Raw genomic sequence first — 576,716 nt, 5'->3', positions numbered from 1 at the left:
CTATATAAAAAAATTGATTGATTGATTGATTGGCCGTCCGGGGTAGTGGTTCAGTGGAGCGAGACCTGCCATCGGGTATGTTTAGGTTCCTCGGTTCCCGGTTCCCAGGCTAAGGAGGAGGTCAGAGTCCCGCCCAATCTCGGGACAGTGCCGGTGGAGTACCATGACCTTGTGGACGTGTTCAGCAAGGATCTGGCGCTCACCCTTCCCCCGCACCGCCCGTACGATTGTGCCATTGATTTGGTTCCAGGCGTTGAGTTCCCGTCCAGCAGGCTGTACAACCTCTCACGACCTGAGCGCGAATCAATGGAGACCTACATCCGGGACTCTCTAGCTGCCGGGTTGATCCGGAATTCCACCTCCCCGATGGGTGCAGGTTTCTTTTTTGTGGGGAAAAAGGATGGCGGACTACGTCCATGATTACAGGGGGCTGAACGAAATCACGGTTCGTAACCGATACCCATTGCCCTTATTGGATTCAGTATTCACGCCCCTGCATGGAGCCCAAATGTTCACTAAGCTAGATCTTAGAAATGCGTATCACCTGGTTCGGATCCGGAAGGGAGACGAGTGGAAGACGGCATTTAACACCCCTTAGGTCATTTTGAGTACCTGGTCATGCCGTTCGGTCTTACAAATGCCCCCGCGACGTTCCAAGCATTGGTTAATGATGTCTTGCGGGATTTCCTGCACCGATTCGTCTTCGTATATCTGGACGATATACTCATCTTTTCTCCGGATCCTGAGACTCATGTCCGGCATGTACGTCAGGTCCTGCAGCGGTTGTTGGAGAACCGGCTGTTTGTGAAGGAGGAGAAGTGCGAGTTCCACCGCACTTCTTTGTCCTTCCTGGGGTTTATCATCTCCCCTAACTCCGTCGCTCCTGATCCGGCCAAGGTCGCGGCCGGTGAGAGACTGGCCCCAACCCACCAGCCGTAGGAAGCTGCAACAGTTCCTCGGCATTGCTAATTTCTACAGGAGGTTCATTAAGGGCTACAGTCAGGTAGTTAGCCCCCTGACAGCCCTGGCCTCACCAAAAAGTCCCCTTCACCTGGTCGGATCGTTGCGATGCCGCGTTCAAGGAGTTGAAACGGCGCTTCTCGTCTGCACCCGTTCTGGTGCAGCCCGATCCTAGTCGCCAGTTAGTGGTTGAAGGGACGCCTCGGACCAGGGATAGGAGCTGTGCTTTCCAGAGCGGGAAGACCGATAAGGTCCTTCACCCGTGTGCCTATTTTTCCCGCAGGTTGACCCCGGCCGAACGGAACTATGACGTCGGCAATCGAGAACTCCTTGCGGTGAAAGAGGCTCTTGAAGAGTGGAGACATCTGTTGGAGGGGAACCGTTCCGTGCCATTCACGGTTTTCACTGACCACCGGAACCTGGAGTATATCAGGACCGCCAAGCGGCTGAACCCCAGGCAAGCCCGCTGGTCACTGTTCTTCGGCCGTTTTGACTTTCCGGATCACCTACCGTCCCGGGGACCAAAAACCAGAGATCGGATGCCTTGTCCCGGGTACATGAAGATGAAGTCAAAGTGGAGTTGTCGGATCCACCGGAACCCATCATCCCGGAGTCCACTATCGTGGCCACCCTCACCTGGGACGTAGAGAGAACCGTCCGGGAGGCCCTGGCACGAAGCTCGGACCCCGGAACTGGGCCGAAGAACAGACTCTACGTCCCACCAGAGGCTAGGGCTGCAGTCCTGGACTTCTGTCACGGCTCCAAGCTCTCCTGTCATCCAGGGGTGCGAAGAACCATGGCAGTTGTCCGGCCAGCGCTTCTGGTGGGCATCCCTAGAGGCCGACGTCCGGGATTATATCCAGGCCTGCACCACCTGCGCCAGGGGCAAAGGCTGATCATCGCAGGGCTTCGGGACTGCTCCAGCCGCTGCCCGTGCCTCATCGCCCCTGGTCCCACATCGGCCTGGATTTTGTCACGGGCCTCCCGCCGTCCCAGGGCAACCACCACCATCCTCACGATAGTTGGAACCGATTATCCAAGGCGGCCCACTTCATGGCCCTCCCGAAGCTCCCGACGGCCCAGGAGACAGCGGACCTCCTGGTCCACCACGTCGTCCGGCTGCATGGGATTCAAACAGACATTGTCTCCGATCGCAGTCACCATGTTCTCCTCGCAAGTCTGGAGGAGCTCTCTGACGGGAACTGGGGGCCACAGTGAGTCTCTCATCCGGGTATCATCCCCAGACAACGGGCAAGCAGAACGGGCCAATCAGGAGGTGGAACAGGCCCTGCGTTGCGTGACGGCCGTGCACCCGGCGGCCTGGAGTACTCATTTGGCCTGGATCGAGTATGCCCATAACAAGCAGGTGTCGTCAGCCACCGGCCTCTCCCCTTTCGAGGTGTGTCTGGGGTACCAGCCTCCTTTGTTTCCGGTGGTTGAGGGAGAGGTCGGTGTGCCCTCGGTCCAGGCCCACCTGCGGAAGTGCCGTCGGGTGTGGCGTGCCGCCCGTTCTGCTTTGCTGAGGGCCCGGATGAGGACGAAGGCCCATGCAGACCGTCGGCGGACCCCGGCCCATACGTATCGGCCAGGGCAGGAAGTGTGGTTGTCAACTAAGGACATTCCCCTCCAAGTGGTCTCCCCTAAATTGCAGGATCGGTATATCGGTCGTTTAAGATCCTCAAGGTCATCAGTCCAGCCGCAGTGAGGCTTCAGCTTCTGGCCTCACTGCGGATCCATTTCGTTTTCCATGTGTCCCGACTTAAGCCACATCACACTCACCCCTCTGTACTCCAGGTCCGGCACCACCTCCTGCCCGGATCATCGATGGTGAACCGGCTTGGACTGTGCGCCGGCTTTTGGATGTCCGAAGGATGGCCGGGGCTTCCAGTATTTGGTGGACTGGGAGGGGTACGGCCCCGAAGAACGCTCCTGGGTGAAGAGGAGCTTCATCCTGGACCCGGCCCCTCCTGGCCGATTTCTACCGCCGCCACCGGACAAGCCTGGTCGGGCGCAGGAGGCGCCCGTTGAGGGGGGGGGTCCTGTTGTGTGGGCCGCTGAAGAGGAGGTATGCTGGCCCACCACCACCAGAGGGGCACCCCTGCCTGGAGTGCGGGCTCCAGGCACCAGAGGGCGCTGCCATCTCCAGGAGCAGCCGGGGTGACAGCTGTCACCTACGACAGCTGTTACCAATCATCTGATCCGCAGCGGTATATCTGCAAGACGTCATCTCCACTTCTCTGCCGAGATATCGCTCTACCAAGGAGGGTAACGATCTCAGCTGACTGTGTTGATTCTCTGACAGGAATATCTATTGCTTGTGTGTTTGGACAGCAGATATTCTGTTTCTTTTTTTCGACGAGAGGTGGAGGTGGTTTTTCCCACCATACGTGTTGCTGGGTGCACACGCACCCACATCTAACTGTTTTTGTTCCTCGCCAGCAGTACCAGATCCGACAAGCGGAGGCAGTGGCCACCTGGGTGTTCGGGACTTGGCGGCTCCAGTATTCCCGGGGTTCGGTGGCGGAGGAAATCGTGTGGTTCCGGTTCTGCTTTGGACGGACGTCTCTTATCTTTGAGCCTGCCCCACACATCACCCTTGTAATTGACTGACTGTTAAATTTCACATTCGCCGTGTTGGTTGTGTTTTTTCACAACAGTAAAGTGTTGTTATTGACTTCCTTCATTGTCCGTTCATTTGCGCCCCCTGTTGTGGGTCCGTGTTCCTACACTTTCACAACAGTGAACACTCAGTCTTTAAATCTCTATACTGACATACTTGGAAAAATATATTCTTTTAATTAATTTTTAAACTGATGAATTGTTTGGTATTGTTTAAGTTCTTGATTCAAGTTATTCCATGTTTTTACTCCACTCACAGAACACAAAATCTTTAAATGTTGTATGAAATTTTTGAATTTGAAAACAATACAAACCTGTCAGATTATATTGATTTTCCCTTTCGATAAACAGACTGATTATTTCCAGGTTTATTTTTAGCTTTAAACAATATCTGAAGAATTTGAAACTATTAAATCTTGAATTTTTTGTATTTTTGTTTCAATGAATAATGGATTTGTGTGGTCTCTGTATCCAGCATCACTGATTATTCTACTGTCCGTTTTTTGCAAAGTGATTAGTGGTTTTAGAGCAGTTTTGTAATTATTGTGTTGGGAAAAGTGAATGCACGGACCCACGCCAGGGGGCGTAAATGAACGGTCAATAGAGATTCCAAATAAATACAATTTATTTTGCAAATGTGCACAATCACTCAAATATGCTTTTAGTCTGTCAATCCAAAAACGGTGACACGTGGGCAGGCCCGAGGGTAGGAGACACCTATCCAGAGAAGAGCCGGGACCCACGAAGTTCCACCGCCAACGGAGACCTGCAACACATCAGAGCCCCCCAAGTCCTGAATCCCCAGGTGGCCACCGCTCCAGCTGTCAGACCCGGTACTGCTGGCAGGAACAAACACAGGTTAAGGTGGGTGTGTGTACACCCAACAAACAGTCAGTAACTCACAGAAATCCTCCTGGAGGAATAAATCCAGATACTCCCAGGAATGCAGAGGAAAACTGGAGAACGTGCAGTGTCAATGGTTATACTTACAACCCTGGCAAAAATTATGGAATCATCGACCTCGGAGGATGTTCATTCAGTTGTTTAATTTTGTAGAAAAAAGCAAATCACAGACATGACAAAAAACTAAAGTAATTTCAATGGCAACTTTCTGGCTTTAAGAAACACTATAAGAAATCAGGAAAAAAAAATTGTGGCAGTCAGTAACGGTTACTTTTTTAGACCAAGCAGAGGGAAAAAAATATGGAATCACTCAATTCTGAGGAAAACATTATGGAATCATGAAAAACAAAAGAACGCTCCAACACATCACTAGAAAAAAGTTGCACCACCTCTGGCTTTTATAACAGCTTGCAGTCTCTGAGGCATGGACTTAATGAGTGACAAACAGTACTCTTCATCAATCTGGCTCCAACTTTCTCTGATTGCTGTTGCCAGATCAGCTTTGCAGGTTGGAGCCTTGTCATGGACCCATTTTCTTCAACTTCCACCAAAGATTTTCAATTGGATTAAGATCCGGACTATTTGCAGGCCAAGACATTGACCCCTATGTGTCTTTTTGCAAAGTTTTTGCTCTATGGCAAGATGCATTATCATCTTGAAAATGATTTAATCATCCCCAAACATCCTTTCAATTGATGGGATAAGAAAAGTGTCCAAAATATCAATGTAAACTTGTGCATTTATTGATGATGTAATGACAGTCATCTCCCCAGTGCCTTTACCTGACATGCAGCCCCATATCATCAAAGACTGTGGAAATTTTACATGTTCTCTTCAGGCAGTCATCTTTATAAATCTCATTGGAACGGCACCAAACAAAAGTTCCAGCATCATCACCTTGCCCAATGCAGATTCGAGATTCACCACTGAATATGACTTTCATCCAGTCATCCACAGTCCACGATTGCTTTTCCTTAGCCCATTGTAACCTTGTTTTTTCTGTTTAGGTGTTAATGATGGCTTTTGTTTAGCTTTTCTGTATGTAAATCCCATTTCCTTTAGGCGGTTTCTTACAGTTCGGTGAAGACGTTGACTCTCCAGTTTCCTCCCATTCGTTCCTCATTTGTTTTGTATGCATTTTCAATTTTTGAGACATATTGCTTTAAGTTTTCTGTCTTGACGCTTTGATGTCTTCCTTGGTCTACCAGTATGTTTGTCTTTAACAACCTTCCCATGTTGTTTGTATTTGGTCCAGAGTTTAGACACAGCTGACTGTGAACAACCAACATCTTTTGCAACATTGCCGTGATGATTTACCCTCTTTTAAGAGTTTGATAATCTTCTCCTTTGTTTCAATTGACATCTCTCGTGTTGGAGCCATGATTCATGTCAGTCCACTTGGTGCAACAGCTCTCCAAAGTGTGATCACTCCTTTTTTAGATGCAGACTAACGAGCAGATCTGATCTGATGCAGGTGTTAGTTTTGGGGATGAAAATTTACAGGGTGATTCCATAATTTTTTCCTCAGAATTGAGTGAGTCCATTTTTTTTTTTCCCTCTGCTTGGTCTAAAAAAGTAACCGTTACTGACTGCCACAATTCTTTTTCCTGATTTCTTATAGTGTTTCTTAAAGCCAGAAAGTTGCCATTTGAAATGACTTTAGTTTTGTGTCTGCTTTTTTTTCTACAAAATTAAACAACTGAATGAACATCCTCCGAGGCCGGTGATTCCATAATTTTTGCCAGAGGTTGTAGTAAGAAGTTAGGAGTGGAGACACCAACTCCTCCAACTTCCACAAACTTGGCTACAAGCTGCAAGTATAAGTCACAACTGCAAAGACTTCAGTAACAATGAATGTGCGTACAGCACAAAACGGCTGAGTCAGTTTACCTGAAAAGTAAGCAGATAACTCGGCAGAGTAGTGGTGTCTCTCCCAGGCTTTTATATTTGAGGTGATGACAGCTGACAAGGTGCACCTGGTGATCCAAACAGGTCACTGTGCCCTCTGGTGCCTGAAACCCGCCAACAGGCAGGGCGCCCTCTGGTGGTGGGCCAGCAGTACCTCCTCTTCGGCGGCACACACAACAATCAGCACAGTAATTCAAATATGGTAATATTAGTCAACAGTATAAGGTTTTTAGTGATTTTTTTTTTTTTATCTAACATATATCTTGCTTTATATAAAACTGCCAGACTTTTGAGACTTTATTTTGTATATGTTTTATATGACTTCCAGTTTAATTTCTCATCAATTATTACTCCAAGAAATTTATTTTCTTTTACTGTTTCAATTTCAATACCTTGTATTTTAAGTTTGACCTCTTCTGTCTCTTTACAATTTCCAAAAAACATGATTTTTGTTTTGTTCAGATTTAATGATGACTTATTTTCTCTAAACCACTGTCCTCACTTACCAAATTCTATCTTAGTGTGACTGATTAACTTTCTTAAGTTGTGATTTGCACTAAACAAATTTGTGTTGTCAGTAAATAAGACTGATTGGAAAACATGAGATACATTACACAGGTCATTGATATATAAAATAAATAACTTAGGACCCAATACTGCCCCCTGTGGGATACCGCACACCATGTCCACACACGAAGAACAGAAATCATCCAGCTTCACAAACTGTTTCCTATTTCCTAAGTAGTTCCTTACCCATTGTAATGCCACCGCCTTTATCCCATACCTCTCTAACTTACCCAATAATATATCATGATTTATGGTGTCAAATGCCTTTTTTATATCCAAAAACAGCCCTGCAGTTATTTTCTTTTCATCAATGCAATGTGTTATTTCTTCAATAGAATCCATTAAAGCAAGTGCTGAAACCATATTGACTATCATGTAATAATTTATGTTTATCAATAAATGTATCCAGTCTATTGCGATACAGTTTTTCTAAAATTTTTGAAAATTGTAGTAATAAAGATACTGGTCTATAGTTGGTGAAATGATGCTTGTCGCCAGATTTAAACAGCGGTATGACCTTGGCAGTCTTCATGCTGTTTGGAACGGTACCTGTAATTAATGATAAATTGAAAATGTGAACTAACGGTTTTAAAATTAAATTAATTCCATCTTTAATCAGGGTCATACCCAAAACATTATAGTCTGACATTTTATTTTAAAATTTTCTGACAACACCTATAATTTCAAATTCATCCACTGGTTGTAAACATAGGGTGAGGATTTATTTCTATTAGCTGTCCTAGCTGGCTTTTTCCCTTCTTCAGTTCAGGGATTTTTGCAGCCAAGTCAGAATCAACATTAGAAAAAAATCTAAAGCAATTGGCTGCCTCCTCCATATTAATGTCATTTCCATTTTCAATAAAATATTTTGGGTAGTTATCAAAATTACCTTTGTTCTTAATAATAGTGTTCAATATATTCCACATTCCCTTTGTGTTTCCCTTGTTCTTATCTATTAATTTTGTATAATATTCTCTCTTGCTGTTTCTCATTATAGTAGTTAATTTATTTTTATATTGTATGTATCTTATTTCTGCCTCTTCAGTTCTTTTCCTGATAAATTTTTGATATAATCAATTTTTCTTTTTACATGCTTTTACAATTCCTAACGTAATCCACGTGTTCTCCAATTTTTTAGTGCACCCAGTGATTTGTTTTAAAGGACAGTTTTTGTTGTACAATCAAATAAATGTTTCTAAAAATATTCATATGCCTGATCTGTATCCCTTGTTTCATATACTGCATTCCAATCTTGCTTCATTAAAGAATTTTTTAGTGCATTCATGTTTGACTCAAAGGAGAAAGTTTGACCACATTACACCCATTCTGGCATCTCTTCATTGGCTTCCGGTTTCTGCCAAATCGGATTTTAAAGTCCTGTTGCTGGTCTATAAAATTGTTCATGGACTGGCTCCTTCCTACCTGGTGGACTTGCTTAAAACACTACGTACCAGCACGGCCCTTGCGTTTGCAGGGCGCAGGGCTTCTGTGTGTTCCAAGTGTGAATAAAAAGTCTGTGGGGTATAGAGCCTTCTCCTATCATGGCCCTACTCTCTGGAACGATCTACCTGCAGTTATAAGGCAGTCTGACACGGTGGGGACTTTTAAATCAAGACTAAAGACCCACTTTTAAAGACTGTCTTATCATTCATTTATTCTGTTTTTATGTTTGCCTTGTAATTTCTTTTTATTTTACTGTGTTTTACCTTTTTATTGTGCCCTTTTTGATTTTAATTTTGATTTAATTTACTTTGTGTTGTTATGAATTGTGTGTTATGTGAAGCACCTTGGGGCAACTCTGTTGTGAGATGGCGCTATATAAATTAATAAATTGAAATTGATTAAACGATTTTTTTAAAACAATATGAAATACTATATTCAAATAATTATATAAAATAACATAAGTACACCTCTTTGTACATCCCACCTTCAAACACAGCCTCATATGACCACCCATGAGAAAGCTACTTAAGCTCCCAATTTTCACTAGGAATACAAACTTCCTAGGGGCACTGCAGTAGAATATATATGTTACTACATATTTTAATAGATAGGTTAGAGACAGATAAGGTTTTTAAACCTGGCCACCCTTCACATGAGCACTTCATTTATTTTAATTTAAGGAACACAGTTTTATTTAAATATCTGGGTACCGTTTCAAACAGGAGGAGTCAGGTATTGATTCACTGACCTTTTGGTTTGTCACTTGAACCAGTCACCAAATGGAGCAGTGTACCTTCTTTACATTAATGATACTGTTCCAGTTCACTGCTCTTTAACTTTGTTAAATATTTAATGACATTTTCATTTGATATTCTCTTTGTTCTATCTCTTTTTTTATTTTTTAACTTTACATCAGAAAGTGTGAGAAAAAGTGACCTCTTATTCTGAAGGATCATAAAAGGCTCACGATGGTGTTTATTTCCTACCTTAAAAAAGAAGAAGCAGAATTAAGCAACAAATATAAAACAGCATTATAAAATGGACTGCATTTATATAGCGCTTTTCCATCTGCATCAGACACTCAAAGCGCTTTACAATTATGCCTCACATTCACCCCAATGTCAGGGTGCTGCCATACAAGGCACTCACTGCACACCGCGAGCATAGGCGATTAAAGGCCTTGCCCAAGGGCCCTTAGTGATTTTCCAGTCAGGCGGGGATTTGAACCCATGATCTTCTGGACTCAAGCCCAACACCCTACCCACTAACTTTTAGGACAACCTGATAATAATGAATTACAATAGTCCAGCCTAGAAGAAATAAATGCATGAATTAGCTTTTCAGCATCACTCTGAGACAAGACCTTTCTAATTTTAGAGATATTGCACAAATGCAAAAATGCAGTCCTACATATTTGCTAATATGCGCATTGAAGGACATATCCTGATCAAAAATGACTACAAGATTCTCACAGTATTACTGGAGGCAGGGGCGGACTGGGAACAAATTTCGGCCCTGGCATTTTCCTCTGGACCAGCCCACTATTGGCCCGACGAATCAGTATATATATATATATATATATATATATATATAAACATCATGAGGTTTATGTCACACAGAAATCCTACTTTACAATCACACTGCAGTCATTGTTAAATTATTTCCTTTTGCATTTATAATAAACACTTGTATTTATTTAGTGTTTGTTTTTCTGGTTGAAATAAGATATAAATTATCTACCAGACTTCAAAAATATACAAGTTTCCATGTTATTTTATTTGTCTAAAAATAAATGTCTGAGGTTCCTTATGTTAAACAAGAAATGATCTAATCTGAAATAACAGGTGGTTTTAATACAGATGAAAGGTTTCTAAAGAACCATTTATTGATTTATTTAGCTATTTATTAGCTATTTTAATTAAGTTAAATTTTTTTTTAACAGTAATCAGAAACTTTGAGGTAACAACAACAAAAAAACATTTCCAATGATTTTTCTTCAGAAAACTGCTCTATAAGTGAGCAGTCCTGTCACACGTTACTGTTTTGTACAGATCAGTGGTTTCTGCACCAATCGGATTGGTCCAATCCATTTTGTACAGATCAGTGGTTTCTGCCACGAGTCTTCCGTGTTTTGGCCCGACGCGTCGTTCCTATTGGACAACACGAAGGTACGTCACAGCTCAGAGTGTCGAAAGTTGGCGCACCTCATCTCGACAGCACACCGGCTCTGTATGGAATGCAGGAGATCACTTGACCGAGCGTCTATACATTCAAATAATAATTTTAAAAAATACTGTCATCACTCTTTACTCTTAGTCAGTCTCTTACAACGGTGCAGCGTAAATACACGAGCTTTACAGGAGCGCACGTCTCCTCCGGTGCACACTATTTTTTTTTGGGGGGGGGGGGGTGACCCCGCCCCCTGTGATAAACTCATCGCCCCCTTAATATTTTTTTTTTCTGGCGCGGGGTCTGACAAAACGGAAGCAAATGCACACAAGCGGAAAAAGTTTTTGTGTCTCCAAAGTGTGTGTGTAAGAGAGAGAGAGAGAGAGAGAGAGAGAGAGAGAGAGAGAGAGAGAGAGAGAGGTAATGTGTAACCACTGCTAGGATTCACACAGCAGCAAATAAGGAGCTGAAGTCCGTAGCTGTTGCATTTAAAGATTAACAAAAGTAAAGCACAGTTAATTAAGATAAAAGAAACGATTCCAACCTTGTATCAGTAGAAGAGCGGAGAGAAGTCCAGGCACTGAGGACTCAATCCATTCACAGGGGCGGGAGCGGCCGCCTGCACTTCCTGCAATCTGATTGGCCACCCTGTATGCTTCTCCATTGTCATTAGCTGTTGGTCATGTCAATCATTGTGCTCGATGTAAGTCACCGTTGTGTGATCAAACGGAAACAAAATTGAAACCTAGAATAAGACTGCGCCGTGTATGAAACATTACAGAACTTTTATTTTGACACAAATTCAGGAAGTGGCTCTGCAGCTGCGCCGACTAAAAGCTGTAGCTTCACCGATCACGGACTTTCCTTGTGTTGACAGCAGCGCGCGGTTCGAGAACACTGTATATTTCCATAATCTCTATAAATATGGGAGGGCCGGCCCACGCACATCTAAACATGCAGCAGCCCACCGGGCAAATGCCCAAAATCACAGATTATCAGTCCGAGCCTGACTGGAGGTCAGGGTAATGCCATCCAGAGTAAGGATCTGGTTAGACTAATTGGTGTGTGTCCTCTGGCTTCATGGATAGATAAAGCTGGGTATCATCTGCGTAACAATGAAAATTTAAGCAATGCTTTCTCATAACACTGCCTAAGGGAAGCATGTATAAAGTGAATAAAATTGGTCCTAGCACAGAACCTTGTGAAACTCCATAAGTAACCTTAGTCTGTGAAGAAGATTCCCCATTTACATGAACAAATTGTAATCTATTAGATAAATATGATTCAAACCACTGCAGCGCAGTGCCTTTAATACCTATGGCATGCTCTAATCTCTGTAATAAAATTTCATGGTCAACAGTATCAAAAGCAGCACTGAGGTCTAACAGGACAAGCACAGAGATGAGTCCACTGTCTGAGGTCATAAGAAGATCATTTGTAACCTTCACTAATGCTGTTTCTGTACTATGATGAATTCTGAAACCTGACTGAAACTCTTCAAATAGATCATTCCTCTGCAGATGATCAGTTAGCTGTTTTACAACTACCCTTTCAAGAATTTTTGAGAGAAAAGGAAGGTTGGGGATTGGCCTATAATTAGCTAAGATAGCTGGGTCAAGTGATGGCTTTTTAAGTAATGGTTTAATTACTGCCACCTCAAAGGCCTGTGGTACATAGCCAACTAATAAAGACAGATTGATCATATTTAAGATCGAAGCATTAACTAATGGTAGGGCTTCCTTGAGTAGCCTGGTAGGAATTGGGTCTAATAGACATGTTGATGGTTTGGAGGAAGTAACTAATGAAAATAACTCAGACAGAACAATCGGAGAGAAAGAGCTAGCCAAATACCAGCATGACTGAAGGCAGCCGATTAAAAAGATATGTCTTTGGGATGATTATGAATAATTTTTTCTCTAATAGTAAAATTTTATTTGCAAAGAAAGTCATGAAGTCATTACTAGTTAAAGTTAAAGGAATACTCAACTCAATAGAGCTCTGACTCTTTGTCAGCCTGGCTACAGTGCTGAAAAGAAACCTGGGGTTGTTCTTATTTTCTTCAATTAGTGATGAATAGTAAGATGTCCTAGCTTTCCAGAGGGCTTTTTATAGAGCAACAGACTCTTTTTCCAGGCTAAATGAAGATCTTCTAAATTAGTGAGACGCCATTTCCTCTCCAGCTTACGGGTTATCTGCTTTAAGCTGCGAGTTTGTGGGTTATATCACGGAGTCAAGCATTTCTGATTTAAGGCTCTCTTTTTCAGAGGAGCTACATCATCCAAAGTTGTGCTCAATGAGGATGTAAAGCTATTGACGAGATAATCTACCTCACTCACAGAGTTTAGGTAGCTACTCTGCACTGTGTTGGTATATGGCATTGAAGAACATAACAAAGAAGGAATCTTCTTTGAAGAATCTTCCATTATGAAGATACATCTGGTGTAGCAGTGGTCCATGAACTGAGACATTTATGACTCGACCCATTACAGTGTGCTTCAGTAAAATATTAATCCCAAGAACTGAAAACTGAACAATGTTAAAAACTGGCTGGAATAATGAAAGTAAACAGGACCCACCAATGAATAACTCAGGCAAAACTATACAAATTTGGAAATTAAACGAGATATACTCATATTAGACTTCAATTCTATTTTCAATTTAATTCCATTTATATAGCACCAAATCACAACAGAGTTGCCCCAAGGCGCTTCACACAAGTAAGGTCTAACCTTTATGGACACACTTTGCTTACTCATGAGACGTGAAAGAAAGAGAGATGAAGCTTAAAGACTTTACGTAAATAAATCTGATTAGAATTTAGTGATGAAATTTGAAGCCAATTAATTTTAAGGAAATTATTAAACAAACATATAAATATGTTTAAAGAGAAGAAGTCACTTTGCATCCACTGACAACAAAACCCTTTTTCTGGAGCCTTTAACTGGGTCACTTAGCTGATTCATTGAAGAGGTGGTTTAAACGACCCGTCTGTCCGTCGTTGATGTAGGCTCTTTGCAGCGTGAGCTCAGTTGGGTCAGGGGTTAACTCAGTGGTCTCCCCGGGTGATCCCAAAGGCTTGTGTCGGCTGGCTTTACCGACAGGATGGCTGCTTGCAGTCAGGTCATCAGCTGGTTGACCCCAGAGGTGGAAGGCTTTTGTTGAAAATGGTTTCTGGTAGCTTTTAAAAAGTTTGTTGGAGACAGATTAAAAGTCTTTGTGAATTTAGAAAAAAGTAAAAACTTTAAAAGCAGCGCACAATTACAAAAAAGGAAAGTCATTTTTCTGTAAATTCGCTATTATTATGAAAAGTTCAGATCGGAAGTTCTATTAAACTTTGAAAGACTTGACACACCTTAAAGTGTCATTAAAATTCTCAAAAAATGAAACACGAATAAAGCAATGAATGAATGAACACATGAATGAAGCCACATGATAGCTTTAGGTTAGCTTAGCATGTGGCCTTGTTGACCCAAAAATGAAATTAAGCGTTTTAAAGAAAAGAAGAGAGGAAGAGAGTTGCAAGAGAGGTTTTGTGGAGCGCTCCAAGAGAGCGAGCAGAACTGTGTTCTAACTTTGTAACGTCATTAAACTCCGCCCATTTAGGGTGTGTAATTTCACAGAAAACTTCATGTGTTAGAAAGGCAGACAAAAATGATTCAATTATTTAAACACATTAACTATTTTGGCATACTATTTGTTCTAAGGCACTCGAATGGATACACATTATTAATAGTCACTTAAACACATCCTTTGGATAAACAGAATACTTCACCATCAATATATTGATAATGCAGAAAGATCACACTTAAACACACATCAGTTACAAGGAACACTTGTCAATAAAATGGAATGATTATATGCAAAGCATTTTGTTTGATTAATCAATACAAACAACATTAGAAGTTTTTATATATGAATTAAAGAATACTGATGCATTTTTTTTTTTTATTTTAAGCAAAGGTCTTTTCTTTTACTTAGACCTAAAGATAATAGCTGGTTGTCAAGGCCCAAAGTTTTATGACCAGGTCTTATTATGGAAGGGATCTTCCTGCAGTCTTGAGAGGTTCTGGCCTTGGTGTGAGGCCATAAAAGTTTGGCTCTCTGGGCCTGGGGAAGTTCAGATTTTGACGTGAAGCCATTATAATGTCATGTAATTCATAGTGACCGGAATTTAACTGATAAACAAGCAAAGGGCTTCTTTGAAGAACTCTGAGTTACAGTTCTGTTTTTGCTGTGAAGCACAGTGTTGAGGTGCGGGGGGGGGGGGGGGGGGGGGTCTCAGGCTTATCTCTAGATGGATACAGGAATTTCTCATCTGGGAGTGGAAACAGTCTATGTCCTTACTTCCAAAACCTCAGGTTTTTGTTGAGACAGCATTAATGTATTTATTTAATTAGGGCGAATCGAGGCCATGCACTACAAATATGACTGGTAAAGGGAGAGAGTTGGCTGATATGATGGAGAGAAGGCAGACATACTGTGTGTACAAGAGACCAAGTGGAAGGGAAGAAAGACCAGGAGCATAGGTGGTGGGTTCAAATTGTATCATGGTGAGGATAGGAAGAGAAATGGTGTTGGGGTCATTTTAAAGGAAGACTATGTTAAGAGTGTGTAGAAAGTTAACCGAGTGTCTGACAGGGTGAGGAGTGTGAAGTTGGAAATTGAAGGAGTGATGATAAATATCATCAGTGCATATGCCCCACAGGCAGGTTTCGAGATGAAGGAGAAAGAAGACTTCTGGAGTGAGTTAGATGAGGTGGTGAAGAGTGTACCCAAGTATGAAAGAGCAGTGATAGGAGCGGACTTGAATGGGCATGTTGGCAAAGGGAACAGAGGGGATGAGGAAGTAATGAGTAGATATGGTATCAAGGACAGGAACGTGGAAGGGCAAATCGTAGCTGATTTTGCAAAAAGGATGGAAATGGCTGTGGTGAACACCTACTTTTAGAAAAGGGAGGAGCACAGGGTGACATACAAGAGTGGAGGAAGGTGCACCCAGGTGGACTACATTCTGTGTAGGAGATGCAAGCTGAAAGAAATTTGAGTGTAAGGTACTGGAAGGAGAAAGTGTAGCGAGACAGCACAGGATGAGTTTAGAGGTGAAGAAAAAGAGTGTGAGAGCTCAACAAAGGAGAGACCAGCCAGTGACTTCACAGTGCCGCTTTACTCTGATTGGCTGTCACTACTGACCCTCAAAAAACAAAAGAAGACGAAAAAGAGGATTTGCATTATTTATAGCATAAAAATATGAAACAGAGTGTGACATTTTAGCCTCTTAAAATACCTCTTAAAATAGGTCAAGGTTAGCCATCTTTGAACTTGTCCAAGGTCTGTGTCCCAAGCATGTTCTCTGTGAATTTGAAGGCCCTGGCAGTAATAGGACTGGACTTGTGCTCAGCACAGACAGACGGATGAACGCAAAGTCTTTGCAATAACTGATGACCATATTTTGGCCTGGTGCAACCAGATGACAGTTTCACCATACATACCTGTATAACAAATGTGTTGTACTGACATTTTCATTTGCCTTGTATACAAGAGTGTGTGAGCCGCAGGGGTGGTGGCCAAGTGGTTAATGCACTTGGTTTCAGTGCAGAAGGTTCCGGGTTCAAATCCCACCCCTGCCACATTTCTCCATGTAATGTGGAGTTGCGTCAGGAAGGGCATCTGGCATAAAACCTGTGCCAATTCAACATGCAGATCCACCTTGGATTTGCTGTGGGGACCCAGAGTGCAAACAAGGGAGCAGCCGAAGGGACTTACTTACAAGAGTGTGTGAGCCCCGAGTTCAGTGAACAACTTTGACTTGTATTTTGAACTGCTGTTCCCTAGTATTCACTAAAGATCTTTAAACTTACTCGTTCTGTCTTGTGTGATCTCTGACTCTTATTTAATTTTTATTCTGACAGATGATATTTTGAGGTAGCCATTCTTGCTGTGGTCTCTCTAATGTGCAACAGTTATGCCATGTTCACACCGGACACCACAAATTCATGCCCCTTGCCTGGTGATGGATGCGCCACCATCGCCTGGTGTGTCGCTCTGCTTGAGCCGTGTTCACACCGGACACCACGCGATGCCACAAAGTCATCATTTGCTGCAGGAACTGCGTCTGGATGACGGCCACTTTCAGCGGTATTTCCGCCTCTCCAGGACCCAGTTTGAGGATCTCCTGTCCCGTTCGCGCGCACACATGTGAACAAAGAAAAAAAAAACTGGCTGCTGTTGCATTTCATTGCTCTCCCCTCAAACTCTGTCATAATTGTGTTAAATAAATAAAGGACAAAAGAGACATAAGTCCTGTTCACAGGCTGATTGCCAGAGACAGGACATGTCCACATCAAGTATAAATTCCAGACATCTCCACGTCACTACATATCCAGTCCCTGATTGTTCATCGTGCCGTGACAAGACAGATTTTTCAACTTGGGGAAGAGGGTGACGCGACACGATGCAACCTCTCGATGCCGTAGCTCGCGTGGCGTCTGGGGTGAACATGGCATTACACTTGTGTAAATTACACCTCTTTATATTTATAAAGAGATGCTGCCAAAAGGAATTGCGTTGTATTTTTTCCACAATGACAATAAAGCTTTATCCTTTTCTTCTTGTGATAAAAGTCTGTTGTTTGTGGTACTTTAGGCTTTTATTCACCAGCAATTTACATGCTTTCATTAGATCAGTCAAGTCTGGGAGCACATACTGGTGCACTGCATTCACCACACCACAGAACCGATAGCTAACCGATGGGTTAGGATCAATGCAGCCAGCAACGACTAATGTACAGAACCAGGAAAATGCTATGCTCCACTTCTTTAAAACACCAGCTCATTACTTAATCAGCCTTTTGCAATCTCTGAGAAACTGCAGAATATTCATGCAGAAAGTGTTTGCTGCAGTCATCAATATTGCTAATGCTGGTACAAGGAAAAATAAAAGGATTATCAGGGGTATGGTAGGATACCCCTTTATAACTCTTCTGCAAAATCATTTGAAAGACTTTTTTGTGCTTTGTATCTGCCTGTTAATTTACATTAATTTATGTTAATGATGTTGATTCTCTCAGGGCCTTCATCACACACAGTGTGATCATAAAATACCTCAACGTTCCCCCTGAGATAAACATTATATGATTTGGAGTCCATCCCCCTGCACCACTCCCCTCGCAGTTCTCCCTGAAGACAGACTAGACTATTCAAAGGAGCACTCTTATGACACCATTTCATTGTATTTTTACCTTTAATCTTTTCTGTTTCTTCCATGCATCCTTCATTTCCTCCCATCACAATCTTCAGTGGAGGTAGAGATGTACTAGCCCTGATAGTTAACTCCTACACGCTACGTGGTTTAGTTTTGTTCCTGAAGTGCTTTACATGTGTTGACAGATGTCTCCTAGCATAGACACAGACAGAGACAGATCCCAGCAGAGCAGAGAAACAGGACGAGGACTCAGCATAACAGCTGGAAGACAAACCATTCAGGGTCAGGCTGTGCAACCAGGTCTGAGACAGGCCGCTCAACCCAAGCAGATCAGAGCGCTCGCTCGCCGTCCAACTGTCTGTCATTGTGTTGTTGTCTTTATACAGCTCTGGCCATAAATATACATACACGCAGTGAAAAAATATTAAAACTCAATTTTCCCCAGTTGCACATATTCCCCTGTATTATTTTAATTTTTCTTTGCTATATGAGATTCTTAGTGGGTCAGCTTAAACACTCTAAAATAGAAATGATGTATTTACGTAACCTTCAAGGGTTGAACAAACTTTGGCTGTTTAAATGGGCAAAGAAAAATCAACAGCAAATAACTGCAGCAATGTTTTAATTGTGTGTGTGCCATATAGAGACACACAATAAAACTTGACTCGTCATCATATAAACCGGATATTTGCATTCATCGGACAAAAGCAACAGTCCCAATGGTTTTGCAATGGTCTTCTATGTAGTAAATGCCTTATATAAGGACTTTGTATGACGGCTTTTCACTCGCGTCAGACAAAAAATCCTGTCCGAACGCAATGCATTTCCTTTAAAAACCCCACACATATACCAGACAGAGCAGTCTGGACATGCTCAGTAACAGAGGTACGAAACAATTGTTCAATCTGGTTGTTCAATCAGATTACGTTTGGTCCATGTAAGCAAAACAACAAACTCTCTACCAAGGGTCAAGTTTACTATTTCTATGCAAAATAAATGCCAAAGACAGAGTTCCAGTATCTAAGTTATAAACTTAATGAAGCACAGTGGAGTCACATAAAGCATAAATCTGCTTCAAAGTTGAGAATGAGTTAATGCACTGAGCTTTTCAGCCTCTGAGAGTTAAAGGGCATATCTCACTCCAGTCAGCACTATCTTTTGAAACATTACATACCAGATTATAAATTATTTCTTCCAACTCTTTCACTTGTGTGGGTCCTGGTAAAGCTGATAAAAGTAAAATAAGCCAGAATGCATCTGAAAAATGCACAACAGATTGACAGCTATATTGAACGATCATCATGATGTAACGTGAGGCACTGACTATTAGCTGGCTGAATGGCACACCGCCTGTGTACAGACCAAAGAGGTTATACGAGGTCTGTGAGAAAAGTATCCGACCTTTTTATTTTATGCAAAAAATATATGGATTTGATTCATATGTTTTTACGTCAGCCAAGCTTGAACATTCGTGCCCATGCGTGAGTTTTTCCACGCCTGTCGGTTGCGTCATTCGCCTGTGGGCAGGCTTTGAGTGAGCACTGGTCCACCCCTCTCGTCGTTGTTTCATTGCGAGGAAATGGCGGAATGATTTGGGATTTTTTTCCATCAGAATTTTTTCAGAAACTGTTAGAGACAGGCAGCTGGAAACCATTCGAAAAATTTATCTGGCTTTCGGTGAAAATTTTACGGGCTTCACAGAGAATAAGGAGTGTTACTACAGCTTTAAGGACGGCCCACAATGGCGCATGGCGCGCCGCGCTCCGAGCGGCCATCGAGAGGCAGAAACCACCACATCATTTCTAAACAGATTGTTGTGTGGAGCCGGGACCATCGTGTGCAATTTCTCTGGTTATCACAAGAGCTGGACATCAGCCATGTTCCGGCAGATTTCACTTTTAACAAGAGATTTTGTCATGGAAAGCTGCACGGAGGCTTCGCGCGTCACGACCGATTCGCTGATGAAGCGAGACAAAGGAATACCTCCGTTTCGGAGTGTTAAAGGACAAGTTGGGACATGCCTATCTCGGCTTTCAGTGCTTACCATTCGAGTGAGTATAAGATAAATTGTGGAGAGCTGGGCATGTCCCAGTGTGCATATTAGTTCATAATTAGTCTCGTCAAGAAACAGGTGGAATACGCCGAAAGTTGCACATGTTGGCAATCTCACAAACAAAGGAAGAAGGGAGACAATATTTCCTTCCATATGTAAGTGGTTCTGGTTATTCTTGTCACCTTGTCTGTGACATTTGGTTGATAAACAGGTGTATGTTTCCTGTCTGTGCCTGTGTCGTCCGAGGACACGGACCATTGAACCTTCACTTATGGCCCCTTTGCACATAGTGCAAAGTTTGGATGGCATTTGGACAGAAACGACGAAACAACGCAAAACAGTTTGAGCATATATATATATATATACAGAGAGCACTGCTGTCTGAATCAGTTCCTCAACAAAAAGCTCCCACTTTCCTCCTCAAAATCTTATCCGTGGGAAAACTGCACAATTAATAAACACCAAGACTGGTTACGATGGACCCTCCCAAAACACACCTGTTCACCATTTCTACATATTCAATGAAAAAGTCCACAAAAAAACAGATTTTGAGCTACAAAAAATTCTGTTTTTCTCAGTCATTCAAATAAGCCCTAAAACATCTAAAAATCAAGGCCATGTTGAAAACATCAAACTTGAGTGACTTGAGTTACCTGATTCCTCCACAGTGATCAATACAAAGATAGAGAAAAGTCTATTTGTTGTTTTTTGATTAAAAATATATATATACAAGTTGTTCTGAAAAAAAGAGACATACTACTTATCAAAGTTTAAAAGTAGTAACTTCCTACTTTTAAACTTTGATAAGACTGAAATGATGATTCTTGGTCCAGCGAGACATCGGCATCAGTTTGACCAGCTGGCGCTCGGCCTGGGTTCGTGTGTCATACATCATACCGACAAAATGAGGAACCTTAGGGTAATTATTGATCCCATGCTGTCGCCAGACTTTTGACACATAGCAGAAGGTCTGAACATATCACACCCATTTTGGCATCTTTGCACTGGCTCCCTGTCTGTGAGAGCAGATTTTAAGGTTTTGTTACTGACTTATAAATTTGTTCATGGACTGGCCCCATCTTTTCTGGCTGATCTGTTGGAACTTTATATGCCGGCCCTGGCTTTGCAATCGCAGGATGCGGGACTTTTCTGTGTTCCCAGGGTGAAGAAGAAGTCAGCAGGTCAAAGAGCCTTTTCTCATTGTGCACCCACCCTGTGAAACAGTCTTCCTGCGACTGTGAGGCAGTCAGCGTCATTTTAAGTCAAGACTGAAAACCTATTTTTATTCTCTTTCTTATGAATAGCTTTTATTTTTTTTTTTATCTGTTTTATTCTTTTACTTTTGTTTTTAATTATGTATTTGAAATTTTTTATTCATTTTTAATTATTTATTTAAATTTTATGTTGAATTGTTCTGTGTAAGGTGTCTTGAGACGGCTTTTGATGTGATTTGGTGCATTATATGTTGTATGGCTGGGGGGCCTGGCTGCCTTTTTGTTTCTGTCTTTTGTTTTTCCTTCCAGGTGGCTTGCATTTGGGACTGAGTGGCTGTGTAGCTGAGTTTATCAGGACCTCACCCTGATCACCTGCGGCTCGTCAGGACTCACAGCTGTGGTGCATCTACATGGATTGGAACATGGTGGCATTTAAGACTGGAGTACACAGTGTGTATTTGCCAGAGACTCGACCTTGTGACCAGACGGGTGAGATTGTCGTCTCGGGAGCCATCTCATCATCAGTGGATGCAGAGAACGTCCAGGTTTGATGCATGGTCTGTGAAAGAGGAGAGGGTGAGGTCTCACGCTTGTCAGCACACTTCCTGAGGTACGTTAGATTTTGTGACTAACATTTATACAGTCAGTAAATATGGTGTCCCTCACACCTTATTATATTGAGCTGTATGTTGGTCGTTTAAATCAGCTTCTGCTGCAGTGAGTTTGTGAACTGGATGTTCCATGCCTGCAGGGTGGGAAGCTGATTAGTAATTAAGCCAGGAAGTGTTTGCTGTTTGTGCACCTTTGAGCGTTCTCTCTGTGTGTTGAGTGTGGACTCACATAATGATTCCTTCTTTCACAGACTCGGTTTGTTGCGGCCACCTGGGGGGTGTCGGCGGGGTCCTTGGGTCCGAACCAGTTCTGGCTCCGGACCGTTAGCGCTGCTGGGAGCGCACCGCAATCCACCACGCCGGACCGCGCACTTTTATATTTTTCACAGCACTGTTATGTTCATTAAACTCTGTTATCCTTTGTACCATGCTCTGCTTATTTTATACTGGGTCCTTCAAACGCTGGTCGGTTCTCCGGGCTGCGTCCGACACATAACAGTAGTCTCTGGCCAAACATCACGGACCCAGCGGTAGCAGAGACGGTAACGCGCCGGGAAGGCGGCAGCAGACGTTCAGAAGTTATCCGGATCAGTTGCGGGTGCTCTCCGCCCGGATGGTGCGCGTTGGAGAACCCATTACTGAATACTGATTTGAGCGCTCGTGCAGCCGTGTTCCTGTGTTTGTGCCTTATCCGTGGGTCGTGGTGGAGTGTGACTGACGACGGCTTCGCGTCACGCTCCAACCGGATAAGAGGTTTGAACGGGAGCTGCAGGAGTGGGTCTGTAATTGGTGAACGTGCACGGCGGAGCTCTGTGGCACGGGTCGCGGTGCTTCCTGTGTTACAGTCGTAGCCCCATTTCCCCGGGTAATGATAGCTACTGCGTCTGTTGTCAGCTCCGGTGTTATTTAGTTGAATCACATTTTTGGTTGTGTGCTGCTCACAGGAAAAGCAGCATGAATTATTTTCTGTCACCAAAGGGGGTTTTTTATTTTTAGCACTCTGGCTCCCTCTGTTGGTGACTGAATCACATTACCGTCAAGCTCTTAAGTTGGAACAGGTGTGTTCCATTTGTTTGAGCTTGACGGTATAAATCACTTATTAGTTTTGTGTGTGTTCATTTTGTGTGGGTGTTTTTTGAGTTGGTTTTTGTGTGGGATTTTTGTTTTCCACTATTAGGGTCTGGGGTTGTGACCCAAGCAACTTTGTTAGTCTGTTAGTCTTTCTTTTTATTTCTTTCAGTTTCACCTCCCAGGGTTTGATGGGACGGTCCCCTGGGAGGTCATGCGGGGGTATTTGGTTTTTTTTTTCTTTTTTCTTTTTTCTTTTTTTTTGTTTTTTGTTATGCCCTCTCTTCTCCTCTGACTCCAGCCGGGTGAGCTGTACAGTCGGCGTTGCTGGAGTGGTGCAGTTTGGTTGTGCTGGGCGTTTCCCAGGTAACCTCTGCACCCGGGAGGGGAGGGGGGGGGGGTTTGGGGTATTTTCTTTTTGTTTCCTCTCTTCTCTTCTGGCTCCAGCCGTGTGAGCCGTAGTGTCGGCGTTGCTGGAGTGGTGCAGTTTGGTTATGCTGGGCGTTTCCCAGGTAACCTCTGCACCTGGGGGGGGGGGGGGGGGGGAATGTTTTTGTTTGTTGTTTCCCTGTTCCACCTCCGGCTTCAGCACGCCTTTGAGCCGTCTGCCATCGGCGTGGCTGAGGTTTGGGGCAGTGGGATATACCCGCAGCTGGTGGCTGGTTTAGAAGTCGGAGGAGTGGCGCCGTTTTGTGCTGTCTGCCATAACCGCTGTTCCACTCCTCCCGGTTGGCTTCTGGGGTATAGTCACGGTTGGTGACACTGGACGTGCTTCCAGTTTCCACTGCGCCAAGGGGGTGGGGTTGGGGTTGTTTTGTTTGTATGTTTTTTTTTCTCCTTTTGTTTTTCCCCCCAGTTTCCGCCCTCAGGGTTTGACTGTGGTGTCCTCTGGGGGGGAAAGGGCTGTGGGTCCATCTAGCCATAGACGGCCGGGGCTGGGTCTGTTGGTCATGAGGGGAGGCGTCTCCTGGGGTTGATGGAATGGTCCTCTGGGAGGCGCTGGGAGTCCCCGTGGGTGACGTTGGATCCCAGAGGGACCTTGGCTGTGGTTATTACTCCTGGAGCTGGCGGGATGTCCTCTGGGGGGTGTTGGTCCCTACATGTCGTTGGGGGGGGTGTGTGTTAGTGTTTTTATTTGTTAGCTTAAGTTTGGGTTGTTTTTCTTTTCTCCCCTTCCCGGGGTTTGATGGAACGGGCCTCTGGGGAGGGGGGGGGGGGGGGGGGGGGGGGTTAGTGTTTTTATTTGTTAGCTTAAGTTTGGGTTGTTTTTCTTTTCTCCCCTACCCGGGGTTTGATGGAACGGGCCTCTGGGGAGGGGGGGGAGGGGTGTTTTGGTTGTTTGTGTTTGTCTTTTTTGTTTTATGACTAATCAGACTGTGAACATGGTTGGACAAAGGCTGACCGCACAGGTTCAAGAACTCCTGGCCACACCTGTGCTAATTGACTGATGGAAACAAGGGCAAAGATGCAGCCAGAGGAGAAGACATCTACCATTCTGTAGATGAAGATTCTGTTGGAAGATGAATGCGGATACGGTTTCCAGCCATGGTCCCTGGAGGGGGGTGTTTCTCCTGGGCCAGGTTTGTGTGGTCGCCGGGAGGCTTCCTGTGAGGGTGGGGTACCTTATTATATTGAGCTGTATGTTGGTCGTTTAAATCAGCTTCCGCTGCAGTGAGTTTGTGAACTGGATGTTCCATGCCTGCAGGGTGGGAAGCTGATTAGTAATTAAGCCAGGAAGTGTTTGCTGTTTGTGCACCTTTGAGCGTTCTCTCTGTGTGTTGAGTGTGGACTCACATAATGATTCCTTCTTTCACATACTCGGTTTGTCGCGGCCTTGGGGTCCTTGGGTCCGAACCAGTTCTGGCTCCGGACCGTTAGCGCTGCTGGGAGCGCACCGCAATCCACCACACCAGACCGCGCACTTTTATATTTTTCACAGCACTGTTATGTTCATTAAACTCTGTTATCCTTTGTACCGTGCTCTGCTTATTTTATACTGGGTCCTTCAAACGCTGGTCGGTTCTCCGGGCTGCGTCCGACACATAACATTATAAGCTAATTAAATTGAACTAAATTTAATTGTTCTTACTATTACTCTGTACAACAACTGACCCTGGCTTGGGGTTTAGGTCCGGATTTTTGACTTTATGTCCTCTATGGTTTTCTGGTTGTAGTTTTCATGTTTATACTTTCTCATGTAGTGATGCCGGTATTTGGTTAGACTCTTTCTCTCAGATTGTTCTGTCTGAGTTATTTTCATTAGTTACTTCATCCAAACAATCAACATGTCTATTAGACCCCATTCCTACCAGGCTGCTCAAGGAAGCCCTGCCAATGAAGAGAGGCCCATATTGGCCTCTCTTCATTGGCTTCCTGTTAATTCTAGAATAGAATTTAAAATTCTTCTTCTTACTTATAAGGTTTTGAATAATCAGGTCCCATCTTATCTTAGGGACCTCATAGTACCATATCACCCCAATAGAGCGCTTCGCTCTCAGACTGCAGGCTTACTTGTAGTTCCTAGGGTTTGTAAGAGTAGAATGGGAGGCAGAGCCTTCAGCTTTCAGGCTCCTCTCCTGTGGAACCAGCTCCCAATTCAGATCAGGGAGACAGACACCCTCTCTACTTTTAAGATTAGGCTTAAAACTTTCCTTTTTGCTAAAGCTTATAGTTAGGGCTGGATCAGGTGACCCTGAACCATCCCTTAGTTATGCTGCTATAGACTTAGACTGCTGGGGGGTTCCCATGATGCACTGAGTGTTTCTTTCTCTTTTTGCTCTGTATGCACCACTCTGCATTTAATCATTAGTGATTGATCTCTGCTCCCCTCAGCAGCATGTCTTTTTCCTGGTTCTCTCCCTCAGCCCCAACCAGTCCCAGCAGAAGACTGCCCCTCCCTGAGCCTGGTTCTGCTGGAGGTTTCTTCCTGTTAAAAGGGAGTTTTTCCTTCCCACTGTCGCCAAGTGCTTGCTCACAGGGGGTCGTTTTGACCGTTGGGGTTTTTACGTAATTATTGTATGGCCTTGCCTTATATATAAAGCGCCTTGGGGCAACTGTTTGTTGTGATTTGGCGCTATATAAATAAAATTGATTGATTGAATGTAAATCTCAGTATGGTTCTGTTTATTGCTTTTCTTTGTTTTGCACTTTTGTCACTGGTTCATTCTTTGGTTATCATCTATTTTGTAGCTGGTTATTGTATTCCTTCACTCTGGGTCCTTTAAGTTACTTTAGTCTTAGTTTAGTTCTGTTTATCACATTTACAAGGTCTCTTAGAAAAGTAACGAACCTTTTTATTTTATGCAAAAAAATATATGGATTTGATTCATGTTTTTACGTCAGCCAAGCTTGAACCTTCGTGCGCATGCGTGAGTTTTTTCACGCCTGTCGGTTGCGTCATTCGCCTGTGGGCTGGCTTTGAGTGAGCACTGGTCCACCCCTCTCGTCATTTTTTCATTGTCAGGAGAATGTCTGAACGACTGCCGTTTTGTTGCATTAAAATTTTTTCAGGAACCGTGTGTGACAGCCAGGTGGAAACCATTCGGAAAATTCAAATGGCTTTCAGTGAAAATTTTATGGGCTTCACAGAGATTAAGGAGTGTTACTACCGCTTTAAGGACAGCCCACAATGGCGCACGGCGCGCCGCACTCCGAGCCGCGATCGACAGGCAGAAACCACCAGATCATTACTAAACGGATGGCTGTGTGGATCCGGGACCGTCAGGTGCAATTTCTCTGGTTATCACAGGAGCTGGACATCAGCCATTTTCCGGCAGATTTCACTTTTAACAAGAGATTTTGTCATGAAACGACCCGCAGAGGCTTCGCGCGTCATGACGGAGCCGCTGATGGAGTGAGACAAAGAACGCCTCCGTTTTGGAGTGTCAGAGGACAAGTTGGGACATGCCTATCTTGGCTCCACAGCGGCTCGGAGCGCGGCGCGCCCTCAGCCACTGTGCGCCGTCCTTAAAGCAGTAGTAACACTCCTTAATCTCTGTGAAGCCCATAAAATTTTCACCAAAAGCCATCTTAATTTATCGAATGGTTTCCACCTGGCTGTCACACACGGTTCCTGAAAAAATTTTAATGCAACAAAACGGCAGTCGTTCAGACATTCTCCTGACAATGAAAAAACGACGAGAGGGGTGGACCAGTGCTCACTCAAAGCCTGCCCACAGGCGAATGACGCAACCGACAGGCGTGAAAAAACTCACGCATGCGCACGAAGGTTCAAGCTTGGCTGACGTAAAAACATATGAATCAAATCCATATATTTTTTGCATAAAATAAAAAGGTCCTTTACTTTTCTAACAGACCTCGTATTGTATAATGCTTGGTCACAGGTTTTTGTTATTATTTATCTTCAGTGTTGCTTATCTGATTATATTCCATTTGTTATTCATTGCATTTTCTGTTTATCTGTTATCTTGTTTTATTTATTGCAATGAATGAATAATGAAAATTTTTTTTTCCTCAAAATTCTACACACAATACCCCATAATGACAATGTCACTCCTTAGTAAAAGGCACATGGCAACGCGCCTGGAGTTTGGCAAAAGGTGCATTGAAGGACTCGCAGACCATGAGAAACAAAATTCTCTGATCTGATGAGACAAAGATTGAACTCTTTGGTCTGAATGCCAGGCATCATGTTTGGAAGAAATCAGGCACCATCCCTACAGTGAAGCATGGTGGTGGCAGCATCATGCTATGTTTTTCAGTGGCAGGAACTGAGAGACTAGTCAGGATTGAAGGAAAGATGAAGGCAGTAATGTACAGAGACATCCTGGATGAAAACCTGCTCCAGAGTGCTCTTGACCTCAGACTGGGGCGACGGTTCATCTTTCAGCAGATAGCCAAGATATCAAAGGAGTGTCTTCATGACAACTCTGAATGTCCTTGAGTGACCCAGCCAGAGCCCAGACCTGAATCTGATTGAACAGAGATCTGAAAATGGCTGTGCATTGACACTCTCCATCCAACCTGATGGTGCTTGAGAGGTGCTGCAAAGAGGAATGGGCAAAACTGCCCAAAGATAGGTGCACCAAGCTTGTGGCATCATATTCAAGAAGACATGAGGCTGTAATTGCTGTCAAAGGTGCATCAACAAAGTATTGAGCAAAGGGTGTGAATACTTATGTACAGGTGATTGCGGATTAAGGATTCTTTATCATTGCAGGATAGGGCCAATTTCAACATTTTTGCATCTAACTTCATGAAGACGGGTCACAAAGGCTGAACAAAAATTAAGTTATGACACAACAATAATTTAGCATTTTTGTTTCTCCTCATTGAATAAACTTATTAGAAAATAAAAAAAAACTTGTGTAGTTCATGCAGTTTCTCTTTATAAATACATTTGAGGAAGATCTAAGAGTTTAACCCTGTGGGGCTGTCGCCGTCGTATACGATGGCTGAGACCAGGCTTTACTAAATTATAAATAACATTTTAATGATATGAGATAGAAACTTACTTTTTTTGCTGAAAAGTTAACTCCACGGACTTTCTAGCCACTGCCCACCATCTTTGTACTTCACATAGAAGCTATGTGATGACATGAGCAATGTGAGTGTACAATCGGAATTGGTTCACTGCCACATGGTTTTCCAAAATCCAATCATAGGGTAGATTCACCTCACGTGACACATCAAAGATTGTTTTTAGGAGTGATGTGTTACTAGTTGGCCCATTTGAATAGCCCCCTGGCTGCGCCATTACGCACAGCAAAAGTGAAAGTGAGCAGACAGAGCAGACGGAGAGCCTCTCATACAATCTCATGTGCTCAAACAGTGTGTGAGTATTAGGACTGCTCAACAAGTTTTCCTGTGAATGTTACTGGATAAGCCTGTGGCAAGCTCTCTTGCTCCGGCGTAAAGCAGGCGTAAAGCACTGTTTACCATATCAATGGAGTGAGGGGGGAGGGGCTGCTCCTCAAACTGAATGAGCCTCGAAGTGTGAATGTTGCTTTCAGAGCAGGAGAGAACAAACACACAGTCAACTTCATAGTAGAAATTTGTGATGTGACCTTTGTGTAATAGCAGACAGAAATTGCTTTGAGATGAAGACAAACACAACACATAGACCATTTTGTATATATTGTTCAAAATGTGCATTTGTGTTTATTGTTTGAACCTTTTTGTTGTACAGTCTTTCACACACGAGCCCAAATTACCTTTATAAAGTGTCAAAACAGTTGTTTATTATAGTTTGCTGTATGTTTTGAATTAATGTGTGGAAAATTAAATTCCGCTTTACTTTTTCCTTTCTTATTTCTGATTGTAAACCTATATTACACTTATAAAACACAACTATAGCATATATATTTTTAAAGTAGGTTGTCCTGAAAAAAAGAGACATAAAACTTGATTGTGACATGCAGGGAGAGCTGTTAACAGCAATAATAAAACATTTATGCCAGGCGAGTGAATTGTCAAAAAAATGCCCTCAGACCCCAGAGGGTTAACCACTGAATCTGAAACATGACAGTAGATGCGTGAAACGACGAGGAATAAGTCTCTTTGCCAAAGGGTATTCCATGTGACGTCAGTGACCCTATGGGCTTAGCGGAGGTTTGCGCTCTCCGAGTGCTTCTGGTTTCTTTTTTTTTTATCTAATATGTAAAGCTGATCGTGTGTGTGTGTTTGTGTGTGTTCGCTATGCACACCCATAGTAATTAAGCAGTCGACACCAAACTTGCTATCGTGACTGGGGGCACCAAGGGGGAGGTCACTGAAGCCCTTATTTTCACAGTTCACATGGTACTCAGGTCAGGTAGCAAGCATCACACTTTACTTAGTGCGTAGTAGCAGCTGGCTAGGGTGCACTTTAATTGCAATCCAAATGGGCCAGTGTGTGTCATGTGCAAGTTAAAGCGCATGCTTTTGCAATTATGCTTCCCAAGAAGTCGCAGGGACAGTCACTGAAAGTGGTTGGGCTAAATTTGGAGACACCATGCTTTTCACACGATCAGCTAAAAGTAGGATGCTCCAAAGTCGGTCACCTGACGAACTTTGTGCACCTCAGAGGTGTCTATGAAAATTAATGATGACAGCATACACACAATGCAATGTAACTTACTACACCTTAACTAAAGTGATGTGAACTATACAATGACATGGCTAAAATTCTTCTCTATTACCTGTGCATAGAACGGGCAAGTCAGCTAGTTTTTAATAAATTTACAAAAATCTCAAAAAAACAAACAAAAAACTTTTTCATATTGACATTGTGGGGTGTTGTGAGCAGAATTTTGAGTGGGGGGGGGGGGATCAATTTACACCATTCTAGAATAAGGCTGGAACATAACAAAATGTGGAAGAAGTTAAGTGCTGTGAATACATTCCAGATGAACTGTACTTAAATGGTAAATGGACTGCATTTATATAGCACTTTTCCATCTTCATCAGATGCTCAAAGCGCTTTACAATAATGCCTCACATTCACCCCCATGTCAGGATGCTGCCACACAAGGCACTCACTACACACCGGGAGCATCTAGGGGATTAAGGACCTTGCCCAAGGGCTCTAAATGATTTTCCGGTCAGGCTGGGATTTGAACAGAGGAGCCTCTGGTCTCAAGCCCAATGCTTAACCACTAGACCATCACCTCCCGTAAGCATGTCTGCCCTTGTAATTGTAAGGCTTGACACACTGACAGTGTTTAATGTTTAACTATTACCTTAAATAAGGTTATAGTGTTGGTTTATTTTTTTAACAGAAACAATTGGATAACACGCCCCTCTGAAATTGGATGATATTTCAGTGTAATTGTGGCTTTGGGAAAATGTACAATAGACAAATGTTGGATTCTATACATTCACTTTACAGTTAATTACATTAATTTGTCACCTCCAAACTCCAACATCAGCACCACATACTCTCTCTGTCTCCTCTTTCTCTCTCTCTCTCACACACACACATACAAATTTCACGTTCAACATGACTTTTCACAGCTTCCAAAGTGAGTTTTCAAACTAAGAATAGAACCAGCTCAGCAGAAGTGTACAAAGACAGGAGTGTTGATCTAAGGCCACAAATCATGTTGCTGCTGAGATACTAATTACATCTCTTAGGAAAATCTTGTTCTTGTTATTTCTAATATTAAAAATAAACTCGGGTCATGCTGAACTAGTCTGCCCCTCTATGTGCTCAAGCTCATTCATCAGGTGGGGAGTGACTGCAAGGAAATTTTGGCTTAAAGGGCATATCACTAGTAAAAGGAAAGGTCAAATGAGCTATTATAAATAAATAATTATGAAAATATTGATGTATTGTGTTTTATTTGTGGTGCCATATGCTCTTGCAGTCTAAGTCATAAACATGGGGAATTTAGTCTGATTTCACCTGTTGCTGATAAACACTGAAAAACATGAACCTATGAGGAATGTGGACTTTGATGATATCGTGTTGGGCCACACCCCTTGAGGCCCTCTAGTGGAACGAATGGGAAAAACAGAATTTTCTGCAGTTTGAAATTGGTATTTTTTTTTCTAGACTTTGACGGTGAATATGTCAACATGGTTAATGTGTGTGTTTTACGAGGATGCACTAAAACAACTAGAGTGAAATCAGAGACACCATTTTCACAGTATGCAATCATTATACTGAAGCACTTGCTTGCCTCTACTGGTGGTTGGCTCTCACTGCGGTATTGTATCACTTCCTGTTCCGGAGCACAGCGGTGTTTTGCTGTATCTGTTAGCTGTTTAATCTGCGCAGTTAGATTGATCTAGTTACCTAGATAACGATTTGTTTCACAGGGTAATCTTCACGTGCCTTAACTAAAGCACTCCCTCTGCTGAATCACCTCTAAATTATTTACACATTATTCACTTTGTGTGTTTTTAGGAATCTGCTAGCTTAGCGCAGCTACTAGCTCTTAGCCGGTTTAGCATGGCAGCTTCTCCTGTCCCTGTAATAAGTGTAGCTTATTCATAGCTTTGGAGGCCAGGCTGGGCGAATTGGAGACTTGGCTCCGCACCGTGGAAAATTCTACAGCTAGCCAGGCCCCTGTAGTCGGTGCGGACCAAGGTAGCTTAGCCGCCGTTAGTTTCCCTCTGGCAGATCCCGAGCAGCCGGGAAAGCAGGCCGACTGGGTGACTGTGAGGAGGAAGCGTAGTTCTAAACAGAAGCCCTGTGTACACCGCCAACCCGTTCACATTTCTAACCGTTTTTCCCCACTCAATGACACACCCGCCGAGGATCAAACTCGGTTATTGGCGACTCTGTTTTGAGAAATGTGAAGTTAGCGACACCAGCAACCATAGTCAGTTGTCTTCCGGGGGCCAGAGCAGGCGACATTGAAGGAAATTTGAAACTGCTGGCTAAGGCTAAGCGTAAATTTGGTAAGATTGTAATTCACGTCGGCAGTAATGACACCCAGTTACGCCAATCGGAGGTCACTAAAATTAACATTGAATCGGTGTGTAACTTTGCAAAAACAATGTCGGACTCTGTAGTTTTCTCTGGGCCCCTCCCCAATCGGACCGGGAGTGACATGTTTAGCCGCATGTTCTCCGTGAATTGCTGGCTGTCTGAGTGGTGTCCAAAAAATGAGGTGGGCTTCATAGATAATTGGCAAAGCTTCTGGGGAAAACCTGGTCTTGTTAGGAGAGACGGCATCCATCCCACTTTGGATGGAGCAGCTCTCATTTCTAGAAATCTGGCCAATTTTCTTAAATCCTCCAAACCGTGACTATCCAGGGTTGGGACCAGGAAGCAGAGTTGTAGTCTTACACACCTCTCTGCAGCTTCTCTCCCCCTGCCATCCCCTCATTACCCCATCCCCGTAGAGACGGTGCCTCCTCCCAGACCACCAGTAACCAGCAAAAATCTATTTAAGCATAAAAATTCAAAAAGAAAAAATAATATAGCACCTTCAACTGCACCACAGACTAAAACAGTTAAATGTGGTCTATTAAACATTAGGTCTCTCTCTTCTAAGTCCCTGTTAGTAAATGATATAATAATTGATCAACATATTGATTTATTCTGCCTTACAGAAACCTGGTTACAGCAGGATGAATATGTTAGTTTAAATGAGTCAACACCCCCGAGTCACACTAACTGTCAGAATGCTCGTAGCTCGGGCCGAGGCGGAGGATTAGCAGCAATCTTCCATTCCAGCTTATTAATTAATCAAAAACCCAGACAGAGCTTTAATTCATTTGAAAGCTTGACTCTTAGTCTTGTCCATCCAAATTGGAAGTCCCAAAAACCAGTTTTATTTGTTATTATCTATCGTCCACCTGGTCATTACTGTGAGTTTCTCTGTGAATTTTCAGACCTTTTTTCTGACTTAGTGCTTAGCTCAGATAAGATAATTATAGTGGGCGATTTTAACATCCACACAGATGCTGAGAATGACAGCCTCAACACTGCATTTAATCTATTATTAGACTCAATTGGCTTTGCTCAAAATGTAAATGAGTCCACCCACCACTTTAATCATATCTTAGATCTTGTTCTGACTTATGGTATGGAAATTGAAGACTTAACAGTATTCCCTGAAAACTCCCTTCTGTCTGATCATTTCTTAATAACATTTACATTTACTCTGATGGACTACCCAGCAGTGGGGAATAAGTTTCATTACACTAGAAGTATTTCAGAACGCGCTGTAACTAGGTTTAAGGATATGATTCCTTCTTTATGTTCTCTAATGCCATATACCAACACAGTGCAGAGTAGCTACCTAAACTCTGTAAGTGAGATAGAGTATCTCGTCAATAGTTTTACATCCTCATTGAAGACAACTTTGGATGCTGTAGCTCCTCTGAAAAAGAGAGCTTTAAATCAGAAGTGCCTGACTCCGTGGTATAACTCACAAACTCGCAGCTTAAAGCAGATAACCCATAAGTTGGAGAGGAAATGTCATCTCACTAATTTAGAAGATCTTCACTTAGCCTGGAAAAAGAGTCTGTTGCTCTATAAAAAAGCCCTCCGTAAAGCTAGGACATCTTACTACTCATCACTAATTGAAGAAAATAAGAACAACCCCAGGTTTCTTTTCAGCACTGTAGCCAGGCTGACAAAGATTCAGAGCTCTATTGAGCCGAGTATTCCTTTAACTTTAACTAGTAATGACTTCATGACTTTCTTTGCTAATAAAATTTTAACTATTAGAGAAAAAATTACTCATAACCATCCCAAAGACGTATCATTATCTTTGGCTGCTTTCAGTGATGCCGGTATTTGGTTAGACTCTTTCTCTCCGATTGTTCTGTCTGAGTTATTTTCATTAGTTACTTCATCCAAACCATCAACATGTCTATTAGACCCCATTCCTACCAGGCTGCTCAAGGAAGCCCTACCATTATTTAATGCTTCGATCTTAAATATGATCAATCTATCTTTATTAGTTGGCTATGTACCACAGGCTTTTAAGGTGGCAGTAATTAAACCATTACTTAAAAAGCCATCACTTGACACAGCTATCTTAGCTAATTATAGGCCAATCTCCAACCTTCCTTTTCTCTCAAAAATTCTTGAAAGGGTAGTTGTAAAACAGCTAACTGATCATCTGCAGAGGAATTGTCTATTTGAAGAGTTTCAGTCAGGTTTTAGAATTCATCATAGTACAGAAACAGCATTAGTGAAGGTTACAAATGATCTTCTTATGGCCTCAGACAGTGGACTCATCTCTGTGCTTGTTCTGTTAGACCTCAGTGCTGCTTTTGATACTGTTGACCATAAAATTTTATTACAGAGATTAGAGCATGCCATAGGTATTAAAGGCACTGCGCTGCGGTGGTTTGAATCATATTTATCTAATAGATTACAATTTGTTCATGTAAATGGGGAATCTTCTTCACAGACTAAGGTTAATTATGGAGTTCCACAAGGTTCTGTGCTAGGACCAATTTTATTCACTTTATACATGCTTCCCTTAGGCAGTATTATTAGACGGCATTGCTTAAATTTTCATTGTTACGCAGATGATACCCAGCTTTATCTATCCATGAAGCCAGAGGACACACACCAATTAGCTAAACTGCAGGATTGTCTTACAGACATAAAGACATGGATGAACTCTAATTTCCTGCTTTTAAACTCAGATAAACTGAAGTTATTGTACTTGGCCCCACAAATCTTAGAAACATGGTGTCTAACCAGATCCTTACTCTGGATGGCATTACCCTGACCTCTAGTAATACTGTGAGAAATCTTGGAGTCATTTTTGATCAGGATGTGTCATTCAAAGCATATATTAAACAAATATGTAGGACTGCTTTTTTGCATTTACGCAATATCTCTAAAATTAGAAAGGTCTTGTTTCAGAGTGATGCTGAAAAACTAATTCATGCATTTATTTCCTCTAGGCTGGACTATTGTAATTCATTATTATCAGGTTGTCCTAAAAGTTCCCTGAAAAGCCTTCAGTTAATTCAAAATGCTGCAGCTAGAGTACTAACGGGGACTAGAAGGAGAGAGCATATCTCACCCATATTGGCCTCTCTTCATTGGCTTCCTGTTAATTCTAGAATAGAATTTAAAATTCTTCTTCTTACTTATAAGGTTTTGAATAATCAGGTCCCATCTTATCTTAGGGACCTCATAGTACCATATCACGCCAATAGAGCGCTTCGCTGTCAGACTGCAGGCTTACTTGTAGTTCCTAGGGTTTGTAAGAGTAGAATGGGAGGCAGAGCCTTCAGCTTTCAGGGTCCTCTCCTCTGGAACCAGCTCCCACCACTCTGCATTTAATCATTAGTGATTGATCTCTGCTCCCCTCCACAGCATGTCTTTTTCCTGGTTCTCTCCCTCAGCCCCAACCAGTCCCAGCAGAAGACTGCCCCTTGCTGAGCCTGGTTCTGCTGGAGGTTTCTTCCTGTTAAAATGGAGTTTTTCCTTCCCACTGTCGCAAAGTGCTTGCTCACAGGGGGTCGTTTTGACCGTTGGGGTTTTACATAATTATTGTATGGCCTTGCCTTACAATATAAAGCGCCTTGGGGCAACTGTTTGTTGTGATTTGGCGCTATATAAATAAAATTGATTGATTATTATTCAGTCTTACTGAGACATATGCAATGTTTTATCTTTTGATTTTTTTTTCTGAATACACCGCAGAGGTTACAAAGAGGCAGAGACAGACATATGTTGATCACAAAATACAAGAATTTGACTTGAAAGCCAAATTAAAGCCATATTAAAGCCATATTACATTTGAAGGCAAAACGAAACCCATATTCACTGTGTGTACTGGTGTAAGTCAAGAAGTGGACTGTAACTGGACACAGGTGGACTGACTTTCTGGCAGTAACAGTCAGCATCTGATGTTACGTCATTATTATGGATCAGTATAGTTGCCAATCTGTTGTGTAGTTTTCAGACGGACTCTGGCTCATTTTATTTGTGTGATTGAGTTCCATCAGGGTAAAAATTTGGAGCCGAAGCAGCGTTTGTTACACTTGTGGCCAAGGGTTCAGCTCCTTGCTTTCGTTTTCAAGCAGATTGCCAGATCTGCACGTTATAAACCAGCCAGTTGCCAGGTCTGTACTTTAGCCAGCCCATTAGGAGGCAAGCCAGATTAAGCCATTTCATTTTTGGCACGCTTTTGGATTCTGGGCGATCCTAATAGAATGGCGCAATGTGGAATAGGGGCATGATATGCTTAAAGTAAATGTAGGATATAAGAATAAAATAAGCCGCAATGATAAGCTAGTATTTTTGTGGCATAATTAAAGTTAAAATCATTGGACTCTACTATCGCGCAATGATTCACATGTGCTCATTTTACTTGTTTGATTACTTGTTTGTTTGCATAAAATCAGGCCACCATCTGCTGACAGGTAAGATGGGAATGATTGACAGGTACCCATCATTCCCCTTAGTGAGGATATGGATGGCATTATGGCATCAAAAAGAAGTTATCCTCATGGGGCAGAATAGAATAGAGTCTTTATTGTCATTGCACATATATACATTCAACAAAACTTGCATTTAACCCATCCTAATTACAGTTAGACACAATCCAACCCCTAGGAGCAGTGGGCAGCCACAGTCCAGTGCCCGGGGACCGACTCCAAATGTGAACACTGCCTTGGTCAGGGGCAGAGAGAGTAAAACAGAGGAAGAAAGACAGTCAAAGGATAAAGGTAAGGCATTTGTTTGTGACGTTGGGTGGATGGGAGGAGGTGTAACGCCAAGCTTTTAGCACGTTTGTTTGTTATTTGTCCGGGCTGCTCCAAGTTGCGCCACGCCGCCGCCGAAAAACCGCGCTGTTTGAAGTTAATTGCTGGTTAATTACTGTGTCGGCTTGCGCCCGATGACGTCTCGTTGCACTGCGAGTTTTGCTGCCAGGTGCTGCCAGTTGCTCCCCCTCACTCTAAACTTTAAATAGCCTCATTTTCTGCCTCTCATCCAGTCTGTTTTCTGAACACAGTACACACACGTTGCTGCCCTTGGAAGTAGTGATGTTGTGTGGGCCGCTGAAGAGGAGGTACTGCTGGCCCACCACCACCAGAGGGCGCCCTGCTTGGAGTGCGGGCTCCAAGCACGAAAGGGCGCCAGACCTAGAAGAAGTGACAGCTGTCATTCATCCCCTGCACCAGCTGTCACTCGTTCATCATCATCACCACCATAAAAGCCGGACTGCAACTCCACCTCCTCGCCGAGAAATCGACTACCATTCTTGAGGTAATTTCTCTGCTGACTAACACTGTGTGTGTAATAACTTGAACTTCTATTGCAGCCGTTTTCCTGGAGTATTGCCTTATCTGGAGGATTGGCGTTTGGTGTGACAGCGACGGCTTCGCCTCACACCCCATCTCAGATAAGTGGTTGACCAGGAGCTGCACGAGTGTGTGTGATTTGGAGGTGGAGGTGCTCCCTCCCATCAGTGTTGGACTGTGTATTACTGAGTGTGCGGACTCACACTCACACATCCTGTTTTTGCTCTCTGCCAGCAGTACCAGGGTCGACAGCCGGGGACAGAGGCCACCTGGGGATTCGGGACTTGGCGGCTCCGGTGTTCTTCAGGCCGTTGGTGGTGGAAGCCATGTGGAGTACGGCTTCTCTCTCGTCGGGGGGGTCTCCTATCTTCAAGCCTGCCACACATCACCTGGTGCTAATTGACTGTGCATATTTTCTGTATCTTTTTGTTGTGTAGTGTCACAACATTAAATTGTTACCTTTTGGTTTATTCATTGTCCGTTCATTTGCGCCCCCTGTTGTGGGTCCGTGCTACGACACCTTCACAACAGGATTTCTCGGCCATCGTCATGGACTCCAAGGGGCGTCAACCCGAGTTTGAACGGCCAATGGAAGAGCCAGGAGCGCAGGCGTCAGCGGGAGGCGTGTTGAGTGAGCTGCAGCAGATCTTAACCGCCTTCACGACTCGGTTAGTTTCTGTGACTGAGCAGAGTGTCCTCCTTGATCGGAGGGTGGAGGCTCTCACCGCCAGGGTGGAAGCGCGCGATCAGGGTGCTGCTGCAGCCACTCCTCTGGCTGGTCCTGGGCCTGTATCAGACGTTCCACTGGTCGTTCAACGAACCCCCCCACCGTCCCCTGAAGCATACATAAGCCCTCCGGAACCGTACGGGGGCTGTGTCGAGACGTGCGCGGACTTCCTCATGCAGTGTTCGCTCGTCTTTTCACAGCGCCCTGTCATGTACGCATCGGACGCTAGCCGGGTGGCTTATGTTATTAATTTGCTTTGAGGAAAGGCACGCGCATGGGCTACGGCGCTTTGGGAGCAGAATTCACGGCTCCTAATGTCTTATACTGGGTTTGTACGGGAGTTCAAACAGGTGTTTGATCATCCCAACAGAGGCGAGACCGCTTCGAACGTGCTGCTGTCAATGAGACAGGGGCGCCGTAGCGCAGCCGAGTATGCAGTCGACTTCCGCATCGCGGCAGCGAGGTCCGGCTGGAATAACGTTGCGCTTCGCGCTGCCTTTGTAAATGGACTGTCCCCGGTTCTTAAGGAGCACCTACTGGCCAAGGAGGAACCGCGGGATTTTGACGGGCTTGTCGATTTAGTTATACGCTTAGACAACCGTTTAAACGAGCATCGTCGGGAGCAGGCCGGGGGGCGTGACCGGGCACGAGCCGTCCCTCCCCCTTCCGGTTCCGACAAGGTGACGTCGTCCCCACGCTTCACTGCCAGAGAGCTCCGTGTGGCTACAGCTCCCCCTGCTGAGGAGGCTATGGACACGAGCAGGGCCAAATTAAAATCAAATATCAGACAAAAAAGGCTGGCCCGCGGGGAGTGTTTTGTCTGCGGCTTTTGCGAGCACATGCAGAAGGACTGCCCTAAAACGGTCAAACTACAACGCCCGTCCTTAGAAACTGGGCTAAGGGTGGGCCATAACACGCACGCGGGAAAACCCCGCAAATCTGCACGAATCCCAGTAACAATCCTTTGTGGGGATTTAACCCTTCACGCCCCAGCACTGGTAGACACGGGGTCTGAAGGGAATCTGCTGGACAGCAGATGGGTAAAGGAAGTAGGGCTCCCTCTGGTGGCTCTGCCGACACCATTGCAGGTGCGAGCACTAGATGGCACCCTGCTTCCATTAATCACACATCAGACACAACCAGTGACTTTGGTTGTGTCTGGGAATCACAGGGAGGAGATTGTGTTCCATGTCACACCATCTACCTCCCGAGTGATTTTGGGCTTTCCATGGATGGTGAAGCACAATCCCCGGATTGATTGGCCGTCTGGGGTTGTGACGCAGTGGAGCGAAACCTGCCACCGGGAGTGCTTAGGATCCTCGGTTCCTCCCGGCACTACGGCTAATGAGGAGGTCAAAGTCCCCCCCAATCTATCGGCGGTGCCAAAGGAGTACCATGATCTTGCTGACGTTTTCAGCAAAGATCTGGCGCTCACTCTTCCCCCGCACCGACCGTATGATTGTGCCATCGATTTGGTCCCGGGCGCTGAGTACCCGTCCAGTAGACTGTACAACCTCTCACGTCCGGAACGCGAATCAATGGAGACCTACATCCGGGACTCCTTAGCTGCCGGGCTGATCCGAAACTCCACCTCCCCGATGGGTGCTGGTTTCTTTTTTGTGGGCAAGAAAGACGGCGGACTCCGTCCATGCATTGATTACAGAGGGCTGAACGAGATCACGGTTCGCAACCGATACCCGTTGCCCCTGTTGGATTCTGTGTTTACGCCCCTGCATGGAGCCCAAATTTTCACTAAATTGGATCTTAGAAACGCGTACCACCTGGTTCGGATCCGGGAGGGAGATGAATGGAAGACGGCGTTTAACACCCCGTTAGGTCACTTTGAGTACCTGGTCATGCCGTTCTGCCTCACCAACGCCCCCGCGACATTCCAAGCTTTGGTAAACGACGTCTTGCGGGACTTCCTGCATCGGTTCGTCTTCGTATATCTAGACGATATACTCATCTTCTCCCCGGACCCTGAGACCCATGTCCAGCATGTACGTCAGGTCCTACAGCGGTTGTTGGAGAATCGGCTGTTTGTGAAGGGCGAGAAGTGCGAGTTCCACCGCACTTCTTTGTCCTTCCTGGGGTTCATAATCTCCTCCAACTCCGTCGCCCCTGATCCGGCCAAGGTTGCGGCGGTGAGAGATTGGCCCCAACCGATAAGCCGCAGGAAACTACAGCAGTTCCTCGGCTTTGCAAATTTCTATAGGAGGTTCATCAAGGGTTACAGTCAGGTAGTTAGCCCCCTGACTGCCCTGACCTCCACCAAAGTCCCCTTCACCTGGTCGGATCGGTGCGAAGCCGCGTTCCAGGAGTTGAAACGCCGGTTCTCGACTGCACCAGTTCTGGTGCAGCCTGATCCTGATCGCCAGTACGTAGTTGAAGTGGACGCCTCTGACTCAGGGATAGGAGCCGTGCTGTCCCAGAGCGTGGAGGTTGATAAAGTTCTCCATCCTTGTGCCTTTTATTCCCGCAGGTTGACCCCAGCTGAACGGAACTATGACGTCGGCAATCGGGAACTCCTCGCGGTGAAGGAGGCTCTTGAAGAGTGGAGACACCTGCTGGAGGGGGCGTCGTTGCCCTTCATGGTTTTCACGGACCATCGGAACCTGGAGTACATCCGGACCGCCAAGCGGCTGAACCCCAGGCAAGCCCGCTGGTCTCTGTTCTTCGGGCGCTTTGACTTCCGGATCACGTACCGCCCCAGGACCAAGAACCAAAAACCAGATGCATTGTCCCGGTTGCATGAAGAAGAAGCCAAAGCGGAGCTGTCGAACCCCCATCATCCCCGAGTCCACTGTCGTGGCCACCCTCACCTGGGACGTGGAGGAGACCGTCCGGGAGGCCCTGACAAGGAGCCCGGACCCGGGGACTGGCCCCAAGAACAGACTATACGTCCCACCAGAGGCAAGAGCTGCCGTCTTGGACTTCTGTCACGGGTCCAAGCTGTCCTGTCATCCCGGAGTGCGCAGGACCGTGGCAGTAGTCCAGCAGCGCTTCTGGTGGGCGTCCCTGGAAACCGACGTCCGGGACTACGTCCAGGCCTGTACCATCTGCGCCAGGGGTAAGGTGGACCACCGGAGGACGACGGGACTCCTCCATCCTCTGCCAGTGCCTCATCGCCCCTGGTCTCACATTGGCCTGGACTTCGTCACGGGCCTCCCGCCGTCCCAGGGCAACACCGTGATTCTCACGATAGTGGACCGGTTCTCCAAGGCGGCCCACTTCGTGGCCCTCCCGAAGCTTCCGACGGCCCAGGAGACGGCAGACCTCCTGGTCCACCACGTCATGCGGCTGCATGGGATACCGTCGGACGTCGTCTCGGATCGGGGCCCCCAGTTCTCTTCACAGGTGTGGAAGAGTTTCTGTAAGGAGCTGGGGGCCACCGTGAGTCTCTCGTCCGGGTACCACCCCCAGACCAACGGCCAGGCAGAGCGGGCTAACCAGGAGTTAGAGCAAGCCCTCCGATGTGTCACCTCCGCGCATCCGGCGGCCTGGAGTCACCATCTGGCCTGGATCGAGTATGCCCACAACAGCCAAGTTTCGTCTGCTACCGGCCTCTCCCCTTTTGAGGCATGTTTGGGGTACCAGCCCCCATTGTTCCCGTTGGTGGAGGGAGAGGTCGGTGTGCCCTCGGTCCAGGCCCACCTCAGGAGGTGCCGCCGGGTGTGGCGGGCCGCCCGCTCTGCGTTGGTAAAGGCCCGGACGAGGGCTAAGGCCCATGCGGACCGCCGGCGTTCCCCGGCCCCCACATACCAGCCTGGGCAGGAGGTGTGGCTTTCAACCAAGGACATCCCTCTGTGTGTCGACTCCCCTAAATTGAAAGACAGATTCATCGGACCATTTAAGCTCCTCAAGATCATCAACCCGGCCGCAGTAAAGCTTCAACTCCCGGCTTCACTGCGGATTCACCCCGTCTTTCATGTTTCCCGTCTCAAGCCGCACCACACCTTGCCCCTCTGTACTCCGGGACCAACGCCGCCTCCTGCCCGGCTCATCGACGGGGAGCCTGCCTGGACGGTCTGCAGGCTCCTGGACGTCCGTCGTAAGGGCCGGGGTTTCCAATATCTGGTGGACTGGGAGGGGTATGGTCCTGAGGAACGCTCCTGGGTGAAGAGGAGCTTCATCCTGGACCCGGCCCTCCTGGCCGAATTCTACGCACGGCATCCGGACAAGCCTGGGCGGATGCCAGGAGGCGCCCGTTGAGGGGGGGGTCCTGTTGTGTGGGCCGCTGAAGAGGAGGTACTGCTGGCCCACCACCACCAGAGGGCGCCCTGCTTGGAGTGCGGGCTCCAAGCATGAAAGGGCGCCAGACCTAGAAGAAGTGACAGCTGTCATTCATCCCCTGCACCAGCTGTCACTCGTTCATCATCATCACCACCATAAAAGCCGGACTGCAACTCCACCTCCTCGCCGAGAAATCGACTACCATTCCTGAGGTAATTTCTCTGCTGACTAACACTGTGTGTGTAATAACTTGAACTTCTATTGCAGCCGTTTTCCTGGAGTATTGCCTTATCTGGAGGATTGGCGTTTGGTGTGACAGTGACGGCTTCGCCTCACACCCCATCTCAGATAAGTGGTTGACCAGGAGCTGCACGAGTGTCTGTGATTTGGAGGTGGAGGTGCTCCCTCCCATCAGTGTTGGACTGTGTATTACTGAGTGTGCGGACTCACACTCACACATCCTGTTTGTGCTCTCTGCCAGCAGTACCAGGGTCGACAGCCGGGGACAGAGGCCACCTGGGGATTCGGGACTTGGCGGCTCCGGTGTTCTTCAGGCCGTTGGTGGTGGAAGCCATGTGGAGTACGGCTTCTCTCTCGTCGGGGGGGTCTCCTGTCTTCGAGCCTGCCACACGTCACCTGGTGCTAATTGACTGTGCATATTTTCTGTATCTTTTCGTTGTGTAGTGTCACAACATTAAATTGTTACCTTTTGGTTTATTCATTGTCCGTTCATTTGCGCCCCCTGTTGTGGGTCCGTGCTACGACACCTTCACAACAAGTGAACCGTTTTTGCAGAAACAGATTATGTCGTTTTATAGTCCTCATGTAAAAGCTGCACTTCTGCAGCATCTCAATGCCCTGAAAGCATTAGTTGATGCCATGGCAGAATCTGAGCACTTGAGAGAAGAAGAGGAACACAGAAGGAGGCAAGCTATTGCAAGAAGAAATGTGTGGATCCAGCGCAGACTCTTGCATGGACAATATGAAAAGCTTATGAAGGAGCTGCATGCCGAGGATGTTTCAGCATTTACCAACTTCATGCGGCTGGAGCCACCTGCTTTCCTTGAATTTTTAACACGAATAGCACAGAGGATTACCAAACAAGATACAAACTACAGGAAGGCCCTTGAACCGGGGCTGAAGCTTGCAATCATTCTGAGGTTCCTGGCTACTGGAAACAGCTACAAGTCACTTCAGTATGGATTTAGAGTTGCCCACAACACCATCAGTGTGTTTGTACCACAAGTGTGCCAGGCCATAATCGAGGAGTTAAGCCCTGTTTACACATAGACGGTAAGAGCTCCCGGAAGCGTCCCGGAAGAGTTTTTGGCCGTCTTAAGGATCACACGCCGTTGTTAACGCCGGCACTAGGGGGCGTGGCTTAGTTCCGGCTTTACTGGGAATCGTCATGTCGAATAATTCCAGGAGCGCTCCCGGAGAATTCGCGTGACGACGGAGACAACGCAAACAACAGCGTTTGATACTTTTTAATCGCCGTTTCATCCTGCCCCTTCCTGTAGTGCCGCAGTTTGCACCACCGTAATTGGAGGCCGGCGTTGTATCCCTAATCAACGGCATGTAAAACGGCGATAGAACCCACATCGGCGTCCTCAAGGGCGTTTTAACCGGTGACAGAGGCAGACAAAACTACGGCGCGAGCGGACAGTATACCGTTCTAAACACCACCTATGGTTAACGGCGTTCCAAACGGCCGATAGGCAGCGGTCAGTATAAAAACGCTAGCGCACTGCATGCAGGCCTTTCACTCTCAGCCAGCTCCAGATATTTTTGCAGAGAAGCTCCAGTATGCCTCCTAAAAGAAAATTGGCAGTGGCAAGGACTTACCAAGAGGTCTGGTTCAGAAGCAGAGGGTAGCCCTGTGGTGGAGACGGAGCAACACGTTGAGGAGGGTAAAAGGAAGGAGAATAAAAGGCTGAGGATGATCTCCCTCCCCCTGCAGTGACAGAGGCATGTATTCCTGCTGCTTCAGCCTATTATACTCTGGGGGCAGTGCCTATATGCAAAAGTTCCTGGAGTAACGCAGGATTTGCCTGGATAAATCCAGCGGTACACAGGGCATTATCGGCGGCAGCAGAACACCGCCGTTCTCACGCGCGTCTTAACCTGCGATTGTAAAGGATAGAACTGGGTATTAACCCCCGTTGCATGACGTGTGCCGGATGCTACGGCTTCAAAACGCCGCTTTATTCAGTGGATTTAGCGGCGTTTTATCCGCGTATTTGCGGATAGTACGGTGGCCAAAACGCCGGCGAAATGCTCCGCCCCTTTCCACCACGAAAACAGCCAGAACTACCGCGAACTTCGGTCTACGTGCTGCCCGCCGACAAAACCATCTATGTGTAAACTAGGCTTTATCTGATGAAGTTTTCATGTGTCCAGATACTGCAGAGGGATGGAAGCAAGTGGCACATCATTTCTACAACCGCTGGAATTTCCCTCACTGTGTGGGTGCCATCGATGGAAAACATGTTGGGATCAAGAAGCCTGGAAAGAGTGGCAGCGTATTCTACAATTATAAAGGATTCTTTTCCATTGTACTACTTGCGATTGTAGATGCTCACTACAAATTCATGTATGTTGACACTGGAAAGACTGGCTCTGGCTCTGATGTTGGTGTGTTCAACGAGAGCCCTATCAAGGCAGCATTTGAGGCAGGTAAACTGAACCTGCCTGAAGCAGACCCTTTGCCTCATGATGACCAGCCACTGGAATACTTCCTTGTGGGAGATGATGCTTTTGCTCACAGGACATGGCTCATGAAGCCTCTCCCACTTCGCAATATGACTCACAAACAGAGAGTCTACAACTACAGACTGTCAAGAGCCAGAAGAGTTGTGGAGAATGCATTCGGCCTTCTGGCAGCTCGGTTCCGCTGTCTTCTCATCACTTTACCTCTCACTCCAGACAAGGTCATCAAAATCACCCATGCATGCTGTGTCCTTCATAACTTCCTGCGACTCAGAAACCCTACAATTGACGTTGCTACACTGGACCAAGAGGATCCGCTGCACAATCATGAAATAATCCCAGGATCATGGAGACAGGATGCCCATCTGCCAGACATGGAGCACCTTTATTGTGGCAACACAAGCAGAGCAGCAAAGGAGCAAAGGAGCTACCTTGTGGAGTATTTCAACTCCCCTGTAGGCAGTGTGCCCTGGCAAGATGACCTACTGAATATTATTTAGACAGACTGTGACCTTCAATCTTGTGTCAATGAAAATGCAGTGGTATGCTAAGAAATTGACAATGTTCTGTAATCTGTGACCTTTGAGGTTAATAAATTCTGTGAATAAAAATATAATGACATCTGTCCATCATTTGTGATCTTTAAAGTTGCACAAATATCTGTGGGATAAAAATCTGTGACCTTTTTAAGAAAACAAAATAGTTCTGTGATATAAATGAATAGCAACCCTCTGGAATCTTTACATTTATGCAAAATTAACCACTTTTGACCTTCAGCAAACTGTGACCTTCATACTTCTGCAAATGAAAATGGTGTGAAGTGCAAACAAATTGACAGCCTTCTGTCATCTGTGACCTTTAAAGTTCCATAAATATCTGTGTGACCTTGTTCGGTGGATGTCATGGGGGGTGAGGAAGGTCTCCTGGTTGGTCCAGCTGATGTACTGGGTTGTGGAGGGTGATTCCAAACAGGTGCATTGTCATGCGCCTGTGAATACTGCGGGGTGGGCCTCTGAGCCAGAGTGGAGGTATAATGGTGCACTTTCTTTGGCTCTGAGTCTGTCGGCAACGGTAGACCTTGTGGATGTTGGCTGGTGTGTGAAGGGAGCTGGAAAGGTTGTGGAGGAGCCTGGGATGGTTGTGGAGGAGCACAGGAGGGTTGTGGAGGAACCTGCGAGGCTTGTGGAGGACCACGGGGGGTTGTGGAGGAGCACAGGTGGGTTGTGGAGGCGGTTCTAAATGTGGGAACGGAGGTGCCTAGAAGAGCTGTGGAGGAGGCTGGAGGAGTTGTGAAGGTGGGTGGAAGTGTGGTACTACAGGAGCCAGGGAGGGGTTTGGAGGGGGCTGGAAGAGTTGTGGCGGTGGCTGTGAGTACAGCGTGGAGTGGTGGACGTTCTGCTGTGCCTGCTGGCGTTCCTGGTTTTTCCTGATTTTAAGTGATTTGAAGTGGTACGAAGTGGTACAACTGGTTGATCGCTGCAACATAGTAGGCGCTCCAGATATCATCGTCCATCCTTTGTGTTTCATGAAACACCAACTCCACGAACATCCTCTGACTTTCTTGTCCATTTTCTACATCGATTACATGATTAAGTTTGGCGCTGGTGGACGATAGGTGCCTTGACAGCTGAAAAGACACAAGCAGGAGTCATGAGTGACATGGAAACATAAAGTGTTTGGTGTTCACTTTTAAATTACACAAATGACTTACGTTGGCCATATCTGATGAGGGGATCCGTCTGGCATGTCCTGCCCTTGTTTCTGCCTGGCTTGCTGCGAACAGTGGGGTTGGGAGGCATGGTTCCCAAGACGTCCACATTGATCGCTGCCATGCCTTCAGTGATGTTCCTTTCGCTTGTGTTATGTGTCGACGCGGATTGAGGAGCGAACCTGCGTCAGACAGAACCCAGCGCTAAAAATAACCAGAAAGCGGTTCCAACAACAAAAACAATTTATTTTTCACCTGTGCCTAAATAAAATGTACAAAACCAAAACCAACGTCCTTCTGGAGGAGTGACTGCTGGCACGCTCTCCAGCGCCCGCAAGGAGAGAAGTCCGGCGCTCCTGGACCCACTACCACCAGACAAACACCCCCCAGGTGGACACGACAAACTGACTCTCTGTGAAGCAAAGAAGATGTGAGGTAAGTCAGCAGTTACAACAATGTCTTTCAAAAGACACACGCTATCAGCAACACACTCAGGTCTGTACTTTTTATCTTTATGCAAATGAGCAGCTTCTCACAACAAGTGGAGGATCACTTATCCTGCACGCCACAGCAGTGAGAAGCAAGCTGCACAATTCTCATCACAATTCAAGTATACCGTGTAACAAAACACCAAGTTACTATCAACAATTAGTCAAATACTTAATTACCTTTAATGTGTGCTGACAGCATGTGTCCTCACCCTTCCTTGCTTCACGGGCTCGATGTGTCAAACCCAGGTGCGGTCCTCAGCGTCTCACAAACGAACATCACAAGGTAGAGTTCCCGGCAGTTCTGCTTGAATCACACATGCCTTAAAAGCAGAACGCCATCCAATTATCTGCTTCAGCTGAAAGTCTTTAAGGTTGCATGTGAGCACCAGTCACAGGTGCTTCACATGATGTTGATGAGGGTGAGGATTCTTCAGCCAGCACCTTCTCCACAGACAAATCAGTTTCCATGCCACCTGAAGAGCAAAGAAAAGAAAAGAACACCAAAACATCCAGCCACACCCCCCAACACACAACAGTACCCCCCCATCAACGGGAAGCCTCCCGGCGACCGAACAGACCAGACCCAAGAACAGCACCTCCCTCCAGGGTCCACGTCAGGAAATAGACAGCACCACGCTCCCAAGGTCCACCACAGACAGCAGGACAGGCACTGCAGCTGGAAGGCCGGCTGGAATCAACAAAGCCCCAAAACATACCCCAATACACTCCAACACACAGAAAAAAAACATAAAACCCACCCAAAACCTCCCCAGGGGACCGTCCCATCAAATCCCGGGAAGAAAAGAAAAACTCCCAAACGCCAAAACCCAACACAGCCCCACAAACACAATACAAACAGAAATGCATAAAAGAAAAATAACAAACAACCCCCCCAGAATGACCTGCAGAGTCCAACCCCCCCAGAAGGCCTTCATCGCCAGTTCCAGGAGGAACAGCCAGAACCATGATCCCACACAGGTCCCCAGGTATACATGGAGCAAAACGGCGCCCCCCAGGGGACCGTACCATCAACCCCAGGAGGTACCCTCCCCACAACCCCGGAACCCCAGACCCGGTCACACTTGGCCAGTTGGCCCCAAGCCAATTCCCCCCCAGAGGACCGTCCCATCAACCCTGGAGGTGGAACCCGGAAGGAAACAGAACAAAATCAAACATCAACCCCCGGAGGACTACCAAAAACAACCCCGGGGGGATATAAAATGACTGTAAACCCTGTTACCCTCCCCGGCACCTCGAAAGACCCCAGGTCCCTCCCAGAGCCTTCGGCGGCTCAATTTTGGCGAACGGCTCAAAATATCAAGCCGGAGAAGGGAACAGAAAAAAAAAACTAACCCAGCTCCAACCCCAAGGCGCAGCAGAGAACCGGAAATACGTCCGGTGCCCCAACTCGACCATACCCCAGCCTCTCGGGAGGGGTGGAACTACCGAAATGGCGAACGGCAACAGATCGGCCCACTCCTCCGACTGAGGTAAGTCTCCGCTGCACCACACTCCGGCAACACCAATGACGAACGGTACAAAGGCTCACCGAGGCTGGAGTGGAACCGGGCCCTAACCAAACCAAAAAAAACGCCTCTAACACCCCCCCCCTAGGTGCAGAGGTCTTCTGAGAATGCTCAGCGTGACCAACCTGCACCACCCCACCACCCACAAGACAAACGGTCTTGGGGCAAGTGAGGTTGGGGTTAGGGATGTAGAGAAATAAAAAACAACAAAATAAAACGACCCAACAACCCAAACAGAAAATACCTAAAAACACATAAAAAATTAATAAAGACGTGAGCTCAGGCGGACTTCCAACCGCCTAACAGTCACTCCACCAGATACGCCTCTGACTCCCCATACAATTATAACCCCTATTTAAGGAAAAAAACATTTACCCATGCTAGATTTTTTTTTTAATTTTTTTTTTTATGTGTGTTATGTTGCCTGTCCCGGAACACTTGGAGACACGTCACCATTATTTCTCTTGACGTTTACATGTCGGGGCAATACAGTAATCTCTGCTCATCCGAGCTGCATGGGCTCGTCAACAGGAGGAGCCAGAGGTCCCGTCGGAGGAGCCTCAGTGGGGCAAAGAAGAGGCGGCCCAGATCTGTGTCGGGGAAAGCCCCGAGACGAAAAAACCCGCTCTGATGGGCGTCCTCTCTTGCGTCCACGCTCCTTCATCCGATCATCTAGACGAATCACCAACGATATTAGCTCATCTAATTCATTTGGCTCGTCACGGACTACCAGCTCGTCTTTCAATGACTCACCCAACCCATCTACAAATACGCCTCGTAAAACTGCGGCATTCCAACCTGTGGGTGACGGAGTTATCGGCACCGGTATCGATAGTGCCGCAGCTGGAGTAGCAGGAAGCAGAACGGCTTGCGCTGCAAGCTCCGTAACACGGGCGTCTGTTTGTTTAATTTGGTTCGCGAGATGCTGTAATTGCTCCCGTATGACAAATCAGTTTCCATGCCACCTGAAGAGCAAAGAAAAGAAAAGAACACCAAAACATCCAGCCACACCCCCCAACACACAACAGCTTGAAGCCTCTTGATCCTCATCTTCTCTGAACATCTCATTCCCTCCCGATGCACCCGACCCTCGTGGCTGCCACACGGAAAGAAGCAAGCCAATCAGTTAGACATAATCTTGAACATAATCTTGAACACACACACAAGGTTAATAATGAACATACACACACGGCAATAATGAATTATATATATATATATATATACACACACACACACACACACACACACACACACACACACACACACACACACACACACACACACACACACACACACACACACACACACACACACACACACACACACCCACACCACGCTTGCCTGGTTCATCACCGGTACCGGCTATGTCCAACTCCCTGGCCTTCTGCTGATAAAGTTGGTTCTTGGCCTCTTTGTTGTTATAGTCTTCACAGGCCTTGTCATACAGCATCGGGCACAGCTGAACCCACTCCATAATTTCGGTTCGCTGTTTGTCCGACGCAGTTTTAAACGGAGGAAGCTTCACCTCTCTCTGCTTTTTCTGTACAGGAGCAACATTATGTTCCGACAGTGGTGCAGATGATTCCACATCACTGGAAGCAGAAGAAATTACTCTTTGTGGCATTTTCAAACTGGTCGGGAACAATAACGGCCTCAGAAACAATAAAAGTTCGGCAGAGTCCGGCGGGATAAAACGGCTTTTGGCGGGATGAGACTCCAGCGAGATAAAAGAAAAACTGCAGCAGAGGAAACTGCAGCAGAGGAAACTCCAGCAAGTTAAAAATACTGCAGCAGCCTCCGGCGGGATAAAAGTTCCAAAACAATACAGTCCAGCGGGACAGAAATCTGACAAAAATCAATAACAGTGCACTACATGCACAATCCAATGTTTATATACAGCTGAACAATGCAGCAATGTGCGAATCACGAAATGGCGCTGAGTAGCGTGGTCTTTCAAGGGTGTGGCTTCGAGTTACTCCAGGTAATGCCTCTTTGACCCGAGTTACGCCTCTTTGCCCCGACTTGCGCTGGAACCACTTCCTTTCTGCGTCGAGCACAGGACACCAAAAAAATTAAACAGGTTTAATTTTTCGGTGCCTGACTTGCTTCCTCCTTTGCGCCCCTTGCGCTGTTGTGGCGCCGAGCTGCATCATCTTGGCACCGAGTTGCTTCCATGCGGCATCGCACGGCGCAACTGGGAGCAACCGGGAGCAGCCCCAGTGTGAAAGGGGCTTTAGCTGGCAAGGATTTGCATGCTCAAAAACCCAGCTTTAGTATTTGCACACCTGTCAAGTCTCACACATTCGGCGTGAAACTCACACATTTAAACATGTTGTCATGCTCTCACGCTATTGCATGACTTTCTTCCTGCATTTCACTAATTTGGCCTGCAAAAACAAATTGAGGGAAAATAAATAAAACCTATTAAAGTAAATGATGAGGGCGCTCCTCTAGTCAAGGTGGAATGGCTATGCCATCTGTGTGATGAATCATCTGTTCATGGGCTTTCAGTGACGCCGTTTCTTCACTACGACTGAAAATGGTGGAAAGCAGCAGACAGGTGTAAAAGTTCAGATTCTGACTCAGCATCAACAATGTTAAAAAAGAGAAAATATTCCTGTGCTGCCAAGTACAAAAGAACATTTAGTAAGGCGTGGTGTAAGAGATATCATTCATCACTGCTGTGACTTTGGATAAGACACAATTCTCATGCAACATTTGCCATCGAGGAGAGCCCAATGTGAAACAACATGTCAACAGCGATGGACATATTAAACTGGAAAAGGCACAGCAGAGTCAGAAAACTCTTTCAAGCATGTTTGCAGTTCCAAAGTCAGATATAAAGGATAAAGTAAGCCTGTTTTCTATTACACCCTACCAGCTCCTTATTCATATGTCGATATGATTGCTATTACAGTAGCAGGGCTTATAAAATGTCACGCCTGGCCCCCAGGGACTGTCCTGTCTGAACTGAGCAGAGCAAATTTTGGACACAGCAGTCTCACTGGGCTGCATCATATCATTACGCCACTTGTACAGTGCTGACCAGCATTAGTGATTTAATACTACTGATCCCCTTCTCCCCCCAAGTTTAACAACCACATACAAAGTGTACAGTGTGATCAGTCACATGTTGTGTTATTGTGTTTTCAGGGATGTGCAAGGCAACATCAGTGATATCACCGCGTGAGTGTGTAGACTTGTTTTTAGGTGATGGTTTTGGTGGATTCCATGGGGCTACAGAAACTCTTTCCAAAAGACTTATCGCTTCCGTCTTAATTCTACACAATTTTTCATGCATGTAATCTTAATCAGTTTTTGGAAAACTATTTTATGTGGTGAAAGCTGGAACGTTGTTGAATGGTACATTCCAGATTTCACCAAATTAACAAGGTTGGGTAGGATTACTTTGAAAGAATACATGTGGATTACATGTATGTATGTACATACATTTGGATTACTTGTAATCTGATTACTTTTGGATTACATTTCAAAGTAATCCTACCCAACCTTGCGAATTAAATACTGGTTCCATGTAAAGAATGGAAAAACATTCATTAGTTGTTTTATGTAACGGCAAAAATAGATCCTTGTCATTTGATATTTTATTAATTTATAAACAACAGAAAAGGGACTTACATTTTGGTGTTCGTCACTGGTGCTTTGACATCAACAGTCCAACGCGAATAGGAGTCCAAAATTGTTCTCAGTAGTCTGTGATGCTGTCCACGGATTTCGTGTACAGGCTGCCTTCTGCTTTCCTCACTCCAGCAAAAAATTGCGTCAGAAATTGGTCCAACTTTTCATCCTAACTTCATCCTCTTCATCCAAACAGCTCTTCGTGTCTTGACGGCTTACAGCATGGTGGATTTGTTTTTTTTTTGTGTTAGACGTATTAGCCGCATCAATTAGCTCCTTCAAATTGTCATCTGCCAGCAAAACAAATTCTGCCATGTGCGGTAGACAGGGCGCCTGCCACTCTCGGATCCCCCTGCTTGAGCCTATCACAGCTTGAGAGCTCTGTATTTGCTTCATGAAAGTTGGCTAAAATAAAATTAACTTGCTACATGTGACTGGACTGTGCTGTCCTGCCACGGGACGGACTCCCCACACAGCTAGAAATGGCACTGTGTCAGTCGGATAGTAAGTGGCTAGCTCCTCGGTCACCACCTCCTGCTCTTTGGTCGCGGCGGCTGGCTCCACTGCCTCGGCTGCATTCAAAGCACGCAGCAGCGCCTGAGTCACCACCATGTTCACCACAGCCAAAGGAGGTGAGCTCCAGAGCATTTTCTCCAGAAATCGTCTCGTTAACCAAAGAGGATGCAGCAGTTAGAAAGCTAAACCAAGAGGATGGTGCCTGTACTCAGCTCATTCAAACCAATGCTGCAATCCTTGGTCCCATTTCCAAGGTGGTTGACAATCAGTGCACCACATTTACAGGTGTCTCCAAGCTGGCTGAAGGACAGTGTCTCTCATCTGTCTCTGAGGTGGCTGTCAAGCAGCGCACCTCATCTGTTCTTGCGTCTATGGTGGGTTACAAGTGGCGCACCTCATCTGTCCTTGAGGGAGCTGATAGTCAGCACACTTTATCTGTTCCAAGCCCTCGCCTTGAGATAGCCAAAAGTAGCGGTGGCCACATTTCCGATAATCTGATAACTGATAATTATCAAGATAAAGTTTTCATTATCGGATTATCTTTTTAGATAACTTTGAATACCATTATCGGACTAATTATCTTCCAATAAATTTTTGTCCGATAACTTTTAGACCTTTAACATGGTAAACAAAGGTGACCAGATGTGTAGTTCTACCCTCTAGAAACAGAGGAGAGCTGGTTCTAGAAGAAATTATGAATTTATGTTCTCACACACATTGTATGTTCAAAAAACACACGTCAGACTCGTGTTTCCAGAAGCAAAATGTAAACAGATGCTTTTTTTCAAACTTAATTTACAAAAACTCTCAATGGGAGACATCAAAGTTAAAAAAAAAAAAAATTACAAGACAGATCTGCGGTGTTTGCACAGGTACAAGAGTATCAAACAGGTTTGATTTTCATCTGACCATATGATCGGTGATCAGGAGGTGGTCGTAAGATGTTAAATGCAGCTCGTTACTCCATGTACAGTATACTAAATGATGCAGGACGTGCGATTAACCTGAAACACTTTGCGATCCAAAAAATTCTCACACAAATGAAAAATCAGCTGAAAAAGGGCCAAAACTCGCACTGGCACCAGTAGTTGACAGTGTTCTATTTGACACCGGTTATATCAGACGGTTAACTAATTACAACTTGGCTTTTTTTTTTTAAATAGCTGTTTTTTTTACAAATAAAAAATGGCATATTTTCAAAAGCACATTTATCTGTAAACACCAACACATGACACACCTCACATTAACATGTTGGTTTACATAGAATTAATCAACCAATCGGTGTAGCCGAGGCACACTTTACCCAGAATGCCATCTGTCTGTGTTTGTTACAAAACTTCAGAATTAGTACATTATTCAACATTAAAAGATATATGTTATATCTTAACATCCAAAGATGTATCGTTATCTTTGGCTGCTCTCAGTGATGCCGGTATTTGGTTAGACTCTTTCTCTCCGATTGTTCTGTCTGAGTTATTTTCATTAGTTACTTCATCCAAACCATCAACATGTTTATTAGACCCCATTCCTGCCAGGCTGCTCAAGGAAGCCCTACCATTATTTAATGCTTCAATCTTAAATATGATCAATCTATCTTTGTTAGTTGGCTATGTACCACAGGCTTTTAAGGTGGCAGTAATTAAACCATTACTTAAAAAGCCATCACTTGACCCAGCTATCTTAGCTAATTATAGGCCAATCTCCAACCTTCCGTTTCTCTCAAAGATTCTTGAGAGGGTAGTTGTAAAACAGCTAACTGATCATCTGCAGAGGAATGGTCTATTTGAAGAGCTTCAGTCAGGTTTTAGAATTCATCATAGTACAGAAACAGCATTAGTGAAGGTTACAAATGATCTTCTTATGGCTTCAGACAGTGGACTCATCTCTGTGCTTGTTCTGTTGGACCTCAGTGCTGCTTTTGATACTGTTGACCATAAAATTTTATTACAGAGATTAGAGCATGTCATAGGTATTAAAGGCACTGCGCTGCGGTGGTTTGAATCATATTTGTCTAATAGATTACAGTTTGTTCATGTAAATGGGGAATCTTCTTCACAGACTAAAGTTAATTATGGAGTTCCACAAGGTTCTGTGCTAGGACCAATTTTATTCACTTTATACATGCTTCCCTTAGGCAGTATTATTAGACGGTATTGCTTAAGTTTTCATTGTTACGCAGATGATACCCAGCTTTATCTATCCATGAAGCCAGAGGACACACACCAATTAGCTAAACTGCAGGATGACCTCTAATTTCCTGCTTTTAAACTCAGATAAAACTGAAGTTATTGTACTTGGCCCCACAAATCTTAGAAACATCGTGTCTAACCAGATCCTTACTCTGGATGGCATTACCCTGACCTCTAGTAATACTGTGAGAAATCTTGGAGTCATTTTTGATCAGGATATGTCATTCAAGGCGCATATTAAACAAATATGTAGGACTGCCTTTTTGCATTTACGCAATATCTCTAAAATCAGAAAGGTCTTGTCTCAGAGTGATGCTGAAAAACTAATTCATGCATTTATTTCCTCTAGGCTGGACTATTGTAATTCATTATTATCAGGTTGTCCTAAAAGTTCCCTAAAAAGCCTTCAGTTAATTCAAAATGCTGCAGCTAGAGTACTGACGGGGACTAGCAGGAGAGAGCATATCTCACCCGTGTTGGCCTCTCTTCATTGGCTTCCTGTTAATTCTAGAATAGAATTTAAAATTCTTCTTCTTACTTATAAGGTTTTGAATAATCAGGTCCCATCTTATGCTGAAAGACAAAAGTACTGACTCATTGTTTTGGTCTGTTGTTGTTTTTGATGCTTCCAAAAGCAATGGCAGTGTTAAGACTCAAAATCAGCTTGTTAGTAGCTGCAATTATACCGGAGACAATACTGGAATTTATCGGTTATCTGTAACTTCCGATACATTTTTGGGTGGTTTATCATTTTATCTTTATCGAAGATAACTTTTCAGTTATCTGATTATCTGTTATCGAAGTTAATTTTTTGGTTATCTCTGCCCACCACTGGCCAAAAGTCAGTGCATCTCACCAGTTCCTGGAGTTCTTGACTCCGAGATGGCTGAAAGTCAGCACATCTCATTGGCGCATGTTCCCAAGCTGACTGATAATTGGCACGACTCGTTTGTTCCTGTCTTCAAGGTGTCTGATGAGTGGGCCATCTTTTCTGATCATGACCCCCAGATGGCCAAAAGGCATCTTGTCACTTCAGCTCCTGTTCATATCAGGCAAAAGATGCCATGTGTCAAGAGTCTCTGCACTTCCTGTTTCTGAGGCAGTCAAAACACAGCACACCTCATCAACTTCTGCATGTCCTGTCTTTAAGGTGGCCAAGAAATGGTGCATTGTATCAGCACCTGTTCCTGTCTCCGAGGCCATCAGAAGCTGGCTTGCCTCAGCTCCTCGTAATGCTGAGGAGGTCCAGGGTGGGAGTGCCCAGCCTGTTCCAAGCACCAAGGCAACCATGAGCACACCTCACTTTGCTCATTTCCTGTCTCTAAGGTGCACAGGGATGGACTGCCTCACCTATTCCAATGTTTTGGACAGTTGTAACTCTGGGGGTATATTTAGTTCTGAATTGGCATCTTTGTTGTTTTATGCTATTTTGCTTTTCTGCTGTTGACTGTATGACTACCAAACTACCTTTATGTCTGTCTTCAGTTGTCCATGTCACCATCGTTTGGGTGATCATGTTACTTGTTGCACTTCTTGGTCATCCCCCTGATGTTTTGTCTGTCCTTTGTTGCCTCCATGGTAGTTCAGCGTGGGGACAACACCTGTACACTCCACTTGATTGTGTCTGTCCCCTGCTGGCTGCATGGCCACTCACATGATCTTCCATTTGTCCTCTGTTGTGTCCACAGCTATTATTCTGTTTGTTTGTCTGGTCTGTGTTGCCTACACAATCATACTCCTGACTGTCTGTTTGTCCCTTGTTGGCAACACAGTCTCCTGACTTTCTGTCTATCCCTTGTTGGCCACAGGGTTGTCCCACCAACCTTCTGTTTTCTGTAGGTCACACTCACTTTATCTGAGTACATTTTGTATGTATTCAGCATTTATTTCCACAGTGCTCCATCTTTAATTCCCAAGTGTGGTGTTTATTAGTAGTAGCTATCCAGATGTAGCCGTATTAATAACACAAAATTCAGTTACATAACACTCCTGATTGGTCAATCTAGGTCAGGTGGTTATGACGTTATTATGCACCTTCACTCGTTTTCTAACTGCATGTACTGTAGGGCCAAAATTACCTTTTGAAGTGACAATTTTAAACAGTTTATGTGGCTCCAAAATATTTGTAATTATCTATCTTTCTTACTTAAAGGAGCAGTGGTAGCCAAGTGGTTAGTGTGCTTGGTTTCAGTGAAGAAGGTTCAAACCCCACCCCTTGCATCAGGAAGGGCATCCAGTGTGAAACTTGTGCCAAATCAACATGCAGACCCACCTTGGATCTGCTGTGGTGACCCCGAGTGAAAAACAAGGGAGCAGCTGAAGGGACTTACTATCTAGGTTAGTTCCCTTGTCGACATCTCACGCACTTTAATGTGTCATAGCATGAATTTGTCATACAAACCAGCGGAGAAACATTAAACTAAATTGAAAACCTAACCTTAACAGTAACCCCTAACCATTTCCCCTAACATAGCTGCACTATGTACCAATACAATTTGGCATTAATACAGCTAAGTATGAATAGTCACTTTTTTGTTTATTTAGATTAGTATTCAGTTATGTATTTGGACTGCATTTATATAGCACTTTTCCATCTGAATCAAAAGCACATTACAGTGATGTCTCACATACACAATAAACAATCACAAGCAAATCACAATCAACAATCCCAAGCAAAGTATGCAATACAGCAGGAAAAATCTAAATGATCACTGGGAAACAAGGTTCAGCAAAGAGAAGACATACACTGGATAACACTGGAACCGAGTGCAAGAAACAGAGCAAAAGCACACAATATTCAAGCAACGGACAGGAGGAACACAGGGGTACAAATACACACTGTGGGTAATCACACACATGAGACACAGGTGAGAGTAAACACTAACTGAAATCAGCTGGGGATTGACACAAGAAAAATGTTAACGAACACACAAGGAAACCATGACCATCAAAATAAAACAGGAAGAACTAACTACAGTAAATACAGAAAGAAAAAAAAGAAGATAAAATAAACACAGGAATGAAACACAGAATAAACCCAGACTACAATAACTCAGGAACTAAACTACAGAACATTTAAATAAACACCAAAGACATACAAGGATAAAGACAGCACAAAGGCATGAAAACCCACAGGGACCCCAAACAATATCAACACTAGGATTAGTCACAAGGGGGAGCCAGAGGACAAGGACAGATACAGACAGGGATCATGACATTTCTAAGGCTGGTAATACATTCCACAAAATGTTGGGATGTTAAAGCATTTTCCACTTTGTAATGGTGCCATTCCTTGAATGTACAACACCAATTCCAATAAAGTTGTGACGTTGTGTAAAATGTAAATAAAAACAGAATAGAATGATTTGCAAATCCTCTTCAACCTATATTCAATTGAATGCACCACAAAGGCAAGATATTTAATGTTCAAACTTATAAACTTTACTGTTTTTGTGCAAATATTTGCTCATTTTGAAATGGATGACTGCAACACGATTCAAAAAAGTTGGGATAGTGGTATGTTTACCACTGTGTTACATCACCTTTCCTTCTAACAAAACTCAATAAGCGTTTTGGAACTGAGGACACTGATTGTTGAAGTTTTGTAGGTGGAATTTTTTCCCAATCTTGCTTGATGTGCAACTTCAGTTGTTCAACAGTCTGGGGTCTCCATTGCCGTATTTTGCGCTTCATAATACGCCACACATTTTCAATGGGCGACAGGTCTGGACTGCAGGCAGGACAGTCTAGTACCCGCACTCTTTTACTACGAAGCCACGTTGTAACATGTGCAGAATGGGGCTTGGCATTGTGTTGCTGAAATAAACATGGCCGTCCCTGAAAAAGATGTTGCTTGGATGGCAGCATGTGTTGCTCCAAAACCTGGATGTACCTTTCAGCATTAATGGTGCCATCACAGATGTGTAAGTTGCCCATGCCATGGCCACTAACAACCCCCCCCCATACCATCGCAGATGCTGGCTTTTGAACTTTGCGCTGGTAACAATCTGGATGGTCTTTTTCCTCTTTTGTCCAGAGGACACAACGTCCTTGATTTCTAAAAAGAATTTGAAATGTGGACTCATCAGACCACAGCACACTTTTCCACTTTGCCTCTGTCCATTTCAAATGAGCTTGGGCCCAGAGAAGGCGGCGGCGTTTCTGGATGTTGTTGATGTATGGCTTTCACTTTGCATAATAGAGTTTTAACTTGCACTTGTAGATGTAGCGACAAACTGTGTTAACTGACAATGGTTTTCTGAAGTGTTACTGAGCCCACGCGGTACGTTCCTTTACACAATGATGTTGGTTTTTAATGCAGTGCCGCCTGAGGGATCGAAGGTCACGGGCATTCAATGTTGGTTTTTGGCCTTGTTGCTTACATGTAGAAAGTTCTCCAGATTCTCTGAATCTTCTGATTATATTATGGACTGTAGATGATGGAATCCCTAAATTCCTTGTAATTGAATGTTGAGAAACATTATTCTTAAACTGTTGGACTATTTTTTCATGCAGTTGTTCACAAATCAAATCAAATCAATTTTATTTATATAGCGCCAAATCACAACAAACAGTTGCCCCAAGGCGCTTTATATTGTAAGGCAAAGCCATACAATAATTACGGAAAAACCCCAACGGTCAAAACGACCCCCTGTGAGCAAGCACTTGGCGACAGCGGGAAGGAAAAACTCCCTTTTAACAGGAAGAAACCTCCAGCAGAACCAGGCTCAGGGAGGGGCAGTCTTCTGCTGGGACTGGTTGGGGCTGAGGGAGAGAACCAGGAAAAAGACATGGCTTGGAGGGCAGCAGAGATCAATCACTAATGATTAGATGCAGAGTGGTGCATACAGAGCAAAAAGAGAAAGAAACACTCAGTGCATCATGGGAACCCCCCAGCAGTCTAAGTCTATAGCAGCATAACTAAGGGATGGTTCAGGGTCTCCTGATCCAGCCCTAACTATAAGCTTTAGCAAAAAGGAAAGTTTTAAGCCTAATCTTAAAAGTAGAGAGGGTGTCTGTCTCTCTGATCCTGCTCCCTGAATTAGGAGCTGGTTCCAGAGGAGAGGACCCTGAAAGCTGAAGGCTCTGCCTCCCATTTTACTCTTACAATCCCTAGGAACTACAAGTAAGCTTGCAGTCTGAGAGCGAAGCGCTCTATTGGGGTGATATGGTACTATGAGGTCCCTAAGATAAGATGGGACCTGATTATTCAAAACCTTATAAGTAAGAAGAAGAATTTTAAATTCTATTCTAGAATTAACAGGAAGCCAATGAAGAGAGGCCAATATGGGTGAAATATGCTCTCTCCTTCTAGTCGCTGTCAGTACTCTAGCTGCAGCATTTTGAATTAACTGAAGGCTTTTCAGGGAACTTTTAGGACAACCTGATAATAATGAAGTACAATAGTCCAGCCTAGAGGAAATAAATGCATGAATTAGTTTTTCAGCATCACTCTGAGACAAGACCTTTCTAATTTTAGAGATATTGCGCAAATGCAAAAAAGCAGTCCTACATATTTGTTTAATATGCACATTGAATGACATATCCTGATCAAAAATGACTCCCAAGATTTCTCACAGTATTACTCGAGGTCAGGGTAATGCCATCCAGAGTAAGGATCTGGTTAGACACCATGTTTCTAAGATTTGTGGGGCCAAGTACAATAACTTCAGTTTTATCTGAGTTTAAAAGCAGGAAATTAGAGGTCATCCATGTCTTTATGTCTGTAAGACAATCCTGCAGTTTAGCTAATTGGTGTGTGTCCTCTGGCTTCATGGATAGATAAAGCTGGGTATCATCTGCGTAACAATGAAAATTTAAGCAATGCTGTCTAATAATACTGCCTAAGGGAAGCATGTATAAAGTGAATCAAATTGGTCCTAGCACAGAACCTTGTGGAACTCCATAATTAACCTTAGTCTGTGAAGAAGATTCCCCATTTACATGAACAAATTGTAATCTATTAGATAAATATGATTCAAACCACCGCAGCACAGTGCCTTTAATACCTATGGCATGCTCTAATCTCTGTAATAAAATTTTATGGTCAACAGTATCAAAAGCAGTGCTGAGGTCTAACAGAACAAGCACAGAGATGAGTCCACTGTTTGAGGCCATAAGAAGATCATTTGTAACCTTCACTAATGCTGTTTCTGTACTATGATGAATTCTAAAACCTGACTGAAACTCTTCAAATAGACCATTCCTCTGCAGATGATCAGTTAGCTGTTTTACAACTACCCTTTCAAGAATTTTTGAGAGAAAAGGAAGGCTGGAGATTGGCCTATAATTAGCTAAGATAGCTGGGTCAAGTGATGGCTTTTTAAGTAATGGTTTAATTACTGCCACCTTAAAAGCCTGTGGTACATAACCAACTAATAAAGATAGATTGATCATATTTAAGATTGAAGCATTAATTAATGGTAGGGCTTCCTTGAGCAGCCTGGTAGGATTGGGGTCTAATAGACAGGTTGATGGTTTGGAGGAAGTAACTAATGAAAATAACTCAGACAGAACAATTGGAGAGAAAGAATCTAACCAAATACCGGCATCACTGAAAGCAGCCAAAGATAACAATATGTCTTTGGGATGGTTCTGAGTAATTTTTTCTCTAATAGTTAAAATTTTATTAGCAAAGAAAGTCATGAAGTCATTACTAGTTAAAGTTAAAGGAATACTCAGCTCAATAGAGCTCTGACTCTTTGTCAGCCTGGCTACAGTGCTGAAAAGATACCTGGAGTTGTTCTTATTTCCTTCAATTAGTGATGAGTAGTAAGATGTCCTAGCTTTACGGAGGGCTTTTTTATAGAGCAACAGACTCTTTTTCCAGGCTAAGTGAAAATCTTCTAAATTAGTGAGACGCCATTTCCTCTCCAGCTTATGGGTTATCTGCTTTAAGCTGCGAGTTTGTGAGTTATATTGACGAGATAATCTATCTCATTCACAGAGTTTAGGTAGCTACTCTGCCCTGTGTTGGTATATGGCATTGGAGAACATAAAGAAGGAATCATATCCTTAAACCTAGTTACAGCGCTTTCTGAAAGACTTCTACTGTAATGAAACGTATTCCCCAGTCAATTAAAGTAAATGTAAATGTTATTAAGAAATGATCAGACAGAAGGGGTTTTTCAGGGAATACTGTTAAGTCTTCAATTTCCATACCATAAGTCAGAACAAGATCTATGATTAAAGTGGTGGGTGGACTCATTTACATTTTGAGCAAAGCCAACTGAGTCTAACAATAGATTAAATGCAGTGTTGAGGCTGTCATTCTCAGCATCTGTGTGGATGTTAAAATCGCCCACTATAATTATCTTATCTGAGCTAAGCACTAAGTCAGAAAAAGGTCCGAAAATTCACAGAGAAACTCACACTAACGACCAGGTGGACGATAGATAACAAATAAAACTGGTTTTTGGGACTTCCAATTTGGATGGACAAGACTAAGAGTCAAGCTTTCAAATGAATTAAAGCTCTGTCTGGGTTTTTGATTAATTAATAAGCTGGAGTGGAAGATTGCTGCTAATCCTCCGCCTCGGCCCGTGCTACGAGCATTCTGACACTTAGTGTGACTCGGAGGTGTGGACTCATTTAAACTAACATATTCATCCTGCTGTAACCAGGTTTCTGTTAGGCAGAATAAATCAATATGTTGATCAATTATTATATCATTTACTAACAGGGACTTAGAAGAGAGAGACCTAATGTTTAATAGACCACATTTAACTGTTTTAGTCTGTGGTGCAGTTGAAGGTGCTATATTATTTTTTATTTTTGAATTTTTCTGCTTAAATAGATTTTTGCTGGTTATTGGTGGTCTGGGAGCAGGCACCATCTCTACGGGGATGGGGTAATGAGGGGATGGCAGGGGGAGAGAAGCTGCAGAGAGGTGTGTAAGACTACAACTCTGCTTCCTGGTCCCAACCCTGGGTAGTCATGGTTTGGAGGATTTAATAAAATTGGCCAGATTTCTAGAAATGAGAGCTGCTCCATCCAAAGTGGGATGGATGCCATCTCTCCTAACAAGACCAGGTTTTCCCCAGAAGCTTTGCCAATTATCTATGAAGCCCACCTCATTTTTTGGACACCACTCAGACAGCCAGCAATTCAGGGAGAACATGCAGCTAAACATGTCACTCCCGGTCCGATTGGGGAGGGGCCCAGAGAAAACTACAGAGTCCGACATTGTTTTTGCAAAGTTACACACCGATTCAATGTTAATTTTAATGACCTCTGATTGGCGTAACCGGGTGTCATTACTGCCAACGTGAATTACAATCTTACCGAATTTACGCTTAGCCTTAGCCAGCAGTTTCAAATTTCCTTCAATGTTGCCTGCTCTGGCCCCCGGAAGACAATTGACTATGGTTGCTGGTGTCGCTAACTTCACATTTCTCAAAACACAGTCGCCAGTAACCAGAGTTTGTTCCTCGGCGGGTGTGTCGCCGAGTGGGGAAAAATGGTTAGAAATGTGAACGGGTTGGCGGTGTACACGGGGCTTGTGTTTAGGACTACGCTTCCTCCTCACAGTCACCCAGTCGGCCTGCTTTCTCGGCTGCTCGGGATCTGCTGGAGGGGAATTAACGGCGGCTAAGCTACCTTGGTCCGCATCGACTACAGGGGCCTGGCTAGCTGTAGAATTTTCCACGGTGCGGAGCCGAGGCTCCAATTCGCCCAGCCTGGCCTCCAAAGCTACGAATAAGCTACACTTATTACAAGTACCATTACTGCTAAAGGAGGCCGAGGAATAAATAAATATTTCACACCCAGAGCAGAAAAGTGCGGGAGAGACAGGAGAAGCCACCATGCAAAACCGGCTAAGAGCTAGTAGCTGCGCTAAGCTAGCGGATTCCTAAAAACACACAAAGTGAATAATGTGTAAATAATTTAGAGATGATTCAGCAGAGGGAGTGCTTTAGTTAAGGCACGTGAAGATTACACTGTGAAACAAATCATTATCTAGTTATCTAGATCAATCAAACTACGCAGATTAAACAGCTAACAGATACAGCAAAACACCGCTGTGCTCCGGAACAGGAAGTGATACAATACCGCAGTGAGAGCCAACCACACACAAAGTGGTGATCCTCTCCCATCTTTGCTTGTGAATGGCTGAGCCTTTTGGGGATGCTCCTTTTATACCCAATCATGACACTCACCTGTTTCCAATTAGGTGTTGTTTGAGCATTCATCAACTTTGTCAGTCTTCAACAGCTTGGGACTCCGACGAGGGCAGTCGCATCTCCTTCACTCCCTTATCTCTGCTCTCTGCTTTAACCTTCAAGTCTCTACTTCACCAGACTGTGAATTCCTCAAATTACATTGGATACTGGATCTATTGGACTATTTTTGGATTAACCATGGAATTGATCAGCTGGTCTCTGAACGCTATTGACACCATTTTTTCTACAAGAAGGTCAGGAGCGGGGGATCCTACCTGCCCAGATGGAATGTATCCTGCGGGCTATGTTCTCGACTCCTGGGGGTCTTGGCGTATTGCATGCTTGGCTCCTTTCTCCGTTGAGGACGTCGAGGATTTATTCATTTTTGGTCTTATGGTAGCAAGGCTGGTACTTTTTGGCTTATGTGCTGCCCTGATCTACTGGAAAATTGGCAAAATGGCGGCATCAAGAACCACGGCCCCTCGCTTGTCCGTCATGATTGGCATGATTGGTTGGCAAGGCAGTGCATTCTCAGACTGCGATGACTCTTGAACTCAGACGCAAATTGGATGACATCTTGGAGCAGATGCATGCCTTGCAGTTGAAGTTGAAGGTTTCCGAGGCCGGTGAATATTCTTAATTCATAATTGGGAATATTCTTAATTCATAATTGGGATTTGGTTGTTCAAGTGGAACTGTTAAGTGTTTTTCACTGCTCAACCACAACACTCCAGGCTTATCAAGCCTGAAGGACAAATTTCCCGACTGTTTTCCTCCAGAGGAATGTCTTCAGGCCTTTGTGAGATTATTCGGCTCTTTTGTTAACTCATCCCACAAAGACAATAAACTTCAGACAAAGACTGAAACATGCTCCATTTTTTCCCTTTATCTCCCTTCCTGCCCCCCCATCACACATTCCATCCCGGCCACCATTCATGCCACCCCTTTCCCATCCGGGGGCTGCGCATTTTTAGCTGCGACAGGTCCCCGTTCCCCCCAAGCTAGCGGCGGTGCGACTCCATTTGCCGTGGCCTTCACCCACTTTGCCTCAATTCGGATGATGGACTGCTTCAAGTTTAGTGCACATAAACAATGTCAAATGTATATGTGTTGTCTTTAATTTTGATGTGTACCATTATTACGGTAAACAAGTAAGAATTATGGATTAATTGCTGTATCTTGTCTGAGATAATTGGAGTGTAAATGTAATTGCCCTTTTTTGGGATCAATAAAGCTGTCTGAAGTTTTAAGTTTTGTTGCCCCGTCCTAACTTTTTTGAAATGTGTTGCAGGCATCCTTTTCAAAATGAGCAGATATTTGCACAAAAACATATGTTTATCAGTTTGAACATTAAATATCTTGTCTTTGTGGTGTAATCAATTGAATATAGGTTGAAGAGGATTTTCAAATCATTGTATTCTGTTTTTATTTGCATTTTACACAGCGTCCCAACATCATTGTAAATTGGGGTTGTAACTCCATATTGTAATACTTGACAGAGTTTTCCCAAAGTAAACCCTTGCCCTTGTGGTTATATCAGCTATTGATGAATCACGGTTGATGCAGTGTTGTCTGAGGGATTGGGGATCATGGATGTTCATCTTAGGCTTTCAACCTTGATCTTTATGCACCAAACTTTATTCCCCCAGATTCCTAGAATTGTTTAGTGATATTAACCATTGTACCAGGAGAAACATTCAAATTCCTTTTCGTCTTTCTTTGAGGAACATTTCAACAATTTTGTCACACATTTTTACAAACCAAAGATCCTCTGCCTATCTTTGGTCCTCAACGACTCCAACCTTTGTGGATAATGCTATTTTAAATCACATAACCATTTATTTATTTAACCTCTTTACCAGCCTTGAATTGCTCCAGTCCCAACCTTTTATGAATGTTTTGCAGGCCTGAAATGCAGGAGTAGATGCATGTTAACAAATAAACTGAAACTGAACAGAAAAAAAATCTATGAAATATCTTGAGTTCAAATGGTTTGCATTGAAACAGAAGTCAAAATAAATGTAGGGCTGATCACTGCAGGGCACTTATGTGCATTTTCAATACCATCTCACCTTTTCTGATATGAGCTTGTAAAAACATTTTGCACAGCATTATATGCTTACGAAATCCTGCAGGTTTCACATTTGCACACTGGCATTGAGAAATCACTTATTCTATAGGTGCACCTTTCATTTATTTTTACTGTACTGACTGAATCCCACCAATATTTCATGAGCTTTGTGAACCATTTCACAGCTAATGATCCTCTCCAGTTGAATTAAAAATCCAACATAACTGTCAAAAACTGAAGAGAGTCGATCATATCTCAGCTTAAAGATTCAGATTTTTGGCTGTTATATTAAGTGGTGTCTAGCTTGTTGTTTTTTCTTCCTAACTCATCATACATCATTGTTTAAAAAGCCTCATCCATCTCACTTAAATTCTTCCTTGACACCAAGCAACTCAGTGCTATAAGGTATTAATAAAATTCTCATCTTACTGCAGCGCCTCTGTCTCTGTAGAGGCAATCAAAAGGGCAACAATTTGCAATCTGTCTTATTTGTTTACTGATTTAGGGTGTCACATTAGTCTCCTAAACCTTGTTCACTAATGTCAGCCAATTTTGTTAAACAGGTGCCAGGAATAGTAGTGGTAATTCATTTATAGGCTCAGCCTGAAGGTCCAAAGCACTGAATATACAGGATGTCCAGTTATTAGAGCTGGAAGACACCAAGTCTCCATCAGCTAAAAACACCTAATTTAGTTTATCGTGTCGAGCCCCAAGTGATGGAGCGTGTGCATGGCTGAGAGTCCACACAAAGAAGGGTGGGGGTTGGCGAGGCCCAAAGTCTCTATAAGTCAAACAAACAATGTACAGTCATGCAGTGCGCGCGCACCCACTGCATGCACACACACACACACACACACACACACACACACACACACACACACACACACACACACACACACACACACACACACACACACACACACACACACACACACACACACACACACACACACATCTATATAGTAAATTAAAATGGTTCCAAGTCATTGTCAGTGTGAGCCTGGGGCTCTGTCAGCAATAAAAGTTCAGACAAATGTCCTGGCTGGAAATAAAAGCCAGAGGAATCCAATTTCATTGATATCAAAAGCCTTCTTTGCCTTTGCACTACATTTTGCCACCAAACAGAAGCATTCCAGTGCAGCAAAGCCTGCTAGCGCTGCACATGAAACCTGATCTCACGCCATTTCGTGATGGCATCACAAAAAGTAAATGAATCTATTAGTTTGTGATATCGTCCCGAAATTTCACTTTTCGAGATGGCATCAAGAAAACTAAATAAATCTATTAGTTAGTGATATCGTCCTGAAAAGCCTCTTGTTTTCATGATAGGGCACAAATTTATTTTGTGATGGTATCACGAAATGTGGAGTGATGCACGGGGGGTGGGGGGGTGGGGGGTGGTCCTGTGAGGGTTATGGTTAGGGGAAGGGAGAGGGTTAGGTTATCATGAGGGTTAGGTGAAAGTGTAGGGTTAGAAATACTAAAATAAAATAAAATAAAATAAACCCTGCGTCATGAAAATGTGACTCATTTCATGATGGGAGAACAAAAAAAACAATGTAAGACTGGGCTGTCACATATGACCACTCATGTCCGATCTGATGTTTCTTATGGCACACTTGTCTTTGTTTTGTGTCCACAAGTAGCTTTGCTTGCAAGTTTTTCCCCGCACACACATGCATTCACAAAGACTCTTAAAGATCACAGTTTGAATAATTTTGTGTTACCTTTCAATCATTTTGTGTTTCCACACAATCCTTTTGCAAAACGTTTGCATTACCAAACAATCAAATGATTCCCTTTGAGATATGCTTTCAGTGAAGCAGTGCACTGCCATGTTAAAAAAACAGGTAACTGTTTTTTTTGTCTTTGAACTTGAACTAAAATACACAGATTTTATGTTTGAAAGCTTATTGTTATTATATAGGTGAGAGTCAACATGTTACATTATCACATTTAGTTTGAACTTTGAAAATATATCCACGGGTTTTACGTTTAATTTTTGTTTTCAATTCAGTTTCAGTTTAGTTTGATCACTGATAGGAGGATGAGCAGCAATGCACATCCCAAGCACAGTGCACATTCATCTTGAACCTGTCTGTGGAAGGTGTATCTAAATAGTGCTCCATATAAACAGCACAAAAATCTGTGTCAACTTTAGATCAGGTTTTTGATGATCTGTAGTGCAACTGATTTCTGCTGCCTCATGATAGAAGAAGGCACGTACCAGTCGATTTATACTACTATTTTCACCTATGGTCATGAACTTTGGGTTGTAGCGGACATTCAACACCTAATGCTCGTTATGGACATAATTCACCATACCATGCATATGTACACAGTTTTCCTGTCTCGACAATGTGTATCCCAGGCTGATTCCTGTTCTCAGAGTGCTTCAGCCTTTGTGATGTGTTCCAGTCAGGACTGCTGTTTTGCTGATGTGTATTCCTGATCTGGTCACCAGTGTTGCCACAGTTACTTTGAAAAAGTAATCCAATTACTGATTACTGATTACTCCTTGAAAAAGTAACTTAGTTACTTTACTGATTACTCAATTGTAAAAGTAACTAAGTTAGATTACTAGTTACTTTTTTAGTTACTTTCCCCAGCTACCGACAACAACCCACCTCAACATGACAATGATACCTGTTTTGCCAAAACTTACTTTATAGTCACCCTTTCTTGACTTCAATGAAAATAAATACTTGTTTTATAAAAAGTAAAATAAAGACCTCTTTCTTGACCTCATATTTAACTGTTGACAGCATTGTAACAGTAAAACTTGCAATTTTGAACGTACATTGTTTATAAATGTAACTATTAAATTCATTCTAGCATTTTTCTAACATTTAAATTCTCTCTAAATATTTTACTTGTCGAAATTAATATTATTTTAAGTAGTATTAGTAGTTGTAGTTAACAAAAGGCTTAAAAACTGGACCTTTAATCTAGGGGTGTTGTGAGGGGGGCACATCCTTGCCCCACGCCCCCATTCCATCTGGATTCGCCCCTGCTTTGGCGTTTGAGCACAAAGAATGGATAACATTTATTTATGCCGAAAACATGACCAGATTTACACGTAAGAAAGTTTTATTGCGTTTTCACATCATGTGGTCCTCAGAAAGAGAGTTTAGGTGCATTTGAGTGGAAAATAGTGTTGTTGACGCGTCGCGGAGGATCAGCTGTTTTAATGTGCAGATACGGAGCAGCTCAGCTCAGCTCTAAATAAAGGAGGAAAAAAGTATAAAAATGTCTTTGTAAAGCTCAGTGCAGGTGTGCTGTTATCACCGCGCTTTAAGAGGTGACGACGAGTCGAGCAGCTGCAAAAAAAAAAAAAGCTCACAGCTCGCTGAAAGTGGGCAGTTCAGTCGAACCCCGACCTCCTGCCCACAGACCAAGTTTAATGTTGCTATCGACCCACAATGAAAAATAATAGTAACGCACAGTGACATGGAGAAGTAACTTTAATCTGATTACTGATTTGGAAAGATTAACGCGTTAGATTACTCGTTACTAAAAAAAAGTGGTCAGATTAGAGTAACGCGTTACCGGCATCACTGCTGGTCACACATTGACATGTGTGAAGCACATATCAAAGTCTCTCCGACCCTGTTTGTTCCTGTCAGGCATGTGACAAAACGCTGACTCTTTAATGTTTTCCTGTTGGGACTCCTGTGTTGGTGATGGATGGGGCTGAGCTTCTATAAAAGGTCTGTGAATTGTTTGACAGGAGAAAAGGGAGAAATGCAGAAATAATGAAATAAATAATGTGACACACTGATGTGTTTTCAAAATGGGGAAATTGTGGTTCCTTCATTCATCACAATTTCTACAGGTTAATGACCAAAAGAAAAACATCACAGATTCAGATGGCAAAAATGCAATTCCTCCAGTGGGTCTCTGGGCTTACACTCACAAACAGGTTGAAAAGCTGGAATATTTGGGAGGGAAGCTGCTGCTTCTTTACATTGGAAGGAGCCCCCTGAGGTGGTTCCGGCATCTGGTAAGTATACCTCGTGGTACCTCGTGGTCATCTCCCTAAGGAGGTTTTACAAGCACATGTAATTGTGGGGACACATCCAGGCTGAACAAACTGATCAGGTGGGCTGGCTCTGTGGTTGGCATGAAGCTGGACTTTCTGGTGACGGTGGCGGAGAAGAGAACAGTGGACAAACTGCTGGACATTATGGACGATGCCAGTCACCCTCTGCACACCGTCATCAGCAACCAGAGGAGCCTCTTCAGCCACAGACTGCTCCTTCCCAAGTGCAGGACCAACAGACTGAAAAACTCCTTTAAGCAATCAGACTGTACAACTCCTCAATCAAGGGGATGGGGAGTGACAGGAAGACAGAGGGCGGGAAGGAGAGGAACAGTAGTAGCCAGTAAGACAGTAGCATGTCTGGTATTTATATTTTTTTGCAAATTGTTTTTTTACTTTCACTTTTGATGCTCTGTGTGCTTCTTACCCTGTGTGCTGCTATACAATGCTGCTGGAACCTCAATTTCCTTGAGAGAATCTTCCCAAGGGATTAATGAAGTTATATCTAATCTAATGTAAAATAATCTGCTGTCTGATTACAGATGTACAACAAGTCCTATTCAGATAAGAAGTGCTACTTCACTGGTATGTGAAAGTACGTGCATGTCAATAATTGCCCATACAAGCACGAGCATATTGAATTTATATACTTGTTTGGTGTTTGTGATGTGTACTTTTGTGTTTTTGACTTTGCATACATACTGAACTTGAAAGTATTTATTGGTGGCCTTGTACTTTTCATATCTTTTTTCTGACATAACTATTTCAAACAACTTCAGCATCTAAAAATCTGACACATCTCTATTTCAGGAAAATAAAATCAGTTACTCACCCCTGTGTCTAATGCTGCTCAGGTCATTTGAGTCTGCGAGGACGTCACAGTGAGAAGAATATTAAAATAGTGATTGTTAACCGCTTGTCGTCTGCTTCACTTCTGTTGTCTGAGCTGAAATCACACTGCAGTCATGTTTAAAATATTGTCAGAGCTTAGCACTATCTTAGATTTGGTTCTTTTTGGTTAAAATAAGGAACATTGATACTTATCATTTTTATATAAACTACAAGATGCAATGATCATATGACATACCATGTAAACTACAATATTTAGATAATATTGCCATGTTTATTTTTGGTTGTTTCTACATTATGTGGTATTACCACCACATCTTTAGCTTAGAGGGCTGAGGTTTGAATCCCAATGAAGCCAAATTTCCAGGACATCCTTAAATTATGACAATAAAATCTATCTATTATCAGGACCAGTGGTACCGGATGGCTGGACACAAATGCAGAGCTCAGACTCAGATGGGATTTGGCGATAAGGTTTTACTGAAACAACAAGCAGGGTCTGGTACACGGAAAGGCAGTCAAAAATCAGCAACAGTGTCAGAAACATTAGGCAAGGGTGTGGTCCAATAAACAAGCAGGCAGTCCAAAACACAGCGAGAAAAACAGGTCGAGGAAAAACTTACAAGATAGGCTATGAAGCGAAGGCATAAAGCACAACGCACTGGCAAGTAAACCATGCAACCCGTGAAACTAATATACACCCTGGTGATGAGCTACCAATTAGAAGCAGGTGAGTCGAAACCACCAGATTAGGGGTGTGGCCCAAAAGTGTGCCCTGCCCACCACCAGGAGAGACAGATGAGAGAGAGGGACAGACCAAGGCCAAGCAGAAAACCCCCCACAAGAGAAATCACAAAACATAACCTGAGCAGAGCAAACAATAAAACAAGACCTAAACCCTGACAGTACCCCTCCCCTAACCGCCGCCCCCAGACGGCCCAGGAGAGCCGGGATGAGCAGCGTGGAAGGACCGAATCAACGCAGGATCCAGCAAGAAGCGAGAGGGGACCCATGAACGCTCCTCGGGGCCATACCCCTCCCAATCCACCAAATACTGAACCCTCCTCCCCCGACACCGAGACCGCAGGAGGCACAGAGAAGACAGGGCCCCCCGCCATGAACCGGGGGGGGTGGTGTGGGGCCAGCCGGAGGGCACAGAGGACTAGCTCGAACAGGTTTGATCTGACTGACATGGAAGGACGGATGGACACGCAAAGCCCATGGAAGGCGCAGTCGGACAGAAACAGGGTTGATAACCTTTGTGATAGGGAAAGGTCCCACAAATCTGGGTGCAAGCTTTCTAGTGGTACCTTTTAGAGGCAGGTCTCGTGTAGAAAACCAAACTCTCTGACCTGAGTGGTAATGCGGCGCAGTCGACCTCCTGCGGTCAGCAGCTGTCTTATAAGCAATTGAGGAATGGAGCAGAGCCCGTCGCGCCCGCTCCCAGGTATGGCGACACTGCCGAATCAGAGCCAAGGCAGAGGGAACAGTAGAGTCTAAGCAAGCGGAGGAGAACAATGGTGGTTGAAAACCGTATACAACATGAAAGGGGGAAAAGCCCGTGGAAGACGTGGGTAGACAATTGTGCACCAGTTCAATCCAACTTAACTGGGTTGTCCATGTTGCAGGATGCTGAGAGGCCAGGATGCGCAGACCCTTCTCCAATTCCTGATTCAAATGTTCTGTTTGTCCATTGGATTGCGGATGAAATCCAGACGTCAGGCTGGCAGTGGCCCCGCGTAGTTTGCAGAACTCTCCCCAGAAGCGGGAGACAAATTGTGGTCCCCGATCCGATACAATGTCCTGCGGGAAACCATGTAACTTAAACACATTAGTCAACATGACCTCAGTTGTCTCCTTGGCTGAGGGGAGTTTAGGTAAAGGAATAAAATGAACCATTTTGGAAAGCCTGTCTACTACTGTAAGCACCACCGTACTGCCATTAGAAGTAGGGAGCCCTGTTACAAAATCCACAGAGAGATGAGACCAAGGTCGCCTAGGGACTGGAAGTGGCATAAGCTTCCCTGACGGACGCTTGGTGGAGGACTTGTTTATAGCACAAACCTGACAGGCATTAACGTAGCTCGATATGTCGGCCTGCATACGTGGCCACCAGAACCTTTGCTGTATTATGTAGGCTGTTCTTTTGCTCCCCGGGTGACAGGCAAATCGTGTGGCATGACCCCACTTAATAACATCCTCCTTCAGAGAGTCAGGTACCAGGAGCTTCCCTGGAGGGCACTCAGGGGGTGTAGGTAGATTTTGGGTTGCCGCCTTAACCCTAGTCTCAATGTCCCATGTAAGGGCGGACACAAAACACGATGCAGGTAAAATGGTGGAAACCTTGGCGGGCACACGAGTGGAATCAAATTGGTGTGACAGAGCATCAGGTTTGCCGTTCTTGGTGCCCGGCCAGTAAGATAATACAAAGTCAAAATGATTAAAGAAGATAGCCCATCGCGCTTGCTTGGCATTCAACCTCTTGGCAGTGCGTAAGTATTCTAAGTTTTTATGGTCCGTCCAAACCAGAAACGGAACTTGTGCCCCCTCCAACCAATGGCACCACTCCTCCAAGGCCACTTTTACCACTAACAGTTCGCGATCACCCACGTCATAATTGCGTTCCGCCACCGATAATTTCTTGGATAAATATGCACAGGGGTGCAATTTCCCATGTGTAGGACACATTTGGGAAAGGACAGCCCCAATGCCAATATCGGAGGCATCCACCTCAACCACGAACTGTCGGGTGGGGTCAGGGAGGAGCAGCATGGGGGCAGCAGTAAAGCGTTGCTTTAGCACCCGGAATGCCCTCTCACACTCCGGGGTCCAAACAAAAGGCCGATGGGACAAGGTCAGTTCATGTAACGGGGCGGCCACAGAGCTAAAGTTCCTTATGAACTTTCTATAAAAATTAGCAAATCCCAAAAACCTCTGCACCTCTTTGCGGGATTGTGGCACTGCCCACTTGGCTACAGCAGTGACTTTTGCTGGGTCCATCCTAATCTCCCCCTCAGCTAATACAAATCCCAGAAAAGACACTGTGGATCTGTGAAACTCGCATTTTTCTGCCTTGACGTACAACTGATTCTGGAGTAGTTTCAACAGTACGGTACGGTATGTTGCAAATGCGTTTCCTCATTGGGGGAGAATATGAGGATATCATCTAGGTAAACAAAGACAAACTTGTTTATGTAGTCGCGTAACACATCGTTGACAAGGTTTTGGAATACTGCTGGGGCATTAGTTAAACCAAAGGGCATGACAAAGTATTCATAGTGCCCGGTGGTAGTGTTAAATGCAGTTTTCCACTCATCCCCTTCCTTGATCCTAACCAAATGATAAGCATTTCGTAGGTCCAATTTGGTGAAAATCTTAGCACCCCCTAACAATTCAAATGCCAAGGTAATGAGGGGGAGTGGGTACCGATTTTTCACATTAATATCATTAAGGCCCTGGAAGTCAATACATGGATGAAGGGTCTTATCCTTCTTTTCCACAAAGAAAAAACAGCACCCGCTGGAGAAGATGAGGGATGGATTAACCCGACTGCTAGGGACTCCTGGATATATTCGGTCATGGCTTGGCATTCCGGTGCAGATAGCGGAAACAATTTCCCCCTGGGGGGAGAGGTTCCGGGGAGCAAATCAATAGCACAATCATAATTTCTGTGTGGAGGTAAGGACTTAGCCTTAGCCTTGCTAAAGACCTGAGCAAGGTCGTGATAACATGCTGGGACCCCAGAGAGGTCGGTATTGAGCAAAGTCTGTGTAACAGGATGCTGAACTAAACAAGAATTTGCACACATCGGACCCCAAGAACAAATTTGATCACTAACCCAACTGAAATTTGGGTTGTGCTGTTTTAGCCAGGGATGCCCCAAGATCACCAGGTGAGTCATATTATCAAAAAGATGGAAACTAATTTGTTCTGAATGGTTTTCTGATACTATTAACTGCACCAATTGAGTTCTAAATGATATCTGACCCAAGGAGCTGCCATCCACCGCCCTGACCACCAGAGGGCGTGGGAGGTGATGCAGTGTAAGGTGCAGATTCCTGGTGAGAGAAGAATGCATAAGGTTAGCATCTGATCCTGAATCAACAAACACAGGAACGGACACTGAAGAATGTACAGAAATAATTTTCGCCATAATCAAATTTTCAGCTGAAGAGGAAACAATAGAATTTTGACTCATCCGGATTGATGGCCTATTCTGCTTGGAGGCACCCCTGACCTGGCAACCGGAAAACGTGACCGTGCTGGCCACAGTAGAAGCACAGTCCTTCGCGCCGTCGTAGACGCTCTTCGGTGGAGAGTCGAGTTCGACCCTGCTGCATCGGCTCCTCTGTGTTGTTGCTTAAAGGACTAGCGCTGGAGCCAGCCGGCCCGGGGGAGAAAAAATGCTGGGTGGATGAAAGGCTGCTGGTGGGGCGAGAATCCCTCAGGGAGCAATCGGACAATCTTCTGTCCACCTTAATCGCCAGAGCGATGAGCGCGTCCAGATCTTCAGGGAGTTCTGCTGCAATCAATTGATCCTGAACTTTATCTGAGAGTCCTTGGAAAAAGACGTCGTTGAGGGCAGCAGGATTCCATTCACTGTTGGCGGCCATTATCCGGAAGTCAATAGCATAGTCGGACACCCTGCGTGCTCCTTGTTTTAGCTTCAGCAGTGAGCGAGCCGCCTCTCAACCTGGAGCTGTGTGCTGGAAAACTTGTAAAGCTGCGGTGAAGCAGCTGAGCGATTGACAGGATGGTGACTGCCTGCTCCATTCAGCCGTTGCCCAGGCCGCCGCCCGTCCCATCAGGTGAGTGATCATAAAAGCGATTTTTGCTCTTTCGGTTGGAAACATGGATGCCATTAACTCAAAATGCAGTTCGCACTGTGTAATGAATGGCTTGACATCTCCCGATTCTCCAGAAAAACGTTCAGGTCAGGAAAGCTGGTTACAAAAAAAACGCATCTGATGTGGCAGCCGGTGTTGTTGCCAGAGGTTCAGGAAGTGGGCTGACGGTGGTTTCCGCATGTGTTACTGAGTGCGCTGATGGCTCAAGTCTGTCCATGAGATGACTAACCTGATCACTGAATGACAACATCAACGCGTCTTGGCGTTTAGCCAGCTCGCTCAATACGACGCACAGTGTATCGAGTTTGTCTTGTTGAGCCAGTTGTAGGCTGTGTGCGCGTACCATCATTTGGAATGAATCCGAATTTGCTGTATCCATTGTTGGCCAGTTTGTTCTATCAGGACCAGTGGTACCGGATGGCTGGACACAAATGCAGAGCTCAGACTCAGATGGGATTTGGTGATAAGGTTTTACTGAAACAACAAGCAGGATCTGGTACACGGAAAGGCAGTCAAAAATCAGCAACAGTGTCAGAAACATTAGGCAAGGGCATGGTCCAATAAACAAGCAGGTAGTCCAAAACACAGCAAGAAAAACAGGTTGAGAAAAACTTACAAGATAGGCTATGAAGCGAAAGCATAAAGCACAACGACTGGCGAGTAAACCGTGCAACCCGTGAAACTAATATACACCCTGGTGATGAGCTAGCTAGCTAGCTATCTATGCCTCAAATCGTAATGCAACACAGGTTTAGGGGTGTGATTGACTGCACAAGGATTTCTAAGCAATGTAGTCAACACTAAAAACTACTTCACCGTGGAACACATCAACCCAATGTAAATGAAGGGAAAAAAATTCTCTCTCTCACTCACACACACACACACGCACACACACTGAATCCGGAATGTATTCACAGCGCTTCACTTTTTCCACATTTATTTATACAGCCTTATTTCCCTTGGAATTCTACGCAGAACATGCCATAATGACAACATAAATTTTTTTGGGAAATTTTTACAAATTTATTAAAAATAAAAAACTAAGACATCACATGTACACAAGTATTTGCACACTTTGCTCAATACTTTGTTGGTGAACTTTTGGCAGCAATTACAGAATCAAGTATTTTTGAATATGATGCCACAAGCTTGGTGCAGCTATCTTTGGGCAGTTTTGCCCATTCCTTTTTGCAGCACCACTCAAGCTCCATCAGGTTGGATGGGGAGTGTTGGTGCACAGCCATTTTCAGATATCTCCAGAGATGTTCAATCAGACTCAGGTCTGGGCTCTGGCTGGGCCACTCAAGGACATTCACAGAGTTGTCCTGAAGCCAATCTTGGCCGTGTGCTTAGGGTCAATGACCTGCTGAAAGATGGAACCATAGCCTCAGTCTGAGGTCAAGAGCCTTTTGGAGCAAGTTTTCATCCAGGATGTCTCTTTACATCTAATCTCCCAGTTCCTGTTGCTCAAAAACATTCCCATAGCATGATGCTGCCACCACCATGCTTCACTGTAGGGATGGTGCCTTCCTCCAAACATGACACCTGGCATTCACAGCAAAGAGTTAAATCTTTGTCTCATCAGACCAGACAATTTTGTTTATCATGGTCTGAGAGTCCTTCAGGTGCTTTTTGGCAAACTCCAGGTGGGCTGCCATGTGCCTTTTACTAAGGAGTGGCTTCTGTCTGGCCACTCTACCATACAGGCCTGATTGGAGAATTGCTGCAGAAATGGTTGTCCTTCTGGAAGGTTCTCCTCTCTCCACAGAGGAATGCTGGAGCTGTGACAGAGTTACCATCTGGTTCTTGGTCACCTCCCTGACTAAGGCCCTTCTTCCCCCATTACTCAGTTTAGACAGGCCGCCAGCTCTAGGAAGAGTCCTCATGGATCTGAACTTCTTCCATTTATGGATGATGGAGGCCACTGTGCTCATTGGGACCTTCAAAGAAGCAGAAATGTTTCTGTACCCAGATTTGTGGCTCAAGACAATCCTGTCTCAGAGGTCTACAGACAATTCATTTCACTTCAAGCTTGGTTTGTGCTCTGACATGCTGTCAACTGTGGGACCTTAGACAGGAGTGTGCCTTTGCAAATCATGTCCAATCAACTGAATGTATCCCAGGTAGACTCCATTTAAGCTGTAGAAACATCTCAAGCATGATCAGTGGAAACAGTATGCACCTGAGCTTAATTTTGAGCTTCATGGCAAAGGCTGTGGACACTTGCAGTATGTACATGAGGGTGGTCCTTATTTGCAAAGTTTTGAAATGTAATACTTTAATAGAATTTAATAGAGGTAGCTCAAAAGCATTGAAACTGTACTATTTTCATGCTATATAACTCTATACAAACTAAAGCTTGAAAATCACCTGTGGAGGCCGTCTTGAATTTCTAAGTGAACAACAGAAGGATTCATCAGGACATTTGATATATTATTTAGGATGAGTTGGGGCACCATTAAGCTTTAGTTTAGCCATCAGAAGCGTATCTGTGTGTGGTGAAGCTGTCTACGTTTACATGCCGTTAATATTCGGGATAAGGTCAATATTCTGGTTTCTGAATGATTAGGAATAACCCGTTTACATGCTTAAGCAGACAGAGTTACTCCTGTATACATGGTCATTGGTATCATTTGGAATATCCCCATCTATGTCTTCCACCGGTGCTTGATTTAGTCTGGCATTCGTGCAAATCCTGCTTCACGTAACTTTTCGGCCAGCTTCTTGTAAATGTCGCTATGTATCTCGGTACTTTCTGCCATCAATAAAAGACATTATATTCATGTCTTTCACGATACTAATGAAGTACAGTGGTCCCTTGTTTATCACAGGAGTTACGTTTTAAAAATAACCCGCAATAGATGAAATCTGCAAAGTAGTCAGCGTTAGTTTTTACAATTATTATAGATGTTTTAAGGCTGTAAAACCCCTCACTACACACTTTATACACTTTTCTCAAACAGGCATTAACATTTTCTCACTTTTCTCTCCTGTGTAAACGCTCTCTTTTTTCTTCTGGGCAAGAAGATTATAAACAGACACACACAGAACACAATGCGCATGCTCTCCCTTCGCTCACTGCCTCCGGGGGTATGGATGCAGGACCCGCAAAGAATCCAAGTCATGGCCACGGAGCTCTGCGGCTGCGGTATACTGAGACCCTGTGGCACTGTGGATTTTTCCACAAGAAATCTATCCTTGCGGGCTGCCAGAGTGCTCCGCATCAAACAGCGAGCGTAGTCTCTGGACCTGTTGCCACAGTTGGTGCAGTTCCTCACAGCAGAGAGGGGGGCGGTGTGAGTGGCCTGCTGTGGCATTTACCGAGCCCGCAGACTCAGTAAGCGCATCGGAGGCAGTGACAGCAATCGCGGTGATGCCGACCGGTGCCGCGAACGGCCCGCCTGATAAGGGTGCAGAACACAATGCGCTGTTTATCTCTGCTTCTGTGGTTTCCGGTGGGTTGCGCGTGCCGCACACAAGTAGTTGCCGTACTCAAAAGACCAAGATTCCTTGCAGATAGGACAGGCGCAGAACACAAAGTAATGTTCCTTTCTATGGGGATATCCTGATGCGCATTTATATGACCTGATATTCGGGTTAGAAAAGGAGTAACCCAGGGGTCATATTCGGGTTTTTAAAAACCGGAATATGAGCATATTCAGGTTTTTGAGGGTGTTTACATGGCCGTGTGCAACCGGGTTATTACTAATATTCCGATTATGACAGGGTTATGAAAGGGTTATTGGCTGCATATAAACGTAGTCAGTGTTGAAGTTGCAGAGACATTCACCTGGCTCTGGGTTTGCTGCAGAGATGGTTGTTCTTCTGGAAGCTTCTCCTCTCTTCACAGAGGAATCCTGGAGCTCTGACGTGACCATTGGGTTCTTGGTCACTTCCCTGACTAAGACTGCTTTCCTAGTTTAGACAGGCGGCCAGCTCTAGGAAGAGTTCTGGTAGATCTGAATTTCTTCCATTTACAGATGATGGAGGCCACTGTGCTCATTGGGACCTTCAAAAGAGCAGAAATTTCTGTACCCTTCCCCAGATTTGTGCCTTGAGACAATCCTGTCTCAGAGGTCTACAGACAATTCCTTTGACTTCCTCTGACATGCACTGTCAACTGTGGGACCTTATATATAGAAAGGTGTGTACTTTTTCCAAATCATGTCCAATTAACTGAATTTACCTCAGGTGGACTCCAGTCATTGTAATGCAAATTACAATGACAATAATGGCGATTCTGATTCTGATTTGGAAACATCTCAAGATCAGTGGAAACAGGATGTAACTTAGCTCAATATTGAGCTTCATGGCAAAGGCTGTGAATACTTACGTGCATGCAGTTTCTTAGTTTCTGATTTTAATACATTGAAAAAAAAAATCTTATATATGTGTGTGTGTGTGTACTGATCAGGATGATAGAACAGACAGCCAGAGCACAAACAGGATGAAACAGAATGTTCCACCACTACTTGCTGAAAGCGGCAGACTCACACTGTGACAGTGCATGCTGTTGAAAGTTGACAATCTTCATTCTACTTGCTACAGCAACAAAGACAAACCAATTTGTAGAGTACGCCTGTATATTATTACTTTATGTCAGATTAAAGAATGCTTGTTGAAAAATGCAGGCTTAGCTGCATTCCATTCCTGTATATTGTGAGGGAGAAGTCGCTCATTGCTACATGGAGAAGTGTTTGTTGATAATAATAACTCAGTCATTTTATTTATTTTATAACACCTTCATTAGTGCAATTAGATCTAAGAAGAACTTAAGGGGCACTTGCTGATGGAGAGCACATAACTGTGCAGAGGCTAGTACTTCTTTCCCACCACAAGTGCATCTGCATCCAGAATCTCTCTCTCTCTGGGTAATCGGGAGAGTCGGGAGTCTTCCCGGTGGGCTGGTCCAACCTGGGACCGTTGTGAGGGGGGTGTTAATATATGCATACATAGGAATATGACCACCACTAACTGTTAGGCTACACAGCAAGACACTTGGGCTGCTGTATCTTAAAGAGAAGACATTAAGTGTTATAAATGTTTTACAATCATGAAAATTCACAAGAAAATAACTTAAGACTGCTTCTTGTGCAACGCTTTTATCTTTTCCAAAGCCTAAGGTAGGGACATACCATTACACGTTTAACACCCCTATGCATTCATGCATTCACCCCTATGCTCTGGGGGGGCAGAGCTTTCTCCTACTTCAAAATAAACTAAAATTAATAACTGAGTAATTAAAATAAATAATAAAATAAACAAATGTCTGGGTCCACTTTGTTGTCCGCATCTTTTCCCATATTTAATGGGATCTTCTTTGGTGCATGCAGCAATTCTCCACGAAGCTTACCCCCCCCCCCCCCCCCATCCAAAACCCCCACAAAAGAATTATTCTCCTAAACGACGGCAAAAACAAATGGGTGCCAAAAACAGTCTGTCCTTGGTGGAGGTAATCTTATCTATTTTTCCTTGTTTATTTATTTCCGTTTGCATTTGTCTGTTTTCAAGCACACAACAACAAATGCATCAAAAAAAAAAAACAAAAAAAAAAACAGCACAAACTGTAAGTGAAGAATAGGATAAAAGTAAAATGTAGGCTACATGAAATTGAAATAAGTAATGACATTCTTAAACATTTATTGAAACTGCAATTAAGTCATTTGGATGTGTGTTAAGCCCCTTTCACACCAGGCCTGCATAGAGGCTGTGTAAGTTGCGAGCAGGGGGGAGAAGCTTCGGTCCATGACGCTGTTTTTACAGACTGCCTGGACATGCAGATGGATTTGATACATTGGAAAATGTCAGAATATTTTATTTCCAGGAGTTAATGGTCTTTATTTAACGTGCCACAACTGTGAGAGAACTTGGGGAAGTGAAAGAGGAGCTGCAGCCGGCGATCACACGCGCGATCCATCTGTGAGGAGTTCATGGACGTGGACATGTCCTCTCGCTGGCGATCCGTCCGTGAAGAGTTATTAGTGGAGGTGGACACTAGAGGCTGATATTTTTTCGGGAATCCCACGGGTCACATGATTCCAGTGGATCCCCACTGGATGGGAGTATATTTTGCTATTTATCATGTGATTGGGATATGGTACGAGATTAAAAGTTCACGGGAGCAGACGGAACCAGGAACCAAAGTTTTAGGCAGCGAGCCATCCTGCTGTCATTTGGGTGGTCAGTTTTCCAAAAAGACCCGAAAAATTAGCGTGCGGCTTTGCTTAAAGCCGTCTAAAATTACTACTGGGTTCGATCGCTGTAGCCGTGTGTGTGTGTGTGTGTGTGTGTGTGCGCGCGCGAGTCGGCTCGCTGTGAGGAGGGAGAGGGGAGGGGGCGGGAGAGGGGTGTGAGCTGCTTCAGTCAGTGCACGGAGAGAGTGCACGCGCTGACCACAGAATGAAGCAACACAAACAAACTGTGGTGCTGCCTTTATTACACCCTGGAGTGTTCTGATGATACGTCATGTTCACACTGTGTGCACGTCGGTGACAGTTATACTGAAATTATGAGATGAAATAAATTGGTCAAAATTCCTTAAAAATGAGGCTATAGGAATGAACAGAATAAAAATCACACGTGTTTAAAAAAAAACCTGATGTGGAGAAACTCTGCAGTGATGTTCAGAAGCAGAAATCACATAAAGCAGGTGAGAACTCTGAACTTTATGTTGTGAAAGTGTAGTGACACGGACCCACAACAGGGGGCGCAAATGAACGGACAATAGAAGAAGTCAAATATGAACACTTTACTGTTGTGAATGCCACAACTACACACAGTAGATTTTTAGAATGAATACAAAGTCAATCAATCAAGGTGTCGTGTGGGCAGGCTCGACGATAGGAGACGTCCGTCTGGAGAAGAACCGGAACCACATGATTTCCTCCGCCACCGAACCAGGAGAATACTAGAGCCGCCAAGTCCCGAGTACCCCAGGTGGCCACCGTCTCCGCGTGTCCGATCTGGTACTGCTGGCGAAGAGCAAAAAACAGTCAGCAAGTTCATCTTCTACTAGTCAGGTGGGAAAAACACCTCCACCTTAACACCAGAAAACACAGTTCGTGAAGAGCCTGAAAAGTACTACTTAGCCGGTTTGGAGTGAGGGGTGAAGACGTCACTCCTCCATTAACCACAAACCCAGCTCCCAGCTGGCAGTAGTAGACAGGAACTCCTACAACACTCAGAAAAGAGAGAACTTGTGCGAATGGCACAGTCAAAAATGGCTGAGAATATTACCTCCTTGGTAGGACGATATCTCGGCGACGTGGTGGAGGTGCCGTCCTGCTTTTATCATAGGTGAGGAGTATCTGATTGGTGACAGCTGTCATAGCTGATGAGTGACAGCTGTCACCCCGGCCGCTCTTGTGGGGCGGCAGCGCCCTCTCATGCCTGAAGCCCGCACTTCAGGCAGGGCGCCCTCTGGTGGTGGGCCAGCAGTACCTCCTCTTCTGGCGGCCCACACAACACTTTATCAGGCAAAGATATTTATTTTAGATTACTTAATGTAATCGTTTTATGTCCAAGGACAAAACGTTTCTGAGGAGGAGAAAAAAGAGGAAATTAACTCTCGTCAGAATAAAAATACAAGCTGCTTTTTGTTCTTTTTCAAAGTTATTAGGCTGCAGCTGTTGGGAAAGTGAAGTACACGGACCCACGCCAGGGGGCGTGATAGGATGTCCAAATAAATAATTTATTCTGCAAATGTGTACAAACAACCAAATATGCTTTTAGTCTGTCAATCCCAAAACACAGTGACGCGTGGGCAGGCCCGAGGGTAGGAGACGCCTATCCAGAGAAGAGCTGGGACCCACGATGTTCCACCGCCAACGGAGACCTGCAATACACCGGAGCCGCCAAGTCCTGAGTCCCCAGGTGGTCACCGCTTCCAGCTGTCAGATCCGGTACTGCTGGCAGGAACAAACACAGGTTAAGGTGGGTGTGTGAAACACCCAGCAAACAATCAGCTGAAAATACAGTTCCTTTCTGGGGTAAAACCTCCACCTCCAAAAACAGGAACACAGAGTACGTGCAGTGCCTTATGTATCACTTAATCAAGTCTGAAGTAAGGAGTGGAGACGCCAACTCCTCCAACTTCCACAAACTCGGCTACAAGCTGCAAGTGTACAAAAGGTTAACGACTGCAAAAAGCTCTGCTGCAAAAACGTGTGCGTACGGCACAGAACGGCTGAGTAAGTTTACCTGTAGGGTAAGCGGATAACTCGGCAGAGTTATGGTGTCTCTCCCAGGCTTTTATGGATGATGATGATGATGAGTGATGGATGACAGCTGACAGCTCCGGTGCACCTGGTGATCCAACCAGGTGGTTGCGCCCTCTGGTGCCTGAAACCCGTCAACAGGCAGGGTGCCCTCTGGTGGTGACCAGCAGTACCTCCTCTTCGGCAGCCCACACAACAGCAGCTCTGCATTTAATTTATTTCAAAGTAAGTCACCTCTTATTATTTTTTAAAAAATCATTAGAGTCAAATCAGTCTGCATTGTTCAGTTTTTCCTGAACATTTGCATATTTTTTCCTTCTTCATAAGCCTTTGGTGTTTGCAATTGTTCTACAAAGTTTGAAAAACAATAAAATGTTAACACTTTTCTTTATAGCAGTTCTTTAATTTCAGAAATGGAACAGAAACAACCACAAATTGGAAAAAAATTGGGACTGTATGTAAAATGAAGAAAAAAATAAAAATGTTGCAGTAGTCGCAGTTTCTCCACTCACTCCCACAGAAGGCAAAAATTCTTCCAGAGTTGTGTCTTGGTGGCTTCCCTCACTTGTCTTCTTCCAGCATGGACATTTAGTTTTTGAGAACTGCCTACCTGACACAGATTTACCATAAAGTACCACACGGTTTGTATTTCTGAATGATTGATATAAATGAAATCTAAGAAATATTCAGTGACTTGGAAATGTTCATGTATTCATCCTCTGACATTTCTCAAGAAAACTGTAAAAAAAAGTATGAATTAATTCTTACATTTAGAATAAACTGCCCTGTCTCAACCTTTTTTCTTGGAAAATGCTGCAGGCCTTAAATGTAGGAATGGATATATATGATCAAAAAATAAATAAAAATACTCATAAAGCTGACCACACAAAACATGAAATATGTTGGTTTCATACAGTCTGCAGTCACAGAAATAGAAGACACTGGACTGGCGTAGGGTTGTGTATAATTGCGGAGGCTTGGTGTATAGTAGCGTGGTGTTACACAGACTTGCATACAGTGGCGGAGTGTTGTGTAGACTTCCGTAGAGCACTGTGTCCAGTGCCCTATGCCAAAAGTCTGTGAAAAAATTAAACATTTTTCATTTTTTGCGTCCATTTCACAGACCCCTTTGCGTCCCTTAGCATAAGCTCAGTGTAGTCGGTACGCCACATTGCACAACTCTACGTTGGCCTGGTGTGAAAGGAGCTTTACTCATGAGATTGTAACTATAATCTGCATCTTTAAAATTAATGCGGTGTGAGTCACAAAATTAATTCAACTGGAATGAAAAAGAGATGAATGATACAAAAAGCTGATAAAAGATTGTAAATGACAAACTGCTCAGCAATGCAGAGTTAATGTCTTTGATGACCGGAGTCTAACGTTGTTAATGAAGGTCTTTTTAAAAAGCACAGAGCCAGAACTTTTTGTCTTTGTGCTCATTATTACACACATGGATCTTCCACACTCACAGATTGTCTGTGTGCTGACCTTTGTCAGATTTACAAAGAAGTGCCGAGCTGTTCACAGTGGCTGAACATGCACTGACGTCTCTTTATATTCAGAGATGTGCGCACAGTGATGAGCTGACAGACCCATTCTGAACATGATTCCCATTTATTCTCCAATTAGTGTAACCCTGAGCTCAGCTGAAGGATAAGGTCATGTGATGTGACCTACGCTGCTTTATATCCCAGGCAGCAGTAAAATCTCCTTCTCGGTGTATTCTCATTCAAATCATCACGCTATAAATAAAGATGGATGAGGCACATATTCAGTCACACTGAGCAACAAGGATGATTGTAGGATCAGGGTGCCCAAAACATACACAAACAAACAAAAGAAAGTTCAAATGTGTCAGCCAGCATCAGGCATTTCAGTACGCTGTGTCTCAACCTGTCTCCAAACATCACACCACAAATCTGTGTTTTGTGTCAGCTAGCATGCATGCTAACGTCACAATAGTGTAAAACATAGACATATACATAGACGCCTCATGACTTGCTGCAATGTAATTCAGCATTGCCGCCATATTGGATGGGTCTCTTCACAATAGGCTTGCACCAGAGTCAACCGGAGTCAATGGAGAGTGAGCAAATATGTTGGTATTTTGTGCTGCTTACTGTTGCAATAACCGGCACAGTATAGAAACCAGATCGCGTGGGATTACTTTTCACGAGTAAGATTGAACAATAATTTTGGTTAACCATTTGTAATATTATGTCACAAATGGTACTTACATGTAATGTTACTACAGCAGAAACTGGTACTCTGTCTCATTAGCTGTGTTTCCATCCAACTAGTATCGCAACTCTTAAGTGGATTTTCGTTTGCATTTTCATCTGTATTTTACAAAGTAAGGCTGCACCACACTGCAAAATTAACTACACTGGACTTACAGAGTGCCAACACACACAAGAAGCTGTGCAAAACAGTTCTTTTCAAGGGTTTTAGCTCCCCAGCCCCAGTTGCGAGCCAAATAAGTTAGTTTAAGACCCTGGAATGACCTGGAATTATATTGCTTTCTTTTCCTGGCCTTGAAAAAAATGTTCATCTTTGTAACCTGGTGAGTGAAGCAGAGGAAATTAAACTGATGTCCTCTGTGTGTGCGTGTGTGTGTGTGAGAGAGAGAGAAATAAATTCAAATGAACAATCCAAACTTTTTTCTTTACGAAATTATAAAATTCAATTATTTATACATCTGTCTGTATGCCATGGCATATGTCTTTGTTAAACAGCATAAGACAAAGTCTTTCACCATGAAAGTACGTATTTTTAATGACAGCATCCTGTAATGTAACTGAATCTCTGCTGTTTCTAACAAACACAGCTGTGGGAAAATAGGGTAAAAATTCGGGGAGTTACGGATTATTGTAGTTGGGGATACACATTCTGCAGTACGAGGTCTATTAGAAAAGTATCCGACCTTATTATTTTTTTCAAAAACCATATGGATTTGAATCACGTGTGATTACATCAGACATGCTTGAACCCTCGTGGGCATGCAAAAGTTTTTTCACGCCTGTCGGTTACGTCATTCGCCTGTGGGCAGTCTTTGAGTGAGGAGTCGTCCACCCGCTCGTCGATTTTTTTTCATTGTTTAGGAATGGCTCAGAGACTGTTGCTTTGTTTGATAAAAATTTTTTCAAAACTGTAAGGCACAACTGAGTGGACACCATTCAATAAATTGAGCTGGTTTTCGGTAAAAATTTTAACGGCTGATGAGAGATTTTGGTCTGGTAGTGTCGCTTTAAGGACGGTCCACGGCGCCTGACAGCGATCTGCGCTTCGAGGCGGCAGCGTCTCGCCGTTTCAAGTTGAAAACTTCCACATTTCAGGCTCTGTTGACGCAGTAAGTCGTCAGAGAACAGAGAACTTTCAGAAGAAGTCCGCATGAGGAGTTTATTTGGACATTCCATTGTTAACGGTCATTTTGTAATGAAAGAACGTGCGGGCAGAGTCGCATGTCGGGCTGGACCCGACCGCGGGGGGTCGCGGCAGGAAAAACACCTCCGTTGGAAATCTTAACGGGCAAGTTGGAACATGCCCAAGCTGTTAAACAATTTCTCAGTTACTCACTTGTTGAAAGCCATTAAAAGCCGCCTGAATTCTACAAATGGTTTTCAACACGGAGGTGTTTTTCCTGTCGCGGCGCACACAGATTTTCCGAGTCGTCACGGAAACGACTCGGCGAATTTGCGCGTACGTCTTTCATTAAAAAAATGTCCTTAAACAGTGGAATGTCCGCATAAATTCCTCATGCCGGCCTCTTCTGAATCTTCTCTGTTCTCTCACAATGTCCTGGGTGAATTAAGCCTTAAATTAGGATGTTTTAAGCTCGAAACAGGCCGACGACAGCGCCTGGAAGCGCTGCAGGACTTCCCGCTCCGTGGGAAGTCCTTACACCGACAGAAACACCCCATAATCTCTCATCAGGCGTTAAACTTTTCACAGAAAACCATCTTAATTTCTCGAATAGTGTCCACTCGGATATTCCTCACAGGTCCAGAAAAAATTTTGATAAAGCAACGCGCGCCGTCTTGAGCAGCGTGTGAAACAAAGGAATTCAGCCGAGAGGGCGGGACCACATCTCACTCAAGGCCTGCCCACAGGGAAATGACGTCACCGACACGCGTGAAAAAACTCACGCATGCGCACGAGGGTTCAAGGATGATTGGTGTAATCGCATGTCATTCAAATCCATATAGTTAAAAAAAAAAATAAAAGGGTCGGTTTATTATCTAAGAGACCTCGTACAAATAAATGCACTGGGGGCGCAATAGGGACCCATCTAAGATGGCGGCCGTGCTGATACGTCAGCTCCAATAGGCAGTGGCAGTCCATGAGGCGTCTACATATTTAATGTCTATGGTGTAAAACATGAACAGTGGACAGTCAAAAGTGTGGATTCATGTTTGAAAAGAAAACAAAGACAAGGCAACGTGAATGAAGTAAGCCCGTTTGGCTTCTCCCTTGTTTTCACTCAGGGTTGCCACTGCAGATCCTGGATCTGCATGTTGATTTGGCACTGGTTTTACGCTGGCTGCCCTTTCCACATTACAGGTTTATGTGGGGAGCTAATTAGCTTCAAGTCAGGCTACAAATCAAATCTGACCAAACTCTTGAAACAGATTAGTGTTAATCAGAAACACTGTACTGCTGGATCTTGTATTCTTTGAGCTCCAGTGTGCCAGGCACCAGCACTTGTGATGGACACCAATACAAAGAACCATAATGATGGCATGTAAAAACTGACTTCATTATAATAGTACCAGCAAGCAGTGTCAAAGCACTAACAAACTTTAGTGGTCTTTAGCTCTGAAAACATTTGGATTGGTCACTTCCTCGGGCAAAGATCCCTAACACATGAGTTCAGGCAAACTGGTGACAGTCACCTGAAAGGGAGCAGCAGAAGAGTTGGTCACAAACAAGCACAGCTTCAAAGCACAGTGAGAAATCATATAAGGAAACCAAATCATATAAGGAAACCAAAATCAGGAACAGAGGCCAAGATTCAGCAAACATGGAAGGGCAGTGTTGGTCAGGAGAGGCGAACATGAGGAAATACCATGAAAGACCAGGAAACATTTAACATCAGAAGTGCAGAGATGTGAAATTGGAAGCCAGAAACAGGAAGGAAAGCTACATGGAGTGAACACAGAGATATTAGATTAGATTAGATAGAATTTTATTAATCCAGTTGGGTTACATTCCAGTGATGGACTGCAAGCAAAAAGTGTCAAATCAGAAGTCATTCTGTGCTGTCTGCAGCAGTATCTTCAAAAGGGAAAGAGCATAGTAGATTAGATTACATTAGATTAGATTAGATAGAACTTTATTAATCCCTTGGGAAGACTCCCTCAGGGAAGCTGAGATTCCAGCAGCAATGTATAGCAGCACACAGGATAAGAAGCACACAGAGTATCCAAAGTAAAATAAAGAAACAACTTGCAAATGTAAATATAAATATAAATACCAGAAATACTGCTCGCTACTGGTTTACTGGCTACTACTGTTCCTCTCCTTCCTTTCCTTTGTCTGGCCTGATGGCCTGAGGGACAAAGGAGTTTTTCAGTCTGTTGGTTCTGCACTTGGGAAGGAGTAGTTTGTGGCTGAAGAGACTGCTAGCAGTGCATTTATACAAAATGCAAAGCTTGCACTGTGCACAATTTCTCCAGTCACAGCCACAGAAGCCTATAATTTCTTCTGGGTTCACTGTTCTCCTTCTTGCAAAGTCACTCAGTTTTGATAACTGTCTACTCCATTCAGATTTACCATAGAGTGCCATACTGTTTGTATTTCTTCATAATTGATGTAAATAAAGTGAATCTGTAGCGATCGTAGCGATGGAGAACTTTAATCCCTGTTAACTAATTTAACTACTAGATAAAGTGAACAGGTTTTGGAATGTATATGTGAATTTGTGTGCTGCAATTTGAACTGTTACCCTGTTTAGTCAATGTATCGTTACGCAATGGTACATGCATACAAAATCATTAGAATATATCTGGTTTGATGCTATGCTTTTTACTCCAAGTTATTTGTGTTCTTTCTGTCAGTTGGTAAGATTAGACCTTACTTGTGTGAAGCACATTGAGGCAACTTTGTTGTGATTTGGCACTATATAAACTGAATACATTGAAATAGAATTGAAATACTTTTTCAGAAATTTGTGATTTTAGCTAACCAGTAAACAATGGACTTTGTGTTGTAGTGCACCATGGGAGTTCAGGGTTTTGGCGTTTTAAATGTTAGGGTCCCTTCACACATAGTACGAAAGTGGTCGACTTGCACAAGAGGTGCATGAAGCAGGAATCCTATGCAACACGTGTAAAATCGTAGCTGCCTCTCATGCCTTGTACACCTGTTGCTACAACTATGTATGCACACCAACAGCTGAAAGATGGAGTGTGCGCTGTGAGAGCCCATCAAACCCTCTTGCGGCAGGTGTCAGCCAAATTCCAGCTGACACACATGAACATCTAACACCACACGTTTGGCACTTAGAAAATGTGTGGCCATTCGCACTATCATCACGAAAACAGTCAGCAGACGATCACTGTTGAGCTAGATGTGAAATTTGTCTAAGTGCCCCCACAAGTGTGGAGTTGCAAAAAGCCACACACATGTGGTACATGTGTCTTGCACGTGTTTGTGTGGGTTGTGCCCCCCCCGAAAAAAAAAAAAACATCTGGTGTGCCGGTGGGGGGCACACTTGCTTGGGGGGCACAGTTGTATAAAATGCTTATGTATTCACAGATCTGATCACATGGGGGCCAGACAGCCAGGTCTGTCTGCAGACCGCACGGGGATGACAGCTCAGGGCACACATTACAAACACAGAAACCACCACCAGGACAATTATATAAATAATTACTACAATACCTACATACGCAATTACATAACAAATACTGAAAAAGAATGACCACATAACACAGAGAGCAACACCTTCGTCTGGGTGCTGAACGGACAGGGGGCGTGTCTGCTCACAGCCGCGGCTGTAAAGATCTCTGCTCCTGGACGTCCCAGCTTGAGAACATGTTCTGTGTTTGGAAGGACATGAACTTACAACATTCCTACGTGAGGCGCGTGCCTGCTGTCCTCACGTGGAAATATATAAAAAATCTTTCGTCTTTGCGCTGGGCTGCAGTGGCCGCACACAACAGCTCCACACCAATTACAGGCCATCGATGGTATCACAGTGGTAAAGTTCCATCTGGTAATGAGAGCTAACAAGTTTGAATCCTGTGAGTGCCTTTTTTTAACCAGGGTTATTTAACCATGGGGCTCCGTATAGCGTCCCCTTTTATGTATTATATTCATGAATTATACAGCTGGTTTTTATTTTATTGTTCTCCACATCAGTAGTGCGATGTGGTGCAGCTGCTCGCACTGTGTTCCTGTGTGCATGAAACCTTCGCAGCAGCATTGTGCACAATGTTTTCATGGTTCACTCATACGAGCTGTTCCACCGTGAGTCGCCCTGAGTTGTACTTATTCATACTATGTGTGAAGAGTCCCTTATTGTGGTTCATGTTATTTTAGCAGTGTTGTTCGTGTTATTGATTTACATCCCCAATTCCAATGAAGTTGGGACGTTGTATGAAATGTAAATAAAAACAGAATACAATGATTTGCAAACCTTTTCAACCTGTATTCAATTGAATACACCAAAAAGACAAGATATTTAATGTTCAAATTGATAGACTTTTTTTGTGCAAATATTTGCTCATTTTGAAATGGATGCCTGCAACACATTTCAAAAAAGCGGGGAGAGGGGCAACAAAAGATTGGGAAAGTTGATAAATGCTCAAAGAACACCTGTTGGAACATTCGACAGGTGAACAGGTTAATTGGAAACAGGTGAGTGTCTTGACTGGGTATAAAGGAGTATCCCCAAAAGGCTCAGGCGTTCACAAGCAAAGATGGGGTGAGGATCACCACTTTGTGAACAACTGGGTGAAAAAAATAGTTCAGCAGTTTCAGAACAATGGTTCTCAACGTTCACCTGCAAGGAATTTAGGGATTCGATCATCTACAGTCTATAACAACTGTGTTAACAGTCAGTTAACACAGTTGGTCACTACATCTACAAGTGCAAGTTAAAACTCTACCATGCAAAGTGAAAGTCATACATCAATATCATCCAGAAATGCTGCTGCCTTCTCTGGGCCCGAGCTCACTTGAAATGGATGTGGAAAAGTGTGCTGTGGTCTGATGAGTCCACATTTCAAATTGTTTTTGGAAATCAAGGATGTCGTGTCCTCTGGACAAAAGAGGAAAAATACCATCCAGATTGTTACCAGCACAAAGTTCAAAAGCCAGCATCTGTGATGGTATTGGGGTATATTACTGCCCATGGCATGGCCAGCTTACACATCTGTGATGGCACCATCAATGCTGAAAGGTACATCCTGGTTTTGGAGCAACACATGCTGCCATCCAAGCAATGTCTTTTTCAGGGACGTCTATGCTTATTTCAGCAAGACAATGCCAAGCCATATTCTCAGGGGCGTAGCACCAAATTCTGGGCCCTAGGTACTAGCCATATTGAAGACCCCCCCCCCCCCCCCCCCCCACACACACACACTGTTATGTTATTGTTTATTAATGCAAACACCAAATTTCTAATGCGTAGTCAAACCAGGTCTAAATCATGTATACCTTAGATCACACCTGGGAGTCAGAACCCTTTTTAAAGTTGGGTGAGCAATATTGAGTCGGGGGGTCTGGGGGACCAAATTGCACCATTTTCTAGAAAAATGGTGCAATTTGGTGCATTCCCATTTGTTAAAATGCACAGAAAATGGAAAATGGTGCAATTTGGTCCCCCAGTCCCCCCAACTCAAGATAGCTTGCTTTCAAGCTCACCTGTCCTTTCAAAGAATTTGGTTAGCAGCTGCTTTGCCTCATTTAGTTTTCTTTCCCTGTCCTTTTTTCTCTTCTTTTTTGAAATCCAGACTTTGATTTTTTTTAGGAAAGACATATTTTATTTCAGCCTAAACACTAGGGCTGCAACTAACGATTATTTTACTAATCAGTTTATCGGTCAGTTATTTTTTCAATTAATCATTTGTTTTTTTACTTACATGTGAGTTTTGCCATTATTTCTTTAAGTGAGTTATTATTAAAAGGCCTTTGTCACACAACATCAACATTTGACCTTGTAACAAAGTTGTGTTCTCGTCAAAAACGTACCTGGAGTAGTGTTTTGTTTTATTTTGCACATACATACATCACCGACACACCACAGAGAGATTTCCATCAGGTTTACATGCCTACAGCAACTATCTCAACCACTGACAACATATTACAGCAAGAGTCCACAAAACTATTTTAAAGGCCTGACGAAAGTGTAATATGTTATATTTAATAAGATATTTTCATGAAAAAAGACACAAATGTGCAGTTTACTGCATTTTACTTTTTTCTTGTGTAAAAACACAGCTTAGAAGTGGTTTGACTGAAACAAATTGTCATTAAACTTAATAAAACAGAGATGAAGTGGAGGTTTAAGAGTCACTAGGTGTTCACCGGAAACAGTTATTTCTATATTTATTTATGTTCATTGTTAGTTGGTTTTATCTTTTCTGTTTTATTTTATCAGATTCTTTTTGTCCGTTTCTCTAAAACTGTATTGTGGCATTATTAGTTATTATTCCTATTATTGTTGTTGTTTCTGTTATTATTATTATTATTATTATTGATATATAAATAAAAATAAATTAATAAAATATTACAATTTGTAATACATTTGACTCTTTTATGACAACAAACACTGAACCATGAATTATTATACAGAAAACAAATGTGCTGACAGCTGCAACAGCTTAATGCTAACTTCAACATTAAAAATGCCATAGACATGCTAACGCGTTAGCATTGGTCCCGTTTTTAAGTTATAAAATACATCTATCAACTGTTTCAGAAGACCATAACAGGTCATATTAACATAAAAAGGTAAATGTTACTCACAGACATGTGCTCTTTGGGGTTTTAGTGGGGAAAAATTAAGATTAAGCAAAATAAAACACTGAATCAACAAAGCACCCGATCAAAGCACTGCTTCGATCTGCGAATCACTGCTTTGATCTGCGAATCACTGCTTCGATTGGTTCAAGGTTCAAAGCAAAGCCGCGCGGTAGAAATGGTTGATTTATATGGAAGAAACGAAACATTTGCGGTAAAACCAAGTTATTTAACAACTAATTGATGACTAAATTAGTTGACTAACTATTTTAATAATCAATTAAATCGATTAGTTGTTTCAGCTCTACTAAACACCTCCTCTTTCTGTCAGATCCCGTTTGGGACGTGTGTGTGTGTGTGTGTGTGTTGTGTCGCCTGTGCGCCTGGACTAAACCATTGTACAACTGTGCAGGGGTGGGAAGGGCCCTCAGAGATCTTTCAATATTATTGTTAGAGCAGAATTATGTTTTGCAACATTTATACATTCATCCTAATTATATTCTTTTACAACATGAAGTGTATGGACATTAATAACATGCAACACAAAAATGTATTTAATGCCAGTTTTTTGTGGGCTCCCCATGCTCTGGGCCCTGGGTACATAGTACCCTTTACCCCCCCAGTTCGATGCCCCTGCAGATTCTGCATGTGTTACAACAAAAAATGGTTTTCTATGTGGCATCGTAGTAAAAGAGTGCGGGTACTAGACTGGCCTGTCTGCAGTCCAGACCTGTCACCCATTGAAAATGTGTGGCACATTATGAAGCGCAAAATACGACAACGGAGACCCCAGACTGTTGAACAACTGAAGTCGTACATCAAGCATGAATGGGAAAGAATTCCACCTACAAAACTTCAACAGTTAGTGTCTTCAGTTCCCAAAAGCTTATTGAGTGTTGTTAGAAGGAAAGGTGATGTAACACAGTGGTAAACATACCACTGTCCCAGCTTTTTTGAAACATGTTGCAGGCATCCATTTCAAAATGAGCAAATATTTGCACAAAAACAATAAAGTTTATCAGTTTGGACATTAAATATTTTGTCTTTGTGTTGTATTCAATTGAATATAGGTTGAAGAGGATTTGCAAATCATTGTTTTCTGTTTTTATTTACATTTTACACAATGTCCCAACTTCATTGGAATTGGGTTTGTATTGTGTTTTTGTAGTTCTTTTGGTTTAGTTAAGTGTTATGTTGGTGCCATTAGTGAAATGTGTATTTTAATGTCTTTCATCACCACAGCTGTACATGGAGAGATTTGCCATGGGCGCAATTTGGTGGGGGATATGGGGGACATGTCCCCCCACCTTTTCAACCAGGGAGGACAGAATATGGTATGTCCCCCCCCCACCTTCTAACATATATGTGTGTACTTGAAACATGCTATGCCAGTCTTATATGCAAACCATGTCAGTCTTATGTGCAAAACTGTGTCAGAATAGTATCTTTGTTTCTTTCAAGTTTGTATTTTTAGCAGCATTGACTTGTTTACAACACCTGTTTCTTGTTTGTCACATTCGGAATTTTCTGGGACTGCATTTGCCCAGATTTGAAACCAAAAATAGTTGCCTCTAGGGACTAGTGTCTACACATAAGTATCAATGGACCATATGCTAATTTATTAAATTCTGAAAGTTAGAAAAGGAAATCAGAAATCAGCCCACATTCTCTGTCAGGTTCCATTTACTGTCTTTGTGTGATTGATCAGTGCAGGCAGACGTTCATGGCAAAGGCGTCTAAATTCCTCTCTTCTTCTCTACTGAGAGCAATTTGATTGAACTCCTTCAAAAATGTAAACAACAGCATAATCATACACTTCTATTGGCCGCAGCAGCGGGTATGGATTTGACACAAGTTTTATGAATGCTGTTCCTGGTGCAATTTAAAGTTTACAAAGAGAATGAAGAAAAACCTTAGTCAATACCATATTTTCCAGACTATAAGTCAGATTAAAAAACAGACTGTTTTGCTGGTCTTGTAGCTTGTATTTCAAAGTGACTTACAGATTAAAAAAAAATAAATCAATGCTAAAATACCCTCGGCTGTCTGAGCCTTGTGTTCTTCATAATTTGCAGTCCTCTCCCTCCCAACTCTTCTGTACTTTGCTGCACAGTGAAACCGTCTGATAAGACCAATGATTAAGTTGTGCACATATCATTCATCTCAGAACTTACTGTGGAGAAACTGTATCTGCATGAATTACCGACCAATTCCTATTTAAGTCAAAATGGGAGCCTTGCTGCTGTCAAATAAATGGACTGCATTTACGAGGGCTGTCAATAAAGTATAGGTCCTTTTTATTTTTTTCAAGAACTATATGGATTTCATTCATATGTTTTTACGTCAGACATGCTTGAACCCTCGTGCGCATGTGTGAGTTTTTCCACGCCTGTCGGTGACGTCATTCGCCTGTGAGCACTCCTTGTGGGAGGAGTCGTCCAGCCCCTCGTCGGAATTCCTTTGTCTGAGAAGCTGCTGAGAGACTGGCGCTTTGTTTGATCAAAATTTTTTCTAAACCTGTGAGACACATCGAAGTGGACATGGTTCGAAAAATTAAGCTGGTTTTCAGTGAAAATTTTAACAGCTGATGAGAGATTTTGAGGTGATTCTGTCGCTTTAAGGACTTCCCACGGTGCGAGACGTCGCTCAGCGCTCTCAGCCGCCATCGTCAGCCTGTTCAAGCTGAAAACCTCCACATTTCAGGCTCTATTGATCCAGGACGTCGTGAGAGAACAGAGAAGTTTCAGAAGAAGTCGGTTTCAGCATTTTATCCGGATATTCCACTGTTAAAGGAGATTTTTTTAATGAAAGACGTGCGGACGGGTCCGCGCGTCGGGACGCAGCTGCCGCGACGCTCCGCCACAGGAAAAACACCTCTGTTGAAAGCCTTAAGGACAAGTTGGAACATGTCCTGCTGTTAAACAATTTCTCATATACTCACTCCACTGAAAGCCATCAAAAGCCGCCTGGATTTTACAAATGGTTATCAACACGGAGGTGTTTTTCCTGTGCCGCCGCACCGCGTCGGCTGCGTCCCGACGCGTGCACCCGTCCGCACGTCTTTCATTAAAAAAAATCTCCTTTAACAGTGGAATATCCGGATAAAATGCTGAAACCGACTTCTTCTGAAACTTCTCTGTTCTCTCACGACGTCCTGGATCAATAGAGCCTGAAATGTGGAGGTTTTCAGCTTGAACAGGCTGACGACGGCGCCTGAGAGCTCTGAGTGACGTCTTGCACCGTGGGAAGTCCTTAAAGCGACAGAATCACCTCAAAATCTCTCATCAGCCGTTAAAATTTTCACTGAAAACCAGCTTAATTTTTCGAACCGTGTCCACTTCGATGTGTCTCACAGGTTTAGAAAAAATTTTGATCAAACATCCGCCAGTCTCTCAGCAACTTCTCAGACAAAGGAATTCCGATGAGGGGCTGGACGACTCCTCCCACAAGGAGTGCTCACAGGCGAATGACGTCACCGACAGGCGTGGAAAAACTCACGCATGCGCACGAGGGTTCAAGCATGTCTGACGTAAAAACATATGAATGAAATCCATATAGTTTTTGAAAAAAATAAAAAGGACCGTTGCTTTATTGACAGACCTCGTATATAGCGCTTTTCCATCTGCATCAGATGCTCAAAGCGCTTTACAATTATGCCTCACATTTACCCTGATGTCAGGGTGCTGCCATACAAGGCGCTCACTACACACCGGGAGCAATAGGGGATTAAAGGCCTTGCCCAAGGGTCCTTAGTGATTTTCCAGTCAGGCGGGGATTTGAACCCATGGTCTTCTGGACTCAAGCCCAACACTTTAACCACTAGACCATCACCTCCCCCTGTCAAGACATGAAGTTTGTAAAATGTGTAAAAAAAAAAAAAGAAAAAGATTATAATTTTGCCTGGGCTGAAGAGGATTATGATCCTGTTGTCTTACATACAATTTGTACATGTTCAATGTACAAAAACTGCATTTTCAGTTTTAGAAGTGTTTATTTCTCACTAGCTTTTACATAATATATGAGAGACATGCATATAAACACAAAGCAAAGCAGTTCTGAAGAGACCAGCCACTGATGTCACAGTGCAGCTTGACTCTGATTGGCTGTCATCCACCGCCACTCAAAAACAAAGGAGAACAGATTCAAACAGAATGTGACTTTATAACCTCTTAAAATACGTCAAGGTTAGCCATCTTCAAACTTGTCCAAGGTCTGTGTCCCAAGAATGTTCCCTGTGAATTTTAAGACTGTGGCAGTAATAGGACTGGACATATGCTACGGACTGACGGACAGACTGAAGACAATTATTTAGTTTTCACAAACTGAAGGAAAGATGAATGGAAAAATGTACAGAGAAATTCTTGATAAAAATCTGCTGCCATCTACCAGGATGATGAAGATAAAATCACCAGACTTGAATCCAACAGAAAATCTATGGAAAAAACTAAGGATCAGAATTTATAGAAGAGGTCCACAGATCCTTCAAGATTTAGGCTGAATCTCAATTCTACCCCTTGGCCCTTCCCCTTACCCTCCGTTTTGTGCGGGCACAAGAGACAGAGGGGTGTCTCAATTCTCTTTTTGGAGCGAGGCGGAGGGGTAGGCGGAGGGCTTCAAACCCCTCCGTTTGGAGTGAATCTGGATGCACACTCCGTTTGGAGGGGTAGGAGAAGCTTACTGCTGTCTCCGAAAAAAACAAACATGGCACCGAAAGAGCTGCACAAATGAAGCGGCTTTCATTACAAATTACGCTGTTTAGAAAGTTATAACTTGCCAAAAAACTTTACAGACAGTTGCCTATGACAGCAACGTGTATGCTGCTGGATGCATGTTGTGTATATTGTCCTTCTGAAGAATATCGTAACTTCGCTCATGCGCTGAGGCAATGGAGAAAATCACGATAAAGGATACGCACGTTAATTTGTATGTTCATAAATCTTTTGATAATAGTGATTCCTGCTGTTGGATTTCAAGGTCTGTAACACGTGTGTATTTTGCAAACAAACAGGGAGCCCTGAGCACACTCGTCTCCTAATAAGCTTTCGGGCAGAAAATGAGAAGTTTCATCAATGGGAGTAAGTTGGAAAATATGTACACACACATGTATATGTGTAACACATAACCTGACGTCCTAACAGACTGATATTATTTGTCAAGGAAATAGTGCTGGATGCAAAAAATGGGAGAATTTGAAAAAGAAATATAAGGTTAACAGAACTAGATGCAGCCCAGAACATACATACAGGTGCTGGTCATATAATTAGAATATCATGAAAATGTTGATTTATTTCAGTCATTCCATTCAAAAAGTGAAACATTCATTGCACACAGACTGATATATTTCAAGTGTTTATTTATTTTAAATAGTGTCTTTTTTTATTGTTTTTATTATTTTACTTCTTTTACTCATTTATGTTTACATTTTTTTTATTGTGTTTTAATCTTATTTTATTTTATTCTGCTTTTGAATGATGTTTGTGAAGCGACTTGAGGCTATTAGTCGTGATTTGGCGCTATATAAATTAATAAATTATTATTATTATAAATTCTTTTAATTACTAATCAATCAATTAATGGTTAATCAAACAATATTAATTATTACTATTATTGATTAATTATTATTAGTATTTTTAACATTAATCAATTACTAATCAATTAATTATTAATACTATTAATTATTATTATAAATTAAAAATTAATTAAATTAATTAACATGACATGATTACGATGCATCGAAGAAATCTCAGACTTCTATTTCTTTGCATTTACGCAGAAAGGCGAGAAAATAAAAAGAGCAAACAGGCTACTGCAACAAGTTGCATTTCGGTTGCCATGTTAACCAACAATGAAGACGGCAGTTTGACACAGGCAGTTTTTTTTCTCCTAAGGTGTCTCAATTCATAGGGCTAGAGGCATACCCCTTCGCCTTACCCCTTGTTTTAAAGGGGTAGGTGTAGGGGTAGGGCCAAGGGGAAGGGGTACAAGAGAGAATTGAGATTGGGGGTTAGAGACTGCTTGTGTGGAAGAATGTGCCAAAATCACACCTGAGCAATGCATGTGACTAGTTTCTCCATACAGGAGGCCAACAAAGGCTTTTTTTTTTTTTTACAAAATATTAAATACATTTCAGTAAGGGCGTTCAGTACTTTTCCCCTGTCATTCTATTTTATTACACATATATTCATTTCTGTATTCATTTGTTTTGGTTTCTTTCCATGTATGGATTACTTGGGTTGTTACTAACATTTGGTGAAAATTTCACCAATTTTAACTGAGAAAAATGGTGACATGTTCAGTACTTATTTTACACTGTATTTCAAAGAAGTGTTACCCAACTCTCTCTATAGTGGATTTTTGTAACTTTGCCTCAATGGAAATGGAATGAAATAATCAAGATGTGGTTGTTGTGCAGGTAGCATGGTGGCTTAGTGCTTAGCACGGTTGCCTCACAATGAGAAGGTCCAGGTTCAATTCCTTTCTGTGTGGAGTTTGCATGTTCTCCACGTGTTTGTGTGGGTTTCCTCCGGGTGCTCCTGATTCCTCCCAAATCCAAAGACATTCAGGTTTGTTGAATTGGAAACTTTAAATTGACCGTAGGTGTGAGTAAGAGCGTGAATGTGTTTATCTGTCTACATGCAGCACCATGATGGACTAGTGTCCTGTCCAGGACGTACCCCGCCTCATGCCCTATGACTGCTGGGATAGGCTCCAGCCCCCATAACTCTTAATTGGAGTAAGCGGTTGAAGATGAGTGAGTGAGTGAGAAAATACAGACGTATGTGAATGAGAAGAAATGCTTTCCAAAAAAAGTGTGAATGTGGAGTTCTGGACTGTCCTGAACTCCACATTCACTGGTGTCCAGACTGGGCACCAGTTATTATACAGTTAGGAGGGGGGATTGATTTAGAGTAATCCATTCAGGAGGTTTGCTTCAGCTTTTCAAAAGCAAATCAAATTATGGCCAGTGATTAATTCAGTCCAACTGATGGGTTTCTTTACAAAAATTATTACAAGGTCTGCAGAAGATGGCAGATTTAACTTCAACAAGAAGCCTGCAATGACTAAAAGCAAATTCACTGCTAATAATGCAGCACAATAGAGATTTCCACTAATCTCTTTTATTAGGCTTCCTCATGGAGGCTTTTCCATCACCATCAAAACATGTCATATCATAAATGATAAAATGTCACAATGACTTCACATTGTCTCACTTGTTAACACTTATTCAATATACCAAGAGAAAGGCGAAGTGAAAGTGTTGTGAGACTTTAGCTGCAGAGTGACATGCTCAGTTTTTGAAAGCAATATTTTTCAGTTCCAGGCATTTCGATGACTGACAGATACGAAGAGCTCAGCGTTCTAATATTTTGACTCAGCTCTTGACAACAAAGCCAATGTTAATGGCCCCACAGTATGACACAGAGAAGACAGAAATGTGATGAAGGGTAAGCTACATTTATCTAGTCCACCAATATTTTCTAAGAATATAGTTTACACTGGAATTCTGACTATTACCTTCTTCACACTGCAACCTTGACCTCAGGTTTCCTAATAAGATGATGTGTTTCATGTAAAACTAAGTAGACTACAGAGCCACTCACTAGTGCAATTATACTATCAAGGTGCACTCAAAAAACCAACATAGGTGTTGTTGGTTTTTTGTTACATGAACCTAAGTCTAACATGGAGCTTCTACAATATAAAATCAGGTTTTATGGGTGAACACATTCAAATCATGTAGTTTAAACATAACATGCAGCAACTTAAAATCTAGCTTGATCAGTGAACATAATAAAATTATGGAAAGTATTTCCACCCAAGTAAAATGCATTAACATAGCCAGAAACAATTTTGCTGAGTGACCTAAATGTAAATTTGTTGGCCCCCGAGCACAAACAAGAGAGCAGCCGAAGGGACCTACTTTTTATTTTGTTACATTTACTCTTACAAATCTAGTTGTCTGAACCATGGTAATTGAGTAACAGTAACACAAATTCATCATGTTAACACAACAAAGTTACATTTAGGACCACATTTACCTTTACAAATCTAGTTGGCGTGAACCATGGTTATTAGGTAACAGTAATGCAAATTCATCATGTTGACCCAACAAATTTACGTTAAGGTCTACATTTACCTTTACAAATCTAGCTGGCCTGACCCATGGTAATTGAGTAACACAGTATCGCAAATTCATCATGTTGACCCAACACATTTACGTTTAGGTCTGCATTTACCTTTACAAATATAGTTGGCTTGAACCTTGGCAATTAGGTAACAGTAACACAAATTTGTCATGTTGACCAAACAAATTTAAACTTAGGTCACTTAAAATTGTTTCTGGCTAAGTTAACACATTTTACTTGGGTGGAAATACCTTACATAATTTTATTACGTTCACTAAGCAAGTTATTTTTTGAGTGTGCAACAGCACCTTCAATCATAAAGTCAAACGTGTTCTGCTGAATCTACACCATGGACCGATGCTGGGATTTTGTTTTATTATTATTATTAATTATTATTATTGTCATTATTATTATTATTGTTGTTGTTGGTACAAATTGTTTAGGATTTTTTTTTTTTTTTGCAATTTTGTAGTTTCATTGCGTGGTGAGGAATGTACATGGACAGAACCTCCTGGAAAAAATGCTAACAGTACTGGAGAAACACTGATGTTTCTGGAATGTCCCAAGACTAACTAAGTATAAATAGGGAGAGACAGGGCTGGGGGGTGGCTTATCAGTATCATGGGCCAACACACCGGCTAGATGAGACATGCATGGTAACAGAACTGTGAAAGCAACTGGACTGAATCAAATTTGTCAGTTTAGTGAAATCTGAATAACTGTATAGCTTTAAACAGTTGGTTTAGAAAATGATTCACTGTTTCAAAATGCTTGAAACATTTCACGCCCACCAGAGAAATAATTATTGGCCATGCCCCTGACCTACCCCTATTACAGATTTCATGAAAATCAAACCATCTCATTTTTGAGTAATCCAGGTGACAAACCAGCCAGTAGTTAGAGGTGAAAACATAAAGGTAGTACGTCAGATATTGTTACAGAAAAACTTAACTGCACAAGAACTGTAGGACGGCTGACAGTGAAGTGATGAAATGTGACCGGAGCTGAAAATGTGTCCCAGACACTAATCTGATCAGTGCTTTGAAGGCTAATAAAATGTGATATGAACTGAAAATAGTGCAACAGTGAGCAAAATGAGCTACAGTCATTCCATATCTGTACCTGGGCTGCATCAAAGTCCAATTACATGTAGGTGAACAGTGCTAAATGAATGGAATCAGATTTGTGTACAAATAATCAAACAAATAAAAGTCAGTGAAAGAAATAAAAGAATCTCAAAAGTACTTGCAGTTTATTTGTGGCAATCGTAAATATTTGGCATCAAAATATATTCATTTGTTTTCATGCCCGGCCGGCCCTGATCCAGGTGTTAATCCTTATTTTGCCTCTTTATTTAGTTCATCCCCTTCTGCCCTAGCTTTGTTTTATTATTTTCATGACTTGTTTATTCTATGTTCTATTTTGCTTTGTCACTTTGTTTCTTTGCTACTTTTATACTCTAGCCATTGTCCAGTTCTGTTCTTGTTTTGTTTAGCCAGTTTGTGTTTTCTTTGTTTACCATTTGTTTATTTTGTTCTCGTTTGTTATGTGTTGTGCTTTAGTATTGATTTCCTGATCAGTTCTCATGTAGTTTCTTTTTGTTCTCATGTAGTTTCTTTTGTCCTCATGCTCAGGTTTGATTTCAGTTCCTGTTTTTATAGTTTTACATTCTGTTGTTCCTCACACCCAGCTTATTCTGTTCACATTACTGCACCTGACCCATGTCTTTGTCTCCCACCTTGTTTATGTCTGCTTTGTGTTTTAATTCACTCCCACTCTTGCACCAGCTCACGTTTCTTTGTGTATTATATCCCTTCAGTTTGTGCACTCCCCTCCTCACAATCTTGACTTTGTGTTATCTTTGTTCACTAGCCACGCCCCTTCTAGATTGTTCCTCTCGTTGACACCATCTGTCCCTCCTTTCACACTAATTAGTTCACTTGTATTTAAACCCCACAGTCCTTCACTTCCCCGCCAGATTGTTGTCTCGTACACTTTCCAGCGCTCTTCATTGTCCTGATTTCTGTCTTGCTGTGTTACGAATCCTGCTCTGTTGTCTTCGACCATGCCTCTTGCCTCATCCCGGATGTTGGTGTTTGCTTGTGCCTCTGAACCCTGCTCGTTTATGAGTGCGTCTCAGCCTGACCCTGCTTGTACCTCTGCCACGCTGACTGATTACATGTGTACCAAACCTGATGCTGGAATAAAGACCATGATTTCCTCCACACCTAAAACTAGTCTGGGAGTCTGTATTGCGGGTCCAACCGCCCTTGGTGACGGGCTGTCACACATCCTGACAGTACAATCTGGCCAGAACATGGATTCCGCAGGCTCGACTCCTGCCATGGACACAGCTGTTAAGCTCCCAGATTTAGAGGAGATTAAGGAGATTTTTGCTGATCTATCCTTTTTCTTCATTTGTTTTCGTGACTGTTATGCTCCCAAAGAGAAATTTGATTTTTTGGATCATGCCTGGGATCTTGTGAATACGAACCCATGGACGGCGGCCGAACAGTGCCACCGTCCCTGATCTTCATCAGCCTGCTCCAGCACCGGACCTGACCACAACCTCAGTGAACTGCAACCGCGGGATGGTCGGTGACTCTTCTTTTTCCATCTGGTTTATGATGTTGTGTTTACTTGCCTGTGACTCTGTCAAAAATCTGTTAAAGATACCGCATCTGAATCTGAAACAGTTTCCACGTGAAGCTGTGGGATTTCTGTTTGAAATGCTACGTCAGTCTGAGAAGTGCTTCATGTAAGCTACTGCTGCAATTAATGCTTTTCATGTGCTATTTAATGAGGCCCAGTATTTCGTTCAGGGGGCTCTCTCAGGGAAAAGGTCATCATTTTGTGAGAAAAATGGTTTTCCAGATATGCTCTCTTACTAGGAAGAGTTCTTTCTCTTCACCGTGTTCCCTGTCATACAATGGTGTAATTGACTTTTTGAATTTTTGGACTGAGCGCTTTCCTGTCTCATGGAAGCTTTTTCTAGGTGCTCTCTGTGGCACTTTGACCGACGGGTTAAGGGCTCGTCAGCACATACAACCCCTGGCAAAAATTATGGAATCACCGGCCTCGGAGGATGTTCATTCAGTTGCTTAATTTTGTAGAAAAAAAGCAGATCACAGACATGACACAAAACTAAAGTCATTTCAAATGGCAACTTTCTGGCTTTAAGAAATCAAGAAAAAAAGATTGTGGCAGTCAGTAACGGTTACTTTTTTAGACCAAGCAGAGGAAAAAAATATGGAATCACTCAATTCTGAGGAAAAAATTATGGAATCACCCTGTAAATTTTCATCCCCAAAACTAACACCTGCATCATATCAGATCTGCTCGTTAGTCTGCATCTAAAAAGGAGTGAACACACCTTGGAGAGCTGTTGCACCAAGTGGACTGACATGAATCATGGCTCCAGCACGAGAGATGTCAACTGAAACAAAGGAGAGGATTACCAAACTCTTAAAAGAGAGTAAATCATCACGCAGTGTTGCAAAAGATGTTGGTTGTTCACAGTCAGCTCTGTCTAAACTCTGGACCAAATACAAACATGGGAAGGTTGTTAAAGGCAAACATACTGGTAGACCAAGGAAGACATCAAAGCGTCAAGACAGAAAACTTACAGCAATATGTCTCAAAAATCGAAAAATGTACAACAAAACAAATGAGGAACGAATGGGAGGAAACTGGAGTCAACGTCTGTGACCGAACTGTAAGAAACCGCCTAAAGGAAATGGGATTTACATACAGAAAAGCTAAACGAAAGCCATCATTATCACACCTAAACAGAAAAAAACAAGGTTACAATGGGCTAAGGAAAAGCAATTGTGGACTGTGGATGACTGGATGAAAGTCATATTCAGTGATGAATCTCGAATCTGCATTGGGCAAGGTGATGATGCTGGAACCTTTGTTTGGTGCCTTTCCAATGAGATTTATAAAGATGACTGCCTGAAGAGAACATGTAAATTTCCACAGTCATTGATGATATGGGGCTGCATGTTAGGTAAAGGCACTGGGGAGATGGCTGTCATTACATCATCAATAAATGCACAAGTTTATGTTGATATTTTGGACAATTGAAAGGATGTTTGGGGATGATGAAATCATTTTTCAAGATGATAATGCATCTTGCCATAGAGCAAAAACTGCAAAAACATTCCTTGCAAAAAGACACATAGGGTCAATGTCAATGAGCAGATCTGATTTGATGCAGGTGTTAATTTGGGGGATGAAAATTTACAGGGTGATTCCATAATTTTTTCCTCAGAATTGAGTGATTCCATATTTTTTTCCTCTGCTTGGTCTAAAAAAGTAACCGTTACTGACTGCCACAATCTTTTTTTCTTGATTTCTTATAGTGTTTCTTAAAGCCAGAAAGTTGCCATTTGAAATGACTTTAGTTTTGTGTCATGTCTGTGATCTGCTTTTTTTCTACAAAATTAAACAACTGAATGAACATCCTCTGAGGCCGGTGATTCCATAATTTTTGCCAGGGGTTGTATTGCATTACTGGTTCTCGGACTCTGTTGAATGGCTTATTGTCGCGATTCGGAGTTTGGAGCCAAGTTGCATTTTTCCTGCTAATTGGATTTTTGGGAAGATTTGAGTGTCAAACTCGTTGTGTTTTTGGATTAAGCACCTGATTATCTCATTACAACTCTCTCTAGATGTCCTCTATTATGCTCTGATAAAACTAGTTAAGCTTCCACTGAGTACATTAAGTCTCCGGGTCCCATACTCATTTAAGTCAATTGATGTCTGGAATGGTATTCTGGAGGGTAATAATGATTTTCCTGCTCGTTGAGTTTATGTAATTTCTGGGGTTCTACTATTGTATCTGTCTCTATGGTTTCCACGTTTCGTGAGCTCCACCTATAAATGTTTGTTCTCTCCCTATGGGGTTCCCGGTGTTTCAGCCTTAAGACTACTCCTGCAAGCTTCTCTGACTCCGCCTTAGAGGCCAGTGTTCCCACAAGTCGGCTCCCTAATTCAGTCAGTTGCGTTGATAAGCCTCATGGTCATCCTCCGGACCTTGTCTTGAGTCGGTTTCCTACCATGCCTGTGCGCCGGGTTAACCATGGTGGTCATCATGCTAGTGCTAGTGTTTCCTGCTAGTGTTTCTCGCTCTCTCCTTCGCCTGTTGATTCCAGCACCTGTTTTTGGTCATGTTTGTCATCTGCGGAGTCTCCTGCCATATGGGCCTCCTGTTTGTCACCCTAGTCTCTGTTTGCCCACCTCCTTGGTCTGCCGCCATCCCGCCCTTTGTTGGGGGCGTGCAGCGTTGTGGGGGGGGGGGGGGGGGGGTTGTTTTGGCAGCCTTCGAGGTTTGGCTGCCTTTGGGGGGGGGGGTTCTGTCATGCCCGGCCCTGATCCAGGTGTTAATCCTTATTTTGCCTCTTTATTTAGTTCATCCCCTTCTGCCCTAGCTTTGTTTTATTGTTATTTTCATGACTTGTTTATTCTATGTTCTATTTTGCTTTGTCACTTTGTTTCTTTGCTACTTTTATACTCTAGCCATTGTACAGTTCCGTTCTTGTTTTGTTTAGCCAGTTTGTGTTTTCTTTGTTTACCACTTGTTTATTTTGTTCTTCTCGTTTGTTATCTGTTGTGCTTTAGTATTGATTTCCTGATCAGTTCTCGTGTAGTTTCTTTTTGTTCTGATGTAGTTTCTTTTGTCCTCATGCTCAGGTTTGATTTCAGTTCCTGTTTTTGCAGTTTTACATTCCATTGTTCCACGTAATGTGTAAATTAAAACACTAATGTAACTTCTGTCTTCCATGAGGTCTCCATGGGGGATTGCATATGTTTGAAGCACACTATACCTTAAAATCTTCTAAGTGTACAGCTTATTTTCATACTTGTCTGGGCTTCAGAAGTTCAACAATGATGGTTAACGTCTACACTGCCATCATTGAGTCCATCATCTCCTCCTTCATTGACTGCAATCTACTATCCCTACAGGACCTGAACACCTCCAGGGCCCTGAGGCAAGCAAGGAAGATAGTGGTTGATCCATCCCACCCAGGACACAAACTTTTGTCACCCTCCCTTCTGGCAAATGGCTGAGGTCCATCAGGACTAAAACCTCAAGACACAAAAACACCTTCTTTCCATCTGCAGATAGACTTATAAATAATGCCAGAGACCTCCATTTACCCTGCTCCCCCACTCCCACAAAGTACAGATTGATCATCCCTGCACTGAAAGGTACTGTACATCTGCATACCTTTGCGTAGCCCCATTCCACCAGGTTAGATTTATTTGACAGTGAACATATTAGCTATTTGTCTATTTGACTCCTTTACTTCTTACAGAAGTATTTGTTTCTTTTTCTTTTGATTGTTGTTTATGCACCAACTACTTCTTACAGAAGTATTGTTTACTTTTCTTTTTATTTGAGAACTTACTGCCAAGAAATGTGATTCTGATTCTGTTTTACAATCAGGGACATAAGTTGATTTTAAAGATAAAGTTTGGTTTAATGACAAGGTAGAAATGACCAACAAAGTTTAGTTTGCCATACATGGAAAACTACTACTGGGCTGTCAGCAGCAATGGTCATTTGGTTGATATCCATTTGTTTACCAGCAGAACTCTAATTATATCAGTTTGTACCAAAATATCTGTGTCATTTTCATGATGTCTAATTTTCATGGGCTGCCAGAACTATTATTTCATAGGTTACTACTAAATGGACTAATTTCCCTGTCAAAGCCTACTGTACTCGTATAACAATCTATTTTCCAGCATCATTACCCAGTAGGGAAACGACCTGAAACAGGCATTCAAAGATAAAATCTTGTGTCTGTCAAAAATGTCCTCTCCAGAAATAGAGTGCATTTTAAACTCAAGCATCAATGTCATGTGAATAAAATTTTTTTGTTCAAAAGAGGTAATCACTGTCTGTGATGCCACAAAAGGATGTGTACCTAATTCGCTCAAATGTCAAGGGGTGTAACTCACCGTCTGTCAAAAAACTGTCTTCTCCAGAAATGCTTATACTCCATCACTAGTTCAGAATGCAGAAACACCCAATTGCTCCCAGTGTGTAGCGAGCGCCTTATATCGAAGCACCCTGACATTGAGGTGCATATGAGGCATTATTGTAAAGTGCGTTGAGCATCTGATGCAGATGGAAAAGCGCTATATAAATAAATGGACTGCATTTATTTAGCGCTTTTCCATCTGCATCAGATGCTCAATGTGCTTTACAATAATGCCTGACATTCACCCCGATGTCAGGATGCTGCCAAACAAGGCGTTCACTACACACCGGGAGCAACTAGGGGATTAAGCACCTTGCCCAAGGGCCCTTAGTGATTTTGCGGTCGGGCTGGGATTTGAACCAAGGGTCCTCTGGTCTGAAACCCAACGCTTTATATTTCCTTGAATTATGATGTGTAATGTCACAGTTTCCTCAGGAGTGATTAGGATGGACAGGATTAGGAATGAACATGTCAGAGGGAGGAAAAGTGAGAGAGGTGAGACTGAGATGGTTTGGACATGTGCAGAGGAAGGAACCAGGGTATATAGGCAGAAGGATGCTGAGGATGGAGCCACCAGGCAGGAGGAGCAGAAGGACACCAAAGAGGACGTTTATGAGTGTGGTGAGGGAGGACATGCAAGTGGTTGGTGTGACAGAAATATGCGGACGTCAGGGTAAGATGAAGACAGATGATTTGCTGTGATGACGCCTAACAGGAGCAGCAGAAAGAAGAAGATAAATTCTGTGAGGCTGAACTTTGGAGAAGCCTTTCATGTTGTGTCACTGGTACCACCTGTTTAATTGCAACATGCCTGCCTGGTTTGTGCCTCCACTACATTTTTCTTTCAAATAGAATTTCGTCTCACTTCAACAAATCACCATTATCCTCGATCATTTCCAGAACAGCATGAAAACACAAACACACACTCAGATTCATCAGCAGGTTCATTTACATAGGTCAACCCAGTGAAGCATGACAGAAAAAGGGCAAAGATTAAAGTTACATCTGCATCTGTGAGCAATTACATCTTGTCAGGTCTTTTCATTTAATGTGCAAACCTCCACTCTGATGAAAATATGCAGCTTTGGATATGTAACTATGGAAACGGTTACAATTCAGATTCACCCTTTCAGAAAACAATTAACAGTGACATTTATCCACATGTGAAGCTTCTTGGCAGTGCGGTCACCACAAATTTCACACCCACACGCTTTGTTCTGTTAAATCTGTTATTTTTAACTCTTTAATATTCCCAAACACCCATGTAGCTGTGGGCTGTCACTAAGGAGGCATTTCATTATTTCCTTTCAACACAGAAGCAGCGGTTTAGACTGTTTGCAGTTTGAGTTTCTGCACGTTGTCCCGTACGTCCTGCGGTTCTGACAGCTTCCCCTCAGCTACCTGTGGCTCACCTGAAGGAGGGAGAACAAAGAAAAGCTTCTTTCCTCTCTGGGTGTTCAGATACTCTTCCTGTTTAACCATATGGCATTCCAACCCATGGGAGTCCTGTGATCATTCGGTCGCCGTGCTATTTATGAAAATAAGGCCAAATATGATCCACTGTTTTATTTTTTAAGAAAGTATATATACAAAGGTAGAGCGATACAGAGATGAGTACAGATTTTATTTGAAAGCTCACAAATCAGACTAGAATTTGTATGTAACATGCTATTTCCAGGTACTACACAGATAAAACGAGGAATCCACACAGTTGTGCTGTGTGGATTCTCACCACCACCAGCTAATTTTTTGACTTTGCTTCATCATGTGACATTAAGGTCTTATACATGTTAGTCCCCGGAGTGACAGGAAGACAGAGGAACAGTAGCGAGCAGTATTTCTGATATTTATATTTGCAAATTATTTTTTAGTTTCACTTTGGCTGCTCTGTATACTTTGTACCCTGTGTGCTGCTATACAATACTGCTGGAGCCTCAATTTCCCTGAAACAGTCTTCCCAAGGGATTAATAAAGTTCTATCTAATCTAATCTAATGTAATCTGATTTACTATGCTCTTTCCCTTTTGAAGATACTGCTGCAGACAGCACAGAATGACTTCTGATTTGACACTTTTTGCTTGCAGTCCATCACTGGAATGTAACCCAACTGGAAGCTCAGTCCAGCCATAGCAGATCAATTTAGCCATCTCAGAGTTGCTTACTGTCCCTCAGCAAGGATAACGTTTACCAATGTTTGAAAAGCTTCTTTGAGAATAGCTTGTATTTTCACCAGTAGAGAGAGTACCCCCTGCACAAATGTGCGTAATATTTAAATCCGTTGTATAAGTACATAAAATTTGCACGTGTGAAAACACCTGAAATTCTATTGCCAGTCGTATGACTAAAAATGGCTCAAATAACACATATAATCATACTGATTGAGATAACAGATAAGAACCTTACAAAACCAATCTGGGATCATTTTTGAAGTCATATTACACTATATGAAGATCCTATAAAATGTCCAGATTTGGGTGATGGTTAATACGATACCCCTACAAAATATAATTTGTATTAGAAAAGCTGCAAAGAGAAGGGGCGATCAGACCCACTGTGGAGATCTGTGCGCACATCGGTGTGGTTGCTCGTCCAGAACAAAAGAGGGATCATCTCCATCATCAAATTCTCACTGTCTGCAGACTGTGACGACATGCTGCGCTCTTGCTCCAATAATAATAAAAAAACAAACAAACTGAAGTGTTTGCTCAACATTCATAAGACGCTTCATTTTTACAAAAAAAACAAAAAAACACCACCACACTAATGTAACGAATTTGCTAAATCCTCACACCAGGGGACCAATAAATAATGTAGTGAATTTACAGGTTCTTCACATGGGCGCACCAATAAATGTCGTGAATAAGTAGTTAAGCCTCGCAATTTGTTATTGGCCTCACGGGGAGCACCAAAAATAGCGAAAGTATGCTTAAACTCTCAAATTGAATTACATTGGTCTAGACCTCATTTAATGGGTCATCAAAGTAATTAACAATTTTAGAGTTTAATAGTTATTATTTAATTAGAATAATATCTAATTTCCTCTGGGCACCACCCATTTATAGCATAGGTACTTTAATTTAAACATTAATTTCAGTTCAAATTAATTAATCTCAATTTAATTAATCAGTCCCGGGTCTGAAAGTCTGAATTTTACGATACGACTGACCAAAGGTTTCCTTCTGAACACAAAATGAACCACAGCAGAAATATTTACAATTTATTTACAATTTACAAGAAATGAACAGTTTACTGGCATTTTTGTGGACAGTGATTAAATAAGTTCATTTATGGACACAATTTGCTTACTCATGAGATGTTGAAAGAAAGAGAGATGAAGTTTAAAGACTTTAAGTAAATAAATCTGATTAAAATTTAGTGATGAAATTTGAAGCCAATTATTATTAAGAAAATTATTAAACAAACATATATGAATATGCTTAAAAAGAAGCCACTTTGCATCCATTGACAACAAAACCCTTTTTCTGGAACCTTTAATTGGGTCACTTAGCTGAGCCGTTGAAGAGATGATTCGGATGGACCCGTCCGTCCGTCGGTGATGTGTTAGGCTCTTTGCAGCGTGCTCAGTTGGGTCAGGGGTTAACTCAGCGGTCTCCCCAGGTAATCTCAAGGCTTCAGCCAAGGCTTCACCGTTGGCTGGCTTTGCCAACAGGATGGCTGATGGTTTGAAATCAGCTCCGTCGTCAGCGTGCTTGACCCAGAGGTGGAAGCCGTTTGTTGAAAATGGGTTCTGGTAGCTTTTAAAAAATTTGTTGGAGACAGATTAAAAGTCTTTGTGAATTTAGAAAAAAAAAGTAAAAACTTTAAGAGCAGTATACAATTACAGAAAAGGAAAGTCGCTTTTCTGTAAACTTGCTAATATTTTGAAAAGTTCAGATCGGAAGTTCTCTTAAAGATTCGAAAGACTTCACGCACCTTAAAACTTGTTATAGTTATCAAAGGATAGCAACGAATGAATGAATGAATGCCACATGGTAGCTTAGCTTAGCATGGGGCCTTGTTCACCCCAGAGAGAGCAGAAACTCTGTTCTAACTTTTAAAGGGGACTTACGTCAAACTGCACCCATTTAGGGTGTGTAATCTCACAAAAAACTTCATGTGCTCAGAAAGGCAGACAAAAATGATTCAGTTACTTAAACACATTAACTATTTTGGCATACTATTTGTTCTAAGACAATCTGGGAGGAATATAACATTATTAAAGGCTTAAACACATCCTACACACACCACTTGGTTAACAGAATATTCCACTGTTATCAAAAAGTCAGAAACGTCACATTTAACACACATCAGTTGCAGGGAACACATATCAATTAAATGGAATACATGCAAAGCATTTTGTTTGATTAATCAATACAAACAACATTAGTGTTTGTATTGATTAGAGTTAGTGTTTATATATGAATAAAAGAATACTGATGCATTTTTTTTTTTTATTTTAAGCAAAGGTCTTTTCCTTTACTTAGACCTAGAGATAATAGCTGGTTGTCAAGGCTCAGAGTTTTATGGCCACATCTTATCGTGGAAGAGATTTTCTTGCAGTGTCTGGAGAGGTTCTGGCCTTGGCATGAGGCCATAAAATGTGGTTCTCTGGGCCTGGGGAAGTTCATATTCTGATAATGTCATGTAATTCATAGTGACCGAAATTTAACCGATAAACAAGCAAGGGCTCCTTTGAAGAACTCTGAGTTACAGGCCTGTTGTGCTGTGGGCCATAGTGTGGGGACCCACGAGGGATGTCTCCAGCTTATCTCCAGATGGCTAAAGAATTTCAGAGTTAGGGATGAAAACAACAGTCTCTGTCCTCAGTGCAAAACCTTAGGGTTTTACTGAGAAAGCATTAATGTATTTATTTAATTAGGGTGAATCGAGGCCATGCGCTACACTAACCACACACGCTAAATACTCTACCAAAATAATACACACTCCAAACACGCCAAATATTTTTTTTGCATTGTAGAAATGCCCTGTGTTCTCCAAACGGTAAAGCAAATGGCACGCACGTTTCCAGATCATGTACAGCGGGACACACTTCCTTGTCAGAGCTGGGAACATCAGATCGCAAAATTCATAGTCCTTCTGTGACCCCCCCCCCCCCCACCCCCCCAAAAAAAGTAGAAAATATTGCCATTTAAACTCACAAGCAAACTTAAAGATTCCTTTTTCAGCAGAGAGTGAGACAGAGAGAGAGAGAGAGAGCGAAAACGCACACAAAAGGACTGTCTCATACATAATTCAGCGACTGAAACGTAGTTCAGAAAAGAATGCAGCCATTTGCAGTCACACTGGGTTTTGTTTTTATATGTCACACCTCTGTGGATCAAAGCTGTTCACATGCAAATGTTCGCTGCTGCTGAAACTTTTCACACTTGATGCTTAAAGTCACACTCCTGTAAACTGCTGCCTGGTTTGCACAAACCGAGGCGCAGTTCGCTCTGAGAGATCACCGCAGATGGCACAAAATATTATTACATCATGTCGGCCCTCAACAGCTCCACTGCAAAGCCCCCTCGCTGCAAACAGATACTCAGCCCATCAAGGATCACCTCCTCAAAACTTCTGAACTGTCACACTGAAAGGGCCAACAGGCTCTTCTCTATGCACGGGCTGGAGGACAGCAAGCCCTTCAGAGCTCATGAATAGAATGCTGCAGCTCCTGAGAGGACACTGCCTGGACCTTTTGTGCAGCAATTCTCTCAGGTGCGCGCAGCGCTAGCCTACACCATGATCATGACTGCTGTGCACTGGCGGAGGAGGCCAACAAATTCTTCCTGGCTGGCCAGCACCACAGCATGACAGCAGCCGCACTTGCCCCATCACACGCAGCGGCAAAAGCCCCACACCACACACCAGCACCGCCCGTGGAGCAGCTGCATCTCTCCACAGCAGTGCTCACAATCCAGCTTCTGCACTGTATGAAAACATTCAGCTGGTCGAACAAAGTCAAACTAAACACTAACGTTACATAAACTAAGCAAATGATAAGAACCTGTCAAGAACGACAGCAACAAAATACAAATGAAATACGGACAAATTGAGGTTTTCGGTGGCATTTGTTAAAATTTTTGTCAGTTTAAAAATCCTGACGAAGCTCCAGCTGTAGGAATGAAGCTGTGCGAAGGTTAAGGGCCCCTTCACACATAGTGAGAATATGTACAACTCAGGGCGAATCACGTCGTAACAGCTCGTATGAGCGAACCACAAAACATTGTGTCAACGGGAGGCATGCACGATCCCAGTGCGATGGTTCATGCACACGGCAACACAGTGCCAGCAGCTGCATGATGTGGTTACACACCGCGCAGCTACTGTGTTCCATGCATGTGGGAACATAGCAGCTTTTTGCAAAAAAATAAAAAATACATGCCACCCACGGGAATCAAACCCTCACTTTCCAAAAGCTCTGACTGCCAATCAGAAATTTTACCACTGAGCTACCATCGCTGTGCTGTGAAAAGTGTGGGAAACTGCCTGATATCAAGAAGGACATGGACGTATTAAAAAAAATGCATACCATATAAAAATACCACATTTTACTGAATCCCTCTTATCAAGCAGACAATACAAATATGATCTGTTTGTTTTTCTGTAGATGACCCATGGTCACAGACGTACAGTCATGAAATGACATGAATAAGAAGTTGTGCGCTCTTATATCCACATCTGCTGTTGGCGTGTGCAGCCGGCCCCGCGCGCGTATCCTGCCCAACACCTGTGTCTTGTGGACGGTGCGCCGCAGGACAGCCCTTCCCAGCCATGTTTTTCTGGGCGTCCCCAGCCGTGACGTCCAGATCCACAGCTCCCTACAGCTGCTCCTGTCTGCGGCCACACTTCCTGTCAGTTCAGCGCAAACACCAACATGTCACTGTGTCTGTTTGCAAAGCCACACTTGTGGGGCACTTAGACAAATTTCACATCCCACATCCACCTCCACAGCGCAGACTGTTTTCGTGATGATAGTGCGAATGGCCACACATTTTCTAAGTGCCATGCGAGCGGTGTTAGATGTTTGTGTGTGTCACCTGGAATTTGGCCGACACCTGCCGTGAGAGGGATCGATGGGCTCGCACAACCCACACACTGTCTTTGAGCCGCTAGTGTGCGCAAGTAGTTGTAGCAACAGGTGTACGAGGCAGCTAAGATTTTACACATTTTGCATACGATTCCGGCTTCATGTGCACTATATGCGCAAATTGACCAAATTCGTACTATGTGTGAAGGGGCCCTAAACGATGTCCTTCGTTGGTGCCGTGTGACTGGGCCATTAAGTGGTCTGTTTAATAGGTGTTTACGCTCACTACTACCAACTTCAAGTGGAGCACTGGGTGCCACAGAAATATCTTCCACATTCGCTTCATGTTCGTGTTTTTGTTAACTCTCGGCAGAATGCTCCTCAGCATCTTTAACAAATTTTTAAGAGTTGCTGTCTCTAAGAGCAGAGCCATTTGTACCAAAATTTATTAATTTTTTATTTTTACAAATAATGAACATTTTTGAGTGTAATGGTAAGAATATTTTCATGAGTTGAAAGATGGAAGGTTCCAAATGTCCAAATGTAATGAATGTCTTCACCTCATGGTGAAGACATTCATTATGCTTTATACGCAGTGGTGGGCACACTTCCGATAATCCGATAACAGATAATTATCAAAGATAATGTTTTCATTATCGGATTATCTTTTTAGATAACTTCAAAAACCATTATCGGACCAATTACCTTCCGATTAATTTTTGTCTGATAACTTTTAGATCAATAAACAAAGTAAACAAAGCTGAACAGCAACAAGCATTTTTAAAATTTAAAATCAGTTCAGCATCTACCTGTTAAAAACTTTGTAACAGTTTGACAGTTATACTCTCTACTAACAGAAGAGAGCTGCTTCTATGAAAAGCGTCTCTATTCTCTGTAGACAAAGGAGACATGGCCAAAAAAAAATAAAAAAAAAATCATGTCCTTTAACACCATACTAATATGCTGGCAATATCACCTAAGTCATCCAGAGTCATACATTTTTAACTTATGGTTCAAATTTTAACCAAACTAATTTTGGACAAGTTATTTAAAATTACTGTCATGTCTGAAGTTTTATAAAGTGAAAATATTAGATATATGTTTTAGTTTTAAAGTAATGTGCTAATTTTTAAGGTTTTGTGAGCACATGCTGTGCCCAGCAGTGCATTATGGGTAGGATGATGTAATCTCAGTACAGCAGCATTAAACTCTAGTGCCTAAAACTCTCATGAATATATTCTCTGGGTTTATAGACGTTATTGTATTTGCATTTGTTAAATTCCACGCATTTTAAATGTAGCTTTTCAGCAGCAGGATACCCTCACGACAGCCGACCAGAATAATATCAAACAGGCTTGATTTTCATTTGACCATACGATCGGCGATCAGGAGGTGGTCCTGAGATGTTAAATGCAGCTTGTTACTCCATGTACACTACACGATGCAGGATGTGCGATTAACCTGAAACTCGGTCCAAAAAATTCCTGCATGAAAAATCATCTCGCATAGTGTAAAGCACGTTTTACAACATCATAAAACATGCGCACATTCTCTCCACATGCAAAACATTTTGCAATGACGCTTCCAGGGCTCCGTAAAAATGCCTGTTTTTACAAATAAAAAAGTGGCATATTTTACAAAAGCACATTTATCTGTAAACACCAACACACGACAGACGTCACATTAAGGTGTTGGTTTACATAATGAATGACTGAACCAATCAGTGTTTAGCAGAGGCACTTTTACCCAGAATCCTTTGCGATCTGTCTGTTACAAAACCTCAGAATTAGTGCATTATTCAACATTAAAAGATATATGCTATATTTTAACTTTGTACAAATGACAGAATTGACATTAATGGAGTTATTCTATCGGTATTAATGTTATTTATAAATCAAAACCATAAGCAGCATGACTTTATTTTTCAAGATCTCCGTCTGACCGGAGCATTGTGATTGATAGAGAGTTGACTTTATGGCTGCTCTCAGAGTGCCTCTGTGCTGGGAGCTCTGTAGTAAACAAGCGCTTCCAGCAGGGGCAGAATGTTCAAAGACAAAAGTGTGGTCTTATTGTTTGGGTCTGTTGTTACTTTTAATATTACTAAAAGCTAATGTGGCATTAAAACTTAAATTTGTTTTATTAGTAGTTGCAAATGTACCAGAGACAATGTTGGAATTTATCTGTTATCGGTTATCTGTAACTTCCAATACATTTTTGGGTGGTTTATTGTTTTATCTTTATCGAAGATAACTTTTCAGTTAACTATTATCTGTTATCGAAGTTAATTTTTTGGTTATCTGTGCTCACCACTGTTTATACGATACCTAAACAGATCCCAATAGCTTTCTTGTATTATGTGTGCATTTTTACAAAATGGTAGTGGAGTTGTCCAATGCAGAGAACACATATGGAACCAAAATGAAAGATAAACCAAACTGCATAAAAAATATATATAAACCAGATAGTGGATTATTTTTCCACATAATGGGACAAATAATCAATACTCCATGACACACTATCCACCAATTCAATAATATACAAATAGTGACTGGTTTATCGGGTAGCATAATGGCCTTGTTGCCCAAGATCGAAAGCCGCGGGCAACAATGAACCCTTGGGGTCATACCATTATGCTGCCCGATAAACCAGTCACCATTTGTTTTACTATACATCTGTGTAGTTAATAAATTTATCTTTACAATTGTGTGCAAAATTTGCTAAGTTATTTCCCATTCAAACTCAGGATTCCCCATAATGTCAATACCCTTGTCCTTAAGGTACCTGGATATCCCGTACCGTACATAGTGAGTTCATGGTACTGTGTTTCAGCCTCTGGCCAGACTTGGAGTGCAACAGTGGGAAGCTTCTCGAACTCGTCGGGTGAAACACCATGCAAATCTTTCCCGTCATCCTTTGCTAAAAACTCCTTGAATAGTGCAGAACTTTTCTTGATACTTTTCACGGTACTCTCACTGTCTTTCTTGGATAGAAGAGTGTTTATCCCATCAGTTTCCACAGACGCACTTGATACTTTTCACGGTACTCTCACTGTCTTTCTTGGATAGAAGAGTGTTTATCCCATCAGTTTCCACAGACGCAAACCTTCTGCTCTCTGCCATGATGTCGTCTGCGACGCATCACCCCTGCGCATGCGCGAAACATTGTTGCCCGTTATGACAAAATCGGTCCGCAATCACTCATAATGTTGCCCAAAATGGTGCAGAATCAGTGAATAATGTGGCTATTGTTAACTTCGTATGATTTATTGTGAAAACTATTGCAATTATTACACACGAATCAGCCAATCAGAACAAAGGATTTCAGTCAGATGTATAATAAAACAGAATAACCACTGGCTCCAAACGATAAATAACTGATTGAATGCCCTGTTTTTTTTTATACTTCTTCTTTTGGTTTATTTCATACAAGGTAAAGCAATACCATTTCTGGAAAGTGTCTATTTAAAAAACAAAACCCCTTCTCTCCTGTGACAAATTGCTCATGTGAGTATATTTTTGTGACAGCTGCTCCAGAAAAGGCATGAATGGAGCTGAACCTCACTTTGTATTTAATTTCTTACAGCAAGCCCTTTGAGTGTAATTTTGCAAACGCTTGATGTGAAAGGGAAGGCAGACACATTATCACCCCAGTTTCATCAAAATCAGGTCAGCACTTTGGAGATACTGCTTGCGACTCATCAAAGACTGAGACAGTTCCACAGCCCCATCCCTGTGGGGTACAATTAAACGTATCTGTTACACCAGATTTACACTAAATTTAATTTTCTGAAGTCTACTTTGTGTCATCCAAAAAAAAAAAAAAAAACTTTTCCAAGTTTGTGGCAAACAATGATGTGCAAAATCAACAAGGGTGATTGTAAAGACAATATAATAAGCAAGTGTGTATATGCAACCAACTCTCTCGTCTGAAGCCAATGAGCAGGCGATCAAGACCGCTGATCTACTTTTAGTTTTAAAAGCTGCTGCACAGGGAGCATTGTTTTGCAGTTAACAGTTTCGTTCATTCACGTGAGCATTCTGCAGCGCTTTTATTGCATATATTATGATGTGTTAGGGAAGGAGGTTTTTTTTTTGATGAAAGTGGGTTTCCATGTATATTTAATGCCATGCTTTGCCGAGCTGTGCTACAGCGCAGATGGTAATGAGGACTGGCACCATAAAAACAGGATTTGCCACTCGTATTTTCCCCAGGTGCACAAAATATTCAGAGCAGACTGTTGCCACAATTCTGAGATTGTGCCCCTACATTTGTCAATACAAAGCGACTACATCATTTCTGTAAAAAAAAAAAAAAAACAAGTGCACGTGTGCAGTTACACTGTGTTAAATGCACAGTCATTTTTGAGCCTAATTTAGTTTGACACAAGGATGATGAATGAAATTTGACAGATTAGACCAAACAGCTTCCTGTCAATCAAGCTGGGACTGAGACAAACTTCTCTGTAGTTTGAATTCTGTTGCCATTTTTAGTAACTTGTTTTAATATTTCAAATACTGTTTGTGCTTTTACAAAAAGGCACTCACACACAACAGTCCCCTCAGTTATTTTACTCATATATAAGAAACATTTGAAATATTTACATGTGGAAAATAGTCAATTTTCAGATGTATTCCAACATTTTCTCACAAATGTACAGGTGGATCGCATAATAAACCTACAAACCTGAGACACTAAAATAAAACAATTACAGCAAGGACAGCTTTAGAAAGCTTGCTACACAGTAGCAATCATGAACTAAGTACAAAAACCATGTTGGACCCTTTACAATTTTTAATTCAAAAAGCAAAAGGGGGGGGGGCTATCTGACAACACTGCATTTACCACAAAATATTCTTCATTTGCTGCTGCGTCATATTTGGCAATGCATAATGTGTGCTGATTATGGCGGATCCTGTATGCAAAAGAAAATGTTTAACATTTACGATGTGATGTCATCTCCATGAGGACATCGTGTCGTTCAAAATAAGTTTGAAGATTCCTTTTTCTGACCTCGACAAACAAACCCACCCAGTCCATTGTGCTCTTGTGTCCGGCGGTGCTTCATAAGGAGCTGTTAAATAGCACACTGGTGATAAACCACTTCTGTCCACTGCATTTGTGCAGAGACAGCTGGTAGCCGAACTCACCATCGCTGCTCGCTACAAGCTCGAGGCATCTCTTTGATTTCCTGTTCTGAATGGATCCTCCCTGAAAGATAAATGGAGGTAGGTTCAGTGTTACGATCAGCTCCAGAGGAATCATTTGTATGCCCGAAAAATAATTCGCCTCCAAAACCCACACTGCTGTCAGTGGATATGGATGTGAGTTGCTGAATTGCCCAGAGTGCTGGATGTTTTGGCTGGCTCACTCTTCAAACCGCATTGGGTCCCGATAGCGTTACCATGTTTCCAGGCAAAAAACAAAACAAAACCCACAACTGCCAATGTGGTCATTAGCTTTCCTCATATCGAAGCCAAGATTTAGGAAAAAAAAAGCGTGCTGCCTGAATGGATAGCATGAACAGAAGAAGATAAGACAAAAGAAAAAAAAACATCTACTGATGCTCATGTACTTGCTATACCTGCGTAATCCAATTGAGGGTAAGAGGTGGGTGGAAGTATGGCGAGGGGGCTGGAGCCTATCACAGTGGTCCCTGGGAAAGAGGAAAGGTACGATTCTGGACAGGCCAACATTTTTTTAAATCATTTAACCACATACAGTAACACATCCAGGTACAGGTGTTATCAAATTAAATATAAAAATAGTTAAACTGTCAAATTTACATAAATTTACAATTATGATGATTTACTTAATTAATTTAAAGCCTGATTTATGCAGCTGCACAGCTGTAACTCCATGTCTTGCAATGACGTGCGTGACAGTTTTAAAGTTCTCCATCTCTGGATTGTGCTTTATTATGGACTAATTTGACCCTCAACAAGCTTTTCTTTCTACAATCTTCACCTCCAAATCAAAGGTAAGCTGTACATTATCCTCTCTTACTGACTTTGTGTTGTAAATGTGTGGACTTTTCTGTTCCATTTATCAGCGTGCACACTATAAAAACTGTTATAACATGATGGGAGATAAAGGATTAAATCAAAATCAAAATGTAAAATCAGCAAAATGTGTTTGTTGCTTTCACTGTGCAGCTTGACATGTGCATCAGGCTGCTGCAGGCTGTGGGTATGAGTCTGAGCACGGCGTGAAAAATAAACGGTCAGGCTTTAAATCACAGAAATGACTCCAGTCCCACATGTGAGGGGTTTAATGGAAATACATTGCAATCGGACAGGACATTTTATCCGATGTGAGCGAAAAATCTGCTGTACAAAATCTGTTATATATGGTGTTTATTACCTGGAAAACAATACAAAAACTTTGGAATTTTTTTTGTCCGGTGACTGCAAATATCTGGTTTAAACGATGACGGTTTAGGTGAGTTTTACTGTACATGGGACTGAACAATAAATTTACCTCTCAAAGCTTTGACGATGATGTCGGCTTCTATCCCACATGGCTGACTTTATTTTCCCAAATGTTTCTTTTGTTCGGATCTGAAGGGAATCTGAACATCTCGAAGCCCCTATTGTGTCTATTTGTGCATCCAAATGCACAGCAACCTGGCATTTTCAGCAAATAAATAAATAAAATAGCTGGATTTCCATGCAGATAGATTAACAGCAAACAGTATTTTGAACCCAAGATAGCACCATGAGTCATGTGACCGATTTTTTTCGACTTGCCATGTCACCACTCTCTCTATCAAGGCACTCAATGCCGCCCCATCTACTGATGTGGAAGAGACCATCTGTCCCTCCTGCTCACGCCAGCCTACACCCCCCTCAGACACAGGCTTGAGCCCACAACAAAGACTGTTACAACCTGGCCTGACAATGCACTCCCCAAACTCCAAGACTGCTTCCAACAGACAGACTGGGACCTATTTGAACATCATGAGCTGGAGACACACACGAGAACGGTTCTGGACTACATTCAGTTCTGCATTGAGAATGTGACTGTGACAAAAACCATCCAGGCTTTCCCAAATCAGAAACCCTGGATGACCAGCCAGGTCCGCTCACTCCTCGGGGCCCGCGACGTTGCCTTCAGGTCAGGTGACAGAGCTCTGTATAATGCTGCCAGAGCTGACCTGAAGAGAGGAGTAAAAAGAGCAAAGGCGGACCACAGGATGCAGATAGAGTCACATCTGTCTAGCAACAACGCACGGAGGGTGTGGCAGGGAATAGATGACATCACAAAGTTCCGGGGTTGTGATGCTCCAACAGCGTACCTGAGTGCACCACTGGCAGAGGAGCTAAACAGCTTCTTTGCTCGGTTCAGATCTTCCCAGCTGCACTCACCTGCTCCTGCCCCCCCGCCCCCACCTGGTCCCCGCACCACTCCACTCACTGTAAAACAGCATGATGTCAGGCGAGTGCTCCTCGCAGTAAACCCCTGGAAAGCTGCTGGCCCAGACAGAGTACCTGGCAAGGTGCTCAGAGCGTGTGCCAATCAGCTCGCCCCCACCTTCACCAGGATCTTCAACCTCTCCTTGGACCAAGCAGTCATCCCGTCCTGCCTGAAAACCTCCACCATAATTCCGGTGCCAAAGAAGTCTCCCATCACCAGCCTGAATGATTACCGCCCGGTGGCCCTCACTCCGGTAATCATGAAGTGCTTTGAGAGACTGGTTCTTCAACACATCAAGGACCACTTCCCCCCCAGACCTCAACCCTCACCAGTTTGCATACAGGGCAAACAGATCCACAGAGGACGCCATCGCCGTAGCTCTCCGCTCTGCTCTAAACCACCTGGAGCAGCCGCAGAGCTACGTCTGAATGCTCTTTGTGGATTATAGTTCTGCCTTCAACACAATAATCCCGGACAGACTCACCACAAAACTGGACATTCTCGGCTTCCACCCTCTCACATGCGCCTGGATTAAAGACTTTCTTTCCAACCGTCCCCAGACTATGAGACTCTGCCCCCACCTCTCCTCCACCCGCACGCTGAGCATCGGCTCTCCACAGGGCTGCATGCTGAGCCCCCTCCTCTACTGCCTCTACACCTACGACTGCAGACCGGCCCACAAGAACAACCTTATCGTCAAGTTTGCAGACGATACCACAGTGGTCGGTCTCATCTCCAGAGGTGATGAAGCTGCCTACAGAGAGGAGATCCGGCAGCTGGCAGCCTGGTGCTCAGAGAACAACCTCGCTCTGAACACTAGGAAGACCAGAGAGATCATCACTGACTTCAGGAAACACTGCACCGACCCTGCCCCCTTCTCATCAACGGCGAGCGTGTGGAAAGGGTCCACACCTTCAGGTATCTCGGCGTTCTCATCTCAGACTGCATCTCCTGGTCCGTCAACATCTCCTCTATCCTCAAGAAGGCTCAGCAGCGGCTACACTTCCTGAGAGTCCTCAGGAAGTATAACCTCAACACCGACCTGCTGCTGGCCTTCTACCGCTCATCCATTGAGAGCCTGCTGACATACTGCATCATAGTATGGTTTGGCAGCTCCACCGCTGCTGACAGGGAGAGAATGCAGAGGGTTGTAAAGGCAGCACAGAAGATCATCGGCCTCCCTCTCCCCTCCCTGTTGGACATCTACATCTACACCTCCTGCTGCCTCAGTAGAGCCAAAGCGATCTCCAAAGACTGCTTTCACCCTGGCTCTGCCCTGTTTGACCTGTTGCTCTCAGGGAGGCACTACAGGCTCACAAAGACAAAAACAAACCATAACCACATTGAACTCTATCATGCACTGATCCTCCTCGTGCAATGTGCAATAACCCAATCACCCATGGACAATATACATTTCTGTGCAATATATTTATATCCTAAGCCACACCTCGCATTAGTGTCAATTGTATATATATTTTTCCTTACATTGTTGAATTTTTCTCTATCTTGTTTTTGATATATATTCTTGCACTATTTTATCTTTTTTTGCACTATTTTATTTTTATTCTATTTTATTGCACTGCAACTGGATGGCCCTAATCTCGTTGTACCAATGTATAATGACAATAAAAGGCATTCTGATTCTGAGACACTTAAAAAATACTCTGAAACAGAAATAATACACGGCTTGAATAAATTATAGAAAAATAATTTCGACTTAAACTGCCTCAGGTTATACTTCTGGATTGATATTAAAATATTTTAAAATATTTCTCTAAAATTGTATTTAATAATCATTAGATTATTAATATATAAACAAAAATAAATTTAAGAAATATTACAATTTGAAAACAAATGCACCCGAACGTGATGACAGCTGCAACTGCTTAATGTTAACTTTTAACATTGAAAATGCCATAGACGTGCTAACACATTAGCATCGCTCCCGTTTTTAAGTTATAAAACACATCTATCAACTGTTTCAGAAGACCATAACAGGTCGGTTTAACATAAAAAAGGTAAATAATACTCACAGACGTATGCTCTTTAGGGTTTTAGCGGGAGAAAATTAAGTGAAAGAAAGAAAGAATAAATGAAGCAATAGAGCGAAGCATTGCTTCAATCTGCGAACCACTCCTTCAATTGGATCAAGGTTCAAAGCAAAGCCGCGCTGCAGAAAAGTTGATTACAGACCCGCTGCAGGGTCCTTGGCCTGCCACTTTGGGCCTTAACTATAATACTGTGCCTGTGGTCTTCCATTTCCTCACTATGTTCCTCACAGTGGAAACTGACAGCTGAAATCTCTGAGATAGCTTTTTTGTATCCTTCCCCTAAACCATGATGTTGAACAATCTTTGTTTGCAGGTCATTTGAGAGTTGTTTAGAGGCTGTCATGTTGCCTCTCATTAGAAGAGATGCAAAGAGGGGAAACATTTACAAATGGCCACCTTAAATACCCTTTCTCATGATTGGATTCACCTATGTAAGGAGGACAATGAGCTTACCAAACCAATTTTGTGTGCCAATAATTAGTGATAAATGTATTCAAATCAATAAAATGACAAGGGTGCCCAAATTTATGCACCTGCCCAATTTTGTTTAAATAATTATTGCACACTTTCAATAGAAAATATAAAAGCAACTAACAATGAACATACATAAATAAATAAATACATACAGAAATAAATAAGTGTTTCCTGTGAACACCTAGTGACTCTTACACCTCCATTTCATCCCTGTCTTATTTAAGTTTAATGACAGTTTGTTTTGGTCAAACCATATTTTCAATGTGTTAATTTCATCAGTGATTTCCTCCAGAACTATCTGCCAAACTAGAAAACTGCTGCATCCTAGTAAGAGCAGAATACTACTGGAATGAATACGAATAAGGAAAGTTGTTTTTTTTCTCACCTAAATGGATGCTGCACTCACTCCAGTTTATCGTCTGGAATAGTCCCAGATTGCATTTCAGAGCTTCTAGAATTCAAACATTTTCGTGCAGGTGGTGTTGGGGGGTAATTTTGGGTTTCAGCTTTTTTTGTTTTTCACCACTTTCATCCCTGAATGTGAAATCGTGATTCACTTTTGTGCGGATTAAAGTTACTAACTGGGACTCCTGTCTTGTTGTGAGAAATAAACGAGAATCGTCCTCCGTTCTGTTCACACAGCTCCAAACATTGCGTGGCTCTCTGCCGAGTCAAGTTAGAACGATAGAATCCAGTCTGAATTAATAACTTCAAAGCGAAACACCGTTTTGTTTATTTTTATTTATGTCCAGAGATCAAGGATACAGTGACCAATTTCATATTTATTTACTTTAAGACTCAATGAAATACACAGAAAACCTGTAAAGCCTACTTTTAGTACAAAACTCACAAGAGGTATCGATAAGGGAATCGATAAGGAATCGGATCGATAAGCAGAATCGATAATGGCATCGATATCGATAAAATCTTATCAATACCCATCCCTAGTAATATTTGGAGGTGGTTCCATCATGCTGTGGGGCTGTGTGGCCAGTGCAGGTACTGGCAATCTTGTTAAAGTTGAGGGTCACATGGATGACAAAATCAGTGACAAAGTTGAAGTTGCGCTGGGCTGGATCTTTCAACAAGATAATGACCCTAAACACTGCTCAAAATCTACTAAGGCATTCATGTAGAGGAACAAGTACAATGTTCTGGAATGGCCATCTCAGTCCCCAGACCTGCATATTATTGAAAATCTGTGGTGTGATTTTAAGCGGGCTGTCCATGCTTGGAAACCAACAAAGCTGAGATGTTTTGTAAAGAAGAATGGTCCAAAATACCTTCAACCAGAATCCAGACTCTCACTGGAAGTTACAGGAAAGATTTAGAGGGTGTTATTTCTGCAAAAGGAGGATCTACTAAATATGTATTTTTTTTCTGTTGGGATGCCCAAATTTATGCACCTGCCTAATTTTGTTGAAAGAATTATTGTACACTTTCTGTAAATCCTAGAAACTTAATTTCACATCTCAAATATCACTGCGTTTGTCTGCTATATGATATATTTAACTGAAATTGCTGATCCAAACTACCAATGATTTATAAAGGAAAATCATAGAAATCATCAGGGGTGCCCAGATCTTTGCATACAACTGTATATTTCGGCAGTTTTTTGTCAGTTTCTTTATTTCTTTATTTATTTGGAACCTCATTAGCTTACATTCCAATAATAAATAATACAAACAGTTAAATCATAACTACATTTCAATAAATGCTCCATACAATTAACAAATTCAATTCATGATTCTTCACATTAATTCAGTTGGTTGCAGTACGTTAGTGCTCAAAGCAAATAATAAATATGAGCTCATAGGGCAGATGGTCAGGGTTAATGTGAAGATAATGATATTTAAATCAGGTGAAGAATTTAGTAATTAAAGTGTTTTGTTCTGTGGCTCCCTGATTTAAAGGGAACTAAAGTAGTAGGACAAATTGCTGCTGAGGTATTTTATTTCCCGCTGTTCAGACTGGATTTTAAATATTGTATATCCTTTTGTCAGGCCAAGTCTGGGATCTTGCGGGGATGTCAAGTGTTGCTGCACCGACCACACTATGAAATCACTTTCGTTGGGTCCTGGATGACAGTGAGTCAAAATAAAAACTAGTCCATCCATCTATACCCCAGACATCCAGTTGTGACACAGACAGAAAGGCCATGTAGCCAAAAACTGAACCCAGGTCTGCATATAGGTAGCCCAACTTCTTATCCCACTGAGCTACCCACTCTGCTGCAGAACATGAAATAAATAGTCCATGTTAAAATGTTGGAAAATATAGCATGGTGACAATCGGAACAACAGGGTTGCTGTTTTGAAAAAGAGACAATGCTGTAATTATAAGTAATTATGTCTTTAGGTATTTGAGTCCTATGAAAAATGGAAAAAAAAGAAAAGTACTGTGCCTCCAGAAAGTGAGGCTAGGCACATCTGAAGCAGTCTGACTGGCCAGAGAGAGCGAGAGAGAGCGAGAGAGAGGAGAGAGAGAGAGAGAGCGAGAGAGAGAGAGAGCGAGAGAGAGAGCGAGGAGAGAGAGAGAGAGAGAGAGAGGAGAGAGAGAGAGAGAGAGAGAGAGAGAGAGGAGAGAGAGAGAGAGAGAGAGAGAGACTCAATCTGAAATTCTTCACTTTTGGATATATACATACACCCAGTTGGAGCAATACAGCTTCTGTAAATTTGTCTGAGGTGGTTGAGTAATTTGAAAATAAAACGTGATGTTAGTGCACCACTGAACACTTAAGCTAACATTTAACCTTTAGGTGCAGAATCAATTACTCAGTCGATCTGAGTGAATATTTTATATTTGTAAATTGTTTGATCTATTTTTAGTTTTCTCAAATAAATGTACACAAATAATTTTACTCTATGTTGTTCCGGAGTTTGCTCAGCACTTTGTCATTTAAAGCACTTTATAAATAAATGCATTATTATTATAATTATTAACACTCTCCTTCACTTTAAATACACAAGTGTATTTTATTCACACAGGACACAAACAGCATGTATCAGTCTTGGTGTGATTCATAAGCTCAGTGCTGAAGCACTTTCATTTGCTTCAAGTACACACCAAGTCTGTTTCTGTCAGAATAATTTTACTGTTTTTATAGTTTATTTTGAAAACAACATTTAAATAAGTCAGCTGTTTTCACACTTTCATTAGTCAAGTCAAACTAAAATGACCTTCATTAAAGTACTGATCCACACCTTTGACTGCATTTGTTGATTTTACCACCAATTTAAAACCCATTTAATGGTTACCACTGACTGAACAGGAATCAATACCCCATAAAGAGAACTGTGAGGTCGAGCCTTATCTCGCACTATCATCGAAATGCCAAGTGCAGTGGTGGAACAGGACTTAATAAGGATTTCACAAGCTGTGCAACACCATACCTGTTTGGCTATAAAAAGAACCCAAATATGACGAATCGCAATTGATTCTAGAATGAAAGCACAACAGACAACAATATGTCAGTTTCTTTGACCACAAATCAAAGTAACGCACTACAGCCAAATCACCTGCTGTCTCAGAGTTTTATGAAGGAAAGCTGCGTCTCTGTGCAGCCTTCATTTCTTTTTGCAGCCACAGTAGAAAGAAAATAATGAAGGATGAGATAGACTCCTATCACACACACATTCTCAAGCAACCGTTAAACCCGTGCAGCAGTTGAGAAAAGGTGGATGAAAGAGCTTTATCATTGAATAGCCTGCGAAGCAAGAGAGCAAAAGGGACGAAAAAGGAACTTAAAAAAACCGAAGCTAACAATCTCGAGTTCCAGGACTCGGCGCTGGGACGGAGCTCATAGTGCCTGAGTCCTGGAGAAACTGCAAACAGAAACTCTGGAGATCTGTGTGCACGTCGGTGGACCATCTGCTCTGGTTCCTCGTCCAGAACAAAAGAGGGATCATCTCCTTCATCATTAGAATCCTCACTGTCTGACGACACGCTGGGCGCGATGTCTTGCTCCAATAAAAAAAAAAAACTCTGGTGTGCCCTGGTCACTGCTGTGTCACTGTATTATGTTCTAAGCCATATACAGTGAGAAAAATAAGTATTTGAACACCCTGCGATTTTGCACGTTCTCCCACTTAGAAATCATGGAGGGGTCTGAAATTTTCATCTTAGGTGCATGTCCATATGCATGAGCGACATAATCTAAAAAAAAAAAAAAAAAAAAAAAAAAATCTGTAAATCACAATGTATGATTTTTTTAAATAATTTATTTGCATGTTACTGCTGCAAATAAATATTTCAACTTCTGCCAATCAGCAGAAATTCTGGCCCTCAAAGACCTGTTAGTCCACCTCTAAATGTCCACCTCCACTCCACTTATTATTCCAAATTAGAAGCACCTATTTGAGGTCGTTAGCTGCATAAAGACACCTGTCCACCCCACACAATCAGTAAGACTCCAACTACTAACATGGCTAAGACCAAAGAGCTGTCCAAAGACACCAGAGACAAAATTGTAAACCTCCACAAGGCTGGAAAGGGCTACGGGGCAATTGCCAAGTAGCTTGGTGAAAAAAGATCAACTGATGGAGCAATTATTAGAAAAATGGAAGAAGCTAAACATGTCAATCTCCCTCAGACTGGCCTAGCCAGTCTCCAGACCTAAACCCAATAGAAAATCTTTGGAGGGAGCTCAAACTCCGTGTTTCTCAGTGACAGCCCAGTAACCTGGCTGATCTAGAGAAGATCTGTGTGGAGGAATGGGCCAAAATCCCTGCTGCAGTGTGTGCAAACCTGGTGAAAAACTACAGGAAATGTCTGACCTCTGTAATTGCAAACAAAGGCTACTGTACCAAATATTAGCATTGATTTTCACAGGTGTTGAAATACTTATTTGCAGCAGTAACATACAAATAAATTATTAAAAAAAATCATACATTGTAATTTCTAGATTATTTTTTTTAGATTATGTCTCTCACAGTGGACATGCACCTAAGATGAAAATTTCAGACCCCTCCATGATTTCTAAGTGGGAGAACTTGCAAAATCGCAGGGTGCTCACATACTTATTTTCCTCACTGTATGTTGATTTAGAACAGAAAACTGTCAAAAGGGGAAATAAATATAAGTGTAAAGATGATTGAGTATATCAGAGCGATAAATTGATCAGTGCATGTGAACACGCATTGATTCACATGTGTGGTTATTCCACCAGCTGCAGCTGATCCACAATGTGAATTCTGCCTTCCAGAACAGCTCTTTATATAATCATTTGAATCATCTACCTGTTACCACCTGTACATAAGTGCTGGATTGTCATTTCTACAGTCATATTGTTATATTGCTGCTAATGATGCATTCACGTACTGTCGGAAATTGCACAACTTTTTTGTTGTTTCAAATTCAGCAGCTGCTTGTGGCAAAATAAGTAATTATATCCACACAAAAGATTAATTCTGGCCTATATAAGGTGCCTGAGCCCATTGAAGCTGACTTCCCATCCAGATAAAAAAAATCCAAGCAAGCAGGCTGAGTTTTCCTTGTAATTTCCGATGGTACATGAACGCAGTAGCAGCCTCAGTGCTCACAAACCGGCTTCTGCACTATGTGAAAACATTCAGCTGGTCGAACGAAGTCAAACTAAACAATAACATTACAAAAACTAAGCAAATGATTAAAAAATGTCAAGAACGACAGCAAAACAAAACACGGATGAATTGAGGTTTTCGTTGCCCTTCGTTCAAATTTTTCAACATTTGAAAAATCCTGATGAAACGCCAGCTGCAGGAATGAAGCTGTGCGAAGGTTAAATGATGCCAACGAAAGTCAATGAAAGTCCAGATTTCTTGTTTCTTCAGGGCTTCGTTGCCCTTCGCTAAGTGCCGTGTGACTGGGCCAATAACATTTAGCCAGTGTTCTGATAGTTACCTGAGTGAAGAGCCAGTGTAGCTTCATACGTCTGGCTGTGGCGTAGCCGCACTCAACAAGGCGCGCTCTCCCGTTCACATCCACAAGGCACTTGTTGTCATCGTCATCAATGGTAGGACTGAGGAGGCCCATGTGGAGCTGCTGGGTACTGGTGTAGTACACATTCTGAAAGAACAGCACATCCAGTTATCAGCACGATGCATGGCGATGCTGCTGGGACTGTCATCGAGCAGTACGTTACACTGACAGAAGTAATAAACCAGGAACCCAACCTGGCTTCCTCTTGGGTTATACACAGCCTCAGATTCAGTACTTTCATTTAAAAACAGCTATGCTGGCAGAACTAGTGTGAGATTTGGTGTGTCGCACAAAACAAGCTCATTACTGAGGAATGGGGGGGAAAAAAATTGTCCGATTGCATATTTGTGCCCTCACTGATGGAATCCAAGAAAACACAGACTTAGCTGCAGATAGTGAATATTACTTGTAGAAATGAAGTGTGAAAAGCATAAATCTAAAATAAAACCTCATCAGAGCTGTGAAGAGAATTTGTCGTCTGCATCTTCACAGCGTCTGCTGGAGTAACGGCGTGTTAGTTACGGGAGGTGTATCTCACACATTAACCAGACGTACTGCACACACAAACAAGATATGAAATTGCTATTAAGTACAAATGTATGAAAAGGCACAGGTGAGTTGATTCATATCAGAGTGAAATTGTGCAGAGAGCAGACACCAAATAGGTACTGTATCTGGAGAAGTCAACACATTTCATAAGTGGGGCACAAAAAGGTTTGCCAGCACCTCGGCACCTTCATAAGCTGCCAAAGCAGCATGTTGTATTATTAAAGCTACAGTGGAATGCAGCATTCATAACCATCTATTCATTAGTGTGTACCTGCAACAACGAATCAGTGTGATTTCATAAGCTTAGGGTAAGCCCTCCATATCTACATGGAAGCAGGAACTCTCATGGAGGCTGCCATGTTGGTACTGTAGCCCAAAACAGACATACTTTTTCCACCGTTTGCATCATGGCCAGAACACTGAAGAAAAAATGTAATTCATTTCCAAGAATAAGATCAACTTTATTTATCCCGAAGGAAATTATTTTGCCAGAGTAGCGAAACAGTTTTTTTAAGACTTTTGCACAAGATGTTCGACATATTGCACATAACTGACTAGCTGAAAACTCTGAATAACTGTGTTTATTATGTATTCATCCTGCAAAGGGGGGAGGAATTATACAATCTGATTGCCACAGGTAGGAAAGCCCTCCTGTGGCGTTCTGTGGTGCACCTCGGTGGTCTCAGTCTATGCCTGAAGGTGCTCTGATTGGATGTCAGTGTGGCATGCAGGGGGTGGGAGGTGCTGTCCCGGATACTGAGCAGTTTTCTCAACATCCTCCTGTCTGACACCTCCAGCACAGACTCCAGCTCTCCAGCCAGCTCTCCTGATGAGCTTGTTTAATCTGTTTGTGTCAGACTTACCAAATCACAACAGAAGTCATGCCAAGGCACTTCACAAAATTAAGGTAGGGAAAGGGTAAGGAATATGAAGAACATCCACTGGTTGCTCCCTATACACTGTCTACTAGTTGCTAGTCCAAGTTTGAGAACCCTGATTTTTCTGAAATTATCATGTTTTGCTTTTTCACAAGAGAAGACAAGGCTGCATTAACTAAAGAATTGAACACATGAAACAAAACAAAAATCATGACTTTCGTTGGCATAATGCAGTCTGCAATCTTACCACTAGGTGACATTAAAACCTACATATTTTAGCTTTAATTAAATATGAGCAACATTTGGTACATCTGCAGCCTTCATTTCTAATCTATCTTTTGTGGAAAAGCAACTCAACCCCTTGTTGCACACCAAATGTCTGCAGTCTGCTGTTTGTGATTATTTGTGCTGCTTAGTCATGAAGTGCGGCAGAACGCCCGGCCGTCTGTAGCTGTGGCTTCCATTGTTGTGCTGGTGTCAGGATGTTTTATTACTTCGAGCGCAGCATGGTTGCATGTTTCCTGACAGCATGCTCTGGTAAAAACAGCCACGGGATGGTAGCTGGGTTGTAAACTTTCTTATACCTTTGCTTTCAACTGTTCAATTTGTTTTTTGCACGATGATGTAATTCATTTACTGCAGTGACTTTGTTACTCAGTCCATCTCCCAAAGAATCAATAAAAAGCAGCTGCTACTCACAGTGACACACACAGAACGGATTTATGTACCAACAACTCATCTGTGCTCATGAATCGTGGGTGGTGACTGCAACTATTAGACGTGAGACAAAAGCAATCAAAATAAGCACTCTTAGCAGCACAGCTGAGCTCATCCTTGTACCCTTTTCAGACAGGAGACCTGAGTTTAATGTGTCTACTAAGTGCACAGTGAAACTGTGCTGGCCTCATACAGATTAGAGTGTCGGACTCTATTTCAGCATCCATCACTGCCATTTAGGGCAAAGATTAAATCAAATCAAATCAAATCAATTTTATTTATATAGCGCCAAATCACAACAAACAGTTGCTCCAAGGCGCTTTATATTGTAAGGCAAGGCCATACAATAATTACAGAAAAACCCCAACGGTCAAAACGACCCCCTGTGAGCAAGCACTTGGCGACAGTGGGAAGGAAAAACTCCCTTTTAACAGGAAGAAACCTCCAGCAGAACCAGGCTCAGGGGGGGGCAATCTTCTGCTGGGACTGGTTGGGGCTGAGGGAGAGAACCAGGAAAAAGACATGCTGTGGAAGAGAGCAGAGATCAATCACTAATGATTAAATGCAGAGTGGTGCATACAGAGCAAAAAGAGAAAGAAACACTCAGTGCATCATGGGAACCCCCCAGCAGTCTAAGTCTATAGCAGCATAACTAAGGGATGGTTCAGGGTCACCCGATCCAGCCCTAACTATAAGCTTTAGCAAAAAGGAAAGTTTTAAGCCTAATCTTAAAAGTAGAGAGGGTGTCTGTCTCCCTGATCTGAATTGGGAGCTGGTTCCACAGGAGAGGAGCCTGAAAGCTGAAGGTTCTGCCTCCCATTCTACTCTTACAAACCCTAGGAACTACAAGTAAGCCTGCAGTCTGAGAGCGAAGCGCTCTATTGGGGTGATATGGTACTATGAGGTCCCTAAGATAAGATGGGACCTGATTATTCAAAACCTTATAAGTAAGAAGAAGAATTTTAAATTCTATTCTAGAATTAACAGGAAGCCAATGAAGAGGCCAATATGGGTGAAATATGCTCTCTCCTTCTAGTCCCCGTTAGTACTCTAGCTGCAGCATTTTGAATTAACTGAAGGCTTTTCAGGGAACTTTTAGGACAACCTGATAATAATGAATTACAATAGTCCAGCCTAGAGGAAATAAATGCATGAATTAGTTTTTCAGCATCACTCTGAGACAAGACCTTTCTAATTTTAGAGATATTGTGCAAATGCAAAAAAGCAGTCCTACATATTTGTTTAATATGCACATTGAATGACATATCCTGATCAAAAATGACTCCAAGATTTCTGGATTTCTGGACTCAAGATTATTGATGCATTTATCGTTGGGCCAGCGCGCATAATACATTAATGTAACTGCGGACATTATATTGATAAAAGAATAAAATTTGGAAGATTAAAAAAATATTGTACATGCATCCAAATCCAGAAGAGTGCATGAAATACGATCTCTGCAGTGTCTCACTTACTCACGAACGTAGCAGAATATTTTTGCACTCTTGCTCGTTTGTGGAGAATGGAGGCAGGCTTCTGCCTCACAGAATGATATGATACTGAAAAATTATGTGCAAATGCAAATGTAGTTCTTTGTTCACACATCATATCTCTGCTCTTCTTAAACAGTCTCCATGGCAGGAGCAAATTAAGCCAGGAAATAGACAAAGACATTCTTCTCACAAGGTGATCGTGTGTCGTGAGCAGAGTGACTTTGACTGAAAATGAAGATGACGATCCAAAAATAAACCTGACTGGAGATCCTCTCGGCCATCCTGTCCAAGGTGAATCTTAAAGGACTGACTGTAAGAGTGGGGAGAAGCTGCTATGAGTAAATGACATAACATTTTCACGACCAAGTGGAGGATGCCTCTGGGTTGAGAGGAGGGTCATTAATCCAGGTCACCTCACTGTGGTCGTCCTTTCAGATTGGCCACAGAACCGGTTTTGCAAAATTCTTAGCGGATCCCTATATATTTGATTTTGCAGAAGACTGGTGTCCTGTCATAATTATGGTGTTTATTACAACAGACCCATGTAGGGTTTTCTGCAAGTGGATAAAACACATTTTTGTTAGTCGATCTAGTTAGATTTTGGCCAATCAGCATAACTGTAATTTAACAATCAGCATAACTGTATCATCTACCACAATGTCACCTAAGCCTGGCCATTTGGAATGATGCCGCAGTTGACAACTTTGGCAGTTATATGTTGTCAGTATCCACCATTGTGGCCAATCTCTCACAGAAGAGGTGCAAACTGAGGACATGTGCTCCTTCAGAGGAACTACACCAAGCCACTGTTAAGATAGGTGGCTGATATCATAATAACCTTTATTTAACCAGGTACAAATCCACTGAGATCGAAACCTCTTTTACAATGAAAAATATAGTGGTCAAAATCAAAACTCAGGCAGTGTAAACTTTCACTGTACACATTGACTTGATGGATAACAACATTAAGTTTATATGAGAAGATATGAAGAATAACAGTTTGCCTTTTCTGGACTGTGATGCTGACATAAATGAGGCCCATAAATGGACCCAACTCGAACGATATGATAATATGCATATTACCAACCTATAACAAGGACTTCTACCAATTTTCACAAAATTCCGCTTAAAAGCGTGAGAGGAGTTGATTTCAGAATGCTTATACCCTTTTTGGGACGCGCGGACAGACAGACAGACTGAAATCCCCATGACATAATCCCCCTTCAGACCTTTGGCCAGCAGGGGATAAAAATGCTGTAATTCCAAATGTGGCTGGAATAACTGAGCAACTGATGAGGATTCTCAACAAGCACAACATTCCTGTGTTTGTCAAACCCAGCAACATAATCAAATAAAAACTGTTTCACCCCAAAGGGCGCACATCACACACTCTCAAAAGCAATCTGGTGTACGTCGTGCAGTGCAGCAAGGAGGACAATGAGCTCTACATCGGCAAAAACCAAACAGCCACTCAACAAATAAATGGCTCAACACAGGAGAGCCAATTCCGCTGATCAGAAGTCAGCCTTCTACTTGTATCCGAAGGAAGAATGAAACACTTTTGAAGATAGCAGCTGTCATATTTTAGATAGAAAAACGGTTGGTTTGAAAGAGATGCCAAGGAAACCATCTTTGTTAAAGTGTTAAAGTGATGAAACCTTCTCTAAACAGGGGTGGGGGGAAGGCTGAGACACCACCAGTCTCCCACCTATAACTCTGTCCTTTCATCTCTACCATAGAGACTCATGGATTATTCTCAGACTTAGAGTTATATTATAGAAATGCTAGAGGGTGCACCTATCATGTGACCCTGTGGCGACAAGGCTGCATTGTCACCGCTGTGTGACCAAAACAGTCCGAATGGAACTCAGCCCTCTGCTGCAGATGTAAGTTTAGTGTTTTCATAAGGACACATATCCCTGCTGGGATGTTGGAGTCAGGATCCCGAAGACTTGTGCGTGTTATGGTTGCATAAATCGGAGCAACAAGACAGAAAATGTCTCTTTTCACAAGTGAGTGAAGGCCAGCGTTACATGAAACATTAAGTTTACTTACGAGGATGGGTGACTCAAAAATTACGTCCATCGTCATGTCCATCTTTCCATGCCCTTCCATAAAATGCACGTTCATAATGAAAGCAATAGTTGAAAATAGTAAATAAATAAAATAATTTATGTTGTTCATCTTTGTTGTGCATCACTTGATCGACAAAATTATAGTCGTTTTAAACCTTTAAGACTTTACATGTGTAGGTTTTCTCTGGACATTGTTAAGATGGCTGAACAACATCAGTCGTGCCAATTTCCAACCCACTCTGAATCACGGTTTGTGCAGTGGCCATTTTATTAAAGAGGACTATGTATGAGGTAAATATTAGCAGTATGTATATCAATGGCTCCTGTGGGTTCACCACCTGCAGAGGGGGCCATGGGGGTCGGGTGCAGAGAGGATTGGGTGGCGGTCGAGGGCGGGTGGCCCGGCGGCCCGGTCCATGCTCACAGCCCCTGGCTGTTGGGACGTGGAATGTCACCTCACTGGGGGGGAAGGAGCCTGAGCTTGTGCGAGAGGTTGAGAGATACCGACTAGAGATAGTCGGGCTCACCTCCACGCACAGCTTGGGCTCTGGTACCCAACTCCTGGAGAGGGGCTGGACGCTTCATTTTTCTGGCGTCGCCCATGGGGGAGAGGCTTAGAGCTGGGCTCGCATTGCTTATTGCTCCCAGCTCAGTCGCCAAGTGTTGGAGTTCATTCCGGTGAATGAGAGGGTCGCGTCCCTACGCCTTCGGGTCGGGGACAGGTCTCTCACTGTTGTCTCGGCCTACGGGCCGAGCAGCAGTGCAGAGTACCCGACCTTCCTGGAGTCCCTGGGAGGGGTACTAGATAGCGCTCCGACTGTGGACTCCATTGTTCTCCTGGGGGATTTCAACGCCCATGTGGGCGGCGACAGTGAGACCTGGAGGGGGTGATCGGGAAGCACGGCCTCCCCGATCTGAACCCGAGTGGTGTTCAGTTGTTGGACGTCTGTGCTAGTCACAGTTTGTCCATCACGAACACCATGTTCGAGCACAAGGGTGTCCATAAGTGCACGTGGCACCAGACACCTGAGCCGGAGGTCGATGATCGACTTTGTAGTCGTATCATCTGACCTTCGGCCACGTGTCTCGGACACTCGAGTGAAGAGAGGGGCAGAGCTGTCGACTGATCACCACCTGGTGGTGAGTTGGATCCGCTGGGAGGGTAGGAAGCCGGTAAGACCTGGCAGGCCCAAACGTATCATGAGGGTCTGCTGGGAACGACTGGCGGAACCCTCTGTCAGCGATGTCTTCAACTTCCACCTCCGGGAGAGCTTCTCCCAGATCCTGGGGGAGGTTGGAGACATGGAGTTCGAGTGGACCATGTTCTCCACCTCCACTGTCAATGCGGCTGCTCGTAGCTGTGGTCGCAAGGTCTCTGGTGCCTGTCGCGACAGCAATCCCCGAACCTGGTGGTGGACACCGGAAGTAAGGGATGCCATCAAGCTGAAGAAGGAGTCCTTCTTATCTTTGTTGGTAGGTGGGACCCCAGAGGCAGCTGACAGGTACCGGCAGGCCAAGCGTGCCGCAGCCCGTGCGGTCGCAGAGGCAAAAACTTGGGTCTGGGAGGAGTTCGGGGAGGCTATGGAGGAGGACTATCGGTCGGCCTCGAAGAGATTTTGGCAAACCGTCCGACGCCTCAGGGGGCGGAAGCAGCTCTCCACCCGCACTGTTTACAGTGCGGGTGGGGAGCTGTTGACCCTGACTGGGGATGTTGTCGGGCGGTGGAAGGAGTACTTCGAGGATCTCCTCAATCCCATCGTCACGTCTTCCGAAGAGGAAGCAGAGACTGGGGACTCGGAGGCGGACTCATCCATTACCCAGGCCGAAGTCACCGAGGTGGTTAGAAAGCTCCTCGGTGGCAAGGCTCCTGGGGTGGATGAAATCCGTCCTGAGTACCTTAAGTCTCTGGATGTTGTGGGGCTGTCTTGGCTGACATGCCTCTGCAACATCGCGTGGCGATCGGGGATCACACTCCTCAGCCTCCCCGGTAAGGTCTATTCCAGAGTACTGGAGAGGAGAATTCGACCGATGGTTGAACCTTGGATTCAGGAGGAGCAGTGTGGTTTTCGTCCTGGTCGCGGCACACTGGACCAGCTCTACACGCTCCATCGGGTGCTCGAGGGTTCATGGGAGTTTGCCCAACCAGTCCACATGTGTTTTGTGGATCTGGAGAAGGCATTCGACTGTGTCCCTCGGCGCACCCTGTGGGGAGTGCTCCGGGAGTACGGGGTCCGGGGTCCTTTGCTAAGGGCTATCTGGTCCGTGTACGACCGCAGCAGGAGCTTGGTTCGCATTGCTGGTAGTAAGTCAAACCTGTTTCCAGTGCACGTTGGCCTCCGCCAGGGCTGCCCTTTGTCACCGGTTCTGTTCATTATTTTTATGGACAGAATTTCTAGGCGCAGCCAGGGTGTAGAGGGGGTCTGGTTTGGGAACCACAGAATCTCGTCTCTGCTGTTTGCGGACGATGTGGTTCTGTTGTATTCGTCAAATCAGGATCTTCAGCGTGCACTGGGGCGGTTTGCAGCCGAGTGTGAAGCGTCCGGGATGAAAATCAGCACCTCCAAATCCAAGGCCATGGTTCTCGACCGGATAAAGGTGCTTTGCCCTCTTCAGGTCGGTGGAGTGTCCTTGCCTCAAGTGGAGGAGTTTAAGTATCTCGGGGTCTTGTTCACGAGTGAGGGACGGATGGAGCGTGAGATTGATAGACGGATCGGTGCAGCATCTGCAGTGATGCGGTCGCTGTATTGGACCGTCGTGGTGAAGAGAGGGCTGAGTAGGGGGGCAAAGCTCTCGATTTACCGATCGATCTATGTTCCGATCCTCACCTATGGTTTATGAGATTTGGGCTCATGACCAAAAGAACGAGATTGCTGAGTACAAGCGGCCGAGATGAGTTTCCTCCGCAGGGTGGCTGGGCGCTCCCTTAGAGATAGGGTGAGGGAGCTCGGTCACTCGGAAGGAGCTCGGAGTTGAGCCGCTGCTCCTCCACGTCGAAGGAGTGTCAGTTGAGGTGGCTCGGGCATCTTTTCCAAGATGCCCCCTGGACGCCTCGCTGGAGAGGTGTTCCGCGGCATTGTCCACTGGGAGGAGCCCCGGGGAAGACCCAGGACACGCTGGAGGGACTACATCTCTCGGCTGGCTTGGGAATGCCTTGGGGTTCCCCCGGAGGAGCTGGAGGAGGTGTGTGTGGATAGGGAGGTCTGGGTGGCTTTGCTTGAGCTGCTGCCCACGCGACCCGACTCCGGATAAAGCGGAAGAAAATGGATGGATGGATGGATGGTATATCAATGGACATTTTTCATGTGAAACAGAAACTGACATTTGTCAGCACACGTTGGTAAGGTTAGACCCTGTGTGAAGCACCCGAGGCAGCTTCGTTGTGATTTGCGCTATATAAAAAAACTGAAATTAAATGAAATGACACTTTGTTAACAGATTTTTTTCTTTTAAAATATGCTTTTGTGAATAATGAAAAATGGTCTCTTCTGTAATGTGCAGTTTGCAATTGTACACTCAACAAAAATATAAACGCAACACTTTTGGTTTGCTCCCATTTTGTATGCGATGAACTCAAAGATCTAAAACTTTTTTCCACATACACAATATCACCATTTCTCTCAAATATTGTCACAAACCAGTCTAAATCTGTGATAGTGAGCACTTCTCCTTTGCTGAGATAATCCATCCCACCTCACAGGTGTGCCATACCAAGATGCTGATTAGACCACCATGATTAGTGCACAGGTGTGCCTTAGACTGCCCACAAAAAAGGCCACCCTGAAAGGTGCAGTTTTATCACACAGCACAAGGCACAGATGTCGCAAGATTGAGGGAGCGTGCAATTGGCATGCTGACCGCAGGAATGTCAACCAGAGCTGTTGCTCGTGTATTGAATGTTCATGTCTCTACATAAGCCGTCTCCAAAGTCGTTTCAGAGAATTTGGCAGTACATCCAACCAACCAGCCTCACAACCGCAGACCATGTGTAACCACACCAGCCAGGACCTCCACATCCAGCATGTTCACCTCCAAGATCGTCTGAGACCAGCCACTCGGACAGCTGCTGAAACAATCGGTTTGCATAACCAAAGAATTTCTGCACAAACTGTCAGAAACCGTCTCAGGGAAGCTCATCTGCATGCTAGTCGTCCTCATCGGGGTCTCGACCTGACTCCAGTTCGTCGTCGTAACCGACTTGAGTGGGCAAATGCTCACATTCGCTGGCGTTTGGCACGTTGGAGAGGTGTTCTCTTCACGGATGATGCGAAGGAGATGTGTTGCACTGCATGAGGCAAATGGTGGTCACACCAGATACTGACTGGTATCCCCCCCCAATAAAACAAAACTGCACCTTTCAGAGTGGCCTTTTATTGTGGGCAGTCTAAGGCACACCTGTGCACTAATCATGGTGTCTAATCAGCATCTTGATATGGCACACCTGTGAGGTGGGATGGATTATCTCAGCAAAGGAGAAGTGCTCACTATCACAGATTTAGACTGGTTTGTGAACAATATTTGAGGGAAATGGTGATATTGTGTATGTGGAAAAAGTTTTAGATCTTTGAGTTCATCTCATACAAAATGGGAGCAAAACCAAAAGTGTTGCGTTTATATTTTTGTTGAGTATATGAAACATAAAACCCTTCTAAGACTATATTTTAAACTGTAGCTTCAGTACAAAAACTCAGAATTGGACTGGAAATAAAAAAAAAATATATGGCATACTGAGCATCTGAAAACCTTTCTTAAAGTAAACAAGTGTGTTTTCATACCCACAAGAATTCATCCAAGAGATGATCAGGATATCACCCACCACCTTTTTACTACAGTCTGCTGTGCTGACAGTATTTCACCACAGTTTCACATTCTAACTTACTCACAGTTAGGAAAGACCATGGGGGACTTGTCAGGCCAAGAGTTGATGTCTTCATAATTTTGAAAACTTCAGATAAAATTCTGAGGTAAAGCAGTAAAGTGCTTAAAGCTATACTGTGCGTCCAGAAAGTATTCACAGCGCTTCACTTTTTCCACATTTTGTTATATTACAACCTTATTCCAAAATGGATGAAATTCATTTTTCTCCTCAAACATTCTACTCATAACACCCCATAATGACAACATGAAAAGTTTTTTTTTTTTTTTTTTTTAATTTTTGCACATTTATTAAAGATAAAAATCTGAGAAATCACATGTACATAAGTATTCACACACTTTGCTCAATACCTTGTTGATGTACCTTTGGGAGCAATTACAGCCTCAAGTCTTCTTGAATATGATGCCACAAGCTTCGCGCACCTACCTTTGGGCACTTTTGCCCATTCCTCTTTGCAGCACCTCTCAAGCACCATCAGGTTGGATGGGGAGCGCCGGTGCACAGCCATTTTTAGATCTCTCCAGAGATGTTCAATCAGATTCAGGTCTGGGCTCTGGCTGGGCCACTCAAGGACATTCACAGAGTTGTCCTGAAGCCACTCCTTTGATATCTTGGCTGTGTGCTTAGGGTCATTGTCCTGCTGAAAGATGAACAGTCACCCCAGTTTGAGGTCAAGAGAACTCTGGAGCAGGTTTTCATCCAGGACATCTCTGTACATTGCTGCATTCAGCTTCCTCTCAAACCTGACTAGATGCTGCCACCACCATGCTTCACTGTAGAGATGGTGTCTGGTTTCCTCCAAACATGATGCCTGGCATTCACACCAAAGAGTTCAATCTTTGTCTCATCAGACCAGAGAATTTTGTTTCTCATGGTCTGAGAGTCCTTCAGGTGCCTTCTAGCAAACTCCAGATGGGCTGCCATGTGGCTTTTACTAAGGAGTGGCTTCCGTCTGGCCACTCTACCATACAGGCCTGATTGGCGGATTGCTGCAGAGATGTTGTCATTCTAGAAGGTTCTCCTCGCTCCACAGAGGAATGCTGGAGCTCTGACAGAGTGACCTTCTGGTTCTTGGTCACCTCCCAGACTAAGGCCCTTCTCACCTGATCCCTTGGTTTAGACGGGTGGCCAACTCCCGTAAGAGTCCTGGTGGAGCTGAACTTCTTCCATTTGCAGATGATGGAGGCCACTTGTTCATTGGGATCTTCTTCTTCTTGTGCCTCAAGACAATCCTGTCTCAGAGGTCTACTGACAATTCCTGTGACTTCATTCTTTGTCTGTGCTCTGACATGCACTGTCAACTGTGGAACCTTATATGTAGACAGGTGTGTCCATTGTCCAAATCATGTCCAATGAACTGAATTTAGCCCAGGTGACCTCAATTAAGCTGTAGAAACATCTCAAGGATGATCAGTGGAAACAGGATGCACCTGAGCTTAATTTTGAGCTTCATAGCAAAGGTTGCGAATACTTGTGTACATTAGGGTGGTCCTTATTTTGGAAAGTTTTGAAATTTAATACTCTGACCCCCTGAATAAGTTCCAATTGATGAGAAAACATGTTGTGTAAAATTTTCTTTGTACAGTATAAATTAATTTTAGAGGTAGCTCAAAAGTATTGAAACTCTATACTAACTAAAGTTTGAAAATCACCTGTGGAGGCCATCTTGAATTTCTAAGTGAACAGCAGGAGGATTCATCAGGACTTTTGATATGTTGTTTAGGATGGGTTGGGCACCATTAAGCTTTAGCTTAGCCATCAGAAGCATATCTGTATGTGGTGAAAGTGTTGACGTTGTAGAGACATTCACTTGTCTCTGGGTCCTCTGCCTTTGAGACTGAGATGTGCCTGTGAAGAGTTCATGGAGTCATGAGGCTGCTGGACAGAGGCATTTGGCAATGGCGAATGAAGGTGACCATACAACCTGTCTTGTTGTGTGGTTGTGAGACTTGGCTAACCAGTGACCTAAGGTGATGGTACTAGGTCTCTTTGGAGGATTCTTGGGTACTGCTGGAATGAATTTGTATAAACTGAGTGGTTGCTTAGAGAGACTAAGATGAGGAGTATCAGTTGAATTATGAGGGAGTGTCAGCTATGACATTTTGGCCATGTGGTGCGTTTCTCTGTGCATGATCCAAGGGAACCCACTTTTCATCTGGCTGTGACTGATAGATGGTTATTTTAGAGATGCGGGAATGGACCGGTTGTTTGCCTAGGTGGTTGTCATCCAGGCCCTAACGAGGTCCCGTGGTGTTGATGCGGCAGCGCATGCTCCCAGAATTGACACAATGTAAACTGCAAAAATGAATAATCTGATGTGTAGATAATTTAACATTCATATTACATATGTGTTTGGTGTTGTTAGCACATCTTAGGGAAAAAAAGTGACATTGTGAGACATCACATCTTTGCAGGAGACAACGTGTTACAATGTCACAATTTTTAACATGTTAAAAATTTTCCCGCTTGGTCACGATGTTCTAATACATCATTATTAGCGCTGATTGCACACTTTTTCATGCACGTTTTCACTGGGTACGTTGTTTTTTTTTTTTTTTTTTTTTTTTAAAGAAAATTAGTTTTTTTTTTTAAAGAAAATTTCTTTTTCACTCCAAAACATATGCAAATGGGTAAGTGTGACACTTCTTCACATGGAATACAACTTTATAACCCACCTTATGGCTGGGGGGGATAAAACTACAGCAGGTTTGTCTTGCAGAGGAGACCCCTAATCTCATTAGTAATGCTGGTGCTACTGCAGCGCTTTGTTTGATGCGCCCGTTTTTTGGAGAGATTTACAGCTTACATTTACATCCAGAACATTTAAAGTTCTAAGGGTCTCAGAAAGGCCTACAGAAGTTAACTTGTGTGTTCTGCTGACAAGTGAGACTCGGCTTATCAAACTCCACAGCTTTAATTCTTACTTGAATCCTTAAGTAAAGATTTCTAGTCAGTGGGTTTCAGTCTGCACAGCCATGTATGTATCAATGCCTCCTAAAAGAGAGTGACTCGTGTCCAATAGATTAATTAGGACTGTGAAGAATAATGCGATATCAAGGCCCACTCTATAACACAAGTTCACAGCTGTCACAGCAAGGTTAAACAATCTGAAAACAATCTGCTCAGACGTAATGGGATCAAGAGATCGATCGGAGGTAGGAGAGGCTGCAGAAAGCAAATGATAACCACGGCATGCTTACAAATTTAAACCCACTTTTATTTGTGCCCAGACATGTTGTGAAACAATTATTCCATAGCCACAGTTTTGAATAGATTATTGAAATTACTGACACATCATAATCAGACGTAATAATTATAAGGTTATCTGGAGTAGTGAACCTGTGTAACAGAATGTCTGATGATTACTTATCGACAAACTTATTGTTGCTTTTATTATGAAACTGAAGTAAGATGGAGATGTGCTGCTTCTCCAGAAACCTGACGTATTTCACTCTGTCTATAATACGGTATATCATTCAAAAGAAGTTGTCACTAAACGGAGGCATGTGCGATCATCCTGTTAGGTTTTAAAAATGACGACAACTGCTGCTGTAAAAGCGCAATATAAAATCCTGATCCTGTTTTATGAGGCAGTTAGCAAGTTTGATCCAATCACAAAGCAGTGTGAGGCAATGAAATGTTTTTTTTAGTGAGTAAGAAAAACCCAAGATGGACATTAAAAGGAGTGGTACAGTAAATCTGGCTACATACTTATGTACTGCATGAAGCTGTCAGAGGGAGGGCTCAGGAGCGCTCTAACCTGAGGTGTCATCCCGTGACAGAGGTACAGGATGGGCACGTTGTCAGTGTCAGGTCCCTGGTCCAGGCACAGATCGTCCTTCAGAGAATTTTTCATCTGGCAGACAAAAGAAGATCACAAATAAACAAATAAACTGAGCAGACAATGCGAGTCAGGAAATATTCCACAAACCCAAACGCTGAGTTCTGACTAATCCAGCTTTTACCCATAAAACTATGAATGTGATTATGGTGTTAGAATCTAATTTTGATACTCTGTGACTAAGCAGTCGTGTTCCTGTGAATAACAGCTTTAGATCATCCCTGATCTAATAAAACCATCTTCTAAACATGTTTTCACACTTGGCTCCTCTCTGCATTCAGATCATGTTAGGAAGATGATGCAAATCTGCTCGTCTCTGCTTCAACTTCTGAAGGTGCATCCTGCTGATTTGACACTGTAAATTTTGCTTGGTAAAATTTACTCTGCTGGGATAGCATTTGATCACAGTCCAAATACAGTGAAATATACTCTATCACAGGGCTAAATCAACTCAACACAGTGTGAAATCAACTCTTATTGGAGTAAAACCACTTGCAATGAACAGATGGTGTCGCCGACCGAAAGTGCTGTCACTGTGCATGCGTCATCAGCCGCGGTTCACTGATTATCACCTCGTTTCTGCTTAAAATCGTAATCCACTGCTTAAGACTGACTTCGGGGGTGGGGGTGGGGGGTTGCGTGTTCAGCCATCGACAACTGTCAAGGTGATTTCACTCTACGATAGAGTGTAATTTACTCTATTTAGACTTTTAGACTGGGATCAAATGTTATCCCAGCAGAGTAAATTTTACTCAGCAAAATTTTGTGCGCACTTCTCCTGTGTTCGCACACAGCAGCCGTGCAGAACATTGTTTCGCCGTCTGGTGCTGCTCAGTTTTTACGCGGCTTCGTATGTAAACAAAATTTGTTATCTCCCTCAATATTTCCAAGTTCTACAAGTTCGACATGAAGGTCAGTAAACGTCTATAACCACTGTCAGGTTTGTGTTGCCTGATTCTTTCATTTGTCTGTCCACACTCAATAAGCAGGCAACACTGCTAACACAAATGGTGAATAGCAGAAGTGGGAGTAAGTCACCATGAAGTCACTCAAGTCACGAATCACCAAGTCCCAAGTCAAGTCTCAAGTCATAATGACCACCAATTGTTTGCAAGGTGACTCAAGACTTGACTTGGGACTTGCAGACTGATGATTTGAGAATTACTTGACAGTGACTTACTACCACCTCTGGCGAATAGCTGTTTCAAGTCCTGTTTCCACATCACAGCTCTCCCGCTGAGATCGTGAACCCAGTCGTCCACAGTCATCATCTGCCATCACTTTCTCTCTGACTCCTCGTGGTCACACTTTACAAAACAAACAAAATTACATAAACGTAGGCAGCTTTCTCCAGCTTCTGCCGTAGTTTTCCTCTGCAGGAACATTTCTTACACAAAGTAATTTTTTCATATTCCTCAAATTTCCATGCTCCTCCATGATGACATACATGGTGATAATGCATGTAAATGTAACAGAAAACAAACACTAAAAATAATTACAAAATAAAGCACATTAGCCAGAAATGTGCTACGTGAAAATTATCACAACCAAAAGTGCATTGATCTGCTAAAAAACAATGAATGCTGACGATGCAATGCACTCTGGGTCAAATTTTTCTATATGAGGTAGGGAGAATTCAACTTTTTATATTGCACCAAACAATAACACGTCACCCCAAGGTGCCTCACAATTGTAAGGTCAAACCTTATCCCCATGAGGAAGCACATAAGTAACAGGGGGAAGGAAAACACAAGCGGTAAGCTTCGATGGTCTTAGACGAAGCCCTACCAGAAGAAGAAGTTCAATTGGGGGAGGTGATGATCTAGTGGTTAAGGCGTTGGGCTTGAGACCAAAAGATCCTCTGTTCAAATCCCAGCCTGACTGGAAAATCACCAAGGGCCCTTGGGCAAGGTCCTTAAACCCCTAGTTGCTCCTGGTGTGTAGTCACATTGGGATGAATGTGAGACATTATTTGTAAAGCGCTTTGAGCATCTGATGCAGATGGAAAAGTACTATATAAATGCAGTGCATTTATTTCAATTCCTTGGCTGGCTGCTTGAGTCACATTTACAGCCTTGTATAAAAAAAATGGCTTTGGTCTCTACTGATAGTTTGTTCCTCCATGGTAAGTGCATGGGGGATGAATTTCTTTCTAACTTCTTAGTTTAAGATGCTTTAAGTCATAAAGTTTTATATAATGGCTGAGTGGATCCTAACCATTTGATTGGTGCTTTGTATGTCATGCGACATGGATTATTTGGCACATTTGTGTTGCGTTGCATTTAGTGTGCAAATTTGGTTCTGTATCTTTGGTATCACTGTACTCTGTGCGCGCGCGTGCGCGCACACACACACACACAAAATGAATCCACTCTGCTGTAAGCTGTCTGGAGCCATGAAGAGCTGTTAGGAGGAAGACAAATGAAAAGCTGGACTAACTTCTGATGTGATGTTTTTCGCTGTACTAAGGACGTACAGTCTTGTTTTTTTTTTGGAAGTGCATGCGCACACAAGCGGGACGGTGCTTAGCTTTAAAACAAACATGGTGGAGTTTGTAAAGCTGAAAAGCTGACGTGATTTTTCGCTGGACTGAAGAACTACACAAAGTCTCTTTTTTGGAAGCACATCACAATTTACACTCCTATTTAAAGTTTGTGTTGGACTTTAGCAGCAGTGGAACACCAAAATGTAAGTCCCTTTACTGTTGTTTATTAATTATTAAAATATCAAATGACATGGATCTATTTTAGCCATTACATAAAACAAATAATGAATGTTTTTACATTCTTTCAATGGAAATAATATTTAATTCGGTGAAAGCTAGAACTGATGTGGGCCGCTGAAGAGGAGGTACTGCTGGCCCACTACAACAAGAACAAACCATTCAACTCGGCTTTGCCTTGTTGAATGGTTTGTTTCAGCTTTCACCTCATGAAATATTCATACCATTTAACTCATAAACTTCATTATTTGTATTCTGCATAACTAGGGGCATGGTCACTTTGAGTGGGAGTGGCTCAGCCTAGTGTCTCCACCTGTCATAGCGCCCATAGTTCAGCATCCATAGGCAAGGGCTGCTAGCTGTTTTGGAGGCTGTTGCTTTTGTTTGGAGTATTTTATTCCAAACACCTGGAATAATATGGCTCATTGTGTGGTGAAACGCACTCATGGATCATCTAAGGCACCCCTACTGCAATTTTTGTGCTGAGTAAAATTGTTGCCGTGTTTTACGTCCAGGTGGTTTCCATAGTAGAGAAGCTTGAATCTTCGACTGGACTGGGTTGCTTGACACGAGGACGTTTCGCTTCCTCAGCTAAAATTTTTGCTCTGGTAGTCTGACTTCTGTCTTGACTCTTGTAGAGAAGAATAAACAGAAGCCACAAAAGCTGGAGTTTTAAACCTAACCAGACCCCTCCTACCGAGAGGCAGACTGCTAAGGCTAGTGACTAAACAATAGCTCTAATTAGCACCTATTGTGCTCTAGTTAGCACCCTCCTAATGACAGGGCAGCTGTCTCTCCTAATGATGGAATGGACGTCTCTCCAGATGGCTCCCTTGACGACTCTCCTGATGACCTGAATGACTCATTACCATGAACAAAAGACTGAAACTGCTTTGACCTGAGTACCCCATTGTAAACAGGGGACAAAGCGTGTCTCAGACCCCCTCCCTGGTTAAAGCTGGGTTTCAACTATTTCACATAGAATGCCTCCTTGACCCCTCTCTCAAACCATTTCTTCTCTCTGGCTAAGATTTTAACTTCCTTGTCCTCAAATGTGTGGTTAGTGTCTTTAAGGTGGAGATGAACTGCAGACTGAGGTCCACTGGCGCCCTCTCTGCGGTGCTGGTATAGCCTTTTGTGTAAAGGTTGCTTAGTCTCACCTATGTAGTGTTCGTTACAGTTTTCCTGACATCTGATAGAATACACTACATTGCTCTGTTTGTAACTGGGGATCCTGTCCTTAGGGTGAACTAATTTCTGTCTCAAGGTGTTAACTGGTTTAAAGTAAACTGGGATTTTGTGCTGTCTGAAGATCCTTTGTAGTTTTTCCCCTACTTCTGCTAAATAAGGGAGAGACATGCTTTGTCCCCTGTTTACAATGGGGTACTCAGGTCAAAGCAGTTTCAGTCTTTTGTTCATGGTAATGAGTCATTCACGTCATCAGGAGAGTCGTCAAGGGAGCCATCTGGAGAGACGTCCATTCCATCATCAGGAGGGACAGCTGCCCTGTCATTAGTAGGGTGCTAACTAGAGCACAATAGGTGCTAATTAGAGCTATTGTTTAGTCACTAGCCTTAGCAGTCTGCCTCTCGGTAGGAGGGGTCTGGTTAGGTTTAAAACTCCAGCTTTTGTGGCTTCTGTTTATTCTTCTCTACAAGAGTTAAGACAGAAGTCAGACTACCAGAGCAAGAATTTTAGCTGAGGAAGCTTCTGCAATTTGAAGCGAAACGTCCTCGCGTCAAGCAACCCAGTCCAGTCAAAGATTTAAGCTTCTCTGCTGTGTTTTACGTTGTATGCAAACGGCATTAGTATCAGTAGCCTGATCTGTTAGATCCCTTTAATGCAGTATAACTGAGAAAATAAATGGCTCAGAACTTTTAAGGTCCACAGCAAGGCAAATCATTATGGTAACTGTCATGCAGTTACCAAAAATATGATTTATTAAACACCTGGACCAAGGTAAGTCTGTTAGCTTGGGTGGTTCATACGCACAGAGAGGGGTGTGTTCAGGCTTCTTCCATCACACACACTGAGCCACTCTCTCTTCAGCTCTTTATGCATTAATGAGCTCATTGTGGCATTGCCATAATCAGCGCTGCTGCAGCTGCCAACAGGGTGATGCCTTGACATGGGCTTCATATCAGTTGTTTGGGGTACTTATTAAAAAAAACCTATGGGCGGCATCATGCAGGCTTTGTCTAGTATATATACACTAGTGTTCAGAATAATAGTAGTGCTACGTGACTAAAAAGATTAATCCAGGTTTTTGAGTATATTTCTTATTGTTACATGGGAAACAAGGTACCAGTAGATTCAGTAGAGTCTCACAAATCCAACAAGACCAAGCATGCACACTCTTAAGGCTATGAAATTGGGCTATTAGTAAAAAAAAAAGTAGAAAAGGGGGTGTTTACAATAATAGTAGCATCTGCTGTTGACGCTACAAACTCAAAACTATTATGTTCAAAGTGCTTTTTTAGCAATCCTGTGAATCACTAAACTAGTATTTAGTTGTATAACCACAGTTTTTCATGATTTCTTCACATCTGCGAGGCATTAATTTTGTTGGTTTGGAACCAAGATTTTGCTTGTTTACTAGTGTGCTTGGGGTCATTGCCTTGTTGAAACACCCATTTCAAGGGCATGTCCTCTTCAGCATAAGGCAACATGACCTCTTCAAGTATTTTGACATATCCAAACTGGTCCATGATACCTGGTATGCGATATATAGGCCCAACACCATAGTAGGAGAAACATGCCCATATCATGATGCTTGCACCACCATGCCTCACTGTGAACTGTGGCTTGAATTCAGAGTTTGGGTGTCGTCTCACAAACTGTCTGTGGCCCTTGGACCCAAAAAGAACAATTTTACTCTCATAAGTCCACAAAATATTCCTCCATTTCTCTTTAGGCCAGCTGATGTGTTCTTTGGCAAATTGTAACCTCTTCTGCACATGTCTTTTATCTAACAGAGGGACTTTGCAGGGGATTCTTGCAAATAAATTAGCTTCACACAGGCATCTTCTGTCACAGCACTTACCGGTAACTCCAGACTGTCTTTGATCATCCTGGAGCTGATCAATGGGTGAGCCTTTGCCATTCTGGTTATTCTTCTATCCATTTTGATGGTTGTTTTCCATTTTCTTCCACACGTCTCTGTTTTTTTTTTGTCCATTTTAAAGCATTGGAGATCATTGTAGATGAACAGCCTATAACTTTTTGCACCTGTGTATAAGTTTTCCCCTCTCCAATCAACTTTTTATTCAAACTACGCTGATCTTCTCAACAATGTCTTGAACATCCCATTTTCCTCAGGCTTTCAAAGAGAAAAGCATGTTCAACAGGTGCTGGTCCTTAAATAGGGGACACCTGATTCACACCTGCTTGTTCCACAAAATTGACGAACTCACTGACTGAATGCCACACTACTATTATTGTGAAACACCCCCTTTTCTACTTTTTTTTACTAATAGCCCAATTTCATAGCCTTAAGAGTGTGCATATCATGAATGCTTGGTCTTGTTGGATTTGTGAGAATCTACTGGTACCTTGTTTCCCATGTAACAATAAGAAATATACTCAAAACCTGGATTAATCTTTTTAGTCACATAGCACTACTATTATTCTGAACACTACTGTACAGTCTATGGGAGGATGTAGGATGAAGCCTCAAGCAGACCAGACTCACAAGAGTGATTCATAAGCTGTTTGTAAGACAGTCTCTTACATTTTAAACGTACCCAAACACCCACATCATTCACATGTGCAACCACAGATAATCTATGCACTCATGTGACCGTCACTCATTTAGTGCACAAATCTGCCCCTACATAAATATGCTGAACCAGGGGTGAGCAACAGTGTGCCATGAAGGGCCTAAACGGTATAGAATTTCCTTGTTATCGATCATCTCCACAGGAGATTGGGACTTTAAGATAAGGGAAGGAAAACCTGCACCATCTTGGCATCTGTTGCTCACCTGTGCTTTGAAAAAAACCATGTGTCATTCGAGGCAGAAGTTTGAAAATAAGAGAATATATAAAATCGGGATAAAAGAGTTGCTACTGGGCAATTCTATGGTAATGGAATTACAACAGCAGCAAAACCTGAACATATGGCCTCTAACCACGACAGATTCGCTCAGATTGCAATTCCGTTACCGTAGAACTGCCCTACTGGTGCTAACCGGAGTTAATCTTTCTTGCTCTCCAAGATATCGATCACATGCATGTTTCTACTTTGGGTGCGCTCCAATCTGAGCTCAAAGCAAAGTGAGCTCTTTTCAGTCTGTTCAATTTTTGTTCCACATAAGGAGAACTGAGAGTGGATCATTTAAAAGAGATTATACATATGTGAAAGCACAGGGAAAAATATCAAATTCAGCCTTGCAATACATTATTTATTCTGGAGGGGACGGGAACTATTTATAAGACTGAGCTGTCCGAGTCTGAACAGATAGTCTAAGGAGAATGATATGGGCCACGCATCCTCTGTGGACTAGTCACAATATGATGTTCGGTCAGTGTCTCTTTGTTAAGCAGACCCTCTGCAACACATAGTGATGCCTGGAAAAACGGGGTTTTTTTCACAGCAGTGTCATTTCTCTCTGATAACAGACCTACCTGCTGAGGGAACATTTATCCTCATTTGCATTAGAGTTATAATCACGGTTATGATTATGGTTATAGTCACGTTTATGGTAACGGTTATGATCACAGTTAGGGATACCATTTACCCATTCGTCACATCGTGATGCAAAGGGGCTTCCCAATTCATCACATACTGACAGTCAGTCAAAATGAACCTTTTGCGTCAAAATGTGATGAGGTGGGTGTGAGGCTGCACTGTGCAAAACACAATGTGATCATTAAAGGTTATTTAGAGAAAATGCAATAATAATACAGTTTAACAATAGTTGAAAAAATGTAAAAGGTAAATGGGAAATCATGCTCCGAACCATCTTAAACTTTGTTTTCCTTTAGAAAATCTTCACGCTATATGGTAGGAATTGTATTTTGTATGAAGAGCTCGGGAGATCATGGGTAGGCAACCCTCACCTCCCCAATGGCTGCAGAGAAGCCTGCATGGATCATATAATCAGTAAACCCACAGGCAATACAGTATATGGCCCTGTGAGACAGTTTACTGTAAGTGTAAACATGTTGGACACAGGCGAGTGAGTATCTGTAATGTGCAACATCTGCAGGGACAACACGCCTGGTGTTTCTCCTCGACCTCTGTGTTAAACAAGGATGGAAATCTGCTGTAATGTAATGCTGTGTCAAACCATCACTACTGATGAGCCATCATATGCGCCCAGCCAATATTGAGTAATGAGGTCAAGTAATGAGGAGAAATGAGCGTAATGATGTGGCCTATTTCCTCATTATATCCCCCTCACATTTGTTAGATGGACTGAGGAATAAACAACCGTACAGCATACACAGCAGTGCCATAATGCTGTGGTCTGTGTATTACTGTATATTAGAGTGCATCACAGTAATGTGAGGTGGGAGGAATGTACGAATAAAGGCTATATGAGAACAAATAACAATAAAATATAGAAACATTTCCAGTGTGCACTGTTGGCTGACTACACTAATAAATGTCTGCAGGACAGTGTGAAATACAAATGATGAATATTTATGAGTGTAATGATAAGAATATTTGCATGAACTGAAAGATGGAACATAACACTCATTATTTGTTGTATATGACACCTAAACAGGTCTGCATTATTTGATATTTTGCTTAAACGTAGATAGGCATTTCTTCTTGGAGTAGGAAATGGAGAGCAGTGGGATCCAGCAGTTCACTCCTCTGTGCAGTCGATTTCTGTGAACAGGAAATAAGAAACAGGACCAGGAACAGGTCCGATGTAATGCCAAGAATGAGGGTACAGCTCCTACTAGGGTTGTACAGAGACTGGATCATACGTTGCAGTACTTCCGGTGTCCCATACATCTGCAACAAACCCACAGAACACCTTGAGGACACCTCAAAGTGTCCTGAGGAGATCAAATAGAGCACTGATGAATATGTACTTTATGGAGTGTCAGTTAGAGAGCGCAGGAACTAGCCTAGTCTTTATTTATATGTGAAACAGCTGAGACGTGCCAGGCAGTCGGAGAGCCAAATATGAGCTGGGCTGAGATTCCAAGCCATCTGTGGTCAAGTGTGCCGTGTAAGGTACTCATCAAGTGCAGGATGGAAAATGTTAATCTGAGATATCAAGAAGGGTTCACCTGCACACATAGTAGTACTGTACACCAGTTAAGTAGACACTGCCCAACCCTAATGCACACCATTAATGCAGATATGTCCAGAGTTGTGATAGGTACACTGGCAGGTAGCACTTTACTCCAAAAAACATTTTATTTATTTAAATACCAAATATACAGTATAAGTTTCCAGAAAAAAAGTGCATTGTTTTTATGAATATGATTTATGATATAGCATCTCAAAAAGTGTATTATTCAACTTTTTCCCATGGTCTAGTGCAAACAAAAAACACATCATATTGTATTATCAAATTCCAATCGTGACAGAATTGCATTTCTGAAGAATCGTGGTCCGTAGTAAATCGGCACTGAAGTAATTGTGATATATATTGTATCGGGAGCGAAGTGTATCATTCTTGCTGTAATATATAGGAACTCTACTTCCAACCTGTTTACCTACTGACAAACCCACATAAACCCTGCCTGCTGATGTGTTCAGTGACATACTCAGACATAATGATCTGATTCCATATTCTTTTTCGTCAGAAGAAATTAGGCAGAGTTGCTAGAGCAAAGCACCTCTTTGAGAAATGTTTATCTTCATGATTGTAGCCATTCAAATCCTGACAAATGGGATTAAAATGACTTGCTCAAGCGTGGCTTAGCCTTGTTTTGTCTTTTGCAGAAGCTGAATTGAATTAGAGACAATAACGGGGAGGAGGGGCTTACTACTCCATATGCAATGGTGTCGCTGTACATCCGCATCTCGGGGTAGATGTTGACCAGGTACCATCTGAAGGTTTTGCACTGCAGCCTTTTCCTCAGAGCTTTCCTTTCAGATACATCGCCAATATCTATGCCCGAGTCCTGGGTTCACACACACACAGACACACACGCACACACAGAAACAGTCACACACAAAAACGCAGCGCTGATTAAATGTGGTTTGTGGAGAAGCAAATCACATAATAGGCCATAGAAAAACATTATGCAGCCATTTAGCACAGACTTGAACAGCCTCTGCAGGATTCAGATTTTTCCTGCTCTGACTTAAAAAGCATTTTTTTTATCCCACCACAATCCAGTCCATTCCACCTTCATTTATAAAACAGTTTCCCCCCTACACAGGGACCATCTGTACATTCACGTCCACTGTATTATCACTGACGTCTCTCTTTAATAACTCACCTCAAAAGCTGAATTTCTAACTGTGATGTTAATATGTTGCTGACGCGACTCTCTGGTGCACAAACTCATCTGAACATATTCACTGAACTGTGATGGATGTAGGACAGAGGCGGTTTCTCTAAGACTGCAAGGAAAGCTCAGCTTCCCCTAAAATGTCAAAAAAATTAAATGGTCAAATATGTACAGTTTGTGTTCATTTCACTGACTACAAATGTGCTAGAACATGTTCATCTTGAAGACGAATTCGTTCAGAATCAGCTACTTCTCACAAATCGATTGACTCTATTTTGTTAACTTTTCATAAATCTTTTTCTCATACGGTAAGTGGTCAATGCATTTTCCTGTAGAAGCCAAGCTTCAGTTCACTTCAATGGGACTGCCTGGAAAGATTTTTCTCCATTGCCACAAAACGCGACAGTCATTGGATACAGCCAGGATTTTGTCCCGCCCCTGGACGCCTCCGGACACCCCCAGACAGCGAGCGTCTCTAGGGGTGAATGGAGCTGTGGGTGGGCCTGGATTCTGGAGTTCTGCACAATGATTGGATGATCAGTCAAAAGGCTGAATCCTGTTTTGATTGACAGCTATTGGAATGTGAAAATTAGTTTGCACATTTTTGCGTATTTATGCATTTTTATTATTATGCCAAAGTGTTTTGTGTGCGCTAAAAAACAGTCTGTTTTAAAGGTGTACAGAGAAGCACACTGGATTAGACGTTATGTGAGAAGATCTCGGTGAGTTACTCTCTGCTTCAAATTAAAAGTCGTTGCATGTTAATTAATGTCCCAGTTTGCAACACAACATCAAAGTATTCATTATTATAAGTCTATCTGGGCATATGTGGTAATAATTAGTGGTTGCTGATGTACTTTATTCATGAAAATTAGTGACGGAGAAACTGAAGCGTTTTGAACCACTGAATCAATATGAAGCAGCGGTTCAATGTTCCGCTAATCCGCTAACCGCTAATTATCGAAGATAATGTTTTCATTATTGGATTAGCTTTTCAGATAACTTTGAAAACCGTTATCACACTAATTATCTTCCGATAAGTCTTGGTCCGATTTTTCTAGACAGCTAATGTATTGTTGTAGACGTGGTAAACAAAGCTGAATAGTTACAAACATCTATGAAATCAAAAATCAGTTAAATACCAACCTGTTAAATATTTTGTAGTAGATGCACAGTTCTATCCTCTGTAAACAGAGGAGAGCTGGTTCTAGAAGAAACTGCTCTATCCTCTGCAGGCAAAGGAGAACTGGTCACAAAAAAGAAAAAGGCTCATTTCTTTTGACTCCATACTGATATGCTGGCAATATTGCCCAAGTCATCCAAAGGCATACAGTTTTAACTTATGGCTAAAATTTTAACCAAACTAATTTCAGACAAGTTATTTAAATTAATGTCACGTCTGAAGTTTTATGAAGTGAAAATATCAGATATATGTTTCAGTTTTAAAGTAATGCACTAATTTTGAAAGTTTTAGTGTGGACATGCTGTGCCCAGGTGCATTATGGGTACCTCAGTACATTCACAACAGAAGAAATGCATTTGAGATGCTCTGATCAGGCTCCACACGGACAACAGCATTAAACTCTTTGTATATTGTGCCTAAAACTCTTGTGAATATATTCTCTGGGTTTACAGATATTGTTATTGTGTTTGTTTTATGTAAAAATGCCAGAAGAAGCTCAGGTTGCTCCTCCATTATTTTCAATTGGAATCACTGCAATCGATTCCTGTTTGCTATTAGAGTGCTGCTTATGTCAAACACCGTCTGTCGTCTTTGTTCCAGAGAAATATATATAAGAAATTCAGTTTGCATTTATTAAATTCCACGCATCTTAAACGTAGCAGACACGGATTATCTGGAATTTTGTGTTGGCAAGTTTTCATGGTCTCTACTGCTATCTACTGGCCAGTAGTGTTCATGGCAGTATTCACCCTAGTACTGAGCGTCCAGTAGTTGGCAGTGTTCTATTTACTTTGACACCGGTTATATCAGACGGTTATCTCATTACAACTTGGCTTTTTTTTTTAAATGCTTTTTTTTTTTTTTTTTACAACTAAAGATGGCATATTTTACAAAAGCATGTTTATCTGTAAACACCAACACATGACACACCTCACATTAACGTGCTGGTTTACATAGAATGAGTGAGTCAACCAATCAGTGTTAGCGGAGGCACATTTTACCCATAATCCTTTGCCATCTGTCTGTGTTTGTTACAAAACTTCAGAATTAATTAGTGCATTATTCAACATTAAAAACATTAAAAACATTAATAATATTCTTATAAAAGTAAGTCCCTTCGGCTTGTTTTCACTCGGGGTCGCCACAGCAGATCCAAGGTGGTCCTGCATATTGATTCTGGCACAAGTTTTATGACGGATGCCCTTCCTGACACAACTCCACATTACATGGAGAAATTTGGCAGGGATGGGGTTTGAACCGGGAACCTTCCACAGTGAAACCAAGTGCACTAACCACTTGGTAATTGTGCCATCATAAAACACTGTATATAATAGAGATATAAATTGTGAAATGCGTGTGCAACTTGGGACTGTTATGACCATTTTACATATTTGAATTTACATATAAATAGAGAAATTTTAAGATGTAAGCCGACAATGAGCTTCCGCCACTGATGTAGAACTACGATGACGTGACATACTGTTGAATTTTTAACCTTCCAGAGGTGAATTTACTATTTTTTCTTTGTATTTAATTCATGGGGCTGAAACTGTGGCTAAATATCAGACTTCTTGAGTACAGACTGTTGAACGACTCATTACTGACTGAATGAATTGCTTGCAGATGTTCATCTAGTCATAAGGTGGATTTACATATTCAAACTGATTACACACTGTAAGGAGAGAAAAAAAACAGCACTGAGCAGACATTTGGCTCAGACTTTGAAGGAAGTAACATTTAAGTTACAAAAAGACAGGCATGATTTTTTTCTATTTTGTATTAGTTTTTCACTGAGTATGAATTCATTCAAGAGCTCCTAAAAGTGTTCTGAATATTATATGAAACTAGACTATTAAAGCACAAGACCGTGTGTTCAAATTGGAAAACAAACTAACTTAAAAATAACCTACATAAATAATGATTTAAACAATCTGTTTTAGCTTGAATTGTTTCCATTTTAAAGAGCGGGTTTTTTTTTTTCAGAAGAGATTTTATACTCCCATTTGTTTCTCCTTATTAAAAAATAAATTAAAGTGACACATTTTGCAGAATTATTTATTCATTCATCTCTTTATTTGCCAGGATGTAGGATATGGTTGGGCATTCATGTTAAACATCCATAAAGTTCCCCTGTACACCTGTAGATGTTGAAAGTCCTCTTATAAAAGCACAATTTAGGTCTGAAACATCTCATTTTAGATTCTGTGACATTTGTCATAGAGGTCCTTATATGAACTCCTGTGTGCTATTTGAGATACACTAATTTATCCTGTGCATGCTTTGGGTGACAGAGCCACCCACTATGATGCCACAAATTACATCACTCATCTCCCAGTCGCTTGGGAAACGGAGTTCAGAATTAGAAACAGAATACTTTATTAAATCCAGTGAGGAAATTGCATAACAGTAGAATAATTGCAAAATAGCTCTTTTCCATTCAAACAGGTTGTTTCTTGCAAACCAGATAAGAAAAGAATATATATATATATATATATATATATTCTTTTCTTATCTGGTTATGTGTGTGTGTGTGTGTGTATAAAACCTCACCCTGCCCCACTTTTCCTCTTCTCCGAGCACAAACCACCCCATAAACATATGAGAATCTTTTTTCCCTGTGTTTTTACCTCCACCAATGAAGTTGGAAGAGGTTATGTTATCGCCCCAGTTTGTTTGTCTGTTTTCCTGTCTGTTTGTGAACAGCCCGGAGCCCACAACGTTTCATATATAGTTATAAAAATTTAACTGAAGATTCATATCCTGATAGACAAGAACTGATTAAATTTTCAAGGTCACACTATCTTTAACATTGAAGTAATTTTCAAAAATTCACAACTGAGAGTGTTATGTAGGATGGTATCCTTTATGGACTGACAAAATTTGATCTGGTTCTGATCCAGATTACAGATTTTGTCATCATTTAAATTTAATATTGAAATCCCCATTTAATGTATATTTTACATTATATCTTAATCAAACATGCCCCAATCACTCTCACATTTCAACGTGGGGTGCAGACTGGCACTCAGTATCGCCTGACAAAGTTTGATCTAGATCTGATCCTGACTGTGGATTTTGTGGACATTTAAATTTAATATTGAAAAGCCCATTTGGTGTACATTTGGCATTTTATCTCAATCAAAAGTACCTACACCACCAAAATTCGATGGAGGTTCCAATTTTATGCCTGTTTGTTTTCCAGTTATCAGTCGGAAACTAAGTACCACAAAGCAACAAATTGTGCACGCAGAGATAAGTAATGTTCTGTGAAAATGATCTGAACCGAAAAAGCTGAAAAAAAAAAAAACCTTCAACACCACAAAAAACTTAGATTCAAGTGCATGAACTAAATACATCCTCCTGACATTTGATCACATCTAATTCAGCTTATGAAATGCCATTTCTAACAGGACCTTGACCTTGAAAATTTGTTGTCAACTAGTGCTGGTGGAGGTTTGCGCTCTATGAGTGCGGTGCTCTAGTTTTTGAAACATTTTGCTCAAATTATGTCTGACATCCAATTATTTCTCATTCCAGTTTCTTCTGCATTTTTTACATTGAAATTTCCAATAGTCAATGTCTCCATATAGATTATCTTATTGAATCACAACAACACATATATTGATGCCACATATATTGATGCCACAAGCCTGGTACACACAGGTGCACCAGGCTTGTGGCATCATATTCACTGGCCTACACCTAACTGCATCACTTACAGAAGTGACAAGAAATGAATGTTTGATCCTGGATTCAACTAATTGTCTGTGATGGGAGAGGTGCAGCTGACAACAGATGACATTCAGCTTAGTGACATTTAGATTAGGTGGCTGCTGAATGGAACAACCCGTTTGTCCTTCAGATGTATGATGCCATTGCCTGATGTCTTCTGTTGTCAAATTTGTGGTTTTATGACATTGGTTCCTGTATGCATGTTCAGTGTAGATTGTGGGGTGAAAGCTACAGTTTCAAATCCCATGTACTGGTAAATGTCATGCACATGATAAAAAGCAGCAAATAAAAAAGGAAAGAAAAAAAAAACATCACAATGTATAGACTGCCCCTATGACTGTACTCTGCTCTCATTGCAATGTTTCAATGGAGTTGGAACTCGTACTTCAATTTTTGTTTTAATTTTTGCACGGTTGCAAAGCTGAATCCCAGACTCCCCCCTTTTTTTTTACAGCAGATGTTTAAACAATACTGCTTTCTGGCAGTTCCGATGTTTGATAATTTAGGGCAATCTGGCATTTGAAAAGTGCCACACACACTGAGGAATGGCAGACACTGGTTAATTATAGATGATAGCTGCCAGCAGAAATATGAAACAAGCAATGAGACTGAAAGAACTTTCTGAGAAGAAGGGTACTAGTCAATGGGTATACCCTTGCCAATACCTATGACATATAATCTATGTCACAGTAGGAACAAAATCATGATTGGTTCTGAGGTCTAGCTCTGAACTGACTCACGGGCAGATGGACACACAACGTTTCTTGTACTCCCCTATGATATATTTGCTCAGTGGGGGATAATTAACTACTTTTTCTATGTATGATTTGCAATATGTACTTGTATGAAAACAACATAAATAAGGTCACTCACCTCTTGGGGAATGTTCCAGGCCATGTAGACATGACTTTTAAACTCATCCATCCAAACCTCTGCAACTCTGAGAGCATTTCGACGAACGTGAGATGTTAGGTCTTCAGTGTAGGGTTTATGTGCTCTCTCTATATGGGCAATCCGGGAGCAAGGTAAGACCTCCACACTGCCTCCGCACTGCCACACCTGGTGATACATGTTACAAATGCAGACAGAAAGACAGAACTTCTGTTGATTTTGCACGCTTTCAAGTGTACATGTGGTAATATACAGCTGGAGTACTCTCAGTACTTAAACTGTCAGAGGGCTCATATTGTACAAAATCAGTTTTTATCGGTTTGTTACAACTAAAAATATTTGGGGTTTCTAGGATGTACATATTCGAGCACATAGAAATTCTGTTGTAAACTTTAGGCATAAAATGTTTAGTTTTAGCCATTATAAGGACTTTTACGTAGTCTATGAGACATGTCCACCACGCTAGTCTGTTCTCTGGTGTGACATGCCCTCATGGTTTGTGAGATATGGGCCTATATTACAGCCAGCACAAATCCACGGCGGCGTTTCAGGGCCACAATATGTTTTTTTTTTAAGACTTCGAGAATAAAGTTGCAATATTACAAGAATAAAGTTGTAATATTACGAGAAAGAACTCGTAATATTACGAGAATAAAGTTGTAGTTTTACGAGAAAAACGACTTGTAATATTACGAGAATAAAGTCATATTTTTATGATAAAAAACTCGTAAATTACAAGAATAAAGTCCTAATATTACAATACTAAAGATGTAATTTTATGAGAGAAAAACTCTGCATCTCAAAATGAGATCTGTGGAGTGCTTTAAAGCTGCACTTTAGTATAGGTTTTACAGATAAGGAAGAGAGATAAAGGTTTTTTTTTTTTTACGTGGGTAGCCAACAAAACTTTCCAAAAAGGGCCCACGGCATGTCTCTCACTCCTCCCCAGCACTCCTGTTGAAAGTGCCAGTTGGGAGCATGGCTGTAATTGAGATTTGAACCCGGATCACTGGCATCACAGGCCAAAGTGCAAACCATTATGCCACCACCTCCCGACATACTTTATCTTTTGGCCCATCTGCAGCACATTATCATTAGTACCAAAACTTTGGTAATTTGCCATTAATTGTTGTGTTATGTTCTCCATTGTAAACCTTTTTGGTAGAATGGCCCCTTTGAGTCTGGTCTGCTTGAGGTTTCTTCCTCACATCATCAGAGGGAGTTTATCTCTACCACTGTCACCTGTGTGCTTGCTCTAGGGGTTGGTAAGACCTTTCCTGTCTCAAGCACCTTGAGGCAGCTTTGTTGCGATTTGGTGCAATATAAACTAAATAAAATGAAATGAAACTGAATTTGTGTACAGTACCATATTAACAACAATGTCATTCTTTGTGAGTCAAACACCTGCTTTTCAGCTGTTCTCAAAGACACAGATTGGTATAATATCATTTTCACAGACTTTTTACACTGAAATGGCACATGGCTCCGTGAGTCTCAATGACACCTCAGGATCATTCAGCAGTCACATATTTGTTAAAACATGTAAACCTGTATTAAAAACACTGTATGAATGTAAGAAGTACATTTGAAAATTAAAACAGTCCAAATGTTGCTCACACTGGATCATTATTAAAGGTGTAGTATTTTGGAAAACTCTTTTTATTTATCTTTTATTTTTTCATGTATTAGAGGTTTAATGTTAAATAGCTGTAAAGTCCATCAATTTTATGGCTGTTTTCACAGAAATTCTTCTGCTATAAACATTATTTAGGTCTGACAGGTTGTTTTAGATCACTGTGACATACGAGGTCTATTAGAAAACTAACCGGCAGTTTTATAAAAAAAAAAACAAACTATATGGATTTGAATCATGTGCGATTACACCAGACATGCTTGAACCCTCGTGCGCATGCGTGAGTTTTTTCACGCGTGTCGGTGACGTCATTCGCCTGTGGGCAGGCTTTGAGTGAGCACTGGTCCAGCCCTCTCGGCTGAAATCCTTTGTCTGAGACGCTGCTGGAGACGGCGCGCGTTGCTTTATCAAAATTTTTTCAGGACCTGTGAGGGATATCCGAGTGGACACTATTCGAGAAATTCAGCTGGTTTTCGGTGATAGGTTTAATGGCTGATGAGAGATTGTGGAGTTTCTTTCGCTTTAAGGACAGCTCACAAAGCGGATCGGCGCGGCGCAGTCGGAGGTGGCGTCTGTCTGGCTGTTTCGAGCTGAAAACATCCTAATTTAAGGCTCTGTTCACCCAGGTCATTGTCAGAGAACAGAGAAGTTTCAGAAGAAGTCGGCATGAGGAGTTTATGCGGACATTCCACTGTTAAAGGAGATTTTGTAATGAAAGAACGTGCGGGCAAATTCGGCCAATCGGTTCTGTGACGCCGCCGCAAATCCGTCTGCGCCGTGACAGGAAAAACACCCCCGTGTTGAAAACCATTTGTAAAATTCAGGCGGCTTTTGATGGCTTTCAACAAGTGAGTATCTGAGAAATTGTTTAACAGCTGGGCATGTTCCAACTTGTCCGTTAAGGTTTCCAATGGAGGTGTTTTTCCCTGTCGCGACCCCCCGCGATCGGGTCCGGTCCGACATGCGAATCTGCCCGCACGTTCTTTCATTACAAAATCTCCTTTAACAGTGGAATGTCCGCATAAACTCCTCATGCTGACCTCTTCTGAAACTTCTCTGTTCTCTGATGACGACCTGGGTGAACAGAGCCTGAAATGTGGAACTTTTCAGCTTGAAACAGCGAGACGCCGCCGCCTCAGAGCGCAGATCGCCGTCAAGCGCCGTGGGCCGTCCTTAAAGCGACACTAACAGACCAAAATCTCTCATAAGCCGTTGAAATTTTCACCGAAAACCAGCTGAATTTATTGAATGGTGTCCACTCAGTTGTGCCTTACAGTTTTTGAAAAAAAATGTATCAAACAAAGCAGAAGTCTCTGAGCCATTCCTAAACAATGAAAAAAAACGACGAGAGGGTGGGCCACTCCTCACTCAAAGACTGCCCACAGGTGAATGACGTAACCGACAGGCGTGAAAAACTCTCGCATGCCCACGAGGGTTCAAGCATGTCTGATGTAATATTATATTAATTTTCCGAACGGTGTCCACCTGGAGGTCTCTCACAGTTTCTGGAAAAAATTTGATGCAGCAAAGCTCCAAATCGTTCAGACATTTATTCGCAATAAAAAAAACGACGAGAGGGGTGGACCAGTGCTCACACAAAGCCTGCTCACAGGCGAATGACGCAACCGACAGGCATGAAAAAAGTCACGCATGCGCACGAAGGTTCATGCTTGGCTGATGCAATCACATGTGATTCAAATCCATATGGTTTTTGAAAAAAATAAAAAGGTCAGATACTTTTCTAACAGACCTCGTATTATCAATTACAACACCTAAAAATTTGTTCTCTTTTACTAGCTCAATTTCCTTGTTGTTTATGATTAAATTTTTACATTTGGGTGCCTGTTTATTTCCAAATATAATACATTTGGTTTTCCCAAGGTGGAGTGACAACTTATTAGCGTCAAACCAAGCCTTAAACTTTTCCAGTTCTTTCTCCACCATGTCCAGAAGCTGCTCAAAATTATCACCACTGCAAAACACAGTGGTATCATCCACAAAAAGGACACATCTCAGTGATCTTGACACCCAACTTATATAATTATATACAATATAAACAACAAAGGACCCAACATTGAACCCTGCAGCACCCCACATGTGACTTCCCTGAGCTCAGAGTTAGTATTATTAAATTGAACATACTGAAATCTGCCATGTAAATAACTAGTTATCCATTTATATGCCAGGCCTCTGATACCGTATTTCTGCAGGTTAGTTAATAATATTCCATGGTTAATCGTGTCAAACGCTTTCTGCAAATCAAAGAAAACACCTACTGTGTATTGTTTATTGTCAATTGCAGTTGCTATATTTTCCACAAAGTCCATCAAAGCCCTGTGATGTAGTTCAAAACTTTCTGAATCCGTATTGTTCTTCACTTATTATGTAATGCTTCAATAAATAATCATTCAATCTTTTAGCAAATATTTTTTCCAAAATTTTGGAAAATTGTGGCAGGAGTGATATAGGTCTATAATTAAAAAAAGTGTGTTTGTCACCAGTTTTAAACAGAGGTATTACTTTGGCTATTTTCATTTGAGAGGGCAATTTACCAGTACTAAGAGACATATTGCAAATGTAACTGAACGGTTTTACTATACGATCAATACATTTTTTTTAATAAAGCCATATCCAAATTATTGAAATCAGATGATTTCTTACTTTTTGAACCATGAACCAGATCAAGTATTTCCCTTTCATCAGTACCACCAATAAACATTGAAACAGACTTGTTAAATGTTGAATTATTTACCCAGAAGTTATTAGTCGATGAATCAATTTTACTTGCAAGATTTTTACCCACATTAAGGAAGTATTTGTTAAAGTGGTCAGCAATGGACTTGTTATCAATTGTGATGTTGTTATTAATATGAAAAAATGAAGGATAATCTCTAGTAGTTCTATTCTTATTTATTATTTCATTTAAAATGTTCCATGTATTTTTGATGTTATTTCTACTTTTGACAAGTAACTCACTGTAATAGTTTTTCTTACTGAGTCTCATAATGTTGGTTAACTTATTCTTATATGTTTTATGAGGGCTGTCAATAAAGTATAGGTCCTTTTTATTTTTTTCAAAAACTATATGGATTTCATTCATATGTTTTTATGTCAGACATGCTTGAACCCTCGTGCGCATGCATGAGTTTTTCCACGCCTGTCGGTGACGTCATTCGCCTGTGAGCACTCCTTGTGGGAGGAGTCATCCAGCCCCTCGTCGGAATTCCTTTGTCTGAGAAGTTGCTGAGAGACTGGCACTTTGTTTGATCAAAATTTTTTCTAAACCTATGAGACACATAGTGGACATGGTTCGAAAAATTAAGCTGGTTTTCAGTGAAAATTTTAACGGCTGATGAGAGATTTTGAGGTGATACTGTCGCTTTAAGGACTTCCCACGGTGCGGGACATCGCGCAGCGCTCTCAGGCGCCGTCGTCAGCCTGTTTCAAGCTGAAAACCTCCACATTTCAGGCTCTATTGATCCAGGACATCGTGAGAGAACAGAGAAGTTTCAGAAGAAGTTGGTTTCAGCATTTATCCGGATATTCCACTGTTAAAGGAGATTTTTTTAATGAAAGACGTGCGGACGGGTCCGCGCGTCGGGACGCAGCTGGCGCGGTTCGGCGGCACAGGAAAAACACCTCCGTGTTGATAACCATTTGTAAAATCCAGGCGGATTTTGATGGCTTTCAGTGGAGTGAGTATATGAGAAATTGTTTAACAGCTGGACATGTTCCAACTTGTCCTTAAGGCTTCCAACAGAGGTGTTTTTCCTGTGGCGGAGCGTCGTGGCGGCTGCGAGCCGGCGCTGCAATCCGCCCGCACGTCTTTCATTAAAAAAATCTCCTTTAACAGTGGAATATCCGGATAAAATGCTGAAACCGACTTCTTCTGAAACTTCTCTGTTCTCTCACGACGTCCTGGATCAATAGAGCCTGAAATGTGGAGGTTTTCAGCTTGAAACAGACTGACGATGGTGCCTGAGAGTGCTGTGCGACGGCTCGCACCGTGGGAAGTCCTTAAAGAGACAGTATCACCTCAAAATCTCTCATCAGCTGTTAAAATTTTCACTGAAAACCAGCTTAATTTTTCGAACCGTGTCCACTTCGATGTGTCTCCACAGGTATAGAAAAAAAAATTTTGATCAAACAAAGCGCCAGTCTCTCAGCAACTTCTCAGACAAAGGAATTCTGACGAGGGGCTGGACGACTCCTCCCACAAGGAGTGCTCACAGACGAATGACGTCACCGACAGGCGTGGAAAAACTCACGCATGCGCATGAGGGTTCAAGCATGTCTGACGTAAAAACATATGAATGAAATCCATATAGTTTTTGAAAAAATAAAAAGGACCTATACTTTATTGACAGACCTCGTATATTTACTTTCAGCTTCCTTAGTTTGTAGATTTATGAATTGTTTATACAGTAAGTTTTTCTTTTTACATGCCCTCTGAAGTCCCTTAGTTATCTATGGTTTATTGCTGTATTGACTTTTGTACACTTTGTCAACAAGAGGACAGTGTTTGTCATATAACCTGGAAATAATGGAAATAAAAGCATCATATGACCTGTCAACATCAACAACAAAAACATCTGACCAATTCTGACTTGATAAATCCTCCCTTAAATTTTCAATTGATTCAGGTGTTACTTTTCTACTCATGATTTTAGTATTACTTCGATACTTATAACAGCCCTCCAATGCAAAAACTAAGAAAACAGGCAAGTGATCAGTAATATCACTGACCAGTAGTCCTGCACTAAGATTACCGGATACAGCGTTGGTTAAAATATTGTCAATAAGAGTTGAGTCCATAGTTATTCTGCTAGGATGAATGATGGTTGGAAACAGTCCCCAAACAGTACAGGTGTTTATAAATGAGGTGATTTGTGGATGATTGTGAGGATTTAAAAATCTATATTGAAATCTCCACAGACAAATAAGTGCTTATTTCTGTTAATTTTGTTATACATTCCCAAGACAACGTCTTCAAAGGTGTCAATATTTGCCCCAGGAGCTCTGTAAATGCAACTAACAACCATGTTTTTGGAGTTTATAGATGTAATTTCTATGGTAACACATTCCATGATGTTGTCCACTGTAAATGACATGTTGTTAACTAATTTACAACTATCTCTGCAGCAATCCACCAATCAGGCCTGTATGGTAGAGTGTCCAGACAGAAGCCACTTAGTAAAGGCACACGGCAGCCTGACTGGATTTGCCAAAAGGCACCTGAAGGACTCTCAGACCATGAGAAACAAAATTCTCTGGTCTGATGAGACAAAGATTGAACTCTTTGGCCTGAATGCCAGTAGTCATGCTGGGAGGAAACCAGGCACCATCCCTACAGTGAAGCATAGTGGTTGCAGCATCATGCTGTGGGGATGTTTTTCAGCAGCAGGAACTGGTAGACTCGTCAGGATTGAGGAAAAGATGAATGCAGCAATGTACAGAGACATCCTGGATGAAAACCTGCTCCAGAGCGCTCTTGACCTCAGACTGGGGTGAGAGCTCATCTTTCAGCAGGACAATGACCCTAAGCACACAGCCAAGATATCAAAGGAGTGGCTTCAGGACAACTCTGTGAATGTCCTTGAGTGGCCCAGCCAGAGCTCAGAGCTGATTGAACATCAATGGAGAGATCTGAAACTTGCTGTGCACTAACGCTCCCTATCCAACTTGATGGAGCCTGAGAGGTGCTGCAAAGAGGAATGGGCAACACTGCCCAAAGCTAGGTGCACCAGGCTTGTGGCATCATATTCAGGAAGATTTGAGGCTGTATTTGCTGCCAAAGGTGCACCAACAAAGCACCGAGCAAAGGGTGTGAATACTTACGTACATGATTTTTCTTTTTTGTTTTTTTAATAAATTTGCACTCCCCCCAAAACAACAACAACAACAAAACATGTTGTCATCTATGGGGTGTTGTGAGTAGAATTTATTTATTTTTTTTTTTTGGGGGGGGGGGGGGGGATGAATTATTCAATTTTGGAATAAGGCTGTAGCATAACAACATGTGGAAAAAAGTGAAGCACCGTGAATACTTTCTGGATGCACTGTATATATATATATATATTTGAGCCTGACCCAGTAAAAGTAGGGTGTGGCTCTCGATCGTTCGCATTTGGAGAAACTATCATTTCTCAACATGGCACCATGGGAGTCCAAATGTCACAGGTTATCACAAAATGTTGGAAACTAGAGTTCTTTGGCCATACAGACATTATTTATGTTTGGAGAAAGAAGGGAGAAGCGTATAACCCAAAGAACACTGTCTCCACTGTGAAACAGAGTGGTGGGATTATTATGCTGTGGGGATGTTTCAGTGTATCTGGAACCAGGAATCTCATTAAGGTGGAAGAAATCATGAAAAACAAAGATATGTGAAGATTGTGAAAACCTTGAGCAGTTAGCAAAAAATCCTGGGTCTAGAGCGTTGCTTTGTCTTCCAACACTACAGTGACCCAAAACATACGCCGTTCCTGTTGAGAACTTCCCTCCAGCAGAACAAAGTGAACATTATATGACTGGCTGCATAAAGTCCTGATTTAATTCCATGGAATATCTTGTGTGGGAACTGAAGACCAAGGTCCACACCAAAGACCATCAAATCTAGAGTGTTGTATGGCTGGGGGGGCCTGGCTGCCTTTTTGTTTCTGTCTTTTGTCCTGTCTTTTGTTTTCCTTCCAGGTGGCTTGCATTTGGGACTGAGTGGCTGTGTAGCTGAGTTTATCAGGACCTCACCCTGATCACCTGAGGCTGATCACCTGCGGCTCGTCAGGACTCACAGCTGTGGTGCATCTACATGGATTGGAACATGGTGGCATTTAAGACTGGAGTACACAGTGTGTATTTGCCCGAGACTCGACCTTGTGACCAGACGGGTGAGATCGTCGTCTCGGGAGCCATCTCATCATCAGTGGATGCAGAGAACGTCCAGGTTTGATGCATGGTCTGTGAAAGAGGAGAGGGTGAGGTCTCACGCTCGTCAGCACACTTCCTGAGGTACGTTAGATTTTGTGACTAACATTTATACAGTCAGTAAATGTGGTGTCCCTCACACCTTATTATATTGAGCTGTATGTTGGTCGTGTAATCAGCTTCCTCTGCAGTGGAGTTTTGTGAACTGGGTGTTCCATGCCTGCAGGGTGGGAAGCTGATTAGTAATTAATCCAGGAAGTGTTTGCTGTTTGTGCACCTTTGAGCGTTCTCTCTGTGTGTTGAGTGTGGACTCACATAATGATTCCTTCTTTCACAGACTCGGTTTGTTCACGGCCACCTGGGGGGTGTCGGCGGGGTCCTTGGGTCCGGGTTGGTTCTGGCTCCGGACTGTTGGCGCTGCTGGGAGCGCACCGCAAAACCACCACGCCAGACCGCGCACTTTTATAGTTTTTCACAGCACTGTTATGTTCATTAAACTCTGTTATCCTTTGTACCGTGCTCTGCTTATTTTATACTGGGTCCTTCAAACGCTGGTCGGTTCTCCGGGCTGCGTCCGACACATAACAGTAGTCTCTGGCCAAACATCACGGACCCAGCGGTAGCAGAGACGGTAACGCGCCGGGAAGGCGGCAGCAGACGTTCAGAAGTTATCTGGATCAGTTGCGGGTGCTCTCCGCCCGGATGGTGCGCGTTGGAGAACCCATTACTGAATACTGATTTGAGCGCTCATGCAGCCGTGTTCCTGTGTGTGCCTTATCCGTGGGTCGTGGTGGAGTGTGACTGGCGACGGCTTCGCGTCACACTTCGACCGGATAAGAGGTTTAAACGGGAGCTGCAGGAGTGGATCTGTAATGGGTGAACGCGCACGGCGGAGCTCTGTGGCACGGGTCGCGGTGCTTCCTGTGTTACAGTCGTAGCCCCGTTTCCCCGGGTAATGATAGCTACTGCGTCTGTTGTGTCAGCTCCGGTGTTATTTAGTTGAATCACATTTTTGGTTGTGTGTTGCACACAGCTGCGCACAGAAAAGCAGCTCGTTTGTTTTCTCTGTCACCAAAGGGGTTTTTTTATTTTTAGCACTCTGGCTCCCTCTTGTGGTGACTGAGTCACATTACCGTTAAGCTCTTAAGTTGGAACAGGTGTGTTCGATTGTTTGAGCTTGACGGTATAAACCACTGATTAGTTTTGTGTTGGTTCATTTCTTGTGGGTGTTTTTTGAGTTGGTTTTTGTGTGGGATTTTATTTTTTTTTTTTTTCCACTATTAGTGTCTGGGGTTGTGACCCTGCAGCCTGTTTGGAGCAACAACAAAGGACCCAAGCAATTTTATGTTAGTCTGTTAGTCTTTCTTTTTATTTCTTTTAGTTTTCACCTCCCCGGTTTGATGGACGGTCCCCTGGGGGGTGAATGGGGTGGTAACTTGGGTTGTTTTTTTTTTCTTTTTTTTGTTTGTTTTTTTGTTATGCCCTCTCTTGTCCTCTGACTCCAGCTGGGTGAGCCGTACGTGTCGGCGTTGCTGGAGTGGGGCAGTTTGGTTATGCTGGGCGTTTCCCAGGTAACCTCTGCCCCTGGAGGGGGGGGGGGGGTTTGGGGTATTTTCTTTTGTTCCCTCTCTTCTCGTCTGCCCAGCCGTGTGTGAGCCGTAGTGTCGGCGTTGCTGAGTGGTGCGTTTGGTTATTGCTGGGCGTTTCCCAGATAACCTCTGCACCTGGGGGGGGGGGGGGGGGGGGGGGTTTCGGGGTGTTGTTGTTTTTTTTTGTTTGTTTGTTGATTCCCTGTTCCACCTCCGGCTTCAGCGCGCCTTTGAGCCGTCTGCCAACGGCGTGGCTGAGGTTTGGGGCAGTGGGATATACCCCCAGCTGGTGGCTGGTTAGAAGTCGGAGGAGTGGCGCCGTTTTGTGCTGTCTGCCATAACCGCTGTTCCACTCCTCCCGGTTGGCTTCTGGGGTATAGTCACAGTTGGTGACACTGGACGTGCTTCCAGTTTCCACTGCGCCAAGGGGGTGGGGTTGGGGTTGTTTTGTTTGTATGTTTTTTTTTTTTCTCCTTTTGTTTTTCCCCCCAGTTTCCGCCTTCAGGGTTTGACTGTGGTGTCCTCTGGGGGGAAAAGGGCTGTGGGTCCATCTAGCCATAGACGGCGGGGCTGGGTCCGTTGGTCATGAGGGGAGGCGTCTCCTGGGGTTGATGGAATGGTCCTCTGGGAGGCGCTGGGAGTCCCCGTGGGTGACATTGGATCCCAGAGGGACCTCGGCTGTGGTTATTACTCCTGGAGCTGGCGGGATGTCCTCTGGGGGGTGTTGGTCCCTACATGTCGTTGGGGGGGGGGGGTGTTAGTGTTTTATTTGCTAGCTTAAGTTTGGGTTGTTTTTCTTTTCTCCCCTTCCCGGGGTTTGATGGAACGGTCCTCTGGGGAGGGGGGGGGGGGGGTGTTAGCATTTTATTTGTAAGCTTAAGTTTGGGTTGTCTTTTTCTTTTCTCCTCTTCCCGGGGATTGATGGGACGGTCCCCTGGGGAGGGGGGGGGGTGTTTTGGTTTGTTTGTGTTTGTCTTTTTTGTTTTTGACTAATCAGACTGTGAACATGGTTGGACAAAGGCTGACCGCACAGGTTCAAGAACTCCTGGCCACACCTGTGCTAATTGACTGATAGAAACAAGGGCAAAGATGCAGCCAGAGGAGAAGACATCAACCATTCTGTTAGATGAAGATTCTGTTGGAAGATGAATGCGGATACGGTTTCCAGCCATGGTCCCTGGAGGGGGTGTTTCTCCTGGGCCAGGTTGTGTGGTCGCGGGAGGCTTCCCGTGAGGGTGGGGTACTGTTGTATGGCTGGGGGGGCCTGGCTGCCTTTTTGTTTCTGTCTTTGTCCTGTCTTTGTTTTTCCTTCCAGGTAGCTTGCATTTGGGACTGAGTGGCTGTGTAGCTGAGTTTATCAGGACCTCACACTGATCACCTGAGGCTGATCACCTGCGGCTCGTCAGGACTCACAGCTGTGGTGCATCTACATGGATTGGAACATGGTGGCATTTAAGACTGGAGTACACAGTGTGTATTTTGCCAGAGACTCGACCTTGTGACCAGAGGGTGAGATCGTCGTCTCGGGAGCCATCTCATCAGTGGATGCAGAGGAACGTCCAGGTTTGCTGCATGGTCTGTGAAAGAGGAGAGGGTGAGGTCTCACGCTCGTCAGCACACTTCCTGAGGTACGTTAGATTTTGTGACTAACATTTATACAGTCAGTAAATGTGATGTCCCTCACACCTTATTATATTGAGCTGTATGTTGGTCGTGTAATCAGCTCCTCTGCAGTGGAGTTTTGTGAACTGGGTGTCCATGCCTGCCAGGGTGGGAAGCTGATTAGTAATTAATCCAGAAGTGTTTGCTGTTTGTGCACCCTTTGAGCGTTCCTCTGTGTGTTGAGTGTGGACTCACATAATGATTCCTTCTTTCACAGACTCGGTTTGTCGCGGCCACCTGGGGGGGTGTCGGCGGGGGTCCTTGGGTCCGGGTTGGTTCTGGCTCCGGACCGTTGGCGCTGCTGGGAGCGCACCGCCAAAACCACCACGCCAGACCACGCACTTTTATAGTTTTTCACAGCACTGTTATGTTCATTAAACTCTGTTATCCTTTGTACCGTGCTCTGCTTATTTTATACTGGGTCCTTCAAACGCTGGTCGGTTCTCCGGGCTGCGTCCGACACATAAGATAGAGGAGTTTGAGAGACTTGTCAAAGAAGAATGGACTGGGATTCCTCAGGAGACATGTCTGAGACTTGTTGAAAACTACATCAAATGACTGCAGGCTGTTATGCAGCAAAAAGGACACACAATTGACTATTAGCATCAGAGGGCTAATAATTTTGATGCTGGTAGTTTCTGTTTTTTGTGAAATAATTTCATGTTTCTGTGTGCAAAGGAAAATAATGTAAGCTTTTAAAATAAACCTGGATGTTTAAAAAAAATGCTGTGATGTTAAATTTCTTTGGATTTTGTCCTCATTTTTAAATGACTTGAATTAAAAGTGAAAGTCAACACAACAAACATATCTTGTTTAATTTCAGCTACATAGGTGTTTGTGCATAGAGTTAAAATTACATATGTTGTGTCACTGCCAAAATACGTGGACCTGACTGAATTATAAGACCACACATTCAATATTCCACAATCACAAATCACAGCCACATTTTCTTCAAAGTGTGCTGCCAAATGTACAGCTGATCATTTTCATGCCCATCTCTCACATTGTGTTAACACTGAGTATAGTTGCACATAGCGCTGGTCTTAAAATGAAGTGTGGACAGGTGCAGTGTTGGTGCATTTCTATCATGAGGAGGTAGAAAGTGACTGCACCATGCACCAACAAAAACCTGGTCTCACGTAGAGTGCAGAGTTTTTCTACTGTCAGTCTGGGAGGATGTGCTGGTGCATCGCTTCACTGCATCCACAACACCACAGAACCGCCTTCAGTCCTAAATGGTACCCAGTAAATGGCAAATGTCCATCCCCACATCTTGAAAATTACCATGAGTCTGCAGCAGCCATGTGAAATGAAGGCAAAGTCACTCAGAATTCACTGGCTGTACACTCCATGTGGCTGTTTTATTTTCTCATCCATGTTTTCTTAAAATTTTCAGTTCCGTTTTATTGCATATTCAAGCACAGTGTTCACACGTCAAGAGCCCACATGTGTAATGGATATCAGGGTGATTTTCTCTATTTACAGTAGAAAGATGAACAGTGCTTCTTCGCAGCCTATATTGATTTTTGGAAAGGTTTTGATTCATTTGATCAGACTGTTTTCTGGGACATTTTGAGAATTTGTCGAATCGCCAAGAAGTTGCTGGGCATTACTGTCAACTAGGGCTGAAACTGTTGCTCTCCACCTCCGCAGATGAAGCAAAAGGAAGCGCACTTTAAATTAATCATGTTTAGCTATAAAAAAAAATTTCCTATATTCAGATTTGATACGAGTTTTTATCAACGGTCCATAGAGTTAATTTGTCAGTGCAGCTGTTGTTGAACTCCACAGCCATTTTTTCCAAGGCTTTGTTATTCGCCAAGTATCCACAGAAAACAAGGAATTTGACTTTGGTTTGAGCTGCTCTATATGGCATGTACAAATATACACTAAACACTGAATAAATCACAGTAATAAAAAGTGCAAATGAAATGTGCAATCAGAAAAAAAGAATGTCCTGTCCGCAGACTGAAGATTTCACAGAGCCCCTGGGCTTATGGTTTGGCAAAGCTCCAGAACTCTTAATAATGTGAAAAAATAAATAAATAATTAATTGGTAAAACAGAGAGAGGGAACATCCTAAACTTAAAAATCTCCATGATGGCACAGCGACATTGTGCCATTGCTTAGGGAGAGCCCTGCCACTACTGATATTGTTTAAAAATACAACCCCTGGCAAAAATTATGGAATCACCGGCCTCGGAGGATGTTCATTCAGGTGTTTAATTTTGTAGAAAAAAAGCAGATCACAGACATGACACAAACTAAAGTCATTTCAAATGGCAACTTTCTGGCTTTAAGAAACACTATAAGAAATCAGGAAAAAAAATTGTGGCAGTCAGTAACGGTTACTTTTTTAGACCAAGCACAGAGAAAAAAATATGGAATCACTCAATTCTGAGGAAAAAATTATGGAATCATGAAAAACAAAAGAACGCTCCAACACATCACTAGTATTTTGTTGCACCACCTCTGGCTTTTATAACAGCTTGCAGTCTCTGAGGCATGGACTTAATGAGTGACAAACAGTACTCTTCATCAATCTGGCTCCAACTTTCTCTGATTGCTGTTGCCAGATCAGCTTTGCAGGTTGGAGCCTTGTCATGGACCATTTTCTTCAACTTCCACCAAAGATTTTCAATTGGATTAAGATCCGGACTATTTGCAGGCCATGACATTGACCCTATGTGTCTTTTTGCAAGGAATGTTTTTGCAGTTTTTGCTCTATGGCAAGATGTATTATCATCTTGAAAAATGATTTCATCATCCCCAAACATCCTTTCAATTGATGGGATAAGAAAAGTGTCCAAAACATGAATGTAAACTTGTGCATTTATTGATGATGTAATGGCAGCCATCTCCCCAGTGCCTTTACCTGACATGCAGCCCCATATCATCAATGACTGTGGAAATTTACATGTTCTCTTCAGGCAGTCATCTATATAAATCTCATTGGAATGGCACCAAACAAAAGTTCCAGCATCATCACCTTGCCCAATGCAGATTTGAGATTCATCGCTGAATATGACTTTCATCCAGTCATCCCCAGTCCACGATTGCTTTCCTTAGCCATTGTAACCTTGTTTTTTTCTGTTTTAGGTGTTAATGATGGCTTTCGTTTAGCTTTTCTGTATGTAAATCCCATTTCCTTTAGGCGGTTTCTTACAGTTCGGTCACAGACGTTGACTCCAGTTTCCTCCCATTCGTTCCTCATTTGTTTTGTTGTGCATTTTCGATTTTTGAGACATATTGCTTTAAGTTTTCTGTCTTGACGCTTTGATGTCTCCTTGGTCTACCAGTATGTTTGCCTTTAACAACCTTCCCATGTTGTTTGTATTTGGTCCAGAGTTTAGACACAGCTGACTGTGAACAACCAACATCTTTTGCAACACTGCGTGATGATTTCCCTCTTTTAAGAGTTTGATAATCCTCTCTTTTGTTTCAATTGACATCTCTCGTGTTGGAGCCATGATTCATGTCAGTCCACTTGGTGCAACAGCTCTCCAAGGTGTGATCACTCCTTTTTAGATGCAGACTAATGAGCAGATTTGATGCAGGTGTTAGTTTTGGGGATGAAAATTTACAGGGTGGATTCCATAATTTATTCCTCAGAACTGAGTGATTCCAATATTTTTTTCCCTCTGCTTGGTCTAAAAAAGTAACCGTTACTGACTGCCACAATTTTTTTTTCCTGATTCTTATAGTGTTTCTTAAAACCAGAAAGTTGCCATTTGAAATGACTTAGTTTTGTGTCATGTCTGTGATCTGCTTTTTTTTCTACAAATTAAACAACTGAATGAACATCCTCTGAGGCCAGTGATTCCATAATTTTTACCAGGGGTTGTACAAAAGTACTTCTTTATCGATTACTCGATTAATCGATAGAATACTCGATTCCAAAATATTCGATAGCTGCAGCCTACTGTCAACCTGTTCACAGATACTGAGAGTTCTGTACAGAGTGAGGCAGAGAGGTTTTCACAGTGACAAGGTGTTCTTCAAGGATGTTTTCTGGGTCTGACATTGTTCAATACTGTCATGGACTGGGTGTTGGTAGGCATATGGAAACCAGTGACTTAGTGTTTTTTTTTTTGTTTGTTTTTTGCTATGCATACAAGTTCAAGTTCAAGTTTATTCAGAACTTTGCAATAATATAAAACAAAACAAAATAAAACAAAACTGATTTGTATACAATACTATAGTGTTTGCAGAATCAATGGATACTCTGACTGCAGCATTTGGGAAGCACACAGAGGAACTGGAGTGCCTGGGTTTGCAATGGTCCTGGATCAAGACTAAGCTTTAGCTTTTCAATACTTTCCTGGAGTCAGCCATCAGAAGCATATTTGTATATGGTGAACGTTATAGAGACATTCCCTTATTTCTGCAGTGATACTCAAGTCTCTGGGTCCTCACACTTTGAGATCGAGAGACGTGTTGTGCTGCCTTGGATCTGCTCAGCTCCCCCTCCCCTCCTATGTCTCCAAGTGCTGTGTTGTGGAGCTGAATCAGCACACCTGTCAGCAATCATCTCCACCTGTATTTAAACCCCAGTCACTCCTCTCTACAACTTCCAGAAACTCAGTCCTACCTGTGTGATATACTGGCCTATGTTTTCTAGTTTTGCATTTCCTTGTGTTTTCTGGATTTTCTAATCATCTTCTCTTTTGCCACTAGCATCCTGCCACCTGTCAGCTCCATGGCGGCCTCCTGGTTCTGGTTCGGTCTTCACCTGCTATCCAGTCTGGGAAACACAGTCATTCCACATTCTGGTCCAGTCGGCATCTCCCTCTACCAACATCTCCCATTTGGGGTTGTACATTTATCATTCATTCTGTTATTCACAATAAATTGTTAATTCTTTTCACTTGCTGACTCCCTGCATTTGAGTCCTAACTTTGCTTTCAGGTTGATTCCTGACAGGACGCCTGCAAAGACCTTATGGAGTCATCTAGTCACTGGATAGAAGTGTTTGATGATGCCAATATTTATGCAGGAGAACTGGGTCCAAGTCTTTAGGATTCTGGTGCTACCTGTCTTACTGAATGGTTGTGAGACTCGGATGCTTATCAGTGACCTAAAGCAGCAACTTTGATACTTAGGCTGTAAGGTTAAAGCTGTATCGTTTCATCCCATTCTGACATATAGGGCACTACAATCTTTTTACTCAGTTACAAAGATATATTGGTCCTGAGGTAGAGGGAAAACGTTATCCAATTGTAATCTTGCAGTTTTCATAAAATCAGTGTTTGAAGTCAATACTACTTACTTTACTCGCGTAATAATATGGTTGTCATGGGTGCCGTGATTTGAGTCATGTCTAACCTGCTGGTTCAATAAGAGAGTGCAAAACATCCAAGATAGCAGCGACCAGGATGCACTCTTCTAGCAGTTTAGAGAAGGAAAACACAATGAAAATGTGTAAAAAGCCTTCAAAAATATGCTATATGCACCCGATATCTGTTAAAAAGGAAGAAATACAGGATTTTTTGGCAAAACAATGGGAAATTTTCAGAAACTGCGTGGAACGATGGCTTTGTTTGAGTGGTGAGAGCAAGACGTGAAACTTATAAACACTGTATCACCATTGACTTTGATAATATTCGAGAAGATGCTGGGCTTCATGCAACATGCTACAGACGATTCATCGATTAAAACGCGCTTGGAACAGCAGAGAAACATAAAAGAGAGCATCCAGATGTTAAAGAAACACAGGTACACGGGCCTGTACTAACAAGTGCTGCCAGCAGCACCTCAGGATCAACAAGTGAAACTCAGAGAAAGAAACTACAGTCCAGGATGGGTCTACCTATGGTTTCCTCTGGTCCTCTTCTGTCTGCCTTATGAAGAAAGTATGGAAGAAAGTAGACAATTACATCACCATGTCGGGCAAACGGACAAAGGGCCATCTTTCACTGGCACAGACATTATCAGCAGGTGTGTTCATTCCTACTCTCAACTATGGTCATGAGTGTTGGGTTATAACCGAAAGAACTAGATCGCGGGTACAAGCGGCCGAAATGGGCTTCCTCAGGAGGGTGGCTGGTGTCTCCCTTGGAGATAGGGTGAGAAGTTCGGTCATCCGTGGGAGGCTCAGAGTAGAGTCGCTGCTCCTTCGCGTTGAAAGGAGCCAGGTGAGGTGGTTCAGGCATCTGATAAGGATGCCCCCTGGGCGCCTCCTTAGGGAGGTGTTCCAGGCACGTCCATCTGGGAGGAGACCCCGGGGAAGACCCAGGACTAGGTGGAGCGATTATATCTCCACACTGGCCTGGGAACACCTCAGGATCCCCCAGTCAGAGGTGGTCAATGTGGCACGGGAAAGGGAAGTCTGGGGTCCCCTGCTGGAGCTGAACCCGGAAAAGCGGTTGAAGATGAGTGATGAGTGAGTGTTAAAACAAAATCTGTCTCTCTCTCTTTCTTACACACTGACATACTGGAAGTTTGTTCTACTTTGTTTAGAGTTGTGATGAATTTGAACGTAATTCTGTAGGCTAGGTTGTACTTATCATATATGGTACCTGAACAGTATATTGTGTTTTTATACAATTGTAATTTTGCATGTTGTATATGTTTTAAAGCCCAACTAGGGACAGGAGTTGAAAATTAGCTGTAGCTATAACTCCGTATGCAGTATGTGTGTGTGTGTGTGTGTGTATGCATGCTGTATATCAGGGGTGGGCAATCATGTGCCATAAAGGGCCGAGACACTGCAGGTTTTCCGTGCAACCAGTCACCTCAGCAGGTGATTTCATTAATGATCAGGTGTCTCAGCAGGTGATTTCATTGCCAACCAGGTGTTTATGTTCAGAGGAGAAGCTCATCAGCAACCCACCTGCTGAGGTGAATGGTTGCATGGAAAACCTGCAGTGTCTCGGCCCTCGATGCCCGCCCCTGCTGTATATACACACAAATACAGATAGACACCATGTAATTATCTTCATTCATTAAAGGTCTATTGCTGAAAGCTGCTGAGATGAAGGAAGATGCTGGGATTCTTTTACATATTAAAGATAAAGACTGCATGGCCATGGAAGTTCAATATCACAAGTCCTGTAACCGTCAGTACAGGAGGTTCTTGATGAAGTCCACTGCAACAGTTACTGGGTCCACAGAAGAAGAAACCTGAGACATGATATTATGTGGTCAATGTAATAATTTGCTCGGACTGCACATATCTTCATATAGTCTATAGACACAATGTTTGTTGCACAAATTTTTGCATTATTTCCGAAATGAGATGTCAGTCAGCTACAAGATCTTCTGTGAGCAGATCATCAGCCAAAGAATTATTGTGAACCAAAAGGTGTTGCAGATGAATCAGCCAAGAAGAAAGTTCATCAATATAGCGAAAAAGCATGAAGACATTGGTGCTTCAAACTACAGGTAGTGTAACTGAAATACTAATACTGTCTTTGTCAGCTGTGGAGTAAAAACACTGTAGCAATTCTAAATGATAAATACTGTAAATAATTCTGAATAATTTTGAACCACTCTCCAAGATCATAACATTTTGCATCTTTGCTATGACTTTAGTAACTGCTTAAACCAGCATGTCAAGGTCGTAACTATCCCCCCCCCCCCCCCCCAAAAAAAATCTATAATGGTAAATTGTTTTGTAATTTGTAATAATACCTCAGATTTATTGAGCCCCTATCATGGAACTCAAAGATGCTTTACACAATAGAATAAATGTGACAGAATCAAATATCTCTAATAATTACTCTAATAACTCTAATCAAATATCATTGTATTGATATGTTGCAGGATGGGCAGATTGAAGAGGAGGCTGAGTCTTGATTTCCATCAGCTAGTGTGTCACTCCCCGAGCAAGCTCAATATTGAGACACTTGCTGTAGATAAGCTCATACACAGGCTACCTCAACCATCAGGTATCCACAGAGTCAAATCCAGAGGTAAGCCAAACAGAAAGTGACAATGAATAGAGACACAGTACAAAGGCTGCTTGGCAAACTACAGAGGACACAAAGACACTTTGTTGTGCACCACTGATGTTGAGGCTCCTATCTGACTCCCCTGAAAGGTCTGTGACCACCCACATCTGATGACTTAAATGTGACTCAAGCAAAATCTGTTGTGCCACTTGAACTGTATAATCTGATTACTTTGATTATAAGTGCTTACCCACACTCGCATGTTATGTCAGTATACAGTGGTCCCTCGCTATAACGTGGTTCAACTTTCACGGTTCAGTTTCGCTGATTTTTTTCAGTGCAATTTTGCATGCTTTTTTTTTTTTTTAACAGTGCACTGTGTTCTGCATCCTTATCAGGTGGGCCGGTCGCGGCGCTGCTCGCGGCGCCAGATTTGGTGGAGCTGCGCCAAATCTGGCAACAGGTCCAGAGACTACGCACAATGTTTTGATGCGGATGTTGACCGCAGTCGCAGAGCTCTGTGGCCACCGAGAGAGGACTTGGATTCTTTGCGGGTCCCGCATCCGTACCTCCGGAGGCAGTGAGCGAAGGGAGAGTTCTGCGTGTGTCTGTTTATAATCTTCTCGCCCAGAAGAAAAAGAGAGTGTTTACACAGGAGAGAAAAGTGAGAAAATGTTAATGCCTGTTTGAGAAAAGTGTATAAAGTGTGTAGTGAGGGGTTTTACAGCCTTAAAACATCTATAATAATTGCAAAAAATAGCACTGACTACTTGCGGATTTCGCTTATCGCGGGTTATTTTTAGACTGTAACTCCCGCGATAAACGAGGGACCACTGTACATGATTTGAGTCTTAAAATCTTACCCATTTGTCAAGATGTAATGTATCTTGCTTCTGTGGGCAGTAAGCAGATAACTAAGTAAAGGATGTTAATCTGCATGCAGACAAGAAGCCATTCTCCAGGCTATTCATTATAGGTCAAAGTAGAAAAACAGACCTGAGAAAAATCCTGTCCTACTCCTGGGGAACGGTTTCATATCCTTTAGCTAGTCCTGATGGTTCTCTTGCAAAAACAGATAAATCAGCTCTTACGGATTTCTTAGAGACCAAAGGTGGAGACTGTTTGGTTGACAAAGTTCTGGCAGATGGAGCTATTCTCTTCGATGGCATGGCGGGCATTCAAGCCATCCAGTCCACACCAAATACCTTTGGAGAGCTTGCTGAGACCATACTACAGTACATGGTCAAGCTTGCTCTGCATCACAAATGTTCACGGATAGACTTTGTGATTGATCAGTATCCAGAGATGAGCATAAAAAATCCAGAATGGTTATGAAGAGCTGTTGGAGGTACACAACAGGTCCAAATTTATGGAGAAGATCAGAAGACACCAACACAATGGACAAATTGTTTGTCAGGTGGAAACAACAAAGCGGCACTGGCAGAATTCCTCTATGGTGCATGATGAGATAGCTCCAGTTGTATGTAAAAGTTTGGACACCCCTGATGATTTCCACTATTTTTCTTTATAAATCATTGGTTGTTTGGATCAGCAATTTCAGTTCAATAAATCATATAGCAGACAAACACTGATATTTGATATTTGCCCGCTTAAAATCACACCACTGAGATGGCCATTCCAGAACGTTGTACCTCTGCATGAATGCCTTAGTAGATTTTGAGCAGTGTTTAGGGTCATTGTCTTGCTGAAAGATCCAGCCCCGGTGCAACTTGAACTTTGTCCCTGATTCTCATTGTTCTCATGAATCTGCTGATATTGATTGGAATCCATGTGACCCTCAACTTTAACAAGTACCTGTACTGGCCACACAGCCCCCACAGCACGATGGAACCACCTCCAAATTTTACTGTAGGCAGCAAGTGTTTTTTTTTTTCTTGGAATGCTGTGTTCTTTTTCAGCAATGCATACCGCCCCTTATGTCATCAGTCCACAGCACCTTATTCCAAAATGAAGTGGGCTTGTCCAAATGTGCTTTAGCATACCTCATGCGACTCTGTTTGTGGTGTGTATGCAGAAAAGGCTTCCTCTGCATTGCAGCATCATACAGCATCTCTTTGTGCAAAGTGAGTTGTATAGTTGAATGATGCACAGAGACACTAGCTACAGCAAGATCATGTTGTAGGTCTTTGGAGCAGGTCTGTGGGTTGACTATGACTGTTCTCACCATCCTTCGCTTCGGCTTATCTGAGATTTTTCTTTGCCTGCCACTTCGGGCCTTAACTAGTACTGTGCCTTCGGTCTTCCATTTCCTCACTATGATCATCACAGTGGAAACTGACACCTGAAATCTCTGAGATAGCTTTTTGTATCCTTCCCCTAAACCATGATGTTGAACAATCTTTGTTTTCAGGTCATTTGAGAGTTGTTTAGAGGCTCCCGTGTTGCCACTCATTAGAAGAGATGCAAAGAGGAGAAATATTTGCAAATGGCCACATTTCTCATAACTGGATTCACCTGTGTAAGGAGGTCAAGGGTCAATGAGCTTACCAAACCAATTTTGTGTGCCAATAATTAGTGCTAAATGTATTCAAATCAATAAAATGACAAGGGTGCCCAAATTTATGCACCTGCCCAATGTTGTTTAAATAATTATTGCACACTTCTGTAAATACTATAAACTTCATTTCACTTCTCAAATATCAGTGTGTTCATCTGCTATATGATATATTTAACTGAAATTTCTGATCCAAACAACCAATGATTTAAAAAGGAAAATCATGAAAATTATCAGGGGTGCCCAGACTTTTGCATACAACGGTATCTTACTGTTTTGGGCAAGAACGTGAGCTTATACACTCAACAAAAATATAAATCCCACCTCACAGGTGTGCCATATCAAGATGCTGATTAGACACCATGATTAGTGCACAGGTGTGCCTTAGACTGCCCACAATAAAAGGCCACTCTGAAAGGTGCAGTTTTATCACACAGCACAATGCCACAGATGTTGCAAGATTTGAGGGAGCGTGCAGTTGGCATGCTGACAGCAGGAATGTCAACCAGAGCTGTTGCTCGTGTATTGAATGTTCATTTCTCTACCATAAGCCGTCTCCAAAGGCGTTTCAGAGAATTTGGCAGTACATCCAACCAGCCTCACAACCGCAGACCACGTGTAACCACACCAGCCCAGGACCTCCACATCCAGCATGTTCACCTCCAAGATCGTCTGAGACCAGCCACTCGGACAGCTGCTGGAACAATCGGTTTGCATAACCAAAGAATTTCTGCACAAACTGTCAGAAACCGTCTCAGGGAAGCTCATCTGCATGCTCGTCGTCCTCATCGGGGTCTCGACCTGACTCCAGTTCGTCGTCGTAACCAACTTGAGTGGGCAAATGCTCACATTTGCTGGCATTTGGCATGTTGGAGAGGTGTTCTCACGGATGATGCGAAGGAGATGTGTTGCACTGCATGAGGCAAATGGTGGTCACACCAGATACTGACTGGTATCCCCCCCCCCAATAAAATAAAACTGCACCTTTCAGAGTGGCCTTTTATTGTGGGCAGTCTAAGGCACACCTGTGCACTAATCATGGTGTCTAATCAGCATCTTGGTATGGCACACCTGTGAGGTGGGATGGATTATCTCAGCAAAGGAGAAGTGCTCACTATCACAGATTTCGACTGGTTTGTGAACAATATTTGAGGGAAATGGTGATATTGTGTATGTGGAAAAAGTTTTAGATCTTTGAGTTCATCTCATACAAAATGGGAGCAAAACCAAAAGTGTTGCGTTTATATTTTTGTTGAGTATACATTGCTCATAGAGAAACGTGTCACTGTGTGACTGTAAGAGAGGGTTTCTAGACCATTAATGCTATTGAAGATGTGACGTGAGCATGAGGAATGCAACACCAGGATGTTTTTACATATCAAATCAAATCAATTTTAATTATATAGTGCCAAATCACAACAAACAGTTGCCCCAAGGCGCTTTATATTGCAAGGCAAAGCCATACAATAATTACGGAAAAACCCCAACGGTCAAAATGACCCCCTGTGAGCAAGCACTTGGCAACAGTGGGAAGGAAAAACTCCCTTTTAACAGGAAGAAACCTCCAGCAGAACCAGGCTCAGGGAGGGGCAGTCTTCTGCTGGGACTGGTTGGGGCTGAGGGAGAGAACCGGGAAAAAGACATGCTGTGGAGGGGAGCAGAGATCAATCACTAATGATTAAATGCAGAGTGGTGCATACAGAGCAAAAAGAGAAAGAAACACTCAATGCATTATGGGAACCCCCCAGCAGTCTAAGTCTATAGCAGCATAACTAAGGGATGGTTCAGGGTCACCCGATCCAGCCCTAACTATAAGCTTTAGCAAAAAGGAAAGTTTTAAGCCTAATCTTAAAAGTAGAGAGGGTGTCTGTCTCCCTGATCCGAATTGGGAGCTGGTTCCACAGGAGAGGAGCCTGAAAGCTGAAGGCTCTGCCTCCCATTCTACTCTTACAAAGTAAGCCTGCAGTCTGAGAGCGAAGCGCTCTATTGGGGTGATATGGTACTATGAGGTCCCTAAGATAAGAAGGGACCTGACTATTCAAAACCTTATAAGTAAGAAGAAGAATTTTAAATTCTATTCTAGAATTAACAGGAAGCCAATGAAGAGAGGCCAATATGGGTGAGATATGCTCTCTCCTTCTAGTCCCCGTCAGTACTCTAGCTGCAGCATTTTGAATTAACTGAAGGCTTTTCAGGGAACTTTAAGGACAACCTGATAATAATGAATTACAATAGTCCAGCCTAGAGGAAATAAATGCATGAATTAGTTTTTCAGCATCACTCTGAGACAAGACCTTTCTAATTTTAGAGATATTGCGTAAATGCAAAAAAGCAGTCTTACATATTTGTTTAATATGCGCTTTGAATGACAATCCTGTAAGACAATCCTGCAGTTTAGCTAATTGGTGCGTGTCCTCTGGCTTCATGGATAGATAAAGCTGGGTATCATCTGCGTAACAATGAAAATTTAAGCAATGCCGTCTAATAATACTGCCTAAGGGAAGCATGTATAAAGTGAATAAAATTGGTCCTAGCACAGAACCTTGTGGAACTCCATAATTAAGCTTAGTCTGTGAAGAAGATTCCCCATTTACATGAACAAATTGTAATCTATTAGATAAATATGATTCAAACCACCGCAGCGCAGTGCCTTTAATACCTATGGCATGCTCTAATCTCTGTAATAAAATTTTATGGTCAACAGTATCAAAAGCAGCACTGAGGTCTAACAGAACAAGCACACAGATGAGTCCACTGTCTGAGGCCATAAGAAGATCATTTGTAACCTTCACTAATGCTGTTTCTGTACTATGATGAATTCTAAAACCTGACTGAAACTCTTCAAATAGACCATTCCTCTGCAGATGATCAGTTAGCTGTTTAACAACTACCCTTTCAAGAATTTTTGAGAGAAAAGGAAGGTTGGAGATTGGCCTATAATTAGCTAAGATAGCTGGGTCAAGTGATGGCTTTTTAAGTAATGGTTTAATTACTGCCACCTTAAAAGCCTGTGGTACATAGCCAACTAATAAAGATAGATTGATCATATTTAAGATCGAAGCATTAAATAATGGTAGGGCTTCCTTGAGCAGCCTGGTAGGAATGGGGTCCAATAGACATGTTGATGGTGTGGATGAAGTAACTAATGAAAATAACTCAGACAGAACAATCTGAGAGAAAGAGTCTAACCAAACACAGGCATCACTGAAAGCAGCCAAAGATAACGATACGTCTTTGGGATGGTTATGAGTAATTTTTTCTCTAATAGTTAAAATTTTATTAGCAAAGAAAGTCATGAAGTCATTACTAGTTAAAGTTAAAGGAATACTCGGCTCAATAGAGCTCTGACTCTTTGTCAGCCTGGCTACAGTGCTGAAAAGAAACCTGGGGTTGTTCTTATTTTCTTCAATTAGTGATGAGTAGTAAGATGTCCTAGCTTTACGGAGGGCTTTTTTTTTATAGAGCAACAGACTCTTTTTCCAGGCTAAGTGAAGATCTTCTAAATTAGTGAGACGCCATTTCCTCTCCAACTTACGGGTTATCTGCTTTAAGCTGCGAGTTTGTGAGTTATACCACGGAGTCAGGCACTTCTGATTTAAAGCTCTCTTTTTCAGAGGAGCTACAGCATCCACAGTTGTCTTCAATGAGGATGTAAAACTATTGACGAGATACTCTATCTCACTTACAGAGTTTAGGTAGCTACTCTGCACTGTGTTGGTATGGCATTAGGGAACATAAAGAAGGAAACATATCCTTAAACCTAGTTACAGCGCTTTCTGAAAGACTTCTAGTGTAATGAAACTTATTCCCCACTGCTGGGTAGTCCATCAGAGTAAATGTAAATGTTATTAAGAAATGATCAGACAGAAGGGAGTTTTCAGGGAATACTGTTAAGTCTTCAATTTCCATACCATAAGTCAGAACAAGATCTAAGATATGCTTAAAGTGGTGGGTGGACTCATTTACATATTGAGCAAACCCAGTTGAGTCTAATAATAGATTAAATGCAGTGTTGAGGCTGTCATTCTCAGCATCTGTGTGGATGTTAAAATCGCCCACTATAATTATCTTATCTGAGCTAAGCACTAAGTCAGACAAAAGTTCTGAAAATTCACAGAGAAACTCACAGTAACGACCAAGAGGACGATAGATAACAACAAATAAAACTGGTTTTTGGGACTTCCAATTTGGATGGACAAGACTAAGAGTCAAGCTTTCAAATGAATTAAAGCTCTGTCTGGGTTTTTGATTAATTAATAAGCTGGAATGGAAGATTGCTGCTAATCCTCCACCTCGGCCCGTGCTACGAGCGTTCTGGCAGTTAGTGTGACTCGGGGGTGTTGACTCATTTAAACTAACATAATCATCCTGCTGTAACCAGGTTTTTGTAAGGCAGAATAAATCAATATGTTGATCAATTATTATATCATTTACTAACAGGGACTTAGAAGAGAGAGACCTAATGTTTAATAGACCACATTTAACTGTTTTAGTCTGTGGTGCAGTTGAAGGTGCTATATTATTTTTTCTTTTTGAATTTTTATGCTTAAATAGATTTTTGCTGGCTATTGGTAGTCTGGGAGCAGGCACCGTCTCTATGGGGATGGGGTAATGAGGGGATGGCAGGGGGAGAAAAGCTGCAGAGAGGTGTGTAAGACTACAACTCTGCTTGTTATATACAAGCAGAGTTGTAGTATGTGCAGTATAACATACTGCACAAGAACGACACACTGTGGTTATTAAGAGGGCTGATACTGATGTGGCAGTCATTGCTTTAAGTCTGGAGAAAGATCTATCATGTAGGTTGTACTTTCACACAGGAGTTGCCAACAGAACAAGGACCACTGACTTAGCTATGGTGACCTCAGCTCTTGGCACCAGTGTGTCTTCAGCACTTATTGGGATTCATACCTTCTCAGGCTGTTACTCTACAAGTGCCTTTCATGGCAAGAGAAAAAAACAAAACAAACATTTTCTGTTGCTTGTGAGAAAGAGGAATACCTCACAGCATTTACAAATCTGAGTAGAAGTTTTAACCAATCCACCTTTTAAGTATTTTGCAAATATGTGTGCTACCTGCATGGCCAGTGATCTGCTGAAAATCTGAATTATGCAAGATAGAAAGCATTCTGCATGGTATCTTCAGCTTTGCCAGAACTATCTATGCCTCTAACATGTGATGCTCTACACTTGACGTGCCCAACCAGTAAATTGGGGGCTGAGTTCCAGTCGACTGCATGAAAAAACTATGAGAGACTAACTTCCTCCTTTTAGTGTCAGAAGTCCCAATAAGGTAGGGAACAACTTTTCCAACTTGAGGCCAGTCCTAGTCCTACTTATGTTTATTCTTGGCACCATGCACATTTACTTCAATAATGTATTATTATTGTTAAAACTTCATCTTTTTGCCAGAAAATTGTGTTATTATATTGGTGCACAATAAATTGTGGCTACACTATGGTATTCAATATGGTTTGGTAGAACTCGACACACTGTCAAAATTAAGAGTAGATCTCGGTTCAAAAAAGGTTGGGCACCAACACTGCATTTCATTTCATTTTCATTTATTTACATATATAGCGCCAAATCACAACAAGGTTGCCTCAAGGCGCTTCACACAAGTAAGGTCTAACCTTACTTGTGTAACCTTACTGCAGACAGGCAAACTACCAAGCAGCAATAATGAGACACTGTCTGAAAGGTATTATGTGTGCTCCCTCACCCATTGGTAATGTATGGCACATTCAGGATGGGGAGTTAACAGTGACCTGGATAACTAACAATCCTGCTCCTCAAAGTGTACGAGGTCTATTAGAAAAAAAAAAACGACCTTTTTATTTTTTTAAACAACTATATGGATTTGAATCACATGCGATTACGTCAGACAAGCTTGAATCCTCGTGCGCATGCGTGAGTTTTTTCACGCCTGTCGGTTGCGTCATTCACCTGTGGGCAGGCTTTGAGTGAGCACTGGTCCACCCCCCTCGTCGGAATTACATATACGTACATATATGCATATATATTACATATATACATATACATATACGTATAAATGCCAATTTGTGATAGATTTTGTGTTGCTAAAGTGAATGTTGATCAATAAAACACATTAAAGCAGCAGCATGAAATTTTCATTTTTAAATGTATACTTATATAGATTTATGCCTCGTGACAAAAAACTACAGGATATATTGTGGAGAACTTTTAACCCAAAGTCCATAAGGATATAGTCCATTCAAAAATGCATTTATAAGTAGTGCCCAGACATGGGAACAAAAATCATTTTCTCAACAATTTTTCTTGGTTCACCTTATGGCCTAACTCAGTCTCTTTGGAGGATACTTGGGTACCACTGGAATGACTTTGTATCAAACAAGTGGTTACTTTGGGACATTAAGATGAGGAGTATCACTTGCATTGTGTGGGAGCTACAGCTATGACATTTTGGCCATGTGACATATTTCTCTGTGCATGATCCAGCTCATAGGTGCCTTGGTATTGAGGACCCCAGTGGCTAGAGAAGGCCAAGAGGATGCTCACTGTTCTCCTGGCTACGGCAGATAGATGGTTATTTTAGAGATGTGGGGATGGATGGGCTGAATGTCTTGGTGGTTGCCATGCAGGACCCAAGGCAGTTCTGTAAAGTCATGCATGTGGTGAAGCGTGACACCAGTGCACACTCCCAGATTTGACTTGATATCAGAGGGAAAATGCAGGTTAGATGGTTTAGATTCAAAGTCAGATAGGCAAGATTGAGATAGTTTGGACATGTACAGAGGAGGGACCCAGGGTATAAATAGAGAAGGATGCTGAGGATGGAGCAACCAGGCAGGAGGACAAGAGAAAAGCCAAAGAGGAGATTTATGGATTGCTGAGGGAGGACATGCAGATGGTTGGTGTGACGGAGGAAGATACAGAGGACAGGGTGAGTGGAAGAGAGATGATCTGCTGTCGCGACCCCTAACTGGAGCAGTCAAAAGGAAAAAGACAAATTGCTTCATTCCTTCACCTCAGGGAACTGTAGTGGTTGCCTTCTGCTCACACACTTTGAGCTGCCGGTGCAGATCCGTTAATCTCTCACTTGAGTATGGTGTTGAAATAGCAGTGTGCCCTTGCTTTTAAGGGAATGCCAGAGGACAATCTGATTATGCCCATAACATACCCATGATTAATTCACTAAATACAACTCCTTTTCCCCCTACGCCTCACTTTGTGCTCAGCTGATATGCCCTCTAAATCGCAAAGTGGAGTTTGAATCACTCCAAGTGTATTTGCCTTTAGACAATCCGCTGTAGATGTTCTAGATAAAGACTGCAGCTTCTTTCTATTTAAAGCAACTGAAACAAAAAAGGTAATTTGTTAGAGACCTGAAAATGTTTCTTGAGGATGCATCACCTCAATGTGTATGGATAATGTTTTTTGCTTCAAACTTTAACATGTTTTTAAGAAACCTGTTGACAGACAGTGTACATGTATTAACTTGCTGAAAATGTGTAAGATACAACCTCTTTAATAAAATGTTGATAAAATGCAATGTTTACCCAAGGCCATTATATATGGCCATCAGGTCTTGCAAAGACTTTGCGGACATCCGTCCATTCGTCTGCCTGCCAGTCCGTCTGTCAGTGGTCAGCATAAGTCCAGTCCTATTACTGCCAGAGTCTTGGGACATTCTTGGAACACAGATCTTGGACAAGTTCAGAGATGGCTAACCTTGACCTATTTTAAGAGGAACTTTAAGAGCTAAACCCTCTGGGGTCGATGCCATCGTATATGACGGCTAAGACCAAGCTTTACTAAATTATAAATAACTTTTTAATGATATGAAATAGAAACTTACTTTTTTTTTTTTGCTGAAAACTTAACTCCGCGGACTTTCGAGCTAGCCATCAGCCATCTTTGTACTCCTCATAGAAGCTATGTGATGACGTGCGCAATGCGAGTGTCCAATCAGAATTGGTTCACCGTCACATGGTTTTCCAAAATCCAATCGTAGGGCAGATTTACCTCACGTGAAAAGCCAAAGATCATTTTCAGGAGTGATATGTTACTAGTTGGCTCGTTTGAATAGCCCCCTGGGTGCTCCAATGACTACATACTATTAGTACATACTCAGTGCACCCTGCGCCATTACGCACAGCGATCAGTGAAAGCAGGAGCAGACAGAGAGCCTCTGATGACAATCTCATGTGCTCAAACAAAGAGTGTGTAACATCAAGATTGCTCCACTAGTTTGCATGTGAATGTTACTGGATATCTCTGTTGCTTTCTCTGTGTAAAGCACTGTTTACCATATCAATGGACAACAAAACACATAGACCATTTTGTATATATTGTTCAAAATGTGCATTTGTGTTTATTGTTTGAACCTTTTTGTTGTACAGCCTTTCACACAAGACCTCAAATTATCTTTATAAAATGTCAAAACAGTTGTTTATTATAATTTACTGTGTGCTTTGCATAAATGTGTGTGGAAAATTATTTTTCGCTTTATTTTTTCCTTGCCTATTTTTGATTGTAAACTTTTATTACACTTAGAAAACACAACAAAAACATATATATTCTGAAAGTACAGGTTGTCCTGAAAAAAAAGAGACATAAAACTTGATTGTGGGATGCAGGGAGAGCTGTTAACAGCAATAATAAAACATTTATGCCAGGCGAGTGAACTGTCCAAAAAATGCCCTCGGACCCCAGAGGGTTAAAAAATAACATTCTGTTTCATTTTGTTCCATTTTTTTGAGGGGCGGGGGATGACAGCCAATCAGAGTACAGCGGCACTGTGACGTCAGTGGCTGGTCTAGCAAGCTGCAAACTCCATTTCATTTGTGTGTAAATATAACCTTTTTCTCATATATTATGTAAAAGCTAGCGAAAATTAAACACTTCTGAAACTGAAAATGCTGTTTTTCTAACCCAATACCACCTCTGGAGTGATTTACATGACATTTCAAAGACATCAGTGTGCATGCTAACTTCCACTAACTCAAAGCTAACTTCTTGTCAAAAGCTCATGTATGTGCACATGCACGCCCTCCTGCAGATGCTGCTAAAATGTAAATATTGTTTATGATTGATTGACTGACTGATTGATGATAGAGGGGCTTTATTGAACATGTACAAATTGTATGTAAAACAATATCATCTAATTATTAATTTTATATATATATATATATATATATATATATATATATATATATAGCTTTGATAACCATTAATCAGATAATAATTAGATAAATAAAAGATAACTGATAAGTTATCTTTTATGACGCTAAATCGATAAACTGCTAAAAAAAATTATCTTTATTGCAGATAACCGATAACTATTAGCACTGATTTGGACGCGGTCACATCAGATTACACTGTTGCCCAGTTTCACTTTAAGTGCCGGAGGGGCTGCTGGGTAAATTCAGAACACATAAACACAAAGAACACATGAAAAACGAATAAATAAAAAAATAAAACCCCAAACACTGTAATCATCTTTCAAAAGCAGTAAAACACGGTATTAGAAGTCACAGTTTAGCTCAATTATGAGCTAAAAGCTGCCACTTTTTTCACATGCTTTGAACCCTGCGGCTTAAACAACCGAAATATGTCCATTAATGCATTGATTGGCAGAGTAAAAGACACATGTAGTAAATATAAATTCTTACCTGTAGTTCAGGGGATCTCTGAAGAAATAATCCATATAAACCGTCCTGCTTCATCCAAAACGTGTCTAAACAGTGAAGAAAAAGTCCCGTACACAGCTGCGCCGTGAGAGATCCTCTTTCCCACAGAGTCTTGACGATTAAATTATCCTGTGTTAAATTATCCCGTGCCACAAAAAAAATAAATAATATAATGTTAAAATTAGTCCATTTTGTTTTGTGTTGAGCAAGCGATAACACTGTAACGTCCAAAGTGAAGCTGAACTACACTACCCACAATGCTCCCTGCGTCAACCGGCCAATCGTGTTTGAGCTTACTGATGATGTCATCAGCAAGTGACAGCCAGTCTGCCAAAAACCACTGATCTACACAGACAGGGATTAAAATGTTGATTTAGGGTTTACAAACGTTTTTGACCATTAAACTTTGCTCACTTTACCAGAAAAAAAAAAAAAAAATGTTATCGTACTGAAAATGATTGGAACTAAATTTATTGGAAGATAATTGGTCCAATGATGGTTTTAAAAGTTATCCGAAAAGCTAATCCGCTAGCAAAAACATTAGCTTTGATAATTATCGGTTATCGAATTAGCTGAACAGTGCCCACCACTGCAACTAAACAAATTATAAAGAAGACAATGCTCATATGGTTGAGGGTATTTTAGCATTGCGTTCTATTTAAATATAGATTTACTCCTCACAGTAACATAATCAAGGCTGCAACTCCCAACAATTAATGGCTTCGTTCAGCTTTGTAGTGCAACTAACAAACACTCTTCATCCTCTCTAAAGACAAATGCAAGCTTCAGCTCAAGTGCACTTCAGTGATCTCAAAAAGGACTCCTGACTCCTGGGAGACCTCCTGTCAGAGGAGCTGAACAAAAAGAGATATATCCAACCAAAAAAACAGGAGCAAATATCAGCATGCATTTTTAACATTGTAAAAATAAACAAGATTCCTTCATACAGACAGATTCATATAGATTCTTTAGTCTTGTCAAAAAAGTTGCAAAAGGATGGCATGAGAGTTCACAATTGAAGGGAAATAAAGGAGGTAATGAATTCATCAGCACAATGGCTCTGATTAGTATCCGGGGGAACTTAATGAAAAGTGTTCTCTGCTATTAAATCTGTATGGAACCATCAAAGGAGATGTCAGTGTCTGAATTAATGGAGGATGCTCAGAAATCTTTAAGCACACTCTCCAGGGCACCCGGTCTTTCTGTATAAATGAAGCTGAACATGTCACACAGGCCTGGTTTACATTTGAGTCAAATAACACAGCTGACATCCTTCCTCCTTTCGAATGAGTGTATCCTTTTTCACAGTGATGCACTCTTTTCAAAAAGCATGCTGCCAGATAGCTGATACAGTATTTTGTGCAAATTGCCGTAATTAAGGATGATGCAGAATTATTAACCCATAGTGTGACACGTACAATACATTTGAAGGAGACAGTAATGATAGGACACATTCCATGGAGACTGCATTAAGGACACTTCTTTGGTTACCACAGTGGTTGCCATGTGGATCTGGCTGTAGCTCATATGCAACTTTCAGTCAGCACTAATTCCAGGACAAGATTTAAGATGATTTTTAGTCAGAGTCAGATTACACTGCAGCACCTAAGGAGGAAGATTTACCCATATAATGCACATGCAGATAAGGACATTTTGTTTGAGCATTCATGCTCTCAGCATCAAGCCCATGCATGTGTGCATTATGATCAGGCTATTTTTAGTACAGCATATTTGTAGTAGGAATGTCCTCACATAGTTACCACAATGTATATTTAAATAAACCTTATATAGATGTATTTTAACTTAAAACAGCAGCTTCAAACTTATAGTGATGGTGCACTAAACTGTTACTGATAGAATGACATCTTGTATATTCCCACATGGCCCCCAAAATGCCTGTTCTTGCACTATGCAACCTGTGAGAAGTATGAAAGGTTCTATGACACTACAGTACGTCCCACACCACTAACTATGGGTGTTCAGCTAGCTAATATGCCAACTCGGTATTCTCAGTATCAACATCACAGCACAAATCAAATCAAATCAATTTAATTTATATATTTTACAAACCCTAGGAACTACAAGTAAGCCTGCAGTCTGAGAGCGAAGCGCTCTATTGGGGTGATATGGTACTACGAGGTCCCTAAGATAAGATGGGACCTGATTATTCAAAACCTTATAAGTAAGAAGAAGAATTTTAAATTCTATTCTAGAATTAACAGGAAGCCAATGAAGAGAGGCCAATATGGGTGAGATATGCTCTCTCCTTCTAGTCCCCGTTAGTACTCTAGCTGCAGCATTTTGAATTAACTGAAGGCTTTTTAGGGAACTTTTAGGACAACCTGATAATAATGAATTACAATAGTCCATCCTGAACCGTCCAGACTATGATCAGCAACAAGTCCAAAAGCCAGGGTCTGTCATGGTATGGGGGTTGTGTCAGTATCCCTGGCAAAGGTAATTTAAAGTTTTGTGATGGCAGCATTAATGCAAAAAAATACAATGAGAATTTAGAGAAACATATGCTGCCTTCAAAATGACATCTTTTCCACAGATGTTCATGCATTTTTTGACAAGACAATGCAAAGCCACTTTCTGTACATATTACAAAGGCATGGCTGCAGAGGCAGAAGGTACAGGCCCTGACCTGTCACCTATACACAATGTGTGGAGGATTTTCAAATGAAAATGCTATAACGATAACCTCACACTGTTTCACACCTTAAGACATGTTTGTAGGAGGAACAGGACAAAGTAACACCTGAAACACTTCATTGCAAGGTGCTGCCATGCAAGGCGCTCAACTGCCCACTGGGAGCAACTTGGGGATTAAGGACCTTGCCCAAGGTCCCTTAGTAATTACCAGTGTGAAGGGGATTTGAACAGAGAATCCTCTGGTCAAGTCCACTGCTTTAACCACTAGACCATCACCTCCTTTTCTATATGCCCTAACTTTTTTTCTGATTTGAGGCTGTGAATGTCACAAATCATCCACAACAGTAATATAGGTACCAAATACTTGTGAAACAATTGTGTCCCACAAGACATGTTTTTGTTTTTCTGTTATTTTTTTTAAATCATCATATGCTTATTGCTAGCTGTTCATTGTTGTCATATAACCAAAATCTATGCACAGTGCTTTAAAAAATTAAAACACTGGGATGAAACACTCCACAATCTCATGACTGCACTGTTCTGCCAGGAAACAAACTCTAAAGAAACATGGGGTCTGTGTAACTGATGAGTTCACTCACTCACTCACTCACTCACTCACTCACTCACTCACTCACTCACTCACTCACTCACTCACTCACTCACTCACTCACTCACTCACTCACTCACTCACTCATCTTCAACTGCTTATCCAGGATTGGGTTGCGGGGCAACAGCTCCAGCAGGGGACCCCAGACTTTCCTTTCCCAGGTCACATTGACCACCTCTGACAGGGGGATCCAGAGGTGTTCCCAGGCCACTGTGGAGATATAATTTCTCCACCTAGTCCTGGGTCTTCCCTGGGGTCTCCTCCCACAGGGACATGCCTGGAACACCTCCCTAGGGAGGTGCCCAGGGGCCATCCTTACCAGATGCCCGAACCACCTCGGCTGGCTCCTTTCAACGCAAAGATGTAGTGGCTCTACTCCGAGCTCCCCACGGATGACCGAACTTCTCACCTTATCTCTAAGGGAGACACCACCCACCCTCCTGAGGAAGCCCATTTCGGCCGCTTGTACCTGCGATCTAGTTTTTTCTGTCATGACCCAACCCTCATGCCCATAGGTGAGCGTAGGAATGAAGACTGACCAGTAGATTGAGAGCTTCGCCTTTTGGCTCAGCTACCTTTTCATCACAACAGTACGGTAGAGCAAATGCAGCTCTTTGCATCACCAGTTATCCAGCTTCATGATGAAGTGGCATAGAGGAGGATTTTCTTAAAAAGAAGACCTGAAAGTTTAGCTACAAATTGGCAGAAGGTAAATCTGAGATGCAAGCCTGGTTTTGATCTGTTTGGGTGAAAGAAAATCCTTCTCTGCTCTACTCCACTATGAAGCTAAGAGTAGTGATGCAAAATGCAAAGCTTGCATTTGAGGTGAAGGTAAGTGCTGTCTCATGCTGTATGGTGTTTCGGAGTCCTTCTTTAGGCTTTAGTGGCTTTTCTCATAAGGAGATTTGCCTGCTTTTGTTTTGTGAGGGCAGTGGTGAACGTGGCTACAAGCTTTGGCTTGGGAGCGCATCCGTGGTGTTCTGGGGGTTGTCAGCTTGCTGGTCGCTGCTCAGACCCATCGGGTTTTAGCGCATAAATACGCACCATATGAGACCGCAAGAAGACTAGGTTAAGCAGGTAGATTTGGGGTTAAGTAGTTCAGGGCGGGGGACTCCGAGGGACGCGCTGGCCCTCAGCCTCGGTTATGTGAGATTGACAGTTTGCATTCATTTTGGTCGGTTCACATTACTTTTTTTTGTAACCATGGCTTTTGTTTCGCATTTTGTCTCCACTCCTTCTGAAAGTTTTTTGAAAAATTGTCAAAAGAAACACTTATTGCAGATAGCTAAACACTATGGCATTACAGTGGGAAATAATATACGCAAAGATGATGTTAGAGATATAATCACTGCTGCGCTCTTTAATAAAGGCGTCCTGAGAGGGGGAGAGCAACAGTCGGGTTTATATGTCAATTCTAAACCCGAGCTGTCTGTTTCGTTTGATGGACTGAGTTTTGAGCAGCGTAAGGAATTAATGTTGCTGCAAATTGAACAAGAGAAAAGCAGAAAAGATGCTGAACTTCAGTTGGAACAAATGAGACTGAGAACTGAAGCTGAAAAAGAGGTTCAACTGGAACGTGTCAGACAAGAGACAGAAAAAATGAGATTGGAATTGGAACACTATAAATTGAATTTGATTCGGGATGGTAGGGTTATAGGCGAGGTGAGTGAAGAATCATTTTCCTCTGCTGTTTGTAGGCCTGCTCCTAACGCGTTTGACGTGGGTGCTAGTCTGCACCTAATGCCAAAGTTTAATGAAAAAGATCCAGATACTTTTTTCGTTCTGTTTGAGCGCATTGCAGATGTTAAAAATTGGGCGGATTGTGATAGAGCTTTGTTGTTGCAGTCCTTGTTTACTGGTCGTGCCCAGGAGGCTTATTCTGCGTTGAACGCTGCAGTGTCTGGATTATGCCAAAATAAAGGCTGCGGTTCTAAAATCCTACGAATTAGTCCCAGAAGCTTATCATCAGAAATTCAGGAATTTTGAGAAAAATGAATGTCAAACTCACGTGGAATTCGTGAGAGATTTAACCTGTCAATTTAATCGTTGGTGTTCTGCTTTGAATATTGACACTTTTGAGGGTTTGTCAGAGTTCATGATCTTGGAGCAGTTTAAGAACTGTATTCCTCAGCATGTAGCTACTTATGTTACTGAAAAGAAACCCAGCACCGCTCTGAAGGCAGCTGAGCTGGCAGATGACTTTGTCCTGACTCACAAGGGGGCTGTGGGTGAAATTTTTCCATCTAGGACCAAGCCTATAGTCAGTGAAAGTCGCTCCTACTCGCAGACCTTTGCGCAGGGTCGCTGTGCTTCATTCAGAGGGCACTCTAGCAGGTGTAATTACTGTCAGGCAACGGGCCACTGGAAGCCTCAGTGTCCTGTGCTCAAGAAGCTATCGATCTTGATGCTTTAAGTGAAACGCGCCTGAAGCCACAGCTGGAGCAGTGTGTGTCTGCATCTCTGAGTTCCAGGACTCAGTGCTGGGACGGAGCTCATAGCACCTGAGTCCTGGAGAAACTGCAACCAGAAGCTGTGGAGATCTGTGCGCATGTCCGTGGACCACCTGCTCTGGTTCCTCGCCCAGAACAAAAAAGGGATCATCTCTTTCATCAACAGAACCCTCACTGTCGGCTGCGTGCTCGCTCCAATTAAAAAAAAAAAACTCTGGTGTGCTGTGTTCACTGCTGTATCACTGTATTACGTTACTAATGTTGTGTGGGCCACTGAAAAGGAGGTACTGCTGGCCCACCACCACAAGATGGCGCCCTGCTTGAAGTGCGGGCTTCAAGCACGAGAGGGCGTCGGAGCGACCGGCAGTGACAGCTGTCACTCATCATCCGTACCAGCTGTCACTCATCCACTACTCAACACCATCACCATAAAGGCCGGACTGCAACTCCACCTCCCCGCCGAGAAATCAGCTACCTTGGAGGTAATATTCTCTGCTGTATTTAACGCTGACTAATAGTCTGAACTTCTTTGCAGCCATTTTCCTGTGGTATTGCCTTATCTGTGGGATTGGCGTTTGGTGTGATCAGCGACTGCTTCGCTTCACACCCCAACCAGATAAGTGGTTAGACAGGAGCTGCACAAGTGTGTGATTGGAGGTGGAGGTGCTCCCTCCTTACTGAACACAGACTGTGGGATTACTGAGTGTACGTACTCACACTCACCTGTGCTGTTTCTATTCTCTGCCAGCAGTACCAGGTCTGACAGCTGAAGACGGTGACCACCTGGGGACCCAGGACTTGGCGGCTCCGGTGTTCTTCAGGTCCGTTGGCGGTGAGGGCCGTGTGGGATCTGGCTCGGTTCTGGACGGGCGTCTCCTATCCTCAAGCCTGCCCACACGTCACCCAACGTGTAATTGACTGTAGTCCCAAACTGATTGTTGTCTGTATTCCGTTGTGCACAATATACAACATTAAATTGTTACTGTTTGGCTTATCCATTGCCCGTTCTTTTACGCCCCCTGTTGTGGGTCCGTGTTCCTACACTTTCACAACAGGATTTCTCGGCCAGCGTCATGGATCCCGAGGGGCGTCAACCATCGCTTGAACAGCCAATGGAAGAGCGAGGTGCATAGGCGCCAGCAGGAGGCGTGTTAGGTGAGCTGCAGCACATTTTAACCGCTTTTACTGCTTGGTTGGACTTAGTTACCGAGCAGAGCATTGTTCTCAATCTAAGGACGGAGGCTCTCACCGCCCAGGTGGAAGCGCACGCTGCAGCACCTCCTCCTGCTGACCGAATGCCAGAGACAGACATTCCACTGGTCATTCAACGAACCCCCCCACCTTCCCCTGAAGCATACATAAGCCCTCCGGAGCCGTACGGAGGCTGTGTGGAGACATGCGCGGACTTCTTGATGCAGTGCTCGCTCGTCTTTTCACAGCGTCCCGTCATGTATGCGTCAGACGCTAGCCGGGTGGCTTACGTTATAAATTTGCTTCGAGGAGAGGCACGCGCCTGGGCTACAGCGCTCTGGGAGCAGAATTCACGGCTCCTAACGGCTTACACTGAGTTTGTGAGGGAGTTCCGACAGGTGTTCGACCACCCTCATAGAGGCGAGACCGCTTCAAGCGTGCTGCTGTCGATAAGACAGGGATGTCGGAGCGCAGCGAAGTATGCAGTCGACTTCCGCATCGTGGCAGCGCGAGCCGGGTGGAATGCTGTTGCGCTCTGCGCCGCCTTTGTAAACGGACTGTCTCTGGTCCTTAAGGAGCACCTGGTGGCGAAGGACGAGCCGCAGGATTTAGACGGGCTTATCGACCTGGTTATACGGTTAGACAACCGATTAACAGAACACCGACGGGAGCGAGACGAAGGGCGTGGTCAGGCACAAGCCGTCCCTCTTCCTCCCAGGTCCGAAAGGGAGCCGACTTCCCCACGCTCCACAGCCAGGGCTCTCCACGTGATGACAGCTCCCCCTGCTGACGTTGCTATGGAAACGAGCAGGGCCAAAAAACGATCAGATCAGAGACAAAGGAGGCTGATCCGTGGAGAGTGTTTTCTCTGCAGCTCAACCGAGCACACACAGAGAGAATGCCCCAAACGGTCAAAACAGCAGTACTCGTCCTTAGAGACTGGGCTAAGGGTGGGTCACAATATCCACGCGGGGAGACCCCGAAAATCTGCACGTATCCCAGTCACGATCCTGAGTGGGGATCTAACCCTTCACGCCCCAGCACTGGTGGACACGGGGTCGGAGGGGAATCTGCTGGATAGCAGATGGGCAAAGGAGGTTGGGCTCCCTCTAGTGGCCTTACCGTCACCATTGTCGGTGCAGGCACTAGATGGCACCCTTCTTCCACTAATCACACACCAGACACAGCCCGTGACTTTGGTTGTATCTGGGAATCACAGGGAGGAGATTGTGTTTTATGTAACACCTTCTACCTCCAGAGTGATTTTGGGTTTTCCATGGGTGTTAAAACACAATCCCCGGATTGATTGGCCGTCTGGGGTTGTGGTTCAGTGGAGCGAAACCTGCCACCGGGAGTGTTTAGGATCCTCGGTTCCACCCGGTGTGACAGCTAAGGAGGAGGTTTTAGTCCCCCCCAATCTGGCGGCGGTGCCAGCTGAGTACCATGACCTTGCTGATGTCTTCAGCAAGGATCTGGCACTCACGCTGCCCCCACACCGTCCGTACGATTGTGCCATTGATTTGATACCGGGCGCTGAGTACCCGTCCAGCAGGCTGTACAACCTCTCACGTCCGGAACGCGAATCAATGGAGACCTACATCCGGGACTCGTTAGCTGCCGGGTTGATCCGGAACTCCACCTCCCAGATGGGTGCTGGTTTCCTTTTTGTGGGCAAGAAGGACGGCGGACTCTGTCCATGCATTGATTACAGAGGGCTGAACGAGATCACGGTTCGCAACCGATACCCGTTACCTCTGTTGGATTCCGTGTTCACGCCCTTGCATGGAGCCCAAATTTTCACAAAATTGGATCTTAGGAATGCTTATCACCTGGTTCGGATCCGGGAGGGAGACGAGTGGAAGACGGCATTTAACACTCCGTTAGGTCACTTTGAGTACCTGGTCACGCCGTTCGGCCTCACCAATGCGCCCGCGACGTTCCAAGCGTTGGTTAATGACGTCTTGCGGGACTTCCTGCATCGGTTTGTCTTCGTATATCTAGACGATATACTCATCTTTTCTCCGGATCCTGAGACACATGTCAAGCATGTACGTCAGGTCCTACAGCGGTTGTTGGAGAACCGGCTGTTTGTGAAGGGCGAGAAGTGCGAGTTCCACCGCACTTCTTTGTCTTTCCTGGGGTTCATAATCTCCTCCAACTCCGTCGCCCCTGATCCGGCCAAGGTTGCGGCGGTGAGAGATTGGCCCCAACCAACAAACCGTAGGAAACTGCAACAATTCCTCGGTTTTGCAAATTTCTACCGGAGGTTCATCAAGGGCTACAGTCAGGTAGTTAGCCCCCTGACAGCCCTGACCTCCACGAAAGTCCCCTTCACCTGGTCGGATCGGTGCGAAGCCACGTTTAGGGAGTTGAAACGCCGGTTCTCGACTGCACCGGTTCTGGTGCAGCCCGATCCCAATCGCCAGATTGTAGTTGAAATGGACGCCTCTGACTCCGGGATAGGAGCCGTGCTATCCCAGAGCGGGGAGTCCCACAAGGTTCTCCGTCCATGTGCCTACTTTTCTCGCAGGTTGACCCCGGCTGAAAGGAACTATGACGTCGGCAATAGGGAACTTCTTGCGGTGAAGGAGGCTCTTGAGGAGTGGAGACACCTGTTGGAGGGAGCATCGGTACCATTTACGGTTTTCACGGACCATCGGAACCTGGAGTACATTCGGACCGCCAGGCGTCTGAACCCCAGGCAAGCCCGCTGGTCGCTGTTCTTCGGGCGTTTTGACTTTCGGATCACCTACCGCCCCGGGACGAAAAACCAACAATCTGACGCCCTGTCCTGGGTGCATGAAGAGGAGGTCAAGACCGAGCTGTCAGACCCGACGGAAACCATCATCCCCGAGTCCACTGTCGTGGCCACCCCTCACCTGGGACATGGAGAAGACCGTCCGGGAGGCCCTGACACGGAGCCCGGATCCGGGGACAGGTCCGAAGGACAAATTGTATGTCCCACCAGAGGCCAGGGCTGCGGTCTTAGACTTCTGTCACGGTTCCAAGCTCTCCTGTCATCCAGGGGTGCGAAGGACCGTGGCAGTGATCCGGCAGCGCTTCTGGTGGGTGTCTATGGAAGCCGCCGTCCGGGAGTATGTCCAGGCCTGCACCACCTGTGCCAGGGGCAAAGCCGACCACCACAAGGCCCAAGGCCTCCTCCAGCCTCTGCCCGTGCCTCATCGCCCCTGGTCTCACATCGGCCTGGACTTTGTCACGGGCCTCCCGCCGTCCCAGGGCATGACTACCATCCTCACGATAGTGGACCGGTTCTCCAAGGCGGCCCACTTCGTGGCCCTCCCGAAGCTCCCGACGGCCCAGGAGACTGCAGACCTCCTGGTCCACCACGTCGTGCGTCTGCATGGGATTCCATCGGACATTGTCTCGGATCGTGGTCCTCAGTTCTCCTCCCAGGTCTGGAGGAGTTTCTGCAGGGAACTGGGGGCCACCGTCAGTCTCTCGTCTGGGTACCACCCCCAGGCGAACGGGCAGGCAGAGCGGACGAACCAGGAGTTGGAGCAGGCCCTCCGCTGCGTGACCTCCGTGCACCCAACGGCCTGGAGTGACCATCTGGCCTGGATCGAGTACACTCATAATAGCCAAGTTTCATCTGGCACCGGCCTCTCCCCGTTTGAGGTGTGTTTGGGGTACCAGCCCCCATTGTTTCCGCTAGTGGAGGGAGAGGTCGGGGTGCCCTCGGTCCAGGCCCATCTGAGGAAGTGCCGTCGGGTGTGGCGTACCGCCCGCTCTGCCCTGCTCAGAGCCCGGACGAGGGCTAAGGCCCATGCAGACCGCCGGCGTTCCCCGGCCCCTGCATACCAGCCCAGGCAGGAGGTTTGGCTATCCACAAAGGACATCCCCCTGCACGTGGAATCCCAGAAGCTGAAGGACAGGTACATAGGACCCTTTTCCATACTCAAAGTCCTCAGTCTGGCTGCAGTGAAGCTGAAGCTGCCAGCTTCACTGCGGATACACCCCGTTTTTCATGTGTCAAGACTCAAGCCCTGCCATACCTCACCACTGTGTGCCCCTGGACCGGTGCCGCCTCCTGCCCGGATCATCAACGGGGAGCCCGCATGGACAGTACGCCGGCTCCTGGACGTCCGTCGAAAGGGCCGGGGGTTCCAGTATCTGGTGGACTGGGAGGGTTATGGACCCGAAGAGCACTCCTGGGTAAAGAGGAGCTTCATCCTGGACCCGGCCCTCCTGGCCGACTTCTACACCCGTCACCCGGATAAGCCTGGTCGGGCGCCAGGAGGCGCCCGTTGAGGGAGGGTTCCTGTTGTGTGGGCCGCTGAAGAGGAGGTACTGCTGGCCCCCCACCACAAGATGGCGCCCTGCTTGAAGTGCGGGCTTCAAGCACGAGAGGGCGTCGGAGCGACCGGCAGTGACAGCTGTCACTCATCATCCGTACCAGCTGTCACTCATCCACTACTCAACACCATCACCATAAAGGCCGGACTGCAACTCCACCTCCCCGCCGAGAAATCAGCTACCTTGGAGGTAATATTCTCTGCTGTATTTAACGCTGACTAATAGTCTGAACTTCTTTGCAGCCGTTTTCCTGTGGGATTGCCTTATCTGTGGGATTGGCGTTTGGTGTGATCAGCAACTGCTTCGCTTCACACCCCAACCAGATAAGTGGTTAGACAGGAGCTGCACGAGTGTGTGATTGGAGGTGGAGGTGCTCCCTCCTTACTGAACACAGACTGTGGGATTACTGAGTGTGCGTACTCACACTCACCTGTGCTGTTTCTATTCTCTGCCAGCAGTACCAGGTCTGACAGCTGAAGACGGTGACCACCTGGGGACCCAGGACTTGGCGGCTCCGGTGTTCTTCAGGTCTGTTGGCGGTGAGGGCCGTGTGGGATCCGGCTCGGTTCTGGACGGGTGTCTCCTATCCTCAAGCCTGCCCACACGTCACCCAACGTGTAATTGACTGTAGTCCCAAACTGATTGTTGTCTGTATTCCGTTGTGCACAATTTACAACATTAAATTGTTACTGTTTGGCTTATCCATTGCCCGTTCTTTTACGCCCCCTGTTGTGGGTCTGTGTTCCTACACTTTCACAACAACTAAGCCATATATATTGATTTATAACAGAAAACTGTCAAAACAGGGAATAAATATAAGTGTAAAGATGATTGAATATATCAGAGCATTAAACTCATCAGTGCGTGTGAACGTGCATTGACTCACATGTGCGGTTATTTCATCAGCTGCAGCTAATCCACAACGTGAATTCTGTCTTCCAGAACAGATCTTTATATAATTTTTTTTAATTATCTACCTGTTGCCTACATGTACATGAGGGCTGGATTGTCATTCCTACACTTATATTGTTATATTTAATTAAAAATAATAAACGCCGCAAGAGCTGCTGCTCTTGCTACCGTTGTGTTCAGGTACCGTTGGAAAATACACAACTTTTTTGGTGTTTCAAATTCAGCAGTTGCTTGTGGCAAAATAATTAATTGTATCTACACAAAAGATGAATTATTCCCTATATAAGGTGCCTGAGCCCATTGAACCCGACTCCCCACCCAGATAAAAAAAATCCAAGCAAGCAGGCCGAGTTGGCTCTGTAATTTCCGACGGTACATGAACGCAGCAGCAGAAGCAGCGCTCACAAACCGGCTTCTGCACTGTGTGAAAACATTTAGCTGCTCCAACGAAGTCAAATTAAACAATGACTTGACAAAAACTAAACAAACGATTAAAAAACGTCAAGAATGACAGCAAAACGAAACACGGACGAATTGAGGTTTTCGTTGCCCTTCGTTCAAATTTTTGAACTGTTTAAAAATCCTGACGAAGCTCCAGCTGCAGGAACGAAGCTGCGCGAAGGTTAAACGATGCCAACGAAAGTCCAGGTTTCTTGTTTCGTCAGGGCTTCGTCACCCTTCATTAAGTGCCGTGTGACTGGGCCATAAGCTACACTGATAGTGCCACAGTTATTGAGGCTATATGTCAGTCGTAGTTTTTAATACCCTCACCCAAGGGTCACGTTATTAGCACCACCACTAACTCTGCAAAAATAATGCTCAAATTCAGACTACAGTACATTGTGCCGTCTGCTGAGTGAAAGCGACATTTCATTATTTCCACCTTATCTTGAAACAATTAAATTTGAATTATAACAATTCAGGTCTTTAAAAATCAATTTCAATATCATAAAAATAAATATTGCAATATGGTAAGTACTGACTTTTTTCCTTCTACACCCACTCTTTATCCAAAGAGACAAATAGTCACATTTGGAAGCTTTAATGAGAGGTGTTGATCAGAGCACTGGAAGCAACATGATGTTTGGTGACTTGATCCATGGTACATCAGCAGATTTAAACCAGAGAGCAACCATCATTCCATCGACCTTCCTCTCACTCACTGCCACATTAGATAATCAACAATAAACTGGATGCATGCACTGTTTTTCCTTTAAAATGCAACAATTCTACACAGTAAAATGATCCTAAAAGCGTTCTCGGCAGGCGTGATCGCACTAATTTGAGCTGTAATTCAAAGAATCTGTTATGCTGATGCGGAAAGCCGAGCTCAGCCAATTACTGTATGTTACACTTTACTCATTACGGTGCTTCAGACTCTGTTCCATCTCCACTGTGTTAAAAGTTGCTGCACATCATGTCATTAGGAGCCCCATCACACTTGACTTGCATTGTGCTACCCAGTGAATAACAGCTCTACTTTTATACCATGTTTAAACCTGTTTTAAGTGATTAACTCTGGTCCTCAGTTCACTGAGTCTCGCTGACTCCATACTGATCAATGTCTCTATCGGAGTCAGAAAAGCTCAAACACTCCCTTGCGGTAAACTTAAATCACTTCTCAAGAAATAGCTCACGTCCTGCGTTCCCACTTGTATCAGGCCTTTCTGCCAGCTGACACGCTGCTGTCGACATCCGTTCTCCCCCGCTGTCGAGCTAATTTCTTTTTGTAAAACCTTTCTGGCAGAGGAACAGTGTCACATTACAGGAGTGTTTGGTGAGATCTATTATCAGGGCGCTGTCAGTCTGAGGCTGAGCTAATTTTACTGATGACCCGCTCATAATTTGCTTCTGGATAAGACCATGATCTTAATAATTGAAATGTAAATGTAATGTGAGTGTAAGTGCTATATATATATATATATATATATATATATATTTTTTTTTTTTTTTTTGTGAGCACCGGTGCCAGTTACCGAGCAGAGCTCCCCGTGGCTTAAAAGACTTTTTGATAGTAAATCTCACAAGATTATTTCAGGAATCCTTCTGAGCATGGATGTAGAATATTCATGCACTTTTATGGTCAGTGCACCTGCAGCAGTTTGCGAAGTCACAGGGTGTCATTTGATGTGGAGAGTTTAATCCATCGGGAAGAAGGTTTGTGGTTCAAAGCTGTACAATATGCATAAAACTCAACTGTACCTAAAGATTTCAGGAACTTCAACCTCTAATGTGCAGTCATATAGCAGTTTTCAGACCACACTAAACCACTTTCAAAAGCCTGACCTTTATGCTCACACACACGCACATGCCTCATGCTCTGCAGGTTGCTGACATGCATCAGGAGCATTTTAGGATTCAGTGCTTAACTTTATACATTATCATGAATTGTATAAGCAGGATTTTACAAGCAGAAACCTTAAAATGTCAAAGCGTACATTAAAAAGGTCTTTGGTGGGACAATCCACTTCACTGATGTGTGTCTGCTTGCACAGTTTGTTTTCAGCTCTTTTTTTTGTTCTATAAGTTCTCATTTTTGGTGGTTTTAAGTGAAAACCCTTCATTGTGATGCGTGATGGGAACTCGCCAACTTTGCACCTGATTAATCCATAATTTTAAACCAACACACTAATGGGTGCATAGATGAAGATGAAGTGCTGTCATGAATAACATCCACTGGTGGTCTGTTGGTCCATGAGAATATTGGTAAAATATATTTTAAATTAATATTATATTCTAACTAAAAAGTATTTAACAAACTGTTTAAAAATGACTCTAAAGTCTAATAAATAGACAGATAGTATATATATGTTATTTTAATTTTTAACCTATGTATAAATTATTGTTGTTTTTGGATATTTTGGGAGTTAGGTGTTTTTTTATTAGCTAAACCCCCCTTTACACAGGGATGGGGTCTGCCCAGTGGTCCTTATGTGGTCACCGCTTCAAACACCGCATGACGCCAAAAAGGCGCTCAGCTGCCACCAGGACTTTAAACAGTCTGCTCGGTATCCTCTCACAAACCGCTATGATCACAATGGTCACCAAGAAGTATGAAGCTGCACCTGATTTCCGTGGGAGATTCACCAAGCCCAGAAGATGCACGAATACAACACCGGTCATGCAAAAACACCTCACAGACCACCCCGTGACTACTTGACGGGTGCAACAGCAGGTCATCCACTGTAACATGACCGGAGTGACATGAGCTGTGGACCTGAAATCAGAAAAAAAGTACTATCTCTTCAATATCTGAGCTGTGTGCCTGATTTTTATGAATTAAGTTAATTTTATAAAGTGCTGTTAGCGCAAAATGAGTTCCTTGTCAGCTGATGCCTGCGGAGTTCATTAGAAAGTTTTGTGCGTATTAAAAACTTTGAGCAGAGATCAGGCTGATGGCATTGTCTTCTACTTTTCCTGTGGCTGATGGTTCATTCTGGGCTTTTAAAAGCTCCGGTGTCAATTCAGCACCAGCGGACATGCAGCTGGACAAAACGAGCTAAACTTTAAATGAATTTGTACGTTTGTGCATTCATCTTAAATTATGTGTGCATATATGTGGCTTTTTTCCCTCTGCTATGTGCCTGACAGCACCTGCTTGAAAACAGCTCACATGAAACATTTTAAGACATAAGTAAGTACATTAAGTTAATTGTGGACTCACCACAGTTTTGTCCTTTTTCCATCAATTATATAATCCAGAATTTGTGTGTATTCAAAGGAGGACAAAGTGAGAACAGAACAGTCCCTGCAATGGTTTTTTAAACAAATCTGTTTTTATTTTTATTAGGTCAGTTGTTTTCCAGCCATAAAAAGTCTAGTGAAAAGTGTTAATTATCCAGTGACATAATTTTTCTGCAGATTTAGCTGACGCCACTGTGAACGATGGAGAAAGCACGTACACACACAGGATAAATCCAAACTGAGGAGCGTGAAAAATTAACCATTTATTTTGCTTGTTTTGTCCGCTTTCACCCTCTCTCTGAGTGTGCATGCACAGTGAGGAAATATGATGGCAAACCATTCAAAACCCAGCATATGTCAAAAAAGCAGCAGATCTCCATGGAAATGTGACATGTATAGCGCATAAACTATATCTGAGAGGACAACACCGCACAAGGGCTGCTGAACACTGAAAGGTATTTTCGTGTCACCGCTGTGGATTGGCCACATTTTAAGCTGCATGACAGACTCACACAACTGCTGCCATCCAGTGTAGTCATCCACGTCAGCATGTCTCCATGACGCACTGACGTGCAGTGCCTGTGATCACTGGTGTAACATCCAGAATGAGCATATCACAGATCCACTGTCAGTCCACCTAATGTGTCAGAGGATTTATCAGTTATTATCAATCAATTCAATCAATTTTAATTACATTATCATGTTAACATGGCTGTTAGACCCTGTCCAGATGGCTGCTGTGCACATCAGCACATCATGAAGATGCGCTGACCTGCAGTGACTGTGATCACTGTGTAACATCCAGAATGAGCATATCACAGATCCACTGTCAGTCCACCTAATGTGTCAGAGGATTTATCGGTTATTATCAATCAATTCAATCAATTTTAATTATATTATCATGTTAACATGGCTGTTAGACCCTGTCCAGATGGCTGCTGTGCACATCAGCACATCATGAAGATGTGCTGACCTGCAGTGTCTGTGATCACTGTGTAACATCCAGAATGAGCATATCACAGATCCATTGTCAGTCCCCCTCATGTGTCAGAGGATTTATCTGTATCATCATGTTATAATGGATGTTAGACCCCGTCCAGACAGCCGCACCGCACATCAGAGTGTGACAGAGATGCACTGTGACACACGGTGTATTCAGTGTGATTGCGGAATGTTAACGTCTAGTGCACATAATGATTGTGTGCCACTGACTTTGCACATTACAATATTTATACAAGATGCACAGTGGGGGGGTCCGGGGGCACAATCGGGACATGCTGATGCGATCAGACTGCTCCGAATGCTGGTGGGTTGCCATTGTGTATGCCAGTCGTATGCCAGTTCGAATGGTAGACCGCCATACGAATATCCTCCAGTTCCAATGCAAGCACGACAGTAGTGTGCCTGTTCTCTACATTCGTGCTGGCCGCGCTAATTTGGCGTATTTTCCTAAGTGCCACACGAATGCTGTCCGAGGAATTCGAATGCAGCTCGAATGCAGGTCGAATTGCATGGATGACATTCAAATGTCCATTCGTACAGCAGTAACAATGCGGTACGACTGCAACTCGACCACCGTTTGAATGTTTTTCAGCAGAAGTGAAACATGAATGTGTCGACTGCTGTAGGAATGCTGTACGAGGTGTTCGAGTGCAGTACTAATGAAGCACAAATTGCACGAATGTTGTTCAAATGTCAATTTGAACAGCATTTGTGCAATTTGTGCTCTAGTGTGACTGGGGTATTAGAAATAGGGATGCACCGATCCCAATACCAGTATCGGGTATCTTCCCGATTCCATATTCATTTACTCATGCTTGTAATCATAAAACATCTCTGATACTCCTTGACCCGATACCCCTTCACAGCAGCGTGATGCCAACCTCTCAATGTGGGATTTTCGCCCACATGCTCTGAGATTTCTGGACTATGAGCCATGACTTTTTTCATATGTTTTTGGACACTGCATCTTAAACAATGATGCGGCTAATTTATGGACTTACAGGCTTTCATGTAATTTACTCATAAATCGAAATAAGTCCGTCAATGCTGCCCATTAATTGATTGAAAGCCATTGTCCATCATGTGGAGAAAATGCACACAGAGTATAAATAAAAAGTCTTATCTGTTTGTGGAATTCATCATCATATGATCCTGAAGAATAAGCCACGTAAAGCCTCCTGAGTTTGGAACACAACATCTGAAAATACTTTAATTCCTGTATGAGTTCGGCACTTTGTTCCTCCACCAGAACTCAGATCAGGGTTTCGGTGGAGGAGATTGTCCATCAGGTTAGTGAGTTTCAGCCCTTGGTGTGGGTGTTCAGGCCGATGGCAAACCGGCTCGGTCTGCTACAGGTATAATCCGGTTGCGGAATCTCTGTGGTGCTGCGTTCGGACAATCCGCTCGCCTCCACGAGCTGCACTTTGTGCCAGAAGTGTCACTGTGCACCTCATTCATTAACACAGGCAACGGGCTATTCTGTCTGAACGCGAGGAACTTATCCCATGATCCACAAAGAAAAAAAAAAAAGTTAAAATTACTATGTTTTACGACACTGCTCATGCTCCTCCAATATTACATGTTCCACTTTTGGAAAAAAAACATTTACGGTTTGTATTTGTGTATGTTACCTGCACATATTTAATTAAAAGTTAAATAGTGTGGAGACTGAAAGGCTGTTTAGGTCAGTGTCACACATTGTACATGAAAACACAAACAGGCTCACAGCTGATAACACAGAGAAGCTTCTTTTCATCAAAAAGAATCTGCCCTCACATTTTCAAAAAAGGCTTTTAGTGCTCACAGACATACATAAATTTATTGATGGACAGTTTCAGTTCAGTTATTGATGTTGTTGTATATTTTGTAGTGCTGAAGTCCACAGGTTACATTTCAGTGAGATGTCTGGCAGTGTCATGTTTGTTAAGAAACACACGGTTAATGTTAAAGGACAATTTGTTGTAGTCAAAAAGTGATGTTACATGATTTAAGTGAAATGTTTGGAAATAAAAACAAAGCTAATGATATTGGTAGCAGTTACATTCAAAAAGTAAGGAACAACTGATGAATAAAACATTAGGGATGAGCGAGTACACCACTATCTGTATTTGTATCTGTTCAACCATCTAAATTATCTGCATCAGTATCTGTACTCGGAGTGGGCGGGGCCTAAACCATAAGTGGGTGGTGTTAAATTGGTACATTATTTTAAGCCTGAAATTAATATGGATTGATCAGAAGTTGCTATATTTATTGTTTATTTGAAAACTATTTACAGAACAGCCTCATATTTGAGATTCAAATCAATGTTTTTGATCACAATAGTAAAGGAACTATTTTATAGAACAAGTTTTTTATAAACTCAGAACATGAATATTCTTAAGTGTATGAATGAATAATAGAATAGCCTCAAAATTGACATTCAGTGTAGTAAGAAATTATGAACTAAGTATGCATGAACAAGAGTTGTCATACTCAACACAACGTTTTTAGTATTATTATTTTTTATGATCAAACTGTGATTTTTTTCAATTATTTATTCATTTTTACTATCTAACATTCTTGGCATTTTTTAAAACAAAGTTAAACAATGTTGATTAAGGTGTCTGTGCACATGTATCCGTGTGCATGTGCGTGTGACTGAAAAAAACTCAGACTGGAGTGGAGGCAGTGACCGACACAACACGAGCCGTTTTCAGCTCTGTCTTGTCAAATGTGCCGTGTACGTTACAAAACAAGTTCACCAAGTAACTTTAAATACCATACAAACCAAAACAGAGGCGAATTGAAGAAAACCTAAAGAGTACTGAGAGAGCAACGCGAGATAGAATCAAGACAAATACAGAGAGAGATCCTGTCTGTGTGTGTGCTGCAGAGGCTGCAGAGACGTGTCTGTGTAGGGAGGGTCGGGCACTGTGAGTGACTGGCCAATCACAGAGTGTGAAGACAGTCAGTTAGCCAATCAGGATTTTACTTGTATCATGCTCGTGCTCATTAAAAATGCTTTATCCGTACCAGATACTCATTTCAGACGAGTATTGGGCTCAACCCTATACAACATGTTTTCAAAGTCATCATAAAACTGTAATGGTATCATTAAGTATTTGTATCAGTACTCGGTATCGACGAATACCAAAATGTATGTATTCGTATTTGTACTCAGTCTGGAAAAAAGTGGTATCTGTGCACCCCTAATTAGAAAGGTTGAGTGCCCTCCAGCCCATGCAACACATGCATGCATACACGCACACACGCACCAACACCACCTCTTTTGTTTGGATCAAATTTTGCTCCTTTGGTTTGGGCTGTGGTCTGAGGCAGCTTTCATACATGCTATTTAGATTTGGGCCAAACTGAAAAGTCAGAAGGTCCAGACCAAACGAGGAAGATGTGAAAGCACCTTTAATTACTGGTGATTATTCCAGTATTATTCAGCAAGTGAGTTATGATAACTTTATGTAAGATGTGCACTTATGATTTTGACAAATTTATAGCAAACAAAACCTCAAAAACTCCCCACTCTCCCACCCCAACATCTTACAGAAACCCCTGGGGGATGTTGGCAATCAGGAATTGAGAACACACAGGCCCTGGGGATTAAAATTACATTTGCACTGGGTAGAAAGAAGCACTGACACTTGTGTTGCATCTTGAGCTGTTTTATGCAGGGTAGAAGACAGGGGCCTAAAACTCAAAAAGTGGCATATGAATTATAATAAAATTTTGTGGAGAGGTTTTCATTGGGTCACATGAGAGATGAGCACATTTTGGTTGATCTGAATATGCTTCAAATTTATCATTTTATTCCTTTGTTCCATGTCATTAACATACTGAGATTAGTTTCTTTTTACATCGCTCCTTAACACATGCACCTTATGATGTCACAAAGGAGGATAAAAGTCAGAATTTTGAGCACCCTCCTCTGTCGACCAGTTTTGTGTGTTGCATTTTAAAAGAATTTATGTAAAACTAAATTTGCATGTAGTCATAATTACCACAACATTGTAATCACTCTCCTGTAATTACCCAGTTACAATTATTACATTGCTAATGCCAATTAAAAGTGTCTGCTAATATTGAGAGTACTGAAATATATTTCATGATGATGCAACTATGTACACAGAAACAAAGGCCATGCAAAGGCACAAGTTTGATTCTTTTCAGTGTACGGGTTGACTTATTCAAAAGAACAATGAATTAATTCATCGCTCATTTCATGTGCAAACTGACAGGATGTGATGAGGTGAGACAAGTTCTCACATTCTCCTCCTGAATAAAACCTGATAAATTAGAATAGCAATGGCAACCAGGCTTTCATAAAAATAGAGCATCTATGAATAGCAATTTTCAACAGGTGAAAAAAAAAAAGAATCTGAAAGTGGTTTGAACAAGTTATTTTTTTCCCTCCCTGAACCTGTTCAGTCACATCTCAAACCAGTTTAATATTTCCAGCAGGAGTCAAGCAGCAAATTGAAGGTTTTACGCTTCAGGTCTGCTCGACTATTTGGTTTTCTCTTCAGTGACACAATGCTTTAGTGTAATCGTCCGAAAAACATTCAATCAAAACTTTTTTTTGTTGTTATCGATTTAGTAATAAATATGTAATTTATGTGAGAAGCCTTGTCAATCATAACCGTTACGGAAATAACACATGAGAAGTACCTTTGTTGTGCTGGAACAAACAAGTACAACCGCAGAAATGCCTTTATATTACATATTGTCATTTATTACGCATGTGAGGAATATGTACTTTCTTATTGCATGTGTAACTGGAGACATCTGCTTTTATTGCTCGACCATCTTCCCCAACAGAAAAAAATCCCACTGCCTTTATTTCACATTTCCTCAGTACTTTGTGATAATAACACTTCACATCAAAGCACAGACGTCCTCTATTGTTGCCCAGAGCAGAGTTCAAGCAGTGCCGACGTCAGAAAAGGAGACCACAGCGTCAATGTGTCTGAAAAGGAGAGCATCTTCTCCTCCACAACACAGAAACGCTGTAAGCATTTACAAAATATCTGAAATCAACATACAACACATCCCCAGCCCTGTCCTCAAGCACAAAAACACACTGATGCAAAATATTGATTAAACTAAGTGTTGATGGCCTTTTTTTTGGAGGGGTGTAAATTTCAGAATAACATCAATGACTCCGCTGGCCTTCTGACACTAAAACCATTAAGCAGTCAGCCCGTGCAAACTATCTCCACTATTGGCCCGAATCCCAGAACACTTAGTGAGGATATTCATGTTACTCACAGGATGACTGAAAAATTACACTTGGCAAAGAAATCAAAATCAGATATCAGTGAACCCACATTTTAACTTGAAAGTGATTAGAACAAGAAAATGACAAATTAAACTCAATCAGCCATTAACACAAAGTCCTCATTCTTAGAAAGTTTTGATTACTCCATCCCAGTAACATACTGATTATTTCTGTAACTGCTCAATCTATTGATTGTTTTTGGTTGACAAATCTAATCTGTTGATTACAGTGGAACCTCGGGATATGAGTTTAATTTGTTCCGTGACCAAGCTCGCAAGCCAATCTGCTCGTATTTCAAACAAATTTTCCCATTGAAAATAATTAAAATAATTTTAATCTGTTCCAACCTTGTAAAACATCCCCAGACCACTCTAAATGATGAAAAAAAAGACATTTTTTTAATTAACAAATACACATGTATACTTTACCTGTGCATAATAAAATATATAAAATAAAATAAAAAGTTTTATTAAATGTTCTTACCTTAGAAACAGACGAATGCGGTTAACGGAGGTGGAGGTGGAGAAGGGAGGGAGAGGGGAAGGTTTACGCACACTGTAAACACAAACTAAACTTAAACTGTACATCCTGAAAAGGATCATACAGATGTAACTTTAACTGTAAACTTGCAGGTCTTTTATATTCATCCGCTGCCTTAACGTCCGCACTAGAAGCTTCTCCTTCTTCTTTTCTCGACTTTCCTTTTTGCTCAGGTGGCGACCCGAAGCGTGACTCATAACTCAGATTTCCACTCGCATTCCAAACAAAAATATGGGCCGAGCAACGGCTTGTATTTCAAAAAACTCGTATGTTGAGTCGCTCGTATGTCAAGGTTCCACTGTATTTTCAGATTAGTCAATCATTCCTTTGTTGAACAAAAACTATTATTAATAATAATAATAATAAAAAAATAATAAATTCTAGCAACAACTTTCACCCTTATATTCTCATCAAAGCACTCATTTATATATATATATACACACACACATATGCATGTATTTGTGTGTGTACGAGGTCTGTTAGAAAAGTATCGGACCTTTTTATTTTTTTCAAAAACCTGATGGATCTGAATCACGTGTGCTTGCATAAGAAAACCTTGAACCTTCATGCGAATGTGTGAACTTTTTCACGCCTGTCGATTGCATCATTTCCTGGTAAGCAGCCTTTGTGTGGGACGTGTGTAGCGCGCTCGGCGGATTTTCATTCCAAGGAAAAAGACGGAACGACTGGAGCAGCGCCACATCAAATTTTGCCAGAAATTGGGCGACAGCCAGGTGGAAACCATTCGGATGACAAAGGCTGCTTACCAGGAAATGATGCAATCGACAGGCGTGAAAAAGTTCACGCATGCGCACGAAGGTTCAAGGTTGGCTCATGCAAGCACATGTGATTCAAATCCATCAGGTGATTACATCAGACATGCTTGAACCCTCGTGGGCATGCAAGAGTTTTTTCACGCCTGTCGGTTACGTCATTCGCCTGTGGGCAGTCTTTGAGTGAGGAGTGGCCCACCCTCTCGTCGATTTTTTCATTGTTTAGGAATGGCTCAGAGACTGCTGCTTTGTTTGATCAAAATTTTTTCAAAACTGTAAGGCACAACTGAGTGGACACCATTCGATAAATTCAGCTGGTTTTCGGTAAAAATTTTAACGGGTGATGAGAGATTTTGGTCTGGTAGTGCAGGCAGAGTCGCATGTCGGGCCAGACCCGACCACAGGGGGTCGTGACAGGAAAAACACCTCCGTTGGAAACCTTAACGGGCAAGTTGGAACATGCCCAAGCTGTTAAACAATTTCTCAGTTACTCACTTGTTGAAAGCCATCAAAAGCCGCCTGAATTTTACAAATGGTTTTCAACACGGAGGTGTTTTTCCTGTCACGGCGCACACAGATTCGCTTGCACGTCTTTCATTAAAAAATGTCCTTAAACAGTGGAATGTCCACATAAAGTCCTCATGCCGGCCTCTTCTGAATCTTCTCTGTTCTCTCACGACGTCCTGGGTGAATTAAGCCTTAAATTAGAATGTTTTCAGGTCGAAACAGGCCAACGATGGCACCTGGAAGCGCTGCGCGACGTCCCGCTCCGTGGGAAGTCCTTACAGCAACAGAAACACCCCATAAACTCTCATCAGCCGTTAAACTTTTCACCGAAAACCAGCTAAATTTCGCGAATAGTGTCCACTCGGCTATTCCTCACAGGTCCAGAAAAAATTTTGATAAAGCAATGCGCGCCGTCTCGAGCAGCGTGTGAAACAAAGGAATTCAGCCGAGAGGGCTGAACCACATCTCACTCAAGGCCTGCCCACAGGGAAATGACGTCACCGACACGCGTGAAAAAAACTCACGCATGCGCACGATGGTTCAAGCATGATTGGTGTAATCGCACGTCATTCAAATCTATATAGTTAAAAAAAAATAAAAGTGTCGGTTTCTTATCTAATAGACCTCGTATATACAAGCAAACGGAGCTCTGGTATCGGAATAGTACTGGTATCGGCAGATATCCAAATTCAGATATCTGGATCTGATTGGAAGTGAAAAAATGTGGATCGGAGCATCCCTAATCTATATGCAAGGACGTACATGATCAGTGAGGAAATATTACATGCTTTCATAGTGAACTCTGCCCCAAAGCTTCCTCTAGCAGCAGGAACTCTGGTCTGCATCCATTTTCACTTCTTTACTTTTCAGCCCTGCTATTCTAAGAAAGCCTGACCGAGGTTGACCTGTGTGTGACACCTCACTCTGTCGCGTTGTTTTTCCTCTTCCTTGCTTCATCTGACAATTTTTTTGCTTTTTTTTTTTTTTTTTTGCTTTTTTCCACTGGCTCTGTCAAGATTATGTACATGTAAGAAATAAAGTTACTGGCTTGTTCTTAGAGCCACTAGGTCACGGATGCCTCAACAGTATGTGTTGTTGCTGTATTGCCATAAAGCAGTTCCTGTCTCTTGCGAGACCTGAGACTCACATTCACATGACACCGTGCTGGTGTCTCTGAAGTTGCAAGGCTGGTTTTCTGCTACAAGACCCCTGGTGGAGGAGACAGAACTACCATTGGGCCTCATGTATCAATGTGGCGCACTTGTGGGATAAATTTACGGTATAAATTTGAAGTACACCAAAGTTGCCGTGACATGTATCAAGCAGTGCGCACCTGCCCATTTCCAGCATACGCCTGACGTGAACTTGATAAATGCGGCGGGTGAAAACAATCGTAATTATAATAAACACGCCCATAAATATTCAGACTCCACTTCAGACACACCCTCATTTTACAACATGGAAGCCAGGAAGATGGCAAAGAAAAAGAACTCCACCAATCACGATGCGTGCCAATAGAGCGTCAAAAGCGGCCGTCGTATCAATTGTTTTGTAGTATAATCAAAAAAGTGTTACAGTGGTCCCTTGTTTATCGCGGGAGTTACGTTCTAAAAATAGTCCGCAAAAAGCGAAGTCCGCGATGTAGTCAGCGTTATTTTTTTTACAATTATTATAGATGTTTTAAAGCTGTAAAAACCCTGTAAAACCACTTTATACACTTTTCTCAATCAGGCATTAACATTTTCTCACTTTCTCTCGTGTGTAAACACTCTCAAAGTTCAAACCTTAGTAGAAAAATAAGACCAAACTGTTTTCAGGCCCAAACATTTGTTTGAGAAATAAAAATAGAACGTTTTCCTATAAATACACTCAACAAAAATATAAACGCAACACTTTTGGTTTTGCTCTCATTTTGTATGTGATGAACTCAAAGATCTAAAACTTTTTCCACATACACAATATCACCATTTCCCTCAAATATTGTTCACAAACCAGTCTAAATCTGTGATAGTGAGCACTTCTCCTTTGCTGAGATAATCCATCCCACCTCACCTCACAGGTGTGCCATATCAAGATGCTGATTAGACACCATGATTAGTGCACAGGTGTGCCTTAGACTGCCCACAATAAAAGGCCACTCTGAAAGGTGCAGTTTTATCACACAGCACAATGCCACAGATGTCGCAAGATTTGAGGGAGCGTGCAATTGGCATGCTGACAGCAGGAATGTCAACCAGAGCTGTTGTTCGTGTATTGAATGTTCATTTCTCTACCATAAGCCGTCTCCAAAGGCGTTTCAGAGAATTTGGCAGTACATCCAACCAGCCTCACAACAGCAGACCACGTGTAACCACACCAGCCCAGGACCTCCACATCCAGCATGTTCACCTCCAAGATCGTCTGAGACCAGCCACTCGGACAGCTGCTGAAACAATCGGTTTGCATAACCAAAGAATTTCTGCACAAACTGTCAGAAACCGTCTCAGGGAAGCTCATCTGCATGCTCGTTGTCCTCATCGGGGTCTCGACCTGACTCCAGTTCGTCATCGTAACCGACTTGCGTGGGCAAATGCTCACATTCGCTGGCGTTTGGCACGTTGGAGAGGTGTTCTCTTCACGGATGAATCCTGGTTCACACTGTTCAGGCCAGATGGCAGACAGCATGTGTGGCGTCGTGTGGGTGAGCGGTTTTCTGACGTCAATGTTGTGGATCGAGTAGCCCATGGTGGCGGTGGGGTTATGGTATGGGCAGGCGTCTGTTATGGACGAAGAACACAGGTGCATTTTATTGATGGCATTTTGAATGCACAGAGATACCATGATGAGATCCATTGTTGTGCCATACATCCAAGAACATCACCTCATGTTGCAGCAGGATAATGCACGGCCCCATGTTGCAAGGATCTGTACACAATTCTTGGAAGCTGAAAATGTCCCAGTTCTTGCATGGCCGGCATACTCACCGGACATGTCACCCATTGAGCATGTTTGGGATGCTCTGGACCGGCGTATACGACAGCGTGTACCAGTTCCTGCCAATATCCAGCAACTTCGCACAGCCATTGAAGAGGAGTGGACCAACATTCCACAGGCCACAATTGACAACCTGATCAACTCTATGCGAAGGAGATGTGTTGCACTGCATGAGGCAGTATCCCCCCCCCAATAAAACAAAACTGCACCTTTCAGAGTGGCCTTTTATTGTGGACAGTCTAAGGCACACCTGTGCACTAATCATGGTGTCTAATCAGCATCTTGGTATGGCACACCTGTGAGGTGGGATGGATTATTTCAGCAAAGGAGAAGTGCTCACTATCACAGATTTAGACTGGTTTGTGAACAATATTTGAGGGAAATGGTGATATTGTGTATGTGGAAAAAGTTTTAGATCAAAGTACGAGGTTGGACACATAAGAAATTATTAATAAGACTGACCAGTATTTCACAGATCGCGCCTCTGCGTCCTGGTGCCGCACCTTTTTCCACTCACACCTGGCTGCAGGTGTGTTTCCGAGTGACAAACACAATTATGAGTAGTTGTTGGCGCTCTTTTTTCTTCTGGGCGAGAAGATTCTTATAAAGACACGCAGAACACAGAACACTGTAAAAAAAAAAGCATGCAAAATTGGACTAAAAACTGTGAAACAGCGAGGCCGCGAAAGGTGAACCGCGTTATAGCGAGGGACCACTGTGTTCTCTTTTCACATGTCAATAATTCTTGACATGTGGATATTTGCTCGCTCAATTAATGAGACACGCCTAATTTTTCAGATTTCTTCATTCTTAAAATGTATTTCTTTATTTATTTTATTGTGACAAACGAATGGAGACGACAAAACCTGATTGCAGCACGGGCGAAGGGAATGACAACACTACAGTTGTAATTATCAATTTCACTGTCTAAAATGATCACACCACATAAAGTTAAGGTCAGCGCTGCTCTGGCTCCAGGCTCTGGAGAAAAAGGCGAGCAGCTCTTTCTTTGCGGTCAGCGTTGTGGCCACGGATCATGCTCGATAGACCAGCAATCCCGCAAAAACAGGATTCGTATTGATTATTATGTAGAATAATCAGGAAAGTGTTATTTATGTAACATATGCATTGATTTGTATAATGGCACTGTTTATCATGTTGATCAGTTACATTTTTATGTGGATTCCAGTGCTGGTTCATTTTGGTGTATAATTTACACCACCTCTCAACCTGGTGTATATTTTCAGCGCAGCGTACGCCAACGACCACATTGATAAATGCCAAGTAGCGCAGCCGTTTTGGTGTACACCCCATATACGCTCAAATATCGCCGTGCGCATGTTGATACATGAGGCCCATTCTCCCCAAAACAAATAATTTAGCCATTAGAATTACTCTCAAACTATAAAATTATAGTTAAAAAAAATTACTTAGTTCCCCTTTAATTGGGAAAGGTGTTGATTACTGTTGTGACAAGCCTGCAGACGGGGGAGTTTATTATTTATCTGCAAAAGAACGATTGTTTACACTGACACACAGTGTATCATGAAAGGAAATTACCTTGTTCAAGGTTGGCCCTCTTGCTGGCTTATACACTAATGAGACAGAGAGAGAGTGGCTACTGAGTGAGGGAGACCTCGAGCGGCATTAGCATTATGAAAGCAATGAAACAAAGAAAGGAAACATTATTTCCTCACTGTTTGACAGTAACAACTTTAAAAAGCATGAATCAGTACGGCCATGACTCTGCACACCTCCATGCAGAAAGGATTTTGTGTGAATGTAGCCACAGCGTATCCCCTGTTGTCGACCACTCTGTAGGCAGTGTGCACTGCGCGCTGCAATCAGCCTCAAACAGACAGCTGATGATGGATGTGTACACCAAAAGCATATTTGATGGAAATAAAAGATAAAACAACTATGACTTGTTGTTTTGAAGGACTCTTAGAACAGAATGGACCAGTAAGAACCAGCACTGTTCCAAAAGTCATTATTTACAGCTTTAAGTGCAACACACAGATGATGTTGTGCCTGCATTTGACTGCCTGTTTATGCTCTTGGTTCATGGTTTTGTTCTGCCCTATTTCTTATATGGTTACAGTCTGCCTTTTCATTTGTCTGTGTGATCTGCCCCCTGTCTGTGCCCCGTTGTTAATGTGTTCTGTCCATGTCTCTGTGTTTTGTCATTTGTTTCCTTTGTGTGTCTTGTGGCTTTTCCCCTGTTCACACTTTTGAATCACACATTAAATTTCTGCTTTTTGTTGATGGGTTTAGTTGTAGTCATTGTTTAGTTCTTGTTGTAGTTTGTGTACTGCATGCTTCCTTATTTTGCTTTTATTCTTCACATTTGTTTTCTACTGTTTCTCTATGGATTTGTTCTGTGGGTCTAAGGGCCCTGTCCCACTGGGGAGAGGATTAACTGCGCATGAATTGAGTATACAAATTGCGGGCGTTCGTTGTTGTCTGCAACAAAAATGGCCAAAAATGACAAATGTCCCAGTATGAATTACGGATACATTAATAATATATAGCGAATATATGATGAACAATCACAGTTATATAACGCATGTTGTGAGGAAACTGATCCGACACATTGAGATTATCACGGCAGTATTACGGGTGTATTATGAATGCAACGCACACGTTGCACTTGCACGGCATCTGCATTGCGGTCATAAAATAAGTGCACTCACTCCTTTCGGCATCACTATTCACACCAACAATACAGCCTCTGGAGCAATTGCTGGACTTGGACAAGTTGATCACAGAGTTAATGTTCATTTTGTCATGCAAGGGTTAACTGTTCATGAGTTTGGGGAGCGGGAGGGGGGAAGCCGCTCAGGGTGTGAGACGTGTTTTTTTTTTTTTTTTGAGTGAGTTGTGGGTAAACAGCAACTCTTCCTTTTGTTGATGTTAAATAAAAGTCCTGGATTGCAGCAGCTATTACGTCTTTGTGGATTTACACAGCCAGACTGGCACTGACTGGCAGGTATGTAATTTTCTGTCACATATAGTACTTTGGGTTTACTTGACGTGTTTGTTATGCATTCACAGATTGTCCGCAAATCAGCAGCAAAGCAGGTGTAATAAAAACGCTTTATTCTAGACCAATCTGTATGCATTCGCTACAACTTATTTTAGTTTGTGATGTGGACATGATGGGCACGATATATATCTGTTTTACACACTGTCCCAGTCCACTGCCAAGCCGCAAATCCCTGTCAGTTGCGAATATCAGCAGTTAACGGCAGATATACAGCGCATAGAGTGAGTATGAATTGAATATGTATGGAGTATGTGAGGCGGATGTTATCCGCATCCAGATTTTTGAGCTACTCAAAAATCCTGGCTGCAGACATGCGTGCCTCTGTGGATGATCACGGGCGTGTTCGGATGACAGCCGACTCATGCAAGCATGTTACACAGATATTGCTGATGTTTGGCGAATATGGGCCAATTCTGTGTGCAATCCATACGCAAATCCTCCTAAACGCCAGTGGGACAGGGCCCTAAGCTTGTCTGTTTTACACTGTGTTCTCTTGGTAGTGTTGTGTGGGCCGCTGAAGAGGAGGTACTGCTGGCCCACCACCACCAGATGGCGCCCTGCTTGGAGTGCGGGCTTCAAGCACGAGAGGGCGCTGGAGCCACTGGGAGTGACAGCTGTCACTCATCATCAGCACCAGCCGTCACTCATTCATCTCATCACCATCACCATAAAGGCCGGACTGCAACTCCACCTCCTTGCCGAGAAATCAGCTACCATTCAGGTGATATTCTCTGCTGTACTTAACACTGACTAATAGTCTGAACTTCTTTGCAGCCATTTTCCTGTGGGTGTTGCCTTATCTGTGGGATTGGCGTTTGGTGTGATCAGCGATGGCTTCGCTTCACACCCCAACCAGATAAGTGGTTAGACAGGAGCTGCACGAGTGTGTGATTGGAGGTGGAGGTTTTCCCTCCTAACTGTATACAGACTGTGGGATTACTGAGTGTGCGAACTCACACTCATCAGGACTGTCTCTGTTCTCTGCCAGCAGTACCGGGTCTGACTGCTGAAGACAGCGGCCACCTGGGGAGCAGGGCTTGGCGGCTCCGGTGTTCTTCAGCTCTGTTGGTGGTGGAAGCTGTGTGGGATCCGGCTCTTCTCTCGCCAGGCGTCTTCTATCGTCGAGCCTGCCCACACGTCACTTTGTGTATAATTGACAGTCCATCATATTGTTATTGTCTGTACGTCGTCGTGCGATTCACAACATTAAATTGTTACTTTTGGCTTATCCATTGTCCGTTCATTAACGCCCCCTGTTGTGGGTCCGTGTCACGACACTTTCACAACAGGTAGTGCCATGTTGTTTTTACTGCTTTTATTTCTTGATTCAGCTTTAGGTGTGATTGAGTTTTTGTGTTTGTCATATGTCCTTTCCTCTTTAATTATGCTCAGTGTTTTTCATTTTTTTCCACTGTTGCATATTGTTCTCTTTGAGTCTCCGTTTATTTTTTGTATTTATGTGGTCTTAGATCTGCCTTTTGGTCTTGTGATTTTTCTACTTGGTCATGTTTTGTTTCTGCTTCACTTTAGATGTCTCCTTTTGTTATGAGATGTCACCCGACCTGTTCATTAGTTTGAGTTGCATTTAAGTGATTTAAATTCATTTGCTACGTTTGACTCTGCCCACATTGTTCACTCTTCTTCTGGTTTATGTAAGCACTTGGTTGTATTCCCTTTCATGGCTGTAGTTAGTTTCGTATTGACTCCTTGTTTGAACCATCGCATTGTGTTTTATTTGAAGCTGTTTTCCACATCACCTGTTTCAAATCAATTCAATTTATTACATTTACAGTATATAGCGCCAAATCACAAGAAAGCTGCCTCAAGGCACGTCACACAAGCATGGTCTAACCCAGGGGTGGGCAGTGAGGGCTGAGACAGTGCAGGTTTTCCTTGCAACCAATCACCTCAGCAGGTGGTTGCTGGTGAGCTTCTCCCCTGAACATAAACACCTGATTGTCAATGAAATCGCCTGCTGAGACACCTGATCATGAATGAAATCACCTGCTGAGGTGATTGGTAGTAAGTAAAACCTGCAGTGTCTCGGCCCTTCATGGCACATGATTGCCCACCCTGGTCTAACCTTACCAGCCCCCAGAGCAAGTACACAGGAGACAGTGGTAATGGACCCTTCATACATAGTGCGAAGTTTGGACAACGTGTGGACGAAAATGGTGAAACAGCACGTAACAGTTCGAAATTAGCGCAACAGAAAACATCGCGCCAATGAGCAGGCGTGCACGATGCCAGCACGACGGTTTGTGCACATGACGGCTCCCGCCTCTCCCTACAGTCCTTCTTTCCAATATCCAGTCCATTAGGAATAAGAGGGACGAACTCGAGATCTACGCTAAGTGGAAACGCGAGTTTAGAGAGACTTGCCTCCTCGCGTTCACTGAAACGTGGTTGGGAGAACGAGACAAGAATGAGGATTTCTGCTTAACTGGCTTTGGTCTCCCCATTCGTCTTGACCGTTCCCCTTTTATCACAAGCAAGTCTAGGGGAGGCGGAGTTTGTTTTTACATTAATGAGAGATACTGTAAAACGGTGGTGGTGCGAGAGAAAATATGCACCTCGGATATTGAGCTATTGTGTATCTCACTTCGCCCCTTATACTTACCGAGGGAATTTCCTCAGCTGTTTTTTTCTCTTGTTTATATTCACCCGAGAGCTGACGTCACGGCAGCCTGCCAGCTGATCGAGGATGTGAATAATAAAATGACTGCAATTTCCCCTGATGCTCCCAAATTTATTTTGGGGGATTTTAATCACTGCCGATTGGACGGAGTGCTGAGGACATTCGAGCAGTATGTTACATGTCCAACAACAATGGGGAACTCTACGGTGGACCTTTGCTATGGCTCAGTAGCCAAAGCTTACAGGTCCACCAGTATGCCCTCTTTTGGAGCCTCATACCACAGCAGTGTCCTTCTCCTGCCGACTTATAGGCCAGTCTGCAGACGTCGTGAATGGACTATAAAGTCGGTGAGGTGTTGGTCAGAAGATTGTATCGACAAACTGAGGGCTTGCTTCGAATGGACAGAGTGGGAGGTCTTTTATAACATATGCTCGGATTTGAATGAACTGACACAGACTGTTTCTTCTTATATTTCTTTCTGTGTCGACATTAATATCCCTCAAAAGAATATTATTAGCTATGCTAATAACAAACCGTGGGTTACCAAAAATTTAAAGGGTGTCTTAAATAAGAAGAAAATTTTTTTTTTTATAGGAAATAATAGGGAAAAGAAAGAAATTAACAAAGAGGTTAGGATTGAAATCCGGAAAGCGAAGAGAGCTTATAAGGATAAAGTAGAATATATGTATAGCAGTGGTGACCTGCGGGCGGCCTGGAGAGGCATTAAGTCTATGGCTTCAGTCACTAACGTTCAACAGGATAATAATAAAGCACCAATTAAAGTAGAGGGGAGTTGCGAGGAGAATCTGCCAAATGCATTCAACTGCTTTTATTCCCGGTTTGAGAACAATGAGGTTGCAGAGAAACTCCCCCTGGAAAGTACTCCCTCTGCTACTGATGATGAGATAGCCATTAGTGAGGATAGTGTGAAAAAACTTCTGGAGATGGTTAATGTAAGGAAGTCTTGCGGTCCAGATGGAATTTGTGGACGCACACTAAAGTATTGTGCTGACCAACTTAGTAGTGTCCTCCTTTATATCTTTCGGAGGTCACTTATTTGTGGTCAAGTACCGGACTTATGGAAATCATCACTCATAATTCCTGTCCCGAAAAATTCATTCCCTAAGCAGTTTAATGACTTCAGACCCGTAGCGCTTACATCATTGTGCATGAAGGTCTTTGAGAAAATCATGAAGAATATGATAATAGCAAATATGGAGGGGAATATAGATCCACTCCAATTTGCGTATCAGGCGGGAAAAGGAGTGGAGGATGTTAAGCTTTTCATTCTTAACTGTCTTTATAGGCATTTAGAGAAGCCTCGAGCTCATGCTCGGCTTTTATTTGCTGACTTCTCCTCAGCTTTTAATCTGATGCAACCACACCTTTTAGTTAAGAGGTTGAGGTATGATTTTAAATTGCCCCACCAGATTGTTGTATGGTTGTCAGACTTTTTGACTAATAGGAGGCAGAGAGTCTTGGTAAATGGACGTGTTTCAGACTCCGTGGTTTTGTCCACTGGCTCACCACAGGGCTGTGTCCTTTCCCCCTTACTTTTTATTTTATATACAGATGAATGCAGAAGTGTTAGGCAGGGCAGTTATTTGGTTAAGTTTTCTGATGATACTGCTTTGCTGTCGCTCCTTCAGGGAGATGAGTCAGAACACGGGGAGGCCCTCACTGATTTTGTCTCATGGTGTGATGCAAATCACTTGGACTTAAATGTATCCAAAACGAAGGAGTTAATAATTGATTTCAGACGAAATAAAGGGTCAGCTGTGGACACTGTTATTCATGGTAAAGCCGTGGAAAAAGTCTCTGCATATAAATATTTAGGCACTTTCTTTGATGAGAAGTTGAAATTTGATGTAAATACAACAGATATTGTGAAACGTGGGCAACAGAGAGTGTACCTTCTGCGCAAACTGAATTCCTTCTCTGTTAGGCCTGTTATCATGGGCCGCTTTTATCAGTCTTTTATTGAAAGCCTTTTATGTTTTTCTTTTATCTGCTGGTTTTCCAGCTTGGCTCTGAAGGATAAAAATAGGTTGTATAGTATTACAAGGATATGTTCAAAGATCATTGGAATGGAAACTAGAGACCTAGCTAGTTTTTGTGAACAACAAATGATAAGGAAGGCAAGATGTATTTTGTCTTCTTCCGGACATGTGCTAGCAGGTGAATTTTCTCTGTTGCCTTCGGGTCGACGTTATGTTTCACCTGTCTGCAGGACGAATCGATTGTTAAAATCCTTTATCCCTTCTGTTATCCGTCTTTTAAATTCTTTGTGAGGTGTAGATGTATAGGTATGAGGATGTATATATATATATATATATATATATTTTTTATCTTATTCTGTTTTTTGTTTTTGTTGTTGTTGTTGTATGTTAATGTGCCGGTATGCAGGCTGCCGAAACCAATTGCCCCTGGTGGGATGAATAAAGTTGTCTAAGTCTAAGTCTAAATCAGTGTCTGTCAAGCAAGAACAGCAGCTCACGCTGCTGCAGCAGCTTGCACTGTGTTCCACTGGACGATGTGTCGTACTGTTGGCCTGTCATATGGTCCTGTGGTGCCCCGCTCACGTCCTGTCAGACAGACGTGACGTTCAGATCGCCTGCTGCATGTCCACATAAACTGATGCTCCGGTCTAGCTGAGCCTGTCAGTGTGCGCGCTCTCCAGCCCATCACAAGCGGTGTATGTTTTTATGTTTTCGATGTGAGTACAGCAAGCGAGCACACATGTGTGTCCATCAACACACGGTGCGTGTTCTGCAGCTCTGATGTCCAGGGTCAAAGATGTCAACAACTGCCACGCCCCTGTCTGTTCAGCGCACAGACCAAAGTGTCCCCCTGTGATCAGATGAGATGCGCCTTGCCTGCGGGGGGGGTGGGGAACCACACGCACGCACGTGTTGGGGGATCGCGCGACACACACACGTGTTGTGGGGGGAGCAAACGGCACGCCACATCTCAGCAACTCCACAGTCGTGTGGAACTTAGACAAATTTCACTCCCAGTATGACAGTGGTTGTCTGCAGACTGCTGTCATACCAAGAGTGCGAGTGGTCACACATTTTCTAAGTGCCATGCGAGCAGTGTTCATGCTTGTCAACTGGAATTTGGCCGACACCTGCCGCAAAAGGGTGCGATGGGTTCGCACACTGTCTTTCAGGCGCTTGTGTGTGCAAATAGTTATAGCAACAGGTGTACGAGGCGTTGGCAACAGGGTCGACATTACACGCTTTGCACACGATTCCTGCGTCATGTGCACTAAGTATGCACTTCGTCCCGCACTTTGTGTGAAGGGTCCCTAAGGAAAAACTCCCTCTGATGATTTGAGGAAGAAACGTCAAGCAGACCAGACTTTTTATGGGTAACCCACTGCTTAGGCAATTTTAACAGTTACAAGGTTTTTACAAGGTTTAACAAAGTTTTATAAAGTTTGGAAAAACAAAACAAACTGCCTTTTTTTGCCTATTTGCTACTTGCACATTGGATTTATTTTTCGACTTTGCTAAAACCATAAGGGCCCCTTCACACATAGTGTAAATTTGGTTGATTTGTGCATAAAGTGCGCATGAAGCAGGAATCGTGCACAACATGTAAAATCGTAGCTGCCTCATATGCCTGTTGTTACGACTATTTGTGCACACCAGCGGCTGAAAGACAGAGTGTGCGCTGTGAGAGCCCATCGATCCCTCTCACAGCAGGTGTCGGCAAAATTCCAGCTGACACAAACGAACATCTAACACCGCTCGTTTGGCACTTAGAAAATGTGTGGCCATTCATACTATTAACATGACAACAGTCAGCAGACAACCATTGTTGAGCTGGCAGTGAAATTTGTCTAAGTACCCCACGACTGTGAACCTGCCGAGTGCACATGTGGCGTGCCAGAGTCTCGGCTCCCTGTGTGCGTGTGTTTTGAGCGCTCCCCCCCAACACATGTATGTGTGGGTCACCCCCCCCCCCGGGAGGCGAGGCATCTCTCATCTGATCACAGAGTGACATCTTTGTCTGTGCGCTGATAGGATAGGAGGCGTGGCTGGCTGTCCACAGCTGTTGAGAGAACTCCAGTCCTGCACATTGCAGCTGCAGCACACGTTCCATGTTTTGACGGGCACGCGCGTGTGCGCTTTTGTGAAAATACATAAAAACATATATCGCTTTTGCGATGGGAGGAGAAACGGGCCGTCAGTCCGTTTGGACATGCAGCAGGTGATCTGAATGTCACATCTGACAGGGCACGTGTGTCAGGCCATGAGGGCTGTGAGCGGTACACCGCAGGACCAGGACAACCCAACAGTATGACAAATACGCCACTTTCAGTCACGTATCAGCAGAAATACGCCGTACAAAACGCCATTTGGTCAGTTATCACAGCGCGTTTTTTTCTTTTTTTTTAGGTAATACCTTTATCTGCTTGTTGATTTTAGCCATTTCACACTCTTTTACAAGACAGTGACTGTAACACAGTGGTAAAGTTTCCATCTGGTAATCAGGGCATGCGGGTTCAAATCCCGTCAGTGGCAATTTTATTTTTTTTATATAACCAGGATTACTTAACCATAGGCTTCTGTTTTTTATGTATTATTTATATCAACCCAATGATATTCACTAATTATACAGCTGTTTTTTTTTCTAATATCAAGCTACTGAATAGGATTTAAAAACTTCATGCACCTTGTTTATGAAGCAAATGGAAGTATAGGCTACATGCAAATCATACCCAACGCGAGTTATCCAAAACAGTGAAATTCACCGTTTCTTTCACGCTCTTCTAGGACCCTCCGTGTTCCTTTATTAAAGAAATGCTGTATATCCACCTTTTAGTTCAGTGTAGTTTTTTGACTTCTCACTGTTTTTCACAGCAAGGTCCAGTAGTTACAGAAGCACACTGCATTCACAGGATAAAAAAAATACTTACCTTATCTCATAATTATGAGAAAAGATTTCATAATTACAAGATCTTTTCTCATAATTATAATCTCATAATTACGGGAAAAAAGTGAGCAAAGCAGTGGTCAATGTGGCACCTTTCCTGGGCTCATAATTATAAGATCTCTTCTCATAATTACAAGATCTTTTCAGATAAATATGGTGTCTAATTTTTGTGTTTTTTAAATCCGGTGCAGTGTTGTTCTGTAAGTAGTCAACACTCTACTACACATATCGTTTTTGTGTTATGTTTCCGTTTTACCCAGATCACGTCAAGAACCAATCAAATCATTCACAATTATTTTAGTAAAAATAAGAGAAAGCACAATGTGTTTATCAACTTATTACGAACATTTACATTGGAAATTTGTACAAATTGTAATCATGGTAGCCTGCGATTTTCTTTTTTTTTTTTTTTTTTGTGGTTGGCAGGTGACTGACAGGCTCGTCCATCCAGGGCAGCCCTAACTGCCTCCAAGGGCTCATAAGTCATTGGTTCACGGGACTGGGAACCAATGACTTCAAGGCTTCATTGCAGCCCTACTTGATATGCAAACTAGTTGACGGTTGTTTTGGAAATGTTTACTTTGGTACAGCTAGAATGACTATCAAAACAATGGTACTTACTTTGGGAGACCCATATGAGGAGCATTCTGTAAATTCTGAGGGAATGCCAGCTCAGACATTTTGGCCATGTGCTTCAGTGAAAAAGAATTTGTGGAGTACAAGCTTCTTGAGTTTGGATTTGGCTGAAAGCTATCAAAAGTTAAAAACTCCACCATCCATGCAGGAAATTAGAGGTCAGCCATGTCTTTATGTCTTTAAGACAATCCTGCAGTTTAGCTAATTGGTGTGTGTCCTCTGGCTTCATGGATAGATAAAGCTGGGTATCATCTGCGTAACAATGAAAATTTAAGCAATGCCGTCTAATAATACTGCCTAAGGGAAGCATGTATAAAGTGAATAAAATTGGTCCTAGCACAGAACCTTGTGGATCTCCATAATTAACCTTAGTCTGTGAAGAAGATTCCCCATTTACATGAACAAATTGTAATCTATTAGATAAATATGATTCAAACCACCACAGCACAGTGCCTTTAATACCTATGACATGCTCTAATCTCTGTAATAAAATTTTATGGTCAACAGTATCAAAAGCAGCACTGAGGTCTAACAGAACAAGCACAGAGATGAGTCCACTGTCTGAGGCCATAAGAAGATCATTTGTAACCTTCACTAATGCTGTTTCTGTACTATGATGAATTCTAAAACCTGACTGAAACTCTTCAAATTCAAATTGAGAAACCTTTGGTATCAAATGTTAATTTGATGCTTCTCTTACAAGTCTGTAAATAAAATTTTCGAATAACTTCTCATTTCAAAAACAATCAAAAAGTGGGAACATTTTATTGGCTCACCCTGTATGACAGAAATCACCAACCTGTACAGAACACACAGATGGCACTGCAGTCACTGACGCTGGCTAACATCCATGGGTGTAGTTACCAATCATTTCACTAATTGGGCATATTCATGCCTCATTACTTTTATATGTAACTATTTAGCATGAATAAAAATGACTGGAAAGACAAAAACAAGGGTGCTGGCGTTGTTCATAGCTAAATGCTTTGGTCTGAAAGCCTGGTTTTAGTATGGGAACTTTTAGTTTTTGTTGTTGTTGTTCCAGATTCAGCACTTGGAGACCTTTTCATTTGTTTAAATCCTTACTCAGCTCACATTTCCCTTGAACACAAAATTGCTAATTAAGAATAGCTGCATGTACAGTAAATGCAAATGGTTACTGTAGTGTGCACTCATTTGAAGAAGTCTTGAAATATTAATTAAGCACTTTCATCACATATGTACCTAAAAATGTTTTGCAGCAAGGCAGAGATTTACAGTTGGGTTCACATGTATTTGGACAGTGACATACTTTTTGCAATTGTAGCACAAAATCTCAGTATAATTCAGATATTGTAGTAAGTAGAAGAAGCAGGCCCTATAGGGGCCTGGGGCCCTTTGGTCTCAGCACTTATCCCTGAATTCTGCAAAACAGATGGGAATTTAAAACCTCTCTTAAATGGCGTGCCATTCTGATGCAGGTTACTCCCCAAGCCAATGCCAGTACCAATTTACTGCTGTGTGAAGTGGGACAATGCAGATTAAATTTCTTGTCCAAGACACACACAGTTAGTGGGACCAGGAATTGAACCCAGGTCTACATGTTGGTAGCCCAACTCCTTATTCACTGATCTACCTGCTTAAAAAAAGTAAGTCCACAGAAATTAACAATAAACATGAATTACTGAATTAACATACAATTAATTCAGGTGGTTTAACAAAAATATGGCATTAATTAAGGAATTACAGCCATTTATATAAAGTCCTTCCATTTTTAGAGGCCCAAAAGTAATTGGGCAATGGATCTGGAATCAGTGGATGCACCTATTTCAGCACTTGAGAAGCTGAGTGAGGATATGGATTGTCTGGGTTTACAACTGTTCTGCAACAAGGCTCAACTTCAGGGTTTCAAAGACTTCCTGGACCTAGTCATCAGAACTGCATCTGTATGCGGTGAGAGTGTGAAACCTGTTGAAAGTTTCACTCAGCAGGCATGTTCACGTTTCTGCCTCTGAGATGAAGAGATGCCTAGAATGTAGTGTTGAGCTGATACACTTTTCTCCCGATACAATTTTTATCACAATACTTGGGTGCTGATTTGATATGTGTCAAGAAATGCAATTCTACAAGTATTACAGTTTGATAATGCAAGATATTGTGACTTTTCTTTCCTCTTTGTAACACTTCTTGAGGCTGTGCAGCATAAACCAAATTTACAGTTGCCATGCACATCATATTTTTGAGCCCCCCCCCCCCGGAGAACCATATTGTATATTTAATAATTAAATAATTAAAACATTTTTTGAAGTAAACTGCCTGCTTGCTTATGTATCTTTAACCTCAGAGTGGGCTGCATGAAAAGTGTTTAAAAAAAAAAAAAAGAGGCTTGTTAGGCCTGAGCAATGTCGGCTTAACTAACGTATCACCATTTCTGCTATGTTGCATCATGCAAGGAATTATTTTTCCTATGTTTGATTCATTTATTAACTTATATGCTGTATTGCACATCCGCCACTGAAGCGGGATATTCATACAGATGAGCGGGCCGCTATAAGTAGAGGAGCCAGCCAACAGAGACTGTAACACGCCGCAGCCCATCACTTGAATTGACTCACGAATGGTTGGCACATCTCAACTCTAAAACATGCAAGTAAAGACTTGCTCCCATCCTTAATACTGGAACTCTCTTGGAGCTGATCCTTTAAGTAAATATGGATCAGTGCTCAATTTGTTCTCCAGGGAAATTCTTTGTAGTCTGCTATAGGGAGGTTTCCAGTTACTATTTTTAGAAACAGCGCACTGCGCATGTCCGGCAGCCATATTTGAATTCGGACAAATTGCCTGTATGACTCAATGGAACTAATCCACAAAACTCTGAGGTGACCGCAACAAACTTTCACTTTTTTCTCAAACTTCTTTTAAAAACCCTCCAAACAACTCCACAATGGTGACAACAAAGCACTGCAGCTACGGCCTGTGTCGAAGCGACTCCAGATACGTGGAGAAGGATTATATGAGAGGAGTTACATTCATCCCATTTGCTAAACCAAAGCAAGACCTCGAGAGAAATGTAAGCGCTGGGTTTGGGCTTGTGGTCGACCTAATTTCTCGCATGAAACATTTTGTTGGTGAAGCAGGGCCAAGTGCTGAACATCCAGACCCTATTCCAGCCACGTTTACCCCAGAACAAGTAAGTTGCTTCTTGAGTTTTGCCCCATGCTAACGCTTAGCCTCCTGTGTTTTTTTCCCGACCACGGTAACTAATTTAACTTGCCCTTTTCCCGTCCATGGGTGAATTATAAAGATATGCCACGGATTATCATCTACACAAGACTTATCTGTGGCTTTTGTATTGTGCAATGGGTTAAATCATCAATGTTTATGCTGCATAGCGTTAGCATTGATGATATAGCTAATGCCCCGAAAATCCACTCGTGTTTATCACACTCACGTGTTATTAGATGCCTGTAGTTCATGTACTATTTGTTTATTAGTTTATTTATATGGATCCCATTAGCTGTGAGCAGTGGTGTTTGCTAGTCTTCCTGTGTCCACATGAATAATATAATGATATAAAGTGCATAACATGCATAGTTGCATTACAATTTCATTACAGTTTATACTATAATTAAAAACACTGAAATTCATTGAAACATTGAACATCAAACCATAGCACATACAGGGTACATTTGTAACTCATTTACATTTTCTTAATGGAACACATGGCACATGAGTTGACGTTTAAATAAATCCTTGGGCTCATTGTCATGGTTCCATGTACATATTGCTTATTGCATAAGACACCAGATTCTTACTTCATGCAGATTATATAAAAAAAAAGATCACTGACCCTGAAAAGTGTGTTCAGAATTGGCCCAGCTTTCAAGCTATTTGTCCTGCTATGCTCTTTGAAATAAAAGTTGAATTAACGCCAAAATATTCTGAATTTTTCAGATTGCCAGGTTTTCAAAGAGACGGAAGCCCCCAACAAACCGGGCATCACCAGCAAAAAGACAGAGGTAACCTACATTTAGTAACTTCTTTTATTGCCTGAAATTCTATACTGCCTGACCAAAAAGAACATTGAAACAGAAAGGTCACACAATCTGAATACTATTTGGGCATTCAGCCTATCATTATTTTTTGAGCATGCAATGGTGCTGAACCTAAACCTGGCTATCCACACATACTGTACCTACATATCTTTTTACTTGATTAAATCCAAGTACCTGTAGTGTCTTTTTGCTATTGCAATAAGAGATTTTCTCAAAGTTTCAATGAGTTGTGCATATGCTTATTACAAGGAGGTCATTTTAACTTAAGTCATGATTATGTTTTTATTTTTGCAGGTGTTCTCAGATAGTTGGTGTCGAGGAGATGTCTGTCGCTGCAGAAGCATCTCAAGTGAATTTTGTGGGAAACTCAATAGGGCTTCAGGCTTGCCCTTCAGTCAAAAATGAGTCTACACAAGTGGAAGCTCAGAGGGCAGATGCTGAAGTCCAGACTGTTAAAGGTGAAACCCACCAACTGATATCACAAAAACTGGAAAACAAAATATTGAAGAATTAACTGGATTCATTGAAGAATGCAAACTTAAAGACATTCTGTAACTCTTCTTTTAACATTAACTGTGTGCGGGACAATGATAAGATGTGTCAGTTTTACACAGGATTAAATTGGGATCAGTTTTTAACATTATGGATATTTCTTGGTCCAGCTCGAGAAAAACTGTTTGGAAAAGAAATGCAACAAGTGACAAAACTTACGATAACAGGAGAGGACCAAATAGGAAATTGGGTGCTCTAGATCAGTTATTTATGACACTTATTCGCCTTAGATTAGGACTTCTCCACCAGGACCTTGCATATAGATTCTGTGTCAGTGCATCATATGTGTCATGTTGTGTAACCACATGGATCCAGTTCCTTTATTACGAGTTTGGGAATCTTTGAGAACAAATGTTTGTCCCAAGAGATATAACCAAGCAAAATGTGCCCAGGTGTTTTAAACGGTATAAAAATTTGAGGATTGTAATTGATGCAACTGAGTTCTTTGTTCAAAGCCCAACCAATTTTCAACAACAAGGGAACATGTACTCATCATATAAGGCTAAAACAACTTTTAAAATCTTGATTGGCATTGCCCCTCAAGGACCTTGTGCTTTTGTTTCAGATGCTTTTGAAGGGAGTATTTCTGATCGAGAACTAACTATTCAGTCAGGCTTCCTTGAAAAAATTAATCCAGGTGACCTAGTAATGGCAGACCGTGGTTTTATCATTAAGGGCTTGTTATAAGAAAAAGGGGCTGATTTAAACATTCCTCCCTTTTTGGCATCTAGAGAGAGATTCTCAGCACAGGAGGAATTGGAGACAAAATTGCTAAGGGAAGAATTCACGTAGAAAGATTTATTGAACAACTGAAGAAATACAGAATATTTCAGAAAACAATCCCACTTTCTCTCAAACCTGTATTTTCACAGATGGTATTTGTCTGCTGCTGCCTTGTCAATTTTCAGAAAGCCATTGTGCCATCATGAGAGATCAAATCAATTATTCTCTTGAAGGTGAAGTTGTATTTAGTTATTAAACTGCAAAGAAATACATTTTGTTTTTTGTTCTGAGCACTGTATAATAAAGAGTTAACTTGTGTAAGTAGAACTTATTAACTACCATTTAGGAACCTATAGAAAAACAAAATGCAATTTCACAGAGAGCAGATATAAGTAAATCACTTGAAGCACTGTAGACCTTTACATTTTTCATGAACCATAAAACTTTCTCAACTCTGAACAGAAAATAAAGAAGTGGTTTGAGAATGAATCTTGTGGGCTCTAAATCTTATTTTGACTCCTCTACACTGTCCTTTCTCTCTTCCTCGCTCATGTTATGCATTATACTTTTCCTCTGGTTTAGATTTTTAAGTAACTATACAAATTCTGTCAAATGAACTGTATCTGATTAGTTACTGTACTCCCCAACAGGTTACAAAAATATTAAGTTAACATTCTCAGTAAGTAAAATACACTGGCATGAGGTTTCTAGGTACTCTCATTAAAAAGTACTCTGGTGATAAGTAGTACTTGTGGAAATTAACCAGGTCTGTTACTGTGTCTGACCAAAATTGACTGTATTCTTTCAACATTCATTCCCTTTGAAGACCACATGACAAAGTCGCAAAATTTCCGTTCAGTAATCCCCATTTGCATCTGCACTTGGTAGAAATACTTGTGAGTCCTCTTTAAAACAAACTGTCCATTTTCATTCAGATTGCAGCAAAAGCTACTCCGCTGACTTGGAGTCAGCCCCTCTAGAGTATTTGGACTGAGAACTTGATCCTTCATCACATAGGGGCATTTGATCTCGAGCACACCAGGACCACTTTCAGGGTCATGTATGAGTCGATCAGGACTTGCTGCTAACTGATGGTACTTTGGATTGATCCACAAACCTGACAATAGCATGTATAAGAGAACAATTAGAATGGTGTGTGAAAAGTCAACATGTATGACAAAGATAGTTCTACATGACTATTTGAATTAAGTTTCAAATTTTAAATATTTCATCTAGCTGTAAATGAGAGCATAATCATAAACATATTATTGTATACATTTGTTGTCGTGAATTTGTTTCAAATGAATGGAATTTCTAAACTGCAACTTACATTCCATGTTTTATGTGGAAAAAATTATAGGAGGCAATTAAGTAATGTAATGTATGATAAGTTAGGTGTGCATTTGTGCTAACATGGTGAGTTTACCTGCGTATGTGACATCAACTTGATTGTACAGTTTCTGGTAATCCTGCACTGCCATGGCTTCATGCTGCCTCCCATACTCAATGGCCTTTGTGTTTAATATAATGATGTCAGTCCAGAGAAGGCGCTTGCTTCAGTAGGTTTAGACATGAATGATCTGCTGATCTTTGAGCATTACACACATCTTTAGCAACAGATGCATTAATGCGAAAGCTTCTTGCTCTGTGCCACTCATCAGACCCCTGTACTTGAATAAGTTCTGTTGGACCACTCTGGTCAGTGATGAGACTATTTTGTAACTGTCTGCAGTTTTTAATCAAAATTGGATCATCATGAATGACCTCGAAGTCCAAGTATTTAATTGGAATGACAATCTCCCACATAGATTTCTCACCACCCAGGGAATTCCTCATACTCAGTAGAAAATTGTTTACTCTCTCAGTTGATGGAGCAGATCTTAAATTGGTAGGTCTAGGGTCAAATTTGATAGTCTCATCTGGTGTTTTTTTCCTTCTTTTTTCCTCAGTTGGACCAACAGAGTCATACTCAGCATGATGTAAAACTTTGGGGGCCTTTTCCTTTCTGCCTCTGTTCCACTCACAGCAGGCTGATCACCAGCATTCTTGGTCCAATCCAGTATTGCAAACAATAAAGCAGCTACATGATTATATCTCCCTAAAGCAGATGCTTTGCATGTGCATGATGCCCCTTTCACAAAGCCACTGTCCTTTGACAAACTAACAGACACATTGTAAGTCTTTATAGGGGCAAAAGATGACATGCATTTACATTTACAATAATAAAAACTGTCTTCACTCACACAGTCCATCATAGACTGAATATGACCACTTTTGGAAAAACACCATTCCTTTCCTCATTGGTTTTTCAGTCCCAACATCAAATGTGTCATCATTGTCATCAGAATCACTTTGATGTACAAGATCAGTTCTTAAGAATTGTGGGCTTTCAATAATGTGATGGTATATGTGGCCATAATTAAACATCTTTGGTATATCATCTGAAGGAAACTGTCTCCATCCTGACTGTGGTATTGTTGAGTCTTGGTATACAGTGACACTGGCAGCATTATCTGGTTCATCTGCAGCTTGCTGTGAGTACTATGCATGGACTTTCTCTTCATACCATTTCCTTCCATCTATAGTAATTACTATCTTATTGCTCAAACCTGAGCGGATGCAGTTCTCACACCTGAAATTGAAGAAACAAAAACACATAACTTCCTGAATAAAATGACTTATGACACAAGGACCTGATATTTGCATTTATTTAAGTGTACATTTAATACAATCAATAGCTTACATCTAATATAAAGTACAAATGTAGTAGCCTGGCCCTAGTGATAGATGTTAACAGCTCATTAGCACCCTCTGTTGTGTATAGCTAGCTATAGCTTAAAGCTAATTAATTTTAAGCTCTTTAATTTAAGAAACTCCTCTGAACATACACATTAACAGTAAAAACTAGTGATTAATTAGGCAAAAGCTACGTGGAAAGAGTCAGTTGTGCCGTTATTATTGAATTGACAGCGATCCTACAAGAATGCACACATTATTTTCATCACCTTTTCTTTAACTCTGACTTTCTACCAGTGACCGGGAGGCCACGACATTCAAGCCAGTGCTTCAGCTGAGCAACAGTGTGATCCTCGATGGATGGATAGATGAACTTAGTGCCAGGAATCTCATTTTCATCTAGCGTTATAAGAGGTACAGAACTAGCGGTAGACATAGCGCGCTGTTTGTCCGAAAGTCTCAGCTGTGCGTAAAGAGGTGGCGCATGTACGTGAGCCACGATGTCATCTCAAAACTACGCTATTATTAAACTGAGGTGATGTCACATAGTGCTCAGATTTGGTGTACAATTCGTTTTGCCCTCTACTAAATGAAACTGTACTGCATTCCTGCATTGTTTCCACCAGCAACTGAATTTGAATTAAGTCAATAGTACAAGAGTTTAAAACTCTGTTTTCATAATATAAAATTAAATGTTATGATATTGTGAGTGTTGATATTTTTTTTGCCCACCCCTATTTGGAAAGCGTTTATGAAGTCATGAGGTCAAACAGAGGTGTTTGACGATGCTGATACCTTTGCATGAAAATGAAGGTCTGAATGTTTAAGGTGCTGGTGCTTCCTGTGTGGTTGTGAAACCAAAGATGACAACTGAACGTCTGTGGTACCAGATTGCTTCACAAGATCATTGTGTATAGCCCAGGGGCCAGCATGGTCCCACAAGCACCCCCCGCCCCCCACGACAACCCTCTAAGCATAGGATGTCTAGATTACAAAAATAACTGGTAACAGTAAAAAATACTAGGACTCACTGTGACATATGACCAGTGGTGGGCACAGTTCAGATACTCCGATAACAGATAATTATCGAAGCTAATATTTTCATTATCGGATTAGCTTTTCAGATAAATTTTAAAAGCATTATCGGACCAATTATCTTCGGATAAATTTAGGTCCGATAACTTTCAGTCCGATAATATTTTTTTGGTGGTGAAGTGAGTAAGGTTTAACAGTCAAAAATATTTGTAAACAGTTAAAATCGTTCCTGGCTCCAAGCTGTATGTAACAGTCAGGCCGCTATCGGAGGAGCTCAGAAGAGGGAGGGCACTCTCACTGTGCCTTCACTGCACATGTGTCGTTTCAGTGCTTCAGCAATAATTTATAGATTATTGCCTCGTTTCTGCTTAAAACTGCACTCCAGTCATCATCTATCTCAGCGACAGTTATCTGAAACAGTCATTTCCACATAAATTCATAATAACAGACGTGAATGCTCTCAGAGCCTGACAGAGTTATAGATTTTACCAGTTACATTGAATGCAACATGGGTGACATTATACAGAGATAAACTGTGACTCCTGCGATTAACTGTTTTTTATTTATAGAAACGGTCTTACATACATATATATTATATTATATCGATAGATAAAACAAGATTACAAAATAAAAACTTCACTGTGCTCTGCACATGCTCTGACTGGCTGTCGTTGGCCGATGACGTCAACATTAGCCAGAGTGCAGCCGCGTGCTCAGTAACTAGTCTTGCAGCATGTGTTTTGGACATGACTAGTAGCGAGTGAGCGAGCTAATGAACGAGCGATCCAGCATTATTGTTCATCTGTGAGTAGTGAGTTTACGGTGTTTTTTTGGAAAATGAGTGAGGAAAAACATCGTTTGTGTTCCACGGCCTGAGGATGACTTCCATGAGGAGCCTGGATCGAGTGGGGAGGCATCTGGTGCAGCTCAGGTAGAGGCCCAGGCCTGCCATGAGGTCCAGAACCCGTGGCCTCACCTGGAGGATTTCTTTGCCTTCCAGTCAGTGGAAAAGAGGAACGCTAATGTCCTTTTTTCCAGTATGTCCTGTGTCAGCCAAAGGAGACAACAATTAATGGACACACAAGCAGCCTTTTCAACTTAAAGTCCCATGTGAAGAGGAACCACTCAGGCCATGTAATCCAATTTGAGGAAAGGATCAAGGCCGGCTCTTCACGTGGGAAACACAGGCGTTCATCATCAGCTAGCAACAATAGCAGCCAGTCTTCATTGGCTCAGCCACCCGCAAAAAAAGTCAGCTATCCCAGCCTACTATTTGGGGGGCATCTGCTCAGTCGTCTGCTGGCACTGGCGTCTGCCAGTCTGTGGTGGACTCAAAGATCGTGGACCTCTTTGTATGCAACATGCTGCCGCTGCATGTTGTGGAGTCCCCCACGTTTGTCAGTTTGGTCAAGACCTTGAACCCCAGCAAAACGTCGATGTCCCGCTGCACCCTGGGGAGGAAGATCTTGGCCAGCCAGAAACAGCTGGGGGAGTATCTTATAAGGTATTTTTGGCAAAACAAAGTGTATTTGTATTTAGATTTGAAAATTCAAGTAGAAGCTTGCTTAACAGTACATGATGATGAATTTGAAATTGTAAAAGATACTAAATTTCTTGGGAGTTATTGATGTTAAATTAATTTGGAAAACACACATAAATTATGTTAAATCCAAAATGTCAAAATCCATTGCAATTTTGTACAAAGCAAGATGCGCACTATTTCTTATTTTTGTTATGATGACGAGAAATTTAAGTTTATTATTATCTTCAAATGTTTGTGTTTTGCTTGTTCTTCTGCTCTCTTTTTGCTTCTGTTGTGAGGGGTAAAATGCGAAATGAGGACTGAAAAGTGAAAATCACGTAATGGGGTAAAATGTAACGAAATAGCACTTTTATTCAATTGTTTGGCCTTTGTTTTGCCGGCCCGCTATAAATTGGGCCAGATACTGGCCTCTCTCTCTCTCCTAGCCTGAGATTGGTTGGTGGCCGAGACGCTGATATCAGCGTTGGTCAGTCTAACTTTGGGCAAGTTTGCGGGTATGGCGCGAGCAGTGCTGTCCTATTGGTCATTTGGGAGTGGGAACGCTCACTCCAAAATGGTGGCCACTGGCCAGTATCAGGCCCAATTCAGGGCCGGTTGTCAGTCTAATGTATTCGAGGCAGGTGCACCATCTGGTGTTCAAGAGATAAAACTTCAGCCACTGGGTCAGTCTGCTCCATTTCGTGATCAGTCCCCATTTTGCTCCTTTGGGTATTACTTTATTATAGCTGGTAAAATTTACTGAGGTAAAACGGGTAGTATAAGTATGTATAAGCTTTTGCTTAATTAGTCAGCTAATTAAATTAATTAGGTCAACTGAGAGATCAGTTTTGTGTATTAATTTATTTAATATGTTTTAATATTATCATCATGTTTTCCTAATCTTCATTTTTATCCAAATTTTCCACATTTAGAAATGCAATTTTGTTACACTTAGGTTGAGTTGCGTACTTGATTTGCATAGGAAAGGTACTACAATAATAATCCCAAAATAATTCTGTATGATTGTTTTAATATTATTGCTATTCGTTGTAATGTTGTCTAATGCTAAATTTCTTATTTCAGTTATTAAAAATAATCAATACAGATTGTCATTATTCAATTACATTTTAAATGTTACAATTTGTTTCTTTATGATTTATAATTTTTAATTACAGATTGTTCAAGGATGTCTCCCTGTTGGTCAGCCCACAACAGGTCCTACATGGGGATGACTGCACACTGGCTGGACCCTAAGACCCGCACCAGACAGCACGCGGTCCTGGCCTGCTCTCAGCATCACACCTTTGATGTTCTCGCCGAGGCCATGGTGGACACCCACTACAAGTTCCACCTGCAGGAAAAGGTGACCAGGACCACGACAGACAATTGCAGCAACTTTGTGAAGCCATTTGTTCGGCTTGGCACAGAACCTGAACTCTTGCCAGACATTCCTGAGCCTGCTGCCGATTCGGACATGGAGGACATTGAGGGGGATCCCGAGGCTGGAACCATGGATGAGGTGGAGTACATCTCTGCTGAGGCTGCTCTTGAGGAGTCCAGTGGCCTGGGCCACAACCTTCCAGTCCACATGAGATGTGCAGCCCACACCTTCAACTTGGTAGCCAGCGTAGATGCTGACAAGGTGCTTGCCTGTGCTCAATTTAAATCTGCCTACAGGAAGGCCATGTCCAAGGCACAGGTGCTGCGGAACCAGCAGTGCTGCAGCACCGTGTCAGCAGACTCCATTCTGTATGAGTTGAAGAGGAGGTTGGTAGTCCCCAGTAGTACCAGATGGAACTCCACCTATGACTCGGTTGTTGTCCTCAACGACCTGCTGCATCAAAAAATGGGAGCTGTCCACCGGGTGATGATGCAGCTGAAGCTACAGAGCTTCACTGATTCTGAGGTCAGCTTCCTGAAAGAGTATGTCCACGTAATGTCAAATGTTGCCAGGGCCTTGGATAGAATTAAGGGAGAGGATCTTGGGAGCCTTCTTCCAATTGTTGCAACTACCATTATGAAGCTGAAGGAGGCCACGTCCACAGGCCTCCTATACTGCAGTTCTTTGGTAGATGCAATATTGGCAGGCATCACAAAAAGGTTTGGGCACCTCCTAGAAGACCAGGAGTGCTAGCTGGCAGCTGCCTTCCACCCTAAATTTTGTCTGTTCTGGCTGGAGAAACATGACCATAGCCAGGTCAGCAGGGTCAAGAAGGCCATGGAGACTGCCGTGGAGACAGCCCTGAGGGAGGCCATGGTGGAGGGCAGCAGCAGCACCAGTAATGAAGAGGAAGGGGCAGATGACTTTTTCAGCAGCATCACTCAGCCCCAGGAGTGCATGAGCCATAGGTCACTGAGGTCTAACGCACAGAACTTGGTTAAGATCTGGCTGGAGACCAGCTCGAAGGACATCCTGACTGATTGCTGGTATTTGGTTAGACTCTTTCTCTCCGATTGTTCTGTCTGAGTTATTTTCATTAGTTACTTCCTCCAAACCATCAAGATGTCTATTAGACCCCATTCCTACCAGGCTGCTCAAGGAAGCCCTACCATTAATTAATGATTCGATCTTAAATATGATCAATCTATCTTTATTAGTTGGCTATGTACCACAGGCCTTTAAGGTGGCAGTAATTAAACCATTACTTAAAAAGCCATCACTTGACCCAGCTATCTTAGCTAATTATAGGCCAATCTCCAACCTTCCTTTTCTCTCAAAAATTCTTGAAAGGGTAGTTGTAAAACAGCTAACTGATCATCTGCAGAGGAATGGTCTATTTGAAGAGTTTCAGTCAGGTTTTAGAATTCATCATAGTACAGAAACAGCATTAGTGAAGGTTACAAATGATCTTCTTATGGCCTCGGACAGTGGACTCATTTCTGTGCTTGTTCTGTTAGACCTCAGTGCTGCTTTTGATACTGTTGACCATAAAATTTTATTACAGGGATTAAAGCATGCCATAGGTATTAAAGGCACTGCGCTGCGGTGGTTTGAATCATATTTATCTAATAGATTACAATTTGTTCATGTAAATGGGGAATCTTCTTCACAGACTAAGGTTAATTATGGAGTTCCACAAGGTTCTGTGCTAGGACCAATTTTATTCACTTTATACATGTTTCCCTTAGGCAGTATTATTAGAAAGCATTGCTTAAATTTTCATTGTTACGCAGATGATACCCAGCTTTATCTATCCATGAAGCCAGAGGACACACACCAATTAGCTAAACTGCAGGATTGTCTTACAGACATAAAGACATGGATGACCTCTAATTTCCTGCTTTTAAACTCAGATAAAACTGAAGTTATTGTACTTGGCCCCACAAATCTTAGAAACATGGTGTCTAACCAGATCCTTACTCTGGATGGCATTACCCTGACCTCTAGCAATACTGTGAGAAATCTTGGAGTCATTTTTGATCAGGATATGTCATTCAATGCGCATATTAAACAGATATATAGGACTGCTTTTTTGCATTTGCGCAATATCTCTAAAATTAGAAAGGTCTTGTCTCAGAGTGATGCTGAAAAACTAATTCATGCATTTATTTCCTCTAGGCTGGACTATTGTAATTCATTATTATCAGGTTGTCCTAAAAGTTCCCTGAAAAGCCTTCAGTTAATTCAAAATGCTGCAGCTACAGTACTAACAGGGACTAGAAGGAGAGAGCATATCTCACCCATATTGGCCTCTCTTCATTGGCTTCCTGTTAATTCTAGAATAGAATTTAAAATTCTTCTTCTACTTATAAGGTTTTGAATAATCAGGTCCCATCTTATCTTAGGGACCCTCATAGTACCATATCACCCCAATAGAGCGCTTCGCTCTCAGACTGCAGGCTTACTTGTAGTTCCTAGGGTTTGTAAGAGTAGAATGGGAGGCAGAGCCTTCAGCTTTCAGGCTCCTCTCCTGTGGAACCAGCTCCCAATTCAGATCAGGGAGACAGACACCCTCTCTACTTTTAAGATTAGGCTTAAAACTTTCCTTTTTGCTAAAGCTTATAGTTACGGCTGGATCAGGTGACCCTGAACCATCCCTTAGTTATGCTGCTATAGACTTAGACTGCTGGGGGGTTCCCATGATGCACAGAGTGTTCTTTCTCTTTTTGCTCTGTATGCACCACTCTGCATTTAATCATTAGTGATTGATCTCTGCTCCCCTCCACAGCATGTCTTTTTCCTGGTTCTCTCCCTCAGCCCCAACCAGTCCCAGCAGAAGACCGCCCCTCCCTGAGCCTGGTTCTGCTGGAGGCTTCTTCCTGTTAAAAGGGAGTTTTCCTTCCCACTGTTGCCAAGTGCTTGCTCACAGGGGGTCGTTTTGACCGTTGGGGTTTTTCCGTAATTATTGTATGGCCTTGCCTTACAATATAAAGTGCCTTGGGGCAACTGTTTGTTGTGATTTGGCGCTATATAAATAAAATTGATTTGATTTGATTTGATGCTGCCTTCTTGGGTGAGCAGGTGCTGGTGGACCTGTTCATCAAGTACATCACAGCCATCCCATCCAGTGCTGTGGTTGAGCGGCTATTTTCAATAGGCAAGGACAATTTGAGGGCCAAGAGAGCCACCCTCCCAGATGCCAATTTTGAGAGGTTGGTGTTCATGAAGGGCAACAAGCATCAACTCGAGGAGATAGAGAAGCAGCAATAAATGTATAATAGATGTGTATTGCATTTCTTACTATTTATTATTCTTTTGATACTTTGTTAACCCCCAAAATGTGAATCAGCTGCAAATTCTAACTTATCTGCAAAAGGTTAATTGGAAAATGTGATTACTGAAATATCTCCCTAAATGTGAACGCAGGTCTTGCAAAACGTGAATATCATGCATAATATATATTTTTTTTCAGTTTAAGGAGTTTATGGATTTCAGTTTATACATCAATTACTGCAAGAAATCTTGATCACAAACCCTATCATGCAAAAATTATTTCTTTTTTGTATTTGTTTGTTTTGGAGGGGGGAGGTGGAGTTCACTACAGTCAGTGAGGCGGGGAGGTGAGCCCAGGGCAGGTCTCGGTTCTGGTGACAAGCCCGACCCGCTCTGGCGACAGCAGCAGGTGAGGAGTTTGACTGGGAGAGTCCATTTTTCAAACGGTAACGTAGGTGTCAAACTCGGGGAGGACAGAAACCTCCTTTGGAGACGTTAGAAAGATGGAGATATTAGAGAGATGTTCACGGCTCATAAGACAAATGTCGTAGAAAAACAAACAAGTGCAAAAATAAAAGGAGAAACACCAGAAAAATAATCAGTAAATTCAGGTGTGGTGTCACACAAATTCACTGAACACATCAATGGTCTCCTGCTGGTTATACTTCAGTGAATTTATGATTTTTGCTCATTTTATTACTTATTTTAATTATTAAAAAGAAAAAAATCACTAAAATAAAATTTTTGCACATTTTTCCAAACTGAGTGCTGTAGTATAACCAGCAAGAGACCACTGACGTGTGCAGTAAATGTTGTGTCACTACAATTTATTGATTATTTTTCTCCTTTTATTTTTGCACTTTGTAGACGGTCCCTATGCGCCTGCCTGCTCATTCAGTTTAATATTATTTTTCCAGCTCCGAGGACGGCTCATATAGATAAAACAGGCCCGGATCCAAACCAGTTTGGACCAATGCAGTTGCATCGGTCAGATTTTTTTACGCATCGTTCGTCATCGGGGAAAAAAAAAATCTTGAATAATCCCAAATAGTGCCGAACGTGTCCCCGCAGTGAACACAGCTTTTGATTTGATCCCACAATGCACCATGCAGGTGTACACAGGAAAATTCAAACCGGATCAAACAAACATAGCATCAGTGCAGTCGAGTTGATGATCATGGCATCAAGGAAAAAAGTTATGCAAGGAAAATTTGGCGCTTATTTCAGCAAGAAACAGTGAGTGGTTTATAAATAGTTTTCAGATTATAGTGTGTTTGAAAGGCACTCTATGATGACTGAAATTACATTTTTGGTGGTTTTCAGACTCGCATACATGTCAACCTATACGGATTGTCCGTAAATTATACAGATTTTTTTGAGTTTCAGAGTCATATGGACGTACAAATAAAGTCGGATATTCAGGGTTTGGTCTGCAGCGGGTCTGTAATCAACTGTTTCTGCAGCACGACTCCACTTTGAAGCTTGAACCATTGAAGCAATGCTTCAATCCGCTAGCTCTGTTATGTGTCGGACGCAGCTCGGAGAACCGACCAGCGTTTGAAGGACCCAGTATGAAATAAGCAGAGCACGGTACAAAGGCTAACTGAATTTAATACATAACAGTGGAAAATGTAATACAGAAAGGTGCGGCCTGGCGTGGTGCGCTCCCAGCAGCGCTAACGGTCCGGAGCCAGAAGCTGTTTCGGACCCAAGGACCCCGCCGACACCCCCCAGGTGGCCGCAACAACCGAGTCTGTGAAAGAAGGAACCATTATGTGAGTCCACCCTCTACACACAGAACACTTAAAGGTGTACAAACAGCAAACACTTCCTGGCTTGATTGCTGATCAGCTTCCAACCTGCGGGCATGGAACATCCAGTTCACAAACTCCACCGCAGTGGAAGCTGATACATGACTAACAAACAGCTCAATACATAAGGTGTGAGGGACACCACATTTACTGACTGTATAACTGTTAGTCACAAAATCTAACGTCCTCAGGAAGTGTGCTGACGAGCGTGAGACCTCACCCCCTCCTCTTTCACAGACTGTGCATCAACCTGGACGTTTCTCAGCATCCGCTGCTGATGAGATGGCTCCCGAGACGACGATCTCACCCGTCTGGTCACAAGGTCGAGTCTCTGGCAAATACACACTGTGCACTCCAGTCTTAAATGCCAACATGCTCCAATCCATCCAGATGCACCTCCGCTGTGAGTCCTGACGAGTCGCAGGTGATCAGGGTGAGGTCCTGACAGCCTCAGCAACACAGCCACTCAGTCCCAAATGCACGCCACCTGGGAGGAAAACAAACAGACGAACAAACCGGCAGCCAGGCCCCCCCCAGCCATATAACAAGCTCGTTGGTTCTTTGATTTGCTGCTCTTCAGAAACGGCAAGTCCGCTTCTTAACCCCTCTCAAAGCCATTAAAATACAGTGAGTCACTTTTGTGTGTATTAAAGTCACTAACTGGGACTCTTGTCTTGTTGCCCTCACGAAACGAGAATCATCCTTCGTTCCGTTGGCACAGCTCCAAATGCCGCGTGGCTTTCTGCCGAGACAGAGTCTGGTTGGAATTAATAACTTCAAATGAATCGCCGCTTTAAATAAATGACACCTCTTACAAACGTAATACAGACAAGTAACTACAATAGACTAAAATGATTTTTTTCCTCCCAAAATGAGACGTGCTGTGTTGTGTGTTGGGGGGGCGTGGCTGGATGTTTTGGTGTTCTTTTCTTTTCTTTGCTCTCCAGGTGGCATGAGGGCTGATTTGTCTGTGAAGAAGGTGCTGGCTGAAGAGTCTTCACCCTCATCAACATCAGGGAAAGCACCTGTGATTGGTGCTCACGTGCAACCTGGACGACTTGCAGCTGAAGCAGACAATTGGATGGCGTTCTGCATTTAAGTCATGTGTGATTTGAGCAGAACTGCCGGGAACTCGACCTTGTGACGTTCGTTTGTGAGACGCTGAGGACCGCGCCTGGGTTTTGACACATCGAGCCCGTGAAGCAGGGAGGGGTGAGGACACATGCTGTCAGCACACACTAAAGGTAATTAAGTGTTTAAGTAATTGTTGATAGTAACTTGGTGTTTTTGTTACACAGTATACTGGAATTGTGAAGAGAATTGTGCAGTTTGCTTCTCACTGCTGTGGCGTGAAGGATAAGTGATCCTCCACTTGTTGTGAGAAGCTGCTCATTTGCATAAAGTAAAAAAAGGACACTGACCTGAGTGTGTTGCTGATAGCGTGTGTTTATTGGAAGATATAGTTGTATCTGTTGACTTACCTCACCTTCTCTTTGCTTACAGAGAATCAGTTTGTCGTGTCCACCTGGGGGGTGTTTGGCGGTGGTAGGAAGTCCAGGAGCGCCGGCTTTAATCCTTGCGGGCGCTGGAGAGCGAGCCACGAATCACTCCACCAGAGGGACGTTGTTTTTTATGTTTTTACACTTTTAAGCACAGGTGAATAATAAATAGTTTCTGTTTGGAACCGCTTTCTGGTTATTTTTAGCGCTGGGTCCTGTCTGACGCAGGTCCGCTCCTCAACCCGCGTCGACACATAACAGTAGTTCCCGGCCATTCCATAATGGACCCAGCGGCAGAGGCGGTTCCTTTTGCCGAAAAGATTCAAGAACACTTGGAGAAAATATGGGAGCAATTACAGCATTTCGCAAATCAAATTAAACAAACAGACGCCCGTGTTACGGAGCTTGCAGCTCAAGCCGTTCTGCTTCCTGCAGCGCCAGCTGTGGCATCATCGATACCAGGGCAGATAACCCCGTCACCCAGAGATTCGGTGTTTGAACCAATCATTTGTCATCCGGAGCCTTATGCGGGAGACGTCGAAGCTTGTGCTTCGTTTCTGATGCAATGTTCTCTGGTTTTTGGTCAGCGACCGGCTTCCTTCTCTTCTGATGGAAGCCGTGTTTCGTATGTGACAAATTTGCTCCGAGGTGACGCCTTAGCTTGGGTCACAGCGTTGTGGAGTAACAACTCGCCATTGTTAGGGTCCTTTAAGGATTTCTCCCGGGAGTTCCGACTGGTTTTTGACCATCCGGTGAAAACGAATACCGTTGCTCAACGGTTGCTGAATCTCAGGCAGGAGAGGCGGAGTGCGGCGGAGTATTCCGTGGACTTCCGGATTTTTTCTGCTCAATCAGGTTGGAATGCCGCAGCATTACGGGGCGTGTTTGTAGACGGGTTAAATGAGTCATTAAAAGACGAGCTGGCGGTCCGTGATGAGCCAAACGATTTAGATGAGCTAATATCGTTGGTGATTCTCTAGATGATCGGATGAAGAGCGTGGACGCGAGAGAGGACGCCCATCAGAGCGGGTTTTTTTTGTCTCGGGCTTTCCCCGACACAAAGCTGGGCCGCCTCTCTTCGCCCCACTGAGGCTCCTCCGACGGGACCTCCGGCTCCTCCTATTGACGAGCCCATGCAGCTCGGACGAGTCGAGATTCCTGTATTGCCCCGACACGTAAGCGTCAAGAGAAATACGGTGACGTAACTCCAAGTGTTCTGGGACAGGCAAAAGAACCCACATAAAAAAAAAAAAAAAAAATTCTAGCACAAGTAAATGTTTTGTTTTCTTTAATCAGGGGTTATACTTGTTTGGGGAGGTAGGGGCGTATCTGGTGGAGTGATAGGCGGTTAGAAGCCCGCCTGGGCTCACTTACTTGTCAATTTTGTATGTGTTTTTACATATTTTCTGTTTGGGTTGTTGCTCATTTGCATAAAGTAAAAAAAGGCCACTGACCTGAGTGTGTTGCTGATAGCGTGTGTTTATTGGAAGATATAGTTGTATCTGTTGACTTACCTCACCTTCTCTTTGCTTCACAGAGAATCAGTTTGTCGTGTCCACCTGGGGGGTGTTTGGCGGTGGTAGGAAGTCCAGGAGCGCCGGCTTTAATCCTTGCGGGCGCTGGAGAGCGAGCCACAAATCACTCCACCAGAGGGACGTTGTTTTTATGTTTTTACACTTTTAAGCACAGGTGAATAATAAATAGTTTCTGTTTGGAACCGCTTTCTGGTTATTTTTAGCGCTGGGTCCTGTCTGACGCAGGTCCGCTCCTCAACCCGCGTCGACACATAACATGCTGTATTTCTTTACAAATTCCTGACGTGCAGCACAGCACAGCTGCAAGAGCTCAGCTCAGATATATGCGTGAAAGCAAATGCTTTTGACATAAACTACAGATTTGTTTATTCCTATTTATGTCCAGAGATCAAGGATACACCATGTAGAGTTTATTATGTCCAAAGTTTAAGGATCCAGTGACCAATTTCATATTTATTTACTTTACCGTTTGACAGGTGGACCGTCCCAGTCAAACTCCACACCTGCTGCTGTCGCAAGAGCAGGTTGGGCTTGTCAGCAGAAGCGAAACCTGCCCTGGGCTCGCCTCCCCACCTCACTGACTCTAGTGAACTCCACCTCCCCATCCAAAACAAACAAAATACAAAAAAGGGGGTTGCGATCAAGATTGCTTGCAGTAATTGATGCGTAAACTGAAATCCATAAACTGATTAAACTGAAAAAAAATTATATATATATATAATTTTGGACTTGTTGGACTTCTGTGCTAGTCACAGTTTGTCCATCACGAACACCATGTTCGAGCACAAGGGTGTCCATAAGTGCACGTGGCACCAGGACACCCTGAGCTGGAGGTCGATGATCGACTTTGTAGTCGTATCATCTGACCTTCGGCCACGTGTCTCGGACACTCGAGTGAAGAGAGGGGCAGAGCTGTCGACTGATCACCACCTGGTGGTGAGTTGGATCCGCTGGGAGGGTAGGAAGCCGGTAAGACCTGGCAGGCCCAAACGTATCATGAGGGTCTGCTGGGAACGACTGGCGGAACCCTCTGTCAGCAAGGTCTTCAACTCCCACCTCCGGGAGAGCTTCTCCCAGATCCCGGGGGAGGTTGGAGACATGGAGTCCGAGTGGACCATGTTCTCCACCCCCATTGTCGATGCGGCTGCTCGTAGCTGTGGTCGCAAGGTCTCTGGTGCCTGTCGCGGCGGCAATCCCCAAACCCGGTGGTGGACACCGGAAGTAAGGGATGCCATCAAGCTGAAGAAGGAGTCCTACTTATCTTTGTTGGTAGGTGGGACACCAGAGGCAGCTGATAGGTACCAGAAGGCCAAGCGTGCTGCAGCCTGTGCGGTCGCAGAGGCAAAAACTCAGGTCTGGGAGGAGTTTGGGGAGGCTATGGAGGAGGACTATCGGTCGGCCTCGAAGAGATTCTGGCAAACCGTCCGACGCCTCAGGAGGCGGAAGCAGCTCTCCACCAGCACTGTTTACGGTGCGGGTGGGGAGCTGCTGACCCTGACTGGGGATGTTGTCGGGCGGTGGAAGGAGTACTTCGAGGATCTCCTCAATCCCATCGTCATGTCTTCCGAAGAGGAAGCAGAGACTGGGGACTCGGTGGCAGACTCATCCATTACCCAGGCTGAAGTCACCGAGGTGGTTAGAAAGCTCCTCGGTGGCAAGGCTCCTGAGGTGGATGAAATCCGTCCTGAGTACCTTAAGTCTCTGGATGTTGTGGGGCTGTCTTGGCTGACACGCCTCTGCAGCATCGCATGGCGATTGGGGACAGTGCCTCTGGATTGTCAGACCGGGGTGGTGGTCCCTCTGTTTAAGAAGGGGGACCGGAGGGTGTGTTCCAACTATAGGGGGATCACACTCCTCAGCCTCCCCAGTAAGGTCTATTCCAGAGTACTGGAGAGAAGAATTCGACCGATGGTCAAACCTCGGATTCAGGAGGAGCAGTGTGGTTTTCGTCCTGGTCGCGGCACACTGGACCAGCTCTATACGCTCCATCGGGTGCTCAAGGGTTCATGGGAGTTTGCCCAACCAGTCCACATGTGTTTTGTGGATCTGGAGAAGGCATTCGACCGTGTCCCTCGGCGCACCCTGTGGGGAGTGCTCCGTGGGTCCGGGGTCCTTTGCTAAGGGCTATCCGGTCCCTGTACGACCGCAGCAGGAGCTTGGTTCGCATTGCCGGTAGTAAGTCAAACCTGTTTCCAGTGCACGTTGGCCTCCGCCAGGGCTGCCCTTTGTCACCGGTTCTGTTCATTATTTTTATGGACAGAATTTCTAGGCGCAGCCAGGGTGTAGAGGGGGTCTGGTTTGGGAACCACAGAATCTCGACGCTGCTGTTTGCAGACGATGTGGTTCTGTTGGCTTCGTCAAATCAGGACCTTCAGCATGCACTGGGGCGGTTTGCAGCCGAGTGTGAAGCGTCCGGGATGAAAATCAACACCTCCAAATCCGAGGCCATGGTTCTCGACCGGAAAAAGGTGCTTTGCCGTCTTCAGGTCGGTGGAGTGTCCTTGCCTCAAGTGGAGGAGTTTAAGTATCTCGGGGTCTTGTTCACGAGTGAGGGACGGATGGAGCATGAGATCGATAGACGGATTGGTGCAGCATCTGCAGTGATGCGGTCGCTGTATCGGACTGTCGTAGTGAAGAGAGAGCTGAGTAGGGGGGCAAAGCTCTCGATTTACCGATCGATCTATGTTCCGATCCTCACCTATGGTCATGAGATTTGGCTCATGAACGAAAGAAGGAGATCGCGAGTACAAGCAGCCGAGATGAGTTTCCTCCGCAGGGTGGCTGGGCGCCCCCTTAGAGATAGGGTGAGGAGCTCGGTCACTCGGGAGGAGCTCGGAGTCGAGCCGCTGCTCCTCCACATCGAAAGGAGTCAGTTGAGGTGGCTCGGGCATCTTTTCCGGATGCCCCCTGGATGCCTCGCTGGAGAGGTGTTCCGGGAACCTTCGTGTGCATGCGTGAGATTTTTCACGCCTGTCGGTTGCGTCATTCCCCTGTGAGTAGGCTTTGAGTGAGCACTGGTCCTCCCCCCTCGTTGGATTTTCATTGCGAGGAAAATGTCTGAACGATTGAAGCAGCGCTGAATCAAATTTTTCCAGAAACTGTGAGAGACAGCCAGGTGGAAACCATTCGGAAGATTCAAACGGCTTTCGGTGGCTTTTCAGTCGAGTGAGTATCCGAGGAATTGTGTAAGAGCTGGACATGTCACAACATGTCCTGTGAGACTTCCAACTTCCGCACGTCTTTCATTACAAAATCTCCTGTAACAGTGCAATGTGCCGAAAAAGTGCTGATGTCCACCTCTTCTGCAATTTCTCTGGTAGTCAGACGACGTCCCGGATCAACACAGCGTTCACTTTGGAAATGATCTGGTCGTTTCAGCCTGTCGATGGCCGCTCGGAGCGCGGCGCACCCTCCGCCATTGTGCGCCGACTTTAAACCAGTTGTAACACTCCTTAATCTGTGTGATGCCCATAGGATCGTCACCGAAAGCCGTCTGAATCTTCCGAATGGTTTCCACCTGGCTGTCTCTCACAGTTTCTGGAAAAATTTGCTGCAGCAAAGCTCCAAATCATTCCACCTCGCAATGAAAAGCCAACGAGAGGGGAGGACCAGTGCTCACACAAAGCCTGCTCACAGGCGAATGATGCAACCGACGGGCGTGAAAAAAATCACGCATGCGCATGAAGGTTCAAGGTTGACTCATGCAAGCACACATGATTCAAATCCACATGGTTTTTGAAAAAAATAAAAAGGTCTGATACTTTTTGGACAGACCTCGTATATGTAGGATTTTCAAGTGGCCAGCAGTTTCTTCTCAAACACTGATTTATGAAGAACATTCATGCCAAATCTGATGCTTGTTTCACCGTGTGAAAGATTGCTTCAGTTATCTGCTGCACCAAAGAACAGGGTCCAAATAAGAGTGGAGTGGGTGAACACCCTTTCTGGCAAATAAAAAAAAAAAAGCAAAAAAATCAGAAACCTGAACACAAACCCACAATTTGCAATTAAGACAAGAAATTCTGCACATAGAAAAAAAAAAAACTTTTTCATCTGAGCTGTTTGCTACTTTATTTTAGCAGCAGTACAAAATGTGTGAATGCAAGAGAAGTTCAACATTAAACTCGATATTGCCATATTACCCAAAAATAAAGGGTGTAGATACTGTAAGTGTAAAAGCCAGTTGCGCAGTATAATTACACTAATTCTTGCACAATCCTTAACACCTGCTGAGCTGTTACATTTCATACAACTCTTCTCTCCCTCTGTGGCCCTGTGCAGGAATTCTATCTACAATGTCGACTTCATTACTTTACTTAAAAAAAAGGGGCCAAAATCAAGATGTGTGAAAGCAAATACATTATGAAAAGTGGAGGAAAAAGGTGGCACTATGGTTCTGTAAATCACATAGTGCAACCAAACCCTCCACTGGTTTTGACCTCTGCTGTATTTGTCAAGCAAGATCTCTCCTCTCCACTGGGATCAATGTTCAAGCTTTATTATTCACTCTGTGCTCCTGAATTTCCCATTTATTCAGCTCCGAGGCCCTCAGCTACTCCAACTCAACCTGATGGCTGCAGTTTCAGCCTCCCCAGGTTCTCCTTTAATCAGCCATGCCCCCCCCCCCCCCGTGTGCACACTGCATGCAACATCCTGATGCTGGAAGACAAAACGTGTCCCTCATACGCCAAAGTTGACCCACGCACAAAAGCAGGGAGGTGATCATCTCATTATCACATGTTTTATCACAAAGGCACCAAAGTTTGAATACTAACCATTTGGTAATAGTAAAGTCTTGGAGTTTTGAAATCCAAGGTAACAGGACCTGTAGGCATGAAGATGGTAGGGGCCACGGAAAACTGACATTTGACTTCATTGACTTTGTCAGAGGAAGTCTGGAATCCACCCAAGTGTCTACCACATTTGGACCAAATCAGGTTGAAAATCAAATTCCAAGATGGTGACCTTTGCCAAAATTCTAATTTTAACTGTAATTTTGGATCAACCCTCATTGACGAACCAAGGAAGGATGACCTGGGAGGTGCAGGCTAGCAAACAGGCAGACCCGACCTTGACCCCAATGAATGACCTTTGGCAAATTTAACCTCGTCTGGGTAATTCCACAAACCACCAAAATATGTGGAGCAAGTTTGGCACAAATTGGATTTCGAAGAAAAAACAAATATGGTTTTGACCTTGACCTTTGCCAAAACAACCTCTTTAATGGAAAATCTGGAGTTGACTGTCATCCACATATCAAATTAAGTGGTAAGTGACTAAAGGACTTGGAAGCAGACAAATAAACAAAACTTTTTGACATTTGACCACAACAACCTTGACCTCAGTAATTAACCAATGACATTATTGGACATGCCTGGGCAATCCCACACACCATCTACACGTGTGTGCCAAGTTTGCTCAAATCACAATGGGGGAAAAAAGGCACAATTCTGAACTTTGACTCTAATGACCTTGATCTATGCCACACCAAACACCATCAGGGCAATTCTGGGGTCAACCAACATACACACAGTAAGTTGTTGGAAATTAGCTCAAGTACATCAAAGGAGTAGTGGAACAAACAAATGTTTCTCAAATTATAGAATGATGATATGGAACCTATTTTTTCTTCTATATATTCTTTTCACTTTGGGAGGGAAAAAAGTCTGTAATTGTCTTGTATTGGCACTTCTACAAAACATGTCTGAAAAACCTGCTGTATAATTCTTTTTCACAGCTCTCAATGATTCCATTTCTCAAGAAGAGCACGTTGGCGGTGCTAGAGAGAGGCGAGGTCTTCTTATGATGCATTGTTCCCGGCTTGCTCCGCCGGCGCAGTACCCACGATTCAAAGGTGTTTGGGGAAATCATTTGAATTGTAATTCGATTTCAGGGCTCTGTCCACTTTGCTGCGTGTTATATTGTGCAGTCTAAATTGACGAATGCCTTACAAAAAAAAACCCCTCAACTTCATGCCTGACCCACATCCATCTGAGAGCTTAAAAAATAAAAGAAGCACAAAGCAACACACAGTGCCTGTAATAAGTGCTGCAAAACAGCTTTGATGCACCAAAAAATATGGTTGCAGAAGTGTTTTATGAAATACTAGAAATGAAAATACATGACGCTGGACTGAACACATAATTAAAATGCTAATTTTAGCACCTCATGATAATTATACATAATATTCATCTTCCGCATTGTGAAGAAAGTTGCTGGTTTGGGCTTTTTTTTTTTTTTTTACTCTGGACTTCCATTTCAATCTAAAGCAACAGACTGTCTTCTGTTGACCCACTCTGTCTCTGAGGATCTGACAGCAGCCGGTCTGTGTGTTGGCAGGTGGTCTGCAGGCACGACCAATATGCTTCAGGCAGGCAGGCAGACAGACCCCGCTGGGGCCCTGAGGGACGGCTAATCTGGGGCCAAGACAGGATCCTCCAGCGTTGCAGTTCACAGCTCATATCACCCCCTGGGCAAAACCATTTTCAGAATCTCAACTACATTAACCTCAGGCGAGACTGCACAAGTTAGCTGTTAAAGTCCAAAACAATCACGACAGAAGTCAGCACAGGAGTGTTCCACTGGTTGTCGCAGCTAAACCTGAGAAACATGAACCGAAATGTTTCATCACGTTTCAGTGTGGGCGATGAAATGTGATCAAATCATCAATGTGTCCAGCTATAAAGCAATCAGTGGGGCTATTATCAGACCTAGGAATTCTAAAAGCACAGACTTTTGAAGGAAGATGACTTACGGGACTAATTTCCCTTCCCTGCTGATGATTGCTCTCAGTCATTAGTGAAGATGGATATCCACACGCAGGTCTTTGTTGTAAATGTGCTTCCTTTTCACAGCGTAATCCGGTGAGTGCAGCTGAGAAGGAGTTGTCCCTTGCTCCTCGCTGTATTGAACAGGCTGATAGCTGCATTAATGGTTCTGTACAATAGACAGTAAACTATCATTAGCTACCCCTGGGAGGGCTGTTCTTTCTCTGGCCCATTGATTGTAGTGCTGCTGAACTAAGTGCATGTCAGCTAACTGCCAACTCCCAGTCAGACCCTGCCTTTGGACATAAATGACCACATCATTGTTTCTGTAATTTTAGGTTGTGTGCTGGAGGGAGGCAGACTCCACGGAGTTTCAATCTATTTATTTTCCTATAGTTGATTCTGAGGAGGAGGTTTCACTGCAGCAGGTGTTTGTCCATCTGTTCAGATGGACTCCACAAATATTGTGCAATGATCACACTCATCAGAAGACTAAGTCACCAACCTGGTTGCTTGATTGGGATCCAGATGTGAATTATAGATCATCAAAAATAATCAAATAAATTAATAAATCGCATAACCAGATGGGAATTTTTTCAATATTTCCACAGAATCTCCAAAATATATCAAGAGTTCAAGAAAAATAATTCATTACAGTTTGTCAATTATTGGGATCTTAATCTAGATTATAGATGTAGTTTTTTAACTATAGAGCATTCCGTTGTGAAAGCTCAGATTACAGCCGCTGCTATCCTTCGCATTGAAAGGAGCCAGCTGAGGTGGGTTTGGGCATCTGGTAGGATGCCTCCTGGGCGCCTCCCTAGGGAGGTGTTCCAGGCACATCCAATCTGGGTGGAGACCCAGGGAAGATCCAGGACTAGTGGAATGATTATATCGCCACACTGGCCCGGGAAACACCTCGGAATCCCTCAGTCGGAGGATGTTTAATGTAGCCCAGGAAAGGGAAGTTTGGAGTCCCCTGCTGGAGCTGTTGCCCCCCATGACGTGATTCCAGATAAGCGGTTGAAGATGAGTGAGAGAGACCATTTTTAAACACTTCCCTAGCAAAACCTCATGCGCGAACGCCAGCAAAGACATTTTGTCATGTGGCACATTTTCTCTGGGCACGGCTGAGCATGCAGGTGCTTTCTGATGACCCCAGCAGCTGGAGAAGGCCAAGGGGATGTCACCTTCCACCTGGTTGCAGCACATAGATGGGCACTTTCAAGAAGTTGGGATGGACTGGTAGTGTGTCTGGGTGGTCGGCGTCCAGGACCCAGAGTGGTTTCGTACTGTGGTTGTGAATACCCAATATGTCTTAATGATTAGGCAGACATGGAACATCCTGTGACAAGACTGTGAGCTGTTTCATCACTAGACTGTTGTACGATTTTCTCTCAGCTCTCTGTCTTTATTTTATGTTTACAGCTACCAACTCTGGCTTGTCTGCAGGACTTTTAAGTGAATTAAGTGTTTCACTTGGGGCGTGTATTCCTGGTGTATCTTGCGGCAGATTTAGTAGATGTTTAACAAAACGTGTCCATCAAAACAAAACAAAAACAGTGAGTGATGGGAAAAATTAGTAAAACAGTCAAACACAGAAAGTGTTTGCACACCAGTTATTGCACCCAAAACAACTACTTTATTTCCCAATCAAGTGGTGTTTCAGACCACAATGTCCAGACATTTCAAATAAATACAACTATAAATATGCACTAACGTGGGCACTCTCAATGCAAAATTCAAGGACTGTTTGGCCTTGGTGGATGTATGCCCATGACACGATAAGTTTAACACCCACAGTACACCAGCTTTCAAATTCTCATCCGGACTGTGTAGCCAAATATTGCCTTGAAACTATTTTGTTTTTGCTGTCCACAATTTTCAGATTAACTCAAGGGCACTTCTGACATTGTACATTATAATACTGCACATTCAAGGAGGACAGGCGGAGTAACATGGCACCGCCTACATCATCACCCATAATGACTACATCCAGGACAAGTGCTCCCCTTCCACTAAAACGGAGGTGGAAAATATTGCAGTTACTTGTTGTATCTAAAAACCCTCTGATTATCATTGATCTCTTTTGAAGACATCAACATTAAAAGTAATACTGATTTTGACTTGTACAGCCACAAAGAATGCATCATATCCTGTTCAGACATGCAACGCTATTTACCTTGCAAGCAGCCACAACTATGGGTCATGGTGAATTAGTGATCAGCACTGTTAATTTACAGTAAAAACGGTCCAGGGTTCAATTCTGACCTGGGACCTTTGTGCATGGAGTCTGTGTGGACCTTGTGCCCATGCAGCAGGTTCCAAATCCACACACTCTCCAGGCTTCCTCACAAGTCATATGTATTGTGAGTGTAATTCAATTACCAAAAACACCTTTTTGACAGTTGCTTTTTCTGATTCATCCACACAAACGGTCTTCAGCTACGGCACAAAATAGCACTTTTTATTCAAGTCTAACATTTCCACATTAGAAAAAAGAAAGCAAGGCCATATTGTGTGACCTTCCTACCAACAGCCATTACAATTCATTATTATGGCTAATTTTTCACAGATTACCTGGATGAACAATGGCCTCGAACTGCAGGCAGTGACATAATTACTCACCCTGATGCCCAGCTCCACATTCTCTCCCCCGTACACTTCCATGCCCTCATCCAGCAAACCAATCTCCTCAAAATAGAGACGATCTACCACAAAGCAGCCAATCAGCGCGGGGCTCCTATAGATTAAAGATTAGGATGATCAGTTATGTTTGCTGCTTGCTACTGTTAACATGGTACCACAGTTGCTATAGTGACAGCAGGGACAAGAAAAGGAACCTTGCACAGTCTGATGACTGCATGAAAAACACTACATTATGACCAATACTATGATTAGAATAGTTGAATTATGTGCTATACACTGTATTTATTAGTACAAACACAATCGGAGTGATCACTCACTGAATGGGAGCGCTCTTGTTATCCTTGTGCCACCAGGACTTGGGCGGGTTGAGGTAACGACACCAAAGCTCCCAGTCAAAGCCCTGTGCAGACAGCGGATACTCTTCAATCTCAAACGTGTCATACTTGATATTGTCGAATGATGGAGAGATTATGCGGGTTCTGTCTTCCTTAATTCTCTGGAGAATGGGTTCAGCCCTTTAAATATGGAGAGAGAAAATCATTTTATTGCCAGTGTATGCTTTGACAGGGCTTTTCCATTATCTTTGAGAAGATGTGTCCTGTGAGGATATTGTTAAAAATCAATTTTAGAAAAGGAATTAATGTCAGTCTTTAATAACATGATAGCTATTTTCACCTTTTTCTAAAAGGTATACAAAAAACACATGTGACACAATGTTTTCTTGCAAACATTTACTGTATTATGACAATTCTGCAACTACTACTCAAAAAGTAAATATTAAAGTTTTACAGAAAACAATGTAGAAATATGTTTAAAGGACTTCATGCTCCCCTTTAAATACATGAAATATAAGTGGAGCATTTTTATTTACTACTATTTCTGGTACTTGTGAAGACATTTAAAGTGGTCAAATTGTACACCCTATTAGTGACCTACCGAGGTCCCTGAGGTCTAGAACACAGTAATAATTTCAGCCAAATAATAGTCTATAAACCCTGAGGCAGTGTACCTAAAATAAATCCCTTTTCCTGCTATGTAATGAATGTAAATGTGCCTGTTGCTTTCAATCAATGTAAGGGAGCTGCTGTTGGCCACACCCCCTCACTCTTGAGAGATGGGTTTGTTTCTCCACCTCTTTCCCACGGACTTGTTTTTTACAGAAGTGTCATATACACTTTGGGACTCTGAGTGTGTCATCTCAACCACATCTATATTATAATAGCCAAGTGGCCTCTGTGTGTGTGTGTGTTTGGCTTCAATCACACAAAAACCGGGAAGAGTTGCCATTTGGTATTTTGGGTCAAGGATGAATGCTGCAAAAACAGAAAGTAGATAGGACTAATATTTTTTGAGAAATTCCCAATTTTAGATAACCAGTAAGCAATGGGCATTGTTGGACAATGCATTATGGGAGTTCAGGGTTTTTAAGTTTTAAATTCTGTTATTGTGGTTTCTGTTACTTTAACAGTGTTGTTAGTGTTATTGATGTATTCTGTTTTTGTAGGTCAATTGGTTTAGTCAGTTTAGTTAAGTGTTATGTTGCTCTTACCATGGGTTGAGTCTCATGTTGCTACCATGAGTGAAATGTGTAGTGGTTTTAATGTCTTCCGCCACCGGCTTTTCTTTTCTTGTGTGTCAAATTAAAAGCACCTGCTTAAAGCAGCTATGCATGCATGTGTGCAAGTTCAATCACAGACAAACTGTGGACAGCTGACATTTGCCATTTAGTATGCTTATGTATTTTGGGTCAAAGATGAACACTGCAAAAATGGAACATTGGAGAAGCTACGAATATTAGCTAACAACACTGAACAATGGATGTTGCTAACTACTTTCTGGACTGGCATGCTATTCCAGCACAGGATGGTAAGTCATTTTTATATTAAAAGTGCGAGTGTGGTGAGTAATTTTATTTAGTAAGTTCAATGTAAGTATATAATACAATTGTAAATACATTAAAAATACAATGATGACACAACAAAGTGAAAACACTTATTTCCATTGTGGTCCATTTAAAAATCAAATGACAAAATAGAAGTAAAAATGAAATAATAATAATAACAACAATAATACGAGTGAGGAGCCACACAGTGGCGCAAAGCTTGCTCATGGCACAGGGAGTCTCAAACAGGAAGTGCCAAATTTTTAGTCCATAGTTAAACAGGAAATGTCAAATGTCAAACACCTCCTGGATCGACACTTTGAAGGACTTAAATAACCTCTTAATTTTGCTCTCTGAATGACACCAGGATGATGCATTTCACTTAAAAATACACATGCCACAGAGTGTTTCTCAATTATACTCCAAAGTAGTGGAACTCTTGGTATTTCACACATTTTAATTTGTTTATGCCATTTCAAATACAAATAAATAAATAAATAAATCTAAAGTTATCTTCATTAAACTCAAACTGAAAGCAAATGTCTACAACTTGATATAAATTAATTAAAAATATAAAATACAGCTTCCTGATGAAGTGGTGTAGAGGAGGATTTTCTTAAAAAGAAGACCTGAACATTCAGCTACAATTTGCCAGAAAGTACATCTGAGATGTAAGCCGAGATTTGATGTTTTAGTGAAAGAAACGTTTGTATTTCTTCATAATTATTATAAATAAAGACATATTCAGTGACATATTCATATTCAGGCATATTCAGTGTTCATGTTTCCATTTCCTGACTTGTCTGAAGAAAACTGGCAATAAAACTGATTATTATTTATAGCTATTGTGTTGTGTGGGCCGCTGAAGAGGAGGTACTGCTGGCCCACCACCACTAGAGGGCGCCCTGCCTGGAGTGCGGGCTCCAGGCACCGGAGGGCGCTGCCGCCTTACAGGAGCAGCCAGGATGACAGCTGTCACCCATCACCGGAGACAGCTGATCCCAATCACTACGGAGGTATATCAGCAGGACGGCATCTCCACCTCATTTGCCGAGATATCGTTTCTACCAGAGAGGTAACGTATCAAAGCAAATAGAGTGCATCTTTTGGATTGAGCTAGTTTTTTTTGGATTACTGTTCCAACGAGAGGTGGAGGTACCTTTCCTGCTGTTCGGAGTCCTGGGTGCATACGCGCCCCCATCTAACTGTTCTTTGCTCCTCGCCAGCAGTACCAGGTCCGACACGCGGAGGCAGTGGCCACCTGGGAGTTCGGGACTTGGCGGCTCCAGTATTCCCGGGGTCCTGTGGCGGAGGAAGCCGTGTGGTTCCGGTCTTACCTTGGAGAGGCGTCTCCTATCTTCGAGCCTGCCCACACGACACTTTTGTGAATTGACTGTTGTCCATTGCTGTGATTGGTTGTATTCGTTGTGCACATTCACAACAGTAAAGCGTTGTTATTTTGACTTACTCCATTGTCCGTTCATTTGCGCCCCCTGTTGTGGGTCCGTGTTCCTACACTTTCCCAACAGGATATCTCGGCCAGCGTCATGGATCCCGAGGGGCGTCAACCGGCTGTTGAACGGCCAATGGAAGAACAGGACGCGCAGGCGTCCGCGGGAGGGGTAATCGGTGAGTTGCAGCGGATCCTCACCGCTTTCACGACTCGGTTGGATTTCATGACCGAGCAGAATGTCCTCCTGAACCGCAGGGTGGAGGCTCTCGCCGCGCAGGTGGAAGCGCGCCCTCCGGGCGCCGCTGCGGCTCTCCCTCCCGTAGATCCTGTGCGTAACGTTGACGTTCCACTGGTTGTTCAACGACCTCTCCCTCCTTCCCCGGAAGCATACATAAGCCCTCCAGAGCCGTACGGAGGCTGTGTGGAGACGTGCGCGGATTTTCTGATGCAGTGTTCGCTCGTCTTCGCACAGCGTCCCGTTATGTACGCGACCGATGCTAGTAAAGTAGCTTATGTCATAAACCTGCTTCGCAGTGAGGCACGCGCTTGGGCTACAGCGCTCTGGGAGCAGAATTCACGGCTCCTTCTGACATACGATGGGTTTGTGAGGGGGCTCAGAACCGTGTTCGATCACCCTAATAGAGGAGAAACCGCTTCAACCGTGCTACTGTCAATGAGACACGGGCTCTGAGGGGAATCTGTTGGACTGCAGATGGGCCAGGGAGATAGGGCTCCCTCTGGTGGCGCTTACCTCGCCTGTGCAGGTTCGAGCACTAGATGGCTCCCTGCTCCCTCCGATCACACATAAGACACCACCTGTAACGCTGGTGGTGTCAGGAAACCACCGGGAGGTGATCGAGTTTTTTGTGACTCAGGCCACTTCCCGTGTGGTTTTAGGCTTTCCCTGGATGTTGAAGCACAATCCCCGGATTGATTGGCCGTCCGGGGTAGTGGTTCAGTGGAGCGAGACCTGCCATCGGGTGTGTCTAGGTTCCTCGGTTCCTCCCGGCTCCCAAGCTAAGGAGGAGGTCAGAGTCCCGCCCAATCTGGGGACGGTGCCGGTGGAGTACCACGACCTTGTCGACGTGTTCAGCAAGGATCTGGCGCTCACACTCCCCCCCCACCGTCCGTACGATTGTGCCATCGATTTGGTTCCAGGCAGTGGGTTCCCGTCCAGTAGACTGTACAACCTCTCACGGCCTGAGCGCGAATCAATGGAGACCTACATCCGGGACTCGTTAGCTGCCGGGCTGATCCGAAATTCCACCTCCCCGATGGGCGCAGGTTTCTTTTTCGTGGGTAAAAAAGATGGCGGACTTCGTCCATGCATCGATTATAGGGGGCTGAACGAAATCACGGTTCGCAACCGATACCCGTTACCCCTGTTGGATTCGGTGTTCACGCCCCTGCATGGAGCCAAGATTTTTACCAAGCTTGATCTTAGAAACGCGTATCATCTGGTTCGGATCCGGAAGGGAGACGAGTGGAAGACGGCATTCAACACCCCCTTAGGTCACTTTGAGTACCTGGTCATGCCGTTCGGCCTCACAAACGCCCCCGCGACGTTCCAAGCCTTGGTTAACGACGTATTGCGGGACTTCCTGCACCGGTTCGTCTTCGTATATCTAGACGATATACTCATCTTTTCTCCGGATCCTGAGACTCATGTCCGGCATGTACGTCAGGTCCTGCAGCGGTTGTTAGAGAACCGGCTGTTTGTGAAGGGCGAGAAGTGTGAGTTCCACCGCACTTCTTTGTCCTTCCTGGGGTTCATCATCTCCTCCAACTCCGTCGCTCCTGATCCGGCCAAGGTTGCGGCGGTGAGAGACTGGCCCCAACCAACAAGCCGTAGGAAGTTGCAACAGTTCCTAGGCTTTGCTAATTTCTACAGGAGGTTCATTAAGGGCTACAGTCAGGTAGTTAGCCCCCTGACAGCCCTGACCTCACCAAAAGTTCCCTTCACCTGGTCGGATCGGTGCGATGCCGCGTTTAAGGAGTTGAAACGGCGCTTCTCGTCTGCACCCGTTCTGGTGCAGCCCGATCCTAGTCGCCAGTTAGTGGTTGAAGTGGACGCCTCGGACTCAGGGATAGGAGCCGTGCTGTCCCAGAGCGGGAAGACCGATAAGGTCCTTCACCCGTGTGCCTATTTTTCCCGCAGGTTGACCCCAGCCGAACGGAACTATGACGTCGGCAATCGAGAGCTCCTTGCGGTGAAAGAGGCTCTTGAGGAGTGGAGACATCTGTTGGAGGGAACGTCCGTGCCATTCACGGTTTTCACTGACCACCGGAACCTGGAGTATATCAGGACCGCCAAGCGACTGAACCCCAGGCAAGCCCGCTGGTCACTGTTCTTCGGCCGTTTTGACTTCCGGATCACCTACCGTCCCGGGACCAAAAACCAAAGACCGGATGCCTTGTCCCGGGTACACGAAGATGAGGTCAAAACGGAGCCGTCGGATCCCCCGGAACCCATCATCCCGGAGTCCACTATCGTGGCCGCCCTCACCTGGGACGTGGAGAAAACCGTCCGGGAGGCCCTGACACGAGACCCGGACCCCGGAACCGGACCGAAGAACAAACTCTACGTCCCACCAGAAGCCAGGGCTGCAGTTCTGGACTTCTGTCACGGTTCTAAGCTCTCCTGTCACCCTGGGGTGCGAAGAACCGTGGCAGTCGTCCGGCAGCGCTTCTGGTGGGCGTCCCTGGAGGCCGACGTCCGGGGTTACATCCAGGCCTGTACCACCTGTGCCAGGGGCAAGGTGGATCACCGTAAGACATCGGGATTGCTACAGCTCCTGGGTGAAGAAGGGCTTCATCCTGGACCCGGCCCTCCTGGCCGACTTCTACCGTCGCCACCCTGACAAACCCGGTCGTGCACCAGGAGGCGCCCGTTGAGGGGGAGGTCCTGTTGTGTGGGCCGCTGAAGAGGAGGTACTGCTGGCCCACCACCACTAGAGGGCGCCCTGCCTGGAGTGCGGGCTCCAGGCACCGGAGGGCGCTGCCGCCTTACAGGAGCAGCCAGGATGACAGCTGTCACCCATCACCGGAGACAGCTGATCCCAATCACTACGGAGGTATATCAGCAGGACGGCATCTCCACCTCATTTGCCGAGATATCGTTTCTACCAGAGAGGTAACGTATCAAAGCAAATAGAGTGCATCTTTTGGATTGAGCTAGTTTTTTTTGGATTACTGTTCCAACGAGAGGTGGAGGTACCTTTCCTGCTGTTCGGAGTCCTGGGTGCATACGCGCCCCCATCTAACTGTTCTTTGCTCCTCGCCAGCAGTACCAGGTCCGACACGCGGAGGCAGTGGCCACCTGGGAGTTCGGGACTTGGCGGCTCCAGTATTCCCGGGGTCCTGTGGCGGAGGAAGCCGTGTGGTTCCGGTCTTACCTTGGAGAGGCGTCTCCTATCTTCGAGCCTGCCCACACGACACTTTTGTGAATTGACTGTTGTCCATTGCTGTGATTGGTTGTATTCGTTGTGCACATTCACAACAGTAAAGCGTTGTTATTTTGACTTACTCCATTGTCCGTTCATTTGCGCCCCCTGTTGTGGGTCCGTGTTCCTACACTTTCCCAACATATTGTCAAGTTTTAGAGATTTGCTTTCAGATTGAGTTTGAGGAAGATCATTTTAGAAATCTTTATTCTTTATAATTTTGTATTTCTTGTATTTGAAATGGCATAAACAAATTAAAATGTGTGAAATACTAAGTGTTCCAATACTTTTGGAGGGCACAGTATCCGAACCTTATGATGAGTGCAAAATAAGTGTGATATTATTACTGTTTTGTTTAAGAATGTTTAATTTTCACTGTTGCTGCACTTTGTGTGAAATCACAGTCATATCATATATCATATTGATATGACAATATTGAGATACGACAACTTGGCCATATTGTACAGCCCTACTGTCAACTAGCTGAAAACTTTGAATATTAATTTACATCTACATTAAAAAGTAGCAAGGGGTTAAGAGGGCTGTAATTAGAGGGGGTCTGTGGGCCGGAGCCTCCCCAGAACCTGAAAGGCAAAAAAAGAAAAATGCTTAAAAAGGTGGGGGTCTGGGGAGGCAGAGCCCCCCAGAAGCTCAAAGGCTTTAGCCATGCTCATGCTCCCAAGAACCATTTTATTGAAAAAAGTCTGAAGGACATAAATGACATGGTTAGATGATGAGGAGCTTCCAGACATGTGAGAGACAAATAAAGAAAAATGCTTAAAAAGGCGGGGGGTTCGGGGGGGTGGAGCTCCCCCAGAAGCGGAAAGGTTTTAGCAAAGCTAATGCTCCCCTGAAGCATTTACTCAAAAAAAGTCTGAAGGACCTAAATGACATGGTGAGATGTTGAAGAGCTTTGCTTATTCATATTTGCAACATACAGTGAGGAAAATAAGTATTTGCACACCCTGCGTGTTTGCAAGTTCTCCCACTTAGAAATCATGGAGGGGTCTGAAATTTTCATCTTAGGTGCATGTCCACTGTGAGAGACATAATCTAAAAAAAAAAATCTGGAAATCACAATGTATGATTTTTTTTATTTATTTATTTGTATGTTACTGCTGCAAATAAGTATTTCAACACCTGTGAAAATCAGTGTTAATATTTGGTACAGTAGCCTTTGTTTGCAATTACAGAGGTCAAACGTTTCCTGTCGTTTTTCACCAGGTTTGCACACACTGCAGCAGGGATTCTGACCCTTTCCTCCACACAAATCTTCTCTAGAACAGCCAGGTTACTGGCTGTTGCTGAGAAACACGAAGTTTGAGCTCCCTACAAAGATTTTCTATTGGGTTTAGGTCTGGAGACTGGCTAGGCCACTCCAGAACCTTGATATGCTTCTTACGGAGCCGCTCCTTGGTTATCCTGGCTGTGTGCTTCGGGTCATTGTCATGTTGGAAGACCCATCCACGACCCATCCACGACCCATCTTCAATGCTCTAACTGAGGGAAGGAGGTTCTTCCCCAAAATCTCGCAAAACAATGCCTCCGGTCATCCTCTCCTTAATACAGTGCAGTCGTCCTGTCCCATGTGCAGAAAAACACCCCCAAAGCTTGATGCTTCCACCACCATGCTTCACAGTAGGGACGGTGTTTTTGGGATGGTACTCAGCATTCTTCTTCCTCCAAACACGGCGAGTGGAATTAAGACCAAAAAGTTCTATTTTGGTCTCATCTGACCACATAACTTTCTCCCATGACTCCTCTGGATCATCCAAATGGTCATGGGCAAACTTAAGATGGGCCTGGACATGTGCTGATGTAAGCAGAGGAACCTTCTGTGCCATGCATGATTTTAACCCAAGACTAATTAGTGTATTACCCACAGTAACCTTGGAAACAGTGGTGCTAGCTCTCTTCAGGTCATTGACCAGCTCCTCCTGTGCAGTTCTGGGCTGATTCCTCACCTTCCTTAGGATCATTGATACGCCACGAGGTGGGATCTTGCATGGAGCCCCAGTCCGAGGGCTTCTTCCATTTTCTAATAACTGCTCCAACAGTTGATCTTTTTTCACCAAGCTGCTTGGCAATTACCCTGTAGCCCTTTCCAGCCTTGTGGAGGTCTATAATTTTGTCTCTGGTGTCTTTGGACAGCTCTTTGGTCTTAGCCATGTTAGTAGTTGGAGTCTTACTGATTGTGTGGGGTGGACAGGTGTCTTTATGGAGCTAACAACCTCAAATAGGTGCTTCTAATTTGGAATAATAAGTGGAGTGGAGGTGGACTTTTTAGAGGTGGACTAACAGGTCTTTGAGGGCCAGAATTTCTGCTGATTGGCAGTTGTTGAAATACTTATTTGCAGCAGTAACATGCAAATAAATTATTAAAAAATCATACATTGTGATTTCCGGATTTTTTTTATTTTTTTTTTATTATGTCTCTCACAGTGGACATGCACCTAAGATGAAAATTTCAGACCCCTCCATGATTTCTAAGTGGGAGAACTTGCAAAATCGCAGGGTGTACAAATAGTTATTTTCCTCACTGTATACATATTAGTGTGTATATGACAAGAAGAACCTAAGGGCCCCTTCACACATAGTCCAATTAAGTACAAATCTGGGTGACTCATGGCAGAATAGCTCGTATGAGCAAACCATGAAAACATCGAGCTGATGGGCACGATGGTGTCGTGCACATGACAGTGTCGTGCGAGCAGGAACACAGTGTGAGCAGCTGGGAAAAGGTGCACCACATCGCGCCTCGGATGTGGAGGAAAAGAAAATAAAAAACAGCTGTGAATGTCACTGGGTTGACATAAATAATACATAAAAGGGTAGGCAATACAGAACCCCATGGTTAAATAACCCTGGGTAAGCAAAAAAAAAAAAAAAAAAAAAGCCACTCAGGATTCAAACCTGTGAGCTCTGATTACCACATGGAAACTTTGCCACTGTGCTACTATCGCTTGCCTGTAATCAGAACAGAAAAATGCCTGAAATCAACAAGGACATGAAGGAGGTGCGCTGTGTGCAGCCACTGCAGCCCGGCGCAAAGGTGAAAGATGTTTTATATATTTCCATGTGAGGACAGCAGGCAGAGACACGCACCTCACAGAAGAATGCTGTAAGTTCATGTCCTTCAAAACATGGTATGTGTTCTCCAGCTAGAATGTCCAGGAGCAGAGATCTTTACAGCTGCGGCTGTGAGCAGACACGGTCCCCTGTCCGTTCAGCGGCCAGACCACTGTGTCACTCTCTGTGTTATGTGGTAATTCATTTTCGTTATTTGTTATGTAATTAAGTATGTAGGTATTGTCATAATTATTTACATACCTGTCCTGGCAGTGGTGTCGGTGTTTTTGATGTGTGCACTGAGCTGTCATCCAGCTGTCAGTGTGCTGTGATCAGCTGACAGGCCCCTCACCGTGCTGTGTGTGATCAGACCTCGACCAAATTCGCACTATGTGTGAAGGGACCCTAAATAATGTATAAATACATTAAGACAATAATTTAACATTTAAAAAAAATACATAATTAATAGGAAATAAAAGGGTTGAGTTCCTCTTGTAAAAATTGTTGAGGTCTAAGGTTCTAAAAACCTTCTGGACTCACACATCATTCCAACTCATTACACAAGCTTTGCTTAATTTATTACCACCCTTGAAAAATGTCAGCTCCCTAGTTTATAAACACTACCCAATCTAGAGCCCACGGATCTCCACAGGCAACATGCTAGTTCAAATAAAACAGATACATAATAAAGCAGGGGGCATAATAAGCATAATATGACCCCTTTACAGGAAACAGGCTTGAAAGATTTTATGTTTTCAATGAGGAATACAATCTAATTTAAGAAGTTCATGCATTTATTCTTAAGTCATTTGCAAAATGAGGATTATGCTTCTAATGACAGATCTGGGTCAGACCGCAGTGTGCACGGTGCCCAGGTAAAGTATGAACACTGTGGCAAATTATTAATTGTAGTGATCTTGGGTTCACAACTGAGTGCTGTGCATGTGCACGTGTATACGTATATAGCACATGAGCAGCGTGTACAGCGTCAGTAAAACACAAGCTACAGTCGGCTTTTAAATGAAATAGTTTCCAGTAAATTCATACAGAAGAACACACTGCAAACCCAAATGTGCTGGAAGAACTCAAAAAAATCAAGTGACTGGTTAAGTTTATGCATTCAATATAAGGTAATTAAAATTGAAATATTTGAAAGTTGTATTACTTATGTCTTGATTGCACCTACATTAAAATACTGATTACACTGAACCAATCTTACAATATTTCAGTTAGAATAATTGAATGATTTCAATAAAAAAAATCAACAATATTCAGAACTGAGAGTGCACTGCTGCTTAATGGAGACAGAATTCAAACATGTTGGCATTGAGCAACTTTTTCAATTGTCACACAAGAATATTTGGGGATTGTTCCACCAACTTTCACCAAGTAGTGCCTTGCTGTTCTAAACTGTTCAATGTGAGACTGATGGGTGACTCACCAGCCAGCGTTAAACTCGACATGAGCATCAAACAGGGCAACAAACTGGGCGGTGGCAGCCCTCCACCCGCTCACTCTGGACCGAATCAAGCCCTCCTGCTTGGTATGCCGCACTATCTTGACAAATCCTGGACGCTGCTGTTCGCTCAGAGACAAATCCTGAAGTTTCTCCGTTAGTTCATCTGTGAAGTGTACAGACAAAGAACCCACATGAATCTGTCGTTTATATGTGAGAAGTTTTCAGAGATGTGAGAAAACGGCCCCCCACCCTTAGAACATCCGTCACAAGTAGCAGCAGGTCATGTCCTCTCTGGTGGCTCTGCTTTATTGGTAAGAAACCAACATACTTACACTTTCACTGCTTTGATCACCGGACCGTAGAGATGCCAGCTTGAGCCGCACCGCGTGCCTCCGAAGGCTTACCAATCATAAACAGGATATCGCAATATAAAGGAGTTAGCCTGCAATACTTTTCAAAACAACCAGGGGATAAAAGGGAGCAAGTCGGCCCAGTTGATTTTGGCTTCAAAGTTTACCTCTGTTATACTTGAGTCATACACTACACAGTGACTCATACCCCGCAATAATAACCTCCAGAATGTCTATGGAGGAGTGTATATACACATAGTTCTCTATATAAATTACACGTGGTGGTCTGAGCTCAAGCTGGTGAGCGAAGCATCAATATATCATACCTTATAGTGCAGTGTGAAAGAAAAACGCTGGAAACAAAAAGACTTTCTGCCTCTGTATATTTTAAGTGCTCCTGTATAAATCACCACAGGCTTTGCTCTCACTATTTCATTTTTAAACCGGCTGCTGCCGTTGGACTTAAAAAGGGATGTGGGCAGGAAACATCTGATGTGAAGTCATGCGGTGCGTCATCATCTTTGGAGGCCAGATGGGAAATGAGTTTTTTTTTTTTGGATTTGATCAAAACCACAAGTAATGATTATATGTCATTTCTTCAACAGCACGAGATATGAATCAGGAAGCACATCATGATGAATTATGTAGAGTTTCTGCACTGATATAATTAAACATGCTTAAGGTGAACTTTGATTAAATACTGCATTGTTAGGCTGTTTGGCTTTTAAATGAATAATGGTGCCTCTTAGCAAACATGCCTCAAACCAACTCATTGCAATGCATTCTACTCTGATGAATGTTGATGTGAAAGTATGAATGTAAATTAGCTCTTTAAAGTCATAGATATAAGTACATTGATACACGGACCCCTGAATTGATGGTTCAACCCAGTCGATGGCTTGATTTTAATGTCAGAAACTGGTTGAATTACGCTTATGTCACTGCAAATTCTGCGTCTTCACACTGCGTCTTCTGCGTATGTCTCTTGAGACATCAACTTCGCAAGGTGAAAACACACTCCATGTCTGATCATAGTCGGTATAATTGCAACATGTACCCATTTCAAACTTACTTTCAGTTCACAGTTTAACACTGGCATACCGATGTACAACGGTACATTTATGTTATGCTACAGCACAGTAGAAAAAGCTGAAAGTGATCCATGGCTTTTCATGAAATATATTTTTAATGGTAAGGGCCCCGTCACACTGAGCACGAATGAGTACGAGCCAAGCTGAATCAGCCAGAATGTGGGGAAAAAAAGTCAAACTTTGAGGCACAGTCGGGAGGGACAGACATTTGGACAGCCATGTTCTAATGCCATACGACCACTTATAATGTGGGCAGATCCCACCTAGACTGCATTATGCACAACCATGTGTATGCGTACGATTGCAGGTCAAACATTGCTGGAATAACAATATGACTACGTAGAACACTGTTAGAATGCACTACGACTATAAATAATGCACAAGAGTGCCACGCGAATGAGGTTTAATTTCCGCCCGATGTCTAAAAGTCTGGACGACAAACACGGGGAGAGGAAGGTGTGTCTGCCCTTTTCACAAGACCTGCCAATACCAGATGTTAAAATGCATTATGTATGGATAGTAAACCTGTTCAAAATGTCAAATGTTACAAAATGTTTTGGGCCACATGTTGTTCTTGTTCCACTAATAAAATAAAAGATATGTGCCAAATTTTATTGTAATCGGACATTGTTTAGGGGTTCCCCACAAAGCAACGATTTTCCACAAACAAGCAATGTAGTAATCCAGTAATTCCAGTAATGTTCTCCTCTGGGTGACCAATCAACCACCACTTTTTGCGATTAGAAGACATCACATGTACCTGTAAAAGAAAAATAATGGCATCAGAGTCTTCTCCCGTTAGGGCGACGTTGCCTTGCCAACACAGGGAGAGGAAAATGTGTCACTCTGGGGGACCTCTAGATCTTATTTGATTGAGTTCAAATTTGGTCTGCACCTATAAAACCCCAAGTGGAACAAAAACAACATGTGGCCCGCAGTCTCTCACAACTTTTATTTTTTCACTATATAACATGAACAGACCCTATTGGACAGGTAACATGTCATATGTGTTAAATATGTCAATCGCTGGCTCCCCCCTACATCCACCCATGCACTCACTGTCTCATTCTCTCACTCCCTCCCTCCCGTCCTTCCTCGTGCACACTGACCGGCCAGAAGAATGAACATGTGTGTCCCACACCTGACTTGCACTGTGCAATCGAATTTCACAACCTGCACTGCAGCAGTGGGGCAACCTGATGATTCCAGGCTTAAGGAAGAGCTGTGCATCCTGCTGTCTGTGTGGATAGCCTGCGTTGCACTGCAGGACGGTGCATCATATGGGAAATATATTTTGTGGTGGACGTGGCATTTGTCCTCGCCAGTTGGCTGATCACAGGATGACATGGCGCAGCCTGGCTGGTGTTCGCCCTGCACCGTTAGATGCAACTGCAGGCATTCCAAAGATGAGGATTTAGTTTTCTTTATGTTCTGATGGCTTGCTGACACAGGCGCATTGTCATGGCTTGTACAGAGGTAGATTGTGTACATGTCATGATATGTGTTTAACAGCTGTGACACCCCAGTCAGCTCTGCTGTGGTGCCACGCAGCTGCACGTGGTGTTACAGCTGTGATGATCATCATAATTCACAAACATTATGTAACCAATGAGAGGACATGGCAATGTATCGGTAATCTAAGGTTTATTAAGGATATAACACCTCGTTCAGATGTGTATGCAGTGCCTCGCGGCTGAGTGACACACTAACCCGCAGTGCAGCATCTGACCGGGGTGTTACAGCCATGATAAGATAATATTACAGATACGTGTTCTACCTCATAAGATGGGCCAACAATATATTTGTCATACGATGCGTATTACAGCTGTTAACAGTTAACGTATAACAGGCTGTTCAGATGCACGCGCTGCCCCACTGTTCACATCTACTTCACAAAATGAATGCATGCCACAGACTTTGCACATTACAATATTTCCTTTGCGTACCCCGAATGGGATGCACGGGGGGGGGGGGGGGGGGGGGATCCTGGACATGCCACATGTATTTCTTTCTGATGCCTGATTCTGTTTTTTTCTCTCTGTTTAAGGTGCAGTTCCAGAGTTGTATTCGTGTTGGCGATCCTCCTGTCCTGTGTGCCAATAGCATTTCTTGTATATTCGTCCATGAATTGTTCTATGAATTGTTTCTGTAATTTATGTCTGTAGCATGGCCCAAGCAGAGGGTCACCCCTTTGAGTCTGGTCTGCTTGAGGTTTCTTCCTCAGAGGGAGTTTTTCCTTACCACTGTTGCTCTGGGGTTGGTAAGGTTAGACCTTACCTGTGTGAAGCGCTTTGAGGCAACTCTGTTGTGATTTGGACCTATATAAATGAAAATAAATTGAAACTGAAAATAGAATTAGATGTGCCTGACCATGGCGAATTTCCCTTGAACCCGATCAAACTGTTTCAAATGCTGTTTTGATGCCGTAAGAATATTTAGAATGCAGTCAGATTGCAGATAAGATAAGATAAGATAAGAAAGCCTTTATTCATCCCTCAATGGGGAAATTTCAGTGTCACATCGCAGCATAGAACAGTAGGAGTAGACAGAAGGGCATGCAATAAAACAAACAAGTATCTGTTAAAAACAAGAACTAAAAAAGTACTGAGTGCTGGGTAAAGCTAAGGCTACCATTGTTCAGTTCAATGCTGCACTGCCGGGATGATATACACTGTCAGGATGTGAAAGTGATCAGATAAGGTGACTTCAGCGTGAAATGTACGATAAGTTACTCTGATATTTACAATATAGACAGGTTAAAATATAGTAGGTAAAGTGACTTAAGTTTGCACCATAAGTTAAATTATTGCACCTAATAAATACAGCAGGCAATGACATGATTATTGTCCTGGTTGCTATGGTTACCACAGTACTAGCATTGTTCATTGTACAGTCTGACAAGCAGCCGGGAGAAACATCTAAGGAATCTCTCCCTCACACAGCGAGGGTGGATGAGTCTGTCACTGAAACTGCTCTCCAAGCAGACAGAACGTCCTGCAGGGGGTGACACTCATGGTCCAGCATAGATTTAAGTTTAGCCAGGACCCTCCTGTCCCACACACTCCTGCACAGAGTCCAGAGGGACAGCCCAGGACAGAGCAGGATTTCCTGATGATCTTATCCAGTCTTTTCCTGTCCCTCTCTGTGATGCTGCTGCTCCAGCAGACCACACCGTACAGGATGGCTGAAGCAACCACAGAGTCATAGAAGGTCCTCAGGAGTGGCCCTTCACTCCAAAAGACGTCAGCCTCCTCAGGAGGTAGAGGCAGCTCTGACCCTTCCTGTAAAGTGCGTCCGTGTTGTGAGTCCAGTCCAGTTTGTTGTTCAGATGAACACCCAGGTACTTATATAAGTCCACTCTCTCAATGTCCCTTCCCTGGATGTTCACTGGGGCATCTGAAGTCCACCACCATCTCCTTGGTCTTCCCCGCGTTGATGAGGAGGTGGTTCCTCTGACACCAGTCCACAACAGTCCTGCATTAGTCCTCTGTACTCCGCATCATTGTCATCCATAATGAGTCCTATGAGGTGCGGAGTCATCGGAGAACTTCTGCAGGACACAGCTGTCCGTGTTGTGTCTGAAGTCTGCAGTGTAAAGAGTGAAGAGGAAGGGCACGAGGACCGTCCCCTGGGGGGCCCCACACTGCAGGTCCGGAGGTCAGACATGCAGTTCTTGTCCTCCCAAACTGGGGCCAGTTTTGTGAGGTAAGTCCAGGACCCCACTCAGCCAGATCCTCATCCACTCCTGCAATCACCAGCTTGTCCCTCAGGAGCCGCAGCTGGATGGTGTTGAAAGTACTGGAGAAGTCAAAGAAAAGAATCCTCACAGCGCTGCCGACCCTCTCCAGGTGGGACAGCGAGAGGTGCAGCAGGGAGATGATGGCATCCTCCACTCCGATGCCGGGCCTTTAAGCAAACTGCTGTGGGTCCATGGCAGAGCTCACCGTGGAGCGGAGGTGACACAGGATGAGGTGCTCTAGGGTCTTCATCAGGTGGGATGTAAGTGCCACTGGCCTGAAGCTGTTGAGGTCCTTGGCGTGCGGTATTTTGGGCACTGGGACCACACATGATGTTTTCCAGAGGTGTGGCACAGTCCTCAGCTTCAGGGTCAGGTTGAAGACCCGCTCCGTGACCCCACAGCTCATCTGCACAGGATATGAGGAGCCTCGGACTAATCTTGTCTGGGCCTGCTGCCTTTTTGCTCTTTATTCTCTTCAGCTGACTCCTGACCTGATCTGCCATGAAGAGTAGAGAGCAGGTGGGGGGGAAGGTAGGGGTGGAGGAGGGGAAGGAGGTCTGGCTGGTGCCAGGATGTGTACATGTTCACATCCCATATATCTTGACATGTATGTATTGTATACTTTCACAAGTAAGACACCCCTAAGTTTTATATTTGTGTGCATACTGTATGTGCCGCTATTAGGTTTCTCTGGTGGTGAAGAAAAATATGTGGAATATTAGAAATTTACTTTTCTTTGTTGTTCTTTGTTTTGTTTAATCATTTTATTTAAGGTAGTGGTTATTTGACCATCAGACACAATAAATTCATTTTCATTCTATGATCTTCTGTGTTCCAGGGCTCTTCTTACCTTCGCAGGTAATTTGAAGATACTATTCAATATTTCCTAGGATTGCACACATCTGGAAGATATGGAGCCATTTTCAGTGGCCCAAGAGCTCCTATTACCACTGGGACCACTATGACCCTTATTGTTGACATCTTTTTGAGCTCTTACTTCAGCCCAAAATACTTGTCAACATTCTCATGTCCCTCTTTCTAATTTTGTTATCACTTGAGATTGCCACACCTATTAGAACTATTCCTTGTCAACCACCACTATGTCTGGTTGTTTGCAAAGCACCTGTTATTCTGTCTGTAACTTGAAGTCCATAGCTCTGGTGGTATTCCCCACTTGGACTTTGGCACATCCAGTCCCTATTTAAGAAGTCCTCTTATTTTACACTCTTTACCTGTATTAATTGCATCTTTTTGAACTTGTTACCTGTATAAAAGACACCTGTCCACACACTCAATCATTCACTGTCAATCTTCCTCAGTCTGGACTTCTTGCAAGATCTCAGCTCATGGTGTAAAGGATTATTCTGAAAAAGGTCAGGAATCAGCCCAGAACTACATGGGAGGGCCTGGTCAATGCTGGGACCACAGTCGCAAAGATTACATTACTAACACGCTACGCTGCCATGGTTTAAAATCCTGCAGGGCACGCAAGGTCCCCTGCTCAAGCTAACACATGTCCAGGCCCATTTGAAGTTCACTAGTGACCATCTGTATGATCCAGGGGAGGCATGGGAGAAGGTCATGTGGTCAAATGAGACCAAAATAGAGCTTTTTGGTATCAACTCGCTGTGATTGGAGATGACAGCCCCAAGAACGCCGTCCACCAGTGACGCATGAGGGTGGAAACATCATTTTTGGGGTGCTTTTCTGCAAAGGGGGACATGATGACTGCACTGTAAGAGCATTGAAATGGGTCATGGCTGCATCTTCCAACAGGCCCGGCACCAGAAAAAAATATCAAGGGGGCGATGAGTTTATCACAGGGGGTGGGGTCGCCCCCCCCCCCCCCCAAAAAAGTGCGCATCGGTGGGGACGTGTCTCTGAGTGTGCGTATGAATTGGGTGCACTCCTGGAAAGCTCATGCATTTAGGCTACACCGTTGTAAGGATACTGACTAAGTAAGAGTAAGAGTGATGACAGTAATTTTTTAATTATTATTTGAACGTCTAGACCCTCAGTCAAGTGATCTCCTGCATACCACAAAACCAAACCAACAACTGATCTGAAAAATGACACAAGACAGTAGATTAACCCCACATACAGCCCTCCATCACAAGCGCAAACACAGCGCAATTGGGCATGACAGTCACACAACGGGTCAAAGATAAACCTTTCATGTAGATATACAGTGGTCCCTCGTTTATAGCGGGAGTTAAGTTCTAAAAATAGCCCGCAATAGGCAAAATCCGCAAAGTAGACAGCTTTATTTTTTATAATTATTATAGACGTTTTAAGGCTGTAAAACCCCACACTACACACTTATACCTTTTCTCAAACAGGCATTAACATTTTCTCACTTTCTCTCGGTGTAAACCACTCTCAAAGTTCAAACCTTAGTAGAAAAATAAGCCCAACCTGTTTTCAGGCCCAAACATTTGTTTGAGAAATAAAAATAGAATGTTTTCCTATAAATACATTATGATGGCTTTTAGAAACTAACAAATTTAATTTTAACAATCAACCTACAAGGTTGAACACATAAGAAATTATTAATAGTGACTGACCACTATTTCACAGTTCCTCTGATCGCGCCTCTTCGTCCTGGCGCCGCGCCACTGTCGTGCCTTTTTCCACTCACACCTCGCTGCAGGTGTCTACAGTTATGGGTAGTTGTTGGCGCTCTTTTTTCTTCTGAGCGAAAAGATTCTCATAAACAGACACGCAGAACACAATGCGCATACTCTCCCTTCGCGGTGCCGCAACAGGTGTCCCGTCATCCCGGCCTGCTTGATGAGGACGCAGAGCACAATGCGCTGTAAAAAAAAAAACAAAAAGCATGCAAAATTGGACTAAAATCCGCGAAACTGCGAGGTGCTGTATTTTCCAGTATTTCGTTTTTTTCTTTTTTCTTTTTATTTTTGATAACTCTCACATCCGAGGGGGTGAGGTTGATGACGTGAGGGGGCATCGCCCCCAAATGCCCCTCATGGCGCCGGGTCCATCTTCCAGCACGACAATTGACCCCAAACACACAGCCAGGGCAACTAAGGAGGGGCTCCGTAAGTAGCATTCAAGGTCCTGGAGTGGGCCGAGCCAGTCTCCAGACTTGAACTCAATAGAAAATCTTTGGAGGGAGCTGAAAACCCGAAACCTGAAAGATCTGGAGAAGATCTGTATGGAGGAGTGGAGCAAAATCCCTGCTGCAGTGTGCAAACTTGGTTGATAACTACAGGAAACGGTCTGACCTCTGGAATTCCAAACAAAAGCTTCTGTACTAAATATTAAGGTTGCTTTTCTACTGTATCAAATACTTATTTCATGCAATAAAATGCAATTAAGTATTTAAAATCATACAATGTGATTTTCTGATTATTTTTTTAGATTCTGTTTTTCACAGTTGAAAGTGTACCTACGATATTAACAGAGCTCTCCATTCTTTGTAGGTGGGAAAACTTGCAAAATCAACAGTGGATCAAATACTTATTTTCCCCACTGTATGTGTTTCGACTGCCCGAGTGGCATTGTTGCACAGCCTGCACCATGGGTCCTGTCTCTACTGACCTGGTGCTAAGGGCCTGTTGATGTGTTGCCATGATGAAAGCCTCTGTGCTGTCCTTCAGCCAAGACTTTGACAACCACTGGTCGAGTTGCTGTACATCAGTCATCCTGTCTATCTGCTTGTGGTACCTCCCATTGTGAGGTCTTATCTTTCATGACATTTCTTCTTCTTTCTCACCACCCTCTGTCTTCTGCTGTTTCAAGTACTCATGTAGAGGTTTTGTCCCCAGGGACAAGCTTCTTGAAGTACTCCTATATGCTCCTTGTAGTGGCTTTGACATTCACTAGACTCTCTTCCTACTTTGACTGATCTTACAGTATCAGAGTGCTGCACTCCAGGTGGAACCCTCCATGTATTTTGGGGAGTTTGTATTTTGACATGTGTGACATCGATCCCTTCCTATGGCCATCAGACGTACACACAGCTGTCAGGATTTGAACACTGTTTTGGCCACAACCTCGTTTGCTTTTATTTTGTTTAGACACCCTTAATGGCCAATTCATTAACCAGAATTGCGTACATATCCGCGCTTACCTGCTGTTGGTCACTGTTTAAAAACCGAGCACTTCTCCTCATTTGTTGTCAGTCTGTTGAGTCAGTTGCTGTTAGTATTCATCCCATGTCTGCTCTGTTCCATGCCTGTGTATCATGCAAATCTCAGTCTTCTATTTCATGTTTTCTATTAGGATTCTCTGGTTCACTATGTTGTCCAACCCTCATGGACTTTATATTCCATTTGTCACCCCTTGTTTTGTACATATTTGTTCAGTTCTTAGGTTCAAATTTGTCTTTTTCAAGTTATTATATTTTCATTAATAAATACAATATGTTTCTGTGCCGTGTAGACGAACTGGCATTTGGACTCAATTTGTCAGCACATCAAAGCACTTACAGAAAAAATAACAAACTAGAAGCACTCAGAGAGTGCAAAACCTCCGCCAAGGCCATGGGTTCACTGACGCCATAACATCTACACGCCGTGGAATCACTGAACCTAAAAAAGTCTAACAATGATGTTTGCTCAGTAGTAAAAAAGTTTAATCTGCTGTGACTGGATAGCATGTATCTTTAGCGCTTGGCATCACAGTTTATTGCAACTTGCACCTTTCCCAGAAGCTACTGTCATCTGAGCATTGATATTGATATTGCATGTGCTTATAGACAAAAACAAATAGACAAAATTCAATTTATTATTCAACTAAACTGCAAATATATGAATTTTTTTAACATTTATGAAATACTTCTCTAAACAAGGCCATAGGGTCACTGACCCTAAAGAGATTCCCTCCTTGGCACAGTGATCTATTTCTTTTTGTCTCTTTCTCTAAAACTGTATATAATAATCATTAGATTATTAATATATAAACAAAAATGAATTTAAGAAATATTACAATTTGAAAACAAATGCACCCGAACGTGATCCGGATCACCACTAAAATTTAATCACTTGTTCCTCTTGTCATTTCCAACCACTCCACAAAATTTCAACAAAATAAATTTAAGAAATATTACAATTTTGAAAACAAATGCACCCGAACGTGATGACAGCTGCAACTATTTAATGCTAACTTTTAACATTGAAAATGCCATAGACATGCTAACGCGTTAGCATCGGGATCCAGATCGTGATCCGGATCACCACTAAAATTTAATCACTTGTTCCTCTTGTCATTTCCAATCACTCCACAAAATTTCAACAAAATAAATTTAAGAAATATTACAATTTGAAAACAAATGCACCCGAACGTGATGACAGCTGCAACTGCTTAATGCTAACTTTTAACACTGAAAATTCCATAGACATGCTAAGACGTTAGCATCGTGATCCGGATCACCACTAAAATGTAATCACTTGTTCCTCTTGTCATTTCCAACCACTCCACAAAATTTCATCAAAATCCGTTCAAGTTATCGAGTTATCCTGCTGACAGACAGACAAACAAACAAACAAATGCGACCGAAAACATAACCTCCTTGGCGGAGGTAATAATTCACAAACACACATAAATACTAAGTGTGGATTCTATTTGGACATAAAAAACAATTAAAAATAATGGTATGATGCTGAATTTCCATATTTAGGAAGCATATACTGCAGTTTGACTGTATTTCTGTCATGTCATCAGTATTATATGGAGTGAAACCTGTAGCATGTTCTCAAATGAGCACTGCAACCATTACGTTTACTGTTTATCTTACGTGAAAGATCATACTGTATATAAAAGCCACTTCATTCTAATGACCGCTGCTTTCCAGCTGAGCTTCAACGGATGTTGTCTGAAATGATTGATGGCTGTTGGCAAAGAGCTGCTCCTTGTGTAATGAACCTGTCTTTATTCAGTTATTTATTTATTTGTTACAAGGTGAAATATTTTATAACATCACTTTTATTTTCAAGTCAGTGACAGATAACAAAATGTAGTAGTTGCTCATGAATGTAAAACTGTAGCCATGCAGTGTACTGGCCTCAAATCAGAATGCTTTTTTCTTTTTAATTGAAATGCACTTTTACACTGGTACGCTCCATATGCTGTTAGTATTACAGTTATATCTAACTGTAATTAGGATGGGGTAAATGCAGAGGACAAATTTCATTGAATATATGTATGTACAATGACAAAGTCCCTTCTTCCTTCTTCTAAAAATAGATGAAGAAAGATGGTAGACTCAACGCAACCTTTTTTTCTAAGGGCCCTTTCACACATAACACGAAAGACACAGAAACTGGAAGAAAATCTGCATAGAAACACACAACGGGGAACCACGAAACATTTCACCTGCTCTCGTGAGGGATGCACAGTCGCACAGGCATGCACGACACACCGGCGATGGTTTCGTGCACGCGAACACAGTGCGAGCAGCTGGAGTGTGTGGAACATCATTGCGCACTGCTATGGAGAAACAACAAATAAAAAATACATGCCAACCATGGGATTTGAACCTGGAATTTACAAAAACTCAGATTAACAGATGGAAACTTTACTACTGCACTACCATTGCTGTCCTACAACAGGAATGTAAAATGCCTACAATCAACAAGATGATAAACATATTTGAAAAAAAGAAATTAGAAAATGTAGATGAAGAGGAAATATTTAATTATGGCGAAAAAAGCACCGTAATAACTGACAAAACGCGGGGGCATCCCGTGGGGTGACTTCCGCATGGCATCAATCAATCAATCAATCAATTTTTTTTTTATATAGCGCCAAATCACAACAAACAGTTGCCCCAAGGCGCTTTATATTGTAAGGCAAGGCCATACAATAATTATGTAAAACCCCAACGGTCAAAACGACCCCCTGTGAGCAAGCACATGGCTACAGTGGGAAGGAAAAACTCCAGCAGAACCAGGCTCTGGGAGGGGCAGTCTTCTGCTGGGACTGGTTGGGGCTGAGGGAGAGAACCAGGAAAAAGACATGCTGTGGAGGGGAGCAGAGATCGATCACTAATGATTAAATGCAGAGTGGTGCATACAGAGCAAAAAGAGAAAGAAACAGTGCATCATGGGAACCCCCCAGCAGTCTACGTCTATAGCAGCATAACTAAGGGATGGTTCAGGGTCACCTGATCCAGCCCTAACTATAAGCTTTAGCAAAAAGGAAAGTTTTAAACCTAATCTTAAAAGTAGAGAGGGTGTCTGTCTCCCTGATCTGAATTGGGAGCTGGTTCCACAGGAGAGGAGCCTGAAAGCTGAAGGCTCTGCCTCCCATTCTACTCTTACAAACCCTAGGAACTACAAGTAAGCCTGCAGTCTGAGAGCGAAGCGCTCTATTGGGGTGATATGGTACTACGAGGTCCCTAAGATAAGATGGGACCTGATTATTCAAAACCTTATAAGCAAGAAGAAGAATTTTAAATTCTATTCTAGAATTAACAGGAAGCCAATGAGAGAGGCCAATATGGGTGAGATATGCTCTCTCCTTCTAGTCCCCGTTAGTACTCTAGCTGCAGCATTTTGAATTAACTGAAGGCTTTTTAGGGAACTTTTAGGACAACGTGATAATAATGAATTACAATAGTCCAGCCTAGAGGAAATAAATGCATGAATTAGTTTTTCAGCATCACTCTGAGACAAGACCTTTCTAATTTTAGAGATATTGGATAAATGCAAAAAAGCAGTCCTACATATTTGTTTATATGCGCTTTGAATGACATATCCTGATCAAAAATGACTCCAAGATTTCTCACAGTATTACTAGAGGTCAGGGTAATGCCATCCAGAGTAAGGATCTGGTTAGACACCATGTTTCTAAGATTTGTGGGGCCAAGTACAATAACTTCAGTTTTATCTGAGTTTAAAAGCAGGAAATTAGAGGTCATCCATGTCTTTATGTCTGTAAGACAATCCTGCAGTTTAGCTAATTGGTGTGTGTCCTCTGGCTTCATGGATAGATAAAGCTGGGTATCATCTGCGTAACAATGAAAATTTAAGCAATACCGTCTAATAATACTGCCTAAGGGAAGCATGTATAAAGTGAATAAAATTGGTCCTAGCACAGAACCTTGTGGAACTCCATAATTAACTTTAGTCTGTGAAGAAGATTCCACATTTACATGAACAAATTGTAATCTATTAGACAAATATGATTCAAACCACCGCAGCGCAGTGCCTTTAATACCTATGGCATGCTCTAATCTCTGTAATAAAATTTTATGGTCAACAGTATCAAAAGCAGCACTGAGGTCTAACAGAACAAGCACAGAGATGAGTCCACTGTCCGAGGCCATAAGATCATTTGTAACCTTCACTAATGCTGTTTCTGTACTATGATGAATTCTAAAACCTGACTGAACTCTTCAAATAGACCACTCCTCTGCAGATGATCAGTTAGCTGTTTTACAACTACCCTTTCAAGAATTTTTGAGAGAAAAGGAAGGTTGGAGATTGGCCTATAATTAGCTAAGATAGCTGGGTCAAGTGATGGCTTTTTAAGTAATGGTTTAATTACTGCCACCTTAAAAGCCTGTGGTACATAGCCAACTAACAAAGATAGATTGATCATATTTAAGATCGAAGCATTAAATAATGGTAGGGCTTCCTTGAGCAGCCTGGTAGGAATGGGGTCTAATAAACATGTTGATGGTTTGGATGAAGTAACTAATGAAAATAACTCAGACAGAACAATCGGAGAGAAAGAGTCTAACCAAATACCGGCATCACTGAAAGCAGCCAAAGATAACGATACGTCTTTGGGATGGTTATGAGTAATTTTTTCTCTAATAGTTAAAATTTTGTTAGCAAGAAAGTCATGAAGTCATTACTAGTTAAAGTTAATGGAATACTCAGCTCAATAGAGCTCTGACTCTTTGTCAGCCTGGCTACAGTGCTGAAAAGAAACCTGGGGTTGTTCTTATTTTCTTCAATTAGTGATGAGTAGAAAGATGTCCTAGCTTTACACAGGGCTTTTTTATAGAGCAACAGACTCTTTTTCCAGGCTAAGTGAAGATCTTCTAAATTAGTGAGACGCCATTTCCTCTCCAACTTACGGGTTATCTGCTTTAAGCTACGAGTTTGTGAGTTATACCACGGACTCAGGCACTTCTGATTTAAAGCTCTCTTTTTCAGAGGAGCTACAGCATCCAAAGTTGTCTTCAATGAGGATGTAAAACTATTGACAAGATACTCTATCTCACTCACAGAGTTTAGGTAGCTACTCTGCACTGTGTTGGTATATGGCATTAGAGAACATAAAGAAGGAATCATATCCTTAAACCTAGTTACAGCGTTTTCTGAAAGACTTCTAGTGTAAAGAAACTTATTCCCCACTGCTGGGTAGTCCATCAGAGTAAATGTAAATGTTATTAAGAAATGATCAGACAGAAGGGAGTTTTCAGGGAATACTGTTAAGTCCTCTATTTCCATACCATAAGTCAGAACAAGATCTAAGATATGATTAAAGTGGTGGGTGGACTCAATTACATTTTGAGCAAAGCCAATAGAGTCTAATAACAGATTAAATGCAGTGTTGAGGCTGTCATTCTCAGCATCAGTGTGGATGTTAAAATCGCCCACTATAATTATCTTATCTGAGCTAAGCACTAAGTCAGACAAAAGGTCTGAAAATTCACAGAGAAACTCACAGTAACGACCAGGTGGACGATAGATAATAACAAATAAAACTGGTTTTTGGGACTTCCAATTTGGATGGACAAGACTAAGAGTCAAGCTTTCAAATGAATTAAAGCTCTGTCTGGGTTTCTGATTAATTAATAAGCTGGAATGGAAGATTGCTGCTAATCCTCCGCCCCGGCCCGTGCTACGAGCATTCTGACAGTTAGTGTGACTCGGGGGTGTTGACTCATTTAAACTAACATATTCATCCTGCTGTAACCAGGTTTCTGTAAGGCAGAATAAATCAATATGTTGATCAATTATTATATCATTTACCAACAGGGACTTAGAAGAGAGAGACCTAATGTTTAATAGACCACATTTAACTGTTTTAGTCTGTGGTGCAGTTGAAGGTGCTATATTATTTTTTCTTTTTGAATTTTTATGCTTAAATAGATTTTTGCTGGTTATTGGTGGTCTGGGAGCAGACACCATCTCTACGGGGATGGGGTAATGAGGGGATGGCAGGGGGAGAGAAGCTGCAGAGAGGTGTGTAAGACTACAACTCTGCTTCCTGGTCCCAACCCTGGATAGTCACGGTTTGGAGGATTTAAGAAAATTGGCCAGATTTCTAGAAATGAGAGCTGCTCCATCCAAAGTGGGATGGATGCCGTCTCTCCTAACAAGACCAGGTTTTCCCCAGAAGCTTTGCCAATTATCTATGAAGCCCACCTCATTTTTTGGACACCACTCAGACAGCCAGCAATTCAAGGAGAACATGCGGCTAAACATATCACTCCCAGTCCGATTGGGGAGGGGCCCAGAGAAAACTACAGAGTCCGACATTGTTTTTGCAAAGTTACACACCGATTTAATGTTAATTTTAGTGACCTCCGATTGGCGTAACCGGGTGTCATTACTGCCGACGTGAATTACAATCTTACCAAATTTACGCTTAGCCTTAGCCAGCAGTTTCAAATTTCCTTCAATGTCGCCTGCTCTGGCCCACGGAAGACAATTGACTATGGTTGCTGGTGTCGCTAACTTCACATTTCTCAAAACAGAGTCGCCAATAACCAGAGTTTGTTCCTCGGCGGGTGTGTCGCCGAGTGGGGAAAAACGGTTAGAAATGTGAATGGGTTGGCGGTGTACACGGGGCTTCTGTTTAGAACTACGCTTCCTCCTCACAGTCACCCAGTCGGCCTGCTTTCCCGGCTGCTCGGGATCTGCCAGAGGGGAACTAATGGCGGCTAAGCTACCTTGGTCCGCACTGACTACAGGGGCCTGGCTAGCTGTAGAATTTTCCACGGTGCGGAGCCGAGTCTCCAATTCGCCCAGCCTGGCCTCCAAAGCTATGAATAAGCTACACTTATTACAAGTACCGTTACTGCTAAAGGAGGCCGAGGAATAACTAAACATTTCACACCCAGAGCAGAAAAGTGCGGGAGAGACAGGAGAAGCCGCCATGCTAAATCGGCTAAGAGCTAGTAGCTGCGCTAAGCTAGCAGATTCCTGAAAACACGCAAAGTGAATAATGTGTAAATAATTTAGAGGTGATTCAGCAGAAGGAGTGCTTTAGTTAAGGCACGTGAAGATTACACTGGGAAACAAATCGTAATCTAGATAACTAGATCAATCTAACTGCGCAGATTAAACAGCTAACAGATACAGAAAAACACCGCTGTGCTCCGGAACAGGAAGTGATACAATACCGCAGTGAGAGCCAACCACCAGTAGAGGCAAGCAAGAGTATAGGTCATGATAGTCATGATAGTCACCAGTGTTGTGGTGCACCGCTGCAGTAGTCAGCTGAAGCAATATGTGTTTTAATTTATTTCCACGCGAGGACAGCATCCCGATGTCCATGCTTCATGCTGTAGTTATGCGACTTAATATCCTACAATCCAGTACACACCCACATCTGACAGTGGACCTCGGCAGCTCACAGAACAAAAGGCTCACTCTCTGTTGCTTTGTTCTATGATTTTAATTTAATGTATGTATTATTATGTCTTTGTCCTGCATCTGTCTGATGTCTGTGTTTTTAATTTGACACAGTCACATCCAGCTGACAGTCTGCAGTCAGCTGACAGGCGCTGTATGAGCAAAGCGACTGGACTCTGAGACCTTCAGCCACAGCTGACAATGTTGGATTCATGGTGTGTGTGTGTGTGTGTGAGTGTGTGTGTGTGTTGGTGGGGGGGAAGACACTCCACAAGCCATGTGTGTTGGGGGGGATGACGACACACTCCATACCCCATTTGTATATATGTGTGTGTGTGTTGGGGAGTTCGGCACAGTTACACCCATGTGTGTTGCTAGGTAACGCCACACTCGTGTTGCACTTTTTACAATTTCCACAGGCAGGTCGAATGTCATCGCCTGCTGTCTACTATCATACCAGGTGTGTGAATAGCCCTGCCTTTTCTAAGTGTACAATGAGCAGTGTTAGATGTTCATGTGCGACACCTGGAATTTGGCCGAAACCTGCTGAGAGGGGGATCGAATGAGCACGCGCAGGGTATTCGCTGTCTTTCGGCCACTTGAGTGCATGAATGGTTGTAGCAACAGGTGCATTCGTATTGTGCCGCTAGAGGTGAAATTCTTGGACCGGCGCAAGACGGACGAAAGCGAAAGCATTTGCCAAGAATGTTTTCATTCTTGGCTTCATTCTCTGGTGTTTGAGGTGGCTCTGATTTTTCATGAATGGCATGCAATTCCTCCTTCGTGCGCTAGTCAACTTCAATCGTGTTATGTGTGAAGGGGCCCTAAAGCACGTTTAAAACGACAGCAGTCGATCAAAGTGCTGCACATAATAAAAAAATGGACACCAAGTTACCCCCAATCGTAAATAAATAAATTCAAAATAACAATAAAAATTCCAACAGGAAATAAAACAAATACAAAATAAAATAAAGAGTAAAAAGTAGTAGAAAATAATTTAATTTACCGTATTTTCCGGACTATAAGTCGCACCGGAGTATAAGTCGCACCAGCCACTTTATCCATTATAAAGAAAAATAAACCATAAATAAGTCGCACCGGAGTATAAGTCGCACCAGCCACTTTATCCATTATAAAGAAAAATAAACCATAAATAAGGTCCACTGGACTATAAGTCCCATGGACATACAGGTATGTTAACATGAAAAGTTCAGATGATAATATTGTGACGGCTACCGTTTTCGGATGCATATTTCACCAGTCGCAACTTGTAATCTGCAGAGTATGATTTTCTTTTTGGTGGCATTTTTTTCGAGCCTTCTCCGTTGTCTTGTTATGTTATCAGTAACGTTAAAATTTTTATTTTTCTATGGTAGTCAGAAGTCGCAGGAACAGTCACACAAGCCTCGAGTGCCCTCTCGTAAGCTGCATTTTACCTACGGATATGTTTGTATTTTGCGGACCACATTGCGAGCCGAACCATGCAGCGCCTACCTGCGCAGCTCATGACCGCCCAGCGGTGTCGATCCAGCTCCTTTCAAGTGGAGACGCTAATCCTCCGCCGTCGCTCAGTGCTCCCATGCAGCTCTCAGCGTCAACTCTGCTCACAGTGATATCCAAGGGTTGAAGCTGTCTTGTTAGCCGTCCCGGAATAAACACCATGTTCGTCTGCTTCAAACGCTTTTCACAATCATCGACGCCAGCTCCTTCCAAGTGCACACGCTAATCCTCCGCCGTCGCTCACCCAATGCTCCCACGCAGCTCTCAGCGTCAACTTAAACACTCTGCTCACATTGATATCCAAGGGTTGAAGCTGTTCTGTTCGCCAAGCCAGAATAACAGCAAGCACCGAGTTCGTCAGCTTCACACGCTGTGGGTGAGGTGAGGAATACGCATCCAAAGTTCTGTTCTCTGATTGGTTATCGCGACCAGCGTGAACTATAGGATGGCCGTCATACTACAGTGCCCATGATGCATTGCATTTCCTTTTCCGGTGGCCATTTTAAAACATAGATCGACTCTGTCACGTAAAATTGTTTTGTTACAGTAAATTAATTGAGATCCTACCGGTATATTTTTCATTTATAAGTCGCACCGGAGTATAGGTCGCACCCCCGGCCAAAACATGTAAAAAAGTGCGACTTATAGTCCGGAAAATACGGTAATTTATTTCATTTACATAGCCCATATCACAACAAAGCTGCCTCGAGGTGCATTGCATAAGTAAGGTCTAACCTTACCAACCCCTAGAGCAAGAACACAGGCAACAGCGGTAAGGAAAAACTCTCTCTGATGATACTGAGGAAGAAACCTCAAGCAGACCAGACTCAAATGGGTGACCCTCTGCTTGGGCCATGCTACCGACACACTTGACAAATATACAGGAAATTTTGGTCCTTCAACTGTGACTGCAAAAAAGAGATACAATGGAAACAGACACCACACATATAATAAAGATACACTACCAGAGATCACTTTTGGAAGAGCTCAGGATTAAATCTGGATATATTTCAGTTTAAAGATTTCCTGGATATCCGCTATACACAGGTAACACCCACACAGATCTGTTTTGTCAGTTGTCAATGCTGTCATTAATTACAGCTGCGTTTTTACTTGGTTTGCCAAAATAAGTCAGTGGGGAGGACTAACATTTTATCTTAGCTTATTCAGACATATTTTTCATAGTTGTAAGTTAGTAATTCTGAGTTCTCATTTCCCATCAAATGAAGCACAAAGTTCAAACATTTCCCACGTGCTTCTTCCTTCGTGGTGACTGCAAGATCTCACAGAGCAAACTCATATGTGCCACTAAATAAATACTTCAATGCTGTGATCTTTGGGGAAACATTGGATTCTCTGACTCCAGCAGTTGAGAATTTGAGCGAAGGATTGGAGTGTTTGGGTTTGTGATTGTCCTGGATTAAAAATAAAACCCAGGCTTTTAAAGACTTCCTGGACTGAGCCATCAGATGTATATATGGTCAAACTATCAAACTTGAGGAGACATTCATCTGTGTTGGCCGTGACATTCATAAAATCAAGAGCCTAGGGAGTCATGATGTCACTGGACAGAGGCATTTGGTGATACTGATACCCTTTCTTGAGAACAAAGGTCCAAGTCTTCACGGTCCTGGTACTTCCTGTCTTACTTCATCATTGTGACACCTGGATGTTAACTAGTAACTTAATGTCTAGACTGTGTGTCTTTGGAGAATTCTTGAGTACTGCTGGAATTACTTTGTGTCAAATGAATAGTTACTTGAGGAGACTCAGATGAGAAGTATCACTTGCATTGTGTGGACGGTCAGCTATGACTTTTTGACCCTGTGGCACCTTGTTCAGGACATGATCGTGTATGCAGGTGTCTCAGTGTTGAGGACCCCGGTGGGACAAAAAGGCCAAATGGATGTCCACATTTGACCTAGCTGTGTCAGAGCAATGGTTACTTTCTAAAGATGTGGATGGACCAGTTGTCTGTCTGACTGGTTATCATTCAGTACCCTAGGTGGTTCCATAGTGTGGTGGATGCTGGGATGCACAGAACCAGTGCATACTCCCATTTCTGACCTGAACACAGAAGTAAAAGGTACTAACTAGATTTCAACATGAAGTAAATTTGACCAACTTTGTGAAAAATCAAAAGGAACTACACCTTTAAGTGAAAGTTTGGAATCAGGAAACCGACAGTCTATCTCAAAAGTGAGTCCTTGTCAAAACCTGCTGTTACACAGACAGACCAGGCCTCGGGAATGGGCATTATCCAATTAAGGAGGAATCACGTAGGCCAACGGACCCTTTTCCCTACACTGGTGGTGCATGTTCTGCTGCATGAAAATACCTTATGGAGGTGAACTGTGACTAACATAATGCTGTGGATGGCTGGATGGTAAGCGCAGGAGGATCATTCCTTTTACAATCTCAGCAATTTGCGGGTCAACAGTCGAACATCACTTAATACAGATATTTTCTGGTCATAGTGATAATGACAGCACAGCTCCATTAGAGACAATGTGACAGAGTGCTCATGCAAACAGGATGAAATGCCAGCAGCAAAATGTCAAAGCATGACTTCGGCTCCTGAAGGTGTTTCCTAGGTCTTAATTAGGTGATACATTTTCAAAGTTTGCTTGACGCAATAATGCACTTTTTCATGTGTAATTGGCGATAGAACAATGGTCATTATTATCCATGTGGCAACTTTGAGTGTTAAATAAAGCCAAAGCAGATGTGCCAAAAGTGTAGTTTCTTGAATGGCCACTCGAGGCAGATTTCAACAGCAAGTCAGTCTTCACAGAACCCTATGAAAAAACATCAAACCTCCCAACAGAATTGCAAATATTGTACAAAGAAATGTACAATATACAATATGCAGAGTTTCCTTGCTGTAGGGGGTGTGACTGTAACTCATTAGTTTTGGCTGTTTTAAGCCACAAAGTTGCGCATATTTAGGAATGTATTCAATTTGACTGATAGCTAGCATCCAACCGGTAACAGCCGCATGCTAACAAGCTGGTAGTTCCTTTCTGAGCATTTTAAGGCATTTCTGATGGGGACAGATGAGGGCTGTCCCCGGATGTAGGATTATTGTGTCATATTTTAACTATTTAGCGCCCACCCTCAAACGAGACTGCGCTGCCCAATTAAGTTCTCAACCCAGCTAGCTGAGGCCGACAAGCCCCATTACAGCTTCAAACCTGGTCGTTAGAAAATCTACGGCTGATGTCACAGAAGGTTTGTCCATTGTATATACAGTGCATGTTCTTGCTCCAAACAGCACCACACCGATCCATATTTAAAAGTCTCCAGGCTGCAGGATATGCTGCATGTTTTGCATTATTGACTTTGGGGCACGTATTCTCATTGCCAGCATAGCTCCTAAAAGCTGTCCTCCTTTCAACCAGCACAGACCTTTAAAAAGTCTATTGCTTATAAATGACCTTGGCACAGTATTTTTAGTTTTTCGTAGCCTGCTTCATGTCTTATGAATGTACTTAAGTCACTCACTCACTTACTCACTCATCTTCAACTCCTTACTCCAATTAAGGGTCACAGGAGGCCGGAGCCTATCCCTGCAGTCATAGGGCGTGAGGCAGGGTCCACCCTGGACAGGACACCGGTCTGTCACAGGGTGACAAACAAGCACAAACAAACACATTCACATCCGCACGCACACCTACGGAAAATTTCAAGTTTCCAATCCACCTAACCTGCATTTCTTTGGATGTGGGAGGAAGCCAGATCCTCTAGAGGGAATCCATTAGACACCACAGGTGGGAATTGATCCCATGACCTGCTTGCTGAGAGGCAACAGTGCTAACCACTAAGCCACCGTGCTGCCCATGTACATACTGTAAATTACTACTTCAACTTTTCTCAGGTTAAGTAGATTCTTTGTGTGTGCAGGATGAATTCACCTATTAGTACTGAGACTCAGTCATCTGATTAATAATGACACCATGAGAGCACAGCACAGCAGTTAGATGGCATGCTGCGTTTTCAATATACAGTGGATATCTCATCATACCTTCTACTGTTCAGATTTTTGCCTCTGCATGCACATATTTAAAAAAAAAAACATACCTCGCTGGATTGTTATTAGCTCGGAACAATTTTCTTGTCTGTCTAATTAATTAGTGTTATTAATCTATGGGTTTAGACCAGTAAACGCCACACCTAATTAAAGACAAACAGTCAGAGGGGCATCCAGAGCAATAAATAACACAGATTCTACAGGATGACATTTCAGAATAAAGTCATGCTGCTTACTGTTATTGCTGTTGTCATCCACCAAGATTATTTCTTTGAGAAGGTGGGAGGGTGTCTGGCTGATGGCAGAGTGAATAGACCGCAGGATGACAGACAAGGCCTCATTCACAAAAATAAACACAATGCTCACTTGAGGGAGGTTTAAAGGGTAAGTAATGTTTCTGCATCTGTGGAGGACACAAAAAAAACCCCATGACAGTGTCTGAAGATGGATGACTGAATTTTACATAAAATCCTAAAGAGCAGAGCAAACCTAATGTCAGGGTGTATCAAGGTTGCATTTCCATGAATCGAAGTATAAATGTTGTCAAAGGTGTCAGTTCATGGCCATCAGTTTGGTGTAATTTAGTGGTCTGAGTGCTACTCTATGATCTAACAACAGTGATCTATGGATATGCTGCACTGCACCATGGGAGGTTGGGGTTTTAAATGTTATTGTGGTTCATGTTAGTTTAATAGCGTTGTTAATGTTATTGATTTATTGTTTTTGTAGTTCAATTAGTTTAATCACTTTAGTTAAGTGTCATGTTGCTGCTACAATGAGTGAGGAGTGTAGTGCATTTGATGTCTTCCTCCACAGCCTGTTTTGGATGTTTAAAAAAAAGCACCTGCTTGGGGCAGAATGCAGAAAAGACAAAAAGCTCTAGCTCTGTTTTTGGTCTTCCGCACAGCTTTCCACAATATATGGCATCTGTGTACATGTATGTCACATTTGCCGTTAGGTCCACCTTCAATCCCAATGTGGACTTTTAATGGAAATGGTACCCGAGAAACTGGGAGCAGCTGAAAGACAAACAGCAACTTAAATGGAGTGCTGGCTGATCGTGGATTTTGGTTTGTGTTGGTTCCTGCTTGATCTCTGTGCTCATTGAAACAATCTCTGCAAGGGTACCCTGTTTTTCAGTGCAGGAAAAATCTAAATTACCCAACTAATTGACTAGAACAACATTATATGACTAGTCTAGTACTAGCAAGTTGTAGTTAACTATTACAGCTAGCTGTCTCAGCCCTAGTAATTTATTGCATATTTTGTTACTTTGAAGCAGTTGTAGTTTTAAACCTTAAATTACACATCGTAAATAATTTCCTGTTTTCCTGTTTACAATTTCAAATTTCAATTGTAATGTAATTCTGAAGTAATTCCCGCAGCCTATAATCATTCATTTAAGATAACATAGTAATTTATTATTCCTACCATGAAGAAATGTAGGAATGTGCTGGAGGAGACCTGTGCAGGGATGTTAAAACAGCCTCTGGGAGCGGCGAGAGGGTGGACATGCTGTAGTTTGATCAGCCCCTGCAAGGATAAAGGTTCTGAACGGGCAACCTGATCAATTTCAGAACTTGTGTCCTGATTGGATACTTCTGACATTGATGGGTGGAGAACATCGTCTTATATGGTATACTGCGGTAATTCAATCTCTGCGTGAACCTGCCTTGGGTTTACACACAAGTGGCATTCCACATTTACACATCAGGTACGTAATAACTGTAGGCAGGCGTGGTGGCCAAGCGGTTAGTAAGCTTGTTTCTAGATCAAAAAGTTCCTTTTTCAAGACCACCCATGCCCATTCTCTATGTAATATGGAGTTGCATCAGGAAGGGCGTAACACTTCTGCCAAATTTTTAAAAAAAGGAGATCTGCCTCAGACCTCGAGTTTATTAAAAAAGGGGGAGGAGACGTGGAAGGGAATTACTAGAAACATATTAACTGCAACTGTTGTCAGTCTGAATCTGGTGTGGCTTTTGTACGAGCGGATTATACTGAAAAATTCATGAAAACATCTATGCATGAGGTCCAATTTTATGACACTTCATGTACTTCACATGAAGAATGTTATTTGTTCACCACTCTTACCCTTCAGGCCTGAGGTCTGGTATTGGCCTGTCCAAAGAGAGCCGGTCACTGAGGTAGCCATTATAGCCGTAGTACTGGAACATCTTCAGTGCCACTCTGCGGTTCTCTGGACTGAGCTCCTGACCCCATTGAGAGAACAGCGATGAGTCGGAGAAAGACCTGTCTGCCTGGCCATCCTCGCCCCTCCCTGGATTCTCTAGAAGGCACAGGTAGACAAATAAGATGAATACACGCCTCAATGGCAACTTTCCAATCTTAGCACGTGGTGGAGCGTGACATGATAGTTAAGGAATTTGGAGAAATGATGATACTACTAAAAAACAAACAAACAAATAAAAAAAAAAAACGCTGTGATAAATGCTGTTTTCCTTGGGCCACTGTAGTGTCAAAATTATTCATTTAATGTCTTACAGATAGCCTGCCTAAAACTTTTGCTGTTGCATCTAAACTCTATTCATTGTCTTTATGTAACATTGCAGTATTGCAACTGCACTGATAAAACTCAAGGTCTATTCTCCAAGGCCGAAAACTGTGATAACATTCATTGTTCAGCAAGACTTTTCATGGGAAACTCAAACTTTCTTATTCTGGAAAATGTATACGTGACTATTTGCAGCAACCCCTCCTTTCTCTGCATGTACAAAACAGCTCCCTCAGAAATGTTGTTCACACACACTCATTCAAAATTTTGCTGTTCTGATTTTGACTGCCCCAAGCAGTCAAAATCAGTGTGTGTCTTCGGGTCTTTGAGTCAGTGTGTGTCTTCGAGGCCTCGAATTAGAAGCCTGTTATTTAATATGTTAATTTTTTTACTTTCTTTCCACAAACAGCCTCAGACACTTTGACTTAAAATCATTTTTGCCTCCACACCATACAGTAGTGTATGTCAGCAGCTGCATATTTGGCTTATTCAAATAGACTGAGTGTCCTTCAAAAGTAAACCCAGGAGTTTACACACTCTCTCTCTCTCTCTCTCTCTCTCTCTCTCTCTCTCTCTCTCCTCTCTCTCTCTCTCTCTCTCTCTCTCTCTCTCTCTCTCTCTCTCTCTCTCTCTCTCTCTCTCTCTCTCTCTCTCTCTCTCTCTCTCTCTCACACACACACACACACACACACACACACACACACACACACACACACACACACACACACACACACACACACACACACCCGCACCAAGGGACAGTGAATGAGGGACAGATTTAGTCCCTACTACAGGCTGGTAAGCTTCTGTGAAGCTGACTAGATGAAACAGAAATTGAAACTAATTTCCCTGAAGTTGTGACAACACTAACACAGGCATTCAATAGCTGTTCAAGTGGTAAAGTCAGATAATTACTGGGTTAGCGAACCATTCCGATTGTGTTTGTACATTAACACTGGAAGATGGCTTCCTTTGTGTTTCATGACAGAAAACAGAGGGAGCTGAAAATGAGCGGTTCCAGTCATGCAGTCCTTTCATTCCTGGCAGAAAGCACAGAGAGCAGCAGATGCTAAAGAATCACTTGTTTACTGTGAAAAGCCACAGATTAAGCAGGAGGATGCACATCTGGACACTTCTGGCTTGTTGTCATTTTTGTAGAATGGAGAGTGCACAAATTGATGGGCTCACTTCATGTCACACCACAATTTTTTTAGATAGAGGCAATGCACAGTGCATTCACAATATTTTCATACTCTTTCACATTTTATTATGTTGCAGCATTATGCTGAAATTGCTTAAATTAATTTGATATTTTACTAAATGAAAAACTAAATTGACAGTTTGAAGCAAATTTTACTCTAACACAGGAAATGTGTTCATGCATTCCATTCTATTAAAAATAATTTTCAAGAAGATAGGATCAAAGTAGGGCAGCACACAGGCTTAGTGGTTAGCACTGTTGCCGCACAGCAAGAAGGTCATGGGATTGATTCCCACCTGTGCCCTTTCTGTGTGGAGTCTGCATGTCCTCCCTGTGTGTGTGTGGGTTCCTTCCAGGTGTTCCAGCTTCCTCTCATGTCCACAGACATGCAGGTTAGTTGGCCTGGAAACTTTAAATTGTCTGTAAATGTGCGTGTGGATGTGAATGTGTTTGTCTGTCTATATGTGGCCCTGCAACAGACATCGCATCCTGTCCAGGGTGTGCCCCAGGACCACACCCTTTATTGTTAAACAGAGTAAACATTCCCTGACACTTGAACGCACTTGTACACACATCGTGGTGACAATCCCACCCGCTGTGTTCCCAGCTGGACGCTGCACTTTCTTCCACTGGCTGCCACGCATTGTGCACTAGATGTGTATATAAAATCATTATTTTGTAGCAGATTAATCATTTTCTCTGTGTTGGCTGTTGAAAATGCCTCTAATCACTTCCAGAATCACAGAGGGCTGCTCCAGCTGCAGCCTTTCTCTCTCTTGTGCACGTATGCTTAATGAGATGGAGAAAGCATTGGGAACAGATTAAACAGGTAATTATTTAACATGTTTATATTATAATAGCTTGGTAAAACAGTTGCATGTTCATCCCACCTTGTGAGCAGCTGTAAAAGTACATTTATGATAGATTTAACATCTTGTTATAATCGTTCAGATGAGCTGCGCTCTGATTTCAATTTAATTTATTTAAAAGGGACCATGTGCAGTTAAAACATAAATGTTATCATTTGATGCATTGCACCAGAGTTATCCTTAGGCTAATTTGCATCTGCAGTCCCTAGACACAAATAAATGTAACATATAAAAACATCAAACATCACAAATAAATACAACACAAACAGAGCATTAAACATCACTCAACAGATAAAAACATGTAGCAACACTATTTATCATACATAAAATGCCCCTCACAAGCACAGGCACGCATGCACGCACGCATGCACGCACACACACACTACACCCAGTCGCACACACTCCTTGTCTTAAAAAAAAGAAAAAAGATGAGCATATTAGTGGGTGCATTGTTGTGAGAGTTTTAAATGTTTTTTAATATTAGCTTTAAAATCACCAAATGAATCACAATTTTTTTTATGTTGTCTGGAATAGCATTCCATTGTGTGACAGCTTTAACAAAAAGGGCTGCCTAGCAAAAGGGTAGAATGCAGTCATGTATGGAAGCTATACTAGTGGACCTTAAGGCCCAGTCACATGGCACTTAACGAAGGGTGATGAAGCCCTGTTGAAACAAGAAATCTGGACTTTCGTTGACTGTCGTTAACATCGTTTAACCTTCGCGCAGCCTCGTTCCTGCAGCTGGCGCTACGTCAGGATTTTTAAACTGTTGAAAATTTTGAACAAAGGGCAACGAAAACCTCAATTCGTCTGTGTTTCGTTTTGCTGTCTTTCTTGATGTTTTTTAATCGTTTGTTTAGTTTTTCTCACGTTATTGTTTAATTTGACTTCGTTGGAGCAGATGAACTATTTCACACAGTGCAGAAGCCGGTTTGTGAGCGCGGAGGCTGCTGCTGGTTCATGTACCATCGGAAATTACAGGGCAAACACAGCCTGCTTGCTTGGATTTTTTTTATCTGTGTGGGGGGGTCAGCTTCAATGGGCTCAGGCACCTTACATAGGCCAGAATTAATCTTTTGTGTGGATATAATTCATTATTTTGCCACAAGTAACTGTTGAATTTGAAACAACAAAAAAGTTGTGTAATTTCCGATGGTACTTGAATGCAGCATCAGCGGCAGCAGGAGCTGCAGCGTGCGCTTATTATTTTGTATTAAATATAACAATATGAGTGTAGGAATGATAATCCAGTCCTTCTGTACATGTGGCAACATCAAAATGATTATATAAAGTGCTGTTCTGGAAGGAAGAATTCACATTGTGGATCAGTGATCAGCTGGTGGAATAACCGTGCGTGTCAGTCAATGCGCACGTTCACACGCACTGATTAAGTTACTGCTCTGATATATTCAATCATCTTTACACATATATTTATATTTATTCTCCCTTTTGACAGTTTTCTGTTATAAATAAATATATATGGCTTAGAACATAATACAGTGATACAGCAGTGACCACAGCACACTTTTTCTTTTTTTTTTTTAAATTGGAGGAAGACGGAGTGCGCAGCATGTTGACAGACAGTGGTGATTCTGATAATGATGGAGATGATCCCTCTTTTTTCTGGACGAGGAACCAGAGCAGGTGGGTCCACAGATGTGCACACAGATCTCCACAGCTTCTTTAGTAGAGAATACCAAGAATGCTTCCATGCATTCTTTGTAAAACAGTTGAAACCCAGCCTTAACCGGGGAGGGGGTCTCAGACACGCTTTGTCCCCTGTTTACAATGGGGTACTCTGGTCAAAGCAGTTTCAGTCTTTTGTTCATGGTAATGAGTCATTCACGTCATCAGGAGAGTCATCAAGGGAGCCATCAGGAGAGGCTTCCGTCCCATCATTAGGAGGGACAGCTGCCCTGTCATTAGGAGGGTGCTAACTAGAGCACAATAGGTGCTAATTAGAGCTATTGTTTAGTCACTAGCCTGTAGCAGTCAGCCTCTCGGTAGGAGGGGTCTGGTTAGGTTAAAAACTCCAGCTTTTGTTGACCTCTGTTTTAGTCTTCTCTACAAGAGTCAAGACAGAAGTCAGACTACCAGAGCAAGAATTTTAGCTGCGGAAGCTTCTGCGATTTGAAGCGAAACGTCCTCACGTCAAGCAACCCAGTCCAGTCGAAGATTCAAGCTTCTCTACTATGGAAACTACCTGGACAACTGAGAGCCTACACAGAAACTCCACAGCTTCTGTTTGCAGGCGCTATGAGCTTCGTCCCAGCACTGAGTCCTGGAACACAGAGATGCAGACACATGCTGCTCCAGCTGTGGCTCCAGGCGTGTTTCGTCGAGATCGTGAGCTTCAGTTTTGTTCATTTCCTCTTTCATCCCTTTTGCGCTCTTGCTTCGCAGACTGTTTGGTGATAAAAGCTCTTTCGTCCACCTTTTCTCAGGGAATTGTGACGTTTTTTACTTTTTCCCTTCGTTCAGGAATCGTCGTGCGCCGTGTGACTGGGCCATTACAAAGCCACGATAACAGACAAACTTGCACAAACAGGCAGGAGCCAAGCCTTTTAAGATTTTGTAAACAGCACATAGATTTGAAAATATCCTAAAATTTTCAAAAGTTAATACGTAGATTGCACTTGTGTATTATGGTACAGTGGTGACACCTCAATGGCTTTTTGTCAAAAAATTTCAGAGCCTGTTTGTACAAAGATTCTAAGGGCCTAATTGTTGTCTGGCCAGCCTGGCCCCAGCAAGTTATACAATATGAAATATGGGAAAAAATTAAAGCATGCAAAAATATCTTGGCATCCTCAGTAGATAGAAAGGATCTAATTTATCACAATAGAGTCAGCTTTTATGTAATAGTTTTTACAGCTCAAATTTGGATCCAGTAACACACCAAGATATTTGAATTCAGTTGCGGTGCGCTGACGAAATTACTCGCACTCACGCAGTGTTTTTGGATTGTTTGCATAATGTTCACGTGAAGATGATGGAGATTTTGAACATTTCAAAATTTTCTTTGCGCACTTGCACGTAGCTGCACACAGTTTACAATGGTTTGCAATTGCATGGATCAAAGTCGTACAAGTGTCAGGGGGCCTTAATGTTCTACGCGTGCTGATAGAAGGTCATCAGCTGTGCTAACACTCACACTCATGGTGTGGCAAGACAAATACTTCAGGTTACAATGATAACTCAGAAGATTGCATATACAACTTAAGTTGTTCAACCCCATAGTTCCTGTGACAGCACTCCGCCAAGTACCACAGTGCTGGCAACACTGTCCACAATGAATGGCCACCCAGGATCTGGGTGGCCGGATGGGCCAGTGGGTGATGAGTGCTGACCGGAGCTGCGCAAAAGCAGTCATGCAGTCCTCATCCCATTGGAATGCCTGGCCCTTCTGGGTCAGGTGCAGGAGTGTGGCGATGGTAGCAAAGTCTTTGACAAAACACTGGTAATAGGAGGCCATGCCCAGGAAACTGCACAGCTCCCCAACGTCATGAGGCACAGGCCAGTCCCTCACTGTGATCACTTTCACTGGGTCTGTGGACACACCTGCTGCACTGACAATGTGACCCAAGAAGGATGTCCCTTGCCAAAACAGGTGACACTTTTGTGGATGGCTTATAAGACATTTCTCAGGTTGGACAAGGGACCCTCAAAGTCTGTGGCACAGGCAAGGAGATCATCTAGGTAGACAATGCAGCGGCTCCCATCAGGAGTTCGAATGTAGCTGGAGCATAGCAGAGGCCAAAAGGTATCACTCTGAACTGCCACAGGCCTTGACCAATAGAGAAGGCAGTCTTGGGGCGTGCCTTCAGTGCCAGGTCTACCTGCCAGTAGTCACTGCAGTGGTTGAGAGAGCTGAACCACCGGTACCCTGCGATGTGGTCAAGAGCATCGTCAACCCAGGGTAGAGGGTAGGAGTCTTCACAAGTGACTTTATTGAAGAGGCGATGGTCAACACAAAACCGCCAGGTGCCATTATTCTTCTTAACCAAAACAACAGGGTTGCCCAGGGGCTACTGAAGGGTTCGATGATGCCACTCATATGTAAACCTGTGTTCCTCCCATTTTATAAAGTAGGTATTCACCACAGCCATTTCCAACCGTTTTGCAAAATCAACTGCTATCTGCCCTTCCACATTCCTGTTCTTGATACCATATCTACCCATTACTTCCTCATCATCTCTGTTCTCTTCGCCAACATGCCAACTGAAGTCCACTCCTATCACCACTCTTTGATGCTTGAGCACACTCTCCACCACCTCATCTAACTTACTCCAGAAATCTTCTTTTTCCTTTGTCCTGCAGCCTACCTGTGGGGCATATGCACTGATGATATTCATCATCACCCCTTCAATTTCCCACTTGTTTAACCTCCAACACACTCTTAACATACTCTTGCTTAAAATGACCCCAACACCATTTCTCTTTCAATCCACAGCATGATACACAAGTTGAACCCTCCGCCTATGCTCCTACTCTTACTTCCCTCCCACTTTGTCTCTTGCGCACACAGTATGTCTACCTTTCTCCTGTCCATCCTATTAGCCAGTTTTCTCCCTTTACCAGTCATACTGTCAATATTCAATGTCCTCTTCCACCCTTCTTGTTTTCCTCTTCTCCCTCTGTCTGTGGACACATTCTCTTCCTCTTATTCTTCTTCACCCAGCAGTAGCCCAATTTCCACTGGTACCCGATTGGGCAACGGCACCAGTGGCGGTTGTTGTTAACCCAGGCCTCGACTGATCCGGTATGGAAATTCGATTTGTACTCTGCATGGTTATGTTGGCTTGTTTTACACTGGATGCCCTTCCTGATGCAACCCTACTCATTTATCCTGGGTTGGGAGCAGCACTCAGAGTGTACTGGCTGCACACCCCTACTGGCTGTAGATGAGATTTGACAAACTTTAAGGTTAGCTCCCTGTCTCCTTCTACCCTCTTCATCTATCTGGGTTTGGGACCGGCACTCAGAATGTACTGGCTGCACACACCATGCGGCTGAGTTAACCTATTAAATCGAAAATAAACTCATTAAATCAATTTTGGACTATTTCTAGCAAAGAAAGTGAAGTCTGTAAATGCCAAGCAGCAGTGATCAAGCAGAGATTAAACAAAAATGTGAATCACCTTCTCAAAATTGATAAATGGCAGCTAAAACCTTTGACAGTACTGTCAACTGAAAAAAAGTCATTGAAAATGAATACACCTTTATTAAATGTTAACGTATCAAAAACCACATCAAACGTTTTGACAATATATCAAAAGACCAAAGGAGCCCAGGTCAAAATCAAGGGCGTCTCAGAAGTCAGGAGGTCCAAATATCACCATTTTAGTTTTCTTGTAATTAAGATAATGAACACATAGTCAAGACTGAGAACATGCGACACGGTGGAACTGTCTTGCAGACACACGGTTCAGCCCCACATCTCCAAAATAACCACATTTTTGCTGCAGCAAAGTGAAATGTGGGCATTCCCTTGGCCATCTCCAGCCATGGGGGTCCGCAACATTCAGGCACCTATGAGTTGGATCATGCACAGACAAACATAACAAAACTGTAATAAAATGTCTTAACCAATGTTCCCTCACAATATTAAGACTTGTGAGACAACCTGTAAGTGGTTGAAACACACTTTCCCTTTTATACGATCGGAGAGGAACAGCACTTCTGGAAGCGACTGAACACTCCAGCAGCCTCCAGCATCCTACTCTGCATGCATGTGAGCAAGCTGGATATGTCCTGTCCAGCCATATATGAGCTGCACGGACTGGAGCTATTGTATATTTATTTATATATTTATTTTTCGAGGAAAGAAGCGGAAATTAAGTTTAATGCTCCTGGTCAGTGGGCACCCACCATGCATGCACAGGAGCTGGCTGGACACATCCTGTGCACCCACAGATAAGCTACACAGACTCATCCGTAAGAGTGCTGCGTGATATTCACGAGCAAATCCTTGTGCATGCAAAGACTGCACCAGTGCCGCACGACTTTCATATGTGTGCTGCGTGGCATGTTAGTGGTTCTTGCACGATATATGTGCGGAGTGCTCAATATTTGTGGCTGTATTTTCACCGCCACATCAGAGGACATTCAAAGGACAATCAGCCATCATTGCCTTTTCGCCAACCAAAAGACTTGGACCTTCATTCTCTTGTAACGATATCAGCATCACCAAAGACTTCTGTCCAGTAATGTCAAGAGTCCATAAGCACTTCTCAGGCATCTGTCAATCGCAAAGGCCAGACACATGAATGTCACTGCCAGGACAAGTAAATGTCTGTAAAAGGTTAACACTTTTACCACATATAGATACACTTCTGATGACTGAGTCCAGGAAATCTTTAACAGCCTGAATCTTAGTCTTGATTCAGGACAATCACAAACCCAGACACTCCCATTCCTTGCTCAGTTTCTCAAGTATTGCAGTTAGCGTATCTGTTGAGTCCACAAAGACCAGACCAGTAAACTGACCTTGACTTCACTGGGAAAGTCTCAGTCTCTGCCTTCAATCTACACAACATTCACATTATCTGTGTATAGGGTGGGTATAATGTTCAGTAACTTCTTGGGGATCTCACTATTTCTCAGGATGTCCCAGAGAGCAGTCAGATCAACTGAATGAAACGCTTTGCAAAAAACCCAAAAAAAAACCCAACATAGGCTACCTAGAAGCACTATCGATAATCATGCTTGCATTATTCTATCAATGTACTTGCAGCGCTAGAATGTGGTGTTGATTTATTGGCTGTGAAGCCACACTATCCTGGCCATTGAAAAGCAAAGTAGCTGGAACTGAATCTTATTAAGAATTCTTGCAAGCACTTGACCTCGCACAGACAGTAGTGTAATACTCACAATATTGAATATAAAGACAAAAAAGGAAAAAAAATTGAAGTCACTGTCTACTTAGGCTGATGGGCAAACATGACATGCTTTAACACCAGATTGTAAACAGCCACCATTCTCATCAATCGTGTTAGCAGCAGCTGCTTAGCACTGTGATTCAGAAAGATCTGAATGCTACTGTATGTATATCCTCAATATAGCAATTTTAGAATTCATTTTAAAATCTATAAAATAATAGAGTGGAATGTTTTAATTAAAAGAACATTGGAAAAGCATAGGCTCATTGTTTTGTCAGACGATAGGACGTTAAAGTTACTCCATGTGACCTCTGGCCGAGCAAAAGCTAGGCTACAAATAGCAATGAGACACTAAAAATAAAAACTGTCTTTACTTGTTAATTTATGCACAGACAAGGACATTGCAGAGATGCACAATATCCTATTAGCTGAGTGGTAAAATCCCAACATAAAGTGGATGAAAATAGAAGGAGATCTCCAATAAAAAAGAAGGATATATACGAGGGCTGTCCGTAAAGTATAGGTCCTTTTTATTTTTTTCAAAAACTATATGGATTTCATTCATATGTTTTTACGTCAGACATGCTTGCACCCTCGTGCGCATGCGTGAGTTTTTCCATGCCTGTCGGTGACGTCATTCGCCTGTGAGCACTCCTTGTGGGTGGAGTCGTCCAGCCCCTCGTCGGAATTCCTTTGTCTGAGAAGTTGCTGAGAGACTGGCGCTTTGTTTGATCAAAATTTTTTCTAAACCTGTGAGACACATCGAAGTGGAAAATTTTAACAGCTGATGAGAGATTTTGAGGTGATTCTGTCGCTTTAAGGACTTCCCACGGTGCAAGATGTCGCGCAGCGCTCCCAGGCAGCGTCACCAGCCTGTTTCAAGCTTAAAACCTCCACATTTCAGGCTCTATTGATCCAGGACGTCGTGAGAGAACAGAGAAGTTTCAGAAGAAGTCGGTTTCAGCATTTTATCCGGATATTCCACTGTTAAAGGAGATTTTTTTAATGAAAGACGTGCGGACGGGTCCGCGCGTCGGGACGCAGCCGACGCGGCGCGGCGGCACAGGAAAAACACCTCCGTGTTGATAACCATTTGTAAAATCCAGGCGGCTTTTGATGGCTTTCAGTGGAGTAAAGTATATGAGAAATTGTTTAACAGCTGGACATGTTCCAACTTGTCCTCAAGGCTTCCAACAGAGGTGTTTTTCCTGTGGCGGAGCGTCGCGGCGGCTGCGAGCCGACGCTGCAATCCACCCACACGTCTTTCATTAAAAAAATCTCCTTTAACAGTGGAATATCCGGATAAAATGCTGAAACCGACTTCTTCTGAAACTTCTCTGTTCTCTCATGACGTCCTGGATCAATAGAGCCTGAAATGTGGAGGTTTTCAGCTTGAAACAGGCTGACGACGGCGCCTGGGACCGCTGCACGACGTCTCGCTCCGTGGGAAGTCCTTCAAGCGACAGTATCACCTCAAAATCTCTCATCAGCTGTTAAAATTTTCACCGAAAACCAGCTTAATTTTTCGAACCGTGTCCACTTCGATGTGTCTCACAGGTTTAGAAAAAATTTTGATCAAACAAAGCGCCAGTCTCTCAGCAACTTCTCAGACAAAGGAATTCTGACGAGGGGCTGGACGACTCCTCCCACAAGGAGTGCTCACAGGCGAATGACGTCACCGACAGGCGTGGAAAAACTCACGCATGCGCACGAGGGTTCAAGCATGTCTGACGTAAAAACATATGAATGAAATCCATATAGTTTTTGAAAAAAATAAAAAGGACCTATACTTTATTGACAGACCTCGTATATATATATATATATATATATATACACACACACACACACACACACACACACACAGTGCACTTGCCTGATTAGAGCTTGATGCTGTGGCAGGTATAAGATAATGTCATTGTTGGCCATAGCACCATAGATATACACATGAAAGTGATACAGCAGTAGGCTAGACCCAATTTTTTTTTTTATTTAATGCAACCGCTGAACCTGTTGCAAGATTATGCAAAAATAATTTATAGACTGTCAATCAGAACTGAATATTGCAGAGCTCCAATACGAACAGTGGAGATATTTATGATCTGTAAAACAGAAGCGTGGAAGAAAAATTGGTAACACTATGAACACGAGACCATCTTGAATGTCATTTCATTGACACCTTGATTGAAAACAAGTTTAATGATAGTGTGTGCTCAGGAGTTGTCAGTATTTTTTTTATGTAATCAGATCCCTGCAGTGGGTTCAAATGGAGGTAAGAAAAAATATGCTACCAATAGGTGGCGCATGACATCCATATGTAATGACATCTCTGCCAGCATGACATCTGCCCTATTCAACGCCATCCTTTCAGCTTGGGGGTGGTCAGGACAGCTCATGCACAGTTCTATTCTGTGCAAATATGCCATAAACAGTCCCAAAAACGTGTTTCTAATGAGAGTTAGTATTATGGATGACACAATTATTGCTGTGTGCCAGATTGCAATGCCAATTCAACAGTGTCACTTAACAATACCTTTTTCAGCAAGGGTTATCTTTGGCGGCTTCATTCTTTTCCTTTTTGAAGTGAGAAAGATGTGGCATGTCGCTGCACTGAGTAGTGATTGCTCCCAAAACAAAGTCAGTCATTTTCTAACTCCATCATGATATTAGATAAATGGGAGAAACAGCTACCATCTACTGCATATAGAGGATATCTCATAACAGAAGTAGCATAAGTACTGTAAGTTCTATATTGGCTATGATGCCCATTTGATGCTAGTCCTATTCTACAGATATGGTGATGTGACTCTACAACTCTCCACGGATGGGATGTGAGTCCAAAACAGGTTACTTCCCCAGCCAAAATGTAAAAATAAGTTACATTACGAAAAAAAGTAAAAAAATATCTGAATTAAATATCATGTACAACAATGGTGTATTCTTCATTCAGATTCTTATGTCAGCAGAAAATAAAACCATGTTCTTGTGTAATCTACTGATAACTAAACCCCTGAGAAGTTACTACCTGAGTTACCCGTCCTACACACGGGTAATAGAGATGAATTTTAGCCATTTCACTGTATATTTCATGTCACTTTAGTTCAGGTGTAGTAAGTTGCACTGCATTGTGTATGTTGTCATCATTAATTTTCATAGAGCAATTTGTGACATTCATGAGATTCAAGTGAATGATGATAAAAAGGTGACTGCATGTCATATGACGGCAGTACAGTGGGATATATAAATTATGTTCTTAGTGTCTCTGCAGATGTTTCCCCAGCTCTATTACATTTAATCCATTTAGATTTTACGACCTAACGTCCCTCGCTTCTTGAGGAGCATATCAGCAGTCTGCATGCTGTACACAGCTGGTACATTTTGAGTAAAAAAATGTACATCTTAACTTGCACGCGGTGTGCGTTGGCCCGTTCGGATTCTAATTAAAGTCAACCCTCACCAGCCGCTACTACGCAGTAAGTAAAGTGTGATGCTTGATACCTGACCTGAGTATCACATGAACTGCAAAAATAATGGCTCCAGCGGGTCGTGATGTAATATATGAGGCTGACCGTGTGTGTGTGTTCATGCACGTACATTTTCAACCTAAGGGCCTCAGTGACCTCCCCTTTGGTGCCCCCAGACACCATAGCAACTTTGGTGTCGATTGCTTAATTACTGTGGCTATGCATATCGAACACACTCTCACACACACACACACACACACACACACACACACACACACACACACACACACACACACACACACACACACACACACACACACACACACACACACACACACAGTCAGCTTTATATATGATTTATTTTTTTCCAATTTCATGATAATTTATTCCATGGTCACCATCAACAGCCCATAAAGATTTTTTACTTTCTTTGCAGTCATGGTGTTACGGTGCCATAGTTGATAGTATTTTAATAAATTAAGGTTAAAAGTTTTCACCTTTGACATGAAATTATATGATAAGCAATAAACACTCAAGTCATGTCATGTTGGCGTGTGGACAGAAGGAAAGATGGTTTAAGCTCCATAATGACCAGCAGAGCCACTGTATGTGAGGCTGCATGTGTGCATGAACTGCATGTTTTATGCAAAGTGCAGATTTTTAATATTTACAAGGCGTTTCCTTGTTATACAAATGGCAAATTCTGTCAACCATATTATAAATATGACACAAATGCTTTACATTGTCAAAGACAAGGAATCAAAGGTTTCAGAGAAAGCAAGCGCTTAAATGTGCTTTGGTTGTCTAAGAAAAGTTTTCTTATTTTGGGTTTGGTATTTTATCTCACAGCAGCTTTTTTCTCTCCATGAATCTGACATCTGGTAGTAGTGTACTGTAAAGTGGTGTTCCTCAGGGTTCAGTTCTGAGCCCTACAGTCAGCTTATGAGTACTGGAACAGAGAGACATTTTATGTAATTTTGCTTCTGTGCACCACCACAATGAATTTGAAATGAAAATGAATGGGGCTTGATGTCTTCCCTCACTAGTGTCCTCCATTCATGGTCACTTTTTCTGTACAGTACCATACTGTATGCATTTCTGAATGATTTACACGTATGTAAATGAAGTACAAGATACAGTATATTCAGTAACTTGGAAATGTTCATTATCCATCACTGACTTATCTCAAGAAAACAGGTGTTAAGGTGATGATTTGTGTTAACAATAATCCTTATACAGTATTTAGTGTGTTCCATGACTTATAATTCCTAAATGTCAGTCAGTCAGTCATTTTCTGTATCTGCTTGCTCCAATCAAGGATCATGAGGGGCTGCAGCCTAATCCAGCAATCATGGGGTGAGAGGCATGGTACACCATAGACAGAATGCCAGTTAATTACAGAGCCATGTACAGTCAGACAAATGCATTCACATCTTATCATACTTGATAGAGGGATTCAATGAAATGTTGTGTTTTTATGGTGTGTGGTTTTATTTATTTATTTATTTTAAATACGTCCATCTCTTTGTTGATTTCAGGCATTTTCCCGCAGTGTTTATAGGCCAGCGACGGTAGCTCAGTGGTAAAGTTTCGGGCTGGCAATCAGTAAAGTGCAGGTATGAATCCCATGGGTGGCATGTATTTTTTTCACAGCAGCAGATGTGGTTCCACACATACCAGCTGGTTTTAATTTTTTCCACAGCAGCGGCACAAAGTGGTGCACCTCATCCCATGGAACAGCGTTCCTGCTCAAAAGACACCGTTACGTGCATGAACCGTCGCACCGGGATTGTGCATGCCTGCCCGTCGGCGCAATGTTTCGTGGTTTACTCATACGAGCTGTTTCGCAGTGGGTCGCCCTGAGTTGTACTTATTTGCACTATGTGTTGTAATGAATGACTTTTCTCCTCCATCTTAAATTATATTACTAATAATGGAGCAGGACTCAGTCTCATTATATCTAAAATTTTGGGACTATTATTGAAGCAAAGAGGTTTGTTGCCAGTGATCACATTAACATCCTGTCTGTTACTGTCCTATGTTTCTACTGAGAATTAGTGTCTATGAGATGTTTGTTCTGGCTGATTGATTTCTGTTGTTTTTCGAGGTACTGTTAATATCAATGATGACTGGGCCATCCCGTCTGACCGCGTGATCTTTGGATCAAGTTACAACATTTGCTAATTCCCACTCATGATGAATTGTGGGTCATGCTGCCTGCTGGACTCTATGTTGGGGACATTCATTTTTGTTTGCATGCTTGACAATTCTTTGTTCTATTTTGCACACCTGATTATTGTTATTGTTAGTATGGCCAAAGGATGTTGGCCATCCCTCTGAGTCTAGTCTGCTTGAGGTTTGTTCCTCAAAAAAACCAGAATGAGTTTTTTCTTACCACTGTTGCCTATGTGCTTGTTCAAGGAGGTTGGTAAGGTTAGAATTTATGCTTGTGAAGCACCTTGGGGTGAGTTATGTTGTGATTTGGGGTTTATACACATGGCTTTAGTTGACTTAACACTAAACGTCTGCGCTACAAGAACACCCAGATGGTTTCCTTTTCAAATCTATTGTGGTTGAGTAGAGGCAAAATTACAAGCATTCTTTCTGTGTTGCAATACTTACGGAACAGAGTATACCTTCTTTTCATTATTTACACAGCCGCTGGGCGGATAATCAGCAGCTTTAAGACTATTTCATTCTTATGCCAATCGAATCCGCTTGTACTGTTCTTTTAAACCTGATGAGACCGATTATTGCACCTGACATCTTAATCCCAAAGATTACAGACAATTAAGTTCTTGGGCCCCTCTGTTCATTGTAGCCTTGGTAACTTTATCTTTAGATTGCTGTGTAATGTGCTTGAGGAACATTGGCAAATTGAAATCTGTTGTATCAAAGACTTAGAATTGGAGACGATTATTAATTTTTATCTCAGTTCTCTTGGATAATACACCTGCCTTAGAAAAAAACGTATTAATTTTCAATCTATTCAGAGTACTGCTGAAGATCTTGTAACTGGATTCAATAGGAGAATCCATATTAATCCTATTTTATCTTCTATCCATTGGCTTCCAGGTAACTGCTGAAGTAAGTCCTATGCAGGCCCTGCATGCCATCTGTAGCATGAAGAATATAATATGTGTTTTAGGATATTTGAAATTATCACTTGTGGATAATTTTACCTCAAATACTGGGGGCACCACCTATGACTGAATGATATTATAACAAGGTTATAATATCTATGATTTTAGAGTAAGTCAATAGGAAATATTAAAATCATTCTCTAATCTTACAATCGTAAGCTCCACAGATCAAGTCCGACCCCCTCTGTAAAACATACAAAATCACAGACAACTTCACATGTTTAAAACATTTATTTAACTCAGTCATGAGTTAAATAACAGTACATATCACAGTAAGGCAATTTGATGATGATGAATTTCACTGAGCAATTATTATATGACGTTCAAATAATTTGGTTTAGTTGTGGGAATTTAGGATGAATTTCATCCTAATCGTCAGGGAATTTACTTTGGTATTTATTAACGTGAGATAGTTAGTGACGGTGAATAGGATTAAACTAAAGCCACTCTGTTTTTATCTGACACCGTAGCTCAGTCTTACTTGGACGCTGTGCAGATCGGTCTCCGTAGGTAATGTGCTGGGAATCGTCTCATTTTCAGTCGATGATCCGTCCGTCACACAGCTACTTCAGGGACCTTGACAAAGAAACTCTGCAAGTCACCCCGCCCGGTTTCGTTGGTTACCGGGGACACTTTCCGTTGTTTGGCTGTGACTTGCGGCAGCGGTTCAAATCGCTGTTGACGTCTCAGCTGACCTGGATGTTTTTATCTCTGCAGCGCTTGTAGTCTGGGATCGTCAGAATAAAGGCTTGAGTGTCTTTATTTTTCTATTCGCCAAAACAAAAATTTGTCTTTCGTCATCTTTGGAAGCCGGATCAAATCACAAAACTCGATACAAAATAGTTGACTTTGTAAGAAAAATGTTTGCGAGATAAATTTGGAGTTCAAGAAGAAAAAAAGGTTTTAATTTGAAAAATCGCAAAAGGAAGTTAAATGCGCCTGCGCGTTTAACTTTACAAAAGTTGAGCAAAAGTTATCTGTAGAAAAAGGAAAAAGTAATTTCTTGTTGGCGCGCACAAACAAGAAATACGTTTACACAGCACGTGGTTGCAGACAAAGGGTCATAAAAAAAATTCGGATGGCTAGGCAGCGTCTCGAGACCCAAGAAGAGAGAGCGTAAGAGCAATGGGCCTTTCACACTGAATACGTCAGACGTGTCAAATGCGTCAAAAAACTGTCTAAAAAACATTATTTTCAATGAGACGCGTTGCTTTTTAGATGCGTCAGAAGTGTTGTGTTAAAAGCCGAGCTAAACCGACGCTTCTGACGGGAGCGTGCATTGCCGCCTGTCGGCAGGCTGACATGGTCAAAGTTCAATCCGATCCAACTTTCGACGTTCTGAGCTGTGACGTGCCTTCGCGTTGTCCGATAGCAACAACACGTTGGGCCAAAACACGGAAGACTAGTGGCAGAAACCACAAAATGGATCGGTGTAAAAACCACTGATCTCTACAAAACGTATTGGTGCAGAAACCACTGATCTCTACAAAATGGATCGGTGCAGAAACCACTGATCTGTGCAAAACAAACGTGTCACAGGACTGCTCATTTATGGAGCAGTTTTCCGAAGAAAAATCCTTGGAAATGTTTTTTGTTGTTGTTGTTTGTTACTTCAGAATTTCTGATTACTGTTAAAAAAAGTTTAGAACACTTGTAATTAAAATAGCTAAATAAATCAATAAATGGTTCTTTAGAAATCTTTCATCTGTAAATTAAAACCACCTGTTATTTCAGATTAGATAATTTCTTGTTTAACCTAAGGAACCTCTGACATTTATTTTTAGACAAAATAACATGGAAATTTGTACATTTTTTTAAGTCTGGTAGATTATTTATCTCATTCCAACCAGAAAAACAGATACTGTAAATAAATACAAATGTTTATTATAAATGCAACAGGAAATAATTTAACAATGACTGCAGTGTGATTGTAAAGTAGGATTTCTGTGACATAAACCTCATGATGAATTTTTTATAGTCATTTCAACTTGTAATTTTGCCAAAATATGTAATTGCCTTTAATGTTGTTATCAGGTCAGAGTCATTTCTAAAATATGGATTTGAGCGCAATAAGTGGAGAGCTTGTGCAAATGTCTTTTGACTTTGAATCGTGGACAGTTTTAAAGATCCGTTCATTTATTAAAATATAAAATGAAACAGATTTTAAAAAATAATAAAATACTTGCTGTTGAAAGAGCCTTTTATTTAGAAGCAGGTGATGTTATGCTGGATTCTCTGGACCAGATGAAGGTCTCTTCTGCAGCTTTGAACTCTGGTGGTGTTGCTGAAGACACTTTTGTCCGATTTTGAAGAGCAGAGATGTTTTCTTTCGACTGGACTTCGTGGTGTTCAGCTTATCAATGGAAGTTTGGTTGTCTGCACAGCAAATGTTCCTGATTGGGAAAAATAAAAATATTTATTTAAATATAAAAAACACTAAACAGTTTATATATCAAAAAGAAAAAAAAAACCCAGGAAAAAAAAACAATGGAAAAAAAATGCCAGAAAAAAATAAGTTATTTAAAGTTGAGCTTTTGTGGTGTCTGAAAAAAGCTGTAGCTTTATTTGGTAAAAATAAAACAGACTGAACCATTTACAAAGCGTTCACTCAGATCAACTGTGCTAAAAGGCTACGCTAACGTTAGCCGATCATTAAACCTTCACAGCAGTTCAGTAAATGTCACGTTTTATTTTTACATTATTCTCACCTTGATAAAGCGGCAGAACTAAACTCCGCTGGGCAAACTGGGACTTCGCATATATCCAAAAAGTGGGAGATTTCGGACTGAGTTGGTTTGCTCCATCACCCCGGCTGCCTGCCTCGGTCTGCCCAGTGATGATGCCTGAAGGCCGGCTTCTCCGTGCGGGTCGGCCCGCTGTCGCGGTTCGATCGATATCCCAAGTCATCAGTCCACCCTCGGTCGGCGTCACTCCAAAAAGTAGGGTGATGGGAGAATCGTTCTACTGCTGTTTTTTTAAAGCTTTTTTGTGGTTCAGGCGACACAAATTCAAGATGGCGATCGCTGAACTTTTTCAGGTTGTGGAAACAGCCAGAGTGTGACATAGTAATCTCCGCCCCCTTGCCGCTTCCGAAGTGACATGTCTGACGTCACGCGTCGGAGGGATTGGGAAGCGTTGACGGATTGGCCTGAAGTATTCAATGTGAAAGGCCCTTAAGGGTGCATAAGAGAAAAAAGGGAAGACAGCAAGAGCGAAGAGAGCGAAGCAAGAGAGCGATTCCCTGGGAGCGCATGCTTTTAAAGGGTTAAAAGCTCCACCCCCAAGAATTCTGGGTACTGTAGTTTTCTTCTTTGTTCCTTTGTCTATTTTTATAATAAATCAGCATCTATTACTCTTGGGAATTAACAATTGCAAAACTGTATTGCAAAACTCTAGTAAACAATGTCCTTAGAACTATCACACACACGATTTTTATATATATATATATATATATATATATATATATACTCAACAAAAATATAAACGCAACACTTTTGGTTTTGCTCCCATTTTGTATGAGATGAACTCAAAGATCTAAAACTTTTTCCACATACACAATATCACCATTTCCCTCAAATATTGTTCACAAACCAGTCTAAATCTGTGATAGTGAGCACTTCTCCTTTGCTGAGATAATCCATCCCACCTCACAGGTGTGCCATATCAAGATGCTGATTAGACACCATGATTAGTGCACAGGTGTGCCTTAGACTGTCCACAATAAAAGGCCACTCTGAAAGGTGCAGTTTTGTTTTATTGGGGGGGATACCAGTCAGTATCTGGTGGGACCACCATTTGCCTCATGCAGTGCAACACATCTCCTTCGCATCATCCGTGAAGAGAACACCTCTCCAACGTGCCAGCGAATGTGAGCATTTGCCCACTCAAGTGGGTTACGACGATGAACTGGAGTCAGGTCGAGACCCCGATGAGGACGACGAGCATGCAGATGAGCTTCCCTGAGACGGTTTCTGACAGTTTGTGCAGAAATTCTTTGGTTATGCAAACCGATTGTTCCAGCAGCTGTCCGACTGGCTGGTCTCCGACGATCTTGGAGGTGAACATGCTGGATGTGGAGGTCCTGGGCTGGTGTGGTTACACGTGGTCTGCGGTTGTGAGGCTGGTTGGATGTACTGCCAAATTCTCTGAAACGCCTTTGGAGACGGCTTATGGTAGAGACATGAACATTCAATACACGAACAACAGCTCTGGTTGACATTCCTGCTGTCAGCATGCCAATTGCACGCTCCCTCAAATCTTGCGACATCTGTGGCATTGTGCTGTGTGATAAAACTGCACCTTTCAGAGTGGCCTATTATTGTGGGCAGTCTAAGGCACACTTGTGCACTAATCATGGTGTCTAATCAGCATCTTGGTATGGCACACCTGTGAGGTGGGATGGATTATCTCAGCAAAGGAGAAGTGCTCACTAGCACAGATTTAGACTGGTTTGTGAACAATATTTGAGGGAAATGGTGATATTGTGTATGTGGAAGAAGTTTTAGATCTTTGAGTTCATCTCATACAAAATGGGAGCAAAACCAAAAGTGTTGCATTTATATTTTTGTTGAGTGTATATATATATACACACGAGGTCTGTCCAAAAAGTATCGGACCTTTCTATTTTTTGCAAAAACCATATGGATTTGAATCACGTGTGATTGCATCAGCCAAGCTTGAACCTTTGTGCGTATGCGTGAGTTTTTTCACGCCTGTCGGTTGCGTCATTCGCCTGTGAGCAGGCTTTGTGTGAGCACTGGTCCAACCCTCTCGTCGTTTTTTTATTGTGAATAAATGTCTGAACGATTTGGAGCTTTGCTGCATCAATTTTTTTCCAGAAACTGTGAGAGACCTCCAGGTGGACACCGTTCGGAAAATTAATATTGCTTTCAGGGACGATTTTATGGGGATTACACAGATCAAGGAGTGATCCAGACGGTTTAAAGACCGCCCACAACTGCTGAGAGCGCGGCACGCTCCGAGCGCCGATCAACAGGCTCCAACCCCACTGGAACAACCAGATCATTTCCAACGTGAAGGCTTTGTTGATTCGGGACGTCGTCTGACTTTCACAAAAAGGCAGAAGGCATGGACATCAGCACTTTTTCGGCACATTCCACTGTTACAGGAGTTTTTTTCATGGAAAGAAAAGCGGAGGGACGCACCACGGAGCCGTTCATTACGCGGCACAAAACCACCTCCGTGTTGGTCTCACAGGACGGCTTTCAGGTGGATTTCAGACGGCTGTCGGTTGCTTTTCAGTCGTGTGATTATCCGAGAAATTGAGCATGAGCTGGACATGCCCTAACATGTCCTGTGAGGCTTCATCACGGCGTTGCTTTACGCCATGCGGCTCCACCACGACGCGCGGAACTCCTCCGCACGTCTGTCTCAATGTGATGAAAAAGTGCTGTTGTCCACGTCTTTTCACAATTCCTGTGCTAGTCAGACGACATACCGGATCAAGACAGCATCCAGTTTAGAAATGAACGACACATTCCACTGTTACAGGAGTTTTTGTCATGGAAAGAGGAGCGGAGTTCCGGAGTTCTCAGCAGTTATGGGTGGTCTTTAAATCGTCTGGATCACTCCTTAATCTGTGTAATCCCCATAAAATCGTCCCTGAAAGCCATATTAATTTTCCGAACAGTGTCCACCTGGAGGTCTCTCACAGTTTCTGGAAAAAAATTGATGCAGCAAAGCTCCAAATCATTCAGACATTTATTTGCAATAAAAAAAACGACGAGAGGGGTGGACCAGTGCTCACACAAAGCCTGCTCACAGGCGAATGACGCAACCGACAGGTGTGAAAAACTCACGCATGCGCACGAAGGTTCAAGCTTGGCTGATGCAATCACACGTGATTCAAATCCATATGGTTTTTGCAAAAAATAGAAAGGTCCGATACCTTTTGGACAGACCTCGTATATATATATATATATAAAAGCACATTAGATAAACCTTCTACAATCTATGATCAGAGCACAAAATACCAGATATATAAATTTCATGTGTGAGGTTAAACAATCACGTTTGTTTCCTTTTCTTCTTTTTTTTCTGGTTACAATAGCAAAGTACAGCTTTTTAAAGGTGGTTAAACTTTATAATACTGTACAAGTTAGTTACCTGCCCTTCCCCAATTTGTCCAACAGGGGTCACTCTTGGTTCACGGACTGGGTTTTGGATTTCATTGTAAAATATTATATTTGTCAATTCTGCATCGATTTGAACCAGACAAACTGCAGTGTGATTTCCAAGTTGATGGCAGTTCGTCTGTGGTATGATTTTACTTGAATCTTGTTGTAAAGACATATAGCAGGGGTGGCCAAGAAAAGTAATCCACAAGAGGTCAGTGCTGGCCTCAAAAAGTCAGTGATAATCCACCGTTAATTATTAAATGAGGAAGAGGAAAAGTCCCAAACAGCTGACTAAGTTCTGGAAAGAGACTCAAACAAAACTGTCTGTCCTCTGCTCACAAAGCAGGGTCCCAGTGGGTATGTAGCTGGGAAGATCCACAAAAACAGCCCTGTGGCCATCCAGAGAGAGAAACCATCTGCAAAGATTGCTGGGAGAGGGAGAGGGCGACTTCTCCCGAAAACCACAGTGCAAGCTCAGCCCCACTTCTCACCCAAAGTTACGGTGTGGTGCCAAATCTGTCCCAAGATGCCTATCTTCAGGAAGAAGACTTCAAATAACAGGAACCACCAGAATAAGAACACAAAAGAGAGAAAAATAAAAGTACTTTGTTCTGAAAGACCACAATTTTGCATGAAGATGGACTTTATTTTCCTATTTTGAAGAAATCTTATTTGGACTTATTTAAAAGTACAAGGACAGCTCTTCTAAGGAAAAAAAGAAAATTAATGGTGAGTTTATTTGATAGGTGTACAAAAAATGGAGATTAAATGACATTTAAATTACGTTGTACGTTCACCTCACATGATCATTTTTGAGTGGCATAAAGAAGCAGTTTGAGCTTGTAACAAAAACATTAATTAGCTCTTAGCTTCCTTTAGCTAAAGCTGTGTTTGTGTTGTAAATATACAAATAATTTTTAAACATTTCATTGCATGGTACATTCATCTCACATATGATCATCTGTTTAGTGGGTGAAAGAAGCAGTGTACTCGATTTTGTGCCCTTATAGTGACATTAATTAGCTCATTAGCTGTGCTCCTTAACACCCTGCGTGCCTTATAAACGAATAATATGGCAAATAAATCCATTTTGCTTCTTCTTTCATGAAGTAATAAATGTGACTTATACTCCAGTGTGACTTATGTACATTTTTTTTCGTAAAGCGGCATTTTTGTACCAGTGTGACTTATACTCCGGTGTGATTTATACTCCGGAAATAAAGTATATATAATTTTGGAGTTGATTTTAAAATCCTTGTGTTAACTTTTTGAGCTTTGCGTGGTCAGACACCCTGATACATCTCTGACCGATTGAAGCAAAGTATGTCTGTCCAGACTCTGTGAGCAGCAATGTGGTTTATGCCTGGAAAGAGCACAAAAGGCTTGCATTGAGAATACTGATGACAAAGTACAAAGGAGGAGTTTCATTGTTTGCTTGTGGATTTAGAGAAATTTTAGAACAGGGTTCCAAGAGAACAGTTGCGGTATTGCATGAGGAAGCCTGTAATGGCAGAGAACTATATGATGGTGGTTTGTGCAGGATATGTACGAGGGCTGTCAATAGGTCCTTTTTATTTTTTTCAAAAACTATATGGATTTCATTCATATGTTTTTACGTCAGACATGATTGAACCCTCGTGCGCATGCGTGAGTTTTTTCACGCCTGTCGGTGACATCATTCGCCTGTGAGCACTCCTTGTGGGAGGAGTCCAGCCCCTCGTCGGAATGAAATCCATATAGTTTTTGAAAAAAATAAAAAGGACCTATACTTTATTGACAGACCTCGTATGAGGGGCAGTATGAACATGATGAGATGTGGAGAAGGAATGAGGGATGCAGTCAAGGTGGAGGTAGAACTGCATCAAGTATCAGCTCTGAGCCCTTCAGTATAATACAGGTGCTATGTCTTTGGTGCATCAACGGATAGGAAAAACAAACAAACACATTGATCACTAACATTAACACCAGCTATACCCACAAGGTTGTCAAACAAATACAGAAAACTAGCATCTAAATCTAAACCTTAATTCTCTGCTTCTTGGTATCTTCAGCTCCAAAACATCTACCTGTCATTTATGTCTTGTGATGTCATGCCAATGCCAACAAATAAATATGAATATAGAACACAATGCTAAATTATCTGCAGCCATATGAGCATGTAATCAATGAAAGAGTGTATAGAAAGAATGTGACCTTTTCACAGCTTAGAATAGGTCAAGGCCATCTTTGAACTTGTCCAATGTCTGTGTCACAAGAATGTTCCCTGTAAATTTGAAGACCCTGGAAATAATAGTAACGGAGCTATGCTGAGCACAGACAGATGAACAGACAGACATACAGACGCAAATACTTAGCAATATCCAATGGCCATATTTTGGCCTCGTGTAAAATTTGTAATTTGTAATATGTATCATTTACATAAAAAAAAACTGTTCAATAAAATATCGTTAATAAAAATATATTTATAAATGAAGGAAGCAAAATGTAGTCCAATCAAATGTAAGCAATGCTTCCCAATGTATTGCCAAGATAAAAAAAAGATAACACAATGATGAAATACACTCAGTCCTATGAACATTGTCTTCTTTATAACTTGTAGCTGTTAAATTGATATCCCAGTGCAAACTGGGATATCAATTAATCCCCCTCTAGCTGCCACCTTATTGTGGTGGGGGAGTTTGCGTACCCGGATGATCCTAGGAGCTATGTTGTCGGGGGCTTTGTGCTCCCTGTAGGGTCTCCCAAGGCAAACAGGTCCTAGGTGATGGGTCAGACTAAGGGCAGTTCAGAACCTTCATGACCAGTAAAAGATCAAGGACCGAGACGTCGCCCGGTATGGCGGAGCCGGGGTCCCACCCTGGAGCCAGGCCTGGGGTTGGGGCTCGCGCGCGAGCGCATGGTGTTCGGGCCTTAGCCCATGGGGCCCAGCCGGGCTCAGCCCGAAAGAGTGACGTGGGCCCGCCCTCCTGTGGGTTCACCACCTGCAGAGGGGGCCATGGGGGTCGGGTGCAGAGAGGATTGGGTGGCGGTCGAGGGCGGGTGGCCCGGCGGCCCGGTCCATGCTCACAGCCCCTGGCTGTTGGGACGTGGAATGTCACCTCGCTAGGGGGGAAGGAGCCTGAGCTTGTGCGGGAGGTTGAGAGATACTGACTAGAGATAGTCGGGCTCACCTCCACGCACAGCTTGGCCTCTGGTACCCAACTCCTGGAGAGGGGCTGGACGCTTCATTTTCTGGCGTCGCATTGCTTATTGCTCCCCAGCTCAGTTGCCAAGTGTTGGAGTTCACTCCGGTGAACGAGAGGGTCGCGTCCCTATGCCTTCGGGTCGGGGACAGGTCTCTCACCATTGTCTCTGCCTACAGGCCGAGCAGCAGTGCAGAGTACCCGACCTTCCTGGAGTCCCTGCGAGGGGTACTAGATAGCGCTCCGACTGGGGACTCCATTGTTCTCCTGGGGGATTTCAACGCCCACGTGGGCGGCGACAGTGAGACCTGGAGGGGGGTGATCGGGAAGCACGGCCTCCCCGATCTGAACCCGAGTGGTGTTCAGTTGTTGGACTTCTGTGCTAGTCACAGTTTGTCCATCACGAACACCATGTTCGAGCACAAGGGTGTCCATAAGTGCACGTGGCACCAGGACACCCTGAGCCGGAGGTCGATGATCGACTTTGTAATCGTATCATCTGACCTTCGGCCACGTGTCTCGGACACTCGAGTGAAGAGAGGGGCAGAGCTGTCGACTGATCACCACCTGGTGGTGAGTTGGATCCGCTGGGAGGGTAGGAAGCCAGTCAGACCTGGCAGGTTCAAACGTATTGTGAGGGTCTGCTGGGAACGACTGGCGGAACCCTCTGTCAGCGAGGTCTTCAACTCCCACCTCCGGGAGAGCTTCTCCCAGATCCCGGGGGAGGTTGGAGACATGGAGTCCGAGTGGACAATGTTCTCCACCTCTATTGTCGATGCGGCTGCCCGTAGCTGTGGTCGCAAGGTCTCTGGTGCCTGTCGCGGCAGCAATCCCCGAACCCGGTGGTGGACACCGGAAGTAGGGGATGCCGTCAAGCTGAAGAAGGAGTTCTACTTATTTTTGTTGGTAGGTGGGACCCCAGAGGCAGCTGACAGGTACCGGCAGGCCAAGCGTGCCGCAGCCCGTGCGGTCACAGAGGCAAAAACTCGGGTCTGGGAGGAGTTCGGGGAGGCTATGGAGGAGGACAATCAGTCGGCCTCAAAGAGATTCTGGAAAACCGTCCGACACCTCAGGAGGCGGAAGCAGCTCTCCACCAGCACTGTTCACGGTGCGGGTGGGGAGCTGTTGACCCTGACTGGGGATGTTGTCGGGCGGTGGAAGGAGTACTTCGAGGATCTCCTCAATCCCATCGTCACGTCTTCCGAAGAGGAAGCAGAGACTGGGGACTCAGAGGCAGACTCATCCATTACCCAGGCCGAAGTCACCGAGGTGGTTAGAAAGCTCCTCGGTGGCAAGGCTCCTGGGGTGGATGAAATCCGTCCTGAGTACCTTAAGTCTCTGGATGTTGTGGGGCTGTCTTGGCTGACACGCCTCTGCAACATCGCGTGGCGTTCGGGGACAGTGCCTCTGGATTGGCAGACCTGGGAGGTGGTAGCTCTGTTTAAGAAGGGGGACCGGAGGGTGTGTTCCAACTATAGGGGGATCACACTCCTCAGCCTCCCCGGTAAGGTCTATTCCAGAGTACTGGAGAGGAGAATTCAACCGATGGTTGAACCTCGGATTCAGGAGGAGCAGTGTGGTTTTCGTCCTGGTCGCGGCACACTGTACCAGCTCTACACGCTCCATCGGGTGCTCGAGGGTTCATGGGAGTTTACCCAACCAGTCCACATGTGTTTTGTGGATCTGGAGAAGGCGTTCGACCATGTCCCTCGGGGCACCCTGTGGGGAGTGCTCTGGGAGTACGGGGTCCGGGGTCCTTTGTTAAGGGCTATCCGGTCCCTGTACGAAAGCAGCAGGAGCTTGGTTCGCATTTCTGGTAGTAAGTCAAACCTGTTTCCAGTGCACGTTGGCCTCCACCAGGGCTGCCCTTTGTCACCGGTTCTGTTCATTATCTTTATGGACAGAATTTCTAGGTGCAGCCAGGGTGTCGAGGGGGTCTGGTTTGGGAACCACCGAATCTCGTCTCTGCTGTTTGCGGACGATGTGGTTCTGTTGGCTTCGTCAAATCAGGACCTTCAGCGTGCACTGGGGTGGTTTGCAGCCGAGTGTTAAGCGTCCGGGTTGAAAATCAGCATCTCGACCGGAAAAAGGTGCTTTGCCCTCTTCAGGTCGGTGGAGTGTCCTTGCCTCAAGTAGAGGGGTTTAAGTATCTCGGGGTCTTGTTCACGAGTGAGGGACGGATCGAGCGTGAGATCGATAGACGGATCGGTGCAGCATCTGCAGTGATGCGGTCGCTGTATCGGACCGTCGTGGTGAAGAGAGAGCTGAGTAGGGGGGCAAAGCTCTCGATTTACCGATCGATCTATGTTCCGATCCTCACCTATGGTCATGAGATTTGGCTCATGACTGAAAGAACGAGAGAACAAGCGGCCGAGATGAGTTTCCTCCGCAGGGTGGCTGGGCACTCCCTTAGAGATAGGGTGAGGAGCTCGGTCACTCGGGAGGAGCTCGGAGTCGAGCCGCTGCTCCTCCACGTCGAAAGGAGTCAGTTGAGGTGGCTCGGGCATCTTTTGCGGATGCCCCCTGGACGCCTCGCTGGAGAGGTGTTCCAGGCACATCCTACTGGGAGGAGGCCCCGGGGAAGACCCAGGACACGCTGGAGGGACTACATCTCTCGGCTGGCTTGGGAACGCCTTGGGGTTCCCCCAGAGGAGCTGGGAGAGGTGTGTGTGGATCGGGAGGTCTGGGCGGCTTTGCTTGAGCTGCTGCCCCAGCAACCCGACTCCGGATAAAGCGGAAGAAAATGTATATATATATATATATATATATATATATATATATATATATATATATAATATATATATATATATATATATATATATATATATATATATATATATCGGGTTCGGACAAGTTAATGATGCAATCACAAAATACTCCATAGGCTAGACTGTCTCATTTTAGAATATTTGGTTCAGCCTCCTTGGTTGCGGAAGGTCAGATTTTCATAGAACGCAGCCTACAAAGGATGCAGCCCCTGACTGAGACACAGCTAAGGGCCCCTTCACACATAACATGAAGTTTGGCGAAAGACGCAGAAAGTGGTTGAAAAAGGGCAAAAAAAAAACAAAAAAAAAACAGAATTGGTAAACCGCAAAAAATCCCAGCTGCTGTCAGGAGCGAGACACAGTCAGACAGGCGTGAACGATCCTGTGGTGACGTTTTCATGCACACGCATGAACACAATGCAAGCATGTGAGAGGTGTGATTCCACATTGTGCTCACACAGCAGTGGAAGCAATGACATGTTGGACATATGTATATAAATTGACGGAAATGTGTAAAGACAAAATAGTGAGAGAGCACAAAACATTATGAGAACAACTGACGCACTGTGTAAATGTAAGACAATCATGTTACTGGTAATGATTCTGTTCTCACTGTAAAAACATGCACGTGCACACACACACACACACACACACACACACACACACACACACACACACACACACACACACACACACACACACACACACACACACACACACTCAAAAGAAAAATAAAAGCAATGTTTACTGTGACTGTTTCGGAACTCTGCCAAAACAATTTCCTTCAGGATTAATAAAGTTGTTATTATTCTTATGAAGTGTAATTGATGCCTGATGACATGACGGTCTGTGTTGGAAATGATGTCACAAATAGATTACGTTTTATCTGTCAAAATAATTCATTAACCTGGAGAACACACATCTGCCGTGAAGAACATCACCTCTCAACACACTACAGCAATGCACATGTGTATCCGGGCTCTCATGATATGCTGATCATTGTTTTATTGTAGTATTATTTATTGTTTTTTGCTTTTTACTAACTACAGGCCTATGTCTTTATTGTCACAATTTTCTAAGATACTGGAAAAACTTTACAATAACAGACTGGATAGATTTATTGAACTTCACAACCTGCTTGATGACAGTCAATATGGGTTCCGAGCAAAAAGGTCCACTGCTTTGGCTTTGTGCAATGCAATCGAAAAGATCAATAAAAACGTGGACCAAAGGGAATTGGTAATAGGTCTGTTTATTTACTTAAAAAAGGCTTTTGACACAATCAATCATAACATATTATTTCAAAAGTTGGAACTTTATGGGATTAGAGGAGTGGCTCTGAATTGGATTAAAAGTTATTTGCAAAACCGCAAGCACTTTGTTAAAATCAGGGACTGCTGTTCTGCATATCTGGACATCGTTTGCAGGGTTCCCCAGGGCTCTGTGCTGGGACCAAAATTATTTATTTGATATATTAATGATTTATGTAAAGTTTCCAATATGTTTAAAACAGTTCTCTTTGCTGATGACACAAACCTGTTTTGTTCTGGAGAGAATTTGCAACAATTATTGTTTGATTTGAGAGCTGAAATGATAAAGCTGAAGAGTTGGTTTGATATGAACAAATAGTCATTAAATTGGTCTAAAACTAAAATGGTGTTATTTGGAAATTATAAACAGGATGTACAAATACAGTTAAATATACTTGGGGTAAATATAGATTGTGTCAAGGAGAATATGTTGTTAGGTGTGACTATTGATGACAGAATTAACTGGAAAGCACATATGTAACATATCCAAAAGAATGTTTCTAAAAGTATTGCAGTATTAAATAAGGCAAAGTACATTCTAGATGGCAAATCACTACATACTTGTATTGTGCATTGATTCCACCTTACTTGACATACTGTGCTGACGTTTGGGGTAATAACTATAAAACTACATTACAATCATTATTCATCCTTCAAAAAAGAGCATTAAGAATTATTCACAATTCAGGGTTTCAAGATCATACCAATCAGTTTATTAAATCAAAGATATTAAAACTTTATGATATGATTTCATTTAAGACTGTTCAGTTGATGCATAAAGCAAGAAATAAACAATTACCTTTCAGAATTCAAAAATATTTTACACAGAAAGAAGGAATGTATAATTTAAGGGGTTTGTTTTATTTTAAAATTGCTGGCGCTAGGATGACTAGGAGGTGCTTCCGTGTCTCCATTTGTGGCCCAAAAAAAGTAATAATTTACTGGAGAAACTTAAGCGATCCAGTCCAGATATGTCCAGATATTAACCGGTTCAAACATTTATACAGAGAAATGGTATTTTTACCTCCGTCAAGGAGGTTATGTTTTCGGTCGCATTCGTTTGTTGGTTGGTTGGTTGTTAGCAGGATTACTCAAAAAATCCTCAACGGATTTCAATTAAATTTTTACCAGAGGTGTATCTTGGCCTAACTTATATAGAAGTCATTAAATTCTGGTAATGATCCGGAACATGATCCGGATCCAGTAATCTTTTTAAGGATTCTTTATCATTGCAGGACAGGGCCAATTTCAACATTTTTCCATCTAACTGTTGTGAAAGTGTAGGAACACGGACCCACAACAGGGGGCGCAAATGAACGGACAATGGAGAAGGTAAATAACAAGTTTTACTGTTGTGAAACGAGCACAACCAATACAACAATCAACAATTTGGGGTTAAGCCGAATTCTGCTGGTGTCGTGTGGGCAGGCTCAAAGGTAGGAGACGTCCGTCCAAGTCGAACCGGAACCACCCAGATCTCCTCTGCCACCGAACCCTGGAAGTACTGGAACCGCCAAGTCCCGAATTCCCAGGTGGCCACTGCCTCTGCTCGTCGGATCCGGTACTGCTGGCAAGAGAGAGCAACAAACACACAGGTGTGGATGCGGCTGCACCCAGTAACACGGAGAGGGGAGAAGCCGCCTCCACCTCTCGTCACAATAAAGCAGGAAGGTGAGTACTTATCCAAGCAATTGGCTTTCGGTAGTCAGCTGTCCTGAAAGGTTTAACAAGTATTATCAGATAACACAGAATATGCTGCAGAGAAGGTTACCTCTATCTCAAGGCGATATCTCGGCACTGAGGTGGAGACGCCGTCCTGCTGATATACCTCCGTGCTGAGTGGAACAGCTGTGTCCAGTGATGGGTGACAGCTGTCACCCTGGCTGCTCTCGTGAGGCGGCAGCGCCCTCTGGTGCCTGGAGCCCGCACTCCAGGCAGGGCGCCCTCTGGTGGTGGTGGGCCAGCAGTACCTCCTCTTCAGCGGCCCACACAACAGGACCCCCCACTCAACGGGCGCCTCCTGGCGCACGACCGGGCTTGTCCGGATGGCGACGGTAGAAGTCGGCCAGGAGGGCCGGGTCCAGGATGAAGCCCCTCTTCACCCAGGAGCGTTCTTCGGGACCGTACCCCTCCCAGTCCACCAGGTACTGAAAACCCCGGCCCATTCGACGGACGTCGAGGAGCCGGCGCACAGTCCAAGCCGGTTCCCCGTCGATGATCCGGGCAGGAGGTGGTGCCGGACCCGGGGTGCAGAGGGGTGAGGTGTGATGGGGTTTTATCCGGGAAACGTGAAATACTGGATGGATCCGCAGTGAGGCCGGGAGCTGGAGCCTCACTGCGGCGGGATTGATGACTTTAAGGATCTTGAAGGGTCCGATGTATCGTTCCTGGAGTTTTGGGGAGTCCACTTGCAGAGGAATGTCCTTGGTGGACAACCACACTTCCTGCCCAGGACGATACTTGGGGGCCGGGGCCCGCCGCCGGTCTGCATGTTTCTTCGCCCTCGTCCGGGCCTTCAACAAAGCAGAACGGGCGGCACGCCACACCCGACGGCACTTCCGTAGGTGGGCCTGGACCGAGGGCACACCGACCTCTCCCTCAACCACCGGAAACAAGGGGGGCTGATACCCCAAGCACACCTCAAAAGGGGAGAGGCCGGTGGCTGACGACACTTGACTGTTGTGGGCGTACTCGATCCAGGCCAGGTGGGTACTCCAGGCCATCGGGTGCGCGGCTGTCACACAGCGTAGTGTCTGCTCCAGTTCTTGGTTGGCCCGCTCTGCTTGCCCGTTGGTCTGGGGGTGATACCCGGACGAGAGGCTGACCGTAGCCCCCAGTTCCCGGCAGAAGCTCCTCCAAACGTGCGAGGAAAACTGGGGACCGCGATCGGAGACGATGTCTGATGGTATTCCATGCAGACGGACGACGTGGCGGACCAAGAGGTCCGCCGTCTCCTGGGCCGTTGGTAGCTTTGGGAGGGCCACGAAGTGGGCCGCCTTGGAGAAACAGTCCACTATCGTGAAGACGACGGTGTTTCCCTGGGACGGCGGGAGACCCGTGACAAAGTCCAGGCCGATGTGGGACCAGGGGCGATGTGGAACGGGCAGCGGCTGTAGCAGCCCTGAGGTCTTTCGATGGTCGGTCTTGCCCCTGGCGCAGGTGGTACAGGCCTGGACGTAGTCCCGGACGTCGGCCTCCAGGGACGCCCACCAGAAGCGCTGCCGGACGACTGCCACGGTCCTTCGCACACCAGGGTGACAGGAGAGCTTAGAACCGTGACAGAAGTCCAGCACTGCAGCTCTGGCTTCCGGTGGGACGTAGAGTCTGTTCTTTGGTCCGGTTCCGGGGTCCGGGTCTCGGGTCAGGGCCTCCCGGACGGTCTTCTCCACGTCCTAGGTGAGGGCGGCCACGATAGCGGACTCCGGGATGATGGGATCCGGGGGATCCGACGGTTCCGTTTTGACTTCGTCTTCGTGTATCCGGGACAATGCATCCGATCTCTGATTCCTGGTCCCGGGATGGTAGGTAATCCGGAAGTCAAAACGGCCAAAGAACAGTGACCAGCGGGCTTGCCTGGGGTTCAGCCGCTTGGCGGTCCTGATGTACTCCAGGTTCCGATGGTCAGTGAAAACCGTGAATGGCACGGATGTTCCCTCCAACAGATGTCTCCACTCTTCGAGGGCCTCTTTCACCGCAAGGAGTTCTCGATTGCCGACGTCATAGTTCCTTTCGGCCGGGGTCAACCTGCGGGAAAAATAGGCACACGGGTGAAGGACCTTATCGGTCTTCCCGCTCTGGGAGAGCACCGCTCCTATCCCTGAGTCCGAGGCGTCCACTTCAACCACTAACTGGCGGCTAGGATCGGGCTGCACCAGAACGGGTGCAGACGAGAAGCGCCGTTTCAACTCCTTGAACGCGGCATCGCACCGATCCGACCAGGTGAAGGGGACTTTTGGTGAGGTCAGGGCTGTCAGGGGGCTAACTACCTGACTGTAGCCCTTAATGAACCTCCTATAGAAATTAGCAAAGCCGAGGAACTGTTGCAGCTTCCTACGGCTTGTGGGTTGGGACCAGTCTCTCACCGCCGCCACCTTGGCCGGATCAGGAGCGACGGAGTTGGAGGAGATTATGAACCCCAAGAAGGACAAAGACGTGCGGTGGAACTCACACTTCTCGCCCTTCACAAACAGGCGGTTCTCCAACAACCGCTGTAGGACCTGACAGACATGCCGGACATGAGTCTCAGGATCCGGGGAAAAGATGAGTATATCGTCTAGATACACGAAGACGAACCGGTGCAGGAAGTCCCGCAAGACATCGTTTACCAAAGCTTGGAAAGTCGCGGGAGCATTAGTGAGACCGAACGGTATGACCAGGTACTCAAAATGACCTAACGGGGTGTTAAATGCCGTCTTCCACTCGTCTCCCTTCCGGATCCGAACCAGATGGTACGCATTCCTAAGATCAAGCTTGGTGAAGATCCTGGCTCCATGCAAGGGGGTGAACACTGAATCCAATAAGGGCAACGGGTATCGGTTGCGAACCGTGATTTCGTTCAACCCCCTGTAATCAATGCATGGACGAAGCCCGCCATCTTTTTTACCCACAAAAAAGAAACCAGCACCCATCGGAGAGGTGGAATTCCGGATCAACCCGGCAGCTAATGAGTCCCGGATGTAGGTCTCCATTGATTCGCGCTCCGGCCGTGAGAGGTTGTACAGCCTACTGGACGGGAACTCACTGCCTGGCACCAAATCAATGGCACAATCATACGGGCGGTGAGGAGGAAGCGTGAGAGCCAGATCCTTGCTGAACACGTCCGCAAGACCGTGGTACTCCGCCGGCACCGTCCTCAGATTGGGCGGGACTCTGACCTCCTCCTTAGCTTGGGAGCCGGGAGGAACCGAGGAACCTAGACACTCCCGATGGCAGGTCTCGCTCCACTGCACCACTACCCCGGACGGCCAATCGATCCGGGGACTGTGCTTCAACATCCAGGGAAAACCCAGAACCACACGGGAGGTGGCCTGAGTCACAAAGAACTCGATCACCTCCCGGTGGTTACCTGACCTGAGGGAGCCCTATCTCCCTGGCCCATCTACTGTCTAGCAGATTCCCCTCAGAGCCCGTGTCCACCAGTGCTGGGGCCTTCAGGGTTGAATCCTCATACAGGATCGTGACTGGGAGTCGTGTGGCAATGTGGGTGTGTCCCACGTGAATGTTTCGGCCCACCCCAGGCCCAGTCTCTAGGGGCGGGCGTTGGAGTTTAACCGCTCGGGGCAGTCGTTTGCAAGATGCTCAATCGAGCCACAAACAAAACAAGCTCCGTGGGCCCGCCTCCTTTGTGCTCCAGGTGCCCTAAATGTTGCCCTGCTCGTGTCCATAGCTTCGTCAGCAGGGGGAGCCGTAGCCACACGGAGCACAGGAACAGGGGAGCGTGGGGAGGGCGGAGCTCGGTCGGAACCGGAAGGGAGAGGGACGACGCGTGCCTGGCCACGCCCTTCGCCTCGTTCCCGACGGCGTTCTTCTAACCGGTTGTCGAGTCGTATGACTAGATCGATGAGCCCATCTAAATCCCGCGGTTCGTCCTTCGCCACCAGGTGCTCTTTTAGGACCAGTGACAGTCCGTTTACAAAGGCGGCGCGGAGGGCAGTGCTATTCCAGCCGGACCTCGCAGCCGCGATGCGGAAGGCGACTGCATAGGCAGCTGCGCTCCGACGCCCCTGTCTCATTGACAGTAGCACGGTTGAAGCGGTCTCTCCTCTATTGGGGTGATCGAACACCGTTCTGAGCTCCCGCACAAACCCATCGTATGTATGAAGGAGCCGTGAGTTCTGCTCCCAGAGCGCTGTAGCCCAAGCGCGTGCCTCCCCGCGAAGCAGGTTGATTACATAAGCTACTTTGCTAGCGTCAGTCGCGTACATCACGGGACGCTGTGCGAAGACGAGCGAACACTGCATAAGGAAATCCACGCACGTCTCCACACAGCCTCCGTACGGTTCTGGAGGGCTTATGTATGCTTCTGGGGACGGAGGGAGGGGCCGTTGAACGACCAGTGGAACGTCACTATTACGCGCAGGGTCCTCGGGAGGGAGAGCCGCAGCGGCGCCCGGAGGGCGCGCTTCCACTTGTGCGGTTTAGGAGAACGTTCTGCTCGGTCATTAAATCCATCCGAGTGGTGAAAGCGGTGAGGATCCGCTGCAACTCACCGATTACCCCTCCCGAAGACGCCGACGCGCCCTGTTCTTCCATTGGCCGTTCAACAGCCGGTTGACGCCCCTCGGGATCCATGACGCTGGCCGAGATATCCTGTTGTGAAAGTGTAGGAACACGGACCCACAACAGGGGGCGCAAATGAACGGACAATGGAGAAGGTAAATAAGTTTTACTGTTGTGAAACGAGCACAACCAATACAACAATCAACAATTTGGGGTTAAGCCGAATTCTGCTGGTGTCGTGTGGGCAGGCTCGAAGGTAGGAGACGTCCGTCCAAGTCGAACCGGAACCACCCAGATCTCCTCTGCCACCGAACCCTGGAAGTACTGGAACCGCCAAGTCCCGAATTCCCAGGTGGCCACTGCCTCCGCTCGTCGGATCCGGTACTGCTGGCAAGAGAGAGCAACAAACACACAGGTGTGGATGCGGCTGCACCCAGTAACACGGAGAGGGGAGAAGCCGCCTCCACCTCTTGTCACAATAAAGCAGGAAGGTGAGTACTTATCCAAGCAATCGGCTTTCGGTAGTCAGCTGTCCTGAAAGGTTTAACAAGTATTATCAGATAACACAGAATATGCTGCAGAGAAGGTTACCTCTATCTCAAGGCGATATCTTGGCACTGAGGTGGAGACGCCGTCCTGCTGATATACCTCCGTGCTGAGTGGAACAGCTGTGTCCAGTGATGGGTGACAGCTGTCACCCTGGCTGCTCTCGTGAGGCGGCAGCGCCCTCTGGTGCCTGGAGCCCGCACTCCAGGCAGGGCGCCCTCTGGTGGTGGTGGGCCAGCAGTACCTCCTCTTCAGCGGCCCACACAACACTAACTTCATGAAGACAGGTCATAAAGGCTGAACAAACATTAAGTTACGACACAACAATAATTTAGCATTTGTTTCTCCTCACTGAATAAACTTATTAGAAAAAAAAAAAACTTGTGTAGTTCATGCAGTTTTTCTTTATAAATACATTTGCTGAAGATCTAAGGGTTTAACCCTCTGGGGCCAACACCGTCGTATACGACGGCTAAGACCAGCCTTTACTAAATTATAAGTAACTTTTTAATGATATGAGATAGAAACTTACTTTTTTCTGAAAAGTTAACTCTGCGGACTTTCGAGACACCGTCCACCATCTTTGTACTCCTCATGGAAGCTGTGTGATGACGTGAGCAATGTGAGTGTCCAATCGGAATTGGTTCACCGTCACATGGTTTTCCAAAATCCAACTGTAGGGCAGATTCACTTCACATGACACACCAAAGATTGTCTTTAGAAGTAATGTGTTACTAGTTTATTATAGTTTTCTGTATGTTTTGAATAAACGTGTGGAAAATTATTTTCCGCTTTACTTTTTCTTGCTTATTTCTGATTGTAAACCGTTATTACACTTATAAAACATAAGTATAGCATATATATTTTGAAAGTACAGGTTGTCCTGAAAAAAAGAGTCATAAAACTTGATTGTGGGATGCAGGGAGAGCTGTTAACAGCAATAATAAAACATTTATGCCAGGCGAGTAAACTGTCCAAAAAATGCCCTCTGACACCAGAGCAGTGCTTAATTTGTAAAGTGGGAGGTCCCGGAACGCAGAGGATGGGTGGCTCCGTGCAGTATAAAAAAGAAGGGCGGGTGGGGGGGGGGCTTGCGAACAACGCTGTGCGCCACACCGAAAATAAACTGGGCATGTATTGTAGGCCTAATAACACTAGTCACACCAAATCCGGATAGAGTACAAATTCCTGTTTAATAATGTACAGTGGTCCCTCGTTTATCGCGGGAGTTACGTTCTAAAAATAACCCGCGATAAACAAAATCTGCGAAGTAGTCAGCGCTATTTTTTACACTTATTAGAGATGTTTTAAGGCTGTAAAACCCCTCACTACACACTTTTCTCAAACAGGCATTAACATTTTCTCACTTTTCTCTCTTGTGTAAACACTCTCTTTTTTCTTCTGTGTGAGAAGATTATAAACAGACACACGCAGAACAGAATGCGTGGCTCTCCCTTCGCTCACTGCCTCCGGAGGTACGGATGCAGGACCCGCAAAGAATCCAAGTCCTCTCTCGGTGGCCACGGAGCTCTGCGGCTACAGTCAACATCCGGATCAAAACAGCGAGCGCAGCCTCTGGACCTGTTGCCAGATTTGGCGAAATTCCACACAGCAGACAGGAGGGCGGTGTGAGTGGCAGTGAGAGCAATCGCGGTGATTTTTTGTTTTTATATTTTGTTAGTCAAGAGAGGTGGCGGATCACCGGATCCAGTATAAATAGCTGGCAGAGCCAACGTCAGAGGTTCCGGGGGCGCGCGTCCGAGGTTCCGGTGCGTGCTCTGGCTTGCTCCCCTTCAAATTAAGCCCTGCCCCAGAGGGTCCCCCACTGAATCTGAAACATGATGGTAGATGTGTGAAATGACGTGGAATAAGTTTCTTTGCCAAAGTCTATTCCATGTGACGTCAGTGACCCTATGGCCTTGGCGGAGGTTTGCGCTCTCCGAGTGCTTCTAGTCTAGATATGTATTAGATGAATATGGTTGAGTTGTGTTATATGTAGATGCTGTTATACTGGAACCTTTGTTTTTCTAGAGAAATATTTGACTTCTTTTATCTGTAGCAATGTGCTGCTGTTGTTCAGACTGTGTTGGATATAAATGTCTATGAACATATATGCCTGGTTTGATTTGATTTTATACAGGAGGGTAGGTGTTGACAAGTGTTGCTTCTGCCTACGCCTTTAGGCACCATGTATTTTGTTTATTTTCTTATATTTCTTTTCACCTTTGACTTTTCTGTTATGAGTTTGGTCGTTTGTATATGAGTGAATTTCTGTTATGCAAGGGTGTCTAATAAATTCAATTCTGTCTAATAAATTCATGTTTTAATTTAACATGTTGTGTCCGCCCTGTCAGTGTCAGCTGAGAGAGGACATGCTCCCTTGGACTCATGGCTGGCTGTCACTCAAAACCCCATGTCGTGATCGCGTGTCACGTGGCTGTCTGCTCGATTGCTGCACTGGCCGCGAACCTCCGCATCATATGGGGTTTATGTGGGATCTATGAGAGTTATATGGGGCGGTGTCTTTTTGAACATTTTTTATTTTTAACTCTGTAGTGACGGCATGTGTGCACTGCTGTGTGGTGATCCCACCTCCAGACGGACATGCTTAATATGTGTATATATCAGCGGTGTGCACCGGGCCTGTCACATACATCGATTCACGTGGGCACGCAGCTATGCACACCTGCATGTCTGGTATTAAAGCTGTACTGATCATCATGTTCCATATACACTGTGTAATGGAAGAGAATGCCAATGTATGTGTTACATGACGTCCATCATGGACATGACAGGCTGTCCAGATGTGTAAACTGCGCTGGACAGCGATCGCACTGCACTTTGGCCACCATTCGAGCATTTTCCACCTCAGCCGCAACTCCACAATGCTGGATTGTAGTTTGGTGTGGAGACACATGACACACTGGCAAGCCATTTGTGTTGCTGGGGGGAGGGGGAGACACTGCACACTTGCACACCATTTCATTTGTGTCGCTGGGGGGAGAGACAATTGAACACCATATGTGTTGATTTGGGGGGAGGGGGCATGACACAAACACATGCCATTTGTGTTGCTCGGGGGAGGGGGGAAACGACACACTCGCGGGGCACTTAGAAAATGCGGGGCCATTCGTACAGCCATCTTGAAAGTGGTCTGCCTGGTCTCTACTTTTGTGGTGGCAGCGTGAAGGGCCCCACCTTTTCTAAGTGCCCTGTGAGTGTTGTTGGATGTTCGCGGGTGACACATGGACTCCGGCCGACAGTGGGTCGAATGGCTACTCGCCCGGCATTCACAGTCATTTGGCTGCTGATGTGAAGGCTGCCTCCTTCATGCTATTCAGCCAGGGTTCAATGTGACCGATGATTTCGAAAAACCTCTCGGCCACGGTACGATTTGTCCAACTTGTGTACGATATGTCATGCGAATGTTGCAAGCACGATCAGATGGCAGTGTGACCTCATCTTTCCTGCCGTTCAAATGGGTTTCCAGCACAAGCGACATGTGAATGTAGAGTGCATGTGCTGTGGCCCAATGGATGTGGCGACTACTGTACGAGGCACTCGAGGGGGCTCCGAAATTTCACAAATGCCATTCGAATTCTCCGTGTACCATTTGGCCTTAATTGTGTTATGTGTGAAAGGGCCCTAATGTGTGTCACATGACTTTTCATTCCACAACAACTAGATCCTGTGATGTTCTGCAACCGCTGCACTTTGTGTGCTTCTGCTTCGTGCACAGCAAGGCAACTATATTTTCAGTGTTCTCTCACACTCACAGAGGAACTGCTGAGCCAGAGGAACAGAAATGAGCATATGACATGTGCACACTGTGAATTAAAACCTTCTCAAGCACACGTTCATTCAACATCATTCATTACAATAAAAAAAATGTAAGGACATAAATGAAGAATGAACTCACAAAGGTCACAGAAAATGAACAATAAATCTCCAATTCTTACATGAACTAAGCAATACACATACAAAGGCCCAGCATTTCAGTTCATGTCAGCAAACATTTCACAGACGTGTTAAAGCAGGAATAGGCAGCGACAGTGAGGCAAATAAGTATTTGATCCACTGTCGATTTTGCAACTTTTCCCAACCTACAAAGAATGGAGAGGTCTGTAATTTTTATTGTTGGTACACTTCAACTGTGAGAGACAGAATCTAAAAAAATGAATAAATAAATCACAGAAAAATCACACTGTATGATTCTTAAGTAATTAATTTGCATTTTATTGCATAAAATGAATATTTGATACAATAGAAAAAGAGACCTTAATATTTTGTACAGAAACCTTTGTTTGCAATTCCAGAGATCAGACGTTTCCTGTAGTTCTTGAGCAAGTTTGCACACTGCTGCAGGGATTTTGGTCCACTCCTCCATATAGATCTTCTCCAGATCTTTTAGGTTTTGAGTTTCAGCTCCCTCCAAAGATTTTTATATTGCGTTCAGGTCTGGAGACTGGCTCGGCCACTCCAGGACCTTGAAATGCTTCTTACGGAGCCCCTCCTTAGTTGCCCAGGCTGTGTGTTTCGGGTCATTGTCATGCTGGAAAATCCAGCGACGACCCATCCTCAATGCTCTTACTGAGGAAAGGAGGTTGTTTGCCAAAATCTCGCTATACAAGATCCCATCCATCCTGCCTTCAATACAGTGCAGTCGTCCTGTCCCCTTTGTAGAAAAGCATCCCCAAAAATGATGATTCCACTTGGGACAGTGTCCATGGGTTTGTTCTCATCCTTCAAACACGATGAGTGGAGTTGATATAAAAAAAGCTGTTTTGATATCATCTGACCACATGACCTTCTGTCATGCCTCCTCTGGATCATCCAGATGGTCACAGGCAAACTTCAAACAGGCCTGGACATGTGCTGGCTTGATTTTGCATGAAACCCCAGACCAAAGAAGATTGACAGTCATCTTGTGATTCTTCCATTTTCTAATAATCACACCAACAACTGTTGCCTTCTCACCAAGCTGCTTGCCTATTGTCCCGTAGCCCATCCCAGCCTTGTGCAGATATACAATTTTGTCCCTGGTGTCCCATGCTTCCTCTGGATCATCCAGATGGCAACTGGTGAACTTCAAGTGGGCCTGGACATGTGCTGGCTTTGGACCTTGCTGCCCTGCAGGATTTTAAACCATGACAGTGTAGTGTATTACTAATGTAATCTTTGCAACTGTCGTCCCAGCTCTCTTCGGGTCATCCCATGTAGTTCTGGGCATTCTCAAAATCAGCCTTACCCCACGAGGCGAGATCTGGCATGGAGCACCAGACCGAGGAAGGTTGACAGTCATCTTGTTTCTTCCATTTTCTAATAATTATGCCAACAGTTGTTGGTTTCTCACCAAGCTGCTTGCCTATTGTCCTGTAGGCCATCCCAGCCTTGTGCAGGTCTACAGTTTTGTCCCTGGTGTCCTTAGTGCTTTAGTCTTGGCCATGGTGGATAGGTTGGAGTGTGATTGATTGTGTGGACATATGTCTTTTATACAGGTAACAAGTTCAAACAGGTGGAATTAATACAGGTAAAGAGTGCAGAATAGGAGGACTTCTTAAAGACAAACTAACAGGTCTGTGAGAGCCAGAATTCTTGCTGGTTGGTCGCTGATCAAATACTTATTTCATTCAATAAAATGCAACTTAATTATTTAAAAAAATCATACAATGTGATTTTCAGATATTTTTTATTCTGTCTCTCACAGTTGAAGTGTACCTACAGTAAAAATTATAGACCTCTCCATTCTTTGTAGGTGGGAAAACCTTGCAAAATCAACAGTGGATCAAATACTTACTTGCCTTACTGTATGTTCCAAGAAGGGTTAACGGTGTGCAGGTTTCCACACAAGCAATGATCTCAGCAGGTGATTTCACGTTTGCTCAGGGGAGAAAGTCAGTAAAATCACCTGCTAAGGGGAAGTACCTGCTGTTTAGTCTCAAAAAAGCAAATGATTAGGCTTGGTGGAGATGTTCTATTTTAAATCAAGGTATAAACAGTAGTGTACCCAACTATGAAAATATGTTCAGGCCAATACTAGATTGGTAGTTGTAAGGTTCTCTCATCCATCACTGGATGGCTGAACCAAAATCATGATCTGGAGCTACCTTCGTGATGCCTCTCTCCCAAATCTGCTACCCACCCAGTTCCATTGTTCATGCCATAGTTATGGTCTGCGCTGCAATCCTGTCCTTTGTGTTCATTTCTAACTTTTCCATGTTTCCTGCCTGAAGTGCCTGATGTCAACCAGCTGCTGAAATTACACACCTGGGGCTCATTTGTTGGGTCTCTACTTAAGGCAGAGTTGGGCCTTCATCACCAGAATCTTCCATCACTTCAAATGTCTGCAACTGTTTGTTACTCCACCCCCTTTGTGTCCTAGTCCTCCAGATTCCTGGGTCCTCAGCACTTCCTTCTGGTTTCCTTCTGGGCATCATTAATCATGCACATTTATCTGCTCCCTTGTGCAATCATCCTTTTCACTGTTTAAATAAATCCTATCACTTCCTATTTAACTTGTCATTGCTCTCTGCATTTTGGGTCCAATCAGTCAGTTCCTTGCTCAACCATAACAGTCATAACATTAAAAAAATACTAATTTGTTCACTAATGAATATGTATTTTAAGGAGTGCTAGCCAGAGAGCAGACAAATTAAGTAAGGATGGACAGAGTCTTTATTTGTATGTGAAATGGCTTAGATGTGTTTAATGTCCTAGGTGGCTCAAATAGGTTGGTGCAACTCATTTGTGGTGTGGAACTTTTGTTTGCACAGAAAAGTTCATTTCAGATATCGTGAAGGGTTTGTCTGCCTGGAGGTACGGAGAGATGCGTTGAGGGCTTTAACTGAGACAAAAATGACTTTTCTTGTTGAATGGTGTAACTGAGCTGCTCAGATTCCAGCCAGGCAACAGCTGCTTGTGAAAATCAGCTAAGGTGTGCTGTTAATCGGCCTCTTATGGGAAACTACTCAATTAATAAGATTAAATAAATTCAGTAAAAAAAATATGAGTAGGCATTTCAAAGAGTGTAAAATAAAGTGATTTTCCAGTTAAGTAGACACTGCCCAAGCCTAGGACTACATTCGCTACTTGGTTGGTTTTGTAGTAAACATTACTGGAGAAACTAATTTTAAAGAGAAATATAAGTAAAAGGTATAGCCCAAACAAGATGCTCTGATACAACCCTGCTACCCCCACATCACCACCAAAAAGATCAAACAAACAAGATTTTAATCACAATCGAGTTTCAAGACACTTCAACAACACATATTTTCTTGCTTGTTTTGTAAAAAAACAAAAACAAAAAAAATCACACTAATTTCACAACATCGCTTACAAAAAAGTTGGCTGTTAGAAGATCTTGTAGACCTTTGATGTAGGAGCAAATCATGAACAAAACAAATTATTTTATTCAGATACAGACCCCTGTGTCTCCTTCACACCGAGCAACTGTTTCAAAATGAGCCTGTAGTTCTTTATATGCTGCATTGACATATTGGAAAATGCTTAAATTAAAGCAGACACTGCACAATTTACCCTCCATTGTGGTGCCATTTAACATTTAATGGAGAGAATAGAAGACAGCTGTGACATCAAATGCAGGGGGTGCAGTCAAAATGTTCATTGTGTATTCTTTTTGACAACTTGATATCAAAGAAGATGATGCCTTCAAAGGTGAACCATTTCAAAAACCTTTTCAAAACAGTGGGTAAATCATCTGCATGTGGGAGTTTCTGTTTTACCAAATGCAATTTTTGCAGAAAGTGTATCTTCCACTTTAGTTGTCTTTGTTCCTAGCTACATAGGATTTAGACTAATTTAAACTATTTCACCCACTCAGAGGAGCTCCGGTTTCACTCGGTAAGACCTGAACATCACTGTCCCGCCAGCAGGCAAATGAAGATGCTCCGTTGTGTTGAACATGAAAGATTACTACAGTGAGGTAAGCGATCTTAATGACAACATGCATGAATCCTTACACAACAAAATCACGAAAGCTACAAGAGGATGGATTTTCTAAATCACTATAAAAACACAGAGTCATCAATTATGGTAAATTGGCAGTCTTCTTAGAAGGATTTTTCTCCCCCCAAAAGCAATTTACACAGTAGCAGCAGAGTTGCCCAAAGGGAGCGGTTTGGATTCTATCAATACCAATTTGCACAGAGGCGGCACCACGGATCTAATCAGCCTCAACATGAACACATACACACAGTGAAAGCTTAGATACTATAAGGACTAAACCACAAGCCATTTGTGGAAAGCACTGAAATCATGTCTGAATAACTGAGGTGACCAAAATGGCATTTCCTAGAGAAGGGGAATCATGAATAAATGCATATACCAGTGAAGAGAAGATGCACAAAAGTAGCTACATACAGATCCTTTAAATTGTTTTTCTTTTTCACCTTGAATCTTCACATTTTTCACCTGTGTTTCTCTTCAGAGATTTAACATCAGCAGGACAAATATAAAATCATATAAGAATAATATTAGTAACAGCATTTGACCAGCCAACCTTTAGGATTACAGTCCTACATGTTTAAATTATCATCTAGATGAGCACTCAGGCCTCGTCCACACGGACAAAAGGAGTGTTCCATAAACACGGCAGTGTTGTAAGATTTATCTGCAGACACACTAAAATGCTGAAATCGACCAAAAAAAACCTACAGTACATATGCCAGGCCTGTTGGTGGAGCTGTATGGTGTATGAGGGCGCTCCATGCTTTTCCATCATTCACTGGACTTTTCTAGAGCTGGAAAACAACACACAGAGAGAAGCTACAAGCTAAATAATAAATAATTTGTTTTCCACATTTCAGTTTGGATCAATCTTGTGTGTATGTGTGTGGGTGTGCATTTCTTCCCATTCAAGCAGTCAGCATCAAATCAACAGAAAAATGAACACTGGATAATTAGCACCTTTCACTGGACTTTCTTTGGCTGGAAACAACACAGCTATGAAAAATAAAGTTTAGAAAAAATAAAAAAAAAAGTAAAAAGCCACTGCAGGGACTGAAAGAAAGTCACGCGACTGTTGTCTGGCTCCGAAAACTCACTTTTGTCCTGGAGCACCACACGGAAAAACTCTAGATTTTACAAAGACCGGAATGCCACACAGGAAAAACTGAATTTTACAAAGACCGGAGTGCCACACGGGAAAACTTGAAAACTTTGGATTTTACAAAGGCCGGAGTGCCACACGGGAAAAACTTTGGATTTTACAAAGACCGGAGTGCCACGCAGGAAAAACTTTGGATTTTACAAAGACCGGAGTGCCACGCAGGAAAAACTTTGGATTTTACAAAGACTGGAGTGCTACACGGGAAAAACTGTGGATTTTGCAAAGACCGGAGTGCCACACCGGAAAAACTGTGGATTTTACAAAGACCGGAGTGCCACACGGGAAAACTTTGATTTTACAAAGGCCGGAGTGCCACACAGGAAAAACTTTGGATTTTACAAAGACCAGAGTGCCATGCAGGAAAAACTTTGGATTTAACAAAGACCAGAGTGCCACACGGGAAAAACTCTACATTTTACAGAGACTGGAATGCCACAAGGGAAAAACTGAATTATACAAAGACCGAGGGCCACACGGGAAAACTTTGATTTTACAAAGGCCGGAGTGCCACACAGGAAAAACTTTGGATTTTACAAAGACCAGAGTGCCATGCAGGAAAAACTTTGGATTTAACAAAGACTAGAGTGCCACACGGGAAAAACTCTACATTTTACAGAGACTGGAATGCCACAAGGGAAAAACTGAATTATACAAAGACCGAGGGCCACACGGGAAAACTTTGGATTTTACAAAGACCGGAGTGCCACACGGGAAAAACTGTGGATTTTACAAAGACTGGAGGGCCACACGGGAAAAACTGTGGATTTTACAAAAACAAGGCTGTCAGGCTAAGGAAAATTTTTTAAAAATGCACACGTACACGATAAATCCAAACTGAATGCAATGTACAGAAACCTGGAAAAAGGACTCACTTAATATGGTTTTATCTGCCGTTGTCGTCCTAAAAGTAATCGGGGTGCAGATTACTCAGCGACTTTCACCATAGCCATCATCTGTTCAGCTTCCTGCTGGCTACAACAAAATGAATTTAATGATCCAGCTCCTTCTTCTTTCGGCTGCTCCCGTTAGGGGTTGCCACAGCAGATCAATTGTTTCCATCTCACCTTGTCCTTTGTATCTTCCTCTGTTACACCAGCCACACTCCGAAAAGAAACTGTTGTCTCAATGAGAAAAACTGATGTAACAATTTGCATAGATTTTTTAAAGTTATTTCAACTTTCAACTGAGTTAATGCCACAAGACGTCTCTAGTTAAGTTGAAATACCTAAGTTGAACTAACTTTTAAAAATTATGCAAATTGTTACATCACTTTTTCTCGTTGAGACAGCGGTTCATTTTTTTTTTTTAGAGTGCACCTGCATGTCCTCCCTCAGCACATCCATAAACCTTCTCTTTGGCCTCCCTCTTCTCCTCCTGCCTGGTGGCTCCATCCTCAGCATCCTTCTCCCTATATACCCTGGGTCCCTCCTCTGCACATATCTAAACCATCTCAATCTCGCCTCTCTGACTTTGTCTCCAAACCCACTTGTCCCACTTGAGCTGTCCCTCTGATATGTTCATTCCTAATCCTGTCCATTCTCATCACTCCCAAAGAGAACTGCACCATCTGCAGCTGTGCCACCTTCAACTCTGCCTCCTGTCTTTTTGTTTGTACCACCGTCTCTAAACCATACAACATAGCTGGTCTCACTACTGTGTTAGATTTTCCCCTTCACTCTTGCAGATATTTGTCAATCACAAATGAGCCACTGTGGTTAGACAGGTGGTGATGTGATGTAATCTTTTCAGAAACATTCCGTATTGCTTGTGCACACAGAGGCACAAATCCAGACTTTTCAGATCTGCCTAAAATGGCATTTACGTGTGGATGAAATGCCAAAATGATATAAATTGTATGCCGATATACCTAAATCTGTTCCCGTGTGGACGGACCATCAGTCATATTCCATATTCATATTCCACCTTTGATCTCAGAAAATATCAAGTACCCAAATGCAAATTCAACCCAGGGGATCTCCATGTAACAATCTAGCCAAAGAAAAAGCAAAATACGTTCATGAAAACTTAAACAAAAAACACTGATTGTTGAATAAACAAAGAAAAACAAAATATACTACCAAGCCTGGCACCAGAAAAAAAATATTAAGCGGGCGATGAGTTTATCACAGGGGGCGGGGTCGCCCCCCCCCCCCCAAAAAAGTGCGCACCAGAGGGCACGTGCCTCTAAGCGTGCGTAATGAATTGGTTGTGCTCCTGGAAAGCTCATGTATTTAGGCTACACCGTTGTAAGAGACTGACTGAGTAAGAGTAAAGAGTGATGACAGTATTTTTTTTAATTATTATTTGAACGTCTAGACCCTCAGTCAAGTGATCTCCTGCATACCACAAAACCAAACCAACAACTGATCTGAGAAACGACACGAGACAGTAGATTAACCCCCACATACAGCCCTCCATCACAAGCGCAAACACAGCACAATTGGGCATGTGCGCCACTCCATGGCACAGAGCCCAACTACACATGCAGTCACAAAGTTCTTCTGAAAAACTGGAGCAATCTGAATTTGGCTGGATGAATATGGGCGTGTGTGTAGAGACAATTCACCTCATTCACAATGTGACAGAACTTAACGATGTGTTGTTAAGCGCAATAGCGCGCAACAACACGGAACACTATTCTGGACCGTGAGCAATGGTTCCTGATAATTCTTCAGCAACACGTGCCATTAATTGTAACGTGTGGTAACAGGTTGCAACAGTTCCTGAGGACACCTAACGCCTCTGCCCCAAATGATCACATTCGTGATCAGCGGCCCAGAATGTGTACTTCGTGGCATTCGTGACTTGTCGTCGTTATATGTAAATGCAGCATTAACACCCTCCCCAAGTGAGTCGTTCTGCATGATCTGCCTTTTGCTTGGTGGACTTGACGAATCCCAGGAACTCCAGCTCTGACACTGCTTGAATAAATCGAGCATGCTTTAGTTCGTCCACCTTGCCATAATCGCTGGACTCAGGATCCTTGCCCTCTGCCGCACTGACAAGCGCAACCCTCAACCTATCAAATCGCTTGAACACAGACACACGCCATATCCGTTTGTTTTAAAATTAATTACTTTAGTTAATTAATTTGGTTTATTTGTTAAATACGTGCTATTATTGAATAACTAATATTTTGCTATATTTTCCAGTATTTTTTTTCTTTCTTTTTTTTTATTTTTATTTTTTGATAACTCTCACATCCGAGGGGGCGGGGTTGATGATGTGAGGAGGCGTCGTCCCCAAACGCCCCCTCGTCTGTATACTACTGAGGAAAGCCACATTCAAAATATCAACTCTTGCAATCTTGACAAAAGTGAAAAACAAATTTCCTGGATTCACTGCTGGATCCAAATCAAGTCCAAAATTTAATTTGGTGTTTTGTTGTTACCCATAATGCAATGTGGGAAGAGCAAAATGAAGCAAGCAAATTTGTTGGATCTAGTTTGTTTCTTTCTCCATGGATTCACATTTTTAACAATAACATGAGAATTTTCCAAAGACGTAACCATGCACACAAAGCATGGAGCAGATATATTCATGTATTAAACTAGTTTATGGCTCTGTTACAAACAGCACATAGATTTATCCAGTACTTAATACTCATTTAAATTTTCTTTTAGTTTTAATAGTTCTTTAATTTAAATTAACCTTTTATTTTATTTTATTTTTAAGGTGCAGCTCCATCCAGAGATGGGAGTTGTATTCGTGTTGGCGATCCTCCTGTCCTGTGCGCCAATAGCATTTCTTGTATATTCGTCCGTGAATTGTTCTGTAATTTATGTTTGTAGCATGGCCCAAGCACAGGGTCACCCCTTTGAGTGTGGTCTGCTTGAGGTTTCTTCGTCAGAGGGAGTTTTCCTTACCACTGTTGCTCTGGGGGTTGGTAAGGTTAGACCTTACCTGTGTGAAGCGCTTTGAGGCAACTCTGTTGTGATTTGGCGCTATATAAATGAATATAAATTGAAATTGAATTTTACTGTCTTGTGATTCCTCACTTTTATCTTTATACAATTATGGTAGGAGTGTTGTGAAAGTGTCGTGACACGGACCCACAACAGGAGGCGTTAATGAACGGACAATGGATAAGCCAAAAAGTAACAATTTAATGTTGTGAATCACACAACGACGTACAGACAATAACAATACAGTGACTGTCAATCATACACCAGGTGACGTGTGGGCAGGCTCGACGATAGAAGACGCCTGGCGAGAGAGAAGCCGGATCCACACAGCTTCCACCACCAACGGAGCTGAAGAACACCGGAGCCGCCAAGCCCTGCGCCCCAGGTGGCCGCTGTCTTCAGCAGTCAGACCTGGTACTGCTGGCAGAGAACAGAGACAGTCCAGATGAGTGTGAGGTCGCACACTCAGTAATCCCACAGTCTGTATTCAGTAAAGGAGGGAGAACCTCCACCTCCAATCACACACTCGTGCAGCTCCTGTCTAACCACTTATCTGATTGGAGTGTGAAGCGAAGCCGTCGCTGATCACACCAAACGCCAATCCCACAGATAAGGACACACCACAGGATAACGGCTGCAAGAGAAGTTCAGATTATTACTCAACGTTTCGAGTCAGCAGAGAAAATACCTGATTGGTAGCTGATTTCTCGGCGGGGAGGTGGAGTTGCAGTCCGGCCTTCATGGTGGTGGTGATGAGTAGTGGATGAGTGACAGCTGGTACAGATGATGAGTGACAGCTGTCACTCCTGGTCGCTCCGACGCCCTCTCGTGCTTGAAGCCCGCACTTCAAGCAGGGCGCCATCTTGTGGTGGTGGGCCAGCAGTACCTCCCCTTCAGCGGCCCACACAACAAGGAGTTGCGTGTTCCAAAAGTGCTTGTATGGATTCCTCTGGGTATTCCAACTTCCTCTACTTCCAAAGACATGCAGGTTTGTCTGTCTATACAGTGCATCCAGAAAGTATTCACAGTGCTTCAGTTTTTCCACATTTTATATTACAGACTCAGTCCAAAATGGAATAAATTAATTTTTCCCTAAAAATTCTACTCATAACACTCCATAATGACAACATGATTAAAGTTTTTTTTTGCAAATTGACTAAAAAAAAAAAAAAAAAACTAAGAAATCACATGTATAGACGGTGCATCAAGAAAGTATTCACAGCACTGCCCTTGTTCCACATTTTCATACACGTGTACTTATGTACATGTGGTAACGTGCGTACAGTGTTCACAATCACTGCCCTAAATGTGCCCCCAGTGTTTCACAGTCACTGCCCCAACTGTTTACAGACACTTTTTAAACTGTAGTTTATTCATATGTTTGGGCCCCTTCACACAAAACACGATTGAAGCCGACTGCCACACGAAGGAGGAATTGCATGCCATTCGTGAAAAATCTGAGCCGCCTCAAATGCCTCGTACACCTGTCTCCACAACCATTCATGCATACAAGCGGCCGAAAGACAGTGAATGCCCATTCGAACCCTCTCTCGGCAAGTGTCGGCAAAATTCCAGGTGCCACACACGAACATCTAACACCGCTCGTCGGGCACTTAGAAAAGGTGTGCCTATTCACGCTACCTGCACAAGAGTAGACAGCAGGCGACCACATTGGACCTGTCTGTGAAAAGTGTCTAAGTGCCCAATGAGTGTGGCGTAACCTAGCAACACATGTGCACGCGGGGGGCACACTTGCATGAAATGCTGATACGTACATACAGACATGGTCACATGGGGAGCGGCCAGCCACATTTGAGCGCATACGCAAGACAAGGCACCTCTCAGCTGATGTCCGGCCAGTCACTTACTGACAGCTGGGAACGGCGGCTTAGTGCACACGATGTGTTAAATTAAAAACACTGAGACTGCAGCCAGGACAGGTATATAAACAATTACTACAATAACTACATACACAGTTACATAACAATTAACTAAAATGAATGATCACAGAACACAGAAGCAGAGAGTGAGACTTTGTTCTGTGCACTGCACGAACAAGTGGGCATGGCCCCAAACAGTAGCAGCAGTTGAGATCTCCAGGTCCGCGAGTTTCAGCTGGAAAACACATACCGTGTTTTGAAGGACGTGACCTTACAACTCTACGCCGTGAGGCGCATGTGTGTGCCTGCTGTCCTCACATGGAAATACATAAAAACATATTGCTTTTGCCATGGGCTGCTCGGCGCGCACACTGGCAGGCTGCTCCACATGAAAAGGACCATCTGATCATGTGAACACTCAGCTTGCGATCTGAATGTCACATCAGCCACATGAGCGCTGGTCCACATGACGCGATGTCACTCCTTCACTGGACACGCTGGACCAGCAGATGTGGACATGATAAGAGCGCACTGCTTCATTCATTTCATTTCATGACTGTACGTCTGTGACCATGGGTCATATACAGAGGCACACAAGGATCATACGTGTATTGTCTGCTCATTAAGAGAGATTAAATATTGGACATTGCGGTGTTTTTTATGGTGTGTAGTTTTTATTTTTTGTTTCTCCACAGCAGTGGCGCGATGTGGTTCCACACATTCCAGCTGGTTTTAATTTTTTTTTATCTGCACAGCAGCGGCACAATGTGGTTCCACATGTTCCAGCTGCTTTTTTGTTGTTTTTTCTCTCCACATCAGCGGGTCGATGTGGTTCCACGTGCTCCAGCTGCATGAAACAGTCGCAAAGGGACCATTCACACCTACCCGACCAGGTATCCCCGACGTCTGCTCAATGTTTTTGGGGTTCGCTCATTCAGGCTGTTTCTCCGTGATTCGCCCTAATTCCTACTTATTGTGCTATGTGTGAAAATATGAATTTGACTAGTGATTGTGAATGTTTTAAAATTGTGTACAGGTGGCACAATAGGGGCACGGTTGTGCAAATGTCTTTTGACTGAACTTCATGGACATTTTTAATGATCCTTTCATTTGATGTTGTCTTTCTTACTGTTTACTGTTTAAGTTCTGACCTTGTGATGAAGCAGGTTCCATATATGAGGGAACTGATTCCTGTTCCTGTTCTCAGTGAGAAGGTCATGGATTTGATTATGACCTGTGACCTTTCTGTGTGGAGTTTGAGTGTTCTCCCCGTGTTTGTGTGGGTTCCCTCTGGGTTATATCTATCTATCTATCTATATAGATATATATAGATATATATAGATAGATAGATAGATAGATAGATAGATAGATAGATAGATAGATAGATAGATAGATAGATAGATAGATAGATAGATAGATAGATAGATAGATAGATAGATAGATAGATAGATATAGAGATCTATATAGATATAGATATAGATATATAGATATATGTAAATCAGGGCTGTGAAATCCGAAGAAAATTCGCAGGGGGTTGAGCCGGGTCTCGGGCACGTGGGGCCCCAGAAACTAAATTCATTTTGTATCTAATGATACATTTTCAGCATCTCCTGGAAGAAAAAAATCTCAAAAGAAGTGCATATTTAAATGATCCTAGATTCAACCTTTCATTTAAACTGTCAATGATAATGTTGAAATAACAGAATATGACCTGGAAGTAGGACCTGGAATGATTTTCCTTCTAATTGTAAACCAAATTATGCATTAACTCAGAACAGTTAAACTACATGAAATTCATGAAGACCGAAAAGACTGTTAAAGCATTTCAAAAACCACAGCTAAAGCTTGTAGAAGATTCTGAAAATCATGGTAAAATATCAATAACATACCTTATAGTAAAAAAGTCACATGTTGTGTAAATTCTTGTAAAGCCACAGTGTCTTTTATCCCATGAAAAAAGTCTACATTAATAAAAACTAATTTACATTCTACACATTAGAAATATTACTAGGACTGCTTTCTTCCACATGCAAAATACGAGGTCTATTAGAAAAGTATCCGACCTTGTTTTTTTCAAAAACCATATGGATTTGAATCACGTGTGATTACATCAGACATGCTTGAACCCTCGTGGGCATGCGAGAGTTTTTTCACGCCTGTCGGTTACGTCATTCATCTGTGGGCAGTCTGAGTGAGGAGTCGCCCACCCTCTCGTCGTTTTTTCATTGTTTAGGAAAATTTTTTCAAAACTGTAAGGCACAACTGAGTGGACACCATTCGATAAATTCAGCTGGTTTTCGGTAAAAATTTTAACGGCTGATGAGAGATTTTGGTCTGGTAGTGTCACCATAAGGACGGCCCACGGCTCCTGACGGCGATCTGCGCTTCGAGGCGGGAGCGTCTCGCCGTTTCAAGTTGAAAACTTCCACATTTCAGGCTCTGTTGACCCAGTAAGTCGTCAGAGAACAGAGAACTTTCAGAAGAAGTCGGCATGAGGAGTTTATTCGGACATTCCATTGTTAACGGACATTTTGTAATGAAAGAACGTGCGGGCAGAGTCGCATGTCGGGCCGGACCCGACCACGGGGGGGTCACGACAGGAAAAACACCTCCGTTGGAAACCTTAACGGACAAGTTGGAACATGCCCAAGCTGTTAAACAATTTCTCAGTTACTCACTTGTTGAAAGCCATCAAAAGCCGCCTGAATTTTACAAATGGTTTTCAACACGGAGGTGTTTTTCCTGTCGCGGCGCACACAGATTTGCCGAGTCGTCACGGAAACGACTCGGCGAATTTGCGCGCACGTCTTTCATTAAAAAATGTCCTTAAACAGTGGAATGTCCGCATAAAGTCCTCATGCTGGCCTCTTCTGAATCTTCTCTGTTCTCTCATGACGTCCTGGGTGAATTAAGCCTTAAATTAGGATGTTTTCAGGTCAAAACAGGCCGACGACGGCGCCTGGAAGCGCTGCACAACGTCACGCTCCGTGGGAAGTCCTTACACCGACAGAAACACCCCATAATCTCTCATCAGCCATTAAACCTTTCACCGAAAACCAGCTTGATTTCTCGAACAGTGTCCACTCGGATATTGCTCACAGGTCCAGAAACAATTTTGATAAAGCAACGCGCGGCGTCTCGAGCAGCGTGTGAAACAAAGGAATTCAGCCGAGAAGGCGGGACCACATCTCACTCAAGGCCTGCCCACAGGGAAATGACGTCACCGACACGCGTGAAAAAACTCACGCATGCGCACAAGGGTTCAAGCATGATATGTGTAATCGCACATCATTCAAATCCATATAGTAAAAAAATAAATAAATATAAGGGTCGGTTTATTATCTAATAGACCTCGTATAGTGAAACTTCATCCCATCCTGTCTATGGCTGATGCCGAGACCCTGATCCATGCATTTATCTCTTCTAGATTGGACTACTGAAATGTTCTATTTTCTGGTTTACCGCAGTCCAGCATTAGGGGTCTCCAAATGGTTCAAAATACTGCAGCCAGACTTTTGACATGAAGCAGAAAGTTCGACCACATTACACCCATTCTGACATCCCTTCACTGGTTTCCTGTCCCAGTGAGATCAGATTTTAAGGTTCTGCTACTAGTTTATAAAATTGTTCACAGACTGGCACCTCCCTACCTAGCTGACCTAATTAAACCTTATGTACTGGCCCAGGCTTTGCCTTCTCAGGGTGCAGGACTACTTTGTGTCCCTAGGGTGAATAAGACATCTGCAGGTCACAGATCTTTCTCTTATCGTGCCCCTGTTCTGTGGAATGATCTTTCTGCGTCAATAAAACAGTCAGATTCTGTGGAGACTTTCAAGTCCAGACTTAAGACTCACTTATTTTCTTTTATAGACTGAGTTCTATGCTTTTTACACTTTTATTCATTTTATTGCATAACAGAGTGTGCTGCGGCCTCAACTTTACCTAAATTCTGTGTCTTTTAGTGAAGCTCAGGGCTAGTGGCCGGTGATCACATTAGTATTTCATGTTTTTCTTGTTGTTTAATGCTGACAAATTATGCTGTATTTCTTGTCTTTCTGATGCCTGATTCTGTTTTTTTCTCTCTGTTTAAGGTGCAGCTCCATCCAGAGATGGGTGTGGTATCTGTGTTGAAAACCCTCCTGTCCTGTGCACAAACAGCATTTCCTGTATATTTGTTTTGTGAATTGTTCTGTAATTTATGTCTGTAGCATGGTCCAAGCAGAGGGTCACCCCTTTGAGTCTGGTCTGCTTGAGGTTTCTTCCTCAGAGGGAGTTTTTTCTTACCACTGTTGGTCTGAGGGTTGGTAAGGTTAGACCTTACTTGTGTGAAGCGCCTTGAGGCAACTCTGTTGTGATTTGGCGCTATATGAATGAAAATAAATTGAAAATTGAATTAAATTGAAATTGTGCAAATTCATGTAAATCTATTCAAAGCCACAATGTATTTTTTCCAATGAAAGAAAGTTCAGATTAATTAAAAGTCACATAATCTTCTCTAAAATCCTGTTTGAACAGCACAATGTTTATTTTCCAGCAGGAGAAAAATTCTTACCATGTTTCCTGAGGGCACAGTTCGCTTTTCCCGTTTATCTTTCTTGGCCCCACAAATCTTAGAAACATGGTGTCTAACCAGATCCTTACTCTGGATGGCATTACCCTGACCTCTAGTAATACTGTGAGAAATCTTGGAGTCATTTTTGATCAGGATATGTCATTCAAAGCGCATATTAAACAAATATGTAGGACTGCTTTTTTGCATTTACGCAATATCTCTAAAATCAGAAAGGTCTTGTCTCAGAGTGATGCTGAAAAACTAATTCATGCATTTATTTCCTCTAGGCTGGACTATTGTAATTCATTATTATCAGGTTGTCCTAAAAGTTCCCTAAAAAGCCTTCAGTTAATTCAAAATGCTGCAGCTAGAGTACTGACGGGGACTAGAAGGAGAGAGCATATCTCACCCATATTGGCCTCTCTTCATTGGCTTCCTGTTAATTCTAGAATAGAATTTAAAATTCTTCTTCTTACTTATAAGGTTTTGAATAATCAGGTCCCATCTTATCTTAGGGACCTCGTAGTACCATATCACCCCAATAGAGCGCTTCGCTCTCAGACTGCAGGCTTACTTGTAGTTCCTAGGGTTTGTAAGAGTAGAATGGGAGGCAGAGCCTTCAGCTTTCAGGCTCCTCTCCTGTGGAACCAGCTCCCAATTCAGATCAGGGAGACAGACACCCTCTCTACTTTTAAGATTAGGCTTAAAACTTTCCTTTTTGCTAAAGCTTATAGTTAGGGCTGGATCAGGTGACCCTAAACCATCCCTTAGTTATGCTGCTATAGACGTAGACTGCTGGGGGGTTCCCATGATGCACTGTTTCTTTCTCCTTTTGCTCTGTATGCACCACTCTGCATTTAATCATTAGTGATCGATCTCTGCTCCCCTCCACAGCATGTCTTTTTCCTGGTTCTCTCCCTCAGCCCCAACCAGTCCCAGCAGAAGACTGCCCCTCCCTGAGCCTAGTTCTGCTGGAGGTTTCTTCCTGTTAAAAGGGAGTTTTTCCTTCCCACTGTAGCCAAGTGCTTGCTCACAGGGGGTCGTTTTGACCGTTGGGGTTTTACATAATTATTGTATGGCCTTGCCTTACAATATAAAGCGCCTTGGGGCAACTGTTTGTTGTGATTTGGCGCTATATAAAAAAAAATTGATTGATTGATTGATTGATCTTTCAGATGTGTTCATGAAGCCAGCGACAATTCCACGGATTCTTGTCCTTGTCAAACTTTTTCCCTCTGTCTGATGTTGCTCCGTGACACAGACATGCTGCAAAATTCTTCTTTTAAAAACTTAAGAGCTCTAAAAGTTTGCAATGTCCACATTCTATGTTTAGAGTAAGTGTTTTACAGGAGCCACACAGCATTGCTGCAGCAACCAAGCAGTCCTGCTTTACGACAGCTGTCGTAACAGCTACGCTTTGAGTGGCATTTTCCTTCGAGAAGTTCCGCGGATCCGAGGACACTGATTTGTATCTGTAACACACAGATCAGTGTCTGCGGACTTGTAAAACTTGGACGAGCCACCAAGACACCCAGACAACCCTGAAGAGGTTATTGGCAGCACAATAAAGTACAAAATAAGAACAATAAACATGATTAAAACATACTTAAAACAAACCGTGTCACTACACAGACTTCTCAGCCGTGGTGGAAACCAACTAGCAAAAAAAATGCTCCGAAACACTACTTCTGAAATGCTGCAGATGGGATGTAAAGCTGTTTGCATGATGGAGTAAAACCATGGTGAACGTGCAATGTTATAAAGCCACATCTGGTGGAATGATCGCTTTAAAATGATGCCTCATGTTCACATGTTAGCATTCCTTCATAAAAGGTGCCCAGCTGCACAAAGGGACCCATCTAACTGACACCTTACAGAATTGCCTGACTGACAGCAAATCAAACCAAAGATCTTCTGATCACAGGGCTTGTCTCTCTAACTGCCGAGTCACCGTCTCCCCCAGATAAAGATAAGTGGAACTGCAGAAACACACTGGGTACGTGAATCTACCAACCAGTCAATTAAATGAATCATAACTGGTTTTGTTTGAGGTGGTGGGGGGGAGGAGGGAGAATTTTTGCAAAAGCAAAACCCAACCTGACAAATTTCTCAACACAAAAATGTTTCAAGGTGTTTTCTCCACAGTGGTTGGTGACATTTTAAACATTATTACAAAATGTGGACTCTCAGAGTGCAAACCTCCGCCAAGGCATGAAAGAGAGGTTTGATTAAGACTAGTAACATAAAGGTCTTTCCACCAAGACACAATGGTCTGTTTGTTCATCAGAAATCCTGGAAATCTACCCGTTTGGTGCATTTCTGGATTTAGAATTCCTGGAAACACTATCATCATGCAATGTCAAAGAAAAATAGTGTACATTTTCAAGTAGAATCAAACATTTCTTCAGAAAATATTTTGCAAAATCCACTCTTTTGACAGAAGCAAACAAACAGACATCCATGATGACATAACCACATCCCTCTACCATCAGTGAAACAAAGAACAACAAAGACACTGCAACAAATACAATTTTCATAATTCTGCAATCTGTAAAGTACGAATAATACAGATGCACATCTTCCAAAAAGTGCCTCCATTCCTTGGGATGATTCCTGTTCAATTGCTAATCCTTGTTGCACTACAAACCCTCCAAAAAAAGCTTAAGGATGATAGTAACTCATGTTACTTATGAAATGACTCAAGACTGTAAAAAACGTTACCACTGAGAACAGAGCAATATTATTTTCACAAAATCCGACTCCATTGGCATCAAACCGTCCCAAACGACCTACACTATTGAGTTAGAACACATGGTGAAAAACACTGATTGTATTTGCAGAACACATCAAGCGTTACAACACTGACCATCAACATCACAGTGAGAGTCCTCATCAGAATTACTGGCAAGCTTGAATTTTAAGCACAGATGGAGAAACTGGACAAAGTGCCACATCTGTTCCATCAGCAGTTATTATCCAGCTTCATAGAGAGGAAGAGTGCAGTTTGCTAAAAGGCACATGGGATACTCACAGTGAGATTTGATCAGTTTTCTCCTTCTTCAACCACATCTAAAGAAACCTATAACTGTTTTGGAATTGCTGTGTGTGTCTGGGTGACTTCCCTCACTAGGTTTTTTTTTTTACCTTCCACTTGTTTTTGAGAATTGCCTTCTCAAGACAGATTGACCAGAACCATACTTTCACTTTTTAGTAATGATGGATGAGAATGAAGTCCAAGACAGTCAGTAAAGACACATGATGTACTGTTTGAGCATCATGATAGCATTGTCACTGCGATAGGTGCAGTAGTCCAGTAGCAGGGTATGCAATTTAAAGCAAGGCCAATAATTGTGTCACATGTACATTTTGTGTCTTGTCACGCAACAAATGTTTGGTGGGTTCTTTTGTTTTTGTTTTTTGGTATTCAGCAACATTGGACATTTTATTAAATATTCCAATTATAAAAAAAAAAAGTTCATTACACAATGCAAATTACAATGACAATAAAGGCAATTCTGGTTCTAATATTTAAAACTCAATAGCGCAAATAATTCTGACCAGGACAGGAATGTACATGCTGCATTATTATGCCACTGTCACCACAAACACCATCTCCAGGTCCACACTTTTGTGATAGCCAACATGGATAATAAGCAATTAGTATGTTTACTGTGCGGGTGACTGAGTGGAATACAGGCGCCGGCCGGGCCCCTGTGATAGTCTCTGTGATAGGCTGTGGAAGTTCAAGGACACCTCAAAAACTGACACGTTATCCCAATATTTCCCTCTCTAAGTAGGAGAAGAGGTGTAGCTTTGTCTTTCTCTTTGTTTATTCTTGAGGTGACATGCAGCGGTGGAATTTTGGAGCAGGGTTGTGTTTACTTGCTGAAGCCTTTGTCATCTCTCCCCCTTTTGTTCATTTCCCCTCATTAAAGTGGTGAAATCACTCATGCCCTTCAGAAGGACACAAAGCCTTCCTTTGTGTTTTTTCATCCTTTAGATGAGGAGTTTTCTGTGAATTTGCTTCCATTAACAGCAACAAAATTCGAACAAGTGCTTGCAGAATTTTCCCTTTTGAAGAACGGCGCCTGCGTTATCTGGTGTTCCATTCCAGACATTTTGGTCCTTTGCCTCATTTTTCTTTCCTACTGTTCGACTTGAAAAGCTGGATTTGTCATTCCATTAAAGTCAGTCATCTGCGATGCCTTTTCTATAACCTCCTATTAGATCAGACTCCCTCAGCACTGTGACCAAGGGGGGAACAAAAAAACCCTGCTTGCTGTATCACATCATTCGTTATCTTGCGTTACCGGTGCAGAGAATTTAGCATCATTTGTTCTTTATAGAGTGTTGTTTTCTTTACAAACTATAGTCTAGGGTATAGCCACTTCCCAGAAAAACACCCGTACAATGGAATATAAATCAAAAGCATCTCAGGGGCTTCATCTGTGAGGAGAAAAACACATGCAACTGAAGGCATGTAAAGGTATGTAAGTGTGAACGGCAATCTATTACCATCCATCCTCCTGAAGAAATACAAATTATTCAACGACTGTGAATGTGAAGATGTAACTCTCATAATTTTTCAACAACGACCACTATGTCACTGTTATCTTCTAAGCTTTCCCATCACGCCTGTGGGCAGACACCACTCTGACATGAAAGAAGAAGAAAATAATAATATTAAGATGATGATGATGATAGCCCTATCTAGGCCTGAAGCTGGGTGGACTGAGGCAATGCAGATGAAGGATAGTTGGGGAGGAGTTGGACTACCAATCTGTAGATCCACAGATTGGTAGTCACCTTTTCAAAAAACGTGCCAGCCTTGTCACAACAAGGTTTGCATCATCACTAATGAAATAATATTGTGTATTAATGTAAAATTTGATTAAAATTATTTATACATCATAAAGTTGGAGGAGGTTATGTTATCACCCTTGTTTGTTTGTCTGTTTGTGAAGAGCCTGGAGTCCACAATTTTGTCATATATTGTTATGAAATTTTTACTTAAGATTCATATCCTGATAGGCAAGAACTGGTTAAATTTTCAAGGTCATAGGACAAAGGTCATGAAGTCAGGAAAAATCTTGAAAACATCCCCATTCTTTAACATTGAACAAATTTTCAAAAATTAATAACTGTCAAAGAAGATCTTTTTTTTCCATATTTCAGAGAGTGTTATTTAGGATGGGATCCTTTATCAACTGACAAAGTTTGATCTGGATCTGATCAAGATTACAGATTTTGTGGCCATTTAACATTGAAAACTCCATTTAATGATATTTTACATTATATCTTAATCAAATGTGCCCCAATCACTCATATTTGAAAGTGCACAATTTCTCCAATCACAGCCACATAAGCCCATAACTTCTCCTGGGTTGTCTGGGTGTCTTGGTGGCTTTCCTCACTCTTCTCCTTCTTGCACAGTCACTCTGTTTTTGAGAACTGTCTACTCCATGCAGATTTACCACAAAGTGCCATACTGTTTGTGTTTCTTTGTAATTAATGTAAATAAAGTCCAAGACATATTCAGTGGCAGCTTTACCACCAGAGAGCCTCGTCCAAAACTACCACAAAAGACTCCAAGCTGTCATTGATGTTAAAGGGGGCAATACACAGTATTAAGAACAGGGGTATGTAAACTTTTGATCTGGTTCATTTGTGTAGTTCTCTTGTCATTTTGATTTAAAAAGGGAAACACAGTTGTTTGAGAATAAATGGCTTCACCCAACCACTAACCATGAGTGGGAAAAAAAAGTTTTTGTGTTGTCATTCATATTCTCTTACAAATGGCCAAAAAGGCAAAAATTCTGCCAGGGTATATAAACTTTTGAGCACAACTGTAACGTGATTTTTTTGTTTAGGTGTAGTCATGCATAAGCTCTGCTTCAGACTGTTCCTTTCAGTATCACCATCCATTTCTAATCACATTCAATTTTGTACTGTCAGTCTGTGTGAATTTGAATGAAATGATTGAATTGAATAATTGAACTGTCTACTGAAAGGACGCCACATGATATCATAACCTTTCATAGTTCAAACTTTTCTGTGATATTACTTTAGAAACATTATTTCATCACTGGAGAGAAACCGCTGACTCCTGATTTTTTTTAAGAGCAATCTCTGACTTAGACATTCACTAGATCTTTACAACTATATTTTTGATAAAATATATTCAAATATGTAAATATTTCTCCTGCTTTATTGTCAGTTATGAGTCTAAGATTTCCACACATTGCAAATAGGCAGATAAGCCCAATGTGTATGTTTCTCATGTATGTTTCTCTTACTCAGTTGCGGGTTTAGCATGGGAGAATAAATAGTCAAATCAACGAAGTGCATGAGTTATTGATTAGTTGAATATATTTTGGAAAATGTACCCATTTTCTATCTTGTTCTTGTGGTTTCAGTGTAGAAGGTTCCTGGTTCAAACTCCACCCCAGCCCCAACACGGTACAGTCACTTGCCCAGTTCCGGATCATTGCCAGTTTCGGATCACTGCTGTAGTTTTTGTGCCGCCATTTCTCATAATCAGCACGAATAAGCTAATACTTGGTACCAATGGAAAGATTGATGTTTTGTCTACAAACGACCACAAGCTCGACCGGATCCAGCCGTCCTTGTGATCAGCAGAGGAATCAAAACATCCTGGTGTCTGTGGTGTGCTCGCTTTTTCTGACTCACTCATTCCTGCAAGGTTTAAAGTAACGATCTCTAAAACGTAGCAAAGGTGAGTTAGCCGTTTGGTGTTTTTGGTTCTAGAGTGGGAAAATACTTACTTACTTGGGTAGAAAATGTCAGTGTGTTATGTCTTGCTGTTTAATTGCTGCGCGCATATATCTCCGACGCGAAAATTTGCCAGTTCTGGATCACTGAAGCAGCAGCCATCGTGTCTGTAGTTGTGAGCCTTGTGGACTTTCGGGCTCATCTCAAAATCAGGAATGGGCATGAATGTGGGGGCTTTACTTTTTAATTCAGGAGAAATCTCACCTCCACACTTTGTTTTTTTGCTCGTAAAAACGTATACACTGAGACAAGATGCCGCTGCCGCAAAATGCACCTGCAGTGTCTCTCAACGTATAACAGTGCTTTTCGAAACGAAGTAAATTCTTATTTAATAAGTATAATTTCTATCATTTTGTGTTCAAAACACATTCTCGGGCACAGTGTGTATCATTCTGCATTAGAAGGGCACCAGCCAGATGCCAGGAATGACCCCAAAGTGACGCAGAGTGTCGTGATCCGGAACTGGCAAAAGTGATCAGTTTCTGGCAAATGTTTGCGCCACACATAATGTGGCTTCACACTTTAAGTAGAAGCGCTACACCACCCAGACTTTTTCAGCTAAATAACATCCAAATACCCAATACAACAATACACAATAAAGGACATTCAGTTGCATTATGGCTCCGTATAGCGGGACTTTAAAAAAGGTGATCCGGAACTGGGCAACAGTCTGTAGTTATATTGATTAGCTTATTGCTATGTTTACACTCCATACTGGTTGTTGCGCACAAGCGGCGAGTGTGAGAAATGCTGGTACGTGCTGCAATCCAAAGTGAGAGGAGGGATTGCAGCACACAAGTGAAGTTCGTCTCAAACAGGTGGGTTTAGGCTATGGCTGCTGGCATCGTTTACTTTGATATTAATGATTGCATGAATGTTATAGAGTTTAGAATAGAATACAATGCCCTTTACTGTCATTACACAAAATGTACAATGACATTGGAGAGAGCTTCTACTGTGTCAGTGAAAACACGAAGTAAAAATCAAAGGTTATCAATAGTTATAAGTATAAAAGCCTAGAGTGCAATGAAAATCTCTATGTACAACCCCAATTCCAATGTCGACAACATCCAGAAACACCGCTGCCTTCTCTGGGCCCCGAGTTCATTTGAAATAGACAGATGCAAAATGGAAAAGTGTGCCGTGGTCTGATGAGTCCATATTTCAAATTGTTTTTGGAAATCATGGATGTTGTGTCCTCCGGACAAAAGAGGAAAAAGACCATCCAGATTGTTACCAGCACAAATTTGAAAAGCCAGCATCTGTGATGGTATGGGGGTGTGTTAGTGCCCATGGCATGGGAAACTTACACATCTGTGATGGCATCATCAATGCTGAAAGGTACATCCAGGTTTTGGTGCAACACATGCTGCCATCTAAGCAACGTCTTTTTCAGGGACGTCCCTGCTTATTTCAGCAAGACAATGCCAAGCCACATTCTGCATGTGTTCTCCCACTTAGAAATCATGGAGGGGTCTGAAATTTTCATCTTAGGTGCATGTCTACTGTGAGAGACAATCTAAAAAAAAAAAAAAAAAAAAAAATCCAGAAATCACAATGTATGATTTTTTTAAATAAGTTATTTGTATGTTACTGCTGTAAATAAGCATTTCAACACCTGTGAAAATCATTGCTAATATTTGGTACAGTAGCCTTTGTTTGCAATTACAGAGGTCAAACATTTCCTGTAGTTTTTCACCAGGTTTGCACACACTGCAGCAGAGATTTTGGTCCACTCCTCCATACAGATCTTCTCCAAATCTTTCAGGTTTGGAGTTTCAACTCCCTCCAAAGATTTTCTTTCAGTTCAGGTCTGGAGACTGGCCAGGCCACTCCAGGACCTTGAAATGCTTCTTACTTGCTGGTTGGTAGGGGTCAAATACTTATTTGCAGCAGTAATATACAAATAAATTATTAAAAAATCATACATTGTGATTTCCGGATTTTTTTTTTTTTTTTAGATTATGTCTCTCACAGTGGACATGCACCTAAGATGATTTCTAAGTGGGAGAACTTGCAAAATCGCAGGGTGTTCAAATACTTATTTTCCTCACTGTATATGCAAATATGCATTGACATGCAATTGATATTTTTCCCATAGCCAGGTATTGCAATTTTGTGATGACCTTCATCTCAGGCATTATTGTGTTACAATGCTAGGTGGGAAAAGTAAGCTCATTCATGAGGAGGTCAACCGCAAACATTATCCCTGCACCATCAAGCCCATAGTGTCTTACTGAATCACTGCCATTCAACATACAGAGAATATCCCTCTGTCCTCTATGTTTTTTGCACCACCTTCTCTGCTTAAGACACTCTTAGGCTTCACCCGCCTCTTAACAGTTACCTTAGGAGCTCTCTTAAGGCATAAGATGATTTGTGAACAACATTGGTCTTACAGAGGGAAAATTCTAAGAAATGTAAAAGAATTCCAGGAATTCTAAGATTCTGAAGCCCCGGTCACACATAGCAAGAATGTGGAGGAACCATTCCGACATGGCAAATACGAAAAGAGGCATGGTCAGCCATGGTCCGAAAGCATCCGGACTGCCTCGTGCACACCTGCAGGATGCAACCCAAACATATTTCAGACAACAGTCAGATGACACAGACTGCTGTCACTCACCCACCTAAGCAATCAAGTCTCCACTTGTCCTCACATTCCCAGCGCTAAACTGACCTCTCATTAGTGTGTGTCTCAGAATTACAGAGTGCGTGCGTGTACGTGTGTAAAGAGGTGAGCCGAGTGATGAGTGTGTGTCCACTCAGCTGCGCGCGCGTGTTCACAATGGCTGAACGAGCCGCGTGTGCCTGCGTGTGTAGAACAGGTGATCAAAGCAGTGTGCGAGTGTGTGGCCAAAATGTTTGCTCAGCTGCGTGTATGTGTCCATAAATGCTGTACCAGCCACTCCGCATGCGCATATGGGGTGCACGTGCGCACGCGAGGACAGGAGCTGTCCATCCAGAGAGCGCACAAACAGGCTGACAGCTGTCAGTGATCGCCTGCTGTCAGTCTGGTGAAAAATCCCTTTAGGAGTTTGATCAGTATATACTTGCATTGCTAGATTTTATTTGTCTGGCTGGACTCCGTAACTGCTGTTGAACTGTGCTGGCAGTGCGCCAACTTCCCACATGTGCGCAACTTTCAGATGCAGCCAGTAGACTTTCTCTTTTCTCTTTTTTAAACTCTTTTTTTTGTTGTCAATCCAACTGCAGTTGGATTATCCTTGTGGGACTGCACTTCACGTGGGATTTATTCATACCAGAGGTGGATTATGTATTTATCATCTGATCAATGTTGCCAGCATGCAGCTACATGTTTATTTATATCATCATGTGATGGGTAAATATTTGCAAATCATACCTGCTACAGCCTTAGGAGATGTACGTGTAATAATACGTGCATTACAGAGGTGACATACCATTCAACTGCATTGTGGGGCGCTGCACCAAGCCTCTGACATGTGCACAGTGCCACATACATGTTATTACATAACATTTCCTTCGCCCTCCCTGGCCGGTGTCCAGTGGAGGTGGACAAACGTGGCACAACATGTCGGCAGGCTTTGCTGTGACCGACTGATCTCAGAGCTCAATCAACTGCGATCAGATTGTTTCATATGCTGTTTTGATGCCATCAGAATATGTAAATTGCGGTCAGATGGTCGTCAGATTGCACATGGACCGCCGTTCGATAGGTGTCCCATCTTGAGAGTTTTGAACATGTGAATCAGACTCAGGGCCACCGGCCGATTTTGACCACCTGTGTCAACTTCCGCAGATGGCTGTCAGAATGTATTGGAACTGAAATCCACTTTTCGGATGTGCCCCAATTCATAAGTCCAATGCCACTCTTCATGATTCCGGCTATGTGTGACAGGGGTATTAGAAATTTCTTAGAATTTTTCCTAGGTAGGATGAAAATTGTCCACAAAGCACCTTAGGCCTTAAGAGAGCTCCTAAGTGCCAAACTGGTAAGAGGAGACTGGAGTTTCTGTCCACTCCTTGCTCATTGTTGCTCTCAGACACCTGCTGGCTCACTCTTAGGTTAAGATTCCTTGCCAGGAAATTTTAGGCTAAGTTAGGAGTTTTTTGTTTTTTTTTTTTTTTTTTAAGAGGACTTGGATCTGCTTTGCAGATACGGGCCCTGGTTGTTAAATGTTGTGGGCCACATTCACTCTGGTTTTGTTGTGGGTCAGTTGTCATGTCTGTGTGTTTGTAGGTGTGTCTGTGTGTTTGTAGGCGTGTCCCTCACAGCTGTATTGAAGATGTTCACCGCTGTTTAGGCTTTGCCAGGATATTTCTTCACATCCTGTGTTTTTGTTGTCACACTGTGTGTGTGTCTTCGCTCTCGCTGCGTTCCTTCCAGTCAGTCCTGCCACAGACTCACTGCCTCCTGTCACCGCACTCTTTTGGACTCAATCCCTGAACAACTACATCCTCTCTGGTAATCATAAAACATTTTTCTTTCACATCGCAGTGTGGTTCTCTTGTCTACATTTTTAGGTTCATTTATTACGTAATGTAACACAAATTAAGCAGAGGAGAGCTGTGTTCCTCTGAGAATTCTTTTTCTTACAGTTTTACCACTTGATGCCATTCTAGCAAAGAAAATGACTGCAGTCACGTAATCCCAAAATGTTCAGCTATAATGACACCGCTCCACAAAAACATTTTTTAATGACTGCGATGAGCTCTTAAAATATGTGAAGGTTTCTGGCACACAGTGTTTTAATATTTCATTATGGAGTAGCAACAGAATTGTTAAAATGTTGCAGGTTTATACGCAGTGCATAGAAACCGAAGTCTGCACTACATTAATGAAGCCCCTGAGGATCTGGGTGGCGGGCTTGGAGAGCTAATATTTTATTTCATGTTATTTTTGATCAGCCCCAGCTGATCTCCAGCATGGGTCAAACATCAATTATTCAGGTGGAACACTCCTTGATTTTTCTCTCGTGGAGTTTGGAGAGAAACAAGGCACAAGTCGGTTAACAACTGGCGCTGTTGTGTCTCTATTCAACAAGCAGCACCTCTCCTGGGATTAGTGCCCAGGATTTAGATGGAAGAGCTGACAATGCACACTCACACATACACACATACAAAAACAGTAGTCACATTCTTCACACTGCCATGAATAGAACGTGAACAAGAATCCATTTAATTGAGTCGTGTTATTAAGTATGTTCCCTGAATCAGTTTGTGGTGGTGAAATGTATTCATGGCACTGTTACGGATACTTTTAATAAATGTGATGTAAAATACATGGCAGTAAACTATTATCAATTATTTTAATATGAATGCAGTACTTCATTAATTTAAAAAATACATTAGTTAATGAAAATACACATATGCCACAAATTCCTTGCATTTCCCTTCTTCTAAAGCATGAATTGAGCCAATGATGCTGCTGTCCTTTATAAAAAAAAAAAAAAAGTTGTTAGAGACTGCATGTGAGTCAGTGCTGTAGGTTAAATCCAGTGGCGGAAATGGTAATATTATTGTGAATGGCTTTGCCTGTCAAGAAAGAGAAGTGAAACAAAGTGAGACAAATGCTTTGGAGTGAAATGATCTCATGGGCCAGACAGGCTCAGAGAAATAATGGTCATGCTTTTTTAGGTCCAACAAATGACTATCTATTCTCAACATCTGCAAGAAAGCCAGCGGCCTAGACGACACGATCAATCAGGTTTTTTCCACTACAGAAGTGGAGAAATAACCTTGCGTGTCAACCAGAGAGCCGTCTGGAATAAAACCAGCTATAGAAAGTGCTTGTCAAAGATATTCAATAATGTTGAAACTTTTGACTGGAGTCAAGTTTAATTAATGTGTAAATTTCAACTTATAGTCAAGTCACAAAATGATCCTTTTTGTTGACACTCGATGGTGCACAGTCTCCCACCTATAATGCAAGTCCATTTGGGACATGGCCAACCCATTTGCACTAATTAAAAGTAGAGCCTGACTGATATATCGATTGGCTCATAAGATTGCCAAATATAAGCGTTTCACAAATATCAGTGTCTGCATTATTGCTGCCGATATGAAAACTTTTATTTTACCAAATAACCAATGTTGAAAAAGACTTTGGCTGTTGGAAATGGTATCATTACTTAGTTTGTCCAGCAGACGGTGCTCCAACGGCATTGTTTAAAATGTTGTCAAGCATGGCTGGAACCCCCATCACTCCTTGTTCACTTGAGGTACAAGAGACAGCGGAAAAGCAACCAGCTGTTGTTAATTTTCATTCAGAGTGAAAGTGACAAGTGGTCACTATACAGTGGCCGCTTGTCACAAGTTGGGGGAGGAGAAATAAGCAAGAAGTCCATTTTATGCAAATGCTGAGTGATGCTACATGGTAACTGTCAATCCAAGTGAAAGCAACATGATGTACACTGGGTGGGCGATGGTTATATTTCTAGTTTCTTATAATAAAGTTCATGTTTAAACTGTAAAACATCAAGCCTCAATTACATTTTTCTCATGAGGATTTAACAAAATGTGCGGAATTCGTGCTCCCCCCAAAAATTCATATTGGTCAGGCTCTATTTTAAAGGTGCAAAACAGGAGGTTGGATTTATACTTTTAATTAACATGGGTGTGTTTTGGACAGGAAATAAACCAGCATCATTTGTCATCCCCTTTAAGGCAGAGTGCATCATGCACACAATGCTCTATTGAGAAAGTGGACTCAAGTACTGAGGTTTTTTTGGTGAGTTTGCAGACCTGTGGCAATCTGTTGGGGCACGCCAATGGACACCAGCCACCAAAGCTCCCTGCAGGTCATGCAATAAGGAGAAGTCTTGGATTGTTACACAAGTGTTTACATTTACTTTGTTTAATGGTTGTTTTCAATTCAGTATATGTGTCCTGAAGCCATTTATGTACAGGTTAAGTGCATCTGAATGTTGCACCATTTAAATAGACAAAACAAATACACTGTGCTTGACTTTAAATCAGGTTTTTCAGGTCTATGGTGCAATCTCTATCTGCTGCAAGACAACACTGATGCACCAGCATTACACTTGGCTGCACCTCAATGTTAGATCCACACAACCATGAACACACAGCTGAATGCAATCCTCCCTCTCATTTACATGATGTGTGTGCTGAGAGTGAAAGCCAGCGATGTTCACAGTTAAACATTTTAATGTCCATGGTATGACTCAAAACACAGTCCATTCCAGCCAGGTTTTCTTATTCAGGAATTGAAGAAAAGAATAACACAATATGAAAAAGATGAAATATCACTTGAAGTGGTAAATAATTGGCATTCTCTATACTCTCCATTTTCCATATCCTGACCATTCTCTCTGAGGCTGTTACAGTGCATTCTGCATAATCATTGTACAATCACAGCTGTAAACGTGACATATGTTTCATTGTAGACCTTGTGGTATTTTACGGTGCACAGCCACAGCTCAGTGCATGTACTGTGGCTAAAATATTGTGAGTTTTCAGTTTCAGGTTTTGTTCCACCCCTTCTCAATTTGCACATTACAAACTGATATTAGGACCGTCAGCTGTAACTGTAGACAAGCAAAACTCAAATAACCTGAGGCTAGATGTATAATCAGTGCATCCACAAAAACAAAAACAAAAAAAAAAAAAAAACAGAAAAAAGCATAGACATTTTCCCCACTCAAAAACAGCTTACAAGGAGGAAAGTGGTCCAGAAAATGTGTTGGCAAATGGAACAATTCCATGATCCAGCTGTCACACATCCTGGTCCTCTTTGCTGAGGATCAGGATTCTGGTGGGGGATTCTGCAGTAGATTTGACTATAACTTTATATAAATATATACTTTACTCACTTTATATAAATATATATTACCTATATACGTACATTGTATGTCTCCTTTTTGTTTGTTTTTTTCAAGACATTTGAAATTTTTAATGAGCACTGAATGATTGTTTGTTTTATAATACTGAAAATGAAGCTTCTATATCACTGGAGATCACACTTTAGTGCAAATACATGTAAGGATCATTACTCTGGGGCTGCTGGACTCAGAAACGACACTGTAAGTGCTATTAAAAAACAGCAGCTGTAGATAAAGATCATTACTGTGTTGCTCAGTCTCAGGACCAAGAAAAATGTAGCTGAGTGAGAGAGGTATAAGGTTTTGTGTGTATGGCAATTAAAAGTTTTATGATTCTGCACTTTTTTTGTTTTTGTTCGAAGCAAATCCTCACTCAGGAAGCGTTGCTTGTATTCAGTGCATAGTGCCAGAGGATGGGTGGCTCCGGTGCAGAAAAAAAAGAAGGCTGGGGGGGGCTTGCGAACAATGCTGTGCGCCACACCGAAAATATACTGGGCATGTATTGTAGGCCTAACACTAGTCACACCAAATCCTGATAGAGTACAAATTCCTGTTTAATGATGTACAGTGGTCCCTCGTTTATCGCGGGAGTTACGTTCTCCGCGTTCACACCGGGTGCGACACGAGAGACTGCAGCCACAGGTTGCCATGTAATCCCTATGTAAGGACGCGTTTTGGCGCCAAACCGCGCAGCGCGACGCGAGTGAAGCGACGTGAGTGAAGCGATGCGAGTGAAGCGACGCGAGTGAAGCGATTTTGAGCGTTTTGCGCGTTTGTGGCGTGATATAGTGTCACGTCACGTCGTGTTGCCCTCCTCCCCAAGTTGAAAAATCTGAACTTTTTTGTCTCTTCGCGCCACGATGACCAATCAGGGATTGAATATGTAGTGACGTGTAGATGTCTGGAGTTTGACTGAGGATGTGAACGTGTCCTGTCTCTGGTAGCAGCCTGTGAGCAGGACTTATGTCTCTTTTGTCCTTTATTTCACAATCATGAGAGAGTTTTTGGAGCGAGCAGCAGCCCCACAGCAGAAGAGAGCGGAGTTTCTTTTTCTTTTCTTTTTTACGTGCGTGCGTGAGCAAATGGTGACTGGTTTCTAAACACAATTATGACAGAGTTTTTTGGGGGAGGTGCAAGCTGCAGCAAGCAGCGGAGTTTCTTTTTTTTATTGTTTACATGTGCACGCTTGAACGGGACAGTTGGTCCTCAAAGTGGGTCCCGCAGAGGCGGAAGGACCACTAAAAGCGGCCATCATCCAGATGCAGCTCCTGCAGCAAATAATGATACTCTCTGTATTGGGAGCTTTTCACAACAACTCGCTCCGTGTGATCAAGGTCCGTCATGATGACTTGACGCCGAGCGGAATGGAAGCTCCTCCTATTTAATGACGCACTGGGGCGAATTTTCACAGTGAAAGTCCACCCAAGCAGAGCGACACACCGGGCGAAGGAGGCGCGTCTGTCGCCACACGACCCACGCAAATTTGTAGCGTCTGATCGCGCCCGGTGTGAACGCGGCGGAAATCCGCGAAGTAGCGCTATTTTTTACACTTATTATAGATGTTTTAAGGCTGTAAAACCCCTCACTACACACTTTTCTCAAACAGGCATTAACATTTTCTCACTTTTCTGTCTTGTGTAAACACTCTTTTTTCTTCTGTGCGAGAAGATTATAAACAGACACACGCAGAACACAATGCGCGGCTCTCCCTTCACTCACTGCCTCCGGAGGAATGGATGCGGGACCCGCAAAGAATCCAAGTCCTCTCTCGGTGGCCACGGAGCTCTGCGGCTACAGTCAACATCCGGATCAAAACAACGAGCGTAGCCTCTGGACGTGTTGCCAGATTTGGCACAATTCCGCACAGCAGACAGGAGGGCGGCGGTGTGATTGGCAGTGAGAGCAATCGCGGTGATTTTTTTAAATATTTTGTTAGTCAAGAGAGGTGGCGGATCACGGATCCAGTATAAATAGCTGGCGGAGCCAACGTCAGAGGTTCTGGAGCGCGCGTCCGAGGTTCCGGAGCACGCTCCAGCTTGCTCCCTCTCAAATTAAGCACTGCTTGTATTACAAAAGGAGGTGTGTTTGGCTCATGTTAATGTTATCCTGTACGAAGATGGATACACAAAGTTGTGGGAGGACTTTTATTTGTTTTATTGTTATTTGTTTTAATTGCCCTTTGCAGGTGTGCTTTGGGGATGCAGCTAAAGGATTTTGTTCATGTTGTTTAATATTGTGAGATCGATGAATTGGATAACAGCTGAGGAAGGCACCAGGGGAGACTAGGCCCTGTCCCACTGGGGAGAGGATTAATTGCACATGAATTTGTTTGTTGTCGTCCGCAACAAAATTGGCCAAAAATGACAAATGTCCCAGTATGAATTACGGATATATTAATAATGTATAGCAACTATATGAGGAACAATCATGGATGTATAAAGCATGTATTGAGGAAACGGATCGGATGCATTGCGATTATCACGGAAATATTACAGATGTATTGTGAATGCACTGCGCACGTGGCGGAAACAGCAGTTGTATTGCGCGTGCACGCCATCTGCATTGCAGTCATAAAACAAGCACACTTGGGCCTTTCGGCATCACTATTCACACCAACACCACAGCCTCCGGAGCAATTGCTGGCCTTGGACACGTTGACTGGTATGTTGTTGGATGGCAGCAACTATCACACTACATCTTTGGGGATCCATAACTATATCTGTACGTCTCCACAGCTGGACTGACAATGATTGGCAGGTATGTCGATTTCTGTTTGTTATGCATTTGCAAATTGTCCACAAATCAGATGCAAAGCAGACGTAATACAAACGCTTTATTCGTGGCCAATCTGTCTGCATTTGCTACAACTTATTTTAGTTTGTGATGTGGACGTAATAGGCACGCTATATATCCGTTTTACACACTGTCCCAGTCCGCTGTCAAGCTGCAATGCCCCATCAGTTGCAGATATCAGTGGATAACGGCGGATATACAGCGCACAGATTGGTATGTACTGATTATGTATTGCGCATGTTTGTCATCCTCAACCAAAATTTTGTGCAGCTCAAAAATCCTGGCAATGGAAAAACGTGCCTCTGTGGATAATTGTGCGGGTGTCGACCGACTCATACAAGCATGTTTCACGGATATTGTTGTTTAGCGAATATACACCATTATTATCAGTTTACTGAGGCGTTGCTGGGCCGGTATCGTAGATTTTCGTCGATGCTACCTGGCTATACCCGCCCACTGTGTGTAAACAAATGAAGTCATAGCGCACAGCCCAAGAACTGTCCGCAGAGGGGAAAAAAAACTGTTTGCAAAGGAAAAGATAAAAGGCGAGAAGTGTGTGTTGGTCCCAATATGGATATTCCGGATGATTTTCTCATGGATAGTACGACAATGAACAGCAGCTAAAGCAGCCAGCTTGATGAGGACACCCTGCCGGATTTGGAGAGCAGCGAACGCCAGCCGACACGACAAGTTAAAGTGAGCCAACTTTTTATGTACGCGTTACATGTTGTGTATCTCAGTAAAAAGTGATAATAATGCAAATAACATGCATTTGTTGTGCAGTATGCATTTTCTGAGTCCCTCCGTCCATGCTGTCGCCCGGAATGACAGATATTCTAACTCGGGTGAATATCTGTCGTTTTTTGGTGACTGGGCATGAACGTCAGGCCTCTGAAAATGCATACCGCCCTCCAAAAGCATGTTATTGTATTAATATTGTGCGCAATTCATACGCAAATCTTCCTAAACGGCAGTGGGACCGAGCCCTAAGCAGGAAGCACCAGCCATCTGAAATGAAGCCACCCAGAAGGTGGAAAAGTTGCAGTTCCTTCAATGGCCACTTGAGGCTTCTTCCAGAAAGGAGCACATAGCCAATGAAGCCCATGTCGAAAAGTCCAACTTTAGAGAAAAAATAAACACATTTAGAGCCTGGTACAAAAACAAAACAAACAAAAAAACAAACAAAAACCGATTTTGGCTCTATCACTAGTTTCACCCTCCGTGACATTTTTTTTTTTTTACTCAGGAGTTTGAGATGTTTTAAGTCATAATATGAGGCATAATTACAGGCAATGTCACTTTGAGTGATAGCTCGTGGTGCCACTGGTCGAAAAGCCAGGGTCTATGGGGTTGTCAGTGCCCTTGGCAAAGGTAATTTATATTTCTGTGATGGCAGCATTGATGCAGAAAAGCACACAGATTTCTGATGAATATACTGACTTCAACGTGTCATCTTTTCCAAGAATGTCCATGCATGTTGCAACAAGGCAATGCAAAACAACATTCTTCCTCCATTACAAAGGCAAGGCTGCAGAGACAGAGGGTACAGCTGGTACAGCTGGAGTGGCCTGCCTGCAGTCCTGACATGTCCCCAAGAGAGAATATTCGGAGAATTTTGAAATGAATGTGCAACAACGATGGTCCCACATTGTGGCACAGGTTAAGACAAGTCTGCAGTAAGAATGGGATAAAACAACACCTGAAACCCTTCATCGATTGCTATCCTCAATGGCAAAACACTTTTCAGCATTGTGAGCGATAAATGCGATAATTTTTAAAAAAATACAATTCGATACAGACTCCATAATGTGACTGTCACAATTGAAGATGCATCATTACACCCCTCGGTCATACTGTCTAATGAAATAAAAGTCAAAGTAAAGGTTAGAATTTTGTTATTGTTGTTATTTGTCTCTTTGTTTGTTTGCATTTTTTTCATACCATCTTGATTGACAAAGAGTGACAAGGGCAGGATTGGGAGTCTGGAAGCTCTTAGCTCTGACCTGGCATGAAAGTGGCAGATTTATGCAGCATTTGTCAGAAAGCGTGCACATCAAGACTGAGCCTGTTCAGTCATTGTTGAGTTACTTCCAGTCCTGGGATCACTTCCCACCTGGTTCCACCCGGGATCAACCAAGAGACCACCTTCCTTTCTCACCACCATTGCCATGCCAAATATGACTATCATACATTTTGTGTTATTTTACATTTAATGGAGATAAGTCATGAATGTGTTTCTCACTTTTGATTGTCAGTGTAGTCGGCATCCTTATCTGTTGTTTTTGTACTGGTTTCACTGGAGAGGTTTTTTTTTAATGAGCCCTTTGGAATTTCCTATGGTTTTTATTTGCACTCTTTGCTTTGTCACTTTTATTTTCCCCTTCCCTGTGTTTTAGTGCTTTGATCTGCATATAAATACAGAATCCTATACAAGATCTTTTACTTGTGGTTTATAATTCGGAGTTCTCTGAAAATCTAACAATTTGCAAGACAAAAATATTGCTCCATAAATGGATATAAAGGTATTCAAAGTTCTTCACGTAACAACATTTGTATATTACATGCATGCAAGGGAACACTTCTCTCCTGCAGATTACAGTACATCAATATGCAGCTTTTCCATTGCAAGCAGCAACCACACCTGCATTACTGACTGCGGCTCATTTCTTTAGTGTTTTTGTGAGCAATTGTGTGCACATCAATAAATCATATTTTGCAGCGACTGAGAGAGAAAAATAATATGAAATCTACTGGTCATTGATCTTACATGGTTGAGAACAACAATAACAATGTCCGCCTGTCAATGTGCACATCAACTGCTGATCAGTGCACGGCTGATTTGTTGTGAAAAAGGTGGTGAAAATGTTAATGCTGGTATCATACAAACACAAAACATTAACAACAGGATGCTCTAAATCAGACTGGACATTAATCACAAGAAACCTTCCAGCAGTCAGACAATAAACTGCTCTGCAGCCAACATGTGAGAGTGTGAAATAAAGTATATATTGCAAAAACTGTGGTTCAGAATCTACCAGAAGAATACAAAGAAGGCATAAGGTACATCATACATAACAAAAATTTAAAGCTTAACCTAAATTTCAAAATGAAAGTAGATTAAGTCTAAACAAAAGATATTTTATTTTTTAGAGGTGGCATCCATCACATTTTCCAACTGTCCACCCATGAAAAAAAATAGGAAAAAAGAAAGAAAAAAAAAAGCCAGATAAAGGAGCCTTACAAAGGCACGGCTGCGGGAGAAAAAGTTATTGGTACTAACTGGACTGGCCTGCTTGGAGTTCTGACATGTACACAGTAAAGAATGTGTGGAGAATTTTGACAGAAAAAAATACAACGATGACCTCATACTGTTGCAAACCTTAAGGGCCCCTTCACGTATAGTGCAAATAAGTACAAATCAGGGTGAATCACGGTGGAACAGCTCATATGAATGAACCACGCAAACATCTAACCACCGGGAAGGCATGCACGATCCCGGTGAGATGGGAACACAATGTGGTTACACATCGCACAGCTGCTGTGAAAAGAAAAAAAAAAAATACATGCTACGCACGGGATTCAAACCTGCACTTTCCAAAAGCTCGAAACTTTACCAGCCAGAAACTTTACCACTGAGCTACCATCGCTGTCCTGTAAAAGGTGCAGAAAAATGCTTGATATCAAGAAGGACATTGACGTATTTAAAAAAAAACAGACACCATATAAAAACACCGCATTTTATTGAATCCCTCTTATCAAGCGGACAATACAAATATGAACCATCTGTTCCTCTGTAGACGACCCATGGTCACAGATGTACAGTAATGAAATGAAATGAATGAGAAGCAGGGCGCCCTTATCATGTCCACATCTGCTGGCGGCGTGTCCAGCCGGCCCCGGGTGCATGTCCTGCCCAACACGCGTGTGTTGTGGATGGCGCACTGCGGGACAGACAAAGCGTCATATGGATGTGCACGCGCTCGCTGCAGCCCATTGCAATAGTGACATATGTTTTTATTTATGTCCACGTGACACCAAGCAGACACACGTGCATCACAAGTGGTAAGTGGACTGCGCTTATATAGCGCTTTTCCATCTGCATCAGACGCTCAAAGTGCTTTACAAATAATGCCTCACATTCACCCCGATGTGAGGGTGCTGCCATACAAAACGCTCACTACATACCAGGAGCAATAGGGGCCCTTAGTAATTTTCCCGTCAGGCTGGGTTTTGAACCAAGGATCTTCTGATCTCCAGCCCAACGCCTTAACCACTAGACCATTACCTCATCACAGTGGACAGTTGTTAGTTCATGTCCGTCCAAACACGGTACGTGTTCCCCAGGCATGATGTCCAGAACCACAGATCTTCACAGCCGTTCCAGTCGGTAGACACACCCCTTGTCAGTTCAGCGCACACACCAACGTGCCACTGTGTCTTTACAAAGCCAAACTCTTAGGGCACTTAGACAAATTTCACATCCAGCTCGACAGTGATTGTCTGCTGACTGTTTCCGTGATGATAGTGCGAATGGCCACACATTTTCTAAGTGCCAAACGAGCGGTGTTAGATGTGCATGTGTGTCAGCTGAAATTTGGCCGACACCTGCCGCAAGAAGGTTCGATGGGCTCTCACAGCGCACACTCTGTCATGCAGCCGCTGGTGTGCGCAAACAGTTGTAGCAACAGATGTACAAGGCGTTGGAGGCAGGTACGATTTTACACGTATTGCATACGATTCCTGCTTCATGCACAATTCATGCCAAATTCGCACTATGTGTGAAGGGGCCCTAAGACATGTTTGCAGGACATATTGGATACACACATGCACACACATATTATATATACACATATTTACTACTACTACTATTACAACTACTACCAAAGCTCTCAATAGCCTATGTCACTCAACATATGTCAAAGCATATTTGTGCCAGGTTTGGCTCAATTCTCAGGTGCCATTTGGACAGGAGAGGGACACACACACACGCACACACATACACACAATTATCTCTTAGAATATAGATATAAATACAGTTGGGTTCCAAATAATAGGAGTGTGCTTAAAAGTGAGTAAAGCTCAAAATCTTTGTAATAGCTTTTATTTCCATACACACAAATGCACTGGGAACACTGCACATTCTATTCAAATCAAAACGCTACAAATGACATCTTTTTGTTTTCATCGTTTATACAGAAAAGCTAACACTCCCAGTATGTCTTTGATCTCATTGCTTTTTTTTCCCCATTGGTCTCATTGTTTTGACGGAATTCATTGCCACTTGATGTGATTCAAGTTATTTCACACAAATCAAAATCTGTCTTTGGGATGAATTTACATCATAGTAAGTCCCTTCAGCTGCTCCCTTGTTTGCACTCGGGGTCACCACAGCAAATCCAAGGTGGATCTGCATGTTGAATTGGCACAGGTTTTACACTGGATGCCCTTCCTGACGCAACTCCACATTACATGGAGAAATGTGGCAGGGGTGGGATTTGAACCCGGAGCCTTCTGAACTGAAACCAACCACATTAACCACTTGGCCACAACCCCTGCTATGAATTCATGTGATATATTTGTTTATTGAGTTAGCCTGCTAAATCTGCTTTTTATGGCTACTTCTGTTACATGGGTGAGAAGTATTCATGTGGCAGAAAATATAAACATTTAACCTGCTCATTAAGTCAAATATTGATGTGAAAACATTTAAGAGTCATTTTACCAGACACATTAACAGTCAGTATTCTAGAAATGCTGACGTAAGCACTGGACAGAAAAATCTGTGTTATTGCATTTCCCATTTATATAAGTGAGTAAGAATAAAATTTAAACCCAAATCAGTGTTTCCTGAGAACTACAAGTGATATTGGTGAATTAATGAACAACAGGTGCAGCTTTACTTGTATCAAATTTGATTTTTTATGTTGACACAATCTGTTACTTATAAAAGCACACACTTCTGAGGTTGAATGTTTAGATAAATGTAGAGAAAGAACAGTCCAATGCACATATATGGTTTTATGAAATAGTAATAACACCATACACGGATGGAACGTGAGATCGATAGACGGATCGGTGCAGCATCTGCAGTGATGCGGTCGCTGTATCGGACCGTCGTGGTGAAGAGAGAGCTGAGTAGGGGGGCAAAGCTCTTGATTTACCGATCGATCTACATTCCGATCCTCACCTATGGTCATGAGATTTGGCTCATGACCGAAAGAACGAGATCGCGAGTACAAGCGGCCGAGATGAGTTTCCTCCACAGGGTGGCTATGCGCTCCCTTAGAGACAGGGTGAGGAGCTCGGTCACTCGGGAGGAGCTCGGAGTCGAGCCGCTGCTCCTCCACGTCGAAAGGAGTCAGTTGAGGTGGCTTGGGTATCTTTTCCGGATGCCCCCTGGACGCCTCGCTGGAGAGGTGTTCGGGGCATGTCCCATTGGGAGGAGGCCCCGGGGAAGACCCAGGACACGCTGGAGGGACTACATCTCTCGGCTGGCTTGGGAACGCCTTGGGGTTCCCCCGGAGGAGCTGGGGGAGGTGTGTGTTGATCGGGAGGTCTGGGCAGCTTTGCTTGAGCTGCTGCCCCCACGACCCGACTCCGGATAAAGCGGAAGAAAATGAAAGGATGGATAATAACACCATATTTTAATCCATGTGACAGACTGTGTGTTGGAGTTCTGTCATCTTGCCGATATGGGAAAATATGCTTTTCATGACTAAAATGGGACTGAGAAATAGCTCTCATTTAGCTTACTGATTGCAGCAAATTGCATGTAATATTTCAAAATTTTCTGGGTGAGGTCCCTCAGACCCCTTCACTGGGTGCTGCAGCCCTGACATCATGAAAAAAAAATCCATTTTTGTTTTTCAAGGGCCACTCACATCACTGGCCACTTAAATCCAAAGACAAACCAGCAGGTGGGCAGCACCAAGGCTTAGTGTTTAGCAGTGTTACATCACAGCAAAAGGGTCCTGGGATCATGTCCCACCTGGTCCTTTCTGTGTGGAGTTTGCAACCCCCCCACCCCATGTCTGTGTGGGTTCTCTCCAGGCACTCCAGTTTCCTCCCACAGACCTTTATTCAGGTCTCCTCCTTACTCTGAGCATCTCCACAACTGGAATTCATCCATCGGTGCCCGAACTATGGCTGTCCCCTGGACTGGAGTATGTCTTTTTATCATTAGGATGGTTCAAATACAGAAGAAAGCTTTTGTTTTATGTACAATGACAATGGAGGCTGTTCTGCTTATCACATTTTTCACCAGATGGTGTATTCATCATCATTGTCCACCAAAACATTTTAACTGCATTTTGTAATCTCTACTGCCCATTAAAACAGTATGTGTGGGACATGAACATTTTAATATATTTATGTTGAGTTGTGATCACGGTAGACGAAAGTGTCCACGTGCTCCTGGATTACTGCTGTGTGGGTCCACAAAACCATAATCTAGGTCAATATTATCAGATTAAAAATTACAAACAATTCCTGCCACTTTGAATTCTACTTTTTTCTCCCAAAACAAGCACCCATGGCCACCACACCTAGGCTTTGGAAATTAAAGACACTGAGCTTATTTCAAGCTACATGTAACTTCAAAACTGCACATATGTCCTTTATAGGCCCTCTGCTGCCAGTGCTTATGTGTGGACAGCCTAGCAGGAAGTGGATGAGAAGAAGGGGCCATTATTGTCATTTTACATACATACAACAAAATCTGTCCTCTGTATTTAACCCATCCTAATTGCAGTTAGCCACAATCCAACCATTAGGAGCAGTGGACAGCCAGTCTGGCACCCAGCGACCAACTCCAGATGTAGAGACGCTGCCTTGGTCAGGGGCAGAGAAAGGAGCAGACCCTACATAAGGATGTTTTTGATAGTGGGAGGAAACTGGAGTGCCCAAAGAAAACATGTAAAGGCCACACAAAAAGGGCAGGAAATGATCCTACAACCTTCTTGCTGTGAGGCATCAGTACTAACCACTAATCCACCATACCATAGATAATAAGTAATGTACGAGGTCTATTAGAAAAGTATCCGACCTTATTATTTTTTTCAAAAACCATATGGATTTGAATCACGTGTGATTGCGTCAGACAAGCTTGAACCCTCGTGCGCATGCGTGAGTTTTTCCACGCCTGTTGGTTGTGTCATTCGCCTGTGAGCAGGCTTTGAGTGAGAAGTGGTCCACCTCCTTGGTGGATTTTCATTGTCAGGAAATGGCGGAATGATTTGGGCTTTTTTTCCATCAGAATTTTTTCAGAAACTGTTAGAGACTGGCAGCTGGAAACCATTCAAAAAATTTATCTGGCTTTCGGTGAAAATTTTACAGGCTTCACAGAGAATAAGGACTGTTACTACAGCTTTAAGGATGGATTTAAGGACAGCTTTAAGGATGCTCGGCGCGCCGCGCTCCGTGCCGCCATCGAGAGCCACAAACCACCGGAATATTTCTAAACGGATGGCTCTGTGGAGCCGGGACCGTCGTGTGCACTTCTCTGGTTATCACAAGAGCTGGACATCAACCATTTTCTGGCAGATTTCACTTTTAACAAGAGATTTTGTCATGGAAAGCCAAGCGGAGGCTTCGTCACGATGGATTCGTTACTGGAGCGAGACAAAACCACCTCTGTTTTGGTCTTACAGGACGGCTTTGAGATGGCGTTCAGACAGCTGTCGGTGGTTTTTCCATCGAGTGATTATCTGAGAAATTGTGGATGTGCCTGGACATGCCAGAACATGTCCCGTGAGGTTTCATCACGCCATGCGGCACCGCCGTGACGCGCGAAGCCTCCACTCCTCTTTCCATGACAAAAACTCCTGTAACAGTGGAATGTGCCGTTCATTTCCAAACTGGACGCTGTGTTTTATCCCGGACGTCGTCTGACTAGCACAGGAATTGTGAAAAGACGTGGACATCAGCACTTTTTCGGCACATTGAGACAGACGTGCGGAGGAATTCCGCGTGTCGCGGCGGTGCCACATGGCGCAAAGCAACGCCGTGATGAAGCTTCACAGGACATGTTCTGGCATGTCCAGGCACATCCACAATTTCTCGGATAATCACTCGATGGAAAAACCATCGACAGCTGTCTGAACACCATCTCAAAGCCGTCCTGTGAGACCAAAACGGAGGTGTTCCTTTGTCTCGCTCCATCAGCAAATCGGTCGTGACGCGCGATGCCTCCGCTCGGCTTTCCATGACAAAATCTCTTGTTAAAAGTGTCCAGCTCTTGTGATAACCAGAGAAAGTGCACACGACGGTCCCGGCTCCACAGAGCCATCCATTTAGAAATGATCTGGTGGTTTGTGGCTCTCGATGGCGGCACGGAGCACGGCGCGCCGAGCATCCTTAAAGCCGTCCTTAAAGCTGTCCTTAAAGCTGTAGTAACAGTCCTTATTCTCTGTGAAGTCCGTAAAATTTTCACCGAAAGCCAGATAAATTTTTCTAATGGTTTCCAGCTGCCAGTCTCTAACAGTTTCTGAAAAAATTCTGATGGAAAAAAAGCCCAAATCATTCTGCCATTTCCTGACAATGAAAATCCACCGAGGGGGCTGGACCACTCCTCACTCAAAGCCTGCTCACAGGCGAATGACGCAACTGACAGGCGTGGAAAAACTCACGCATGCGCACGAGGGTTCAAGCTTGTCTGACGCAATCACACGTGATTCAAATCCATATGGTTTTTGAAAAATGATACTTTTCTAATAGACCTCGTATTTCCCTGGATAAATGCCTGATCTTGAATTGGGGAGTGCCTCATTTAATGGCCGAATCAATACTTTGTCTGAAAAATATAAACACCTGCCTTAAATAAGTGCAGGGCATTATGTGCATTAAAAAGGATTACGTTTGATTGAGTCCCTCTTTTTTCTAAGTCTCCTGCGGAGTGGTACCTTAAAAGGCTAAAGCCGATTTATGCTTCTACAAGTCCGAAACTCCGTGGTCATGCAATGACAGTGACATGTGCGTGACTCAATAAAGATCTCCATCGCGTTGGTAGGTGTTGTAATACAATTTATTGCAGGAAAAGTGGCTTTTTCTGGATGAATTTGTCCCTCAACAAGCTCCACCTCTTTATAGAATCATTAACCTCCAAATCAATGGTACAATACGTGCAATTTCCCTCTATGAATTGCATGAAAACTCAGTAAGGTATATCCTCTATTATACATTCCAAATCTAAGGTGGAACCCTACTAGTGGTACACCTAAATATCTTTAAAAAAAAAAAAAAAAAAAGAGTAGAGCCACTTAGGTGCCTGGTCTTGAGAACCAGGGAATGTAGGTTGAAAAGCTTTTTAATCCCATAGGAACTCTCCTTACCCACCTAAGCAGTTCAAGAATATGGACAGCATGTATATAAGTGACATTTACACAATCAGGGCAGGAAACAACATATACAAGAAATATAGTTACTACATAATATTACAGGAGTTAGCTCCTGAATTCTAAGTGTTCCTACAGGAGAAGATTGCATGTCATTTGAGCGTCTCCATGTTGTAAAATTGGTCATATTTGCGGACTTTTCTGCCAAACGTTCCTCTGTTTGATCCATGATCAAAATGGAATCGGTCTGCACACTGCAAAATCTTTTAAAACATAATGAGAGAGGAAGGAGTGAAACGGTAAAAGTGACCAATCACAGCCCTTGCAGTCTCCGTTATTTGGGAGGTGCAAGCCAGGCTATGGAGAGGCTTCACGCAGAGGGCTCTTATCTAAAATGGTTGTCTTTGGATCAACACACCCAGGGATATGTGTGAACCTTAAAACCATATTCAGGTCTTTGAAAAGTCCGCAGATCCTATGAATTCTGAGGATTGCATCATGGGGAGGAGGGGGCGGGTGTTAGTGTTTTACTCTGTAATCATGATCGTCACAGTTTTTAAAATGCCTATTACAAAGTAATATAAGTGACTTTTTAAGATAAGGTATGTTATTGATATTTTACCATGATTTTCACAATATTCTACAATCTTTAGCTGTGGTTTTTGAAATGCTTTAACAGTCTTTTCAGTCTTCAAAAATGTCATGTAGTTTACTTGTTCTGAGTTAATATATAATTTGGTTTACAATTAAAAGGGAAATCATTCCAGGTCCAACATCCATGTCTGATTCTGTTATTTCAACATGATCATTGACAGTTAGCATGAAAGGTTGAATCTAGGATCATTTAAATATGCACTTCTTTTTAGATTTTTTTTTCCAGTAGATACTGAAAATATATCATTAGATACAAAATTAATTTGGTTTCTGGGGCCCCACGAGCCCTAGACCCTGGCTCATGGGGGGCTGCACACCCCAGACGCCCTGCAAATTTTCCTCAGAATTCACAATTTTCATTTCACAGCACTGCATATTACAGTGCAGGCAAGAAGCAGCATTTTGTTAATAATCACCGGCCTTGGCTAAAGGCCTGGAGCCTGAGCCCGGTTTTGAATAAATAAACATCCGGGCTTTTAATTAAGGAAATACAGTAATTAAAATGTATTTATATGTCACCTTTCATTAATAAAATCACAAAGTGCTTTACATTCATTATTCATTTCCTATTCCGACTTATTTAGGTCAAGGGTCATACCCTTATTTAAGGGTCATAGGGTAGTTGGAGCCTATGCCAGCCTATTCCCTGGACAGGCTTTCCAAATGAATATAAAATACACATTAATACAGAAATGAAAACATAACAAAAGGTAACATTAAGTCAGGTCAACATAGTGTTCGCCAACTACCTACTCTACCATGAATTAATCTAGAAAAAGGGCAGAGGGCCAGAGCTAATTGTTGATGTGTCACTTACATAAATACAGTTGCATTCCAATCAACTTTTCATTCATTAAATGTATACTTTACAGGAAGATTAAAATTCGAATTCAAAAATAATATTTCTAAATAATGAGAACATAATGTTTATTACACTTGACAGTTACTAGTTTGCTGAAAATTTGTCAACTGGCATTTTGAGCCAAATGTGGTCCACAGGTACCACAGTGAGTGACCCTTTTTGACAGGCAAAGACAGAAGGAACAACATGCTGCTTTGGCTATGTTTACACGAAATCCTTTCCACAGCCTTGTGTGTATTTGACCGTGTTGAGTTTTAAATTATAACTGATGTGGAACAATTGGAAAGTAACAGTTTACCTATCTTATTTATTATGATGCCACTTAATTCACAGCTAGAACCCAGCTTTTTTAAAAATCAATATGTAAAGAAATGCAGACCTGTTAAGCATTAATAGGAATATTTACACATTTTCCACAGTGCCCGAGTAAAGGGGCTGTTAACAAGCCATTTTCCCGCAGCCATGCCTCACCACAAACCCAAAAAACAGCTCACATTAAAGAACGCTAATGTATAATATCGGTTTTCACAACTTCTTGGTTTCATATACCGTACATATATGAAACAGTGATCAGCAGCAGTGCTGTGCACACAGCATACTAAACAAGCACGGAGCCACGCATGTCTACTAACCCTCAAGAGCCAGTGCAAGAGACAAGTAATCACCATTAGTGTGTGATGGCAGTGTATAATTTGGCATGCAGTCGAGGTAATAATGGGAATCTTCAACGTAGAACAAGTCTGTCGCTATCTGTGACAGGAATTAGGCAGTGACAGGGTCTGCAGCAGGTGGTGAAATCGCTGCCCGCCACCCATTATTCAGAAGGCTGTGAAAGGAGTCTAAGTTCTTGGCAACTATAGATCACCTGATGTAGTAGTTTGTCCATGAACCCATTAAGATCAGATGCAACGTGTGCTCGTCCCTCTTAACCATGTCCAACATGAGTAAGTTATCATTTTAGAATGTGTCCAATGAAATGCATTATGAAAGTGAAACATTACTGAAACTAGCAGGACCAGTAAAATGCATTATGGGAAATGTTGCTTTTTGGGTATTTAGTGGTCATAACCTGCAAAAAAAAAATTAAGGTTTTGCTTCAGACTAGGTTTAGTGGTTAGCACTGTTACCTCACAGCAAGAAGGTCATGGGATTAAGTTCCACTCGGGGCCTTTCTGTGTGGAGATGGCATGTTCTCCCTGTGTTTGTGTGGGCTCTCTTTGGGTGCTTTGGCTTCCTCCCACATCCAAAGACACGCAGGTCCAGTGAACTGGAAACTTTAAATTGACTGTAGGTGTATGTGCGGGTGTGAATGTGTTTGTTTGTCTATATGTGGCCCTGCGACAGACTGGTGTCCTGTCCAGGGTGTACCCTGCCTCATGCACCATGACTGTTGGGATAGGCTTCAACCGACCCTTAACCCTCTGGGGTCCAGGGTATAATTGCTCGTTTTGACCACTTTTGGTTTTACTTTCATAATTTACCCTAAAATACTGTTTACTTTGCCTTGTTTGTCCTTGTTATTTTCAGCACAATCTCACCTGTGTGACTTTACAGTTTTTCTTTCATTCTCATATACTTTATTAACACAATGAACCTAAAATTAACCCCTTTTTTAACTGTGGAAAAACAAACCTTTTTATAAGCTAAAATGCTAATAGAAATTGTACATTTCAAAAACATATGTACAAATGTAGCAAACAACAAAGTCATATACAACCATTTAAAATGCAGGAAATGCTTCCAACATTTTTTGTACAACTTTACAAAACAATAAGATGCCACACAAATGATTTATGCTATTCAAAAAACAAATCCTGTCCAACACAAGACAGAGTGAACACCGTCCTGACCCACAAGAGGCGTGTCACTCCTGTTATCCACCTGGAAGCAGTGTTGGCATTTTAGTCTGTCTTTGGTGGCATTTGGCTAAATCACCTCAGCAACAACCCCCACGTGGGGTGTGATCAACCCATGTGGGAATTGGTGTTTTTGATTGGTTTAGGTCGTGCGTTGTTCCACCAAGGATTTTTCCACCCATGATTTTTCCCTGTACAGAGAGAGAGCCGACACAGAAGAGGAAGTCCCATTTGCTGGGTGATTCTACAAAACACACACCAAAAATGACCATAACCTTAAAGAAAAAACATGGCAAAAATTTTTTAATCATGATTGAAGTTTTACTGGGATTATCAACAAAATTGAAAAACTGGTATATAGTTTGAAGTCTGCACTTTCAACACACATTCAAACAGAGACTCCGAGTCTGGTGGATTTGATGAGAGGGCCGCTTAATTCGGAGATGATTTTTACACAGTGACGCATGAGATGACTCCAGGGGGTTAACTAGAGTAAGAGGGTACAAAACAATGGATGGATGAATACTTCAGACTATGGCTGTGCAAGGAGAGTGAACGTGAAGCAGCATATCACCATCCCAAAGACATATCGTTATCTTTGGCTGCTTTCAGTGATGCCGGTATTTGGTTAGACTCTTTCTCTCCAATTGTTCTGTCTGAGTTATTTTCATTAGTTACTTCCTACAAACCATCAACATGTCTATTAGACCCCATTCCTACCAGGCTGCTCAAGGAAGCCCTACCATTATTTAATGCTTCGATCTTAAATATGATCAATCTATCTTTATTAGTTGGTTATGTACCACAGGCTTTTAAGGTGGCAGTAATTAAACCGTTACTTAAAAAGCCATCACTTGACCCAGCTATCTTAGCTAATTATAGGCCAATCTCCAACCTTCCTTTTCTCTCAAAAATTCTTGAAAGGGTAGTTGTAAAACAGCTAACCGATCATCTGCAGAGGAATGGTGTATTTGAAGAGTTTCAGACAGGTTTTAGAATCCATCATAGTACAGAAACAGCATTAGTGAAGGTTACAAATGATCTTCTTATGGCCTCAGACAGTGGACTCATCTCTGTGCTTGTTCTGTTAGACCTCAGTGCTGCTTTTGATACTGTTGACCATAAAGTTTTTTTTTTACAGAGATTAGAGCATGCCATAGGTATTAAAGGCACTGCGCTGCGGTGGTTTGAATCATATTTATCTAATAGATTACAATTTGTTCATGTAAATGGGGAATCTTCTTCACAGACTAAGGTCAATTATGGAGTTCCACAAGGTTCTGTGCTAGGACCAATTTTATTCACTTTATACATGTTTCCCTTAGGCAGTATTATTAGACAGCATTGCTTAAATTTTCATTGTTACGCAGATGATACCCAGCTTTATCTATCCATGAAGCCTGAGGACACACACCAATTAGCTAAACTGCAGGATTGTCTTACAGACATAAAGACATGGATGACCTCTAATTTCCTGCTTTTAAACTCAGATAAAACTGAAGTTATTGTACTTGGCCCCACAAATCTTAGAAACATGGTGTCTAACCAGATCCTTACTCTGGATGACATTACCCTGACCTCTAGTAATACTGTGAGAAATCTTGGAGTCATTTTTGATCAGGATATGTCATTCAGAGCGCATATTAAACAAATATGTAAGACTGCTTTTTTGCATTTACGCAATATCTCTAAAATTAGAAAGGTCTTGTCTCAGAGTGATGCTGAAAAACTAATTCATGCATTTATTTCCTCTAGGCTGGACTATTGTAATTCATTATTATCAGGTTGTCCTAAAAGTTCCCTGAAAAGCCTTCAGTTAATTCAAAATGCTGCAGCTAGAGTACTAGAAGGAGAGAGCATATCTCACCCATATTGGCCTCTCTTCATTGGCTTCCTGTTAATTCTAGAATAGAATTTAAAATTCTTCTTCTTACTTATAAGGTTTTGAATAATCAGGTCCCATCTTATCTTAGGGACCTCATAGTACCATATTACCCCAATAGAGCGCTTAGCTCTCAGACTGCACGCTTACTTGTAGTTCCTAAGGTTTGTAAGAGTAGAATGGGAGGCAGAGCCTTCAGCTTTCAGGCTCTTCTCCTCTGGAACCAGCTCCCAATTCAGATCAGGGAGAGAGACACCCTCTCTACTTTTAAGATTAGGCTTAAAACTTTCCTTTTTGCTAAAGCTTATAGTTAGGGTTGGATCGGGTGACTCTGAACCATCCCTTAGTTATGCTGCTATAGACTTATACTGCTGGGGGGTTCCCATGATGCACTGAGTGTTTCTTTCTCTTTTTGCTCTGTATGCACCACTCTGCATTTAATCATTAGTGATCGATCTCTGCTCCCCTCCACAGCATGTCTTTTTCCTGGTTCTCTCCCTCAGCCCCAACCAGTCCCAGCAGAAGACTGCCCCTCCCTGAACCTGGTTCTGCTGGAGGTTTCTTCCTGTTAAAAGGGAGTTTTTCCTTCCCACTGTCGCCAAGTGCTTGCTCACAGGGGGTTGTTTTGACCGTTGGGGTTTTTCCGTAATTATTGTATGGCCTTTCCTTACAATATAAAGCGCCTTGGGGCAGCTGTTTGTTGTGATTTGGCGCTATATAAATAAAATTGATTTGATTTGATTTGATATCACAATGGTAACTTTTAGAATTTGCTCACATCACATCCAGATCTGAAGGGAGAGGCACTAACAAGTCACACCCAGTCCTAAAGGCACAAGGACGCATATGTTTTTTTCTGAATTTACTGAGTTACCTGAAGAGTTGGAGCATCAATTTTCAACTGAGCTCTATGTGGAACTGTCATTAAGTAAGACCCCAAATCACTCCCAGTGCCCAGGTCAGCACATTACATGGAAACTCCAGACATCAGCTTGTGAAGCTGAGAATCACTTTGGATAAAAGCACCATGCTCAATAGCTGTATCACATATTCTCAACCACAGGGCATTTATGCAACTCAAGGACACCTACGCATCTAGCAACATAATAAAAGTACTTGGAGTTACAAGCAGTGATGCCAGCCAAATAAACAACAGCTATAAAAACAAATGATACAAGCTCTGACACGCCTCACCTTTTCTTCTGCTAAATAATCAAGGGATGGAAAAAAACTTCACGACGTGCAGAACGGAGCCATGTGTCTGTTTATTTAGGTCAGCTGTGAACAACATGTATGGTTTTTCTTGCACTGCTAAAACTGAGAAACATATGCAAGAGCTGTCTATAAACTTTGAGTTATATAGAGAGACAGTCATATTAAGTCAGACAGCACTGTAGTCAAATAAACACATAGTCCACATGGTGGTTGCAGTCCCTTAAGTCCACAAAGCAGAATAGAAACACCCACAATGTACAAGGAAAGACACTATTTGGCAGTGGTGGGCAGAGATAACTAAAAAATTAATTTTGATAACAGATAATCAGATAACTGAAAAGTTATCTTAGATAAAGATAAAACAATAAAGCACCCAAAAATGTATCGGAAGTTACATATAACCGATAAATTCCAGTATTGTCTCCTGTATACTTGCAACGATTAACAAGCTGATTTTGAGTTTTAACACCGTGATAACTTTTGGAAGCATCAAAAGTGACAACAGACCCAAACAATGAATCAGTCAATGAATAAATGTTTCTGTGAAGGCTCTCAGTTGTCCAGGTGGTTTCCATAGTAGAGAAGCTTGAATCTTTGACTGGACTGGGTTGCTTCTCTACAAGGGTCAAGACAGAAGTCAGACTACCACAGCAAGAATTTTAGCTGAGGAAGCTTCTGCGATTTGAAGTGAAACGTCCTCGTGTCAAGCAACCCAGTCCAGTCAAAGATTCAAGCTTCTCTACAATGAATCAGTTCCAGTTTATTATATGGCTTCCAGCAAAGACACAACTGAGAGGAGCCAGAAAGCTCAACTCTCTACCCAATCATAGTGATGCCGTCAGGCCGAGGTCTTGGAAAATAAAGCAGTGCTGAGTTATGGTTTGGTGTATAAAGAAAATTAATACTGATAGAATAACTCCATTAATGTCAATTCTGTCATTTGTGCAAAGTTAAGATATATCTTTTAATGTTGAATAATGCACTAATTCTGAAGTTTTGTAACAAACAGACAGATGGCATTCTGGGTAAAATGTGCCTCCACTACACTGATTGGATGATTCATTCTATGTAAACCAACATGTTAATGTGAGGTGTGTCGTGTGTTGGTGTTTACAAATAAATGTGCTTTTGTAAAATATGCCATTTTTTATTTGTAAAAAAAAAGGCATTTTCAAAAAAAAAAATTAAAAAAAAGCCAAGTTGTAATTAGATAACCGTCTGATATAACTGGTGTCAAAATAAATAGAACACTGCCATGATCTACAGGTGCCAGTGCGAGTTTTGGCCCTTTTTCAGCTGATTTTTCATTCATGCAAGAATTTTTTGGATTGCACCGAGTTTCAGGTTAATCGCGTGTCCTGCATCGTTTAGTATACATGGAGTAATGATCTGCGTTTGACATCTCACGACCACCTCCCGATCTCCAATCGTATGATCAGATCAAAATGAAATCTGTTGATATTCTGTTCGGCCGTCGTGAGGGTATCCCGCTGCTGAAGCGCTACAAGCATCCAACTTTTTGCACTGTGCATGTGCAAACACCACAGACCTGTCTTGTAATGTTTTTTTGTTGTTTTTTTTTTTTTGTTTTTTAACTTTGATGTCTCCCATCAAGACTTTTTGTAAATTAAGTTTGAAAAAAAAAGCTTCTGTTTACGTTTTGCTTCTGGAAACACGAGTCCGACGTGTGGTTTTTGAACGTACAATGTGTGTGAGAACATAAATCGGGCGCTCTGAACTTTTACACTGTGTGGTTCTCTGGTACAGTGTCTGCCCAGCTTCAGTCTGAATACTGCCATGAACACTACTGGCCAGTCGATGGCAGTAGAGACCTTGAAAATTGCAAACACACATTTCCAGATAATCTGTGTTGCTACTTACTACGTTTAAGATGCGTGGAATTTAATAAAAGCAAACACAATAACAACATCTATAAACCCAGAGAATATACAAGTATTCACGAGAGTTTTAGGCACTAGAATTTAATGCTGTTGTCCTGATCAGAGTGCATTCTCTTGTCGTGAACGTACTGAGATTACCCTGGACACAGTATGGCCACACTGGTTGCCCATTCGGCTTCTCCTGTTTTTTTCTGTTCAGGGTCACCACAGCGGATACAACCAGATCCGCATTGATATTTGGCACAGGTTTTATGCCAGATGCCCTTCCTGACGCAACTCCAGTGTTACCTGGAGAAACACACACAGCCGCTGGTGTTCCACAGAGGTCTCCCATCCAAGTACTAACCAGGTTCCACACTGCTTAGCTTCTGAGATCTGAAAGGGATCAGGCTTACACAACTAAAACCTTAAAAATTAGCGCATTACTTTGAAACTAAAACATACAGCTAACATTTTCACTTTATAAAACTTCAGAAGTGACGTTAATTTAAATAACTTGTCCGAAATAAGTTTGGTTAAAATTTGAACCATAAGTTAAAAATGTATGCCTCTGGATGACTTGGGTGATACTGGCCACGTATCAGTATGGGGTTAAAAGAAATTAGTTTTTTTTTTGTGACCACTTTGCCTGCAGAGGATAGAGCGGTTTCTTCTAGAAGCAGCTCTCCTCTGTTTGTACAGGGTAGAATTACACATCTGTTCACATTTGTTTACCATGTTAACGGTCTAAAAATTATCGGACAAAAATGTATCGGAAGATAATTAGTCCGATAATGGTTTTCAAAGTTATCTGAAAAGATAATCCGATAATGAAAACTTTATCTATCGGTTAACGGATTATCGGAAGTGTGCCCACCACTGCTATTTGGACACGTTTCCCCATGTTTCCACGTAATCATATTTCCTGAAGTCCTTTGTCCTGTCAATGTAAATCCACAAGGATCTGACTAAACAAACTACATGCAATGTTCTTCTTGAACAATTAATAAGATGCAATGTGATACAATTCTCTGTTGAGTGTACACAGACAATTTCCAGTATAAATGAGAAAAAGGCAATTCTAAAACAAAAAACAAAAACTGGCATTTCCTGTGTTCAAATCAAGCAGTAAGCTTAGATGGTCTACGACCATGGTTCTCAAACTGTGGTATGTGTGAAAATTTGTGGTTGCTACCACCAATATGGATCCAAATAAAAAAAAGACAAAGCTGTCCAAATTACAGTGACCAAAAGGGAAAATCTAAACTGGTTCAATTTGGTGAACTCAAATTAATTCAATTTGTCCAAATTAAAAGTTGGTATAAATATTAAGTTAATTTGAATCAACCTAATTCCTTGAAGTGTTGCTATTTGAGGCATTTTACTCCTTTGTAAAAGCAATTCCCTTTTTTCAGTGTAAATCGAGACAAAAGCAGCAACATGTTATATCGACATGTATCTTCAGGCGAGGCAATGACGAGCTGCTTCAGCGCGCTTCCCAAATGGAAACCACTGACCAACTATAAATGTTCTTCCCAGGAGGCATTTTGCAGCCTTTCACTGTGTGCTGTAATCGCTAAGAAGTCCAATGAGCCCATGCGCTCCACCTCGGGCTGCTGATTCAGATGAAGTAGCACAACCAAAATATGAAGGTTTAGTTGGTCTGATTTTCAGTTATTTAATCAGAGCGTAGTGAGAGAAAAGCCTTGTTGTGCATCCTGACTCATGAGTCTTGTTACAGAATTTTTAAGTTGAGTTTCTAAGAGAAAATGTAATCAAATCGTAACTCTGGCATGCTATAATTAGGTCAAAAGCACTCTGCTACGGACCACTGCAAAAAACTGAAAACAGCATCTTCCTTATCACTGCTTCACATGCTTCCCCAACAAGCACATGCTGGGAGCTTTGAGTGTCTGAAGGCACTGCAGACCAGAGAGAGTGGACAGCTTCTGGCTTCTGCACCAGACTGACAAAGTAATGCCTGATGGCTCCATCATCCCATTACTTTCTGTCAGAATATCAAATAACCTCCAAAAGCTTTTTGGGTGCAGCACTGAAAAAAGGGAGGATACAAAAGAATGGCTATACTTTGAAACATCATTACAAATACCTTGTAATTCAAAACCACTCTTTTGGGAGGCAGGATTGAACATTTTAAAATCAAAAAGTCACAAAACAATGTACTGCTTTTACATTTTTAATAAAACTACTGCAGTACCCGTAGGAAGTTTGTATTCCTATAGAAAATTGGGAGCTTAAGCAGATTTCTCATGGATGCCCATATAAGAATAAGAAAGAACTTTATTAATCCTGAAGGAAATGATTTTGCCAGTGCCGAAACAGTAAACTTTTTTGTTTTGTTTTTTCAGGCCGTGTTTGAAGGTGGGATGTAGAAAGAGGTGTACTTATGTTATATTATATACTATTATTTGAATATAGCATTTCATATTGTATTTAAAAAATCAGTTTTATTATCAATTATATGAAAATAAAGGATTGTACAGGTTACTGGAAGAGAGTCAGACAAAATTAAACAGAATATTTAGAATATTTGAAATAGCAAATCAGTACCCCACCTCCTGAACACAGTTTATTTAATCGTGAACTCACAGCAAATATACAACCCCAATTCCAATGAAGTTGCGACGTTGTGTGAAATGTAAATAAAACAGAATACAATGTTTTGCAAATCCTCTTCAATCTATAGTCAATTGAATACACCACAAAGACAAGATATTTAATGTTCAAACTTATAGACTTTTTTGTTTTCGTGCAAACATTTGCTAATTTTGAAATAGTTGCCTGCAACACATTTCAAAAAAGCTGGGACAGTGGCAACAAAAGACTGGGAAAGTTGATGATTGCTCAAAGAACATCTGTTGGAACATTCCACGGGTGAACAGGTTAATTGGAAACAGGCGAGTGTTATGACTGGGTATAAAAGGAGCATCTTCAAAAGGCTCAGCCGTTCACAAGCAAAGATGGGGTGAGGATCACCACTTTGTGAACAACTGTGTGAAAAAATAGTCCAACAGTTTAAAAACAATGTTTCTCAATGTTCAATTGCAAGGAATTTAGGGATTCCATCATCTACAGTCCATAATATAATCAGAAGATTCAGAGAATCTGGAGAACCTTCTACACGTAAGTGGGAAGGACAAAAACTAACACTGAATGCCCGTGACCTTCGATCCCTCAGGCGGCACTGCTTTAAAAACCGACATCATTGTGTAAAGTATCTTACCGCGTCGGCTCAGGAACACTTCAGAAAACCATTGTCAGTTAACACAGTTCTTTGCTACATCTACATGTGCAAGTGAAAACTCTACCATGCAAAGCAAAAGCCATACATCAACAACATCCAGAAATGCCACCGCCTTCTCTGGGCGCTCTCCGTCTGCTCCTGCTTTCACTGATCGCTGTGCGTAATGGCGCAGGGCACACTGAGTATGTACTAATAGTATGTACTCATTGGAGCACCCAGGGGGCTATTCAAACGGGCCAACTAGTAACATATCACTCCTGAAAACGATCTTTGGCTTTTCACCTGAGGTAAATCTGCCCTACGATTGGATTTTGGAAAACCACGTGATGGTGAACCAATTCCGATTGGACACTCACATTGCGCACGTCATCACACAACTTCTATGAGGAGTACAAAGATGGCTGATGGCTGGCTCGAAAGTCCGCAGAGTTAACTTTTCAGTAAAAAAAAAATTAAGTTTCTATCTCATATCATTAAAAAGTTATTTATAATTTAGTAAAGCTTGGTCGTAGCCATTGTATACGACGGCGTTGACCCCAGAGGGAAAATTTCATTTGTTAATATACATCCATTGCAGCATTTAAGGTCTGCAACAATTCAATTCAATTTATTTAATTTATATAGCGCCAAATCCGAACAAAGTTGCCTCAAGGCGCTTCACAGAAGTACGGTCTAACCTTACCAACCCCTAGAGCAAGCACACAGGTGACAGTGGTAAGGAAAAACTGCCTCTGATGTTTTGAGGAAGAAACCTCAAGCAGACCAGACTCAAAGGGGTGACCCTCTGCTTGGGCCATGCTACCGACACAATAGACAATACAAAAAAAAACAGGAAATTTTGGGAGTCTATGCTGGTGCACAAGATGGGAGGCATGCAGAAGAAGGCACCCACTCCCATCACTGGATGGAGAAGCACCTCAAACAGACAGAAAAAACAGAAGCTTTTTTGAAAGGTGTTGCAGGCATCCATTTCAAAATGAGCAAATATTTGCACAAAAACATTAAAGTTTATCAGTTTGCACATTGAATATCTTGTCTTTGTGGTGTATTCAGTTGAATATAGGTTGAAGAGGATTTGCAAATCTTTGTATTCTGTTTTTATTTACATTTTACACAACATCCCGACTTCATCGGAATTGGGGTTGTAACATTTTATTCAGTAAAATATTATGTACTTACTGAAACATTGTACAAATAGTAGGAAATTTATTGGTGCTAGCATAAACTGATTTTGGCTAACATCACCTCAGTATTGTCAAGTTAAACTCAGTCACAAGGAACAGTGACAGCATGTGTTCCACAGTAAAAGTATTTGCTGAGATGCTGGTATTAAAGGTTTTATTGTGAAATGATTTCAGCATCATGATCTCATGTTGTTTAAGTGAGCCATGTCATCTTGGAAGCACAAATGTTACAATGTTATTAAAAATAAAGGTTTCAAAGTAAAGGTATTGAAAATTAATTAACCAAAATTTTCATAATAAAGGATGCACTTCATCGTGCTTTTACGCAAGCCATATCCGAAAGCTGAGGCTGAGCTGACAAACAGTCAGAGAGAAATGTGAGCCACATATGCACACAGACGCTTCTTGCTTTATAGCTAGATAAATGGACACAACACAAGCAACAGTGGCTTGTGGTGCTTTGCCCCTGCATGGCACAAGCCCCACCCTGCTAGGGGTTGAATGACATGCAGCCAGATCACAATCAAGGGGTACCAGTAGGGTACACTATGGGTAGAAATTTGATGTTCCTATATTGAATTATTTACACTCAGAAAAAAACTACTAAAGGTGTTGTCTAATAAATGCCAAAATATCTTTTTATTAACTTCACGTCTTGAAAAGCTAGAGCTGATTTCAAGATGCATGTTTTTTTGTGCCAAAGTGTGGTGTACGGACACTACAATTTCATCATTTGTTAAATGATAAGATGCTGTTATTTAAATATGTGATGCATATATCTAATATGTTTTCTGGGTGGATAGAATATAACCTTCGTTCATTTAAAACTCATTTAGAACTGCAGTAATCAAATGCACGTTCAAGCACTGATAATGTTATGATGTACAGGGCCCAGGGTTAAACACTAGTCCTAAATATACAGGACATTACCACTGGCATATTGCCTCACATAGTGGTATCATTTATTATGAAGGATCGATCAACCCAGAACCAACATGAAATGATCTTTAGCATGTGTGTGTTTGGGGTGTGAAGGGCGGGGGGATAGGTGGGTGGGAGCAGCATATAATCATTATGTGTTGTTTCTTTATTAGGGAAAATATAACATGTTTTCTCATACATACTTGAATGTTACATATATTACAGCATGGAAGTGAGCTTTGCATTTTTTATTGTAACTCTAATACAACCGGTTTCTATGTTTGTAGACCAGACTTGCAGCACAAAATATCTTAGTGTACGGACACTACATTTCGCAAACATGAATTCCAAATCAGCCTTGCTGATTTACACTAAATACAGGTTGTTGCATGTAAATATATGTAATTTTAGTTGTTGCTAAAGAAATTTGAACTTTTCAATGAAATAATATTGCTAAACTAGATCAATCTAAACCATTTACATAGTGGTGTACAGACACTACACTGATTTTTGTGAAATATTAAGATTCATATTTCTTGAGACATAAATCCAGAATTTACCGAGACAACAATCACAAAATCTATTTCGATCAATCAAAGTGTCATTGTGTATCAAATAAAAGTGTTTTGGTCACTCAGAAATATGCATATTTACTTTAAAACAGAACATTTCCTGTCAACGATGTGATAAAGATTGATTCCATAACAGCAAACATGAATACAACACTCTGCCATATCAGCGTTGCTTCTCAGCAATAAGTAAAATACAAATCACACATTACCAATCCAATAACCAAATTTAATTAGCAGAAGTATTAAACATAGTTTGCCAAAGATACAGTCTTTGAAGTACTTTGATGAAATCAGCACCCCAATAACATCAAAACAATGGTTTCTAGTTGTGTAATAATACACCATAATTTTAAAAAGTTTAATTTTTAAAAGTGTCAAGGCTGATGCCAATTATTACTAATTAATCTGTTGATCAGAACTATTAGAAAGTGAAACAGTACTAATATTATCACTTTAAAGCCTCTTTATATAAACATTAATTTTGTTCCACTGTCTTTCACATAAAGGATGTCAGCAGCTCTTTGGCACTTCTTGGCTTAACCTTTTTTCCTCAGCTTGGATGCCCTTTCTGTTTTATCCTGCGGGAGCTCTTCTTTTGCTTCACCAGTTTTTGAATGATATGAGTTTTTCATTGCTTTTGCAGTTGTTCTTCCTTTCCATCAGCTGATAACATTTTCCTCCTTTTAGCACTGTGTAAATTTTCCTTTGATTTTCCTATTAATGTAAGCTTCCTTTTCATTTTTGAAGGTTTTTTCTTATTTTAAAGCACATGCAACATGTAGTGCAATGGTTACAAAATATATAAAAATGGAGGGAATTGTTATAATTGACAGAAAAATAATTTTGTTTATTTTGGGATGAAATATGTAAAAATTTAACACATCAGGGTACACTCTGGACAGGACACCAGTCTGTTGCAGGGCCACATACAGACAAACAGATTCACACCCACACCTCCAGATAATTTAAAGTTTCCAGTCCACCTAACATGCATGTCTTTGGATGTGGGAGGAAGCTGGAGCACCCACAGGGAACCCACACAAACATGAGGACAACATGCAAACTACATACAGAAAGGCCACAGGTGAGAATCGATCCCATGACCTTCTTGCTGTGAGGCAACAGTGCTAACCACTAATCCACCGTGCTGCCCCATATTTGTATAGTGGAAATTATCATTAATACGTAATAATAGGACTTCATCAGTCACTGCATCAAAGTCACAACCACTCAGTCACTGATCATATGTCTTTTTTTCTGCATCAACAAACAGCCTATAAAATTAAATTGGGATGAAATCATAAAAAAATAGACAGTGCAGTGTGGCTATGTAAGTGGAGAGTGTAGTGTGTAAGCTTGGGAGAGTATTGTGTGCAACTTAAAATACTGCATAATTTGAAAATGGTGAGTGAATGGACTATAAGTAGTGAATATAGCATGCCATTGGTCAATGGTTTCAATAATTTTTCAATAATTTTTGTTTATTGCTGAAGTGAAGTACAATGCTACTGGTTGGTGTATGCAATTTCAAAAAAAAAAAAAAACTGTAAAATTCAGTGGCATGCAACAGGAAAATCAAAGAATTTAACCCAGTATAATCTAGCTCTATATCCTCCTGACTACCAGGTATAGCCTCCTGACTATGTTCCTGGTTGTCGGGAGGATATAATCTAATTCAGACATAATTCAGACATATAATCCATCAGACATTGTGATCCCTGATCCCCCCTAGTCCAACCCCTTATAGTTGATTTCCTCTGTTCTTTCCCTTTAATTCCTTTGAACCCCAAAAGTGAAACTGGCTTTGTTGTTTCTGAGGAATTGCCTTTGGCGACAGAATATAAACAAAACCATGTGACCCCAGCCTGGCTTTCATTTCATAATAATGAGGAAGTTTTCCCATAATGGATGTCAGCATTCTGAATAGTTTGTGTTTAAATATGCTTGAAAAAATGCCAATTCTCCTAAAAGTACATGGAACTATTTCTTATAGCTTTGGTGAATGATCCTGGAGTATCATTTATTCACTCTTAAAGGGCCAAAATGCTCAAAATTCTGTGAGGCTTGAACTGTCTGACATTTTTCAATGGAAGTGCTGTATGTGGACTGTCAATGGCAGCAAAAGCAGCCTGCAAAAAAAAAAGAAAAAAAATTGAGCTTCCTGGAGTGTCTAACAGCTGAGACAAGCTCAACAGGCTTATATAAACAGCTGTAGAAGACCAATAACCAATATTTGAAGCAGCAAAATAGTGTCAAAAAGGTGTAAAAATGTCAAACACAAACTCTTTCTTGAAATGGCTTACATCATATGTTTACTTCACAGAACCTTTCAACGTGACCTTCACATAAAAAGTGCAGGGAACTGGGAAAATTGAATAAGCTCAAATCCGCACCCTCCTACATTCTTGTATAGCAGTCTGTGGAACAGGCATCAGCATGAAAGCAGTGTCTCATATTTTAAAAGAGTGATATGGGCTAATGGTCCCTCATTGCCTGAAGTAAGGGGCCATTTGCTCCATATCATGGACCCTTCTCAGACATCAATGGACCTATTTGAAGCAGAATAAATTAAAGTCATTCCAGACTTATAATGTTTTTAAATCTACTGTAAGACCCACAACTTGAGGCATTTTATCTTAAACTTATGTAACTATACATCAGATTTCATGAAGCCATATCCTCAAATACTCGGATCACTTAAGATCTTCATACTTACTGTATGGTTGTGAGCCTTGGACAGCAAGTTGTCAGGCAACTTTTAGACAGTTTATCGGTTTAGCATTAAAAAGGAAAACTTTTCTGAATCACTGAATCACAATTTAACGGACTTTTCAGCTTCTGAAGGAAGCAACCTGGGCTTCTTCTGCCATTTTTACATAAAACAAACACAATAACACCGTCAATAAACCCAAAGAATATATTCACAAGAGTTTTAGGCACAATATACAAAGGGTATAATGCTGTTGTCCGTGTGGAGCCTGATCACAGCGTCTCAAATGCATTTCTCCTGTCGTGAACCTTTACCCAAAGTGCACTGCACAAACACCATGTCCACACTAAAACCTTTAAAATTAGTCCAATACTTTAAAACTAAAACATATATCTGATATTTTCACTTTATAAAACTTCAGACGTGACGTTATTTTAAATAACTTGTCCGAAATTCGTTTGTTTAAAATTTTAACCATAAGTTAAAACTGTATGCCTCTGGATGACTTAGGTGATATTGCCAGCGTATCACTATGGGGTCAAAAGAAATGAGCGTTTTCCTTTTATATGGCCAGATAGAGCAGTTTATTCTAGAACTAGCTGTTCTGTTTGTAGAGGATAGAACTGTGCATCTACTACTAAAAGCTACGTCTGCAAAAATGTTAGTGGACCAAAACTTATCAGAAGATAAGTGATGATGATTTTCAAAGTTATCTGAAAAGCTAATCCGGTAATGAAAACATTATCTTTGAGAATTAGAGGTTAGCGGATTAGCAGAACCTTCAATATACGAGGTCTGTTAGAAAAGTATCCCACCTTTTTATTTTTTTCAAAAACCTGATGGATTTGAATCATGTGTGCTTGCATGAGCCAACCTTGAACCTGCGTGCGCATGCGTGATTTTTTTTTCACGCCTGTCGGTTGCGTCACTTGCTTGTAAGCAGCCTTTGTGTGAGGATGGGTGGAGTCTCTCGTCGTTTTTTCTTTGCAAGGAAATGGCGGAACGACTGGAGCGGTACGACGGCGACAGCCAGGTGGAAACCATTCGGATTATTCAGACGGCTTTCGGTGACGATCCTCTGGGCATCACACAGATTAAGGAGCGGTAAACCGGTTTAAAGACGTCCGCACAACGGTGGAGAGCGCGGCATCAACACGCTGAAACGACCGGATCATTTCCAAAGTGAACGCTGTGATGATGTGGGACCGTCATGTGACTATCGGAGAAACTGCGGAAGAGGTGGACATCAGCACTTTTCAGCACATTCCACTGTGAAATAAGATTTTGCCATGAAAAGAGTGGCGGCAAAATTCATCGGCACGAAGCTGATGGCGCAGCAAAAGCGCCTCCGTGTTGAAGCCTCACAGGACATGTTGTAACATGTCCAGCTCTTCCACAATTTCTCGGATAGTCACACAACTGAAAAGCCACCGAAAGCCGTCTGAATCTTCCGAATGGTGGAGGCGCAGGCGTGAAAAAAAAAATCACGCATGCACACGAAGGTTCAAGGTTGGCTCATGTAAGCACACATGATTCAAATCCATCAGGTTTTTGAAAAAAAAATAAAAAGGTGTGATACTTTTCTAACAGACCTTGTACAACCCCAGTTCCAATGAAGTTGGGATGCTGTGTGAAATGTAAATAAAAACAGAATACAATAATTTGCAAATCCTCTTCAACCTATATTGAGTTGAATACACCACAAAGACAAGATATTTAATGTTCGAACTGATAGACTTTTTTTTGCTTTTGTGCAAATATCTGCTCATTTTGAAATGGATGCCTGCAGCACATTTCAAAAAAGCTTGGACAAAAGACTGGCAAAGTTGATGAATCCTTGAAGAACACCTGTTTGTAACATTCCACAGGTGAACAGGTTAACTGGAAACAGGTGAGTGTCATGATTGGGTATAAAAGGAGCATCCCCAAAAGGCTCAGCCGTTCACAAGCAAAGACGGGGCGAGGATCACCACTTTGTTAACAACTGCGTGGAATAAAAGTCCAGCATTTTAAAACAATGTTTCTCAACGTTCAATTGCAAGGAATTTGGGGATTCCATCATCTATAGTTCATAATATAATCAGAAGATTCAGAGAATCTGGAGAACTTTCTACACATAAGCAGCAAGGCTGAAAACTAACATTAAATGCCCATGACCTTCGATCCCTCAGGCGGCACTGCATTAAAAACCGACAAAAACAATAAAGTTTATCAGTTTGAACATTAAATATCTTGTCTTTGTGGTGTATTTAATTGAATATAGGTTGAAGAGGATTTGCTAATCATTGTATTCTGTTTTTATTTACATTTTACACAATGTCCCAACTTCATTGGAATTGGGGTTGTATGTTGCTAATTTTATATTTAATGCCAACTGATGTTAGGCTTAGATCAAAAATATTGTTTAAAGGGTTAAAAATACATTAACAATACATTAATATTAGATGGACACAGCATTTGTTCGCTTCTTCAAAACTTACATACAGTACGCTTAATCTCGTGAGGCGCAGAGTTGCATCAACAAAGGAGCATATATTTGTAGTTTTTCTACCAAGTGACAGAGTGTAAATGTAAACTTTGTTTTTTCATGAAATATTTTTAATTGGATTAAATGTTTTATTTATGCTGGATGAAGCCACTGTGCCTACAACTTGTGTTATTTTTCCACTTCCGTCGAACATCACGTCACCTTCAGTATTTTGCCAAGATTAAGTTTATTTCATTTTGCGTAAATGATCACATCTCATAAAACATCAAACGTCCCACCACTGAATAATGTGCACGCCCCGTGACCAGCTTCCCGCTGAGCACCAAGCCTAAAATATGTCACTACGTGTAGACCATATCGGCTTGCGCACCTAGTGGCCATTGTTTACACTTTATTTTAGCGGCAGAAATTTTGATTAAACACAGCTCTCAGGGACTTGTTTGTCGATATGCCTGACCAGTGTGTTGCAGCATATTGCACAAACACATGGGCGAAAGGTTTTAGCCTTTTCAAGTCCAGGCAGATTGATCAAAAACCGCAGTGTTGTGTGATGCATGAAATGTCTGGCTGCTGCTCGCTCCACTCGCACACCCGCATTTGCTCCCGACAGCAGACACTTTCCTCTACCGTCTCCATGTTCTTGCACCGCTCACAGGAACACATAAAATGTCAACCCAAAATAATATGTTCACAATAATCTGGAAATGGTCAAGGAACTTGCATAGTAAAAACGGTGGCGGCATGTAAACACGGCGGCGGCATGCAAACTCTACGGCGGCATGTTCAGTGTTGTTTTCGGCGATCTTTTCTGAAACTTTCGCCGTTTATTTCCTATTCTTTCATGAAAATGATGGTGGTCCACAAGTAATAGCTACACTATCACGGCTCCGGAACAATAACAAAGGCAGTAAACAGACGCTCGAATCGAAAATGCTATATAGTAATTAGAGTGTTATAAACAGCAGCAACAAAAATCAAAGCCTACCTTACCATTCCATATTCTGCAGCCTTTCAAAATCCATAGGAATTGGCACGTCTCTTGCCTCTGCTTCGGCTCCGCCATAAACACCGTCTGCATTATTTTCGCTGCCAGAATGCTCCTGGTTTGAATGTTCATCCGAAAGATACGGCTCCAATCCGTAGGGTCTAATCACTGCTGCGACATCCTCAGGATCCGAGTCAGAAATAATCCACAATTGAAGAGGAGTCAGAAAAGTTCTTGATCTCGTCATTGTCCATGCTGAGGTCCATCTGTTCCTGTTGTTAATCTAACAGACAAAGACGGGACTCTACACGCTCTGACGTCACGGCATCACGTGACCGCTGATGGAACGCTACCAGCGCACTTTCCAAGAAACACACTTTTGAGAAACTGTACAAACTTTATTTCTCATTGATAATAATTAAAACCACTTTCAACTTACTATACTGTATGTTTATTTTGATATTTATATCAGTTTTTCCTAATTTTTTAGGTGTCATATCCACTTTAAGGACCCTTCCTGGTATTCACCTCATCTGTAGTGATGTTGCTGACTGGGGGGTCTTTGGGGGAGGGAGGGACTCAGGAGAGGGTGGTGGTGGTGGATGCCTCAAAACGCGCATAAAAGGCATTCAAAGTGTCCGGGAGCGCTGGGTCTGCACAGCATTGTGCTACATTGTTTTTGTAGTCTGTGATGCATTTGATGCCCCTCCACATTCTCCGTGGGTCATTGGATTGGAGGTGGCCTTGAACCTTGAGGGCATATGTGGACTTAGCTCTTTTTATTCCCTCTGACAGGTTCCTTCTGGCTGCTCTGAGTGCTGTTGCATCGCTGTCTTTGAATGCAGCATCACAAATTTTCAGCAGGGAGTGCACCTTTCCGGTCATCCAGGGTTTCTGGTTTGGCCTGATAGTGATGGTCTTGGAGGTGGTCACATTGTCTATGCAGCACCGGATGTAGCAGTGCACAGTTGAGTATTCCTCCAGGTCGACATTGCACACTGTTGTTGCAGCCGCTCTGAACATTTGCCAGTCGGTGGTCTCAAAGCAGTCTTGAAGCATGGACACAGCACCAGTTGGCCACACAGAGATAATCTTTGTGATGGTGTCCCTGCTTTTCGACACTGGACTGTAATCAGGAAGCATGAGGAGTGAGATGTGGTCTGAGGCACCGAGATGGGGGCGGGGGGCTGCTCTGAAAGCTCCACGTATATTTGTATAGACTTTGTTCAGCGTGTTTTCCCCTCGTGTGGCGATGTTTACATGCTGGTGGAATTTGGGGCGAATATCTTGGAGGTTTACATGGTTGAAGTCCCCTGTTACTACATACAGCGCGTCTGGATGTTTATTTTGATGCAAGCTGATGGAGTTATGTAGCTGCTTCAGAGCATCATTAGCAGTTATCAGCATGTATAACTTAGTATCATCAGCATAGCCATGAAAGGTAATCCCTAAATGCCGCAATATGTGCCCAAGGAGTGCTCTATAAAGGGAGAAAAGCAGGAGGCCTAAGACAGACCCCTGTGGAACCCCAAATTTCATGTCATTAAATTTAGAGGTAGTGTTTTATTTACAAAACACAGTGAGAAGAATGTCAGCTTTCCCCAATTTGTCCATGATCAAAGTCATACACACACACATACACATAGGCCACTTGGCTTTTAATATATAGATATTCATTCCTACTTTTGGAACGTAGAACAAATTTTGAAACTCCCAAAATAAATTAAAACCATGTAACTAAATCAAAATTAAAAAAATAAAATACAAAAAACTTTTTTTAAACTGCATTTAAATAAACACATAGGCCTGCTTGCTTATGTGAACTGACTCCCTCATTCAGATGAAACCCAAAATGTTTTCACACTGTAGCTGTGGACTATGGACCTAAAACTAGTCCACTTGGACCCATTCTTCAAAATAATCTGCCTAGTATTACACAATTCTGGAGCAACAAGTTACACATTATCTTCACTTCACCTGGTTCACTGTTGCTCTGTGTGTGTGTGTGTGTGTGTGTGTGTGTGTGTGTGTGTGTGTGTGTGTGTGTGTGTGTGTGTGTGTGTGTGTGTGTGTGTGTGTGTGTGTGCGCACGTGCGCCGAAGCCTCACCCATTGTGAAACTCTAACACAGAGAGCTAAAGAAAAGGCAGTAGCGTGACCCAAAGTTCCACAGGATGTGGGATTTTCCTGTTTGTTAAGCTGAAACATGGTGCCCATGTTGTATAATGGTCATGAAAACCCTGCTGTTTATTCTGCATTCATGTAGGTAAAATTGCAGTGACATTCTTATTGCCAAGCTCAGCAAAAACAATCGAGGTCATGTCGATGTATCCACCAAAAAGTCGATAACATTATCATAACAGTGCAACTTGGAATATAGGTTGGAGTTAATGAGCTTAAAGAAACTGTTTCACCTTGAAGGACAAATGCAGATTATTGAGTGCCACTATACTCTTGATTTTATTGTTCAAAAATTATGTAAACGTTCTCATTTCTAAAAGAAAATGCAACATACACCTGCAAACCAATACTACTATACACTACTGAGCAGTGACTGCACCATGACAACTCTCAGAGGGTGCAGATGGTAAGTGAAAGAGTTGTAGAGAAATAATTCTGAGGCTGTGATGCACCAACTGTTGTCCTTTCTACACAATTCCTCTGAGACACTCCCATGCAAATAAAAAAAAAACAAGCATTATCTTTCCAGAGAATGTTTAATGACTTCATTTCTGCACAATATCCCCTCCTTAAAATCGACCAGGGTTTATTTTTATGCAAAGCATTTGCATTCTAGCAGCATTTGTGAATATTTGATGGCTTGCACTTCCTCCAGGAAGAGGCACAGACAGACAGGGGATGCCAGTACCACGCATCAGGTGCCTCCACAAGAACGTGTCCAAAATCGCTTCATTTAAATTTTAAATGTTAGGGGAGTCACAAGCAATACAAATGCCAATGAATGTTCAAATCTCACAATATGAGTGGATCTGAAACCATCCTGTGATTAATGTACCATATGAAGGTGGTGCATAGTTAGGATGGAAGAAAAATTGATTTTTAACTATGAGAAGAAGCTAAAGTTTAGAAACTAGACTTTTGGTTGATAATCAGCAAATTAATATTGAAATGAAATCAGGAAAGACATTACATCAAAAAAACATGACTGCAATCAATTCATAGCATTCAGGTTCCTCACAGTTTGTGATGAATATGAGACAGGACACACAGATAGGGCAGTCACAATTATTACAATATTTGCCAATCGCGATTATTTTTCATATTCGCGAATATTTTTCATAATCGCGATTACCGTGAATTACTTATTTTATCCACAAAGTTGTGTAAAACAACTCAGAATCTGATGTCATCGTGCAGCAGCAGCCCTGCTGCCTCACTCACTCCGTTTCCTCTCGTCTTGGTCAGATGGTTAGCGAGGCTCGGATAATAACACAGGTTCTGGTTCCAAAGCTACGTACCACAGCACCGCTGTGGATGCATTTCGGTTTTAGGTAGGGCTGCCACGACTAGTTGACTAGTCACGACTACGTTGACGATTGAAATCATTAACAACTAATTTAGTAGTTGAGCCATTTATTTTATTTAAGTCTTTGTTTTTTCTCTCAATTCATAGTTTTAGGCAGCCGTCCTGCCGTCATTTGGATGTTCAAATTTTGAATAAGACAGCAGATTAAAACAGTGGCCGTCTTATTCAAAGCCATTTAAAATGGGTAGTTTACCGAAGGAGCTGTGTGTGTGTGTGTGTGTGTGTGTCGCTACAGACTGTGAGGGAGTGAGATTAATGAACGGAGGCACGAGACGTTACGTTCTGCTGTGAACCATCAGTGCACTTAAGACAGCGAGCGCGGAGCAGAGAGAGGATTATTACCAGAGTGAGCATGTTTAAAAAAAAAACAAACCTTGGGGCTGCCTTTATTCTCTGTACTTTCTCTACATGTGCGGTTCTGATGGCACCGGCCTGTTCACACCATGTGTGCGTCGTATACTGAATTTATGAGGTCACGAGATGAAATAAACAGGCAAATATCCTTAAAACATCCTTAAAAATGAGAATATATAAATGAACTGAGCAAAAATCACACACACACAGGTTTAAAAAAAACCCTGCAGTGGAGAAGCTGTTCAGAGGCACAGATCACAAAAACCTGAACTTTAACAGCTGTTTATTTTCCAGAGGTATGTATTTGTTCAATCTTGAGCTTAATGTAGTGTTCAAGCACAAAACGTGACTGATGAGGGAAAAAAGGATGACTTCATCACCTAAAATGAACTGGCTGTTGTGTGGGTCGCCCGAAGAGGAGGTACTGCTGGCCAACACCAGAGGGCGCCCTGCCTGTAGACGGGCTTCAGGCACCAGAGGGCGCAGTTCGCCGCCAGGAGCTTCAGGGACCCTGACAGCTGTCACTCATCATCTCATCATACCAACCATAAAAGCCTGGAGGAGACACCACACCCCTGCCGAGAAATCATCTGAAGTATTCAGGTAAACTCTCAGCTGTCTTGTGTTTTGATCAGCAAGTTTAGTTGTAACGTTCCTTTGCATCTAGGCTTGGAGAGCTGTTTAATTATATATTCTGAGTTTGCAGACCTAACCCATTACACTTGCAGCTGGTCGGGAGGAGTTGGTGTTCCCGCTCCTCAGCGGTTAAGTGTAAATTGGGATCTGCACGAACTGTGGATATTGTGAGAGTGGGAGGTGGTGTTTTCTCCCCTGTATCAGAACTCTGCTGACTGTTTACTGGGTGTGTGCTCACACACCCACTCTTGACTGTTTCTGCTTCCTGCCAGCAGTACCCGATCTGACAGCTGGAGACGGTGGCCACCTGGTGACTCAGGACTTGGCGGCTCCGGTGTGTTCCGGATCCATTGGCGGTGGAAATCATGTGGCTCCTGACTCCTATCTGGACAGGCGTCTCCTATCCTCGAGCCTGCCCACACGACACCAACTGTATAATTGACTGTAGTATTGAATTGTATCTGTATCCGTTGCGCACATTTCACAACATTAAAAGTGTTACTTCTTATTTCCATTGACAGTTCATTTACGCCCCCTGTTGTGGGTCCGTGTCACTACACTTTTACACAACAGGATTTCTCGGCCAGCGTCATGGATCCCGAGGGGCGTCAACCATCGTTTGAACAGCCAATGGAAGAGCGAGGTGCACAGGCGCCAGCAGGAGGCGTGTTAGGTGAGCTGCAGCACATCATAACCGCTTTCACTGCTCGGTTGGACTTGGTAACCGAGCAGAACGTGATTCTCAATCGGAGGATGGAGGCTCTCACCGCCCAGGTGAAAGAGCGCGCACAGGGCGCCGCTGCAGCACCTCCTCCTGCTGACCGAATGCCAGATACAGACATTCCAGTGGTCGTTCAACGAACCTCCCCTCCTTCCCCTGAAGCATACATAAGCCCTCCGGAGCCGTACAGAGGTTGTGTCGAGACGTGTGCAGACTTCTTAATGCAGTGTTCGCTCGTCTTTTCACAACGTCCCGTCATGTACGCGTCAGATGCTGCTGGGTGGCTTACATTATAAATCTGCTTCGAGGAGAGGCACGCGCCTGGGCTACGGCGCTCTGGGAGCAGAATTCCTGGCTCCTAACGACATTTACTGGGTTTGTGAGGGAGTTCAGACAGGTGTTTGACCACCCTCATAGAGGCGAGACCGCTTCGAGCGTGCTGCTGTCGATAAGACAGGGGTGCCGGAGCGCAGCGAAGTATGCAGTTGACTTCCACATCGCGGCAGCGCGAGCCGGCTGGAATGCTGTTGCGCTCCGTGCCGCCTTTGTAAACGGACTGTGTCTGGTCCTTAAGGAGCATCTGGTGGCGAAGGACAAGCCACGGGATTTAGACGGGCTTATCGACCTGGTAATACGGTTAGACAACCGATTAACAGAACACTGACGGGAGCGAGACGAAGGGCGTGGTCAGGCACAAGCCGTCCCTCTTCCTCCCGGGTCCGAAAGGGAGCCGTCTTCCCCACGCTCCACAGCCAGGGTACTCCACGTGACGACAGCTCCCCCTGCTGCCGTTGTTAGGGAAACGAGCAGGACCAAAATGAGATCAGATCAGAGACAAAGGAGGCTGGTCCGTGGGGAGTGTTTTTTTCTGCAGCTCAACCGAGCACACGCAGAAAAACTGCCCCAAACGATCAAAACAGCAGCACTCGTCCTTAGAGACTGGGCTAAGGGTGGGTCATAATACTCACGCAGGGAAACCCCGACGATCTGCACGCATCCCAGTTACGATCCTGAGTGGGGATCTAACCCTTCACGCCCCAGCACTGGTGGACACGGGGTCGGAGGGGAATCTGCTGGATAGCAGATGGGCAAAGGAGGTTGGGCTCCCTCTAGTGGCCTTGCCGTCACCATTGTCGGTACGGGCACTAGATGGCACCCTTCTTCCACTAATCACACATCAGACACAGCCAGTGACAATGGTTGTGTCTGGAAATCACAGGGAGGAGATTGTGTTTTATGTAACACCTTCTACCTCCCGAGTGATTCTGGGTTTTCCATGGGTGTTAAAACACAATCCCCGGATTGATTGGCCGTCTGGGGTTGTGACGTAGTGGAGCGAAACCTGCCACCGGGAGTGTTTAGGATCCTTGGTTCCACCCGGTGTGACAGCTAAGGAGGAGGTTTTAGTCCCCCCCAATCTGGCGGCGGTGCCAGCTGAGTACCATGACCTTGCTGACGTCTTCAGCAAAGATCTGGCACTCATGCTGCCCCCGCACCGTCCGTACGATTATGCCATTGATTTGATACCAGGCGCTGAGTACCCATCCAGCAGGCTGTACAACCTCTCACGTCCGGAACGCGAATTGATGGAGACCTACATCTGGGACTCGTTAGCTGCCGGGTTGATCCGGAACTCCACCTCCCAGATGGGTGCTGGTTTCTTTTTTGTGGGCAAAAAAGACGGCGGACTCCGTCCATGCATTGACTACAGAGGGCTGAACGAGATCACGGTTCGCAACCGATACCCGTTACCTCTGTTGGATTCAGTGTTCACGCCCTTACATGGAGCCCAAATTTTCACTAAACTGAATCTTAGGAATGCTTATCACCTGGTTCGGATCCGGGAGGGAGACGAGTGGAAGACGGCATTTAACACCCCGTTATGTCACTTTGAGTACCTGGTCATGCTGTTCGGCCTCACCAATGCACCTGCGACGTTCCAAGCGTTGGTTAATGATGTCTTGCGGGACTTCCTGCATCGGTTTGTCTTCGTATATCTGGACAATATACTCATCTTTTCTCCGGATCCTGAGACCCATGTCCAGCATGTACGTCAGGTCCTGCAGCAGTTGTTGGAGAACCGGCTGTTCGTGAAGGGTGAGAAGTGTGAGTTCCACCGCTCTTCTTTGTCCTTCCTGGGGTTCATAATCTCCTCCAACTCCGTCGCCCCTGATCCGGCCAAGGTTGCGGCGGTGAGAGATTGGCCCCAACCAACAAGCCGTAGGAAACTGCAACAGTTCCTCTGTTTTTCAAATTTCTACAGGAGGTTCATTAAGGGCTACAGTCAGGTAGTTAGCCCCCTGACAGGCCTGACCTCCTCCAAAGTCCCCTTCACCTGGTCGGATCAGTGTGAAGCCACGTTTAAGGAGTTGAAACGTCGGTTCTCGACTGCACCAGTTCTGGTGCAGCCTGACCCTGATAGCCAGTTTATTGTCGAAGTGGATGCCTCTGACTCAGGGATAGGAGCTGTGCTGTCCCAGAGTGGGGAGTCCGATAAGGTACTCCATCCTTGTGCCTACTATTCCCGCAGGTTGACCCTGGCTGAGAGGAACTATGACGTCGGCAATCGGGAACTTCTGGCGGTGAAAGAGGCTCTCGAGGAGTGGAGACACCTTCTGGAGGGAGCCACGGTTCCCTTCACGGTTTTCACGGACCATCGGAACCTGGAATACATTCGGACCGCCAAGCGTCTGAACCCCAGGCAAGCTCGTTGGTCACTGTTCTTTGGTCGGTTTGACTTCCAGATCACGTATCGCCCCGGGCCTAAAAACCAACGGTCCGATGCACTGTCCCGGATGCATGAAGAGGAAGTCAGGCCAGAGCTGTCGGATCCACCGGACACCATCATCCCCGAGTCCACTGTCGTCGCAACCCTCACCTGGGACGTGGAGAAGACCGTCCGGGAGGCCCTGACACGACACCCGGACCCCGGAGATGGACCTAAGAACAGGCTGTACATCCCACCAGAGGCCAGGGCTGCGGTCTTGGATTTCTGTCATGGTTCAAAGCTCTCCTGTCACCCAGTGGTGCGTAGAACAGTGGCAGAGGTCCGGCATCGCTTCTGGTGGGCGTCGATGGAGACCGATGTCCGGGAGTACATCCAGGCCTGCACCACCTGTGCCAGGGGCAAGGCTGATCATAAGAAGGCCCAAGGACTCCTCCAGCTGCTGCCGGTGCCTCGTCGACCCTGGTCCCACATAGGCCTGGACTTCGTCATGGGTCTCCCTGCGTCCCAGGGTATGACGACCATCCTGACGATAGTGGACCAGTTCTCCAAGGCGGCCCACTTCGTGGCCCTCCCGAAGCTCCCGACGGCCCAGGAGACTGCAGACCTCCTGGTCCACCATGTTGTGCATCTGCATGGTATCCCCACGAATGTAGTCTCGGATCGTGGTCCCCAGTTCTCCTCGCAAGTCTGGAGGAGTTTCTGTAGGGAACTGGGGGCCACCGTGAGTCTCTCGTCCGGGTACCACCCTCAAACCAATGGACAGGCGGAGCGGACGAACCAAGACCTGGAAAAGGCCCTGCGGTGTGTCACCTCCGCACACCCGACGGCCTGGAGTCAACACCTGGCCTGGATCAAGTACGCCCATAACAGTCAGGTCTCGTCTGCCACCGGCCTCTCCCCCTTTGAGGCGTGTTTGGGGTACCAGCCCCCATTGTTTCCAGCCGTGGGGGGAGAGGTTCAGTTCCCTCGGTCCAGGCCCACCTCAGGAGATGCCGTCGGGTGTGGCGCACTGTCCGCTCTGCCCTTCTGACAGTCCGGATGAGGGCTAAGGACCATGCAGACCGTCGGCGTACCCCGGCCCCTGCATACCAGCCCGGGCAGGAGGTTTGGCTGTCAACTAAGGACATCCCTCTGCAGGTGGACTCCCACAAACTGAAGGACAGATACATCGGACCTTTCCCTATCATCAAAGTCCTCAGTCAGCTTCACTGCGGATACATCCAGTCTTTCACGTGTCCCGGATAAAACCGTGTCACACCTCCAACCTCTGCACTCCCGGACCAGCGCCACCTCCAGCCCGGATCATCGATGGAGAGCCTGCATGGACCATCCGCAGGCTTCTGGACGTCCGTCGACGGGGCCGGGGTTCCAATATCTGGTGGACTGGGAGGGGTACGGACCCGAAGAACGCTCCTGGGTGAAGCGGAGCTTCATTCTGGACCCGGCCCTCCTGGCCGACTTCTACACCCGACACCCCGACAAGCCTGGTCGGGCGCCAGAAGGCGCACGTTGAGGGGGGGTCTGTTGTGTGGGTCGCCTGAAGAGGAGGTACTGCTGGCCCACACCAGAGGGCGCCCTGCCTGTAGACGGGCTTCAGGCACCAGAGGACGCAGTTCGCCGCCAGGAGCTTCAGGGACCCTGACAGCTGTCACTCATCATCTCATCATGCCAACCATAAAAGCCTGGAGAAGACACCACACCCCTGCCGAGAAATCATCTGAAGTATTCAGGTAAACTCTCAGCCGTCTTGTGTTTTGATCAGCAAGTTTAGTTGTAACGTTTCTTTGCATCTAGGCTTGGAGAGCTGTTTAATTATATATTCTGAGTTTGCAGATGTAACCCATTACACTTGGAGCTGGTCGGGAGGAGTTGGCGTTCCCGCTCCTCAGCGTTTAATTGTAAATTGGGATCTGCACGAACTGTGGATATTGTGAGAGTGGGAGGTGGTGTTTTCTCCCCTGTATCAGAACTCTGCTGACTGTTTACTGGGTGTGTGCTCACACACCCACTCTTGACTGTTTCTGCTTCCTGCCAGCAGTACCCGATCTGACAGCTGGAGACAGTGGCCACCTGGTGACTCAGGACTTGGCGGTTCCGGTGTGTTCTGGATCCGTTGGCGGTGGAAATCGTGTGGGTCCCGACTCCTATCTGGACAGGCGTCTCCTATCCTCGAGCCTGCCCACACGACACCAACTGTATAATTGACTGTAGTATTGAATTGTATCTGTATCCGTTGTGCACATTTCACAACATTAAAAGTGTTACTTGTTATTTCCATTGACCGTTCATTTACGCCCCCTGTTGTGGGTCCGTGTCACTACACTTTTACACAACACTGGCGCCAGAATAAAAATACAAGCTGCTGATTTCTGTTTTTCAAAGTTATTAAGCTGCAGCTACATGTTTTAATTATTTCAAAGTGAGTTGCCTCTTATTGTATTCTGATTTATTTATACAAAAAAACATGGGGAGTGTAATCAGCCTGCATTGTTTTGTTAAGTTTATATCAGTTTTCCTGAATATGTCCAGGTGTTTTTCCTTCTTTATAAGAGTTTGGTGTTTGCCCCACTAAGTTTTAAAACACAATAAAATGTTCACACTGTTCTTTATAGAAGTTCTGTAATTTCAGAAATTCAACAGAAACAACCACAAATCAGAAAAAGTTGGGACTGTATGTAAAATGAAGATAAAAATAAAAATGCACTATTCCCCTAGTTTCTCCACTCACAGAAGACAAACGTTCTTCCAGAGTTGTGTAATCATACCGCGATAGTAGAATATAAAGAAGGGAAAAAAGAAAAAAATAGACAATATAATCCTCAATTGCAATTATTTGCCTGACAATCGTCTCCAGAAATTCCTAATCGTGACAGCCCTACACACAGACACTCCCTGTTAGACAGCAGAGGACAACTGAGCCGTATGTCAACCTCACCGAGCATTCAACTTGAGCCACTGTGACAAAAACGGCTGAAGTATTCCAGAGGTGCCAACCTTCAGTGATGCCATATCCAAATGACACGTGAACAGACGTGTGCAATTTTTGAGAATAAACTGTGATCATATATTCCTCTAAGAAGTTTTAACTTTTAAAAAATAACTGAAAAAGAAAAGAAATGAAGCATTAATATCTAATCTAATGGCATCATTGTCAATATCAAGTATCTGACTTGTTTTCGTTCAGCAACGTAACATGGGGGGGGACTCTTCAATTTCAATTTATTTCATTTATATAGCGCCAAATCACAACAAAGTTGCCTCAAGGTGCGTCACACAAGTAAGGTCTAACCTTACCAACCCCCAGAGCAAACACACAGGCAACAGTGGTAAGGAAAAACTCCCTCTGAGCAAGAAACCTCAAGCAGACCAGACTCAAAGGGGACATGTTACCGACACAAATTGCAAAACAATTCACAAAACGAATATACAGGAAATGTTGCCAGTGCACAGGACAGGAGAGTTTCAGAAACAGAAACCACACCCATCAACCAACTCTTCAGAAATAATAGAGTGTGATAAACAAAAATAGCGGGAGCACTTGCTCATGAGGGGTCTAATCTATGTTGATATTTCAAGATGCCATGTCCTCAAACTATTTTCAACTTGCATCAGTAAGAAAAACTGTTAAGTTTCCCATCTCATTGTAATAATGCAGGAAAATCAAAGTGCAATAGGAACATTTAGAATCAGAATCAAATTTATTGGCAAATAAGTTCTTACATACAACTAATTTGATCTAGTGTTATTGGTGCATAAACAACAACAATAAAAGGGAAAAGGAAAAAATACTTCTGCAAGAAGTAAGAGTCAAACAGTCAAAACTATGGTCACTGTTAAATAAATATAACATAATGAAATGGGACTGTGCAAAAGCATATGTTTGGTGTGCAGATATACAGTTACAATTTACAACATTTACAAGGACAGAAAAAAACTGTTAACTTGAAGAAAAGTAAAGTTAACACACATCTTTTAGGCCATTTCTGAGTCAGGAATAACATGATCAATAGCAGCAATGGGCAGGTTATGCTTCATGCAATTCTGACTTTTTAAAATTTGATTATGGTCAGAAATGTGTCATGGTAATCTGTCAAAAACTTTTGACTCATTTTTACTGGTCAGCCAATACTACAGTGATAGCATCCCACATTCAGTTCATTCACTTCATCTTACACGGCTGGACAATATAGTTTAAAAGTTCATTCTCCTTGGTTCTGTCATACTGTCCCTTACAAAGTCAAACTATTTCGCACTTTTAAATTTATTCAAAGTCACAGTGGATAAACAGGCCGGGATTCTGAAGAACTTCTCTTGCAGGAGATCCATCCGTTCAGAACCTCAAACAATGGATTAAAAAAAAAATTTCTACAGCACAACATGCACTGAAAAAAAGAGAATGTTTGAACCAACTTTAAAAAGTGTTAGAATTCGTAAAAATCTGAATGAATTAAGTTGTTTGAACTTAAGTTTGAAATTAAATCAACTCTAACTTACAAACGTAAGTTCAATCAATTTAATTCATTCAGGTTTTTAGAAATTGTAACACTTTTTTAAGTTGGTTCAAACATTCTCTTTTTTCAGTGTGGGCGTAACAAAGGCGGACCTTATTTTGTAAAATCCTTCCCTTACTGGTCCCCGTGGGTATTCAAGGGAGCTTCCATCCCCTGCCCATAACCCAAGTGATAACGGGATGTATGATTTATATTGAAACTTGAAGTGGCAAAACCAGTTCAACCCAGTTCAACATGCACATTTAGACAAATAACAGACTAAAAGTATACCAAACTAAGAATATAACCATTTAAGTAAAGTTATTACTTAATACCAAAACAAATAGCATAGAAAACATATTAATAGATAAGCACACAAATATATCTGACAAAAGCAAGACCCAAATGTCAAACAATCTGAATGGTTTTGTCTACAACTGCATGCATGAAGGCATGTCTATAAATAAAGGGAAGATGTGTGTAGGCAACTGTGAACCTCAATCTTGAATGCTATTTCAATGAACACTATTGGTCATCTCCAAACCAAGCTGACCGATGATCATAGCCCAACTTTTGTGGCATGTAGCAGAAGCAATAGACTGTTTTACAGCCCAGCTGGAGCAGTGAGGGAAGTGGAAGCAAAGGGAGGTTTCATCCCTATGGGACCGCAAATGCTAGTAAATATCTAATAAATATTCATATCACAGTATCTGCACAAGATATCGTAAAGTCATACAGTGGATGTTGAAATTGGAATAATTACAACAAAATCGTAACGTGAGCACTTCTGGAATACTATATGACCTTTAGTCACACAATATTGTGCTTGTCTCAGGAAATTAAAAGATCAACAAAGCTACAAGGATGTCCTCATCTCATTTTGTGTGATTCTGTAAGGACTTCAAGATGGGTTGCAAGGTAAATGCAAATGTAAAAGCAAGAGTGGCAGTTATCACAGCAGACAAACCATCCACAGGGTTTTCACTTTCTTCAGGCATCACCTTGTCTTCACACACCCTAATCACACGGAAACACTCACATGGTATGGTTCTGTTAAATCAAGCTGCATTCTGTTTGTTCAAGTAAGATACAGAATATTTATGAAGCTCACTTTACATCTGTAAATTTGTATGCTACGCCTGTCAAAGGACTCAAGCGATCTCTCCAGAAGGAGCTCTTGCCAAATTAGGACTTTATTTGAGGTATTCAGGAACAGACTGACATCTCCATCCTCTCAGACCAATAAAAAGTAGGTCAAGGTTGGCACCTCTCTGAAGAGGAGGATCCTGTGAGAGAACTATGAGATGAACTTACAGTGCATCCAGAAAGTATTAACAGCGTTTCACTTTTTTTCCACATTTTGTCATGTTACAACCATATTCCAAAATGAAGTAAATTAATTTTTATCCTCAGAATTCCACACATAATAGCTCATAATGACAAAATGAAAAAATTTTTTGGGGCATTTTTGCAAATTTATTAAAAATAATTGGTCTTGATAAACTGTCACATGTCTCAACTCACTGTCAACTTGATCCTGTGAGTCGTAACAGACTCTCCAATGACACTGCATGGGTTTACATCAATGACCACGGATATTAACATTAGTTTTCACTTACACAATTCAATCGCAATGATAGCAGATGTAAACGCGAATAACAGATCACAACAGAGACCAGACAAGACTTGTGAGAAATAAAAAATGTCATTATTTTGTAGGTCTTATATAGGTGTCAGTCTGATGTAAACAGGACATTAGTCAGACAGGTGACCAAGAACCCGACTGCCACTCTGTCAGAGCTCCAGCATTCCTCTGTGGAGAGAGGGAAACCTTCCAGAAGCACAACCATCTCTGTAGCAATCCACCAATCAGGCATGTATGGTAGAGTACCCAAACAGAAGCCACTCCTTTGTAAAAGGCATGTGACAGCCCACCTGGAGTTTGGCATGAATGTTAGGCGTCATGTTTGGAGGAAACCAGGCACCATCCCTACAGTGAAGCATGGTGGTGGCACCATGCATCATGCTACTGGGATGTTTTTCAGTGGCAGGAAATGGGAGACTAGTCAGGATTGAAGGAAAGATGAACACAGCAATGTACAGAGACATCCTGGATGAAAACCTGCTCCAGAGCACTCTTGACCTCAGATTAGGGCAACAGTTCATCTCTCAGCAGGACAATGACCCTAAGCACACAGCTAAGATATCAAAGGAGTGGCATCAGGACAACTCTGTGAATGTCCTTGAGTGGCCCAGCCCGAGCTCATACCTGAATTCAATGGAACATCTCTGGAGAGATCTGAAAATGGCTGTGCCCCGACGCTCCCTATCCAACCTGATGGAGCTTGAGAGGTGCTGAAAAGGGGAAAACTGCCCAAAAATAGGTGAGCCAAGCTTGTGCCATCATATTCAAGAAGACTTGATGATGTAATTGCTTCCAAAGGTGCATCAACAAAGTATTGAGCAAATGGTGTGAATACTTAAGCACATGTGGTTTCTTAGTTTTTATTTTTAATAAATTAGTAAAAATGTAAACAAAAAAAACCCTTTGTACATGTGGTTTCTTAGTTTTTTATTTTTAATAAATTAGTAAAAATTTAAAGAAAAAAACCCTTTTCTTCATGTTGTCATTACGGGGTGTTGTGAGAATAATTTTGACGGAAAAATGAATTTACTCCATTTTGAAATAAGGTTGTAACATAACAAAATGTGGAAAAAAGTGAAGCGCTGTGAATACTTTCTGGATGCACCGTATGTCCCAAATAACTTGGGTCGCCAATGACTGTGAGAGAGCAGAAAGCACCTGCCTCACAGACCACCAAAAACCATAAATTCCAGTACTGTCTCTGGTACACTTGCAACTACTAACAAGCTGATTTTGAGTTTTACCACCACGATCGCTTTTGGAAGCATTAAAAGGGACAACAGACCCAAACAATGAGTCAGCATTTCTGTCTTTGAGCGTCCTGCCCCCTGCTGGCAGCTCCTGTTTACTACATGGCTTCCAGCACCGAAGCAAGCTCAGAAGCGCTATGAAGCTCCCTCTCTACTCAATCACAATGATGCCGTGAGGCGGGGGAGTTCTTGGAAAATAAAGCAATGATGAGTTATGGTTTGATGAATAAATAAAATGAATACTGATAGAATAACTCCATTAATGTCAATTGTGTCATTTGTACAAAGTTAAAATATAACATATATCTTTTAATGTTGAATATTGCAATAATTCTGAAGTTTTGTAACAAACAGACAGATCACAAAGGATTGTGGGTAAAATGTGCCTCGGCTAAACACTGATTGGATTGACTCATACATTATGTAAACCAACACATTAATGTAAGGTGTGTCGTGTGTTGGTGTTTACAGATAAATGTGCTTTTGTAAAACATTCCATTTTTTTACTAGTTTAAAAAAAGGGCTTTTACAAAAAAAAGCCAAGTTGTAATTAGATAACTGTCTGATATAACCTGTGTCAAAAATAAATAATAGAACACTGTCATGATCTACTGGTGTCAGACATTCAGTACTTAAGCTGGGCTTACACTGTGCGAGTTTTGGCCCTTTTTCAGATGATTTGTCATTCGTGTGAGAATTTTTTGGATCGCACAGAGTTTCAGGTTAATCGCGCGTCCTGCATCGTGTAGTATACATGGAGTAACAAGCTGCATTTAACATCTCATGACCACCTCCTGATCGCCGATAGTATGGTCGAATGAAAGTCAAACCTGTTTGATATTCTGGTTGGCTGTCGTGAGGGTATCCCGCTGCTGAAGAGCTACAAGCATCCAACTGCTCGCACTGTGCATGTGCAAACACCGCAGACCTGTCTCATAATGTTTTTTTTTTGTTGTTGTTTTGTTCTTAAACTTTGATGTCTCCCATTGAAAGTTTTTGTAAATTAAGTTTGAAAAAAAAAACTTACGTTTTGCTTCTGGAAAGACGAGTCTGGCGTGTGGTTTTTGAACGTACAATGAGTGTGAGAACATAAATCGTGTGCTCTGAACTTTTACACTGTGCGGTTCTGTGGTACAATTTGAACTGAAACCAAGTACAGTGATTAAAAATATCATACAGTGTCTGCCCAGCTTCAGGACGACTACTGCTATCATCATCATCAATTTTATTTATATAGCGCCAAATCACAACAAACAGTTGCCCCAAGGCGCTTTATATTGTAAGGCAAGGCCATACAATAATTACGTAAAAAACCCCAACGGTCAAAACGACCCCCTGTGAGCAAGCACTTGGCGACAGTGGGAAGGAAAAACTCCCTTTTAACAGGAAGAAACCTCCAGCAGAACCAGGCTCAGGGAGGGGCAGTCTTGTGCTGGGACTGGTTCGGGCTGAGGGAGAGAACCAAGAAAAAGACATGCTGTGGAGGGGAGCAGAGATCAATCACTAATGATTAAATGCAGAGTGGTGCATACAGAGCAAAAAGAGAAAGAAACACTCAGTGCATCATGGGAACCCCCCAGCAGTCTAAGTCTATAGCAGCATAACTAAGGGATGGTTCAGGGTCACCTGATCCAGCCCTAACTATAAGCTTTAGCAAAAAGGAAAGTTTTAAGCCTAATCTTAAAAGTAGAGAGGGTGTCTCTCTCCCTGATCCGAATTGGGAGCTGGTTCCACAGGAGATGAGCCTGAAAGCTGAAGGCTCTGCCTCCCATTCTACTCTTACAAACCCTAGGAACTACAAGTAAGCCTGCAGTCAAAGAGCGAAGCGCTCTATTGGGGTGATATGGTACTATGAGGTCCCTAAGATAAGATGGGACCTGATTATTCAAAACCTTATAAGTAAGAAGAATTTTAAATTCTATTCTAGAATTAACAGGAAGCCAATGAAGAGAGGCCAATATGGGTGAGATATGCTCTCTCCTTCTAGTCCCCGTTAGTACTCTAGCTGCAGCATTTTGAATTAACTGAAGGCTTTTCAGGGAACTTTTAGGACAACCTGATAATAATGAATTACAATAGTCCAGCCTAGAGGAAATAAATGCATGAATTAGTTTTTCAGCATCACTCTGAGACAAGACCTTTCTAATTTTAGAGATATTGCGTAAATGCAAAAAAGCAGTCCTACATATTTGTTTAATATGCGCTTTGAATGACATATCCTGATCAAAAATGACTCCAAGATTTCTCACAGTATTACTAGAGGTCAGGGTAATGCCATCCAGAGTAAGGATCTGGTTAGACACCATGTTTCTAAGATTTGTGGGGCCAAGTACAATAACTTCAGTTTTATCTGAGTTTAAAAGCAGGAAATTAGAGGTCATCCATGTCTTTATGTCTGTAAGACAATCCTGCAGTTTAGCTAATTGGTGTGTGTCCTCTGGCTTCATGGATAGATAAAGCTGGGTATCATCTGCGTAACAATGAAAATTTAAGCAATGCCGTCTAATAATACTGCTTAAGGGAAGCATGTATAAAGTGAATAAAATTGGTCCTAGCACAGAACCTTGTGGAACTCTATAATTAACCTTAGTCTGTGAAGAAGATTCCCCATTTACATGAACAAATTGTAATCTATTAGATAAATGTGATTCAAACCACCGCAGTGCAGTGCCTTTAATACCTATGGCATGCTCTAATCTCTGTAATAAAATTTTATGGTCAACAGTATCAAAAGCAGCACTGAGGTCTAACAGAACAAGCACAGAGATGAGTCCACTGTCTGAGGCCATAAGAAGATCATTTGTAACCTTCACTAATGCTGTTTCTGTACTATGATGAATTCTAAAACCTGACTGAAACTCTTCAAATAGACCATTCCTCTGCAGATGATCAGTTAGCTGTTTTACAACTACCCTTTCAAGAATTTTTCAGAGAAAAGGAAGGTTGGAGATTGGCCTATAATTAGCTAAGATAGCTGGGTCAAGTGATGGCTTTTTAAGTAATGGTTTAATTACTGCCACCTTAAAAGCCTGTGGTACATAGCCAACTAATAAAGATAGATTGATCATATTTAAGATCGAAGCATTAAATAATGGTAGGGCTTCCTTGAGCAGCCTGGTAGGAATGGGGTCTAATAGACATGTTGATGCTTTGGATGAAGTAACTAATGAAAATAACTCAGACAGAACAATCGGAGAGAAAGAGTCTAACCAAATACCGGCATCACTGAAAGCAGCCAAAGATAACGATACGTCTTTGGGATAGTTATGAGTAATTTTTTCTCTAATAGTTAAAATTTTATTAGCAAAGAAAGTCATGAAGTCATTACTAGTTAAAGTTAAAGGAATACTCGGTTCAATAGAGCTCTGACTCTGTCAGCCTGGCTACAGTGCTGAAACGAAACCTGGGGTTGTTCTTATTTTCTTCAATTAGTGATGAGTAGTAAGATGTCCTAGCTTTACGGAGGGCTTTTTTGTAGAGCAGCAGACAGGCTAAGTGAAGATCTTCTAAATTAGTGAGACGCCATTTCCTCTCCAACTTACGGGTTATCTGCTTTAAGCTGCGAGTTTGTGAGTTATACCACGGAGTCAGGCACTTCTGATTTAAAGCTCTCTTTTTCAGAGGAGCTACAGAGAGACCTAATGTTTAATAGACCACATTTAACTGTTTTAGTCTGTGGTGCAGTTGAAGGTGCTATATTATTTTTTCTTTTTGAATTTTTATTCTTAAATAGATTTTTGCTGGTTATTGGTGGTCTGGGAGCAGGCACCGTCTCTACGGGGATGGGGTAATGAGGGGATGGCAGGGGGAGAGAAGCTGCAGAGAGGTGTGTAAGACTACAACTCTGCTTCCTGGTCCCAACCCTGGATAGTCACGGTTTGGAGGATTTAAGAAAATTGGCCAGATTTCTAGAAATGAGAGCTGCTCCATCCAAAGTGGGATGGATGCCGTCTCTCCTAACAAGACCAGGTTTTCCCCAGAAGCTTTGCCAATTATCTATGAAGCCCACCTCATTTTTTGGACACCACTCAGACAGCCAGCAATTCAAGGAGAACATGCGGCTAAACATGTCACTCCCGGTCCGATTGGGGAGGGGCCCAGAGAAAACTACAGAGTCCGACATTGTTTTTGCAAAGTTACACACCGATTCAATGTTAATTTTAGTGACCTCCGATTGGCGTAACCGGGTGTCATTACTGCCGACGTGAATTACAATCTTACCAAATTTACGCTTAGCCTTAGCCAGCAGTTTCAAATTTCCTTCAATGTCGCCTGCTCTGGCCCCCGGAAGGCAATTGACTATGGTTGCTGGTGTCGCTAACTTCATATTTCTCAAAACAGAGTCGCCAATAACCAGAGTTTGATCCTCGGCGGGTGTATCGCCGAGTGGGGAAAAACGGTTAGAAATGTGAACAGGTTGGTGGTGTACACGGGGCTTCTGTTTAGGACTACGCGTCCTCCTCACAGTCACCCAGTCGGCCTGCTTTCCCGGCTGCTCGGGATCTGCCAGAGGGAAACTAACGGCGGCTAAGCTACCTTGGTCCACACCGACTACAGGGGCCTGGCTAGCTGTAGAATTTTCCACGGTGCGGAGCCGAGTCTCCAATTCGCCCAGCCTGGCCTACGAATAAGCTACACTTATTACAAGTACCATTACTGCTAAAGGAGGCCGAGGAATAACTAAACATTTCACACCCAGAGCAGAAAAGTGCGGGAGAGACAGGAGAAGCCGCCATGCTAAACCGGCTAAGCGCTAGTAGCTGCGCTAAGCTAGCGGATTCCTAAAAACACACAAAGTGAATAATGTGTAAATAATTTAGAGGTGATTCAGCAGAGGGAGTGCTTTAGTTAAGGCACGTGAAGATTACACTGTGAAGCAAATCGTTATCTAGGTAACTAGAGCAATCTAACTGCGCAGATTAAACAGCTAACAGATGCAGCAAAACACTGCTGTGCTCCGGAACAGGAAGTGATACAATACCGCAGTGAGAGCCAACCACCAGTAGAGGCCAGAGTGCTATGAACACTACTGGCCAGTAGATGGCAGTAGAGACCCTGAAAACTTGCCAAAACAAAAATTCCAGATAATCCCTGTCTGCTACATTTAAGATGCATGGAATTTAACAAACACAAACACAATAACTTCTACAAACCCAGAGAATATATTCACGAAAGTTTTAGGCACTAGAGTTTAATGCTGTTGTCCGTAGAGTGTGATCAGAGTGTCTGAAATGCATTTGTCCTGTTGTGAATGAACTGAGATTACCCTATCCTACCCATAATGCACTGCTGGGCATAGCATGTGCTCACTAAAACCTTAAAAATTAGTGCATTACTTTAAAACTAAAACATATATCTGATATTTTCACTTTGTAAAACTTCAGATGTGATAGTAATTTTAAATAACTTGTCCGAAATTAGTCTGATTAAAAATTGAACCATTAATTAAAAATGTATGCCTCTGGTTGACTTGGGAGATATTGCCAGCGTATTAGTATGGTGTTAAAGGAATTTTTTTTTTTTTTTTTTGTGAACAGTTCTCCTTTTCCTGCAGAGGATAGAGCTGTTTTTCCTAGAAGCAGCTCTCTTCTGTTTGCAGAGGATAGAACTATACATCTGCTATGAAACCTTTAACAGGTAGGTGCTCAACTGATTTAAAATTTTAAAAATGTTTCTGTTTACTAAAAATTATCGGATGAAAAATTTAAGATAATTAGTCCATTAATGGTTTTTAAAGTTATCTAAAAAGATAATCCGATAACGAAAACATTATCTTCAATAATTATCTGTTATCGGATTATCGGAACTGTGCCCACCACTGTTCCATAGGGAGGGGCTAGCATCACCAGGTGTCAAGTAGAGCACAGGGTATAGTTTTTCTTGCTATTTATAGGGCACAATTTTCACATATGCCTTATATAGGTGGATGCGCATTTACAAGTCAAACAAAAATCATGTACAGGGCATTTCCATGTTGAATGGGAAAATTAGGCAAGATTTTATTTGCACTGTTTCCCTTGCATTTTCAGTTTTCTAGATATAAAAAATTGGTGTTTTTTTTTTAGTGAACAAAGGACTTTTGGTGTAACGTGAGTCATGCTGTAATTAGAAGTAATTAAACGACTATTTAAAGACTTGTTACTTTTTGTTTGTCATTTCACACCTTGTGTCAACTGGAATATGGATGCAAGAAATGGTGTCTAAAAATGTATATGTGTTGGCGATACACAAAAAAATAACTTGAAAAGTGACCAAAAACTATACCGCGAGTCACATGGAAATACCCTACAGACTCGGTCTCGATGGCCAAATAGCACCGCAGGGGAGGTGTCTACACCTTATGAGATGTAGAAGATCAGATGGATGGGGGACGTAGGAATGAAGCTCTCAACTGCTCACTCTCTCCCTTTGTACACAGGTCACTTTCCTCATCAGAAAATCTGTCAGTATAGTCTACAGTCTAATTTACCCACTTACCAAGTTCCACCTAGATCTTAAAGACATCGACAAGTGACACTGACAGGTGTAATTCCCGTTGTACATCCAAAACTCACTGATAAATACATAAGAACCTACAGAAATGCCTTTGTGACCCACACCTTACACTGCCCTGGGATTACAAGCTGTAGAAAGAGAAAAGTGGAGATGGATGCTTCCCAAATGTACTTGTGCATTGCATTTCACACATTGTACAAACATTGCCCTGAAGCTTATTTAGTGTTTGTCTGAAGTAAAAATGTATAAAGTGGTAACGTTTGTTGCAATTAGGATTTGAACAATGAAGTCAGCGAGCGAGAGTTCCTTCTGATGCCAGTCAGCCCTGATTGAGCGTCATTGTTTGGCACTAAAACGTAAAAGAAGTGCCGCGCTGGGCGCTGAGCTCAGCATAACATGATGACCGTGGCCATGTGCTATGAAATTAGTAATGAAATGCTGTAAAATAACACGACCTTGTTCTGAAACGTTTTAGATTGAGAATCAATTTAATGTCATAATAAAATGAGCTCACTAAACCATTCCATAGGTTATGCAAGGTGCAAGCTTCAGTATACTGGAGCTGACTGCTGGAGTATATCCCTCAGAATCCATGACCACAAGCCTGTTGTGCTCATCATTGATGCAGTGTTCTCTGGCCTCTAGTCTGCAGTGGAAGTCAGAAATGTATCCTGCATTATTACTTCCAGTAAAGATGCTGTGGGATCACCTGTATGTTTGTTAGCAGGATTAAGCAAAAACTAACCGACTTTGATCCCCAATGCTGCTCCTAATTGCTTTCTCCCTGTGATCAGGTTTAAAGTCCACAGATTAGGATAAACATTCAGTAATAAGCATCACAATTCACCTATCAGCATCAAAGATGAGGATAAAAGGGTGAAGTTAGCTCCCTTCTAACAGCATGAAATGACAGCTCACAAGAAGCCTGCAGTATATGCACAAAACACAATTAGAATGCAAGTTGGAGTCAGCCTGCAATATCAGGAAACAGTGTTAGGGTTGACATGTAACCCACGTATAGAGTTCACTGCCACAGCCAATTCATTGCTTTCTGCATATTTTCCCGTTCAGCCGTGCAGACCATCACCTGGAAGTGTAGAAATGTGTAACAGAAGCAAGAAGGCCAATTTTTCAACAATTTTTTTGTTAATCTTATAGCATTCCACTTTTCAGACATAAAAAAACACTATCTAAAGGATTACACATTCAAAACTTTGCCAGGGTTCACATTGTTAAATCTCAATGTCATTTTCGACTTTGTGTTTCAAAAATTAAAAAAAACTAAGGGCAACAGACAAAAGTTGCACTATGCACAATTTCTCCTTGTCCGAGTGTCTTTGGGTTGGCCTTTTCTCACTGGTCTTCTTGCATGGTCACTCAGTTTTTGAGAACTTCATACTCCAGACAGATTTACAAACAGTACTATATAATTTGCATTAATGACTGAAGTAAATGAAGTCGAACACATATTCAGTGACTTGGAAATGTTCATGTATCCATCCTCTGACTTGTCCAAAGAAAACTGGCTGTAGCAGTGATGATTTGTATGGACAATAATTAGTTTGTTCAGTTGCTTATAAGCTCTGAATCAATCAATCAATCAATTTTTTTATATAGCGCCAAATCACAACAAACAGTTGCCCCAAGGCGCTCTATATTGTAAGGCAAGCCATACAATAATTATGTAAAACCCCAACGGTCAAAACGAACCCCTGTGAACAAGCACTTGGCTACAGTGGGAAGGAAAAACTCCCTTTTAACAGGAAGAAACCTCCAGCAGAACCAGGCTCAGGGAGGGGCAGTCTTCTGCTGGGACTGGTTGGGGCTGAGGGAGAGAACCAGGAAAAAGACATACTGTGGAGGGGAGCAGAGATCGATCACTAATGATTAAATGCAGAGTGGTGCATACAGAGCAAAAAAGAGAAAGAAACAATGCATCATGGGAACCCCCCAGCAGTCTATGTCTATAGCAGCATAACTAAGGGATGGTTCAGGGTCACCTGATCCAGCCCTAACTATAAGCTTTAGCAAAAAGGAAAGTTTTAAGCCTAATCTTAAAAGTAGAGAGGGTTTCTGTCTCCCTGATCTGAATTGGGAGCTGGTTCCACAGGAGAGGAGCCTGAAAGCTGAAGGCTCTGCCTCCCATTCTACTCTTACAAACCCTAGGAACTACAAGTAAGCCTGCAGTCTGAGAGCGAAGCGCTCTATTGGGGTGATATGGTACTACGAGGTCCCTAAGATAAGATGGGACCTGATTATTCAAAACCTTATAAGTAAGAAGAAGAATTTTAAATTCTATTCTAGAATTAACAGGAAGCCAATGAAGAGAGGCCAATATGGGTGAGATATGCTCTCTCCTTCTAGTCCCCATCAGTACTCTAGCTGCAGCATTTTGAATTAACTGAAGGCTTTTTAGGGAACTTTTAGGACAACCTGATAATAATGAATTACAATAGTCCAGCCTAGAGGAAATAAATGCATGAATTAGTTTTTCAGCATCACTCTGAGACAAGACCTTTCTGATTTTAGAGATATTGCGTGAATGCAAAAAAGCAGTCCTACATATTTGTTTAATATGCGCTTTGAATGACATATCCTGATCAAAAATGACTCCAAGATTTCTCACAGTATTACTAGAGCTCAGGGTAATGCCATCCAGAGTAAGGATCTGGTTAGACACCATGTTTCTAAGATTTGTGGGGCCAAGTACAATAACTTCAGTTTTATCTGAGTTTAAAAGCAGGAAATTAGAGGTCATCCATGTCTTTATGTCTGTAAGACAATCCTGCAATTTAGCTAATTGGTGTGTGTCCTCTGGCTTCATGGATAGATAAAGCTGGGTATCATCTGCGTACCAATGAAAATTTAAGCAATACCGTCTAATAATACTGCCTAAGGGAAGCATGTATAAAGTGAATAAAATTGGTCCTAGCACAGAACCTTGTGGAACTCCATAATTAACTTTAGTCTGTGAAGAAGATTCCCAATTTACATGAACAAATTGTAATCTATTAGACAAATATGATTCAAACCACCGCAGCGCAGTGCCTTTAATACCTATGGCATGCTCTAATCTCTGTAATAAAATTTTATGGTCAACAGTATCAAAAGCAGCACTGAGGTCTAACAGAACAAGCACAGAGATGAGTCCACTGTCCGAGGCCATAAGAAGATCATTTGTAACCTTCACTAATGCTGTTTCTGTACTATGATGAATTCTAAAACCTGACTGAAACTCTTCAAATAGACCATTCCTCTGCAGATGATCAGTTAGCTGTTTTACAACTACCCTTTCAAGAATTTTTGAGAGAAAAGGAAGGTTGGAGATTGGCCTATAATTAGCTAAGATAGCTGGGTCAAGTGATGGCTTTTTAAGTAATGGTTTAATTACTGCCACCTTAAAAGCCTGTGGTACATAGCCAACTAATAAAGATAGATTGATCATATTTAAGATCGAAGCATTAAATAATGGTAGGGCTTCCTTGAGCAGCCTGGTAGGAATGGGGTCTAATAAACATGTTGATGGTTTGGATGAAGTAACTAATGAAAATAACTCAGACAGAACAATCGGAGAGAAAGAGTCTAACCAAATACCGGCATCACTGAAAGCAGCCAAAAATAACGATACGTCTTTGGGATGGTTATGAGTAATTTTTTCTCTAATAGTTAAAATTTTGTTAGCAAAGAAAGTCATGAAGTCATTACTAGTTAAAGTTAATGGAATACTCAGCTCAATAGAGCTCTGACTCTTTGTCAGCTTGGCTACAGTGCTGAAAAGAAACCTGGGGTTGTTCTTATTTTCTTCAATTAGTGATGAGTAGAAAGATGTCCTAGCTTTACGGAGGGCTTTTTTATAGAGCAACAGACTCTCTTTCCAGGCTAAGTGAAGATCTTCTAAATTAGTGAGACGCCATTTCCTCTCCAACTTACGGGTTATCTGCTTTAAGCTACGAGTTTGTGAGTTATACCACAGAGTCAGGCACTTCTGATTTAAAGCTCTCTTTTTCAGAGGAGCTACAGCATCCAAAGTTGTCTTCAATGAGGATGTAAAACTATTGACGAGATACTCTATCTCACTTACAGAGTTTAGGTAGCTACTCTGCACTGTGTTGGTATATGGCATTAGAGAACATAAAGAAGGAATCATATCCTTAAACCTAATTACAGCGCTTTCTGAAAGACTTCTAGTGTAATGAAACTTATTCCCCACTGCTGGGTAGTCCATCAGAGTAAATGTAAATGTTATTAAGAAATGATCAGACAGAAGGGAGTTTTCAGGGAATACTGTTAAGCCTTCTATTTCCATACCATAAGTCAGAACAAGATCTAAGATATGATTAAAGTGGTGGGTGGACTCATTTACTTTTTGAGCAAAGCCAATAGAGTCTAATAATAGATTAAATGCAGTGTTGAGGCTGTCATTCTCAGCATCTGTGTGGATGTTAAAATCGCCCACTATAATTATCTTATCTGAGCTAAGCACTAAGTCAGACAAAAGGTCTGAAAATTCACAGAGAAACTCACAGTAACGACCAGGTGGACGATAGATAATAACAAATAAAACTGGTTTTTGGGACTTCCAATTTGGATGGACAAGACTAAGAGTCAAGCTTTCAAATGAATTAAAGCTCTGTCTGGGTTTTTGATTAATTAATAAGCTGGAATGGAAGATTGCTGCTAATCCTCCGCCCCGGCCCGTGCTACGAGCATTCTGACAGTGTGACTCGGGGGTGTTGACTCATTTAAACTAACATATTCATCCTGCTGTAACCAGGTTTCTGTAAGGCAGAATAAATCAATATGTTGATCAATTATTATATCATTTACCAACAGGGACTTAGAAGAGAGAGACCTAATGTTTAATAGACCACATTTAACTGTTTTAGTCTGTGGTGCAGTTGAAGGTGCTATATTATTTTTTCTTTTTGAATTTTTATGCTTAAATAGATTTTTGCTGGTTATTGGTAGTCTGGGAGCAGGCACCGTCTCTACGGGGATGGGGTAATGAGGGGATGGCAGGGGGAGAGAAGCCGCAGAGAGGTGTGTAAGACTACAACTCTGCTTCCTGGTCCCAACCCTGGATAGTCACGGTTTGGAGGATTTAAGAAAATTGGCCAGATTTCTAGAAATGAGAGCTGCTCCATCCAAAGTGGGATGGATGCCGTCTCTCCTAACAAGACCAGGTTTTCCCCAGAAGCTTTGCCAATTATCTATGAAGCCCACCTCATTTTTTGGACACCACTCAGACAGCCAGCAATTCAAGGAGAACATGCGGCTAAACATGTCACTCCCGGTCTGATTGGGGAGGGGCCCAGAGAAAACTACAGAGTCCGACATTGTTTTTGCAAAGTTACACACCGATTTAATGTTAATTTTAGTGACCTCCGATTGGCGTAACCGGGTGTCATTACTGCCGACGTGAATTACAATCTTACCAAATTTACGCTTAGCCTTAGCCAGCAGTTTCAAATTTCCTTCAATGTCGCCTGCTCTGGCCCCCGGAAGACAATTGACTATGGTTGCTGGTGTCGCTAACTTCACATTTCTCAAAACAGAGTCGCCAATAACCAGAGTTTGATCCTCGGCGGGTGTGTCGTCGAGTGGGGAAAAACGGTTAGAGATGTGAATGGGTTGGCGGTGTACATGGGGATTCTGTTTAGGGCTACGCTTCCTCCTCACACTCACCCAGTCGGCCTGCTTTCCCGGCTGCTCGGGATCTGCCAGGGGGTAACTAACGGCGGCTAAGCTACCTTGGTCTGCACCGACTACAGGGGCCTGGCTAGCTGTAGAATTTTCCACGGTGCGGAGCCGAGTCTCCAATTCGCCCAGCCTGGCCTCCAAAGCTACGAATAAGCTACACTTATTACAAGTACCGTTACTGCTAAAGGAGGCAGAGGAATAACTAAACATTTCATACCCAGAGCAGAAAAGTGCGGGAGAGACAGGAGAAGCCGCCATGCTAAACCGGCTAAGAGCTAGTAGCTACGCTAAGCTAGCGGATTCCTAAAAACACGTAAAGTGAATAATGTGTAAATAATTTAGAGGTGATTCATCAGAAGGAGTGCTTTAGTTAAGGCACGTAAAGATTACACTGGGGAAACAAATCGTAATCTAGATAACTAGATCAATCTAACTGCGCAGATTAAACAGCTAACAGATACAGCAAAACACCGCTGTGCTCCGGAACAGGAAGTGATACAATACCGCAGTGAGAGCCAACCACCAGTAGAGGCAAGCAAGAGCAAAAAAAAAATGTAAATATAATGTGAATATAAAGGGACTTTACATAAAAATGGCATAATTCATAAAGGGTTACTACAATATTTTATTATACCCCTTGAATCCAAGCTAAAAGTCAATACTACAAGCAAACCTTGATTGTTTCATTCCACCTCAAATGCGGTGGTGTACAGTCAACTGTGTTGCTATCCAAATACATATTAGGCCTAATACAGTGGTCCCTCGCTATAACGCGGTTCACCTTTCGCGGCCTCGCAGTTTCGCTTTTTTTTTTTAGTGCAATTTTGCATGCTTAATTTTTTTTTTCACTGCGCATTGTGTTCTGCGTCCTTATCAGGCGGGCTGGTCGCGGCACCGGTCGCGGCACCGGTCGCGGCACCGTTCTGCATCACCGCGATTGCTCTCACTGCCTCCGATGCGCTTACTGAATCGGCGGGCTCGGTAAACGCAGCAGTGGGCCACTCACACTGCCCTTCTGTCTGCTGTGCGGAGCTGCGCCAAATCTGGCAACAGGTCCAGAGACTACACTCGCTGTTTTGATGTGGATGTTAACCGCAGCCGCAGAGCTCAGTGGCCACCGAGAGAGGACTTAGATTCTTTGCGGGTCCCGCATCCGTACCTCCGGAGGCAGTGAGCAAAGGGAGAGTTCTGCGTGTCTGTTTATAATCTTCTCGCCCAGAAGAAAGAGAGTGTTTACACAGGAGAGAAAAGTGAGAAAATGTTAATGCCTGTTTGAGAAAAGTGTATAAAGTGTGTAGTGAGGGGTTTTACAGCCTTAAAACATCTATAATAATTGCAAAAAATAGTGCTGACTACTTCACGGATTTCGCTTATTGCGGGTTATTTTTAGAACGTAACTCCTGCGATAAACAGGGGACCACTGTCATTGTCATTGTTTAAGCAAATGGGACATAGACATTAGTGTTCAGAATAATAGTAGTGCTATGTGACTAAAAAGTTTAATCCAGTATATTTCTTATTGTTACATGGGAAACAAGGTACCAGTAGATTCAGTAGATTCTCACAAATCCAACAAGACCAAGCATTCATGATATGCACACTCTTAAGGCTATGAAATCGGGCTATTAGTAAAAACAACTAGAAAAGGGGGTGTTCACAATAATAGTAGCATCTGCTGTTGACGCTACAAACTCAAAAGTATTATGTCAAACTGCAATCCTGTGAATCACTAAACTAGTATTTAGTTGTATAACCACAGTGTTTCATGATTTCTTCACATTTGCGAGGCATTAATTTTGTTGGTTTGGAACCAAGATTTTGCTCGTTTACTAGTGTGCTTGGGGTCATTGTCTTGTTGAAACACCCATTTCAAGGGCATGTCCTCTTCAGTATAAGGCAACATGACCTCTTCAAGGATTTTGACATATCCAAACTGATCCATGATACCTGGTATGCGATATATAGGCCCAACACCATAGTAGGAGAAACATGCCCATATCATGATGCTTGCACCACCATGCTTCACTGTCTTCACTGTGAACTGTGGCTTGAATTCAGAGTTTGGGGGTCGTCTGACAAACTGTCTGTGGCCCTTGGACCCAAAAAGAACAATTTTACTCTCATCAGTCCACAAAATATTCCTCCATTTCTCTTTAGGCCAGCTGATGTGTTCTTTGGCAAATTGTAACCTCTTCTGCACATGTCTTTTATTTAACAGAGGGACTTTGCGGGGGATTCTTGCAAATAAATTAGCTTCACACAGGCGTCTCTGATCTTCCTGGAGCTGATCAATGGGTGAGCCGTTGCCATTCTGGTTATTCTTCTATCCATTTTGATGGTTATTTTCCATTTTCTTCCATGCGTCTCTGGGTTTTTTTGTCCATTTTAAAGCATTGGAGATCATTGTAGATGAACAGCATATCATTTTTTGCACCTGCGTATAAGTTTTCCCCTCTCCAATTAACTTTTTAATCAAACTACGCTGTTCTTCTGAACAATGTCTTGAATGCCCCATTTTCCTCAGGCTTTCAAAGAGAAAAGCATGTTCAACAGGTGCTGGCTTCATCCTTAAATAGGGGACACCTGATTCACACCTGTTTGTTCCACAAAACTGACAAACTCACTGACTGAATGCCACACTACTATTATTGTGAACACCCCCTTTTCTAGTTTTTTTTTACTAATAGCCCAATTTCATAGCCTTAAGAGTGTGCATATCATGAATGCTTGGTCTTGTTGGATTTGTGAGAATCTACTGAATCTACTGGTACCTTGTTTCCCATGTAACAATAAGAAATATACTCAAAACCTGGATTAATCTTTTTAGTCACATAGCACTACTATTATTCTGAACACTACTGTAAGACACCAAATAAAAGATGGCTTTATATAGAATTGACTACGGCTTGAATTATGTGCACAGCTTTATTGTGTCAAAAGGTATACTTGATTGAAATATGATACCCTGTGAAAAATAAAAATACTTCCACAAAAAAGAGAGTATAAGGTTGAGATGTTTAGCACACTGAAAATCTCTACACCTATCTGCACAAAATGTATATACCATTCAAAAGTGTGACTTTTCAGCTTTCATTTTGTGCCAAAGTTATTCAAATTGGACATATACTGACAAAGATATTGGCCATTTCACAAACCCGATGGAGCATACCAATGAGTACAATGTGCTTTTTGTATCTTTCAGACTCGTTCCAGATCAGAGGGTATGTCTTCATACAAACCCCCATGCTGAAGGTTGTAATGACATACTGTTGACCTACTTCATGTGTGGCCTCTTCTGCTAACTGCAGGCATTCTTTGGCAGTTTTGTATTCTGTAACAGGGTGGTTAATGGCAGCGTAGGAATCCAATGTTGCCATATGTCATTGTGAGTCCCAGTATTTTTACTGTTATGTTATTTTTGTAATCTAGAATCGTAAACTTTGTAATGATAGCAAATTTGTTGAGTAGTGTGTGTGTGTGTGTGTGTGTGTACACTGAACATATTGCAATCACAACATTTTCCATAATAATCCCTATATGATGTTTTCATAAAAGCGTGCAGCCCTAATAATAATAACAATGATAATAACAACAATAATAACTATATACTACAAGTAGCATTAGTAGTAGTAATAGTAATAGAAGTACTTTATACCTTATATACAAAGTGTTTCCCAAAATAAAACAGACCAAAAGTCAAAATATGAGTGAATGACTCCTTGTTTCATCAGGTTTCAGTCAATATCAGGACACTATTCAAACTGGCACAATTATTACATTTTATATCATGATAAATATCAGTATTGATTAATATGGATACAAATGTGATATTTTTTTTGCCATATTGTCCAGCTCTACTGCACCGTCAGAGAAAATGCCAGTTCTTTGAATGATCATACACGTCAATATTAAGTGACATCGATTATGAAAATGTCAGGTGTGCAGGCATTGACTGCAATATCACTCTGCCCAGTTGTGGTTGGGCTGGTTCACTCATTGCTGTATCTCTCTGTTTTTTTCCAATGTTCTATCAATATATCACTGCCTGCCATGTTCACTCCAGCTTCCAGGCATCAGTCTCACGTGATCATGCACCTGTCAGTGATGCAGTCAGTTGAAGCATTTATGCCCACAATCTGGTAAGGAACTCTTGCCAGATTGTCACGTGCTTCCATGTCTTGTTTTCCAGCATTTCTCTTTGCATTGCCTGGGCTCTGAGCTCCTGCCTCCCTTCTCAGCTTCAACCTCACCTTCTCCTGAACACTCTGTTTACCAGTCGACCGACTTCTACCTGTGACCTCCACCTACGCTCCTGCCTGCTGGTCTAATAAATCACCTGACCTCACAGTTATGTTTCTCACTCACACACCAAGCTGAAGGGCTGCCATGCACTCTGAGATTACAATGCAAAAACTCATATCTAAGAAAATTTAAAAAAAATTAAAAAATACTTGTTTCAATAAAATTTGACTTTTTGTTTGTCTAAATAAAAAATAATCTTGTCAAGCATTTTTTTTTTTTTTTTGCATAAGAAAAAATGTCTTATTTTGGGACAATGTATCTCACTTTTTCTTAAGTTTTTTCAGCTAATATCAAGCTGTATTTAACCAGTAACAAGAAAAGGCAATGGATTTCAAATCATTCAAGCAAAGAAACAACACTGTTTTCTTTATTTTAAGACAGAGGCTAATCTTAAAATAAGAATTCTAAGAAATAACATTGATTACGGTTGTTGTAATCACAGATTGCTTTGAAAACATCACACATATGACAATGCAGCTTAATATGACTGCTTTGTTAATATTTCCTCTTACATAATCCGATGCAGAAACTTCTCTCTTTACAAAAACAAGTGTCAATTTAAGAGTTACAGCAGTAATATCAAAATTACAAAAGTGAAAGAACAACCTTAATATCAACCTAAAGAACCTTATTCAGCTGAACGCTACATGGAGTCAGCCAAGTCTTGTGAGACTACTTAGTCCATCGGCTAGTCCATGCCCCTCCCGCACAGCTTGACTTTTTGGCTCAAACCACCCCCTTGAAAACAAGCTCGGGGTGATCAGGACGCTTCAACACAGAGCCCTACAGGTGCCCACAACTGCAGAAGGAAGGGCTAAAGAACAACAACTTGTCCGGAAAGCCCTCACAGTATGTGGGTACCCACGATGGTCCCTGGACAAAGTGCAGAAGTCCCAGAGAACAAAGAGACCAGATAGACAGGAGACGGAGACAAGAAGAAGAGGAGTGTCTCTCCCTTATTTAGCAGGAGTAGGGGAAAAACTACAGAGGATCTTCAGACAGCACAAAATCCCAGTTTACTTTAAACCGGTTAACACCTTGAGACAGAAATTAGTTCACCCTAAGGACAGGATCCCTAGTTACAAACAGAGCAATGTAGTGTATTCTATCAGATGTCAGGAAAACTGTAACGAACACTACATAGGTGAGACTAAGCAACCTTTACACAAAAGGCTATACCAGCACCGCAGAGAGGTCGCCAGTGGACCTCAGTCTGCAGTTCATCTCCACCTTAAAGACACTAGCCACACATCTGAGGACAAGGAAGTTAAAATATTAGCCAGAGAGAAGAAATGGTTTGAGAGAGGGGTCAAGGAGGCATTCTTTGTGAAACATTTGAAACCCAGCCTTAACCGGGGAGGGGGTCTGAGACACACTTTATCCCCTGTTTACAATGGGGTACTCAGGTCAAAGCAGTTTCAGTCTTTTGTTTATGGTAATGAGTCATTCACGTCATCAGCAGAGTCGTCAAGGGAGCCATCAAGAGAGGGTCCGTCCCATCATTAGGAGGGACAGCTGCCCTGTCATTAGGAGGGTGCTAACTAGAGCACAATAGGTGCTAATTAGAGCTATTGTTTAGTCACTGGCCTATAGCAGTCTGCCTCTCAGTAGGAGGGGTCTGGTTAGGTTTAAAACTCCAGCTTTTGTGACTTCTTGATTATTCTTCTCTACAAGAGTCAAGACAGAAGTCAGACCACCAGAGCAAGAATTTTAGCTGAGGAAGCTTCTGCGATTTGAAGCGAAACGTCCTCGCGTCAAGCAACCCAGTCCAGTTGAAGATTCAAGTTTCTCTACTATGGAAACCACCTGAACAACTGAGAGCCTACACAGAAATAGGAGATATACCTTACTAAATTTTCATGGGTTCGATTCCCACCTGTGCAGTTTGCATCTTCTCCCCGCGTTTGTGTGGGTTCCTTCCGGGTGCTCCTGCTTCTTCCCACATCCAAAAACATGCAGGTTCGGTGGATTGGAAATTGTCTGTAGGTGTGCATTCGGGTGTGAATGTGTTGTTTGTCTATATGTGGCCCTGCGACAGACTGGCGTCCTGTCCAGGGTGTACCCCACCTTGTGCTCTATGCCTGCTGGGATAGGCTCCAGCTCCCCGTGACCCTTAATTGGAATAAGCAGTTGAAGATGAGTGAGGGTGAGATCATGTACACAAAGGAAGTCAAAATTCACCAACTTTCTGACGTAAAATGTTGTGGCCAAACTTTTTGGAGATTTTCAACCAAACTTTCTGATGTTTTAAGGCAGGCACAATGTTTTACACTGTGAGGAATTTAACAGGCGTGTCACACTTTCAGAGATTAACCCCTTCACACCTATGATGCACTATATACTGATTTTGCACTTACGGCAAAAAAGTGCTTCCTGGGCCTTGCTAGTGCAGCAGATAATGGAATATTTACAGAGGAATCCTTCAAATGGTGAAGCAAGCACCAAATTCAGCACAAATACTCCTTAGACATTACTCTTGAAAAAAAAAAAAACAACTGGCCACTTGAATTTTCAATAGGCAGCCAGGTAGGGGTCAACTGAAGAATTACACAGGCGTCAAAAATAAAAAATGCTCCAATCATATCAAAACCTATACCACATTGTTTGTGTGATCATGAATATTCCAAAAAGGTATAGTTTGGTCAATCTATGATTATATATGATTTTATTTTTGGTGTCTTCCCATCATTGGTTGGGACCAGGAGGCAGAGCTGTGGTCTTATACACCTCTCTGCAGCTTCTCTCCCCCTGCCATCCCCCTATTACCCCATCCCCGTAGAGACGGTGCCTGCTCCCAGACCACCAATAACTAGCAAAAATCTATTTAAGCATAAAAATTCAAAAAGAAAAAATAATATAGCACCTTCAATTGCACCACAGACTAAAACAGTTAAATGTGGTCTATTAAACATTAGGTCTCTTTCTTCTAAGTCCCTGTTGGTAAATGATATAATAATTGATCAACGTATTGATTTATTCTGCCTAACAGAAACTTGGTTACAGCAGGATGAATATGTTAGTTTAAATGAGTCAACACCCCCGAGTCACACTAACTGTCAGAATGCTCGTAGCACGGGCCGGGGCGGAGGATTAGCAGCAATCTTCCATTCCAGCTTATTAATTAATCAAAAACCTAGACAGAGCTTTAATTCATTTGAAAGCTTGTCTCTTAGTCTTGTCCATCCAAATTGGAAGTCCCAAAAACCAGTTTTATTTGTTATTATCTATCGTCCACCTGGTCGTTACTGTGAGTTTCTCTGTGAATTTTCAGACCTTTTGTCTGACTTAGTGCTTAGCTCAGATAAGACAATTATAGTGGGCGATTTTAACATCCACACAGATGCTGAGAATGACAGCCTCAACACTGCATTTAATCTATTATTAGACTCTATCGGCTTTGCTCAAAAAGTAAATGAGTCCACCCACCACTTTAATCATATTTTAGATCTTGTTCTGACTTATGGTATGGAAATAGAAGACTTAACAGTATTCCCTGAAAACTCCCTTTTGTCTGATCATTTTTTATAAACATTTACATTTACCCTGATGGACTACCCTGCAGTGGGGAATAAGTTTCATTACACTAGAAGTCTTTCAGAAAGCGCTGTAACTAGGTTTAAGGATATGATTCCTTCTTTATGTTCTCTAATGTCATATACCAACACAGAGCAGAGTAGCTACCTAAACTCTGTAAGGGAGTTAGAGTATCTTGTCAATAGTTTTACATCCTCATTGAAGACAACTTTGGATGCTGTAGCTCCTCTGAAAAAGAGAGCTTTAAATCAGAAGTGTCTGACTCCGTGGTATAACTCACAAACTCGTAGCTTAAAGCAGATAACCCGTAAGTTGGAGAGGAAATGGCGTCTCACTAATTTAGAAGATCTTCACTTAGCCTGGAAAAAGAGTTTGTTGCTCTATAAGAAAGCCCTTCGTGAAGCTAGGACATCTTTCTACTCATCACTAATTGAAGAAAATAAGAACAACCCCAGGTTTCTTTTCAGCACTGTAGCCAGGCTGACAAAGAGTCAGAGCTCTATTGAGCTGAGTATTCCATTAACTTTAACTAGTAATGACTTCATGACTTTCTTTGCTAACAAAATTTTGACTATTAGAGAAAAAAATTACTCATAACCATCCCAAAGATGTATCGTTATCTTTGGCTGCTTTCAGTGATGCCGGTATTTGGTTAGACTCTTTCTCTCCGATTGTTCTGTCTGAGTTATTTTCATTAGTTACTTCATCCAAACCATCAACATGCTTATTAGACCCCATTCCTGCCAGGCTGCTCAAGGAAGTCCTACCATTATTTAATGCTTCAATCTTAAATATGATCAATCTATCTTTGTTAGTTGGTTATGTACCACAGGCCTTTAAGGTGGCAGTAATTAAACCATTACTTAAAAAGCCATCACTTGACCCAGCTATCTTAGCTAATTATAGGCCAATCTCCAACCTTCCTTTTCTCTCAAAGATTCTTGAGAGGGTAGTTGTAAAACAGCTAACTGATCACCTGCAGAGGAATGGTCTATTTGAAGAGTTTCAGTCAGGTTTTAGAATTCATCATAGTACAGAAACAGCATTAGTGAAGGTTACAAATGATCTTCTTATGGCTTCGGACAGTGGACTTATCTCTGTGCTTGTTCTGTTGGACCTCAGTGCTGCTTTTGATACTGTTGACCATAAAATTTTATTACAGAGATTAGAGCATGTCATAGGTATTAAAGGCATTGCGCTGCGGTGGTTTGAATCATATTTGTCTAATAGATTACAGTTTGTTCATGTAAATGGGGAATCTTCTTCACAGACTAAAGTTAATTATGGAGTTCCACAAGGTTCTGTGCTAGGACCAATTTTATTCACTTTATACATGCTTCCCTTGGGCAGTATTATTAGACGGTATTGCTTAAATTTTCATTGTTACGCAGATGATACCCAGCTTTATCTATCCATGAAGCCAGAGGATACGCACCAATTAGCTAAACTGCAGGATTGTCTGGATGACCTCTAATTTCCTGCTTTTAAACTCAGATAAAACTGAAGTTATTGTACTTGGCCCCACAAATCTTAGAAGCATGGTGTCTAACCAGATCGTTACTCTGGATGGCATTTCCCTGATCTCTAGTAATACTGTGAGAAATCTTGGAGTTATTTTTGATCAGGATATGTCATTCAAAGCGCATATTAAACAAATATGTAGGACTGCCTTTTTGCATTTACGCAATATCTCTAAAATCAGAAAGGTCTTGTCTCAGAGTGATGCTGAAAAACTAATTCATGCATTTGTTTCCTCTAGGCTGGACTATTGTAATTCATTATTATCAGGTTGTCCTAAAAGTTCCCTAAAAAGCCTTCAGTTGGTTCAGAATGCTGCAGCTAGAGTACTGACGGGGACTAGCAGGAGAGAGCATATCTCACCCGTGTTGGCCTCCCTTCATTGGCTTCCTGTTAATGCTAGAATAGAATTTAAAATTCTTCTTCTTACTTATAAGGTTTTGAATAATCAGGTCCCATCTTATCTTAGGGACCTCATAGTACCATATTACCCCATTAGAGCGCTTCGCTCTCAGACTGCGGGCTTACTTGTAGTTCCTAGGGTTTGTAAGAGTAGAATGGGAGGCAGAGCCTTCAGCTTTCAGGCTCCTCTCCTGTGGAACCAGCTCCCAATTCAGATCAGGGAGACAGATACCCTCTCTACTTTTAAGATTAGGCTTAAAACTTTCCTTTTCGCTAAGGCTTATAGTTAGGGCTGGATCGGGTGACCCTGGACCATCCCTTGGTTATGTTGCTTTAGACGTAGACTGTGTTTCATAATTATTGTATGGCCTTGCCTTGCAATGTGGAGCGCCTTGGGGCAACTGTTTGTTGTGATTTGGTGCTATACAAGAAAAAAGTTGATTGATTGATTGATTGGTGAACATTATTTAACTATTCTCACTTTGTATTTCTGTGCAAAAAGATAGTAAAAGACCAATTTCCTCCAGAAGTAGCTGCAGTGCTGCTCTCTCTTCTATTTCTTAAAACTTATTTCTTGTGCTAACTATTGCATTGATGTACTACACTTGTCAGGAAGTGCCACACCCATGTTGACCTTTGACTTTTCAAAATATCACTCCAAAAATGCAATGCACAGACTAAATGCAATTAGGGTCCTGGGGTCGTAGTCGCCCCAGTATGAGATCAAGAGTGCTCTGGAGCAGGTTTTCATCCATGATGATTGTGTACACTGCTGCATTCATCTTTCCCTCAATCCTGACTAGACTCCCAGTTCCTGCTGCTGAAAAACATTCTCACATCCTCACATGGCCCAAGCAGAGGGTCACCCCTTTGAGTCTGGTGTGCTTGAGTTTTCTTCCTCAAATCATCAGAGGGAGTTTTTCCTTACCACTGCTGTCTGTGTGCTTGCTCAGGGGGTTTGGTAAGGTTAGACCTTACTTGTGTGAAGTGCCTTAATTGAGGCAGCTTTGTTGTGATTTGGTGCTATGTAAATGAATTAAACTGAAATTAAATTGAACTGAATTACATCATGATGCTGCCACCACCATGCTTCACTGTTGGGATGGTGCCTGGTTTCCTCCACATATGACGCCAGGCATTCACGCCAAAGAGTTCAAGCATTGTCTTATCGGATCAGAGAATTTTGTTTCTCGTGTTCTGAGAGTCCTTGAAGTGCCTTTTGGCAAACTCCAGGCAGGCTGCCATGTGCCTTTTACTAAGGAGTGGCTTCTGTCTGGCCACTCTACCACTGAGCTTAGGTGGATCCTGTTTCCACTGATCATCCTTGAGATGTTTCTGCAGCTTAATTGGAGTCCACATGGGGTAAATTCAGTTGATTGGACATGATTTGGAAAGACACACACCTGTCTACATATATATAAGGTCCCACAGTTGACAGTGTATGTCGGAGCACAAACCAAGCATGAAGTCAAAGGAATTGTCTGTAGACCTCTGAGACAGGATTGTCTCAAAGTACATATCTGGGGAAGGGTACAGAAACATTTCTGCTGCTTTGAAAGCCCCTCTAATGACCTACAGCGGGTCAGAATTTAAAAATATAATCATATTGAAAGGTATTTGTCTCGAGGTCAGCTCTAGGATACTGCCACATCTGAAAATGAACATTAATTTAGAATATGTGTGTCAAATTCATGTTTTAGTCACAAAATGCACATTAATTTTGCCTATCTGCTGCACTATAATAAGGAATTGTGGAGATGAGGGAGTGAATTATAATAAAAAAAGGTGGGGGAAATTACACTGTACGACATTCTGTTGAAAAACCCTGTTGTGAAAATATCTGACCTCGACTTGACCCACTTGAACTAAGCATGCGCTGAAGACCGTTCATTGAGTGTGCATGTGCAGCGGTGCGTAAATGAGTGTAAATTTACTATGTGCAACAACAGAACCAATTCACCAGTCATTAATTATTGATCACATTTACAGGGTTAAGTATCACTATTTTTAAGTTCAGTGATTGAAGAAAATTACGTTTTGGAAAGCAAACATAGCCCCCACCCCCCAGAAAATGGTACGATCATATGGGACAAGTGTGTCATGGTTTGAGTTTTGCTTGGTGTTCTGGGTTGTTTGTTCTTTTGTGCTGTTAGTTATTTTTTGCCTTTCATTGGGTATGGTTGGCTTCTTCTCTTGCTGGGTGTTTCTCTCTTTTATTATTTCATTAATTTTGACTCTGAAATGTTTCCATTAGGACTGCAACTAACTTTTTTTTGACCAGTCGATTAGTCAACGATTATTTTGTCCTACCAACAGTCTGCACCTCCTGTGTGCACAGCAATTATTGGCTCTAGTGCATGTTTTATCTAACACACTCAAATCTCCGGAACCAATCATTTCGCTGGGTGTGTGGGACAGGGGCAGGAGTAACAAAAAAACTAACTAACCTGGTGGGTGTTAGTTTGAGTGACAGGTGGTAGCCATTGAGTGCTGAGCATCTCCGTGTCTCGTCTGTAGCTCGATGCAGCTGGTCATGGAGACTCAGACTGTCTGCTTGTTTGGAGTATTTTATGACAACCCCATATCTGGCTTGTTGTGTGGTGAAACATCCCAATGGACCAACCAAGGTTAGGTGGTCTGGATTTGAGAGAGGCCTGTTCAGGCATCTTTCATTAGAGCCACGCACACTCCGCCCCTTTATACATTAATGAGTTCATTGTTTAGCTGCTGTGAACATGGCGCAGTACAAAACTTAGCCCAAACATACACTGGCTTGATTTTGGCTCTCCTGGGTCTCAATAGAAAACCAATCGGTGACGTCACACAGGCTCCGTCCATTATGTATACAGTCTATGGTCTGTACATGGGACACATTTTGATTAGGTGAGACACTACAGGCTAATAGGGTAATATTTTTAACTTACAGATATCATCATGAAACATCAGTTGATTACTCACTGACATAAGAAAAAATGTATTGCAAGTTTTCTGTACGTATTTTTGAATATGCAAATTAGGCTATATCTAATTAAATATGTGCTAATTTGTATACATTTCAAATAACAAAATCTGAACATTGGATAAAGCCAGATTCAAAATTCTTTGTTCAATTTGTTGACGTATTTGATTGAAATGTTGTTGGCTATATTTTTGTAAGGAAAAAAAAACTGGTTAACCAAATCTACTCTAACATAAAAGACATCTTCAATTTGCAGCCAGAATCATGTCCACATAACAGCCTATGTCTTCTGAACTCCTGTATGTTAAAGATATTAGCATTTAAAATGTGTCCAGTTTTTTCTGACCCACTCCATATTACATCAGTATCGAGCTACAGCTATTATAGTGTGTATTATAGTGTTCTTCCTGTATAATGAGCTTTGTGTCTTGGCACTAATTTAAACAAATCTTTCTATGTTCTAGCACACAAAGGTTGAGAAGAACCAACCCACACTGTCACGATACGACATCAGGGTCCTGTTTCCTGGTCCAGAAAACTTCCAGAGGTGCAGGGCTATGTGGCTTGTCGTGAACAAAAATCAAAAGGTGTGTTCTATATTATGGTGCAGTAAGTTAAAATATCCGAAAATTAGGATTATATTGATAATGTGCTGTGTGGAAAATATTTAAAGGACATGTTGCACCAAAATCATTACCATTTCGATTTAAGCCATTAGTGACCATCCGATGATTCACCGGGATTATTTTGTGCACTTCCATTTCAAAGTATACGGCATTAGCAACAAACAACTACACAGACTTCCGAAAACAAAGTACTTGTGAATACTCGTGTTTCAGACAGGTGTCAGAACTATTAGAAGCGTCCCAGTGCACGCTTGAATGGAATGTGGCACTAATCAAATAACAAGGATCCACTCAGCAGTTATCCCCAGACATATTACCATGTTGTAGTGAACCACAGTCCATCATTCCCGCGCACTGTTAAGCCAAACACTTCATTTTAATACAATAATTAAGTTAATGTAACTCAAACTTTGGAAAAAGTTATAGTCACTCATTTCCATTAATTAAACTAACTCAAAAATGAATTGTTGTCATAACAACTCAGTTCCTTTAAGTGCATTTAAAGTTTTGGGACATTTAAGTGTTGGTGATGTATTTCCAGTGCATTCCATTCACGCATTTTAAATGAGTTTATGTAACGGAGGCCAGCAGGTGTCGCTGTGCAGATGTAGTTAGTAAACCTCACTCCCAACAACTCAAAAGAATTCTCTGGTCACAAGGCCAGAGCCCTGGGTTTTAGCTTTCTGGTTAGAGAGTCCGACTTCCATGCCGGAGATCGTGCGTTCGTGTCCCGAGGGGAGCGAATGGGCAGAGTCATAACAACACAATACAGAGTCAACAAGTAAACCAAAAAAATGCATAAAAAAATCGAATTCAAAATGTAATGCAAATTTTTTAGGCATAAATTTATGTCACTTTTTAATTGAAAAACAAACTAGATTTATATAAGTTTAATTAACTATAAATTAAGTTACTAAAACTTTAACAATTAAATTTTTGAAAATGATTTTATTTAAGTTGGCAAACTCAAATGGTTTAAAACAATCGGTTTCCTCAAATGGTTTGAGTTTAACTAACTCATTGACTTTTACAGTGCCTCATAAGCCATGATTTGCATGTAAAATAACCTGCTTGGAGTGGTTAATGAATCAGTTAATGTATTGTTTACCCTGTTAAATGTTTTTTATATGCTGCAGCCAGCTAAGTATTGAGGTAGACAGCTTCTTTGAATCTTGACTGGCATTTTGATCAAAGTATACTGCAGACGTTGTTGCTCAGCATGGTCCACATTGATTATTGGGACGCTAGTACAGACTGCAGATGGTCAGTTTTCTAAAATGCTGTTTAAATAGCCAAGTGATTAGTAATGAAGTAGAGTGAGTCATTGCAGAAATGGTCAGTCATAGTCAGTCAGTCAGATATTTGCCTTGGTAAAAGGTTAATAAAATACTAACAAAGCCAAATGTTGGTGCGCAATGAAGTAGACAGTTTATCTGGTAAATCTGTGCTGTTGCTTTTACCAAAATGCAGTGTAACAGTTAAATTCAAATTGTCAAAACGCACTACAATGTTACCTCAAGTTCCATCCTATTTTCAATATAATTTGGAAATATGTTAAACTTTTACACACCTAACTCCACCTTTTTTTATACATTCCTTTTATATTCTTACAGCTACAGCTGGCGATTTGTTAGACAGCCAGAAAACCCAGGCGAGACACAATAACACACTACAGGAAATCTGCAGATCCAAGAATTCAAACAAGGCTGCTGTTGCTCACCTCCTAAACCTAACGAGTTTGAATCCAGAAGGCGTTTCATCACATCTGATGCACTAAAAGGGTAAGACAGAGCAGCCACAATTCTGGATGCCTACCCATGTTTCAGGGAGATGGATCATGTAAGTATTGTAATGTTTACCCCTTGCAACCAGTTCTGACTTGTTCACTAGTACAAAGAGAGAGACGTCAGTCATCAATGTAAAGTGACTAGCAATGACGTTTCAGTTAATTTCCTTCCTTCCTACTTCAATGTCTTTCAGGTCCTAGATGAGTTACAAATAATTAGCCAGCCAACCACAATCCCAGGTACATTTCAGAGATGAAAGAGAGATGGGAGAAATTCTACTCCAGGGTGGAGTTCTATGGTGTAATGAAGAGAGCAATGAGACCACCAAAAACTCTGAATGGAAGTGAGGCCACTTGTTTGATTTGTGTATGTTTATATTTAAAGAACATGGTGACATGAGACATTTTAGTTTTTTGAATCCTTTTAAGGTCTCATAATGAGTGCTTATTTATACTGTGTTGTGCTTTCTGTCAAAACAGTGGAACATGCAACAGCGGCATTCAGAGCCTTGCCACAGCTCTTCCCATCTACCACCATGGCACAGAAGAAATTGGGAACAAACTGTGAGGCCATCTTCCATGTTCTTACAGTAAGACATAATACAATCATTAGGTGATATGTTAGGAAGATTTAACATATTGCGCACAGATAGAGATTAATGAAGTAAAGCATGTACTGAAATTGCTATTGGCTGCTCAATGTTCATGTCTGGTAGTGTTCTTGGTTGGTTTGGATTCAGTCATGTACTCATCCAGGCATTTTTCAGGATGTATGTCTTCTTAACTTGAAGTAATAAATAAATGCAATGAGAGGAGAATTGCAGAAGAATGTTAAGATGTCTCACAGCTCAGCATTCTGATGGCTGGAGTAGAAGATTCAAGAGCATCTGTGCCTATTCCAAAGTCATCAGATGCTAAACTGTCAGACATTTTAACATTCTTCTATAATTCCCCTCTAATTACATTTATTTATTCCCTCAAGTTGAGAAGACACCATAGGGATGAGATGATTGGGTCACTCTATCCATGGCTTTCCTTTGGCAGTGCAGACTATAGATTATGTGGATACTTGGTAACTCTGTTCTGGTGAAGCTCTGTGCTAATCCTGATAACCCTTTCCAGAGCTTTTTGGCCATTAGGCCATGAACCAATCATCAACTCTAATCTAAGTATTACCATTTATTGGACAAACAACACTTAGGATCTAGCCTAAGTATATCATTGCCTACCCAAAAATGTATGATATCCATCTTAAGGTGGTAGTTATAGTCAGGTAGGGGTCAATGAAGCGTTATAGAGAGATCAAAATTTAAAAATGCTCCAATCATGTTGAAAAATACAACATTATTTGTCTGAACATAACGAGTCCAAAAAGGTATAGTCTGGACTAACTATGACTGAATGTTATGGGGTAAAAACAGCAAAAATGGTGACAAAAGTCAGTTTCAGTTTGTACAGGAGTCAAAAGTGAAAGCTGCTCCAATGTCAGGAAAAAATTATACAAATTATTGGTTGAAATAAATGGAATAGTTTTGACTGAATGTTTGGTCTCCAAAGTAAAGGTCAAATAAGGCAGACGTCCAGTGCATTCTATGACATATGTATGCATGACAGAAGGTGCAAACTATTCCTTTTTAAAACCCTATTAACTCAAACAACAACTTTCATCACTTCTTACCAAAATTGCAGCAACTTTAACTTTTGACCCCTGTACAAACTGAAATGGACCTTTGTCACCATTCTTGCTGTTTTTACTTCATAACATTCAGTCACAAAGTCCAAACTATACCTTTTTTTGGAATCATTATGATCAGACAAATGTGGTCCATTCGGCTGCTCCCGTTTTGTTTGGGGTCGCCAATAGGGCATATTTCTCAACATGATTACAGCATTTTTAAATATTGAAATCTAATTCTTCACTGACCCCTACCTGGCAATAGCTACCACCCTGGGATGGCTATCCTACATTTTTCTGTAGGCCATGGTACACTGACGCTGGAATGTAAGTGTTGTTTCATCTCCTTAAGTGGTACCGAAAACCTCCTTGGCAATACTGTTATCATCATGTAATACTGCCAGTCAGATTACTTTCAACTGTACAGCAGTATCTTAATCTTGTTCGTCATTCCAGGCATCAGAAGAACCTGAGGCATACCTGCGCCAGGGGGGTGTTGAGGTCCCCAGTTGTGCTCTTGTCCGAAGGAAACTGCATGATTGCAGTGGGAAACAAACCAATCAACACCTCTGACATCCAGGAATTCGATAAGAGCCTGCTGTATCTCTTGGGGTACTATGTATTATATCTCACCTACCGAAAAAGCATCTCCACTCTGTCAGTATTGCAGACAGAGGTGCTGGAGGATGCAGTACACGAATGTGATAGAACTGCATCATACAATCAGGCCATGACCGAGTGAAGTGCTTGCAAGCTCTGTGTCATTGTTACATGTACATAGTTTTTGGCCAGTGTTCCCCATAAGTTTTGAAACAATCACAAAGTTATTCACAGGGGAGTTATGTTCTGTGTTCTTGTATTTGCCATTTTGTGTTTTATACGGTCGCTGGGCGGTTGTTCGTTTTTTGTTGTTTTTTTTTTTTTGTCATTTTGTGTTTTATACAGTTTTATATACATTCAGAATTGTCAAATGCCATTTATTATGATGAATGCAGAAATAAAATTACTGTGATTTCAAGAAACTGTCTCTTATTTTAAGATTTTATTGCTGGTCTTTAGTCTTTCATTAAGGCATCAATTCTAAAAGCCAGCTAACTAAAAAGAACAAAACTCAGTAACTTTATATTAATTGCACGCTATAAAGCATTAGTAAGGCATTTATAAAGTGTAAGTAAATGCTTAAATAACTACTTGTAAAACATTTACAAAGCATTCTTTTTTATTAGCTACTCATTGGTAAGAACATAAATAGATGGTTTAATAATTAATGATAAAATATGTAATATCTTTAAAAAAAAACATAAATGCTTTTTTAATTCTCTATAAACCATTCAAGAAAAGTTGATCATTAATAGTTTATCATTTACAAACGTAAAATCAGATACTATTCATTAGTGACAAAAATATTTTACAAATCATATTTTTATTGTCTTTATATTTTTTCCTCATAAATTATTAAGCATTCTATTTCTTAGCTACTCATTGGTAAGAACATAAATAGATGGCTTAATAATTATTAATAACAAAATATGTAATGTCTTTATAAACATTTATAATTTTTTTAATTCTCTATAAACAATTTAGGAATCACACACTAATGACTTCTCTCTGCACCTATTATTTGTTCCTCTTCTGTTCTTTTAGCTGCTACCTGCACTCTGCTCTCTAATTCTTTCCTCTTTTCCCTTTTAGCTACCTCTAATACTGTACCTCCGGTTAAGGAGGTCCTCACAGTGAGCTTTTTCCATTGCCATCTTTTTTATTTTTATTATTAATATTATAATTTATTTTTAATATTATTATTATTATTATTTATTAGTCCTTATATTTATTTTATTTAATTCAATTTCTCCAAGAGGCTATCATCCAAAAGGCTATCCGCTTCATCGATGGGGGAGGTGATGATCTAGTAGTTAAGGTGTTGGGCTTGAGACCAGAAGATCCTTGGTTCAAATCCCAGCCTGACTGGAAAATCACTAAGGGCCCTTGGGCAAGGTCTTTAATCCGCTGTTCCCGGTGTGTAGTAAGCACCTTGTATGGCAGCACCCTTACATCGGGGAGAAATGTACCACAGGCTTTTAAGGTGGCATTGTTCTGTCTGAGTTATTTTCATTAGTTACTTCATCCAAACCATCAACATGTCTATTAGACCCCATTCCTACCAGGCTGCTCAAGGAAGCCCTACCATTATTTAATGCTTCGATCTTAAATATGATCATTCTATCTTTGTTAGTTGGCTATGTACCACAGGCTTTTAAGGTGGCAGTAATTAAACCATTACTTAAAAAGCCATCACTTGACCCAGCTATCTTAGCTAATTATAGGCCAATCTCCAACCTTCCTTTTCTCTCAAAAATTCTTGAAAGGGTAGTTGTAAAACAGCTAACTGATCATCTGCAGAGGAATGGTCTATTTGAAGAGTTTCAGTCAGGTTTTAGAATTCATCATAGTACAGAAACAGCATTAGTGAAGGTTACAAATAATCTTCTTATGGCCTCGGACAGTGAACTCATCTCTGTGCTTGTTCTGTTAGACCTCAGTGCTGCTTTTGATACTGTTGACCATAAAATTTTATTACAGAGATTAGAGCATGCCATAGGTATTAAAGGCACTGCGCTGCGGTGGTTTGAATCATATTTGTCTAATAGATTACAATTTGTTCATGTAAATGGGGAATCTTCTTCACAGACTAAAGTTAATTATGGAGTTCCACAAGGTTCTGTGCTAGGACCAATTTTATTCACTTTATACATGCTTCCCTTAGGCAGTATTATTAGACGGTATTGCTTAAATTTTCATTGGTACGCAGATGATACCCAGCTTTATCTATCCATGAAGCCAGAGGACACACACCAATTAGCTAAACTGCAGGATTGTCTTACAGACATAAAGACATGGATGACCTCTAATTTCCTGCTTTTAAACTCAGATAAAACTGAAGTTATTGTACTTGGCCCCACAAATCTTAGAAACATGGTGTCTAACCAGATCCTTACTCTGGATGGCATTACCCTGACCTCTAGTAATACTGTGAGAAATCTTGGAGTCATTTTTGATCAGGATATGTCATTCAAAGCGCTTATTAAACAAATATGTAGGACTGCCTTTTTGCATTTACGCAATATCTCTAAAATCAGAAAGGTCTTGTCTCAGAGTGATGCTGAAAAACTAATTCATGCATTTATTTCCTCTAGGCTGGACTATTGTAATTCATTATTAGCAGGTTGTCCTAAAAGTTCCCTAAAAAGCCTTCAGTTAATTCAAAATGCTGCAGCTAGAGTACTAGCGGGGACTAGAAGGAGAGAGCATATCTCACCCATATTGGCCTCTCTTCATTGGCTTCCTGTTAATTCTAGAATAGAATTTAAAATTCTTCTTCTTACTTATAAGGTTTTGAATAATCAGGTCCCATCTTATCTTAGGGACCTCGTAGTACCATATCATCCCAATAGAGCGCTTCGCTCTCAGACTGCAGGCTTACTTGTAGTTCCTAGGGTTTGTAAGAGTAGAATGGGAGGCAGAGCCTTCAGCTTTCAGGCTCCTCTCCTGTGGAACCAGCTCCCAATTCAGATCAGGGAGACAGACACCCTCTCTACTTTTAAGATTAGGCTTAAAACTTTCCTTTTTGCTAAAGCTTATAGTTAGGGCTGGATCAGGTGACCCTGAACCATCCCTTAGTTATGCTGCTATAGACGTAGACTGCTGGGGGGTTCCCATGATGCACTGTTTCTTTCTCTTTTGCTCTGTATGCACCACTCTGCATTTAATCATTAGTGATCGATCTCTGCTCCCCTCCACAGCATGTCTTTTTCCTGGTTCTCTCCCTCAGCCCCAACCAGTCCCAGCAGAAGACTGCCCCTCCCTGAGCCTGGTTCTGCTGGAGGTTTCTTCCTGTTAAAAGGGAGTTTTTCCTTCCCACTGTAGCCAAGTGCTTGCTCACAGGGGGTCGTTTTGACCGTTGGGGTTTTACATAATTATTGTATGGCCTTGCCTTACAATATAAAGCGCCTTGGGGCAACTGTTTGTTGTGATTTGGCGGTATATAAAAACAAAAATTGATTGAATTGATTGAAATGTGAGGCATTATTTGTAAAGCGCTTTGAGCATCTGATGCAGATGGAAAAGCACTATATAAATACAGTCCATTTACCAGTTCATATCTATGTGAATTTATATCACTGGATATAAAACCTTGTTAGTTTTTTAAGCCCAGTTAGCCAATTAGCTGCTATCGCTTAGTGGCTAATGGTGACCCGTTCTGAACCCACATTTAGCAAGCTTTATAATAGTATTTTTTAAGTTTACTAACATGTAAGTTATAAGTGGACATATAAAAGTGAATTGGTCAACTGTTGGTGAGTATATGTAATTAGCATCTACAAATGAGTTTTGCTAGTCTTGCATCTGGCATCAATTCTCGTACCTGGATAAATAAGAGTTCAAATCTTATTTCAAGGGTTTTTTGCTAGAGATTATCTTATTTTTAAGATATGAATTCTTATAATCTGCTCAATCAGGGACGAAGATACTAATTTTGTCTCATTTTGGGGGAAAAAAAATTTTGATCGATTGCAGTTTATTGTTTGTATTACAACGTTTGGAAAGGAGGTGTCATTTGATTTAAACGGCAATTTGCTTTGAAGTTATTAATTACGAGCAGACTCTATCTTTCTAACTTGACTCATTTCTTTCTCACAACAAGAAAGGAGTCCCAGTCAGTCACTTTAATCTGCACAAAAGTGACTCACGATTGACATATTTTAATGGCTTTGAGAGGGGATAAGAAGCGGAGTTGCCGCTTCTGAAGAGGAGCGAAGATCCAACAAAGCAGCAGATTGAAGCACTGTTTCATTGGTTCAAGGTGGAGCTGGAGGTTAGTAAAGCTGAAGAGGCTGTGATTTTCTTTGGGAGTGATGAGGATGGACAGAATGACCATATCAGAAGGACAGCACAGGTGCAACAGATGGAGACAAAGTCGGAGAAGAGAGCTTGACATGTATTGCGCATACTGTATGCAGAAGAGACATGAAGGGTATATTAGGAGAAGGATGCTGAGGATGGAACCACCAGGCAGGAGCAAAAGAGGGCGATTAAAGATGTTGATGTGGTGAGGGAGGGCATGTTAGTGTGACAGAAGATGCAGAGGAAAAGAGTGAGATTTTTGGAGCCATCTCACACAAAGAAATTCTGAATGTGTTGATCTTGTGTCATAATACAACCCTCTGATGCGCACTGTGGATGTTTGTATTAAAATCCATCATCCAATTAATTATATTAAATATTTACAGAATGAATTGAGCCCAATACCCGCTGTCTACCAGTTGTATTCATAACAGCTCAATGTAATTTGCATCTTATTTAGTAGCGTTATAATCTGATATTCACATTCCTGCTGAGCAAACTTTCCTATTTAGTACAAAGTGTCTCGAAAAAACTTTGACTTGACAGTGTAAAAGGCATTAAAATGTCTAATTTATTCTGGTTATGTGACTCCTTCCCCTAGAGTCCAAATAATTAATTGTTTTTACTGCAAAATATTCTCTAGTGCATTTATCTACATTAACTGAAGTAAACAGAGAATATTCTGTTTTATATCGGTGCTCATCGCCGCATGCTGTCTGTAACCCTGCATGCAGGCTGCACACCGACACTGCTGACAGAAGACTCAGACTTGACTCAGTCTGCAGACAAACATTTACGGAGACTTTAATTTCATCCCTTTGCTGTTCGGAAGAACAAAAAGTCTCAACCCAAGAAACTCTGTGATGTTCCTACAAGGATCAGATCTGATTTACACACAGCTCTCTGTCAGTCATAATGCATCCACCATCTTACCAGATGGACACTGAAAAATTAAAAAAAAAACAACAAAAGCAAGAACAACTCCACTGCCCTTGTCAAATAAAACATATACAGCATCATACAGTGCAGTAGGTTTGGACTACATATAATTATATTACAAGCATTCCTTTTTACCCAAGGCCATCAAATATGGCCATCAGGTATTGTGAAGGCTTTGCGTCCATCTGCTCAGAATAAGTCCACCCATATTACTGCCGCAGTCTTCAAATTCGCAGGGGACATTCTTGAGACACAGACCTTGGACGAGTTCAAAGATGGCTAACCTTGACCTATTTTAAGAGATATTTTTAGAGGTTAAAATGTGAAGCGCCTTGAGGCAACTCTGTTGCGATTTGGCGCTATATAAATGAAAATAAATATAAATTAAAAAATAAATATATTCTGTTTTAATCTGTTCAGTTTTATTTTTGAGTGCCAGCAGTGACAGCCAATCAAAGTAGAGCAGCACTGTGATGTCAGTGGCTGGTCTCTCCAAAACCGCTTCATTTTGTGGGTTTATATACGTTTCTCATATATTATAGGGCTGAAACGATTTATCGAGTAATGTGAATAATTTGATTACAAAAAATGTTCGAGGCAAATTCTTTGCCTCAAGGCATCGTTTAAAGCTGTTTATTTTGAAAGCGTCAGTCGGGGGCGAGCTTATGCTGCTGCTTCCTGCTGATAGCTGAGTTCACACAGAAAACGACACAAGGATCGAGAAAAGTACAGGCTATGCAGTGCACAACACAACAAAATGCAGAAAGACGCTGAACTTTTGAATGGACATTTTCGGTACAAAGTTCTACAGGATCAGGCCCGGATCCAGACCGGTTTGGACCGATGCAGCTGCATCGGTCAAATTTTTTTTACGCATCGTTCGTCATCGTAAAAAAAAAAAAAAATCTTGAATAATCTCGAATAGCCGAACGTGTCCCCACAGTGAACACAGCTTTTCAGTGGTTTTCATGTCAACCTATAGTCCGTAAATGATACAGATTTTTCCGAGTTTCAGAGTCATACGGACGTACAAGTAAAGTCGGATATTCAGGGTTTGGTCTGTAATAAACCATTTCTGCAGCGCGGCTCCACTTTGAAACCATGAACCATTGAAGCAATGCTTCGATCCAGTAGCTCGTTGGTTCTTTGATTCACTGCTCTTCAGAAACGGCAAGCCGCTTCTTAACCCCTCGCAAAGCCATTAAAATATCGTCAGTCACTTTTGTGTGGATTAAAGTCACTAACTGGGACTCTTGTCTTGTTGCTGTCAAGAAACGAGAATCGTCCTCCGTTCCGTTCACACAGCTCGAAACGCTGCGCGGCTGAGACAGAGTCCGGTCGGAATTAATAACTTCAAAATGAATCGCCGCTTTAAATAAAATGACACCTCTTTCCAAATGTAATACAGACAAACTACAATCGACTAAAAGGTTTTTTTTTTCCTCCCAAAATGAAACGTGCTGTATTTTCTTTTCAAATTACATCCTGAAGTGAAGCACAGCAGCTGTAAGCTCAGCTCAGATATATGGAAACACATTCATGCCAATGTCTGAAAGGAAACACTTTTGACAAAAACTACAGATTTTGTTTATTCCTATTTATGTCCAGAGATCAAGGATTCACCATGTAGAGTTTATTATGTACAAAGTTTAAGGATCCAGTGACCAAATTCATATTTATTTACTTTAAGACTCAATAAAATGTTCAATTTCAATTCAATTTAATCGGCTTATAAAGTGCCAAATCACGACAAAATCTAAATATACTAAAACAAATACATCACAATTGTACACATATCAAATTGTGGTATGTGTACAATTGTGACATATTTGTTTTAGTACATTTAGTCATGGACATGAATATTGTTATTTTGATATGAAACAGTATAACAAATGACCTGCCAGTGGTTTTATATTTGATTTCATTAGTGTGTTTCAGTTGAAATTTACATTTTCAAATAAAACTGTGCTTTTAAGCGGCTTTTGAATTCATTTTTAGGTTTCACATATACCATGTGATTAATCATGATTAATCACAGAAAGTCATTGAGTTAATGCGATTAAGATTTTTTATGTTTGCCCACCCCTATTTTTTTTATGTTGGAGATTGGGCTTCATCTCTTATCTCATTTCATCTCTTGTCTGTGGAAAAACAAAACTACACACCAACATAAATTTGGTATCATGCACCACATCATCAGCAAAACATGGAGCTCATTTACAGCAGCAGAGGCACTCCTTTACTGTGTTGCACCTTTTTTTGTACCTGTTGATCTGTTACAGCTGTTGATGCGTGAAGCTGACACATGGAAATTTGTTGCAGATAATGCATGACAGGATGAAAAAGTAACACCAGTACTGATAGTGAAGTAGCCTCTGCACAGAAAGTATATAAACAAGTATAATAATATGTACCAACTACAGCTTTATTAAATGTTTAATTCCTTTTATAGCTCCATCTAATGATATATCATTTGAGCAAGAAGTAAACTCAAATACCTAATCTTTTAGTAAAACTATCTGAATTAATTCTTCTCTGTTAAACATTAATTGACTTGCTTCTATTGATGCAAGTTGTTTCAAATCGATCTATTTCCACAAGTGCTCCCTGTTCATGCACTGACATACGGAGCTCTTTATGGAAATAGGTGAGAACAATGAACTGCACTAAGACCAGCACATCACAATAATGAGGAAAAAACTCAACCAAAATGAAAATGATTGACCAGGAACTTGTGCTGTTGCTTCAGGGTAGAATATTCCTTTTTTATGAAGCCATGTGGTCAGAATATTAGGTTATACATTATTATGTCATAGGCCAGGTAGAATATTCCTTTTTTATGAAGCCATGTGGTCAGAATATTAGGTTATACATTATTATGTCATAGGCCAGAATATTTGGTTTTCCTTTTTGACATCATAAGGCAAAAGGTCTTGTCAGGTCAAATCAAAGGAGTCTTTTAAGTTACCCAATTAAAAGTGTTTAGTTCTTGTCAGTCGCAAAGTATTGGGTTAACTAGTTTCTATTACACATTTATCATTACTTTAAGTGTCTTTAGCTTTGTTAGACTGCAAGCTCAAACCAGATTTATTGTATATCTGATTCAAATCTAACCTCACTATGTGACTGTTGACATTACATATAGCAAGCGACCAGATCCATTCTGTGTGTCCATGTGGCAATCTTCTTTTTAACATCTTATCCACATTGGCTACTACAGCAATGATAAAATGCCTGCAGGCCATGTGAGCAGAGCAAAGTGAGCGTGGAGCGGCATATTTGGAAAAAAATAAAAAAGTAATTTTCACGAAAAGGAATTTGTTGTGTGTTGGGGGGCTTGGCTGGACACTGTTTTGCGGTTTTTGTGTTTGTTTTCCTTCCCAGGTGGTTTGGGGCTGATCTCTGGGGAGAATGTGCTGCAGAAGAGTCTCTCACCTCTGTCACGGTGATCTGCTGCACCTGTTGCACTCACGTGCGATTCTCTAATCTGGACAATTTACGACACCTGTGACATTCGCGTGCAGTTCTAAAGACTCTCAGCTGGTACCAATGAAGAGATGAAGAACTGCATTTAAGCCAGCAGTGATCTGGGCTTAGGGGCCGGAGAATACGACTGTGTGACGATCGTTTGAGGACGCTGAGGGCCGCTCCAGAAGCTGACATTGCGCCTGTGAAGGAGGACGAGGGTGAGAGGCAAGCGCTGTCAGCACACGTCAGAGGTGATTATCCTTAAAAGCTTATCTGTGAATATAATGTGGCGTTGTTGCGCAGCTAAATTTAAGTATTGAAGAGAATTGCTCGTTTGCTCCTCGCGGCTGTGGCGTGCGGATTGATAATCCTCCACAAGCTGTGAGCAGCTGTTCTTTTGAATTAAGCCTGAAATCAGTCCTGAACGTGTTGCTGATAAGAGTGCCTCTAAATAGTGTTTCTTGATATAAGTACTGAATAACCTCACCTCTGTTCCTCCTTCACAGAGTACAGTCTTGGGAAAAGCCACCTGGGGGGGTGTCGGTGGAACTCCTGAGTCCAGAACGTTCGGGCTCTGATCCGTTGAGGCGCTGGGAGAGCGCGCCGCCTCTTCACCCCACCAGACTCATTTATTTTGTATTTTGTGTACAGCACAGTGGGAAGAAAATAAATTTGTTTCTTTTGGAACTGCTTCTGGTTATTTAGTGCTGGGTTCAGTCAGACGCTGGACCGCTCCTCAACCTGCGTCCAGACCATAACAGAATTAAGGCATTTCCAGACGTCATCTTCCAGAACCAGGATGTCTTATGTGGATAACAGTTTGCATCAGGCTATGATGATGAATCCAGCTGAAACCATGCAACAGGTAAGACTAGAAGCACTCAGAGAGTGCAAACCTCCGCCAAGGCCATGGGGTCACTGACGCCATAACATCTACACGCCGTGGAATCATTGAACCTAAAAAAGTCTAACAATGATGTTTGCTCAGTAGTAAAAAAGTTTCATCTGCTGTGACTGGATAGCATGTATCCTTAGCGCTTGGCATCACAGTTTATTGCAACTTGCACCTTTCCCAGAAGCTACTGTCATCTGAGCACTGATATTGATATTGCATGTGCTTATAGACAAAAACAAATAAGAGACTAAATTCAATTTACGAGGTCTGTGAGAAAAGCAACGGACCTTTTTATTTTTTTTTTTAAAACTATATGGATTTGATTCATATATTTTTTACGTCAGCCAAGCTTGAACCTTCGTGCTCATGCGTGAGTTTTTCCACGCCTGTCGGTTGCGTCATTTGCCTGTGGGCAGGCTTTGAGTGAGCACTGCTCCACCCCTCTCGTTGTTGTTTCATTGCGAGGAAATGGCGGAATGATTTGGGCTTTTTTTTCCATCAGAATTTTTTCAGAAACTGTTAGAGACAGGCAGCTGGAAACCATTCGAAAAATTTATCTGGCTTTCGGTGAAAATTTTACAGGCTTCACAGAGAATAAGGAGTGTTACTACAGCTTTAAGGATGGCCCACAATGGCGCACGGCGCGCCGCGCTCTGAGCCACCATCGAGAGGCAGAAACCACCACATCATTTCTAAACGGATGGCTGTGTGGAGCCGGGACCGTCGTGTGCAATTTCTCTGGTTATCACAAGAGCTGGACATCAGCCATTTTCCGGCAGATTTCACTTTTAACGAGAGATTTTGTCATGGAAAGCCGCGCAGAGGCTTCGCGCGTCACGACCGATTTGCTGATGAAGCGAGACAAAGGAACACCTCCGTTTCGGAGTGTTAGAGGACAAATTGGGACATGCCTATCTCGGCTTTCAGTGCTTACCAGTCGAGTGAGTATAAGAGAAATTGTGGAGAGCTGCAAGTGCTTAATGCTAACTTTTAACACTGAAAATGCCATAGACATGCTAACGCGTTAGCATTGGGATCCGGATCGTGATCCGGATCACCACTAAAATTTAATCACTTGTTCCTCTTGTCATTTCCAACCACTCCACAAAATTTCTATAAACAAAACTAAATTTAAGAAATATTACAATTTGACAACAAACGCACCCAAACGTGATGACAGCTGCAACTGCTTAATGCTATATTTTAACACTGAAAATGCCATAGACATGCTAACGCGTTAGCATTGGGATCCGGATCGTGATCCGGATCACCACTAAAATTTAATCACTTGTTCCTCTTGTCATTTCCAATCACTCCACAAAATTTCATCAAAATCCATTCAAAACGTTTTGAGTTATCCTGCTGACAGACAGACAAACAGACAAACAAACAAACAAACGCGACCGAAAACATAACCTCCTTGGCGGAGGTAATTAAGACTTTATATTTACTCACTCTGTGAAAGGTTTTATCATTTTCAACAGTATACTGTAAGTCAGAACTGTATGAATGGTTGTGTGAGGACTTCAATGAAAGGAAATATAGGGTCTGGAGATGCTATACTGCACCTCTGTATTTATGTGGACCATCCTGAATAAAGATATATTTTATTAGTATTATTAGTGTGTCGCTTTGTAGTGTAGCTTTAGCTTCTGCTGCTACAATGATTAACGCTTACAGCAGTCAGCTCTTACACGAGTCTTCTTCTCCATTTTCTGTGGCAGCATTACAGTGCTACAGGCCTGGCATACAGTATGAACTACAGTGTTTTCGGTCTTTAGCGTTTTCATGTGGACACAGATGAATCTTGAAATGGTGGCGTGTTTACAAAACACTATTTGAAAATGACAAAAACAAAGATCGTATTTGGAAAACCCCATATCCATGTGGACAAGACCCTTATCTCTTGCTCTGTTTCACTTCAATTTTTGCATACCGGAGCCACTGAAACATGACTGACCCGGGGTGGATTACTGCATTATTGAACCTGAAACACACTGCAGGCGTCACATCTGTGACACCCAATACACACATGCAGGAGCTGAAGACAGCTGTTGCTTTGTTGCCAAGTCTTTTCACATCCTTTGGCTTTGACAATAACTTTTATCCAATATGCTGTGTCTTCTGTGGCCTTATTTTGGACATGATTTTCAAGTTAGTTTAGATTTGCATGTGTGTGTGTATTCACATATTCTTTTATTCCTCCCACCCCCGGATCATTTCATTGAACAATGTCTGTCACCCGACACTGCATCGCTGTAAGCACACCTCATGTCAAACATTTTGTTTGCTTTTTTGAGTGAGCAATGAGTGATTTTATTGAAGCAGGGTGAAAACTGACTGGAGCGCGGAGTAATAATGAGGGATGTGGATGTAGACTGCAGTTGCATTGAGGTGTGTGTGTGTGTGTGTGTGTGTGTGTGTGTGTGTGTGTGTGTGTGTGTGTGTGTGTGTGTGTGTGTGTGTGTGTGTGTGTGTGTGTGTGTGTGTGTGTGTGTGTGTTTGGGGGGGGGGGGATTTACAGTGTGTCCTGCTCCTCCAAACTGTATGCAGCGCCAAGATCTGAGCATTCAGACCAAAACAAATTTGAAGAAATACGATTTGAATGGCATTCCAAACCACCTGTGAATGAGGCTTGAAATTGTTTTTTCTTTTTTTGGGGGGGGGCATTTCATGTGATTTTTCATTGTTCAGACTTACAGCACTGGATTCAAATCAGATATGCACATAAATCGGATTTTAGTCGTAACAGAGCCTTACTTCTTTGAGTCACTCAGTTACGTACATTCATGTCGCCAGTTATTTTTACTTAGTTACAAAGTAAAATCACCACTGTTAAATTAACAGTGACAGCAAACATGTGGTCCCACTCTGAGAAGAGCAAGACCATATGGCAGAGTTAATTTAACAATGTCAGTGTTAGTTTTACACTGGTGATTTTACTGTGTACCAGTCACCTCACAGAGTTAAACTTACTACTTATTTCTATCGTTATCTCAAGTCATGTAGGATATATTTTACTTTTAAGTCACTTGCCTTTAATCCATGACTGAAGGCACTAATCCAGAGCTAGACCAAAGTTGTGTGAGATCTTCCTGGGAAAAAGGTTTATCTCTCCACCAAATTTCACTAAAGTCTGTTCATGTCTTTCTGAAATGTACTTCTGACAAACAGACAAGACAAAATGGAAATAAAAACATAGCCTCCCCACCAGTGGTAATTAATGTCGCTAAGAAATTTTCATTCTGCTAAAACGTGACTATAACAGGCTTCAAAAGATCTCGGCACATTAAAGGAAGCCAAAGATTATGTTTGTGCAAGTGTACTTTTCAGAGCTGCATACCAAAGTCTGCATGGCTGCATGCAGAAACATGCACACATACATGCTGACATATGCTTCTGCTTCCCTCAGTTCTCTCCCTCATCTAATAACTACCTTTCCCTTATCCCAGAGAGACAATTTCTTTTGAACAATTATTTTTTTAATATTGACTAATTGCTAAGTGATGATGCCTCCACTCAGGTATCATGTATCATGTGTTCTGGATTTCAAAAATACATGAACACATTGCTTTGAATTAAATACGCAATAAGTCTATTTCAATTGATCAGCGCGGACCATCTTTGAAAAGGCTTTATTTTACTCGGTGTGCCGCGTTGGAAAGTTGTAGCTTCTGCTGCTGCATTGATTTGCTCCTTAAGGCACCTTGACACTTGCATGAATGATGTGGCACAGATAAATTTCATGCCACTTACATGAACTAGTCGTGAGTATTGTGCAACCTATTCGAAAACACTGCGTGTCATTGCATGCAGGGCATCTGAACCTGAAATTAGAATATGAAGCGAAGCTACAGCTATAATACACAAAACTTTACAGATACATTATCTAACTCATAAGGAGGAGTGAAAATGCAACTGTTTTACCAATCCATTACAATATACATATTATAAATAATTTCATTTGAGACAAGATTCCAAATGCCTTCACCACATGACATGGATGAGACAACCTGGAGGTGTACATAATTTCTCTGTGATTCTGGGAGTGATGAGAGAATGGTTTCATCAGCCACATTCTGAGAGCAAATGCGTCATTGGCTATGAAATGATTACTTTATATAGCGTGGTGTCAAGCGGGACAAAGAGTGAGCCTCCAGTGAGACAAAGCGGGACGCACTGGCATGACGAACAGCGCGGCAGTACAGGAACTAAATCTGTGTCAAGGTACCTTTACTCGAATAATCGTTTCAGCCCGAGTATAAAGGATCCACAATTTGAAAAGCAGACCCCACAGTGTTCAGTTCACCTCAGTTTATTTATATAGCACCAAATCACAACACAACTTGGCCCAAGGCACTTCACAAGAATAAGGTCTAACCTTACCAACCCCTTTGAGAAAGCATGTAGGCAACAGTGGTAAGGAAAAACTCCCTCTGGCATTTTTTGTTTGTTTTGTTTTTTTTTGTTGTTGTTTTTTTTGTAGAGGAAGAAAACTCAATCAGACCAGACTCAGAGGGGGTGACTCACTGCTTAGGCCATTCTAACAATAACAGAGGTCAAATAAGTAGACCAAGTACACCAAAGAATTTTCAAACATGCCAAATAAAATGAAACAAAACAGAAGTCTGGTTATAGATCATTCTAACTGTTGGTGTCATCCTCCAGGATGACAGAGAAAACAGAGAATGTTTTTGTCCTTAACTAACAATTGGCTAAACGTGTTAACCTATAAAACTGTTCTGCTTATAATTGGATCAAATAAACATTTCAACTGTAAAAATGGTTGTTCACCACTGATCCATTTGTATTGCTTAACTAAATCCCAAACAAACAAAAAACCAACAGTATGTCTCCCATATCCAAATCAAATTCTTCATCTGCATCTGATGGTCATAAATTTGTTGAAGTGTTGAACCAATCAAGTTACTGCGACATAAATCCGACAAATGTATTTGGAGCAGCAGTGGACTGATCAGTGAGGGTGAGAGTCTGCAGTCTGCACCAGCTCCTGTTCTGCCTTGTTGCTGCTACGCTGTACAATCTCATCTGATAAATATAACTGTCCTCTCAGCTTCAACTGTAAACACTCACTGAGCTTCTCCATTGACTTGATGCACGAATTTGCTCACAGCCATTGTGGGAGCTGCCACAGTCATCTGCAGCTCCATCAGCACTGTGTTAATGAGACGCTGTGCACAGGACTCGTGGCGACTTGGTGACAATCCATACAAACAGCACACGCCCCAATAGGTCAAGTCGAGCAACGGCACAAGAACGCCTTTTCAGTCCAATAAAATGCACACCGGTTACCACGACACAGCTGACAGACTTTATTTTCAACAACATAAATGCCGCACCTAATATTTTTACTCATGGACAGGAAAGTCATTTCTTCACACAATTCAAATGATCCAAAAAAACAAAATATAGAGTAACATAAAAATATGGTGCGGTGTGTTTCTACTGACATGCAGCAGACATTTTTTTTTTTTTTTTGCCACGACACGTAGAAGCATTAAGAGGACATCAGCAGCCCTCGTGGTCGGTGAGTGTGGACTTGCTTCATTTAATGAATTCTTGGCTGAAGCTATTTGATGCAGGAGAGTTCAGCAGGTTGTGTGCTGTTAGTGCAGCAGATAAGAGAATATTTAAAGAAGAATACTTCAAATGGTGATGCAAGCGCCAAATTTGGCACAAATACTCCTTAGATATTACTCTTGAAAAAGCAGAATGTCCACTTGAATGTTCAATAGGCAGCCAGGTAGGGGTCAATTGAAGAATTACACAAGGGGTCAAAATAAAAAAAAATGCTCCAATTATATTGAAAGGTACTCCATGTTATTTGTCTGATCATAAAGATTTCAAAAAGGTATAGTTTGGACCATCTATGACTGAATTCTATGGAGTTGTGGGGTAAAATAGTAAAAATGGTGAGAAAGGTAGTAAGGTAAGACCTTACTTGTGTGAAGCGCCTTGAGGCAACTCTGTTGTGATTTGGCACTATATATACTCAACAAAAATATAAACGCAACACTTTGTGGGCAAATGCTCACATTCGCTGGCGTTTGGCACGTTGGAGAGGTGTTCTCTTCACGGATGAATCCCGGTTCACACTGAGAAATTGTGGAGAGCTGGGCTTGTCCCAACTTGTCCTTTAACACTCCGAAACGCAGGTGTTCCTGCTGTCAACTGATTTCCTGAAAGCTGCACTCCTCCTGTGGTGTGAATTCATACACAGTGTAAATATAAGGTCTTACCCGTTCGTTTTAGTGAAGGAAAGCCCCTCTCCGGCACTTTGCGCCAGAGCTGTGCCATCAGATCAGTTAGGGAAGCGGAGCTTTCTCCCCCCACCCTTCCAAATCAGTTCTCTGTCTTGGCGCAACAAGTCGAAAAGTCACAGTGCCTCATTAACGTCTCATTTACCACAGACTCCATCTGATCCTGGCTGCACACGATTAAAGTTAGAAAAAGAAAAAGTTAAACTTACACAGTTCTCCGTGTGGAGCAGAGACACTGTGCGCGTACAATGGATAACGTGCGTGTCAATATTTACGTGTAACACTTCAGGGAAAAAAGCATTTATGGTACATATTTAATTAAAAGTTAAAAGATCTTTCTGTCTAACATCTTTCTGTGTAAATATCTCATGTTACAACGTGAAGACCCATGTCTTATAGACAAGTGCGGCCTATTTATGTACAATTTCTTCTTTCTTTTTAAAATTGGTGGGTGTGGCTAATAAATATATATATATATTACATTACAAAGAAGACAATGCTCACATGGCCAAGGGTATTTTAGCATTGCGCTATATTTTTACTTTTATCGGCTATATCAGTGCCCACACAAGTTAAAGACTTGGAAGAAATGATATATAATGTTTTTAAAAGATATTGTTGACTGGAGTGAAATATGACTGACTATAGCTAATTAACTATTTCCAATACTATTTCTCTCCATGTTAGCCTGTCAATCACACACTGATGAAGGTGATGTCTAAACCTATATTTACAAAGGTACATAGCATAAAAAAGAACTAAAAATTCTCTTCCATTTAAACGTGTATGACATTTGGAGGAAGACAGGAAATTAACTGAGCACCAAGCTGTAATGAAAATTATAACATTGTTAAAAGGTTAACATTATTTTTAAAAAACATCTGCTCCAGAAGAATAAAAAAATATAAGGTTTCTGATTTCATTTTTGTACCTAGCAATATATCAGTTGTTTCTGATTTGCATTTCTTGAATCAGTTCAGCACCTTGCCAAAAAGACTTTGGCTATAAAAGGTAAAGGGCACTTGCATTAGATATTTTTTAAAATCTTTAATCACTGTAATAACTTGAAACCTGTTCCTGTTCTTTTGAGTAATGCATAACACAACCCCTAAAATTTCCATAATTACATCTGTTAGGCTCCCATCAAATGTTCGGGAACAGGTCTGATGAAAACAGGGAAGAGAAGGCTGTAATTTTGACATTCTCACTGAGAATGTCCTCTTCTCTTCAAATAAAAAAAGCATAGAGCAGGTGTCCCCGTGGGGTAGGAGTTGGACTACTAACATGTAGACCATGTAGGTGTGTGCTTCAGTCTACCGCTCTGTGTCCTGGGACAAGACACATTGTCTACATTATCCTAGTCCACCCAGCTGTAAATGAATACTGTCCTTGACAGAAGTAACCTGTGATGAACTGGCATCTCATCCAGAGGGAACCAGAGACTCTGAAATGCTTTGAAGAATGAACTATGGTATCCAGGGCATCACAGTCTGTACAGAACTTACTTCTTCAAATAAAAGTGAAGAAAGTCAAGAAAATACCCTGCTTAACATTAGGGCTGCAGCTATCGATTAGTTTAGTAATCGAGTATTCTATCGATTATTCTGGCAATTAATCGAGTAATCGGATAAAAAGTACTTTTGCGTTTTAAAACATTAACAGTCCACGGCTCTCCCTAAGTAATGGCACAATGTCACTGCGTCATCACGGAGACTGTCAAATTTAGTGTATCCCTTTCTGTTTTCCTGGGTAATTTTCTTTTTTTTCACATCTTTACAAGTTTTGAATCTTTCCTGGTGTCAGGAGCTCAGACAAAGTCTGGCCAAAGTCTTGATATTTTGCTGAAATGGCGATGGGTTGTGGCTTTCTGTTTTTTGTTTTTCCCAACTTGTAAAATGTAACCATTTTTATTTATTTATTTATTAAGGTGGTGGACTGGATCCCTGCATGAATTTCTTTTTAACACTCTGCGATTCATCCAATGCATTTCACTTTCAGCTGGAGGTTGAGCATGCAGCCTCGCAGTCACTGGCTTTTATTATTATTATTAATTTATTTGAGTTCCCGTGTTTGTGAAGCATTGTGTGTTGCCCAAAAAAGTGAAACACTCATTGTGAGTCACACAGAAGAAAGAGTGGACTTCTTCCAGAGACTGTCTGTGGCCGGGACGGAGCTGTGTGAGGGCAGAGCTGAGCCGCTCACAACGGGCAGAGAGAGAGTACGTAGAGTGGCCAGTGGACCAAACTGTGTAAAAAAAACAAAAAAAAAACAAACACACTGCTTTGTTTTAAAAACACTAAGCTATTTCAGATGATCAGCGTGGACCATCTTTTTCCTAAAAGGCTTTATTTCCTTGTTTGTCACGTTGGAAAGCTGCAGGTCTTGTGCTAATTTGATTAGCGCTTGCACTAGTCTTCTTCTGTTTGTTTTTCTGGGGACATTACAGCGCCACACACAGGCCTGGCATATGTACTACAACGTTAAACGACAGTTCGAGGCACAGAATTTGCCTTGAACATTTTTTGTAATTGAATTACTCGACTAATCGTTTCAGCCCTACTTAACATTTTGCCTTGATACTACCACACCTACGTACATTGTGTTTTTATTAGTGCTGGGTTGAAAAGATTGATTTGACTATTTTAAATCAATTCATACCTCCAAAGATCGATAATATATATATATATATATATATATATATACACACACACACACACACACACATATACGTACATATATACATACATATATACATAATATATACATACACACACACACATATACGAGGTCTGTGAGAAAAGTATCCGACCTTTTTATTTTATGCAAAAAATATATGGATTTGAATCATATGTTTTTACGCCCAGCTCTCCACAATTTCTCTTATACTCACTCGACTGGTAAGCCACTGAAAGCCGAGATAGGCATGTCCCAACTTGTCCTCTGACACTCCAAAACGGAGGTGTTCTTTGTCTCGCTCCATCAGCAGCTCCGTCGTGACGCGCGAAGCCTCCACGCGGCTTTCCATGACAAAATCTCTTGTTAAAAGTGAAATCTGCCGGAAAATGGCTGATGTGCAGCGCTTGTGACAACCAGAGAAATTGCACACGATGGTCCCGGATCGATACAGCCATCCGTTTAGAAATGAAATGGTGGTTTCTGCCTGTCGATCGCGGCTTGGAGCGTGGCGCGCCGTGCGCCATTGTGGGCTGTTCTTAAAGCGGTAGTAACACTCCGTAATCTCTGTGAAGCCCATAAAATTTTCACCGAAAGCCATGTGAATTTTCCGAATGGTTTCCAGCTGTCTCTAACAGTTTCTGAAAAGATTCTGATGGAACAAAGCCCAAATCATTCCGCCATTTCCTCGCAATGAAAAAACGATGAGAGGGGTGGACCAGTGCTCACTCAAAGCCTGCCCACAGGCGAATGACGCAACCGACAGGCGTGAAAAAACTCACGCATGCGCACGAAGGTTCAAGCTTGGCTGACATAAAAACATATGAATCAAATCCATATATTTTTTGCATAAAATAAAAAGGTCGGATACTTTTCTCACAGACCTCGTATGTATATACACACACACACACACACACACTTCTCACCAGCGTTATAACAGAGTGCCTGAAAAAAATTATGCTGAAGTTGGGCCGTTAAGCTGTTTTTGACGGTGCGTAACGGGAAAAATTAAATTATCATTTCTCTACATTGACTGTGGACCCGCTGGTCCTGATTTAGAAGCAGCGTGTCCACAATTTATTCATCAACCTCTGTCAAAGCCATTTAAAGATGTCTATCATGACTAGCGGCATTCTTGTCTGTTGTTGCAGGCAAGAAAAGAGAATCGTCCGCCGTTTAATTCACACAGTAGTTTTTTTTTTCTTCATAATGTGCCATTTCCGTGAGAAAGCGCACAAAGGTTCTCGGGTGTGGACTGTGGGAGAACTTTCCCATAGCCGCAATCTCAAACTTAGAACTTTACCCCGGCTGCAGGAAAATTTTTCTCATAGCTGTGTACTGCAGCAGTGAGTTTTGTAGGGGAGACTGGGGCTGTTTTCACCCTGTAAATTTTTAAAGGACATGTCACACGATTTTCAACATCCCAGTTAGCAAGACAACATAAAAGTACTCATGATCCTAAGTCTCTCTGCACACATATGTTAATAATTAGTGATCACTGATGTATATCACTCTGAGCGTTAGCAGGTGCATTTCTGGAAAACATCTCACTTGACAATTCTTGACAATTTTTCAGCGTGTGACGCACATTTTAGAATGAACAGAAACATCCCGATGACTGACAGACACTGGGAAACAAACCTCCTCCATCTGAAAACAAAGCTTCTGAGCTGCCGTTCGAAAGTGATGGCTTGGATTTACAGACAGGAGACGACGCACTTCACCTCGAAAGTCTTAACTTTTTACAGTGTCTGATTTTGTGTGGTGATGCACTGTTTGTGTGGATGCTGGCTTACTGAAGCTGTGGACATGAACGTGGGGCCATCTGACACTGCTTTTAACAGACTGCCGGACTTGGAGATGGATTTGTACATTGGAAAAAGTCAGAATACATTATTTCCAGGAGTTATTTGGCGTTATTTTATGTGCCAAAATCATCAGAGAACTAAAGGAAGCTGCAGACGCCGATCTCGCTCGTGGATGCTTCTTTGATCGTGTGGTGTTTACATTTGGAAAAATCCGGGGTGCTTGGTCAGTGTGCAACGCGCGTAGTTCACCAGTGTTGCGAGTGAGTTCCCAGTGAGTGTGTTGTGAGTCAATCACTAAGTTTATTGGACTTTTTCCTGCTCCTGTGCGCTATGTGTATCGGAATTTACACAAGTCAGGAGATTGGAAGACAGGTCGGCGTTTATCATGGCACCTTTCTTGGGAGAATCACCCTTAGCAGGGAGTTTCCCCTATCTTTCCGATCTACTACTAATGGTGTGGTGCTGGGGAATATCTCACCAGAGATTCGCAGACCAAATGCTAAGTCCACACATCGGAAAAAAGGGATAAGAGATACATTACGTTGAAGACTTAAGAACATGAGCATCGACGACTGCCCTAAAATGCCGGTGCTCCCCTCTGTCCTGCTGTCAAATGTCCAGTCCATCCGGAACAAAATGGACAAGCTGGCGGTCTGGGCGACACTCAAACGTGAAGTGAAGGACATCTGTCTGGTAGCCTTCACTGAAACATGGCTCAGTGATCTGGACCAGGACGAGGACCTGCTGCTGTCGGCGCTCCGTTTTGGCTGGACCAGTCACCGGAGATCACCAACAAGCGGCGGGGAGGCAGCATGTGTTTCTACGTCAACCAGGGGTACTGTAACACCATCGTGGTTCAAGAGGAGATTTGTACTCCTGATACTGAACTCTTGATAATCTCACTCTGGCCCTTTTACCTTCCCCGTAAATTTCAACAGCTGTTTTCATGATTGTTTACATTCATCCATGCACCAACACGTCTGCTGCCGCTCAGCTGATCACTGACATCACGCAGAGACTTGACACTATATGCCCAGATGCCCCAAAATGCGTCCTTGGTGATTTTAACCACTGCTTGCTGGACAAGACTTTGAAGAATTATGAACAGTATGTGACTTGTACCACAACACAGAGGAGCTCCACCATAGACCTGTGTTATGTACAAGGTTGGGTAGGATTACTTTGAAATGTAATCCAAAAGTAATCAGATTACAAGTAATCCAAATGTATGGACATACATTCATGTAATCCACATGGATTCTTTCAAAGTAATCCTACCCAACCCTGGTTATGGATGAGAGACTGGTACTTACACCTCACTGTCTCTTCCTCCTCTTGGATCATCATATCATAACAGTGTGTTTCTGAGGCCCCTGTACACACCTTTGTTCAGGAGGCTCCCCCGCCAGGAGAAAACTGTTAAATGTTGGTCAGATGACAGAGTTTCTGCCCTTCAGGCTTGTTTTGAGTGCACAGACCGGCAATGCTTCTATGATGCTTGTGGTGACAATATTAATAATCTTTGTGATACCGTATCATCATACATCACATTCTGTGTTGACTCCACCATTCCAACAAAAAAGGTTGTTATTTATCCAAACAACAAACCTTGGATATCAAAGGAGCTATGGGGTGTGATTAATAGGAAGAAACAGATCTACTGCACTGGCAGTTCTCTAGATAAAAAGGCTGTTTCTACAGAAGTAAGAAACAATATAAGAAAGGCCAAACTAAAGTATAAAGAGAAAATAGAAGAAAAATATTGCAGTGGAGACCTCAGGGCTGCCTGGCAAGGGATTAAGAATATGGCCTCCATTAACCAACAGGCTAATGAGACCAGAACAACCATTAGTGTAAATGGATTTGAAAATTCTGACATGCCAAACACTTTTAACTCTTTCTTCTCCAGATTTGAAAATTCAGATTTCTCTGAGAGAATATCCCTTTGTAAAAAGTCTCTTGATCCTCTTAATGAAATAGTGTTATCAATCAATCAATCAATCAATCAATTTTTTATATAGCGCCAAATCACAACAAACAGTTGCCCCAAGGCGCTTTATATTGTAAGGCAAGGCCATACAATAATTATGTAAAACCCCAACGGTCAAAACGACCCCCTGTGAGCAAGCACTTGGCTACAGTGGGAAGGAAAAACTCCCTTTTAACAGGAAGAAACCTCCAGCAGAACCAGGCTCAGGGAGGGGCAGTCTTCTGCTGGGACTGGTTGGGGCTGAGGGAGAGAACCAGGAAAAAGACATGCTGTGGAGGGGAGCAGAGATCGATCACTAATGATTAAATGCAGAGTGGTGCATACAGAGCAAAAAGAGAAAGAAACAGTGCATCATGGGAACCCCCCAGCAGTCTACGTCTATAGCAGCATAACTAAGGGATGGTTCAGGGTCACCTGATCCAGCCCTAACTATAAGCTTTAGCAAAAAGGAAAGTTTTAAGCCTAATCTTAAAAGTAGAGAGGGTGTCTGTCTCCCTGATCTGAATTGGGAGCTGGTTCCACAGGAGAGGAGCCTGAAAGCTGAAGGCTCTGCCGCCCATTCTACTCTTACAAACCCTAGGAACTACAAGTAAGCCTGCAGTCTGAGAGCAAAGCGCTCTATTGGGGTGATATGGTACTACGAGGTCCCTAAGATAAGATGGGACCTGATTATTCAAAACCTTATAAGTAAGAAGAAGAATTTTAAATTCTATTCTAGAATTAACAGGAAGCCAATGAAAAGAGGCCAATATGGGTGAGATATGCTCTCTCCTTCTAGTCCCCGTCAGTACTCTAGCTGCAGCATTTTGAATTAACTGAAGGCTTTTTAGGGAACTTTTAGGACAACCTGATAATAATGAATTACAATAGTCCAGCCTAGAGGAAGTAAATGCATGAATTAGTTTTATATATATATCTCAAGAATGTGTCTAACCTTATTCAAAGAGTGAAGACAAGGAAAGCTGCTGGTCCAGATACCATCTGTGGGGGTTTTTGCTCCACTGTGCTGACCAGCTTAGCAGAGTATTCACTTGTCTTTTCCAAATGAGTGCTGACCTGGGCCAGATATCCACATTGTGGAAAACATTCACCATCATTCCGATTCCTAAATCGAAAAACTCCAAATATCTTAAGGAATTCAGACCGGTGGTCCTGTCATCACTTGTAATGAAAGACTTTCCACTGAAGCGCACGCTGGGACGCTTCTAGTTGTGACGTCACTTGTTGGAAACACCTGAGTACTCACGAGTACTTTGTTTTCGGACATCTCTGTAGCTGTTTGTTGTGAATGGAGTATACTTTGAAACCAGTCACGGAAGTGCACAAAGTAATCCCGGTGGATCATCGGATGGTCACTAACATTCTATATATAAACTGGTGTGATATCAGTGCAACACGGCCTTTTAATTTATAACTCTCTGAAACACTATTGCCTGCACTTTTGTGAAGTAATATTAATATGTTGCTTAACTAGACAATCAGGTAACAGCTCAAAAAATGGCTTTTATAACACTAACCGAAATCAATACTGGATTGGATCAAATCAAATTAAAATAATTGATTCTGTATCTTAAGAATTGGAATCTAATCGATTCTTGAAAACTGAATCGATACCCAGCCCTAGTTTTATCCCCCACCAGGATGGGGATATTGAACTGTACGTCATCTGTGGGTGGCGTCTGTCCATTCATCAACATTTTTTTTGTTCAGAAGTATGACTTATAAAGGTCTTATCCAACTCATTCCAAAACTTATGTTCATAATGATGTACTAGGGCAGCTTGGTGGGTTAGTGGTTAGCACTGTTGCCCACAGCAAGAAGGTCATGGGGTCGCTTGCCACCTAGGGCCTTTCTGTGAAGAGTTTGCATATTCTCATCATGTTTGCATGTATTCCCGCCGGGTGCTCCGGCTTCCTCCCACCTTCTAAGACATGCAGGTTAGGTTAACTGGAAACTGTAAATTAACTAAAGGTGTGCATGAGGGTGTGAATGTGTTTGTCAGTCTACATGTGGTCCTGTAATAGACTGGCGTCTTGTCCAGGATGTACCCTGCCTCATACCCTATAACTGCCACGATAGGCCGTCCCTCACTCGTGAACAAGACCCCGAGATACTTAAACTCCTCCACTTGAGGCAAGGACACTCCACCGACCTGAAGAGGGCAAAGCACCTTTTTCCAGTAGAGAACCATGGCCTTGGATTTGGAGGTGCTGATTTTCATCCCCGGATGCTTCACACTTGGCTGCAAACTGCCCCAGTGCACACTGAAGGTCCTGATTTGACGAAGCCAACAACACCACATCGTCCACAAACAGCAGAGACGAGATTCTGTGGTTCCAAAACCAGGCCCCCTCCACACCCTGGCCGTGCCCAAAAATTCTGTCCATAAAGATAATTAACAGAACCAGTGACAAAGGGCAGCCCTGGCAGAGGCCAACGTGCACTGGAAACAGGTTTGACTTACTACCAGCAATGCGAACCAAGCTCCTGCTGTAGTTGTACAGGGACCGGATAGCCCTTAGCAAAGAACCCCGGACCCCATATTCCCGGAGCACCCCCCACAGGGTGCCCCGAGAGACATGTAGAACACCTTCTCCAGATCCACAAAGCACATGTGGACTGGTTGGGCGAACTCCCATGAACCCTCGAGCACCCGATGGAGCGTGTAGAGCTGGTCCAGTGTGCCGTGACGAGGACGAAAACCACACTGCTCCTCCTGAATCCGAGGTTCGACTATCGGTCGAACTCTCCTCTCACGTACTCTGGAATAGACCTTACCGGGGAGGCTGAGGAGTGTGATCCCCCTGTAGTTGGAACACAGCCTCCGGTCCCCCTTCTTAAACAGAGGGACCACCACCCCAGTCTGCCAATCCAGAGGCACTGTCCCCAACCGCCTCGCGATGTTGCAGAGGCGTGTCAACCAAGACAGTCCCACAACATCCAGAGACTTAAGGTACTCAGGACGGATTTCATCCACCCCAGGAGCCTTGCCACCGAGGAGCTTTGTAACCACCTCGGTGTCTTCAGCCTGGGTAATGGATGAGTCTGCCTCTGAGTCCCCAGTCTCTGCTTCCTCTTCGGAAGACGTGACGATGGGATTGAGGAGATCCTCGAAGTATTCCTTCAACATCCCGACAACATCCTCAGTCAGGGTCAACAGCTCCCCACCCGCACCGTAGACAGTGCTGGTGGAGAGCTGCTTCCGCCTCCTGAGGCGTCGGACGGTTTGCCAGAATTTCTTCAAGGCCGACCGACAGTCCTCCTCCATGGCCTCCGCAAACTCCTCCCAGACCAGAGTTTTTGCCTCTGCGACCGCACGGGCTGCGGCACGCTTGGCCTGCCGGTACCTGTCAGCTGCCTCCAGGGTCCCACCTACCAACAAAGACAAGTAGGACTCCTTCTTCAGCTTGACGGCATCCCTTACTTCCAGCGTCCACCACCGGGTTCGGGGATTGCCGCCGTGACAGGCACCAGAGACCTTGTAACCACAGCTACGAGCGGCCGCGTCGACAATGGAGGTGGAGAACATGGTCCACTCGGACTCTATGTCGCCAACCTCCCCCGGGATCTGGGAGAAGCTCTCCCGGAGGTGGGACTTGAAGACCTCACTGACAGAGGGTTCCACCAGTCGTTCCCAGCAGACCCTCATGATACGTTTGGGCCTGCCAGGTCTGACCGGCTTCCTCCCCTCCCAGCGGATCCAACTCACCACCAGGTGGTGATCGGTCAACAGCTCAGCCCCTCTCTTCACTCGAGTGTCCGAGACACGTGGCTGAAGTCACGATACGACTACAAAGTTGATCATTGACCTCCGGCTCAGGGTGTCCTGGTGCCACGTGCACTTATGGACACCCTTGTGCTCGAACATGGTGTTCGTGATGGACAAACTGTGACTAGCAGAGAAGTCCAACAACTGAACAACACTTGGGTTCAGATCGGGGAGGCCGTGCTTCGCGATCACCCCCCTCCAGGTCTCACTGTCGCCGCCCACGTGGGCGTTGAAATCCTCCAGGAGAACAATGGAGTCCCCAGTCGGAGCGCTATCTAGTACCCCTTGCAGGGACTCCAAGAAGGTCGGGTACTCTGCACTGCCACTCGGCCCGTAGGCCAAGACAACAGTGAGAGACCTGCCCCGACCCAAAGGCGTAGGGATGCAACCCTCTTGTTCACCGGAGTGAACTCCAACACATGGCGAATGAGTTGGGGAGCAATAAGCAATGCGACCCCAGGTCTCCGCCTCTCCCTGTGAGCAACGCCAGAAAAGTGGAGCGTCCAGCCCCTCTCCAGGAGTTCGGTACCAGAGCCCATGTTGTGCGTGGAGGTGAGCCCGACTATCTCTAGTCAATATCTCTCAATCTCCAGCACAAGCTCAGGCTACTTCCCCCCCAGCAAGGTGACATTCCACGTCCCAACAGCCAGGGGCTGTGAACGCAGACCGGGCAACCGGGCCACCCGCCCTCGACCGCCACCGAATCCTCTCTGCACCCGACCCCCATGGCCCCCTCTGCAGGTGGTGAACCCACACGAGGGCGGGCCCACGTCGCTCTTTCGGGCTGAGCCCGGCCAGGCCCCATGGGCTAAGGCCCGACCACCAGGCGCTCACGCACAAGCCCCAACCCCAGGCCTGGTTCCAGGGTGGGGCCCCGGCTCCGCCATACCGGGCGACGTCTTGGCCCTTGATTTTTTACTGGTCATGGGAGCTTCTGAACTGCCCTTAGTGTGACCTGTCACCTAGGACCCGTTTGCCTTGGGAGACCCTACAAGGGGCACAAAGCCCCCGACAACATAGCTCCTAGGATCATCCGGGTACGCAAACTCTCCCACCACGATAAGGTAGCAGCTCGAGGGGGAGTAAATGATTTATTATTGCTATTAATAGCTCACCCTGCATCCCACAATCAAGTGCTGTCTCTTTTTTTAAAATCAGTACATAACCTGTACTTTCAGAATATATATGCTATAGTGGTGTTTTTATAAGTGTAATAAAGGTTTACAATCAGAAATAAGAAAGGAAAAATTAAGTGGAAAATAATTTTCACACACATTTATTCAAAACACGCAGCAAACTACAATAAACAACTATTTTGACAATTTATAAAAGGTAGTTTGGGATCTTGTACAAAGAGAATTTACAAAATAAATGTTCTAACAATAAACACAAGTGCACATTTTGAACAATATATACAAAATGGTCCATGCGTTTTGTTTGTCTTTATGCCACATCTCAAAGCAATTTCTGTCTGCTATTACACAAAGGCTTACAATACAAAATTTTGGCTGCAGCCAGACTGTGCACTCTGATTTCTCTTCTCGTTTATATTTGTTCTTGTGCTGAGCTGCAGGACTGTGCTCTGAGTTCTGTTATAGTTTATCTTTCCTCCTTTGACCGCGAGATGTGCGCATGCATGCGCGTGAATGAACTGTCCGTGAGCATATGTGGAGCTGTCTGGAGTTATACTTGATGTGGACATGTCCTGTCTCTGGCAATCAGTCTGTGAGCAGGACTTATGTCCTTTTTTGTCCTTTTTTTTAAAACAGTGATGAGAGAGTTTGAGGGAAAAACAAGGAACTAACTGCCTGCAGCCAGACAGTTTTTTTTTTCTTTTAATTGTTCACATGTGCGCGCGTGAACGAATTGTCCGTGAGTGGACTGGAGATGTCCAGACTTTTTACTGGATGTGGACATGTCCTGTCTCTGGCAATCAGTCTGTGAGCAGGACTTATGTCCTTTATTTAACACAATTATGACAGAGTTTGAGAGAAGAGTGAGGAGCTGCAGCAGCAATCAGCATTTTTTTTTTCTATGCTTTTTTGAGCGTGTAGTTTTTACTGCATTGTGTATACAGTATAAAAACAATCCTGCCTGATTTATACTTTGGGAATAATGGAACACGGCAGGAATCATAATCTGGTGTCGGGTAACGTTGTATTGTGAGTGTGTGGCTTCTAGTCACATTGAGTACCGTCCTGTTGCTCTGACTTGCGCTGAAACCACTTAATGTCTGCGTCGAGCAGAGGACACAAACAAAAATTAAACATGTTTAATTTTCGGCATCCGATTTGCTTCGTTCTTTGCGCCCCTCGCGCTGTTGTGGCGTCGACATACATCGTCTCGGCACTGGGTTGCTTCCACGCGGCGGTGTCATGACGACGCACGACGCAACTGGAAGCAGCCCCAGTGTGAAAGGGGCTTTTGGTCCACCACATGAGGTTGTATGAGACCCTCTTATGCTGATCACTTCATTCATATGCGCAACGCTGCGCTTTTACGCATGGAGCCAGCAGCCAGAGGGCTGTTCAAACAGCATTCACATCCCAACATGTAACATATCGCTCCTCCTAATAATCGTTGGGATACCATGTGAGACTGCTCTGCCCTACGACTGGATATTGGAAAACCATGTGACGGTGGACCAATTCCGATTGGACACTCACATTGCACACGTCATCACACAGCTTCTATGAGGAGTACAAACATGGTAGATGGCTGGCTTGAAAGTCCGTAGAGTTCACTTTTCAGCAAAAAAAAAGTTTCTATCTCATATCATTAAAAAGTTATTTATAATTTAGTAAAACTTTTACTCAGTCGTCGTATACGACGGCAGCTATCTGAGAGATTCCAAAATTTATATGGATGATCATACACCCTATGAACCTTTGGGCCATGTACCATTGCATTCCATCTACATGTGCATGCATCAAGTCCTTCTCTGAAATATGAGTGTAACTTATCCATGAACACTTCTTTTATGTCGGGTGGGGGATGCGCACATAATACCTTGTGCCTTAAAGTGGATACATTTTCATTGTTCTAGCTGCACAAGATTTAGCACTAACAGCAGCCATATTTACTGTTGTTGTTGGAGTTTCCCCATGACATCAATGGAAACTCTCCTAATGTTCCTTTACTCCCTGCAAAGGGAACAGTAAGGGCTATATTTCAATACAGTATCTCCTATACAAAACCAGGTAAAGGTAAGGGACAGACCATTACATTTTTATGTTTTTTGTTTTATAGTGTTTTTTATGTAGTTGCCTACAATTTTTGCACAACTCCCTAAGTAAACACTTGTACCATATAAACAGTTAATTAGGCCATAGAGCGTTTCTTTGGGTGTGATCCAGCACACAGGTGTCTCAGTGTTCAGGACCCAAATGGCTGATAACAGCTAAAAAGGCACCCATATTTCACCTGTTTTTTCCAGATAAATTGTTGCTTTCGAGAGGTAGGGATGGACGAGTTGTGTGCCTGAGTGGTTTTGTGGTTGGAAGATGCTATGGTTTTTGCATAGCATTCAACATATTTATTTTACCCCTCTGAGTGTCCACAGTGAGTCAGTGATAGTAAATGTTTCATTCTCTGTTATGACCTCCAGTGCTGCAAAACTCACAACTTGATAAGAGTCTGATCTTTAAGCAGGAATGACCCCGACAAATAGGAGGAAAATGAGACGGAGAAAATAAACTAATAATTATTTGACTGTGTTGCTCTGATGCAACATACAGTCTCAGATTCTGGGTCTTAATTTGTAGCTGATGCTCTCAGTAATTATTGGGGTAATTCATTTTATAGGGTTAATATTACACTAGCATGTTGCCCGTGGGGATCCAAGGGCTCTAGATTGTGTAGTGTTTATAAAATAGGTAGCTGACATTTTTGTGGTGAAGCAAAGCCTGTATACTGAGTAGGGCTGGGTATTGATAAGATTTTATCGATATTGATGCCATTATCGATTCTGCTTATTGAGCCGATTCCTTATCGATTCCCTTATCGATACCTCTTGTGAATTTTCTGTGTAATAAAAGTAGGCTTTACTGGTTTTCTATGTCAACAGCATTTTATTGAGTCTTAATGTAAATAAATACGAAATTGGTCACTGTATCCTTGATCTCTGGACATAAATAAAAACTGTAGCTTTTGTCAAAAGCATTTCCTTTCAGACATTTTGGCATGAATGTCTCTCCATACCGCTGAGCTGAGCTCAGCCTGCTGCTGCACGTCAGCACAGGACGTCTCATTTTGGGAGGAAAAAAAAACGTTTTGATCGATTGCAATTTGTATTACAACATTTGGAAAGGGGTGTCAATTGATTTAAACAGGGTTTCGCTTTGAATTTATTAATTCCAACTGGACTCTATCGTTCTAACTTGACTCGGCAGAGAGCTGTGCAGCGTACAGAGCTGTGTTTCTTTCTTGCAACAAGACAGGAGTCCCAGTTAGTGACTTTAACCCTCTGGGGCCAACCCCGTCGTATACAATGGCTAAGACCAAGCTTTACTAAATTATAAATAACTTTTGAATGATATGAGATAGAAACTTACTTTTTTTTTTACCTTCGAGCCAGCCATCAGCCATCTTTGTACTCCTCATAGAAGCTGTGTGATGACGTGCACAATGTGAGTGTCCAATCGGAATTGGTTCACCATCACATGGTTTTCCAAAATCCAATCGTAGGGCAGATTTACCTCAAGTGAAAAGCCAAAGATCATTTTCAGGAGTGATGTGTTACTAGTTGGCCCGTTTGAATAGCCCCCTGGGTGCTCCAATGAGTACATACTATTAGTACATACTCAGTGTGCCCTGCGCCATTACGCACAGCGATCAGTGAAAGCAGGAGCACACGGAGAGCCTCTGATGATAATCTCACGTGCTCAAACAAAGTGTGTAACTATCAGGATTGCTCCACTAGTTTGCATGTGAATGTTACTGGATAGCTCTGTTGCTTTCTCTGTGTAAAGCACTTGTTTACCATATCAATGGACAAGAAAACGCATAGACCATTTTGTATATATTGTTCAAAATGTGCATTTATGTTTATTGTTTGAACCTTTTTGTTGTACAGCCTTTATCACAAGACCTCAAATTACCTTTATAAAGTGTCAGAACAGTTGTTTATTATACTTTACTGTGTGTTTTGAATAAATGTGTGTGAAAAATTATTTTTCACTTTATTTTTTCCTTGCCTATTTTTGATTGTAAACCTTAATTACACTTATAAAACATAACAAAAACATATATATTCTGAAATCACAGGTTGTCCTGAAAAAAAGAGACATAAAACTTGATTGTGGGATGCAGGGAGAGCTGTTAACAGCAATAATAAAACATTTATGCCAGGCGAGTAAACTGTCCAAAAAAATGCCCTCAGACCCCAGAGGGTTAATATGCACAAATGTGACTCACAGGGATGAAAGTGGTGAAAAACAAAAAGAGCTGAAACCCAAAATTACCCCCCAACACCACCCACATGAAAATGTTTGAATTCTAGAAGCTCTGAAATGCAATCTGGGGCTATTACAGACAAACTGCAGTGAGTGCAGCATTCATTTTGGTGAGAAAAAAAAACAAGTTTCCTTATTCAAATTCATTCCAGTAGTATTCTGCTCTTACGAGGATGCAGCTGTTTTCTCGCTTGGCAGATAGTACTGGAGGAAATCACTGAAGAAATGAACAAATTGAAAATATGGTTTGACCGAAACAAATTGTCTGCCAAGCTAGAAAACCGCTGCATCCTATTAAGAGCAGAATACTACTGGAATGTAGAGCCCGACCGATATATTGGCCTGCCGATATCATCGGCCGATATAAGCCCTTTTCAAAGTACTCACTATCGGCTGTAATTTTGCTGACAGAATGCCGATAATTTCTCATAAACAGAACAGTTACTGAAATAATGTTTGTGTTTGTCAATTTGTTAATTTCTTTAGTGATTTCCTCCTAGAAATTTCTGCCAAGCTAGAAAACTGCTGCATCCTAGTAAGAGCAGGATACTACTGGAATGTAAAGCCCAACCGATATATCGGCCGATATAAGCCCTTTTCAAAGTACTCACTATCGGCCGTAATTTTGCCGATAGACTGCCGATAATTTCTCATAAACAGAACAGTTACTGAAATAAAGTTTGTGTTGGCAATGTAAAATGTCATTGCACCGTTTGTCCAGTAGATGGAGCTCTGACTCCATTCAACAGAGTGCTTACACCCCTGCTTAAATGTGTTCATCACCGGCCCCGTAGTTCGCCGTCACACTGCACTGATCGGCTGACAAAAGCATACAAGTAAGTTTATAAGGATGTTGTTTGTAATAACTTTGCGATTACATTCACCCAACATTTCTCCCGTTTCAGTTCAACTCAGTTTGATTAACTCAGTTTATGTAGTAATGTGTCAAATGTGCTTCATTGCGTCTGTCACACTTTTTATTAAGCCCACATTGTGTAGACCTTATTTCTAGCATGAAAAACTTTCGTTTACTGCTAAGAGGTTGAAACATTCAGATTCACTGGTCATCTGGAAGGGTTCTGGGAATTACTGCCGTTTAAATCAAATGACACCTCTTCCCAAACGTTATAATACAAACAAACTGCAATCAATCAAAACGTTTTTGTTTTTTTTTTCCTCCCAAAATGAGATGTCCTGCACTGATGTGCAGCAGCTGGCTGAGCTCAGCTAAGAGGTATGGAGAGACATTCATGCCAAAATGTCTGAAAGGAAATGCTTTTGACAAAAACTACAGATTTTATTTTTTATTTATGTCCAGAGATCAAGGATACAGTGACCAATTTAAAATGCTGTTGACATAGAACACCCGTAAAGCCTACTTTTAGTACCCAGAAAATTCATAAGAGGTATCGATAAGGGAATCGACAACGAATCAGATCGATAAGAGGAATTGATAGATAAAATCCTATCAATACCCATCCCTAGTAATAATTTAAACAGATCACATTTGCAGCGGATCACTGCTGATGTGTTCACGGCGCAAGCACCGGTTCTTCATGAGACGGGAGCTGGCCTGCTCGAGCGCATCAGGTAATTCATGTGTACACCTTGAAGAAGGCTAAATTTATGCTTTATAACAGGAATTAAGTATTATAAATTGTGGTGTCTTTTAATTTTTTTCCTCCGCTGCTGTGTGCACGACTTTCCACGTGCTCGCACTGTGTTTGTGTGCGAACACGGGCGTGCACGAAACCATTGCTGCAGTTTCGTGCACACCTGTCCAAACGTGCGTCCTCACGACAGTAGGTTGAATGTTTCACAGTTCCCCATTTCGTTTTTGGTTCGCAGATTGTCTTCCGGTTTCTGCATCTTTTGTGTTATGTGTAAGGGGGCCCTTAATGTTGTATGCTAGCTGCTAGTACTTTTAGCAGCCATCAGTAGCTTGATCCCTTAAGCCCATTAAATAAGCAGCTCATAACTTTTAATGTCCACACCAACATTGACCATTATGAGAACCACTGCACAGTCCTCAAAAATATGACTTAATAAACACTCAAACTGAGGTTAGCCTGTTAGCTTAGCTTGTTCGGACTCAAAGAGAGGAGCGTGTTCAGGCTCCTTTCATCACACAACTGAGTCACAAATGCGCAACCTCCTTATGCATTTATGGGTTTGTTGTGACACGGACAGGGTAAGTGCTGCCCATGCTGGACTGGACACTGGACTCCCTCATTTTAAACATGTCCAGGATCTGTTTAAAATGAGGGAGTCCAGTTGCAGTTTGAGAGGAACATTAGTATTTGAGAAGACAAAGATTCGAACTATTGTAAAAAGTCATTGTATTTCTGTTAAAAGGTGCTAACATTTGTAATAAATGTCCTGATAACATCAAATTATCTGGTACCTTATTCGGCTTTAAAAGGCTCTGTAAGAGCAATATAATAATCTGATGAACTAGGTTTATAGATTTTTGTTACTGTTTTGGGGACTGTGCACAGTGTTTGTCTGACATGTTTGTTTGCTGATTAATCTATACTGTCTGTGCTGGCATTTGCTGTTGTAAGTATGCATCTATGTGTATGTATGATCTAAAGAATTTTGAAAAACACATTTCATATTTTCAGGTTTGGAGCCAAATTGTTCTAGAGAAATAGATGTCACATATTCAGAAGTATGGATTGGGTATCAAGAACCGGTTCTTTTCGAGAATCGTTAAGAAATGATTCGATCCACTGATATCAATAGCCTTTTTGCTTAACAATTCCCTCATCGGTCCTTCAGAGCGGCCGTTGTTTTTGAGGGCATTTGTCAGGAAAATGATCATTTCTCTATGTTGATTGCAGACCCTGCAGCTGGTCTGTAATCAACCGCTTCTGTAACAGCTCCACTTTGAAGCTTGAACCAACAAAGCAGTGCTCTGACCCCCCGCTTCTTTGAGTCCTTGCTTCGCTGCTTTTTAGAAGCGGCAAGTCTGCTTCTTAACCCCTCTCAAAGCCATTTAAAGATGTCAATCGTGAGTCACTTTTGTGAGGATTAAAGTCACTATGGGACTCTTGTCTGGTTGCAGGCAAGAAATAATAATCGTCCTCCGTTCCATTCACACTGCTCCAAATGCTGCGCCACTCTCTGCCAAGTCAAGTCAGACTCTGGTCAGAATTAACAGCTTCAAAACAAATCCATTTTAAATCAAATGGCACCTCTTTCCAAACGTTGTAAAATAAACAAACTACAAAAGACCAAGACGTTTTTTCCCCCCCCAAAATGAGATGTCCTGCATTCTTTATGAATTACATCCTGATGTGCAGCGCAGCTGGCTGAGCTCAGCTCAGAGGTATGGAGTGACATTCATGCCATTACTGTCTGAAAGGAAATGCTTTTGACAAAAACTACAGATTTTGTTTATTTCTATTTAAGTCCAGAGATCAAGAATCCACCATGTAGAGTTTATTTATGTCCAAAGATCAAGGATCCAGTGACCAATTTCATATTTATTTACTTTAAGACTCAATAAAATGTTGTTGTCATAGAAAACCTGTAAAACCTACTTTTAGGACACAGAAAATTCACAAGAGGTATCGATAAGGAATTGTATTGATAAGCGGAATCGATAGATAAAATCTTATCAATACCCATCCCTATTCAGAACGCTGATACTGTTTTGAACATTTTGATATGCAACGCATGGGCATGACATTGAAAGGGAGTACCTTAAAAAAGGGAATTTCTGAAGTTATGGTAAAACCAAGAAAATGCTCTTAGACCTCTAAGTTGAACACCATTATCAGTGCTTGAATGTTAAACATTAAAATACATTTAAATGCCACAGTGTGTTGAAAAATAATATAAAATATTGCAATCTGATTTTTTCCCCCATAAGCATTCAGTCACAATAAAATATTCAACAAGCCACAGAGAATTTTAAAACAGAGAGGGGTCTTTTGCTTTAACATATGAGTAATTTCAGATAAAAGCCTGAATCACTCGTGTTTGATCATGCTGTTGAAACACCATCAATATCAGTACCAGCAACAGCACGTTGAAACCTGGACTGCAGTTGCACCTGACCAATGCTCTACCCAGCACCCGTGCACATGCCACAAAGTAATGGCAACTTGACTTGGAGAAGAATGTTTATCCGATCTTAACGCTGAGCTTTCCTTCTCAAAACTGCATTCATGTCCACAATTCACTCCTGCAGCTCTGTCCTTTGTCACACACAAAACAACTGAGTTCTCCTGCCATGACAATAATAGCTCCTTTTTAAAGAAACAATTAACCATTTGTGAATAGGGTACAACGTAACCGTATGCCACAAGTACAGGCTTAAAGGGATTTTGGAATTCCACACATTCTTAAAAAACCCCAACCGCTCACAGTACTATGGTGTTAGAGAAATTAAGAATTCAATTTTAAACTAAGCAGTGTAAATTATATTTTGGGTAAACCTCAAATGGTCATTTGATTAGTTGACTGACAAAAGAGTAATCTTTTTTATTTTTTGGCAATAGACTAATCATTTACAGTAAGCTGTTTTTCCATACAAAAATGCCAAACAGTGTCTTGTTTGAGCTTCTGAGATGTGAAATGTTGCTATGTTTAATATCATTACCATAAGATCATTAGGTTTTACAATGTTAGTCAAATAAGACCTTTAAAGATGTGACTGTAATCTAGGAAAGTCAATCCCCACGTAGAGCTAACAGTGTGTTTTGTAAAAACAGACAAGCACACTGCTTCGATCAGCATGGACCCTCTTTCTCTTAAAAGTTACTATGTGTGTCACGTTGGAAAGTGGTAGCTTTTGGATTAGCCTTTACACAGTTTATGGGCATGCTCTCTTCTTCTTCTGTTTTGTTTCTGGGGATGTTACAGCACCACACACAGGCCTGGCATATGTACTTCAAGGCACAGAATTTGCCTCAAACATTTTTTGTAATCGAATTATTTGAGTTACTCGAATAATTTGAATTATTAGTTATTATTGTTATTATTATTAGTTAATTATTATAATCTAATTAATCTATTAATTAAAGACCTTAATCCTCAAGTTGCTCCCGATGAGTAGTGAGCGCCTTGTACGGCAGTGCCCTGACATCGGTGTGTGAGTGTCTGTGTGAATGGGTAAATGTGAGGCATCATTGTAAAGTGCCTTGAGCTTCTCATGCAGATGGAAAAGCGCTATATAAATGTAATCCATTTACAATTTATCATAACAGCAGGGTGGTGGCCAAGCAGTTAGTGCACTTATTTCCAGAGTGGAAGGTTATTGGTTGGACAAAGAACACAGGTGCATTTTATTGATGGTATTTTGAATGCACAAAGATACCGTGACGAGATCCTGAGGCTCATTGTTGTGCCATATATCCAAGAACATCACCTCATGTTGCAGCAGGATAATGCACGGCCCCATGTTGCAAGGATCTGAACACAATTCTTGGAAGCTGAAAATGTCCCAGTTCTTGCATGGCCGGCATACTCACTGGACATGTCACCCATTGAGCATGTTTGGGATGCTCTGGACCGGCGTATATGACAGCGTGTACCAGTTCCTGCCAATATCCAGCAACTTCGCACAGCCATTGAAGAGGAGTGGACCAACATTCCACAGGCCACAATTGACAACCTGATCAACTCTATGCGAAGGAGATATGTTGCACTGCATGAGGCAAATGGTGATCACACCAGATACTGACTGGTATCCCCCCCCCAATAAAACAAAACTGCACCTTTCAGAGTGGCCTTTTATTGTGGACAGTCTAAGGCACACAGATGCACTAATCATGGTGTCTAATCAGCATCATGATATGGCACACCTGTGAGGTGGGATGGATTATCTCGGCAAAGGAGAAGTGCTCACTATCACAGATTTAGACTGGTTTGTGAACAATATTTGAGGGAAATTGTGATATTGTGTATGTGGAAAAAGTTTTAGATCTTTGAGTTCATCTCATACAAAATGGGAGCAAAACCAAAAGTGCTGCGTTTATATTTTTGTTGAGTGTATATATATGAGGTCTGTCCAAAAAGTATCGTACCTTTTTATTTTTTTTTTCAAAAACTATATGGATTTGAATCACGTGTGATTACATCAGACAAGCTTGAACCTTTGTGCGCATGCGTGAGTTTTTCCATGCCTGTCGGTTGCGTCATTCGCCTGTGGGCAGGCTTTGAGTGAGCACTGGTCCACCCCTCCCGTCGGATTTCTTTTGTCTGAGAACTTGCTGAGAGACTGCCGCTTTGCTCCATGAAATTTTTTTCCGAAACTGTTAGAGACAGGCAGTTGGAAACCATTCGATAGATTCAGTTGGATATCGGTGAAGATTCTGTCGGCGTCATGCGGATTATGGACTGTTAAAACCTTTTAAAGACGGCCCCCAGCAGCGCAGGGCGCGCGGCGCACCGAGCGGCCATTCGACAGGCTGGATCGACTAGATCATTTATAAACTGGATGCTGTGTTGATCCGGGACATCATGTGACTACCACAGAAATGGCAACAGAGCTGGACATAGCACTTTTGCGGCACATTCCACTGTTACAGGAGATTTTGTAATGAAAGACGTGCAGAGGATTTCGCGCGTCGGCACCGAACTGCTCAGGACGCGCAGCAAAAAACACCTCCATCTTGGAAGTCTCACAGGACATGTTGGGGCATGTCCAGCTGTTACACAATTTCTCAGATACTCACTCGACTGAAAGCCATCGAAAGCCGTCTGAATCTTCTGAATGGTTTCCAACACGGAGGTGTTTTTTTTTTGCTGCGTGTATATATATATATATATATATAGAGAGAGAGAGAGAGAGAGAGAGAGAGAGTAATGGATTGGCAAAACGCTTTTTCATTCCTTCTCATGAGTCAGGTAATGTATCTGTAAAGTTATGTTTATTATAGATGGAACATCTCATCATAAACTAATTTCAGCTTTAGGTGTCCTGCGTGCAATGACACGCATCAACACGTAGTGACGCAGTATTTTCGAACAGGTTGCACAATGTTCATGACTAGTTCAAGCAGGTGCCATGAAATTTATGTGTGTAAGAAATTTTGAATATTTCAAAATTTTCTTTGCGCACTGGCATGCAGCCGTGCACAGTTCACGCAGTTTACTCATTGGCATGCAAGACTGCATGCCAGTGCGGGGATTAAATTGGTGCAGGAGTGAAGGTGCTTTTTGTCTGTAACTTCAACATGGAAACCTCTAATGTAATACATTTTTAAAAATATCAATGTTTACATAAAGAATTAATCCCAAACTTACGCTTCCCTTAAATGATTGTGTGTCATATAATGTAACCTCTTTGAGTATCTTAATGAGGCTTCAGACCATGCAGGCTTAAATCCTTACATATGAAAGCTGTAACATATTTGGTTAATTTTTGTACACACGGTTGTTTGAGATGATATGTTTTTGCAGATTGATGTCTCGTGGTATGGTTCCAAAAATTTGTGGTATTCCCATTATATTTTATCTTCATTTTGCATGTCTTATTTTACCTAAATTTTTCTTTTGTCCAATTCTTGGTAAATGGTAAATGGAGTGCATTTATATAGCATTTTTCCATCTGCATCAGACGCTCAAAGTGCTTTACAATTATGCTTAACATTCATCCCGATGTCAGGGTGCTGCCATACAAGGCACTCAGGAGCAACTTGGGGATTAAGGACCTTGCCCAAGGGTCCTTAGTGATTTTCTGGTCAGGCTGGGGTTTGAACCGAGGTTCTTCTGGTGTGAAGCCCAACGCTTAACCACTAGACCTTCACCTCTCCAAGTTGCTCCCGATGTGTACTGAGCGCCCCGACATTGATGAGTGAGTGTTTGTGTGAATGGGTAAATGTGAGGCATCACTGTAAAACGCTTTGAGCTTCTCATGCAGATGGAAAAGTGCTATATAAATTCTTCTCTGTCATTATTTTTTAAATCCAAAATGTCACCAAAGATCTGCCTTCAATCCTGGCAGTGAATTCCGTGGAGCATTTTCTGCCATTTTTTGTATTCAACTGAGGCAGCGAGACCAGACTGTGTGAGCATCAGAGGTTGTTTATGAGACACAAACATGGTTAAAGCATCACATGTCCACGTGCAGACATACAAAGATCTCAGGGATTTATGAAATAATGGTAAATGGTAAATGGACTGCATTTATATAGCGCTTTTCCATCTGCATCAGACGCTCAAAGCGTGTTACAATTATGCCTCACATTCACCCTGATGTCAGGGTGCTGCCATACAAGGTGCTCACTACACACTGGGAGCATTAGGGGATTAAATGCCTTGCCCAAGGGCCCTTAGTGATTTTCCAGTCAGGCAGGGATTTGAACCCATGATCTTCTGGACTCAAAAACCCATAATACCATACAAGTGATAAAAAAAAACCTTTTTTTTTTTTTACCAAGCCCTAATTAACAAGACAATTTATCAAGAGAAAATGACATATTTTGGCATGTTTCAGCTTCATAAATGTGATGATTTGTTCTTCTTTCTATTTTAACTGAAATCAACTGCTTTTAACCATTTTTAAACGGTTATACACTAAAGATAGACTGGTTTAAACTGCTTTAAAAACCATGCTTTTAAAAGCATGCTTTTAAACTGCTTGTTTCACACTGCTATTAACAGCCAAAAAGTCTAGATAAAGTTACATTTCATTTTAAACTGCTTCAAACCTCATTCACACAGATTGTAGCTGGTTTTGAACTGGTTTTAAACAGAACACGCTTGCCTACACTTGTCTGATTTTCAAACAGATAAATGATTGGAATTTGGAATCATTCATATTCAGAACAGATCACTTGGACCTTGGCTTCTGAGAAATTGCATATATTTTATACACTGAACAGGTAATTATACAAATAAATGAAGTAATCAATCCATTTTCTGGTGTAAATTCGTGTTTGAGGTGCACGGGAAACCAATTACTTTCCTTATTGTGAAGCTCTTGTGACACAAAACTTCTCTGTGCCCTAAAGGAACATAGCTGAACAGACTGCGTGTAAAGGCGCCAAACTTTCCATGAAAAAACGCTGTATATTGTGAAATAATAATAATAATAATAATAATAATAATAATAATAATAATAATAATAATAATAATAATAATAATAATAATAATAAAGCTCCTACCTTGGATGTGCTGGTTGACTACGTTCTCCAGGCGGTCCAGCCTCTCCATGATCCGGATCGTGTCTCCTCTTTTGTCACCTTCTAACTTTTTCTCCGCTAAAGGCATCGGCACGTTGACGTGCACGCTGGCGATGTAATTAGTCACCCAGCCGACATACAGCAGACACACTATGTTGGTCATGCCACTCAGGATCACGTATGTGGACACCAAAGTTTTGGTTCTCCTCGTACAAGCCATGCCGACATCCCTCCTCCATGCAGGCTGCTGCAGACTGATCGGAGGAGGACCGGGAGCCGACAGACGCCCCGCAAACACCCGCAGCCCGGCGGCAGCTCAGGCGGCGCGAACCCGCAGCAATCGGCGGCGTGGAGGAGCCTTCACCTCACACGTGTTCGGGTCTGCCGACAGGCTGGAAGTCAGACATCTAACAGGTGAAGCTTCCGGCTGGTGGCTCCGCAGGCTCGCGTCTGCTCCGGTGGCATTTGAGGAAGCGGGAGAAGGACACGGAGCATCCGGCTGCAGCCAATAGGAGGGACGCTGACAGACCCACGCTGCGTGGACCTCAACACCACATCATACAGACCTTGTTTCGTTAGAAACCTCGTTGTTTTCTGCAATAAACGACATATTTGCGTCACGTTACAATACTGCACTTTTTTTTATTCTTTGTCCTGTGCAGTGTGACCGACATCCGGATAGATCATTCAACATTACACTGACAAAAGCTGCACATGATCAGGACATGTCCAAATTCCAGTTTTCTTATGTCTCACAATCAGAAATAAAAGAACATTATGTTATTTGGACGCATTCTGGTGTCCAAGATATGTACATATTTAAATAGTGTAAATCCAACAAACAAGACAATAAGGACCAAAAACAAAAATTTAACATAACTAAATGCAAAGTCTTCAATTAATAAAAGGAAAAAAAATATAAATCACAAAAGCAGATTGGTTGATTTACAGAGAAAGGAAATTATTAGGATAATAACGAGTTTGTGCAAGGTAAATGCTAACATACAAATTAATTAAGTATGATAAGTTAACCAAACTCAGTTTTCATCAGCCTGTTATGAACACTCATTTTAAATAAGTAAGTAGTACTTTAAGATTGGAAGACATGCTTTACTTGATGTATCCCATTCAAGCCAAATTAGAAAAGTTAATTTTTGTACCCAGTGTGTTCTTTCAGACATGCGCAAATTTGCCTCATTTACTTTACGCATTCCCGCCCACACACGTCCATGGTGAGCCCATGTTTGGACTATCACACTCTAATAAATCATTCAAGGCACATACTGAAATCACCTAATTTATTGAATTGCTGGAAGTGAAAAAGTAAATTGTTTGTAATAGGTTAATTTTCTGTGTTGCAGTTATTATTTTATTACCTTTTTTTAAGTCAAAAAGTTAATTTTTCAATTAGATTAACATAATGTCTTGTTTTTTATCAGAACAACTGAAATACAATTGTTGTGTGTTGGGGGGGTGTGGCTGGACATTTTGGTGTTCTTTTCTTTTCTTTGCTCTCCAGGTGGTATGCAAACTGATTTATTGTCTGTGGAGAAGGTGCTGGCAGAAGAGTCCTTCACCCTCATCAACATGATGTGCGGCACCTGTGGATGGTGCTCACGTGCAACCTTAAAGACTTTCAGCTGAAGCAGATAATGAGATGGCGTTCTGCATTTAAGTCATGTGTGATTCAAGCAGAATTGCCGGGAACTCGACCTTGTGATGTTCGTTTGTGAGACGCTGAGGACCGCGCCTGGGTTTGACACATCGTGCCTGTGAAGGAGGAAGGGTGAGGGACACATGCTGTCAGCACACATCAGAGGTGATTGATTATCTGAATAATTGTTAACAGTAACTTGGTATTTTGTGACGCCGTATATTTGAACTTTGATGAGAGTTGTGCAGCTTGCTTCTCACTGCCGTGGCATGCAGACTGATGATCCTCCACCTGTTGTGAGAAGCTGCTCATTTACATAAAGCTTGAATTCGGACCTGAATGTGTTGCTGATAGTGTGTGCCTTTTGAAGGATATTTGTTGTAGCTGCTGACTTACCTCACCTTTTCTATCCTTCACAGAGTCAGTTTGTCGTGTCCACCTAGGGGGTGTTTGGCGGTGAATGTGGGTCCAGAAGCGCCAGGCTTCGATCCTTTTGGGTGCTGGAGAGCGTGCCGTCCTTCACTCCGCCAGACCGACGCAGTTTTTGTTTGTACACTTTGTTATGCACCAAAGGGGGAAAATAAATTGTTTTGTTATTGGAACCGCTTTCTGGTTGTTTTAGCGCTGGGTTCCATCAGACGCAGGTCCGCTCCTCAACCTGCGTCGACACAGTAGTTCCCGGCCATTCCATAATGGACCCAGCGGCAGAGGCGGTTCCATTCGCCGAAAGAGTTCAAGAACACTTGGAGGAAATATGGGAGCAATTACAGCATCTCACAAACCAAATTAAACAAACAGATGTCCGCGTTACGGAGCTTGCAGCGCAAGCCGTTCCGCTTCCTGCTGCTCCAGCTGCGGCACCATCGATACCGTTGCAGATAACTCCGTGACCCAGAGATTCGGCTTCCGAATTGATTATTTGTCGTCCGGAGCCTTATGTGGGAAACGTTGAAGCTTGTGCTCCATTTTTGATGCAATGTTCTCTGGTTTTTGCTCATACCGTCGCCCAGCGGTTGCTGAATCACAGGCAGGGGAGGCGGAGTGCGACGGATTATTCTGTGGATTTCCGAATTTTTCCTGCTCAGTCCGGTTGGAATGCCGCAGCATTAAGCGGAGTGTTTGTGGTTGGTTTAAATGAGCCATTAAGGGACGAGCTAGTAGTCCGTGACGAGCCAAATGATTTAGATGAGCTAATATCGTTGGTGATTCGTCTAGATGATCGGATGAAGGAGCGTGGACGCGAGAGAGGGTGGCCATCAGAATGGGTTTTTTTGTCTCGGGGCTTTCCCCGACACAGATCTGTGCTGCCTCTTCTTCGACCCACTAAGACTCCTCCGACGGGACCTCTGGCTCCTCTTGCAGATGAGCCCATGCAGCTCGGACGAGCTGAAGCTGTTATATTGCCCCGTTCTAGAAGCGTCAAGAAAAATAGTGGTGACATCTCTCCAGGTGTTCTGGGACAGGCGAAATAATACACAAAAAAAAAAAAAAAAAATTGTATGGGCTAATTTTTTTTTTTTTTCTGAAAGGGGTTAGAACTTGTTTGGGGAGTCAGAGGCGTGTCTGGTGGAGTGAACGACAGGCGGTTCGAAGCCCGTCTGGACTCACTTGATCGTTGGTTTTTTTTATGTGTCTTTAGGTATTTTTTGTTTGGGTCTGGGGTCATTTTGTTTTGTTGTTTTTATTATTTCCCTACTTCCCTAACCCCAACCTCACTCGCCCCAAGACCGTTCATCTTGTGGGTTGTGGGGTGGTGCAGGTTGGTCACGCTGAGCGTTCTCAGAAGACCTCTGCACCTAGGGGGGGGTTGTTAGGGGCGTTTTTTCTGGTTTAGTTAGGGCCCGGTTTCACTCCAGCCTCGGTGGGCCTTTGTACCGTTCGTCATTGGTGTTGCCGGGGTGTGGTGCAGCGGGAACATACCTCAGTTGGAGGGGTGTGCTGATCTGTTGCTGTTCGCCATTTCAGTAGTTCCACCCCTCCCGATAGGCTGGGGTATGGTCGGGTTGAGACACCGGACGTATTTCCTGTTTTCCGCTGCGCCTTGGGGTTGGGGCCGGGTTAGTTTTTCCTGTTCCCTTCCCCGGCTTGATGTTTTGTGCCGTTCGCCAAAATTGAGCCGCCGAGGGGCTCTGGGAGGGACCTGGGGTCTTTCGGGGTGCCGGGGAAGGTAACAGGGTTTATCGGTTGTTTTATTTGCCCCCGGGGTTGTTTAAGGTAGTCCTCCGGGGGTTGGACTTTGATGTTTTTTGTTTCCTTCCAGGTTCCACCTCCAGGGTTGATGGGACGGTCCTCTGGGGGGGAATTGGCTTGTGGGGCCGCCTAGCCAAATGTGGCCGGGTCTGGGGTTCCTGGGTTGTGGGGAGGGTGCCTCCTGGGGTTTGATGGTACAGTCCTCTGGGGGGCGCCGTTTGCTCCATGTGTACCTGGGGACCTCTGTGGGATTCCGGCTTTGGCTATTTCTCCTGGAACTGGCGGTAAAGGCCTTCTGGGGGGTGTTGGGCTCTGCAGGTCGTTCTGGGGGGGTTGTTTGTTATTTTTCTTTGTGCATTTATGTTTGTATTGTGTTTGTGGGGCTGTGTTGGGTTTTTGCATTTGGGAGTTTTTCTTTTCTTCCCGGGGTTGGATGGGACGGTCCCCTGGGGAGGTTTTGGGTGGGTTTTATGTTTTTTCTTGTATGTTGGATTGTACTAGGGACTGTTTTGGGGTTTTTGTTGATGCCAGCCAGCCTTCCAGCTGCGGTGCCCTGTCCTGTTGTCTGTGGTGGACCTTGGGAGCGTTACGCTGTCTGCTTCCTGACGAGTACCCCGGAGGGAGGTGCTGTTCTCGGACCTGGTCTGTTCGGTCGCCGGGAGGCTTCCCGTTGAAGGGGGGGTACTGTTGTGTGTTGGGGGGGTGTGGCTGGACATTTTGGTGTTCTTTTCTTTTCTTTGCTCTCCAGGTGGTATGCAAACTGATTTATTGTCTGTGGAGAAGGTGCTGGCAGAAGAGTCCTTCACCCTCATCAACATGATGTGCAGCACCTGTGGATGGTGCTCACGTGCAACCTTAAAGACTTTCAGCTGAAGCAGATAATGAGATGGCGTTCTGCATTTAAGTCATGTGTGATTCAAGCAGAATTGCCGGGAACTCGGCTTTGTGATGTTCGTTTGTGAGACGCTGAGGACCGCGCCTGGGTTTGACACATCGTGCCTGTGAAGGAGGAAGGGTGAGGGACACATGCTGTCAGCACACATCAGAGGTGATTGATTATCTGAATAATTGTTAACAGTGACTTGGTATTTTGTGACGCAGTATATTTGAACTTTGAGAGTTGTGCAGCTCGCTTCTCACTGCCGTGGCATGTGGAGTGATGATCCTCCACCTGTTGTGAGAAGCTGCTCATTTACATAAAGCTTGAATTCGCACCTGAATGTGTTGCTGATAGTGTGTGCCTTTTGAAGGAACCGCTTTCTGGTTGTTTTAGCGCTGGGTTCCGTCAGACGCAGGTCCGCTCCTCAACCCGCGTCGACACATAACAACAATGTCCTCCTGTATTAACAGGAAAAATAGATCTCCCATCCTAAATTTTTGGCTAGGCAACTTTTTATTCAAACTGGTCCCTGACTCCTCCCACTCAACACGCCTGGACACCAGTGATGCCGGTAACGCGTTGTTACTCTAATCCAACCACCTTGTTTTTGTAACGAGTAATCTAACGCGTCAATCTTTCCAAATGAGTAATCAGATTAAAGTTACTTCTCCAAGTCACTGTGCGTTACTATTATTTTTGCATTGTGGGTCGACAGCAGCATTAAACTTGGTCCGTGGGCAGGAGGTCGGGGTTCGACTGAACTGCCCACTTTAAGCGAGCTGTGAGCTTTTCATCAGCTACGACTCGTCCGCACCTCTTAAAGCGCGGTGAAAACAGCACACCTGCACTGAGCTTTACAGTCATTTTCATGCTCTTTTTTTCTCCTTTATTTAGAATTCTGAGCTGAGCCGCTCCATATCTGCTCACTAAAAACAGCTGATCCTCCGTGACATGTCAACAACTAACACTATTTTCCACTCAAATGCACCTAAACTCTCTTTCTGAGGACCACATGATGTGAAAACACAATAAAACTTTCTTACCTGTAAATCTGGTCATGTTTTCTGCATAAATAAATGTTATCCATTCTTTGTGCTCAAACGCCAAAGCAGGGGTGAATCCAGATGGAATGGGGGCGTGGGGCAGGGATGTGCCCCCCTCCCCCACAACACCCCTAGAGTAAAGGTTCAGTTTTGAAGCCGTTTTTTTTACTACAACTACTAATACTACTTAATAATAATAATTTTGACAAGTAAAATGTTTATAGAGAATTTAAATGTTAGAAAAATGTTAGAATTTAATAGTTACATTTATAAACAATGTAGGTTAGAAATGGCAAGTTTTACTGTTACAGTGCTGTCAACAGTTAAATATGAGGTCAGGAAAGATTATTTTACTTTTTATAAAACAAGTATTTATTTTCATTGAAGTCAAGAAAGGGTGACTATAAAGTGAGTTTTGGCAAAACAGGTATCATTGTCACGTTGAGGTGGCAGAGGGTTGTTGTCGGCAGCTGGGGAAAGTAACTAAAAAAAGTAACTAGTAATCTAACTTAGTTACTTTTACAATTGAGTAATCAGTAAAGTAACTAAGTTACTTTTTCAAGGAGTAATCAGTAATTGGATTACTTTATCAAAGTAACTGTGGCAACACTGCTGGACACATCCAGAAGCTTCTGGCTGCTGACCTGGACACATGAAAATTTGACACAAAACCCTTCTGCCAGTTTGGTCGGGTGGGTATTCATTTATTTACACCATACACACTAATTGCTAGACTCATCTGTTTGATATATGTTAGTTACTGTATACAGCTGAACTGGTTGATAGCTAAGAAAGCATGCTTATCTGTAAGCTAATGGTTAAGTCAGGTAGCATAAACTTGTTTGTTTCACATGTAACAAGTTGGAAAATACAAAGTTGAACTTGTCATTTTGGACCCTTTTTGCCATGCCTTCTGTTCTTGGGAAGTTTGGTCACAATTTGGACAATAAATCACCTGTGTGTTTGCACCTAAAGCTTGCCTCATCACTGCCTGCATTGTGGGTTCAAACCCTCAGTGGTTAAAACCTAACAGTATTATGTGTTGAGATATTGCAACTATCATTTTTTAATGATTCCCATCTTTTCTTTCTTAGTACAACACAGTCGATGCTCGTCGAGAAGCAGCCATTCGTTCTCTTATTGTGCACTTGGGTGAGAAAGAGGATGATCTCTTCAAGCACTTTCATGTAAGTAATTCTCTGTATGTAATAAATAACACATTCGCACTTTATTGATGATTTGTCAGTTCATTTTTTAAGGGGAAATGCATATAATGAGACATTTGTATTACATTTGAGGATTATAAATGACCACATTCATTCGCGCATTTCATTATATTATTGATTTCATATAAACAAGAGCAATCAGATTTCTGACGTCTACCGATCCACGTCACCTCCAAAATTCAGTGGAGTCTTTCATGCCCTAATATCTATCTGTGGTGCAAATTTGGTGAGAATTTGTGAAGCAGTTTTGACCTAATCCCTCAAAGCCTATATAAAGTGAAATCTTCATCGGATCACCTCTAAAATTTCATGGCGTCTTCCATGGCCTAATACATATCTGTGGTGAAAATTTCATCAAAATCTGTGCATTAAGTTTGACGTAATCTGCTAACAGACAAATAAACGCCGATGATTTTATTACATCCTTGGCAGATGTAAAAACAAACAAACTCAAAGGCCTTCTATTAACGTTTTTAAATATATATTTTAAAGGACACTGAGGAGTTTGAAGAGAATCTCCACACCATGATTATGAATATTGCCATCATTGGAGAAGACCATTCAGCAAACATAATTTCCATCATTGCCATTGAGGGATCAAAAGTGATTCAAGAGAAGAACATACCAAGGTGCTGTGCATTGCTCATGGGTGTCATATATGCACTGAATCTCACCTACAAAAAGCAACTCAAGTTCACATTTGAAGTTTGTCAGAAATGTTTTCTGAACCTTGACACTATGACAACTACTCAGAAGATTCTTAAGCTCAAAAATATCATTTTCTGAATTCCACATTCTGTTATATTTCTGTTCTCAACAGGAACTGTTGTATTTAAACACTTCTTGTTTAATGATGTTGTTCATGGAAATGTTAATGCATAATTAATCATTGTTCTACATATTTTCTAGAACAATTGTTTTTGATATTTTACAGCAAAGGAAAAAACAAGTCTGTTCATTTTGAGAACATTTCCTCACCTTCTGAGTGTGTGTGTTTTTGTTTTTTTTTTTGTTTTGTTTGCTTGTTTTGTTTTGGGGTTTTTGTGTGTGTAACCGATTTGTATTTGCGTTCCTGCCAATCTCTCAGATCATGATATTTTTGGCCAATTTTAATCGGGGTGATTCAGATTTACAAAGACTTGTTTGTAATTTTTTTTTTAATGGCAAAGATGTTTTATACAGTGGTGGGCACAGATAACCAAAAAATTAACTTCGATAACAGATAATCAGATAACTGAAAAGTTATCTTCGATTAAGATAAAACAATAAACTACCCAAAAATGTATCAGAAGTTACAGATAAATTACAATATTATCTCTGGTACATTTAAACAAATTTAAGTTTTAATACCACAATAACTTCTACTAATATTAAAAGTAACAACAGACCCACACACTGAAACCACATTTTAGTTTTTGAACATTCTGCCCCTGCTGGAAGCTCTTTACTACAGAGCTCCCAACACAGCGATACCATGAGAACAGCCCTAAAGCCAGCTTTCTATCAATTACAGCACTCCGGTCAGGCGGAGGTCTTGAAAAATAAAGTCATGCTGACTTATGGTTTTGATTTATAAATAACTAATTCCGATAGAATAACTCCATTAATGTCAATTCTGTCATTTGTACAAAGTTAAAATATAGCATATATCTTTTAATGTTGAATAATGCACTAATTCTCAGGTTTAGTAACAAACACAGACAAATCGCAAAGGATTCTGGGTAAAAGTGCCTCTGCTAAACACTGATTGGGTCATTCATTCATTATGTAAACCAACACGTTAATGTGATGTCTGTCATGTGTTGGTGTTCATTTTTTTATTTGTAAAAACAGGCATTTTTACAGAGCCCTGGAAGTGTCATCGCAAAATGTTTTGCATGTGGAGAGAATGTTCGCACGTTTTATGATGTTGTAAAACGTGCTTTACACTGTGTGAGATGATTTTTCATGCAGGAATTTTTGGACCGAGTTTCAGGTTAATTGCGCGTCCTGCATCGTGTGGTGTACATGGAGTAGTAACAAGCTTTAACATCTCACGACCACGTCCTGATCGCGATCGTATGGGCGAATGAAAATCAAACCTGTTATTCTGGTCGGCCATCGTGAGGTTATCCTCCTGCTGAAAAGCTACAAGCATTCAACCGCTCGCACTGTGCCTGTGCAAACACTGCAGAGCTGTCTTGTAATGTTATTATTATTTTTTTTTTTTTGCTGTTGGTTTGTTTTGTTTATAAACTTCATTTGTAAAAAAAAAAAAAAAAAGCCATTTGCAAAGCCAAAAAGTTGATTTGACAGTCATCTGATATAACAGGGGTCAAAACAAATACAACACTGCCATCTACTGGTTCCCAGACACTTAGTACTTAGGGTGAATACTGCCATGAACACTACTGGCCAGTAGATGGCAGTAGAGGCCTTGAAAACAAAATTCCAGATAATCCCTGTCTGCTACATCTAAAATGCATGGAATTTAACAAACGCAAATACAATAACGTCTATAAACCCAGAGAATATATTCACAAGAGTTTTAGGCACTAGAGTTTAATGCTGTTGTCCATGGAGCCTGAACAGAGTGTCTGAAATGCATTTGTCCTGTCGTGAATGTACTGAGATTACATCATCCTACCCATAATGCACTTGGCACAGCATGTGCTCACAAAACCTTAAAAATTAGCACATTACTTTAAATCTAAAACATATATCTGATATTTTCACTTTATAAAACTTCAGACATGACAGTAATTTTAAATAACTTGTCCAAAATTAGTTTGGTTAAAATTTGAACCATAAGTTAAAAATGTATGCCTCTGGATGACTTAGGTGATATTGCCAGCATATTGGTATGGTGTAAAAGGAAATGATTTTTTTTTTTTTGCTGTTTCTCCTTTGCCTACAGAGGATAAAGATGCTTTTCATAGAAGTACCGCTCTTCTGTTAGTAGTGGGTTTAACTGTCCATCTGTTATAAAACTTTTAACAGGTAGGTATTGAACTTTTTTTAAATTTTAAAAATGCTTATCGCTGTTTATCGGTCTAAACGTTTTCAGACAGAAATTAATCAGAAGATAATTGGTCTGATAATGGTTTTTAAAGTTATCTGAAAAGATAATCTGATAATGAAAACATTATCTTCGATAATTATCTGTTATCGGATTAATGGAAGTGTGCCCACCACTGGTTTTATACATACTTAACATTGTGGTTCTTGAGTTTTTAGATGTTTTGAAAGTTGTGTACATGGATAATAAATAGTTTGTCAATTAATTTGTCTGACATAATTTCTTCTTTCTGATGTTTATGATAGTAAGTTCCTTTGGCTCCTCCCTTGTTTTCACTTGGGGTCACCACAGCAAATCTGAAGTGGCTCTGCAGGTTTAATTGGCATGTTTAACGCCGGATGCCCTTCCTGATGCAACTCCACATTACATGTTGAAATATGGCAGAGGTGGGATTTGAACTCAGAACATTCTGCACTAAAACCAAGTGCACTAACCACTTGGCCACCACCCGTGTGTCTATTGATGATGATGGCTTAAAAAAAACAGACAGCATAATTGCTAAATATTGTGTTAAATCAGCCTAAGAATGTTTTTGCAGAAACAGAAATTTTAAGTTGTTAAAGGTTTTAAGTAAAAAGGAAAAAAATGATGTAACCATGATGTCTTTTCAAGAGATCAATGCCCTGACATCCGAAAGGACTGAAATGTTTGCCTTCTCACAAGCCAATGCAGAATGGATCCTTTTTCCATCAACAACCTCCCTGAAAACCATCCACTGGCAGCAGAGGAGATGAAAAACAAACTAATTCGTATGAAGATGAAGGAAACAAGGCTTCACTTACATGGCTACACCTTGAGTGAGTACTGGCGCAACAAACGCATCCCACTAGGTTTGCGCATACAAAAAGCACCAACCATTGGAAGAGAATCTAAAGAGTTTAAGAAATGGTGTGAAATCCTAAACAAATGCTCCATGGATTTGATGCTACTGATTATTGAGGAGGTAACCAACCAAAAAGACATCATATTAAAAGACATAAAAGATCATGAAACAGTAATGCAACAGAAATTGGGTGAGAATTTTCTACAAATTCATGATTCAATCAAACAAACCTTGAAAGACTTTGAAGATGGATTGATGACCACTAAAATCAGAAAATACAAGAGAGATTCAATGGATTGTCAGCTTGGGAAAGTCTACAATTTTCTACCTGAAAATCCAGCTCAACAACCCTCTGTGAGTGTCCCTCAATCTGACTCTACCACAGCCGACAGTGACCTTCTAAGTGTCTCTGAGTCTTCCACCAGCGACCCCCATCCAGCAGGACATCGCCAATCAAAAAACGGCCAAAGGGGAAAAAACAGAAGACGACAAGGCGTGGGAAGAAACGCTCCCACCATCTGGAACAGGCCCAACACCCATCAGAAGGTGAAAGCCCAGTGATAAACCTCTCTGACAAGGTACTTACTACCCACCAACTCTCTGTATTATCTAAAGGATTGAGCTTTGTCACCACATATGAAGCTGACACATCTGAAGTCAAAATAGAACTGCACCACTTCTTCAGACAGATTAAGTTAAGATATATGTTCAGGGACTCTAAAACAAGAATCAAGTGGACCGGTGTTCAAAAATAAAAGTAAATTCAATCCTCTTTGTCCAAACCCCTCTATTCAAACATTTTGCAGAATGGTTGAGGGTGAAATCTTGGAGAACTATAAAGACAATGCTCATTACTCAAACATCAGCCCAAATGAAAAGTTGGCTATTCAAGAACTTTCTAAGGATACTAACATAATAATCAAGCCCGCTGACAAGGGCGGTGCAATTGTTGTGCAGAACATGGCTGATTATAAGAAAGAGGTCTATCGCCAACTTGATGATGAAGAATTTTACAGAAGAATAAGTGCCAATCCAACTAAAGACTTTCAGAGAAGGATCACAGATATTACAGATAATGCCTGGAGAATGCACTGGATATCTAAAAATGAACATTCCTTTCTGAACTGTAAACAGCCTGTGACTCCTGTGTTTTATATGTTACCCAAAATCCACAAAAGTTTGGTCAATCCTAAGGGAAGGCCTATCGTGGCTAGCAATGATTCTCTTTTAGAACCATTGTCTAATTTTGTGGATTACTTCATCAAGCCATATGTCTGCAAACTTCCATCATATGTCAAGTATTCTACTGATGTTATCAATAAGATCTCAGAGATTACAGATTTACCTGTTGACATACTGTTAGTTACCTTAGATGTGGAGAGCCTCTATACAAATATATCACATGACCGGGACTAGATGCCTTAGGTTTCTATCTTCAAGATCGTACAGAACTCCCACCAAGTCACTTTATCATTGAGTTGGCCTCCATGGTACTGAAGTTAAACTCCTTCTCATTTATAGGGGAATTCTATTTACAACTGAAAGGGACCTCTATGGGCTGTACTTTTGCTCCGGATTACGCCAACCTATATGTGGGTTTTTTTGAACAGAAGTTTGTTTTTAACCCAGATATAAACCCTTTTAGTCAAAAAAAATCCTTAAATGGTATTGTTTCCTGGATGATGTTTTCTGTTTGTTTCAAGGAACAAGTGAAGAACTGTTTGCATTTGGTACATATCTGAATAGTTGTAACTCTGACTTAAAATTTACTCTAGAATATGATCAATCACGTGTATCTTTCTTAGATATGTGGATTGTACTAGGTAATGGGAGTCTGACTACCACCTTATACAGGAAAGAAACTGACCGTAATACTCTTCTCTTAGCCACCAGCGCCCACCCTACAGCTTTAAAGAATGGCCTACCTAAAAGCCAATTCTATAGATTAAGAAGACTCTGCCACTCTGACAATGACTTCATTGAGAAGGCAGTAGAAATTAAATAGTGGTTTTTAGAACAGGGCTATACAGCTCAGTGTGGGGATATGGCATATCAGAATGCTCTTTCTAAGTCCAGAGTTGACCTTTTGAAAAAAAGTGTAAAAAAAGAAAAACATTTTTCAGTCTCTGTTATTACCACCTACACTCCCCAGGCCCACATTATCAAAAAAAAAAAAAAAAAAAACTATTAAGAAACACTGGCATATTCTAACCACAGATCCAGCCCTGACTGAACTTTTTCAGGACCCTCCTCTCTTTGTTCAAAGAGGACCAAACCTCCGTAATAAATTGACTAGAGCTAACATCTTACCCCCTCCAAAACAAACACTGTTAACTCCTATCAAAGAAGGGAATTATCCCTGTGGAAATTGTGCTCATTGTCATAATTCAGTGAAAACAAATACCTTTAAGCACCCTAGAACCGGTAAAAGTTTTGGAATCAGGGGAATAATCACATGCAATACGAAAAATGTTACCTATATGTTAACATGCCCATGTGACAAAATTTACATTGGTAAAACCAATGTAAATTAAAACAAAGACAAAACACTAAAACAAAGAATAAGTGAACATAAGAGCTCCATTAGGAGAAAAGATGAAAAATATCCTGTTGCCTGTCATTTTAATGATCTGTCACACCCTCTTTCTTCCCTTAGATTCCGGGGTATAGAACAAGTAACCCTACATAGAGGGGGTGATGTTGACAGGAAATTATGCCAACGAGAACTCTTGGATATATACATTAGATGCAGCTCGGAGCTCGGTCACTCGGGAGGAGCTCGACTCGCTGCTCCTCCACGTCGAAAGGAGTCAGTTGAGGTGGCTCGGGCATCTTTTCCGGATGCCCCTTGGACGCCTCGCTGGAGAGGTGTTCCGGGCATGTCCCATTGGGAGAAGGCCCTGGGGAAGACCCTGGACACGCTGGAGGGACTACATCTCTTGACTGGCTTGGGAACGCCTTGGGGTTCCCCCGGAGGAGCTGGGGGAGTTGTGTGTGGATCGGGAGGTCTGGGAGGCTTTGCTTGAGCTGCTGCCCCCGTGACCCAACTCCGGATAAAGCGGAAGAAAATGGATGGATGGATGGCTGGATGGACATTAGATGCACTACAACCATCAGGTCTAAACGAGGATTTTGACATGAGTGTGTTTATATAATTCTGAAGTATTGATTTAATTTTGAACTGTTTGTGCTTTGTTTTATGATGGCCAATGCCTGATGTGTACACAGCATGGACTTGTTCTTTTTCCTTTTTTCTCTGTTTGTATGTTTCATGTCTTTCACTACATTTCCCATGATGCTCTACTGACTCAGAGTGCTTCACCACTGATTACAGGTGCCACTAATTAAGTGTATTAACTCCAAGCACTGTTTGTAACATGCACTCTGCCTGATGAAGGTCTCAGACCGAAAGCTTGCAGCTTCAGTAAAGCTATTTTGCACAGACCTGAAGTGTGCAGATTTTTTTCCTTTTTACTTAAGTCTCTACTAAATCCTGCACCTTTTCAACAGATGAGCGGTGACCCTTCACTACTTTACTTATGTTGTTAAAGGTTAAAAATTGGGTATCCTAATGTTTAATTCCTACTTAATTTAACCTAAATAATTATATAATCAACTTAAAAAAATGCCAGTGTGACAATTTGTTGGGTAGGTCTAGCCTAAATAATTATACAATGAACTTAAAAATTTATGCCAGTGTGACAATTTATTGGGTAGGTCTAAAACTAATAACATATGTTTGTGTACAGAAAATGAACTAAGATCAGTTGAAAAAAAACATACTGGCTGAGTACAACTGCAATCATACTGAAACAGTGCAAAAAAGTTTACGCAGAAATTTACCTTAATTTTTCTTACTGACTTGGTGACTCTAAGGCCTTGTCCACGTGGACACTGCACTTTCCCAATACAATCTTTTTCTTTGTCATTTTCAAACAGTGTTCCAGAAACATGTCACTGTTCAAGATTTAGCTGCATTCCCAGGAAAACGCTCAAAAACAACCAAAAATGCTGTAGCATATATGGGTGATTCTTAGACTACGGGCACTTATTATGGCCTTTGATCATATTGTATGAAAAACAGAAAAAAGGGGAAATTTCCCACTTTTATAGTTATCTTTACAATGAAAGTGTGTTAAGAAATTTGTTCTAGTAGTCTATGATGACTTTTTCACCTTTTTTCAGCATCATTATTTGCAAATATTGCCGTTTTGTGCTTGTCCCACACCCAGACTTTTGATCTTCAATGATAAAAATGAATGGTAAAGAAACGTTTTTTCTAATGTTTTAAAATATCTCTGAATAAAATATCAGTAAAATAATCAAAACATAATTGGGGTATTCAATGTCATACAACTGTTGTGATTTTTTTAAACAAAATGTAGTTGTCCCACACTATTGCCGTAATTTCCACCACAACACTGTAATGTCCCTTTAAACAGTTTGTATGAAAGATTGTTTGGGTAGTTTCTATGGAGATAAACAGTGACATCAGAGCACATGTATATAGTGCCAAATCACAACAAACAGTTGCCCCAAGGCGCTTTATATTGTAAGGCAATGGTGTGGTGGAAATTACATTTACAAGGCCAATAGTGCCCGTAGTTAAAGAATCACCCATATGCCAAGCCTGTATGTGGTGCTGTAATGTTTCCACAAAAAAGATGTAAAGATGTAGAGCATGCACATAACCGGTGTAAGGAGCTAATCAACATGAGCAGAAGTTAGATCATTACAAAGCAGCACACAGAGAAAATGTAAAGTCTTTTAACTTGAACTGTTGTGTCCATTCAGCGAGATTCATCATCACAGCCTGACAAAAACTGTTGTCTACATAAGACGCCCTTGTTTTGGAAGAAAACATCTGGAAATACTTTAATTCCTTATTGTGGAAATTGCTTGTGAATAAATGCAGAGTTTTTTAAAAAGTCCCTCTGTGTTTGTTTGATCTGAGTGCATTTCTCAGCCTGAGAACACAACTGCTTTTTAAAAAACTGAAAGTCCTTTCTGCAGTTATTTTATTACCGTCACAGCACTCCATTTATTCACAATTAACATTCACCACAAGCCATTCTTCGTCTTTTCAGGACTCTGATAGCAATGAAAATAAATCCAGTTTATGATCCACCAAGACAAAAACAAACAAGTATGCTAAATTACACGGTTAACAACAACAACACATTGTTCATTATGAGTGACTGAGGTTAAAGAGGTGGGACTATGACATCATCATTTCAGAAAACTATGTTTTGTTCATCCAGACAACAAACAGCAAGGCAGCGTTTTCAGATTTATGCACTCTGGAACCAAAAAAAAGTATCATTTCAGGCTGCCGACAATGCTGTGTATGAAATATAGACTGGATGATTTTGTCCAAAGTGGGAGTTGGTGCTTTTGAATTTATTTTTTTTACACAAACTTGCAGTGTTGTATAGTAACGAAGTAAAAATACTTCACTACTGTACTTAAGTACGTTTTGGAAGACTTTGTGCTTTACATGAGTTTTTTAAATTCAGCTTACTTTCACTTTTGCTTCACTACATTTCTGACCTTAATTGCATACTTCTACTCCGATACATTTTCTATGCGCCAATGAATATTTTACAAAAGCACATTTATCTGTAAACACCAAAACACGACACACGTCACATTAATGTGTTGGTTTACATAATGAATGACTGAACCAATCAGTGTTTAGCAGAGGCACTTTTACCCAGAATCCTTTGCGATCTGTCTGTGTTTGTTACAAAACCTCAGAATTAGTGCATTATTCAACATTAAAATATATATGTTATATTTTAACTATGTACAAATGACAGAATTGACATTAATGGAGTTATTCTATCAGTATTCACTCAAAACCATAAGTCAGTATGACTTTATTTTTCAAGACCTCCGCCTGACCGGAGCATTGTGATTGGCAGAGAGCTGGCTTTGTGGCTGCTCTCACGGTGCTTCTGTGCTGTAGCTGTGTAATTTCCAGCAGGGGGCAGTATGTTCAAACATAGAAGTACTGGCTCATTGTTTGGGTCTTATGTTGCTTTTGATGCTTCCAAAAGCGATCGTTGTGTTAAAACTCAAATTCAGCTTGTTAGTAGTTACAAATGTACCAGAGATAATATTGGAATTTATCGGCTATCTGTAACTTACAATACATTTTTCGGTGGTTTATCTTTATCAAAGATAACTTCAGTTATCTGTTATCGAAGTTAATTTTTTGGTTATCTGTGCCCATCACTGGTGTCAAGCCACTTAATGTCAAACAACTTGTGGTTACTCTTTTGAAATCATAATGACAACAGAAACTACCCAAATTACCCTGATCAAAATTTTACATACCCTAGTGATTTTGTCCTAACACATATACACACACACACAAGTTGACAAAAACAGGTTTGAATGGCTACTAAAGGTTACCATCCTCACCTGTGAGCTGTTTGCTTGTAATCTGTGTGTGTACAAAAGGTCAGTGAGTTTCTGGGCTCCTAACAGACCCTTGCAGCTTTCATCCAGTCCTGCACTGACGTTTCTGGGGAAAGCAAAAGAATTGTCAAAGGATCTGTGGGACAAGGTAACTGAACTGTATAAAACAGGAAAGTGATATATAAAGATATCCAAGGACCTAAGAATGCCAACTAGCAGTGTTCAAACTCTAATTAAGAAGTGGAAAATAAGGGAAACCAAACCACAGTCAGGTAGACCAACAGAAATTTAAGCACCAACTGCCAGGAAAATTGTTCGGGATGCAAAGAAAAAACTCACAAATAACTTCAACTGAAATACAGAACTCTTCAAAACAAAATGGTGCGGCTGTTTCAAGATACACAATAAGGAGGCATTTGAAAAAAAAAATGGGCTGCATGGTTGAGTCACCAGAAAGAAGCCATTAGTATGCAAATTCCACAAACTATCTCACTTACGAGGGTAGGCTGAAAAGTTGTAAGACTCACTATGATACAGTTAATGCATTAACTGCATCATAGTGAGCCTTAGAACTTTTCAGCCTACCCTCATACAGTATGCCAAACAGCACAGAGAACAAAATGGACTGCATTTTATATAACACTTTTCCATCTGCATCAGATGATCAAAGCACGTTACAATGATGCCTCACATTCACCCATTCACACAAACACACTCACACACCGATGTCAGGGTGCTGCCATGCAAGGCGCTCACTACACACCGGGAGCAACTTGGGGATTAAAGACCTTGACCTTGATTTTCCAGTTCAGCTGGGGTTTGAACAGAGGATTCTCTGATCTGAAGCCGAACGCTTAGCTCCTAAACTGTCACCTCCCAAAGTTATTTGGGGTGATGAAACAAAAATTGAACTTTTTGGCCACAACCACAAATGTTATATTTGGAGAGGAGTCAACAAGGCCTATGATGAAAGGTACCCCATTCCTACTGTGAAACACAGAGGTGGATCACTGAAGTTATGGGGATGTGTGAGCTACAAAGGCACAGGAAACTTGGCCAAAATCAGTAGTGGTCACCGCTAACCAAAAAGGTAGCTTCAATAACTACTAATCTGCTAACCGAAAAGTTAACTTTTATAACGCTAAACCGATAAACCACTAAAAAATTTAGTGAAGGTTACAGCTAACCGCTAACTTTTAGTATTGACTTGGTACACTGTCGGCCACTGATAAGCCCTTTTCAAGTTTAAGCATCACAGAGGCTTCTGAGTAAAATCAAAGGATTTCACAAACCCAAAACGAACAACAAACCAGAGCTTTTGTTTTTATACACCCTGCTCGCTGCTGTAAAGAAGTACGAGGTCTATTAGAAAAGTATCCGACCTTATTATTTTTTTCAAAAACCATATGGATTTGAATCACGTGTGATTCAATCAGACATGCTTGAACCCTCGTGGGCATGCGAGAGTTTTTTCACGCCTGTCGGTTACGTCATTCGCCGGTGGGCAGTCTTTGAGTGAGGAGTCATCCACCCGCTCGTCGATTTTTTTCATTGTTTAGGAATGGCTCAGAGACTGTTGCTTTGTTTGATAAAATTTTTTTCAAAACTGTAAGGCACAACTGAGTGGACACCATTCAATAAATTCAGCTGGTTTTCGGTAAAAATTTTAACGGCTGATGAGAGATTTTGGTCTGGTAGTGTCGCTTTAAGGACGGTCCACGGCGCCTGACGGCGATCTGCGCTTCGAGGCGGCAGCGTCTCGCCGTTTCAAGTTGAAAACTTCCACATTTCAGGCTCTGTTGACGCAGTAAGTCGTCAGAGAACAGAGAACTTTCAGAAGAAGTCGGCATGAGGAGTTTATTCGGACATTCCATTGTTAACGGTCATTTTGTAATGAAAGAACGTGCGGGCAGAGTCGCATGTCGGGCTGGACCCGACCGCGGGGGGTCGCGGCAGGAAAATCACCTCCGTTGGAAATCTTAACGGGCAAGTTGGAACATGCCCAAGCTGTTAAACAATTTCTCAGTTACTCACTTGTTGAAAGCCATTAAAAGCCGCCTGAATTCTACAAATGGTTTTCAACACGGAGCTGTTTTTCCTGTCGCGGCGCACACAGATTTGCCGAGTCGTCACGGAAACGACTCGGCGAATTTGCGCGTACGTCTTTCATTAAAAAAATGTCCTTAAACAGTGGAATGTCCGCATAAATTCCTCATGCCGGCCTCTTCTGAATCTTCTCTGTTCTCTCACGATGTCCTGGGTGAATTAAGCCTTAAATTAGGATGTTTTCAGCTCGAAACAGGCCGACGACAGCGCCTGGAAGCGCTGCAGGACGTCCCGCTCTGTGGGAAGTCCTTACACTGACAGAAACACCCCATAATCTCTCATCAGCCTTTAAACTTTTCACAGAAAACCAGCTTAATTTCTCGAATAGTGTCCACTTGGATATTCCTCACAGGTCCAGAAAAATTTTTGATAAAGCAACGCGCGCCGTCTCGAGCAGCGTGTGAAACAAAGGAATTCAGCCGAGAGGGCGGGACCACATCTCACTCAAGGCCTGCCCACAGGGAAATGACGTCACCGACATGCGTGAAAAAACTCACGCATGCGCACGAGGGTTCAAGCATGATTGGTGTAATCGCATGTCATTCAAATCCATATAGTTAAAAAAAAAATAAAAGGGTCGGTTTATTATCTAAGAGACCTCGTATAATTTACTTTCCACATACAACAACACAGATGTGCCGCAGGAGACATCAAAAGCAAGGCACTTTTCACTCATGGTTTCATTTATAAACAAAACTAATTCCAGATAGTTTATTGACATTAACGGCATCTCTGTCATTTTTACAAAGTGAAAATATTTTGCCCATATCTTTTAAAGTAATACACTAATTTTGAAGGTTTGAATGTTAACAGACACACGCACCAAAAAAATACAACATTGCCATGTGCTGGATGGTAGTCTGACTAGACCGACATACAGTATTTGTGAATGCGTGTGTGCATGTGTTTGTCTTCGATCATGGAGAAACTGGGGAGAGCTGATGTTTGACGTTTGGTATGCTTATGTATTTTCAGTCAAGGATGAACGCTATGAAATGGCCATTTTTCTTAAATCCTCCAAACCGTGACTATCCAGGGTTGGGACCAGGAAGCAGAGTTGTAGTCTTACACACCTCTCTGCAGCTTCTCTCCCCCTGCCATCCCCTCATTACCCCATCCCCGTAGAGACGGTGCCTGCTCCCAGACTACCAATAACCAGTAAAAATCTATTTAAGCATAAAAATTCAAAAAGAAAAAATAATATAGCACCTTCAACTGCACCACAGACTAAAACAGTTAAATGTGGTCTATTAAACATTAGGTCTCTCTCTTCTAAGTCCCTGTTGGTAAATGATATAATAATTGATCAACATATTGATTTATTCTGCCTTACAGAAACCTGGTTACAGCATGATGAATATGTTAGTTTAAATGAGTCAACACCCCCGAGTCACACTAACTGTCAGAACGCTCGTAGCACGGGCCGGGGCGGAGGATTAGCAGCAATCTTCCATTCCAGCTTATTAATTAATCAAAAACCCAGACAGAGCTTTAATTCATTTGAAAGCTTGACTCTTAGTCTTGTCCATCCAAATTGGAAGTCCCAAAAAACAGTTTTATTTGTTATTATCTATCGTCCACCTGGTCGTTACTGTGAGTTTCTCTGTGAATTTTCAGACCTTTTGTCTGACTTAGTGCTTAGCTCAGATAAGATAATTATAGTGGGCGATTTTAACATCCACACACATGCTGAGAATGACAGCCTCAACACTGCATTTAATCTATTATTAGACTCTATTGGCTTTGCTCAAAAAGTAAATGAGTCCACCCACCACTTTAATCATATCTTAGATCTTGTTCTGACTTATGGTATGGAAATAGAAGACTTAACAGTATTCCCTGAAAACTCCCTTCTGTCTGATCATTTCTTAATAACATTTACATTTACTCTGATGGACTACCCAGCAGTGGGGAATAAGTTTCATTACACTAGAAGTCTTTCAGAAAGCGCTGTAACTAGGTTTAAGGATATGATTCCTTCTTTATGTTCTCTAATACCATATACCAACACAGTGCAGAGTAGCTACCTAAACTCTGTAAGTGAGATAGAGTATCTCGTCAGTAGTTTTACATCCTCATTGAAGACAACTTTGGATGCTGTAGCTCCTCTAAAAAAGAGAGCTTTAAATCAGAAGTGCCTGACTCCGTGGTATAACTCACAAACTCGTAGCTTAAAGCAGATAACCCGTAAGTTGGAGAGGAAATGGCGTCTCACTAATTTAAAAGATCTTCACTTAGCCTGGAAAAAGAGTCTGTTGCTCTATAAAAAAGCCCTCCGTAAAGCTAGGACATCTTTCTACTCATCACTAATTGAAGAAAATAAGAACAACCCCAGGTTTCTTTTCAGCACTGTAGCCAGGCTGACAAAGAGTCAGAGCTCTATTGAGCTGAGTATTCCATTAACTTTAACTAGTAATGACTTCATGACTTTCTTTGCTAACAAAATTTTAACTATTAGAGAAAGAATTACTCATAACCATCCCAAAGACGTATCGTTATCTTTGGCTGCTTTCAGTGATGCCGGTATTTGGTTAGACTCTTTCTCTCCGATTGTTCTGTCTGAGTTATTTTCATTAGTTACTTCATCCAAACCATCAACATGTTTATTAGACCCCATTCCTACCAGGCTGCTCAAGGAAGCCCTACCATTATTTAATGCTTCGATCTTAAATATGATCAATCTATCTTTGTTAGTTGGCTATGTACCACAGGCTTTTAAGGTGGCAGTAATTAAACCATTACTTAAAAAGCCATCACTTGACCCAGCTATCTTAGCTAATTATAGGCCAATCTCCAACCTTCCTTTTCTCTCAAAAATTCTTGAAAGGGTAGTTGTAAAACAGCTAACTGATCATCTGCAGAGGAATGGTCTATTTGAAGAGTTTCAGTCAGGTTTTAGAATTCATCATAGTACAGAAACAGCATTAGTGAAGGTTACAAATGATCTTCTTATGGCCTCGGACAGTGGACTCATCTCTGTGCTTGTTCTGTTAGACCTCAGTGCTGCTTTTGATACTGTTGACCATAAAATTTTATTACAGAGATTAGAGCATGCCATAGGTATTAAAGGCACTGCGCTGCGGTGGTTTGAATCATATTTGTCTAATAGATTACAATTTGTTCATGTAAATAGGGAATCTTCTTCACAGACTAAAGTTAATTATGGAGTTCCACAAGGTTCTGTGCTAGGACCAATTTTATTCACTTTATACATGCTTCCCTTAGGCAGTATTATTAGACGGTATTGCTTAAATTTTCATTGTTACGCAGATGATACCCAGCTTTATCTATCCATGAAGCCAGAGGACACACACCAATTAGCTAAACTGCAGGATTGTCTTACAGACATAAAGACATGGATGACCTCTAATTTCCTGCTTTTAAACTCAGATAAAACTGAAGTTATTGCACTTGGCCCCACAAATCTTAGAAACATGGTGTCTAACCAGATCCTTACTCTGGATGGCATTACCCTGACCTCTAGTAATACTGTGAGAAATCTTGGAGTCATTTTTGATCAGGATATGTCATTCAAAGCGCATATTAAACAAATATGTAGGACTGCTTTTTTGCATTTACGCAATATCTCTAAAATCAGAAAGGTCTTGTCTCAGAGTGATGCTGAAAAACTAATTCATGCATTTATTTCCTCTAGGCTGGACTATTGTAATTCATTATTATCAGGTTGTCCTAAAAGTTCCCTAAAAAGCCTTCAGTTAATTCAAAATGCTGCAGCTAGAGTACTGACGGGGACTAGAAGGAGAGAGCATATCTCACCCATATTGGCCTCTCTTCATTGGCTTCCTGTTAATTCTAGAATAGAATTTAAAATTCTTCTTCTTACTTATAAGGTTTTGAATAATCAGGTCCCATCTTATCTTAGGGACCTCGTAGTACCATATCACCCCAATAGAGCGCTTCGCTCAGACTGCAGGCTTACTTGTATTTCCTAGGGTTTGTAAGAGTAGAATGGCAGGCAGAGCCTTCAGCTTTCAGGCTCCTCTCCTGTGGAACCAGCTCCCAATTCAGATCAGGGAGACAGAAACCCTCTCTACTTTTAAGATTAGGCTTAAAACTTTCCTTTTTGCTAAAGCTTATAGTTAGGGCTGGATCAGGTGACCCTGAACCATCCCTTAGTTATGCTGCTATAGACGTAGACTGCTGGGGGGTTCCCATGATGCACTGTTTCTTTCTCTTTTTGCTTTGTATGCACCACTCTGCATTTAATCATTAGTGATCGATCTCTGCTCCCCTCCACAGCATGTCTTTTTCCTGGTTCTCTCCCTCAGCCCCAACCAGTCCCAGCAGAAGACTGCCCCTCCCTGAGCCTGGTTCTGCTGGAGGTTTCTTCCTGTTAAAAGGGAGTTTTTCCTTCCCACTGTAGCCAAGTGCTTGCTCACAGGGGGTCGTTTTGACCGTTGGGGTTTTACATAATTATTGTATGGCCTTGCCTTACAATATCAAGCGCCTTGGGGCAACTGTTTGTTGTGATTTGGCGCTATATAAAAAAATTGATTGATTGATTGATTGAAAATGGAAAGTTGATAGGACTAATATTTTTGGAGAAATGAGTGATATTAGCTAACAACAGTGAACAATGGATGTTGTGCTGCAATGTACCATGGGGGTATGGGGTTCAGAATGCAGAAAAGACAAAAAGCTCTGTTGTGTGCGTGTGTGTAACTTTGATCACCCTGAAACTCTGCAGTGCAGCACAGCATCCAGTGTTTATTGGTTAGCTAAAATTACTAATTTCACCAAAAATAATTGTCCTATCAACTTTCAGTTTTCGCAGCGTTCATCTTTGACTCAAAATACACAAGCATGGCAAACAGCAAATGTCAGTTCTCCCTGGTTTTTGCATGCTCGAAGCCATACACACGTACACAGAGGCCACTTGGCTATATATATACACTCAACAAAAATATAAACGCAACACGTTTGGTTTTGCTCCCATTTTGTATGAGATGAACTCAAAGATCTAAAACTTTTTCCACATACACAATATCACCATTTCCCTCAAACATTGTTCATAAACCAGTCTAAATCTGTGATAGTGAGCACTTCTCCTTTGCTGAGATAATCCATCCCACCTCACAGGTGTGCCATACCAAGATGCTGATTAGACACCATGATTAGTGCACAGGTGTGCCTTAGACTGTCCACAATAAAAGGCCACTCTGAAAGGTCCAGTTTTGTTTTATTGGGGGGGGATACCAGTCAGTATCTGGTGTGACCACTATTTGCCTCATGCAGTGCAACATATCTCCTTCGCATAGAGTTGATCAGGTTGTCAATTGTGGCCTGTGGAATGTTGGTCCACTCCTCTTCAATGGCTGTGCGAAGTTGCTGGATATTGGCAGGAACAGGTACACGCTGTCATATACGCCGGTCCTGAGCATCCCAAACATGCTCAATGGGTGACGTCCGGTGAGTATGCCGGCCATGCAAGAACTGGGACATTTTCAGCTTCCAAGAATTGTGTACAGATCCTTGCAACATGGGGCTGTGCATTATCCTGCTGCAACATGAGGTGATGTTGTTGGATGTATGGCACAACAATGGGCCTCAGGATCTTGTCACGGTGTCTCTGTGCATTCAAAATGCCATCAATAAAATGCACCTGTGTTCTTCGTCCATAACAAATGCCTGCCCATACCATAACCCCACCGCCACCATGGGCCACTCGATCCACAACACTGACATCAGAAAACCACTCACCCGACACAACGCCACACACGCTGTCTGCCATCTGCCCTGAACAGTGTGAACCAGGATTCATCCGTGAAGAGAACACCTCTCCAACGTGCCAAACGCCAGCGAATGTGAGCATTAGCCCACTCAAGTTGGTTACGAGGACGAACTGGAGTCAGGTCGAGACCCCGATGAGGACAACGAGCATGCAGATGAGCTTCCCTGAGATGGTTTCTGACAGTTTGTGCAGAAATTCTTTGGTTATGCAAACCGATTGTTTCAGCAGCTGTCCGAGTGGCTGGTCTCAGACGATCTTGGAGGTGAACATGCTGGATGTGGAGGTCCTGGGCTGGTGTGGTTACACGTGGTCTGCGGTTGTGAGGCTGGTTGGATGTACTGCCAAATTCTCTGAAACGCCTTTGGAGACGGCTTATGGTAGAGAAATGAACATTCAGTACACGAGCAACAGCTCTGGTTGACATTCCTGCTGTCAGCATGCCAATTGCACGCTCCCTCAAATCTTGCGACATCTGTGGCATTGTGCTGTGTGATAAAACTGCACCTTTCAGAGAGGCCTTTTATTGTGGACAGTCTAAGACACACCTGTGCACTAATCATGGTGTCTAATCAGCATCTTGATATGGCACACCTGTGAGGTGGGATGGATTATCTCAGCAAAGGAGAAGTGCTCACTATCACAGATTTAGACTGGTTTGTGAACAATATTTGAGGGAAATGGTGATATTGTGTATGTGGAAAAAGTTTTAGATCTTTGAGTTCATCTCATACAAAATGGGAGCAAAACCAAAAGTATTGCATTTATATTTCTGTTGAGTGTATATATATATGTATATATATATATATATATATATATATATATATATATATATATATATATATATATATATATATATATATATATATACACGAGGTCTATTAGATAATAAACCGACCCTTTTATTTATTTTTTTTAACTATATGGATTTGAATGACGTGAGATTACACCAATCATGCTTGAACCCTCGTGCGCATGAGTGAGTTTTTTCATGCGTGTCGGTGACGTCATTTCCCTGTGGGCAGGCCTTGAGTGAGATGTGGTCCAGCCCTCTCGGCTGAATTCCTTTGTTTCACACGCTGCTCGAGACTGCGCGTCTTGCTTTATCAAAATTTTTTCTGGACCTGTGAGGAATATCCGAGTGGACACTATTCGAGAAATTAAGCTGGTTTTCGGTGAAAAGTTTAACGGCTGATGAGAGATTATGGGGTGTTTCTGTCGGTGTAAGGACTTCCCACGCAGCGGGACGTCGTGCAGTGCTTCCAGGCGCCGTCGTCGGCCTGTTTCGAGCTGCAAACACTCTAATTTAAGGCTTAATTCACCCAGGACGTTGTGAGAGAACAGAGAAGATTCAGAAGAGGCCGGCATGAGGACTTTATGCGGACATTCCACTGTTTAAGGACATTTTTTAATGAAAGACGTGCGCGCAAATTCGCCGAGTCGTTTCCGTGATGACTCGGCAAATCTGTGTGCGCCGCGACAGGAAAAACACCTCCGTGTTGAAAACCATTTGTAAAATTCAGGCGGCTTTTGATGGCTTTCAACAAGTGAGTAACTGAGAAATTGTTTAACAGCTTGGGCATGTTCCAACTTGTCCGTTAAGGTTTCCAACGGAGGTGTTTTTCCTGTCACGACCCCCCGCGGTCGGGTCCGGCCCGACATGCGAATCTGCCCGCACGTTCGTTCATTACAAAATGTCCGTTAACAATGGAATGTCCGAATAAACTCCTCATGCCGACTTCTTCTGAAAGTTCTCTGTTCTCTGACGACTTCCTGGGTCAACAGAGCCTGAAATGTGGAAGTTTTCAATTTGAAACGGTGAGACGCTGCCGCCTCGAAGCGCAGATCGCCGTCAGGCGCTGTGGGCCGTCCTTACGGCGACACTACCAGACCAAAATCTCTCATCAGCCGTTAAAATTTTTTACCGAAAACCAGCTGAATTTATCGAATGGTGTCCACTCAGTTGTGCCTTACAGTTTTGAAAAAAGTTTGATCAAACAAAGCAGCAGTCTCTGAGCCATTCCTAAACAATGATAAAACGACGAGAGGGTGGGCCACTCCTCACTCAAAGACTGCCCACAGGTGAATGACGTAACCGATAGGCGTGAAAAGACTCTTGCATGCCCACGAGGGTTCAAGCATGTCTGATTGAATCACACGTGATTCAAATCCATATGGTTTTTGAAAAAAATAATAAGGTTGGATACTTTTCTAATATACCTCGTATATATATATATATATATATATATATATATATATATATACATATATATATACACACACACACACACACACACACACACACAAAGTTTATTTCTAAAATATTTGCGACAATGCAAATAAAGTTATAGTAAGTTAGTAAGTATATAAGTTAATAAAAGATGTGCAGAACTACTTGACAAAAAGGTTAATGGTCCACAGAACGAAAATGTGACAACGTTGACACTTGCTTGAGAAGTGGGAATAGATGAAAAGATGTTTATATTCACAATCCTGACTTCCATCTTTTTTTGCTGAGGGTATTGGCTGGAAAGTACCATCAGGGTCTGAAGGCGCAGCAATCTGTGTTTACAGAGCTGAAGAAAGTGTCTGATCGAGTGCCAAGGGATGAGGTTCGGCACTGCTTGTGAGAGGCAGGGGTGTCAGAGCACTATGTTTAGGTCAGTGTGTGCTTGTAATGTAAACTTTCAACTTTAATTCAAGGTGTTTAACAAAAATGTTGCATTAACTATTATGGAATCAATTCCATTTTTACACATAGTCCCTACATTTTCAGAGGCCATAAGCAAATGAACTAAATATAATTGTTCACACAAATCATCACTGCAACCAGTCTTCTATAGACAAGTCAGTGGACGGATACATGAACATTTCCATGTCACTGAATATGTTTTGGACTTCACATACATTGATTATTAAGAGATATGGTACTGTGTGGTAAACCTGTCTGGAGTAGGGAGTTCTACATTTTAGACTCTGGAGACTAGAAACAGTCAAAGTTTTAATCCATAGTGATACAAAATGCTAGGACAGTCTTTGGGGCAGGTCCCAGTCATGACAGTAAAGGAGTATACTGACCTGCTCTCAGAAGATGACAGAGTGGAGCCTACCCCTGGCATCAGACAGGGATTAAATGGTGGAGTTGGGGTGGAGAAACCAACATTCTAATCCAATTCCATTTTTTTCCATTAATCTGATTGGTTAATCATGTGAGATTTCAGACCGTATATAATATTGGGTGTAAGGTTGCAAAATATTCGACCGTTTCAGATTTAATGTATTATTCTGTGCCCTGACCAGCCTCGCGTGCTGCTACGCAGATGTCAATAATGGCAATAATTAGCTGAGGATGAGAGAAAGTCGCATACCAACGATGATGCCAAAATGGGTGAATTTAAGATACCATACAAAAGTACTGATGTGGATTCTGATACAGAATTACCATTTCACATTTGATGGGTTTGATGGATTTTCACATTTGATGGATTACTCCACGCCCTGACTGCTGATGGAGTGATGCTGCCTCGACGGTAAAACTCGCAGACCAAATTACCTACAGAAAAATAAACCGTGCAAACGATGGAACTGGATTAGAATGGGAATAACACCCTTGTGTCTGATGATTTGCGGACGTTCATGCTGGCAAAAAGGATATTTACGACCATATAACCAGCATGAACGTCCACAAATCATCAGACACAACGGGGTTATTCCCTAATTTCAGGTTAAGCCACTGCAACAGCAGAGCTTTGAGTTAGGATTGTCGTTAAATATAATGTACGTTTCCTATTGGTCATGAGTTGATCATTAAAAGGGGACCAGCTATTAGATATACAGCTGTTATTGATTAGGTGAATCTTAATGAAAGCTCAGTGAAATCTGTCTTCCTTGTAGAACTAAATGGAGTGAAGAAGGACACTCGTCAGGGAAGCTACCAAGACACCGAGGACAATATGACTGTAATTGGTGAAACCAAGCGTCGTGCAACTTTTGTCTGTTGCTTCACCAGCTACAGCTTCATGATGGAGTGGAAGAGAAAATGATTTAAGAAAACACATCAAATCTAGGCTTGAGTCATCCATGTGTTCTTGCAAACTGTTGCTGAAATTTCACATATTGATAGGAATACTCACTCTACCACGAACCTATAACTGTATATAAAAATATGAAGTTGTATAGGGACACAGTCTGACTTCTTCAATAACTGTTATTAGTTTAAGTCTGTCTTAATGCTAAATCACCAGCCTTTCCAGAGCTGAGTGGTGATTAACAATTTTCCTATGCCCACCGGCCATGCGTTTCATTTTATTTAATCGACGCGGTAACCCACCTTGAAATTAATAATCCTACTGAGCAGCATTTGTGAAAGACAAGATAAACTCACTGGAGCTTAGAAGTCCCACTTTGTCTTTGTTCAACTTTAGGCTAATTCACAGTACTTGCAGTGGGACCTCTTGACAAATGGAGCTGTGGTGAGGTAATATTGTGGTTCTGGCTCTGGTCCAGCAACAACACACACACAAAGAGGAGGAAGTTACACTCATCTCCGATTCTATTTGTAATTACACCAACATACTAGTGGGCTAACTATTAGAGAGCTGTTCAAAAAAGCACAACTCTTGAAGATGCGCTGAATATCCAGAACTGCAGCATGTTTGCCTACATCAGTGGTGGGCACAGCTAACTGAAAAGTTAGCTTTTATAACCATTAAACCTCTAAGTGAAAAGTTAACTTTTGTAGCGCTAAACCGCTAAAAAATTTAGCTGCTAACTTTTAGTACTGACTCGGTCACGGACACATCGGATTACACTGTTGGCTACTGATAAGCCAGTTTTGAGTTTAAGTGCCGCAGGTGCTGCTGGGTAAAATTTCAAGCACAAAACGAACGCACGAAAAATAAATAAAAAATAAAACCCAAAACACTCATCATCATTATCAAAAGCAGTAAATCACAGTATTAGAAGTCATAGTATTATATATTTAGAAACCGTTAATGGAGCTACAGAGCACCCATATTGTGTTCACAACCACAAAGCAAATGCACAAAAAACAAACAAACAAACAAAAAAAAAATAGAAATACTGACTTTTGAGCTGTTTTCATACCGTTTTTGTCCACAGTGTAACTTCTTGTCTTCTTACTAGCGCTTGTGGGCTGTGAACCGGAAGTGTTAACTTGCTCTCTGCGTTCAGAAACAAGAACTAACATGTATGATTTTAGGGTTTACAAATGTTTTTAACCATTAAATTTACTCACCTTACCAGCACAAAAAAATATTAGCGGACTGAAAGCTGGCTGAATTAAATTTAGCGGAAGCTAATTGGTCTGCTGATGGTTTTCAAAGTTTGCTGAAAAGCTATCTAAAATACGCTAATGAAAATGTTAGCTTCGGATTAGCGGGACTGTGCCCACCACTGGTCTTCAGTGACACAATGCTTTTGGGTGATTGTATAGGCTCGACTCAGTGCAGAACTGCAGGTCAGAGTGTTGTTCACAAATGGAATGTCTTAGAATCATTCTTAATTTGTCATAATGTCTTTGTACAGTCTCATATTCTACTGAGACTATTACAAAGTATCACCTTCCTTTGAATGATTTTTGTTTTAGTTATTACTTGTCTGAAGCCAAGAAGAATGAAGCCTCATTCAAAGCATGCAAAACAATACCCCCCCCCAGTGGCAAGCACTTTGCCCAGCTATTCCATCAAAATGTCATAATTCACAAACAGACAGAAATGAAATATACTTAGCAGTCCGTGGTTGTTTTCACTTTCAGTATATGTGGAGCTGAAACTGTCTGCTGGTTGGCTTTAAAGATTTCCTTTTGCACTTGCAGAATGTGAATTATTCAAAGTTATTTTGTTGTACACTTGCAAAATCTGCTTGCACAATGTTTTTATTGACTTGGGAGACTGTAATTAACAGATGCTTACAGTAGCTGAGTGTCAGGTGTTTTGGAGTTATTTTTCTAAAATGATAAATTGTGTTGCAGCAGTAATTTCCAGTTTCATCTTCACCAAATGAATATTTGCTAATAAGAAGCTTTGCCATCCATCTGCCAGACAGTACAGCAGGCCCCAGAGAGATACTATGTTCAGTAATGAAAAAGTATGGTATATTGACATAAATGAGTGTATTTAAAACACAATAGGAACCAGAGCAATAACATGGCTTCTTCAGAATAATGGCAATTAAACAAAATCAGCAAATGGAACTGACATTTATAAATGTTCTGCCAACAATAAAATGCAATTTTTACGTGTTTATGTTCTGCATTCACCTGGCAACCAGACAAATCTGACAGCTCATGTTAAAAATTATTCTGCTTTAAAACCTGATACAATGTCAGCAACTGTATTATGTTACATTTTTGTATTATAATCTACATTTAATGACAAACCATTTCGCTCATTTATATTTGTTAGATGATCAACACATTAACAGGGGTGATATCTGACACTATTGGAATGTGCCGGTCAAAGCAACTGCGACTCCCTCAGCATGCTCACCATTTCCATAACCAAACCAAAACTAGATGTATCTACCCACTGAGATTTGGCCACTTCTTGGTCTCCAAACCTCAGACAGGGCAGCTTCTGCAAGGTGCTGCTTTCCAAGCTTCCTCAACATCAGTGCATGAGCTGCCTCACCTGGAGGCCATGATGCAATGGACAACCCTTCAGCACTGCAGTCGTCACCACCCTCTAACCTCTGTGCTCTCCTGTGGTTTCCCCTATTTCAGAGATGCGGCTTCAGATTGCTTCGCTCCATCCCTTTCACAACACCTACCATCCTCCGATGATGGGCAGCAGCAGAGTTATTCTGTGGGACATCCTGAGAATTGAGTATCGAAGCTAACCTTTATGCACACAGGACATCTAGCTTCTTCCAAGTGAATAACAGTGTTCATCAGGGAGGTGTTCTGGCTCCGACACTGTTCAATGCTTGCATGAAGGGGATGTTTGGTAGGGATGTGGAACAAGTCACGTAGTTGCCTTTGGTGTAGCGGAAAGGTTGACTGAGCTTAACTTTGGTGCTGTGATCTTTGTGGAATCAGTGGAGCAAAGCTTCAAGTCTTTTGGATCCTGGTAGATGTATTGGGTAAAACATCTCTTTGGAGGATGCTTGGGTACCACTAGAATGACTTTGTATCAAATAAATGGATAGAGACTAACATGAGGTGTATCACTTGCATTGTGAGGGAATATCTGCTATGGTATTTGGACCATGTGATACTTTCTGTGGGCATGATCCAGCACACACATGAATCATTGTTTGAAAAGGCCAAGGAGATGGCCATGTTTCATCTGGCAGCAGCAGATAGACAACACCTTTCAAGAGGTGGAGATAGACAATTTGTCCGCCCAGGTGGTTGCTATCCATGAAGTTCAGTGGCATGGTGGATACAGTGATGTATGTTACCAGCACATGCTCCTACATCTGACCTGTCTGGCGCCTTCCATCATGGTCAAACGCCCCGATATGCAACTCAGACTGCACGCCGCAGAGCATTTGAAACTGGTGTTATATATCAACCTGGTCTCATGGCAAGTCATGATTCAGCAGCACGAAATATACATTAATCTATTGGTTTGTGATATTGTGACGAAAAGCATTTCATTTTCGTCATGGCAGCACAAATTCATTCTAATTCATTCTGTGATGGCTGCACGAAATTAAAAGTGAAGCGGGGGGGAGGGGTCGGGGTGATTATGGTTAGGGTGGGAGGAAGGAGTAGGGTTAGGTTATGGTTAAGGTTAGGGTTGGTGGGAGGAGTAGGGTTAGTAATAGTGAGTTAAAAAGAACCCCTTCACGAAAATTTGACTCATTTCGTCACGGGAGCATGAAAAAAAAAAGTGAGACTGGGCTGTATATATCGAGATACAGAGATGATTTCAACTGAAGTGGACTGAAAGAGCTTCACAGTCATCAGATATTCACAGTGAATCCCACTGAGCACTGTTTTAAAGAGCAGCTTGTTTTCTGACTCACCGTGAGTGGTAATTCTTGATGTATGGGTTTTACTGTGTATATTAAAAGAACAACAATAACAACATTGTGGTTTCTGCTTTCACATAGTTTATCCCACCACCTTTGTTCCCACCCATACTAGGCAATGCAGACAATATCTCCTTTGCCCTTGTGAGTACTTCAGTTATGCACATTTAAATAACAAGCCATAAACACTTGCATTTGTTAAATTAGGAATTTCTATCAATTTGCTTTGAATGCAAGCCAATAGCAGGGATGATTTCAAGATATTTTAAGGGACCTCTGATTGTCCAACTGAGTAATTAAAGCAGCCAAGCGGCTGTCACGTTTAGTTTGTAGTGAGTGGTCTTCATCTGGGCTGATTAATTACTCCGTACAAGAGGTTATTCTTTAATTATCAGTGTGAGGTGTTGGAGACAAAAGCACTACCAATGTAAGTTCCTGAGCCAGGGAGACAGCAACCATTTATCAAAAAAACCCACTCTGTCAACACGAAAGCTTCAGGAACAGCTTTAAAGTAGCTACCATTCCTCAACAAGACAGAAGAGATAAGTAAATTTACTGATAAGTTGAACATCATTTGTTTGCCCTTAAATGACAGTGTAATTAACTGTTCCAGCTCCAGTACATGTTCTTCTCTATTTGGTCTGTCTCCAGTCGAAAGACTAATGAAGGGCACCTTGTCCAACAAATACAAGATGTCAAACCTCACATTTTGTTCTACATTAGATGCCAATCTTTGCCTTTAGTCTAAAACCTTTGTAGTGCAGTAGTTATTCCTCTGGACTATGGAGCAGACACATTGTGTGCTTGGTTATAGATGAAACCTTAATTTATTATTTAGTAGCATTTGTTTTTACATTTATTGAAAAGGTCTACTAGCCATATGTATAGGTCATATTTTCATTAACCTTCAATGGTCACATGTTCTGTGGAAATGATGCAAAATTCTGATAAAGGCTGCAAGTGTTTTTTCTCTTAAGGAGGGAATATGATTTATATGAATATGATTTTGTATCAAAACACAAGTTATTATGCATATTAAATATGTACTATCTGCAATTCACTTTTGCATTTCAGTAATGGATGGCACAGGATCACTTTTTCATGTCTGATATATGGTATAGATTTTGGAACCTTCAGTGTCTCCTGATACAATTTTAACTGTTTGGTAGGGATGTGGTTTGGCAAATGCCCAATCAGTAGACAGTTTTGTGAATAGTTTAAATTCGGCGCTCAAAACTACACTCGACATGATTGCGCCACCTTTGTTAAAACCATGCTCCCCTCCCACTCCCAAAAAAACAGTCATCTTGGTTCAGTGATAACTTGCATGACCTCAAGCATAAAGCTAGAGGTCTAGAACAGAAATGGAGTAGTTCAAAATTAGAAGTATTCCACCTTGCGTGCTGTGATGCTATCATAGACTATAAGCATGCACTACTGGCTACAAAGCGGACCTATTACTCTGATTTGATCAACAAAAACAAGCATAACTCAAAGTTCTTTCTTGTTTGACACGGTGGCAACACTTATACACGGACAACCACCTGTAAGTCGCTCTCCTTTTACAGCACAAGATTTCCTTCATTACTTCGAGAAGAAAATAGAAGACATTAGGTTAAACATATCTCAGCATGACTTAACCCAGCCACTACACCCTGCTATTGAGGTGGGTGCCTTACTGAGGTATTACTGAGATTTACAGAATTTGATAGTATCTCACTAGGCGTGTTGACAAAACTCGCAACGTCTACAAACAGCACAACTTGCTTATTTCATCCTATACCAACAAAACTGTTTAAGGACCTGTAGCCCACTCTTGGGCCAACTGTGCTGAAAATGATTAATCTCTCATTAAAATACAGCTTGGGACTCCGGCAAGGACGGTCGCATCTCCTCCTCTCTCCTCTATCTCTGCTCCAACCTTCAAAGTCCCTACTTCACCAGGCTGTGAATTCTTCAAACTATATTGGATTAATCATGGAATTGATCAGCTGGTCTCTGAATGCTATTGACACCATTTTTTCTACAAGAAGATCAGGGCCGGGGGACCCTGTGTGTCCGGATGGAACTTACCCTGCGGGCTATGTTCTCGACGCCTGGGAGACTTGGTGGGTTGCATGCTTTGCACCTTTCTCTGTGCAGGACGTCAAGGATATTTGATTTCATAGTAGGAAGGCTGGTATTTATTGGCTTATGTGCTGCCCTGACCTACCGGAAGATTGGCAAGATGGCTACCGCCAAAACCATGACCCCTCACTTGTCCGTCATGATTAATGAGTTGGGCAAGGCGATGCATTCTCAGGTTGCGTTAACCCTTGAACTCAGATGTAAGTTGGATATCATCTTGGAGCAAATGCACACCTTGCAGGAGAAGGTGAAGATTTCTGAGGCCAGGGAATTTTCATAATTGGCATCTGGTTTGTTCATGTGAAGCTGGAAAAGTGTTTTTCACTGCTCAACCACAAACACGGCAGGCTTATCAGCCTCTCAAGGATAAAATGTCCACTGTTTTCCTCCTTATCTTTCTTACTCCAGTACACAAGGACAGACAGACTGACACATGGACAAAGACTGAAGCATGCTCCACTTTCATTCCTACCTCCCCTCCTGCCCCCCATCACACACCCCATCCTGGCCACCACTCACACCACCCCTTCTTCCCTCCGGGGGCTGCGCGGATTTAGCTGCGGCAGGTCTCTGTTCCCCCCAAGCTAGCGGTGGCGCGACTCCTGTTGCAGCAGCTACCACACACTCACATCTCCTCAATTTGGAAAATGGACTGTTTCAAGTTTAGTGCACATAAACAATGTCAAATGTATATGTGTTGTCTTAATTCTGATGTGTGCCATTATTACGGTAAACAAGTAAGAATTGTGGATAAATTGCTGTATCTTGTCTGTGGAAATGTGAGTGTGGATGTAATGTCGTTGTTGTTGCACTTGTCATGACAATGACAATAAATCTCATCCATCCATCCATCCATCCATCCATCCATCCATCCATCCATCCATCCATCCATCCATCCATCCATCCGGATCTGTTCCCAAATGTTTAAAATCTGCAGTGATTAAATCTTTATTAAGAGATCTAATCTCAACCCTAGTGTATTGAAAAACTATAGGCCAACATCAAATCTATCATTTTTCTCTAAAATTCTGGAAAAACTGGTTTAATGGCAGCTCATGGCCCACCTTACTGAGAATAATCTTTTTGAGCCACTGCAGTCTGCTTTTAGAAAATATCATTCCACAGAGACAGCTCCCACTAAAGTGGTGAATGATCTTCTGCTTGCAATGAATTCGGACACCACTATGGTTCTGGTGCTTTTCGATCTCAGTGCTGCATTTGATACTGTGGATCATCATATTCTACTCGATAGCCTGGAGAATCATTTTGGGATTACTTTGGAGTGCCCTTACATGGTTGACGTCATACTTGACCAGTCGTTCTCACTGTGTTTTGTTCAATAACACTACCTCTAAACTTATTGACATGAAATTTGGGATTCCACAGGGTTCCATCTTAGGCCCCCTGCTTTTCTCTCTTCATATAGCACCCCTTGGGCATGTTTTTGGGGTTACCTTTCACTGCCAGTGCTGATGATACTCAGTTACACAATCTCATTCACATAAAATCCTCAGAAGATTGCCTTGCATGAGTGAGAAGCTGGATGTCTAGCAACTTCCTACTTTGAAACTCTGATAAGACTGAAATGATGGTTTTTGGTCCAGTGAGACATCGGCATCAATTTGACCAGTTAAAACTTAGCCTAGGCTCATGTGTCCTACATCACACTGACAAAGTGAGGAACCTTGGGGTAATTTTTGATCCTACGTTGTCCTTTGACCACCACATTAGAAATATTATGAGGACTGCTTTCTTCCACCTGCGAAATATAGCGAAGATTCCTCCCATCCTGTCTATGGCTGATGCTGAGACCCTGATTCATGCATTTGTCTCTTCTGGATTGGACTACTTCAAAGTTCTAGTTTCTGGGGTACCGCAGTCTCCAATTGGAAGGGTCTCCAATTGGTTCAAAATGCTGCTGCCAGACTTTTGACATGAAGCAGAAAGTTTGACCACATTAAACCCATTTTGGCATCTCTTCATTGGCTTCCTGTCCCTGTGAGATCAGATTTTAATGTTCTGCTACTAACCTATTAAACTGTTCATGGACTGGCACCTCCCTACTTAGCTGACCTAATTAAACCCTACGTACTGGCTCGGGGTCTGTGTTCTCAGGGTGCAGGACTATTTTGTGTCCCTAGGGTGAATAAAAAGTTTGTGGGTCACAGAGCTTTCTCTTATTGTGCCCCTGTTCTGTGGAATGATCTCCCTGTGTCAATAAAACAATCAGTCTGTAGAGATTTTCAAGTCCAGACTTAAGACGCAGTTATTTTCCCTTTCGTATGGCTAGCATACTGGCATAGTATAGTTACTATGCATTTTACTCTTTTAAATTAATTATATTAGGAAACGGAGCGGGCCGCAGCCTCAACTTTATTTAAATTCTGGGTCTTTTAGTGAAGCTTAAGGCTAGTGGCTGGCTTTCAGTTTAGCATTTCTTTTGTTTTTCTTGTTGGTTAATGCTGACAAATTACACTGTATTTCTTGTCTTTCTGATGCCTGGTTCTGTTTTTTCTTTTCTCTCTGTTTGAGGTGCGGCTCCATCCAGAGATGGGTGGTGTCTGTTCCTGTCCTGTCCTGTGCACCGGCAACATTTCCTGTGTATTTGTTTTGTGAATTGTTTTGTCATTTCTGTTGGTAGCATGGCCCAAGCAGAGGGTCACCCCTTTGACTCTGGCCTGCTTGAAGTTTCTTCCTCAGAGGGAGTTTCTCCTTACCACTCTCGCCTGTGTGCTTGCTCTGAGGGTTGGTAAGGTTAGACCTTACTTGTGTGAAGCACCTTGAGGCAGCTTTGTTGTGATTTGGCGCTATATAAATGAAAAGAAATTGAAAACTGAAATAGCCATCTTGCAAAACTTCAACAACAAGAGCAATCGGAGATTTCTGACGTCCGCCAATCTGGATCACTGGCAAAATTCAGTGGAGTCTTCCATGCCCACATATCTATCTGTTGCGCATATTTGGTGAGAATCCATGAAGTAGTTCTGACGTAATCCTTAAAAGCCTATAAAGAGAAACTTGATCCAGAATCCAGATGCGGATCACCTACAAATTTTAATGGAGTCTTCCTTGGCCTAAAATTTTGTCAAAATCTGTGCAGTAGTTTTGACATAATTTTGCTAACAGACAGACAGATAGACAGACATATAAATAAATAAATGCCGATGATTTTATTACCTCCTTGGCGAACATAAATATTGTACTCCTCTAAAGGAAAGGAATCCCGCCCACTCAATATCCAAGCCAGTAATTTTGGTCAATGTCAGCCCTTTGTGAAAACTAAATCCTTCTTGTTCTTAATTCCATTTATTTTTGGAATCAGGAATCATCCATGCTGTTGAAAGAGGCATTCATCTTGATATACATAAACCAGCATCCCACTGAAAATCTGATAGCGATTAAAACTTAAAAGAATTTACATTGTAACTGTTATTTTTAAATAACTTTGTACAGCAATAAAATAGCCTTTTTAAATCAAATTAACACACACATATCGTTTGGTGAAAGTGAGATATTTGGCCTGAGGGAAAACTGAGATTGAATGGTTTTTCGCTGAGGTGAACCTGTCTCCAGCTCTACATCTGTAACAAGAGGACAACAAAGACATAAATGTAGGAATAGATGCAATTTCTTGCACTCCTGATAATGACTTTATGACATGGATGCCGTTTAAAAACAAGAATGTAAGAAAAGCTCATTAAAGCAGTTTTGCACAAAAAGGCAAATAGGACAAAGAAAGCTGTGCTGTAAAGTGCAGATGGAGAAGCTGAGGTGCGCAGCGTGGGCTGGAGTCTACAGAGGAAGTAACTCCAAGGTGCAAATGTCAGAACAACAAAATTTTCAGTAGTGAATCATCTTTTTAACATGGTGTGTCATACATCATGTAACATTGTTTAATAAGGCATTCAAATAAGAAATTATATATATTTTTAAAACTTCTGGGAAAAGTTGCATAACTTAAAGTAAGTTTTGATATTTCCATTCCTGCAGTGTAAACTTAATTTTTTTTTCCTGTGTGGGGTCACCAGCTCACAATTTTTTTTCATTGGCTTTTCAATAATCCCATTGAGAATTTAGTTACATGTACATGTACTAAAATATGGTGCCTGTTTCAGTCAAGAGAGTTTTCAAATGAACTGTCTGCTCCATAAATGGAATTGATTTAGACAGATTAGCATGAGTCACTCTCACACAGGTCAGGTCAGGGAGCTTCTAATAGCGCCAAACATCTACCACACCACAGAACCACCTTGGGCACTGGATGGCAAGCATCCATGCAGATTGATTCAGCCCCACCTCTCAAAAAGTAACTGGCAGCCAGGTGAAATGTCAGTTCCCTAGGCTTTCTCCTGGACACTCGGTCCTCAACACTGAGACACCTGCTTGCTGGATCATACCCAGCAAGCAGGGTATGTTGTAGCTGACCTGCAAGTGATCTCCCCATCTTCATCTCCCAAAGCAACCATTTGTTTGACACCAAGTCATTCCAGTGGTTAATGAGACCCAGTACAATAGACATCTAGTCATCAACTTAGGTCACTGGTTAGCATCCAAGTCTCACAACATACAGTAAGACAGGAAGCACCAGGGCCCTAAAGACTTCACCAAACACCTCTATCCAGGGGCCTCTTGACTCCATAACCTCTTCCCAGGCATCTCACTATCTCAAAGGCCGAGGACCCAGAGACATAAGCAGTGACGTGCGGTCAGGGGAGGCGGGTCAGGCTGTGCCTCACCTGTCATCATGGAAAGAAAAAATGTAAAATGAAAGAAATAAATTAAATGGTTATATTTATTCAGTGATTTGTACTATAGAGTTATTTTCCTTTTACCTTCACCAGTTTTAGATGATTTTTTTATTCAAAATCACTGAATTTTCACATTTGCCATTCAAATACTGAGAAGAGATTTGTGGTTAGTCAGCAGCCCGCTGAGCCTCACCTTGGACTGCGCAATCAATGGACTAACTGCAGGAATTCTACACTGAAAAAAATGATACTTTGGATCAACTTAAAAAAAATTGATGTAATTAGTTACAGCTAATTTTTTTTGTTTCTCACAATGTATATTTATGATTTTGTAAAGTGATTCCAGCAGATTTAAACTGGAAACCACAATTTTCCATTAGACCAATGTAAATAAGTACTTTGAATGAAGTGCACTGTGTTTCACTTTTTTCAGTGTATGCAGTAAGACTGTCTCACTGTCTCTCTGTAAGTCGCCATTAAAATGGTCCAACACTTTGGCTGTATGAACTTAAATTCCATAGTTTAGATGATGTACATAATGTACAGTCTTTTTTTGCCAACAGCTGTATGTGTGTGTAATATGTTTTGTGTGCTGAGCGATCATAAAACAGCTGCAAAAAGGCACTTGGTGAGGCACGCAGTTCTCCTGCCTCATGGTAGGGGGCACTAGTGGTCCCAGGGATTCTCCTTGTAACAACTCCTCAGCTGCAGAATAAGTGACAGCAAGCTACAAGAGCAGCCGTTAATTTATTTTTTTCCTCTCACCTGGACTTTACTTTCAGAATGGAGAATTACATATCCAAACTGAAACAATTTTCTAAACTGGACTTTCAATTGAAGCAGGAGGTAATAAAGGAAGACAAACACTATAGCTGAAAGGTTTGCTTCAGACAGCAGAAGACCTTTTCAAACGGAGCCGGGCACTCCAGTAAGAAACAGCCTTTTTCTGCCTCCTTTTCTCAACTTGTGACAATGTCTGGACTCAGATGGGATATTGTGGCCTAAAGAATTTACAAAGAAGTCTCATCAAACACGAGTGGTTGACCACTCACATTCAAAGCCAGAAAGGGCTCCAAACATACATTCGGAACAGGATTGATGAAGGACGACTTTCTTCCCTTGCAGTGATCTCCACTAAGACAGAGAGTCTTTTAAAACTGAAGGAAGATAAGGTAAACATCCACAAGCAAGTCATCGATGCTTTTGTTCAGAAGGAGCGGCACATGTAGACCATGATAATGTTTTTTTAATTAAATGTGCTATTTTGTGTGCTACAGTTTGTATGTGTAAAGAATGCTGATATGAGATATTAAACATAACCCGTTAACTGCTGCTAATCAAACAGTGAATAAGCTACTCTGTGGAGTTCATATGTTTAGAAATCTGATTGTGATGAAATCAGTGCCTCACCAGCCATCAACCACACCGCACGTCACTGAACATAAGATACATAAATGGCTTTACAAGTTTGATGCTTTCATCACATACAAATACACTGTTGATGCTTAAGTCCTGGATGTCAATGAAACTTAGATCTTCGTCCAGGATAATTGCAAACCCAGACACTCAACGTGTCATGAGCTGTAATCAGGGCATCTGTTGATTCTACAAGCATCACAGCATCATCTGCAAAGTCAAAGTCCTCACTCACAAACATCACAGCCACCAGTTTCTATAATCCTATTCAACACCCAGTCCCTGCATGTTTTGAACAAAATAGGGACCAGAACACTTCATTGATGAATGTTCTAACACAAATATGGAAAACAGATTTAACTCGGCCAGTGTGATCTGGACTACTGTCACATTTCCTGACTCATCACTCATCATCATCATAACTCATCTTCAACTGCTTATCCCGGATCGGGTTGCGGGGGCAACAGCTCTAGCAGGGGACCCCAGACTTCTCTTTCCTATGCCACATTGACCATCTCTGACTGGGGGATCCCGAGACGTTCCCAGGCCAGTGTGAAGATATAATCTCTACACCTAGTCCTGGGTCTTCCCGGGGTCTCCTCCCAGATGGATGTGCCTGGAACCCCTCCCTAGGGAGGCACCCTGGAGGCATCCTTACCAGATGCCTGAACGACCTCAGCTGGCTCCTTTCAACATGAAGGAGCAGCGGCTCTACTCCGAGCTCCCCACGGATGACCGAATGTCTCACCCTGTCTCTAAGGGAGACACCAGCCACCCTCCTGAGGAAGCCCATTATGGCTGCTGTACCTGTGATCTAGTTATTTCGGTCATGACCCAACCCTTATGACCATAGGTGAGAGTAGGAACGAAGATTGACCAGTAGAGTGAGAGTGTCGCCTTTTGGCTCATCTCCCTTTTCATCACAACAGTACGGTAGAGCGAATGCAATACCGTCCCTGCTGCACCGATTCTCCAGTCAATCTCATGCTCCATTGGCCCCTCACTCATGAACAAGACCCCAAGGTACTTGAACGCATTCACTTGGGGCAAGACCTTATTCCCTACCTGTAGTAGGCAATCCATCGATTTCCTGCCATCAACCATGGGCTCAGATGTAGAGGTGCTGATCCTCATCCCAGTCGCTTCACACTCGGCTGCAACCCAATCCAGTGAGTGTTGGAGGTCACCAGCCGATGAAGCCAACAGGACCACATCATCTGCAAAAAGCAGTGATGAGACCCTGAGCCCACCAAACTGAAACCCTCCTCCCCTTAAATCATTCAAAAAAAATTATTTTTGAAATTATGTATTGTCTGATTCTGTAGCTTTGCTGGATATTGCAGCCATCTGTTTATTTAAGCATCATTGTTGCCCTCTGGTTGGTAATTTTTCTGTCTTTGACAAACGCATTACTGTTGACTCATTTCCTGCTTGTCTGGAAAATAAAAGTTTTTAAAAGTTGGAAAGTTTTAAAAAAGATGAAATAGTACTTTTGAATTTTTTAAGTTGTTGCTTCGAAATGAAAATGAGTCATGTGACAAAACTGACAGTTTGAAAACAATGTACATAGTCACGTTTCAAGCATTTTTCAAACAGTGAATTAATGCATTTGAATTACCATTACTACGACAGACTGGCGTCCTGTCCTGGGTGTACCCCGCCTCACGCCCTATGACTGCTGGGATAGGCTCCAGCCCCCCGCGACCCTTAATTGGACTAAGCGGTAGAAGATGGATGGATGGATGAATTACCATTATTATCAATGACCATCTCCCATCATTCAATTTTTTTCTCTTGTATTTGTACAGCAAACACGTTTCATTGCCTGAATTATTTTTATTTCATTTCTTGTAATAAAAAAACATGTTAGTTTTACTGGAGAGTTACATTCGTTGTTAGTCATTCCACTTTCAAGAAGTCAGTGTGCCAGTGAGACTTTGGACAAATGTCAAAACAGTTATAAGGATTAAATTGATTATTTTTTCCTAAGAAAATCCATGTAATTGTTTTCTCAAAATGAGGGAATGTTTTTGCACTGAAGTGCTACTGGTTAGAAAAGGTACCATTCCTTGGATGACCTTCAATTAAATTGTGGAAGTGATTGACATAAATGCCACTTTCACACAGTGCAGTGAGCTGCTGACTCTACCCAGCACCCTTGTGGAAACACCTATATTAAAATATAAAAAGTGTAGAGCCAGGGAGACATCACAGCAGTTAAATACTTTAATATCAAGAATTTGTCATGCATTCATCCTGCAGGGTTTTATCATTTTCACATTACAAGACTACACATCTTGTAGGATTCAAGTTATATTTTATTCTATTCAATAAAGCACTGCTGCAGATTACTGCAGCCATTTTAAATGCACTTTTAAAAGAAGTGGATGCAAAAATATATGTATACATGGAATGGAAGGTTCACATAAGTTCAAGAGTTCTTCACAAGAATGTGTCAAAGAACGTATCTCCAGTAAAGAACATATGCATCCAGAAAGTATTCACATTTTCAGATGTCTCCAGAAATGCTCAGCCAGATTCAGGTCTGGGCTCTGGCTGCGCCACTCGAGGACATTAAGAGAGCTGACCTGAAGCCACTCCTTTGATATCTTGACCTTAAGTGTGTGCTTAGGGTCACTGTCCTGCTGAAAGATGAACCGTCACCCCAGTCTGAGGGCAAAGGCTGTGAATACTTATGTACATGTGATTTCTTCATTTTGTTTTTTTTGTTTGGTTTTTTTGCAATAAATTTGCAAAAAATCTAAAAAAGAAAAAAAATACTTTTCACATTGTAATTATGGAGTATTGTGTGTAGAATTTTGAGGAAGAAAAATGAATTCCATTCATTTTTGAAAAAAAGCTGTAACAACAAAATGTGGAAAATGTGAAGCGCTGTGAATACTTTCCAGATGCACTGTATATGTTATATCTCTGTAATCAAAATTCCTGTGACAAAATGAAGTGGTGTAATACATAATGAAAAAGTGAAATGCACAGTTGCTTCTGCCAACTCAACATGCACAGACACCTCGGATCTGCTGCGGCGATCCTGAGTGAAAACAAGGGAGCAGCCGAAGGAGGTGTTTAATATAGCATATTTTCTGTTGTAAAAAATGTGACAATCATAGCAAATTGTTGTAATGCATGTGTTTTTGACTTTGGCACAGTCATTTCAGTGTCCCTGCATTTAATTTGTTGTGTGTGAGAGAGTAGAACAGAAACCTGTACTTAATTGTTGCCTTTAGGTGGGTGGGGGGTATGCTGGGCAGTGGGTGGGAGGAAGAGGGGGCACACATACTGGCATATGTTTGCAGAGGAAAATGACCACAAAATGGTTGAAAAGGAGAAGCCAAAGACAAGAGTACAGTCTGTGACTGGCTGTAATGAAATACTGAGCTTAAGCACCTTGCAGAATTTGTTATAGAAAACTGAACTGATGATATCAGAAAATTATGGAAGGAGGTTCAAGTAACAGTTGCCTAATGTTGAGTTTGCAGTGTGCTGGATTAGATTTAACCAGCTTGCATTCGTGTCCCAAATGTCTGCAGGTGCAAATTTGTCACCGTGAGAGCACCTGAACATATCTTTGTATTTACAGTAGTGTTCAGAATAATAGTAGTGCTATGTGACTAAAAAGATTAATCCAGGTTTTGAGTATATTTCTTATTGTTACATGGGAAACAAGGTACCAGTAGATTCAATATATTCTCACAAATACAACAAGATCAAGCATTCATGATATGCACACTCTTAAGGCTATGAAATTGGGCTATTAGTAAAAAAAGTAGAAAAGGGGGTGTTCACAATAATAGTAGCATCTGCTGTTGACGCTACAAACTCAAAACTATTATGTTCAAACTGCTTTTTTTAGCAATCCTGTGAATCACTAAACTAGTATTTAGTTGTATAACCACAGTTTTTCATGATTTCTTCACATCTGCGAGGCATTAATTTTGTTGGTTTGGAACTAAGATTTTGCTGGTTTACTAGTGTGCTTGGGGTCATTGTCTTGTTGAAACACCCATTTCAAGGGCATGACCTCTTCAGCATAAGGCAACATGACCTCTTCAAGTATTTTGACATATCCAAACTGATCCATGATACCTGGTATGCGATATATAGGCCCAACACCATAGTAGGAGATAACATGCCCATATCATGATGCTTGCACCACCATGCTTCACTGTCTTCACTGTGAACTGTGGCTTGAATTCAGAGTTTGGGGGTCGTCTCACAAACTGTCTGCGGCCCTTGGACCCAAAAAGAACAATTTTACTCTCATCAGTCCACAAAATGTTCCTTCATTTCTCTTTAGGCCAGTTTACATGTTCTTTGGCAAATTGTAACCTCTTCTGCACATGTCTTTTATTTAACAGAGGGACTTTGCGGGGGATTCTTGCAAATAAATTAGCTTCACACAGGCGTCTTCTAACTGTCACAGCACTTACAGGTAACTCCAGACTGTCTTTGATCATCCTGGAACTGTTCAATGGGTTAGCCTTTGCCATTCTAGTTATTCTTCTATCCATTTTGATGGTTGTTTTCCATTTTCTCCCCCAAAGCAAGTTGTAGTCCAGAAAATACATTATGTATCTTATTACAGTCAATTCTAGGCACTTTGCTGTCTAACACTGCAAATGAAAGCATTAAAAAAATGAACAAAAATGTTTGTACAGCAATAACTCAAGAGCCTATTGTTGGATTCGTAGTAAAGGATGAGGTTGGGGAATTGCAGCATCGCTTTACAACAGTTCTTTGGGTGAAAACACTTTTCACTTTCTCAAGCTAAAAGGATGTCTGTATTTTGGAAGCTACGTAATCACTATCAACATTGGGGTTTTACTGGTTTACTTTCTCTTTTCATTTTTGCTTCAATTTCATTTAAGTTTATTTGAGGCTAATAGAATATACAGTAGTGTTCAGAATAATAGTAGTGCTATGTGACTAAAAAGATTAATCCAGGTTTTGAGTATATTTCTTATTGTTACATGGGAAACAAGGTACCAGTAGATTCAGTAGATTCTCACAAATCCAACAAGACCAAGCATTCATGATATGCACACTCTTAAGGCTATGAAATTGGGCTATTAGTCACATAGCACTACTATTATTCTGAACACTACTGTATATGAAAAAAATACTACATTGCTCTCTATGGCCACAAGACAGCACTGTCTACATACAGCAAGCTGCACTCAACAAAAATATAAATGCAACACTTTTGGTTTTGTTCCCATTTTGTATGAGATGAACTCAAAGATCTAAAACTTTTTCCACATACACAATATCACCATTTCCCTCAAATATTGTTCACAAACCAGTCTAAATCTGTGATAGTGAGCACTTCTCCTTTGCTGAGATAATCCATCCCACCTCACAGGTGTGCCATATCAAGATGCTGATTAGACACCATGATTAGTGCACAGGTGTGCCTTAGACTGCCCACAATAAAAGGCCATTCTGAAAGGTGCAGTTTTATCACACAGCACAATGCCACAGATGTCTCAAGATTTGAGGGAGCGTGCAATTGGCATGCTGACAGCAGGAATGTCAACCAGAGCTGTTGCTTGTGTATTGAATGTTCATTTCTCTACCATAAGCCATCTCCAAAGGCGTTTCAGAGAATTTGGCAGTACATCCAACCAGCCTCACAACCACAGACCACGTGTAACCACACCAGCCCAGGACCTCCACATCCAGCATGTTCACCTCCAAGATCGTCTGAGACCAGCCACTCGGACAGCTGCTGAAACAATCGGTTTGCATAACCAAAGAATTTCTGCACAAACTGTCAGAAACCGTCTCAGGGAAGCTCATCTGCATGCTTGTCGTCCTCATCGGGGTCTCGACCTGACTCCAGTTCGTCGTCGCAACTTCGCACAGCCATTGAAGAGGAGTGGACCAACATTCCACAGGCCACAATTGACAACCTGATCAACTTTATCCGAAGGAGATGTGTTGCACTGCATGAGGCAAATGGTGGTCACACTAGATACTGACTGGTATCCCCCCCCCAATAAAACAAAACTGCACCTTTCAGAGTGGCCTTTTATTGTGGACAGTCTAAGGCACACCTGTGCACTAATCACGGTGTCTAATCAGCATCTTGATATGGCACACCTGTGAGGTGGGATGGATTATCTCAGCAAAGGAGAAGTGCTCACTATCACAGATTTAGACTGGTTTGTGAACAATATTTGAGGGAAATGGTGATATTGTGTATGTGTAAAAAGTTTTAGATCTTTGAGTTCATCTCATACAAAATGGGAGCAAAACCAAAAGTGTTGCATTTATATTTTTGTTGAGTATATATATCGAATATGATACTGTGATTCACTCTCCAGAGCAGAAGATGGCAGTATTGTGCCATTAAGATAATAATAATAATTCTAATCCAATTACATTTTTTCCGCGAATCTGATTGGTTAATTGTGTGAGATTTCAGACCATATAATATTGGGGTAACAGTGGCAAAATATCTGACTATTTCACATTTGGATGTATTACTCCGTGCCCTGACCAGTGTTCTGATGAAATGTTATTCCTGTCGAATATCATTCTTGGTCTCCGCGCAACTGTGCACGCATGCGCAGTATTGTCAGGATGCGGAACTGTCGATTTATGCGACGAGACGCACAATTCGACAGAACACCGGCCACGCACACTGCTAGCTGTTAGCGCTGTTAGCTGAGAGCAAGATAAAGTCACATACCAACGCCGCTGCCACCACCGAAATGGGTGAATTTAAGCTACCATATGAAAGTATTGATGTGGATTCTGATACAGAATTACCAGTTCATATTTGATGAATTTGATGGATTTTCACATTTGATGGACTACTCAGCACCCTGACCACTGTTGGAGTGGCACTGCCTCGGCTCGATGGTAAGCCTCGCCAACCGAATTACCTACAGAAAAATAAACCGTACAAACGATGGAATTGAATTAGAATGGGAATAACACCCTTGTGTCCAATGATTTGCGGATGTTCATGCTGGTTATATGGTCGCAAATTGAGTTTTATGGTTACGACAGCTATCACTTTAAAAACAAGTCATTATGACACGACATCACACTTGTGTAAAATTCTGTGAATTGTGAATTATTCCGCAGCTTTGCTTTCAAATCAGATCAAATTTATTAATTTGTATAGCACCAATTCACAACAGGGTCGCCTCAAGGCATTTTTTAACTTTAGCAGTTTGTCTACATTCTATTCAATGGCACGATGGGATGTTACTCAGAGTGATGTAAACGCTGTCAGAAACACTTGAAAAAACAGAGTACTCACAAGTACTTTGTTTTTGGCAGTCGTTGTAGCTCTCTCTCTGTTTGAGGTGCAGCTCCATCCAGAGGTGGGAGTGGGTGTCTTCTTCTGCAAGCCTCCCATCCTGGACACCAGCATGGACTCCCAAATTTCCTGTATATTTGTATTGTCAAGTGTGTCGGTAGCATGGCCCAAGCAGAGGGTCACCCCTTTGAGTCTGGTCTGCTTGAGGTTTCTTTCTCAAAACATCAGAGGGAGTTTTTCCTTACCACTGTCACCTGTGTCCTTGCTCTGGGGGTTGGTAAGGTTTGACTTTACTTATACTTTCACTCAGCAGACAGCACCATGTACTGTAGTCTGAATTTGAGCATTATTTTTGCAGAGTTTGTGGTGGTGCTAATAATGTGACACTTGGGTGTGGGTCTCGGGGTTGGTAAGGATAGACCTTACTTGTGTGAAGCACCTTGAGGCAGCTTTGTTGTGATTTGGCTCTATATAAATGAAATAAACTGAAGTGAATTGATTGGCATATGCTTACACTGTTCACAAATTAATACACTTCCATCATCACATGACCTATAATTGCCAAAATCTGAGTTATTATGAATTATGTGCAACATGCCCTTTAATAGGTAGTGAAAGTAGCATTGTAGGTCATTTTGAGCTATTAGGAGTTTTTTTTAACATGTTCAAAAAAAAAATTCATGTGGGGACACATTGTGATCAAAAACCATCAGATGGACTTTCTGCAGAGAGGAAGTGACATTTACCAATGTGAGTGATATGAGCAAGGCTCGAGCATGGATCAAGTGCATATGGAGAACGGTGTGGCGTGGAGAAGATGGATTGTTGCCAAATTGGGGCGGCATATTATAAGAAACTGGAGCGTCACCTTATCTGTTGCATACCAGACTAATTGCAGACCATACAAGCCATTCATTTTCTATACCTGCTTACTCTGATTAAAGGTTACGGGGGAGCTGGAGTCTATCCCACTGGTCATTGGATCAGAGGCAGGGTACACTCTGGATAGGACACCAGGCCATCCCAGGGCCACACAGAGACAAACACATTCACACTCATACTTATGGTTGAAGTGTTCAATTCACCTAACCCGCATGTCTTTGGAAGGTGGACAAAGCTGGTGCACCTGGAGAGAACACACACCAACATAGGGAGAAGCTGCTCCACACAGAAAAGACCAGTTGGGAAGCAATCCCAACACATTCTTACTGTGAGGTAGCAGTGCTAACCACTAAGCCACAAAGCTGCTAACCACACACACACACACACACACACCATGTATCTTATTTTATTTTTACAGATGGCTCTGTTATTTCATTTGAGGCTCTTGAAATAAAAAAAATTCTGCTCGGTTATTTTGATATCAGACCACAGTGTGGCTAAAATTAAATTAGCCGAATAATGAAATTATTAAATTATACAAAGATGAATGATTATGAGTTCAATGGTATGAATATTTCATGAGGTGAAAGCTGAAACATACCATTCAACAATGGAAGCCGAGTTGAATGGTATGTTTCAGCTTTCGCCGAATTAAATATTCGTTCCATTGAAAGAATGCAAAAACATTCATTATTTGTTTTATATAACTGCTAAAATAGATCCTTGTCATTTGGTATTTTATTAATTTATCAATCAATCAATCAATTTTTTTATATAGCGCCAAATCACAACAAACAGTTGCCCCAAGGCGCTTTATATTGTAAGGCAAGGCCATACAATAATTATGTAAAACCCCAACGGTCAAAACGACCCCCTGTGAGCAAGCACTTGGCTACAGTGGGAAGGAAAAACTCCCTTTTAACAGGAAGAAACCTCCAGCAGAACCAGGCTCAGGGAGGGGCAGTCTTCTGCTGGGACTGGTTGGGGCTGAGGGAGAGAACCAGGAAAAAGACATGCTGTGGAGGGGAGCAGAGATCGATCACTAATGATTAAATGCAGAGTGGTGCATACAGAGCAAAAAGAGAAAGAAACAGTGCATCATGGGAACCCCCCAGCAGTCTACGTCTATAGCAGCATAACTAAGGGATGGTTCAGGGTCACCTGATCCAGCCCTAACTATAAGCTTTAGCAAAAAGGAAGTTTTAAGCCTAATCTTAAAGTAGAGAGGGTGTCTGTCTCCCTGATCTGAATTGGGAGCTGGTTCCACAGGAGAGGAGCCTGAAAGCTGAAGGCTCTGCCTCCCATTCTACTCTTACAAACCCTAGGAACTACAAGTAAGCCTGCAGTCTGAGAGCGAAGCGCTCTATTGGGGTGATATGGTACTACGAGGTCCCTAAGATAAGATGGGACCTGATTATTCAAAACCTTATAAGTAAGAAGAAGAATTTTAAATTCTATTCTAGAATTAACAGGAAGCCAATGAAGAGAGGCCAATATGGGTGAGATATGCTCTCCTCCTTCTAGTCCCCGTCAGCACTCTAGCCGCAGCATTTTGAATTAACTGAAGGCTTTTTAGGGAACTTTTAGGACAACCTGATAATAATGAATTACAATAGTCCAGCCTAGAGGAAATAAATGCATGAATTAGTTTTTCAGCATCACTCTGAGACAAGACCCTTTCTGATTTTAGAGATATTGCGTAAATGCAAAAAAGCAGTCCTACATATTTGTTTAATATGCGCTTTGAATGACATATCCTGATCAAAAATGACTCCAAGATTTCTCACAGTATTACTAGAGGTCAGGGTAATGCCATCCAGAGTAAGGATCTGGTTAGACACCATGTTTCTAAGATTTGTGGGGCCAAGTACAATAACTTCAGTTTTATCTGAGTTTAAAAGCAGGAAATTAGAGGTCATCCATGTCTTTATGTCTGTAAGACAATCCTGCAGTTTAGCTAATTGGTGTGTGTCCTCTGGCTTCATGGATAGATAAAGCTGGGTATCATCTGCGTAACAATGAAAATTTAAGCAATACCGTCTAATAATACTGCCTAAGGGAAGCATATATAAAGTGAATAAAATTGGTCCTAGCACAGAACCTTGTGGAACTCCATAATTAACTTTAGTCTGTGAAGAAGATTCCCCATTTACATGAACAAATTGTAATCTATTAGACAAATATGATTCAAACCACCGCAGTGCAGTGCCTTTAATACCTATGGCATGCTCTAATCTCTGTAATAAAATTTTATGGTCAACAGTATCAAAGCAGCACTGAGGTCTAACAGAACAAGCACAGAGATGAGTCCACTGTCCGAGGCCATAAGAAGATCATTTGTAACCTTCACTAATGCTGTTTCTGTACTATGATGAATTCTAAAACCTGACTGAAACTCTTCAAATAGACCATTCCTCTGCAGATGATCAGTTAGCTGTTTTACAACTACCCTTTCAAGAATTTTTGAGAGAAAAGGAAGGTTGGAGATTGGCCTATAATTAGCTAAGATAGCTGGGTCAAGTGATGGCTTTTTAAGTAATGGTTTAATTACTGCCACCTTAAAAGCCTGTGGTACATAGCCAACTAACAAAGGTAGATTGATCATATTTAAGATCGAAGCATTAAATAATGGTAGGGCTTCCTTGAGCAGCCTGGTAGGAATGGGGTCTAAATAAACATGTTGATGGTTTGGATGAAGTAACTAATGAAAATAACTCAGAACAATCGGAGAGAAAGAGTCTAACCAAATACCGGCATCACTGAAAGCAGCCAAAGATAACGATACGTCTTTGGGATGGTTATGAGTAATTTTTTTCTCTAATAGTTAAAATTTTGTTAGCAAAGAAAGTCATGAAGTCATTACTAGTTAAAGTTAATGGAATACTCAGCTCAATAGAGCTCTGACTCTTTGTCAGCCTGGCTACAGTGCTGAAAAGAAACCTGGGGTTGTTCTTATTTTCTTCAATTAGTGATGAGTAGAAAGATGTCCTAGCTTTACGGAGGGCTTTTTATAGAGCAACAGACTCTTTTTCCAGGCTAAGTGAAGATCTTCTAAATTAGTGAGACGCCATTTCCTCTCCAACTTACGGGTTATCTGCTTTAAGCTACGAGTTTGTGAGTTATACCACGGAGTCAGACACTTCTGATTTAAAGCTCTCTTTTTCAGAGGAGCTACAGCATCCAAAGTTGTCTTCAATGAGGATGTAAAACTATTGACGAGATACTCTATCTCCCTTACAGAGTTTAGGTAGCTACTCTGCACTGTGTTGTTATATGGCATTAGAGAACATAAAGAAGGAATCATATCCTTAAACCTAGTTACAGCGCTTTCTGAAAGACTTCTAGTGTGATGAAACTTATTCCCTACTGCTGGGTAGTCCATCAGAGTAAATGTAAATGTTATTAAGAAATGATCAGACAGAAGGGAGTTTTCAGGGAATACTGTTAAGTCTTCTATTTCCATACCATAAGTCAGAACAAGATCTAAGATATGATTAAAGTGGTGGGTGGACTCATTTACTTTTTGAGCAAAGCCAATAGAGTCTAATAATAGATTAAATGCAGTGTTGAGGCTGTCATTCTCAGCATCTGTGTGGATGTTAAAATCGCCCACTATAATTATCTTATCTGAGCTAAGCACTAAGTCAGACAAAAGGTCTGAAAATTCACAGAGAAACTCACAGTAACGACCAGGTGGACGATAGATAATAACAAATAAAACTGGTTTTTGGGACTTCCAATTTGGATGGACAAGACTAAGAGACAAGCTTTCAAATTAATTAAAGCTCTGTCTGGGTTTTTGATTAATTAATAAGCTGGAATGGAAGATTGCTGCTAATCCTCCACCCCGGCCCGTGCTACGAGCATTCTGACAGTTAGTGTGACTCGGGGGTGTTGACTCATTTAAACTAACATATTCATCCTGCTGTAACCAGGTTTCTGTTAGGCAGAATAAATCAATATGTTGATCAATTATTATATCATTTACCAACAGGGACTTAGAAGAGAGAGACCTAATGTTTAATAGACCACATTTAACTGTTTTAGTCTGTGGTGCAGTTGAAGGTGCTATATTATTTTTCTTTTTGAATTTTTATGCTTAAATAGATTTTTGCTGGTTATTGGTAGTCTGGGAGCAGGCACCGTCTCTACGGGGATGGGGTAATGAGGGGATGGCAGGGGGAGAGAAGCTGCAGAGAGGTGTGTAAGACTACAACTCTGCTTCCTGGTCCCAACCCTGGATAGTCACGGTTTGGAGGATTTAAGAAAATTGGCCAGATTTCTAGAAATGAGAGCTGCTCCATCCAAAGTGGGATGGATGCCGTCTCTCCTAACAAGACCAGGTTTTCCCCAGAAGCTTTGCCAATTATCTATGAAGCCCACCTCATTTTTTGGACACCACTCAGACAGCCAGCAATTCAAGGAGAACATGCGGCTAAACATGTCACTCCCGGTCCGATTGGGGAGGGGCCCAGAGAAAACTACAGAGTCCGACATTGTTTTTGCAAAGTTACACACCGATTTAATGTTAATTTTAGTGACCTCCGATTGGCGTAACCGGGTGTCATTACTGCCGACGTGAATTACAATCTTACCAAATTTACGCTTAGCCTTAGCCAGCAGTTTCAAATTTCCTTCAATGTCGCCTGCTCTGGCCCCCGGAAGACAATTGACTATGGTTGCTGGTGTCGCTAACTTCACATTTCTCAAAACAGAGTCGCCAATAACCAGAGTTTGATCCTCGGCAGGTGTATCGTCGAGTGGGGAAAAACGGTTAGAGATGTGAACGGGTTGGCGGTGTACACGGGGCTTCTGTTTAGGGCTACGCTTCCTCCTCACAGTCACCCAGTCAGCCTGCTTTCCCGGCTGCTCGGGATCTGCCAGGGGGGAACTAACGGCGGCTAAGCTACCTTGGTCCGCACTGACTACAGGGGCCTGGCTAACTGTAGAATTTTCCACGGTGCGGAGCCGAGTCTCCAATTCGCCCAGCCTGGCCTCCAAAGCTACGAATAAGCTACACTTATTACAAGTACCGTTACTGCTAAAGGAGGCCGAGGAATAACTAAACATTTCACACCCAGAGCAGAAAAGTGCGGGAGAGACAGGAGAAGCCGCCATGCTAAAATCGGCTAAGAGCTAGTAGCTACGCTAAGCTAGCGGATTCCTAAAAACACGCAAAGTGAATAATGTGTAAATAATTTAGAGGTGATTCAGCAGAAGGAGTGCTTTAGTTAAGGCACGTAAAGATTACACTGGGAAACAAATCGTAATCTAGATAACTAGATCAATCTAACTGCAAGCAAGAGGATTTGATGTGCTTCCAAAAAAAAAAAGAGGCTTTGTGTAGTCCTAAGTCCAGCGAAAAATCACGTCAGCTTATCAGCTTTACAAACTCTGCCATGTTTGTTTTAAAGCTAAGCAATGTACCGCTTGTGTGAGCATGCGCGGGATGGTGCTTGTGCGCGTGTGTGCTCCCCCCCAAAAAAACACTGTGTACTTCCTCAGTGCAGCGCAAAAAAATCACATCGAAAATTTGTTAATTTTTTCACTCTAACTTAACAGTTAGAGTGAAACACTCCTAACAGCTCTTCATGCCTCCGGACGGCTTACAGTGCAGTGGATTTGTTTTGTGTGTGTGTGTGTGTGTGTGTGTGTGTGTGCACACGCCCATGTGTGCAGAGTGCAATGGTACCAAACGTATCGAACCAAATTTGCACACTAAATGGAACCAAATTGCAGTCTAAATGCAATGCAGCATAAACGGGACGAATAATCCATGTCACCTGACACTCAGCCATTATATAATTTCCCATATCAGACCATTACCATGACAATCAGTCTGAAAATCACATATCAGATTTGTGACAAAACAAAAAGTGAACAAATAAAATTGAGGAATTAACAGCAAACGGGCTCAAAGTGTATGTGTATACTGCAGACCAACAAGAGGAAAACACAGCTCTGAATAGTCAAGAACAGACTGAAAACTTTCGTTGCAAACCAGAAAGCTAAAAACACAATTAGAAAAATCAAGTCAGACATGATCATACTCCATAAAGCTCACCAGCTAATGACCAGACCATCTGTTAAACAAGTTCTTCACAGAGGTGAAGAAAGTGAACGGGTGTGACTACAAGCCCAACACTGGCGATACCGGAAGTTCACGTGTTTATATGTAATAGTCATATAATAAACGAATTATTAACCTCACTTGCTCGGTCTATAACGGAATATCAGACTTCTGTTTTTTGGATACTGTCAACACCTCAGTTTGATATTTTCCCATACAGACCTCACGCTCAGTTAATAATACTTTAATATCTCTCATGAAAAGCACGTCACACTCTTCAGCACAAAATGGTTTGAGATGTTAGATTCATTTTAGCATTGTGAAAAGGTCTTGTTGCAACTGTGAACATTGCCTGTACCATTGTGTGCATGCCCAGAAGCACTAGTGTCAAAGGTTGCGTTCAAATGCAATTGCAATCTGCTGTATAATAAGACACCCAACCTTAGACTGCTACTGAAATAAATCAAATCTGATCTACTCATTTTTAGAATTGGGAAAATAATCTGGGCCAAAAATCTGCAGTGTGAGACCACCCTTAGGGCCTTGTCCCACTGGGGAGAGGATTAATTGTGCATGAATTGAGTACACAAAGTACTGGCATTCGTTGTTGCCCACAACAAAAATGGCCAAAAATGACAAATGTCCCAGTATGAATTACGGATATATTAATAATATATAGCGAATATATGATGAACAATCACTGTTGTATAACGCATGTAGTGAGGAAACGGATCTGACGCATTGCGATTGTCATTACGGGTGTATTATGATGCATCGCGCACGTGTTGCGCGTGCACGGCATCTGCATTGTGGTCATAAATGAAGCACACTCAGGCTGTCGGCATCACTATTCACACCAACAATACAGCCTCTGGAGCATTTGCTGGATTTGGACAAGTTGATTGGAGTAAAGAAGCAGTGAACAGCGCGAGTGGTGACGTCAGCGGATCGCACCAGAGCGCAGCTCGTCTGAAGGATTATAAGAAGTTAAATCTGTTATAAACATAGGAATAAATAGTGTAACAGCTGCAGACAAGAAGGAAAAAACACACAACTGTTTTATCAAGCCTTGACAATGTAAACAAGTCAAATATTACCTTTTTAGACGGCTCAAAATGCTTTCTGCAGCTGGGCCGCGAACAGCTCCAGCTGCAGCTTCCATTCAGGAGGTGATTAGAGCCATTTTCAACAGCCAATTTGCAGAATAAAATGATTAATCCACCACGAAATAATTATTTTATATACACAGCATCCAGTGCAGAGCGTGTGGCAGCCGGTAGAACAAATAACGGCGTCCAGCTGTGAACACAGCGCATCTGATTTGCATCCGCCGCAAATCAGATGCAAAGCAGACGTAATAAAAACGCTTTATTCGTGGCCAATCTGTATGCAGTCGCTACAACTTATTTTAGTTCATGATGTGGACATGATGGGCATGCAAAATATCTGTTTTACACTGTCCCAGACCGCTGCCAAGCCTTCCAGACTTCTTGGCACAAGGCTTGTTGGTGCTGTGTGAGATAACAAGAAGTGTTACAGTTCAGGCGATTAAACACCAATGCAATGAGCACACAGGTGAACTGTAAGTGTGTTTTATTATACAATATCTTCAGAATAGCAGTGGAGGGCGCTGAGAGTGACAAGGCCAAAAAAATAACACCATTCACAGCATCCATTCAAGATGTCACATTTTTTAAACGCAGTCCAAAAAAGGCGTTCCTGTACAGTCCTGCCGGTGTGCACATCCATGCACCAGGCTGCTGTTCACTTGTGTTCCAGAGTCATTAAAGGCAGCAGTTCTGTATGTTCTCCCAGCTCTCTAAGACCAAAAAAAAAAAAAAAACACCACAGTGAGGTGGCTGCTTTAATTATATGCACATATATTGTGTGGATCGACCCCCCCCCCCACACACACAAAAAACAAAAAACAACACAACACAACCAGACCAGCTAGAACCAAACAACTGGTTCCTGGACAGTCGCCTCTGCACTTCGCTTCTTCTCGCTGGATTTATTTCTTCCGCGGCTTTGCAGTCATTCTGACACTGGGATTCTATCAGGTTTGACCAGCAAAGCAGGCTGGACACAAGTGCAAGACACGGGAACACAGCTCAGTAGAGTTGAGATGTTTACTGGATTTGTTTGCTGGAGTCGGTACACAGAAAGGCAGTCCAAGAAGAGCAACAGTACAAAAACATCAGGCTAAGGCTTGGTTGAGGTACACAAGCAGGTGGTCAAAAACACAATGAGGCAACAAGAGCAAGGCAAAAAACACACGAACTGAGTTAGAAAGGCACAAGGCACATTGATCTCACGAGGGACAAAAGCAAACTGCAAACACCACCACCACCACCAAGAGAGAAACAAGAAAGAGCAGGACAGAGAAAACCCAAGCAGAAAGACAGAGCAAGAGAACAGACATATAACAACTGCAAACAAAATCTGAATAAAACAGACCACATACCACACCAAGTCCAAATCCTGACAGATTCAACTTTTAACTTTGTGTTCGTCCGTTAATGTCTGCCAAATCGTTGTTTTGCACGCTTGTGCTCTGCATAAATGCTCGTCTTGAGTGCAAGTCTTTGCGTCAGCATGTTCAGTGCTGCACCTCATCTGATCCATTATAACAAAATGTTAAGTCTATCATAAACATACTTTTACAGCTGATTATAAAGAAGGAATGACTATGCAACTGTTTTACCAAGCTATTAAAACATTACAAATAATTACCTTTTAGGCTATTCCAAATATGTTCTCCACCTCAGCGCACGAGACAGAGAGAGGAAAAAAAGTTGCTAATGAAACATCCTCTGTGATTCCAGAAGCGATTAGAGGTGTTTTCAAGATCCAAACTGACAGAAAATAATTAATACAATATAATTATTTTATATACAGCGTCCAGCACACAAAGCAGGTGGGAATGTAGTGCGCAGCCTCGTCCGCACCACAAACATAACTCTAAAATCTTTGTTTGTGCTCGTAGTACCTCGTACACAAACTGTTCTTGAAATTAGCGCCATGCTTACAGATGAGCCTCGTTAGCCAAATATTCTGCCTCTAAGAGCCTCTCAGAGCCACTATTCTCCCACGATTGTTGAATAACTGGACTCGTACCAAAAAACATGCTACACGGCTCATCATTCATCCTTCATTATTCGGTGGGACCAAGGCTTAAACAGCAGCATAGCAAAAATACAAATGATCACATGCAGAGGAAAAAAGCTAACAGGAAAAATGTCAAAACATGAAGGGAAGAAATACCACAGAGGAATAACCTTCAAGGTAATACAACCTCCCAACTGTAAACTTAATCGGCAAGCCAATTTGGGTCAGAGCCAAAGCCCACAAAACAGCACTGCTTGCCCTCAAAAGACACATGGGCTGAAAATTGACACAGAGGGAAAAGGTCACTTAGGGTCCTATCTCACTGGATACAACTGTTGGAGATGCAACTTAGCGACCAAACACGTGACCCAGCGACAGTGTCGCAGTTGGTATCTCATTGAAGTGGCCACTTGCAGCTGAGGACAAATGTCACGTTTGCTCTTATTATCCTGCTATTATCCATGGGAATAGACTGTGGAAATTCTCCCACTGTTCCCAATAATGGCAAAATTAAATAAATAAATGAGAATAGTAAAAATAAAGACTACAGAGGACTCATTGACTTGCAGAATGATGTCCCTGCAGGATCTACTGTCCTATCTTCCATGTCCAGTATATAACCCACGCTTATATGATTCATTTGTCCTCTGCTTTGAGATGTGCGCACAGCCATTCATAGGCTGGAACAGCTTGTGCGCTGTCATGCAGCAATGCTCAGCAGTGCTTCAGGGGTGTGCATTCTTTGATTTGATTTTGGCTGTTCCCTTGTTTTATCACTCAAGGTGTCCACAGCAGATCCAAGGTGGATCTGCACATTGATTTGGCATAGCTACATCCTCCTCAGTTTTGGCTCTGATTGACATGTGACGTCACATTTCCACAGAATTTAGTGGAAAGATTTTCCCATTTTAAATACACATGTGTACTGTTGGAGCTGGAACTGATTAGTGTGCCTTTTAATGAAAGCATGTGGTCATATTTCCTCCCTATTCATGTGTGTCTCGCAACAAACACATCAAAGAACTCTATGTGAATGTTGTGCAAAATCAAGCCATTTCCCTCGCAATTCCTGTTCGCAGGCTATCACAGCCCAGTGAGACACGGCCCTTAGGAAAGATACAGTCTGCCAGGATATACTAACATGAGTGGGTTAGACATGGTAGCGTTGAAAAGGGTTTAGTGTGGAGTGAGAGGACGCCAAGGAGGGCAGATGTCAATCAATGCCGGAAGCACTGAGGCATGAGGTTGCTAAACGATGCCAAGCACGAGTCGTCACCTTGGTAAACAAAAAAGGCATGCAACAGCATGTGCCAAACTGACAAATGGGCAGGTTAGAAAAAAAAATCTAAGATGTATGAGCTGTTGCTCGTGTATTGAATGTTCATTTCTCTACCATAAGCCGTCTCCAAAGGCGTTTCAGAGAATTCGGCAGTACATCCAACCAGCCTCACAACCGCAGACCACGTGTAACCACACCAGCCCAGGACCTCCACATCCAGCATGTTCACCTCCAAGATCGTCTGAGACCAGCCACTCGGACAGCTGCTGAAACAATCGGTTTGCATAACCAAAGAATTTCTGCACAAACTGTCAGAAACCGTCTCAGGGAAGCTCATCTGCATGCTCGTCGTCCTCATCGGGGTCTCGACCTGACTCCAGATGGCAGACAGCGTGTGTGGCGTCGTGTGGGTGAGCGGTTTTCTGATGTCAATGTTGTGGATCGAGTGGCCCCTGGTGGCGGTGGGGTTATGGTATGGGCAGGCGTCTGTTATGGACGAAGAACACAGGTGCATTTTATTGATGGCATTTTGAATGCACAGAGATACCGTGACAAGATCCTGAGGCCCATTGTTGTGCCAACATCCAAGAACATCACCTCATGTTGCAGCAGGATAATGCACGGCCCCATGTTGCAAGGATCTGTACACAATTCTTGGAAGCTGAAAATGTCCCAGTTCTTGCATGGCCGGCATACTCACCGGACATGTCACCCATTGAGCATGTTTGGGATGCTCTGGACCGGCGTATACAACAGCGTGTACCAGTTCCTGCCAATATCCAGCAACTTCGCACAGCCATTGAAGAGGAGTGGACCAACATTCCACAGGCCACAATTGACAACCTGATCAACTCTATGCAAAGGAGATGTGTTGCACTGCATGAGGCAAATGGTGGTCACACCAGATACTGACTGGTATCCCTCCCAATAAAACAAAACTGCACCTTTCAGAGTGGCCTTTTATTGTGGACAGTCTAAGGCACACCTGTGCACTAATCATGGTGTCTAATCAGCATCTTGATATGGCACACCTGTGAGGTGGGATGGATTATCTCAGCAAAGGAGAAGTGCTCACTATCACAGATTTAGACTGGTTTGTGAACAATATTTGAGGGAAATGGTGATACTGTGTATGTGGAAAAAGTTTTAGATCTTTGAGTTCATCTCATACAAAATGGGAGCAAAACCAAAAGTGTTGCGTTTATATTTTTGTTGAGTTTTTGTTGAGTATATATATATATACACAGTGAGGCAAATAAGTATTTGATCCACTGTTGATTTTGCAAGTTTTCCCACCTACAAACAATGGAGAAGTCTGTAATTTATATCATAGGTGCACTTCAACTGTGAGAGACAGATAATTTTTTTTTTGATTCAGCATCCTACACCACTTCCAAAGGCCTGCAGGTTAGGTGAATTGGCAACTTTAAATTGAGCATAAGTGTGTGAGTGAGTTTGTCTGTCTATTGTGGCCCTGTGATAGACTGGTGTCCTGTCCAGGTTATAAGGTAACGTCCATACATACATACTAGAGATGTGGATAAGTAGGCCAGCGCCTCGATTATGTTCTGCATAATTGCATGTGACCACATTTCCGGGAGTCGCACAGGGAGTTCCCTGCAATTCGCGTTGCTATTGGCTGTTGATGGGATATCCTGATCTATCTTTAGGTCGATGACAGAGAAAATTACCCAGCTCCCACCTTGTGTTAGAATTTTCGTCACAGGCAATCAGAGAGAGAAGTTACCTTATTTCTTTGTTTATTTCTTGATTTCTTGTTTTTGCTTTGTCAAAGTCACTTAAATTGTACCGGAAGTAAGAATAGGGATTAAAAATCAATGTATAGGGAATAAATATTAAGTATTTCTCTTCATTTTTGCTGAATTTCAGAATGATTGGGCATTTCCCAAAGATTCTGGTAGATCGCCAAAATCCAGTGACTGCCAGTGTTGAGATGATATACCATTTAAAATGAAGGAGAATGAAGGAGAGTTGGTATTCCATCATTCCTGAAAATTTCATGGAGATATCTTGTATATTAAGGAAGTTATGAGAAAAAAAATATATGAAGGAACAAGTTCAACTCGGTCACAAAGGCCCTATTGTTTCATCTATTCATTAAGGCCAGGAAAACAAGCTTGATTCCCAGCACAAAAACACCCATAACTTCCTTAATACTTAAGATAATCTACATGATTTTGGTGTAATTTTAAAGGGTTTTTCATGTTCTTTCTGAATTCACAGTCAGTGTGGAATCAATTTTTTATACACGTCCCTATACATACCCAAAGGTAGATTTGATATAATACCCCGCCTCTCGCGCTATGACTGCTGGGATGGGCTCCAGCCCTGCTCTGAACTTTGATTGGAGTAAGTAGAGAAAGAAAATGAATTAATGAATTTAAAAAACACACACACAACACACACATACACAGTTTAATACTGTGTGGTAATTCTATCTAAATGGCTTTGCCAGAAAGACACTAGTGGGGAGTTTGGCACTGATTGAAGAAATTCAAGTGCAGAAAATGTGTTTCTCTTTCTTTTGTGTCTACATTTGTACAAAGTTCTATCTCTTGGCTTGTGTCGAGGTATAACTATAGTTTCTTTGGGTTTTTTACCACCACTGTTCCTTCACCTTCTACTTTAGCCATTTTTGAGTTTTGCTTTGGTGTCTAATCACTGCTTTTGTTTTTAATACTTCAGCCATTTTGCTTCAGACTCTAGGTACTAGTTTTAATGATGTGATTTATGGTGTAATTTGCTTTATACTTAGCCCAGGTTCTCTGTTGCTTGTTGTTCGCTCTGTCTGTCAGCCCGTGTTTGTCGGTGTGGTCCTCTCCCTCTGTGTTCCTCACACCTGTTTCACATCCAGGGTTGTCAGACTGGGGGGGTGGGGGTAAAGGGCCCAGAGCATGGGGGGGCAGAAAAAACTGGCATTAAATACATTTTTGTGTTGCATGTTATTAATGTCCATACAATTCATGTCGTAAAAGAATATAATTAGAATGAATATAAAAATGTTGCGAAACATAATTCTGCTCTCACAATAATATTGAAAGATCTCTGAGGGCCCTTCCACCCCTGCACAGTTGTACAATGGTTTAGTCCAGGCGCACAGGCGGCACTCTGCCACACACACACACACACACACACACACATCCCAAACAGGATCTGACTGAAAGAGGGGGTGTTTACTAGTGCTGAAACAAGTAATTGATTTAATCGATTATTAAAATAGTTGTCAACTAATTTAGTCATCAATGAGTTGTTAAATAACTTTGTTTTACCGCAAATGTTTTGTTTCTTCCATATAAATCAACCATTTCTGCAGCGCGGCTTTGCTTTGAACCTTGAACCAATCGAAGCAGTGATTCGCAGATCGTAGCAGTGCTTCGATCTGCTGCTTTGTTGATTCATTGTTTTATTTTGCTTTATCTTAATTTTTCCCCACTAAAAAAGAGCATATGTCTGTGAGTAATATTTGCCTTTTTATGTTAATCTGACCTGTTATGGTCTTCTGAAACTGTTCAGAGATGTATTTTATAACTTAAAAACGGGACCGATGCTAACACGTTAGCATGTCTATGGCGTTTTCAGTGTTAAAGTTAGCATTAAGCTGTTGCAGCTGTCAGCACATTTGTGTGCATTTGTTTTCTGTATAATAATTCATGGCTCAGCGTTTGTTGTCATAAAAGAGTCAAATGTATTACAAATTGTAATATTTTTTTAATTGATTTTTTATTTATATATTAGTAATAATAGCAACAGCAATAATACTAATAATAACCAGTAATGCTACAATACAGTTTTTGTCAGTGGTTGAGATAGTTGCTGTTGGCATCTAAAAATGCTCATAATCGGGTGAAACCTGATAGAAATCTCTTTGTGGTGTGTCGGTGATGTATGTATGTGCAAAATAAAACAAAACACTACTCCGGGTATGTTTTTGATGAGAATATAACATAACTTTGTTACAAGCTCAAACGTTGATGTTGCGTGATAAAGACAAAACCCACATGTAACCAAAAAAAAAAAAAAAAGATTAATTGAAAAAAATAATTGACCGATGAATTAATTACTAAAATAATCGTTAGTTGCAGCCCTAGTGTTTAGGCTTAAATAAAATATGTCTTTACTAAAAAAATCCAAGTCCGGATTTCAAAAAAGAAGAGAAAAAAAGTAGAGGGGAAAGAAAACTAAATGAGGGAAAGCAGCTGCTAACTAAATTCTTTGAAAAGAGAGGTGAGCTTGAAAGCAAGCTATATTAAGTTGGGGGGTCTGGGGGACCAAATTGCACCAAGACCCCCCAACTCAAAATTGCTCCCCCAGCTTTAAAAAGGGTTCTGACTTCCAGGTGTGATCTAAGGTATACATGATTTAGACCTGGTTTGACTACGCACTAGAAATTTGGTGTTTGCGTTAATAAAAAAGAACATAACAGTGTGTGTGTGTGTGTGTGTGGGGGGGGGGTCTTCAATATGGCTAGTACCTAGGGCCCAGAATTTGGTGCTACGCCCCTGTTTACATCACAATCACTGCACCTGTAGCTTGTCTGCTCGTTATGAGTCACTGTTTTAAGTTTTTCACAGTTCTTCCTAAGTTGCTGATTCTTCTTGTTCTCTTCATTCCTGTCTGTGTTGTTTCCACATTTATTGTTCCCATTATTCTTCACCTCCTTATCACTGTGTGCTGCTTTGACTTATACAAATAATGAATATTATACAAATAATGAAGGTTTATGAGTTCAGTGGTACGAATATTTCATGAGGTGAAAGATGGAACGTATCATTCATTATGTGGTTTATATAACTGTGAAAATAGCTCCTTGTCATATGATATTTTATTCATTCATAAACAGCAGAAAATTAACTTACATTTCAGTGTTCGTCACTGGTGCTTTGACGTCAACAGTCCAACACGAACTTTAAATAGGAGTCCAAAATTGTTCTGTCAACTTGCAAAAAACAATTCTGACAATGTAGTTTGTGATGCAGTGCTCTGACTTCGTGTACAGACTTCTGTCTGCCTAACTTCATCCTCTTCATCCGAACAGCTCTTCATGCTTCCAGTCAGCTTACTGCGTAGTGGGTTTGTTTTTTTTTGTGTGTGTGTGTGTGTGTGTGTGTTAGAATAATTAGCACCATCAATTAGCTCCTTCATATCATTGTCCCTCAGCAGAATAAACTCTATCATGTTTAGCTAAACACCTCCCCCACTCATGGGCAGTGGTCACAGCGTGCAATGATACAAAATGTATGGAACCAGATTTGCACGCTAAATGCAACACAACACAAATGGGACGAATAATCCATGTCACCTGACATATAAAGCACCAATCAAATGACAAAGATCCACTCAGCTGTTATATAATATGAATTGTTCCCTGAATTTGGACACAATGTTAACTTTTAGGTTATCAAAATCACTTAATTACTGTATTCTTGTTTCATTACGGTCTATCTTTAGGACAACTGAATTAATACAAACTCGTGCATTGCCCGTGGGGATCCACAGGCTCTGGATTAGGTGGTGTTTATAAAATAGGTATCTGACATTTTTCAAGGGTGGTAATAAATTGTGCAAAGTTTCTATAATGAGTTGGAATGGTGTGTGAGTCCAGAATGTTTTTAGAACCTTAGACCTCAACAGTTTTTAGAAGAGGAACTCAACTCTTTCATTTCCTGTTAATTCCATAATTTTAATGTTAATTTACTGTCTTAATGTATTTATAAATTGTTTAGATTCTTGTTATCATATGCACACTATTATTATTAATATTTATACCATGGTCAGTGAGAATTCCATATCTAACTTACGTGCATTATTTTCATGTATACGCACACGTAGTTTGGCGAGTTAAGTCACTGTTACAATCACTCCGAAATGGTCGTCACCACAACAACGCGCAAATCAGTTGGCACAAATCAGCTGTGTTTTGACAGGTGAATGACAGAAACGCAATAAAACATGGATTTCCAAGTGAATTTTAATATTTTTGGCCAAAATAAAACATTTGTTGTATGGCTGGGGGGCCTGGCTGCCTTTTTGTTTCTGTCTTTTGTTTTTCCTTCCAGGTGGCTTGCATTTGGGACTGAGTGGCTGTGTAGCTGAGTTTATCAGGACCTCACCCTGATCACCTGAGGCTGATCACCTGCGGCTCGTCAGGACTCACAGCTGTGGTGCATCTTCATGGATTGGAACATGGTGGCATTTAAGACTGGAGTACACAGTGTGTATTTGCCAGAGACTCGACCTTGTGACCAGACGGGTGAGATCGTCGTCTCGGGAGCCATCTCATCATCAGTGGATGCAGAGAACGTCCAGGTTTGATGCATGGTCTGTGAAAGAGGAGGGGGTGAGGTCTCACGCTCGTCAGCACACTTCCTGAGGTACGTTAGATTTTGTGACTAACATTTATACAGTCAGTAAATGTGGTGTCCCTCACACCTTATTATATTGAGCTGTATGTTGGTCGTTTAAATCAGCTTCCACTGCAGTGGAGTTTTGTGAACTGGATGTTCCATGCCTGCAGGGTGGGAAGCTGATTAGTAATTAATCCAGGAAGTGTTTGCTGTTTGTGCACCTTTGAGTGGTCTCTCTGTGTGTTGAGTGTGGACTCACATAATGATTCCTTCTTTCACAGACTCGGTTTGTCGCGGCCACCTGGGGGGTGTCGGCGGGGTCCTTGGGTCCGAACCAGTTCTGGCTCCGAACCGTTAGCGCTGCTGGGAGCGCACCGCAATCCACCACGCCAGACCGCGCACTTTTATATTTTTCACAGCACTGTTATGTTCATTAAACTCTGTTATCCTTTGTACCGTGCTCTGCTTATTTTATACTGGGTCCTTCAAACGCTGGTCGGTTCTCCGGGCTGCGTCTGACACATAACAACATTTGAGGAATGGGAAGAGGAGGAGAACAAATGAGAAGAACAGCAAAAGCAACGGCATTAAGATTTAACATCGGAGAAACTGGACAAGACTGAAGACGGGAAAGAAGAAGAGAACATGAAAAAAGTTAACAAATAAATATTTGTGTGTTAGCTCGCTGTGTGGGACCATAGTATAAGCGGATTAAACAACTCAAAGCCGTGCATTATTCGGTTTGAATGCACTTCACGGAGTAACACCACTCCGTTTCGCGTAGCGGTGTTTCTGCGTCGTGCATTCAAACCGTATAATGCATGGCTTCTCATTGTTTAATCCTTACATATATGTCGCGGACATGAGCGAGCAAAGCTCTTCAGCATCTCACCATGCCATTTAGGTCCTTCAGACATTTTTTCAATAAATGCTTCTGGGGAGCATTAGCATGGCTAAAAATCTTCATATAAATATTTGTCCTATGAACTTTCCATTTTCGCAGCGTTCATCCTTGACCAAAAATATATAAGCATACCAAATGGCGAATGTCAGCTCTCCCTAGGTTCTCCATAATCAAAGCCATATTCACACAAGCACGCACACAGAGGCCACTTGACTACTGTTTCATTTAAGTTTTAGAATGTGACCACTGTTAAACAATCAGAAAATAAAGGTTGACTTCTGAGTTAACTCAGTTCAGCACAGAAACAGTCTCACTATGTGATGAGCACACCTGTAAAAATCATCAATCCAGTATCCACGAACCATCCAGCAAGTGGCAGACATGTCTATGGGATATTTAATAGGCATAACCATGTTATGTTCTGATTACTTGGGGCACCAGTTATGAAAGGGTTTGTCCTCATTATATGCCATTTTAATCTGATGAGTTATAAGATAACAGCATTTATTGATTTTGATTGAACAAAGGGGAGAAGATGGACTCATTCATTCATTGTTGAATCACTCCATTTTAGAGGCTTTTGATAAAACCTAGGAATAGGAAGTAGAGTCTGCTAACGATGGCACAACAGTATCTGGACAGTGTAAGACATCACTTAAAGTCATTGGCACTTCCTTAGTTTTTAAGTCCGTCTGCTCCTATCACTGTGAAGCATGAGCTGTACTGTGATAACCACTAAACAGTGAAGTGCTACAGCCAAGAGTGATTCTAGAGGCATTACGTAACAGCAGTAATCACGACAAGTGGCATAGCGAAACTCACTACATGGACATTTGCATCTTTAAATTGATCCTTTTCATTAAAATTCCCTAATGCATACAGTGTTGTGCAAAAGTTTTATAAAAGTAGTGTTTGTGTTGTGGTTCGGCTCTATTGGGTTGTTTTGGATGTGTCCCTTGTCCCATGTCCTTTTGTGTTTTAGTGCTCACCTGTCCTGTTTTCTGGTTGAAGGTGTGTGAGTGAGCATGCCTCTTGCTCTCTCTTTTGCATTAGTTGTTGTGTCTGTGAAGCTAGTGCATGCGCTGTATGTGGACTCTGGTGACTTTGTGTGTGTGTGCGTGTCTAAGTAGGTGTGAATGTGTGCGTGGTTGATCCAGTGTGCTGTCAGGTGCGTGTAAGAATGCGTGTCTACGGTGTATGTGTGTCTTTGGGTTACACGTGTTTCTTTGGGTGGCTGTGAGAGTGTGGCGTGATTCTTACTTATTTCTGCTGTGTACGAGGACCAGGGTTTTCCATTCATTCATGCACGGCATCTGGGGGCTTCCCCGGTCGTTGCGATCTGGTTTATGTCCACCCAGGGTTTTTCTGTTCATTTATGTTTCTTCCTCGGTTGAGGTTTGTTCATGTCTTCCTTGCGCTCCGTGTCGGCCCGCGCTCGGCTGTTTGTGTTGACAGCTGTCATGCAAAGCTTCTGCCTTCTCCAGGGGAGTAACTTTGATTTTGATATTGGTGGGGACACAAAAGTGCTCCAAGACAAATGTTTTTTTTTTTTTGCATTACCAATCATAAGTTCATGTCATGCAGATGTTATAGGTTAACGAGCCATCCCAATGGTTAGGGAGTTGGTCTTTCAATCACAGGGTTGCAGGCTCAAATCCCAACCTTACCTCTCTTTACACCTCCATCCATGACTGGAGTGACCTTGAGCAAAGCAACTAACCCAACATTGCTCCAGCTATACATTTAAATTGAATTCATCGAGGATGGATATTTAACACAAAGTATTGCAATGACCCAATCTGATAGTGTTGTGACGTTCGTGAATAGGGATGGGTATTGATAAGATTTTATCTATCAATGCCATTATTGATTCTGCTTATCGATCCATTCCTTATTGATACCTCGTGAATTTTGTACTAAAAGTAGGCTTTACAGGTTTTCTATGTATTTCATTGAGTCTTAAAGTAAATAAATATGAAATTGGTCACTGTACCCTTGATCTCTGGACATAAAAAAAATTAACAAAACTGTTTCGCTTTGAAGTTATTAATTCCGACTGGACTCTATCGTTCTAACTTGACTTGGCAGAGAGCCGTGCAGTGTTTGGAGCTGTGTGAACAGCACGGAGGACGATTCTCGTTTCTTTCTCGCAACAAGACAGGAGTCCCAGTTAGTAACTTTAATCCGCACAAAAGTGACTCATGATTGACATATTCAGGGATGGATATGTCACCACCTGCACGAAAATGAATTCTAGAAGCTGTGAAATGCAATCTGGGACTATTCCAGACAATAAACTGGAGTGAGTGCAGCATCCATTTAGTGAGAAAAAAAACCCAACTTTCCTTATTCAGATTCATTCCAGTAGTATTCTGCTCTTACTAGGATGCAGCAGTTTTCTAGCTTGGCAGATAGTTCTGGAGGAAATCACTGAGGAAATTAACACATTGAAAATATGGTTTGACCGAAACAAATTGTCATTAAACTTAAATAAGACAGGGATGAAATGGTGGAGGTCTAAGAGTCACTAGGTGTTCACAGGAAACAATTATTTATTTCTGTATGTATGTATGTATTTATGTATGTTCATTGTTAGCTGGTTTTATATTTTCTGTTGTGTTTCTATTCAGGTTCTTTTTGTCTCTTTCTCTAAAACTGTATATAATAAGTATACGTATATTGTATATAATAATCATTAGTGTTGTGTGGGCCGCCAGAAGAGGAGGTACTGCTGGCCCACCACCAGAGGGCGCCCTGCCTGAAGTGCGGGCTTCAGGCACGAGAGGGCGCTGCCGCCTCAGGAACAAGCCGTGGTGACAGCTGTCACCCATCATCCATGACAGCTGTCACTGATCATCTCATCCACATCTGGAATAAAAGCAGGAAGACACCTCCACCACATTGCCGAGATATCATCTTCTACAAGAGGTAATATCCTCAGCCGTTCTGTAATTGCAATATTTGTATATTGTGAGTGTTTGCAGGAGTAGCAGTTCCTCCGTTGGTGAAAGCTGTGAGAGCGCTGAAGGCACTCTTTTCCCCTGAGGAATCTACAGTACTCAGCAGTGTTTGAGTGAGAGGTGGAGGTGTAATTCCCACCAGGATTGTTACTGGGTGTTCACACACCCACCCTTGACTGTCTTTGCTTTCTGCCAGCAGTACCAGATCCGACACGCCGTGACGGTGGCCACCTGGGGACTTCGGGACTTGGCGGCTCCAGTATTCCTCGGGTTCGGTGGCAGTGGAAATCGTGTGGTTCCGGTTCGTTTCCAGACGGGCGTCTCCTATCGTCGAGCCTGCCCACACGACACCTTTATTGATTGACTTGTGCACATTCTGTAATCTGCTGTGTTTGGTTGTGTCATTCACAACAGTAAAGTGTTATAATTTGACTCCTTCCATTGTCCATTCATTTACGCCCCCTGTTGTGGGTCCGTGTCACTACACTTTCCCAACAATTAGACTATAATATATAAACAAAAATAAATTTAAAAAGTATTACAATTTGAAAACAAATGCACCCGAACGTGACGACAGCTGCAACTGCTTAATGCTAACTTTTAACATTGAAAATGCCATAGACACGCTAACGCGTTAGCATCGCTCCCGTTTTTAAGTTATATAATACATCAACTGTTTCAAAAGACCATAACAGGTCGGTTTAACATAGAAAAGGTAAATAATACTCACAGACATATGCTCTTTAGGGTTTTAGCGGGGGAAAATTAAGCGAAAGAAAGAAAGAATAAACAAAGCAACTGAAGCACTATTTCAATCTGCGAACCATTGCTTCGATTGGTTCAAGGTTCAAAGCAAAGCCACGCTGCAGAAAAGTTGATCACGGACCCACTGCAGGGTCTGTAATCAATGTAAAGAAATTATCATTTTCCTTACAAACACCCCCCAAAATAACGGCCACTCTGAAGGACCGATAACAGAATCGTTAAGCAAAAAGCTTATTGATGTCGGTGGATCGAATCATTTCTTAACGATACCCGAAAGGAACCGGTTCTCGATACCCATCCCTATTCGTGAATGAATTGATTCCCGTTTGTCTGTCTGTTATTGTGTCCACCCGCGCAGTTTTTTAATAAGTTCCCTGCAACTGTGCAGTAGCCTAGCTCTAACGATGTGTCCTGCCATGTTGCTAAAACCTGCCTAGTGCTTAAAGAGCAGAAGAAGCTTAATGCTTTTAAGAAGGGTTTCCATTCATGAAAGGGATTTTGCTTAGTTTTAAAGCTTGACGGAGACCCTGCACTTACATTCCTGACTGTGAAGAATGAACTATCTTGTTTCTTGGGAAACAAGATATATAATATATATAATATATATATAATATAATATCCATTACCAAATATCACGAAGTCTAGCTCGAGAGAGAGAGATAGGGGCGGGGTGGACGGGGGTCGATGGGCGGTCGCGGCTACTGTGGGAAGTGTGCTGCTTGGAGTGACAAGTGGGATAGCCAACCAAGTTAGCGAGAAACGCGTAGCTAATCAGCAGTGTTGCCACAGTTACTTTGAAAAAGTAATCCAATTACTGATTACTGATTCCTCCTTGAAAAAGTAACTTAGTTACTTTACTGATTACTCAATTGGAAAAGTAAGTTAGATTACTAGTTACTTTTTTAGTTACTTTCCCCAGCTGCCGACACCAACCCTCTGCCACCTCAACATGACAATGATACTTGTTTTGCCAAAACTCGTTTTATAGTCACCCTTTCTTGGCTTCAATGAAAATAAATATAAATTGTTTTATAAAAAGTATAATAAAGACCTCTTTCTTGACCTCATATTTAACTGTTGACAGCACTGTAACAGTAAAACTTGCAATTTCTAACCTACATTGTTTATAAATGTAACTATCAAATTCATTCTAACATTTTTCTAACATTTAAATTCTCTCTAAACATTTTACTTGTTGAAATTATTATTATTTTAAGTAGTATTAGTAGTTGTAGTAAAAAAAGGCTTCAAAACTGGACCTTTAATCTAGGGGTGTTGTGGGGGGGCACATCCTTGCCTCACGCCCCCATTCCATTTGGATTCGCCCCTGCTTTGGCGTTTGAGCACAAAGAATGGATAACATTTATTTATGCAGAAAACATGACCAGATTTACAGGTAAGAAAGTTTTATTGCATTTTCACATCATGTGCTCCTCAGAAAGAGAGTTTAGGTGCATTTGATTGGAAAATAGTGTTAGTTGTTGACGCATCGCGGAGGATTAGCTGTTTTTAGTGAGCAGATACGGAGCGGCTCGGAGAAAAAAAAGCATAAAAATGTCTGTAAAGCTCAGTGCAGGTGTGCTGTCACTGTGCTTTAAGAGGTGAGGACGAGTCGTAGCTGTTGCAGAACAACGCGGATGAAAAGCTCACAGCTCGCTTAAAGTGTGTAGCTCTGTCGAATTCCGACCCCCTGCCCACAGATCAAGTTTAATGCTGCTTTCGACCCATAATGCAAAAATAATAGTAATGCATAGTGACCTGATTACTGATTTGGAAAGATTAACGCGTTAGATTATTCGTTATTAAAAAAAAGTGGTCAGATTAGACCGGCATCACTGCTAATCAGACAAGGATATCTACGTTAAAGAGGGGGGCTTCGAGCAGTGGCATACATTTAACCCTTTATGTGCCATAATAATGGAGGACAGCGGTTTTATTGGTCGTGATTACACACAGTAGGGGGCTGAATATTGGTAGGGACGTGACCCTAGCGTCCCTACCCAAAATTACGCCCTAGGCCTTCTCATGCTATCAGCTGAGCACAAGGTTTTGTTTTGACAGCTGTCATGCTAAGGCTCCACCCCTTGTGCTTGTAGTGTTTATTTCTTCTTGTGTTTTAGTTTTCCCTAATGATTGTTTCTGTGATTGATCACAATATTGTGTTATGGATTTCTAGATTTCATGCACTGTTTATTTCTCCACCCAATCTGATGTTTGTTTACACATCTGCATCTTGTGACCATGTTTTTTTTTTTTTTTTTCGCTTGCCCTGCAAAATGGCGGACACACACGAATGGCCCAGATGTAAACAAAGAAGTGAAAACGGTTTATTTCTTATCTTTGTTTTCTGAGTGATTTGTTTCCCACGTGCCTCCTGTGTTCCGTTCACACCTATTGGCTATGTTTGTTGCTAATTCTGTTTGTCACTTTGATCAGGGTTGGTGGCGGGTCATTTGTTTTGTCACACGTCTGTCTGAGAGAAGAAGTTTTATTCGTCCTCCTTCCTGATCACTTTGTCACTCTTCTGGTGCCAGCTTCATTGAAGGTCTGATCTTTATAATTATGTTCTCTCCCTGTCACATTTTGATAGTTGTTTTTTGCCAGCATGTTTTTTAGTCTCTGTCTTTTGCAGAGGTCCCTGAGTTTTTGATTTCCTTGTTTTTTTTCACGTCACCTCCCTTTTCGTCTGAAAGACATTTTTGCATGTGCTGATTGTTTGATGTCATTTTGGTTTTTTTTTCCTGACATCAGTAAATAAACACCTTGTTTTGCATGGTATCCCTCCTTGTTTTGGCTTCTGCATTCTGGGGTCCAGTTCCTAGAGTTTCCGGGTTCTAAACCCTAATAGTTTGATGCCTATCCCCCCACCACCCCCTTTTTATTGGATGCCAACGCAAAATCAGGCCAAACAAAAGATTATGTGTGAGCTATATTTTTCGTTTCATAATAATAACAATAATAATAAGAATTTGTTTGTAAGTGTACTAGCCAGTAGAATACCACGCAAACACTGTCGCAAATTATCAGGCAATGTTAAAATCATTGTAATACACACTTACTCATACTTTACGTCCTGTTGTTTTTAAAATCGTTTTGGAGGTCCTGTGAGGTACTCTACTGCGACCTCTATACCAGAAAGCACACATGAAGAGAATCCAAGTTTCATATTAAAGTAGACCTGCATTGAAATAAATGCAGTCAGATCTTTGGACCAAAAAATGACTTATATTTACAATGTATATATATTGTACTTATATTTAATGTAGTAAAGTAAATCTGCAAGCCCAGATCTGTAGTTCAACGGAGAAATCTTCATTTGAAAATGACAAATTTACAGCTAAAATTTAGCCCTCCGCAAACTGTCCCTCTCATCATGGACGCTGCCGAGACGTCACGGACAAGACCCTCTCCCAGCATGCATTGCGCGCGCCAACTGTAATTTGTGGATTTACGTCAGTTTGCACTGCACCTTTTTCTTGTCTTATACGGAAGGATCTACTTTTTAAAACTTCATATTGTCTTCCGGTATGCTTGGTGAGTACACATTTCTTTTATTTGTGCTTGAAAATTATTTTTGGGGACTTTATCATACGCTCGTTTGATTGAGTGTTGTCGCAATGAAAATCTACTGTCTTTCACCTCCGGTGTACCGTCGCGGGCTATGGAGGCGAGACCCGCAAGGAATTCAAGTCATTAAAAATATATAAACCTCTCTCAGCGTCCACGGAGCTCTGCGGCTCCGATTACCGAGACGTGCGGCGCTGCGGATTTTGCAGCAAGAAGTCTGTCCTTGCGAGCAACACGTGTCACCGCGCGCTCTGCATTAAAACGGCGAGCGTAGTCTCTGGACTTGTGCAAGTTGGCTGCAACTCCATTCAGTAGACAGAGAGGTGGTGCCGGCTGCACAGCAGACACGGGATGTGAGTGCTGCGGCGGAATTTAACGAGCGCATGCACTCGGTAAGCGCATCGGGGGCAGTGAGAACGAGGCGTGTGGGAAGAATGTCGCCCGCTGTCGATGCCGCCGCTGATCTGATCCCCGGATCTGAGCAAGCAGAGCTGTATCTCACATTCATTGCAGCTTACTTTTGGATGTTGAAACCAGGTTGTGTATAACAGTAACATTACTAACAGATAAAATCAATTTCAATGCGGGATCGGACTGAAGGCGGGAGCGCGTCGTCTTGTCACCGACGTCATGGAAATGATACGGCTGTACAAACTGTTTTCACAGAGGGCTAAATGTTAGCTGCAAATTTGTCATTTTTAAACCAATATTTCTCCGCTGAATTACAAATTTGGGCTTACAGATTTACTTTACTGCATTCACAAGGGTCTTATAAATACATATCAGCTATTTCTTTTCTGAAATCTGACCACATTTATTTCAGTGCAGGTCTCCTTTAATTATTATTAAAGCTGAGATTTATCACAAATGTCATTTAATTATGAATATTTATCAGGTTTTCATGATTTTTAATGCTTTTATGATTCATGACTGCTGTACCGCATGTCACTTCTCGCACAATGCATCATGAAATAGTCTGTATGCCTACAGTTGGCGTCCATGGATGTAAACAAAGACAGATGCAGCACTTTTAAGCCAATTTTGGACCCAGACTTGGAGCTGTTATTAACTCACCATTCGCGCAAGCAACAGTAGTGGAACTAAAAAGATGGTTAAAGTGCAAAATTGCAAGCTTAAAAGGCAAGAAAAGGATCTTGTAGAGGTAAGTTCCGACTAATTTGCTTCTAGGAGTTGTTACCTTTTGAGTGATTGGGTACATTGCACATATTTACAGGTTTTATATCTAATGTTCATCAAGTGCTTAATATTTGACCCTTTTCCTTGGGGAAAAAAACTGTTGTAATGGAGATAATCTTGGCTACGTATTTTGCATCATCTCTGTGCTGAGCCAGGCACTCGCATTTCTCGATGGATGGGACTCTGAACCTGAGAAAGAAAGAAAGAAAATGTTTCTGCACTAAAACACAGCAGGATGAAAGCTCCTCTGGGTGAAGAAATGGGATTTTGGGATGGATTTACTGAGCTAAGCGGCAAATGGTGTCCACGATTTTGCTGCAAATTATGGACAAAACTAGTATATTGGTAGTTTTGATGGAAGCAGTTTGAATGGAAAAACCGTTGGTGTGTCTTCTGTGTACATTTTCTGGCTACTGCAGACTGATGTCAGCTTCAACTTATTAAACTATCTCTTATTTCCAATCCTACCAATATTGAGAATACAATTGTTTCTAAGCATTGCATTCTTAGGAAAAACAAAAAACTGTTATGCTGCAAACACTCAAAGCTGAGGTTAGGACTTGAATGCAGAGAAATAGACCTTGAGTTTCAAAAACAGAACATTTTATTTTGTAAGTAAATGTAATGAAGAGTGGAATGAGCAGATGAACCAAGCACTGGGGAGAAAGAGACGAGACAGTGTTGACGTAAAGGTGCACTCCCAGACCAGGTAGCAGCTGCAGCATCAGTTGAACCAGAGCAGGACCAGGTGGCTGTGACCGAGTTGATTGAGGGCAAACCGAGTTTCCGGTGTCTGAGTGGGTGCAGTGTTGCCAACTCCTAAGTAAGAAAAGTACCTATAAGTTGCCAGAAGGCGTGAAATGATGTCATCATCTAATTTGCATATTATTGGCATAGTATGATGTCATCACAGATGCTGTAGGGAAAAAAAAACATTGTGGGAGATATCATTGAATACATTATCAATGTTTTAAATATTGTTTGGTAAATTCCATATTCATAAATTTAGAGTCTTGAAAAGGAATTTACATGGACTTCTGGCTGAATTTGCACTACGAGGTCTGTGATAAAAGTAACGGACCTTATTATTTTTTTCAAAAACTATACGGATTTGAATCACGTGTGATTACATCAGACATGCTTGAACCCTCGTGGGCAGGCGAGAGTTTTTTCACGCCTGTCGGTTACGTCATTCGCCTGTGGGCAGTCTTTGAGTGAGGAGTCGCCCACCCTCTCGTCGATTTTTTTCATTGTTTAGGAATGGCTCAGAGACTGCTGCTTTGTTTGATAAAAAAATTTTCAAAAACTGTAAGGCACAACTGAGTGGACACCATTTGGTTTTTGGTAAAAATTTTAACTGCTGATGAGAGATTTTGGTCTGGTAGTGTCGCTTTAAGGACGGCCCACGGCGCCTGACGGCGATCTGCGCTTCGAGGCAGCAGCGTCTCACCGTTTCAAGTTGAAAACTTCCACATTTCAGGCTCTGTTGACCCAGGAAGTCGTCAGAGAACAGAGAACTTTCAGAAGAAGTCAGCATGAGGAGTTTATTCGGACATTCCATTGTTAACGGACATTTTGTAATGAAAGAACGTGCGGGCAGAGTCGCATGTCGGGCCGGACCCGACCGCAGGGGGTCACGACAGGAAAAACACCTCCATTGGAAACCTTAACGGGCAAGTTGGAACATGCCCAAGCTGTTAAACAATTTCTCAGATACTCACTTGTTGAAAGCCATCAAAAGGCTGTCGTGGCGCACACAGATTCGCCGAGTCATCACGGAAACGACTCGGCGAATTTGCGCGCACGTCTTTCATTAAAAAATGTCCTTAAATAGTGGAATGTCCGCATAAAGTCCTCATGACGGCCTCTTCTGAATCTTCTCTGTTCTCTCACGACGTCCTGGGTGAATTAAGCCTTAAATTAGGATGTTTTCAGGTCGAAACAGGCTGACGACGGCGCCTGGAAGCGCTGCGCAACGTCCCGCTCCGTGGGAAGTCCTTACAGCGACAGAAACACCCCATAATCTCCCATCAGCCGTTAAACTTTTCACCGAAAACCAGCTTAATTTCTCGAATAGTGTCCACTCGGATATCCCTCACAGGTCCAGAAAAAATGTTGATAAAGCAACGCGCGCCGTCCGCAGTGGCTATTCAGACAAAGAGATTTCGACGGGCCGGGTGGAGCACTCCTCACTCAAGGCCTGCCCACAGGCGAATGACGTCACCGACACGCGTGAAAAAACTCACGCATGCGCACAAGGGTTCAAGCATGTCGTTCAAGCATGACGTAAAAACTTATGAATCAAATCCATTTATTTTTTGAAAAAAATAAAAAGGACCGCTTTTTTCATCACAGACCTCGTATATATGAGCAGTATTAAAGGGGAACAGAAGCGCTTTTTGAGAATTTGTTTGTGCATTCCTTGGTAAAAAGTAAGTGTTATTCATACACTTGCAGAATCTTTGAGCGCAGTGTAGATAATATTATTTGAATCAAATTTGCTGCTAAATTGACATGTAAATCGCCATTGGCTGAGGTCAGCGGAAGGCACGTCCAGTTGACGTTACTGGTTGGGGTCTCCTCTGCTGGGGACGAGTGCAGTTTACCGAGCTCGCTCATTGATGTTCTCGTGGTCTCATCAAGAAACAGGTGGAATATGCCGGAAAGCTGTGCATGTTGGCAAAGTCACAAATGTTGGAACAAGGGAGACAATATTTCCTCCATAAGTAAGCCGTTTTGGTTATTCTTGTCACTTTGTCCATGACATTTGGTTGATAAACAGGTGTATGTTTCCTGCCCGTGCCTGTCGTCCGAGGACATGGACGGCACTTACACACACCACTCACACACAGAGATGTGCACACACACCACTGACTTCATGAATAAAACTCAGTCAATAAAGGATAATTGTGCAAAAATATTATATATGTATATATATATGTATGTATGTATGTATGTATATATGTATGTATGTGTGTAACAGAGGCCAGCAGGTGTCTCTGTGCAGATGTAGTTAGTAAACCTCACTCCCAACAGCTCAAAAGGATTCTCTGGTCACAAGGCCAGAGCCCTGGGTTTTAGCCTTCTGGTTATAGAGTCCGACTTCCATGCAGAGGATCATGACTTCGTGTCCCGAGGGGAGCGAATGGGCGGAGTCATAACAACACAACGCAGAGTGCAGCCGCTATATATATATATATATATATATATATATATGTATGTATGTATATATGTATGTATGTATGGTTTGAGAGAGGGGTCAAGGAGGCATTCTTTGTGAAATGTTTGAAACTTAGCCTTAACCGGGGAGGGGGTCTGAGACACGCTTTATCCCCTGTTTACAATGGGGTACTCAGGTCAAAGCAGTTTCAGTCTTTTGTTCATGGTAATGAGTCATTCACGTCATCAGCAGAGTCGTCAAGGGAGCCATCAGGAGAGGGACAGCTGCCCTGTCATTAGGAGGGTGCTAACTAGAGCACAATAGGTGCTAATTAGAGCTATTGTTTAGTCACTAGCCTATAGCAGTCTGCCACTTGGTAGGAGGGGTCTGGTTAGGTTTAAAACTCCAGCTTTTGTGACTTCTTGATTATTCTTCTCTACAAGAGTGAAGACAGAAGTCAGACCACCAGAGCAAGAATTTTAGCTGAGGAAGCTTCTGCGATTTGAAGCGAAACGTCCTCGCGTCAAGCAACCCAGTCCAGTCGAAGATTCAAGCTTCTCTACTATGGAAACCACCTGGACAACTGAGAGCCTACACAGAAACACACTCTATAAGGAATTTTTTTGAAGAGAATTAATGTTAAAGAATGCATTTACGTTTGTTATTGTACAATTTTTTCTGTCTCTTTCTATTTATAATGATAATACTGTGTGTGTGTTATTGTGGCCTCACCCTTTGTTTGTTTGCTGTTCATTTTACTGTTAATGTATTTGTTAAAAAAACAGACAAAAAAAGTGACTAAAACACCTTAATAATATTGAACTAGAAATAAACGTGATTGCTCATTTGTTTGTTTATTTTGCCATTAAAATTGGCTATCACTTCTCAAAATAACATAACTTTTCAAAGCCAGGGACCTCAAAGTTTGGAGACTAATTAGTCACGGCGCAGCAAACGAGGAAAAAGCTGACTGAGTCCGAATGAGGTTTGACATTCAATGAGAGAACATCCGCGGAGGCATTGCGCATGTGTGTTTGAAAGCAGAGGATTATAGATATCCCTCCGCTCAGTACTGTGCAGTAGGGCTCTGCGGCTTTGCAGCTGCAACAGAGGTGTGGAGAACCGCTGCCATTCGGTGAGAACAGAGAACTCAGAACTCAGAACTCAGAAGAAGTTTATTGCCATTGCCAATGAACAGGATTCACAGACTAGGAATTTGCATTGGTATAATGGTGCAACATTAAACAGAGAGCAATATAAAATGCTAAGATAAAATATGTGCTAAAATAAGATAAAATATAAGATAAAATATGAAATAGAAATATGAAATATGAAAGGCTATGTACAATGACACAAACAGAACAACAGTGCAGTGGGAGGAGTGCAATTAAAAACCAGAGTACATTGTCTAAAGTGACCCGTGATAAAATGATAAAGTGACAGAGTTAAGGTTAAGGTGACTGAGTTATGAAGTGTTCATGAGTCTAACGGCAGAGGGGAAGAAAGGGGAGTGGTTCGAATAAACCGTGTGCAGGGTGAGAAGGGTCAGCTGTGATCCGACCTGCTCGGTCCAGAGTCCTGGAGACGTGCAGGTCGTGGAGAGATGGAAGGCTACAGCCGATCACCTTCTCAGCAGAGGCCACAATGCGCTGCAGTCTGTGTCTGTCCCTGGCCGTGGACCCGGCGTACCACACCGTGATGGAGGAGCACAGGATGGACTCGATGATGGCCGTGTAGAACTGCACCATCAGCTGGGCAGGCAGCTTGGCCTTCTTCAGCTGCCGCAGGAAGTACATCCTCTGCTGGGCCTTCTTGATGAGGGAGCTGATGGTTGACTCCCACTTGAGGTCCTGGGTGATGGTGGTGCCGAGGAAGCGGTGACAGTCCACAGTGGTGATGGGGCTGTTGGTGAGGGCGAGGGAGGGTGGGGGGGCTGTGGCTTTTCTGAAGTCCACGATCATCTCCACTGTTTTCTGGGCATTGAGCTCCAAGTTGTTGCTGCTACACCAGGTCACCAGCCGGTCCACCTCCCTCTTGTAGGCAGACTCATCCCCATCCGAAATGAGTCCGATGAGGGTGGTGTCGTCCCTAAACTTGATGAGCTTTATGGAGTCGTGGCTGGAGGTGCAGCAGTTAGTGTACAGAGAGAAGAGCAGAGGGGAAAGGACACAGCCCTGTGGAGATCCTGTGCTGAGAGCCCGAGTGTTCGAGACGTTCTTTCCCAGCCTCACACGCTGACTCCGGTCCGTCAGGAAGTCTGTTATCCACCTGCAGGTGGAGTCGGGCACGTGGAGCAGAGAAAGCTTGTCCTGGAGCAAAGCCGGAAGGATGGTGTTGAATGCAGAGCTGAAGTCCACGAACAGGATCCTAGCGTAGGTTCCTGGGGAGTCCAGGTGCTGCAGGATGGAGTGCAGGGCCAGGTTTATGGCGTCATCTACAGATCTGTTGGCTCTGTAGGCAAACTGCAGGGGGGCGGTCGGTGATGGACTTCAGGTGGGATAAAACCAGGCATTCGAAGGTCTTCATGACTATAGACGTGAGAACCACAGGCCTGTAGTCATTAAGTCTAGTGACGCGTGGTTTCTTGGGGTCTGGAACTATGATGGAGGACTTGAAACAGACTGGAACATGGCATGACTCCAGGGAGGTGTTGAAGATCCCCGTGAAGACGGGGGCCAGCTCATCAGCGCAGTGTCTCAAGGTGGCAGGAGAGACACAGTCTGGGCCCGGGGCCTTACGTGGATTCAGCCTCATGAAATGTCTTCTCACATCCAACTCTTGAACCGAGAGGGCAGCGGGGGGCGGCAGCGGTGAGAGAGGGGAGGTCCAGAGTGTTTGAATATCCAGTTTTGTGGGGGGTGGGGAGGTGTGAGTCCATGACTTCAAAACGTGAATAGAAGACGTTCAGGTCATTGGCCAGCTTCAGGTCGTCAATAGAACGAGGTGCTTTGGGCTTGTAGTTGGTAATCTCTTTCAACCCCCTCCACACAGAGGCCGAGTCGTTGGCAGAGAACCTTTGCTGCAGACATGAACTGTACATGGATTTAGCCTTTGCCACCTCCCTGCTAAATCTGTACTTTGCACCTCTATAGCTGTCTCTGTCTCCTTCTCTGAAAGCCACCTCTTTCTGCCGACGGAGCTGCTGGAGTTTTGGTGTGAACTAGGGCTTGTTGTTGTTATATCTCACCCTGGTACGCTGTGGGATGATGCTGTCTTCACAGAAATGAATATATGACGTCACAGTGTCTGTGTAGTCATCTAGACTGTCTGTTGAAGCCTCAAACATATCCCAATCCGTAGTGCCCAAGCACGCGCGTAGCTCCTCTACAGCTTCATTGCTCCACACTTTAGATGTCCTCACAACAGGTTTAGAGAGTTTTAGTCTCTGTCTGTATGCGGGGATCAAGTGGACCATCAAGTGGTCTGAGAGTCCCAAAGCTGCGCGGGCCACCGCGCGGTAGGCGCCACTCACTGTCGTGTAACAATGATCTAACGTGCTCCCTTCTCTGGTCGGGCATTTAACAAACTGTTTGTATTTTGGTAATTCCTGACTGAGATTCCCTTTGTTAAAATCACCGAGAGTTATAACAAGGGAGTCCGGAAAATCTCTCTCCACACGCATAATCTGATCCGCAAGCGCACGCTCGGCCTCGTGCACGTCCTCGCTCGGTGGAATATACACGGAGCAAAGCATGAAGGAGTTAAACTCACGTGGAGAGTAGAACGGTCTGCAGTTTATGAAGCGATATTCCAGAGAGGGAGAGCAGTGTTGGGAGATCACAGTCACATCAGAGCACCAGGCGTTGTTGATATAGAAGCAGAGACTAGATCTGAGTCGCCAAACACCAGAAACGTCTCCCGTGATGCCAGGAAAAGTAGGTAGATTTGTTGCTAGTCGCTTTTGAGAAAATAAGTTGTCAAGAGGGTTTGGAAAGTTGTCAGATTTAGAAAGAAAGTCACCAAGTTGGCAACACTGAGTGGGTGAAGAGCAGAGGTATAAATGCAGGTTGATTGCAGTCAGGTGTGTCCAACCAGAGAAAACAGGAGGGGAGGGGGAGTGAGGCAGACAGCAGAAGCACAACAAAATTACATGTTTAGATGGATACTGAAGCATCCAGGGACACAACATCAGTCCCGGCATCCTGAGCCTTTTGTTTACAGCCTGAGCATATCCGTGTGTCCGCAGCAGGCATACATTTTCTACAATCCCCTGCTCAACCAAAATCCAATATGGCAGTTATGCCGTCCCCCTATTGGCAGGACAGCATTGGATTTAGGCCCCGTCATCACATAAATGGGTTTAGGTGTATCCACAAGTTGTGTAGTATTGGCATGATGTCCACATGGAAACGATGAATATCATGATGTTGTGTAATATACTTTTTGTCTTGGTGGATCATTAATATAATATAATATATTATAGTAATAATAATAATAATAATTTTTTTCATCGCTAGCAGAGTGCTGAAGAGATGAAGAAAGGCTGTGGTGAATGCTGATCGTGAATAAAAGGAGTGCTGTGACACGAATTAAAATAACTGCTGAAAGGACGTTCAGCCTTTAAAATAAGTATTTTTTTTTCTTCTTGGTGGTGGAACAAGGTGGCGGCATCCTCCGGCTCAAGCTGAGAAATGCACCTGGAGCAGATAAACACACAGGGACTTCTTTAAAAATACTGCATCTATTCACAAGTACTTTCCACGATAATAAAAGTATTTCCAGGCGTCATCTTCTAAAACAAGGGCGTCTTAGGTGAACAACAGTTTTCATCAGGCTGTGATGATGAATCCGGCTGAAAGGGTGCAACATATCAAATGAAAAGACTTTATATTTACTCTATAAGCTGCTTTGTTATGGCCTGGTCATGCGGCATATGATGATTCCTGAACGAAGGGAAAAAGTAAAAAAAAAAGTTCCAAATAGTTGAGAAAAGGTGGACGAACGAGCTTTATCATCGAATAGCCTGCGAATCAAGAGTGCAAAAGGGATGAAAGAGGAACAAAATGAAACCAAAGCTAACAGTGATCTTGGTGCTTTAAACAAAATGCACCTGAAGTCACTGCTGGAGCAGCGTGTGTCTGCATCTGTGCATTCCAGGACTCGGCGCTGGGACAGAGCTATAAGCACCTGAGTCATAGAGAAACTGCAAACAGAAACACGTGCTCCAACCCACTGTGAAGATCTGTGCGCATGTCGGTGGATCCACCTCCTCTGGTTCCTCATCCAGAACAAAGAGGGATCATCTCCTTCATCATCAGAATCCCCACTGTCTGATGACACGCTGTGTGTAGTGTTGCTCCAGTTAAAAAAAAGAAATCACTTGTGTGCTGTGGTGGCTGCTGTATCACTGTATTATAATGTTACTAAGCCAAACATATTGATTTATAACAGAAACTGTCAAAAGGGGGACTAAATATAAGTGTAAAGATGATTGAATATACAACCTCAAATCCAATGAAGTTGGGACGCTGTGTGAAATGTAAATAAAAACAGAATACAATGATTTGCAAATCCTCTTCAACCTATATTCAATTGAATACACCACAAAGACAAGATATTTAATGTTCAAATTGATAAACTTTATTGTTTTGTGCAAATATTAGCTCATTTTGAAATGGATGCCTGCAACACATTTCAAAAAAGCTGGGACAGTGGCAACAAAAGACTGGGAAAGTTGATGAATGCTCAAAGAACACCTGTTTGGAACATTCCACAGGTGAACAGGTTAATTGGAAACAGGAAGGTGTCATGATTGGGTATAAAAGGAGCATCCCCAAAAGGCTCAGCCATTCACGAGCAAAGATGGGGCGAGGATCACCACTTTGTGAACAACTGCGTGAAAAAATAGTCCAACAGTTTAAGAACAATGTTTCTCAACGTTCAATTGAAAGGAATTTAGGGATTCCATAATTTACAGTCCATAATATAATCAAAAGATTCCGAGAAGCTGCAGAACTTTCTATACGTAAGCGGCAAGGCCGAAAACTAACATTTAATGTTCGTGACCTTCGATCCCTCAGGCGGCACTGCATTAAAAACTGACATCATTGTGTAAAGGATCTTACCCCGTGGACTCAGGAACACTTCAGAAAACAACTGTCAGTTAACATACTTTGTCGCTACATCTACAAGTGCAAGTTAAAACTGTACTATGCAAAATGAAAGCCATACATCAACAACATCCAGAGACGCTGCCACCTTCTCTGGGCCTTACCTCATTTGAAATGGATAGAGGCAAAGTGGAAAAGTGTGCTGTGGTCTGATGAGTCCACATGTCAAATTGTTTTTGGAAATTATGGACGTTGTGTCCTCTGGACAAAAGAGGGAAAAGACCATCCAAACTGTTACCAACGCAAAGTTCAAAAGCCAGCATCTGTGATGGTATGGGGGTGTGTTAGTGCCCAAACAAAAGCGTTTATATACATGTGTTTATTTGAAATGGGACAGTGCATATTAATGGACATAGTTACATGTAAATATGCCGGATTATAGCAAGGTGCTAATTTAGCAGCCATTCTGCTCTGTGTCAGCCTGATCCCGTCAGATCTCAGAAACTAAGCAGTGCAGCATCTGGTTAGTACTTGGATGGGAGACCTCTTTGGAACACCAGTGGCTGTGTGTGTTTCTCCAGGTGAAACTGGAGTTGTGTCAGGAAGGGCATCCGGCGTAAAATCTGTGCCAAATGCCGATGCGGATCTGGCTGTATCCGCTGTGGCGACCCCAAACAATGATGGGAGCAGCCGAAAGGATGACACCAACATAGCAAGGTGCTGATTTCCATTCGTAGTCCCAGTAACATAGAAACAGATTAAGACCACACAACATACCAAAGTAAATTAATCATGACAGAAAAACAATTAAAACAAAATACACATACAGATATTTACAATTCAAAGTAACAGTAATTGATAGATAATAAGTAGCCAACAGTGGAGGAACCAAAAGAGTTTCTTGATGCGTGTTGAGGTGCAGAAGTACTGTATTAAAGTGACAAGTGCTAAATGCAAAAGTGCTTCAATGCCTGGTTGTAATTGCACATTAAAGTACTAGGTTGTATTGCACGATGCCCAATCAATCAATCAATCAATTTTTTTATATAGCGCCAAATCACAACAAACAGTTGCCCCAAGGCGCTTTATATTGTAAGGCAAGGCCATACAATAATTATGTAAAACCCCAACGGTCAAAACGACCCCCTGTGAGCAAGCACTTGGCTACAGTGGGAAGGAAAAACTCCCTTTTAACAGGAAGAAACCTCCAGCAGAACCAGGCTCAGGGAGGGGCAGTCTTCTGCTGGGACTGGTTGGGGCTGAGGGAGAGAACCAGGAAAAAGACATGCTGTGGAGGGGAGCAGAGATCGATCACTAATGATTAAATGCAGAGTGGTGCATACAGAGCAAAAAGAGAAAGAAACAGTGCATCATGGGAACCCCCCAGCAGTCTACGTCTATAGCAGCATAACTAAGGGATGGTTCAGGGTCACCTGATCCAGCCCTAACTATAAGCTTTAGCAAAAAGGAAAGTTTTAAGCCTAATCTTAAAAGTAGAGAGGGTGTCTGTCTCCCTGATCTGAATTGGGAGCTGGTTCCACAGGAGAGGAGCCTGAAAGCTGAAGGTTCTGCCTCCCATTCTACTCTTACAAACCCTAGGAACTACAAGTAAGCCTGCAGTCTGAGAGCGAAGCGCTCTATTGGGGTGATATGGTACTACGAGGTCCCTAAGATAAGATGGGACCTGATTATTCAAAACCTTATAAGTAAGAAGAAGAATTTTAAATTCTATTCTAGAATTAACAGGAAGCCAATGAAGAGAGGCCAATACACTCATTTGAACATGCACAAGCGTAAATATTGCACGGGGTGTCATACACAAGTTTATTATGTACAGACTACTAAACCATGTAATAAAATACACAAGGATATTGTGTACATATAACTGAAAAAGAAACTCGAATGGTGCCTCCACAGTTGAACTGTATTTTTGGCTTCAGATGGTGTGGCATGTCTGATTTGCCAGTGACCATGTTGCGTTTATATTTTTGTTCAGTGTATATATACACATACAACCCCAAATCCAATGAAGTTGGGACTCTGTGTGAAATATAAATAAAAACAGAATGCAATGATTTGCAAATCCTCTTCAACCTATATTCAATTGAATACACCACAAAGACAAGATATTTAATGTTCAAATAGATAAACTTTATTGTTTTTGTGTAAATATTTGCTCATTTTGAAATGGATGCCTGCAGCACGTTTCAAAAAAGTTGGGATGGGTCAACAAAAGACTGGTAAAGCTGATGAATGCTCAAAGAACACCTAATTGGAAACAGGTAAGTGTCATGACTGGGTATAAAAGGAGAATCCCCAAAAGGCTCAGCCATTCACAAGCAAAGATGGGGCGAGGATCACCACTGTGTGAACAACTGCATGAAAAAATAGTCCAACAGTTTAAGAACAATGTTTCTCAACATTCAATTGCAAGGAATTTAGGGATTCCATCATCTACAGTCCATAATATAATCAGATGATTCAGAGAATCTGGAGAACTTTTTACACGTAAGCAGCAAGGCCGAAAATCAACATTGAATGCCTGTGACCTTTGATCCCTCAGGCGGCACTGCATTAAAAACTGACATTGTGTAAAGGATCTTACCATGTGGGCTCAGGAACACTTTAGAAAACCATTGTCAGTTTACACGGTTCGTCACTACATCTACAAGTGCAAGATAAAACTCTACCATGCAAAGCGAAAGCCATACATCAACAACATCCAGAAACGCCACCGCCTTCTCTGGGCCTGAGCTCATGTGAAATGGACAGATGCAAAGTGGAAACGTGTGCTGTGGTCCGATAAGTCCACATTTCAAATTGTTTTTGGAAATCATGGATGTCGTGTCCTCTGGACAAAAGAGTAAAAAGACCATCCAGATTGCTACCAGTGCAAAGTTCAAAAGCCAGCATCTGTGATGTTATCGGGGTGTGTTGGTGCCCATGGCATGGGCAACTTAGACATCTGTGATGGCACCATCAATGCTGAAATGTACATCCAGGTTTTGGAGCAGCACATGCTGCCATCCAAGCAACGTCTTTTTCAGGGACATCCCTGCTTATTTCAGCAAGACAATGTCAAGCCACATTCTGCACGTGTTACAACAGCATTGCTTTGTAGTAAAAGAGTGCAGGTACTAGACTGGCCTGTCAGACCTCTCGCCCATTGAAAATGTGTGGCACATTATGAAGTGCAAAATACGACAACAGAGACTCCGGACTGTTGAACAACTGAAGTCATACATCAAGCAAGAATGGGAAAGAATTCCACCTACAAAGCTTCAACAATTAGTGTCCTCAGTTTTCAAATGCTTATTGAGTGTTGTTAGAAGGAAAGGTGATGTAACACAGTGGTAAACATACCACTGCCCCAGCTTTTTTGAAACACGTTGCAGGCATCCATTTCAAAATGAGCAAATGTTTGCACAAAACAATAAAGTTTATCAGTTTGAACATTAAATATTTTGTCTTTGTGGTGTATTGAGTTGAATATAGGTTGAAGAGGATTTGTAAATCATTGTATTCTGTTTTTATTTACATTTTACACAATGTCCCAACTTCATTGGAATTGGGGTTGTATCAGAGCAGTAAATTGATCAGTCCATGTGAACGCCACGCATTGACTCCACATGTGTGGTTATTCCATGAGCTGCCACTGATCCACAACACTCATATTGTTATATTTAATAAAAAATAAGCGCACACAGGAGGCGATGGCTGCTGCTGCATTCAAGTACCGTCGGAAATTACACAACTTTTTTGTTGTTTCAAATTCAGCAGTTGCTCGTGGCAAATTAATTAATTGTATCCACACAAAACATTAATTCTGGCCTATTTAAGGTGCCTGAGCACAGTGAAGCTGACCCCCCACCCAGATTATAAAAAAAATCCAAGCAAACAGGCTGAGTTTGCCCTGTAATTTCTGACTGTACATGAACGCAGCAGCGGCAGCAGTGGCAGCAACCGCACTCACAAGCAGCTTCTGTACTGTATGAAAACATTCAGCTGGTCGAACGAAGTCAGACTAAATGCTCATGTTACAAAAACTAAGCAAACGATAAAAAACCATCAAGAACAACAACAAAATGAAATACAGACGAATTGAGGTTTTCGACGGCCTTCGTTCAAATTTTCAACAGTTTAAAAATTCTGATGAAGCGCCAGCTACAGGAACAAAGCTGCGTGAAGGTTAAAAAATGCCAACGAAAGTCAGTGAACGTCCAGATTTCTTGTTTCATTTGGGCTTCGTTGCCCTTCAT

General features: G+C 42.5%; 1 protein-coding gene and 1 long non-coding RNA gene across 2 annotated transcripts; one reads left to right on the top strand and one right to left on the bottom strand.

The window, feature by feature from the left end:
• Positions 1-120,981: 120,981 nt before the first annotated feature.
• Positions 120,982-487,972, bottom strand: galnt18b (UDP-N-acetyl-alpha-D-galactosamine:polypeptide N-acetylgalactosaminyltransferase 18b). The gene is made up of 11 exons (XM_034190778.1): positions 487,401-487,972; positions 297,922-298,117; positions 296,064-296,230; positions 273,542-273,722; positions 262,571-262,768; positions 262,233-262,347; positions 162,686-162,871; positions 156,427-156,564; positions 146,671-146,766; positions 132,248-132,412; positions 120,982-121,637 (listed from the first exon to the last, which is right to left on the bottom strand). Exons 1-11 carry the CDS (start codon positions 487,636-487,638, stop codon positions 121,491-121,493), a joined length of 1,827 nt encoding a protein of 608 aa, XP_034046669.1. The 5' UTR covers positions 487,639-487,972; the 3' UTR covers positions 120,982-121,490.
• Positions 445,788-465,739, top strand: LOC117528191. The gene is made up of 3 exons (XR_004565695.1): positions 445,788-445,957; positions 451,200-451,201; positions 465,728-465,739. It is a non-coding gene; the product is annotated as an uncharacterized LOC117528191 (long non-coding RNA).
• Positions 487,973-576,716: the final 88,744 nt, after the last annotated feature.

Source organism: Thalassophryne amazonica, chromosome 2, assembly GCF_902500255.1.
Source record: "Thalassophryne amazonica chromosome 2, fThaAma1.1, whole genome shotgun sequence".
Lineage (NCBI taxonomy): Eukaryota > Metazoa > Chordata > Actinopteri > Batrachoidiformes > Batrachoididae > Thalassophryne > Thalassophryne amazonica.
This window is presented reverse-complemented; position numbering and strand designations above follow the sequence as displayed.

Excerpts from the sequence above, each read along its gene's own strand:
- galnt18b (XM_034190778.1), bottom strand. The coding sequence starts at position 487,638 with ATGGCTTGTACGAGGAGAACCAAAACTTTGGTGTCCACATACGTGATC. Across the intron at positions 262,348-262,570 it reads AACAAGAGCGCTCCCATTCA|GAGCCCCGCGCTGATTGGCT; the intron begins GTGAGTGATCAC and ends TTTAATCTATAG. Across the intron at positions 132,413-146,670 it reads GTCACGGGATGACACCTCAG|AATGTGTACTACACCAGTAC; the intron begins GTTAGAGCGCTC and ends CTGTTCTTTCAG.